Source organism: Pezoporus occidentalis, unplaced genomic scaffold (genome assembly GCF_034315485.1).
Source record: "Pezoporus occidentalis ecotype Australia unplaced genomic scaffold, CSIRO_AGI_Poc_V1 ctg41, whole genome shotgun sequence".
Taxonomy (NCBI): domain Eukaryota; kingdom Metazoa; phylum Chordata; class Aves; order Psittaciformes; family Psittacidae; genus Pezoporus; species Pezoporus occidentalis.
The window spans coordinates 1-521,684 of record NW_026915736.1 but is presented as its reverse complement, the minus strand read 5'-3'; the positions used below and the strand labels follow the sequence as shown (position 1 = coordinate 521,684).

Below are 521,684 nucleotides of genomic sequence, written 5' to 3'. Positions count from 1 at the left end.
CCAGTTTAACCCCTTCTGCAGTTGAGTCATTTTGCCCTCCATGCCAGATCATGTCTTTGGTCAGAAATTACTATTGCTAAGCAGTTACAATTTGAATTTCCCCTTCAAATGCTTCAGCGGTACACTAAGCCAGGATCTATACAAAGTCTCTAAATAAGTGAAAAAGAAAGCTGTTATGTTGAACCCAAAGATAACCATCTAGCTCAGGATTTGGGACTTATGGATGCATGCCCTTTCTATAACTGGTAACATCCTTTCTGTAATTCGTTAACACTACACTTTTGTTAACATTAATTTAATGTTTATTATGATGTTTAAGTCACATCTGGACACATGCATCCATGGTCACTTGGGGAGGAAAGAAATTTGTTCAAATTTACTTCTAGTGTCTTTCATCAGGCTACTTTCATTTGAATCTGCCTTTGTATATTATGCTTACAGCGTGACAGTTGTGAATCTGTATTTCTAAGGAAGACCTTTTTTGCCTCTGCAGCAGTGTGTTGTGACCTAGTTTTATATAAAGATCTTAAGTCTGTCTGCTGGAAGGCTGTTTGCAGAAGTTAGGTGTTATGGAGTTGTCATTCTAAAAAGCTAATGGTGATACATATGGGATCCCAAAGTCAGAATAACACTACTGACTGTTCCTGAAAACTAGTCCAGTTTTCTAGAAATCAGGACAGCAGGCAACAGAAGTCAATGAAAAGAAGAAATAGGGATTATCAGTTGCATATCTGAAAATTGAAACATCTGTCTTCCTTGTGACCCATGTCATCAAATCTTAGAAACTACTTGGGTATTTTATCCATTTCTTTCTTCTCATTTTCCAATGAGCAGATTAAATCATGGCCCCCATAGCAGCTTTAAATCAGTATGGAGCTGACAGTGACATCTGGAATATGAGAAGGAAAAAAAATGGCAGCACTACTGAGACTTCCTCCATACCACCCTCTGTAACTGTTTGCAGTACCAGTAGTGACAAAGAGTAATTTTTGAGCTGCCAAGTCAGTTGCAGCTTTTAAGAGCTAAATATTTAACTACTAATAGCAGTACAAGACTGCAGATTTCTATTCATTAGTGTAAGATGCACAAATGCATAGTGGCCAAAAGCCAGTACAAAGCTCCTTTGCCAGGAGGTTTACAGGTTGAATATTGAAGCTTTTCCAAGCATCATGGGCCAACCCTATTAGTCAGCTAACTGCCGCACAGCCGCTCACTCACTAGCCCCCAGTGGGATGGGGGAAGGAACTGGAAGGACAAAAGTTAGAAAACTTGTGGGTTGAGATAAAGACAGTTTAATAGATAAAGCAAAAGTTGCACATGAAAGCAAAGCTAAACAAGGATTCCACTCTCTGCTTCCCATCAGCAGGCAGGTGTTCAAGCATCTCTGGGAAAGCAAGGCTCCATCATGGTTACTTGGGAAAACAAACATCATAATTACAAATGTACCCCCTTCCTTTTTCTTCCCCAGCTTTTATTACTGAGCACTTTGTCATATGTTACAGGATATCCCTTTCGTAAGCTGGGGTAAGCTGTCTTGGCTGTGTCCCCTCCCAGCTTCTTCTGTACCCCCAGCCTACTCACTGGTGGAGTGGGGTGAGAAGCAGAAAAGGTCTTGACTCTGTGTAAGCACTGTTCAGCCATAACTAAAACATGGTTGATTTACCAACACTCTTTTCATCATAGATCTAAAACATAGCATCATACAGGCTGTTACGAAGAAATTTAACTCTATGCCAGCCAAAAACTGTAGACCAGGAAAAAAGGGACAGGAGCTAGTAGAGCAAGTCTGAGTTCCCTATTCAGAGGAAACATGCTGCAGGAAATTTTGCTCACCAAATACATGATTTGCATGTTGAAAATAGCAGTACAATACCTTCCCAGTATGCAGCTCCAAAATCTGTGCAGGAGACACATGTATCTGGCATTGCTTGTGGTTTCAAGCCATTTTCATCTTTTCCTACATCTTCTTTCTCCTCACACATCACCAGCTTCCCTTTGTTAGAAGGGCATTTCTTCGGACTGTTCTGTTCTAGTACTGCTACACCATGTGCTGTCTTGGCTGCAGGAGGGTGTTGTCAGAAAATTCTTCCTGTAATTATCAGAAAAACTAGCAGCCTTAGAGGATCTGCTCTGAAATATTTTCATTTTTAATGAACGTTACATATTGTCAGCCTGTGTTTGCTTGTGTTCTGATAAAGCATGGCATCCTGAGGCACTGTCAAAGTTTTTATAAGAATTATTTGCTCTGTGGGTATTCAGGTTTTTTCTTCAGCTATCCTAACTTCTTTATTATTGTCAGCTTTTGACATACAAAGAGGCCAAGCAGCGTAGACCTTCTGTTCTCATCTACAGACTAAACTCTTTACCATCTCCTACCACTTCCCACTTTGTCACTAATGTTCATGTTGGCCACCAGTTAATTGTTTTTTAACTAGTAGGGACTCCTTCAAGTCTCATTACAATGGTAATAAGAAAGTCCCTCAGCATCAGACAACTCAACATACAGACTTCATGGTTACCCTTCAAAGTAGGCATGGCTCTTTAATCACAGCAAGATCCAGATCTCCAGCTTTGATATTTTTACCTTCAGATTACAGGCATCATTTCAAATGGAGCACTGCTTCCTTTGAGAAGAACAACCTATTTTGTTATCATTGGCTTGAAGCACTGCACTCTGCAGTGCACCCTGTACCTGTGCTGAGACCATCAGGACTATTCCAAGACGCTTCCAGGGTAGAGTCCTCCCTACAGCAGTCCTCCTACAGTGTTGTTTTCTTGCAGACTGTTCTGTTTCTCTGCCCTAGCTCCTTGGCATCTTCTCCAGAAATTTTCCAGGATTAAGTAATGGTCTGCTGTTGTCGGTTCTCAGCATCAAATACCTCAGCAGTGAGGCAGGTCTGCCAGATAGCTGAAAGCTGTTAATCCTGCACACAGAGATCCACCATCCATAATTCCAGTCAGGTGTCTTCTCAAGGATAGACTGACAGACTTAAATCCTAATGGCTGTGTATAAATTCTCCAAGACAGGCATTTAATATCCTAGTCTATGGCTGTACTTTCTAATTCTTGGGAATACTTTATTCCTTCTTCTGCATCCCCTTTCTAAGACACCATCACAGGATCTTAAATCCTATTAGCATTTTATTTAGGTTCTATAAAATTGATTCCCTATACAGTTTGATGCAAATGAGTTTTCAGACACTTCTCAGTTTAAAGAATGAAGACTAGAAAATGTTTTGAATTTTTTGATCAGAAATTTCTCATTTGGAATAGTGCCTCTGTGGTCAGTAATTCTGTGGAATAAGGAAGTAATTTTCATTTCTCAGGCAGTAGGACATATACATCTATATCTGTATGAGATCACTGTGTTAGTTCTCAGCAGGTAAAAACTAGTGTCAGTCAGTTCAAGGCTCTGCTTGTCACTTTTCCTGTAGCCCCTTTATAAAGATTTTTGCTTATTGTTGACAGATGCCTTAGGTATGAAGTTGCATAGGACCTTCTTGATGTGGTCAGTTGCTTTATAATAAAGCATTGTTTCTACCTTAGTTGTTAACTTAGTAAAATGTTAGGTGAAGTAGGATCATTGGACCTCTGCATAAATATGCTACAATTACATTGTTCTCTAAGGTGCTTCTGTAACTTTTATAGCGGTATTCACCTTTTGGTCTTATTTCCAGGCCTTCTCAAAACTCATCAGGTAATTTTGCCACCAAGCAAAAATTCAAGCTTCTGGATTTGCTCAGAAATAGCATGCAACACACAGATGCTAAAAGAGACACTTACTAGCATTCCCAATTGATCTGCTGGTAGAATATTTGTACTTGTATTTCAGGTACATATCCTGCATTATGCCTTCAAGGGTGAAAAATTCCAGACATTGTCTACAAAGGATGTCTTTTCTTTTTCTTCTGTCCAAACTGAAATTTCAGAAATATTGCCTGTAGGATAGAACACATTGTGTGTAGGCTAGAATACCTTGTGCAGAGCCCAGCAGCATGTTCTGGAAGACTTCTTCAAAGATTTTGCAGGGGTTGCTGTTAGGTGCCTTTGCAGCCACCTTTTCTCCAGGCAGAACAAGCTCACTTCCCTCAAACATTTCTCACAGAGCAAGTGATCCAGCTGCTGACCGTCTTGGTGGGCATCCACTGAACTCACCCAGCTGATCTAGTCTTCCATTTGCTGTGGAGCCCATGACATGGTATCTAGATGTCATCTACTGGGTGCCAAATAAAGGGGGCTAATTACAGTCTCCTGGCTCTGCTGCGATTCATACAGTCCAGGAAACTGTTGACCTTTGCTACCAGGGCATACTTCTGGCTTATGGGCTTGCTCTGTCAGAATGCTCAGGTCCATTTCAGGTAGAGCTATTTCCCAGCCACACAGGCCCTGGCTTGTATCATTGCTAGACATTGTTCCTTCCCAGTTGGAGGTCTTTGCATCATTTCTTCCTGAATTCTGTAAGGTTCCTCTCAGCCTATTGCACTATTTTCTACAAATGTATGAGCCCTATATAATTTCTATTAAAAGAATCTTACCTTTATTTAGTGAGTTCTGAAGAACTCAGACCCAGTTCAGGAGTTAAAAAATCTAAATACTGTTACTCTGTTTTCCCACCTTGCTACTCTTGAGTATACAGCTCTAAAATAAAATAAAATGAAGCAAAATAAAAAAAAAAAAAAAAAAAAAGCGTGAGAGAAATAGGCTTTCATTTTTACTCAGTCCTAATCCTAACCTGAGCAAAGGCTGAGCCTTAAGCGTCTCTCTCCTGTCCTTGCCAGCCTCTCATCAGTACACATAAAAAAGCTCCAACAGCCAAGTTCTTTTTGCAGTTTCCCCTTTCCTTTGGCAGCTGCATTCCAGACCCATTCTAAATCAAGCTGTAAACTTTCTTTTAATTCAGAATCTAATCCTAACTCTGACCTTCATCCCAGTCCCAAGTGCAGGCTCATTTTTTGACTCTGCTGTATAAAGAGGGAACCTAGGCAAGAAACTATATCTGAAAATCTTCTGCAGTTAAGACATTTTGCTCTGATCCTTCAAAATGAAAGATTCCTCAATCAAAATTATATCTCCAGAAGCTGAATAAGATAGAAACATACGACAGCCTGCTGTGCTCACACAGCCTTTGCACGAAAGCACCAATTTCATCCTCCTGTCAAAACACAGAGGTGTTAGCTGGAATTTTCTGTTTAAAAAGTCTTAGGGAACAAAGTCTTGAGCAAATAATTCAATTTATTTATGTAAATATTCATTTGGATTTTTAAGCTAATGAATATTGGGTGCTTTGAAATAATTCTGTATTTCCTATTCGTGGCTGTCTGGGGAACCAATTTCTCTCATGTGAATTCTCACAAGTAGCCTGAGCAGGATCCAACTCTGAACTACAAAATGTATATCAAAATTCCGACTGCTCTTGTTATTTAAACTATTCAGTAAGGAACAGAATACCATTTAATTTCACAAATGATTGTAACGAATCTGTTAAGATATTTTCTGAATTTCTTAAGCAACTTCATTTTGATTAATAAATCTGTTCAGTATTTTTTCACTGTATGTGAATTTCATCACATTTATTCAATTGTTCCTTTCAAATTCTAACATAAGAATTTTGAATATGCCAAGAAAATCTTGATGCTAAAAGGCCATGGACTAGAACTAGAATACCTCTGTCATCCACATAATTCTTGTTATAACTTAAGAAAAAAAAATATTAAACTACAACATACTAAAAGTTTAATAAATTATTTTTTCAGAACTGATAAAAATAGTGTAGTTTATAGTACCTGCTTTTCCAAAGCATCTTCACACTGAAAAATGACAATTCTTATTTTAAAAGTCAGTAGGAATTTAGATTATGAAGCCTCTAAAAGAATTTTTAAAAATCCTTTAATATATGCTTAGTTATATTATTTTAATGAAATAATAAATGTATAGTTACTGTGTATTTAAGCAGTGGTATTACCAAACCACTTTTATTAGCAAGTACTTTGCTTAGCAAAGAAAAATTCTGATATGTTCCACTGCAATATTCTTTATCTTCTATTCAAAAGAGAAAACTTTGGTATATTACACACAGAAGTTCAGCAAGAAATTAGATATTTATGAGGTGCCATGAGGAATGCAGGTTTTTATACATCATTATATAAAATAGGATTAATAATTTTAAGGAAATTACCTACAGTTATGCAAAAAAAGATTATTTTTTGTTTAGTAAACTGCTACTTAAAGTAAAACACTGTTCTTCTAAAATTCAGACTTAATGCTTTCTGCATGTTCACTGTAGCAGTAAAATACAAAATCCGTTGTAATTTATAGTTAAGAAAACAATTTGTTTTTAAAGTACGGTAGAAAAGAGGTAGTGATAATGAAAATAATCTGTTCATATAACTATATGCATAACATAGGGATAACATTTTAATCCAGAGGAAGACTTCTAAGTGCTAAAACCCAGCGTTTTAAGGCCAGATGTTATGGTTGTTCTCCATAGGATTGTCATGGTTAAACCCTAGCTGTCAACTAAGCAGTGTCACAGAAATTCTAAACTTTTTATGAACTTTTTACTGTTATGCAGTCTCATCCTGCCAAATTTGGTTGCATGCAACTTGCTACAGTCATCTCACAGAGCAATATTTTGTGATAAAGAAACAGTTAATGTAACTTCTTTTTGGGATTTCATGCCTGTAGAGAATTTAGGAACAGTAGCTCAAACAGTTCTGAAGCAAGGCATGGGCTGATAGAAACCTCGTGAAGTTCAACATGTGTGAATGCAGAGACCTAATAAACTGAAGCAAGTTCAACAGAGGGCTATCAGGAGGATCAAGGGTTGAATCACTTGCTCTGTAAAAGGAAACACTGAGGCAAGTGGGCTTGTTCTGCCTGGAGAAGACACCCTAAGAGCAGCCCCTCCAATGCAAGGTAATGAAAAAGATGAAGCCAGGCTCTGCACAGTGGCATGTGATGGGAAAGTGAGAGACAAAAGGAGTAAGATGGAATAGGAGAGGCTCAGCCTGACTACAGGGAGATCCTGTATCCCCTGAAGGACAGCTGAGCAGTGGATCAGGTTGTCCAGAGAGACTGTGAAGTCTCCCTTCTGGGTGGTTTCCAATACATGACTGGAGACTGCCATGAGCAACCTGGCCTGACCTCACAGCTGACCCTGGTTTGAGCAGAAGGTTGGACTGGAGCCCTCTTGAGGTCCTTTCCAATCTGAGGGATCCTATGATTCTAAGTCACCTGTAGTTTCTGAACTTGAGACTTGTTATGGTTTTGCTCAAGCTGTGTAATTAATTTTTGAACTTTCAGTGCACCAGCTCTGTAAATCACTACTGATTGATTGGTATTGATACTGGTGTCAAAACAGATTTTTTTGGATTATTTAGTTGAGTGTTTCCTCTTCTATTGCTTTCTAAATGCCTCTTCTGCATTTTTTACACAAACCTGTTTATTCCATAGGTTTACTCTGTTGAGTTTAATACTCTTGTCAGCATCTAAGGATTATTTTTCATATGCAGAAGCAGGACATGTAAAAAAAGAACAACAAAAACTAAGACTCCAAATTTATGTTATTTTTCATTGGTTAAAGGCACAGCACTAGGAGTTAGCTGGCTGATAAGAGCATCTGGCAATCATTAAGGAAATTATCTATCTTAGAGGTTTCAAAACCTTAAAGGCTTTTTTTTTTTTTTTTTTTTAGACTAGAGGTTTGGGAAGTCTGTAATTTACCTCTTCAAAATCAAATCAAAATTAAAAGGAAAATAAATAAACAGTTTATAAAACATGCTTTTAAATCCTGATTTTTTTTTAGAAGTTGAATTTTCATACAGGTGCATCCACAAATTAAAAAAAAAAAAATTCAAAAGACTTGTGTTTAAATGTAAGTAGACTTGCGGAGGCAGTGTGATAAATAGGCTTCTTTTCTGTGTGTCAGACTGCCTTATACTGTGTACTGTAGAAATTGCCTCATACAGCCTTACTCTTTTTTTGCTGGAAAAGCTTGTTTCTTTGTTGTGCTGTTTTGTGTGCTTATTTATGTATGTGTCAGTACTTTTCTGTTCATCATAGACTTGCTATTTAGCTCTCAGTTTGGTCAGTGATGTCACTGTTAATGTGGGTTCTGCATATGCTTTCCCTAGTTCCCTTTTTTGATTTGACTGTTCCAACCTGCTTTTGTCTATTTATTTCAGTATTTTCCTATCATTATTACACCTACAATTTGTGCTCTTTTCAAGTGCACTGCTGAGATCCCCGAAAGCTCATTTTTACTAGAAATATGCGTAGAGCACATTGATTTTTTCCCTCCATTTTATAATAACCATTACTTGTTAGTTCTTGTATTTAGTGGTTCTTGTCTACATATCACCCCAGATGCTTAAAGCTGTTCTGTGTGATGCATTTGTCAGGGTCATGTACATATATTGATTGAGGTTAGTGGACTTGAATACTGCAAGTTTGATAACATACGGTTGAGAATATGATCTCCATTATCAAATAGTGATACGCTTCTTCAACTAGTAGTCCACATTGAGCAAAGAACTACAGAATTAAATAATAGCACAGCATCCATTATCTAGGAAATGTAGTCTAGATTGACATGACAAAAAGTGACTTGACTGAGGCTATAGGGTATATGTGTGGCAGAGCAAGGCTTTCATCTGCTTCACTGCTTTGGTGACAGCATTATCTTCTTTTGTCCCAATAGTCTGTGAGATTGTAATCTTAGATTCTTCGTATCAACTGAACTATTTCATGAATCCCGCCTCTACTAACAGCCAGTTGTCTGATGTAAATCAGGGGGGATGGAGGACATGTAGGACATGTAGGACAGAGATAGATGGATAGACTTGTATTTAAATAGCTTTTTTATGTGTCTAAGCAAAAATACAACGTAGTCATCTCTTCACCAAATGAAGCAAATACAAAGATAATTTGATTGAACTGTTAAAACCTAAGTACTCCTAATGTGACCTAAACCAGTATGGAAAAATGTTTTATGAGATACTTGCCTATGAAAAAGGTTAGAATTACTGTTTCATTGTCAGTGTTTCTATTTAACAGCTAAGCATTTTTTTTTGAAGTACATACTTACATCTACCATACAAACACTGCTGTCAACATTTGGGATTATTTCTTCACATTGAGTTCACACTGGGCTCAGCAGTAGCAGTCATTTTTCTCCTTCTTAGTAGCTGGTGCAGTGCTGTGTTTTTGACTTTCAGCCTGGGAACAGCTGATGTTTTTAGTTGTTGCTAAGTAATGTTTACTCCGTTGAAGGACTTTCTGAGTCTCATGCTCTGCCAGGGAGGAGGGGAAGCCGTGAGGAAGCGGAGACAGGACACCTGACCCAAACTAACCAAAGAGGTATTCTGTACCACAGCACATCACACCCAGTATACAAACTGGAGGCACTGTCCTGGGTTCAGCAGTAGCAGTCATGTTTCTCCTTCTTGGTAGCTGGTGCAGTGCAGTGTTTTGACTTTCGGCTCGGGAACAGAGCTGATAACAAGGATGTTTTGGTTTGGCCAAGGACTTTGTGAGCCTCATGCTCTGCCAGGGAGGAGGGGAAGCCAGGAGGAAGCAGAGACAGGACACCTGACCCAAACTGACCAAAGAGGTATTCCATACCACAGCACGTCATGTCCAGGAGGTAACTGGGAGTTAGCCGGCAGGGCTGGGAGACTGCAGGGTTGGAGGAGGTATCGGTCGGTGCTTGGTCGGGCTGAGGGGGGGCAAGTTATCGGTTGGCTGGTGGTGAGGTGTTGTATTCTCTTCCCTTGTTATTTCCTTTATCATTATTATCACTGGTGGTAGCAGTAGTGATTTGTGTTATACCTTAGTTACTAAACTGTTCTTATCTCAACCCGTGGGAGTTGCATTCTTTTCGATTCTCCTCTCCGTCCCTCCGAGAGCAGGGGGAGGGCAAGAAAGGGGGGGAAGTGAGCGAACGAGTTACCTGACTGGGTTTAAACCATGACAGGCAGTTACCCGGAAGGGTTAGATCACTGCCGGGGTCGGGCTGGGTATTGGTCGGTGGGTGGTGAGCGGTTGTATTCTCTTCCCTTGTTATTTCCCTTATCATTATTATTATTATTACTGGTAGCAGTAGTGGTTTTGTGTTATACCTTAGTTACTGGACTGTTCTTATTTCAACCCATGGGAGTTACATTCTTTCAATTCTCCTCTCTATCCCTCCAGAAGAGGGGAGGAGGAAGAACTGGGGGAGTGAGTGAGCAGCTGCATGGTTCTGAGTTAACAGCTGGGATTAAACCACAACAGTTCTTTGTGGTGCCTAACATGGGGCATGAAGCGTTGAGATAACACCAGGTCTGACCAGAGTGTGTCTAATCGTATTTGTAATAAACATTAATTGTTTTGGATTAATGGTCACTCGTCACAATGCTGATTTATTGGCTCTCAAAGTTGTTGCTCTTGATCTCGGAGTTTCATCATGTCATACCTTACTTACAGCCAGTATTTACTGTTTTAGTGTTTATCTGCTGAGGGGCTTGGGCTAAGGTTCTTGTTTCGCTGTACTTTATGGTAATAACTTGTAATACAATAGACTCATTGATCATGAAACTGATCTGGCTTGTGTTCCCAGTGTGGTCATCACCTCTACGTTTTGGGAGGTATATGACAGAAGTATTTAGCAATTACACATCTTTTTTCCCTTCCTTGGGTTGTCAGCCTGTGAAGGAGGCATTCCCTTATGCTCCTGGCTCCCCTACCAGACTATTTACAGCATCATTTGAGAGTTCTAAAGGTTTTGGATGGCCTTTAGGTACCCTTGAGACCCGCCTGCTGATTGTGATGGGGATCACCATGTTGGCACACATACAGAGTGTGTTTTAGCCATGACCATTTTGTCTGATCTTGAAAGTTAAGCAGAGTTGGGTTTGGGCCTTGTCTAGGTTTAGATGACAATATAGGAGGACCAAGAGATTTTCCCTGAGGCCAGACAGTCATGAGTGGCAGGGTGTGTGGGATAGCGTGGGCAAGTATCTAGGCCAGTGGGCCCCTCCAGTGCTTTGGAACTTCACCACTGCACAAGTGCAAAATCCAGAAAAACTAATAAAACACTTAAATGAGGTGTGTTGTCATCCTGGTCATACCAGAGAGGGACAAATCATGGCAACGTGCTGGGGCTTGGCCTATGCTTACAGAGCCCTGTTCAACACTATCCAGCACCTTCGAAGGGAAAAAGATGTCTCTGGATCTGATGGCAAAACAACAGACAATGCAGCTACTCCAAATACAGCAGCTACACCAGCCCCAGTGACAGGTACAGCAGCTACTCAAACTGACTACAACAGACAATGCAGAACTCCAACTCCAAGTACAGCAGCTACACCAACCCCAGTGACAAGTACACCAGCTACTCAAACTCTGACTATAACAGGCAATGCAGCTACTCCAACTCCAAGCACAGCAACTACACCAACCTCAGTGCCAAGTACAATAGCTACTCAAACCCCGACAGCAACAGACAGCGCAGCTGCTGGTGCTGCTCAACCCCCAAGCACAGCGGCTGCACCAACCCCAATAACAGATGCTGCAGCCACTCCAACCACAGTGATAATCACTGCAGCTGAATCAAAGGACCAGTTTGTGCCAATATCGATTGCCCTTGTATGCAAGAGGAAAAGCAAAGAAGAGGCAAAAAAAGCAACTTGTACAGTGAAGAAAGATGAAGAACCAATGCACTTACTACACGAGACAGCATCTGAAAAAGATTATTATGTAGATCAGAGGAAGAAGAAGAGGTGACTTCTCGACCCCGGACCTCAACTGAGCTATGGAATATGTGAAAAGATTTTACCCATCATCCAGGGGAGCACATCATCATCTGGTTGCTCCAATGCTGGGACAATGGGGCCGACAGTCACGAACTAGAAGGCAGTGAAGCTAAGCAGCTGGGATCACTTGCTAGGGAAGGGGGAATTGACAAAGCAATTGCAAAAGAGAAACAGTCCCTCAGCCTTTGGAGGCGGCTCTTGGCAGCTGTGAAATAAAGGTTTCCATACAAGTACAATGTTATGAGTCATTCAGCCAACTGGACCACAGTAGGGAAAGGCTTCCAGTCTCTGAGGGAATCAGCCATTGCAGAGATGATCTGTCGCAGGTTGGATGCTGGGAATGCATCTGTAGATCCAGACGAAGTCAGATGTACGCAACCCATTTAGCGGAAATGCACACAGAGTGCACCATCATCATATGCCGCTCATTGGCAGCAATAACCTGGAATGACATAGTACCACCAACAGTGGATGAAATGATATGTCAGCTCATGGAGTTCAAAGACTATCTCACCCCTTTCATCATTTCAGCAGTGGAAAAACTGTCCCAGGAGTTCAAACAATTGAGAGATGATCGGTCCAATCTAGCCAGCTCCCCATGTATACCAACCCACGTCTCAGCTATTAACAAAAGGCATCCTACTCTTTGAGAGAGAAAATACAGGAGGTACATGCCAGAGGCCACCCTGTGGTTATACCTGTGGGATCACGCAGAAGACATGAGAAAGTGGGATGGAAAACCTACCTCAGCTCTGGAGGAACGGATGCGTGAATTGAAAAGGAGAACAAAGGTCAAAGATGATCATCCCATGAAAGCTGCAGCTTCAGTCTCTGGTGGGCAGGTTCCCAGATGGAGTGGAAGAGCTGAATTTACCCCAGCTCCTGTGATAATGAAGAATAATCCCTTTCTGCAATATGTAAGTAACCCATATTGTGGTCACTATTAGAGGGGCCCTGCCTCCAGCCAGGGGGAGGTAGGGGACAATCAGATTTACTGGACTGTGTGAATCAGATGGTCTGGCACATCAGTCCCACAGAAGTATAAGGCTCTAGTAGATACCAGTGTACAGTGTACCCTGATGCCACCAAGCTGTCAAGGGGTGGAACCCATTTATGTTTCTGGAGTGACAGGAGGATCCCAAGAGTTGACTGTACTGGAGGCTGAAATCAGCCTGACTGGGAGGGAATGGCAAAAGCACCCTATTGTGACTGGTCCAGAGGCTCCATGCATCCTCGGCACAGACTGCCTCAAGAGAGGGTACTCCAAAGACCCGAAAGGGTACCGGTGGGCTTTTGGTATTGCTGCTTTGGAGACTGAGGAAATTGAGCAGCTGTCCACCTTGCCTGGTCTCTCAGAAGATCCCTCTGTCGTGGGGCTGCTGAAGGTCAAAGAACAAGTGCCAATAGTGACCACAGGAGTGCACTGGTGGCAATATCGCACCAACCGAGACTCCCTGATTCCCATCCATCAGCTGATCCGTAGACTGGAGAGCCAAGGAGTGATCAGTAGGGTCCGCTCACCCTTTAATAGCCCCATATGGCCAGTGCGAAAGTCTAATGGAGAGTGGAGACTAACAGTAGACTATCGTGGCCTGAATGAAGTCACATCACCATTGAGTGCTGCCGTACCAGACATGCTGGAACATCAGTATGGACTGGAGTCAAAGGCAGCCAAGTGGTATGTTACAATTGATATCGCCAATGCATTTTTCTCAATTCCTTTGGCAGCAGAGTGCAGGCCACCATTCGCTTTTACTTGAAGGGGCGTCCAGTACACTTGGAAATGACTGCCCCAGGGGTAGAAACACAGCCCTACCATTTGCCATGGACTGAACCAGACTGCACTGGAACAGGGGCAAGCCCCAGAACACCTGCAGTACATTGATGACATTATTATGTGGGGTGATACAGCAGAAGTCTTTGAGGAAGGGAGGAAAATAATCCAAACCCTGCTGAAAGCTGGTTTTGTCATAAGATGGAGTAAAGTCAAGGGACCTGCACAGGAGATTCAATTTTTGGGAATAAAATGGCAAGATGGACGTTGCCAGATCTCCACAGATGTGATCAACAAGATAACAGCTATGTCTCCACCAACCAGTAAGAAAGAAACACACTGGGTATTGTGGGGTTCTGGAGAATGCACATCCCAAATTACAGTTGGATTGTAAGCCCTCTCTATCATGTGACCCGGAAGAAGAATGATTTTAAATGGGGCCCTGAGCAGCAACAAGCCTTTGAGCAAATTAAATGCAAGATAGTTCATGCAGTAGCCCTTGGACCAGTCTGGACCGGGCCAGATGTAAAAAATGTACCGTACACCGCAGCCAGGGGGAATGGTCCTACCTGGAGCCTCTGTCAGAAAGCTCCAGGGGAGACTTGAGGTCGACCCCTTGGCTTTTGGAGTCGGGGATACAAAGGATCTGAGATACTGGAGCCTATGAAGGGGTTCGAGCTGCTTCGGAAGTTATTGGCACTGAAGCACAGCTCCTCCTGGCACCCCGGTTGCTCGTGCTGGGCTGGATGTTCAAAGGCAGGGTCTCCTCTACACATCATGCAACTGATGCTACATGGAGTAAATGGGCTGCACTAATTACACAATGAGCTCGAACAGGAAATCCCGTTTGTCCAGGCATTCTAGAAGTCATCATGGACTGGCCAGAGGGCAAAGATTTCAGAATGTCACCAGAGGAGGAGGTGATGCGTGCTGAAGAGGCCCCACCATATAATAAACTGTCAGAAAGTGAAAAGCAGTATGCCTTGTTTACTGATGGGTCCTGCCATATTGTGGGAAAGCATCGGAGATGGAAGGCAGCTGTATGGAGTCCTGGATGGCAAGTTGCAGAAACTGCTGAAGGAGAGGGTGAATCGAGTCAGTTTGCCGAGGTGAAAGCCATCCAGCTGGCCCTGGACATTGCTGAACGAGAAAAGTGGCCAGTACTTTATCTCTGTACTGACTCATGGATAGTGGCAAATGCCCTGTGGGGGTGGTTGCAGCAATGGAATCAGAGCAACTGGCAATGCAGAGGTAAACCCATCTGGGCTGCTACACTGTGGAAAGATATCACTGCCCGGGTACAGAACCTGGTGGTGAAGTTACCCCATGTGGATGCTCATGAGATTGAATGTGGCATGTTTGTGCAGGTTGGGAAAGTACTGAACAGGGGGATAAAAAGGGCTTGCTTATAATAAAATTGGATTTGAGTCTCCTCATCAGCTTGAGTTCCTGTTGTGATACACCACATGTAGCAGTGTGTGGCTGGCAGATTGAGCTATTGAAGCAGAGGATACACACATGGATATGTGCTTCATGAGAGGCAGACAGTCAATTTAAGAGCTATCCTTTGATCATAGATGACTTTGAAGTCTGCTGGAAAAACCTGAGTTCAAGCATCCACATGAGTATTCATAGTGTTTTGCTTAACGATTGTCCAATCATATTATCTGTGGTGGTTACTGACAACAAAGACAAGGGGGAAAGATGTGACTGCTACTTGCAGGAGATAGGTAGTACTCATACAGTGACTCGTATGATGTGGTATGGTCTCAGTGCTAACATCCTAATAGAAAGCAAGATTTATGTAAATTTCGCTACATGTAAGAATCTGGAAACAGCATAGAGAACCCTATGGCTACTGCGGCAGCTAGGCACCAGTCCCATTTCTCCTGTAGATAACTTTGTGGGTCAGTTCTCACTTTTTCTTTGAGTCTAGGTTTTATCAGGTGCTGTTAAGTCTCAGAAATAGAGGTAAAAGTCCTGAAGGATTTTAAAGCTTTTTATTGTAAATAGAAGCATTTTGGCTTATGCATGTATTCAGTGTCACTGAATGTAAATCACCCTGACTTAGCCACAGATATTGTCAGACAACACATAGCGAATTTGATCTAAAACCATGCCAGAGAATATTGATTACATAAATACCTATAACTGATTTTTTTTTTTTTTTTTCCAGACTGACTCCAAAAAACAAACTCAGCTATTACTGGAAAATGTACAACATGTAAAAGTTGAATTTTCCTCCAGCGTTAATTACCAATGAAGAACTGTACTTTGATTAGGAAGACTTAATAAATCATTATTAATGCTACATCTGGAAGGGTTAATTTGATGAATAGGACATTTCTTGCCATTTGTTTGCAATGTGTTATCAGTAAGCTTAATTTTTAATTGCAAACCAACTGAAAATATTTTTCTGACCCTATGAAACACTAATGTCACTTTTTTCTAATCATATTCTCTTTTTAGCAAAGTCTTTTATGGAAGGATACATTTTGTCATCTGGCTAGTGGCTGTAAGCACAGTTTCCTTCTTTAATTGGGCTTAGAATTAAAGCAAAGGATTAAAAAAATAGGGCTTTTACTTCTGGCAAGCTTTCCAAATCATATGAATTTATTGCAGCAATACATTAACCTTCCCTTCATCCAGAATGCAGTAAATCAGCATATCCAATTTTTTGCTTTCGTGGCAATTTACCCAAAATTTGTTTGATCTGAATATTCAACAGTGAAAGATAAATAACATTACATATTTAACTACTTTAGGAATCTTTTATGTGCATTCTGTCCAAGTAATTTATATTATCCAAATGTAGAAGAGAAGTTTATCTTTCCCTTCTATTAGATAATTCCTAGATCTCTCATGCATCAAAGTAAAATGGTCAATTATTGTAAAAAAATGAAGGATAAACAGTAAGCAAGGATTATAAAAAAAGTTTTCAATGTCAAATATTTACTAACATTTTGGTTATTGGGAATTCTCTTTTTTTCTGGGTCTTGTTCAGTGTTTTTCAAGACCATGCATATTTTACTTAAGAAAAAAAATCTTGAATTTCAAGTCTTTTTGCTTTTAGTATGAATTTTAACCCTGTCTTAATGTGTTAATATTTCCAGTAAAGCAAGCAGATTTCATGTAATAACTTCAACCTCATAAATAACAATTTTATTAAGGGTGATTCTAGGGAATATGCAAATTTGAGCTTGAGACAAACAAGGATTTGATTTGATTGGTATTCAAGATCACTGTGGTACATGCTGTAGAGAGGTTGGACTTGACTGTGTCAAGCTAGCGTTGCACTACAGTTAATAAGCCCTCACGAGATGCAGGAATTGTGAGCACAGACACAGCATGTCACTAATACATTAACACTGTTCTGTGCAGATGTGCCAGTCAGCACTAGCCTGACCTCTTTGCACTACCATGTGCACTGCAGACATACAATTAGCTTTGATTTGTTTTTTCAAAGTGAATTCCTAGTGGCTTTGGGAGACTTCAGATAATTGTGACTGAGGCAGACATCTAAACCTGGAATAACAGTTTAAAGAGCTGAGACCTGCTTGTCCTTTTCATTTCAAAGTGGTGCTACCTCAGCTGCAGTGACACAGGAAAATATGGTATTGTTCCTTACAAAAGAAAATAACATATGAAAGAATTAAATGCTTGCAATGATGCTTGATTCTGGAACAATAGAGGCCTCACAATAGCCTTACTACTGACCCAGCTCAGGCAAATCCTGACTGAGTTAAGGTTAGGTGGAACAGAGCTGATTTAACACTCCTGCTCAGTCTAGCGTTGGTGATGCCTCTGTGTTAAGACATATCCCTGAAATACTTCACATTCAAAATACTCTGTATAAGCATGCAGGAGAACTAACAAAATAACCAGACAAACTACGAGCAGCTATTATAAAAGATAATTGTTCAGATAACACTCAATTGTAGTAGTGTGAATGTCTGAGATATGTAATAAATTTTGGCAGAAAAGGTGATGAGTGTAGGACTTTGAGGGAAGTACTAACAGTATAAGCAGGTTATATTTCAAAGGTTAGAAATTAGCAAGCCTCTTTAGTCTTTGGTGATTATGACAGCCTTCTCAAGAGATCCTTCCAGCCCCTCCAAAAGACTTCCTCACCAAAGGATGTGTCTTATCAATTAGCTCAACCAGAAGTTATGATTTTGATTCAGGAAATTCACTAATGAAATCCTGTAGAAAACTTGTGAAGAAGGTTAGGCTAAATATCTAGCCATCCATTTTTGGCATTCAAGTGTCCTATGTGAAACTATCCATAGTTGTTGAGGTTTAATTAGAGACTGGATCATATCCGGTGAAATTTCAGTAAGTACAGTATGGTTATAAACTGTGTTGCAGAAGCCATAGCAATGCAGTAGCTCTTGGGACTAAGAACTGTAGAGCTTGATCACTGTAATGTAGCTTCTTAGTCATAAATACTGTGGGGGCTTTATCAAGTTCTTAGAAACAGCAATCAAAAGCCAAACTCTTTTAATAGATACATATCATATAAACCATGGAATTGAGACAGTTATTACTCATTTGCTATAGTTAGAGTAAATCATGTTGTGATGGTTAGCAAACTGCTATAACTACAATTCTGCAATCTTCTCATAAGTAGGGACTATGCAATTAAAAAAAAGAAAAGCTCAAAGTAAGAAAACATTGCTTAGGATTCTTTAGATCCTAGCTGATGGGGTTTTTGTTTGTTTTTCCTAGGAGAAGCTGTTGGATTGAAGTTTCTCAGTGAGTTGCCGACTGTTTTCAATATTCATCCGTAACTCAATAATGAGAAGACTTTTTAGTACATGAAAACGTGTTCTATTAAAGTGCTATCAATACACAAATTCTAGACAGTTAAAAGCTTTTTCAGAGAATCCCAAGCTGTGTCCTCTACCTGTAAAAATAGCCTGACTCCACTGATTAAACTTGAGTAAACAGGTAAACTTCCTGACCTGACTGTCTCTTGAGTCTCACTTAGCTGCAAGAGAAGGGAAGCTACTTTTTCCAAACCTGATGCTAGCCCACCTGCAGTAAACAAAAGTTCCTCCACCTCGTATACAAAGACAAATAAGCACCTTCTCAGTTATTTCATGCCAAACTTCTAAATGCTAGAAATGAATAGTGAAACAAAACAAAAATAAACCAACACTATTATTCATTGTAGTACTGACTCCTTCAAAGCAAATATATAAAAGCATTTGAAGTTATTATGAGCACCTGCAATACCACCATAGGTAGCAACCAGTCCTGAGGTACCTGTGCAAGGACCAAGCAGCCTTCCTCCCCCAGAGCCTAATATGGCCTCATCAACTCTTCACCTGTGCCTGAGTAGCAAATGGGAACCAGGTGTGTAACAGGCACAGTCCACCCAGCAGCAGCTGAGAGGCTGTCCTGGAAGACTTCTAGAGAAATTGTGATAGAAACAAAGAATGAACAAAGCACACTAAATAGAGAGCAGGAGGAAGACCAGGGAAAGCATTGAAGCGGGCTGTGCCTTTGAAAGGCTGATGTGGAGCAGCATGGGGAACCATGGGCATGGTGCTTCAAACTACTGCTTGGATGTTCTGTAGAAGTCACAGCAAGAGAAAGGGAACAGCACTTTTGTTGCAAATATAGGTATTCTGGACTTGACCTGGAAGAGCCTATGGGAAAAAAGGTAAGAGAACCAGAAATAAAATGAGACAAACTTATGGATACAAGCACATGGCATAGCATAAAACCATTTCTGAACTTTTGTAAAGACGTGTTTGAAAGCTCCAGTGAAATATGGGAGATGCACCTTTATCAGTTTAGGATTATTCAGGATCAGAGATAAGACTCAGTAGTAGAAACAGGTTTGTTGCCGTAACTGTGTACAGTAGGGGTTTTTGCTGTCACTGTTATGGCAGGCGTGTCATGTATCACTACATGCCTGACCTGACAAAGCTGGTGAAAACTGAAAATACTGTTACAGCTTTAGTAACTGTTGCCATATGGCAAAGCATGTCTGACAACCCTGCCATCTTTCTGTGGTAAGACTCCTTGTGAGTCATTGAAATTTGTCATTTCTGCTGCACTGAGTAGAAATACCCCACAACAGGGACTTAGAGGTGTGTGTCTACGCAGAACACTTGTACGTTGAACCGGATGAATATGGCCATAGTTCCATGCATGTGATTTCTTCTGTTCTCTCCAGCTGGGGCTATTCATCTTACCTTTTGAAAAAAATCTTCCCTACAAATGCTAATGTTAGTGAAGCACCAGTCACTTCTGTAGAGCTGACTGTAGAAAAATACCTCCGTTAAACTAATTTGCATTTGTTCCCTGAAAGCCATATTCTGTTGGAGAAAGACTGGGATTTTTTTTTTCTCCTTTTTTTTTTTTTCCTTATTTTAATGAAACTTTGGTTGCAATAACTATGCCTTTATCAAGGTTTTTTGCTGGCACAAAGTGTACCTTTACTACAAACTTCTGGCACTTCACCAAAATGCTAATCTGTATAAGAGAAGGGGGCAATAGAGCCAGAAAGTTATGTAACATACAGTAATAGTAAGTATCGCCTCACGGTCTACTGTGTGCTTATGTCTTTATGTCCAACACATACATGTGTGAAGAGAAAAGCAGGTAGTAAGATGGACAAATGAGACACTCAGAAGAATGGGTTAAAAGTATGAAAAAAGCTTCATGGTTTTGAAATTAGATTTAATAAGTCTAATATGTGGATTAAAATAGTAAGTAACAGGGTATTTTGTCTTTTTGTTTTTAGGTGTGCAATCAGAGAATGGTTTGGGTTGCAAGGGTCTTTAAGGATCATTTAGTTCCAACCACCCCCCCATGAACAGGGACACCTTGCACTAGACCAGGTTTCTCAATGTAGGTAGTTTGACATTTTTATGTTTCTAAACCTGCCACTTAAATGTAGAGATCAAAGACTAACCAGAATTATCTAGGATTATATTATGGGCACAGTACACTTCAAAGTAATTTTCATATAGGCTAGCTCAATAAAAATGACTCTTACACTTTAAAAAGAAACGTATTCCACAATAACTCCTTATTTCTGTCAGGATTTAGTTATATCAGCCAGATAAGGTAAAGCAAAGACTTTTGGAGGCTGGAATTTATCATATGGCTTTGTTGCCTTTGGCAACTACTAAAATTTACCAGGCTCACAATTAAGAATGTTGGCACTGAGAAAGGAGGAGAGAGAAGTGGTCAGGAGAGGTAGCAATTTACTGCATTGAAACCAAGTAAGATTGGTAAGGAGAAAGGCTACTTGACAGAGTCAAAAAATGAGGCAGCACAGAGACATTTCATACTTTCTCAAAAATAAAACTAGATGATGACTAGAGAATTGACCACTAGAGCTAAAGAAATGTCTTGACCGAGTAATGACTAAAGAAAAAAAAAAGGGGGGGGGGGAGGGGTTTAAAAGTCTTGATAGCTTAAAATCAGTGAGTCAATATTTTATACAAACATTTCCATAGCCTCAGTTGCTATTGCATAATTAAACCGAGACTTCTTGCCACAAATAAAGTGTTTTGTAGTTTTATTTATGATACCCTCAGCCTCTTTTTCACCATCTATAACATGTATGAGAGATTTTATTGTTTGGTGTACACTTAAGAGATGACAGGATAGCATCACTTTGTAACTTGGTAATCATGGGAGGGTGTCATTCGTTGTAGAAGAAAGGATTATTGGCATACCTTTTTTTAAAAAAAGAAACGTTTGTTTCATTAACATTCTGCCTTCACAGACACTGTATTTCATCTGATTTTTTAGAACTGCATTGAGAAAACTTTTTTCTGTGTAAAGCTAGAATTTCTAGAATACTGATTAGCAGTATGAGTATGCTGGATTTCAGATATATTTTGTTCTTCAAGGTAACGTTAAAGTTGTCTACAGCTACTTGAGTAGATAGAGTGAAACAGAAATAATTTGAAACATGATACCATTAACAGGATGCCATTTATCAGCATGCTGTATCACAGTTCTTACTTTCTTTTGTACTTGGCAGAATCTCTAGAAATTTTCTTTTACTGTCTTTAATTAGTAGATTACCAGTATACATAAAACATTCTTTAATCCCTGTCTAGAAATACCCCTGTATTGGGGAAGGTTGCATGTCTTTTCAGACTACTGTAGCGGGAAAGATGCCTGTGATCAAACATAGTTTATATGGCTACAGTGTTACTCCTTTTACTCCTGCTACTGTGATTGAATACAAGAAACCAGAGTGAAAGGCAAATGTTAACATCAGAGTAGTAAGGAAGAATGTATAATACCTAGAAATAGAACAGAAGCTTCCCTGATTTTTAGATTTTTGCTTTGTTTTTAGAAGTGGAATAGGAAGATAAACTCTTCTTTGTAGCATTTCTATAAGAACTAAAGTACTCCAGTTGGTTCCTGGTTCATAGAAAGAACTTCAGCTTGATCAGCCAGTAATGAAGAGGAAAGAAGTGGGGAAAGAAGGGCAAAAATCCCTTTAAAGTATTATATCAAAGTTACCTTGCTTTTGAGCTTGCTCTGTTGGGATGGGAGAAGAGGCAGTAGATGCTGAGACTGGATTCTGCAAATGATGTTGGCAGTAGCTGGGCAAGGAGAGTCAACATTACAGCTAAATACTTTCTTCCTAATAGGTGAAATTCAGTTGTTGAATAGTACAAACCTTCATGCTTCTACAGAATTATTAATTAAATCGCCACCACACCTATAATTAATACAAAATTACAGTCCGGAATCAGATGGATTCTATTAGTGCCTTCTAAGTTAATCTAACAAAGAAAACACACAGTGTATTAAAACATCATTTACTGTATCTGCCACTCAGTCATTTGTCATTAAATTTTATTCTTAGTCTTTTCTGCTGTCATCCATTTTCTTATGTATTCCTAAAACCCTGTTGGTTAAAGCTGAACTTTAAAAGCTTGAATGTATCCATTTTATTCTATAAATTTAGCCACATGGCAATTTTAATTTCAGCTCATAGTACGGAAGACAAGCAAATTATAATTTGAAGGAGCAAATGTGTCCAGTGTTTCAGTTATTTTTAATCTGTCAGACTCGGGGACTTCCTCATGGTTCCTGAATCGGAGAAATTTGAAGATCCTATGTTTCCTGCCAAAAAGGCAGATGGAAAACTTATGTGCAGAGACAGTTGAGAAAAGCAGGCAAACTTGGAGCAAATTGTTTACGAAACATACTTTTTTTTTTTAGACACCAGTACTTCTTTCTTGTTTATAGATAAAAATAATTGTGTCTGCTGTGGTCATGTTTTCTCCTCACGCAAAAATTATAGTAACTCTTGTCTGTATAGTTTATTGCTAAAGTTCTTAGCACCAAACAAGCCACTGGAGTTACAAATGGAAGATAATGAAGTCTTTCCTTTAAAAGCATAAGGCTTGCTGTGAGTTGTAGAATCATAGCATGATTTGGGTTGGAAGAGACCTTTTAAAGGTCATCTAGTACAACCTCCTTGCAATGAGCAGGGACATGAACTAGATCAGGTTGTTCAGAGTCCCATCCAACATGATCTTGAATGTTTCTAGGAGTGGGGCAGCAACCACCTCTCTCATCAACCTGTTCCAGTGTTTTAGGTATCAGTACAGGGTGGGAGATAAAGGGATTGAGAACAGGCCTGTGGAGAACTTGGGGGTATTGGTGATGAAAAGCTGGATGTGACCCAGGAGTGTGTGCCCAGAAAGCCAACCATATGCTTGGCTGCATCAAAAGAAGCATGACCAACTGGTTGGGACAGATGATTCACCTCTAATCTCCTCTGTTGAGACTCTACCTGGAGTACTGTGACCAGCTCTGGAGCCCTCAGTACAGGAAAAATATGGATCTGTTGGAGTGAGTCCAGAGGATGGCCACAAAAACAATCGGAGGCTGAGTTGGACTTCAGGCTGGAGAAGGCTCCAGTGAGACCTTATTATGTGGATCACTACATTTTTATCTGCTGCTTGTACATGCCACACTGAAGGTACAGTTTTGGGAATAGTGTCTTTTTCCGGGGCTTTTTGTGTTTGCTTTTGGTTTTTGTTTTTTAAGTCTCTCTTCCTGTTTAATCTTTTATTTTGAAAATTGTATTGATAGTTATTGAAAATTGACAATGCTAGTCTTCACTGAGGCCTTTTGAAATGTTTTTTGTTAATCTCTATTTTCAGTTAAGGGATGCGTTACTCTGTAAAACTGGCAAATTCCCTGTTATTGAAGCTTAACAGATATTTTAAACGTGGCTAGGAACAGTATCCTTTACTGATGTGCATTGTTAAAGAACTGCACATTACATAGGCATATCTGTGACATGAATTCAAGGAAGTTGCCTTTCCAGCAAAGCATTTTCCACACTATCAACACAATCTCTGTGATACTGCATATTACAGATAGCTATTGACATAAATGAAAACTTTGCCGTTAACAGCCTAAAAAGCAGTCTTCTGTTTTGTACTTCAGGAACTGGCTAATATGCTCTTGTCTCATTTGTGTTTTACAAAATTGCAGTATAAATTCAGTGCAGCTTGTTATTTTGCAGGGTTGCTCAAAGTTTTCCCACTAAAAGAGAAGAATCACCGTAGGACTTGAATCCTGTGTTTGGTCTGAATCGCTCTTTAAATCAAAGCTCTCAAATGAACTAAGGAATGCTAACAGGCAGCTAAATCACATAAATCATTAACAGCTGTCCTATAATTAAAAAATTGTGTGAATTCTGAGATAAGCAAGTCAGATTTTCGTATTTCATCTGTCAGCAATCTGAAGAACAGAATCACCACAGTAATGGGTCAGAAGTTAGTTGTGAATGCATCAAATAACTGGGGCTTCTAATGAAGGAAGGGTCACTCCAAAGCAACACTCTAGGGTTATAGCGTGTGACCATCAGTGGTCTGTGCTGGTATGGGGGGCTATGGAGTAGTTTATATCACCAACTTAATAGTGACTTATTTCGTTGAAGTACTAGAAAGTGAATTTCATATTCCTTTCTTTGGCTTCATGAGTTACATAGTTGAAGGTCATACACTAAGGTATCTTAGTGGTGATTTGATGGAGATGCATGAAACCAAATGGAATGAGTAAGCCAGAATCAGTTGTTCACATTCTTAATTTCAGTACAAGAATGAGGTGGATCAAGTGAAGGTGTTATGAGTCAATTTCAAACAAAGAGAAGACCAGGGTTCCCTGTACAGCTAGTAATTGAGCTGTGGAACTCTTCAGCAAAAAAAGTGTAGACACTAAAATTTTGGATGAATTCAAGAAATGAGTCAATGGAAGAGATGTCTGTGAATGGATGCTAAATTTCTCAAAACATCGTCCAAGTCAGACAGTGCCTAGACCAAAAATAGTTGACACTTAGAAGAGTTCTACTTTAAAAGTTAACCAAATTAGAAGTGTTTTACCTCAGAAGTGCCATTACCCCTTCTGGAGGCAGGATATTGGCTCTCATCTCCTTTGTCTCATATAGTACTGCTTTTCTGATATTGAAATTCTGTTTTCAGTTTGCAGCCTGTACTGTTAGAGGAGTTTGGGTCTCTTCTGTAGCCCAGCTTATGTAAGATTTATTATAATAGCCTTGGGCCCCAGGGCTTGAAATACCTGCCCAAGAAGAAGGAGGTAACTCATTATGGTTTTTTTGAAACAGATTATGTTCTGGTTTGGCTTATTTTCTAACCACGATTTGTTGACACCTTGCAAGCCTCACCCACTCAACTGACCTTGTTAAATGCATACTGCATTTCTGTCAAACTGTACGAACTTGAATGTTTTGTCAGCAGTTCTAGAATTTACAGCATCTTTACACAATTAAGTAGAAATTACAAGCTGGTTGTACAGTTTCGTTTAGGTGTTGCTTTCATTGCTTTATTTTTTTCCTTTTTTTAAAGAGAGTAACTACAAAGCTTTACTTTCAGTGCTGAGCAACTTCTACATAAATGTTAGTGAACACAGTTAATACTTATCTAAAACTGTTTTGATTAAAATAGTGGATTTCCCAGTTAAATACAGCAAATGAGCATGTAGGGATAAGGTTTCTTAAGCTCAAGAATAAAAAGATTTTTTTGTCTACCTGTTTTTATTTTAATTCTATGAAGGAGAAAACATAGATACCTTTCATCCACTCTAGTTTGTCATCACTGGACATTGTAGATATGGGGTGCTCAAGGGCTTGAAGTCGTATAAGGTTCAGTTGTTCAATGGACTAATAATCCTGAGAAGCTAGGGCTTAGATTCTGCTTTTGTTTGAAGAAGCAGATTTAATTTTTGGAACAAACTGAGGCAAGTACATTATTTACATAAGCTCTGTGCCTGTTGCAGGCAACTCTGCACATCTGGTTGAATGAGTCCAAGATTTATGGTAACATATGGATATCTAGACATAGGAAGAGAAAGGACTGGAAATCTGCACTTTTCCATAATGACTGCAGTCAGTAAATACACATTGTGTATGCTTATGAATGCATATGGGTGTGTGGATAAATGGATGAGCATAGGTCATTTTCCTCATTGAGGAATAAATGTTCTACTTTTTGTTCCCATGTAAATGAGCAGGAACATATGGATTCATCCTAAGCGTACCCTACATTCAAACAGAAAGAGCCACAAGATCCAGAGCACAGAGATAATACCTGTCTGCTATCCCTAGATGTTCATAATCCTCAGAGCAAAAGACTGGATGTCTGTAACTTTTCCTAGTAACTAAGAAATTGTTGAAGTAAAAGAGGTCCATCATTTCAGAATCCAAGTTTTGGTCATTTTGTTATGTTTATACTGCAAAAATATACCTGTGTTTGTAGAGATGGATTTGCATGGGAATTCATAATGATTTTGCACCATATGATAGCTGAAATAAGTGCATTGGCTTATTCCTGGCCCACTGTTCCAGAATGTGGAATTCTTGTACCTGGAGAACCTGTACCAGTGCAAATTTGTAAGGACTTTAGGTAGCAGCACTCTAAGTGTTAACTGAGCAAGTTTGGATTTAAGAATTAAACCATATTTGTATGCTGAAATTCTCAATGAGATGGACAATATACATGAAATGGCTAAAGGCTAGCTTAACATTGAGGAGTAGCAAAGAAAAATCATCCAAATGCAACCATAGAATAGATGATTTGTGGAGTTGTTTCAATCAACTGCTGAGAGTTAAATTGAAAACCCAAACCATCAGAAATACTGAATGTTCCAGCTGGAAGTGAGAAAGATGTACATTTTCATGAATAAGGTTTGAATTTTTGTTAATGCGTGATGAGTCAATAAGAGAGGAGATGCAAATTCTGCTTGTGTCATGGGAAGATGTGCTTCCTGGTTTTCTTTGCTGTTTTCTTAACAGCTGCAGCTCTTACAGAGGTCAGTGAGGCATTTCAGCCCTAATAAAGTTGCAGCTTGGTGCTGAAATCTCCCATGAGAAAGTCTGAAGAGTTTCATGGTCCCTTCTTCTGTGGTGAAATGAAGGTGGCTTCTTTGGTGGCTTTTGACTCTGCTAGATGAGGTAGAAGTTCAAGTCATAACACCTTGCCTTCTTTACGTTTTCTTTTTCTAGTGTTCCCAGTTCATTTCTCAAACTATCACTCAATTGAATTTAAGTAAAAAAACCAAAACCAAAACAACTCTTCAGCTTACTGTATCCTTAAACTTTATGCTCTCTGGGTTTCAAAAAAATCAATTCACATATTATGTTTGGTGGTGCTTTCCATTTCCATATCTGGAGGAGAAAGGCATTTTGGGAGAGGCTTAACCTCTTTGTTTATATGGCAGAAAGGCCATTAAGGTAATTAGACTGTTGCACTCAGTGGGAGGTCTATAGTAAGTCTTTTCAGCAAAGGTCAAACTGTGTCCGTGAGCTGAACATTCTTCAGGAGAATACAGGTAACCTTAGAGCATGTCTGATGAATGTCTTAGTTCCCAAGACTTGTCTGAAGTTTTGTACACCCCTTTGCTAAATACTGTGCTTTGTGGAAACTACCAGGCCTGAACAGCTCTCTGTAGGTGACTTTCCAATTACTCTTATTCTAGGAAATCTTCATGTTTGTGATCGATGTTGGTTGGGTTTATACCCCTAACAGTCACTCACAATCACTGTGAAAAAAGAGATAGATTACTTTGATTTACCCTGACTTTTTTTTTTTTTTTTTGAGAAATCCTATCCCTACATGCATTTTGTTTTTTTTTTAGTCCTGGTGTCTTTCTTTGCACTGGAGTTCTACCAGGATATAATCTGAGGCTTGAAACTGAGCTTCACTCATACAAAAGTGCACTTGTGATGATAAGGTATGCACATTTTCACACACTGCTAGGGCTAAAATGTCTAGATTGTTTTTGTTTGTGCCCATCTATGGCATGAATGTATTGACAAACTATGAATTTGTACTGTGTTCAGCTGTAACAGTTATTTTTCTCCTTAGTAGCTGGTGCAGTGCTGTGTTTTCAACTGTAGTCTGAGCATAATGTTGATAACACACCAATGCTTTTAGTTGTTGCTAGGTAATTCTTACTCCAATCAAGTACTTTGCAGCCTTTCATGCTCTGCCAGCGAGGAGAGGCACAGGAAGCCAGGAGGAAGCAGAGAGAGGACACCTGACCCAAACCAGCAAAGGGGTATTCCATACCACAGCACGTCATGTCCAGTATATAAACTGTGGTGAGCTACGTGGAAGGCCCAGATCACTGCTCGGGTCAGGCTGGGTGTCAAATCAGTGGGTGATCAGCAATTGTATTGTGCATCACTTGGGTTTATTGTTTTTTTTCCCTTTCCACTTTTAGTTTTATATTCTCTCTCCCTGTTATTTCTCTTATTATTATTATTGGTGGTAGTAATAGTAGTTTTGTGTTATACCTTAGTTACTGTACTGTACTTATCTTAACCCATGGGATTTACATCCTTTCAATTCTCCTCTCCATCTGTCTGGGGAAAGAAGCGGAGGAGTGAGCAGGCAGCTGTGTGGTTCTGAGTTACCGTCTGGGCTTAAACCAAGACAGATTCCCAAAGAATCTCTTGATACTTTTGATTGCTGTGAAACTGGCGTTTTCTATCAACTGAAACTTAGATTATACATCATGTCTACCGTATCCTTTTGGGGATTGTTATGTGAAAATGTATAAATATGAAGATAAGGTTATTGGTCTTGTTAGAATATTTTTTCTTTAAATGTATAAAATTTCCAAATTATCAGAAGCTGGAATATTTTGGTAAGAGACATGAAGGTAATACAGAGAATAGGTATAAAATATGAACAGTTCATATAGTTTGTTACTACCATACATTTCTTCCTCATTCATTCTAAAATGTAGTAAAGTCAACCTTTACTCAATTTTGTTGCTTTTTCATTCATAAAACTTTTATTATTTTTATTTTTTTAATCCTCCTGATGTTTGCTTATTTGTCTCACACCTGCCTTGTCACATGTGCTCATTTTAATTCTAGGGGATGAAGAAGCTTTTTTTGTTGTTTGCTTTCTTATCAGATTAGCTTCTTAGATTGTTGCTGCAGGATAGTTAAGGAATATGGTCTTGATCTGAAATTGTTGACAGATTTCTTCTATTACTGGTTGAGGGAGAAAGGAAGTTGCATGTGCATATTGCACATAAATTTCTTGTAGTGTATCTCTTTGCCTGTATATTTCTTGGTTTAGATATTTTCTGTGTTCCTACACATACAGCTGTACTTCTAGAATGTAATCAGGATCCACTAGATCTTCACTGCCAGCCCATGATTCACTTAGGTTGTTGATTGTCTTGCATACAAAGGAGAACAAAGGCATTCTTAAAAAGTGTTGCAATTTCATAACTTTTTCTGTGCTGAGTTATTCACTTATCTACTTGTGTCTGGTCCCAAATCAAGAATAAGTTTAAAAATACTAATGTGAGAGGATGTCCACAGAATTTAATGAGGCTATTAACAAACTTGAATCTAGGTAATAGCTTAAATACTGTGATACATTCCTGAATACAGAACTAACAAAATAAAAAGACTGTATTAATAGATCATGAAGAAACAATTAACTCATTTGGTTTGTTTTTTTTCCTTCTCACCTTGAGGCCTGTGTTTATGATAGCATGTTACTAATTCCTTACAGCTTAGCTTGAGACTCTTCTTATTTGTGCTTTTCTAATGATTCTAGTCAGACATGAAATTGAAGGTATGTTTTCATGGTAGGCATGCTTTAATTCGTAAGAAACTGTAACGGTGAGATGACTGACTTTGGCATAGTCTATGAGCGGATTCCTGGCATACATTCTAGATTGTTACACTGGTATATGAAAAAGAGTAAAAGAGTAACTAATTGTGCTTCCGGAGCTGTTCAGGTACAGATGGAAATAAGGTTATAACTTATTTGCCTAGTTATAAATAAATTGAATAGCCATGCTAAGTGCAAAGAATGGCTAAAACTGGGCAAAATCAGTACCCTAATGGAAAGTTGTCTACAAACCACACAAAACCTGTCAACATGTCCATTGTACAGTTGGTAAGCTGCTCCAAATACCTGACATAATTCTGATATAGATGGATGTAATGAAGGAAAAACAGCCTTGGAAATACCACTTGTAATGGAGAAAATATGAACTGCTTTAGACCCACTTATGATTACTGTGCAACACTATTGATGTAATTGAATTAATTGTTATTTAGGACTTTAGGTATGGAAACAGATTTCCTGTAATGAAGGAAGTCATATTTTCTATATATTATGTACATAGTTATACATTATAAATGCAACCATATATTTAATACATGCATAAATGATTTTTATATGGAATATATACATAGTAAAAGAGAAAAATGTTCTGTGGGTCTGAAAGAAAATGCAGTGCAATTGCATTGCTACTTTCTGGTTAGTTTCATTTAGAAAGACTTGCTCTCTGAAAGTTAAACAACAAGACTAACTTTGTTGTCTTCTATATATATATTCATGTGAAAAGTGTTTTATTATGTTGATATGTTCAAATTTAAGAGATAGAATGGCTGTCTAGTGCTGTCACTGAAAAGAATGAAACTTTCCTTAAAATATTTAGCTAAACTTTACAGTTAAAGGCAAAGTACAGTACATGGATCATTATAAAATTAATATTTCCAATGAAATAATAGTGTTCAACTAATTATTCTTTGACAACTTGTGGGATACTTAAAAATTTCAAGGGTCATAAAATGTTGAAATCTAATATTCAAATGATATTCAAATGATATTCAGTCCTAGCTGTCAGAGTGAAATTAGTTGGAGCTGAGTGGCAGGCTTTAGGATTAACTACTCTCAGAAAACTTCCAGTATGATTACACAGTTTCGTTGCGTATACTGTCTTCTGTATTAAATCTGATATTTGTCGATGTAAAATTCTCCAATATGATGAAGAACCAACAGGGGAAAAAGCTAGCTAAAAGATAAAGCTAAAAGCAGTGCCTGTAAAAGAGTGCATCCACAAAAAATTGGCAGTTTTCCTGTCCGCACTGGTTCACTGTGTCTGCCAAGAAACAAACTGCATTAACTCAAATAGGCCTCCATTATGGCATAGCTTTCCTGCTGAGAGAAGCAGATTCCTCCACACAGCGCTGAAGCTCTGTGTCGTGGTTTAAGCTCAGTCAGCCACTCAGCTCGCTCTCTCACTCCCCCTCCCCACCTTTCCTCCCCTCAGCTCCCGGAGGGATTGGGAGGAGAATCAAAAGAATGTAACTCCCATGGGTTGAGATAAGAACAGTCCAGTAACTAAGGTGTAACATAAATCACTGCTGCTACCACCAGTAATAATAATGATAAGGGAAATAACAAGGGAAGAGAATACAACCGCTCACCACCTGAAGACCAATACCCAGCCCAACCCCAGCAGTGATCTAACCCTTCCGAGTAACTGCCCCCAGTTTATATAGTGGGCATGACGTGCTGTGGTATGGAATACCTCTTTGGTCAGTTTGGGTCAGGTGTCCTGTCTCTGCTTCCTCCCAGCTTCCCCTCCTCTCTGCCAGAGCATGAGACTCAGAAAGTCCTTGGTCAGAGTAAACATTACTGAAGAGCAACTAAAACCATCGGTGTTATCAGCGCTGTTCCCAGGCTGAAAGTCAAAAACACAGCACTGCGCCAGCAACTAAGAAGGAGAAAAATGACCGCTACTGCTGAACCCAGGACACTGTGTAATCAGGTCAACTGGATTGACCAGGTTATGTTGGGGTTTATATATGATTAAGAGGATGAAAAAAAAAAAAAAAGATACTTCTTATCCAAGACCTTAGAATTTTTGAAGGCTTCAAAGTACACTTCTGTTTGAGGAATTGTCTTATACATGTGAATTCTCCTCAGGTTTATGTCATGATAAAACACTTGTTTCTCTTTGCCAGTCTTTTTGCTTGATTGATTTGCAGCTAAATACAACAGTTTATATTTTTCATCCCTGCTATTCTTGGACTTTCTTTTCACTATACTCTTGAATGATTATCTTTTTGGATTGTTGCTTATTTCCCCTCCTGATCACATGCCCATATTTTGTAGATTCCTCTGTTAATCATATTGACAAGGTCTTTTGTCCTACCACTCCTTTTTAGCATCCAGTTACAAGATTGTTGCTGAAAATAACAGCGGCTCTGAAATCTGGGGTGGTTGTATTTGATCTAATATTACTACACCCCACCCCCAAATCTGTCTCTGCTACCATTCTGTAAAACAAGCAACATTCAAAATGCAGTCTCTGAAGCACCCCTTTTTTCCTTTTTCACAACCTCTGACTCTTACAGGTATATGTTGCTTTTAGCAAGCTATTGTCTTCAAAAACCAATGGATTTCTGTTTTTCATCTGACCCCTATTTTTTCTTCCAGATCACTGATACGTCTTTTGATTCTGTAGTACTTCAGGAGTACTTCTTTCCAAGAAATTTTGGTCACTACTCGAGCCTAGATATAAAAACTCTTCAAATTACTATTCTTTCTCCATTAGAACCATAGGATCATATATTATTGTGGTTTAACCCCAGCACCACACAGCCACTCACTTGCCCCCCCTGCAGCAGGGGAGGAAGAGAACTGAAGAATAAAAGTGAGAAAACTCATGGGTTGAAGTAAGAACAGTTTAATAATTTAAATAAAAAAAAATATATATATTATAATGAAAAGGGTAAGAGAGATAAATAAAACCCCAAAAAGACATAGTGGTGCAATTGAAACAATTTCTCACCACCAACTGATGACTAGCAAGTCCCTGAACAGCAGTCCCTGGCCCATTTCCCCTTAGTTTCATTGCTGAGCATATCATATGGTATGGGATATCCCTTTGGTCAGTTGGTGTCAGCTGTCATGGCTGTGTCTTCTCCCAGCTTTTGTGCACCCCCAGAGTTCTTGATGGTTTGGTGGGGTGAGAAGCAGAAAAGGCCTTGACTCTCTGTAAGCACTGCTCAGCACTAACAAAAACAACCCTGTATTCTCAACACTGTTTCTAGCACAAATCCAGTACGTAGCCCCATACCAGCTACTATGATGAAAATGAATACTACCCCAGCCAAAGCCAACACACTTCTCTATTTAGAGATCAACTGAGAATCCACACTCCTAGTATATATACCATACTGACATGTTCTGTGGATCCTCAAACCAGCTGGTAATCGGTTATACAGACTGTTGTATAATGTTATACAGTCTGCATCCTTAAAGTCAGAGTTCCTCACCCCTTTCGTGCTTTCTATGCCATCTCTGCTAGAATGCTGGATCAGATGATACAATTCCCCATTTTCTGTACACCTTTATTGTCCAAGAGCCACTCTACATTATTCTAACTTTTCACAGAGCAAATTAATGATTCTGTAGCTCACCTGAGTGTGTTAGAAAACCTATCTCGAGCACCATCAGCCATAACCAGTCATTTTCCACTAAGTCAAATGCTTTAGTGAAGTCAACAAACAGAACATCATGGTCTTGAGGTTTGTTCCTTGTGGCTCTTCAAAGTGTGTATCATACCAATTCACATTGATATTGAGTTGTTTTTTTTTACCTTTGAATCCTTTCCAGAATGGAATTGATCTTGTTTCCATGCAGTATCAACAAAATTGATTTGTAGTTGTATTTTTCCTCCAGTACTCTTTCTAAGGTCCTGGAATGTACACTGATCTTTTTCAAGAATCTGGCTGCCCTCCACTTTCCCATACCTTCATGAGTACAGAAAGCAGCTTTTCTACTGCCACTGTTTAAGAAGCTTTATTGGTGCATCATCCTGTCTTTGAAGTTTTCCATTCTTCATTCTTTTTGCAGCATGTGCTGATATAGACTATAATGGTGGTGGTTGTTTAACGTGCTCAGTCGATATTCATCTGCTCCTTATCCTTATATAGTTTCTGACAGTATTCTTTCTGTTTGTGATTATTGCTTTTCTTCTACCCAGATTCTGTCACCTTTGACTGAATACCTGTGATGGGAGCTTTTAAGCAACATTGTAGTGACAGTGCTACAAATATCTTGAGTCAACTGTTATACCATCTTCTGAATTTTGATCTTCTCATTGCAGTTTTTAAAATTATTATTGAATTTGTATATATTATTCTTTACATATTTTTTATTATTTTTTGTTTTTATTTTTCTATCCTAAATAACCTGTAGTAGCTTATCTAGGAACCATCTTTCTTAGTAATATTTTATTTTCATATATTTAAAGAACATCAGTAATACTTGTTTTACTAAAATTTGGTCTGTGTCTTTCTGTTTGGATTTTGCTCTTCTCTCAGTTTCAACAGTGCTTTAAACCAGGTTTTAGTATTTCCAGTATGTGTTCTGTTACATACACAGGGTTGAAACTCAACAAATCAAGCCCCTCTCTCCCTTCTACCTTCTAACTCTCAAGTATAGTTAATGAATTACAGACTGTACCAGGATAAATTCTATTTTGGTGCTGTAGTGGTCTCACTGACTGACTACATGCAGGTATCCTTCTGATTTCCTGACTCTGTATTTCGCAGTGTCAGGGTATGAGCATTTTACTCGGACAGACTTTCAGTACAGAATTCTACTAGCTGTTAGCTCTTCCTTCTAGTTTTCTTACATTTTTGCTATTTTTTTCTTTATTTTTCCCAACTTTGGCATTCACCACTACAAAATCTCTCCCTTTATAAATAAAACTGGTTAACTCTTGATTTCATTCATAGTGCAGAATTAGACATGGAGGTTATGATTCCCCACCAGTGGTATAAAATACCTTTATTTACTCATGTGTTTAAATTATATTGACCTAACTCATGGCCACAATTCCCAGCATATCTGCTTTCTGTCATTGTAATTATTTTACAATTAATGCAATTACTAGAGGCAAGATGGAATACCAACCATTAATCTGTTTTCTTAAATTTGTTTGATTTGACTTTTGTGCTCAATAGCTACAACAACTAAATTTGGGCAGGTTACATTGTAAAAGTACTTTCTCAAAGTCTAACCATTCTCATGTCAATAACCTGCTGATTTCATACTTTAATAAGAAAAGGAAAGGAATGAGAGGAATCTCAGTGATTTCTGCTCTGAGTCTGTCAGATAAAGTAGTTCAGTCTGCCCCAACAGAAAATTAGTTTCCTTGACATAGAAAAACTGACTGAAAAAAGCTAATAAGCTGATCCTGCTTGCGTTGTGAAATCAGTAATCATTTCTCCTGTTCATAGGTCTGTTTTGTTTACAGGATTTCTCCTCCATTAAAAGGATATAGTCAGCAGCACTGTTCTACTTCAGAGCAGGGATTTTTTTTTTTTTTTTATAATCTTGGTACAGAAGAGATGGTGGAAAATATTTTAAAGCTGTACTGATAATTATTAGTTGGAATTAGTATATGTATACAAATAAGTGTATATGCAGGTTGACTTCAGAATGTTTTTTAGATATTCTGCAGTCTTTACAGTCATGGTAGTCCTGTTTTTCTTAAAGAAAATGTTACTCAACAAATATGATTATTTTTTTCCTTGAAACATTTATCCTCTGAATGTGGGGGTGAAAATTTTTAAGCACAAGAAATCATCCAGTTTTATTTTCATAGGTTTTCTATTTCTGAATTACCACTCCTCTACATTAGAATTTATCAGTCTTCTGAGCAACTGGCTGGTGTATGAAGCAGAGAGCCAACATAAAATTTGGTTTTCTCCAGATATGTAAGGGACATAACTGAGGAGAACTGAAGTAGCACAGAAAAACAGAGCATTCCCTGTCACTGGGGTTAGCATCGCAGATTACAGCAGGTCAAATGAAAAGTGAAATTGTATGTCCTCAGTGAGTAACTGCCATCTGGCTGACTTTGTATCCAGATGCCATGCTGCTTCTTAGCCTGAGAATACAACAGCTGTTTCAAGGTTTAGGTGGGGTGGAATGCAGCCTGTATGGAGGAGGCAGATGTGAAGTAGACATAAAGATTTTGGAAAGTATTTAGGAAAGATTGGATATTCTGGTTTATATTCTTCAGAGATTTGTACCACCTGGTTTACTTTTACTACAGATGTTGGGAATATCCTTGAAATGTCACATAAGACAAAAATGTTTATGCCTTTCTCCTATATGTGCAAACTGTCTGGATTAAAGGTCTTGAAAACTTTTTTTTTTTTTAACACAGCAATCTTCTATAGAACTGAAAAAGCAATAGTTACTAAACCACTTATTCCAACAGGATACTTTAATTTTCAATAACGTTTACAACATGAAAGTTCACTAAACCATTGATATCAATACAATAAATAATGTGATCAAGATCTAAAGACCAAAATTAGTATTACTCAAAGTTAACAAGATTCTTCCTGGTGGGGGAAAAAGCCTCCAGGAAACTGCGTGATTATGCTGAATTTGTTGCCCATCAGAACATACTCTGCCTACAGCAGAAATTGCTACTGCACCAATTTGAAGTCTGGTTTATATTATTTTTTTCCTTGCTTACTTGTAAAAGTAGGCACTAGTGTTGATAATATATAAAATTGATGACCTTTAAAAGATAATGCTATCTAGCATGATACCTTTTTCTCTTCCAAGGATACATATGGTGCATATGATCTCTCTTACACTGAGAGCTTTATGCTAACAAGGCTGGTGGCAGTAGCTGTCTTAAAGAGCGAAGACTTCCTTCAAAAGAAGGGCCTGAGAAGTGCAGACTAGATCACTGGTTCTGGATAGAATTTAACTTGGAAGGTTTTGAAATTTAGACCTGAATCCAACTTCTGACTTCCTAAGTCAGCTTGAGTCTATATTCAATTAGAAAGATGGAGAAATGCTAGTTAAATATTTATGCATTGAATATTTAAGTATCACTAATTGGTACTTTTTATCTACACCATGGTTCTGCTTCTCTTACAGAAATAAAATTGTTGCAGGATTCACATCAGCTTTTGAAGTCTAGATTAAATTAATTCCAGCAGTAGAGGTATCATAATGGCAATTCTGTAGCAACATTGCAGTCTAGAGGGAAAGGCATGTGTTCTCCTCCAGTCAGCCTGGAGATAAACGTGGAGGTATCCCACCATCAGTTATTATTTTCATAAACTCTCTTTTAAGTTCTTGTTTGTATGTACATCATGCTTTGGGAACATCTGTGCAAGAACTGTTGATTGCATAATTTTTACTTCACCTGGATGCACAGCACTGCTTTCGAAGCCTCCTCCCATGTACAGCACTTGGCCATTAAATTGGCAGAAAACATCACACGCTTTCAGCTGTTGTCTGAGCTAGGTTCTTTTTTTACTCATTGTAATTGAGTCTAATTGCTGAATTTTCCTTTCAACTTTTATTGGTTTTGAGTCATCTTTCAGTACTTTCAAGAGCCTGTATTTAGAGGACTTTATTCCTTTATGGGGCTTAGGCCTTGTTTCTGTTAGCATGTATGCTCTCATGTATGACGGTAACCTCTCCCAAGAGCTGTGTTTTGAAAGTATCTGACAGACATATGTTCTCCTTGTGCTCCCTAGAAAACACTGTAGCTACTTGATTTATCTCAGTCTTCAAACCTATGGCACCTCAGCACCATGAAAAAATCCTGAGATGAAGTACAGAACTAAATCAGGAATCTAATTCTTATTTCTATTTATTGCTATTTATAAACACATATTTTCAGGAATGGGCTGCTATTATTTTTTTTTTAATTGGATTCGGCAGCCTACAGTTTAAAAAAAAAATAACAAAAAACCCAAACTGGAATTTTTCGTGCATATCCCGTAACTTTTTAAACTTCTATTATTTAAAATACAGTGCTTCCAGCCCTCTTTTTAATTGCCTTTGAGCCTTCCCTTCTCCCTTTTAGGGAATGCCTTTGTGAGAGCCTCCTATAGGAGGCTCAGTGCTAAAACATGAACAAGTCCTTGCGATGAAGATATATTTTAATGAAAAAAAAACAAACAAAGCAATGTGCTTTTGCAACTTTGGATATGTAACACATGCCATTGAATTATTTGCTTAACATTAATTTTGTGTGTGATGAAGAGACCCAAGTAAAATTATTTGGAATGCTTGACATGCAGAAGATAGCAGATGCAGAAAACCAGCTTGTTGGAAGGTTACCATATGGCCTTGATGTTTTTTTTGGCACATTTTGTAGACAGTTCAAAACCAGATCACATCATCACGCTAATAAAACATAAATTTCAAATAAATGCTTTCCTATTTTATCAATATATGATTGCTTTGATAGAACAGTCATTAAAGTATGAATAGCTCCAGGGGGTCTTTCTGTAGCGAGCTACTAAAAAGAGGGGAGTCTGTGTTTATAATGGTGTTATTTTTATGTTCCCATATTTTTAAACTGATCTAAACCCGTGGGGCATCTAGTGTTTTTGATTTGCTTTATCAGTCACTCATGTTTAACTCCTCACTGTCTGGTATTCATCCACAGTTTTACTTACTATTATCACTTGCACATGTGGCTGTGTATTAGATTTCATTTTTCAGTTCTAGCATCTATTTATATTAAGATCAGGGAAACACATAATGTTTATACTTTCTTCCCCCCCCCCCCCCCCCCCCGTAAAATTTTTCCATATAATTTTGTCTTTCGGAACTTAACCATTCATTCATCTATGGCATGGTAACCACAGTCACACATCTGTCGAGAGAACATTTGCTAGGCCAGAAAACCTGAATGGCTAAGCTTCAGAATTCAGTTCTGTTTTGTGAGTCTTGAAGTGCCCTCTTGGAATCCACCAACAAATCAGTGACATGGAGTGTTACACTTCGTGTAATCAATACGAGATGCCGGATGAAACAAATTTGGGTGAGTTTTTTTTTTTCATGGCCTTTATCTGCTGTTAGATGTTAATGCCAGTATTTCTATATTATTTTGCTTCCTCATTGGTGTGTCAGATTTATATAAAGACAGGCAAAGCCACAGGATTGTACTTTGGCTCAGCTGAGCCTCTGATCAGTTGCACTTCCATAAAGTTAATGTTGAAGCTCCCACTTCCTCTCTGGGTAGCTGGTAAGGTAGATAATTATTCAAATATTGTTACATTGTTAGTGTGTTTGTTTACGTGAAGCCTACAAACAAGATGGGCGCACTGCAAACAGTATTTTAGTGCTACAGAAAATAAAATGATAGTGTTTTTTTCTATTCACACAGCTGCCAACTTCATATCACCAGTGAGTACTGCTTTAATTATTTGGTATTTTTTTCTTCACTTGGAGTAAAGCAAAATAGATCCAATTACATAAATACATGATTAGGATTTTTTTTTTTTAAAAGCTCATTATGTACCTTGCACATCTATGTTTTGCTGCAACTGAATGCAGTCATGCCTTCAAAGCAGTACATCAGTCCTTTCATAGTTTCATTGATGAATCTTCAGTTGAGAAAGATTTGAATATGTGGTCTGCATGAGTGATACGCTATAAAATAAAATTACCTTTTTCTAACAATGATTGCCTACAATGGAAGTATTTCTGACCTAGGTGGACTTATCTTTGTAGATTTTCTTACTGCTGTGAATTTTTCTGCCAAAATGTAAGCCACTGGAAACGTAACTCCAAACTATAGTAGCACTATTACAATATACATCACTGCCACAAAATTATTCTTATGAATGTCTTAAGTATAATGTAATGTTAATAACACTGATGTTAAGCATCTGACTTTGAGATACTGTGATACAAAGGGTAATCCTTATAGTTTGCACTGAACAGAGCTTTTAGTAAGCTAATTGATTATATTTTTTTATTTATTTTTTCATAAAATGGTAGTGACTGAAATAAGTAATTCTTACAAAAGTCTAATGGCTGGAGGTTCTAAGATGGAACTTGCACCTGAGTTTCCATGTTTTGAACCATTAAAATGTCGTAGGTTTGTTTTGTTTTGGTTTTGTTTTTTTTTCTCCCTAGTTGGATTATTATTTTTGTGTCAGCAATCAAACAGTTTTAGGGAAATTGAAATCTACTGTCAGGACTTAGTGAAAGAAGAAGCAAGGTAGTTTGGTCTGTATTTTCCATTTTATTTTCATTTTAATAGGGTTTTTTTTTTTAGCAAATAGTTGAACAAACACATGAAGTATCCACCCTCTTATGTGTGAATCTGCTAAAGGTGCAACTGTAAGAAAGAAAGAGACAGTTATCCATCTATTTTGTCTGAAGACAGCTCAGAAATACAGCAGACAATCCCTACACTAAGAAATATATCCTGTGTAAGACTTTATTGTGCCAAGTTCCATGGCTCCACAGTAGCATTTAACCAGATTACCCTGAGGCCCTTGGCATCACTGAGAACAAACTAAATGTTGACAGCAGAAAAATGCCCTTGTTACCTTCTGCAGTAGCAAAAAAATATGAAGGGAAACTGGTAAACCTCATAATCTTTCAAAAACACAGCTGCCTGATGTGCAAGTAGTTGTGACATTAAGAAATTTTCTGCATATCTGATCTGTGTCCGTGCTTCTGGAAAAAAAAACTTTGGAAAGTTCTGTGCCAGGAGAGTATGTTTTGTGTCCATAGTTCGTGCTTTCAGGCAAGAAGCCTGTGAGAGGTCAGTGGTTCAGGAAGAAGTTTCATGCCATTTCCTTTTCATGGCTATTTTAGTTAACTTCTTTAAAAATATAAGCAGTAAGGGAGAGTGCAGCATTTTTCTAGTCTTTAGCTTTACTGTATGAATCCATAGCTTTGTACATATGAGCGCCAGTACCGGAATATGAGGATGATCAGGGGACTTGAGCACCTCTCATATGAAGATAGGCTGAGAAAGTTGGTGCTGTTCAGCCTGGAGAAGAGATGGAGACCTCATAGCAGCCTTCCAGTATCTGAAGGGGGCCTATAGGGATGCTGAGGAGGGACTCTTCATTAGGGACTGTAGTGACAGGACAAGGGTAATGGGCTCAAACTTAAACAGGGGAAGTTTAGATTGAATATAAGGAAGAAATTCTTTACTGTAAGGGTGGTGAGGCACTGGAATGGGTTGCCCAGGGGGGTTGTGAATGCTCCATCTCCGGTGGTGTTCAAGGCCAGGTTGGACAGAGCCTTGGGTGAGATGGTTTACTGTGAGGTGTCCCTGCCCATGGCAGGGGTGTTGGAACTAGATGATCTTAAGGTCCTTTCCAACCCTAACTATTCTATGATTCTGTGGCAAATTGGAAAAATTTCCCGTTGAGTATGCATCATAAAACTTCTCATTAGGGTATGTCCTACCATTATATGTCACAAAGGTTGTCATGTTTTTGCTTTTTAGGGATTGCTTTTAATACCTTTGTTTCTGCTGGGAAGGAAGAATGTGGGGCCAGAGAGAAAAGTCTTAGTTACATGAGAGGAGATGCTTTTGACACTGTAACTTAGACTTTGCTTTGTGTAGGAGCATAATACATATAATGAGATTCTTTGCTGGAAAGTGGGAAGGTATCCCTGAAAGAAGTTAATTCTGACACAGGGGTTTGCTCACCCATTATGTTAATATTTATAAGGCAATCCATTCCCCATTAATATTTCTCATTTTTAACGCACTTATATTTTTAGTTTTGAAAAACATTTTGTGGCAGTAAATTCCAACTTCGCCTGCTGAATAAAAAACCTTTTTTTTTTTGTTTGAAATTGTTACTTGCCAATCTTATAGTAAAATATTTTTATAAATATTGTATCATTTATAATATATGCTATAATAGAAAATGCAAGCAGATTTTTTCAAAAAGAGATAACCAAAGTTAGATGTCTGAATTAATTTTTGAAACCATAGATCATCATTCCATTTAGAAGTGCCTGTTTTGCAAAGTGATAGGTCAAGGGTTCATTTCCATTTCTAAATTTATATGTAACAAAACCAATGTGATTGAATTTTATTCAATGAAAAATTCTTCATTTTCACTTTCTTCCTCACCAAAAAAAAATGTTATTTTTCAAACTGGGTATGCCCATTTCCTATATATTAATGTGATGGGAAAAAGTAAAGCTGAAGTATTTAATTTAAATATGCTTCAGCTGTTACTGTTCTTTCTGCCAATTTTGATTAGCTAATACCAGTGTTAATGAAACCTGATTTCTGAACAATTAAATATATCTCATACTGGCAAAATGAATTATTGGGATCTTTTGTTGGGAAGACAAAATAATGGCTAACACTTTGTGTGTGTGTGTAAAATTCACATGAAATTCTGTAGTTTTATTGAATTACCAGGTAGTTGATAATGAAATACAGTGCCTTTCACCTTTGGGTGAAAGATATCATCGTAGGAATTGCTAAAAGCAATAGTGATGGTGATCACTAGGAAGAGAGCCCAAGAACCTGACAGGATGAGAAGGTGAATGAACGGTTCTGTCATTCAGCCATGATGGTTGCAGGCAGAGCAGCAGTACATTGGAGTGGAGGGACATGGCTTAGAAAAGTAAAGCAAGGGAAAAGGATGGAGAGAATGGCAAAACACAGAATCATTGAAAGCAGAGGTGGCTATGGGTCAGATCTGTATTATCAATTGAAAGATGAGCATGTACAAGGAACATTTCTCAAAAATTACATCTACCACTGTCTCTTACTGCGAATCTTTGGGATGCTGCTTTTCAGCTGAAATCCTCTGCACCACTGCATTGTTGCTAATACAAATCTGTGTCCTGTGGCAGCATGAAAGGACCATCACATTCTGTGAGCTACAAAAAGAAAAGAGCTGGGACAGGTTCCCTTTGTATATCTTCTGTGTTCCCTTTGTATATCTTCTGTGCTTCACATATGCTTTGGTCAGTGTCTTGTACACACAGAAACCCATGCTGGATTCCATGCTTGAATGTAGTAAGTTTTAAGTTTTGTGAGGACACATAGGTTGCTCTTGGAGTTTTGAGAGTTGTATTTTTCACCTCATACCTTTGATATCCATTTTTCTTTCAGGTTAAAGTACTTGAGGTACAATGAATGCACCATGTTTAGTGGGTAGTGTTTCCAGAGTCTGTTGAACTTTAAGAAATGCACAGCAGTACACATGTAATATAGACTTATATACATTGTTTCTAGCTTTCTGGAAATACATTTCTACATTTCTGCTTTGCTTTGTGGAACCAATTATTTAATATACCATGAAATGTTTCAGGAAAACCTGATGAAAGCGTTATGTGACTTTACTGCTAATGGATTAATTCTGAAATATATTAATCTGTTCTTCTATGAGCAGTACAAGCTTTCCAGAGGTAATTTGGCTTTTAGATTTCCTTAAGTTTAAACTTTAAAAAATGTTTTCCTAATTGAGCTGATCTGAATATACAATAAGAGGCTCTGATTCATGTACTGGTTTACTGTCTTAAATTTATGTTACACCTATGGTTATGACATGTTATCCTTCACTAAGGATAGTACCAAGTTCAACAAAATCTTGGGTATCTGCTTTTGCATATTAGAAAGGACCTAGAAGTCTTTCTTGGCTTGATGTCATTGAGTAGCTGGCCATTCCAGTTTATATTTACGTAGGGTCATAGTAGAATATCAACAGTGCTGAAATATTCCACCCCTGCTAAGACTTGTTTTATAAAGTAAATAAGTAGTATCCATAAGGATCTATATTAATGGAAGTATATAACCAGAAGCAAATTACTTCAGTTTCCATTCTTTAACAAAACTCAAAGAGGTGAAGTTGAAACCTCTCATTTGATTTGCTGAATTTCTTTAAAGGGTAATTGATCAGGAAAATATAAAAAGTCTGAATTTATTTGGGCTATTTCTGAAGGGATGCTGATGAGTTAGGAGTCAACTCCACAAGCCATCTTAAATACTTGGCCACAGGGAATATGCAGAGCTAGATTAGGATTATGTTTTCCACTTGGTGCCAGGATGCTTGAGAATTAAGCCTTCCCCCCTTACTTCCCCAAAATCTGAAGTTACCATCTTATATCAATCACCTTCAATTTTGGCAAACTCCACTTGTGCTTCTATTTTCTATGTTCAGTCTTTATTTCAATTCAAAAAATTGTATAGAAAGTTTTGGGTAGGGCATACTTTTTAGCAGAGGGCTACTTATAGAATTATAATACCTTACTCCTTTGAAAATCTCCTAAGTGTACTGCATTTTTAAGCCTTGCAAGAATCACTATTTTATAATCCATTCAATTTATGCTTTCTTTGTCTGAGCTTTCCATCTGTTATGCTTATCTGTTGAAATTGTTCCACTTTCCAGAGTAAAATGTATATATTCGCTTGACCACAGAGGAAAAGAATTTGAATAAAAGCACACCCCAGAGATCTAAAGAATCAAAGTCATGCCTCTATTACAGTGTTCTGATTTGCTTGTTTTAACATAATATGGAACAGTTTGAGAAAACAGAGAGTAATGTGGTCATTGGTCCAAGTCAAGCAGAAAAAAGAGTTGCGTCCTATATATTGGAGCAGTGTCTGAATAGATTGAGCTGCTTAGCTCACTGTGTGACAGTCTTTGTCCTTTGTCCATCAAAAAAATTCTTTAAGATGAAGGAAAACCACAAACAACCCCCACTACTATAACAGCAGCAAAAGCCTCCCAAAAGTATGATTTTGAATCTTCTTAAGGCTGAAGTATCTTACACTTTAATGCAGTTATGTTTCAAGTGACAAGATTTTCCTCAGAACACATATTTAGTCATCTAGGTAATTCCTACTGGTGTAAAATAAGGCTTTTAGGATATTTATATGTCTGTACAGTGGAGGCAACAGCAACATGCAAGTTCAGAATATCTCAAATATGGGATTGTTAGATGTGTCAAAGCTTTTATGTGTCCAACACTGAACTATTTTAAGTATTGTGATTAATTAATAGCATGGGCATAAGCAGAATAGTTCTATTGCTTTGATAATAGGAGGGATGCTGTCAGCATTGATATAGGTTATGCTGGCTTACAGAGAGCTTAAATTTCTTGCATAGTCAAGGAGAGAGATGCACACTTCCAAAGGGTGATTCATAGCCCTTAATATAGATGATTTCAGTTAGATGTTGTGAAGACTTCTAATATTACAGTGTTACCCATGGGCAATTCTTTGCTGAAAATCGGGAGCTAGATAAATTCTGGAGAAGATCAGCCTGGTGTGGTTCATACCCATCCCTTATAATTCACACTGAGATAAAGAGAATGGATTACTCTTTTTTGTAAGACATTGTGAACAGAATTTGTAGTGTTGGTTTCTGTATTTGTTTAGATAACCGGTTTACATTAGATTTCTCATTAAAATTCTATGCTTATGAAGACAGTTTGGAGTTGTCTTACTCCCTTCAATGTGTGAAATAGTGTAAGAAAAGAAATTTCTGTTTCATAATAATTCAAAACCTTTAAGCAAATTTCGAATAGTCTGTTTTCCTTAATCATAGCTTCAACATACAAATTGCCGTATTAAATAGTTCTCATAGAAGGCTTCTTGGCTGCAATTACTGTATCAGTGTAGGGTAGAATAAATAAATATTTCTGCAAAAAAGTAACACTAGCCTTTTTGCAAACTTACAAATTTGCCTTCTTTACTTTCTCCATCTTCTCTCATATGCATTACCAAAAGTCAGCTTGTTAGGATATGATGGCGTATACGAGTGTTCCTTTACAAGACTCCCTTTCGGTGTTTTCTCTCCATAGAGGAGGCTGGTATTTGATGATCTTCTGAACCAGCAATTCTGTTTTCTGAAGCAGAAAATTAAGTTTTCTTTACTGTGAAGAAGCCAATGTGTGTTTCATATTCACGCTAGACTGTTCTGACATACAAGCAGCAGAAAATGGGAAAATAGCGTATCCAAGCAGCTAGGACAGCAGAACACAGTTTTCTGGCAGTCTGTATCAGAAATATCTCACAGGTTCTAATTCTTATTCATACTAAGACACCTTTAAATTGCTCTGGGAATGCAAAGTTTTCCCATGGATGAAGGTGTATTTATGTGCTTTGCACTGCAAGAGACTGTCAAATCCTGTATCTATTCTCTCAAAACAATACGGTATCCAGATTTGAACAAGGCATCTGAATTTTCAAGTGAGAACAAAGAAATGTCTAAGATAGTTCAGGTAACAAAATTAAAATTTAAAAATTGGATTTTGGATATTATATGCACAGATGCTTTAGGAGAAGCTGGAAAGGGGAGCAGTGACAAAATTTGTCCCAAAATGTCAGGTTGTATAATATCATTAAAGTAGCATTGAAATGACAGGTTACATATTGAGAAGAACTTCCAGAAGCCTTCAGTTGAGTAGTGAGAAACTAATTTTAAAGACCTAAATGTGTTGGAAGCCTTTATTTTTGGAAACAACATCCCTGCTATTTCCTTCATGTAGCTATCCGTAACATTCTTTTTTCAGAGTAATTAATTACATACCCTTATTCTCAAATATGTTTTGCAGTAACTTGTTTAAACTATGATAACAGAAAGGAAGTGGTGCAAGATAAGCTCTGAGTACTACAAGCATATTTTCAATATGCTTCCTGTAATATGTGAGATTTTCCAGCATGCCTGGGTAAATATGAAAACAGTATCTTAAACAAGAGAACAGTGCTGTAAGCCCAGGAGTGGTTCACTCACATAAAAATAAAGTAAGAAAAGAAGAAATGTAAGGTAAAGTAACATGAAAAAGAAGAGAAAATAGTCATGAAGCAGGGATAGGCGTCAGAAACATGGCATATGTACCCATATTCACACAGAACATCCATAGCAGAAGCAGGAAAACCTTCTCCCAGTTTTCACTCCACTGTTCCAGCCATGCAACCTTCCTTCCTCTATGGCAGAAGCATGAAGAAAGGCAGGCAGACAAATACGAGGAATTGTGAGTGTGGATAGAATGAGTGGTACATGCGAGCACATGGTTATGGTAACAGAGAGTTGATGCCAAGGAAATAACTTTGCAATAGTTTCTTTTGTGGGTTTCATTTAAGAGTGAAAACAAATATGCACAGTGCAGGTGCTGAAGTAGAAAAAGATCTCTCTTTCCCAAACCTTAAATACTCTTCCAAGAAGCTCACTGTAAACCTATCTAACAAATAAAACAATAACCTCTAGATTTTTAACAGTTTCTTCCAGCCACTTTAACTTGGAACATTTTTATGTGTAGCTCCCCACCCTGGCAAATAGGTTTTAGATTGTAACTCATACCTAATGCAGCTTTTAACTTATCAGGACTCCCAAGTACTCCCAGAACTTACTTCTTGTTTGAAAGTTGATAAGGGGAGTCTCAACGCCTCTCGCAGCAGGGTATACATGCCAGAAATGAGGAAAGCAAGTTGCTCTTCAGAGAGATTAGTGCTTTCTGCAATAAGCTTGACAGATTCCTTGCAGTCTTTTCCTTCCAGCGCATTAACAGTGACAGTAAATAAGAAAGCAAAGCAAGATCTCTTTAAAAAGAGGAAGACCTGGAGTCTGTAAACATCAGCATAAATGTGTATGATTTTACTTGACTTACTGTACTGACGTTTTTCCTGATGTGAAACTGCCACTTCAAGTCTCTATAAATACATCTGGTCATCTCCACCCCCATAGGTCAGTCTCACACCACTTTACCAAGAGAACTTCAATGGATTAAATCTTTTGCATTGCAAAATGGAAGATATTTTCATTGATGGAATTTCTTTCATTATCATGCAAAAAGGGTAAAAAAAATATTGCTCACAGGTACAATTCCAGCTTGAGCTTCTGTTAACAAACTTGTTCACATCAGAAGTCTGCTTAATGACACTTCTGATACACATCATAGGAGAGGAATTGAGCAAATGATTCAACACTGTTCTCCAATGTTTTACATAATTATCTTGCAATTTCAGCAGAGACTAAGGATTAAATGACAAGAAGACAAAATTAAACCTTCAAGTCTTGTAGTTTGCACAACTGCTGATAATGCAAACTTGAAAGGAAATCACAGTTAACCCGTTTTGCAACATTATACATTAATAACTGGGGTGGATTTATCTCAGTCTTCACCATTCAATTACTCTTTCTTTTTCCATGTATGTACTGGCTTATATAAACATCTGTTGTCACATCAGCCTCTGTCCTGCACCCTGATCGGCCTGGAAGGGCTCCTGGAGCCACAGGAAGCCTCACTGTGGGAAAAACAGATTACTGACACAATCCCATTGCAGGATCAGGGCATCAGATTAGTCATTTATAATGAGCCGTATTAGTGCTGTGAATAAAACATGAAAAGTTAAAAATGTCCACCAAGTGGTACTGAAAGCCAGCACTAAGAGATTAGCTTAATACTAATGTTGGGAAATAAATAAAAAAGAGTTCTCATCGAACTGCCAGCCTTCCTCTTGGTATTAGGTGAGTTCCACTGGCTACTGTTTTCTAATTCTGGATAGGCTGAGAAAGTTGGGGCTGTTCAGCCTGGAGAAGAGAAGGCTGTGTGGAGACCTCAGAGCAGCCTTCCAGTATCTAAAGGGGGCCTGTAGGGATGCTGGGGAGGGACTCTTCATTAGGGACTGTAGTGATAGGACAAGGGATAGCGGGTTAAAACTTAAACAGGGGAAGTTTAGATTGGATATAAGCAGGAAATTCTTTCCTGTTAGGGTAGTGAGGCACTGGAATAGGTTGCCCAGGGGGGTTGTGAATGCTCCATCCCTGGCAGCATTCAAGACCAGGTTGGACGAGGCCTTGGGTGATATGGTTTAGTGTGAGGTGTCCCTGCCCATGGCAGGGGTGTTGGAACTAGATGATCTTAAGGTCCTTTCCAACCCTAACTATTCTATGATTCTATGATTCTATGTCTTCACTTGCATGGAGTTCAGATATTTACCAGGGCAGCAGGTATCCCAGCCGAAGCACCCAGCCCCTTGCACTGGGATTTCCACTCAGAGGAAATGCTTCATCTTCAGAATCCTGACAGTTGTTTTTTTCAGATTGTGCTGCTCTGGGTGATCAGCCTAACATTTTGTCTTACTGCTATTGTTAGCACTTCTCTAGATAGGGTAAAATACTGGATCAACCCACAGCGGGGATTGTGTGGAATAGTTTTTCTTGGGGGCTTTCCTACAGCTCTACTGTAAACCTGCTCAATAATGTAATTTATTCTTCCTTCTGAACATTATTCAGCTCCTCCTTTAATTTAGGTTGGAATAACAAGCAAAGAATAGTGTATTGGGCCTTGCAATATGGGCTTGCAGAGTACAGTCAGTACACCAGCTGTGTGTCTTACATTAAAGACATAGGGTTACTCATAAAAGTTAATCAAATCACAGTGTCCCAGTTCACTTCTCAGTAGATGGTACAGCCTTTCTTGTGTCTTACCTCCCTGAAGTAAATAAAAGAGATTATGCTTAATTAGGCTGAATTTTGAAATAATATATATGTTTGTACTTGCAGGAAATAGGGAAGTGAAAACATTTTTTCCCATCCTGAACAGAACAGGATGGTAATCAAATGAATGGAAATGGCACAGAAGGGCACTACACTCATATTAAAGATGGATTGAATCTTGTTATTCATGCTCTGTTGTTGGCAGATGGCTTAATGTATTGAAATGGACAAGAGAGCATTACAGACAGCATGGCATCATAGCTGTACAAATAGAGACAGTTCAGGCAGTAGCTCATTGCAGTTTGGGGAGTGACTGAGAAAAGAAAATGGCTCTGTCACACTTAATTAGAAAAGCAGAACTACAGTACAGAGTCAAAGCCCAGTGCCAAGTATTGTCCCTGCAGATCAAGCATTAGATACCTTGTACAGTCTGTACAGAATCTTTCAGCTTCTTAGCGTACTCACTTGCATAGGTGAGTAATCTGACGGTCATAAAGAGAAAAGCAAGCAAAGATCAGCCAAGGGAGGAAGACCCTGAAACTGGACAATTACTTCACTTCCTTCCTTCTTAGATAAATATGGGTCTCGCTGCTGCTCTCACCTCCTGGATTTCTGTTTCAGTGCTTAAATATGATTTATTTCTGTGCATAACTGAATATCAGATCACCCTTCTGAATCCTTTCAGCAAATTTTTACTTATTTTTGGTGCAAGCAGCATTTTTGAAATCTTACAGCTGCTAGGAAAAACAAGGAACATTTTTCTTCTTTTTTTTTTTTTATTTCTTTTTATTCCTAACTTCCTGAAAATAATTTCTTCTTCTTGGCAGTAAGCTTTAATCATATTCAGCAGTGATTTCCCTCTCTTTATAGTTCAAGTAATTTAATAGGTTTGAGATGCAACAGACATTCTTTCAGGTATCTAAGGTGCAGTAGTTTCATTAATGGATTTTCATTAATGGCTTGTGGTCAGTTTTTGGTTCACGATCAGCATGAAGTGGCTTTGGGCCAGCCAGTGATTCCCAGCAGATAAATTACCTTGTGCTAGCATCATCGTTGCATACATAGCACTAGTGAGCATGGCATGGCCCCTCCTGTTTGCCCAGCCATACCCTGTTTCATGCAGGTTATCAGATGCATGCAAGGGCAGCATTGGGGCAAGATGGACAGGCAGAGCTGAGCTCTGCTGCAGTCACCAACAGCTCCCTTCACAGCAACGTGTGTGAATTGAACCCAAGGAGACAAACCCCGCCCAAGTTTGAGACCTTAGCTGGTTGGCTTAATCTCCCAAGGCCACTGTGCAGGTGTTTTGAATTGCCCACAGGAGTTTAAAACATAAGTGGAGATTTAGTTAGTTAGCTAATTTAGGTACCTAAAGTTGGAACAATATGAATACTTCCAAAGTTTCCGTGTGCTGTCTGAGGCTTACCAAATCTTGAGGGATCATTCACAGATGTAATCTTGGTGACTGATGGATTCTGCAAGCTCTTGCTCTCACTGGCCTATAGCACTGATAGGGCTGATTATCTTAATCCCAGCACCCTGCCTAAAACTGAAGTTTTCCAGGCTACATGTTGTTCTCCTACAGGAGTATATTATGTGTCCCACAGCAGAGGGCCTACAGGCATGAAACTTGGAGTTTTATCATGAAGGGGTTTTGACTAATTAGTTTTATGATTTGAAAACTTTTTTAATCCCAGAAACCTTTGACCACAATTAGTTATCTGAACTTTTCAGGCAATTTCCTTTATTTGTCAGAAGTGGATCAGTATTAATTGTTTATTCCCCCTCTGCCATTTGCCCAGTTTCTTCCTCTTCAACCATTCTACCTGCTGCTCCAGTTCATAGCCATCCAAGAGGTTCCAGGCAGGTTCTCTACTGTTTTATCATATAAATAAATAAGAAACAAAAAGCATGTTGTTTGATGTTCTTTGTATACTTGCTACCAAACCATGAAGTCAGAGTTGCTTTAGGATTAATATAAAAGTCCTAGTTAGTCTTTTATTTTTTCTATTTTTTTTTTACCAACTTTTATGAATGAGAATGCAAAGGATCCTAAAGGAGGATCCAGGCTTTAACTAGAAGACTTCTTCCAGAAGTGTATTTCCAATGTTACCCATTGTCTCTTCGAGACCAAAGGAACAGGACTTCCTTAACAGTCCTTCTAAGCAGTTGGACAAGCTCACAATCAGCAAGTTTTTCATGGGGCACAGTGATTTTTTTTTTTCAAGGCGACTTTGATTTTTTTCTCTGGTTTGTTTCTGTTTGTCATGCAATTGGTTATCCTTCAGTATATCTCTTTCATTCACAAAAACACCAAAGGTTTCACTCCTGGCATGTAAACAAGATCTTAGATATTCCTAGCATCTAAGAAAACTGGTCTTATCTTTACTGGCATAACTCTAACAGCCTTCACATCCTATCTTGTGTGTTTTGCCTTTCCTTATTGTAGAGAATCTCTTTCACAGACACCCCCTTGTCATGGGGAAAGAGCTTGTGTGCCCTTGTGAGGTTGGGAGCTGTGCTGGTGGTGGCATATGCCTCCGGTAGGGTCTCCCATGCCAGATAGATCTCAACTGAAGGGTCAGACAAAGTGTGTCCATGGGTAGGATGGGCTCACTAGCCTTCGGGCAACCATCCTAGGAGAAGGACAACTCTAACTTCAAATCTAGGCAGATGGAGCTCATATAGCCCTGTAAGGCAATCCATCTAAGAGAAGGACACTCTAACCAAACCTATGGCCTGAGGACTTTGCTGTCACTGTCCAAGCTCACTAGGCCCTGGCAGGTAAACCTCAGGTGTAAAGGGTGGGGCCAGTTCCACGCATGCTGTGCTTAACCTAAAAAAATCCACTGTGCAGGAGTGAAGGGTTTACCCACACTTGCAAAGCCCTGTAGCGACAGGCGAGGGACGAAACAGCAGGTGATAAGGGGCGCTGGAAGCTGCAGACCCAACCCTGCATGCAGGCAGTTTAGGACATTGGTTGCTCCATAGCGCTGTTGTCTCCTTTGAGAACTCACGCAGAATTAGCCTCGAGGAGAAAAGACAACGTAGAAAGAATTGTGCCCCACCTATACCACCCAAGGAGACCTTTCACTGTGCTTTTTGCAACAGGATTTGCCTATCCCACATTGGCCTTTTTAGTCATCAGTGCACTTGTAGTAAGCGTGGGTAAAGCCCTTCCCAAATCTTTGTTCGCGAAGTCTAGCCATGATGATGATGATGGAGCCATGATGATTGTAGAGAATCTAACTGTTCCATTGTAAATCATCTACACATTTTTTAATTACCATAGATAAATTATGTGGCATTTCTGCACTTCATACTGCAGCAAAACTCCAGGTGCTTTCAGTGGGAACTTCACCTGAATTAAGCAAATCACCAATGGCCCAAAAATATTTTAAGTCTGCAACTTCCTGGGGAAGTTTTTTACATGCATTTACCTCTGTGTAACTTGCCAAGCCTGCCTGCCTGCCTTCTTTGTTTCTTTTTCTTCCTTCCTTTCTTTTTCTTCCTTCCTTCCTTTTTCTTCCTTCCTTCCTTTTTCTTCCTTCCTGTCCTTTCTCCATATCTCTCTCTCTCCTTTGTATCACAAAGAAACCTGCTTTTTATCAATCTCAGTTCACTTTCTTTGTTTTCCGTTTTGGGGTGGGTTTTTTTGTTGTTTTTGTTTTTTTCCTATGTTGCAGTACTTTTTCATTTCTAGCTTTGGAGTTCCTGAATGTTCTGTTAGATGACTACAGTGGTGAAGGTATGGGATGTTTAGCAAGTAGAGAATTTCCTCAGTATATTTAACAAGCAAATTCAAATCTCTCTCTAAACACCAATTCCTTTGAATTCCTGCTAGCTCCCTTCTCAAAACAGGCCAGATTTTAATTTTTCTGTTGCAGTCTATTGCTCTGAATTTACTCTAAGAGCATTTCATATGTTCTTCATCGGTAAATCGTGAGAGTATGCAAGGCCTTCCACATCGCATGAAGCTTGTCAGTCATTGTTTACGTCTTACTTCCATCATCTAATGAGGGGCTTTCATCTAAAAGTCTTGGTTTACATGTTGTGGTTCTTAAGCTGAAATAAGTTTTTTGTGATTGTTTGCCATATCAAAAATCTTTTGTTAAGAAATCTCCTTTGTCCTTTACCTTTGATTTGAATTGCTTTATAGAACTCAATTACATTCTATAATTACATCACCTGTGTTACTTTGTAATAATTCTCAGAAAGGTCAAATGACTTTCCTGAGGTTAAATGTAAGAAACTGAGACAAGACTCTCAAATTGTATAATTTATTCTGGAGAGGAAATAAGGAGCTCCAGTGCAAAACCTTGTTAAAGAATAAAGCGTATCTAAAACGTGCATATTAAAAATTATCATTAGAATGTACCATAGGTCCACTTACTCTTTGTACAGCCAAATTAACTTGAAAATACGTGGATGTGGACACAGCGCACACATCCCTACATAAAGACACATTACATACAATTCTGTTACAAAAATCCACTCAGTATGGCAAGTAATTGGAAGAAGAATGTTCAGCTGGGTTTAACAGTTAATTTTTCAATCTTCAAATGTTTCCGTTTTCTTCAATAAAATACAACAAAATTATGGAAGATGATACCAGTCAAACTAAAGTCTTGTGCACAAAAGAGTTATCCAAATAATTCATTCTTATCTGTACTTTGTATAAATTCATACTAAACTAATTCATCACCACCCAAAATCCTGTTTGCAGGAGTTTATAAAGTTACATAGCTGTTTCTCCATTTGAATAATCCATGCTATGCTACAGAAAGTTATCACTACCCAGGAAGCAAGACATGGCCTACTGCTTAGGTGGCCCAGCAAAATATGAAGTAAAATCATCTTAATTTTGAAACAGAGTATATAAATACTGGGTTTTTTTTGTTGGCATGCATTTAGTTTGAATCCTTGTTTTATGGTCTGTATCTTACTCTCCTGCAGTAAAATGTCCACAGTTGTCCTATTCACGTTCAATTATTCTGTTCCTGGGGGATGATACCATCTTCTCTTGGAGTGCATGCTGTCCTGAAAGCTGGAGACCCAGCCCCCTCAGGTGGTCGCCCCATGCTGGCCCAAACAGTGCCACCTGCTTCTGGAAATCAGACCAGCCTGGGGTCAAGTGTGCAGATGTGGGAGGCTGGAGGGAAGCTCCTCTCTGTAACTTCTGCATCTCTGACACACAAAACACATCCACACTGCAGGAGAAGGCATTCTTTCAGTCATCTTTCTTCCATTTGCTCACTTCAGGCAGTCAGTAGTATTTTGAAAGCTCCTTTCAGGTAAAATAATCCTCTTAAATGTGTTACAGAGACATGATAAGAATATAATGTGTCTGAGTCTACCAGAGCATCAGCTTTCTTTTCATAAATTAAACTGGGTCTGCTCACAGTTCATTGCTTGGGACAAGAGATCTTGGGAAAATTGCCTACAACCTACTACCATTTTAATGGAGATCAATAAGCAATGGCTCTTTTTTCCATGCCAGATGTATCTTAGAATTGCCTTGCAGCATTGTGTATCTGTTATATTCCTTACCTGTGTGGCTAAAAGAAATAAAATGCCAACCTCTGAGATTCAAAAAGAATTTAAAAAACATAAAAAATGATGGTCACTGTGCTTCTGGGAAGAGCTGGACATCAGCGATCACAGAATATTGAAACCAGTGTCCTTAAAACTCAGAAACGGCTACAGAAGTGAGCAATGACAGAGAGGTGGCTGCGGTCTTCTAGGTACTTCATATTATATCCTTTTTTAATGTAATTCTTAGGAGATAGCTGATTTATTTGAGACCCTGTTGGACTAGCTTATGTAACAAGGAATTGCAGTGCAGTGGCTTCAGGAGTCCAATGAAGAATTCCTGGTTTTGAAGTAGTAAACTTGTCTTGCATCTCTCTTCTGTCTAAAATTCTTGGTTTGTTTTATATGTGGTTTGCCATCCATCCTCAGGGCACACATGTTTAAGGATGGAAGTTTTAAAAATTAAGGTAACCTTTTTCTAAACAAGTAAATATTACTGCTATTGACAAATAGCATGTGTTTTGTAAAATCAGAGGGAGAGGCCTGTGGCCACTGCAATTATTTTGTTGACTGCTTGCTCTGCAGTCTAAGGGTTTGAGGTTTTTGTAACTTCTTCTCTGTGTTCTGCATTGATTCTTTAGTATTTTGCTACTAGTCCCTCTTTTATCCTCCCTTTAAATATCAGAATCAGTGGGCATTACAGTGGGCAGTTAACACATCTTGCTAGAACAGACTGCCATTGCCAAAAGAAGGAAGTTGGAGTCGTATTGCCAGGGAGACAGTGTTGTGAATGATTGCAATTAGGCTGAGCCTGTGGTGGAAGCTGGTCAATGGATCTTTTTTTTTAATTGATTTATGGAGATCTGTCTCTAAGGGAAAAAAAAACAATGTGTTGAAAAAATACAGGGAGTTTATATCTGCTTCTGCCAGGTTAGAAAAGTGGGAGAGCATGAGCAGGGCGTGAGCATACAGATTTGAAAGGAGGAGGAAAGATCTTTCACTCCAGAGGCAGGGATAAGGTTCAGGTAAATATTTGATTTTTATAAATAATAGCAATATTAGAACCACTGCAAAGTGATCTGACTGCTGCCCCAGCAGCACAGCTTTGATTCAGCAAAGCACTTGCATATAATCCTAAAGCCAGGCCGGCTGAAGAGATCATTTAAGCATGTGCTTAATTATATTGTCTGCAATACTGGCAGATCCATGAGACTTCTTTGAAGTGGGAATCACTGCTTGTACTCACTGTGATAAAATGTGATGAGGTATGTTATATTGGTACGTGTTGGAAGGTAAAGCACCTTACCATTAGTCTGACCAAATACTAGCAGCCGTCAATTCAGACTACATTAACTGTAAAAAAAGATAATTCAGCCAAGGTTTCCCTACACATACTCATTATCTTACCTAACACTTGCATGTTATAGGGAATACTACGTCTGAAATTAGTAATTCCATTTTTCATTATAATAGACTGTATCAACCTGTAAAAATACTAAACCAACAAAGAAGTGAGAAGTATACCATATGCTATCTAATAACTTGGCATGATTCCTGGTTTAAATAAGTCTGTATCCCTTGTCTAGGTAGCATATTGTATGTTCCTTTTGAGTTTTTGTTAAGTCTGTTTATATGAAAATCAAATAATGAGATATAATTTGTTTTCAAAATAAATACGAAATTATAGTCTTTAGGTTTCTAGTTGCTTTTCCAGTCCTCCTGAATTGGTAATAAACTTTGGAACCTTCAAATACTTGGTGGCAAATTCTGTACCAAAGTGTGGGTCTCATAGCTAGATGTAGATGGATAACCATTCTTCTTTAGATGATGCCTTTTTTAAGGGAAAAGAGATTGCAGTATCAGGGTGCAAAGCTTCTGGATGAGGAATTAAGATTTCGCCAGAAAGGGGGCTTTTAAAAAAATGTCTTGCAAATTGCTCCATTTAAAATATGGAAGACCATGCTTTTCTTAATAAAACAAAAAAAAAAGCATAATGTTTTTATCTGATGAGTAGCCAACCCAAATTATTTCACAGAAATCCCTTCCTTGAATGACACGTATCTCTTAATGCGTAAGCCACGGGTGGGGGATGCATTCTATTAAGTATGTACCTTAACCAAAAGGGCCTCATCTACATGGTTTTTGAACACTTCTAGGGATGGTGACTCCACCACTGTCCTGCTCATCCTGTTTCAATGCCTGATCACCCTCTCAGTGAAGAATTTTTTCCTAATATCGAACCTAAACCTCCCCTGCTTGCAGCTTGATACTGTTACCTCTTGTCACTTGTTACCTGGGAGAAGAGACTCACCCCCACCTCACTACAACCTCCTTTTGGGTGGCTGTAGAGAGAGAGATATGGTCCTCCGCAAGCTTTCTCTTCTCCAGACTAAACACCCCCAGTTCCCTCAGCCTCTCCTCATAAGACTTGTGTTTCAGAACCTTCAGCAGCTTTGTTGCCCTTCTCTGGACTCACTCCAGCACCTCAGTGTCTTTCTTGCAGTTAAGGGCCCAGAACTGAACACAAGATTCGGGGTGCAGCCTCACTAGTGCTGAGTACTAGTGGGGGATAATCACTGCCCTGGCCATGCTGGCCACACTATTTCTGGTACAGGGCAGGATGCTATTGGTTTTCGTGGCTGCCTGGGCACAAACTGGCTCATGTTCAGCCATTGATCAGCGCCCGCAAATCCTTTCTTGCCAGGTGGCTTTCCAGCCACTCTTCCCCAAGCATGTAGTGTTGCATGGGGTTGTTGTGGCCCAAATGCAGGACCTGGCACTTTGCCTTGTTGAACCTCATACCATTTCCCATAGTCTGTGGCCACAGGTCAATCCACCCTGTCCAGATCCTTCTACAAAGCCTTCTTATCCTTCAACAGATCAACACTCCCAGCCAACTTGGTGTCCACAAATTTACCGAGTGTGCACTTGATCTCCTCATCCATATCATCAGTGAAGATACTAAACAACATTGGCCCTAACACTATGCCACTAGTGACCAGTTGCCAAGTAGATGTGATACCATTTATCACCACTCTTTGAGCTTGGCCATCCAGTCAGTTTCCAGCCCTGTGAAGAATACACCTATCCAGGCCATGAGCAGCCAGTTTCTCCAGGAGAAAGCTGTGTTGAATGCTTTACTGAAGTCCAAAAAAGTACGGCTACTTGGGAGCTGAAATATAATGTTTCTGATAACCAATATTGTAAGGGCTGTTATACCTGGGAACAACTTCCTTTGTAGTCCTTTTGCTGCATTCTGTTATATTCTGCTGTTAATAATTTAGGAGGTGATGGGAAGGCTTGTTTGTGCATGTTTTTTGCTTACACTGGACTCATGTATCATTGGCTGTCAGCTTTGGTCCTCAGCTGTTGGTGATACAGAAAATTAATGGAGTCTTCAGCCCAGACATTATGGTAATACAGTGCTTGAGGATGTGCCACCACCACCCACATGATTCAGTAGTTCATTCTACCAATAAGCTCTTTGCCCTTTGAATTGAGTATTAATAACCTTCACATTTTGTATTTTGATATTTTAAAGTTGGCCCTGGCATACCTAAATAAAGACAAGTTGTTTGAAATGCAGCAAGAGGAAAGGGCAAAGAAGACGTATTTTCTTTTGGGGAGCATATCTCTTCACTGGTGGCATGCTTTCTACCTGTTCAAAAGCAAACTTCAAGGTGATTGATCAGTCTTAGCCAGCCTGAATGAAGGATAACATTTTTAGGGAGCTGCTACAGAGGAAGGACTACCGTTAACTACTGTAAGAGGGATATTTTACCACTGACATCAAAATAGCTTTGCTGATATAGCCTGACTGCTAAGCTGGCCACACAGCATTTCTCCTTGTTCTTTTGTTGTAGTGTTTTGACAAGATGATAAAAGGAAGCAAGATCTTGGGAAATGGGTGTGGATGTGCTGATAGCCTGTATGGTCTCCTTTCATTAAAGAAGTTGCAGTGTCCAGGACAGAAGACAGGAGGCTAATTCTGAGGGAGAAATATCAAAATGATGGGAAAATAGGATAGATGGAAGCTAAAACATGGCTTAAAAGGGAATAGGACAAGTGGGCTACTTGGTTACTGCCTACAAGTAATGCTAGGAAATTGTGGGGAAGGGTTAGGGTTCCTTTCCTACTTTCTTAGCTAACCTTGCAGACAGACATGCCAAGCACCTCTGTGAAGCCATTGAAGATCCACTCCCAGTTATATTCCTGAACATCATATGAGCTGTGGCTCCTCTGAATGACACAGAGTGGGCACAGTGTGGTTACAGTATGTCAGGTGATGAACAATAGTAAAAGAAAGATGTTAATCTAAGCAAGCCCATTCCAACACCTGACAGTAAAGGGCAAAATACAGAAAGCTGTGAAAACAGCCACATCCCGAATGTGAAGGACCTTAGCTGCTGGTGCTTAAATAGGTAGCCTGCCATGACTACCTGAATCTTAATGCATGACTAGGTACCATCTACATGCAACATTACAGCTTTAATGCTGTTCTTTTTCCTCTGTAAGAGGGCTTAGCTGTGACTGTTACACAGTCATGACTGAGCAGAGGAATATGGTACAAACCACACAACATATTTGGACACAAAATATTTACACAAGTAGTAGGAATGGTTTAATGCCTGCTTCTCTTGATTGCTGCCTATCCAAGCTCTGAGAGACATCACTGAGGCTTTGGGCTTTGCAGCTTGTTAGGTGAGTCCTTAGTAACTCAAAAATAAGTAATATGAAACAATCAGTGCAACTTATTGTTAGGGTGGCTTCCAGTATGTGCATCAGTTGCTATAAAATAACAGCTGGGTGAATAATGCAAAATTTATACTTAGATAATCCGTGCGTGCTTAGGAGCAATTTAAGACCGAGAAAACAGAGGACTAGAGTGGGCTCATAGAGGGATAGGAAGGTGGAAAAGAATCCCTGTTTTTTCCCCTGGTCCTTGTAAAACTGTGACTCCAGGGAAATTTTACTTTGCTGGAGAAATCATTCCTTTGAGTGATGGTCTTTCTCCACCAGAGAAGCTGAAAAAACAGGATAGTTTTCTTCCTTTCTTCCATCCCTTCAGCCATGCTGGGTAGTTGGGCAAACAGAGTATGGTGCTCTGTTCTGTATTTTGAAAGCATGGGAGAAATTCCTTGTTGTGTTTCCATCTAATAAGGGAGCTCCGGGAACTAAGACAAAACACCTAGCAGCAGGCTTGCTAGAGCGGATAGCACCAGCTCCTTTAACATCCTGTCTCCCTGAAAGAGCAGTGCCAAAAAGGCAGTCTGCCCCATAGCTCATGAGCTACATGATTATTTTCAGCTGCTGTTGCATCACTGTCTTCTATAAAAATAACTGAGAACTACAGCAGAAAAGTCAATGGCTCTAAAATGGCCAGGCTGACAGAAGACTGAGTCCAGAGGAAACATCATCCTGCATGACAAGGCATCTCTATAGTCTCCAGCATGCTTAAATGCAGTCATTTTCACCATCAGGAAGTAGAATATGAATATTTCCTATCCTGTAATAAGCCCCTTAAAAATAAAAGCACTAGCTCCACCTCATGCATTGCAAGCTTTCATCTTAAATATTTCTAGTTTTTAGCTTAACTATTTCTAGTATCCCGGATTCAAAACTTAGACCCTCAGCTTTCATTTCCTTTGACCATAGCAGCAAGTTTCTTGTGTTGATAGTAAACAATAGAGGCTTTGAAGCATTTTTCTGCTTTGTGTTTATATAACTTTTAAGCCATTTCTGCTTTGGATATATTTTGTTTCTCTTTATTGCAAGAAAGTTTCCACAGAGTTGCAGTTTATTAACTGAAAAGTGGTATTTTTCATTGCAGCAATACTTCTCGGTGCACAATACAAACGCCCTATGATATTTCATCAACAGTGCTAGTGCATTTTTGTAACTTTAAGAAGTAGTTCTGAAAACAAAACAAACCCACTAACCATCTTAGCAGAGAGTAAGCCAATTCCAATGGCCTGCCAGAGAAAACAAAAATTAAGCATAGAGCATCATATGCTTGATATTTAATTACTCTGCTAATACACTTTACATTGCATGGTTTTGGACAATTTCAGATGACTGCTTCTGTTATGTTAACTTTCTATTCCCAGCACTCCTGTGGTTTTAGCGGGCTATTAGAGGGGAAGCAGCTAATTGACAGTTGTGTATAACCAGAGCTGTAGAGTAAGAATGGAGGTGGGAGTGCAGAAGATGGTAGGGGAAGAGTCACTTGTGCCTCAGGTGTCCACCAAGAGCTGCTGGCAAGGACCAGGAGGATGAGAGAGGTGTGTTTTTCAAGACTCTTGGGGTTCAGGGGGTTGCAGGACTGTGAGGTAGAGGACAGGCACCATTCACTTGCTGAATCTGAAATGCTGGTCTGTGGAGACAGTGTTCTCATGAGAGAATGCATAATTGGTACATAAACTCTGAATAATCCTGAAAGATACAGCAAGGCCATGAGAGGCCCGAAGAAGCTTAAGTAAGCAAGATAAGAAGCTGGAATTCACTGAGTTAATGAGAACTGTGGACTGTTGGCAAGCTTTCGAGGTCGAGTTCTCACACCTGTGTTTAACCAATTATATGTTAGTCACTAAGGGTCTTCAGGACATGTATCCAATCATAATATGCCAAATCACTGTAAGTGCATGTAAGAAATAGTATATAAGGGGTTAAGGATTTGTAATAAATTTGACAATCGCTTGATCACATTGATCGTCTCTGCGTTGTCCATGACTCCCGCATCAACACTGGTCCTAGTCTCAGGTGCAAGATCAAGATGTCCAGCACCATTTTATCAAACCCTTCTGTCTCTGGAGCTTCAACAACTTCCACATCCTCTGGCAAAAGTGCCACCCACGCTTACCAACCTCACTTACTCTTCACCCCAGAGCTCAATGTGTAAGTGCAGAGAGGGTTAGTGAAACCTGTGCCCACGTTTCCATCCAAAAAAAAAGACCAATCAGTTATGTCAGAACCATGCAAAAGAGCAGGGCTGCAGGGGTGGGCAGAAGTAGAGCGACAGGTGGTTTTATATTTTCCTGAGGGCCCAAGAGATGAGAGGGCTCTCATTACTTACTGGGAGCAGCTCACTAAGGGCAGTAAGGAAGGAATTGGGACAAACAGCAAACTATGTGCAACCCAATCTGCAATGACAGAATCAGAGAATCATAGAATAGTTAGGGCTGGAATGGGACCTTAAGATCCTCTAGTTCCAACCTCCCTGCCATGGGCAAGGAGACCTCGCACTAAACCATGTCACCCAAGGCGTTGTCCAACCTGGCCTTGAACACTGCCAGGGATGGAGCATTCATAGCTTCTCTGGGCAAACTGTTTACAGCTCAGCATCACTAAGTGCTAAAGCAGTCACAGCAGAGTGACACGATCAAGTTGCTTATTAAAAAAATAAAAATTTAACAGCTTTGGGTTTCGTGGAAATGGCATGGATGTGGCCTCTTGTACTGCTGTGCTTCAACAATGAAAATACCATCTAGCGCAGGTTTTAGTGCTTCACAGATTGATTATTTTTTTTTCCTTCAGTCATCCATCGAACTTTGCTCTCTAATGGGGAGAGAACAAGGCAAGTTAGTGAAATAATCTGAGCTGCTGAGGTGAGGAGGTTGCAAAGCTGCAGTTAATAGCATAGTTTCAAGGGACACACTGATATGCTGTGGACATTATGCAAACACAGAGGCAAGCAACAGTGGAGTGAAAACTTATACTGTGGAAACCAGGGCTAAGAAGGAATGAGAGCAGACTGCAGGATGAATTAAGTAGCTGTTTTTGAATAAAACTTACTGAGCAGCACATCCTCCTTTCGCATTATTGATAGTGGCATAGAAGTGGTAGTTCCCTACTTTGCAGGTTACAGAGGGGGTAATGAGCTATTATGGTGGGCTTTTTACATCTCCAGGACTTGTTTCTTACCCTTCTGCCTCTTGAGACAGGAATACACTTTACCTTGTAATGTTTTCACTTGTGTTTGAAATTTAGCCAAGAAAAAGCAGTCTAAATACAATTAACTCATCATTCTTTTTGGCTCTTTTCTTGTTCATTTAAAAGGTTGTTTTTTTTCCCAATATATTCAATGTAATAGGAATAGTACTGAAAGTTGAGATCAGGCTAGCTATTGAGTATGGCCACAATAAGAGAGTAGTAAGTAACACTGCAGGAAGGAGCATTAAATTAAGCAATAAACTGTGCTTTAATGATACTAATGCTAGGAAGACTCTCAATTAGACCTGACTAAGTGTACATATACTTAGTGAGCTGGAAGACTGGCACCCCTATGGGCAAACCTGACAGACTTCTGAACTGGGCGTTCACTTGTCTTAGAGACCAGTTAGGAGACACATCAAAGAAAAATAAAAATCTCACAACACTAGAAGACATCTTCTCAGTGGTGCAAATGCTTTTTATTAATAATGTGAAAAGAAGCTATTAGTTACAAACATTTGAGGTCAAGGTGACCTATATCAAAGGTGTAACCCAGGGACACGAGGATTTATTAAGAAAGTAACATCCTTCCAAAACGAACTCTTCTGCTGGCTTCTGGACCTGAACATTGCTGGGGTCATAGGTAGTCTGAGGGAGTGGGCCAGAATCTGGCATGGAGGTTTTGGCTTTAAAGTGTGACAACAGTATATGCTCCCCCAGTCTCTGTACTAAACAGAATCTTTATCTTGGCTCTGACAGTCTGCCAGCAGACCTACTGAAAGCAGGTGATACAACCTGCTCTGTATTAGCTCTGCCTGCTCCACTTAAATGTTAGCTGGTTCCCACTCTTTAGTCCCAAGAGGACTAGCAAAGACCTGTACAAGGTACAAAGATCTTGATGCAAACAAGCTTGAGGGAATCTCAGTTTGAAAAAAGCACTTTTTGTTACAAACTTGTACTTTTGTATCGTTTAACAGATGGTAAAGTTAGGGAACATGAAGTAGTGATCTGTAAAATTCATGGTTGCTGTACGTTTCATGAGATTTCTTAACCAACAGCCTAGAAATTATACTGCTTTTCTGTCTTGAGCTTTAAAAACATAGTGGCACCCGAAAGAGGATAAATGGAGTTTATGGTTATTTTTGCTGCACACATTGTGCTAGGTAGGTCCACTGCTGTGCCAAACAAGGTAATAAATGACATGGAGCATCAGCCTATAGTGTGGAGCCACCTCATAGTGGTAGCCAATGACCATCAGGAAGTTCTGGCATTTGAGCGCTTTCACCTTAACAAATACAAAAAGGATCTACTTAACTGCTAAGTCAGACATTTTGAGTAATGTGCAATCTGGGAACACTCAGCGACATGGCAGTGAAGAGAGGGGTTAGGTTCTTCACAAAAAAAAAAAAAAAAAAAAAAAATCATTCAAAGTGGATTTGATTCAAACAACTTCAGAAAAATTTTCTTCAATTATCTTGCAGAAGCCTGGTGTTGACCACAGGCTAACAGCACTTACCCTTCATTATATATATGCTGAGATACAGCACAGCCATTCAGGACACTGCTTACTGGCACAGTCGTGCATTTAGGATTCTACTGTCATAAGAAAAAGAATTTAAGTCACTATAATTACCTTGCAAAAATCTCATAATTCCCAAGATTCAAGATAGGTGTATATGTATTTCACACACTGATCTCAGAATAATGATTTATTTCATACTTTTTCTTTTGTGCAGTGATTAGTTTTTGTACTGTTAACATCTCATTTATCTGAACTTCCAAATGTAACAGTTGGCAGATTTATTAGTGCTCACAGAATAGAGCAAGAAGTGGAACACAGAGATATTATTACTGCTGTGTTGCAGTCAGGGTTTTTTTTTTCTTGTTATTACATTGTTATATCCATGTTGTTAGAACATTTTTTCTATTTCATAAAAAATTTTCAAACTGAAGATTTCCAAGACTGGGCCTCACATGAGGGGAGATCTTCAGATCTTTTAAACTAGATACAAGTTGAGGGCCTAGACTCAGCTAGCATCAAGCAGTCCAGCTGATTTGATCATGGTATAATGATGCTGATAAAGGATCTGGCCCAACAGTGTGTTTGAAAAGCTGTATATCATGAAACACATGGAGTTTAATAGTGGCTACATTCATCCCTGGTAAAGGAATGCTGAAGCCTAGTGAATGTGGTACAACTTTAGGCAGACTGGCAGATTGCATCCTCCTTTCCAGCTACTGCACCGTCCCATAACGTATCTCTTAAAGTGCTCTGCTGAAAACCAGTATATGTGCCAGTATAAAGCCATGATAAGTTTGTCACTGCAAGATGAGTATTTTCAACTATGTGTTTCTAATTAATGCAAAAGCATTTTCAAATAATTTGTGTTATCTTACAGATTTAGAGAAAAGCAAAACATTAACATAGTATAGTTATTAAATAAGTGGGGGAAAAGATGAAAATTCAAAGATCATAAATTCAAGATAGAAACCAAAACATGGCAGAATATTAGACTACCTCTCTGCCTCTAAATTCACTCATGACTTGAACAGGATGGATTCTCTTCTTTGCAGAACCTTTCCTGACAGCTGCATAGATTTCTTCTGGCTTCTCTCTTTTAATTAGGGGCTTCTTCTCTGGAGCTTTCATTCTCCACATGACAACAGGATGTCGTGGGCCAGTAGGACTCTGAATCTTGATAATCTTTGTGGATGCAATATAAGACATCTTCACTGTCTGTACCACAGCATTCATTAAATTTTTGGCTGCTTGAATTAGTGAAGTGACGCTATCCAACTGTAAGAAGAAACAGAAACATTAGCCTAGGAAGCCGGTCTGCTTTTAAATTCAGTATGCTCAGGAATAAACAACAGTTAAAAAGTAAGGCTACCATAACAAACCCTAACTTCTTTGTTGTCCCTTGGTGTGTTTACGTTCATGTTCCACAGCTCAGACTTAAAGTGATATACAGAAATTTGTGCTGGTGGAATACAAATGCTTATGTAGATAATGGTTATTGTTTTCTTTTTTTAAACGTGAATTTATGGTGCTTGTCTGCAGGGTCTCATTGCTATTACTATTGATGAGTAATGAAACCAGCTCAAAGAGCTATGAAAATGTGATCCATTACTTCCTGTGTATCAGCACTAGGCAAAGTCTCCAGCTGCTGCTGTCACATTCCAGGCTCTCACACAGGCTCCTGAGCAATGCTGGGATACTGTGAAGTGACTGGTTTTGTCAGAGCTGTTGAACCTAGTCTTAGCTGCCAAGAATTTTAAGGGTAATTATAAGCCAGATAGCACACAGAAATCGCAGTAACTTTGTGGCCTCTCAAACTGTTTAAGGAGTGCCAACCTAAGAGGCAGAATGCATTAACAAACTAATCCCTATCACCTACTATCATCTTCAACAGCATAATACATATGCATACAAGTGCTAAAGCAAAGGCATTTTCCCATCAATGCTCATAGAAACAGTGCATTTAATTAGATCTGAAAATCTGCTAACTACAACAAAAATGACAACTCTAACAAGAAATTTGTCTTTGCCATACTGCACTGTAGCATAATACAAGCAAACTCACAAAGAGCACTGCTCCTTTCATAGATTTGAGGCCTGCAGGCTCCAGCATCTATGGTCTGAGAGCAGTGCACTGGGGACATTACACTGTCCTAGCCACCTCCTCACGTGTGACTGCCATCACAGCTAGAGGCTAGTTGCACAGTGCAGATGCTACGATCTTGGGAACTTTCGCTTATCAAAAACCGAGGACAAGCACGTGTGTATGACAAAAGGCCAACAGTGGCTAAAGAACTGTTGCCTGTAACTGGCCATCAGTATTGTTCCAGCACTTGGAAATGAGCCTTTTTTTTTATTTCTCCTGTTCCCAAAACAGACTGATAAGGCTTAGGCTCATCCTTTCAGAAGTAACAGGGACAACAGCCACATAAAGGGTGAGAAACTGGGTGGGCAGGGGGCGGAAGAGGGCAAGATCACTATGGTTTGGATGTAAAAGTAGTAGGATTACTCTATGTATTACTCTAGGAAATGCAGAACCTACATTTCAACTTCTAAACATCCTCTTTGTTGAAACATTTGCCTGTAAAAGCAATGAAGCCAGTGCTCTAAAAGGGCCATCCATTTTAGTGGGAGGACAGTCTTGCACTTTGTCGTCCAGCCTGTCTTTTGTGATATGCAGGCTTGCAAACTGAGATTTTAGGAAAGGTTCAGGGTCTTCTCCCCTTTACCAGGTCACATGGATTGATCAGGTGAGAAGAGTGTGTTATTGTCTGTCATGCTCATTGTGTAAGACTTTGCACACATACACCCAAATTCAAATAAGGCAACAACAAAAATGCAAGGGATGGAATTTAGTTGCATTCTGGAAACACCTCTGAACTGGCAGAAAAACCCTCCGGTTATTATCATGTTTACTGCTGCTCTCTGGAAGTGTGAAATAACCCTAATACCCTCTGAAAACTAAAATAACGTGCACATATGTGTGATGACAAACTGAAATTATCTCTATACTCTGAGAAAAGGTGTAAAATTTACCAGATGGCCTCTAAAGTTCATTCCTTTCTGCAGCATGTGAGCTTTTTTAGAAGGGATTTGCACTGTATAATAGTCATGTAATCTTTCTATGGTAGTATTTTAACATAAACTGGTAGGTATATTTGGGGCCTGTGATGTATAAACTTTACTTTGGGGAGCAGGCTGTCCAGCCACTCTGATAAATTCAGCAGTACAACATATTTACTGTCATATGATTTGACATGAAGTTCAAAGCACACGGTGACCTCCAACCTAAAGCTTATTTCAAATGCGGCTTTTAAACTAAACATGTTAAAAACCTCCAGGCTGCCAGTAAGGTGTTTTGCTCGGAGGCTTTGTCATTACCCTCCTGATACATCTTCAGTCTCCAGTATATCCATTTTTCTAAGGAGGCTGCCTAATGGTGCAGCTTTAGCACACTGGCACATGAACTGATGTCCTGTCTAGTTTTCAAGCTGCTGAATGTTCACTGTTGTAATATTTATTTATTTGGTTGGTTAGAAGGAATCAGAAGGGGAGACAGACCAAGTTTCATGTGAACTTTTTCTTTCATGCCAACCAGAGGATTATACACACAGCCACACATGCATATGCATGTGTACATAGTCCCAAAATTTCAATTATCTGTTGTTTTCTAGAACAGCTGATGCCTCCATGATCCTGACAGCTTCTTAAAGAGGCTTTGAATAAGCTTTTTTTCTCCCTCAACAGTCAATATTGGTGGCATCATGCACACTTTTCTAGCACTGGCTGTGTAGCAACACCACTGTGAAGCTGCTGTAAACCAGAGGGGGCAAAAGAAAAGATCATCTTGATTCTATGGCAGCAGATGTACGGGTTTAAGGGGCAGGCTTTTTCATGAAGTTTCTCAGTGATACCAGTTTCTGTAATCCTTCCACTTTTTTAAAGTTGCCTGGAGTTAAGAGTTACACCAGGATGAAATGTTTGAAGCTTCTATATGAAATTGGTAGCAGCATGGAGGCAGGATAAAGGTTGTCTCAAAACTTCATCCAGTTTTTACTGTGACTCTTGTTTATACTGTGAAATATGGCTAATAAAGCAGAATCCTTTCAGGAGACCATTACAACTTGCCTTTCCTGTCCTGTGGAAACTGAACAGTCATCACCGCATTCTGGCATCTGTAGCTCCTTTCACAGAATGGCTGTGGCTGTGGAGCAGTCCACAGCTCCTTCACCACACCACTGTGATACTGTCTTTTTATTTATTAAACTATAATCATATATCTACTGTAAACAAATGATAAATAAGCTTACTTAATGGGTCTCCAGTTTTGCTGAGGCTGGCACTACACGGCTGTTTAATTTAGGGATTTGGCTGTGGTTACTTGCCATAGTGGCAGGGGTGGATGGGAGGTAGGTGGTATATGTCAGAACAGACAGCAATTGCCATTAGTTTTACGTTGCTCTTAGCATCTCTGCATAGGCAGTGAAATATAGGAAGACTTACATAATGCTGCCCTTTAGGCTATTCATGTTATTTGCAGAGTCTGAGTGTCCAGGTTCCCCCTCAGTTTTCTGGTGCTCACACTAATCTCACTTCTATACAGAAAATGTGAATATTAATGGGAGGGAGAGGGAAGCTATTTTTTTAAACTGCATTCAAAATTTCAGAACTTTCAGAAGATGTTATTAGACATTTACCACAGATGGTAAGAGTCTGGCCATATATGTCATGTTTTCTTGTCTCTAGAGAGCAGCTGTTTTTATACTTCAATGCCACTAACATCATAGAGTTTGGCGTAAATCTATTCTGTAAATCTAATCTACTCAGGGACTCTCTTCACTTGGTTGCTTTTATCTCAGACATTCAGCAGGCTTTCAAGGTCTCATAATGTATCTGGGAAAACTGATGAAATGAAACTTGGCATAAATGAAAGATTGATAACATATTCATTGAGCATTTAAACTCATTTCATGTAGCTGTGAACTCTTCAATGTGTAGCAAGTGGTGCATAAAGATTCACCAGCAAAACAAACAAACAAACAAACAAACCAACCCCAAACTAAACGCTGTTTTATTTTTGGGTGACTTCCACTTTTGCTCTTTTGGCACTTTACATGGAGACACAAGACTCCCACCTCCACATTTCACAGGTCTGACTGTGTCAGTCAAGACAGTAATTCATTAAAGGATTTAGGAAAAGCATCTTTTGCCATATCTTTCCTTATTTAAATGTCATCTGTACTGGCTTCCATTGCAAAAGAAACACAGAACAATTCCACAACCACTGTGGTGAAACACGGAATATACAGAGCTAACGATAGTGGGTTTTTTTTTAAAAAAAAAAAAACCTGCCCAACCCTTCTCTCCCCCAAAATCAGCTCTCACGCTGAAATCGAATCCCTTCTCTCCAGCACTTGCATTTCTCTTCTGTAATGAGTTCGGTGTGCAAGTAAATTAACTCCACTGAAGAACAAAACCGAAGGGAGTTCAGAAAAAAAATGAATTCTGAAACTTTATTTCCAATTTGTTTACATGTACCATATTTTTCACATTTTTGTAAAATAATTTCATGTCTTGGCAGCAGTAACAATCTGTTATTATAAGAAGTTTAGCTATATGGTCAGTAATTTTTGTTTAATATTCAGAATGATTAAGAGAATTATGATTTAGAATATTAAGAAACTTTTCTGCTGTCAAAGTATTTTCTGTTCAGTGTACCAAGAAATGCTTGCCTTGTCAGGTGTCAGTAGGAGTTGTTTCCGTAGTAAGCAAATAGAGAATTTCCTTATTGTCAAAGCCTGTAAATAAGTCAGTCTCCTCCTCCCATTCTTTGCAAAGACTTGCAGATGCTGCCTCTTTGACATAAACAAGTGGCAGACAATTGCCTCCTGGAATAAAGCTGTGAGAGACTATGCAAAACAATACTCACAAATCATTTCTTGATCTGTAAGGCACCAGTCTGCTCAAACCCCAGTTGGGATACTATTGATTGATCTGCTGTGAGCATTCATTTGTTTTTTTTTTTTGCAGGGAACTGAGATTTTACTATTGGAGCACGGATTTATCAATTGGCTCTTTACAATCTCCCTAGTCCTATTTACAGTTCATCCAGACTTTAGTTTTTCATACAGGTGAAAACTAAGAATTGACTATCAAACAATAATTAATATTTGAAGTCTGAACTTACTTAAAATTCTACTGGAAACAAGGCCAGTTATTAAAAATTAATCCTAATTTAACCTCTAGGTTTAAATACATTCCTAGAAACAAATTTTCTTTGTTACATGATACTGTGAGACGAAGATTGAATCTTCATTACTTTGACAACTACTTCTGAAAATAAAATGAATTCTACATTACTGTGAAGAACACTAAGCATCTGAGTAGTGCGGCATTTAAGGTAAGGAGTACTTATTACATTGTCCTTTTCGTTTTCTATCACTTTTTTCACTATGTGTAACAATTTGCTGTTGTAAAATATTTTGCGGTTCTTTCACTGAGGTTGCTATATAAAATAAAGTCTGAGGTTGCTATATAAAATAATGTTATTTAATCTCTTAAAAGTAGCAGAACAATGCAAAACAGATACATTCTCAAGAGTGAAATCCTGACAGCTGAAAATGTGTGGAATTTTCCTTGGCCTGGGCCAGGATTTTAACATTAGTTACTTGCCTTGTTTTCTGAGCTGAGGATATTCGTATTCCCCCAGTTGTTTCTCCACCCAAAACTGTGATAATTTCATTGTAATGAAAATGGAGATCTTAGTGTAGGTGATGGGTATTCAAGAAAGTACAGGAAAAAATTCCAGAGTTGGAAGCACTACCATGTTTCTTCATGTAACTGCCAGGTGATAAATAAAACCTATCATGGATTCAGCCCCATACAGGTTACATGTGGGGTTTATATTGGGTTATATAGATATATATATACCTATATATAGGTAAATATATATATAGGTATATATTGGGGCTTGGAACTAGATGATCTTAAGGTCCTTTCCAACCCTAACTATTCTATGATATACAATAAGGTAAAAGGAGACTTGCCATTGCAATTCTTTTTTCCCATTACTGGAAAATGTTCCCTGAGCGTTTTGCTCACCTCTGCTTTGCCATGCTCTCTCCCTTTGGGATATCAGAGATTTATTTATTTTATATATCCAGTTTATGTAACTGGCCTCAGGAAATCTGCCTCACCATTTGGGTGAGTAATCGGGGGGTGTTAATTTTCAATGAACTGAGTTTTCCTAAAAAATATGCTATTGGTCATCTATGTCTGTCGGTTTACCTAGTAATTATGTTATACACCTCAAAGGTATCTGGCATTTGTTCTCTTTTGGTTTACCTATTTTTCAGTAAGGAAATTGAATCTAATGAACTAAATAACCATTACCAGAATCTGCTTCAGGCTGTGTACGATTCACAGAATGAAACCCGAGTCCTATAATTAGACCAGCCTCTGTGTCCAAGTTAAATGATAAACAACTTAACACTAAGTACTGTAAAACTGTTTCCCTGAAACACCGTAATGACACATATGCATAGGCAGGTGGCGGTCAGCCCAGTCCTTCCCAAGTCCTGCTGCTTTCACTGGCAGGATGGTCTTAAAAAAAGGAAACTGTTTTTTATATAACAGGTCCTTGAGAAATGATTTAATAGAAATCCTTGCTGTTTCCATCAGTTGCTTTAGTTTGTGAAGAAATGGAGTGCTTGCTGCAATAATCTTTTATATGTGCTGAGGTCAAGAACTATAAAATACAATCTGATTTTGCTAATTAGCAAAGTAATTATTATTAGGAAAAGTTAACTGTCTTGTAGTGTACATTACAGTAACACTTCTTGCTGCTTTAATTTAATTGTTCTCAGTAGGAAGCAACTGAGCTTTCTGTGAGTACTTAACAGGAAAAAAATATATCCCTTGCTTTGCTTCCAAAGGCCAGGAGTTCTATATACACACATACCAGCATAGACTAGGTAAACCCAGTGACAAACGTAGTGGTATTACATTAAAAAAAACCTAACCCAAACAGTGAAACATTCCTGTCAACTCTCAGTAAAAGAAAATTTTAAAATAATATCCCAGCTCCTGGGGCTTAACATCAACTTTAAGCAAATCAGCATTTTAGTGTTTTCAGAATCAAATACCGATATAAGAAATAATTCTGTGCATAGCGTAAGGCCCTACAAGTAGTCTTCCACCATTAGTTCAAACAAACTGAACAGCAAGTTTCCAATGAGGCTGGAGAAATACCAGTGAGGAGAAGCAAACAGGCTGAACAAGGAGCAGTAGCTGTGTCTCTGGCACACAGGCATCAGCTTTGTCAGAATAGCAGTGATGATGTTAAGGTAAAATATTTTAACTGAAGGTTGCACAGCAGTAAAAGCAGGACAGTGGTACTGAAGTAAATGGAGCAAACTGTCTACCTCTAATAAATCAAGAGGGCTGTTACAGAAGCCAGTCAGTGTGATTGCCGGCTTGTTGTTCAGCTCTTGTTCCTATTCTTCTTCAGTATTACAGGAGCTGAAGCTAGGAAGCCATTCTCCCCACCTTTACTTCTCTTTTAGAAGGAAAAAGCAAACCCAAACAGAAACCCTAAAACAAATTGAAAGGCACTACTTTACTTTCCATCTCCTCCCCTGCCAAAACAGCAGCTCTTTATGAGGTCAGCAAAATGCCAGCTCTTGCTGCATGGCTCTGCTCGAGGAGTAACCGAAACCCCCCAACTGTTACAAAGGTGTTGAGCAGCTTACCAGCTGCTCAGATGCTGGCCGAGATGTGATTTTTCTGGGATATGGTTGTCCAAGGATTGGCGCTGTGTCAGCCAAAGGCCTGGTGGCAGCTACAGATACCCTACCTTGTATTTTTCTGCCTGCTAGCTTATAGCTTTGACTCCATCTGTTTTCTATCTGTGATATAGCCTTCAAAGCTGAAACATGTTCATAGGAATAGTGTCTAGGCAACTTTTGATTTAACTGGCATAGGAACTCAGTGGTAACTCGCTAAGTGAAACAGACATTTAAATACAGCCTTCAAGCCTAAAGTTAGAAGTACTAAAGCACCTACGTTTGGCACAAAAGTGGAGTTATGTCACTGTTTAAGTAAGGCTGGTTCTTGACATACTGTCAGGAAGAATCAAAGATGAATCAAATGACGCATTTGATTTATCCTTTTTTTTTTTTTTCACTGTGGCAAAGACAGCCAACAGGATGCAGGGTTACATCAACAAGGGCATCACCAGCAGAGATAAACATGTCGTTATCCTCCTATACTTGGTGCTTATGTGGCCGCACCTGGAATACTGTGTTCAGGTTTGGTCCCTGCTCTACAAAAAAAAGATCTGGACAGGCTGGAGAGGGTTCTGAGAAGGGCCGCAAAGATGATCAAAGGACTGGGAAGCCTGACCTATGAGGAAAGGCTGTGAGAGAACCGTGTTTGTTCAGCCTTGAGGAAAAAAGGCTTAAGGGAGACCTTATCACCATGTTCTGGTATTTAAAGGGTGGCTACAGAGAAGATAGAACCTCTTTTTAAAAGGAGTCACATGGGAAAAACAAAGAGGTGATGGGTACAACTTATACTCCTGGGGAGATTCCAACTGGACATAGGAGGGAGATTTTCACAATGAAAACAATCAGCCATTGGAATTTCCACAGGGGTTTGGTAGATTCCCCAGCATTGGACACTTAAAACTCAGCTGGACAATGTGCTAGGATATCTAGTCTAGGTCACACTTGCCTAGAAAGGTTGGACCAGATGATCTCTGAGGTCCCTTCCAGCCTCATATTTTGTGATTCTGTGATTTGCAGGAAGAACAGAGCGAAACAGCCTTCAGTGCACAAGTAGGGCTGGCTCACCTGAGAGATCTTTTCTATGCCATTTATCAAATTCTGTGATACTGTAACTCTGAGAACTCTTTCTTCCAGATTTCTTTTTAAGTCAAAAGAACCTTTAATAACCACCATAACTGGGGGTCTGAGCATTACTGTGCCACTGGCTAGAATGAAGGTACTGGATGGAGCTCAGGGAAGGGCAGTGAGACAGGCAAGTGTCTGTGTAACTATACTCAAAGACTACAACATTCTGTGGACTGAAGTCAAAAACCCATTAACTGAGGAGAACAGTTAGGAGGACTATCAGCTGGATACTCCCACAGCATTCCAGCTTCCCATGTACACTGGCCTATTTAACCTACGCTAATGATATGGCAGGGGTATTAATTTAAGCAAGAAGCATTCTAAAGGAGGTTGTCAGAAGAGTGTTACAGGTAAGACACGGGGAGGACAGAAGAAAAACAACTAAAGATAATGTGATCTAGAGAACAAATGATTATGATCTGTGTTTTGTAGATTACAGTGTACTTTTTCATATGCATAATGCTCTTTATTGTCATGGCAGTAAGTCCCAAACTGAACTATGCTGGCAGTCACCAGCACCTCCTTAGGTACAGTGCTTCTATCAATAAGAACACATTTCTTATTGACAGATACATGGGTGGCCTTACACCGTAGCACTGCTGACCAATGGTACATAGTAGTGTATCAGGTTAATGTGTAATGCCATTTTACGTCTACGTTACTTTCTTCTCCATAGCTTCATCCAGAAGACGACCCTGGTAAGGCAGGTCTTACGATTTAGCTCTATTTCAAAATGATAGTTCTTTCTTTTGAAGATCAACAAATATGTGATAGAACTATAGACTATATCCTCTGCTCTTCCCTATTCTTTCCTCTGACTTGGTCCTTTGGCTTCAATAGCACATTTTTTTCATGAACTGCTACTCTTCTTGTAAGAAAAAAAAACCCAAACAATTCAAAATTCAAGGCTGATTTAAATCCGAGATCCTTGTGCACAGTTGGAGGAAGGGGAGGATGGACATAAGTGCTATCTGACATCCATATGACAATGCTTTTATGTGTGGATTTGTGGTCTATTGCCAGCTTTTGCTCAATCATTTTCACTTTGTACAGCAAGCTGACTTGCCAGCTTTGAAGCTGACATTAACTATCTGAATGGAGCTTTCCTCCTAAGCTCTTCTGTTTGCACACCCTATCACAGTTCGTGAAGGAGACGAGATGACAAAAGTGAACTTTGAGGAGCCAATGACAGACATCTGAGAGATGACCAAAAATCAGGTAGTTCAATCTTAAGCATACATGTACATGGGCACAGAACAGAGAAATCACAGAGTAACAGTGAAAGCAAAATGATTATTTCCTAATGCTCTTTCTAATACACTTCTTTTTCACTAAATAGATCTTTACTATCCAGAGGACTGGTGGAGTTTCCGGTATCTTTATATTTTTGCTTAATACATAATGATAGTTTTACTGTCTGCAAGGGCATGCACTCTTTTTTTCCTTATTCATGCCTGATGTCTCTTTTTCTGATTCTCATTCTTTATTAGCTGAAACAGAGGAATGAGAGAAGATAAGGACAAGGGAGAATATAATCCTATTCCAGCTGCAGTTCTGACTCCTTAAAAAATAGAGATTTGCTATTGATTTGGTGTGAACAGAATCGGAAGATTTACTAGTGTTGCATAAACTATAAAAACCCCTTTTGGCTCAAAGGGTAAAACTCAACTGCCTGAGCAGATACCTGACAGATAATCAGGACACGTGTTCTGTTCACATATTTTCGATAGAGCTTTTTCCTTACTATGCTCCCAGATCTTGAAGTAAGGAAGGAGAACCTCTGTGCTTTCTTATGCAGAACACTGTTTTGTCTCTTTTTTCAAGGCCAGCTAACCTACCTGATCAAATTCTAAAGCCCCCACAGAGACTTTCAAAGCCAGAATTTGGTCCAGGTTTCTAAAAAAGTAATTCAATCAGCCATTTTGTATTAGTAGTGAATTTCTCTCCCTCTCTGGTTATCACTGTATCCATACAACATATTTTTAACTCCCATATTCTCCTAAAGTAGAAGCAAGTAAAATACAAATAGTTCAGGTTAGGTTAACCTAATCCTCCTTCCCTGAAATAGGATTAAGCTCTATAGTTATCCCTCTGGGATTATGAAGTTAAGTTTGGGTTATTAGTTTTAGAATTAAAATATTTGCACCAGGATTATGTACTTCCCACTGCTGACATATGGGTGACACAATAAAATGGCAAAGAAAAAAATGGGACTATCATTACTGTGGGAGAAAAAAAGAGGAAGAACTAAAGTAGGCTTTCAAAATTTCTTGCAGTAAATCTACCAATCAGCTGCACTCAGTAATGGAAACAGGACCAGGAAAATTACAGCTGCTGTGTACCAGGCGGTATGCAGATTTTCGTAGCTCAAGGATCCTTGTGAATCCAAATCTGCCAAAGTAGTGGACATTTCAAATCAGATACACATTGTGATGTGCAAGGATCTGTATCTTTTAACTAGGTTTGTAAGTGAATGAAGTTTATCTGTGTTGTCCATTTATTAATTTTTCAGTCCTCCAGTAGCTTTCTAAATTACTAGTTAGCTAATCTCCAAATTTCATGGAGACACAAAAATGCCAAAGACAAATAATAAATCTCTATCAGGTCACAAAACCAAAGACTGCATAGGGAAAAAAGAGCCACAAATAAGAGATCCTAGAGAAAAAAAGACAGAGACAGACCAGTTCTTGTTGGCTCTCAAGTGGGTGACCAACAGCCTGCCAGCACAGACTGAGCAGTCAGTATCTGCACCACTGTTTCTTGCTGTACAGCTGTTGTGGACTTTGGGGGAGGTTCACTCCATCTATGTATGTCTCTGTATGTCTCTGTCTGTCTGTCTATCATGATCAGGGTTAACATGTTAGAAACATTGAAGCTGAGATAAAAAAGCATTAGTACTCTAAGAAACACCTGAACAGTTTATATGCAAGTGAGGGGAGAACAAAGTACTGAAACAAAGCCTCTAAGCACAGAAGGAATCATGGGTTTCTGTTGTGTAGGGCCATTGGAAGTAGGTTTAAAGACAACATGGGCAAGTTCAGAGCACTGACAGCAGAGGATGTATGCACAGAGGGCATGAAAAAATGAGACTTGACTTTATTAATTCACTCTGCTCATTCAGCTGTTGGTAAAAGGAAGAAGAAACATAATGCATCTAAACTTGATTAATTTACAACCCCAGTGAAAATAAGTATTAGCTTCAGAAGGTATACATTCAATTCAAAATTACTAACCTGTAAGTTCTGCACGAGGTTTAAATACGACCTCTGAATTTTCATTTGACTGTACCAACAAAAATGGTCTACAGAAATTAATGTTTCAGATCTTACATCAGCTGCAGAGGCTTAATTTCTGATTATTTTATAAACCATATAAAATGTACTAGTAGTTTTAGTGATACATACATTCCATGCTATGTGAATATGAAATCATCATAAAAAGTGAAGTATTTAAATAATAAGAATGTGGGCTGGGAAGATTTTGTTATCTGGCTTACGTACCATTTAGCAGATTTTATGTCTTGAAATCATAATCCCATATGCTACAAGTAATAATGCTAATGAATAATATATGAATGCCTGGGATCAGATTTGTGCTGAGGACAAGTACAGAAAAGTTCCACAAAATCATAAACAATATCTTTTCTGCTGCTAATGATACTTAGTTGTAATGGAGCTAATGACTCTTAATGCACAGTGAAGAAATCTGCTCAGACTACTTGCTCTTAATTTTAATTTTCTTTATTTCTATAGAGATGTAGACTGTCTTTTATCACTTTCTTCTGAACTGGAAGTGAACCTGGGGATTTATTTTTTGGGTACAGACACACACGCATGCTTCAAATATGTAAATAAATGAGCCACAATCTTAAAATGGGTTACAGTTCTTATATTGAATTATTCCAGAGTAACAGTGAAGAATAGTATGTTTTGAGAATTTAAAAGAAAAATAACTGCAAGTGATTACTACTCCTTTTAAGACACCAAATGTTATGTTTCAGTGCCTCAGATGCTCTGTGTTAAGTCAGTGTGAAAAACAGTGAGAAATAAAGCAAGTAATTCAGGGCTACACTGGAACATCTTGCAAGCACGGGAAAGCACAACTGAAATTTAAGATGTATTTTGCTTGACAGAGTAATTTATGCCATTTTTCTACTTACAGCAGACATGATGAGCTCTCCACCTAGATTCTGTATTTCTGCTTTAACTTGGCTGCAGATTTTGAGCTGATGAGAATACAGCTTGATTTGTTCCAGGTAAGCCAACAAATCCTGTTTGCATGATTGGTCTGGACACTGAGGATTAAGAAAAGAACAATTAATAAAGCATTTCAGCAATTGCTGATTCAAAATTTTGTCTGAAACGTTATGTTAATATTTCACTGAGGAGTATTCAAATTGTACACCAATCTAGCCTTGCTTTTCACTGCAGCTGTGGCAGATCACAGTTCATTCCTTCTGTGAATCTTTTTAACAAAATAATTGGAGAAGTTCAGAATAATCCTGCACTTTTCCATATTAACTTTTTTCTTTAAACAGTGCTGGGCTTACCTTAGGAATATTTCTAACCAAATTTGTTAATGTATGGAATAGTTATTTTCCCTTCAACTCCTGAGAGGTTATGCTTTCTTTTTAGGAACATACCTACAACAGCAATGTTATCATTTATAGGAAATTATGCCTAATTTTATAGTACAATCTATTTTTTTGTATTCCATCCAGAATTTATTCAACTCAATTCACAGATCTTCTGTAACAGGGGGAATAGGGCAATAAAAATGTCTTACAGAAAACACCAATTTCAATACTTTTAATAGCATAGGACTTTTTTAATAAAAATAGCATCTTTCCACCCTCATTTCTTTGAACTCCCTAAATATCTGGAGTACTGGGAGGGAAAATACTATTCTGTGAGTACCAGGCTAGACACTTAAGCCTGTTATGCATTTGTTCTAAAGCTGCTTTCTCTGGCAGAGTAAGGGATCTTAAGGTGAATGGTAAGTCCCTATTGTGCTACCGCAGCTGTAAAAAGTGAGCACAATAAATAATAAATAGATCCCTACAAGTTTTTCAGAGACATATTTTTAGCCTGTGTGCGTACTTACATTAGAAATATGGTTACTGCCTTTTGATGAAGATTGTGTTCAGCTTTGTGTATTAAGAAAAATATGTTACCACCAACTGCAGTGGCAACAGCCATATATGGGTTTGTATAGCTATTTAAACTTTTGAGTCTTATGGAATTGTGGTCAATGGATTTAAATCCAAAACCTACCAGAATTCAGAAAAAGCACTAATTCTATTTAATTCATGAAATACTGTACCTAAACTACCGGCGTTGCTGAAGAAACTGGATACTTGTTTAAAATGGGGGTGTGACAATTCCACTCTTCATGCAGTTATGTTCGGTAAAAGAAAGCAGTCCATGTTTTAGACATAGGAAAAGGTAATAAATAACGAAGAGTAGGATGAACTATTTTAAATTACTTACTTAATATGAATTAAATGCTCTCGTGAGACCTCACTTGGGAGTACCGTGTACAGTTCTGGTGTCCTCAACATAAAAAAGGACATGGAATTGTTGGAGCAAGTCCAGAGGAGGGCCATGAGGATGATCAGAGCACTGAAGCACCTCTCATATGAAGACAGGCTGAGAAAGTTGGGGCTGTTCAGCCTGGAGAAGAGAAGGCTGCGTGGAGACCTCAGAGCAGCCTTCCAGTATCTGAAGGAGGCCTGTGAGGATCTGGGGAGGGACTCTTCATTAGGGACAGTAGTGACAGGACAAAGGTTAAAGGGTTAAAACTTAAAACAGGGGAAGTTTAGGTTGGATATAAGGAGGAAATTCTTTACCCTGAGGGTGGTGAGGCACTGGAATGGGTTGCCCAGGGAAGTTGTGAATGCTCCATCCCTGGCGGTGTTTAAGGCCAGGTTGGACAGAGCCTTGGGTGAGATGGTTCAGTGTGAGGTATCCCTGCCCATGGCAGGGTGGTTGGAACTAGATGATGTTAAGGTCCTTTCCAACCCTAACTATTCTATGATTCTACGTAATGTCAGTCCCTACCTCATGTTCTACTAGATCCATTACTAAAATATTTTCTGTACTTTCGCAAAATTTAGAAGAAAACCAGAAAAGTTTCTTGACATCATCTCTTTCTTATGTGTGATGTTTTCAAAGTGTTAGCATATTACAGAAAATTATACTAAAATATGCCTTTGCTTCTTCCTTACGCAACACTGCTTTAAGAACTGCACAAACCAGTATTTAAATATTAGTATCGCAGTTTAGAAAGTTTAGATTGCTTTGAAAACTGGAATAGTCATTGTTATTTAATTAATCAAAAAATCTGTCCTATCAGTCAAATGCAACTGTAATCCCTTTAAACATCAGAATTAATTATATAAAACCAGGGTGTATTCCCTGCAATGAGAGATGCTTGCTCCTCTTTTTCTTTTTTTTTCTTTTTCTTAAATACAGCATGATCTCTCTCCCCGCCCCAAAAAACCCAAGAGATGGGCAGACAGCGTGCTTAAATGGTGTCTCATCCATTTCAAATAGTGACAATGTCAATTACAGAATGTCAGAGACAAGAATAATTTAACCTTATTATATAGTACTCTCTCATAATATTGGCAGGCCAGTCACATTTACTATCTATCTTACTCACATACCATATAGAGAAGAAATGTGTAACATTTTAGGAATGCTAAAGATGACATGCATCAAAGACCAAGAAACTGCCACTCAAAACCAAAATATGGAAACACTGTTCAGTGCTCAGTAGATTCAAAAAAGGTAAATGCTAGGCATTATTAGGAAAAGACTTCTGGAATGTAATTATGCAACTGTAAACTCTGTGGTACACCCACAACTTTTCTACTTAGTGTAGGTATGATGCATCTTTCCTCTCCCTTGCCCACTACAAGGCACGTAGAAAACCAGAAGGACAACAGAGATTTTTGTGAAGACAGGTGTTCTTTCCTCCACTACAAGAGGTCATTAAAAGTAACTAGCCTGAGTTGAAAACAAAAGGAGGTGGCTTTTAACACTGTTGTTAAGTTTCAGAAATCTTTGTTGCAGGACGGTTATACTAAAAGGTTACACAGGTTAAAAAGGTTGCTGGACAAATTAATGAGAAAAAAATACCAAGGACTGTTTAATGTATCAAGTGCACCAAACTAGGTTTGGTTAAGTAAACTCTTGAATGGCTGCTGGAGGTTGGGAAACCATATTGTGGAAGAATCATGAAATGCATGCCATTATCTAGCCAAGTTCTGAAGATGTTCACTATTGACTATTGTCAGCAACAGGACATCGGCCTAAGTGAATCTACAGGGTCTGACCAAGTGTGCTCATTTTTATGTACATTACCCATGAAACTTTGCAAGACCGTATGATCATGGCAGGGACCAACACAGTAGAAAGAAGAGGCATTTACAGGGGTAAAGATAAGAATTCTGCACTATTTTTAGCAGGATAGTGTACTAAAAAAAAAATTCCACCATATCCAAATCAACCTTAAACAAATGTTAGGAAGAAATGTACTGTGTAGAGAGGATAGTTTGTAAGGAATCCTCTACATATTGCTCAGAAGCATCTGGTACAAGTTGCTCACTAGTGAAACCAAACACTAGGCTGCAACAGAAGGACAGTTAATAAATTCTGAGTTTAATCATCCCAAAGGTAATTGATGGTTACCAGTTTAATGCCTCACGTTCTTAGCTAGAGATCCTGGCAAATTATGCAAGGTTCTTTTCCATACATATTTAAGACAGTGGAGTATTAACAAGGGCTCTCCATAACAACAGGATCAGAACTGACTTCCATTCAGAATATGCCGCGATGTTTTACCTAATAGAGATAATATCCACAGAAACTTCCATATGATTTGATTAATCGTGCAGTGATTAAAATCACAGTGAAACCAGCATTCAACAATCCAAATGAAAAAGCCACTGGCACAGCAGTGCCAAGACAAACAATTCTGCAGGAAAGTCTGATTATAGCAATGCTGTTCTTGCTTCACTATAATTTCATCCCTTTGCTAACAAAGTCTGTAGCATTTCTTTATAATCTGAAGCTGTCTTTATGGTGATTAATACTGGGTATAATCACACACAGACCCACTACTATAAATGTGTAATTTATTGCAATTATTTGTTAACTGCAATCTTTTAGGTAAGATGATCCTGTAATCAAAACATCTTTTTGGCACATCTGCTTGCATCGTATTTATCAGTTTATCATTTTAGATGTCTTTTTCATTTTACTTTCAGGTAAAAATTTTTGAAGTACATGGAATCAGCTAAGTCAGGAGACTGCCTGGTTCTACAGAATATAGATGTTTCATATTGAGCCCTACACTTCCAGATTGGAAGTCTTTAACATTTCATTGCCTTAATGTATTGATCCTGACCAAGAGACCACTGTACATTGAGGAGCTGGAACCCACACAGCAGCTGACCTGTGAACTAGGGCCAGACCTGGGCTGTGCTGCAGTGCACAAATCCCTTGGCCATAGTTTACGCCTAGCTTATGTATGGCAGCAGACAAGCCTGTAGGAAGCTCCAACTTGGTAATGGGTTTGGGACACCTGCATAGCCTTGCCTTTATCCAGGACTGCAGCAAAAAGTTCCACTATGAACATCCCATTTGACAGTGGAAATTACCAAGTTGTTAAATTTATTATCAGTTTATTTGTGATTAATCTGCCTAGTTTTATGCTGATGCTGTACTGTGATTATTTTCACAGTTCTTAACACTGAGTCATCTTAAAAGTGCTGTCAATATGGATTGAAATGTAACATTCTGCTAATTGTACCACACTGTGTCCCTTTCCTTCAAACACACGAAGAGGGGGTTATAAAAGCCTGTCCTGTTAACTGCAAAGGCAGAGTAATAGTTCAGTCATGGGATGACTGTGAACAGTAATGTGATGTGGCCTAATTAAATGACAGTATCAGACTTACAGGGCAGCCTAAGCTCAATAGCAAGTGGTGAAAAAGTGGTGAAAAGTATGTGCAGGAAGTTACTTGAAACTGGTACAGTGTAGAGGTCTTTTCACTTTTGAAACAGAGCATACAAATTCATTTTTGCACGGAATAAAATTTCCACATAATTTAGATGTTATTAAAAGGCAATAGGTGCAATACTCCACTAAAAAGCATTAATGCCACTGAGAAAGGCACTCATAAAGCCTCCTTGGAATTTATGTTCCAGTTTGGGCACCGGATTCTTGAAGAGCTCCTTCAGTTTGGACCATATTCAGAGAACAGCTATCAGGCAGCCCAGAAGAACGTAGTTTATTTTATTTTAGGACCCCAAGAAAGCAGGGCATAGGAAATTTAGCAAAGTAATAGCTGAGAAAAGGAATTACTGGTCTTTACAAATACCTTGGAGATTAAAAAAGAACACAATGAGGAAAGAGCTTTATAAGTTAACGGATGACTTGGCACAGGCAAAACAGGTTAGAGAAGTTAAAGGATTTCTGGCCATCAGAGGAATGAGAGGATAGTATTAAGCATCTCCGTAATAGGAAGAATAAAGGCAAGATTCTCTTTTATACTATGTTTGACACACAGCTAGCAATGCTTGTACTTGTACTCACCACAGCTGTACTGGAAGGGCTGCTTTGGTTCAATTGTTTGGTTTTTTTTAAATTGTATATGCTAATTTGCTTCTAATACATACAGCATGAAATAACATCTAAAATACAAGCAACACCTCTAACAGTGTATTTTTGATGCATACAAGATACCACAGGGAATAAATACCAGGGGTCAGGTGGATCAAGGGTATCAACTATGTGCAAGGTTCTCAGCTAGGTCATATGGAAATAATTTGAGTGAATTCAATAAAAGGGTTACAATAACTAGTATGGTGTCACATCATTCCAGCAGCTGATGTTTCCCAGCAGCTGCTGGGAAATGTGTCACACACATTATTAGTACTAATGATTCATGGCTACTTTTTGCTCATACTAATTTGTCCATGTTTCTGGTCTGCAGTCATTGTAGTAACACAGAAAAAGGAAAATTTTAGGAAAGAAGTGACACAGTGAGACTAGATTCCCTATTCTAAGAGCAAGAGATTGTGACCCTTGCTCATCTTCAGCTTTGATACCATATTGTTTTCTGCAATGGAGCAGTGATGGGTTAGAATTTTAATTTGTAACTGGTAAAAGCTTGAAAGGAGCCATTCTCCCATGCTCTTGAAAAGAGGTAAGTGCTGGAAGAATATCTGTCAAGATCACAAATTGGGACTTAACAACATTTTACCTTGTTTTTCCACAAATCAGATCACAATTGTACAAATGGAAAATATAAGTTCTTTGTCTTGTTATCTGGAATTCAGAGGCACATACGGTAGAAAAAACTAACAGATTGTTGCTGCTTCATAGATACTAGAAAAACAAAGGCTGTATATGAAAATTAAAGTGAATGGAAGAGAAACAGTATGTAAGGGTGTGGAACGCAGTGACCTGCATGCTGCCCTTGGCCTAAAAGGCAGTTACAAAGCCTAGGAATGTGTACATGCTTTAGATTTGATACTTGCACACTGACGTTTCACTACACTCTTCTTCTGGTATTGTCTGGCCCTAAAACCACCAACCTTACTTAACAAAGCAGGCTGCATGTGGCAAGTTGCTTGGTATATTAATTTCCTAAGCTACTATGGAGTTGTCCTAGCCAGGAACATGAGCATGCTTATCGATTTACATACATCTGATTTAGGTATTCTGATGGTTTTTTTTGAGCTGATGTATTTAAAATTCAATGAAAATAAAGCAGACTTTATTGTTCCGCTCTGCATTTGATGATGGTACATATTTCTTTTAAATGGAAAAAAAAATCACCTCAAGACTGCAGGCATGCAGAGGCCAAAACTGTGACTATCCAGAAGGATATTTACATAGAAAACCATTTGACATCAGTACTTCAAAGAAATGGCCAGTGTTGGGGGGATAGCAATGGAAGACAGATAAAACTAGGTACACCAGAAGTACAGATTCTGTAACTACAAAGGGAGATTAGGGTGAAAAATAAGTCATTTCAAAGAAAAAAGAAGCAAAGTCAGTAACCTTACTAGCCTTGCTGAGGCCTAGCACATGTCTAAGCCTGCTCAGCAGAATTCTATGCCAGTGCAACACTCCACTTCTAAGCTGGCTCACCTGAAACAATTACAGTTGTTTCTAGGTAATTTACCGAAGGAAAAATGGACTGTACATCTAAAATATTGCATTCATAGCTCTAAGGAGGTATGAATATATGTATATATTTAGACACTATATATTCATGTATCTGTCTAAAATTTTGCATTCATAGCTTAAAGGAGCTCACAAATATACCTGTATGTACAAATACACGTGGAGATAAATACATAAATGCACATACACATCTGTGATATATGTACAAAGACATTTATGTGAGTTCATAAGTGTATTTAAACAGACACATTGATATGTATGAAGAGAATCCACACATACAATTAAGACAGGATCTACGTATTCAAAAATTGAGAAGAAAAAGACCAGACAGTAAAAATGTCACGAGCACTTTTGTAAATGACTTTTTTAAGTGTTAGGGGTTCTGCAGATGGATTAATCTGTGACGCAGTTTAATGCATTGCTGCATCAATAACCTACCTGATTGGCAATCAGCCGTGCTAGGACATCCATCCTTGATCCCGACTCTGAAATCATTTTTGCTGCATTAATTACATCAGATGTGTTCTTCAGTGGTCCTCTTCCCCTTCAAATGAAACAAAGAGCCCTCTTACATTATTCAAAAAATTGGGAATAAATCATATCCATGCAAGTTAGGCACAGAAGAACTCTACTAAATAATTAAACCACAGAAGTAACATTAACAGTATTAATTAAATCCCCACCGCCCCAACTGTTTTGTTTTCATGCCCCACAAATTGGTACTGTTTGGCATCAAGTGGATGCAGAAGTACCAGAAAGATGTCACTGTGTTTTCATATTGGAAGCACAACACATGTCAAATCCTAAGGATAGGATAGGGATTTTAGAAGACTACTTGTGGCGTTTCCTTTTCCCATGGTTATATGAATTTTATGTGCCTTTCCCCTCCAGAAAAATTTCTAGTAAATACGTTCGAAGAAAGTTCAGCCCAGGAATGTATTTGGAGACTCATTATGGGTATCTGGTCAGAAATATAGTTGTTTGATTTTTGGTTGTGTTTTTTTTTTGGGGTTTCTCTTCCTTCCCCAACCTCCCCAGCCGAACAACTATGAAGTTCTTGTGAACGGTTTGTCAAGAAGCCAGCTTCTTTTTCTGTACACCCCCCAACCCAAAACACTTACTTAATTCCATGAGACTGTTTCTAGAACCCAAGACAAAATGTGAATACCTAATGTAGGCAATATGTACAACCAATCTTCATATTTTCCTGTGCTTCAGCTTCTTCAATGCTGAAATACTTCAGCTAAACTAAATAACAATTTTATTTCACACATGTATAAAGTCAGCAATCCTGCTAAGTAAGTTTAACTTTCATTTCAACATCTTTGACAGGAGTACTTTCAGTTTTATGCAGACATTTAATTCCTGAAGGCCTCACATCAATTTACAAGCTCTGCTCTACAAACTATAAGCAGTCCAGCACCCTCCTGCAAAATTACAACCCAGACTTCCAGTCAAATAACACAACAGATGAACACAACCCAGAATTAAAGCAGCGGGGAAAGGCGAGAGGGCATAGCAGTGCAAGTAACTTATGCTTAGGAAATTCTTGTTAATATCAGCCAGCAGCTTTTTTGATATGTGAAGATATACTGACTGGGTATTTTGAGGGTGAAGTTGGTAAATTAAACCAGCAATTTTCTTGTACCTGTGCAAGTCCCTCAGAGGATCTAGCTAATGAGAATGAAGCAATTCTAACCCAAGAAAGGTATTTCAAACAAATTAAAACAAAGCATTTCTTCCCACCACAAAAACGGTCACTGTGAGAGCCATTAGAGGAACACTCAGGAATGAGGACTAAGACTTCTGCTCTATTTGCCACCTGACTGCACTAACGGTTCAAGGCCTTCTCTGCTACATTCTGTAAGAAATGTGGGGCAGGATGCTTATGAGCTACAAACCACAGCTAGGTCTTGAAACAAATACTTCAAAATAGTGTTTAAGAATGCCTCAGCCTTATATTAGAGTGCTGAAAAACCAGCATGGTAAGTTACACATACAAAGAGGTCTCCTTTGCTATACAACCAAGAAGAACTATCTGTGCTCCTTTTTTTACCTTCACATAAAATCCAGATCCTTTTACATAAAGTACAGGCTTAATTGCCTTGGGGTATGGCATAATGATGTTTTGCAATTATTACCCACTGGACACTTTAGAAAGAACACTTGGGAGAGCACACCAGATCTGCTGAATCACCAAACAAATGGAAGCAACAGACAGGAAAAAAAAAACAGGATGAAATTTCTAAAGCTACAACTGCACACTCTAGATTTTGACAAAAACCATCAACTGCATAGAGAGAGAGAGATAGCCGATAAACTTGTTTTAAAAAAAGACACAGGAATTACCACATGGGTCAGTCAGTCTGAACACCATGAGGTAGTGCTGTTAGGAAAGTAGCAGGTGCCACTGTGTGGTACATGGGTAAAAAAGTTTTCCTTTTGATTTCTCAGTTTTATTAGGACTGCAGTTGGAGTTCTGTGTGGGTTTCCATGACAAAAGTTTTGACACAGTTGGATGGTTAGACATGTCATAAACATAATGAATAAGGAATGACTGAAGGGCTTAGACGCTTAATTTGATTTAGAAATTTGAAAATTAGCAGTGGGGCAAAGGAGGAAGCATAAGCAGGAGAGCCTGTAGGATAGACATGGTAACAGTCCTCAATTGGGCTTCATGGAGCTGTATGGGATAGGGGAGGTAGTACTGAGCTTTTATTTGGGAAAAGAAGTTTCAGGTGAGGTGCTGAGATGGTGAGAAACCAGAACAGAGCAGCCAGGAGCTTGTGGTGTCTCCACCACTTGACAAGACTAGACAGGTATTTGTTATGAATGGTGGGATGATTTAAGTCCCCTCTTGAGGTCTCTTCCAGTCCAACAATTTGATTATTTTAAATTTAACAAAGTTTCATGTTGTTCGGCGAATGAGTACCAGTTTCAGTGCATGCTGCCTTCTAATGTTATCAGTGAAGCTGTGCATTTTGTGAATTCCCAGTTTTCACAATTTAACACCAGATCAGCATATTCAGAATGCCACTAGCTCAGATTAACTCCCTGAATCCAGATGTCAGAGATGCATAAAGTCCATTAAATGTTTTCCCCAGCCATCATGTGGCTTCCTACCAGTTTTATATTTACTTGTGTTTTGTCTTGCAAGTTTGAAGTATGAAAAAACACTTTGTAGAGGAGGCTGTTTTCCTGAGCTACTCGTCTCACTGCCTGGAATTTTTTTTCAGATGCTTCACTTAGTTCTCTCTCCATATCACTGTACTGACTCCCCTTTCTTTCTACAGATACAGTCCATGATCTTCCCCCACCAAGTGTTGAAGAATCCCTGCCTAATCTGAGAGACTCCTGTGGTACTTTTTTGTGGTATTTGTTAAAAATAACCAAATTAGTAGAGATAATGCAGATCTGCATGCAGAAGCTTAAGATTAGCTTAACTCATGCACCTGCAGCAGATGCTGAGACAGATTAAAAAAAGCCTTCCCACCAAGTACCATCTGCTGGTCAACAGCACCACAAAATTTCTCCTTCATGGAGTTCTCCACCTTTTCCCTCTTCTACAACATGAATTCCAGTTTCTTAGAATGGATGTTCATGATGCTATGGCATCCATGAAACTTGTTGGGTTATTTTTTAGTCACTGTTCTCTTACTGTTTCTCCCTGTTTCCAGTCTCTAATTTTTAAAGCCAAACTCCGTCTTGCACACTCAGTTACTACATCTACTGAAATTCTTTCCCAATAATTTAATTGGGTTCACAGCCTACAGTAGACTCTGAATGCCTGATCTGGATTCACTGCATGGGAAGTCTAATTTATTTTTCTCACACTTCATTATGTCCAAGCATAAAGCCTTACTAGCTATGTAAGCTGGTGCCCCATTCAAGGCTATGAAAACAAAGATGAAACATAAAGTACTGTATTTATGAGCAATTATATGCCTCCAAGATACTGATGGATTGTTCTCTTATATCACCTGCTCTACCCAGTAAAGAAACTGGGAAGACCATGAATAACTTGGGAATCATCCATCTAAGTCTAAATAGAAGGAATGTAGGTGGATTGGGTACAACAAAATCAGTTTAGAATATCTCCACAAAGCTGTAGGAGAAAAACAGGCTTTGCATAAATGTTTCTTGAAAGATACAATCGTAAAAAGAAAATAAAGCTGGACCGCATTAAGTAGTAGGACACCACGGGTTTTGCAGATTTGTGAAAGGGAGATCTAAGCCTCTCAAATCTAATCATTCTTGCTTCAAGCCATGATAAACAGTGTTGCAGAGTAACTCCATCCCTGTCTGCCTAAACTGTAATTATCAGGCATCAGAATCAGGCATTGTGATCTGTTTTCCTTCATACTGGAATTTCACTCTGAAAAGTAATGATCAAAAATATTCTCCTAATTTTACATCAATTTATACTATATACAAAAACTTATACTCTTATCTAAAATCCAAAAGGCCTTTGGCATTACATTTTCCAGGAATAGAGTCTTTTGTCTCTGAGCAAAGCTGAGTGTCTTTCCTCTACTCACTGTACTCACATCAGCAAATGTTTTGTACTTCCCCCATGTCAGAAACAACAATAAGGAGCTGTACTGACTAGTCACTCTCAAAAAATAAACTTCTACCTAAAATACATCTAACATCATAAACTACCCCCAAACACATCATTTCATAGCACCGCAAGCATTTGAAGATGCGCAGTGAATCTTCACAGCTACTGACATCTTCAACCCAAAACCCAAGTGGTCTTTGTCACATTAAAGTCTTGAGTTTCAGACATCATCAGTCCGAATTTCTAGCTCAACAAATCGTAGAATTATAGAATCATAGAATAGTTAGGGTTGGAAAGGACCTTAAGATCATCAAGTTCCAACCCCCCTGCCATGGGCAGGAACACCTCACACTAAACCATCTCACCAAAGTCCTCGTCCAACCTGGTCTTGAACACTGCCAGGGATGGAGCATTCACAACCTCCCTGGGCAACCTGTTCCAGTGCCTCACCACCCTAACAGGAAAGAATTTCCTCCTTATATCCAGTCCAAACCTCCCCTGTTTAAGTTTTAACCCATTACCCCTTGTCCTATCACTACAGTCCCTAATGAAGAGTCCCTCCCCAGCATCCCTATAGGCTCCCTTCACATACAATCCTGACAGGATTACAGGTTTTTCTGGGCACACTGCAGATGTGTGATCCAAACCAGTATGGATCCAGCAACACATCTCTCTCTTTGTTCCTTGGTGTTCCCATCAAAGCTCTATGCGGGATCCAGTCTGGCAATCCCAGCAAACCCCAGACCAATGATCACCAGAATCGATTGGGACATTTCTTTACTTTGTGAAGACAGTGCAAGCACTCATTCGGGTGACTGTCATGTTACTTAAGATACACTGTGAGAAAGTGCATTAATTATATTGCTATCTGTTTAGTTTTATAAGTGACATCCATTATCTTACTGTCCTGGGTTCAGCAGTAGCAGTCATTTTTCTCCTTAATAGCTGGTGCAGTGCTGTGTTTTTGGGAACAATGCTGATAACACCGATGTTTTCAGCTGCTGCTCAGTCATGTTTACTCTGACCAAGGACTTTCTGAGTCCCATGCTGTGCCAGGGAGGAGGGGAAGCCAGGAGGAAGCAGAGACAGGACACCTGACCCAAACTGACCAAAGAGGTATTCCATACCACAGCACATCATGCCCACTATATAAACGGGGGGCAGTTACCCAGAAGGGCTAGATCGCTGCTCGGGTTGGGCTGGGTATTGGTTGGCGGGTGGTGAGCTGCTGTATTCTCTTCCCTTGTTATTTCCCTTATCATTATTATTATTGGTGGTAGCAGCAGTAGTTACTGGACTGTTCTTAACTCTCTTTTGAATCTCCTCTCCATCCCTCTGGGAGCAGAGCAAGGAAGAAGGGGGGAGCGAGTGAGCGGCTCTATGGTTCTGAGTTGCCGGCTGGGTTTAAACCACGACAGTTATCCACAGAGACAGAAAGATATTCCAAACAAAATAACTGTGTTTTATATACACTATGGTATTTAGTTAATTCAGTTGTCACTACATTCCATGGTTATACTTCTGCCTCCTGCAGATCTTCCTTAAATACTTAGCATTTCTCCATTCTTCTGCCTTCCTACTGCTGCTCTGCAAACTGCTTCTAATACTGGCATGGTTAAGAAATTTGGATTCCCACCACACATTCTGATCTCTATCCCATGAGCTGTTTCTTAAGTTTGGATATTTCTGTTGCTGAGATTTTTATCTTTTTTTTTAACCTAGTGATTGGATGAAGTCCTGGGAGCAGGGATAAGGAAGTAGGATTCACATCTCGGTCATTACAAGTGCTCTATTAAATTACTGAGTAATTACTGTTATTACGCTTGGCTGCATGTCTCTATCAGCTATACCTAGACAAACATGAGGCAGCAGAGTTCCTCAGGAAATTCAGTTAGGAGAACATAATTGTAGATTGTACAGGAGGATCCCAGAGATGACCTCTGCCATTTCATTACTGCTGTAGACACAGAAGCAAAAGAGATTCTAATTTCACTTACTTTCTATCCCTGTCTGAGTTTACAGGTTTAAAAATCAGGAGAAAATAATTCCTAATGCTAGCAAAACTGCTAGCATAACTGACTAAAACCAAACCCACACTGAACATTTAAAGATGCATTGGCTGAAGCAGTTATAGCCAGATAAGAAAAGGATAGTGTGAAGAAACACTAAAAGACATGAGATAAATTACCACAGATGATCTGTATGAAATAATATTTTGTACCTAGAAACACCTTTTGTGAGTAAAGGAAATTAAGATTTACGAAAATACCTGGATTAGATGAACCAGGAATGGGTCAGTGAAGTTGCAGGCAATGTGAAGCAGCATATATATTACTATCTGTTCTTTAAATCTGGAAATGAAAATTAGTTTAAGACAGAAGTTCTTCTTCATCTTCTTTTTATCCTCCTGCACTGTATCAGGTTTGCAACTCCCTCAAAGGGGAATAAGGGAGAGGATGCATAGTCTCTTCTACAACAGAGTAGAGACTGTTGGGGTGAGAGAGTGGGGTGATACAGATGAAACAAATACACTTTGTAAATTAGTATTACATGGGCTGATCTAGCTAAGACTGCTTTTTATTGGATTGATACCTTTGAGTGTGCAGAAGTCAGCCATAGGCCCTGCTGAAGTTCTGAGTGCCACCCTTCAAAATCTCTTGGTATGAATGTTGGCAGAGCAATCGATCTTATTTTGTCTATCAGTTCCAAATGGTGTCTGCTGAGAGCCAATAGATCCTTTTGTTTCCTAATCAAACAAACAAGTTGGAAGCATGCAGAACATAACAGATGAGTAACAGCCAACTTGATTTTTCAAGGATAAATATTGTCAGACTAATGTAAAATAAGCTTTTACAGCTTTTGGAAAGATGACAAGCTGTAAATACCATGTATCTTCAGCCAGGCTTCTGAAACTGTCTCCTGTTGTATTTTCATAAGCTACCTAAAGAATATGTAGTCTAGACAAAATACTTGGGAGATGCAAAACTGTTAGAAGAGCATAATCCAAGACAGACTGGTTATCAAAGGGCTGCTGTCACAATGGAGTTTAAAAATAGAAGGAACCTGGTTTTGCAGGAATCTGCCCTGGTGTCTGTGCTGCTCAGTTCTTTACTGATGACTTGAATGAAAGAAAAAAGAGAATGCTTAGTGAACTTAATACTGATGTGAAAGGAGAAGGAAAGGGGCTGGCAGGCCAGACTTGAACTTAGGAATTATCCTGGGAAGAGTATGGAAGTAGATGCAATTAAAAAGGGATAAATGCACTCAGATAGGATAATCAAATTAACAGATACAAGTGGAGGGTCAGTCTCTACACAACAGAACAGGGAACAATGTGGAGTTTCAATGGATCACAGATACATCAGGAATGAACACTAGTATGCTGCAGAAGGCAGTGGGAAAATGGTAAATGGAGAAGAAGTAACACTTCTGCTCCTTTTTTTTTACGGTAAGAGGGTCTCTAGGAGAATTTCTGGAAAGATGTAAGACAATTTAGAAAAGACTGAGTGCCAACAGAATGGATTAGGTTTGGGTTTGTTTCATAAGCTTCATTTTATGACAGAATAAGCAGTAAGACTGTGAAAAATACTGACATAGGGATTCCTGTTCAACTGCAGCCAGTGGGTTATGTGGCACAAGAGGATTATATGGCATTTACACACTCATGTTTACATGGTCTATCAACAGTGATATGTAACATTATGCATGTCTTATCTCAAAGGCTCCTGTTCTGTTGAAGTGTCTACCTTGGGTTCCAGTGACACAGAATCTCTGGATGAACCTGCAATAATTAGCTCAATGAATTCTACAGAACTAGCTTTAAAGAAACCAAAGATGTGCTAAAAATACTAAACACAGAAACAGTTCAATGTCCAGACTTTTCCTTTGAGTTACACTGGCAGGAGGCAAACTATACTTCCCCCTTCTCCCAGGCTTTTACAGAATGATAATGCAACTATGGATAAAAAAGTACTGAAAACGAAGGGCAATGCAATAATCCACATAAATAGTTAAATCATTTACACCAGTGTGGCTGTTAAATGGGAACTGGAAAGTACTGTTATTTACAGCAATTTTTTTTTTAAATCAATGCAAGTGTGTATCAGTCTTACGATTTCTTTCTTTTTTTCTGCTCTGGGGCAGATTCTACTATCTAGATACCTCAGTGTTGATCTCATGTTGATGATTTTCTTATCTAGGTCATCCTTCTTTCCCCAAATCCTTGTGCTTTTGCCAGCTTTACAAAACAAAACAAGCTATAATTTAGAAGGCTGTGCTCTAAGAGAAACCCAGTAATTTATTCTTTTTGCTACTCTTACTTCCTGTATTTTGCCACCTAAGACCAAAATAGGGTAATCAAGGATTTTATCAGCACTTAGTTGACAATACAGAAGCAGATTTTTCAAACGCCTTTAGTGTCTACCAATTTCGACAGTGACGTCCAAAACTCTCTGAATTTCACGGAAAACATGATCATTTGTTGTGGCCTCTGAAGAACGTCTTCCTGTTCTGGTAATTTCACAATAAATCATGAAGACTTCATGGTATATTTGTAGTTCATCTTTGGTGCCATGCCTATGCAACAGTGATTCTCATTCGTGGGTCACTTCTACCCCTCAGGCACCACAATGCAGAATAGTATGGCCCTGCCTCCTTCTTCACCCCATAGCTCTTGTCAGGTGGCATGGTTCTTGCAGGCTACCAGTCTGCAAAATTCTTTACGTCCATCCTTGATAGTGTCTGTTCCTGGCCTCTAATACTTTTCCCAAAGCAGGCCACTTGTGACCCTGTAAAATAAAATGTAACTGCTTTTCAACAAACAAAATGCCCTTCATTTGTGTTACTGTTTGGACAAACAATTTGATAATATTAAAAGACAGAAGAGACCTTTTCTTAATGATCCACTGTGTTATTTTCCTCTCTCTGCTCTGCTTAATGAAGTAGGAGTACAGCTATTTAAACATGAAAAAGGACAAACCACTCTTGTTTCTAAGCTGACATATCCTATTCTGTCAGTTGTATAAACTTTGTCAGGAAAAACCAGGCACTGAAAATTTGGCTGAAAGGTCAAAGGTGAATACGACAGCATTTCAAAATAACTGTCACTAGAAGTGCTAATTCTGGTCTTTAAAAAGCATATGGCTTAACACCAAGGAATTTTTTTCTTCAGAATGTAGTCCTACATAGCAGAGTGCTGCTCCATCATCCTAATCATAACACTTCTGAAACAGCAAAATCCTGAAACAGTAGGGAAAAAAATGTTGATATTACCTGAATAGTTACTGAACATTATGTTACCTGTCAAAGATGCTTCCTAATTTGGAACTGCATCTTAAAATAGTATGGAAGCAAAGTGAAGCAAGGAGATGTTGAGGCAGAAGTCAAGTGGAAACAGAAATGAATGTATGTCAAGAGAGAAGCTGTACATGTAGTCTGGGAGGTGTAAGAGCAGCTGAAAGCCTGACTACACGTTGTTAAATCAGAAGTCTGACAGAACTAATCATAGCAACAACAAAATATGGAAAGCAAAGCAGCAAAGGGATATGTTTGTACATGTCTGACTATGATGCTTATGTATATGCATTGAATATTTATATGCGCAACAATCAGACACAGAATTGTCTGTATAGAGATGAAACTCCAAGAATTATGAGATCTTGACATAGTTACATTTGTGCACACTGATAGACACTCTTTCCCCTCACCTATAAATCTCAAAGTCCAAATCCTCACAAAGACATGTGAAGCTCTCTTGCCAACCCTGAAGAAATGCATTAAAGAAAATTTCCAGTTTAGACACAGTTGAGACCAACTGTAGGTGGTATATATATTAAAAACCAACAACAAACAAAACATAATTAAATGTATTCTTTATGTACATATATAAAAATAACAATATAAAATTATTACTGTGATCTGAAGATGGAAAGCTCTTCATAGTGCTTCACAAAGCTAGTGTTACAAAATTATTTTATCAATGCATTTTACACTGGACGCAAAGAAAGAAAACAATGCTGAAAGCCTGTAGTGATAAAAACAGAGGAAAGACAGGAAGCTGCCCTCCTGCAGTGAGTCACAACTGGGTATAAACCAGACTTTTCAATGATGCATTTCATCAAAGACTGCAAGAGAACTTTAAATACCCAAGGGTGCTCTTCTGTGCACACAGCTGCATACAGAGCTCGCAATTTTCAGCTCTGTAAATTTATGTAATCATATAAATATTTCTGTGTTTGGTAGTAGTTTATTAAAAAATAGAGATGAAATTGTAATGAGAGCAGTGGTTTGTACAATAAAGCTCACCTGAATAAATTTGATGTCATTACTGAGCAGATGCTATCCATGAAGCTCAATGATTTGAATTTTTGTTGAGGGACTGTAGTGACAGGACAAGGGGTTATGGGTTAAAACTTAAACAGGGGAAGTTTAGATCAGATATAAGGAAGAAGTTCTTTACTGTGAGTGTGGTAAGGCAGTGGCATGGATTGCCCAAGGAAGTTGTGAATGCTCCATCCCTGGCAGTGTTCAAGGCCAGGCTGGACAGAGCCTTAGGTGACATGATTTAGTGTGAGGTGTCCCTGCCCATAGCAGGGGGGTTGGAACTAGAAGATCTTAAGGTCCTTTCCAACCCTAACTATTCTATGATTCTAAATAACTTACAGATGTAGAAACTGGCTCCCTCAGTTAGCTATTTCATAGCTATTTCACTTTTTCCTGCACCACCAGAAATCTCTCCCCAAATCTCCCTCTTGATCTGTTTATCATATCCATACATAAACATTGTTGGTGCAATGTAAGAGAATACCACATCACAACTGAGTCTCGGTATCTAAACCAGGGATCAATTATTTGTTTCTTACCTCTTCTCCCCCTCATTACCTCTAAGATATTTCTCCATCTCTTTCTGCTTCCTGATCCAGCTTTTCAAAGGACACTGATTTTTTTAGTTGCTAAGAAGGTCAGCAGACCTTCCCAGCCATGAGCTTTAATTTGGAAGCCTATCATTTTTAATTACTGTGTTACATCTCTACAGTTACTGTTTTGTTGATAACAAGTCTCTGCTATTTGACTCATCAGTCTCCTCCTATTTTCCCTGTCATGAACAGAAATTATCCAGAGACCTTAACATCTCTAATACAACAGACCACCTAATAGCTGCACAAACTGTATGCTTCAGTAATTTTAAAAATCCAACCCTTTTCATGAATAGAAACTATTTGGTTAGAAGCAAATAATATTAAAATTGTACACATATAAGTGTTACTCTTCCTTGCAGAGTAACCTGGATTGTGCAACAAAATGGACAATGCAGAGAGATGTGAAATCTTGCCCTTTACAAACAGGCCAGACACACACTGATACTTCTGCAGGCACTGATAGCCTGTCTGCAGAAGTATTTCAGGTTGTCTCCTGCAAGAGCAGGTATTTGGCTATGTGGAATATGTTTCAAATGTAACAGCAAAACAGCCTCCGTATTTGCACTTTCTCAAAGCACAGAGGTTAATTCCAGCTGAGACAGAAAGTCAACATTATTTCTGAGGACTCCCACCACTGAGTGGCCCCTCTGCTTCCCAATCTTGTAGACCATGTGTTGAATTTTCAACAGGAGTTATAACATGGTCTAGAAAAAGCACGTGTTAACAGCCTGGAAGCGGAAAAAAAGCCATCAGAGGGTTACTAATGAAACAAAATATGACTGTAAGCAGTACAGTGCAAACATGTAGCAATGCCACTTAAATAAGTCAATATTGTCCTACAAAATCCTCTTGTTATGCTGTAACCTTTAAAAATGGAAGAAATATTCTTTGTCTTTCAAAGCATATCTTTTCAGTTCTCTAATGAGAGAAAGCAAATAAATTATTCTGCAAATCACTTGTTGCATTTGTTTTCCATTAACAAACACTTTTCCTTAAAAAAAACAAACCATAGATATATATGTAGTATGTACATATATATGGAAATATATGTAGTGTGTATATATATAGTGTGTATATATATATGTAGTATATATATATGGAGAGATATATATACCCAGACTACTTCCTTGCTGTTTCAGAACATGCCTTGTAGCAAGGCCTGTTATAGCCGTTAACTCAGTGAATCCCAAAAGGTAGAGCTTTAAACTCAAATGGCAAATTTTAATTTGGTGCTTCATGACCACCATGCTATGATTTTTTGATGGTATTTATTCTCCATGTAATTGTGTCATTTAAAACAACTTTATGGCAGACCTTATCTTTGATATTTTACAGCAGTGCACAGGCACTCTTAGAACAGAATGTTAAAAATGCATTACTGGGAATGCGGCACAGGGTAATCCTGTTGTTGGAAATCACCTATCTAAACCAGAATACTTGGTCTCTCTCTGGACTCTTTATTGCAAGTGTCCCCACAACAGCATCTTCAGCTGGATTGTGAGAGCCTTCTCAAACTACTGTTTTTATCATTCAGTTGACCTATGGTCCTAAATGGTCCCTTCAGCCTGTGCATAATCAATCCATTGCTATTCATTAACCAAACTACATGAATCCTTACTACTTTAGTGAGGTGAAAAGGACTGTCCTAATTCGCCATTTCTGCATCTGCAGCATCAGTTTCAACTGGCTATTTACAAGTACCTGCTGTGTGTAGTTTCATCAATTTTGCAGCAGGAACTGCTTGGGGAGTCTGGTGGGCCAGAATCTCTACCCTAGCTGTTTATCAACACAGCAGGAGCTGCCTGGGAAACCTTAAGGGTATGCTGGAGCTCCCACCAGAAAGCTCCTGCACCACTTGGCTGCATCCTTCTTCATGAAGGTGGCTAGAAGTTCAGTCAGTCACCTTGTCTATGCTTAGTCCACTGTTCCATTGTCTCATGGATGCAAATGATTATATGGAGAGTTCCTGAACCACACTCACAATTAAATAATAACACTAGCACATTTTGTGAAACAGCAAATTGTCATGGTTTTCTAACTTTTAAATTCTCTTCCATGTTTTTAGAACAAAGCAGGGATGAAGTGCATGGTAGGATGTGACCCCACATATTTTAACAGTGAAATGAATGGCATATATTAACAAACAGAAAATACTTCTCCCTCTGGCCACAAGCAGGTATGATCATTCCTGCATGTAGAAAAGAAGGTAATACAGAATAAAACAATGCAATTTAAAACCACAAACTACTTGGGGAAAACCATTAGGAACTCTGGCAGGTATGTAACTGAACACTTAAGTTCAGGATGGCTGAGCTAAAGGTTGAAGATGCCAACTACCCTCTGAACATGGAGTTATAAAGACACTTTTAATCCCTAGGCAGATGACAGTAGAAACTGAGAAAGAGATAATGTTTTCAGTTTACTCTCATGTATGTCATAGTTTACATAATTAGACACCATATGTATTTTATGGTGAGACAATTAGATATCTTTTGGAGTAACTGCCTCTATATGGAGACTACCTTACACACAGACATAAACACAGACACACAGAGAGAAATACAAAATACCTTCATATGTGAAACAGAGCCCTGAGAGGCTCATCAACCTACAGGTCTTCAGAAACAGATATATTAAGGCAGAAGACAGAGACACCAATATTGTTAGATGCAGGAGAAAACTGGGAGAACTTGCAAAACTGATTAGCAGTAGTAATATCATGGGCTAGAAAGGAGGCTATGCCACAGTCAGGTTTGTGCTGTGGTGTTATTTTACTCTATGCAGTTACATTCTGCAAATCTCTTTCTAATCTTTCCTCTAACATTTTTCGAATTCTTTAAGTTGATTCCCAGCACAATCATTTTACCTCTTTCTTGCCAATACTTCCTGATGTAATATTCTTTACTGAATGGTTTGTCACTCAACTGAAATGGAATGATAAAAGAAAATAATGTAAAAGAAGATTCAAAATGAATCTTTCAGAATGCCTTTGCTACACGTAGCATCATCTCACTCATCACCAGTCATGCCACATTTCCGCGTTTACATGTGCTGTCCTACTTCTGGTGTGAACATGTGCTATTAATAATCGTATTTTCCAACACTTCTGCCCACAAGGTGTCATTATTAGCTCTTAAAGCTACTTGAAAGACCTGCCTGTGGTGCAACTATAATTTTAACTACCCCCTATGCGCAACAAAGGAATCAGTCTTCTGAAAATTCCCCAGAAAAATACCAATCCTGAAGTTTAATTCAAAAACTCACACAGCTTATCAGTAACGTGCTAATATTTTTGCTGAAAAAGATGCACTTGACTAAATACGTATATATAAAAATTCTGGAAAATTGTCTCATTTAGTATTTTGCAAAGAAAATTTGCACTGATTCACAAATACAAAAAGTGGAATTTAAGCTGAGTAAGTTTAGGACACAATATGGAGATGAAAGAAAGTTTGGAGTTAGGGAGTCATGTTTTCTGGTAGTTAAACTCCTATACCTTATAATTGTATTTATCAAGCTTTCCAGTTTCATCTTCAGAAATCAAAGGTGATATTTGCCTGATGGCAAAATCTGACATTTAGCAAAGGGAGTCATGAAGTTGTACACTGCATGCCCTGAATACAACAGAAGTTATGCTATTGAACCTAGAGAGCTCCCAAAATCAGGATTATCAGGACCAAAATGCTGCAGCAAACTTGTAATGACAGGCTGTAGGTGAGTAATGGAAGACAATAAACTTCAGCTTTCAAAATTAGTTCGTTCAATTTGCAGTCAAATTTTAGAATTTATCAGAAAACTGTAGTCAGGTTTTTTAATAAAAGCACTTTCTATGTGCATGAAGCAAATGGCATGACACATAATGCAATTAAAATATTTTGTAATAAAAAATAATAAATTACATATCAAAAATTTATGTTTTGTTATATATCCACCTAGCACATCTGCTATGCCATTGTGACAGATGTTTATTAATACGGATATCTAATCATATTGCTAGATTGCTAATGGCTTAGTAATCCATCTTATAAACACTGCATACATTTCTGATTATATGCTGAACCAATTACCAAAATATTTCCTAAGAATTAGTTCTTTACCTCTATTGGCCTCTGGAAAGCACCATGAACTTGCAGTTTTGATTTCAACAGCGTACAATTCTGTCACAGCAGAACTTAAAACATGTTGGGTTTATAATATATATGCTTTATGAAAGGCTTAAAGACACTTCCTTAAACATGGTAACTAGTATGAAAATGGCTAAAATTAATAGAAACATCTTTTGAAAGAATACATTATATGTAAGGCTGGTGACCATAAAACAGGTGACTCAGCTGGGCACAACTACTTTCAGTTATCTTCAGGAAGGAAGGTCCTAAATACTACTTGTCATGTGTTAGCCCACTCTAAAAACTGTATGCTTTGCAACCTGCAACCTGTTTCTTCTTCCTCACAGTTTGGTTCTTGCATTCAGAGGAAAGGAGTAAACTGCCCAGCATCAAAATAGGACACTGATTATCTAATTTCTTTTTCTTGTTGAACTTCAAAATCTAGGGGTAAGAAGTCTCACATCTTCCTGCCAGAGTTCTAGAGATCATGCACTTATTTGACATTCTGGCATTTGGCTACAGTGTTAATTAGTTAGACAATTCAGTTAATTACTGAAATATTCAGTTACAGCTGAACATCATTGTTTTCAGATTCTGCAGACTATGGGAATAATTATGGTTTATTAAATTAAAGATCATAGTATCTTTTTCTAATAGCCCATCTTTTTCTAATAGCCCACTCATTAACTACTGATGCCCACTACGTCTTTATACTCACCTTTACCTTGGATATATTCCCTTACCAACTCTTTTCCTAATTTCTAAGCCCTCATGAAGCTACAGATAAAGCTTACTTTATTATAAGTAAGTTCACAGAAGATGAACTGGACTTACTGGGCTTGAATTTCTGAATTCTCTTCCTTTTTCTGATACTACTTTAGCCCCAGTTATTTTTTTACTAGACACTGTCTTGCGCACTGGCAAGCTGCTGTTTCATGTGGCACTGCCACATTAATGAGACTATAAGGCAACAGAAGCTTTTGAAAGTGTTACCTTGGACATCAGAGGTGATCAGAATCCTTCAGCTACAACTCTTCAGAGTTAAAACACCACCTAGTGTCATCCTATTTGTTGCATTTGAAGGTTACAGGCTTTCGGTTTGTTTGTGTTTTGGGTTTTTTGAGTAAAACTAGTCACTTTTACTTTGCTTTGTTTACTTTGCCTACTTTTTACTTTGTTTTTCTTGCTTTTGCTTTTACTTCTTCCATATTACAGTTGCCTAATGGGCATGACCAGAAGCCATTTCAGTCCTAGGTGGTTTTCATGACTGCGATACTTACTTGACTCTTACTGAAAAAGTACCTGGCTTTAAAATGCTATGCAAGGAGGAAGCTAATTTCAAAATTTTGGTATAAAAATATATACTTCGCATAATGGAAAAAAAAAAGTTTTAGAGACAAACTATCATATTTCCTTTGTATTTTATCAATTTGATACTTACCTTCTTCATGCTTTGAAAAAAAAAGGCTTAAACATATTCTCATTTATACTGTTCATGACTCAGAGAGTTATTAACAGCTCTACAGCACCAAAGAAAAAGGGTCATAATGTTCCCATCCTCCCAAATCCCCCACATTTTTCATGGTGGGCTCTTCTCATCACTCTTACCCACTTATGTAAACACAGTGTAACATATGGAGGGTGTGAATGAAATCTTTGTATTGTCAGCCTCAAACATTCAAATACCAGGAGTCAGGCTCCAAAATATCACAGAACTGGAATAAATACCATGAGACTTGAAATAATAAATCTGAAGTTCTTTGTATTTACTTTCTGATTTCCAAGCCTTCAAGGGTCACATTTTCAGGATTTGCTCAACAGCCATGAAACTCACTTTAAAAATGCTGGAGGTAAGTTTCACCTACAATAACATATCTCAAGTGCCAAGACATGAAGTAGTATACGTAGAAAGATTTCTAAAAATGTGGTGAGTCATCAACACTAACTATATGAGTCTAAGAAAAGAGCATTTAAAACATGGAAGTTGCTAATTCCTGTTCTGTTCATCAAACATCACTAAGAAAGCTCTCTTACAGCCACATGGTGGTGAGAGGTAAATAGTAGTATAAGAGGACATGGTCCCTGGCTAGAATCTATCACCGATGCCAAAAAGAAAAAAGAGCAAAGACGTGGGAAAAAAATTACTAACATGGGTGCTGTTTCCTAGAATGTATACACTCTGGCAGTTATGTTTGCTTACAGTGTTGCACAGAGCTGGTTAGCTCACTTCACTGTTCCCCCACCCCCCCATCTGAAGAATAAGTAATTTGCTACGGACTGGCAGTAGAGAATATTCATCATTTCGGCTGCAGAATGCTGGGTGTGAAGAAGGGATTTCCTTCCCTGCAATGATGCAAAAATTCACCTGAATTCATGAGGCTGAAATGCCTGGCTGCAGAGATTGCAAACTAGAGCCAGGATTTGAGTCTTACATAGATCCTACCAGTTTTCAACTGCCTGGTGCAATCTCAGCACAATAGGCCGTTCCTGGTTATATTAATTACGTACCTCAAAGGGTTTCTTAACAGCCAAGAAGTCTAGAAACTTTTCTTAATCGACACAGAGTTTCTACAGGAAATTATATTCACACAACACAATTCAATAAATCAAGTGGCAAGTGCCACTGTCACATTGCTATGTCAAGATGAAAGCACTGGAAAAGATGTTTGGCACAGGATGTCTGGTTAGTGGCACTTTTAAATTTTATCAGTGTAGTTGAAATTTCATAGGACTGGAAGGGAGAAGCATCTTCTGAGAGTATTTCAGTTGAATACAACATGCCCCCAAAGTAACATCACAGGCCTGAATAAAAATGCCACTTTGTCTACTTTTAAATCACAGTTACACCATGCTTTATTCTAAGGCCTAAAACTAGAGCTGCAGCTTGTTTCCTCAACCTACAGGACTTAAATTTGAAGAAAACTTTCAGAATCAGTTACTGCCTTGGCACGCAATGTAGTACAGCAGCTTGTTCACTGAAATCCTAACCAAATTCTGAAGGTTTCTGCTCTGAGGCTTGTGCTCCCTCCCAGGCCATGAGAAGTTCTCTTTCTGTATTAATAACTCTGATTTATTGATGGCAAAAGCTGCTTAAACAACCCATTAAACAGCCATGTTTACTTATATACTTATCTTCACATTTATAATGGTTGACTCACTGCAGGATTATGGAGCTGTATAGCTTTTTAGCATGGCTTGTTTTAGGATTAGTTGGAAAGAAAAATATTCCAAATTTTGTTAAAAGTACTAGTAATATTCACTCAGTCAAACACTGCACAGCCTGACTCTGAAAAGGAAACACAAGATGTAGGCTCTTGGTGAGACACTTGGTGAGGACTTCCCTCTACAGTATTTCCATATTAATTCCCCTTTCCACCCACCTTTTGCTTGTTTTACCTACTGTCAGAAGCTCAGGTGAGATCTTATCTGAGCGGTTTGCACTTGGGAATGTGAGAAAGCAAGGAGGCGATGTGCATTCCCAATTCCAGCACTGGCTGTTCTTTAAACACCTGCCAGATGTCACATGAGGTCCACTGAGAAAGCTTTATGATTACCATGGGGCCTCAGGGCCTGCCATATTGTAGACAAGAACTGGTTTTGGAAAGAATCTGGTGGATTACTCTGGAAATGTCCTTTGAGGAAAAAAACCAAACACACCTGAGAGTCAGTTAAAAAACGTATAAGAAGAGAAAGTTAAGATTCTCCAAGTAACCCATTGCCTCTCTTATTAAACTAGAAGAAACTGCAAGTCCCAGAAGCAAAATTATGGATTGTGTAAAGGAAAGATGCAAAAATCCCACATGCGAAAAACAGAACACTCTTGACACTCTTGGCACCAGAAGAGCTGCAATGATTCATCTGGATATGACCTACACATTTATAGCAACTGAATATTTAAAAAGGCAAACAACACATTTTAGGCATAAAAGGAAAATCAGAGGAAATATGGAGTGAACACTTGCAATACTCCTTCCAACAGCAGTAACTTCTTTGTCAGCAACTTTTTCCTGCCATCCTATGTTGCCCACACCATGACAGCAAACCCCTTGGTGTAACATAGCACCAAACTCTCACAGTTGCTAGGAGCAGATGTCCAGAATCTGGTGCATGCACTGAGAGCTCTTTAAGGAAATCACTTTTAGAATATTCATGTTATCATCATCTGCTACCTCTGACTGGCCCACTTGAAAAGCAATAAACAGAGACCAGGCAGCATTAATGAAGACATTCAAGAAACAGAAATTGAATCATGCATATTCCCATATAGAAACCTTGAAATCCTAAATTAACTGGGAACTATGCTATTTATAACAATTTAGCCACAAAAATGCTAATTGAGAGCAGAGCATTACAGCATGTCTAGCAATTACCACAGGCCCATACAGACAGAAGAAGCTTCTCAGCCATTACTCAGTGAAGAATATACTGCTCTGCACAGATGATTCAGGCAACAGAAAAAAGGTGTTTAAAACAATGAATGGAACTGTGAAAGTAAGCCATTAGCTAATGCTAAATATAAATTTAAGGTGTTAGTGTAAATGGCCAAATATTTTCTTATTTTTAGTTGCAGTTGATTAGTTTACCTTCAGCTCAAGGGAAGAGAGATAGACCCACCTAAGGATAGCAAAAGAACTAGTGATCAAGTCATTCAGGTGGAAGTGACAGGACCTGCATGATGAAAAGCAGAAATTACATTCCTCTGCTTCCTCTTTTTCTGACACAACACTAATCAGAAGCACACCATCTTCAGAACACCACACATTCCTGGGGGTAGGCATGTGGGACCAAGTGTGCTCACAACTCCCCTTCCCTCTTCCTATACACCTCTAGTTGTATTTTATTTTACTTCTCAGTATGTTGATGATATGTGGCCTTTCCATAAAACTAAAGATGTCCTCAGTGCCAATGTCAGCTACTTCTTTTAAGGGAATAAGTGGTGTATATGTAGGATGATCTCAATGGTCTGTAGCAGTTTTCTTTAAAAACAGATTTTCAATAAGTTTACCATGAAGTGAAGATAGCCTGCTGAACTCTCAGACTCCTCCCATTAACTCTCACCCACCCAGAGTATACTGAACAGTGTTACTCCTTCCCCCTCTTATCACAGAGCACACAGAACTAGTGAAATTGTTTGATCCACCACTTGCTGACAGTAAGGATAGTTCTCAGATGACCTTAACAGTTCTGGATTGAGACAGGTATGGGAAAATACTGTGAAAGAAAAATCTTCTGTTTGCACTCTGTGATACAAATCCCTCTACATTTCTACCTTTTACTATTTCTAGAGCTCAGGTAACAGCTGCGATGCCATCTTTCAATAATGAAATGGTATTAGTGCTGTGTGGTGTATGCTACATTAAGGCTACATGTGCATGACATGACTATTCCCAAATACCACATCATGTTCACTCACACATCCTCCATATCGCTGGATACTGACCTCCAAGTGGTCAACTGGCTGTTGACATTCTACAAATCAGCTTTGAAGCAGCAATAATTCTGCATACCACATGTTCTGTGGCAGATAGAATGGCACCTATTCTAATTGTACTTCAACTTGGCTGATGAAAACAAGATCTAGTATAGGGAGGCAGCACCATGCTCTGATTAGGTATTTGTATGAACATGCCTCACTGCAATAATGGTGATTGTTGGCCATCTGGCTTACAGACATCTAGCACTATAAGCCAGTCCATCCAAATACAAACTTTGTCCATCATTTCTTGTTTGACATACTTTCCATCATGTCTCTACACAGAACATAGGCCATAACAAGTGAAATGCCACCTTTATACCATGAAAGCTGAAATCTACTCTCATCTAGCATCAGGGCACTCAGGAGTTTGGGCCAGAGGCTCAGTATGAGCCTACCTCTTTCTGCTCTACAATATTATGCCTCAAAGGTGTCAAGAATATAGGATGGAGAGGCAAAACATTTGCTAACCTTTTGAACAGTACTATTATATCAGGTCTAAGGCATACTAAGACAAGCTGAATGCCACTATCACTGCCATTCAAAGGAGAAAGACAGAATTTTAATCCCCAATAGTATCAAAACAGCAGCCACCAAAGGCACTGAATAAAAAAAAAAGTGTGTTAAAAAGGGCTGCATAGTGTCAAACAAAAGTGTAAAACCACTGGCAGGCTGTGTGAGCTCTGAAAGGTCCTGATTTAATTGAAAAAGAATGGAAGAGATTCCAGTTGTATTTTTAGCAGAAAACAGCAGTTCAGCACTTTTTTTGTTGTTTGCCATGCTCCCAAGGTGAGCATCTGTGAATACTTTTTCTCAGAACTATGCATATTCAAGAAAGAAAACTAAAAGTATATTAAATAAAATGAATCATACAGAAAATACAATACAGCTTCTTGTACCTCTGCAGCTTCTGGGACCAATTATATTTTATTAGATGTCAACTCCATCCTAGCTTGACTCTTGGCCATACAGAAACCAGGGTTCAACTGAAATTATTTCTTGTGGATTGATCACTCAGGCAGAAAAAAGTCAGACATTTGGTAGGAGAAACAATACAGGTGAACTGATTTTATAAAGATGAAGGCCTTATATCTCTGAAATAACTGTGGCTTCATCTGCACAGAGTGCCAATAGCAAAGTGCTGTGTTATGCTACAGTGCTGTGAAACAACTGGTCTGTAACCCAGTTTAGGAAAGAGGGGAAAATAACAGTGAACTAATCCTTTAGGAAAGACTGCAGTCATATACTGAAAATTCTAAACATATTTCCTCTCCCTACCCTATAATGTACTTCTTATATACCAAATGACCAAGGCCACGCACACAATTTGGAGAGCCTCAAGCTGATTTGGATATGGCTAAGTCCCCCTGTAAAATCTGCTTTATACAGTGTGCTGTGCCTTCACCTCATTTACATGTTCAAGGATATGGGATATGTCCAGAACATGAAAGGCCAAAGCCTTATTTTTCTCCAATGCCTGTACATATGAACGTAAAATAAGGTAATTTGCTTAAAGTAACTGGTTCTTAGATAAAAATCTCTTTGCTGTGGAAAATACAACTTCTGCACCAAAATGTTTTCATGTTTTACATTCTGATAAAGAAGCCCTGAAATACAAAGTTGACAGTTTCTTCTAAGGGTGAAGAAGAGGGAATAAGATGGCAGAGAAGCCCCTGACTACAATCCTTCCTCCAAACTGTCCACTTCCCTCCTCACTAGATAAGAGCAGCAGCCCAGAAAATGACACCACTTTATTAGATTCATCTCATCCTGGTAATTGTGAGCAATCCTGTCAAGAGTATCTGCAAACTGTGGTGACCAGCACTCCAAAGCCTACACAGCATCAAAAGCACTCTAAGAAATAACATCCTACTGAATAGTCTCTCTTCTGTTTCACTACCTGCAATTACTCTTTGTCTTCTCTATTTCAACAGTTACTACTTATTTTTACATATCAGGTACTATGAAGTTTACAAACTCTACCTTGACAATTAGACTCTAGTCTTCTATTTCACAAATACCAGCCAGGTCAACAGTTCAGTAAGTGCCATAAAGCCATTTTTTTTTCACCCCTGGACGATAAATAGTCAAGAGAAATACAGGTGTTCATCATACTCTGAATGTGAGTGATCTCTTGTAGAAGCAAAGTTTTCAGTTGAATCAGCATTAAATTCACAGGGAAAAAAAGGCAACTAATACTTTACGTAAAATTTCTGGTCATAATTAATTCACTGATGTGCCTACACTTCTAAGGAAGGGGCTGATAAAAGCAAAAGTTTCCTGTCTTTATTTCTTGGAAACTCTCCAAAGGTTTAAGCTTCTAATTTCTGCTAATTAATTCAGGAGGAACCGGAACATATGGGGTTATAGAAAAAAATATATAGCATGTACAAAATATAGCAAATAAATTCCATAAGAATAGGCCTACATTTTAAAGTGGGGAAAAAGCTGGGAGAGGTGCTCTGCCTTTTTAATTACTTCTTTATTTCTCTAGGAGACATTGCTGGGTGTTATTACCCAACAACAGCTTGAGCAAAATAAACAGAAAAACAAGTCTTGCATCAAGCCATTAAAGGTCAAAATGTGGCTCAATTATGTGCCAGTTGGAAAACGCTACAAAAATCATCATTTTCCTGAACATTATCTAAAGAACAACAAACTGTAATACATACTGACCATGACCTCATATCCAGTTTGGACACCGTCTGACCACTGGGTGGGCCTGAGCCACCAGAATGGACCAAGAAAAAGGACTGAGGAAAAGTGGCCCCAGTCAGAGTGATGGTGCTAACAGACCCTGCAGGACCAACTCAGAATGCAGCTACTACTTCTGGGGTGCTCAGCTTCCTCTTGTTAGAAGGGAGCTGACACCAGCTCTGCCCACCCTTGCTAAATGGTTAAGGTCTACAGAGCACAACCTTAACATCTGTAAGATTACCCAGCACTTTCTCCTTGGTCTGTCATGCCCAAGGGAGACTGCCCTACCACAGGCTTCCCATTTGCCTGTGAAAACTGGTCTCAAAGCTGTTAAATTACTGCCTGAACTGCTCCTCCCTTACAATCTTTATGTCTCTGTGGGCAGAAGCTAATAGTTGGGAGTGTTTTGCTGAAGAGCTTGTGTTTTCCCAGTATGATTGCTCTGTCAATTAACAGTTTCAGAGGCTTAGAAATTTACCCTTTCCATAAAGGGAGAAAACATCAGCTAACTCCAATCCAACAGGAATTTAGTGGTAGAACACTTCTTGCAAATTTTGTGAAATTTGCTCAGACTTTGAGTGACTGGGAAGGAACAGTGACAACAACATGCAACTAGACATTCAAAAAAGCAGAAGATAGCTCATCAGCCATCACAGTAATGACTACCATAAATCTGACACTGTCGTGGACCCACTGGAGTACTTGCTAGGCAACCTGTTGCCAAAGAATGTGCAAGCTAACAGAGAAGAAACGACAGCTCCAAGATAGTCTTCAGGTTCATCTTTAAAATGTTGGGGATATGCAGACCTAAAGGCTAAGGCCTCACCTCAGTCCTGGGACACATTAGGGAGCAAGTCTCCATGGAAGGCATTTTGAGGATGGGAGTATGAATCTTGGGTCCTCTGTGAGCATCCAGAGATTTGGGGCTGGAGCATATTATGTATAGAGCAGCGGCTGAAGAAACAAAGCTTCAGTCTGAAGAAATGAAGGCAAAGGAGAGGTCTAATCAACATTCTTCCACTACGTGAAGGGGATTTTATAGAAGACACTGACTTGTTCCTCAGATGCACAGTAGTAATAATTAAAAAAAAAAAGGTGCACGGGACACAAAAAATCCTGTGAGATCAAGATGTAAAATTTCTTTACTGTGGGTGGCAAAACACAGGTTGGCCAGAGGAATGCTGGAATCTTCACCTTAGGAATTTCCAAAGCTTGATTGGACAAGCCCCTGAGCAAGTTGATGTAATGTAGAAATTCATCTGCTTTGAAGAGGCTGGACTATGTGATCTCTGAAGGTCCTTTCTAGCCTCATTTTTAATATGAGCTGGTAGGAACAAACTGAGAAGCAATGAAATGAGACTGGACTGCTGGGCAATAAGTGACCTCAGCAACTAACATGCCTGCCAGTGTCCATTTCTCAACCTGGAATGTTTCTGTGATATACATTAGAATAATGAACTTCCAAAGCACAGCACTGACTCATTTTAAAAAACTAGTAGGTGTTAAAGGAATAGGGTGGTATTAGGAATATCATGAGCTGGAGACAGAAGCAGGACTGAGAAATGTGCTTAAGGGTTTTGACAGTGAAGGCAGGTGGTTTGTTTGATGCAGCAGAAGTGAGAAGCATGTAGTAACGCTGTGGTTAAAGGAACAACAGAGATGATGCAGAAGAAACGGGAGGCTGCAAAAAATGCATGAAATTCAGACTCAGCCAAAATCTTTTGAGATGGGCAAGAGGACAGATACAGGATTTTTGCTTTCAAAATCCTCACTTCCATAAGCTGGATTTGTATACATCTTAGAAGCTCTGTGACATTCAAGTAGAACAACTGATATCAGCCGATTCTGTGTTACACGGTATGATTTAATTTGACACATCTCAACAATTCACCACAAATCGGAGAGATCGTGTTTCTACTTGAGGGTAACAACTTCCTGAGGCTACTACATGTAGTTCTTCTGCAAGGACAGTCAGTATCCTGCAAGTACGGAAAATCTTAAATAGTATTTACACTACTCTAGTTAATGCAGTTCTGCTGCTCATTTTAATAGTAAAATTTATATGCTTCATCTACTTTGTTGTAACAAGTAAATTCTGGTGGTTCTGTTTACCAAAGTATGTAAAGTAAAATACATTCACTATGCACACACAACTAAGTTGAACTTCCTTTAGAAATAAATTTATTTTAAAAACAACTTCATATAATTAACTCTAATAAAAGTTGCTCTTAAGATAGAACCCTAAAGAAGGTTCACCTAATTTGCTCAAAGTAATTTTGTCTAAAATGACTGTCCTTTCTGATGACTCAGCTGGACAACACCGTTTGAGAAACTTTTGCAGCCTTCAGCCTTTGGGTGATTTTTGATAAAATACTTAAGTTTAAAGTTGTTTGTTCTTGTATGCATCTTATGATCAAACACTGAGCAGCAATGGATTCTCGAAAGCATCCCAGACTGCTTAATAAAATAATGCTGACCTATGAATTCTGTGACATAAATAATGGAGGTAGGTAAAAGGGAAAGTTTTCTACGTATCTGAACTGGAACTGTAGATGTAATGGCACTTAGTCAGGTCTGGGTTTTTTGCAATAATGGTACCACTGTCTTTTGCAGCAGTGACAGAACTGGGTTGATGACCAGAGAGAAGACAAGAGTAGGAGGTCTGGGACCAGTGAGTGAGTTCCAAATGGGTGAGAGTAGCTGGTTGAAACTGACAGAAATCTCAGGGCTAGGAGAGGCCAGAAAAAGACACGGAAGTCAGTGAATATTTGGGTGCAATGGAAAAGCTATTTCAGAAGCATCCGGCTGCTGAAGGGAAACTAGCAGGATCATGGGTACCTCTGAAATGTAAATGGACACAAGGAAAGGTTAATCACATAGTGTGTTATGGTGAGAATCTTCATGGACAAACTTGAGTAGGAATAGAATCCCTCTTCTCTCCTCTTCCATCATCATCCTTTTGTCCCATGGTCTCTTCAAATCCCAGTAACTACAGAACTGCCATCTTGACTTATCATCATCTTTTTAGATCCCCTCCTCTTGATTTTCCTCAGCAAAGACTAGAATATCATGGAGAACATATGAATTAAGACTCAAGACTGGATGTTACCAGGTTAGGAGACTTGCTAGATTGAGCAGCAGCTTAACCAAAAGAACTACAGAGAGAAAAGTTCAGGCTAAGCTGCAGTCACTGGAAGTACAAGAGGTATAAGCAGAATTGTATTTAGCTTTACTATAAGGATAAAGGAGGACAGCTTTTCTGGGATGACTTTGTTAGATTTATTTTTCTAAATCTTTTTAAATTATTTTTCTATTTTTACTATTTTTGTAATATTAACTCTGATATTGATGCCATTTTAGAAGCAAATGTCAAGTATCAAGAGCAAATATAAGACCTTTTCTGAACAGTTTGTTGAAAGCTGCACGTAAAAAAAAAAAAAAAAAAAGTGTTCATATGGCCCCCTTTGGAATCTCAACAAACCTACAAAATGGATAAAAGGCATAAAAGCCCAGTGATTCTCATTTACCATTTATACCACAGAACACTGAAAGGGATTGTCATGGAGACTTCAACCAGGCACTGTGAATCCTGAATCCATGGACTGCATGCCCTCAGAACATTCTGTGAAACAGCCTAGAAGAAGTTAGTTACCAAAGCTGGTCTCTCCCTTGTGTATCTTTAAAATCACCTCAGACACGGCAGCATGCTCTGCCTTGCATGTCCAAATCTCATCTGAGGACCTGGTACTATCTTTCCTATCAGCAAAATGCTGTGAAATACTTGCACTGAACATATCCTGTAGTTTTCTGTTATTATAAAGGAATTTCCCTTGGAGAGCAAGGCTCAAACAGTAAGGTTGTCTGCTACAACTATTCTCAACAAGTTCATGACAGACTTCCCTTTCTGCTTAAACAACTAACCCTTTCTTGCTACTTTGTCAATATAAATTAAAAATGACAGTGTCCTGATCCTAAGCACTGCTTGAATTAGATATAAATTCCTTTATATGAGCAAAAGGAGATTTGTGTCTGTTTCCTGGTAAATGCCCCCGTAATTACAAATCCACTGTGACAATGGAAAAACAGAACAAAACAAAACTGTTCTATTTACAAAAGTGTAGGGGAAAAAAAAAAACACAACCCCAGGATTTCTCTTGTACCTTTTTAGCCAATCAGCAGAGAAATTACAGTATCACAGTATCACAGTATGCTGGAGATTGGAAGGGACCTCAAAAGATCATCTAGTCCAATCCCCCTGCCAGAGCAGGAACACCTAGATAACGTTACACAGGAATGTGTCCAGGCGGGCTTTGAATGTCTCCAGGGAAGGAGACTCCACAACCTCCCTGGGCAGCCTGTTCCAGTGTTCCGTTACCCTCACTGAGAAGAAGTTTCTTCTCAAGTTTAAGTGGAACCTCTTGTGTTCCAGTTTGCACCCATTACCCCTTGTCCTATCATTGTTTGCCACTGAGTAGAGCCTGGCTCCATCCTCATGACACTCCCCCTTTATATATTTATAGACACTTATAAGGTCACCCCTCAGTCTCCTCTTCTCTAAACTATAAAGACCCAGCTCCCTCAGTCTTTCCTCATAAGGGAGATGCTCCACTCCCTTAATCATCTTCGTTGCCCTGCGCTGGACTCTCTCCAGCAGCTCCCTGTCCGTCTTGAACTGAGGGGCCCAGAACTGGACACAATATTCCAGATGGGGTCTCACCAGGGCAGAGTAGAGGGGAAGGAGGACCTCTCTCGACCTACTAACCACCGCCCTTCTAATACACCCCAGGATGCCATTGGCCTTCTTAGCCACAAGGGCACAGTGTTGGCTCATGGTCATCCTGTCGTCCACTAGGACCCCCAGGTCCCTCTCCCCTACACTGCTCTCTAGCAGGTCGTTCCCCAACCTATACTGGAACCTGGGGTTGTTCCTGCCCAGATGCAGGACTCTACACTTTCCCTTGTTATATTTCATCCCGTTATTCCCTGCCCAACTCTCCAGCCTGTCCAGGTCTCTCTGGATGGCAGCACAGCCTTCTGGTGTGTCAGCCACTCCTCCCAGCTTAGTGTCATCAGCAAACTTGCTGATAGTACACTCAATTCCCTCATCTAAATCATTGATGAATATATTAAATAATACCGGTCCCAGTACTGACCCTTGAGGCACTCCACTAGTTACAGGCCTCCAACTAGACTCAGCCCCATAGACTACAACTCTCTGGCTTCTCTCCTTCAGCCAGTTCGCAGTCCACCTCACTACCTGGTCATCCAGTCCACACTTCCTCAATTTAGCCGTGAGGATGCTGTGGGAGACTGTGTCAAAGGCTTTGCTGAAGTCAAGGTAGACCACATCCACCGCTCTGCCATCATCCATCCACCGTGTTATTTCCTCATAAAAGGCTAAGAGATTGGTCAAACATGATTTCCCCCTGGTGAAGCCATGTTGACTGCCCCTCATAACCCTCTTATCCTTGATATGCTTTAAGATGGCACCAAGGATAAGGTGTTCCATCACTTTCCCAGGGATGGAGGTGAGGCTGACCGGTCTATAGTTACCCGGGTCCTCCTTCTTGCCCTTTTTGAAGACCGGAGTGACATTTGCCTTCCTCCAGTCCTCAGGCACCTCTCCCGTTTCCCAGGACTTGGTAAAGATGATGGCGAGTGGTCTAGCAATGACTTCCGCCAGTTCCCTCAGCACCCGCGGGTGCATCCCATCTGGACCCATGGATTTATGGACGTCCAGATTGCTCAACTGATCTCTAACCCATTCCTCATCGACTAAGGCAAGTCGCTCCGTCGACCTGACTTCATCTAAGGTCTCAGGGGTACAGGGCTCTTCAGGACTGCCTGCAGCAGAGTAGACAGAGACAAAGAAGGCATTCAGTAACTCTGCCATCTCTGTATCTTCTGTCACCAGGGCACCCATCCCGTTCATCAGTGGGCCTACATTGCCTCTGGTGTTAGTTTTGTCTGCCATGTACTTGAAAAAGCTCTTTTTGCTGTCCTTGACCCTTCTTGCCAGGTTTAATTCTAAGGAAGCCTTAGTCCTCCTAGCTGCCTTCCTACATCCCCTAGCAGCAGCCTTATATTCCTCCCAAGTGGCCAGCCCCTCCTTCCATGACCTGTAAACTCTCCTCTTCCACTTGAGCATACCCAGCAATTCCCTATTTAGCCACACAGGTCTCTTGGCCCTCTTCCTTGACTTCCTACGTGTCGGGATGCTCCGATCTTGAGCACAGAAAAAGCAGTCCTTGAATGTCAACCAACTATCTTGGGCCCCTTTACCTTCAAGCAGCCTTGCCCATGGGATTTCCCCTAGCAATTGCTTGAAAAGGCCAAAGTTTGCCCTAGCTAAAGTCCAGGGTTGCAATTCTACTTGGTATTCTACTAGTCCTACCACACAAGATCCTGAACTTCACCATCTCGTGGTCGCTGCAACCAAGGCAGCCCTCTACCCTTACTGCTTCAACCAGACCCTCCTTGTTAGTGAAATTAGAACGTCTTCACCAAATTTACAGTAGCTGATGCAATTTCTTGCTATATACCTCTACAGAAGACACAGCAAAAGGAAAGAACATTGACATATGATTGACCCATGTGGTTAAATACATTTCCCCCATAAAATTAAAAGCTCCGGCTCCTTTTTATAATTAGATGTTTCCAGTGAATATTCATGCTTTTGCACCAGGAAAATGTAATGTGACAGGACACAAGGAAGAAAAAAAGTTCAAATCATGTAAGCACACGTGTATGTTTATAAATACAAAAATGCCTATTTTTTCAACCTTCCATTCCTTTTACAGGTAGTTCTGCCTGTTGCACATTCCAAGACACTGTCAGAGAACAGAGATTCCTGTGCAGCAGCATTGCTTTTTGGTGTGAACATATACAGACACGTGTATCTCCCTAACTCAGTGTCGTCTTCAGGGTAATTTTGTCCACACTTTTCAATGTGTTTAAAAACACAATTCATGCTTGTATTTGAGATGAACACATAAAAAAGCAGTTATTTCAAAAGCCCTGCAAGGCTTCTTTCCAATAATGATGTAATTTTAATACAGTTAGAAAGCTTGGGGAATATAGGTTTTTTCTCATTGAGAGGAAAAATTAGTGTATTTTGGCACTAGATCAATAATGTATCCAAGCCTGTTTATTAGCTACTTGCTCAGTTTCTGTAAACACAGGTGTGAAAAATAGTAACTCCAGAAGTCAGATGAGAGCTTTGAATTGCTTAAAGAATTGTAACCAGCTTTTCTTACAAAAACTCTGAGTCGTGTATGCTGGTCGCACACTAATGTAGTTGTTTGTAAATGCTTCAGAGTTCCTTGTTCCATGAAACTTTCTTTAATCTTAAAACTTTGTAAGATCTCTTTCATTTGGGGTGAACCAAGTGGTTCACAGGCCAAGATTTAAAACTAAAATACAGTGCACAGTACCTGCTTCCCAGATAGATCCTACTTCCCAAATCCAAAATAGTCTCCTCTTCCCTACAAGTCTGCTTTTTCAGATGCCAGTTCTGTTCTAATCTTTCATTTAGATACCACCTATCAATACAATAAAACAATGTCACATACAATAAAGTCTAAGCAGGAAGTTAATTGACTGCTCTGTGTTTATACAGATTCTTTCCAGGAATTATGATTACTTAAAAGCTCAATTTAAAGGAATAAAACTCCTTCATTGCTAAGAAAGAAGCTCTTCTTTTAAACCAGTATATTCCCACACAGCAGGATGGGTCTGTCACAGCTGCAAAAGTGGACACTCAAAACCAAAACAAACTTGGATTTTGAAACCAGTATTCATTATGTTTTGGATTGAGTTTTCAAGTCAGCAGTGGCGTTCATACAGCTGTAGCATGTCAGATGTCAGGCACCTAAGACTGCAAAGTTGTAGTTATATGTGCAACTAAGTGAATATCACAGCACTTAAATACATCTTCAGCACTTAAATACATCACACACATTGCACTGTTACACAGCAGAAAACCCTACAAATGAGAGTTAAGTAATTCAAAATGGGATCTAGACAAAGCAAGATGCTCATCATGAAGTCATATATGATGGCCAGTACAAAAAACTATGAAAAAAGGAACCTTTGTATCTTGTCCTCACCCAGGAAACAGAAGCCTTTCAAAAGCTGAACCAAGAACTGAAATCCTCCTTTCCCTTCTCCATAACATAACCAACCAAGCACTCATCACACTGGAAGAATCTGGGACAAGTCTGACTTCAGCACGCAGAAATGTAAGCTCATGTCTATTGCCACCTCTCACTGAGAAATTGCATAATTGCTCTGCTACAGCATACATTGGGTGTGAGGACCATAGAGATGATGGCTTTGTGGAAAGGAGAGAAACCTCATACTCATCTTCCTGTCCCCAAACTATCCAATGAATATTTAACAGACAAATGCACATGAAGTTTTCGGAAAAGCAATTGGAATCCCTAGATGCTAGCCAACTAAATTCCTCTTCTGCACAGGAAAGTATCCACAGGACGGTATTAAAGCATCTCCCACAATTCCTGATAATTTATAGCCTAATACTCTGGAAGATGAAAATTAAGTTTAAACTCCCTCCAGCCACAGAAACCAGAAGTTCTGCTATCTTGAGTGAATCCCTAAGGTATCAGAAAACCAAATAAACCCTCTTCTTTACAGTTCTGCACATCAGGCATTCAAATCAGATGCAGACAGGCACTTTTGAATAGATCCTGACCCAATAAGGTACTCTGAAAATACCCAGCCTCTTCGAATAAATTAATAAAGCACCTCTTATGCATATTCAAAGAAAGATGGTAAGTGACACGCAGTATAATACAGGTCAGGATAATACAGACACACAAACACACTCAGATGCCAAGACGACCTTGAAAAATTAAAGCTTTCAAAAGCATTCATTGAGATTAAATAAAAATGAATGCAAGGGAATACATTTGAAGGAAAACAGAAATCAGCTTAGGTAACAAGTGACTCAAATACAGAAATTTTACTATTTGCCTGAGTAGCTTCTGATGCAACAAATACAAAATGTCAGAATCTTTTATTTCTTCAATATTCAAGCACAACTACAGGCTGGGCAAAGACTGGATTGAGAGCAGGCCTGAGGAGAAGGACTTGGGGGTGCTGGCTGACAAAAAGCTCAACACGAGCCAGCAATGTGTGCCTTCAGCCCAGAAAGCCAGCCATATCTTGGGCGGCATCCAAAGAAGCGTGGCCAACAGGTCGAGGGAAGTGATTCTCCCGGTCTACTCCACTTCTTGTGAGATCCCACCTGGAGTACTGTGTTCAGCTCTGCTGCTCCAGACGCAAGAGAGGCTGAGAAAGTTGGGCTTGTTACAGAATCATAGAACAGTTAGGGTTAGAAAGGACCTTAAGATCATCTAGTTCCAACCCCCCTGCCATGGAGAAAAGAAGGCTCCAGGGAGACCTCAGAGGAGCTTTCCAGTACTTAAAGGGGACCTAAAAGAATTGTGGAGATGGTCTTTTTGCAAGGGCTGTAGTGACAGGACAAAGGGGAATGGCTTTAAACTGAAAGAGGGTAGGTTTAGATTAGATATTAGGAAAAAAAAATTAATTACAAGGGTGGTGAGGCACTGGCACAGGTTGCCCAGAGAAGCTGTGGATGCCCGTCCCTGGTAGTGTTCAAGGCCGAGCTGGATGGGGCTTTGAGCAACCTAGTCAGACAACAAAGCTGTCTGTTAGGGGACACTTAATTCTTTAAAACTACATATAGCAGCATGATACAGTTCTGATGAAAGCAAAAGCGAATAATGTGATATAAAAATGCATGTGTTTGAATATGTACTGCCAGACATATGCCCTGTATAGTATGTTTTATGCCGGACAGCATGATATGGTATAAGTAGAATGACTGATGAGACAATACTACAGGTTTAAATCCAAATAATTTTGTTACTTTTTCCCTTGCACTGGGAGCAGAAATAAACTGCTGAAAAATGTGCAGAACTCCCAACCAACCAAATGAATAAAAGAATGAAAAGAAAAAAAAACAACCACAAATTAAGGATGAGGTGGAGATCTCCATAGAGGAGCCTTCAATCCCAGAGCAAGGCGTCCAGGAGCCTCAGTTCTGAGTGGCAAGAGCCACCGAGGGAGCCTCAAGACCTCAACAGGACCTGCCCAGGAGCCCGCAGCTTCGCTGACGTGAGCAGGGACTTACAGGGGGTGGTGACAGGAGGGACGGCACTGCCCTGAGCGAGTAGAACACAGCTCAGGGGAGCGTGAGCAACGAGGAGAGCTGGAACAAGACGTGGTGTGGCAGTTGGTGCCGGCAGCGTGGCCCACTTGCAAGATGAGGTGCACTCGCCTCAGGACCAGGGCCCGGTCTGGGAGCTCTGCTCTGGCTGCCCCTGCCGTGGCAGCTCTGGAACCAGACAGAGCCAGTGAGAGGGGAGGCTGCAGCACAGACCTCCGAGTGTAGCTCATGCTTCCACTTGTCTATGGAGGCAGGAGTGCATAATGGACACGGCTGCACTCGGTGTGCCCTGGTGGAGGTCCTCCTATAGCAGGGCCAGAGCTACGGGATACTGTCAGTAGGCTGAAAGATGTCAGGGAAGCTGAGAGGGAACTGGACTGCTTGCTCCAGGCCCAAACTGTGCAGGGGCCACAAGCGTCCACCATAGCGCGCACAGAAAAGGAGGGCATTAATCCAGGAAGCTGGGAGCTAGTAACAAATATAAAAACAACACAAAAAAAGAAGGAAGAAGACAATTAAAAGCGAGGGTCTTCCTCCAAAATCCGATTTCCCCACGTAGAACTGCTTCACAGCGCTGCAGGGGGCTAAAAAGGAAACGCACACCGCACCAAATGAACAACCTGCTGATGCACCAGTAAAGAGGACCACTGCTGGTGCACCCAGGAAAGACTGGCGGGTCATAGTAGCAGGTGACTCTACTTTGAAGGGCACAGAGGCACCCATGTGTCTTCCTGACTCAGTCTTGAGGGAGGTGTTGCCTACCAGGGGCTCGGATCAGGGATTGTTGCTGCGAGGCTGCCTGGTCTAGGCATGTAATACTGACTATTACATATTTCTAGTGTTCATGTGGGTGCTAGCGATACAGATAGCAGTGGCCTGGACAACATTAAGAAGTACTCCAGAGCCCTGGGAGGGGTGGTTAGGGGCTCTGGAACTCAGATAGTTTTTTCATCAATCCTCCAGGTAAAGGGGAGGACCTTGAAAAGGCCAGGCGGATTTGGCAGGTTAATAAATGGTTAGAACGGTGGTGCCACAGTCAGGGTTTGGTTATTTAGAACATGGGACTCGATTTGGGAGGCCAGATCTACTGGAGGCTGGTGGAGCTGCTCGACAAAGAAGGGCAAGAGCTTCTTCGGCAGGAGACTTGCCAGGCTGGTCAAGGATGGTTTAAACTAGATGTGTTGGGAGAGGGCGTCATCGGTCCATCGCCACACTCCCACTCAGTTGCCAGCACTTGTAATAAGTGCTTGGAGTGATGCAGAGCTATTCCAGCTGCTTCAGCCAATGTGAGTCAGCTTTATTTGGAGCTTGGTTCAGATGCCTCTGTACAAATATCAGTAGTATGGGAAATAAACGAGGAATTAGAGATGTGTGCATGGCTACAGGGATATGATACCATTGGCATCACAGAAACATGGTGGGATGGCTCCTATGATTGGAGTGCTGGAATGGAAGGTTATAAGCTGTTTAGAATAAAGACAGACCAGGCAGACGGGGAGGGGGAGTTGCTATTTATGTCAGTGGTAGTCTGGAAAGAATGGAACTCCATCTGGGGACAGGTGATCAGTCAACAGAGAGTTTGTGGGTCAGGGTCAAAGAGGGGGAACAGTGATGGGGGCCATCACTGCAGGGATCTGTTACAGACTGCCTGATCAGGATGACTCTGTGGATGGAGCACTCTACAGAGAGATAGGAGCAGCCTCAGGCTCACAGGTGCTTGTTCTCATGGGGGACTTGAAACATGCTGATACCTTCTGGAGGGATGGTACGGCCCGGCACAAGCAGTCCAGGAGGTTCCTCGGTTGTGTGGAAGACAACTTCCTCTTGCAAGTAATAGAGGAGCCAACAAGGAGAGGTGCCATGCTTGACTTTGTGCTCACCAACAGCGAGGGGCTGATTGTAAATGTGATTCTCCAGGGAAGCCTTGGCTGTAGAGATCGTGAGATGGTCAAGTGCAAGATCCTCAGGACAGTGAGAAAAGTGTGCAGCAAGCTCACTGCGCTGGACTTCAAGAGAGCAGACTTTGGCCTCTTCAGGAGCCTGCTCAGAAAGGTTCCTAGGAAAAAACCCTAAAGGGCAGGGGGGCTCAAAACTGCTGGTTGATATTCAAGGATCACCTGCTCCAAGCTCTGGAGCACTGGTGTCTTCACAAGAAGGAAATGGGGCAAAAAAGGCCAGGAGACCTCCACTGATGGATAATGAGCGGCTGAGAAAACTTAGAGGGGAAAAAAGAAGTTTATAGAAGGTGGAAGTGAAGACAGGAAGCCTGGGAAGAATACAGGGATGTTGTCCAGGAAGCTAGGGACCAGATCAGGAAACCTAAGGCCCAGTCAGAATGGAGTCTGGCAAGGGGTGTGAAAGATAATGAAAAGGACTTCTATAGGTATGTAGCAAATAAAAGACAGGCTAGGGACAATGCGGGCCCTTTCTGGATGCTATCGGGACAACTGGCTACCCTGGATTTGGAGAAGGCTGAGGTTCTTAATGACTTCTTTGCCTCAGGCTTCACTGGCAAGTGCTCTGACCACACTGCCAAAAGCAGATGCAGGGACTGTGAGAATGAAGAACTTAGGCCCACTGTAGGAGAGGATCAGGTTCGAGATCATCTTAAGAACCTGAATGTGCGCAAGTCCTTGGGACCTGATGAAATCCATCCATGGTCCTGAAGAAGCTGGTGAATGAAGCTGCTAAGCCGCTGTCCATCATATTAGAAAAATTGTGTCAGTCAGGTGGACTGCCTGATGACTGGAAAAGGGGAAATATAACCCCCATTTTCAAGAAGGGGAAAATGGAAGACCCAGGGAAATACAGATGAGTCAGTCTCACCTCTGTGCCTGGCAAAATCTTGGAGCAGATTCTGGAAAGCATGTTAAGGCACATGAAAAACAATGAGGTGGTCGGTGACAGCCAACATGGCTTCACTAAGGGGAAATCTATCTGCCCAATTTGGTGGCTTTCTATGATGGGGCTACAGAACTGATGAACAGGAGCAGAGCAGTTAATGCCATCTACCTGGACTTGTGCAAAGTGTTCGACACTGTCCCACACGACATAATTGTTTCTAAACTGGAGACATCAATTTGATGGGTGGATAAAGAATTGACTGGATGGCCACACACAAAGAGTTGTGGTCAATGCCTCAATGTCCAACTCAAGACCAATAAAAAGTGGTGTCCCTCAGGGGTCGGTGTTGGGAGTGATCTTGTTCAACATCTTTGTCAGCAATATGGACAGTGGGATTGAGTGTGCCCTCAGCAAGTTTGCTGATGACTACAAGCTGTGTGGTTCGGTTGATATGCTGGAGGGAAGGAATGCCATCCAGAGGGAAACTGACATGCTTGTGAGGTGGGCCAATGCCAACCTCATGAAGTTTAACTAAGCCAAGTGCAAGGTCCTACACGGGGGTCAGGGCAATCCCAGGCACAAGCTGGACAGAGATTCAGAGCAGCCCTGTGGAGAAGGACTTGGGGGTATTGGTTGATGCGAAACTGAACATGAGGCAGCAGTGTGCGCTCACAGCCCAGAAGGCCAACTTTATCCTGGGCTGTATCAAAAGAAGCATGAGCAGCAGGTCAAAGGAGGTGATCCTGCCCCTCTGCTCTGCTCTCGTGAGACCTCACTTGGAGTATCACAGTATCACAGTATGCTAGAGATTGGAAGGGACCTCGAAAGATCATCTAGTCCAATCCCCCTGCCGGAGCAGGAACACCTAGATAATGTTACACAGGAATGTGTCCAGGCGGGTTTTGAATGTCTCCAGGGAAGGAGACTCCACAACCTCCCTGGGCAGCCTGTTCCAGTGTTCCGTCACCCTCACCGAGAAGAAGCTTCTTCTCAAGTTTAAGTGGAACCTCTTGTGTTCCAGTTTGTACCCATTACCCCTTGTCCTATCATTGTTTGCCACTGAGTAGAGCCTGTCTCCATCCTCGTGACACTCCCCCTTTATACATTTATAGACACTTATAAGGTCACCCCTCAGTCTCCTCTTCTCCAAACTATAGAGACCCAGCTCCCTCAGTCTTTCCTCATAAGGGAGATGCTCCACTCCCTTAATCATCTTCGTTGCCCTGCGCTGGACTCTCTCCAGCAGCTCCCTGTCCGTCTTGAACTGAGGGGCCCAGAACTGGACACAATATTCCAGATGGGGTCTCACCAGGGCAGAGTAGAGGGGAAGGAGGACCTCTCTCGACCTACTAACCACCCCCCTTCTAATACACCCCAGGATGCCGTTGGCCTTCTTAGCCACAAGGGCATAGTGTTGGCTCATGGTCATCCTGTCGTCCGCTAGGACCCCCAGGTCCCTCTCCCCTACACTGCTCTCTAACAGGTCGTTTCCCAACCTATACTGGAACCTGGGGTTGTTCCTGCCCAGATGCAGGACTCTACACTTTCCCTTGTTATATTTCATCCCGTTATTCCCTGCCCAACTCTCCAGCCTGTCCAGGTCTCTCTGGATGGCAGCACAGCCTTCTGGCGTGTCAGCCACTCCTCCCAGCTTAGTGTCATCAGCAAACTTGCTGATAGTACACTCAATTCCCTCATCTAAATCGTTGATGAATATATTAAATAATACCGGTCCCAGTACTGACCCTTGAGGCACTCCACTAGTTACAGGCCTCCAACTAGACTCAGCCCCATAGACTACAACTCTCTGGCTTCTCTCCTTCAGCCAGTTCGCAGTCCACCTCACTACCTGGTCATCCAGTCCACACTTCCTCAATTTAGCTGTGAGGATGCTCTGGGAGACTGTGTCAAATGCTTTGCTGAAGTCAAGGTAGACCACATCCACCGCTCTGCCATCATCCATCCACCATGTTATTTCCTCATAAAAGGCTAAGAGATTGGTCAAACATGATTTCCCCTTGGTGAAGCCATGTTGACTGCCCCTCATAACCCTCTTATCCTTGATATGCCTTAAGATGGCACCAAGGATAAGGTGTTCCATCACTTTCCCAGGGATGGAGGTGAGGCTGACCGGTCTATAGTTACCCGGCTCCTCCTTCTTGCCCTTTTTGAAGACTGGAGTGACATTTGCTTTCCTCCAGTCCTCAGGCACCTCTCCCGTTTCCCAGGACTTGGTAAAGATGATGGCGAGTGGTCTAGCAATGACTTCCGCCAGTTCCCTCAGCACCCACGGGTGCATCCCATCTGGACCCATGGATTTATGGATGTCAAGATTGCTCAACTGATCTCTAACCCATTCCTCATCAACTAAGGCAAACCGCTCCGTCGACCTGACTTCATCTAAGGTCTCAGGGGTACAGGGCTCTTCAGGACTGCCTGCAGCAGAGTAGACAGAGACAAAGAAGGCATTCAGTAACTCTGCCATCTCTGTATCTTCTGTCACCGAGTACTGTGTGCAGTTTTGCATCCTCAACGTAAGAAGGACATGGAGCTATTGGAACAAGTCCAGAGGAGGACCACAAGGATGGTAAGGGAGGTCGAGCACCTCCCATATTAAGACAGGCTGAGAAAGTTAGGGTTGTTCTGCCTGGAGAAGAGAAGGCTGCGTGGAGACCTCATAGCAGCCTTCCAGTATCTGAAGCGGGCCTAGAAGGATGGTGGGGAAGGACTCTTCATTAGTGACTGTAGTGACAGGACAAGGGGTAATGGGTCCAAACTGAAACAGGGGAAGTTTAGGTTAGATATAAGGAAAAAGTTCTTTACTTTGAGAGTGGTGAGGCACTGGAACATGTTGACCAAAGAAATTGTAAATGCTCCAATCCTGGCAGTGTTCAAGCAAGGCTGGACAGAGTCTTGGGTGACATGGTCTAGTGTGAGGCGTCCCTGTCATTGGAAGGGGATTGGAACTAGATGATCTTAAGGTCCTTTCCAACCCTAACTATTCTATGATTCTATGACAAATATAGTTCAAAACTTCAAACCTCCCTTCCAGCATTTCAGTACTACTAGCTAGTGTGCCAACACTAACTACATTAGTTTAGCTCCTCAATTTTGTAAAGACGCCTGACATTAAAAATCTCCGTATTTCATGCTGTAACAATATGAAAATGGCCTCCAATATTTATAAATACTGAAATACCTTTTTTTGCATAATTACCTTGTGAAGTCAGTCATTTCCATCATAATCACACACATCCTCTTGGCCAAAACAATGATGTCATTACTGGTATCATCCCATATTTCAATCTCTGCATCAAGCTTACTCTTGACTTTTTTGAAGTCAGCCACTTGCTCAGCTATCTTTTCCTTTTCAGCCTCTGGCAGTTGAGTCATCTTTGCCTGAAACATAAAACAATTTGATTTGCAAAACTTTTATGTCTGGGTATTTTTCTTTTTTAAAACTAAATCTCTGGATATTATTAAATATATAGTTTAAACATGCTGTGGCCTGAGCTAACTGTTCCAGCTTGAGCACTTCTGGATTTTAAGATCTATATGCTATCATTGGGTTGGGCCAAATAAATTACTTCCATGTAACAGGGGCTGTGGTGTCTGTGAAACCATTAGTAATAAGTAAACAGGGGCTAAGATATTATGTGGCTGTATTGCAGTCCTGGCCCTCTGCCACAGGAAGCAAGATCTTTTGGCCTGTTTGTCTTGATGGCTTTACTGTATACTGAGCACCTTCCCTGTGAAGTGGTCCATCTCTTGCACCACAGGCCATGAAGAACTCAGTTACATACAGCAACTATTAACACACTGTTTTGCTACAATTAAACAATAAATATTCTTGTTTATAAAATATTATCTACCATCCATAAAATGAAAAAACAAATTGACAAAGCAAGAGGAATCAGAGTGCTGTTATGTGAACTAGTATTGAGACAGATATGTACAAATAAATTGAATTACTATAGTGGAAATGCCCAAAAGAAAGAGCTTAAAAAGGAATAAAGGTTACTCTGCAATCTTGCCATCTCGCTTCTGGAACACTGTCATTCTTAGTGTTACCACTGCATGCAAAAGCCTTGCAATAGTACAGAAATCTAGTGCAGAACAAAACCCAAGAAAATAGCTATCTAAGCCTTAAAAACTATCTTCCCTATACAGATTCTTCATATTGCTAAATAGGTTCTAGGTATAAATCTTCAAATACCATTATCAAAAAGCAGTCCAAAAAAAGAGGCCTTAAATCATTGCTCATGCTTGCTGAAGCAGAAAATATATTTGTTCAAACACTTGTTTAAGAAAAATGTTCATGAAGGTTTTGTCAATATGTTGATTTAGGCTGAAAGGACATGTACCTACTTTAGTCCAAGCTATAATTTTCTATTAATTTCGGGTGTAATGCACCAGTTATGGCCCTGATATAGTCTAAAATATAGGAAAATTGTTCCCAAATAAATATATAGAATGAGGCATTAAGCAATGACTGCTATCTAGATACCCCCAAAAGGAACATTTACAGTAACTGTATTATTTTGGGAAGAAATAGAAGAAAAAAATAGAAATGCACATCCTATACTGTTAAAATATTGTTGCTGGTGTTTTTTCAGATGTATTAACCATAGTTTATCTATAAATAATGGTCTCTTCCACCTCCCAACCAAATTCACTGCCAGTACAAATTACATATTATGTGTGTAATACACAGAAAACCATATGCCAAAGGTACCTCTCCACAGCAATAAACTATGCCTCTGATTCTCAATACCCAGCTCCCTACCTACAACAGTCTTCAGCATTTACTTACTGTTTCATGTAGTCATCTGGAAGTATGTGTTACTTATCGGTTGTTTTTTTTTTTTTTCCCAAAACCCATTCCCTTTAAAGTAGTACTCTGTTTAAACTGAGAAGTGAAAGACCACATATGTAAACATGATCTTTTAAAGCTTTAGTGGATTTTTTGTTACTACACTGTAACAGTAAACATCTACAAACTTCAACTTCTGTTCTCCCAGTAAGAGGAAAAACTTCAAGTGCTTTCATTATGGGGTATTTACGAAAATATGCAAGCACAAGCATCTGTACCTGTTCCAAACAAGTTGAAAGCATCGTATGTGGTTAACATTTTGAAGGAAAACCTTGCCTTCTTAACTACAATAGAAATTTCAGCCTGTAACGTGCAGAAAATGTGCTAACATTTCCGAAAAGTAATTTAAATTGAAAAGGGCCACTAGTATATTTAAATTGCCAATTATGTTTATTGGGTCTTAATAAAGAAAATACTTGGTTTTGTTGAATTAAAAACTATGGGTCCTGAAAAACAGATGTGAATTAAAATGCCATTTTCTTCACATAACTTTTTTTATACTGAGAAGTTTTGCTTTTTCCCAGCTAGTTCTATAATTTGTAATTTCCATAATGGGAATAATACTACAATTAATCCAGTGTGAGAGAAATGTTATTGTTCTAGGTATTAAGTAAACAAATAATGAAGCAGACATTTCTGGTCCCATGGATCTTTTCACTTCAGAAAGTTGTGAACATACAGTTTTGCTGAAACATGATTTAAAACTGAAACATAAAGAATATTGTTTGCTAAATGCACCTATTTTGTACTAAGAAACCTTTTGCTATCTCAGAAATGTTTTCAGGCTCTTAAAAACAATAGGCCTTTAAAACAATAAACTGTAATGTAGTGAAGTCCTTAGATTAAATGAGGATACAACAGGAAAATCTGATTAAGCACTTCCAGAAACACTGAAATTGTCAATACTGTATGCATTTCTTCACATTTCTTTATTAATTCCCCAGTTAAGCAATAAATTACAGAATAGGTTTACACATGAACACAGCAGGAAATCTCTGTAACTCATGCACTGCAATGGCTAAGTTTCCAGATATATATCCCTTTCTCTTTTGTGCATGTGAATTTTCTTGTACATGGAGGTTATTTTTTGTTAATTTGCATTGCAGGCTTCAATGGCATAAGACCAATGGAAACCTAGTTTCTATTACACCAAGATACATTTATGAAACTGTAACATGGTAGAATTTTATTCATTAAGAATTTTTCTAATTTACATGTTCACCCAGTATTTACCACTTAATTACACTGTCTTTCACTCTTTCAGATCATACACATCACTTTTATGCCCTCACCACATTTTCACAAATCTATTAAGAGTTGAAAAAGATCTTAATGACTTGCTGCATGCCTTTAAGTGGCTTTGTAGGAGCAGTGTCACCATTAGCATTTTTCCTGCCATCAAATTATTTTTTAAATCAACTGGTATAATACATACCCTGTCAGTTTTCCCTTCAGTCTGGATACTTGTACGACTACGTGCATCATGGTCCTCTTCAAGGTCAGATACATCTTCTAGCTCCTCAGGTGTCTGGGAAAAAGAATACAGAAATGGATTATTCTCTTTTGTGATTAGTAACTTCCGTATTAACGCCAAACATGTATTATAATTTGGTCTAAAATAATGTCTGAAAAACAAAAGTCAGTCCTGTTCTAGCAGTGCACTGGTTACTGAATGCTAATTAAAATCAACCAGTCAGACAGCTTTGACTAGTTCAGAATAGACATGCTTTAATTAAAGCACTGACTTTTTTAAGTCGGTACTTAAGTGTCCTGGGTCCTGTTATTTTTCTCCTTCTTAGTAACTGGTGCAGTGCTGTGTTTTGGCTTTAGTCTGAGAACATTGCTGGTAACACACTGTTGGTTTTAGTTGTTGCTAAGTAATGTTTACCCAGATCAAGGACATTTAAAACACTCTCATATTCTGCCAGTGAGGAGGGGCACAAGAAGCCAGGAGGAAGCAGAGACGACACCTGACCCAAACTAGCCAAAAGTGTATTCCATACCACAGTATGTCATGCCCAGTATATAAACTGGGGGGAGTCACTTGGAAGGCACAGAGTGCCACGTGGGTCAGGTGGGGTATCAGTCAGCGGGTACTGAGCAATTGTATTGTGCATCACTTGGGCTTTTTTTTTTCCTTCCAAGTTTTCTCTCCCCTTGTTATTTGCCTTACCATTATTATTATGGGTGGTAGCAGTAGTGGGTTTGTGTTATACCTTAGTTACTGGACTGTTCTTATCTCAACCTGTGGGATTTACATTCCTTAGATTCTCCTCCCCATCCTGCCAAGAGCAGGAGGGAAGAAACAGAGGAGTGAGCGAGTGGCTGCATGGTTCTGAGTTACTGCCTGGGCTTAAACCATGACATTAGGGAAGCTCTTTGGTATTTGATACTGTGTTACTGCTGCTAGCAAAGGTGTCTTACAAGAAATCTTTACATGATGAGAATGCATGCCTCACTTTTTAGAATCAAAACATTTTTCTACTTTCTACTTTCCTACTTTCTACTTTCCTACTACTGCTTTTCACTGCCCAGAAATACTCATACACCTACCCTCACATCTCCACATTAAACACAGGTGATCTAGTAGACCCTAACATTTTTTTGTCAGTTGGAGTAGGAGGCTTCAGAATCCTGCTGATTTTTATTGCTACACTCACACCAAACAGTGCTCCAAGTCAGCTGTGTACTCTGGGAGGGAAAGAGCACCTCTCCACCAGTTTTGAATGTGTCACTTTTCAATTCTATCAAGGAGCACAAGTTCCTGCATTAAAGAAAAAATTAAGTGGCCCTAATTTGCTATTTATTTGTTTACATGGCACTATTTCGTATGCCACTGTCTGTTCCTTTTCGCCACCTCAACTGCCAATTAAGCAACACCAGTTTATTACATGAAAATACATATGTACGTTATGATAATCTGCTATCCTTTTCTACTGTTTGTGATGTTTACTTAGGGCAGTCTGATTTCACCTGCAGATGTATAGGAAGAAGATATCAATTACTGACATAAACCTATTGCCTCATAATAGAAAGTTAATCCCAACAACATTAGGTAAATACATATCCATTTTATTCAGCATATAAGCCTTCCACAAACCTTAAACTATTATCCTTCAGTTACTATATATGCTGGGAAAAAACGTAAATTCTATTTTTAGCCTTCTCTCTTAAATATGCTTTCCTAATTCTGTTCCTCCCTCTTGCTTTATTTTACTTTATTTTTTCCTCATAAGTTCCAAAACATGAGTGATTTGGGCCGACTTTTACTGTGCATACGGTATGTTCTCTTAGGTTCTTCTGAAAGAATCTGATTTGGAAACATATGGTTTGGGTACTAATTTCTTCAGCCATGCATCAGCAACTCCTTCAAAAACATTGTCTAAGTTATGACAAGAGGAATTGTCTATACGATCCAAATCTTCACATTTATTTCCTCCTTCCCATTTACCACGATATTATTAAAAAATATTCTTCATCATAAGTTCTGAATTTTATTATAAATAACTTTGTCAAAAAGGCAAAAAAAAAGTATAATGAACAAACACAACCAAAACCAAACATTAAAAGCAACTGTACTCATATTACGAAAACACTGCACACAGGCACACCAAACTATTGGGGTTATGAACTATTTAAAAAATAGTACTTGTTCTGATGATGCAATAGGGAAACTCGAATTTATTAAGTACATTGACATTTTAAAGAACTAAAAATATACAGAACTAGATTCCATACTGTCGTGGGTTCAGCAGTAGCAGTCATGTTTCTCCTTCATGGTAGCTGGTGCAGTGCTGTGTTTTGACTTCCAGCCTGGGAATAGTGCTGGTGATACCGATGTTTTTGGTTGTTTCTAAGTGATGTTTACCCTGACCAAGGACTTTGTGAGGCTCATGCTTTGCCACGGAGGAGGGGAAGCTGTGAGGAAGCAGAGATGGGGCAGCTGACCCAGGCTAGCCAAAGAGGCTACACACCACAGCACGTCATGCCCGGGGTGGGGGGTAACTGGGAGTTACCCGGAAGGACATAGGTTTCCGGGGGGGACTCGTTTCTTGGCTGGTGGTATTGTATTCTCTTCCCTTGTTATTTTCTCTTATCATTGTTGTAGTTGGTAGTAGCGGTGGTGATTTGTGTTGTACATTGGTTGCTGGACTGTTCTTGTCTCAACCTATGGGAGTTGCACTCTTTCAATCCTCCTCCCCGTTCGTCTGGATTTAAACCATGACACATACACAACTGGTGACAGGTCTGCTACAGAATGATCTACTACCAGCTTGACATCTAGACTTCCAATTAGAGAGAAATCCTGATGTTCTTAGTTTCCCAAAAGCCTGATATTTGAAGAGAGACATGATAAGAGAAGGACTATCAGAAAACCTTACCAAAAGTGAGGCAGAAAAAAACCCTGGTCAATCCTTTTTTCAGTCGTGTCAAATGTAATTTTTAAATCCAGAATTGCTGCATGTTCTCACTGTCTTTTTTTACTGTCAAGTTATTTATAAACAAGATCTGTTGACAGGGACACTGCAGAGTTCTGTTATTTCTAGTCCATAGCACCATAATGGCACTACTTAAATTAAACAAATCCACCTGCATAGGTTGGTAGCATTTGCGAAAGCACCTCTGTGGCCAGAAGGTGGTATGTAAGCCATTAGACTTCCAACATCAGCCTTGAATAAAGGTTTAAATAGCACTCCATTACTTGAAGAGCACACGAATTTCCCTCACTGAAGAAAACAGTACTTTCCATGAGGTAACACTGTGAGAAATAAGGAACTCAAAGCTGGTGCACATGCTGGAAGAAATATAAAGCTGGTGATGAAAAATACACCTAGATTTCCTCAAGAAAACAGGTAGTCAATTTGGGGAGTAAAGGTGAGCATAATGGTATGCTGGTAAAGCAGGAAAAGAAAAATTTATTTTCAGGCAAAGACTAACAATGTGATGAAGTCTCTCAGCTTTACTCCTGGAAGAAGAGATAGTAAGAAGCTGCTTTCATAAAAAGTTTTTGAAAACCTGCAGTGTGGAAGGAAAATCACGTTTTGTTGTGAGTGGATATCCATAAAATAAAAAAAAAACCCTACTAAAACCTTACTTTAATTGAAAAACTTACAGACATTCTTATTAGAGGAACGATAACAGAAAAGGTATTAAAACAGAGTAACTTTAGATTCTCAGGATTACACTGTCCTTGAGGCAACTAATAATAGCCTTGATTCAGTGAGAGATTTACAGATAAAAGAAATCTCTTTCTTTTTAAAGGTACACAATACTTGGTTACAACATAAAGAAATACATTGTGATTCTTAAGTTTTTCTAAACATTAGTTACAATTTCCACCCCCCCACCCCCTAATGATCATAAAGTTGGATTCACGGTAGTAGGGCACCATTCCTTCCTGGGTGAACACACACTTGGGAATGTTTGACCATCTCACATTTCCAATACAGGGTTGTTTTTTTTCTTCTATAAAACATGGAACAGAAGATGTTGTGACAGGGGAGAATGGTTCATAATTTTGAGGTATGTCACATTATTTGTAAGTGACATGATTTAGACCACTGGGTCAGAGTTTAGAGTGCAAGTAGGCTCGTCTTTGAGCCCCTCTGCCCAGATGTTGTCAAGATTTTTTTATTTCATTTTTTCCCCTCTTTTAAATAACGTATATACCTTTTCCAGGTTAGTAAAATTTATTCATGGCTACAATGAGAAGTTTCTTGTAGAAAGCCTATTTTCCCAGCCAGAAGAGTGCACTGCCATTGATCATTGAGTTCTTCCAAAGCGATTTTCTCTGAAGTCCAGATTTCCCAGGTTTTGAATTACTGGTACTGCAGAATTCAGAAAAGTAACTTATCCAGGTATTAAAGACTAAGGACAAAGTTTCAAAGGAGAAAGAAGTTATTGAGTTATTATACCTGAAATCACAAACCATAAACCATAGTAATTTTCAGACATAAAACATCAAAAATCGGGGAGTGGGGGGGTGGGGGGAGGGGAGAATAAAATGTCACCATAATAATGAGGACAGTAAAATTAGTTATTCAATTGTTTTCTCTCCTGGAAAGCTGCTTTATGCAATACAAGATTTGCAATTTTTTGTATTACTTACATGATCCACTATTTATTAAATACCTGAGACACATATGTGTCTATTTATGTTTATGAGTATTCCATGTGTAAACATACGGATAATCCACACTGGGAAAACTGAACATAACACACCTCTCTGATGGTTTTGAATTCAGCACTCACTCTGAATGCTACAGTAAGAAAACATTACTGCATATTTGAACTACTATGGACTACCAGTTCGTAACACAAGATAGGGTGCTGTCATCCTTAATGAGAAATTTTGTACAGAAAGAACAGCAGAGCTTAAGTGCTGGAATAAGAATTTCAAGGAAGGAATTTGAGAATATTTAGGGCTCTCACATAAACTGTACATAACCTCTGACATAGACTGGAGTCTTGGCAATTGCAAGTGACGGAAGAGGAAGAGGGTTGGGTGTACACAGTCAGTGACAAGATGAATACAAGACATAAATGGCAAATTTGCTATTAAAACATATGAAGTGTGGAATTTCCAGTAGATGTAAGGAAGAAAGTTGAGGTATAATGAGGTCCTTTGCAAGATTCTGGCTGGCAACAATCTAAAAACCCATGCATGAAGCACAGTGGTTGAATGAGTTCGGAAACAGATCTGAACAGGAAAATTTAGAAAAAGATTTCCAGCAGCTATAGGAGCAGAACTCCTGAATGGTCTTCCCTAGGGGTGTTGGAGGAGGGGGGAAATCAATTGTAAGATGTAGCCTGAGCAGTCTACAAACAAGATTTTTTAACAGCTAGCTGTTAAAAAAGAGCAAAGGTGTGAGACGGGACAGACCAGCTGTCCCAGCCTCCTGGCCCAAGATTCTGAGAGAGATTTCGGTCAGTTATGGAGAGTCATTGTTCACCCCAACAAAAATGCATCCATGTATGTCCCTACACATTTAAGACTATAACTATAGGACTCCTACTGCCATGTTACATGGTGGTGTGCATTTCTTCCCAAATTTTAATGATTGTAACAAAATTTGCATTCTCTATGATTTTGCTACTGAAGACTCACTCTGAAGACTTGAAATCGTATCTATAGCCGTGTCTATTACTGATGAATTTTACACCTTCCTGGTATTCAACTTCAAACTTCAATAGCAAGTTGTTACTACTGCGCATGGGTGATTTCAGGCTATGCATTACCTCTTCATCTATGAAATGAAAAACACTCTAACAAATACTTACTTGCTTTTCTACTAGGACATTAGAGAGAGTAATCAATAAAACCAAGGCCTGGCCTTAGACTTTAGATCTTTGACCGGTCTTTCCAAACTGGGTACAAACATGCTCTTTGGTTTATTTGCTTTTTAATCCAAGCATTATAGAACTATGTGTTTGACTATGCTCTAAAGCATTTTCTCCAAAACAACATTTCTTACTGCCCTGGTTTCAGCTGTAAGAGTTACTTTTCTTCCTAGAACCTGGTACAGTGGTGTGTTTCAGCTTAAGTCTGAGAATAATGCTGATAACACATAGAATCATAGAATCATAGAATAGTTAGGGTTAGGACGTTAAGATGATCTAGTTCCAACCCCCCTGCCACGGCAGGGAAGCCATGTCACCAAAGGCTCTGTCCAACACTAGACCATGTCACCAAAGGCTCTGTCCAACCTGGCCTTGAACACTGCCAGGGATGGAGCATTCACAACTTCTTGGGCAGCCTGTTGCAGTGCCTCACCACTCTCAAAGTAAAGAATTTCTTCCTTTTATCTAACCTAAGCTTCCCCTGTTAAAGTTTGAACCCTTTAACCCCTTTGTCTTATTGCTGCAATCCCTGATGAAGAGGCCCTCTCCAGCATCCTTGTAGGCCCCCTTCAGATACTGGAAGGCTGCTATGAGGTCTCCAAGCAGCCTTCTCTTCTCCAGGCTGAACAGCCCCAACTTTCTCAGCCTGTCTTAATATGGGAGGTGCTCAACCTCCCTTATCATCCTCGTGGCCCTCAGAATAGAGCAAGAACTATTTATTTTTCTTTACTATATTAGTAAGAACTTTATGTAATTGTTGCTATCAATTCTTCAAAGCACTTTTCATTTTTTTTTGCTAAAAGCAATTACTTTGAGTGTTATTTTCAAAACAATAAACCCCACATTATAAAGGACTAATTTAAAACCTGTGGCTTTAATTCATTTGTCAATATTGTGACATCTCACTGCTATGGTTAATACTATCCCCTCCAGTTATCATTAAAAATTATCATGTCTATTCTTTAAATCTATTCTTGGCACTTCCCTTAAAATTAAGTCTTTTGTATGCACATTATTTGGAATATTATGAATATAAAGCTAACAATGGTTAATTAAACCAGAGATCAGAACTCTGCTAGCAGTATTTTCACCAACTCCTGGCAAGGAATTTGTCATCAAGTAATAGTAAAATCATTATCCTGCCATAGCCTATACGCATTACAGATAGTTTATTTTCAAATGCAGGTGATAAACAGTTGTGGTTACTAACAGAAAAAGTTGTGAAAAAGATCTTTTATATACATAAGTTATAATTTCATGTAAGGTTAGTGTGAAAACAAACTTTGGTGAAGACCAATCAGTTTAATTAAGAATAAATGAAGACCCTCAACACTGAAAGATGAAAGTATTTTCAATAAAACAAGATCAAGTTATATGGTAAACAGTTGAGGTTTTAAAAATAACAAATGCCTTGAACTCATAGTATAGTGCAAAATTCACCTTATGTCTACTGGATGCTAGGAGGTTTCCTTTGCTTGTTTATCAAGAAGCCAACTTGGTTTTGTCTTGATCTCCTTAATTCCAGGAGATTAAGACAAAAAAGAGTAATCACCATTAGAAACAGCTAGATAGATCAATAACCTGACTTTATGTGACAACGCTTGTGTTTTCAGTTCTCACTGAGCATACATTAAGATAATAGTTTTCTCAATAAATAGCCTGAGATATAGGAAGGATTTGAGCAGAGGAGCCCAGTTTAAAAGTTTGAAGTGAAATTTTTGAGAACTGCCTTCTGAAAATCCATTTGAAGTAAAAACTGTAAAGTTCTTATAGCTGAGTAAGCTGGCACAGAGAATTTTAGCACCTATTTTCTAAGTTACACCTCTTTTGCTGTAAACCTGTATTTTAGATGCAGTATGACAAATCCACTTCTGTGAACTATGCTTTGAAAACATGTGATACAGCCTCCCTGCCTGCAGAACTTCCTTTGCTTCCTAGAAAACTCAACTTTTTTATGACGGATAGTATGTCCCAAAGCCTCATTCTCAAAGCCAAAACAAAAAAAAATGTTTAATGGCTGACTGAATGCAAGTAAGAAAACTGAAACTGCGTTTGGAAATCATCAGTATTTTAAAGTCAAAAAAGGTGCAGTGAAGATCTCAAAGTTTGACTGTCTTAAAAAGACATTTCAGTGCTCAGAAAGGACAAGAAACAAGAGATAGAACAAACAATTCTGAATTCCGTAAGAAATGTGGGTTTATCAGATGAATAAAGCCTCACCAATGGCAGCTCCTGCATCAAAAATTTTCTCTAACATGCCAAATCTATCTGTTTCTGTTAAATAAAAAAAAAAAAAAAAAATCTCAACAATCTCAAGATTTGTTCATGTCTCTTCTGTCTCAACTGACTCGAACATATGACCTGCATGTAAAATATATCATCTTAAAAAAGGTACATAGAAAAAGCCTGTCAATCAAAAACTTGTACATAATTGTGAAAATGCACAACCTAAATGCATAGCCAACTTCGGAATGCAGAGGTACTACTACCATCATCCTTCCCACACATTCTATACCTAACACTTTGTGTTGAAATGTAAACTTCTGTTTTAGCAGATGTTCCTCGAGACACTGAAAATAAAACCACCCTAGCCATGAATCATATATTCATTCGTTTAATTCCTGCTTTTAATTATCCAGAGGCTTCTGAAGCCCAGGACAAGCATCCAGCTACATTTAGTCATTCAATAACCAGTAACTGTTCTTCTGAGCGATCACTGCCAGTTGACATGGAACTAAATAATCCATTAAGCACGTCATTGTGCAAACCAGCCTTCATGCCACAAATCAGTAATTAAATTCCACTTTATTATAAACTAGGGTCCCTAAGTGAGGTGGAATTAAGCACATACACACATCCAACTACCCCTCAAAGAACACTATTGCAGGCATTGTTTCTGAACTAATTACTCATTGCATGATTTTGTTATAATTTTTATAGGTGCTAAAGAGAATCATAGACCAATATCTTTTTAGTTATAGGGGCACTATTACTAATGCATTTAACAGTTCATGGAAAATTCTTGGATTTGTATGTGAAATGATTTAACTTGGGAAGGTTTTATGACATGAAGATACGTGAAACAAAGCAGCAACGAATACTCCCTCTCGCACATGAGAATTTTTTTCTGATCAGTATTTTTCCTTTACCTATTTTTTCACAATAAGCAGCTTTGACAGCCTCTGGTGGCCAGTGAAATGGAAGGGGAGATGTTCTGCATAACTCTGTCCTTTACAAACAAATACTACTGTAAATAAAAATGATACAAAGACACAACTTATTTAATATCTGTGGAAATTTAGTGAATTCTTACTCACAGAATTTGGTTTTCAAATGTCTAAACTGAATCCTCCCCCATGCAGTTAGAGCCTACTCTCTTTGCATTCATTATGATGAACATATAACAGAGATTTTCTCCTTAGAATCACAGAATCAACTGGGTTGGAAAAGACCTTCAAGATCATCAAGTCCAACCATTACCCCAAGTCCAACATTACCCATTCAGTCCAGCACTGAACCATGTCTTGTGCAACATTTTATGTGACTGAAAAACAGCTATCAAATCTTACCCTTCTTTCCCCCCTTCTGTTGCTCTATTCACTAGGTTAATTAAGACTAATCCATTCAGTGTTTCTCTCATTGGTCACATTTTCTAATACTCTGATTATTCTAGCAGCAATAAATCAGAGTGCATTTGCTTAAACAACTAGGAAATTCTGGAGGTGCTCACTGCTCATCTTGAAATCATAAAACCACACTTCCCTTACTTTTAACTAAGGTACATAAAAAGCAGAATAACTGCAGCCAACTGAAACTCAATAAAATTTTGCTTGACTACAGGAGGTGAAAGTGGTCTTTCAGAAACTGCCAGTATTATCTGACTTGAACAGTAAGTGAACAGTAAGAACTAATGAATCCAAATATCAATTTAGGTTGGTTATGGCTAATTCGATCAGTAACTGCATCTGATCAGCAATGTTTTTATCCCATGGCAATGGATGCAATTTTCTTTCAAAAGAGGTCTTTCTTACTAGAACAGAGCAGAATACAGACTGGTTTTCATGAGAAAAAACCTTTGATAAATACTTGTTAGAAAAGTATTAATGAGATTCATTTAGTTTGTCAATGGTGCTGCCTGCCCATTATTTTACCTTTTTGTGGAAACTGCTTAGGCACGTGAATAATTTCAGTAAAACCCTTTCACAGTCAGTAAATATTAGAACTACATCTGGTTTCAAATCTCCTGAAGAATTTTAATTTTGGCAATGAAAACAAATCACCCTGATACACATTTTAACCCTTTTATAGATAGAGTCAAAAGTTTTTGCAGGCTTTCACATGACCTCCTATTCAGCAAACTAGTGAAATAGATTCTTGTCCTGGGTTAAGCAGTAGCAGTCATTTTTTTCCTTCTCAGTGGCTGGTGGTTTTGACTTTCAGCCTGGGAACAGCGCTGATAACACCGATGTTTTTAGTTGCTCTTCAGTAATGTTTACTCTGACCAAGGACTTTCTGAGTCTCATGATCTGCCAGGGAGGAGGGGAAGCCAGGAGGAAGCAGAGATAGGACACCTGACACAAACTGACCAAACAGGTATTCCATACCACAGCATGTCATGCCCAGTACATAAACTGGGGGCAGTTACTCGGAAGGGCTAGATCACTGCTCGGGTCAGTCTGGGTACCGGTTGGTGGGTGTTGAGCAGTTGTATTCTCTTCCCTTGTTATTTCCCTTATCATTATTATTATTGGTGGTAGCAGTAGTGGGTTTGTGTTACACCTTAGTTACTGGACTGCTCTTATCTCAATCTGTGGGAGTTACATTATTTCGATTCTCCTCCCCATCCCTCCGGGAGCAGGGGGAAGAAGGGGGTGAGGGGGGTGTGAGTAAGCAGCTACGTGGTTCTGGGTTGCCAGCTGGGCTTAAACCACAAGAGTTCTAGATGAACCTATGATAAAGTTTGCGCATAACTGGTTAAAAAATTATACTCCAAAACAGTTACCAAAATCAGTCTGTCAAAATGACAGTGTTATCAAGTAGAATTCAAGACATCTGCACTAAGTACAGCATTTTCATGAAAACTTTGTACAACGGAATAGAGTGGGCTTACTAAATCTGTAGGTGAATTAGAGACTGTGATTATAAAACCAGTGTTAAAATGTAATGTATCTTGACAAACTGACTGAGAAAGGAAGACAGGACAGTAGAAACAAATGCAAAGTACTGAATATAGGCCGGAAAAGTCAGCTGTACAAGTAAGAGATGGGAACTAAAGTGCCTAATAAGAACACTACAGAAAGACGTTTAAGAATTACAGCGGATCACAGGCTAAACAGAAAGCAGCAATGTCACATTCTTGAAAATAAAGGCAACCAGATTGTTGCAATTATCTGCTGGAGCACAATAAGTAAGCCGTATGATACAAGTCTTCTACCAAACTCAGAGCTGAGGCCTCCACTGCACCTAGTGTTGGGCACTGCACTTCCAAAAGGAGGTAAAACCAGCTGAAGAAAAGGATCACAACAAGCATGAGCATGAGAGCATGAGATGAAAATTAAGAGTCTTTAAGTAAACAAGAAACAAGAATGGGGAGATAGTCTGCTCTCCACAGCCCTGATGAACCAGACAAGAAGTGCTTTAAGCTTCCACAAGAAGACATGTGGGGTGGATTTTAGGAAGAACTGCCTAAGGAGTAGAATAAATTGCTTGAAAACACCAGGGAATTTCCAGCTGTTTGTAAGAACAGGTCAGACAAACGAACACTGAGAGTTATTTGAAATTAATGCTGGGCTGCACAGGAAATATTGACAAGAGTACCACCATGCTTGAACTACTGAACTGTAACTGGACATGAAAGAAGTAGAAGCAAATATTAGACAAGATTCAAGTCTGTAATTTTTGTCAATTTTTTATAAAAAAGCAAAGATACTTTGTTATGCACAGATCACATTATGGAACACCTGTGGTTAGAGTACAAGTCAGGTCTCTACAAGAATGATGACTTTAAACACAAACTGATATTACCTAATTAGAAGGAAATAACTAGTTATGAATGCTCAGTGAACTGTGCCATACTACAGGACCACATAAAGGCCACATACAGGCTGAGGGAGACAGGTAATAAATACGTTTTATCACTATATTCCAGGAGGAAGAAATCAGCACATCCTTCTCCATTTCTCCTCCTCAGGAATCTGTGGAGAGCCATGAGTTTGCCCCTCAGCCTCCTTTTCTCCAAACTAGATGAGCCCAAAGTCCTTAGCAGTTCCTCATACAGAATTCCTTCCAGCTCTTTCACCAGATTTGCTGCCCTCCTCTGGACGCATTCAAGTACCCTAACACCTTTCTTAAATTGTGGGGCTCAGAACTGCACACAGTACTCAAGCTGAGGCTGACCAACACTGAATATGGTGGGATAATCACCTCTTGCCCTCTTGGCTGCCAGCACACCCTGCTTACTCCTACTGGGCCTGCTGTCGACTAGCATACACAGATTCCTTTCTACAGGGCTGCTTTCCAGCCACTCCATTCCCAGTTTACACATGTACCCAGTATTAACTCTGTCCTAGGTGCAGAATCCAGTACTTCCACTTGTTAAATTTCAACCCATTTATCATAGCCTAATGCTCCAATCTATCTAGATACCTCTGCAAAGCCTGCAGTCCCTCAAGACAGTTAACAGGTCCTCCCAGTTTGGTATCATAAGCAACCTTACTAATGGTGCATTCAATTTCTGCATCTTTATCATTAATAAACACAGTGAACACAACTGGCTCTGGAATTCAGTCCTGAGAAAGTGACAACCAGCTAGATGTAGCCCCACTCACTACAACCCTTTGAGCTTTGCTGTTCAGCCAGTTCTTCACCCAGTGCACTGTGAATCTGCTTGACCCATAGTTGGACAACTTGTCCAGAAGAATGCTGTGAGGGATAGTATCAAATACCTTACTAAAATCCAGATAAACTACATCCACCACTCTCTCTTCATCTACCAGGTGGGTGACCTTATCGAAGAACAGAACTTTCCCTTTGTGAACCCATGATGACTGCGCCTGATAACTGCATTATTCTTTAAATGCCTTTCAACAATATGCAGTCCAATCTTCTCCGCAATTTTTCCATTAACTGGAGTCAGACTAACAGGTCTGTAGTTCCCTGTGTCTTCCCTCACACCCTTTCTGTAGATAGGAACAAGACTGGCCAGCTTCTAGTCAGCAAGGACCTCCCCAGACTCCCAAGACCTTTGGTAGATGATCAAGAGAGATCCTGCCATGTTAGATCCTTCAGTACTCTGGGATGAATCCCATTAGGCCCCATGGACTTGTGAACATTCAGCTGATACAGTTGGTCCCTCATAATTTCAGTGTTCACAAATGGAAAGTCACTGTTTCCACGCTCGTGGTTCTCCAGCTCAAGGGACTGAGTAAGCAAGCTTACTTTTTAAAAGCATGTTAAACATTTAATAATACTGATAGAATTTTTATGTGTATGTCCACACTTCTAACAAGACTTTTTGAATTGGATTATTGTATTATACAATTTCTATAGTTCAGCATCTTTAAATTTCATATTTGATTATACTATCTATTTTAGCCAAGATAAAAATCAGAATTCATGCACTAGATACCCTTTTCCAAAGAGACTGGCACCCAGAGGGAATTCCAGTTTTCATGCTTTACAAAAGGTAATTCTTATACTACCTCAGTCCCAGGCAGGAGAGTGAATCTGCACACAAACAACATAGAACCACAGAATGATTTTGATCAGAAAGGACCTTAAAGATTATCCGTTTCCCTGCCATGAGCAGAGACACCTTCCACTAGACCAGGTTCCTCAAAGCCCTGTCCAACCTGGCCTTAAACACTGCAAGGAATGGGGCCCCCACAACTTCTCTGGGTAACTTGTTCCACTGTCTCACCACCTTCATGAAAGAAACTGTAAGGTAACAAGAGAGAAAATGGAAAAGGAAAATAGAAAAGGAGAGGAAGAAAAACAAGAGGATACAAAGAAACATTACTGTGCGAGGCAAGACAATGCATAGCTACACCTGTGATGCAGCACGATGTTTCTTCAAATACTAATCTATGTCCTCATGGTAAGCTATTCATGTTGGTTATTGAATGGTCCCTAACATGAATTTCAACTGTTCTTTTACTTTCTCTTTTTGAAGGGTGGTATTTTCTGGCAATTAATAATGCTCTCAGATTTCTTTTTTTTTTTTTTTTTTTTCCCAGGCATTAGATAAATCTCTGGGCCCCTCAACATATCGAAGAAAAAAAAAATAAATGAAAAAGGAGCAGAGATGTATCACAGCCTAAAAACCAATTATGCCTAGTACAAGCTGCCTGCCAAACCTGTAAGCTATCTAGCTCTTCCTCGCTGAAACAGCACACAAATATTCACCTTTGCTCTTTATTTGCTGAATATTAATTAAGCTGCATACTTGTGGTTTTCTACATATTTGGAATCCACCTTTCACAAAACACAAACATTTTTAGAGTGTATTTAACAGAACCACCCTATGTGGTCCACAAAACTCACAGACACAGCACAGCATGTGTCATGCAGATGGGATGCCAGACTGGTTTCTCACTAAGGCAAAAGGGACTGATTCCCATTCTGATAGCACATCAGCAACAAAGAATGTGGAGTTGTCTGTCATCTACTTATCCAATTTCCTCAATTACACACTGATTATGAAGAAGGTAAAGAGCAGGCAGTGGTACAGTTAATACAATAAATATAGGCAGAAGAACAATGGATGTCAGTTATCCAGCTGCCTCTGACACCAATCACTGCAGTCAAGCATATGGCCCTTCACTGAAAGACTACACACAGTCAGCCAGTGTATTTCAGCAGAAATACATCACTTGAAAGAATGATGATATTCCCATTCCTGCACTGGCCATGGTCCAGGTGGAGGAAACCCAATTACACTGTAATAAGGAAAGAAGCCATTGCTGCTGCTCTGGGTGCAAGGGGGCTAACAAAGGCAGTCATCTGTTGACAAAGCCATTCTCAAGGACACATTACTGTACCTGTGTGCATGCTCAAGCTGCCACTGCCTCACTCTCGATAGCTACCGGCAGCTGTTTATCTTCAGTACTTCATACATATATGCCTTGCTGTACCATAACATGAAAGTTGCTACTTTTTTTTTTTTTTGGTGAATTTAATGTATTCCATGATATTTCAAAGGATAATCAAATTGGCACAAAAATTTCTCATGCACTATTTCATGCTGGACCATGTCTAGGAAAAAGGAAGGCTTCTATTTTCAGGAAGAACTCGCTGAATAATTGCTTTTTGTTACATTTTCTACAATCATTTTAAGCAGACTGCTTCAGGAGACTAGGATAATAAGGACACTTAGAGAAACAAAGTAATTTATATTAATGCTACTGTGCTAATTTCCTAAAGTACTTGGTATAGTGGGCTCAAAAAAAAGGGGCCTCAAAAGCTAATAGCTTAGTTATACTGAAGGAACGGTGGTCTAAACCTGCAATTTCAATACAATCCATACACTAGATGATGCACAGTACCCTCTTGCTGCAAAACACTTCATTATCAATATACACTGACTTTGTTGGTAATATAATGAAGGGTCTCCTTTCTGTCTTTTTAAGAATAGGCAGTAAGTCTCAGAGATTCTCAGGTAATTAGGTAGTATATGGTTTGTCAGCCTCTACATAATCTTTTCAGGTAAGCAGTACTTGAAAGTACTGTCTTCCATTTGGCAAGCTCAGTAGCTCAGTGGAAGATTTTATTTTTTTTTTTTAATTCTCCAACGAATTTTCTTTCAAGTTTCCTGTTCTAAGTCAGTTTCCCTGTTCTTACTATGGCTTCTTACTTAGTATGCTCACCTACCTTCACTAACTCTGCATTCTGACTCCATGAGCACACTTCAAAGAAAATAAACTGGTGTGATTCAAGTTTGCGAGCAATGGTTGAAAAAATAATAATAATAAAAAGGCAGGAGGGTATCATTAACAGCAAACCTGACTCAAATATACCTATGGAATACTAATGAATTAAAAGAATGTAAACCAAAAGAAACTATTCAGGGTTAAACCAATCAGTAATTCACCCCAAACCTTTTTCACTGCCACACCGCTGCATCAGCAGGGAAATGCATGACAACGGGACCAGATCTTACACTGTCACACCAATGTCAAGGCACAGAATGACACAGGCCATAGCACTGCTACTCCATTCTTGTGCCAGGAAAACTGAAATCACAGTCTAGCAAAAAATAATCATTATTACGTTTCTGAGGTCCCATTATATATTGAATACGTTTTTAATGTACCTCACTGCTTTTCAGCTTCATGCTAAAGACAGTCCATTCTACCAGTAAAGTGATTCCATAGTGAAAATAATGGCAATTGAGAAGTTTCAACTAGGACATGGACTGTACAGATGACTGTGATTAGTAAAAGGAATCTATGGCCAGATTTACACTGAGCAATGAAGAGCTATGAGCCAGAACTGGCACTAGCATCAACAGGGCTTATTTCAGAATCAGAACTATAGCCTGAGCTACTAACACTACTGAGAGACTGCAGTCTCCATTTCCAGGCTTGCATTTCTCACACTCCACTGAACCATGTGGCAGGATGCATATTTTAATATAGTATCTGTGATTTGTAATACTTTTGCTGCACCTCCCAGTTTTACTCCAAAAATTCACTCCTTCCCTTTTAACAGAATAATATTCATTCCATTTCTCTGGGAATATAACTTATATTGGACAGTAAGCACCAAATGGCATGGAAGGAATACAGATCACTTTTCCTCGCTGTAAGAAAAAAAGCCCTCAGCAAAGATTTTAATGGTCCAGAAAAAATACTGCCTTGTGCTTAAGTTTCCAATAAGCCACAAAAGTAGAGCTACTGAATCATTCTGTTTTCCTGAGAGAGGGGGATAATTTTGTGAACAATTAAAAACATAAGCATATGTGACAGTTGTCATATGATTTAACCCCTAAACTGGGAAGAATTGAAATTTCAAGTAGTAAGTCAAAACTGTTCATGCGGTCCATGTCTGTAAAAAGCATACTGGCTTCTGTCTGAATCAGTATCCCCAGCACCAACAGACTCTGATGATAAGCCATGCAGCGATTTGCTGCTGAGAAGCTCTTAATTCACAGCCTTGCATGGATGCAGCCTTAGGCTGTATAGCTTGGGCATGAGACAATGCAGATTTGCCAGGATGGATAATTACACATTGTCATGGTTTAAACCCAGTCAGGTAACTCGTTCACTCACTCCCCCCCTTCTTTCCCTCCCCCTACTACCAGAGGGACAGAGAGGAGAATCAAAAAGAATGCAACTCCCACGAGTTGAGATAAGAACAGTTTAGTAACTCTTAGTTATGTTGTGTATAACACAAATCACTACTGCTACCACCAGTAATAACAATGATAAAGGAAATAACAAGGGAAGAGAATACAACACCTCACCACCAGCTGACCGATAACTTGCCCCCCAAGCCCGACCGAGCTCCGACCGATACCTCCTCCAACCCTGCAGTCTCCCAGCCCTTCCAGCTAACTCCCAGTTACATCCTGGGCATGACGTGCTGTGGTATGGAATACCTCTTTGGTCAGTTTGGGTCAGGTGTTCTGTCTCTGCTTCCTCCCGGCTTCCCCTCCTCCCTGGCAGAGCATGAGGCTCACAAAGTCCTTGGCCAAACCAAAACATCGCTATCAGCTCTGTTCCCAGGCTGAAAGTCAAAACACAGCACTGCACCAGCTACCAAGAAGGAGAAAAATGACTGCTACTGCTGAACCCAGGACACACATCTACACTGTAATGGATACAGCATGCAGCTGACACTTTCATCACTGGTCCCTGTATGAGCATTTCTGAAATCATTCACTATTTTTTGCCTATATAGAGAGCCTCCTTTTTCTTCTTTCATTTTTAGGAAACAGCACATCTTTGCCATTAGCTGACACAAACTGAAAATCTAAGGCAGATTTAAGAAAATTGCATTTTTAACCTGAAAAAGAGTAAAAAAAAGAAGATGGTTCATACAGTCATGTGCTGAATGTGAAAAAGCAAGCATAAACACAGCAAGCGTAGAAGTATTATAGTCTAGTAGTGGCATGCAGTGTAGCAAGCGGCTTGCTTTTATAAGTAAGATTTAACACACATTATTGTTTTAATTGTCCCATCAATCTGCATTACTGTCTTTACACTAACACATATAAAAAAACCACCCCAGACAGTGAAGTCAGACTTGGCTCGACAGAGCTCAGGATAGCATTCTGCTTCTAACAGGAAGCTGGACCAGATGATCTCCTCAGGTCCCATCCTTCTGTGATCTCCTATGTATGTTTCTCTTCTCTCTCCTCATTGATGGGTATGTGAGACAAGTAGAAGGTGTGACAGTAGAAAGTAAGGTTTGATTCAAAAGATACTGCAGTTTTTGGGGTTTAGAAAGAAGGCTTCATCAACCATCAGATTTTGGACAAACAACTGAGTATATTAAAACAATTTAAAATACTGGAAAAAAGTAAAAAAATGTTAACATACAGTAACTACAGTTATTATACAGATATTATCCAAGTGGTGAATTCCTGGAACTCCTTTTGAGCACTTACTTCCATTTAGTCATATCTAGAGTCACCTGGATGGTGCATGTGAGCTGCTGATTTGGAGGGAGAGGAAAATGTTCACCATCAGACCTGTATGCAAGATGTAGCCTGACAACACCAAGTGCTTTCTCATATGCTTATACATGCAGTTAAAGTCTAGTCCTCCAACATATACATAAAACAGTATGAAAATTCTACATATTCTTGCTCAGAAGGGGGTATCTGCTTTTGACACTCCTAATACTACAGGATGATTTCTCTGTATAGAAATAATATAGTGCAAGAATGTAAAAAGACAGTTTTGGAACTGCACATATGGGGATGAGCGGGCACTTTTTTCCTACCCACTAGTCATTTTATATGTGAAAAGAACACAGAATCTAAGACCAGAAATCTTCCTGTAAAATCTGAGTGAATGGCTGAAGCATAGGAGCAGGGTTAATACTGAGAAGAATGTACAATGAACTGAAAAGTTAAAACCTTTTATCCTGAAAGCGCAGGAATGTAGAAGCACAAAAGCTTCTTCTGTCTCCCTCACCCTATGTGAGGTGCGAACACACTACCTGTTTTTAAAACCACTAAATTAATCTGGTTTTCTACTAAAAGAGTTCTAATTTTTTTTTGTGGAAAGACCTCAACTCTTAAGAACAGATACTTGTTATGGAAACTGTGGGTAACTCCAAACTCTAAAGATATTTCCTAGGGTAACCCACCCACGTGTTCAAGAAAAGAGGATGCAACTTTCAAGGAAAAGGAGAAGGTGGGTTTTTTTTTAACTGATACACTGCTGAGTAGCTCTTTGCTCTATAAAGCAACAAAATCAGCAACACTATTACATGGAGAACCAGAATGGTCAGCTGATTTGTTTAAGGTGTTAAAGGCCTTAAACTAATGAAACTGGCAGAAAATCAGACCCTTGAGAGTTTGTTACACGGTACATAAATATGAAATGCAAGCAAACTTATATGTGTAGCTGTTTGCCAGAAAACAGAAATCAGCTTTATTTGTTTGGAAACACAAAAGACCTGGTACTATATGGAGATTAGCATTTAAAAAAATGTCAGCATGTTAAACTGAAACACATGCAGACAGTGTCCCAAAACTATTGTAGTATAGAGCATTTTGATGAGACATCTACAATGCAGCCTCACAATAATAATACAGTTTATGTTGCTAATCCAGATGTAAATATAAATAAGTATTTCTACAATATGAGATGACTTCCCGGGTCTGTTTATCTTCCAATAAAAACAAGTAATTCCATGAAACTTCAACTTGGTGAATTCTCTTCCACTGTTCTTGATGTATTTCTGTTAAGATAACTTTATTACTGCTTTAGCTATGAGTAGTTATTCACTTGAAGTTATTACAACTTTCCACTGTTTTTAATATTCTAATGGAATACTATTAGCTGTTACTTCAATCCACTGTCTCATTTTCTTCAAGCAACTACGCTTTCATATAGCAGCTTTAAGTTCTGGCATCAGTCTTAATACTCTGCAACATTTAATACATAGTCTTAAAGACTGCCAACCTGCTTCCTTTGACTTTTCTATATATTTCACATGGCAGAATTCTTGTCTTTAATTCTATTATTTACCCTAATTAATTTCTGTAACAGCAGTATTGTGGTTAAAACACTATCCAGATAATGCTCAAATGTTCCTGTGCAAGATCAAGCTCCCAAAGCCCCTACACTTACACAAAAATCAGATGCTTCAAGAGTAAAATAAGGACTGAGGAACATAGACACTGAGAAGGACATGTAGCTGTATGCCTTGGATCAAGTATCTCATGATTTCAAATCAACAGCTACCACCGGGTGAATTAATCTTTGTGAGTGAAACAATTAAAGCATCTTAAGGGAAGCATCCTGCAGCTCCAAAGGCATTTCTATTTCAGCTCATCAGTGCAGCACACCTTCTACTATCTAGTTGCTCTCAAGTGTTATCCACATTATACCTGCAGGGCTGGAATGAACGTTTTATGCATCTACGGTTAAGTTTGGACACTGAAAAGCAAATGTGATTATCAGCATTAACCATACCATTTCGCAGCATTTTACGTTTAGGAACTCCAGTTTTAAAAACATTCTCTCTATGTAATCAGATGCTTGAAATCGTTCCTGAGGAACTGATCTGGAGAGTTTCTGCTTTTATTTCAATTTTGAAAAAATGCCCCCTGTAGATCACTATCCTCATTCATTTATAATTCTCAATTATATTTTGATTAACAATTTCTTTCCCTCATTCAGTCTTGCAGTGCCCTGTAATTGGCAATCCATTGTTCTTTGGCACTGTATCTATAAGCCGGCCATGGAACGCATTTATTTCCTCACCTTGGTGGCTGTGGTAACAGCATACATCTGAATAACCATCAGATTTGCTAAAACTTCTTCCAGGCAGACTGAAATGAAACTGGCATTGTCTGGAATGTATCTAATTAGGAATGCAAATGCATCCTTACTCAAAAAATTAATGCCAGGATTTCCTCAGCACTCTCTCTGTGCTGGCAGTCAGTATCTCAAAGGGATGGTAGAGTAGCTGAATATCAATTCACCAAACCTCCAAAAAACCCTTGCATGACAGTGTCTGAATAATGGTATTCATTAAGTAGAAAGCTGCACATGTCCCTTTAAATGAATAAATTTCTTTTTGATCTCCTGAGCTTTTGTGAGGACTCTGCAATTGCTGTGCTGTTGAATACAATCAAATATAGCTGAATGCACTTCAAGTTACATTGATTTCTGAGGCAAACACATACATTGTTTTGGATAATGAGATGTTCGGCACAGGTGGAGGCAGGCTCAGAACTTCAGTTCACAAGAGGAGGAGCATCTGCTCTTTGCTACCCGCAGCTTCAGGTACGGCCAACAAGGTAATTTCTGGTAACTTTTGCTTCTTCTTGCATTGTCAAATTGCACTTGCAAAGCAGAAGTGGAAGATGGCACTGACTAATTAATCTTCATATTAATACTGTCAATTTAGGTGTGGTGCAATGACTTACACTTTTACAGATGCACTATGCACTTCCACTGTACACATACACTGTGAACTTACGAGTTATGCATACGTGCAGTCTCTTTCAGGTGAAAGTATTTTCCCCTCATGCTTCAGAAAGTAGTACAGGGGGATAGAGCATCCTTTCCTTTTTTGAGTGACTGTCCACATATATATACACATCACAGAGGACTATAAGAATATATACTCAGAGCTTCCCACAGAGCAGTTTCTGTGACTTCATAGAAACTGACTGAAGCTTTGTTACACTCCTCAGTGAATTTACCAAAAATTAATCTCTAAAAAAGTAGTCAGTCATGATCAAGCCCAAGAAGTCTGAACATATAGAAGACTCAGATCTCACTGAGGAACAGAGAGAAACAACTTTGTAATCTTAAAAAAAAACCCAAAAAACAAAAACCCAGAGTCCCTGAGTTACTAAGAGAAGACAGGACAAGCAACAGAGGCATTGAATGAAGCTTACCTGATCTAGAAAAAAAATTGATGTCCTAACCAAAACTCTTAGCCTGTGTTCACTGAAACAGGAACTGATCAGAAGACCTACAGAGGATCAATCTCAGTCTGGTTTGTTTTGCCAGGTAACTGCAACTCAAATATCCTTCTAGAGGCAAGATACATGTTTCAGGATCTCTCTTCAGTATATAAAAAATTTTGTAATTGAAAACTGCAATAAGGATGAGACATGTTAAAGATTTTGCAGATTGGAATTCCTACTGAAAGGGTGTAACTTATACACCACAATACATTAAGACTCACTAATGCATATTAGAATCATAGAATGGTTTGGGCTGGAAGGGACCTTTAAAGGTCATCTAGTCCAAGCCCTCTGCAAAGAGCACTGACATCTTCCACTAGACCAAATTGCCCAGACTCCCATCCAGCCTGACTGTGAATGTTTCCAGGAGGGGGTATCTACTGCTTCTCTGTGCAACTGTCCCAGTGTTTCACCACCCTCACTGTAAAATATTTCTTCCTTGTATCTAGTCTGAATCTATCCTCCTGGTTTAAAACCATTCCCCTTTGTCCTATCCCTACAGGCTGTACTAAAAAGTAGGCCCATCTTTCTTGTAAGCCCCCTTTCAGTACTGGAAGGCTGCCCTGGAGCCTTCCTTTCTCCAGGCCGAGTAAACTCAGCACTCTCAGCCTTTCCTCATAGGAGAGGGGCCCCTTCACTGTTTTTTGCAGCCCTCCTCTGAACTCACTCCAACTGGTTCACGTCTTTCCTGTGCTGAGGACTCCAGGACTGGATGCAGTACTCCAGGCAGGGTCATACCAGAGTAGAGCAGGGGGACAATTACCTCCCTTAATTTGCTGGTCATGATAGCCTGTAATATTTTTTTATATTTAAAAGAAAGTTGAAATCTGTTTCTTTCTTTCAACTGAAAAGACAGTGCAGCAGACAAGCTTCCTTTGAAAAATGTATCTCCGTTTTTATTAGTGCTTAATTTTGTTTAAAAATAAATTGCTGAGTGTATAGATAGTGCAGCTGAGTCATTTTATCATTTGAAATGGGATTTGTGGGCTGAAGATATCTGGGGGAAATTCTACATAAAACTCTATTTCAGATTTTAAAAATAAGGTGTTCTGAAGCATCTTCTTGAACTTTTGGGAAGCACCAGGATTGGTGATTGAGATTATGTAAGACTGATAGAGATTATGTAAAACTGATAGAAATCAGGCTGTTAAGTGTGTGAAGCTGACAAAACTTCAAAAGGAGATTATCAGGATCACCTTAATCTCTGTTCCTATATTCCACTAAATAAGGTGAAAGTTGAAGAATTACAAACAGATTTTGGTTTGTAGTCACAAGTTGATAATTAATGAAGTGAATGAAGATCTCTACCAACAAAATAAAAATAAGTATTTTTAAAGAACAAAGCACGTTTTAATGCAACATTGTAATCTAGTACTCAATGCAACTCTAGTCTTCTTGAACTATAATCATGTCTGTTTCACTGTAATCCAGATTTCCCAGACCAGTTCAATCTGGATAGGAGTTTACACAGTTCTAAGTTACCCTGAAAATTCCCTGATGTCCTGAACTATCTTAGAAATGAATATTTAATAAACAAAAACCTTACCCGAATCATCATGACTGAGCATCTGATGTTATGAATTGTATCATACACCTTCTTAGAAATGTCCACAAACTGGTTATCATCAAAAAGATGCACTGTGTTCTTGCTTAAGCTCTCCAATGCAATATTTACTTGATTTATAAACTCTGGAATCACTGTTCAAAAAACAAAACACAAACAAAATTCAGTGAGCATTAAAAAGATAAACCATGTAATTGTAATTGGATTTACCAAGGCAGTTTACCTTGTTTGACTGAATCAAACAGATCATAATTTTTGCTATTAACTTGTACTTGTCAGTTTGATATTAACTTGTACTTTACCCACAATGTCCTGGCCTTATTTTGCATAGTGACCTGGTATGACTATATCTCTCTTGATCATCAATTGCAAGCAAAGTAAACCCAACACACAGAATATAGAGAGAAGAGAGAGCACAGCTGGAAAATCCATCACACAGAGAAGGACCTCAAATAAGTACACATCAAGCTCATTTGCAACAACTGAAGACAGAAAAAATGGAAAGTAAAGGGGCATAACTCAACTCCTGCAATATTCAATATGAATAAGAACGGAACATGGAACAGAAGCTTTCTCAGGCAATGTGCTGGTTTCAAACACAAGTATAATATGTGTTCAGTCCCTTCCTCCACTATTATGTACTATGTAATTCATAAATTCATACCACATGAAAGCAGTACTACCAATACCTTAATTACAAACCACTTCAGGAAAATTTTGAAGTATGTAATAAATTTTTATACTGACAAAGCTTCAAAGTCAGCAAGCTATCTGAATTAGAAAACCTGTAACACATACTTTAAATATTAGGAAAGATGACTCAATAATGCTTTAACCCCTAACTTTACACGGAGAAACCCACACAACGCTTGGAGACATTAGATTCACTCAAGTTACAGCAATTTCACTGTATTCAAGCTCAGTTATTTCTCTCTAGAATTCAGAACAGTTACTTCATGTGTCAGTTCTTAGAAATATCAAACTTCAGTTAACTCAGTGCCAGTGGGAAAAATCATCTTCTTCTGTAAAACTGGTCTCCACAAATGTGAGACAAGTAGGTGCCATTTAATTTGAAAAGTATTATAGTTAAAATCCTTTCTTCCCTCTTCCAATTATCACTTGAATCACCCTGCTTTCTAAAAACGTCAGTGGGAAAAACAGATTCCTTAAATAGTATTGATAAAAAGACAAGGTACATTTTTCATTAGCAAACAAATTAGGGAGAGCAGCATCTATTTATTCAGTGCTTTCTGGGAAAACAACCAAACAACCCCACCAAAACAAACAAACAAAGCCACAAAGAAAAACAACCAAACAAAACCCCACAACTCACAAATATACAATTTCAGAACTTTTTTTTTTTCTCTGTTAAACAAAGATCTTGGCCCCTAGACTATCAAAATAATTGCAACTGTGGCAGCTTTGAACTGGTCCATCACCTTATACATTTACATAAACATAAACATTCAGCTCTTCACATCTGTTGTAAAACTGCTGCAAAGGAGAATGTAAGAAGCTTCCAGGAATTCAAAATTTCCATTGGTATACTGAAAACCATGAGGTGTTTCCCACAGTCTCATACACCCTCACTTCTCAGTACATTGTATGTCATATAGTGCAGTACTGTAAAGCACAGACTTCCTGCTTACCAGCAGCATTTTCAGCGACTACTAACTACCTCCAGCCCTCTTTTACAGGACAGACTATTTCTTCTCATTTATCTAGTCAGGTTCTATCTTGATGCCATACGCTTGTTAATGGCCTTTTTACAACTCCTTCTGAGACCAAACTCATCACAGTGTATTTGTTTGTCTGAATGAATACATTGCCTATGAAAAAGGATTTTACCCAGATACATACTCTATAGGTCGTATTCCACTGGTTGAGTCAGTGCTAAACCACAGGATGCACTTGATTATAGAAATATGATCTCAGTGGCTTCACTTTGGAAACATTTTTAAGATGGTTGCTTTTCATCAATATAATTTTTAGACACTGACAATTAAACCACAAGACTAAACTGTAATTCTAAAATACGTGCATAACAATCTGCTAATGAAGTATAAAAGTACACTTCAGCTGTTATATGATTATAAAATAGTTCTTATTGTTTCATCATTTACCTTTTATCTGATTGGATAATTCCCTTAAATACAAGATTTTTCTTGACTGCATGGAATTTATTTAATTTTTACGTTCCCAACCAAATGACTACTTAAAAAGAGTTTTCAGTGGGCATACGAGTTCTTATCCATGGATCACTGGCATTCAAAAATACTTTATAATCCTCTAATAGTCCAGGCACCACTATGAAATACTACATTAAGTGGAGCAGAATTACATTAGCATGCATCTTTGCTGTATTCTGTTTTACTTTTCTAGGTGGCCTAAATACAGCAAAGTGGATATAAATATAAACAGACTGGACAAGATTGATTTTTACAATCTTTCAAAAGCAAAGAAAAACAAACTGAGTTGTAAGTAAAATGAAAAATTGCAAGCGTTATACAGTTGAGAAGTAGTATTAGTTTTTTTTATGATTTTAGTATTAAAAGATTTTGGAAGAAAACTTCAAATTTTTATTTTTGCCTTCCCACCCCCCAGTGGAAACATGAACATCTCTAATCCTGCCTCTCCTGAAGGAGAAGGAGTGGAAAGGAGAAGGATATTTTGGCAAATACCAATACCACTCATAAGTGTCATGTTAAAAGTCTCCAAACCAACTTACAGATTTCACACCACCAAACCACGTTCTGCAATCTTCTTGAAATTAAGTTTATTTATTTTAAAATTCATCATTTCTTACCTAATTCTTCTCTTGTTTTAAACAAAAAATACTATTTGGCTTTCTTTGTAGGCCATGTCTTTTTAGACCTTGATACCATAAAAGCTGGCAATTTAAACTCTAAGATTTGTGATGCTGAGGTCTTAGAAAGCAGGCATTCTTTATTGCAGCACTGGAGACATGGGTGATTCTTCCACCTAACATGTCTACCTGGTGTTCCCAAAGCAAGCATTATATGGTAATAATACAAATATATTCATTAAATTTCCTGGAAAAGTCATATGTATATCTATTTAAATCAAGCATGACAAGTTCATTAGATTTCATGGAAAAGTTATGTGTATATTTAAATAATGTCTTGAATCTCATTAATAATATTTTTCTTTTATCAAAGTTTATCAGAGTTCACTTCAACAGAGCCTAGGCCAACGCCCTTTGTTTCTATCTTGCTTACAGGGACGCCTATTCTTCTCCTACTTAAACATTTTCTGTTATCTAAACTGCTTAGCATAGAATGTGCAGCTCAGTTCATTATCTGCCAGGCTTAGCCCAGTCCATAAAGATTAACCCTTTAAGGTCCAAGCAAGTTGAGTATCAACTTCTAATACGTTTCTTATCTTCAAACAAAAACAACTAAGGAATCCTGTTTGTAGTTTAATATCTGTCACAGCCCAGCTCTTAATTGAGGCTAGCACATCTATATGTCACAATCACATTAGGTAATACAGAAAAGTAAGCTTCACTAATCATTTTATTCCAGTTGGCGACTCTGTTGCTTTTAGTAACAGATTCATCAGGACAACTGCTTTTCAACTTTGCAGAAGGCCAGGGACAACAGATGAAAACATGAGCCATTCTACTTTTAATGAAGTCATGTTAAGTGATTACCATCACTTCATCAGTGATCAACACAGCTTGATACTGAAAAAGCAACAGTCTCCACAGCTAAAATGTCCACAGGTATGCAACACTCCCTCTAAAGAATGCCTTAAGAAAATGAATATAACAGACATGGACAGACATGACCTCCTACTACTGATAAAAAAAAAAAAAAAAGAATTATTTTCATTCATTTATTAAAAAGAAATCAAAATGTTTATGATTTTTAATTGGGGAGGAAAAAAATCACAACAAACCCCTTGCTTCATTTATTTGACAAGGAGAGGGAACAAACAGGAAGCATCTTCATAAAAAAATAAACACAGATTACTTATTTTCCATCTTTCTTATACTCAAGCACTGAAACAGGACTATTTGGTATTCTGACATCCCTACAGGACAACCCCCAGGTCCCATCCCTTGTGCTTATTATGCTGGAATTATATAGGCAGGGCATTTTTCTCCCTTGCAGTTCCTCTCAAGTCAGAATGCCACAGTTTCTCTAAGGATGTCAAGGGAGAGCAGATGTGGTGGATTACTGAATGAACATATACACAATTTATCTCAAAAAAATTAATTTGTTTAAAGTAGCTAAACTTTCAACTTCTATGTTTTTCTCTATGTATAAACACCGTGAGCAACTTACTGTATAATGTAAATAGACTGGGAAAAGGCTCAAGAGCTCCCACTAGAATGAAGACTGAAAAACTGCTCTTTCAAAGGCACTTTTGAAATGGAAACAAAAGCAGAACCCAGATGAATGAATGAAGCTCTCTGTGGCAGATCTACAGATCCCAGCTACAGGCAGACTGCAAGACTGCCACAGCTATTACTTGAACTTAAGTTCAATGACCTTTCAACAAAGAATAGTACTTTGTTGGGCAGTCAGCCATCCAGAGATGACATCTGTGCTCAGAGCCACAGGACGCTTTGGTAGGAGATATGAAAACATGAACAGCCTTCCTACAAAGTTTATTTTGTCAATATACAAAAGTACAGAATACCCAGACTGAATGAAAACGTTCAACTAATGAAGCACATGAAAGTTAGTACCTAAACTGAACCTCTAATATCGAAGTGAGTAATGGCTGCAGGAGTATTTAACAAGAACGGCATGAGGATTTGTTCTAAGACTAGAATCTCCATTCTTAACAGTTAGCTGAAGTAACTGCTACAAAAGAAGAGCTTTTTCTTTTATTTTAAATGTGGTCAAGACTGAGTTAAAAAATAGTTTTCCTCCTAAAGGTAATCAGGGTTAGTTATTCCTGATGAATTAGGATTCTAACAGGAGGAAAAAGCCCTATGAGAACTTCCAGAAGCCCACCAGAAGAAAGATTCTAAAAAAAAGATGCAAAACACAAAAGCTTAGTCATGTAAGGCCTAAAAAGATCATGAATGAAACTAATATGAAACTAGCATGATCACAGATCACAGAAATAGAACATTTTTAATGCAACCAACAGTATCCTGGACTGCATTAAAAGGCGTGTGACCAGCAGGTCGAAGGAGGTGATCCTGCCCCTCTACTCTGCTCTTGTGAGACCTCACCTGGAGTATTGTGCGCAGTTCTGGTGTCCTCAACATAAAAAGGACATGGAACTGTTGGAACAAGTCCAGAGAAGGGCCACGAGGATGATCAGGGGACTGGAACACCTTCTGTATGAAGACAGGCTGAGGAAGTTGGGGCTGTTCAGCCTGGAGAAGAGAAGGGTGCGTGGAGACCTCATAGCAGCCTTCCAGTATCTGAAGGGGGCCTATAGGGATGCCCCGGAGGGACTCTTCATTAGAGACTGTAGTGACAGGACAAGGGGTAATGGGTTAAAACTTAAACAGGGGAAGTTTAGGTTGGATATAAGAAGGAAATTCTTTCCTGTTAGGGTGGTGAGGCACTGGAATAGGTTGCCCAGGGAGGTTGTGAATGCTCCATCCCTGGCAGTGTTCAAGGCCAGGTTGGACGAGGCCTTGGGTGACATGATTTAGCGTTAGGTGTCCCTGCCAACGGCAGGGGGTTGGAACTAGATGATCTTAAGGTCCTTTCCAACCCTAATGATTCTATGATTCTATGATTTGCAGGCAGGCAAGTTAAAAGGAGATGAGCGCAACCTAGACTTATGATAAGCCACATGTTTCAACCACTAATACCTTCTTTCAGCACACTATGCCCTTGCATTATTTAGCCTACAAGGAGAAAAGAACAGCTCCACTGAAATCTTGAAAACCATCCACCATTTAGGCAATAAGATGGCAAAACCCTAGAGACTCATGCCTTGATAATGACCTCAGTTTGTCATCATATCAGCAAGAAAATACAAAAATCACAGGAAGAGCTACAGGTCTCCAAACCAGGAAACACTACAACTCCTGAAGCCCAAAACTATCTGCTGTAGCTCAGGATACCACAAAGGCAGTCTTTTGTCATCCAGAAGATACCTCTTGACAAAAAAACCCTCTTGAAAGTAATTAATATATTACTATTCTTAACCAGAGGGGTAAGAGTGCACCTGAAAAATCCTTGGAAGAGATTTCTTTTAGATAAAAAAAAAAAGCTGTCATTTGTTGTTACTAAAGGTTAAGAAACTGATCTCAGGGCACCCACAATCCTTCAAAATGGTCTTCAGAACATCGTCATGTATCTCCCCATTTCTGAACATCAGCCTGAAGGAACTTAGGTTGCCTTCAAGACCAAGAGGGATCCTTGGAACTAACTCAATCATGAATCCAAAGCTCTCAATCAGAGAGAGAAAATGCTAACTTCAAGCACAACTGATCATTAGGAGTAGTATTTTTGTAAAAATACTTCAGTGCAACAGTGAAAAAAAAAAACAACCCAGAATTCTACACTGCTAATGCTTCCAGGGCAATTTTAAACCAAAGAAACTGGAAAGAGTTTCTCCAGCATAACATCTAAAGGTAAATTTAGCTTCCAAAGCTCTAAGAGGGAGCTGTTAGTATAAGCAACATGAATGGTAGTAAGGCTTTCACTGCCAGCAAAACCAAACTACCTGAACAAGATGATTCTAAGCCTTCCAAAGATGGTCTTTATAAGATACCCTGAAAAACTGTATGTTACAAAGCACCTACTGAACCTTGAGAACCTGATCTAAGCTCTATTCATACAATAGTGTGCCTTGTTTTGATCTCAGCAGGTCTGGGATCACACCAGGATAGATACTAGCCTTTGGTTTGACCCCATATGTTGCAGTAAGTTAACTCACACTCTCTCCTATATACAGGAACAATATTATCCATCAAATCTGAAATACCGATCCTTTTCTAAGAGTGAAAATTCAAGATTTCCAATTTCAGAGAAATACACCATTGATGTTTTTAAGTTCTGTAGGCAAAAACTATCAGGAGCTGCTGGTTAGAAAAAAGAAACCTGTGCTTGTAACAGCCAGCTAGTAGATGATACTTTTTTTAACACTCTCCTGACTTCCCTATTTAAAGTAAGAAGATTATACAAGAAAGGAAATAAAGAGTTGTCATGTACACTTAAATTCTGACACCAGGTAAATATTACAGGTAAGCAGCAAGGGTATAGGAATAGCTTCCATCCCTCAGGTTAACAGTCAAAAAAAAAAAAACAGTAAATGGAAAAAAAAACAAAAAAACAAACAAACAAACAAAAAAAAAAAAACAAAAGGAAAATATAATCAAAAGCAAAGCAAAACAAAACAAAACAAAAATGAAAAAAAATAAAACCCTAGTAAAGAAGCAAAGCAACAGTTACTCTTCCACCAGGAAAACCAAATCTTTTTCTCTTATCGTAAGGTAATTCACAATTTCTTCTCTGTATGTGTTTTCCATTTTCCTCTGTGCTTGTCTTCATATCTTAAGTTTAATTTTTATTGCGTTTATCTAATTTTTTTGAGCACTAAGGAAGTGGCATAATAAAAGGAAGAAAAGCTTGAACTCTACCCTTCTGAGGATGCTTTTCAATACTTTTAATTATACATGATGCTAAACTGAACTAATACAGAATTTATTCATGGGAATGAAAGATTTCTTTAAGGATGTCCTTCGTCTTCCAACAAGAATTTCCAATGAGTCCTCCTGTGGCAACATAAGCGGACAGTTGTGGCAAGTGGTGTGTATCTCAAATACTTTATTATCTCCCATAATCTGATCAACAAGCATGAAAGTCAGTGTGATCAGTATAGAGTTTGCTTTCAGAGGATTTAAATAGTTTTCCAGTTGCGGGAATTCAGCTAAAGTGAACTATAAGCAAGATACAGTTGAAAAGATCAAAAACACAGCTACCACTTAAATACAGAGTAATGCTAGCGTAAATACGTAGTCTCGTTAATTAACTAACAGTCTGTATTTAGTACTCCTTTACTGCATTTTGCTCTTTGAGACCAAAGAAGAGTTTGTACTTCTTGCAATTTAAAATGAAATATTTTCAAATTTCTTCTGGAGTGGTATCTAAAAATTTCAGGTAGTAAGAACACCATATATTCCAGCAACCCAGTTTTACTGCCAAGTATTACCTCTATTCTTAATGCCATTTCAAGCCAAAATATACAAAGTTACACAAAAAAATAGCAAGTAAATAAAATGAAAACCATCTAAACTAAGGCAAATGCACTGGTTATGGTGTCCCATCCAAAATACAAGGACTTCTGGCAGAAGCTTGAGTTACATGACCCACTCTTTTTAGAATGAAATAAATCTGAGAGAAAAGATCTCTGAATCGCCCATTGTGCCCATCCCTCCTTGACTATATAGAGCATAAGTAACTATAAATTATCTTTGTGGGATTTAGTATTTTATGCTGAAGTTTTTGCACCCTTAAAGTGTAACAGAACATGATGTAGCCAAGGCAGAGGCCTGTTGCGCATAAAAGAATTTGCATACTAAAAGGAAGGTATGATTGTATTTACTTCTCCTTAAGCCAAACATAAGCATACTAAAACAGTGAAACCAGAAAAGTGTGTAAGTGTTTTGCAACACTGTATGCACTTGCAAAGAGGTAATACTGGCATAACCAGCAATCGTTTAGTAACAGTGTCCTGGTTTCAGCCACACAGCTAAGTGTTCAAATAAATGCATATAAAATAAATATTTAGAAAAATAGGCATATATATATAAATGCATGGAATATTTATTTATAATCTATGCATATGTTTACATTTATTTTTACACATAAGCTATTAATATATGACAGCAGGTTTGTGGTATTACATCTTTGCAGCTAGGGTAAGACTTTTAAGAGTTAACTGTCCTGAATCTGAGAAATTATTGATAATAGGTGAGAGCTAATTATTGGCATACTAGTGAAGAATTTTAGGACTTTCTTGCATTTCTTCGCAAACAGTGTGGACCATGTGGCCCTGTCTCATCTCATCAGTGCCCTGCTATTGCAGGGCCTTTATGTGCTGTGGGAATATTCACAGTTCACAGTACAGAATAGCATGACCTTCTTTAGCCTAACTGGGTTTTATTTAGAGGCATCTGCAATAAATTGAATGATGTGATACATATAAACTAAGACTAGTAAATACCCTAAATAGGCACCTAAAAAAAAAGCATGATTACTTTTCATTAGTGAATTTCATGGGGCACACAGGGTTTCAGGGTTTCAGTTCAGTTTACCTTCAGTCCAACTGCAGACTACCACAGAACCTCCATATATACACCCTCACTCCAAAACTAGTGATCATACAGCAGCGTAATCATAAAGTTCAATGAACTGAAGCAGTTCAAGATGTCATTTTTTCAGCTGCCAAGCTAGTGCTGAGGTGGTTCGGTATTCCAGTCCAACTTGCTACCAGGCCAGATAGTTGACGTGCTGGTAGTGGAACAAGGAAGGTGGCATGAAAAGGCAGATGGGGCAGGCAGGCACCACTGCTGTCAATAAAAGCTGCATTTAGAACTGCTTAAAATGACTGTAAATTGCAGCCTCCATTTCTCTGACTAGAATTTGTTACCACAGATTTCTAATGAAGTTTTTCCTCACTGGCTTTATTATATCCAAAGCCAAAGCTCTGACAGCAAGAGCAGGGAGCCAACTAACACATCAGGCAATTTCTAAAGGCTGCTGAACAAATAAATAATTCCAAATTGGTATTGTTCAAATGTACTGAATAGGACACAGGAAACATACAACCCATTAAGAGGAAATAGAGGTCTTCCCGTGGGGTAGTCCCTTCATTATATGTAAGAGAGATTACCTGATCAGAGAACAGCTTTTCAGTAATTTAGGTGGAGAAACACGCAGCACACACCCCCACAAACCACCAACTCTGTGCAACTTGGTTGTTTCTAGTGAATAAGCATTATGCTATATGCTGCTTAAGCTAAAGAATGTTGGGAATTAGCAAAAAACCTAAACCAGTCAGACTTCTCTATTAATATGTTTTCTTTTAGTTTCTAATTTAGAACAATAATTTCTATGAAATTTGAAGTAATAAGAATTGTGCTTAACAAAGTATATTAAGGGGTATTTTGGGGTAACCCTGTTTTAGTCATTAAAAAGACTGACCTTTTAAAAGGTTATTTCAAAGATATTTAAAGTCATTTAAGAGCATTCAAAAAGAAACTAAAATAGAAATCTTATTACGTCTGATCGGGAGGGGAATACTGAAAAGATAACAGACTTCACTTAATGCAATAAATTCTCCACTGTATTAGTCTACCTATTTGGGAAACAGACACCCTGGACACGGAATATATTATTACTCCATGTGCAATGCAACCCCAGGTTTTGCTAAGATTTCATACATTAATATTGCCATGACTGAAATGCGTGTTTCCTCATGTATTCCCCTATGAATGCTGAGACTACCTGCAGACTGACAGTCTGCGTACTACACGTTTACTTTTGCATCCCAGAAATTACTGGTTAGCATTACCCTGGCCTATGCCCTGAGCTTGTAACTCTTAGTGCACCTTCTCCTTTTTTTGAAAGTAATAAAAGCATCTTCAGAAAATGCCCAAAGCGTTCAGGCTTCATTGGATAGTAAAGGACAAATGAAATAATATCTGTTGCTGCGTAAGGTAAACTTGTTTGTAAATATACCTATTGTAACATAGCAAACACACTCTGCATAAGTATTGTTTCTGAAAACACAATGTGTTTTTTAAAAGAGAAAGCAGTATCACAGGATTATTTTTTCACCTTCTGTCTGACAGATTGCAATTCTGAGTCTTAGAAAACTGGCCTCATTTATTTTCCTCACTATGAACTGCAACTTAACCATTTTACACCCTGTAACTTTCTATTCAACTGCATAAACTTGTATGTACACACACACTTTCATATCGATTGAACTCTTTTAACTAGCTTGTTTCTAGCACTTGACTCTTATCAAACAACACCAGTGCAACAGGCTACTCTCACTGATTTTTCACTAATCTTGTGTTGGGATAGACAAAGAACTCTGATTTTTAATACCTAGCATCAGATTTCATTTCCAATTAAAAACTGTCATAGCGAGTAGGATGTGGCAAGCTACTGTTTTCATCTGGAGGATAATGATGACGTTTAATTCAATTTAAGCATGTAGAAGTATTGGGGAAAGCTAATCAGAATAATAAAATCAATGGACAAACACTAATATCTACCTTTTCCCTAAAGGGCAAATAGCTAAATAGTGATCTTGAAAATAAGATCACTAATACCGCATCTAAAAACAAATGAAAATGTACAAAGAATCAAGAGAACATCTATTGGCTTTTTTACATTGTCTTGTTGCTGCCCCCACCCCCAAATGGGAGGTGAGGGTTAAGCATGTGCACAGAAGGCCTCGCTGAAAGCACACTGGTAATATTTGGACACATCTAATACTACAATGTCCAAATGCCTTAGTCTCTAATATGCTGCAGTGCTCTGAAAATGCTAGTCATGTTTCCTAGTAATAGGAATGAGTCATCATCTTCATAACAGGAAAGCTTGTCAATTACACAATGGCAAAGAACACTTGTTTCTACATTTTCCATGTATCTGTAGACACACCATAAAAATAAATTGCATTGTTTTGGAAAGAAACAAGTCTGTGATGCTTGCACCAGCCTTCTCCAGGCTGATCACCATGTAACTTCTCATGAACTCAACAGCATAAGGATTTTGTTCTAGACCCCTTTATCTCAGAATAACATGTATCAAATGCTGCAGTGAAGGAGCACACTACTTTCATAAGCTGCAAAGTTGATTACTTCTGCATTCTGGTCCCAATTACGGCACAACACCCTGCTCACCAGAAGGAACACCAAGTGAATGCTTGAATCCAAGCATATATGTTTTGCTATGCAGGAGTCGTATTAAAATTATATTTTTAAGGATTTCTTGAATCAGTTTCAATTATAAAACTACCTAAAAAAATTAAAGATCATTCAAAAAGGTAAGAAATTCTAAGACATTTCTTCCCCTTTACAAATATAATGTTTCCACCAAATAGACTTTTTGAGGGACAAAGAATGATGCAATTCAATGACAAACTGAGAAATTAAATTTCTCCAAATAATTTTATAACAAAGATATTTAAATTCTATTTCAAACAAACAAGCAGTACTGATTGGTACAGTACTACCTCACTTTCTCCATCCTATTGTGTTTTCTTTGGGGTGTAACTATAGACACTCTTCAGGCCCTGCTTTATAGCAGAGCAAGCGATACCTCAATTTACAAAAAGGTCACCAAACACAAACATAAGAATAAACAAAGTAAGAAGAAATTATTTAATCCTACATCAGTACATTTTTTTGTCTAAGATGAGTAAGGCAGATACTCACAGACTGGCATGAATGTTTCAGTGTAACACTAGCGCTAAATACACCGTAGTTTGACCAGTGTTTCATACCATTACCTTTCACATCTTATTCCAGTTTGACTTGCAGTGTCAAACTGCCACTGCACCCCTTCAGTACAATATGCTTTCTACAGAGAAAAAGGTAGAAAATCCATTTAAAGGAGAACCACCTAGGCCATAAATCTGCAAAGGAACCCTTTGTACCCTTACATGCTTGGTCTGTATGACACTTCTTAATATTTCTCATATCTAGGCACTTTACAATTTTTACAACACTTTGAGATGTTTTATATTACATCTGAGGGACAAAAATAAAACATGCTTTTGTTTTTCCTCTGCATGCCACACTACATTTCACTCGAGTCATGAACAATAAAATACAGGAGTAAAAGGAAGAACCCTTCTGCAACCACCACCCCCCAAAAAAAAAAAACAAAAACAAAAAGGTCTCTTTTGCAATGGCAAAAATTAGTAACATGTCAGAGTTTCATAAATAATATTTCAGAGTAGAGACTGTGTTTACCAAACATGACAAAAATGGATTTGTCTACACAGAAGCATTAAGCAGTGGGTGTATACTATCTTGAGTACCAAACAATGGGCTCTTGAGCCAAATATATACCTGTAAGAGAAGACAAGGTTATATCCAGCACCCTCAGTTACTGAAGAAAGGTCCAGACCAGGCAAAACATGGGAGCAGTAACTGCAGTCCTGCCCATCTCTTGCTAGAAACATAAAGTTTAGATAGATGCATAGGTAGGTATGTGTGAACAGGAACAAGAGCACTGCATACACCTCTGCTAAACACTGCTAGAAATCTCTACACAAGATTACCGTATTTGTTGCCTTCAGCAGTAAAAAATATGTCCCTGTAAAATCAGCTGCATACTTGACACATGAATGATTTGTTTCCCAACGGCAGCTTAGATTATTTCATACCTGTAAGATAAACTTAAAGAATCAAAACAAATCTGAATGTTAACACTGTTATAGTTGGCCACAAGGCATACTTATTTGAACTGTACTAAATGAAACAATCATCCTATAGGGACAGCAAGAATTGGATTCCAAGTGGTGAGAAAGAATTCCCCATGATAACAGGGGAATGCTTCACAAGGAGAGGTGGGCTGCATCGGCAGGTTTAAGAGAAAAAACTGCAGCAACAGTGGTCTTCAAATTTTTCCCTCTATTTACCACCCTAACTACAGAACACGAATGGCATACCAGAAATGAAAACTAATGGCTACAACTACAGTATTTTTCAAGGCCAGGTTGGAAGAAGCCTTGGGATGTGTCCCTGTCCATGGCAGGGGGGTTGGAACTAGATGATCTTACGGTCCTTTCCAACCCTAACTATTCTATGATTGATTCTATGATTCTATGAAAGAGGGCCTTCAAAGAAGCCACAAGAGATGCTGTCCACTCTTTACATTTTGCCTCCTTGCAAACAACCTGCAGGTTATTAACTGCCTGTATCTAAGTTCTGGGGCTAGAACATGCTGGTTTTGCAGGCTGCACAGAGAAGCTGTGGATGCCCCATCCCTGGCGGTGTTGAAAGCCAGGCTGGATGGGACTTTGAGCAACCTGGTCTAGTGGAAGGTGCCCCTGCCCATGGTAGTGGGGTTGGAACTGGATAACCCTTAAGGTCCTTGCCAACATAAACTATGATTATATGATTCTATACTCCAACAGTACTTGAGAACGTGCTTCTGAAAATGTGGGGTCCAACAGTGGTGAACTGTATCCTGAGAAATGTCTTTTTCACTATATCATAAAAAAAGCATTGTATAGTGCATATGCAAACACTCTTTGTACAGATGAGGAACTCTGGTCTCATTAAAAGTTCCAAATTACTTGCAAAGCTTAATTTGCAAAACCTATATTTTGTTTTTAGAAGTTTCCAGATCTGAAACATCTGTGGGAAACAGTTCCATTCACACACCTCCAGAGATCTGTTCTCTTGCCTAATTAATTTGTTCTAATAGAACAGATCACTCATTAGAAAACAATAAAAACACCAAACCAAACCAAACAAAAAACAAACAACAAACCCCCACACACACACAAAAAAAACAAAACCCACCAAACAAAAAAAAAAACACCACAACAAAAAACATCCCCTAAAAACTTGACCTTGAGGCCAAGAATAGTGAGCTACAGTGACAACTTCCATAGTGTTTAAATTCCAAGTGACATAAAACTTCAAAGTCCTATCTCAACAATACTTAGAATACAATCAAAATTGCCATGAGGCTGATGAGCAACAGATATAGTAAAATATCAGGAAAACACAGGGTCTAAATCTGAGTAACTCCGGTAATCCTGTAAGGTAAAGAAGGGAAAGCCAGGCCTGAGTCCCAGAATTCCTAACGTACAAACTTCTGTATTATCCCCAGTCCAGTGACAAATATGACTCACAGGCAGCCTTCACAATGCCACGTTCTGGACAACCATTTCTACTCCAGGAAGGTAAGAAATGACTGCTCGGGAAGCAAATGCTGTCCTGGTAACATTCTTCCAGCACCTCTCCTTACAACCAAATTTTGAGGCCAAACCACATTCATGCCCATGCAGGAAGACAAAAATGAGCTCTAAGTATAGTTCCCTATTTGTAGTGAAAAATTATTTTCAGATGAGGGAATAAAACAATTGTAATTAGAAGATCAGCGAACAAATACCAAACTGCACATATGAGCAAACAAAATGCATTTATCACATAATCAAGCATCTACCTATGCCGTAAATACAACTGTAAACCCAAATTAGCAATCCAATCTCCAGACTCACAGATCTCTTTTTATTACAGCTATGCTTTTAAAGACTTTCTGTCAGAAGTGTTGAAGTGTGAGCTCACCATCTGACTGAGCTGAAAAAAGGAGGCCAAGGAAGAAGATTTTATAAACAAAGGAATCTAGGCTGGAAATTCCTACAATTCTGAGTGTAATGAAAGATGGACATTATCATAAGTTTCTTGCTGCAAGCAGGAGAACAGCCTCTGGACACCTGGCTTCCCTGAATGTAAAGGCATATCAGAGGAGAAATTCAGTATTGCAACACTCAACCATTTTACCCACAACCCTCTACAGAAAGTGTCATGGTTTAAACCCAGTCAAACAGCTTGTTCACTCACTTCCCCCCCTTCTTGCCCTCCCCCTACTGTAATGACAATTAGAGACATATAAGCTAACAAAGAACACCCTTCTTTTGTAGAAAACAGTGCTGCTGTGCTTGAGCACCTTCTTTCACAAAAAAAGTTTAGCTCTGGATGAGGCTACTAAGGAACCCAGTTCTACTGGTTCCTGCTTGTTATGGGTTTGAAAACCTGCCTTAAACCACTCACCAATATGAAACAAATAAAACAAAGAGGGAGCAATTTCAGCACACTGAAACAAGTGTCAGGAGGCAAAAAAAAAAAAAAAGTTAATTTCCTCTTAGCAGATGACTGCAAAAGTATAATAAGCATCAAAATATGAATCAAAATGCATCACCAGGTGCTCTGCAAAAATTCCTGCATACAGACAATGCTCCAAGGAAAAATAAACCAACACGACTCAAGAACTCAAAACAGCATCTAGTTCACCTTCTGCTCAAAGCGGTATGAGTTGTGCTAGACTTTGCCCTATTGGACTTTGACCAAAATCTCACTTGTCAACCTTTCAAAAGCTGCCACAAAGATTTGGACAGAACCTGCATATCTTTTTATCTTGTCAAAACTGATTTAACTGTATATACCACATGTATTTTAGAGCATTTTTTTAATATCTAATTAAAATCTAAAACCAACTGGGAAAGTCATTCTGAAAATTGTTTCAAGGGGAATCAGAAGATGACTGAAAGCCCAAAAGATAAAACATAAATACAAGAGAATGAGCAGAGGATCAAGGTACACAATGGCCCCCAAATCAGACAGGATTCACGTGAAGAATTAAACTATTCACACAACCTAACAAAATTGCTTTTATCTTTCTTACTTTTTTACTAAAAGATGAAGAAACAGAGAATACGATACTCTCATTTACCAGTTCTCTACTAAAAAAAGCAGGATGGGCTACCACATAAAATAAAGAAGAAAATAAAAAAAAGGTAGAATACTGAAATAATCCCAGTCATACTATTCAACTTGCTCCTTCCTTTGATTCTTATCCCAGGGGAAAAAAAAAAAAATGGGCTGTTTGCACTCAGTATATTGACAATAATTTCATCTTGCATTTCATGTTTTGCCCCTACAGAAATCTTGTCTTAACCAGTCAGCTACCACTAACGTTACTGATACATTCCTCAGTATTTACCTTAAATTTCTTAATCAACATTTACAGATATTGCAATATCTAGCAAATGCTAAAATATACTAGCAAATGCTAGTATTATTAGCAGGAAAAAGTTCTTTAGGTAAAGGAAGTTCTCTACAAGAACACAGAGAAACAGGGAGAATGATTAATTGTAACAGGTCTGACTGTTCTGTACATTTTGAATTCCAACTGCAAAGGACTGCTGACAGACAAGAAAGTGTATGTTAGTTTTATTTCCTCCTAATTTCACTTCTATGTAGAGAGTATGGAAAGGCTGAAAAAGTTCCAGAAGGTCTTTTGGTTCTTTACTTGTGGTTTAGTTTACAAAGGCTGACTACAAGAATACTTCCTCCTAACCTGCAATGCAGAAAAAGTAACTTCTCCAAAATTCAAGAGCATCAGTTATCAACTCACTGACAATGGTTATAAACTGAATAAAAATGCACTGAATAAAACTAACATTAGTTCTAACACTATTAAGATATAATCTCTGAAGGTGTTTTTAGCTACATGTAATTATTTGCCTCACAGAACAATATATAAGCAAGACAAGCAAGAAAACTTGAGTAAATACAAGATGACTGTGTTGTTTTGAAGAAATCTGGAGCATTGCTGAAAATCTTACTCTCAGTTCTCGGGAAAAAAGAAGCCAACATAGTTTTAAAAGAGCACGCTACAGAGCAAACAAACGCTTTGAAAAACAGAGTACCAATAGGCTCTCAATGTTTATCTGCCTACCTGGAAATGTATGAGATTAAATCATGCGATCGACTGAATCCATTTGCAACTTTGCTATGCTTCACCTCTGCTTAATATACATGGTACTTCATATGAGAAATTTTTATTAGCATTCTGGAGAAATCTGTAGATTCAGAATGAGGTTATCTACAACCCTTCTGCACTAAAAGTCCTTCTCAAGTACTAACACTCTATTTTTAACAAAAAGAAAGTCACTAAGGAAGAGAAGAAATGGTCCTCTGGGAATTTGAGATTGCTACCACAGAGTATGAATGCACATGTTAAAACAATTTCCCCCAAAAAATTACTCTCATCTGAATGCAGCTGGTCTCTAAAACAAGGAAAAAAAAAAATACCATAAAACTTTGTTTGAAAATGACTTCCATACATCATTTGGATCAATCTCCTCCTTAAAAATAAGACCAACACTACATCAGGTCATAGTTTTGGCTACCTAGGTCTTAAAAGCCTCAAAGGAGAGAAATCTCACTGACTGTCCCCAGAGAACGAAAATCTCATTGCACTTCTCTTCTAGAGCTGCACTACACAGGAAATATTCCCTCTCCTGCCCTGTTGTTGCCTCTACCAAGAAGAGACTGACATCATTGTCTCTAACCATCTCTCAAGAAGTTGTAGACTTATATTTGATTGCCCCTTGGCCTCCACACAAACCCTCGATCTCTCACTATCCTCACAGGTCACCTGCTCTAGACCCCTGGCCAATCTGAGAACCCTCTTTTTTCCAGAGCTTTTCTCCCCTGTTAGCTTACACGTCATGCCAGGAGAGGATAAAATAATTAATCAACATCAGAGTGGCCAGGAGAAACAGGCCACAAAGCCTTCTTATGTTTTCTCCTTTGGCAGGTGCCTTTTGAGTGAGAGAGAATGTAACATTCTTAAACTGGAAAAAAAAAGATAATCCCTACTGGACAAAGAGAACTGCCATTCATTTTGCATAAGTTGTTGTGACAAGCCTACAAACTGTGTCTGAAAAAGGAAAGTGAAACATCTAGCAAAGTCCTTAGCTTGTGCACATAAGCATGCAAGAAACAGAAAAGCTAAATAAAAAGCAGAAGATGGAAGGGCACTTCCATCAACATTCCTACCTTTTATTGCTAAGATAAATCACCTTTTCCCAGGAAAAAGCAATGCAGTACATTTAATCCATCCTACAGAAACATTTAATAAAGTACTGTACTGAAAATTTCTGTTTCTCTGGTGGAGTGGACCAGTATCATCATGGAGGCTGCACAACTGATCACGCTGAAAGGGCTGGAAAGTGAGAGGAGATTCTGGAATGTGGCCAAAATAACAATTCTGGGACCAAGAAATAAATGAATAAATAAATGAACAAATAAAATTCATTACTGATAATGGCAAACAGTATGATGTTAAAGCATGCTGCCAATACAGAAGACCACTGGGTCAGGAAGAATACAATCACTTTTAGGACAAAATCAAAGGAAAGGACTTAAAAAAAATAAAGGGTAACTGAAACTTGTGAAGGTTTCAAAGAAAATCAACACGACTTACATAACTTAAGCAAATGAGCATCTGTAAAAGATGTGAACTACTCTTTCAGTATAAGAGGGACACATTTGGAATCCACAGTTACAGACACAGGCTTATAAACATTTTCTGATGCAGGAAGAAATTTTCAAATCCATGTTCAATTTTGTATCTGGTATATTTATATCACCTCTCTGTCCCAGAGATTAAACTCTTGTCTTAATCCATTCTTCAAAGCGAGTGAGAAAAGTATTCTGTGTCACACTAGCATCTGTCTCAGAACAATGCCTACAGCTGACCTTTAATTTGAGAACAATTCAATTTGGGTTGCATTCCACATATAATTTACTATTCTTAAACTTAAAAGCTAAGTCCTGTATCTATGTGAATTACAAGATATTTCATAATTCCAGTTGCCAGGAAGCTGTGGAAAATGGCTTGCTGTAATTCAATCAGCACTACTGCAATTTAAAAAATGTGGATTCAAAATTCCAGTGATTCAAAGAATACCTCCTCTAGGTCCTTGGGACTTTTAGAGTACTTATCATCTGGTAGCCACAATATAAGGAGGACACTGACTCACTGGAGTGAGTCCAGAGCACAGCCATGAAGATGATCAGAGGGTTGTCCTATGAAGAAAGGCTGCAAGAGCTGGACTTGTTCAGCCTGGAGAAGAGAAGGCTCTGGTGAGATCTTAGAGCAGCCTTCCAGTGCCTAAAGGTGCCTACAAGAAATCTGGAGAGGGACTTTTTACAAGAGCATGTAGTTACAGGACAAGAAGGAATGGCTTTAAACTGAGAGAGGGTAGATTCAGATGAGATATTAGGAAGAAGTTCTTTCTGTGAGAACGGTGAGACAGTGAAGCAGGTTTCCCAGAGAAGCTATGGATGCCCCTTCCCTGGAAGTGTTCAAAGCCAAGCTTGCTGAGGGTTTGAGCAACCTGGTCTTAGTGGAAGGTGTCCCTGCCCATAGAAGGGGGTATATGGACCTAGATGATCTTCCCTGTCCCCTTCCATTCCAAACCATTTTATGATCTTTGTCTCCAGCCTTTTCCTTGTTTTTTACAAGATCTAAAAATAACTAAAGGATTTATATATGTGTATACATGCATATGTATACATATAGTATATCATACATTGACATTGACATGAAAGCATAACTGCAGCTAAAATTTGCAGCTAAATAAATACAGGCTTTATATCAACAGAATATGCTGTAATATAAATTATTTACTTAAATTTAACTGCTGCTGATTCTGGCAGAGAGTAAAATGAGAGACTTTGATATTTGGAAGTATAGTACAAGGTTATTTTTCCAATTATGAAGAGGAAATACCTTATGTTTTTATAAACAATGTTTCTAGAGGTTTCATTTTGCTTTCATGCAACAGGACAAAAACCCTATGAAAATACAAGGATCTGCATTGAATCTAGTACATAGTGACAGACTTCAGGAATGACAGAGAGATACCAGTAGTAACATTTTCACAGTCTTAACCATACCAGAATAATGCCTGAAGCTTTTTTTTTTATTATTATTTAGCTATTTATTACTAGCTTTGCATTTGTAAAATCAAGATAGGAAATGCTTGTTTAAACAAGTGCCTGCACAGAGAATGCAGACTACATCATTGAACACTCTTTTCTCCAGTGGTCTGTAAAGGTTTCACACAGAGCCTGAGGCACACATTTTCAGGGCATGATTCTCCATGCTGACTTCCAATCACCTAGAGTAGGACTTGGCTGGAATGCTTTGCAGCTCTCTCTTCTACCCACATACATACATGCCCTACCCACTGAAGTCTAAGAACAGGAGGGGACAGAGTATGTCCCAGTCTCACTGTGATGAACAACAAGGATGCAGTGAGCACGGTACTGGCTGAGACCAGGAGCTGGGAAACATTTCTGCACCCCACAAGTAGACGTAGCTTCATGAAATCACACAGTACCACAGGGGACCTCAGTACAGACAGCGGCAGTCCAAATGACCTATAGAATCACAGAATCATTTAGGTTGGAAAAGACCTTTAAGATTGAGTCCGACTGTAACTATACTCAATCAGACCACATGTTCTCTTCCAGCAGTCTTCTGCTTCATTACCTTCCAAACTGACCTCATGGACACCAGCCCCTTCTAATGTGTGACCCTGGAATACATGTAAAGCAGGTCCATCCAGAGACCTGAATTAAGCAGCTGTTTTGTAATGTAACTGCATATGATCGCTTAATCACAATGCCACAATTCATACATAGAGTGCAAATCAAAGCTGCAAAGACAATTTTAGTTTTGGTATTAGCTAACTACTAGGGGCTTGACTGCACAACATAACATATTCTTATATGGTCTTGTTAGTTTGCTTGGGGTTTTTCTTCTTGTTGAATAAAAGAGAAGGAGCAAAATGGAGGAGTGGCGTAACATAAGCCTGAGAAAACAGACACTCTATTGTATGGCGCTGGCAAGATCCATTCGTCTGTTAACAACTTGTATCTAAACAGGACTACTCAACCTGAGCTAAGGAATTAAGCACCAGTTTGTAACACTCACTGTAATGCAGCATTATGATACTACTGTTGAACAGCTCACTTTACTATCTCTAATATATCTGATGTCTTCTAGCTAAACACACAGATTAGCAATCTTATGCTCTTTTCTTGAACATACTGTAATGCAGAGAATTTAACCTCTTTTTCTCATATAAATTACCTCAACATATGTGCTACAATATAACCTCAATCTTTGTTTTAACAAACAGTAAATGTATCTGTTCCTCTTTATACACAATTTTTCTGTCCTGTTACCGCCAATCTGCACCCTTCCCATTTCTGGCTCCTGTACTCTCTTTAATTTTTCTTTTTATTTCTCTGCAATTTCAGCATACACTATTACACTATAATTCTATTTTCACTTACTCTACACTCTACTGCAATAATTTCTTTCCAGTAAAACATTACCTTTTCACTGTGCATAAAGGATGCACTTCACTGCCATTGGTTACTCATGTCAGCTAACTTCAGAGCTAATGATAGCATAAATACACAGTTCTCTCCCAGTGAAGTGCACCTTCCAATCAACTGGCTCCCAAAAGACCCAGCAGTGACAGAATGTTTTCAGCCACACCTGAGGGCTGCAGCTTGCCCACATTTTCCCTGTAAGCTGTAACAGTTAAAAATAAAAACGAAAACCATCAAGTAAACAAAAAATGTCCCGTGATGATGTTTGTACACTGCAGATCAGATAAATATGGGTGGGAATGAAAAGCACGTTTCTTTTTTTTTCACTGGTATTGAATGATGTAAAGACAGTGAATCTTAGATTTCAAGCACTACAAAGACATCTGACACCATGCTTGATGTCCCTTGACAAAGGCAAACATTCCAACTAAAACCAGTCTTATGTCTTGCTGTTTTCTGTAGATAAGCCAGATTTAAACATGTTATATATCACTGTTGAAGCAAGGCAACAGAAAAGAAATCAGTGTCATAGAATCACAGAATAGTCAGCGTTGGAAAGGACCTTAAGATGATCTAGTTCCAACACCCCTGCCATGGGCAGGGACACCTCACACTAAACCACGTCACCCAAGGCTCTGTCCAGCCTGGCCTTGAACACCGCCAAGGATGGAGGATTCACAACTTCCTTGGGCAACCCATTCCAGTGCCTCACCACCCTCACAGTAAAGAATTTCTTCCTTATATCTAACCTAAACTTCCTCTGTTTAAGTTTGAACCCCTTACCCTTGTCCTATCACTACAGTCCCTAATGAAGAGTCCCTCCCAAGCATCCCTATAGCTGCCCTACAGATACTGGAAGGCTGCTATGAGGTCTCCACGCAGCCTTCTCCTCCCCAGGCTGAACAGCCCCAATTTTCTCAGCCTATCTTCATAGGGGAGGTGCTCCAGTCCCTGATCATCCTCGTGGCCCTCCTCTGTAATTGCTCCAACAGCTCCATGTACTTCTTACACTGAGAACAAAAACTACACACAGTGCTCCAACTGGGGTCTCACAAGAGCAGAGTAGAGGGGAAGGATCACCTCCTTTGACCTGCTGGTCACAATCCTTTTGATGCAGCCCAGGATATGGCTGGTTTTCTGGGCTGCAAGCGCACACTGCCTGCTCACGTTCATTTTCTCATCGACCAACAACCCCAAGTCTTCTCCACAGGTCTGTTCTGAATACCTTTTCTGCCCAACCTGTAGCTGTGCCTGGGATTGCTCCGACCCAGGTGTAAGACCTTACACTCGGCTTAGCTGAACTTCATGAGGCTGGCATTGGCCCACCTCACAAGCGTGTCAAGGTCCCTCTGGATGGCATTCCTTCCCTCCAGCATAACAACCAAGCTACGCAGCCTGGTGTCTTTGGCAAACTTGCTGAGGGTGCACTCAATCCCACTGTCCTGTCAGCAACAAAGATGTTGAACAAGACCGGTCCCTACACCGATTCCAGAGGGACACCACTTGTTCCTGGTCTCCAGCTGGACATTGAGCCATTGACCACAAGTCTCTGCGCGTGGCCATCCAGCCAGTTCTTTTTCCACTGAGTGGTCCATCCATCAAAGTGATGTTTCTCCAATTTAGAAACAAGGATGTCATGTGGGACAGTGTCGAATACTTTGCATAAGTCCGGGTAGATGACATCAACTGCTCTACCCCTGTCCATCAGTTCCATAGCCCCATCATAAAAGACCACCAAATTGGTCATGCAGGATTTCCCCTTAGTGAAGCCATGCTGGCTGTCACCAAGCACCTTGTTGATTTTCATGTGCCTTAGCATGCCATCCAGGAGAATCTGCTTGAAGATTTTGTCAGGCACAAAGTTGAAACTGAGTCATCTTAAATTTCCTGGGTCTTCCATTTTCCTCTTTTTTAAAAAGGGGGTTGTATTTCTCCTTTTCCAGTCATCAGGCACTCCACCTGACTGACACAATTTTTCTAATATGATGGGCAATTGCTTAGCAACTTCATTCGCCAGCTCCTTCAGGTCCACGGATGGATTTCATCAGGTCCCAAGGACTTGCGCACATTCAGGTTCTTAAGATAATCTCGAACCTGATCCTCTCCTACAGTGGGCCTAAGTTCTTCATTCTCACAGTCCCTGCATCTGCCTTCCAACACTTGGGTGGTGTGGTTAGAGCACTTGCCAGTGAAGCCTGAGGCAAAGAAGTCATTGAGAAACTCAGCCTTCTCCAAATCCAGGGTAGCCAGTTGTCCCGATAGCATCCAGAGAGGGCCCGCATTGTCCCTAGTCTGTCTTTTATTTGCTACATACCTATAGAAGCCCTTTTCATTATCTTTCACACCCCTTGCCAGACTCCATTCTGACTGGTCCTTAGCTTTCCTAATCTGGTCCCTAGCTTCCTGGACAACATCCCTGTATTCTTCCCAGGCCACCTGTCCTTGCTTCCACCTTCTATAAGCTTCTTTTTTCCCCTCTAAGTTTTTCCTCAGCAACGCCTTATCCATCCATGAAGGTCTCCTGGCCCTCCTGCCGTACTTCCTTCTAGCCGGGACACAATGCTCCGGAGCTTGGAACAGCTCGGTGATCCTTGAATATCAACCAAAGTGATCCTTGAATATCAACCAGAAGTCTTGGGCCCCCGGCCCTTTAGGGTTTTTTCCTAGGAACCTTACTGAGCAGGCTCCTGAAGAGGCCAAAGTCTGCTCTCTTGAAGTCCAGCGCAGTGAGCTTGCTGCACACTTTTCTCACTGTCCTGAGGGTCTCAAACTCTACCATCTTGTGATCACAACAGCCAAGGCTTCCCTGGAGCATCACATTTACAATCAGCCCCTCGCTGTTGGTAAGCACAAAGTCAAGCATGGCACCTCTCTTTGTTGGCTCCTCTATTTACTTGCAAGAGGAAGTTGTCTTCCACACAACCGAGGAACCTCCTGGACTGCTTGTGCCGAGCCGTACCATCCCTCCAGAAGGTATCAGCATGTTTCAAGTCCCCCATGAGAACAAGCACCTGCGAGCCTGAGGCTGCTCCTATCTCTCTGTAGAGTGCTCCATCCACAGAGTCATCCTGATCAGGCAGTCTGTAACAGATCCCTGCAGTGATGGCCCCCATCACTGTTCTCCCTTTGACCCTGACCCACAAACTCTCTGTTGACTGATCACCTGTCCCCAGATGGAGTTCCATTCTTTCCAGACTACCACTGACATAAATAGCAACACCCCCTCCCATCTCTAATTCCTCTTGTTTATTTCCCATACTACTGATGTTTGTACAGAGGCAACTGAGCCGGGCTGGAGGGGCTGGAACAGCTCTGCATCACTCCAAGCACTTATTACAGGTGCTGGCAACTGAGTGGGAGTGTGGCGATGGATCGATGACCCCCTCCCTCAACACATCTAGTTTAAACCCACCTTGACCAGCCTGGCAAGTCTCCTGCCGAAGAAGCTCTTCCCCTTGAGCAGCTCCACCAGCCTCCAGTAGATCTGGCCTCCCAAATCGAGTCCCATGTTCTAAATAACCAAACCCTGACTGTGGCACCACCGTTCTAACCATTTATTAACCTGCCAAATCCACCTAGCCTTTTCAAGGTCCTCCCCTTTGACCTGCAGGATTGATGGAAAAACTATCTGAGCTCCAGAGACCCTAACCACCTCTCCCAGGGCTCTGGAGTCCTTCTTAATGTTGTCCAGGCTACTGCTATCTGTATCGCTAGCACCCACATGAACACTAGAAGTATGTAATAGTATTACATGCCTAGACCAGGCAGCCTCTCAGCAACAATCCCTGATCCGAGCCCCTGGTAGGCAACACCTCCCTCAAGACTGAGTCAGGAAGACACATGGGTGCCTCTGTGCCCTTCAAAGTAGAGTCACCTGCTACTATGACCCGCCAGTCTTTCCTGGGTGCACCAGCAGTGGTCCTCTTTACTGGTGCATCAGCAGGTTGTTCATTTGGTGCGGTGTGCGTTTCCTTTTTAGCCCCCTGCAGCGCTGTGAAGCAGTTCTACGTGGGGAAATCAGATTTTGGAGGAAGACCCTCGCTTTTAATTGTCCTCTTCCTTCTTTTTTTTGTGTTGTTTTTATATTTGTTACTAGCTCCCAGCCTCCTGGACCCTCCTTTTCTGTGCGCGCTATGGTGGACGCTTGTGGCCCCTGCACAGTTTGGGCCTGGAGCAAGCAGTCCAGTTCCCTCTCAGCTTCCCTGACATCTTTCAGCCTACTGACAGTATCCCGTAGCTCTGGCCCTGCTATAGGAGGACCTCCACCAGGGCACACCGAGTGCAGCCGTGTCCATTACGCACTCCTGCCTCCATAGACAAGTGGAAGCATCAACTACACTCGGAGGTCTGTGCTGCAGCCTCCCCTTTCACTGGCTCTGTCCGGTGCCAACACTGCCACCGCAGGGGCAGCCAGAGCAGAGCTCCCAGACCAGGTCCTCCCCATCGTGCTCGCTACCCACTCACGCTGCCTGCTCCAACTTCCACACCACGCCCTGCTCCAGCGCTCCTGGTTGCTCACGCTGCCCTGAGCTGTGCTCTACTCACTCAGGGCAGTGCCGTCCCTCCTGTCACCACCCCCTGTGAGTCCCTGCTCACGTCAGCAGATCTGCGGGCTCCTGGGCAAGTCCTGTCGAGGTCTTGAGGCTCCCTTGGTGACTCTCGCTGCTCAGAACTAAGGTTCCTGGACACGGGGTTTCCCCTTGCTCTGGGATTGAAGGCTCCTCTATAGAGATACCTAAGCTAAATAGTGTTTAAACATTACCAGTTTAAAGAATGAAGAGCTCAGCTTTTACATGGGTATCAAAACCATGCTTTCCTAGAACTGCTAATTCTCTTGGTATTTGTCACAGCACTTTCAGAAGTTATGAAAAGAAGAATGTCATGTTGAAAGTTCTCAGATTTTCTTATCAAAATGCCAGAAGAGATGATAAAATCATTCAAGTCTATTTCAAATTCTTCTCACTATTCTGTCCCTTCTGCTAATTTATTGCAATGTCAGGACTCTTTTCACATGAAGATAGTTCTGTCCTGGATGTATTTGAACTGATGAAGAAAAAGCTCCAACAAAATTCTTTTTTTTCTTGCAGTAAAATAGAGTAGATGTCAAATATAAAGTACAAGAAATTTGTTTGGACTGAAAGAGCTAGGATTTAGACTTCTAAGTTCATGAAGCTAAATCCTATATTCCGGAGATGTTCAGACTTGCCAGAAAATTTCCTAGTAACAATTATTTAACTGCCTGACTATCAGACTCACTATCAATGAAAACATGGAAATCTTGGGAGCTCCACATATTTTTTAATGTGAAATATACATGAAAGGCCAAAGATTCATTTCTATAAACAACACCTGTTGTAGACCACAGAAACCATTTATAGAATAGTGCTGTTACACCCCTCCTAACAGTACAAGAGTATTCCAATACAGGATATCTTCTTTTTGAATGTTATGAAAAAGTAAATGGACATTATTTACCATTTTAGTAAGTTCCAAATTTGCTTAGCAAAACTGAAAGTATTTGGGAATATTTAACCACTTGTCAAGTGTCCTTAAAGTTTTGTGGTAGTACCCACAAATCATGAACCTGCTTCTCTTTCTCTGAGTTTGCCTTTGATCTGCTTACAACAGATGTGGTGAGGCCAGTACAACTAAGTGGAAAGCTGCTGCCCCATTAGTTACAAGTCTCCAAACATGTTACGTGTATTTATGTAAGAACTCCAGTCAGCTGGGGGCTGACCTACTAGAAAGCAGTTCTGCTGAGAAGGACCTGGGAACACTGGTAGACAGTAAGTTGACTACGAGCAGGCAGTGTGGCCCTGTGGCCAGGAGGACTAATGGTATCTTGGTGTGCATATTAAAATTTATCTTAAAAATTTGTTTTTGAACTGCATGATATCATCATAATTGGATAACATGCTGCAAGCAGATTAGAGCTCATATAGTGACTCATTAGTGCATTAGAGATTCACAGGATTCTCTGTAAATGTGAAATTAAAATAAGTATTTAAAGTGAAGTTTATATCATGAAAGAAACCAAGAATATATTTTAGAAATCAGACTTACCACTCTTGGTCAAATACTGAACATTTGACATCACTTCTTCAGTGTAAATCCCTGGTTCGTAATTGTCCATCTCACCCGAAACAATATGAGCTACTCTTGAAGCACGACCTCGGATTGCACCTGCTGCACGATCTAAATTGTCTGCATTTTGCTCTCTCAGTGCAATGATACACTTGTTTACGTCCTCAAGAATATGGCTTTCTGCAAATAAAACAACATTTCTTTTAGGATGAGCCTCTTATACGATCAGACATATTTTAGACATGGAGTTGATCGCATTTTTCTCCCCCTATTGAAATGCATTGGCCAACACAAGCTTGGATAAAAAACTTACAATGTAAAATGAACACTGAACCGTCCTTGAAAGTCTTAAAACAACTTACTGAATCTTAGAATTCAAAGGTATGGTAATAGTCTCCTATAAGCAACAGCAACAATAAAATGTTGAGTAGAGAGTGTGAAAAATCTGAAAATCACAAAATCTCACATATTTGCACATATTTGCACATAGCAAATATTTGCACAATGAAGGAAAATTTCATGGGAATAAAACTGTTATGTACTTTTGAAATTTTCTTAAGCCTTAAGTGACAAAAGTTGCCATGAGATGAATCTCTGTCAACAACTGCTCCAACAATTAAACTACCTTGTTTTATATCAATGTGTTATGATGTTCACGGTGACTCAAACTCTTAGATGAATAGAATGAGCAGTATTTTTGCCTGGTATTAAAATTATGCTACTACTTATTAAATTATTGTGATATGCATCATTATAGATTACGTATTTTACATATGATTTACATTTCTTATTTATAGCAATATATTTACTGTATTACTATGTATAGGTTTATATGCTATTGGTGAGGGTCAAATAAATATGTGCAAATATTTATGTGATACATACAGTATCACTTATCAATATATTAAAATGATGACACAGCACTGGCTTTCCTGGTAAAGCAACTTTATTTCATTATGTTTTCTTTCCAAAGAATATTCCTCCCCTTCAGCTACCTCTGTCATTGCCTAATAATAGCACCTCTTTTTTATGTTATGATACTTTCATTCCTTCAATATTCTTCCCTTATTAGAATTTTCCTGTTTAAAATTCATCACCACCTCAGAAATATAAAGCTCCATTAAGGAAATAAATTATTTCTTGCTTCATCTTTTCTACAGCAATTGGTTTATTACCAACTCTAGTTACATGATTTGCTATAACATATTCTAAGCTTACACATTTTTACTTTACAAATTAAAACATACACACACTACAATCACGTTCTGTCTGACCAAACATATATACATTCAAAATTTAACATTTCTGGCACAGAAAAGAACACAAAGCTTGGGACTAGCAGGGAGATGCTGGTAATCTATGTGAAACACATAATGACACAGAACCTCTGAAAGTAAAAAAGTCTCTTAGACACCAGTTCTTGGATGAGAAATTAAATGCAACCACCTGCTTCACCCCACCTCCCACACTGGGAAATTGCAGAACACAATCAGAAAAAAGGTAAACCCCATACGTTGAGAACAGTATAACTGAAATAAAGTACGATATAGTAATAATCATGTATAGGACCTGATGAAATCCATCTGCGGGTCCTGAGGAAGCTGGCAAATGAAGTTGCTAAGCCACTGTCCATCATATTTCAAAAATCATGGCAGTCAGGTGAAGTTCCCGACGACTGGAAAAAGGGAAATAAACCCACACTTTCAAGAAGGGGAAAATGGATGACCCAGGGAATTACAGACCAGTCAGTCTCACCTCTGTGCCTGGCAAAATCTTGGAACACATTCTCCTGGATGGCATGCTAAGGCACATGAAAAACAACAAGGTGCTTGGTGACAGCCAGCATGGCTTCACTAAGGGGAAATCCTGCATGACCAATTTGGTGGCCTTCTATGATGGGACGATGGAACTGATGGACAGGGGTAGAGCAGTTGATGTCATCTACCTGGACTTGTGCAAAGCATTCGACACTGTCCCGCATTACATCCTTGTCTCTAAATTGGAGAGACATCAATTTGATGGATGGATCACTCGGTGGATAAAGAACTGGCTGGATGGCCAGATGCAAAGAGTTGTGGTCAATGGCTCAATGTCCAGCTGGAGACCAGTAACGAGTGGCGTCCCTCAGGGATCGGTGTTGGGACAGGTCTTGTTTAACATCTTTGTCGCCGACATGGACAGTGGGATTGAGTGTGCCCTCAGCAAGTTTGCCAATGACACCAGGCTGTGTGTTTTTGTTGATACCCTGGAGGGAAGGAATGCCATCCAGAGGGACCTTGACACGCTTGTGAGGTGGGCCGATGCCAACCTTTTGAATTTTAACTATGCCAAGTGTAAGGTCCTACACCTCGATTGGAGCAATCCCAGGCACAGCTACAGGTTGGGCAGAGAAGAGACTCAGCAGCCCTGCAGAGAAGGACTTGGGGGTGTTGGTCGATGAGAAAATGAACATGAGCTGGCTTCAGTGTGCACTCGCAGCCCAGAAAACCAGCCATATCCCGGGCTGCATCAAAAGGAGCGTGACCAGCAGGCTGAAGGAAGTGATCCTGCCCTTCTACTCTGCTCTCATGAGAACTCACTTGGACTATTTCGTACAGTTCTGGTGTCCTCAACATAAAAAGGACATGGAGCTGTTGGAACAAGTCCAGAGGAGGGCCACAAGGATGACCAGGGGACTCGACCACCTCCCATAAGAAAACAGGCTGAGAGAGTTGGGGTTGTGCAGCCTGGAGAAGGCTGTGCAGAGACCTCATAGCAGCCTTCCAGTATCTGTAGGGGGGCGACAGGGATGCTTGGGACGGACTATTCATTAAGGACTGCAGTGATAGGACAAGGGTTAACGGGTTAAAACTTAAACAGGGGAAGTTTAGATTGGATATAAGGAAGGAATTTTTTTACTCTTAGTGAAGCACTGGAATAGGTTGCCCAGGGAAGTTGTGAATGCTCCATCCCTGGTGGTTTTTAAGTCCAGGTTGGACAGAGCCTTGGGTGACATGGTTTAGTGTGAGGTGTCCCTGCCCATGTCAGGGGTGTTGAAACTAGATGATCTTAAGGACCTTTCCAGCACAAACTATTCTATGATTCTATGATTCTATGGCATGTATATCACACAAAATAATGAGTTAACTACAGTTTTCCATTATGGAGATTTCACTTGGTACATTTCTTCCTTATATCTAATCTAAACTTCCCCTATTTAAGTTTTAACCTGTTACCCCTTGACCTATTGCTACAGTCCCTAATGAACAGTCCATCCCCAGCATCCCTGTCGCCCCCCTACAGATACTGGAAGGCTGCTATGAGGTCTCCACGCAGCCTTCTCTTCTCCAGGCTGAAACACAGCCTTCTCTTCTCTAGGCTGAACAGACTCAACTTTCTCAGCCTGTATTCATATGGGAGGTGCTCCAGTCCCCTGATCATCCTCGTAGCCCTCCTCTGGACTTGTTCCAACAGCTCCATGTTCTTTTTATGTTGAGGACACCAGAACTGCACACAATACTCCAGGTGAGGTCTCACAAGAGCAGAGTAGAGGGGCAGGATCACCTCCTTCAACCTGCTGGTCACGCTCCTTTTTATGCAGCCCAGGATATGGCTGGCTTTCTGGGCTGCAAGTGCACACTGCCAGCTCATGCTCATTTTCTCATCAACCAGCACCCCCAAGTCCTTCTCCACAGGGCTGCTCTGAATCTCTTCTCTGCCCAACCTGTAGCTGTGCCTGGGATTGCTCCGACCCAGGTGTAAGACCTTACACTCGGCTTAACTGAACTTCATGAGGCTGTCATTGGCCCACCTCACAAGTGTCGGGGTCCCTCTGGATGGCATTCCTTCCCTCCAGTGTAACAACCAAGCCACACAGCCTGGTGTCGTTGGCAAACTTGCTGAGGGTGCACTCAATCCCACTGTCCATGTCACTGACAAAGATGTTGAACAAGACCGGTCCCAACACCCATCCCTGAGGGACACCACTCGTTACTGGTCTCCAGCCGGACATTGAGCCATTGACCACAACTCTTTGCATCCGGCCATCCAGCCAGTTCTTTATCCACTGAGTGATCCACCTATCAAATTGATGTCTCTCCAATTTAGAGACAAGGATGTCATGTGCGACAGTGTCGAATCCTTTGCACAAGTCCAGGTAGATGTCAAGTGAATTGAAAGAAAAAAAAGTATTGCATGTGGCCTAATGGAAATATTGTATGAATGGAACACAGGACGGAAAGCTCAAAATTTTCAAACCTTTTAAGAGATATCAGCCACAACACTTTTATGGAGAAAGGAAAAAGCAAACTTGAGGTCAGATACTAATGGAAATGCAATTAGACCTGGATGTTGTGGTCTGAGATCCCAACTAGTTGCTTCCTTCCAAATTGCTAAGCCTACTTTTAAGTAATTTTAGAATCTTAACTATCAACGCCCATAATAATATCAAGGAATATAAATTAGAATGTGGTATATCCTTCCAGATACTTTGTTTCAAAGAAGACAGACACAGATTTAATTAACTTTATATTGTCTATCCACCCTGTACTACAAAAGTTGCGCAACGTGTTTTCTTTCTATATCCATGCACTGCCTACATGTTAAGGGGTCAGTTGAGAACAGAATGAACAGACAATATGTGCACTCAGTAAGTATAAATGACCCTGCCCGCACATACAGGTACTACACAGTGGTTGCTTTTCCAAATATCTATAGGCAATACACAGTCTCTCTCAATGTTCTGAAGCTCTTTCCAGATGAGGTAGTTCACAGTCAAGAAAACCTTGCTTAACTTCATTTTCTCAAGGCACAAACAAGTTTATACATTTGCCTTAGTACGTCAAATAGAAATCAGCACTGATCACAGTCCAGCTGAGGCTATTTTAACCTTCATCTTTCTTACAGATGCTTCCTCCTATACAATTATACATTATCCTATACAATGATACATTAGATCAACTTTTGATTTTCGTCCAAGTATCCTACTTTCCAAAGCAGAAAAATGAACGCTAGGATGATGTACCATCTCTCTGTCATTAGTCAGTGTCTGCTATAAGAGTTAGTTGTAACAGTGGATTGATAGATGTTTAAAGAAATTGTCAAATTGCCACAGTCAAGTCAATTATGAAGAGTGGCTCACTGTACCTTCCGATTTTCCTCTGGGATCTTGGTGTAGTTGTACTGGCCAAAAATCATATCTCAGCTGAGCCAACTAGTGGATACTAAAGCTGTCTTTGACAAAGCCATGACTCAGACTGTCTCTGGGACAAAATCAATAGTGCTTCCTTTGCATTTCATCTGAAGAAAAAGACATGTGATGACCTTCCACTCCACTTGGCATTTATCAGGTCTGAGTTGAATCACTTTTTATTTAAGTTTTCCCATTCAGTTCAAGAAAATTGTGGACCAAATGGAGATATGCCAGGAAAAAAAAAAAAGGAAATTTAAGAAATACAGTATATTAAAAAGTATTAGAAAAATCAGTTTGGTCTCCTGAAGACAAGATGGAAAATAAAAAGTACTTTTCTGCAAACCCCAAACCATAAAATTAGATGCACAAGTATGCAGCGATAGTTTAGCCTGACCAAAATGATTTCTATCTTTTGCCATACATTCACATGATAAAATGGGAAGCAAAGCAGCTTTTTACAAAAAATAAACTTCCTTTCAGACCACTCCTATTCCCTGGATGTGCTGGTACCTTATAGTGTTCTGCAGAAAAGGATTCCAATGTTTCCAATAATGGCACTACCTAGTACGGTAACAGACATGCTTCTACAGACTCACAATGCTTTGGTGAATCCCCAAAAGAGTTTTGAAAGCAAATATTTATTAATAATATACATACTTAGATTTAGCAACTTCTGATGCAAAGTTAAAAGAACAGGACCAATAAGTGGAAGGGGTAAGTCCCAGTATACCATTCCACGCTATCAGTCCTCCTATATTCAGAACAAAAAAAGAAGTTGCATTAAATTCCCACCTTTTTGCTACCTACTGAAGTTCAGGGAATACCCAATGAGCAATCTTATGAAACAGATTTTCTTGGCACTTGGGGCTCTTTTAATGTAATATCCACACTCTACAAGCAAGATAGTGTCATATACACTTTTCAAAAAATTAATCACTGGTGATCACTTCATGTTTAAAGACCCTGGGAACTTCAACAGAACAGTTTTTAAATTAATAAAAAAGTGGAAAAAAAAATCACTCAGAACAAGGAAAGTAATTTCTTCTCTGATTGTATTACTAAACATATTTTATCTGTAAAAACTAAGAAACTAGATGATAATTTCTAATATTATTTGTTGCTAATCCATCTGAGAACACTCTCATTCTACCTCAGACTAAGAGTGGCATTGAGAGGCAGGACTCTCAATGGACTCTCAGGTCTGATATTTACTCAACTGCATGCATGGTGCTTCCAAAATATTTTAGACATGTACACCTATAGTATAAAATGCACATAAGTGTGATGTCAGACAAGGAGGAGGATCCAGAAAGTTACAGGCTAAGGCTTCATATCAATTCCTGGAAAAAATATTGAATAAGATTTCATGGAAGGCACTTTCAGGCCTTGAAGGACAGGAAGATGATAATGAATAAACAGCATTGATTTACCAAGAGCAAATCAAGCATGGCCAAACTGATTGCTTTCAGTGACATAAGACTGGCTCTGTGGATGAGGAAAGTGCATTGATTATTGCTTACTTCAAGAACATTTTTTACACAGTCTCTTTACAGAAAAACTAGAGTGATAGCATCTGGGTGGGTGAAGAACAAGGTGGATGAATCAGCAGTCAGACCATCAGGCTCACAGACAAATGGTCAGTACTTCAAAGTTAAACTGGAGGCTACTTAGGGCAGCTGCTCTTCAGGAAGGGACTCTGAGGCTGACAGTGCTTAACTTCTTCATTAACACTTTAAGCAATAACAGAACGCATCTTCAGCAAGCCTGGTGCTAGACTGGCTGGCTGGTACTCTAGAGGACAGGGCTGCCACTCAGAGCAACTGCGACAAGCTGGGCAAATGCACCAACAGGCTATTGGTCAGAAACTGAAGCAAAGAAAACTTAGAACTTAATGTAAGGGGCATGGAGGAGTGGGAGGGATGGGAGTAATTCTTCATTATGAGCATGGTGGAACACTTTAACAAATTGCCTGTGAAGACCAGAAATTAACTGATCCAGAGAAATGGGTGCAAATGCTTTTGTTTTCAGGTGCTAGGTAAAATAAACTAATATTAATTTTAAACTGAGGAAGTCTGCAACAACGACAATCTCTTCCTGAAAGAGATTGATGCAAAGAGATCAAATTTTGAAAAACAGACATGAAAAGCCTCTTAGTTAATAAGTATGTTTCATGTTAATGGCTACTAGGCTGCAAGGACAAATTTTCCTGAAAGAGCATAGCTAGGAAGTATGCCAGAGAGTCCCAGGAAAGAGTGAGCTAACCTGGAGAAAGGTAAGATAAAGTGTCCAGTGTTATGGACATAAGCACCATAAACACAAAAATATGGTGACTATCTCACACAGTGAGCTGGAGGCTGAAAGACAAAACCTACAAGACAAGAGGAGAAAAAGGAATGGAAAATGAAGGTGAATGTGGGCAGAGAAAAGAGGGAATGGCATAAAGGCACCCCCCTTGGCAAGGTACTGAAAATTCTTCAGGATCTATCACTACTTGTGCAAGTCTCTACAGATGACTTCTGAAAGAAAAGAGAAGAAACATATTGAACTGTATAATAAATTTCTTGTTTATGTTTCTTCAAACTTCAACTTGTAGTCTGAAACATTAACTTCTGTTCTATTCACACAAGATTCTGTTCACAGATTTTACCTTAAGGTGATTAAAGTATTGAGTTGGCAGCCTCTCCTTAAGGTTCATTTTCATTCACATATGCATAAATGATCCCAAGATGTTAGCATTTAAACCAAGGAAGCTAAAAAGAGAAAAAGAAACAAACAAAAAAATCCCCATCACATCACACACACACACACACACAAAAATCTCTAAAAATAACATTTTTTAAATTGTGTATTAATTACATACTTGGCAACCCAAAACCATCAGTTTAACTGGCTAATAGTTTTAGATTACAGAATATTTATCTCCCTGCATGACTGAGAACCTCTTAGTAATATTAATCCTTTCAACAGTTTTATTTCTTTCCCTCATTTATTTTAACATGAGTACAATAAGATTTGGTTCATCTGAGATGGTAACTGCTTGTGCTTCAACCCTTGCTCGCCATTTCCTGGGCACAAAATTCAGCCTACAGACAGGCTTCCTTGACTGTCAGCTTCCCCATTCAGCATCCAGTTGTATTCCAGGAAGGAAGCGGTGTCTTATATTCTCAGCATATTTAAGTTTCTCTCCTTTCCTAGAACTATACATGAGCAAGGCCTAGAGAACTCTGAAAACGAGGAGTACACTGTAAAAGCATACAAGCAATGTTTAGGTAAGGATCTGGAGAGAAGAAAGGCAGAGAAAAAGTAGACCATAAGCATGGAGACCTGGATGGGCCAGAGAGAAACAAAAGCCAGAAAAAAGCAAAAATGTGAGTGTACCCAGCTGCACAGGGGTCAGTGCCTACATACTCCAACTCTTTCCTGGGCTATAAAACCAAGGAAACACTTTCCTCCAGAAAAAGGTAGGGGTGGCATGCACTCATATAACTTGCTCCAAGCCTTTTTATTTGGCCTAGTCATCTTAAACACATTTACCTTTCTAAAACAAAACAAATTGAACTTAGCTTCTTCAAGTATAATGCAATAAATCACTTCAATCCCATGTTAACTCCCAGTAACACTGACCAGAATGCCATTTTGCCCAGACTGGGAAACTAGGCAGCAGTGGACTAGACAACATTTTTTTTTATCAGCTATTGCAGGTAAGACTGACAGTTCAATGTTACGTTATTTATATTAGAAGTCTCATAGTACACATGTATCTCTTACATCTGATCACAAATGTGGGGACTAAAAAATGCCTCCTCTTTCCTCTTCCATAACAACTAGTACTTCAGTGGACCTGCATTATACACCCAGTTTTGCTTAACTGCTCCAAAAAGCACCTCCACCATTTAAATACATTTACACCTAAAACAGTAAGTGCTTCAGGCAGATGAAAGAAGCCATGAATTAATCAGCATACATCATTCATCTCCTATACCATTTTTCAGAAATATAAGTTATAGTGAACACATCATGCTGGAAGAACATTGCCAGGTAACCTTAACTCTGCATGAATAGGTTAATTGACTCTTGTCTTTTACTTCTTCACTGAGGTGTGAGGATGGTGAATGAGAGATAACAATCAAAATAAAACAGGGGAGGATCTGAAGGGGGTGGGGAGGAAATCACTGGAAGGACAATGAGGTTTATTAGAATAATTAACAGTTGCTCAGACAGGTTGTAAAATCTCTGTTCTTGGTCCAAACACAGTGTGGGCCCAAATGTGAGTAATAGGACAGACTAAACCTTGAGGTCCCTTGCAACCAGAATAATTCTGATTCTGTGATAGAGGGAAAAAACAATAAAAACTGCCAGCCAAAAAGACCCTGGGCTAAGGCAGACCTATCCAGGCTCTACAATTACTGAAACACCCTTCTCTGCATCAGCAAGTCCTTTTACAGATTTGATCATAAAATTCTTCAGAATATTTGCCACCAACTGTCAGCTTTAACTTAGACTTTCCTTCTCAGTTTCTTATCTTAGACATAGTAATTACTCTTCACTCTTCCCTTCAGCTATTGGATAACGAATAATTGTTTGGCTTACTACAAAAAAATATGGCTGATTTCCTATGTGGCATTCAGTTCATAAAATACACAGGAAAACCACTTTCTTTATACTCTGGGTCGGTTCCCTTCATTTATAGCAATGCACAATCGAAGCATTTATTATTCTCCTCAGAATACTCACAAAAAAATGCGGAAGACAGCTTCCCTTTCTGTCACCTTTATGAACCTCAGCTAAAAATTTTGTGAGGCTTGTTTTTCCAGTGGATGAACTACAAAAGAAGAGATACTTTTCTTAGGAATTCTTATTCTGCCATTTGATTCTTCATTCCAATCAGCCTTTCAGCCGTGTACTGGAACTGTCTTGGCGGGGGGAGAATTCTTAATGACAAGAGAACATTCTCCTTCAGCATATGAGCAGGAGTCTGCATCATACACAAAATGCTCCACAAGCCTTTGTTTGGTCTTTTGTGCACCACTTGCCCCATATGAAGGCAGAGTTGCTCACACAGCTGATGAATTAAAGTAGATAGAGGCTAAACCAGGAGTTGTATTCTCAGTGATGTAGTTCTCAGTAGAAGCAGAGATTCAATTTTCCATATCATTTGCTCTGCCAAAAGAGAAGAGCTGAAGTCTGCAGTTTTACTGCCTTAGGTGAAATATGAGTTGGCCCTAAACAGGGCATAAATAAATCTGTTTTCTGCCCCTCTGTGGCGGTGAAATGGAAAATTTATTGTTGCTTTCTAAATTCTGCATTGAAAATCCAAATCTAGCTAAAATATTATTTAATTTCATGAAAATATCTCTTAAAAACTCAGAAAGGTCTTGATATATCATAAATCCTTAAGTCTAAAATGGCAAAAGCAATGTTCTCTGAATAACAGATTACGTAGAGGAATTAGTTTATGCCAGGAATTACACAGTTTTCCACTGAGCTCCAGTCTTATCTCACTAAAAATGAAAGCTTTTTGAACAGTGAAATAACTAGGCAGATTACACAGAAAGAGTTCATAGCACGTATCTTAAAAATCGATGTACAGCTGATATCCTGGTTATTAATGTCAGTGGAAATGCTACTGCATGAAGACCTGGCCCTTTTCGTGGTTTGGACTAAAAGCCTGAAGAAAAAAATCTGCAATTACTAGGGAACACTCCACACCTGTCTTTGAATCAGTTTAGGATTTGGTCAATTTAGCACCTTCAAAAGATTTAACAAAAGATTTAAGAATTTAAGAATTAACAAACATTAAAATTTATTACTTACTTCCTTTTCATGGATCAGTGCTGTATAACTGGAGACCTTTTGCATTATCTGTTTTACAATGTGTGCAACAAAGCAGACCATATTATGTTAAATGGTAGCTATTCCATTTATGTCTAGAAAATATTGTCAAAAGGTAATAGCCATCTGCCACTCTGATAATTGTCCAGGTGAAAACACTGACTTTATGATAATATTCTCTTGTAACAGCTCTATATCTGCTACAGTGAATATCTGATGAACACCAAATAATTCTGTTTGACAGAATAGCCAACCCACAGATAGGGCAAATGTTAACAGAGGGAAAACTAATTGACAAGAAATAATTTGGGGTAGGAAACTCCAAAGTCTTCCATCAAAAATGACAAATTTTAAGCTGTGATAAATTTATCAGTTTTCCTGGTGGAAGCCTTATCCTCAAATTGCATTGTTTACTGTTGCAAATAGTTCTCTCTCAAAGTATCAAACTTGCAGAAAGACAGGCTGCCTTTCCATTAGGTCAGTTTTTTCCACTGAAGTGTAAGCTGGCATGATTTTTGGTGGTGGTGGAGGGGTGGTGGTGATGTTGGTTTGAGCATTTTTGGGGGGCTGGGGTTTTGTTTGGTTTTAAAGGTTTAAACTAACATGCACAATGTTTCTGGGGCCAAATTTAATATCTCTGCTAACCTTATTGACAACAGCAGCTCAGACACATCAGAACTTGTGCAACCTGTAGCAGACACAACTGGAGGTTCCAAAAGGCAGGCTACCTTGCTGTCAAGAAAACTTCATTAGTACCTTATTGCTTGTTATCAAGTTCTCAAGAGAGGAGCTTAAAGGAATACATCACATTTAACCATCAACTTTTGCTGCACATGCAGGTACATATGTCTGTTTTCTCAAGTTTCATTTTGATAGCAAATATAGGTTGGACATGCTGCACATTAGCCTAGCTGGCGGTCAGTAGGAAAAGCACATTCCAGGAGTTTCAGAACTACAACACAACTGGAACCTGCTCTCCCAGTTAAAGATTTTGTCTCCTATCCTAGAAACAAGTCTGGCAATCCAGACTGGCAAATCTGGCAAATTCCATAGTAGCACAGAATCACAAAATAACTCTTAGCACCACTGATCAAAAAAATCTTCCATTATCATTTGGTTGTGCTTATTTAGATACCATTTTTTAGAACACTTGCATATGCTGCCAGTAGGCCCCATTACATTAAGCAAGCAGATCAACTCCTGCATAGCTGCACAAAACCATTAAAAGCTACTGCCACAGCTGCACCCGGAAAGCTATTAGCAACCAACCTGTTAGGAAATACATGCACAAAACATTATTCCCAGTCTGCATCAAACCCATGTATCTTTGACCATGCTCCAAAGGCTGCCAAATCTGAACTCAGCCACATCAAATACAAAGTGAATTCCAAATGCATGAGCCTTTAAAAATCTGGAAGAGGCTGCCAGCAATTTACACAAAGGTTGTGATAAGAAACAAATCTTGCAGATAACCACATCTCAGCAACAACTTCCTGAAATTCAATATGGAATTAAATATGAAATTTCAGTTTGGTATGGAAACTTTAATAATCCAAATGACTAAGTCCACAGCTGAACTGCACTGCCTAGCTTCTTACTCCTGCCTGCTCACTGAATGACTTGCTCTGATCGTCTACAGCTCTGCAAGCCTTCATCAAAAAGGGAAAAATTCAAAGCCATTTTGTTATGCCACAGGTGAGAACCACAAAGAAGGAGCTCAACTGTTTTAGCGAATTATTTACTATCCAGAAGCACATGCTAGTTGGGCTAAACAAACTTGAGATAAATGGTATTGAAACCCACTGTATAATTTACCTTCCTGTTTCAATACTGTTTCACCTTAAGTGCATGTACTTCTACTTAGATTCTTACAGCTCTTTGAAAAAGCATGGCATGGCATTTTGCTAGTGCAGGTGACAAAAACCCAGCATGAAAACATAAAATGTACTCTTAAGCGTCTGAATAGCATCTTGTTCTTCTCCCCTATCTCCATAGCTACACTAAAAGTGAACCTGTAATTGGCAATTTTTGTGATGCTCTCATCTGTAAACATGCTACATAGACTGGAAAAGTAGTAATAAACTGAACCAGAACTTTAAACCATTGATGGAAAACAAACTACACCAAGAGATACAAGCAAGCCAGAAATCTGAATCACTCCCTTACCTCTCACCCAAGTATTTACAGTATATTTTGTAGTTTATTTTGAGTGACTTTAACTGTCCAGATTGCCATCTTAATGATTGTAGCTGTCCAAAGTGATTTGAAACATGAGCCTGATCAAAATCTAAAATTTAATGCCATAAATACTTACAGACCAAGGCCTGGCCTTAAGATTCATTGTATTTAAATGCTATTTGTCAAGCATTTTTTTAACAGAAGATGTAGCAATATTATAAGGTTAAAAAAAAGGTGATCACAGACATAAATTTGATGGATGGACCACTCGGTGGATAAGGACTTGGCTGGATGGCTACACACAAAGAGTTGCGGTCAATGGCTCAATGTCCCATTGGAGATCAGGAACGAATGGTGTCCCTCAGGGATCAGTGTTGGGACATATCCTGTTCAACATCTTTGTTGGTGACATGGACAGTGGTATTGAGTCCACCCTCATCAAGTTTGCTGACGACACTAAGCTGTGTGGTTCAGTTGATACATTGAAATTCCCAGGTGGTGGACTTGTGTCTCAACCCTATCTCTGCCTGCATTGTTTGTATTCCTTATAGGCTTTCTGTAAATTTCTATTTTATGATTGGTTGCAGAGGTTTTGTTAATTTAGGTTTCGTACAGCTCTTTCCTGTCTTACTCTTCCAGATTCATGAGTTTACCCTTATCCACCAAGTGGTCCATCCATCAAATTTATGTGTCTCCAGTTTAGAGACAAGGATGTCATGCAGGACAGTGTCACATGCTTTGCACAAGTCCAGGTAGATGACATCAGATCCTGATGCTCCTATCCATCATTTCTATAGCCCCATAATAGAAGGCCACCAAATTGGCCCTTAGTGAAGCCATGTTGGCTGTCACTAACCACCTCATCGTTTTTCACGTGCCTTTTCATGGTTTCCAGGAGAATCTGTTTCATGATCCTGTCAGGCAGAGATGAGACTGACTTTACCAGGTCTTCCATTTTCCCCTAGGGAAGCTTCACTAAAATCAAATAAAAGCTACTAATAAAGCAGCCAAAAATGTTAGGGTTTGGGGTTTTTGTTTGTTTGTTTGTTTTGTTGTGGTGGGTTTTTTTTGGTTTGGTGGGTTTTGGGTTTTTTTGGGGGGCCATTTGCACCCACAAAACCTGCTTGTTCCAACAGCTTTACAATAACATCCTACCTTTTGCTACTTTCCATGAAGTAAAAGTAATTTCTGATGCACAAGTTTACATTAAAAGGCAACTTCTGTCTTCTGTTCTAATGCTGTGGTATCTCACTGTTTATGCTTGGAAAAACTTAAACATACACTTAGATTCCAAATGAAAAATTAAGATATTGGGAACAAATTTCTAGGCTGCACAATTTCAGACTTTTAGGAAATTTCTCGCACGCACTGCATTTGGAGTATGCTCTTCTCAACTCCATTGACTGGGAGAGTCAACTTTTCCCTGGATTTCCTGTGAAAGTCTGTAGATCACAGTGCAACAAGATTATTACAGGACAGTGAAATATGACTCTCCCTCTTGCCAGGAGTGATTTGTTCCAATTCTTTAGTAAAAAAAAAAAACAACCAAAAAAAAAACAAAAAAAAAAAAAACAACCAAAAAAAACTCCCTTTTGCCTACTCAAGTCAGCTTGAATGATCTTTAGTCCTATCACAGAATTGCCTTAGCAGCCTCAGAAGTCCTTATCTAAGACACTTCAGTCCAGTTTCTGCACGGAGTTGAACTGTGGGGCACATCTGTACATAAGTATGATGTACACAGTATAAAAATGAAACCTTCTCCAGATTTTACTGCAGATTGATGTGCTGATGTTAAATGTCCACATTTACCACTATCAACTGATAGCAGCAGAAACTGAACAGGGGAGTTACACAAATCCTTAACTGAGGCACACATGTAAGTCATTCAACTCACTCTCATTCCATCAAGTAAATGGCAAGTAAAAGAATTTCTGGTAGAGAAACAACAAACTAGACATTAGACAAAACCATCTCAACATCTAATGACTATAAGTTACTATTTAGAATTCATTTACACTAAAAAAAAAAAAAATCTATTGAAAGTGTTGCGGCTACAAGAAGCAAAATGCATTTTAGGTAAATTTTATTTTAAGGAAGTATTTGAAATGGCAGAGAGCAGAGACATCATTACACTGAGAACACAACAGGAGAAAGTCTATGTTGCCTGCGTTACAATACATGAGGAGGGATGAGAACAGAGATGAGCAAGGAAGTATTTTTAAGAAAACATTAAACTTCAATTTTGGCAAAAAGAGGAACTAATATTGTAAAGACTAAATAACAAACCAAAACTCAGATATTATGAAAGGCTGGAGAGAAGTTTCAGTAGATGGGATAATCATTGTTTGGGCAAGGATACTAAGAAGAGGACAGAAAAGCAGCACAAGGATCTGCCATTCAAGCTCTTCAAGACCACAGAAAGGAAAAAAAACAGATCCTGAGAATTTTCTGTATATATATATATATATATATATATATATATATATATATATTCTGTATATGCTTTTATTACCAATGTAGTCATTGTAGTAGCTAACTCTTAGACTAAAAGATCTAGCTCTTACTGGTTTTCTAAAACATGATAATATTAAAATATTTAATAATGCAATTAACTTGACATTGCAATTACACATCATCATCAGAAGATGAAAATATGTATACAAAGGAAGGAAACACTGACATTTGAGATTTTCCATCTATATCCAGAAAGTTTATTAATATAGTTTTGAATAGAGGGTAGTAAATTAACACAGAAGAATCAATATTAGAAAAGGAGCATCATTAAATATTTTCAGCCTAACTGCATCAAGAAAGAGACACTGAAGAGTCAGTTTATGAAGGCAATTGAGGATAAAACTTAAGATTCACCAACATAAAATTACAAGCATATCAAAAGTAGCTTCCTGGTAATTCATGCATCAAATGCAATAGCACATTTCAATTTACTTATATGAATCTAAAAACTTCACATCATCATGATAAATGGATGACAGTAGTTTTTAAACTTAATATCAATGGGTTGTAAAGATTAATACCCTCATTCTTCCTTGCATAAATTAATTATCCAAAACTGACAGGCTGCTACCAATTCTCTGTTCTTAGAAAGTATAATAAATCTATGAACAATGGTATAATAATTTATACCATTTCGTAATTGCAATGACATTTCTAATACAGTTCACTAACTCTTTCTTTCTTTTATAAGGAGCAGACCTTCATTTAAACTGGCTAGTTGCAATCAGACCTCTCTTTCACTTGTAAAGATCTGATTTCACCTACTTTTTTGTTTACTGTAGTGCTAGGTTTCCTTTGAGCACAGTATCACATACAGATAAATAGCAAGAATAAACCACAACTGAAACAAACAAAAAAATATTTCATGAGGATAGATGAATCTGAAAAGGAAAGATCAATATACTTACAAAAGTGAGAACAGCATTATTAGCACTTTAAAAAAACAAACCAAAAACAAAAACACAACAAAAAAACAAACCACAAACAAACCCAAACTTTTCAAATGCTCATAATTCACCCCTTTTGATTTGCCACAGAATTCTCCTTCCCCTAGTGCTACATCAGAGAAGTACATGAATCACAACAGGAGAGACGCAGTTTTGCTGTGTGCATATGTTTAGTTTCACATGTGCCTTGTGAAGAGTCACAAGATCTTTTCATGTGGAGCTCAGTTCCCTTATTCAGCTTATTTTAAGTACAAAAACATTCTGAATTCAATAAACATAGGAAATATTCCACTTGTTACTGAGTTCTGCACAAAAATTTGCTGTGACAAGAGTTACACTGTATTTTAAAAATGTTCATAACAGAAACACAGCTAAAACTACTTAATTTGCCCTCCAAATGATCCCCCAGAATAATTCACATTTATATATATATACATACATAGTCATCATTTTATAGAATGACTTGCCATCCAAGGCTCAGGTGACACTGTGAAAAGAGCTACATAATGTATCTTTTCATCTCAGTGCTCACCAGCAAGTGCTCCAGTCATGCTGCCCAAGTCACAGAAGGCAACAGCAGTGACTGGAAGAATGAAGAACTGCCTGCTGTAGATCAGGTTTGAAAACATCTAAACATTAAGTTCAGGCACAAGTCCATGGGACCCGACAAGAAGCATCTGCAGGTACTGAGGGAATGGACAGATGAAGTGGATAAGCAGCTATCCATTGTATTTGAGAAGTCATGGCAGTCTGGTGAAGTTCCTGCTGACTGGAAGGGGGAAATGTAACTCCCATTTTCATGAAGGGAAAAAGGAAGACCCAGGGAACTACAAGCCAGTCAGTCTTACCTTGGTGCCTCGCAAAATCATGAAGCAGGTCCTCTTGGAAACCATGCTAAGGCACATGAAAAATAAGGTGCTTGGTGACAGCCAGCATGGCTTCACTAAGCACAAATCATGCCTGACAATTTAGCGGCCTTCTGAGGCAGGTTGACAGTGTATATGAATAAGGGCAGAGCAACTGACATCATCTACCTGGACCAGAGCAAAACACCTGACACCACACAACATCCCTGTTTCAAAACTGGAGAGGCCTGGATTTTATGGATGGACCACTCAGTGGATAAGGATTTGGCTGGATGGTCACACTCAAGAATTCATGGACAACAGCTTGATGTGCAAGTAGAGACCAGTGGTAAGTGCGCATCTCTCAAGGGTCAGTGTTGGGACCAATCCTGTTCAATGTCTTTCTCAATGACATGGACAGTGGGACTGAGTGCATTCTCAGTAAGTATTTCACCTACACCAAGCTGAGAGGTGAGGTCAACATGCTTCAGGGATGCCATCAGAAGAACCCTGACAGGCTCAAGATGGGACTGTGTAAACCTCATGAAGTTCAACGAGGCGAAGTACAAGGTCCTACACCTGGGCCAGGGCAATCCCAAGCACAAACATAGACTGGGCGGAGAATGGATTGATAGCAGCCCTGAGGAGAAGGACTTGGTGGTGTTGGTTGATGAGAAGCTCAACGTGAGCCAGGAGTGTACGCTCACAGCCAAGAAAGCCAACCGTATGCTGGGCTGCATCAGAAGACTGTGATGAGCAGGTCTCTCATGAGACCCTACCTGAAGTACTGCATCCAGCTCTGGGGCCACCGACACAAGAGGAACGTGGATCTATTCAAACATCATGAAGATCAGAAGGCTGGAGCACCTCTCCTCTGAAGACAGGCTGAGTGTTGGGCTTGCTCAGCCTGGAGAAGGCTCCAGGGAGATGTTATAGCAGCCTTCCAGTACCTAAAGGGATACTACAAGAAATCTGGAGAGCGACTGCTTATGAGGACATGCAATGATAGGACAAGGGGGAACGGCTTTAAACTGACAGAGGGGAGATTTAGATCAAATATGAGGAACAAGTTCTTTTCGCTGAGGGTGGTGAGACACTAGAACAAGCTGCCCAGAGCAGCTGTGGCTGTCCCATCCCTGGAAGTGTTCAAGGCCAGGTTGGATGGGGCTTTGAGCAACTTCGTCTAGCAGCAGTTATCCCCGCCTGTGGCCAGGGGGGTTGGTATTGGATGATCTTGAAGGTCCCTTCCAAACCATTCTATGATTAATGTAAACCACAAAGTACATATTCCCAACTCTTAAGAAGTTTGGGAACTCTGTTTCTGCCAGATACATTTTGTATCAGGTAGAGAACTCTGACCTATCAATCAGAAATGTATTTTAAAATAAACTTTCAAGTAGGCAATTCTGGTTTATGATTTAGAATTTTGAATCACCAGAATTACTAGGGAAAGCATGTTTACCATATTTATTAAAACAGTGTACTATGTTTTCCAATGCTATTTTAACACTACAGGACTAATCACTACTCTCACCAACCTGGAAGATGCAGCAGGGCTGCATCCTCAGCCATTCAATTCAAATGTATCAGACACTGAGACAACACAGTATCAATTTTGAATGAAGTATGTTATTCAAAAACCGCTCTTCCCCCAGTATGTCCATCCTGGCATGTGGTGTAGAATACTATTTTCTGTAGAAAAAACAGATTCATTATACATCCATTCCTTTCATCTCAAAGATGATGAAAAAAACTCAGTATGCATTATTTTTTCTGATTACCAAGGTATTTCTGAAAAAGTTAGATACCATCATCCATTATACATTTAACTTTTCTATTTAAATAGAGCTATGCATGAATTTTCTACTCCCTCAGAACATAGTAATGGTGCTACAACACTGAGGAGTAGACAGAGTCGCTTGCAATATTCCTTGCAACTAGCCTTAATAATTACTGCTTTGTACGTGAGCTAATAAAAAACCCGAAGTATCTTCTCAAAGCAAGAAAGTTATACCACCACAGGGAAATTCCTACTCACAGCACACACTTAAGAATAAGCATGACACTGAAAGTTAAACAAATTAAATTCACATGTGCCAAAAGGTTCTACCAAAGCCTACAGAAGATGCTCTACACATAGTTTAGAGCAAATATATGAATGTGTACATTTTGACCTCATGATGGCCTACACATCACTGCTACTTGGTTAAAGTTTCTGCTTTACTTATGGTGAAATATTGTCAATCATTCACTTGTGCTTAATCAAAGAATATAAAGTACATCAAAAATCCAGGAGTCTACTATGAAAAGAGCAGCTGTCCAATAACAGATTACATACACACACACACACACACACACAGAGTTATTACTGGAATGTATAATTTTATTCTTCAAGTTAAGGAAATTTTGAAAAAATAACTGTAATATGTCATTTAAATGAATCATAGTTGTAAAGTTAGAAAGAAACGTTTAGCTCAGTAAATTTTAAAACTCAGGAGACTTCACAGTAGAAGATAATTCACTTCCACTACAGCCTATCTTACACAGAGAAAATTAACCTCTGGCTATTTTTTCCTACACTAAGATGCTGAGATACACTTAGGAAGGTAACTCAATACACTTGCACTAATTACAATAAATTCTTCTACATTCAGACCTAAGCCACTTACTAGGAGTATGTCCTGGCAGCTGTAAAGCAAGGAGAACTTCCATGCTTACAATTTTTGTATTGCAATATCCATATTTTGATCACTGGGGAATCCAGTCCAGCAGATTCTAGTTACCACAGTAAAGGTGGTATTTTTGAAGATACGCAAGTAACCTTTAGAACAATGATATATCCAAGCTAAATCCCCCCCTAGACAAGATTCCAACCTCATGTTTAGTAACCAAAGAATAATTTGGATAAATTAACTTAGTTCTAACTTAATTTTTAATGTTTTCACACTACTGACATTTGTAGAACCATTCATGTTCTAGACTGCTGCATAAACCAAGTAATCTTAACAAATGAAATTAAGCACAAAAGACATGCCCAGATTAAAAGGGGCAAAGCAGGACTCACTGGCCATCAGGTGGCATAAAAGTTAAACTTTAACATAAAAGTTAAACTACATTTAATGATGATGAGACAAAATTTTCTTTCTGTTTAGGTTACAAAAGTCAAAACCATAGAACTGGGATCTTTGAACTGCAAGAAAGAAAACAAATGTTTCCTATCTTCGGCTTAAATGTTGAAGACACTGTTTCAGTAAGTACAGTATACTGCTACCAAAGGTCTCTTCAGTGAGAAGACTGAAAAGTACATTTTGCTTGGCAAATATTTGCAACAGTGAAAATTTGGGAAATGCTACAGTGCATTCCACAGTAATTGGAACACAGGATATCGTGAGAATCTCCTAGTTGCTGTATATGCACACTGATACTTCCTTTTCTAGAAGGAGACTACTCACAGCTGCAGAGAGGATTTTGAAACTTAAAAGCCAAATGAACCTTTGAGGATGGATAAATGTACCCACTGTAACATACCTGTTCTGCTTCATGCACCTTGTTTGTTCCAATAACTGCTAGCTGGGTCCACATTGTGCACAATATAAATATAAATATAAATAATAAATGTAAATATAAATATAAATATAAATATAAATATAAATATAAATATAAATATAAATATAAATATAAATATAAATATAAATATATGTACTGCTTGAACATCTTAAACAGAAGCAACAGCTTCACAAAACCTCACACAATCTAAGCTTCCACTGGTCTCCTGTGAAAATGTTACTAAAAGTTTTTAAAGCATATAAAAGAAGAATCAGACTCTGAAAATTATCATACCTGATACAGCAAGAAAATCATCAATACTTATTATATCATCCACAGCTTCAGTAAGGACATGGATGTGATTCTCCCATGTACTCCTACACATCTCCATGTTGTTTTTCACAACTTGACTTTTTGGTCTGGCAGCAAGAGCTAAAGCAGCATTAATAACCTGTACCAAAAATAAAGACAAAATCCAACATTAAAATAATTATGTCTTCAGAAATAAAATCTAATGTTTTACTTAAAACTGCAGAGCAGTATTTCTGTTCTATAAGCAAAAGCAATGTTCAGTTTTTGTTTCTGTTCTCAGCAGGACTATCAGGCAGATGTTGTTTAGGCCGTCTTCCATGAGCTTTTTAACTTACGAAGCTAAAAAGGAACATGATAGCAAAAAACCCAACTTTTATTTTTAGTTGGAGAATTCATACTATTCCAGTTTGCAATATATTACTACAAGTAGGTTTTTACTTCCACAAACTTAAAGCACACACTTACTGGTATGACATACATCAGTTTTGAATTTAAACTCTTTTAGGAACTGTTGCCACAGAGCTTATTATGAAGTATCTTCACTGACAGAGGTATTATCAACCTCTCATAATGATAGAGGTAAGTTTTGGCAGGACAACAGGTTATCTCTTTTAGGATCAGTGGCGTGGGACATAACACATACTACATTTATATAAAAACACAGACTGATATTTCTATACCAGTTAGGCCTAAAAATAGTAACTAAGTTCACATGAAGGGGGTAGATCCCATCTCTCCCTGGAAAGACTAATTAAAGATAGAAATATTGGATCCTGAAGTTATTACTTCTCTAGATGCCTCTTCAATCAATTAATTAGCTAGAGGATTTTCTTCCTAATATGGCTTTTTGTTGATGTTTTACTGATAAATGTTATTTAAATTAATCTAATACATAATCCAGGCAGAACTGAACATTAGCCTTATACTAATCTTTTTTTCCCCTTCCCAATATTGCTTACTTATCAAGGGTAAAATTGTTTTAAGACGACAAAACACCATGTGAAGCAAAAAATGAGAAGAATAAAACCAAAATGTCACACTAATCCCCAGTGCTGACAGTATACGTTCCTGAAATGTTCTGGTACATCATGACACTGTAACCAAGTCGTATTTCTAACTCTAAGCCCATCTGATGTGTCTTTTACAATAATATCAATCCTCTTGACCCTGCTCTGGCTAATAAGCTAAATCTGTAATCAGTTTGGTTTGTATTTTTATGTATCACATGAACTTATACAGCAGGTGAAATTTAAATGACAAACTTACTAATGACTCTCATCTCATAATCAAGGAATGTACATGTCCTGGGTTCAGCAGTAGCAGTCACGTTTCTCCTTTGTGGTAGCTGGTTCAGTGCTGTGTTTTGACTTCCAGCCTGGGAACAATGTTGGTGAAACCGATGTTTTCGGTTGTTTACCCTGACCAAGGACTTTGTGAGGCTCATGCTCTGCCAGGGAGGAAGGGAAGCTGTGAGGAAGCAGAGACGGGGCGCCTGACCCAGGCTAGCCAAGGAGGTATTCCATACCACAGCACGTCATGCCCAGGGAGGGGGGTAACTAGGAGTTACCCGGAGGGACACGGGCTTCCAGGTGGGACTCGTTTCTTGGCCGGTGGTATCGTATTCTCTTCCCTTGTTATTTTCCCTTATCATTGTTGTCGGTGGTGGTAGCGGTGGTGATTTGTGTTGTACATTGGTTGCTGGACTGTTCTTGTCTTAACCTGTGGGAGTTGCACCCTTTCGATCCTCCTCCCCGTTCCTCCGGGAGCGGGGAAGGGGAGAGCCCCGGGGAGGGAGGGGGGGGGGGCCTCGATTGTTGTCAGCCCGGCACCTCTCACTGTGAGTGAGTGAACAAGTTGCCTGACTGGGTTTAAACCACGACAGTTCTTTTTGGCGCCCAAAGTGGGGCTCGAGGGGTTGAGATAACGACGGATCTGACTGGATTAATAGTCATTCGTCACAATGCTGATTTATTGGCTCTCAAGGTTGTTCCTCTTGATCTCACAGTTCAGTATATCATATCTTACTTCCATTCGGTATTTGCTGTGTTAGTGTTTTTCAAGTGTGGGGCTTGGGCTAAGGTTTTTGTCTCATTGTACTTTATGGTAATGACTTGTAATACAATAGAATCATTGATCATGAAACATCTGGCTTATGTTCCCAGTGTGGTCACCACCTTTATACTTTGGGTGGTATATAATAGAAGTGCTTAGCAATTACACATCTTTTTTCTCCTTCTCAGGTGCTCAACCTGTGAAGGAGACATCCTTTTACCCTCCCAGTCATCCCCCCTGACCATTTACATTTGAGAGTTTTGAAGTTTTTGAATGGCCTTTTAATGCTGTTGAGACTTGTTTGCTGATTGTGATGGGAATCACCATGCTAGCACGCATACAGAGCGTGTTTTGCCCATGACTGATTTCAAGAGTTAAGCAGAGTCAGGTTTGGGTCTCATCTGGGATCAAACGACGATGTAGGAGGACCAAGAGATTTTCACGTCATGCCCGGGGAGGGGGGTAACTGGGAGTTACCTGGAAGGACACGGGCTTCCAGGTGGGACTCGTTTCTTGGCCGATGGTATCGTATTCTCTTCCCTTGTTATTTTCTCTTATCATTGTAGTTGGTAGTAGCGGTGGTGATTTGTGTTGTACATTGTTTGCTGGACTGTTCTTGTTTCAACCCGTGGGAGTTGCACCCTTTCAATCCTCCTCCCTGTTCCTCCGGGAGCGGGGAAGGGGAGAGCCCCGGTGAGGGGGGGGGGGGGCTCGATTGTTGTCAGCCCGGCACCACTCACTGGGAGTGAGTGAACAAGTTGCCTGACTGGGTTTAAACCACGACAGTACATCATTAGGCTTTCACAAAGAACACTGGCAGGATTGAGTCTTTTTACTAACACTTTTGATGAAAAGATCATGTGCTTATTACTTTACCAGCCATCTGGAAAAGACAGAGTATGCACCTACGCTGAAGGAAAGGGTAAGATTTCTTCACAAGTGATTTTTAAATAAAATACAAGTCTGTCCTGTAAATACAAACACAAAAGGATCTTATTCTCCAGCAACAAAAAAAAAACCTCAATAGGTAGAACAAATTTAGAATTGGAACCAAGTGGACAGATAGCAACAAAAATGCATGTGCCTTTATAGTGCATCAGTCAAATGCAAGTCCACTATGCCAAGTGGTAGCAAACAAAAAAAGTACTGTCAAAGAAACCAACAGTCTGAGAAGCAAAACCAGAATTCCTGAAAAACAAACCATGAAGCAAGTGTTTTGCTCTACTGCTGCACTGTTAAAGTTTTTAGGTGGAATATAGCTATGCATTTTGGGGCACCATACTTCTGGAATGACAAAGAATTTCTTTCCCACTAAAGACAGAACCACACCAGTATCATCATTATGGATTAAGAAACACAAAAACATGAGAAGACTGAAAAAGCTGAAACCAGCATAGAGAAAGAGAGAACCTAATGAGAGAGTAGCTGCAGAGATTAAATGAATTAGCTACTCTATATGCAACATGAAAAGCAAAGAAGCTGTAAACTGAGAAAAAGAATAAAAGCTACAAACACTACCAACAAAAAAAAACAACCAACAAAAGAAAATCAACCAAAAAGCAAATTCATTTTTGCAGGCAAAAAGCTCTCCATTTACCTGAAATTCTCTAACAAATGAAAACAGTAATTTGCTTAAGATCAAAATATCATGCACACCAAATGCTGAACTGAGGAAGATGACATTATTAATTTGTGGTCAGTTCCATAAAATAGTGCTAACATGCAATATTACATGAACATATCAGGATGATGTACAACATATTTTTGTAAGACGAGAAACAAATTATCATAAAGATGTTACTTGATTTTAAATAATAATATAATATGCTTAAACACTGTTTAAATGTTGTCTAAATGTAGCCAATCAGGAGCCCCAACATCTCAGAATTACTATTGAATTAGCAGCAATCTCCACTGCAAAACCTTCTTATTCTGACAAAACATTTGCAAAGTTATGTAGAAAACCACAAAATGCACTTAATAAAGTAGACGTGGTCATTCTCCCCATTTTTCAGATTACTAATACCCAAATTATTTCATTCATTAGACTTTCAGCTTTTTGACAATGAATTCTGCCTTCACATATACAGCACAGACTCGCATAGCTACCTTAAAGAATGTGCTATCAGACTACCTGTATTTGAAAAAGAATTAAAAATTTTAATAAAGAACCAAAGTGAAGAATCATGTTAATTCTGATTAAAAGCAGAAAGTATATGCTATAGGAAAAAAAACTGCTGAACAGATGAACAATTAACAGTTTGAAATTCTTGTGTCTGATCACTGTTTAAAAAAAAAAAGGCTACAAAATTTCTACAAAATATAAAAATAAAATACTAATCAAAAGCACCTCAAAATCCATCACCACCTGCTATGGTTTCAGCAGTTTGCCTATGAAACAGTTTTTTGAAAGTTCAGTTCAGCTCACCAGCTATATAGCATGCACATAAACAAGTCTAAATGCTCATTTAAAAGAAGTCTGATTTCATGCAGTATCCTTAAAACTAAGCCACTGACTTAAAATAGTAGATGTTACAAGCAGGTGACAGAATACTGCTCTAACCAGGGCCTAGTAAGGACTTGGAAACGACTGTTCTTTTTCCTTTCTGATTATAATTTTGTTTGTGCTATACACAGAGTTTTCTGCAGAGTTTTCAGGCATCCTTTCAAAAATGCCCCTTCCTTGTGTTATACAAGTTTATTTCATCCATACTCCAGATCTACAAAATCTGTTGCAAAAGCATTTATCAGCTGTATCAACTGCCAGCAGATCTGTCTTAATGGCGCATGATTCTACCACTAAAAGCAGGCAAACAATTTGTGTCTCATAAAAACCACTATCCCAGTGCTCTCTCCCCCCCTTTCTTTTTTAATGTCAAGAAACATATATGGTTAAGAAATTGAATGTACAAGAGGTGTCTTATATTTTAATTTGTAAACAAAATCGTCTCCTCCAATAAAATGCAGGAGAGAAGCATAGTAATAACTTCCAGGGGGATTGGAAGAGCAGCTCTCCCAAATGAATGTTGGTGCAGCCTGCTAATTTTAGCATTCTGATTTAGCCTGCTACATCTGAAAAAATAGTACTGGCATAGCAATGCTGACACAGATGAAAAGGTTCACCATTTATACCTTATCAAAATGTAGAAAATAAAAAATGAGTCACTTTGAAGCCCTATTCAGACACCAAACGTGCCTATATCCTAGGCATAGGCAAAGCACCGTAATAAACCTTCTGCCTACATCCCCAAATGTGCTACTTATTTGCAGCACCACTTTGGAAACATGGGGTCTTTTCCTGCATACATTTATTTATGCTTGGATAGCTAATTGCTTCTGGCTTCTCAAATAAGTCAACAGGCTACTCAAGCAGCTGCAGGCTTAAATTTCCATTCACATACATTGCTCCTACTGAAGGCTTTCTGCAAGTACAGACTTCTTTCTTTTTTTTTTTTAAGAGTTAAATCAGGGAAATTAAGAGCATATTGGGGTACATTTTTATAAAGGGAAGTGTTCAGTATTTTCCTCTAAGTACTACCTTTGGCACTGAACATACATTTCAAATAAATTCTTTAAAGTAGGCAATAACACACTATGCTAAAGCCAGTCTTAACTGACTTCCAATTTTACCAGTTATACAAACTACTTCATTTTTTTACTAAAACAAATGACTAAAATTCCATATATGCAATTGTAAGCAGTTTATGAACTAGGCTTTACATCATTTGCCAGCTCCTTCAGGACCCGCGGATATATTTCATCAGGTCCCATGGACTTGTGCAAGTTCAGATTTTTAAAATGGTCTCTAACCAGATCCTCTCCTACAGTGGGCCCAAGGTCTTCATTCTTACAGTCCCTGCGTCTGCCTTCCAAGACTTGGGTGGTGCAGTCAGAGCCTTTGCCAGTGAAGACCAAGGCAAAGAAGTCATTCAGAACCTCAGCCTTCTCCAAATCCTGGGTAGCTAGTTCTCCCGCTAGCTTTCGGAAGGGGCTACATTGTCCCTAGCCTTTTTTTTATTTACTATGTACTTACAGAATCCCTTCCTGTCATCCTTAACATCCCTAGCCAAGTTTAATTCTAATTTTAATTCTAATTTTTGTTACCACATTTCTCAGTACTTCTGGTGATGGAGTCCACTGCTTAAGATTTCTATTGAATTTTTGGAGATAAAGTGCTTCAGCAGTAGGATAAAGCCTAAGGTTTTTTTTGCTAAAATAACTTTATTTCCAATCTGTAAGGAACTGCGGAATGTGGCTACTCCAACACATGCACAAATGAACACAGAAACTAAGGTACAAAACGGCCCATGCTAATACCCTTTCCTTCACTTTTATCCCCTTTAAAATAGACTGAGCTTTCATTTCCTAAACACTATTCTCCTGTGTGGACTAGAGACACAAGGCCTTCTTGTTAATGCCCAATTTTAACTCCCAGACATAGAAAATGAGGACAAACCCATGGTGACTCAAGACTTACATACAGACCAAATTTTCAAAACAATTCTGCACTTGGTACTTCAGGAGTACCACTTCTGGTGATGGTACATACCGCATCCTTTAACTCCCCACAAAAACCTGCAGAGCCCTACCAAGCTTCAGTTCAGTGCCCAAGCCTCCCTGGTTGAAAGACAAAGCTGCCTGCAATGCTCTTTCTATATGAAGTGTAGAAAACACTAACAGAACATTCAGTATAGTAATAGCGTATTTTCATAACTTTTTTAAAATATCAGTGTCTGCTGCCCAAAGGTACTTGAGGTGGGCTACAAAGACAGAGGAAAGTGCAGCCAAGTACAAGCACCCAATTAAATACTTTCTGAGCTTGTTAAACCAAAACAGGATCTGTACATCTGATCACATTTGGATATTCCACAGTTGCACTACAAATCTCACAGTTCACATAAACATTACCAGTAAGTTGTTAATCCTCCTGCTCTATTGCTTGGGCATATTGTTAGGAGCTAAATTAATAGTTTTCAAATATCTCTTTGCAGTTCGGAGCAAAAGTTAGCTGGGGACAGCATTTTTTATTATTACGTGCACTGCAGTAACATACATATGTCCTCATCAAGTACAGGATAAACCATACTCTATGCATTCCATTAAATGGAAGTCAGTCTCAAAAACTTAACAGAACAATAACAGAAGATTACACAAGTTGAGGGAAGCTTGAGGATAGAACAAAATGATGACAACAATAAAATAATCCTACATACTTCCTACTAACTAGCTTTTGAACAGCTGATGACTACATAAAAATACAGATAAGCGAAAATAAGATTTGAGCATACCCAGTAGATGTAGCTTTCAGGGAGCTTCTCCTGTGCATAATGGGTTAAAATGAAGAAAAAAAAAAAAGGGTGGAGGGGAAGGGGAAGGAGGAGAAATGCAGGGGATGACAACCACAAAACCACACCTGGGCAGCATTCATGGGGTGGTCTTGGATTATGAGACAGTTACTCCTGTGTTTAGAAGTACCAAATTGAAAGCCAGCATACATCTACTGTAACACAAGGGAGGGGAGCAATGTTCAGTGAAATGGTGACTTAACAAAAGGATGTCATCCAGCCTAAGGTCAAGCAAAAGGAGACAACAGAAGAGTAAAGCGCATAGCAGGCTTGCAGTAACATTTCAAGGGATTAATTGTGATCAGTGTTTTAATTAAAATGAGGAAAGAAACAAGGGCAAAGGTCTGATATGACAGTAACTACGGCAGAAAAAAATAAGGATTTCTTAGAAATAAAATATAATATATTGTGAATACCGAAAACTATTAGTCTCCCTAGTCAAATCAAGAAGTCTCAATTAATTGGTTGGGGATTTTTGTGATTTTCTTTTTTTGCAGCTGAATGGGAGCTGGCTGTCCCGCTTCATGTTCCTCTGCATCTCCAGCAGATGAATTTTGAACAAAATTAAGTGGGCAGATCCATCAAAATGATACACTAAGAGCAGAGCCAAATTCAGTCAATTTTTTCTCAAATATGCCAGAGAAATTTTCTTCAAAGAAAAGAAGGGTCTATTCTGCTCACCCTAGGATACATGGTTTACCAACCTGTCATGGTTTAAACCCAGTCAGGCAATTCATTCATTCACTTCCCCCCACTTCTTGCCTTCCCCCTGCTCCTGGAGGGACGGAAAGGAGAGTCAAAAAGAATGCAACTCCCACGGGTTGAAATAAGAACAGTTTAGTAACTAAGGTATAACACAAATCACTACTGCTACCACCAATAATAATAATGATAAAGGAAATAACAAGGGAAGAGAATACAACACCTCACCACCAGCTAACCGATAACTCACTCCCCAGGCCCGACCAAGCACCGACCCATACCTCCTCCAACCCTGCAGTCTCCCAGTCCTTCTGGCTAACTCCCAGTTACATCCTGGGCATGACGTGCTGTGGTATGGAATACCTCTTTGGTCAGTTTGGGTCAGGTGTCCTGTCTCTGCTTCCTCACAGCTTCCCCTCCTCCCTGGCAGAGCATGAGGCTCACAAAGTCCTTGGCCAAACAAAAACATCATTGTTATCAGCTCTGTTCCCAGGCCAAAAGTCAAAACACTGCACTGCACCAGCTACCAAGAAGGAGAAACATGACGGCTACTGCTGAACCCAGGACACAACCGAATCAAAATACGAGCATGCATAGCTTTGAAAATTAATATTCTCAAACCATTTTATTCCTCTGGGAGATTAGTAATACCTTAAAAGTCTACATGTAATTATAACTAAGTATAACTCCATAGAATTTCAAATGATGGGGAAAAAGAGTAAATTTAAGCCCCCTCTCATTTATAATTGAATTGCAATTTTTCTGTAACCAGCCTTTCAATTATCTACACAATTCTATGCCACTGATAATTCTTTTAATCAGGCCTCTACAGGAGGTTGCTACAAAGGTGAATGTGACACAGTTCATCTGGTGAACTCAAAACCAAAAGTTGATAGTCATCACTGTACTGCCCTTAAGAATTATACTACCCTAAAAAAAGGCTTCTGAAACTGAATTTACATCTCTGGTTGTTTCACATTCTGTACCTCATTTTCTTTTCTCCACTGGCCATGCTATGCCAACTTTACTCACACTGAGCAGTAAGGGTTTATAGTGGCTAATATTTAAAACAGATTAGCATGAAAAGCACACACATGGACAACTTTACTCTTCAGACTTAATTGTTGAGTGATTGACTACTTCATCCTAGCCTTTATAATGATGACATGCTTCATTTGCTGTGCATGAGGTGTTCATCTCTGAGGCATAGTCATGGATAACTATGCAGAAAAATAAGATCTCTCTATCCAATAACATGTATATGGAAAATGGACTGCACTCATAGTTCAGCACTGCTATCACGGACTCAGCCAAAAGGGACTTTCAGACATACGTACCAAAAGTGTAGCTCTTGTACAGAGAATACAAAAAATTAGCTCCAGTCACTATTGCAGAAATGTAAAAAACATGCTCATAAGCTGAAGTCCAAATAGGGACTCTACTTGCTGCCTTCTCTAGTCTCACCACGTTGGCAAGCCCAACAGTCTGTATTAGTGTTCCTGAGTAACTGCTAATGTTTACAGAAGATATAAAAGGCCACAAAGTTCTCTTAATTTATGTGCAGAGCTACATGATTGAGAACCATGGCCCCAAACATTGAACTAACTCATGTTTCTTAGTATTACAACTGTACATCCATCTTATATACATTAACATAATCTCTTATGAGAAAGAATTCTTTTGTGCCTTAATATTAGAGGATAATTACATGTAGTTGTAAAATGGTATGTTTACTGCCATCCTGCTCCCTGAAATACAGTAATAGGTCCATACTTTCTCCAGAGCAAATCCTCCCAGAAATTTCCTGGTTTGGCTGGGGTAAAAAGTTTTGAGCTGAATGTAGGCTGGAATTCCTTTGGAGTCAAAAGTAGAGAAATGATTTCCAATCAGTTCTTCCTGTGTATAGGACAGCAAGCTCTACATTCATGTAAATAGACAGAAACTGAGTTCAGCATCTGACTTGACAATAAAGTTTTATTACTTGAAGATGGAACTCAGTAGCTCTGTATTTTTATACCTAAGAAAAGTATAATGGGATGGTCATATTCAAGGTGAACAGTATATCAAATATGCTATTTGATTCTGTCACTTACAGAAACCAAAATGCATGTCATTTAAAATCAAGACTATTTTGTGCATCTTGTATTAATTCCAATTCATTTATATAATGCGAACAGTTTCTAAGCATACCTCACAAGATTATCGAGGCATGCACAAGTCAACAAAAAAACACAGAAAACTCTTTTTGAGCTTCTAGAGGGTCCTTTTTTCCAAGCTATTACTGAACTAATTATCTCACTCTACTTCACAACAGGAATTACACTCCTTGGGACAGTATCAGTATGGAATAAAAGTCATGTTCAACTACTTTTTATTTAAGAGAACCTAAGGTGCTTTTTTCATCTCAAAACTGATAGTAAACAGAAATAATGTGAACAGTTGTCAACAGATAACACAGCAACATTTCCTGACACAAGGGTTACTGCTAAAGAAACCACAAAAACATGTTGGCAGTCTGCTTTTTTGTTCCTTTAACAGAAAAGAACTTTATTTCTGTCTAGTTGTGCCTTGTATTTCTCTTAAAAAACACAGTAGGGGAGCTTAAATGTCCATACATTCACAAGCTCTGTAAGAAATTGCATGTATTTACTACTAATGCAAAAAACAACTTTGCAAGGGAAAAAAAAAACACTCTAATAACAAGGCTCAGGGATACATGACACTGTTGCTAAGGCATCTGCCATAAAAAGCCATCAAAATAACAAAGATCTGAAATCCCTTAAAAATTTAAAAACTTTGAAAGCTGAGTATCTTGTATACAAAGTATTTCAGTTGATATAATTAAATAAAATTGAGGCCATGTTGATAACACAGCTCTAGACATCAGACAAATTCTGCCCAAGGAATAAGAGCATTCCGAGAGCAAATAAATTACTTGCTATATTTATTAATAAAATCAACTTTAATTGCTCAGTAAATTAAAAAGGTGAAATCTACCCTTACTGAAAATCTGTTCCAAAGTTACGGAACATTGTTCAATCATCAGATTAGAAGCAACACATCAGTAACAAAGCAATATTGTACTTTCACAAGAAACTTCTCTCCTCTTCTGGAAACAGGAAAAGCTCCATCTACAGCAGAGTGCTGGCTCCCTCATACCATTCTGAAAGAGTCCTGTCTCAGCAGCATTATCAAGTACTGACAGTTGTGAGCAGTTAGGTGTACAGGTGTTATGACAGGACAAGTACATCAGTGTAAGTGTTTACATTATATTCAGAAAAACTACGACACCTATCGCTCCAGACAGACTCAAAAATTCCAGCAAGACATAATGATACAATCATAAGAACACAGCAATCATAGAATCATAGAGTTAAGATACTTAGGACAAATTACGATTTAACATTATTTTTCAACATCCTATTTGCAATCTCTTTCCACTTTGGCAGAACTGGCATTTAAATAACTTTATGTTCTGTTTCTTCCTTCTTTCCAAACACTTAAAGCTGGAAGAAGTGATTGGCACTAAAGGCCCTTGGTCTAATAGAGACGTAGTTGACTATGTTTGGTAGTAAGTTTTAGAGGTAAAAATCGAAATAGTTAACTTGAGAGAAGATCACTGACTAAAGTTGGTACATATTAACCCACTGTTAATATGCAAAGGCCTTCTTGAATATCAACCATTAAATGCATATTTACATTGTTATTACAAGCCAATGGCCAAGGATCTTGAAAATAAATTAGGAGCACACAGGGAAAGCAACCCCCTCCGAACAAACAGAATTGTGGGGCTGGGGTTAAGCCAATAGTACAATGAACATTATTAATCTGACACTCCAGGGTAAAAATTAAATACAATCCTGCATAGCTTTATCTTCTGATGTTTGGGCATTGGTTGCTGGTGAGACACAGAAATATATTTTTATTACACTGGGATAAAGTTTTTGAATTTCATTAAAAGTTTCTGTAACCTGACACAAAAGCATACCATATAAAAATATAGCCTAGTGCTGCTGAGAGGCAGTAAGAGGCATGGTGCACTCGAAGAAGATGACAAAAGCAAAACCAAACAAAACCACCACCAAAAACCAACCCAACCCAAACCAAACAAAAAACCTCACCTCTACTAAATCAGAAACCACACAACACCAGCTCTCTAAAGCTCTACCCTACCCCCAAACATAACTATGCCTTGGTTCAATATAGAGACTACATGCACATTTCTGAATGCATCTGAAAACCTTTTACAGAAAAGCCACACAAAGTTATCTTCAACACTTCAGGGACTGAACAGAGGTAAGGCTTTACAAGGGCACGTATTTTTTTAGGTCATGCTTTGCAAAGAAGGGTTGGACCAGATGATACTTGAGGTTTCTTCCAACCTGGCATTCTATGATTCAGAGATATAATAGAAATATTCCTAGACAAGAAAGTTAAAGCTTACAAATAAATACATACATTCACATTATTTTAGTTTAAAATTTCACAAAAGTGTAGAAGAACTGAAAATGCAGTAAAGTATTCATTATTCACATGTTTGGGTGGATAGTTTATTTTTTGGAGACAGAACACAAAATAGACTGAACACTTAAAAGACTCATTTTTAAATCCATCTGACAGCACCTTCTTTCCAGAACTAATTCACTTGACCTGAAAAGTGAAGAAGACAGCAGATCATGAAATAAACTAGGGCTTTTTGCAGGTCAGATTGCAGGTGCTTGATTCACGTGACATTACCAGTTTCAATTCTTAAGTAATTTCTCTATTTTAAAATGCTGAAACTAAAGTAATGAAAATAAACATTTCTGTTATGCTTTATTGAATACAGTGTCTTTAAATGACCAGGGAACATTTTGGACATGATATTTAAAGGACTTGGGGGTGGATCACACAAATGTCCTAGTTTATTTCAAGGATGAAAAGTGTATTTTTCCACTCAACCAAAACACACTATTCCTTAAACTGTAGTTTTTTAATTAGATACACAAGCAGCATCCAGTATCTTATTTAGGATCAAGAAAATCATAAATATTGGTCAATTACCTGAAACAATTTTAGCTACAGTTTCAATTTTCTAACTAAGCAATTACTTTCTTCTGCCTATGGTTAGTGTATGCAGGGCACAACTAGATTCTACTCACAAAGCACAGACTCTTTCACTAAATTTTAATCAAGCCTTGAGCAATGCGTTCTCAAATGTGAATTTTTATTTCAAGAAGCAAAATCTTGAAATGTAAGGCTCAAATAATCTTTAAAATTCATTGATATATCAATGACAAAATAAAAATACTCATAATACAGTTCTGTTTATAATGTTTAATTTGTTATCTTACACTCAAAACCATAAAAGGAAGTCTTATCTTTAACGTTGCCCCATCCAGAACTGAAGCTCCACTACCTGTGGTTCAGTACAAACATTAAATTGAGAACAAAGTCTCTTGATATAGCAATGCTTTTTAACTTTTTCTGCATTTTCTTAGGTTGCGTAAAAGTTTTATCACAGTATACCGACACTGGTATAAAAATTATCAACACTGCTGATAGCAGAGTTTGCTGATCAAACTCGGATAACCTATATTGTCAACAGCCTAAGTCATATAGCTACAGTATAGCTTTCCAAATATGCTGGCATAAAAGAAACTCTCCATGAGAGTTTACAGTATTGAGACTTGATCATTAAAAGTGTTCAGCATTAAAACCACTTGTGTCTGAATACAACACCCATAATTATCAATTACATTGGCTGCATACTGAAATTCCAATATAAAAATGAAGCTTCCATTCATTGCCTTTCACATCAGTTCAATTTATAGTGTACTGAAAAGTTGAAAGGAGACCGAAGTGATATACTGAGAAATACACATACCTTGTATCTATTTTACACATAAACGTAAACATGAGTTCACATCTAGCTAGAATGTCACGTAACACAGCAAGTTCCAAAGAAATCAGAAAGAAAACTTCGCTTGGACTTATTCTGTTTAAAATAGTAGTGACAGCTTTAGGATGGTAAACTTGAGTTTTTTCTAACTCAGCACAGCAAGTTAGTATCAACAATAATGTACAATCATCTAAGAGACAAAGGAATAGAACCAACTGGCACTATACTTGCTTTTCCTATTCCTTACAAAGCTGCTCTTAATGATTTATTTCCTAACGACTTTTAAATTTGGAATTTAGCAAAGCATAAAGTCAAATTGCCAGATGTATTTTGCATTTACCATTCTGCAAATGTAACACAGAAAATCCACGTGCAGACCACATTACCTCTCTTTGTCTTCTTTGATGACATTTTAACGTTTCCACAAGAAATCATGAAAACAAGAAAGGTAGCCATCTGCTTCCTTGAGTCTGAAGCTACTTCACTAGAAACCATTTAAAAAATCAATTTAAAAACTTGGAAGCTCAGAGATACAAATTGGTTGAAGTTTCTAACATTCAACCTCTTTACGCTTCCATCAGCAGTGTGTTAGAATTTCCTGTCTACATCATCAGCTGCTTCCATAGTGCTGAAGCACCCATGAGGATCCCCATCGCATTTAGAATCAGAGAATCATAGAACAGTTAGGGTTGGAAAGCACCTTAAGACCATCTAGTTCCAATCCCCCTGCCATGGGCAGGGACACCTCCCACTAAACCATGTCACCCAAGGCTCTGTCCAACCTGACCTTGAACACCACCAGGGATAGAGCATTCACAACTTCCTCGGGTAACCCATTCCAGTGCCTCACCACCCTTACAGTAAAGAACTTCTTCCTCATACCCAATCTATACTTTCCCTGTTTAAGTTTTAACCCGTTACCCCTTATCCTAGTTGGAAAAACATCTCAAAATTGGTAAAAAACTGACAGTAGTGATATGCTCAATGCCAGAGAACAAAGTTAAGTCAGATGGAACCATGTATCAATGATTTTAGCTTCTTGCTTCAACAAGAGGAATGTGCTCCCTTGTCAACTTATGCTTTTTATATCTATGACTGCCTGTTATAACTATTTACATTCTCTGCTCTTCAGCGCTGTTTACCCCTTTCTTTCAAAAACCATGCAAAACTACATCTCTTAACAGTAGTAGTATTTTGCTGTCTTGTACTACTCCAAGCTTTCCTACTGTGTGACCACCCTACTCCCCAGACTCAGTAGGTTGGAGGGGTTTTCTTAACCACAACAAGCCTCTAATAATAAAGTTTTATTGCTTTTATTTCCTTCTCTGGCATTCTGCTGCAGGACTGTCACCAACAAAATGTGGCATCTCAGGAAAACTTATAAATTCAGAAAAAAGAAAGAAGTTGAAGAGGTAAAAAAGAAACACCTTTCCAGGAAGAACACTTTGAAGTTTTAGGGGCACAGTGAAAAAGAAATTGTTTATAAAATGTTAATAGCATTTTTGTGTGGTACAAATCTACAGCTAATGCCCTCCAACAACTTTAAGATACTCAATCATTCTCATGTCTTATGTCCACTAACTGCAGGTGGGGCAGGTGAAAGAGAATAAAACAGAACAGTTTCTATATTGTTATAGAAGTTCAGGCTACTCAGTGTTGGTATTTTTATTTAATATTAGAAACTGGAAATTAGTTGAGCATTCTAACAAACAAATGCTGAAAGATGAAAGTTAAGACTAAAAACCCCAAAGCATTTAGTAGTTATTCTCTAATTACTATCATAAAACTGCCAAGCAGCCACAGCCAAAATGAGACTTCCAGAATAATCCAAGTTGCACTTTCGGTTCCCCCCCCCCCCCCCGAGTGTTTACTGGAGAAGTACAAGCCAAAGCAAAAATCTAGCTAACTCCATTTGTGTAAGAGCATAAAGCATTAGGCCTTTCAAGACATTTTGGTGGCCCACAGCTTTAGGATTCCATAATACCCAACCAGCTAAAAATGCCACAGGCTTTACCATCTTTTTAAACCAACATTTTAAACCAAACTTCATTTTCACAAACCAACAAAGGTAACATCCTACAACTATTTAGTCAGTAAATGACTACAGAGGATATGGAAAAGGTTTTCTTCTATCAATTTCAATCCTTGTGAGATACCCAGACAGGAAATTGGAGCACAGCTAGTTATACGCATGTTCCTTATCTGATGAGTGCCTGTCACATTAAGACTGCAGTGTTCTGATGACACAAAGGATCATCATTATCATACTTCTGGACTAGACTAACAACTTCTTCCATGCAATGTCTCCTAAAAGCCAGTAACAACAGCTATCTACTAATGCTAAAAAAAAAAATTAATTTCCAGCACCAAAGATGTGCCACTATCATCTCAACCTGGCACTGCCAGTGGCCTGCTCCAACTTCACCCTCCTTTTCCCTCACTCCTTCCCTTGACCCAGCAAGCATTGTTCATACACCCATGTAACAGACATCAAGCAACTGGCTTTAATCACAGAATGGTTTGGGTTGGAAGGATTTTAAAAAATTATCTTGTTCCTGCCTCCCTGCCATGGGAAGGAGTAACTTCCACTAGAGCAGGTTGCTCAAAGCCCCATCCAGCCTGGTCTCGAACACTTCCCCAGGGATGGGGCAGCCACAACTTCTCTGAGCAACCTGTTCCAGTGCCTCACCACCCTTACAGTAAAGAATTTCTTCCTTGTATCTATCTAAATCTATCCTCTTTCAGTCTAAAGCAATTCCCCCTTGTCTTGTCACTACATGCCCTTGTAAAATGTTCCTCGCCAGCTTTCATTTCTTGAACAAAAACTGACCTTACTTGTTTCCCAGGTTAATTCTCAGCTGCATCAGTATCCTGATTGAGATTGCTGAATAGCTGTTAAGATTGCTATTGTTGGTCACAAGGAGGAAGGCAAATAGACTGAAAGTAGAGAGGGAGATCAAGTCTCTAGCAGCACTGATGATGTATACCAGATTAAACTGGCTGAAGAACAGAGATGTAAGAGAAAGAATTAAACATAGGATTGCTCCAGCAGACTGCCATAGCTATTAAGGTTAATGGAAATTTCTTTATGAACTTCAGCAGCACTGGGTGTGGGCTTAGCCAACATGGTGAAAACCTACATGGAAAATGTATTGTTTCACCAAAGTATTTTTCCTTTAGTTTTAAAAATATTATTATTAAAGCATGATATGCACTTTTAATTAATCTCTCAATTCAAAGGTTGAGGATGGTACTTACGAAGATGTCTGATACTACTAGAGATACTAACATCTGTTTTCCCTCTTTTAAAACAAATGGTAGAGAACTCACTGATTTACCATATTCTCCCCCATAACTTACACCCTTGCAAAAGACTACTGTATTTGAAGAAAATGGTATTAAAACAGACAAAAGGAGATGCCACACAGATGATTCAACCAAGAAGATGAAACAATGAAATAACTGGTTATTAAAGTGATAGTGGTCAAGACTTTTTCCAAGACTAATACGAAACTTCTTCAGTGTCTCCTACCATTTAACCAGAGCAAATAACAAAATTATTGATTTTATCTCAAGAAAAATAAATAGGAAACACAAAATGTGCTTCAAAAATCCACTGGATCATAATATATAATTAAACTCCAATATCTGAAAAATTTAACACATCAAAAGATGCTGCCCACTTATTAGATATCAAGCCTCATTTTTGTGAATGAGAATATTCAGGTCTGTTCAATACAGTACCTACTTTCTAGAAAATAACACAGAAGCAAATAATATCCATCTATCTGTATCAGCTAAACAACTTAAGTGTAAATCAAAATATAGCTCAAAGGAAAGACTAAACTCCCTGTTCATTTTTATAAAGGAAACATGCACTGATAAATGTTTAATTTTGAGTATAAGATTTTGTAGGATATTCACATTTAAAGCTTGAGAAAAACTTACAGGAAGCATAAGAAAATTATGATCATAGTTTTAACAACAAAAAAAATAAAAACGCAGAGAACATGCAAGCTGTGCTTGGAAATTAGAGCTGCTCGGTTGAATATTCATATGCATGGGTCACACTGATGTAACTGTTAACCTGCTGAAGGCTTCCATGTTATTTTGGACCAAATTATAGGTGTAATCAATGTACTTTGGAAAAGGATGGGTTACAACCGGCTTATGGATTGGAGATGCCTTTTCTGGATCGCTTCTACAGCCACATATAAAAACACACTATACAAAGAACATCTCAGTTCCTCAGCTCATGGTTCCAAGCTATTTCTGAATTTACTGAAAAACAGAAACCGTTTTATATGATTCTAAAAACACACAACAGGCTTAATAGTATCTGCTAGAGAGATAGGAAAGGAAGCACCACAACAGTTCTGAAATTACTATAACTGAAAGAAAGGCAGGCTGCAGAGGCCAGTTTTTTGCAAGGCATCTTGGTGGTTTTTGCCTTTCTCCTCACTGCAGGTACATGTGCCAATAGAGAAGCAGATCTGTAACACCCAAAACAACAGTCAATTCCAGACAGTGATTCTGGCACTGATCATCAGGTGAATTATGCTGGACAAACCAAATACAAAATTTGTTAAAGACAGCTGGCAGATCAGTATTTGAATGATTTCAAAACATGAAGTGTAAAAATATATTCCCACTGATCAGCTCAGCATCTTGCTTATCATCTGAATACCGGTCCACGTTACTTGAACTACCACACTGACTTATTTCAAACTCACACAGCCAAAAATTCAGCCTCTGTATTTAGTGACAGCAATATTAAAAATAACTACCAGCATATTAAGTTCCAAGCAGCAAGAAAAGATGGCACTGCAAATTAGAGCTGTATCTTCCACAAATGTGACAAGTGACACAGGTCAATATGTACCACGAATTGTCTGTTCCAGCAGGGTTTTATAGCAGTACTAGCTGTTTTCAGAGGCAGGTATGAACAGGACTTTTGACTATTGGCCACGTATAAACTCCATTTTGGGAATCAGCCATTTTGTTAAGAATTTACTAACAGCCAGTTTTGTAGCATGCTATTACTGAATGGTGTTAAAATTACATAATCCAAGCAATTATTTAAAAGATGACAGATAAGCTTGCCTAAAAATGACATTTTTTATTTGGATTGTGAGAGTGCTGAAAACTGCACTGAGATAGGATGCTTACCAGAAGCTTTTGCATACATTCAACATTCTTAGTCAAAGAATTCTGTGGGAAAGGTGAGAGCACCCATTTAAAAAGCAACAATTCTGTGTTCTATGTAATTTCTGTATTAAATTCCGTATTGAAAAAATGACATCTTAGCAAAACAAACCCAGCAAAGCCAGACATCCAAAACAGGTCCTAATGCACTGCAAACCAAAATAATAATCAGCCTGACTTAGAGTAGAATACTAACAAGGCTGTTTTCAGGAAAGAAGCAAGCAAAAGTATGACCAGAACATCTATGTTTCGTCCCCAAGACTTTTTCAAGTGAGGGAGGATGAGTCTATACATATATTTTTATATTCTGAAATTTGAACAGAAGCGCTGGAAGTTTCTGAGACATCCTTAAAGAGTGGGAACACACCAAAACCCCTTGTGTCCTTTCCAAACCTCTCACAAAGACAAATAGGAGTCTCATAAAACCCCCACGTAGTTCTGTAGGAGTTCATGAGTGAAATCACAATTTTGGTTCCCCTGCATTGAGAACAATGGAACTATGAAGCAGTTTCTTACATTTTGATCACTGAATTTAGTAGCCTAAATAGAAAATGGACTCTTCTAACAGAACATTTATGAAGATTAGCAAATCATAGGGTCCAATGAAGTCAGTCCATGTGTCCTTACTAACTGAAGTTGCAGTGAAACAGCAAATGGTTTTCTCTAGAGGCAGTTTAGTTGCATAAGCACAGAATATCTTTTTTTGTTGTTTTTAATCATGTTTTTCAATATTTATAACATAATTATCTCATTTAAAAACTTGACAGAAATCTGGTGTGAAGTATTCCCAGAAGTTTTTTCAAGATCTCAAAACTAAGTCTGCTGTCATGTGTCATCACTACAAGTTGCAAGTCTAACCTCAACCGTTCTGCATTTCTCACTGCCTTTTAAATATTCACAGAATTATAAATTTAGTTAGATCCTGATTACATTTTTATTATTTTCTTACAGCTTTTTCCTACTAGAAGCATTATAGGAATAGGGCTAACAAACTTATGCCTCCATTTCCAAATACACCAATTTAACTTCTTGCAGCACAATATTTTGCTAATGCGTGAGAGGAACTGTAGGTGCAGATGTACGAGGTAAACAAGTGTAGGAGGGAAAGGGCACTAAGTTAATTACAGAAGATATTTTAACCGAAGGAGAAACAGGATAAAGGAGAAATCACACACACTTAGATATCCAGTTGCTCAGTAATATGCACAGATAAGAGTAAAGTCTACGATTGTCACAAAGATTGCTGACAATGAACATTTTATTCTTTGTCAGTAAAAAGTTCTGAACAAGCAGTGCAGGGCAAAAATGCTGCCATAAGTACCAAACCTTGCCTACAACTGGGCACACCACTGCAGAACAATCTTATGAGTAGAGACATCAAGATAGAGACACCAAGAGAACTAACACATCCATTACAACTACAAAACAAATAAAACCATATCAAATCTCAAATATTTGTTTCCAAACTAAGACACTCCACATAAACCAGTGAAGACATGTTAGAAGCATGTAATTTGCTTTTAAAATAACATCTTCCCATTCATATTTTTCCTCAATAACTAGTCACCATGAAAAAAACACTTGCCTCTACAGATGTTACACCAGCACGTGAAAGAACACAGAACCATATGTTCCATGGTTCTTAGAAGAAACATGCCCTTAAATAGAGTGCAAAAGACCAAGAGGAAGCCAGCTTCCATCTAAGCAACAGTAAGTAGTTCACTACAAATTCTATATTTGCTCACAGAAGTTGTAGATGCCCCATCCCTGGAAGTGTTCAAGGCCAGGCCGGATGGGACTTTGATCATGCTGAACTAGTGGAAGGTGTCCCTGCCCATGGCAGCAGGGTTGTAACTAGGTGATATTTAAGGTCCCTTACAATGTACTCAGATGCCCTCGAGCTGTGTAGCTGATGCTCTGTTGTTAAAGGTTCACTCACCTCCTCTACTTCCAAATGGTTTCTTCAGAACGGTGTAGGCTGTGGTTGGCAAAAAAAAATGGCTTAAATTATGAACTCTTACAGACAACAGGCAACTGGGTAGGGAAAGAGGAATGCTTGAACTCTCAAGCTCAAGCCTGGTACTACCCAGCTGCAACTGGTATGTGCTGGTTTTAAATTCTATTAACATCTCAACTGAACAAAGATGACATCCTGAATCATACAACTAATAAAGAGATATAAAAGACACATGAAAAACAACAAGGTGCTTGGTGACAGCCATCATGGCTTCATTAAGGGGAAATACTGCCTGACCAATTTGGTGGCCTTCCATGGTGGGGCTACAGAACTGATGGACAGGGGTAAAGCAGCTGATGTCATCTACCTGGACTTGTGCAAAGCATTCGACACTGTCGCACATGACATCCTTGTCTCTAAATTGGAGAGACATCAACTTGATAGGTGGACCACTCAGTGGATAAAGAACTGGCTGGATGGCCGCACACAAAGAGTTGTGGTCAATGGCTCAATGTCCGGCTGGAGACCCGTAACGAATGGTGTCCCTCAGGGAACGGTGCTGGGACTGGTATTGTTCAACATCTTTGTCGCTGACATGGACAGCGGGATTGAGTGTGCCCTCAGCAAGTTTGCCAATGACACCAAGCTGTGTGGTTCAGTTGCACGCTGGAGGGAAGGAATGCCATCCAGAGGGACCTCGACATGCTTGTAAGATGGGCTAATGCCAACCTTATGAAGTTTAACTATGCCAAGTGCAAGGTCCTACACCTGGGTCGGAGCAATCCCAGGCACAGCTACAGGTTGGGCAGAGAAGAGATTCAGAGCAGCCCTGTGGAGGAAGACTTGGGGGTGTTGGTCGATGAGAAAATGAACATGAGCTGGCTTCAGTGTGCACTTGCAGCCCAGAAAGCCAACTGTATCCTGGGCTGCATCAAAAGGAGTGTGACCAGCAGGTCGAAGGAGGTGATCCTGCCCCTCTACTCTGCTCTTGTGAGACCTCACCTGGAGTATGGTGTGCAGTTCTGGTGTCCTCAACATAAAAAGGACATGGAGCTGTTGGAACAAGTCCAGAGAAGGGCCACAAGGATGATCAGGGGACTGGAGCACCTTCTGTATGAAGACAGGCTGAGAAAGTTGGGACTGTTCAGCCTGGAGAAGAGAAGGCTGTGCGGAGACCTCATAGCAGCCTCCCAGTATCTGAAGGGGGGCTATAGGGATGGCCCGGAGGGACTCTTCATTAGGGACTGTAGTGATAGGACAAGGGGTAACAGGTTAAAACTTAAACAGGGGAAGTTTAGATTGGTTATAAGGAAGAAATTCTTTCCTGTTAGGGTGGTGAGGCACTGGAATGGGTTGCCCAGGGAGGTTGTGAATGCTCCATCCCTGGTGGTGTTCAAGACCAGGTTGGACGAGGCCTTGGGTGATATGGTTTAGTGTGAGTTGTCCCTGCCTGTGGCAGGGGGGCTGGAACTAGATGATCTTAAGGTCCTTTCCAACCCTAACTATTCTATGATTCTATGACTCTATGATCTCCTGTCCCCAGACAGAGTTCCCGGGAGACACGGGGGATAGCTCCTCCTAACGTGTGTCACCCCAACTGCCACACAAGCAGTCCTTTTATAGCCACTGGGCATACATACATATTCATGAGGCTACGTATGGATTACATCATTTTCCAGAGAGTTCCTCACATGCGTACAGAATTGTGGTGGTGGTCTCTGAGGGTCGTTTACTTCCTCCAACAATCTTCATCACTTCTGGCAGCCTTTGAAGTATGTGCAGTAGATGCTCATACCAGTTTAATTGGTTCGTTAGCACCAGAGACATAATAATCCTCCTATCCTCCTACTTATCAGTTAGTTTAACTGTAGCCCATTCTGGACACCTGCAGTTCCCAGATACTCCTTATCCTGTGTCCTGTTCTTCAGGACTTTTTTTTTCTTAAAACTATGACAACTATAACGATTTATCTTGTGAGAATTCTCAGTATGTTCTCTAGCTGCACTCTATATTTTTTCTATGTATCATGCACCTCAGTAATTTTCCACTGCTACTGTTACAAAGCCTTCAAACTTAACATTACTTAAAACTAATTCTAAAGATTTCTATATTCCATTTTGTGATTTTGTGCCCCCCTCCTTTGTCTCAATGTGAACCACATTAATAACCACTTTTATAACATAAAGTTATAAAAAAAGACACTGAAACTGGACATTTCAAGAGAGAACACTGATCTGTGATATTTTCAGAATACCGCATTTCCTTGATTAAGGTTTCTCTTCCCCTCTTCCCCCCCCAGTCTTGCATTTACTCAACAAGCATAAAATGGACCTCTCCAGCTTATAATTGTATATATTACTAATATTTGCTCTTCACCTCCTATTTCAACTACATTTAGCCTGCAAACACACAAAAGGATAAGAATATTTAGGCCACTGTGTAAACAACAGTATTCTTCAAAGAACTAATGATCTTGAAATTATGCAGTCTCAAGTCTGAAACACTCAAATCAGATTCACACAAATCATTAAAATCTTTGCTCTGAACAGATGTTAACTACAGAAGTTTTTACATCTCTGTGATTCTAAACGTTACAAATACAGTGAAGACACATTTTATAATGTATTAAGTATCAAAAATTTATTTGTATCTGTGTTGTTTTTCATTCATTTGCTTAAGACATGATTTTGAATCAATAATGAGAAGAATTCATAATAACATTCACATACACAAAATCCAAATCAAATGGTGATAATATTTCACCTTAAAGGTCAAAATATGTTGCTTTCTAAGTGTAAAAATACTCCCAATTTGCCTATGATGGTACACTGTTCATTCAATCAGGTGTATTTCAGAAACACAGCAGCATGTTTCTTCAATTGACATTCCTACAGCTTTTTAAAACTCCCCAAATCATTTACAATTCCTATGTTGACCACTAATAAAAAATAAACAAATGAACTGAGTATTTGCCCTTGATTTATCATTTGGTCCCCATTTACTCACTAAGCTGTGTGAATGGAATGTGAAGTTAGGCTGAAGGAGCATGACTACCTATGCTGTGTGACAAAAATACAGTGTATGCTCAGGGCACTGTAATGGGAATTAATTGAAAAAGCCATACCTGTGGACATAAAGTCTCGATGTGATTAGCTGCCATTTGGACAATTTTCATTCCATCTTCATTTGTTGATAACGAACAAGCAAGATTAGCAACCTTAAATAAACAAACAGTTTTGTAAGTATTCATCCCCACACTCTGAAACTTGCCAAAAACACACAGTTTATGCACAAATAAAAGGGTTCTCTGTCAATCTCAGCAGGTGATCAGGCTAACAGCTCTTCCACCCAAAAGACAATCCAAGCAGTCATAAGCATGGTCGCCACCATCAGTACACTCACTGTCAGTATTTTCCTCCCCAGCTCCTGAAAATATCTCCTTAATGCAAACCCAAAACACAATAATCCAAATAAATCAAGTGGGAAGAGTCAAATGGGAATGTACATGTCCTGACATCTCTTTCAAAGCTGTAATGTTACTACTAAGGATAAGAAGCTGTTTCATCACTACTAAAGGTCCATAACCTATAAGGAAATTCATGCCCTAGCTGTAAGAAGATCTATCACCTAACTTTCCTTAAAGTATCATGTACATCTTGGAACATTCCTCAAATAGCAAAAATCCTTTATTACACTACAGTCTCTCCCTTAAGCATTGTAAGCTCCATCACATTTCTTTCATATCCTCCAAGAGAGTTACTAGCTTTCTTTAAAGGAACCTGAAGTCCAAGTATACTTCAACTTCAAAAATATTTAAAATTTTCAAATGAAGAGCCAGTGATTGCTCTCAGTCTGAAAATCATTCTCTTTCTGAAGAGCAGTGTTTGTCAGGACTGGTCTGATTGAAATCAGCCCCAACATAACTTTAAAACAAAAACATTTTTCAACTTTTTTTTTTTAACCACATGAGAAAGCTTATTTGTTCACCTTGTACTACTCAGTACAGCAGACCTATTTGTAATCATTCTCTTCAACCATTTCCAAGATACTATGAAAGCAGTAACACAGCTCTTCCTTGAAAACATTAACAACAGTGAACAAACCAGGATTTTTAACAACATGAATTAATACACTAATTAAGGTGCAGTGGGAAGAGCAAAACTTTGAACTGAGCCTGTAAGTGTAGTGTCTACAGTAGACAAAATACTCCATTAGCCTGATGTTTTTTTAGATTATTTGATGCCCATTTTGAAGAGTAAGACCTGTGCATACTAGATGCAATCAATAATTAGGAAAAAAAAAAAAAGAAAGAGAAACAACCCCCAGCTAACCATATTCCTCTATTCCTCTCACACATTACAACATTATATGGAGTGCGCATGTATATCTAGGGGAGTGCACAACTGGAAAAGCTTTTATCTGAAAATGTGTGCATTAACTTCTCCAATTCCTACTCTTTATCTAACAATCAAACGTAAAAGGGAGTAGTATATAGAGACTGTTTGAGATATATCATCTATGAACAAGCTTGCACAATTCTCAAAAATTCTTGAGATGGAAGGCTTTATACCTTCACTACGATCACACAAATGCACTCACACTATGTATCATAATGTCCTCTCCCTGATTGGAAGGTACATGCATTAAGAAACCCTCAGTTTCTTTCATCCTCAGATTTCCAGATGCTTTCCACTGGACATAACAAGGCTAAAGGGAAAAAAACATGTAGGAAAAAAAAAATAATCTTGGAGGTCCACCAGCTGCTCTCAGTGGATCTCCAGTAAGGTGTGCCAAGAAAGATTCTTCAGAAAGGCATGATAATTTGCAGCAGCCAACGCCCTAAAGCCATATATGGCTGGAGGTGATGAAGATAATGTAATATCCTTTCTGTAGGCAAAAGAAAAATGCTCCTAAACCATTAAGGGCCTCAGGACAAGTGGAAATTCACCTGCAAAGTGAATCTGCCTCTTCACTGTCAGAGGAACAAGAGGTGTTACCATATTCATTCTGCTGAAAAGAAAGAGGAAAGCACAATACTGTTGGTAAGAGTCCTTCAGGGAGGCATTCCAACCGTGACTCAAGGATGCATGAGAGTGGTTTAAGAATGAGCTGAGGTTCAGAGTTAACTCCAAGGTGAGAACATGTGCAAAGCCAAATGCAAAGTGAGATTTTTAGAGAGGAAGAATAAAAGCACTACATTGCCTCACCACCTGTTTCATTCTCAGGTAAGAACAGCTTTATTGGTCTAGTATTGTGTCATGGTTTAAGTCCAGTCAGTAACTCAGAACCACATAGCTCACTCTCTCACTCCCCCCCCCCCCTTCCTACCCCTGCTCCCAGAGGGATGGGGAGGAGAATCAAAAGAATGTAACTCCCATGGGTTGACGTAAGAACAGCCCAGTAACTAAGGTACAACACAAAACCACTACTGCTACCAGCAATAATAATAATGATAAGGGAAATCACAAGGGAAAAGAATACAACCGCTCACCACTCTCCAACCAATACCCAGCCTAACCCTTCCGGGTAACTGCCCCCAGTTTATATACTGGGATAGACGTGCCGTGGTATGGAATACCTCTTTGGTCAGTTTGGGTCAGGTGTCCTGTCTCTGCTTTCTCCCAGCTTTCCTTCCTCCCTGGCAGAGCATGAGACTCAGAAAGTCCTTGGTCAGAGTAAACATGACTTAGCGACAACTAAAAACATCAATGTTATTAGCACTGTTCCCAGTCTGAAAGTCAAAACACAGCACTGCACCAGCTACTAAGAAGGAGAAAAATGGCTGCTACTGCTGGACCCAGGACATACTGTTTGCCCACACTGCAAAATAAGGATTAAATGAACCCCGAGGGATTTTTTTTTTCAGTCAACTTTACTGCACTAACACCCAAAAATGAGTATTTTCTTGGGAATAGTCAGCCAACTACCTAAATTTCTCTTATATACATTGTACAAAACGAAGTAACACGTTATTAGGACATGGAACTGTTAAAGGACACGGAACTGTTAAATGACATGGACATGTTAGAGGATATGGAATTGGTGGAACAAGTCCAGAGGAGGGCCACAAGGATGATCAGGGGACTGGACCACCTCCCGTATGAAGACAGGCTGAGAAAGCCAGGGCTGTGTTTCAGCCTGGAGAAGAGAAGGCTGTGTGGAGAACTCATAGCAGCCTTCCAGTCTCTGAAGGGGGGCTATAGGGATGATGGGGAGGGACTCTTCATTAGGGACTGTAGTGATAGGACAAGGGGTAACAGGTTAAAACTTAAACAGGGGAAGTTTAGATTGGTTATAAGGAAGAAATTCTTTCCTGTTAGGGTGGTGAGGCACTGGAATGGGTTGCCTAGGGAGGCTGTGAATGCTCCATCCCTGGCAGTGTTCAAGGCCAGGTTGGACAGAGCCTTGGGTGGCATGGCTTAGTGTGAGTTGTACCTGCCCATGGCAGGGGGTGGTTAGAACTAGATGATCTTAAGGTATTTTCCAACCCTAACTATTCTATGATTAAGATGTGTTGCTCCTCGCTCCACCAAGAAGTGCTTAGTATCTTCCCCATTTTTTTCTGGACTCCTAACTCAATTATACTATAAATCACTTCTGTTTTCCCTTCTTGGTGAAGGCTTCCTATTCTTCATAGCTAAAACTTATTGCCAAGGAAACCCAAACACTACCCCAGTATGGCCAAGTCCATCACTAAACCATGTCAATGAGGGTCTCGTCTGCATGGTTTTTGAACACTTCCCTGGCCATGTAATAAAGATCAGAACCAAGCACAAGTACTTTTTTCTCTTGAGAACTCTAATCAGATACACTGTAAGCTTAATGTTGTCATGCTTTAAGCCCAGCCACGTAGCTCGCTCTCTCACTCCCCCCACCCTTCCTATCCCCCGCTCCCAGAGGGATGGGGAGGAGAGTCAAAAGAATGTAAGTCCAACAGGATGAGATAAGAACAGTCCAGTAACTAAGGTATAACACAAATAACTGCTGCTACCTCCAATAATAATAATGATAAGAGAAATAACAAGGGAAGAGAATACAACCACTCATCACCTGCTGACCTATACCCAGCCCGACCCTATCAGTGAACTAGCCCTTCCGGTTAACTGCCCTCAGTTCTACATCCTGGGCATGACGTGCTGTGGTATTGAATACCCCGTTGCCTAGTTTGAGTCAGATGTCCTGTCTTTGCTTCCTCCTGGCTTCCCCTCCTCCCTGGCAGAGTATGAGACTCAGAAAATCCTTGGTCAGAGTAAACATTACTTAGCAACAAATAAAAATACCGGTGTTATCAGCGTTGTTTCCAGGCCGAAAGTCAAAAACACAGCACTGCACCAACTACTAAGAAGGAGAAAAATGACTGCTACTGCTGAACCCAGGACAAATGTGCATATGAATTTACCAAGTCAGTGACATGACGACTCTAATGTATAAATTAAAAAGGCTGAAACTGAGATGAGGACCTTGCTTTGCCAAATGTTTCAAAGAAGGCAAAGCCTCAAAGACCTTGTGATCCATCAAACTTTAAGTGCCCAAGAGATGGGCAACAAATGCAAACAAAAGAATTGGGAAGGGGAAGAGCAGGGGAGAAAAAACGATGGCACAGTGATGATAGACATCATACTGCAACACAGACACAAATGCAATAAAGCAATCCATTAAGGTAGAAATTAATCCTGACTAATCACTGTTCAGAAGATATGTCATTTGTAGGAGCAGCTGAATTCTGGACTGATGAGTAACATTTTATTTTCAGCATTACAGCAGTCAACATGGCTTTGATATAAATTATATACTCTCTGAAAATTGATTTTAACTGTTAGTCTGCTCTCCTCCACTTATAAATGAAAAAAGGTGCTTATATATTCTTTGCTTCTAATTTAGTGGTATACTGAATTATCTTCTACAAGTTTATTATGTATTCTTAGCTTCGATCCCTAGCTCTATTCATGAAGCCTTAAAAAGTCTTTTGAGAAAAATGACTTTTCATATAAAAAAAAATGCCATGTAAAAACTAAAAGATCAGCAGTAAATCATAACTCTATATTTTTAAGAAAAAGGCTACACTGATGTATGTATGTATGTCTTCTAGCTGTTGCTGCATCTTTATATGAATTTATGATTACTGTGTGTATTTTTATGAGCTTAATAAAACTTACACAGACTGGAATATTTGTTTAGAGTGAAAAAAACATATTTCTGTAGACTGAAAACTTAGTCCCAAATGTGCAATAAAGTAGTATCACAATATTGCTTGTTTTTCAACCCATTTACCCATTTTCTATAGTAAAACTTAACTTCTTTCCAGATCAAATAAAATTGTGATACTGAGCTATTTATAAGCTGCTTCCAAAGTTTATAGCTTATTTCTGCATTGCTTATAAAATGCTTTAGGGTACTTCAGGTCAAAAGCTACACTATTACTTTAATTTTTATTACTCATCACTTTTGTGGGAATAGTTACAAGCTATACTAAAAATCTACTTAACATATATTATGTTGCTTTCGATGTCTTTTCTAGTTTCACACCTCCCAGTTTTCAAGAAAGATTCTGGAAACAGCTAATTTAGCTACTGTGAGGGACTACGTATCTGCAAACCTCTGCCTGTTACACTTTGATTAATTTTACCTGTCTCTTTCCTCCATTTTTCTGCAGAATTGAACTCTAGTCCATTAATGCCACAATTACTACTTTGACAAAATTAGCTCTACCTTGTACATCCAAGGCTTACTGCTGCCCCTGTTCATCTGTAACCAGCTACCCTGTTAACATGAAGAAACTCCTCAGGGTATTCTAGAACTTTAATGTTTCCCATAATGTTATTTGTCAAGCATGCTAAAGATTCTATTTCCATAATTAATTAATAAAGGCTATTTGAATACCAGTGGACAGTTCTTTTTTTTTTTTTTTAATCAACAGAAATCTAGAACAACCCACTTCAACCTATTTATTCCAAGTTTCATGTGCTTAGATAAGTCCTATTTCACACAGGTTCATTTAGGAGATTGCTTTGATAAACTGGCCCTCAACCAAATTTAAAATGGAAAAAAGCACAAACACAACACCACAATACTCTGAGGCAAAGATCACACAAGTGTAAAGGAGAATTCTGCACAGTAACATTTCACAAACCATTTCCTTTTTGGTAAAGCTGTCAGGCCTGATGCAGAGCCCCATTAATCTTTCTCTCACTGCTTTGCATCACAGTACAGACCACTGAAGAACTAAGTTAAAGATTCCCACTCCAGAACTCAGAGTGTAGAGCCCTAGTTACAACCAGAGAGATTACATTGTATCTCAACTGCATTTGTGCCCTGCAAGCCAAGTTAGCTGAAGAGTCCCCTAAACAGGAACAGTCCATAGGTGTGATCTGTGTGTCACTGAAAGTTTCTCAAAAAAGGCACTGTCTGCACGAGCACTAGACTTAATCCACTGGAATAATCACAAAGTGGCCTTTGACATGTCAAGATAGGTCCTTCGTTAGCACCATTTGCTGAAATGTTAGAAATGTTAAGAGGGCTTTCCAGCAGTACCATCCAAGTACAGAAATAGAAAGGAAACTATGTGAAAAGGAGACTACAACAAGCAAAGAGCTGACTAAAATGCAACAGTTTTACTCCTTACCTCTTTCTTCATGCAGACAGAAAAAAAAGTCAGTATAAAGGCAAAAGGAATATTTTACCAGTACACACAGATGTTATATACTGTATTAAACTGGAAGAGAGTATGGTTTTCAGAAGGAGGAAGTGACTATCCAACTCCATAAGCATGTAACCAATAATCAATCTTCTGATTTTCCTTATCTCAGCCTGACAACAAACATGGCAAATAAAACAGCAGTTCACCATGGTGCAAGGGAAACGGGCCATCAGTCATGCACAGAATCAGCCAGTTCCTTAAAATATGTAAGAGGAGGAGCTGTCAAAACTTAAGGCCAGAATATACAGCCCTTGAGGGGATTGGGCACCACACACAGAGAAATGCTTCTGAACACATTAGTGAGCTGGACTCAACTGTCTGACAGTGACCTTTTGGACACCAACATCTATCACCAATGAAAGCCTGGAAGCATCAGGGTGGATCAACCACTTCTCCAAACAGATGTATAATTTCATATTCTGAATATCCCATATATTAATCTTTTTTATTGTAAATGTTTCAGGGTAAAATTTCCAAACATCTTTTTTTTCTTCTGCATGTGTATTTCCTTTTCTTCTTTCCTCTCTGCATGAAACCCTCTATCTCCTGCACCTAAATAACAATGAGGCATATAGTAAAACTGTCATTAGAATACTCAAGATTTCAGGCCCTTCCATGTATAAAACAAAGGTAAGCTCCAAACATATCCACGAATACACCCCTACTTATTTTCTTACTATTCATTATTCCAGTATTCTATGAAACAACATCCATTACCCTTGCTTTACAGATTGTTCTGTTAGACTAAATAACATATGGCTTTGTCATCTACAAATACCTAAGCATCCCTGGGTGATCTTTGCTTCCCTTAGCCACATCTTAGACTCTTTCTAAGATGTCTTAGAAACACTTCTGTTGCCGTAAATGTCCACCTCTTTGCCTCTGACTAGTTAATTGAGATGGAAATCAATCCCAGGAGATGCAGTGTAGTTCCTTCAACGTGCACATAACCTATATTATTAAATCAGTGTGAGCTAAGATGACTCTCAGTCTGCTAACAAAATGAAACTACACGGCTCTCATTTAGTGCTTAATAAATATTAGCCGAGCAGGAGAGGAAACACACTTCTTTTTAGCGGTATAATCACATAGTCTGAATGCTAGAAATTCTTTCATTTCAAAGTAAATGTTTTAAATTTCTTGAAGTAGTACACCTGACAAATAAAACATTACATGATTAGTTTTGAATGAGGGAAAATAAAATAAAAGAAAAAAATAATTAAAAAATCGCAGTTCAGGTAACAGTTCTTTTAAAAGTTCAAAATAGAAGCAAAATTTATCCTTATACAAAAAGAGTTATGCTCTAAGCACATTGTTCTGATTCAACACCTGGATTCATTATACATGCTACAGATTTACATTCTTATAAATAAAAGGTCGATCATACTGACCATAAATTAATCTCTGGAAAGTTATAAAGAACGACCATTCAGAAATGTAGTAGACATTGTATCACAAATACTTTTCAAGAAATCATTGCCAGGGGCAAGAGACTCTGACAACCCACCAACAAATCCACAGATAATCAAAGATAATGAAAGATCAGTGCAATAAAACATACTTTCAGAATTTAATCCATTTTGAGAATAGCCCTTCACAGAACTTTTGCCTCCACAGAAGGTATGGACGCTCATTTTACACCTTGCATTAGTATCAAGCACCTGCTTTGGCAATACATAAAGTATATAGCAGTGTAAGTTTCTGAAATATGTACTTTTTTTTCACTAAGAAGCAGTTACTAGATATTCCAGTTTGTTTCTGAAAACCATTACTCTTAACTATGTGTACAGAATTACAGATGTGTGCTGCTTGAGCACTTACAATCAAATGTAGGATGAGAATAGGAGAGTCAACAATATGGCACTGAGGATTAGATACAACTGAATAAAGTATGGCCCATTACCTAGAATCATAAATGAACTCTTCAGCAAGAAAAGAATGCTTTCTTCCTCATAGTTGGAAAGAAACAGAACAGGGAGATAAAAGCATATGCACTCAATAATACAAATTAAATTCACTGTATTACCAGAAATAAAGTAGCTCACATCAGCCATACAAACTTTGACACTAATTTTTACACATCCACCACTAGTAATACCTATTTTATTTTCTGCAGGACACAATACTGCATTACAAATTGCATGTGACAAATTCACAAACAATGAAACTGTCTGTCCTCTAAAAACTACTACAGAATTCAGCATAGCCAACTTCTTTTTTAAAAAGAAAAAAAAAAACGTTATCAAACAAAATTTCATTATGCTAGGTTGCCCTTTTGTCCACGGAGCAAAGAGTGAAAAGGCTACCTTAGGTACTCAAAACTGCAATTAGTGAGGCAACTTTGCACTTCCCTGCAAACTACTGAACTGTTCAATGATCTCAGCAACAACCAAAGGAGTACTAAAACATACCAACGCATAGAACGCAATCTTAATTTCACTTTATTTGTAAAAATCCCAACTATTATTGCTAGCTTAGACTATGGTTTGCACCAAAAGTTGTCACTAACTTTCCAGAAACTCATCTCCTACATTAACTGAACCAGGTCATTACTGCAAAAATAAATACAAAAATCATTCGACCATGTATACCAGCATATGTGATCAGGAAACTGGAACAACACACTATCAGTGAACACAGTATTTTGCTACCTTATTATTAATGGTACAGTGGTACTATGACGAAAATTCCAATTAAAACATAGATTAAATATGTAAAAAAAAAGGGGGGGGAATAATATAAAGCTGCACGACAGAAGGGTTTAACCTGCAACTTTAGTCATCCCTAATGACAATCCTGAGAAAAATTCTCCTCAAAAGGGAAAAAAATGTTTTATCATATAAGTAATTTTCCTGAAATCCCTGTAAAAGCATGGTTAGAGGTCCTCACACCCTTCAAAAACAAACAAAAAACATCATCCAACTTGTTTCAACTGTCAAGATTCAACTTCTGGGACAGCATAGCAACAATTTAGTGTTAAATGGTGTGCAACCCTCATAGCACATCTACAACTAGGGAAAAAATATATTTTCAGAATTTTTGTTTGTTTGTTTGTGCTTTACAATTAATTGGATGACTCAATTCCCACCTCACACACACACACACAGGGCTTTCCAACAGTTGAAACATTGACAACTGCTGTTTCTTGGAATTAAAACAAAGGAAAGGAACTTAGAGGAACCCTTGTAGAGAAGACTACCTTAATCATTACCAGACAGCAAAGCAGACATTTCCATATGTCCTGGGTTCAGCAGTAGCAGTCATGTTTTTTCCTTTGTGGTAGCTGGTGCAGTGCCGTGTTTTGATTTCCAGCCTGAGAACAGTGTTGGTGAAGCCGATGTTTTCAGTTGTTGCTAAGTGATGTTTACCCTGACCAAGGACTTTGTGAGGCTCATGCTCTGCCAGGGAGGAGGGGAAGCTGTGAGGAAGCAGAGATGGGGCGCCTGACCCGGGCTAGCCAGGGAGGTATTCCATGGCACGTCATGGCCAGGGTGAGGGGTAACTGGGAGTTACCCGGAAGGACACGGGCTTCCGGGTGGAACTCATTTTCTTGGCCGGTGGTATCGTATTCTCTTCCCTTGTTATTTTCCCTTATCATTGTTGTAGTTGGTGGTAGCGGTGGTGATTTGTGTTGTACATTGGTTGCTGGACTGTTCTTGTCTCAACCCGTAGGAGTTGCACTCTTTCGATCCTCCTCCCCGTTCCTCCGGGGGGGGGGGGGGACGGACCTCGATTGTTGTCAGCTCGGCACCACTCACTGGGAGTGAGTGAACAAGTTACCTGACTGGGTTTAAACCACGACACCATACCACCACATTCAGGACAGGAACCAATCACAGCACACAGATGCATAAATTTGTATCTACCATAAGCAAAAAAATACATTCACTTCAGAGTTAAACAGGATACAATATACCTTACTGTTATCAGTGCTATTATAAATACCTTAGTCTACTCTTGCCCTGCTTCCACTGAGCAGGACTTGAAAAAATACCCAGAGGAGGACTACTTTACTATTCCATCACTAACCAGCTGTAAGCATAATGAAAAATAATTAATTTCAAATACTGACCAAAATAATCAGACCGTATATCATTCACTTACACTGATCAGCAGTTGATCAGACAGGTGCTCCCAAAATCTCTTGATTGCTTAAATGCAGCCCTTTAAAAGGAGGCCAAACTTTCTGACTGAAGAACTGAAACTGAAAATTTGTGAACCTAGGAAAACATGCACTTTTTAATATATTGTTTTCTACTGTTTCCTCACAGATTAGTATTTCAGACTTTACGTTGCACTAAATTAGGCCTTAAAATGACAAGGCTATTGAGCTTATTGCTTGCAAAAGGCCAACACCACCTCTTACCATATGCAACTCGTAGGTAATAAAAAAACAGTCATTACTAGTTCTTAGTGGCCTGAACTGCCCCGCAGGCTCTGGCTGCACACTGGCTTGCCTGTGCAGTTTTATCTTCAGCACCCAGCAGCTCGGTGCTCAGAAAAGCCTCAGCCAGGAATGGCAAAATTCTCCTTCCACAAGACATAACACATTTTTTGCTACCTACATTAAAAGCTCGATAGAGAAATGCACAACGAAACTTACCCACTCCTGCTTGCCATGACCTGCTGCCTCTCACCCAGAAACTGGCAAGGGCTTCACCACAACACAACAGCAGGGTGGCCACCAAACCTTCTAGAATGACTGGGGTGGGGGTAGGCGCTGCTGGGTGTTGGGGCGCTGCCACAGAGTAGAGGTACAAGGTGGCCTGAAGCGAGGGGAGTGGCACACTCTCTGCCCCAGTACACCCAGTCATTCCACGGCTGCTGCTGTACTCACAGTGCCTGCATCTTAAGTGCGCAGAAATGGGACTGAGCATAAGGGATGGCACCACAGCTTCGGCAGCCAGCCGACCCCCGCCAGGAAGTGAGGAGTTATGGCGCAGAGCATGGCAGCAACCAGCTCGGCGTGGCCCGGCCATAGTGACAGATGGATCAGAGAGGTCCGTGCCCGGAAAGATTAAAAGAGCCTTTTAATTGAAAGGGTGGCTTCAAGAAAAGCCACTTTAAATGACGTGATTTCCTACTGCCAATGGTTTTGATTTATTCTCACTGAGTACTAACTAACTATACAGGACAGGCACGAGGTCTGGGTCTAGCTCTTCAAAAAAACTTCCCATACTGGAATGAATCGAAAATTTAAATTGAAATTTAAGGCTGTAAACATGCTTTTTATGAAATGCTCAAGCAAATGGAATTTGCAGTGGCTGTAAAGCAATCCCTGACTCACTTATAATGAAGTACATACATGTACGTACACTAGGTATCTAAGTTGGCAGAACGTTACACTGCTTTAGTTTAAAAATCTAGAAAGTGCCACAGGCACATAGTATATTCTTAACACATTAAAATACGTTGTTAGTGCAGTTATAATATATTCTTACACATTCACTATAGGCTGCATTTCAAATATCTAGCAAAAATATATTTAATCCTCTTGTTCATTATTACCCTTCCTTTATCCCTTCAGTGAATATCTAAAGACTTTTGCAGGTTTATGGTTTTTCTTCTTTTTGTGAATGGTGTCATGAGCTGTGCTCCTGCAGCTACTGAGAAAGCATCTATAGACAGCAAATTCCAATTGCAGTGGAGCTGGAAGTAGTCCCCTAGTTACTGCAGTTTATATGGAGTAAATGTACTAACATAAAATGTTTCTGTGCCTGTGGAAGTCTTTATTTCATGTTAATTGAGTTTAAAGGTTCTTATTTTATGAGAAATCCTTAACTCATTTGTGCATTGTGATCTCTCATCTAGGAAAGGTAACATTGATCACAAAGGAGAACAGTTAAAATGCAACCTTGCAACCAAAAGCTTACATATAAAGTCATCCAGATTTCAAAGTTGCGGACTGCAGTGCAGTCTGAGGACATCGTGTGGGCTCACCTTTAAGGATGTGGATAGAATTCAAAGTATAGGTCTGTTACACTATTAAATTCGCTGACAAAACTCTTATGGAGACTCTATCTTGTTTACAGTATGCTGACCTTTAGAAGGGCAAATGAAGTCACTGTTAATCACTGTAAACCAATGCACAGATGAGAAACAGTCTTAACACATGGTAGACATCCATCCAATAACAACAGAGTAAGAGATGTGGGGGTTGTTATACGTTTCAAAAGAAACAAATTCTGTGCAAGACAGTCTAGAATTATGAACTATAAATGATTCCTAATAAAGGACTGACCGGGTATGTGTTAATTAAGCTAAAACACAGAATGGTGATCTAAACTTGCCATTACAAATATACATGGGATATGCCTACTACTGTCCACCTGTCCCTTTACTGGACTAGTTGTGTAAAAGGCAGATGAGAGAGTTGTGGCTGATGACAGTTCATTAGAGAAAACATGCCTACTTTAATTCTGTCTTACTGAGTCTAGTGAGGAGGTTTCTTGTTCTAGCAAGACCAGCCTGTGTTTTCCAGAAGAAGAAAGATTTAGAAATTGGTTACGAACTTGGCATTTTCAATACTATGCTAAGAGTTATAAAAAAAGGACTTTAATATAATGATGTTAAAATGTGATCAATGTGATGTCCTTGCAAGTAACTATGTTGAGTTTAGTAAATATTGCTCAAGTTTGTTGCTCAGTTTCTTTTACAGAGGTTCTGCAGAGGATGAATTACACCAAAGGAAAACACCTAACTGTATGCACCTTTTGCCTCAAAGCTGTCAAAACCAAAACCAGCCAACTTCCCTGTTAAACAAAGATCAGTTCCCTTCCTTGATCAGAAATTCTAGTCTATGACTTCCCACTGTATGTTTTCTTAATAATTTTCTCACCTTTTTTGAGAGTTCAGCCACTGTTTGTTTAATTTTATTTCTACCTTTAAGTCTATAATACGAAATTATTTGTCCTGCATTTTGTTTTCTTGCCTCAAATACAAGATAACAGATAGCTTCTCTAAGTATTGTGCACAAACTGCATTTCAGAACATTTATTAGTTATTTCAATGTATTCAGGAATTCACATTATTAAGTACAGTCTTGCAAAAATCAACACCCTGGCAGTGGGAAAAAAAAACAAATCTTACTAGGTCAAAAGCCCTTTGGCAGTGCTAAAATAGCCAGAAGGATTCCTAGAGAAGTGATTAAATTTGGCAAATAAACATGTTGCCTGACCCTCTACAAAATACTCTTAAAGTAATAGAATGTTTTGGTTGGAAAGGATCATCTTGTTCCAACCCCCTTGCCACAGGCAGGGATACCTTCCACTAGATCAGGTTGCTCAAAGCTCCTCCTTCACCAAATATCACAGCATCCATGGTCTAGGGGAGAAAGAAAAAATACCAAACAAACCACAAACCAACAAACTTCCAACAGGTACACACACAGAGATATTTGGTATTTAAAAAGCACAAGCTTTAGTGAGCTGCTGTTAACATTTTGATGTGTGACTTTTTTAGCACCTTCAGAAGTTTCCTGTTATAGGTGAGTGGCTCATTACAGATCAGTACTATGAAAACTGTGAGATTTTGGGGGATTAAGATAGAATCATGATTCCTGATATTGTGAGGAACTTCTAAACCTGGTTTCTGCAGTAATATAAGGGAAAAGTCACTGCCACCGCACTTGTGTCAGCTGCCTTTACACTATCAGCAAAAATGTTAACTGGGTGTATTTTGATGAGGAGTCCATGTTGAAGCAAGGCAATTTTCCTTTCGGAGCTGATACTACTCAGAGTACACTCTGCTTCACCATTCTAGGTGGCTGACATTTCTAGCTGTTGAAATATGCATCTCAGACATATAAAGTCTGATAAATCTTCATGTTGTTTATCTTTTGTTCCCTTGCGTCACACTTATGCAATAAAGGCTGTGATTAAGAGGATTAATGAAAATGTCACCATTTATCTCCTGAAGCTCAATCAGTAATAGGAAAGTTGGACCTTATTTGATTAATTACATAAAGGTGCAAAAATTCTCACATTATGAATTCAGGACTTGCTGCAAGCTGCTGGAACTCTGTAAGGTCCAAAATCTCAAGGTTCAAAGTCTTAAAGTTTACATATACTTAGAAGTACATGCTTAACTTTAAGCTAACTTTATTGAATTAATTTTCTTAATTCACTAACTCAATCACATTAACTCTCATTAAGCTTCCATCTACCAGCTCTAATATATCAAGGACAAGTTACCTGTCTCTAAAAGCCTCCTGTCATCTGCCTGCCATCTCTCAATTACTGTTGCCAGGATTCTTTTATTAGAATCTAATGTTTTTTTTCATTTAAAACATTTGTGCATTTTTCCTGTGCTGCCTTTCAATTTTAGAAATAATTCCACTCACCTCCCACAAATACCATTACCATCCTTAGGCTTCCCTTTTGCATTCTATCAGCATGCAACCAAGCAGAGCCACTCCTCACAGCAGAGGATTCATAGGCTGTAGTCATTAAGCATGTCTATGCTGTTATTGACAACTGTCACATCTTTGACAATCAGGTCAATTTGCTGAAGGCAAAATTTTGAACTTCTAGAGCACAGAAACGAATTCTAGATTAAATGGGAAAGTACAGGTTTAGACCTAAATCTTGGGTTTACTGGCATAAAATTTGAGTTTCAGACACTAAAAGTTTGATTTTTTAAAAAAGTTGAAGAGAAAAAAAAATACCAGTAAGTAAAATAAGGAATTATATTTTTGGCTTTGTAGTTAGATTGGTAGTTCTTGCTACAAACCTATCTAATCTAAATGTCCCTGCTCATTGCAGGGGGTTGGACCAGATGGCCTTTGAAGGTCCCTTCTAATCCAAACTATCTTACGATTCTATGATCCTAATTACAGAATCGCTAAAACTAGCTTAATCAGCAGATGGGTTGCTAAAATGGATCTATTTAGATCTCTGCATTTAACTGAACTGCAGCAATGAAGAACCTACAAGAAAGGAACCTTCACTACTGAGATTTCATAAAAGTGCCTTTAACTAAACCCTGCCTGAAGAGGCAGACTGCACACTGATCTCTCTTGAAAGTAAGAAAGTGAAACAAAACCATGGTAGTGCTGAATGGGAATTCTGAGTCACACAAACAGAAAGCCAACCGTATCCTGGGCTGCATCAAAAGGAACGTGACCAGCAGCTCGAAGGAGGTGATCCTGCCCCTCTACTCTGCTCTTGTGAGACCTCACCTGGAGTATTGTGCGCAGTTCTGGTGTCCTCAACATAAAAAGGACATGGAGCTGTTGGAACAAGTCCAGAGAAGGGCCACGAGGATGATCAGGGGACTGGAGCACCTTCTGTATGAAGACAGGCTGAGGAAGTTGGGGCTGCTCAGCCTGGAGAAGAGAAGGCTGCATGGAGACCTCATAGCAGCCTTCCAGTATCTGAAGGGGGCCTATAGGGATGCTGGGGAGGGACTCTTCATTAGGGACTGTAGTGACAAGACAAGGGGTAATGGGTTAAACTTAAACAGGGGAAGTTTAGATTGGATATAAGAAGGAAATTCTTTCCTGTTAGGGTGGTGAGGCACTGGAATGGGTTGCCCAGGGAGGTTGTGAATGCTCCATCCCTGGCAGCGTTCAAGGCCAGGCTGGACGAGGCCTTGGGTGATATGATTTAGCATAAGATGTCCCTGCCCACAGCAGGGGGGTTGGAACTAGATGATCTTAAGGTCCTTTCCAACCCTAACTATTCTATGATTCTATGATTCTAAACCGAGGATACATAGAAATTAGCAAACCGAAGGTGATTTCCCTCTCAAAAACAAAGCATTATGTTAACTAGCTAAATACAGAGTTACAAAATAAAATCTGTGTGATGAGAGGAGAGTTAATTTATCAAGGTTAGACTGATTCTGTAAATAAATACGGTAATGTAATGAAAATCCACTTCCCAGTCTTAAATATTGGTCCTGCTTGAAAGTGCTCATCTTATTTACAAAAAATGTCCTCCTACTCTGCTGACAGGTACATTTTATTCCCAAATGCTGACCAATATTCTGCATGCATATCTCTATATGCTAACTGCTTCATGTTTCACACTTAGATACATGCTGTTTCAAGCAGAAAACCATACTTAAGTTCTGTGTCCACAGATCGCATTGTACAACAGGATCCTGCATTCTAGTGACGGCTACTGCGTATGTTTATGTACATGATAGAAGTTACACTGTAATGCAAAAATAGGGATGATAGTATATTCTTCAATTTAGAGTCTTAAACTGCTATTATGACACAGATATGTTTAAATATTATACCACTGAAAGCATATGATGGTTTTAAGAAAAATAGTAAGAACAAAAGTGCCAGGAAAAAAAAAAAAAAAATTACAACCTCTGGATGCGGATCTTGTATTTGGGGATCAAATTCCTCACCACTGAACTGCCTGAAACTAAAAACTTCTGCATAACAGGATTCATTTTTCTTGTCTTGTAATTATGCTCCTAAGAAGAATGATAAAAGATTCTGCTCTTTTCTGATATCCTGAAAGTTAATAAAGATGTTCCAATAATCTGTCAGTTTGACCTCTATGCATGTAGTTATGGAGTTTTGCAACAGTCAGAAGTAGTTTTGTGTTTCAATGGCTCAGTAAAATGACAGTCTTCCAGTTAACAGGACTTTGTATATGTAGTGCTTTAATATGTAAATCAAAATTCATTACTGGAGTGTTAAATTCTATTTTAGATTAAGTTGCTATCTGCCAGGAAACTATGTGTTACATTGGATGTGTTACATGGAGGTTTGCTGGTTGATCAGAATGCAAGTAGTTTTATTCCCATTGCCCAAGTGGCAAGTGAGAGCTATCATCTTTTATATGTATGTCAATAAACTAGATTGAAGTAGTGAGATTTTTCCCGCTGTACTTGAAGAGAAATATTTACTGTTTGTATAGAAAATGAAAAGCAACTTATCATGATTAAGTTGCAGATTCTGTGTTGAAACTGGGTCCTGGCAGAACTGTTTTCCACAAGAGGCAGATATAGAAAGCTTTAGTTCAAGACCCAGTGGCCCTGTGTTTTGCTTGAGAAAAAATAACGATTTTATGTACCATGCTTATTAAGTTATTATCAATATAGATTCATTTTGCTTACAAAATACTTACTGTTATTTCCACCATGCTGGGTTTTGCAAACATTTTAACACATTTAACCCTGAAAATGTTTCATTGTACCACATGAGCTCTTCCATAGTTTGCCAAATGGCATTGTAATAGCATTAAATGAAAAATAACTTATATCTATGTATATCACAAACTTCAATTTCTTTATAGAAATTGCACCAGTTAACGGTTTTCCAAATAGGAGTTAACTCAGATAAATCCTTACATGTACATTCTTAACTAAGTCTAATGGTGACTGATTTTGAGTTAGCTAAATTCTCTTATCTCTGTTTTATTTCAGGTTCTGTCATTGATCCATAACAGATTCATTCTCCCATTCTGCTCCTTCTACAGTTTATCTCTCTCCTATTTTTTCCCAAATGTAGGGACCCAAATATTTCTTGGTGTCTCCAAAGTGCTACTGAAACACAAATGTAGCAAATGTTACCTTTGAAGAACTTCCATGAAGGATGAGCAGTTCCATGAGTTTGGCTCACATGAATTCAAACACATTTTCTGGGTCCAGCTCTTAGTAAGTAGGAGAGGCTCTAAACCAACAAACTAAAAAAATATGTATACTTAAATTTAAAAAAAAGGTGCCAATCCAAACTGCTGTCATTCAACACACAATAGTTTGATCATGGTAAAATGGCAAAAAGCTATGAATTCTCCAGTTGGTATTGTTTAAATGTATTTTCCTTATTCTTATTGCTGTGCTCTGCTATCCAGAGACAGAGGCCACCTTCCCACGTAGGGGGCCAGAAGCCCTATATTAAGCAAGGAGTGCCTGGACTCAAATTATGTTGTGAAGGAAAGTTCTCCCAGCACATTCGGGAGATCAGTCTTATCTTTTTAAAAGCTAGTTTTAGAAGTAACTGAAGTAACAAGAGCCAGCAAGTTATTTTATTCAAGATCTTTTTTTTTTTCCCTCCTTAATGTTAAGATTCTGTCAGTATTCACATAGTTTGTTCCTATGCATCTTGTCCAACTAGAAAGTGACAAACTTATTTATTTCTATATACATATATATATATTTATAACTCAAGATTTCACATTGAAAATATGTGCTGGATTCCCTGCACTGAAAATCTTTAAAAACTCACAAACTTGTTTTTTTAACAACACTCTATGTTCTGTATGCCTTTGCTGTTCTACATCAACAAATTACAACATTGATGAACTTAAATATATGTGTTGTGTGTTACTGTACATTGTTCATAACAGATTCAACCTTTGAAATCCTAATTCCTATAAGCCAGCATTGTCATATTGGGTACACTCAAAACTGAAAAAAAAACAAAGGCAACAAATAGGCAATAGGCTAAACCCTTAAGTTTATGTATTAAAGTAGTAGATCTGAAGTCAGTGTTATTAGATAAAACTACAGAGAGTATGATATATTCATGTACTGAGAGATGAAGAACACAAAGTTCACTTCATCATCACCTCCGCTTCTCCTGTTAAATCTCTCAACCTCTGCTTCATTCAGCTGACCTTTATATGCTGCAGTGGGAGATTTGCATCTGTGCCAAAAGGAAAGATAATCAGAGGATTCTTCCCCGTTTCCATCAAATTCCTTTTTTAATCTTAAGTTCACCCAGCCTATCACTCCTCCTTTCAGAAAGCATTACATCTCTTTTATAGATTGGCTCAGGAGAACAGCCTGTCAGCTTTCCCAAACAAGAAATTTCTAGTAACAGAGGACCTGCTTTGCTCTTCTGTAGATGTGACATTTCATTCTTCCTTTTTACCTCTTTTGTTCACTTTTAATACTTGTTCTCTCAATACCAGAATTTGTTCTGGTCTTTGGCAGAAGTGAACCACAGGCTGCAACACTATATTCACTAAAACCAGGCATGTCTTACAAGGCAAAAAGCTTGTAAAGCACAACAAAGTCCCCTAAGGCTTTTCATTATTATTGTGTCATAATTTTAAATAGTGGTTATATTCAGAGCTAATTCCCTAGAACACAGGACTGTTCGAAAATGTTTCCATATAATCAAATATTTCAATTAGATTTGCAATTTAATTGTAACATTTTAAATGTAAAGGCATTTCAAAGCAAAGCCAAATGTGTGAAATCTCAAAGTATTTTTTTTTTAATATTTTTATCAAAATCGCTGCATTAGAATAATTAATTCCAATTAATAACAAGCCTTTTCTAACAGAAACATATCTTTGGGGAATTTATTTTAGCCAAGGCTCACAGGCAAAGACATCAAGTACAGACAGAATCATAACCCATATTTGGTTGCTTTTTTCATTCTTCAATATATCCTAGTTTTTCAATGTCACAAAATCAATATTCACACTCACAAATATTTGATGCAGTATATGAGCAATATAAGGCACTGTAGCCTAGAATAAACTCCATCTGAAGCATCTTTAATATGACCTTTGCTACTCATGAAGATACTTCAGCTGTGGAGTGTCCATTTCATACGTGGGAAGGATTCAATATAATAGCCAAAGTAGACATTTTAATGTTTCGGGGTTTTTTAGTTTTTACAATGTAACTAGGACTATTTAACTTCCTCCACAGAGCAGAAGATACTATTCACATTCACATCTAAGAGATTCTGTTCTGGGCAATTACTGTGCAGCTATAATACTGCAAAGATATTTGCCAAGCTATCTCATATTCTTTGCCACTGTTGGAGGTTTTCAAGTACTAGCAGTGTCCAAAAAGCACCATCTAATATTCCTGCTGAGTGTGGCTAACATCCCAAGTGCATGCATTTTTTAACACAAGCTAGAACATCTTGAGTAAGAGCACAGAGTAGTTAATAAACTTAGGAGAGAGAAAACATAAGAAGAAAAGGAAGAAGATTATTACCTACTACCTTTGGAAACATTACTGTCCCAGATGTGGCATTCAGACTTTCTGTATCACTCGTGTTTTGTACTTCACTGAATTCATAAACATGCTCCTGAGCTGTATTATATTGTAATGTCTTGACTCAATTTTGAAAGGAAAGACTGCAACTTCCAAATGTTAATTCAGGAGAAAGATACTTGTAACAGATCTTAATCCTCAAACTTATTTACAAAGGCCACTGGCCTATGAGGATACTGTTTGTTTCTTAAATTACAATATGAGCAGGGAATCACTGTAGTGAGCAGTTTAGCTTAGCTCAGTTAACTTTGCATGTTCCTCAAGATCTACTGTTTCTGAGAAGTTTTATTTTTCAGATTAAAACGGAAGCCACCAAAAATCTTTCTTGATATTTCCAGTAGTACTTCTAATATCCATATCAAATTCATTGTTGAAGAAACCTTTGTGAGACAATGAACTTTTGTTTTTATAATGTCCCACTCAGTCTATTGTATTTATATACAAAGCGATATCATAACTTACTATTCAAACATCCTTGGTCTTTCAAAAACAGATGTAAAAAAAATGCACCAAAAAACAAGATACACCCGATTAAAAACTGTTATATGGAGCACAAGAAAATGTAACCTAATGTATGTCTCAAAATAGACCAACCTCATGGTACAACTCATCTCGCCTCACTTCAACCATCTAGAAATTAAGACTTCCAGACTAAAGCAGTCATTTAGTCAAAGAAGAGGAAGGCAGTTAATCAAGATAAATCATCACTGGGGATTCTTTATCTTGGGTTAAGATTAAATGGGCTAAATAAGGTTTTACATTGAAAAAACACCAACAAAATGAAATCTAGAATACCTACCCGAATTTTTCAACTTTGAAGAAAGACAAAACAAGTGAAACAAGTGGAGTGATACTGTTGGGTTGGGGAGTGGAGAAGGGACAGTATTGCTAGTACAAGCTTTAATTTGAATAGAAAAACAACACAAATATCAATGGTTTTACTTAAAAATAGATTTAGATCCTAACCCTGTAATACCAGAATCACTGCATTTTCTATCACCACTGGACTTGCTTGGCTGCAATACTAAAACTGATTTTTAAGTGACTGGAGATCTGACTATATAAATACTCAGGCCCTTGTGGACCAGATTCAGAATTTTATTTTGCTAATTACTGGATCAAGTGAAATACCATGGAAAGAAAATTAAGCACTGATGGTTTTATCAATATGGCAACAACAGCTTTATTTACAACTGAGAGTCATAGAATCATAGAATTGTTTGTGTTGGAAGGGATGTTCAAGATCACCTAGTTTCAATAAAGGACATATTCGAGTAGGTAATAAAACTATGCTGATTCAAATTATGGCTTACTGATTATTTTGAAGATGCAATATCATCTATTTATTACAATATGTTGTCCTGCCTCCATTTTTAAATTGGTATTATCAAATGAAACATATCCCTGGCAAAAGACTAGGCAACTGTCACAGAGGGCAGAGGTAATGTTTATACATTATAAGTTTCACCAAGAAAAAGTAAATTATTTGATAGACAAACGGATAATAGAAGTAGTGAGGATTCAAAGCCAACTCATCTCCTTTCTATCTGTTCTATCTTTCTTGCAAAATCAGGTTCCCTATTTTAGTAGCACTTTTGGCTGTGCCTGATTTTTATGGAGTACCCATAACCCACAGAACCATGTCCAGTTGAAAACCAAGCTCCATACATGAAGAATGTAAATCTCATGGGTTGAGATAAGAACAGTCCAGTAACTAAGGTATAGTGCAAAACTACTATTACTACCACCAATGATAATAATGATAAGCGAATTAACACGGGGAAAGAATATAAAACTAAAAGGGGAAAGGAAAAAGCCCCAATAAACACAAGTAACGCACAATACCACCCATCAACCAATACCCAGCCCGACCCTGGCAGTGAACTGGGCCTTCTGGGTAACTCCCCCCAGTTACTGGGCATGACGTGCTGTGGTATGGAATACCCCTTTGGCTACTTTGGGTCAGGTGTCCTGTCTCTGCTTCCTCCCAGCTTCTTGTGCCTCTCCTTACTGGCAGAGCATGAGAGACTGAAAAGTCCTTGATTGGGATAAGCACTAATTATCAACAACTAAAAACATCAGTGTGTTATCAGCATTGTTCTCAGACTAAAGTCATAAACACAGCACTGCATCAGCTACAAAGAAGGAGAAAAATAACTGTTACAGCCAAACCTAGGACACTGAAGTATTTGTACGCACATGCGTGAAAACTAAGATGACTAAGATCAAAGTCTATCTATTTGTTATATTCCTTGACAAATTAAAGCAGTAGTGCAGTGCTCTATAACTGTCAATTTAAATATATATATATGCATACTCTCAGTTTAACAGGCTTCAGGCCACTTAAACCAAAATATGCTTCTAATTTACAGCTCTGATTTATTTAAATACTAATCCTTCTAGATCAATTGAATTTGTATTACACTTTTCACAAAACAGCTGCCATAATTCTTTCTCTTTGAATATGCTGTCAGAAATGACTGAATTTTTCTTAAAAATCAGATAAATCTGCTTGTACATACAAAGCCCCTTTGTGACTGCTTGCTTAGCTGTTAATATTTTTTTGATTTCTGGTTGTTTATTTTAAGCCTGATAGGCTAGCAGTTGATGGATGAAGTACAACTACTAATTAATTTGCTGGAGAGTAGCAGTACAGGTTATCAAAAAGCCATAAATCAAGCTCCTACTTAGGGATACTGGAAAGTGCATTAGACCAATTTAAGCAACTTTTAAATAAGATACTTCAGTTCTAGATAATTTCAATTTTATTTTATATTCATTTTCATTAGCACCATACGATAAAAGCACCGGTAAAGCAACAATCTGGAATAACTAATTCAACAACAGAAGGTGGTACTGGGTAAAATCTCTCTGAAAGCTACTTCCTTACAACATTTTTAAAAGTACATTCTCTTCACTGTATGCAGCACATTACATCATAAGATAAATATAAATATTTATATTTAATACATAGTCTGTGTATTTATACATAGAATAAGATGATGTAAGGCTACCATTTAATAGACACCCTTTTATACAACATCACTAAGGATAGCTGTCTTCTGGGCAGTCTTATGTTCACAGGCAGCTGCTACATGTCCTTGTAGAATTTTTAGTCAGTGTATCAGCGTATCAGGGGCAGTCATCAGCCCCTTTAGTCACAAACCTAGCCTGATGGCCAGCTATTATTTGCATTTGGGAAACAAATTCAAACCCATGAAAGGAAATTAATATTGGATTTTTGGGTTCATGTCTTACAAAATAATGATTTGGGTATTTCAGCTGACCTGCCCTCAATTCCAAATTCAGTAAAGTTATCAGATATTCAGAGATCTGTCCTTGCGAAAAATCTAGAAGCTTCAACCTGGCGTAGTTTCAGTATTAAAAATCTTAAAACCTTCAAAACTTTAGGTTTCTGCTTTAGTTTTCATATGATTTTGCAGCATGTTCAAAATGAGACACTCTTGTAAATCAGAGAATGATAACTAGTGTTACTCTGTAACTACATAGCCATGAAGAGAAACATAAATACAATACCCTACTTTTACTTTAGCTATTCACCTATTTGCCTTTCATTATCTGTAGACCACCCAAGATTAATTAATTCATTATGAGCCAAATACTTTTTCTAAGTAAATTTTCAGCCACAGAGTGAATTCATTGGTTTTTTTCCATTTTTTTGCATTACTGCACACAAAAGCACTAAAAACTTAAAAATCCACAAAAATTAGCAATGCATTCCTTACAGGCACTTGAGATAATATTCCTGCAAAATCCATGACTTCTGTATTCCAGCAGTTTCCATCTCCAGTTTGACTGAGTTAAAGTCAGTAAATATTTAGTCACATTTACAAGACTGATTTTCCAACAAACTGAGATCTCCCCCAGATTCTATCTGCAAATTGCTAAGTTATGACTGTCATTTATAAGTAATAAATAAGTATATATTTTAGAAATGAGTATACAATGTATGCGAGCGAATTTGTTCAGCAATGCTGAACATGCTTTCAGTTTGCTAGAGGGTTCACGGCTCTCAACTGGGTGTCAGCACCAGCTACTCTTCAGCATATCATTAAACAGGCTATGAATTTTCAAAGTGAGAAAGCTGGCAAACAACTAACATTAATTTGGTCTCTCACATAGTTTGGGTGTCAGTTTCTGAACACTTTGAGCTAATACTCTTTAGAACCACACATTTGATCAAGTTCCCACTGAATATCTTACACTGATTTCTCTAAATAGAATTCCCCACCACCTAATTTCCATGCAGTGAAATACTATATAAATGCCAATACCATAAAACCACTATCTTACTCCATACCATTATATAAAAAATAGAGTATGCTTACTTTACCCTAGGCCATCTATTCTTTCTTGAAATGTCAGGCTTAATTGCTTTATGGTATCTACCAGCAAAGGAAACGTACAGCAGCAAGTCACTTGTACCATATATTCAAAAAAAGTGCAACTCCATCAAACGTACCTCCACAAGCCTGCTGGTATGTTCTCGAAATATAGAAGCATATTCCTTTATTTCATTCTCTCTCCCATTTTTAGCAGCTTCAATGAGAACTAGAAGTGGAACAGTGGTATCCAAGAAGGAGTCTGAGATATGATCTATAATGGCTTTACGGAGCTGCAAAAGAAAGCATTACATTAGTATCTGCTAAGTGGACTATTTATTAAAGCCTACTGTAGTTACTGTCTATTAGCATTTTACAACATAAACCTGTACACACTGTATTCCTGCATTATTTCCAAGATTATGTGTCTGAAACCTACTGCAGTTGCAATTTATCTATTACACAGAAAACTATTTAATTTTAGGGACAATTTTAATATCCCACTACCTAAATATGCCAGTTTGTAGGTGTGAGTGTATGTGTGTGTGAGCACAGATACATAAAACACTTCAAACATGTAGTACTTCTGTTGAAATCAACGGAGCCAAACAAATATTCATGTTCCTTGATGAACAGCATGATTCCACATATGAAAAATTACTGTTAGACCAAACCTAAATGTCTCCTGGGTACTCCTTCTTGAAGTTCAGATGCCAAGGGAGACGGCTGTTTCATTTTATAAAGAAAATATTATGTTTATACTCAGAAAACAGTCCACACCACATGTTTTCATAGTTGCAAAATTACCCAAATATTTTCAACATTGTTGGAAAACCCAGCAATACAGTTTGATTTACAAAATGGTAGTCTTCATGGTAATTATACCAGTAAGATTACTGATTATGCCACCTGAACATAGAGTAATAGAGCAAGAACTATAAATGTGTCTGAAGTTCAATTTTCTCTACTTAAATTAGTTGTTCTTGAACTTATAAAGTTATTGAAGAACAAATTACATCTCTGAGATTAGGCTTCATGGAAAGTTACAACTGATCACTGGGACATTACATCACCTAATTCCATGTTATAAACCCACACATGGCAATCATTCATTTTAATCACAGAACACTACAAGAAATATACCAATTGTAACAATACGTGCAATGCAACTAAATTATTAAGTTTCAACTTGAATTTCCTACTGCAAAAAAATTTTTACAATATATGGAAAAGATATGGATTGGAACAGAAAAGAACACAAAAGGCTTTTTTTTAAGCTCTTAAATGCTGACAGCATTGTTGCCAAAGGAGGTGGTTTTACTTGGCATTTTGCTCCAATATATCTATGTGAAACTCAGTAGAAGTAAAAAGTCACACAGCCAGAAAAATGTAAGAAACCACAATCTTTTTCATGCTGTTGTCCTTGCAGGTACTGCAGTGAATATGCACAACAAAAATAATAGTAGATAAGTCATTTGATTATCAAGACAAGATTTAGATATGAATTCCTCCACTAGATTTTGGGTAAACTCACCTTCTAAAGCCAGTTCTCATTGACTCACCAGGCACATGTGACAAACAACTCTTCCAAAAAATGCAGGTAAGCTTATGTTTGGAACCTTTATCTACCTTCTGACTTACTGTAACTTACCACATTAGGATATACTATCTGGATATGTTCTCAAAAGTAATTTTCACAGGCAGAGGCTATAGGTTTCCAAGACAAAAATAGATTTTTAGTGTCATGTTCACATTCCCAGCTTTAATTTGTGGAATCACAGTTTAAAAATTAAGATTTCAATTTACAATAATCAGAAACAGAAGTCTGTTAAACCATATCCATGGCCAGTGATCCATTACACTAAGAGAAACATTTTTGTGTTCTGCATAGCCCAGATTGTAGGACTTTTGCAGCCTTCATTGATTATTTGAGAACCAGTGACTGCAATAACCTTAGTCACATTTGTGGCGAGCTCGAGGCATCCAATTTTCAAAGCAGCAGCCTAATATAATGTCGCATCACATATTTCTTTGCTGCAGCTTTTCACTGGTTTACTTGGTTTAATTAGCCTTTCACATATAAATTGTCATTACTATTTTGTTCTAAAAAATACTCTCTCCTGCAATTAAAAGGTAAAAAGCATCTTCTTAAAACACAAGATAATGCTGTGTCTTTGCTGAATACAAACCTGTTTGAAATTATGTTCCCATTTCAGCTATGGGTAGCAATACATGAGGCTGAGATTTTCAAAAGATGTCTTGCACAGCATTAAAGAATGAAGAAATACAATGTAGAACAAAGAAAGGAAAAAGCCAAAAGAAAAAAGGAGTATCTGAAGCAGTATCTATTTCTCTTCATCCTAATTAAAACAATAATTTTTCACTATTCGATAAGTCTGTTTCTGACTCTGGCCACCTCTACAGCAAAATGCTAAAAGCTAAGTAGCCATACCAGGAGACACATAAAGTGACAAAGAATAGCACCAGCAGTGTTAGCAGGCTAAGGAACTAAGTAACTAAGGAAGTTACTGTGCGATAATTAATTTTTTTCTCATACCTCTACGTAAAAGAGACACCATCAGAAGAGGGAAGATAGAGGGAGAACGATATTGGACAAATTAATATTTAAGTTGCAAGGTCTTATTCTTACCCTTTGAGCAGATTGTTACAGAAGTGGAAGCATGGAGCTTTTTTCTTTTGATATTGAAGTGCATTGAAAAATAACACAGAAACATGCTGTTTATAAAAGATGGGGCATAAGGTTGTCCAAAAAAAGTGGAGGGTAGAGAAGAAAATCCCAGAAGCTGTTTACAAAGCTATTAAGTATCCGTATCCTGATGAGTACAGAAAACAGTGCTTGCCTCTATTTGCCTATTGCTTCACAAGACTACATTGGCAAAAGTCCTGGAAAAACTAAAGATTAGTTTTATTGATGGCTCTGTCTCTGCTGTTTCAAAGGAATGCCAGGAAGGCAATCTTCTTTATGTCCAGAAAAAGCTATCCATGGTGAAAAAGCAACACAGAAATATAAGAATATCATCAGGAATAACACATCTATTAAAAAAAAAGAACAACAACCAACCAAAACTCTGGAGCAACAATAGGAGGAACATCTGTGCAGTCTATTCACGGTATGCTGGAAAACAACTGGGAGGAAAGAACTGAGTATGGTAATTTCTCAGAAGTAGAAATTGGACTGAATAGGCAATTTCTTCCTAAATATTCATACAGCTCTACTAGGCAGGGAAGCAGTGATCTAGGTAAAACTGCACACACAGAAATGACATGCTACATCTCTGGCACAATACCAATACAAATCAAAACAAAAAAGAATAGTTTAAAATCCCCACAAGTGCTGGCCAAGTTCCTGAATGAATACAAATAACTTCATTTGAAAAGACAGAGATTTTTAAAACTTGCAGAATACACTGTTCTTGAGATACTTACTTTTGCCATTGAGTCTTGCCAGATACAAGAAGCCTTCCTTTGCTTTTACTTACTGTGGTCTACAAAGACATTCCATAGGGACCCATAGCATAACTCATTGTCAGCTGGTGACTGCATCAGCACTTATATGACAGTTTTGTTTATTGTACATAACACTGAAGAGATTTCAAAAATATACCTTCATATGGTTTCATCTTCAACCCCAGCTTTGCAGAGGTATCCCAGTAATTGGCTAAAATCTAACTACGTTGTGCACATCTTAGCCCCAAGCCTAGTATGAGTGCCTTATATGAGACAAGCTGTGGTGCTCCATACCATTCAAAAAAAAATTAAGTATTATAAAAGCTGTAACCGTAGACCAAATGTCCTGGGTTCAGCAGTAGCAGTCATGTATTTTTTTTATTTCTTTTTTTCCTTTGTGGTAGCTGTGCTGTGTTTTGACTTCCAGCCTGAGAACAGTGTTGGTGAAGCCGATGTTTTCAGTTGTTGCTAAGTGATGTTTACCCTGACCAAGGACTTTGTGAGGCTCATGCTCTGCCAGGGAAGAGGGGAAGCTGTGGGGAAGCAGAGATGGGGCACCTGACCCGGCCTAGCCAGGGAGGTATTCCATACCACAGCACGTCATGGCCGGGGTGGGGGGTGACTGGGAGTTACCCGGAAGGACACGGGCTTCCGGGTGGAACTCGTTTTCTTGGCCGGTGGTATCGTATTCTCTTCCCTTGTTATTTTCCCTTATCATTGTTGTAGTTGATGGTAGCGGTGGTGATTTGTGTTGTACATCGGTTGCTGGACTGTTCTTGTCTCAACCCGTAGGAGTTGCACTCTTTTGATCCTCCTCCCCGTTCCTTCAGGAGCGGGGAAGGGGAGAGCCCCGGTGCGGGGGGGACACGGACCTCGATTGTTGTCAGCTCGGCACCACTCACTGGGAGTGAGTGAACAAGTTACCTGACTGGGTTTAAACCACGACACCAAATAACAGTGTTCATGTGCTGAGAGGCAGAATAATGAATGTTGTAAGTGAAAGCAAGTAAGACTACTGCAATACCTGCAGGCATAGAATTTGCAATTTCATGTTTCCCAGATCAGGAATTAGACATGTAGTAAGCACTCCTTCTAAAACAATTCTTATGCAATTCACATGTATGAATACAGAACAGGATGAAGTAGATTAAGTATTTCTCATAAATGCCTTCCAGTGGAAAATGTCAAGAAAGCATACAGCTACTCTGGTTTGAGAAAACTACTGGTTCTAGATTGACTGTAAATTGGGAATGATTACATTCAGCCTCAGCGTTTTATAAAAATTTCTAGAAACACACAAATTGAATTATTTAGTAGATTTTAAACACTGTAATAGAGTCAGTAAACTGTTATAAGGTTAAGTAATGGACATGACGGTAGGACAGAAGGGAAATAAATGTTCCTAGACACACTGAGCCTGTGATCTAAGATTCTGGATATCTGATCTGAACATATTTCTGAAATTAGATAGCTAGTTAGTTGTAGACACTAGATTTATATTATATTCATATCATCTTTCAAGGCTGGCTGTGGTTGATTATTGGGGGACATGAAGGAAGTTATTCATCACCTTGAAGCACAGGCTAGCTTCTAGGACTGTTCACAAAGTTGGGAGGGATATTCTTCCATCAGGGAGCTGACAAATAGCCACAGCTAGAGAAAGCATGAAAGCAGTGTGTGCTCATGTTTTGTGCAGCCATAAAGTTTCATATAGTTGTTTGGGGCAGCCTTGCTAAAAGAACTGCTGGCTTTCTAGGTCATTTTTCTGAAGTGGCACATTTTATACTTTCAACATAATTTACAATTTTTCTCAAACATGTTCCTTGAAGAGAAAGGATTTAAACACAGCTAATGTCTACTGTTCAATGTCTGCAGTACACTGAAGTTGTAGATTTTGGTGCATGTGTTACATTAGTTTTAGGATATTGGGATGAAAAATGGGTGTGTGGACTGTGAACCAGGTATTCCAAGGACCCTTTTTTGTTGTATGAGTTTTTACAACTGTATAGAACTAGACATAGTGACTCAATGATCCTTTCAAGGTATCTGTTCCAACAATCAGTAATAATTCAATCTTATTTAAAATAAAATTTCTCTTGATGTCCAAAGTGCATTACCAGTATATTTCTAAAGCGAATACATATTTAGACACGTACACATGAAGAGCTTTGTTTATGTACATACATATAATTCAGCTGGTATCATTTGCTAGGGTTTTTCCCCTTACTTCTGAAAATTTGCATGCATATATTCTGTGGAATAGTGCAATTGTCTTCAGTATTTTCTTAACATAGAAGAAATCTTTATTTTCAAAATGCAGTTCTACAAAACCTGAAAGAAGAAATTTGGAAAAGCATCCCTCAAGTCTCCTTTCCTACCTTTTCAGTTCCCCAGGTTGCTTACCTGTCTGCGGAGGTCTCTTGTCTTCTTGCACATACTGTCTATTGCAACATTCAAGGCATTCCTTCTCTCTTTCTTGTCTGTCTGTAATAAATACGACAGAAAACACAACAACAGTTATTTGTGATCTCTTAGCATGTTCTTTGTGGTCTCAGTTCATCACAGCATTTCTTAAATCATATATGCTTAAGGAATTTTTTGAATTTTAATACATTTCAGGAACCAGTACCACAATATTTACAGAATGCCAATTTCTAATGATAAGTATAATCTGCTGAATCAAAACATATGCTTTATTAGCAGTATAGCCAAATGAAATTAAACACTTTTTTTTTTTTCTTCTGAATTGCTGTAATACTCTGTTTATAGTGTAGGGTTATTTATGGAACAGCATTAATGTAATAATTATTTTATTGGCAATATAATGTAATAGGGTGGTGAGACATTGGAACAGGTTGCTTAAAGAAGTTGTGGATGCCTCATCCCTGGCAGTGTTCAAGGGCCTTGGGTGACGCGGTCTAGTGCAAGGTGTCCCTGCTCATGGCAGCAGGGTTGGAATTAGATAATCTTTAAGACTGCTTCCAACTATAACCATTATATGATTCTATTATTTATGCCAATCCATTATCACCAAATTCATATGACAAATCATATTATGTTTCTATAGCCATTTATAAATTCAGATGCCCGCAATGCAGTTTGGTATTGCTTTAGTCTACAGCATATATTATTTTACCCCTGTAAAACAAAACAGGTGAGTTTCAAAATGTTGCAATGCAAACATTCATTGTCAATGAAAATGGTCAATATCTTCATTTAACAGCACACTAGTTCTCAGCAACAATAGAAGACTGAGTTCTGAAGATTTTTGAGAGTTCTTCAGAGAATCAGTTGTATACTTACAAACAATCTTGGCCTTTTTTTTTTTTATATCTATCAGCAAAGTGGTTACATCATTATTAGTTATTTGAGAAGTGTAATTAACAGTTTTACTGTACTGCCAACCTTTCTTCTATACAATATTACCTTAGTATTTCTGTGTCTACTAGCTGTTTTGAATAATCTTTTTTTCATGTTCGTACAGAAACTATATGAAAATACAAAATGTCTGATGAACTTTGTTTCTCTAAAGAAGTCATTCATTACTCACTAGTTTGGACTGCCCTGGTCCAAAGGAAAGAAACCAGAAACAGTGAAAGTATCTTTGCATGAAGTTTTAAGTCAGTACACACCTCCAGGGAGAGGACCAGATTCTCAGAAATGTTGAAGAAATAATTATGTATACTGGTTATGGTATTTGGGCTTCAATTATAGTACATTAGGGAGTCTATTATTATGAACATGACTCCCATTTTATTAATCATACTAAAATAAATACTAGTGAAAACAAAAGTAGCAATGTATTTGAACAGAACAATATCCTTAATACTAAAGCAAAGACTAGACAAGATCAGGAAAGAACTTTTTACATTAAAAGTGAATGTGTCATGTAATAAATGCCTTGAAATGTTTAGTACATATTTAACTTAAAGGAAAAATTACTTCAAAAGATAAAGCTTATATATTCAGAGTGACTTAGAAATTTTCCTATTACTTTACTTTTCTGAAATTGCTCACAGTCTTTGCAGGGAACAGCTGGTCAAACACGGGTCTTGGAGGGAGGTCTGAACTTCACTTTGAAACCATCAAGGAATCCCTGAAGGCACATAATGACTTTCTATTTCATAGTAATGGGACCATATTTCATACCAATGCTTGTATATGAACTGAAGTAAATAATGACTCTTCTACTACATTTTCCAAGCTATTGTCAGCCTTTGCAACAAATCAATCCCTTCTAAACTGTGAGGTAAACAGGACCAGTAAAAGCATTGTGGATAAAACTCATCTTATGCCTATGGATTTTCAGATGACAAAAATGCAGTTCCACATTGGCACATCCTTTAAAAGCTTTATATTTAGAGCCTATTTTTCTAAGATGACAAAAATCAATGTAAAATATTGGGATTTTTTTTAAGTTGTCTAGTAAGCTGTAACTTCAAAGATGGCAACTAATGATACAACTCGCTTTAAGCAAACCTAAATCTTTGAGGCAGCTAATATGAAATAACCTCACTCAGCAAGGGGCATAAAAATATTGAGCAGTGAACAAGGAAAAAATACTTCATTTGCAAACTCTTAATGTAATTGTCAATAGACAATGTCTAGAAAGCAAAACTAATAATAATTAAACTTATTCTTCACCTTGTGTTTTCCCCAAGAACTAAATACACTGTAAAAAGCAGCTTTGGACTATAGAATGTGGACAGGCTCAGAACGTGGGTAACCTCAAAACTGCAAACTCTCATTCTCTTAGATATTTAAACATCAAAAGAACACATTACTGTCTGGATCAACCCTTCTTACAAGGGTTTAAATATTTCAAAATTGTGTACAGTCTGTTAAAGTCAGGGGGACACCTGATGACAAAGTCTACTCTAAATACTTCTAAATACGAATGGCCTTGTGCCATTTTGTCCAGCTTCTGTAAGGTATTGTCCATTGGGCCCAAGTACATTTGAATGCTGAATTACTCCTTTAAGTTTATACTCCTCTGCAGACTTCCATTTCAGATATACAACAGTAACAGTTCAAGATCTACACTATGATTATACTTTTACAGCTGCAAAATTCTGTATTTAATATTTTTAAAAGATCTATTAAAACATCTCTATGCAATATTCCACTTTCCAGTAATGCAGATAATGCCTGTGTTTGCAATGCTCTGCATCTGTTTGTCAATTAACATTCTTCTCATGACTGCTGTACTTAAAAACAAGCAAGTCTATCCTGAAGTAGTTCATTCTTGTACAGGGTGACTGAGTTAAAGAAATGGCTAGGAAAATTATGCACATTTTTCTAGGCTCTGGATTTCAAAAGTCATGCAGTTGAGCTCACTCCTTTCAGTTTTCCTGCACTCAGCTAGAGTTTTATTCTGTAAAATATATATAATAACAACTATATGGCTCCCTTGTGAAGATATTATAAGAAATATCCAGCTCCTATTTCAATGCACTTTTAACATATGGAAAATTTTACAAGTACTGTCGTATTATTATTAATACTCCACTAAGTGAAAACAAGCATTTTTAATTAACACTGCATAGCCTGAAGACAAATGCTGAGTATTGCCAATAATACATGCCTATTTATTTCACACACTGGCATGTAGCGTTAGTTGCATGACTCAAAAACCGCATGTGCAGAAAATCTTTTCTGACAGATTTTCATTCAAAACAGTACATATCTAAGGGCAGATTCTCTGTTGAAACAAATCACCATATCTCCATTATTTTTAATGGAGGAGTTCTTTTGCATCAGCAGGGGACCATGACCTTCATGGTTATTACAGATCCTTCTGCACTCCAAGGTGTCTAGATGCAAAATAATATGTTTTTATTAGCCACACAATGTAAAGACTCAAGAACATGTCTGCAGTGGGGTCTTTTGTGGGTATACGCCAACAGTCAACAGTATTAACAAAGACAACAGTAATTCAACAACATTCACACTTTATTGAGTTGAAGTGGTAGCTTAAACAAAGATATATCATTATTCTGATAAGGTTTTGAATTTCACTTTGTTTATACTACTGAAGTGCTACAAACATTTACGCAACAGTTGCACTAGTGTCTCCCATCTGAAAACTGATCATTAAATTATAAAGAATATTTGGGGCAGAATTACTTAAGTGATCATCTAAACTCTTCAAGTACTGAGGCTAACAGATACGGACTAAATTTATGAAAAAGGATATAAAAAAGGATATATAAAGAACACAATCAGCCATAGGTATTAAAACAGTAAATACAATAAGCATTCATTATGTGAATCCAAGAATACCCCCTTTAGCCATAATCAAGAATTCAGTTACAACACAGAAATGATCACATTAGGAGTACTAAAATAAACGAGACATGTCCAAGTGAAATGGAGATATTTTATCTGGGTATGTACTGGTGATAATGTATTAACAAGGATTTCCTTAAATCTTGCAAGGCCACACTCCTTGTCTCCTTTTAGTCATCATCAGAGAAAGTAACCCTCTGAAGGTTCTCAGCCTCTACTTGCTAGGTGAGAGACACCTAGTTTGGTAGGTTGGAGTTTTGTCTTCTGATTAGTCCCCAGAAATACTCATTTCATATTAAAAAAAAAAAAACTAAATTCATAAAGCACCCTTGATATTTTGGACATATCCACCTGAAATAGGTACCAAGATTTCAATACAAAGTAATTGTTTTTTAAAAGTACCTATACATGTTCAAAAACATGTCTGTAGACTCTAATTATTCAATGCTGTGGTATATAAGGGAGCAATATTAATTTATCACATCCACGGTGAGATCAAATATCTTCTGAATTCTGTATTCCAGAACAGCAGGAGTCTTAGCTATAAACCTAACCTATTTTACTTTAGTCCTAAAGGATTCCTTCAAGTATTCTTATGGCAACAACACAGTGAGGACATTCTATAGCCATGCCATTAGGCAGGGCCTCAAGATACAACTGCTGAATTAAGATCTAGATTGCAAACAGGAGAAGCAGTCAGGATGTATCTGGGTCCCCTACACAGGAATAGTGATTTTGAAGAAGTGAATGAAAATCCTGGAGCTTCAGCCTCACTCTGAATTTTTAATAACTGTCCTCCTCATCCAAGTTGTCTGTAAAGGAATAAATATATGCAGGAACTGGTCAGCATAAAGTTTTAAACAGAATGCATCAATATAAGCTGAATTAGATCATACACGTCTCTGTATGCCATTGACTACAGAAACTGCACAGCAGTAAACAATTAATCTTGTAAGGCGCCCTGACTTTTTTTCCTTAGACACCACTATAAAGAATTATTTGTAAACATGCAAAATAGGCTTGAGATTCAGGGCATTTGTGATGTTTGAGGATATTCAGATAAAAGTTCATCTTGCATGCCTGGGCTTACCTATTGGTTTAAATCAACAGGTTAAAAGCAATCAATCAAGCAAGCAAGCAAGCAGTGATACTTCACTGGGATGTTTGAAACTACATACATGACTAAAAACAACCTTAGAACCTTAATCCATATTGTACTCTCCTGAAAATAGGTTTCCATACTTAAAAGGCCTAAGGCCAGAAACCGAGCACATATTTGATTTCCTGGAATGTGTCTGTTCCTAAACATTAGATAAAAAATAAATCCAGCACACTAGCATGATTTTCTTTGCTTATCTCCAGCAGCTGTACCATGACTCTGTGATAAACATCTTTTGATTTAGTTAAATGTATCCAAGGACAATTATATTTTTAAAAAGACTAGCTTATTTACTGAAATTAGTTCACTATGGAAATATCAAAAGAATGTCAAGCTCAAAAGTAAACACAATTCAATACAACAATATATTAATAAATGTCAGAGCTCTAATTAAATGACTGATTATTTCAGGCTATGTGTTGACTGACAATAATCCTGCAACTCAATTTTTATGGGGTCCTGTACATTGTACCTTAATAAAAAAAAAAAAAAAAACAAACCTTCACCCAACCTGAATAAGATATTAACACAAAGTCACAGTCCCTATAGAGGTAGCAGCCATTTTATGCCTGTTGTTAAAATTTAACATTTATTATTTTTTGATATATGGTGCTAATAAATGTTTCTTCTTTTGAATTATAAAATCATTTTGAATTCTAGACAAAACTAACTGATAAAAAAAAAAGTTATATAAAAAGCAGCTTCACAGCTGCTTTTGAAGCTGCTTTTGAAACAATGCTGTCATTACTTGGGAAAATTCTCAGCATGAGTTTCCTGTGCAAAGACAGAAATAAGATTTTTAATTTTTTTTTTCATATTCAGTTCATAGAAACAGTGATCTTTCAAATCCTGCTTTGCAATTAAACAAAGTTAACACAACTGCAAGGATCTGTATCAAAAACAAACCAAAAACCAACAAACCATAAGCCTTTATAAGGGAAGATCCAGTTCAATCCTGTTGCAGTCTTCATTTATATTTAAACATAAGAACTAACAAAGAAGGGCCAAGAGGCTTGTTGATTACAGGGGGCTTGCTTCTGGTAAAATTAGTTAACACAGTGCTTCAGCCATTAACAAGTAAACAGAACTAATTTCACTGCTTACATTCTTTGCTGGGAAAAGGCAAAGGACTTGTCACCTTTAAGGTCACATGAAGAGTGAAGAAATCTTGAGATGAGTGCTTTTAGAAGTGCCAAGTATGGGGTAGCCACACCACAAGAATGGTAACAGTGCCCCAGAAACATGATGGGAATAGCATAATAGAACATGGAAGGTCCAAATCAGCAATGCTGGAATAACCTCTGTCTCTCACAGCTCTTGCCAAAGTGAGGCCTCAGGGCAGCTATTTCCATATGGAGAACCTCCTTCCTTCTGACATCTCCTGGGGAACAAGTTAACTAGAACTGTATAATCTAAACCCTTCTCCGATCAGTGGGCCTTACTGTAGTCAATCTGCTTGCCACTAGGCTGCTGTGTGGGCCCCCTCTCTGCCCCTTGCTCCGTGCACAGCCCATGCTAGCTACAGGATCTGCACCATGAAGCAACAGACACTTCTCTGGCATTAGACCCCTCGGAGACCCTGTATTTCTTGGGGCACAGTAAGTATACTATTGCCAGAATGTGAAAATCAAGCTTCAATCAGCTGTCTTCTCATCTAACAGATCTTTGTACTCAAATGCATCTGGCTTCCTAGTTCAATCTAATATAAAGAGATTTCTCAAGCAAGTTTTCTTTCTTACTGCCTTCTTGTCTCATTTTAGACTGATAAATCCTTCAGTCCTGTTGCTGTTCAGTCCCAATCCTACAGTTCCCAGCACAGTAGGAAGAAAACCTCTTTTAACTAATAGGGAAAATCAAAGAAATGTAAAGGCTGTTAAGAACCTCTTTCTACTTCCTTGTACCAATTTGTGTATTGCTAGGCCCCAGGAATATCTGCTTTACATGAAGAATTAATGGAAACAGTACTTTACCCTTCAAATTTTCAACTTGCTCCTCAAACTACAACTTCCATGTTCTTGTCAATAAAAGACAAGATCCCTTGTTGAATGTCATATGTCTAGTTAAATAAACCCAAACTATGATATCCAAAGCTATAGATATCACTAGACAAGTTTGTGTCTCATTCAAACACAAAAGGAAGCCAGTTGTTTATAATAGTTTCCAAGTATCTCTCACTCTTTTAAACAAACTTTTTGAAAGACCTCTGTGGATGGATTTTTAGCAAAGAATGGCCACATTCCCAAGTCAGCAAGTGCCTACGTGGAGCTTGACATGAACCGAGGATGAAGGAGGACGTGGGTAAAGAAGCAAAAGTAGCAGTAGCAAAAGTAGCAGTGCAAGCAAGATAAGAAGAAACTGGACTGTGCTAAGATACAAAACAGTGGACTGTTAGCAAATTTTAAAGGTTAAGTTCTCATACGCTTATTGTTACTAGTTGCTGTGTGCTGCAGGAATATGTATCAAAGCATAGTATACTGAGCTATTGTATATGTATTCAATCATCATACAAGCTATTGAACATGTATCTAATTATACTACAGCGAGCTATTGAAGATGTATCCAAATATTATACAGTGAGCTATTGTAAATGTAACCGTAGTTGCAGTGTATTACAAGAAAATGTATCTGATTATAATACAGCAAGCTATTGTAAGCCGAGGCAGAGAAACAGTATAAAAAGAATTGATACACTATAATAAACGGCTTTGGTTTGATCATATTGATCTCTGACTGAGTCCATATATTTTCTGTGGCAGACCTCTGTGTTTCTCACCCTGGAAATGGATAGCAAAAACTTTTTGAATGCAAATAACTTCATTAAAACAATGGGATGATATAGATGCATAAACTATTATTTGCATGTTTCTCCTTAACCCCCTCCCCACAAATCCTCAAGGGCTCAAGGCAGTGCCATGTTATTAACTGCTGCCTGAGAAATTTCTTAAATTAACATTTAAGAAGTTATTAGGGAATCCTCTGACAAGACAGTAAAGGCAGAACTTGACATTTCTGACATTTTAAAGCACAAAAATTCCTTTGAAAAGGCAAAAGCTCTCAGGCCTTTTCATATGGCATTTCCAAGCCTGTTTTTAATGTACATCAAAAGCCTCCAAAAGGAAGTTCATTTACAGGTATATCTATTACTTTTCTTTGTTAATATAGGAAACTTACAGAATGAATAACCCATGAGTATTTTAAGCCGAAAACCACTATATTTACTCCGTAACACAGATTCCCTTCTTTAGCCTAATGCACTTTTCTTAAAGACACTTGACTCAAGAAAACCTATTTCTATGAAAAACAAGTAAGTATATTTAAAGGGGGGGGGGGGGGAAGCTGAGGGGAGAGGAAATGCCCCACAAAAAAACAATCAGCCAATCAAACACAACAAGGGCATGGAAAATCATATACAACTGAGGAATCTTTCATAAGGAATCTTTCATGTGGAACTGTTTCTCATTATAGATTTGTTTTTTCTCCTCAACAGCTTCAATGACATTTGTCATTTTTTTCCTCTTCAAGCCATCATGGACAGGTCCCTGTGGATCTAATGTTGTGAGATGTGAACTTCCACATAAGAAATGAATTACCCCAAGCTCTGTCAATATCAAGTGGAGTACCAAGGGCTCACCTCACTGTGTGAATTACCCCTTCTCAATCAATCTGCAAGAAGTCTTGAATTAAAAGCCTCTCAGTATAACTCTGTTAGCATTCAGTTGTATCTAGTTCATAACACTGAAAACAAATTTAATTCTCAATGAGCATGAATAAAATAGCCAAAAAAAAACCACAGAAAAACTATTTAGAATTTATAATACTTTAGCTAAAAAAAAAAAAACACAAAAAAAAAACAAACCTGAAAATTTTAGATCCTACTGTGATCCTAAATTATCAGAAACAATTATGTTGCTGGAATATATGTACAATTGCATTTTCCAATACATGCTGAAAAACATCAGTGTCAGGCAACTGAAGCTGGGGAGGGTAGCAGGGATTTCTCTAAGGACCCAACTAGATCCCTCATTTCTGGTAAGAGAAGAAGGAACTTGAAATACTGAGCAACCCAAAAGACTGAAGGAGGAACCTATGCTGCTTTAAATTTTTATTGTTTCTTTCTGCTATATGAGGCAAATATCTTATTGTATCAGGTTTTTTTTTACTTTTTCGCATTGGCAACGTTAGAAAAATTCAGCACAATTCCTAGGTGAACCTGAAAAAAACCACAACCCCCTCCCCCCCCAAAAAAAAACAAACAACAAACCAAAACCCAGGCTTTTCTTCTACTTATTTGGGTTAAATTGACACAGGAAGTAAATGCAACATAACTGGTCTATTGCAAAGTAAATATAAGCATAATTTACTTTTTCTAATGAAAAATCAAAAGCAAAGGGTACTTGGTATTTGAAAAATGACAGTCTTCACTTAATATAAATCATAAAGGCCAATGGTACTGTATTTTGGTTTGCATTTCAACTTTAAAACTATTGGAGGAATCAGCAGGGAGTAAAAAGTTAATTTTCTTTTAATCTGATGTTAGTGTCATTCACTGATGATGCAGGTAGGTAAAACAAACATAACTAGAAATAGAACAATATCCATACTATAGAACTGAAAACAGGAAACATACTTAAAATTAATCTGTGTTTTACTAATTTTCTAAGTTCATAGTACAGAAGTTTTTAATTGAATATCCATCTACCATTCACCAAAGTGTTCCGGCAGTTTTACTGCAGCAAAATAGGAAATTAGTTGGAGAAAATCTCACCCTACAGCCACAGTGTAAGAGTTTTGTATGATGAACTATCATGTAAATTGCTTGGAGTAGTCTCTCTCTGTTGTCAGAGCAGGAAAGTGATGGAGGGGAAAGAAAATTCAAAATAAAATATACTAGAGTTGCTGAAACAGTCCTTCTCATACAGATTGTTTAGAAGTCTTAGCTGTACTCTAAATCAAAAAGTTAAACAGGAGTCAAACAGGGAAAAATGTCCAGTACTAAGCTACTTAAATTCTTCCATACCTAGGGATATACTGAGATACTGCAAGTTCCAAAGTGGTATTTCTACAGCAAAGGCATACCCTGTGTTTTTCAAGACAACAAAAAACAATTTAGTGTGGTTTTAGATGGGGTATTTTAATGCACTATGTACTACAGAAAGAGATTCCAACTGACTTAAGAGTATAACAGCATTCAAATCAATCAGCACATATATACACACACACATATTTATCATAGAATCACAGAATAGTTAGGGTTGGAAAGGACCTTAAGATCATCTAATTCGAACCCCCTTGACATGGGCAGGGACACCTCACACTAAACCATATCACCCAAGGCCTCGTCCAACCTGGTCTTGACCACTGCCAGGGATGGAGCATTCATAACCTCCCTAGGCAATCTATTCCAGTGCCTCACCACCCTAACAGGAAAGAATATCCTCCTTATATCCAATCTAAACTTCCCCTGTTTAAGTTTTAACCTGTTACCCCTTGTTCTATCACTACAGTCCCTAATGAAGAGTCCCTCCCCAGCATCCCTACAGGCTCCCTTCAGATACTGGAAGGCTGCTATAAGGTCTCCATGCAGCCTTCTCTTCTCCAGGCTGAACAGCCCCAACTTCCTCAGCCTGTCTTCATACAGAAGGTGCTCCAGTCCCCTGATCATCCTCGTGGCCCTTCTCTGGACATGTTCCAACAGTTCCATGTCCTTTTTATGTTGAGGACACCAGAACTGCACACCATACTCCAGGTGAGGTCTCACAAGAGCAGAGTAAAGGGGCAAGATCAACTCCTTCATCCCGCTGGTCATGCTCCTTTTGATGCAGCCCAGGATACGGTTGGCTTTCTGGGCTGCAAGCGCACACTGCCTGCTCATTTTCATCTTCTCATCGACCAACACCCCCAAGTCTTCCTCCACAGGGCTGCTCTGAATCTCTTCTCTGCCCAACCTGTAGCTGCACCTGGGATTGCTCTGACCCAGGTGTAGGACCTTGCACTTGGCATGGTTAAACTACATGAGGTTGGCATCAGCCCACCTCACAAGTGTGTCAAGGTCCCTCTGGATGGCATTCCTTCCCTCCAGGGTATCAACCGAACCACACAGATTGGTGTCATTGGCAAACTTGCTGAGGGCGCACTCAATCCCACTGTCCATGTCAGCGATGACGATGTTAAACAAGACCGGTCCCAACACCGATCCCTGAGGGACATCACTTGTTACTGGTCTCCAGCCGGATATTGAGCCATTGACCACAACTCTCTGTGTGCGGCCATCCAGCCAGTTCTTTATCCACTGAGTGGTCCATCCATCAAATTGATGTCGCTCCAATTTAGAGACAAGGATGTCATCTGGGACAGTGTCGAACGCTTTACACAAGTCCAGGTAGATGACATCAACTGCTCTTCCCCTGTCCATCAGTTCTGTAGCCCCATCATAGAAGGCCATCAAATTGGTCAGGCAGGATTTCCCCTTAGTGAAGCCATGCTGGCTGTCACCAAGCACCTTGTTGTTTTTCATGTGCCTTAGCATGCCTTCCAGGAGAAACTGCTCCAAGATTTTGCCAGGCACAGAGGTGAGACTGACTGGTCTGTAATTCCCCAGGTCATCCATTTTCCTCTTCTTGAAAATGGGGGTTATACTTCCCTTTTTCCATTTGTCAGGAACTTCACCTGACTGCCATAGTTTCTCAAATATGATGGCCAGCGGCTTCGCAACTTCATTTGCCAGCTCCTTCAGGACCCGTGGATGGATCTCATCAGGACCCAAGGACTTGTGCACATTCAGATTTTTAAGATGGTCTTGAACCAGATCCTCTCCTACAGTGGGCGCAAGGTCTTCATTCTCACAGTCCCTGTATCTGCCTTCCAAGACTTGGGTGGTGTGGTCAGAGCATTTGCCAGTGAAGACTGAGGCAAAGAATTTATTAAGAACCTCAGCCTTCTCCAAATCCTGTGTAGCCAGTTCTCCCGAGAGCTTCCTGAGCGGGGCCTACGTTCTCCCTTGTCTGTTTTTTATTTGCTACGTACCTGTAGAATCCCTTCCTGTCATCCTTAATACCACTAGCCAAGTTTAATTCTAACTGGGCCTTAGCTTTCCTAACCTGGTCCCTAGCTTCGCAGACAACATCCTTGCACTCTTCCCAGGCCGCCTGTCCTTGCTTCCACTTATTATAAGCCTCTTTTTTCATTTGAATTTTCCCCAGCAACTCCTTATCCATCCAAGGAGGTCTCCTGGCCTTTCTCCTAGACTTCCTTCTAGTTGGGATGCAACACTCCTGAGCTTGTAGCAGGTGATCCTTGAATATCAACCAAGAGTCTTGGGCCCCCCTGCCCTCTAGGGCTATATCCCATGGAACCTTACTATGCAGGTTCCTGAAGAGGCCAAAGTCTGCTCTCGTGAAGTCCAGGGCAGCAAGCTTGCTGCATGCTCTTCTCACTGTCCTGAGGATCCCAAATTCGACCATCTCGTGATCGCTGCATCCAAGGCTGCCCTGGAGAGTCACATTTCCAACGAGCCCTTCCCTGTTGGTGAGCACGAGGTCAAGCATGGCACCTCTCCTTGTTGGCTCCTCTATTACTTGCAGAAGGAAGTTGTCTTCCATACAATCAAGGAACCTCCTGGATTGCTTGTGCCAGGCTGTACCGTCCTTCCAACAGATGTCAGGGTGGTTGAAGGCACCCATGAGAACAAGGGCCTGTGAGCGTGAGGCTTTTCCTATCTGTCTATGGAGTGCTTCATCCGCAGGTTCTCCTTGATCAGGCGGTCTGTAACAGATCCCCACAGTAATGTCTCCCATAGCTATATTCCCTTTAACCCTGACCCACAAACTCTCTGTGGACGGCTCACCTGTCCCCAGACAGAGTTCCATACTCTCCAGCCTATCCCTAGCATAAAGGGCAACCCCCTGTCCCCGCCTGCCAGGCCTGTCTTTTCTAAAAAGCCTGTAACCTTCCTTTCCAACACTCCAGTCGTATGAGCCATCCCACCATGTTTCTGCTATGCCTATTATATCATACCCCTGTATATGTGCACACATCTCTAATTCCTCTTGTTTGTTCCCCATGCTACGGGCATTTGTATAGAGGCATCTGAGCCGAGATCCAAATGAAGCCAGGTCATTGGCTGGAGCAGATGGGATATCTCTACATTGCTCCAAGCATTTATTATAGGTGCTGGCAACTGACTGGGTGTGTTGGGATGTAATGGTTCCCCCCTCCCCCTACACATCTAGTTTTAAAGCCTCCTTGACCAGTCTGGCAAGCCTGCTACCAAAACTGATCATCTAGTTCCAATCATCCCCCCGCCATGGGCAGGGACACCTCCCACTAAACCATGCCCCCCAAATATATTTAAATATATACATGTATATATTTATATATATTTAAATATATACAGGTAGTGATTACAAATATCTTTCTGAAAAAAAGACCTCTTTGAAGTCCTCATAGCCACTCCAGACCATCCAGTAATATCACACTTTCTCCTCATATTCCCATCATATAAAAGAGCAACATGAAGAGATAAGGAAAGTAGAACAGTAACAAGACAGTAATTTTTTTTTTCCTTCATGAACTTTCCTGTTTATAGTATATTTATTATTCTGAGATAACCTCTATGATCCTATTCATGATCACTTATAGATCAGACTTGCCATGGTATTTCTTTTCACCCAGCATACATTTTATTGCCATGGATGGGTAATGAAGATTGATTTCCCTGATTCCCAAGATTTCAGCTATCCACATGTCCATAAACAAGGGAAGTTCTACTTGTACATATTATTTAAAAACCTTGTAGTTTCACTTACACATACCTCATACTCTGTGGAGTGGAATGATTTGAAAGCAGCAGTTTGAGACAGACAGGGGTGGACCCATGACAGAACTTAGTCTACAGACAGAAACTTTATGAAAATACCTATTTGTCATAGACTTTTGTTCTAAACAGGGCAAAATTTGGTCATTTCAGATAACATCCGTGTTACAGATTTGGTTTTGTTCATAACCATGCTTTTAAGTAAAAGTTAAAGGCTGAAACCCAAAACAGACAAAAACTGTAATTCCATGAAATTATGTATTAAATTTATTAGCTAATCCCTTCCTAATCCAGAGCAATTAGTTTAACACCATACTGTGATGTAATATGCGAATCTAGGGGGCTAGGAGTCACTTAAGAATGTGCAGTGAATGAAAATCCATCTTCTAGGGAGAGGACTAGGGCAAGTGGTTTAAACATTTAGCTCTGAAATTTACAAATACTTCAGCTAAACACTCATCACCATACTGCACATATAATGAATCTAGAATGTGCAAATTCCTTATACATGTCTTGTCTATACAGAGGACTACAAGATAAGAGAGAGGTAGCAACATAAGATGTTTTGGACATTGTCAAAGCAAATAATAGTTGATGTAATCACTTCACCATGTGAATACAGTACTACCAGTCACTCCTGAATAAAACATACCATTATTTATAGCAACACAATGAAATGTGTTGCTATAAAAGCAAGGTGTTATTCCCGGAAGCTCATGATTAAATGTTTTCAATACTCAAATGTTATTTAAAAAAAAAAATCACTATTCTTAACTAGAGAAAATCTCTTCCACTTCAGACAATTTCTGCTGTTAGGACTTAAAGGGGAAAGAACATGAAAGAGATTGATAAAAGAGCACTTGAATGATCCTTTCCACACTGAGACTGCCAGAAAAGGGGCCATTGCATAGCCATTTATTCAGCAGATTGATTCAGAGAGTAAGAAAGTGAAGCATCACTTTGGACGTTGGATTATACTCTTAGTACAAGTTTGAAGATCCTGGGTTTCTGTGCTACAAGAAAGGGGAAAAAAAAAAGCAATTTGTTAAAGGTAGCAGCTAACAAATGGAACAAGGGAAGCTGTATGTGATGGCATGCAGGGAAGACAACTGAAAATTAGAGTCTCCTACAAAGTAGGGATTTGCAGGATCCCGCATGATATCAAGAAAGTCTGCTATTCAGGGCATATTCCTCTGCAGTTCTGTGAAAAATTCTCTGCTGCTTTTTTCTGTATTTATTTTTACACAGAAAAAAAAATACATACCTGTGAAAAAATTTAAGCTCAGCACGCAACATTCTTGTCTTCTAATGAAATGATCACACCTTATGCTGGAAATTCTTTTTCTGGTGTACTTTTAGTTTAAACATTGTAGAGAACTTTTGTCTAAATTAAGATTTCCAAGTTTCATGGGTTTTTTAACCATTTACATCCCTAATTAGCCAAAGAATTAATTCACTATAAGGCAACCTAAGTTTGTATACAATTGTCATCACAAAGAACATAGCAAAAATGGAAAGGAAATAAAAGTATCTAATTAGAACAGAATCAGTAGACAAGTAACAAGGAATTACACTGGGTAAACCTAGGAGCTGAAGAAAGATTCATTAAAGGTTTAAGAGAGATGTATGCAAGTTAAAACCGTACCATAGAATCATATGCTTACGTATCATTAAATGTACAGAGTGAGTTTTTAACTTGACAGGCAGCAGCAAAGGTAAAGAGCAGTGAAAAGTCCTTGGTATAAGCAGAAAGCTCAAGGAAAACTGTTAATACATTGGTAGAAGAAAAGACACAGGAAGCATGATGACTTATGGCTATAGAAATTAAGAGTCATGTAGACTAATGACATTTGGAAGTAAACAGGAACATACCCTGTAGAGGTATGGCCTACTGGTTTTAACAGCCGTGTTCACACTTTGAGATAGCCATACATAATGAAGCAATGGGTAATAAAAATGATCTGGAGAAGAGGAATTAATGGTTGACAACTGGTGACAGCATTTTGTGATGACACCAGCTATCTCAGTTGAAGTAGAACCAGGCAAGGTGTCTGTATACCCAATGACATAAGCTAGTTTCATGAACTATCACTGCTGAACATACAATATATCAGAACCAAAAATCCGTAATAGATTCAAATTTGGCTTTAGTGGATGATAACATACTTTAAAAGTATGTTACTTATATTTTAAAAGCATGCTACTTATGTCTAATCAAGTGATCAATAAAAATTACAAACCCATGGTCAAGAAAAGCTGTATTGAAGGTAGATATCATTCTGCTTCTTTAAGAAACCACACCCACTTGGTATACTTTTATTGGCATAACATCAGAGATATGGCAGCACACTGCCACCATATAGCAGGAAAACACATGAGAAAAGGAGCCTTAAAATAAAAGAAAAAAAACAAACCAAAACCAGAAAAATACAATAAAGTGAGGTTTTTCACCAATACAGAAATATCATAGAGTTCAAAGAACATTTTTCCCTGCAAGATTTATACGCTTTCCTTCACTTTCAATGAAATTAAATACCTGACTGAAATCTAATGAATGACCTCCTCCTTCTGTTAATGTGTGTTACTGAATTATATGATGTTTAAAATACACAAAGTCAGAAGATTAAAAGTAAAAAGTCAAGTAGGATCGTTGTAAGTATTGTTTACTGCTTGTTATGTACATGTAAATTCAGACATGTATGTCTGAACATTTATACTAAAAGAAATCTTCGGGTTGTGTTAATGACCTGTAACCAGGGTCTTAAAAGATATGCTGTCTCTTTGCGTACTCTAAAAGTGCACCACTATGTAAGAGTTGAATATTTTCCTTATAATATCTACAGAGTGTTTTTCTCTCAGACCTCCCTTACTGCTCCTCAAGATAGTGTATGTAGGTCACAGTAAAGCCACTAATTCAGTTAACTCTCAACCACACAACTGGCATATAAGAATAAGAAAAGACAGGTGGAAGTCAAATGGCCACACAAACTGCAAACTTCAAGGAACAGTTTATTGGTGAAGAAGTCTTCTTTATTCTCTACAAGGCCTTGTACATATTCTAACAGGTGTAGTTAGTTACCATTTTCAGTTATTAGCTCGCAGTAGTTTTGACACTTCTCATTCGATGACTGATAATAGCACCATCATGTGAAAGGCCACATCATCTCCTGATTCTTCAAAAATGCTGTCTCATTTGATAAAAGTGACTCAGCAGGTGGCAACACAGCAGCATCTGGAGTTACAATCTCAGCCCAGCCACAGAACTTTTTGAGGAATCTTACAACATGCTCTGACTATTCTAAGATGTCACCTTTCAGCAGTTTACTAGCAGGCCCAGATACAGTTTGCTACCCACTTCAGTAGTCTTTAAGAAACAGCTGGACACAAAGATCACCCAATAGCGAGCATCAGTAAATTGAATAACTTCACAAGAGAACTGTTTCATTGACTCTGTGTGGTGCATGAATCATTCATGTGGAGAAAACAGTATTCAAGCAATTTAAAGATTGTGCTAGCACGCATCCTGCTGATAGGACATGATAGGTGTGAAGAAGAATCTTAATTCCACCATTTCCTTGCTGCTTTGAATTTTGTTGCCATTAACTAGAGATCTATGGATTTGATCGTACACATAGCCATATTATGCAAACACATTGCAATACTCACATATACGTACACAAATATAAATATGGGTAACAATACGTCAGACTGTATCTGGTCTACTTTATAAACACTGTTTGGACCGAAAGAACTGGCAACACCACATGCTGATCTGATGGAAATCTGAAAACAGCAAGTTGCACAAAACTGAGTGACTAACCTGACAACTTCCCATATTTGAGAGACACCTGTTCAAGCATTGCAAACCAACGAAACCCAAATTTTCTATTAATTTAAGCATATATACTCACAGTTACCATGGAAAACACTGTTAATAAATGCCATGGAATGTGAGTTTAGCATATAGTAAAGTGAATGATGTTGCAGAATGACTCTAAGAGCAGGACCATAGAGTTCTGGAGGACTGTGCAAGCAAGGCAGGGGTTGGCCCCCACAGGTGGCCGGAGACCGGACCTGGGAGGAGAATGTGGAGGAAGCTGTGGGGGCTAACCAATACTGTTGTGCCAAGAAGGAGTGGCTGAATACCACTCCTATATATGTGTGAACTGCATCACAAATAAACTAGAAGTTGCTTATCACCCATATTGGGTTGGCCTGTCTGCTTCTCCTCGCCGCTTACAGAATGACATTCTGAGAACTAAGATAATGTTGATACTTATTAGATATATTTGTCTTATTTCAAGCTTTCATGAATAAAGTACTTGCTATGGGACTAAGAAAAATATGGCAGAATGTAAGCTTTCTTCTGTCATCCCTTTCACTCCATCTTTTGTTGGAACAAAAGATAACCCTACATCTCTATTCTAAAATCACAAAGAAAATTATACGCCTATTGGGGGGGAGGGGGGGGAGCGGGAGGGGAGAAGGGGAAGTGGATTCAGTTCAAATATCAACTGTTCATGAAAGTGTAAGACATATTAAAAATCTCGGTGCTGAAAGTATAACTTTAGTTTGGCATCATCTTTTGTATGTGAATAAAGGTATTTTAAACTATACTTGTTACATCAAGTACACTTCAGTGTGCTATGCTTCCAAACTACCAGAACAAGCATTGCATGAAAATAAGTATTTGTGAATATGTCCTTTATCAAACTACTTAAACTTATCACACTGGAGGTACATCTTTGTCTATTTTTCAGGCATATTAAAGGGTGCATATATTCATTTTTAACTAGAATATGTGTTCCAATGTAGACAAGACCTCTACAATCACATGACAGCATATATATTAACAAACTCCTAAAATAATAATTGAACAAAACCACATTAATGGGATCCAAGAAAATATAAGAGCAATTGTACGTGAAAAATAATCATATCAGATTGTGCTGAGAGCATAAGAGAAAATGGATGCCCTAGTAAACCATACTACATAAAGAGCAAATCTGATGTGACAGTGCGTCTGTGAAGAATATTAAGAAGAAGAAAATCAAAATCACTAAAAAAAGAGAATGGAAAAGCTAAGCAAGAAAAGCAAAGTAAGTATTCCAGGCAAGGTTTGTTCTGTAATTATGAAACAGAAATTATAAATTATGGATGAGTTATTTCCTACTCACAAGACTAAGAAAGGTACTTGGAAGGACACGGGCTTCCGGGTGGAACTCGTTTTCTTGGCCGGTGGTATCGTATTCTCTTCCCTTGTTATTTTCCCTTATTGTTGTAGTTGATAGTAGCGGTGGTGATTTGTGTTGTACATTGGTTGCTGGACTGTTCTTGTATCAACCCGTAGGAGTTGTACTCTTTCGATCCTCCTCCTCGTTCCTCCGGGAGCGGGGAAGGGGAGAGCCCCGGTGCGGGGGGGACACGGACCTCGACTGTTGTCAGCTCGGCACCACTCACTGGGAGTGAGTGAACAAGTTACCTGACTGGATTTAAACCACGACAAACTGAAACAAGTTTGCAGAACTGAGGCTTCATTTTGCTTAAGATTACCAAACTCAGGCTCGTGATCTTTTTTTTTTTCTTCTGTTCCTTCTTAAGATTGCTGATACACTTCTTTTCTGCTCATCCATAACAACAGCATATTAAACATACAAGACATTTTTGCTAGGCTCAAGAAACCTCAAATGGGAACTAACACATAACTGCTACTGCATACACTGACATAACTTAAACTCAAGAGTATTAAGATTAAAAAAGCAAACAAAACACTGAACATGAAAGTGACAAAGTTGAAGGCTCTTCTTATGAAAGACTTTAATATTGGTGTTTCATTAAGCTATGCTGAGTGCAGGAACCTGGGTAAGAAGAGCCAAAATGCATCTAGATTACCTTTCAACTAACCCCAGTTCAGAAAGACCTGGATCCTCATGCACCATCTAATGAAAGTATGGCAGTTAAAGAAAACTATAGAGACAGGGACAAAATGGAACTTTTAAGACATGTCCATTAAATCCACCGTAAGTAGCACAACTGCAGTGCACTCTGAAAAGTCCCTAACAATATATGGACAATGTGCACTTGCAGCCTCTGCTTATTTTCATTCATGTTAAAAGAAGTTTTAGGAGGGAAGGAATGCCTGTAAAAACATTAAGAAGTGCAAGTTTTGTTTAGAATGCATATGTACATACATCCTCTACAAAAGCTCAAAAAATTCTTTTATAGCCATGTTAACTTTGTTACTATTTCTGCAGCAGCCATTACTACTCAAGTGACAGCAAAAATTGCATACATCAGTAGATCAAATAGGCTAAATAAAATACACTGAATAATATCTGCTTATTTCTCATACAATAATGAGATAAAGATCCCATGATATGACAAATATCTGTAAAGACTTATCACTCTACATATTAGTTATGACATTTATTGAAAATGTTGCCCTTTTAAATCAGCATTATTAACTGCTTTAATATTAGTTTGTTAGCAATCACAACACAGTGACATGTGCAGCACACAAGTGCTATACTTTTCACATATTTCATCCACTAAAAAATAATCCTATCTAATGGCATCCAATATAATTTTGAAAGATAAATACACTTAAATTTTACCTGTAACCTGAGCCTAAATAAAAACAAGACAACAAAACTTAAAGATTCAATGCATTAGTTGAAAGAGCTGGTAAACGTAAATACACCGTAGGCAACTTCGTTGATAAAGCTAAAAGAAAAAGATAACAACAAGCTGCTAAGAAGCACAGACAACACTTTGCTTTCATTTTCATATATAATTAAAATACCGAAGAGTAGTATACTCAGAGGTTGTAAATGATATATGAGGGAAAGCAGTGCAGAACAAAAATCAAGTAACTTGATTCCAGTATAAATCAGGCAGAATATTCAACATAGGGCAGAGAACGATAGATATTGTCAGTTGTTACTGTTTAAATTTTTGAGGTTGTTCCATCCCTGAATTTATAAAGTACTAATTACAATAAAAAAACACATCATCACTTAGGAGCTAGTTCCTCATCCATTTCAAGCACGATATGAAGAGATATAGCATAAAACAGAGGCATGGACCAATTCTGCAGACTGAAGCAGCAAATAAACAGATTCCCATTTACAGAATAAGTTTAGCAATGGAAAATGGAGAGTTGAGCATGGACAAGCCAGAGGACAGAATAGCATCTTGGGAAGCTAATTCAAGAAGGTTTGAGAACAATATCTATAATTTTTAACAGATTTACTGTTGACTTATTAGGCAGCAATATGGAATTGCAAAGCAGGGCTTTATCAAGAAATTTTTTCCAGTCTTACAACAGAAACTTAAGTTCAATAAACAAAATCTTTGGTCCAAATTTCTCTCCGTTACTGCTGTTACAGAACAGTTCAGTTAGCATCCTTTCACAAAATATGGGTCATACTCCTGGCTGCATAATAATATGCACTGTTAAAACAGTTAAATTGGTGTAAGAAAAGACTAATCCAATATTTAATCCATACTTAAATAAGACAAAAATCTGATTCAATGCACTGATTGATAAGCCAGCAAATGACATAAATGCACAACATGCACTTCTTTAGAGCACAGACAACATCAATACCACTCTTGGAATTTATATTTAAATGAATGTAAAAAGTTGCTAAACTGAAAATTGCTTTGTAATTAATTCCCTTCATTAGCACATGCACTGCAAAGTGATGGAAGCCAGCACAGAAGACTCAGACTGAAACTCTAAAACCTGGTGTTTCATACAAAGGATGCCAGGTACCATCTGTGACCTCACGAAGAATTTAACCTCCATGAGTCTTTGGACCATTCACCATGTTTGTAACAACACGCTCCTAAACCTCTTCAGTTTTTGGACATCTGACAGAACAAAATTAAAGCCTCTCTTACTCCATTTTGCTAACTGCAGAAACCCATTCACCTAAGGCTTAATGATGAAAACTTGATTCAATTGTAAATCAAATCAGTGAGTTCTGTAAAGTAAATTTTGTTTGCACACTGTGAAATGCTCTGCTAAAACAAATGAAGTTCTCTCTTTTTTAATCTTTTAAATATCTAAGTCCTACTTGTCGTTTACCAATATAAAAGCTGTAAACATTTTCAGATTCTGCTACAAGAGTCTGTTTAGATTCTCTCCCTCTTACTCTTTAAACTTAAATAAAACTTGGGTAGGTAAAAAGCTTTTGAAAACTACATGTTGTCATTAAGTAATTACTCAGACTCTCTAATACATATATCGCATGACATGGTGTCCTGGGTTCAGCAGTAGCAGTCATTTTTCCCCTTCTTGGTAGCTGGTGCAGTGCAATGTTTTGACTTTCAGCTCGGGAACGGAGCTGATAACAAGCGATGTTTTGGTTTGGCCAAGGACTTTGTGAGCCTCATGCTCTGCCAGGGAGGAGGGGAAGCCGGGAGGAAGCAGAGACAGGACACCTGACCCAAACTGACCAAAGAGGTATTCCATACCACAGCACGTCATGCCCAGGATGTAACTGGGAGTTAGCCGGAAGGGCTGGGAGTCTGCAGGGTTGGAGGAGGTATCGGTCAGAGCTTGGTCGGGCTGGGGGGCGAGTTATCGGTCGGCTGGTGGTGAGATGATGTATTCTCTTCCCTTGTTATTTCCTTTATCATTATTATCACTGGTGGTAGCAGTAGTGATTTGTGTTATACCTTAGTTACTAAACTGTTCTTATCTCAACCCGTGGGAGTTGCATTCTTTTCGATTCTCCTCTCCGTCCCTCCGGGAGCAGGGGGAGGGCAAGAAAGGGGGGGGAAGTGAGCGAACGAATTACCTGACTGAGTTTAAACCACGACAGTTCTTTTTGGCGCCCAACGTGGGGCACGAAGGGTTGAGATAACGACACATCTGACCGGATTAATAGTCACTCATCACAATGACGATTTATTGGCTCTCAGAGTTGTTCTTGTTGATCTCACAGCTTCAGAATGTTGTAACTTACGTAGAGCCGGTATTTGCTGTGTTAGTGTTTATCAAGTATGGGGCTTGGGCTAAGGTTCTTGTCTCACTGTGCTTTATGGCAATGGCTTGTAATACGGGTGGGCTCCAGCAGCAGGGCGGGACGGACGTGGCCGTGGACTTGTACCTGGCCGTCCGGCTGCTCTTCACCGTCCTGGCCCTCACCCTACTCTCCATCTTCGTGAGGCTGCGGGGAGCCGAGGGGGAGCGGCCTCGGGAGCCGGCGGCAGCCGAAGCGGCCCGGGAGAGCGGCCCCGGGGACCAAGCGGCGGCGGGAGCGGGGCCGGAGGCCGCGAGGGGACGGCTGCCGGTGGAGAAGGTCGGGGCTGTCGAGGAGCAGAAAGAAGGGGCTGCCGAGCAGCGGGAGAAGGCGGCGGAGGAGCCGAGTCCCGCGGAGGAACCGAGCCCCTTCGGAGGAGCCGAGCCCCGCGGCCGAGCTGAGCCCCGCGGAGGAGCCCAGCCCCGCGACGGCCGAGAGCGTTTCCCGGAAGCCGCCTGCCGAGCCCCAGGAGGATGCAGGAGACCACGCAGCATTTCCCAGCAAGGCAGAGGAGGAAGAGCTGGACTCAGGAAAAGAGAAGCTGGTGGTGGGAGAGCCGGCAAGCACAGCGGCTACACCAGCCCCAGTGACAAGCACAGCAGCTACACCAGCCCCAGTGACAAGTACAGCAGCATCGTGTGAGAGTTCTGAAGGTTTTGAATGGCCTTTGGGTGTCCTTGGGACCTGCCTGCTGATTGTGATGGGGATCAGCATGTTGGCACACACACAGACTGTGTTCTACCCACCACCATTTTGTCTGATCTCAAAAGTTAAGCAGAGTCAGGTTTGGGTCTTGTCTGGGGTTAGACGACGCTATGGGGGGACCAAGAGATTTTCCCCAAGGCTGGACAGTCATGAGTGGCAGGGTGTGTGGGACAGTATGGGCAACTATGCAGTCCACTGGGCCCCTCCAGTGCTTTGGAAGCGTCGGAGATGGAAGGCAGCTGTATGGAGTCCCCAGCAACAAGCTGCAGAAACTGCTTAAGGGGACAGTGAATTATTTTAAGCCTGGTGGGCCCATGGCACTTCAGGCCATCAGAGCAAAGATGCAACATAGATATGGACTCATGATCGAGGGGTGGACTTAGCAATGGACACTATTGCCCAGGTTATTCACGAGTGTGAACACTGCACACAGTCTCTCCTGCTCTGGAAGACTATTACAAGAGATGGAGCCTGACATCATGGACCAGATGGACTCAGCAGCTTTATAGGGACTGGTCCATGCACTAAGATAAGAGTGCACTGAGATAAGAGTGATGGTATATTGAAAATGTGGGATCTGAGCATGACGTGAATGGTATGGAATAAGGGGTGGATAATGTCCTGGGTTCAGCAGTAGCAGTCATTTTTCCCCTTCTTGGTAGCTGGTGCAGTGCAATGTTTTGACTTTCAGCTCGGGAACGGAGCTGATAACAAGCGATGTTTTGGTTTGGCCAAGGACTTTGTGAGCCTCATGCTCTGCCAGGGAGGAGGGGAAGCCGGGAGGAAGCAGAGACAGGACACCTGACCCAAACTGACCAAAGAGGTATTCCATACCACAGCACGTCATGCCCAGGATGTAACTGGGAGTTAGCCGGAAGGGCTGGGAGTCTGCAGGGTTGGAGGAGGTATCGGTCAGAGCTTGGTCGGGCTGGGGGGCGAGTTATCGGTCGGCTGGTGGTGAGATGATGTATTCTCTTCCCTTGTTATTTCCTTTATCATTATTATCACTGGTGGTAGCAGTAGTGATTTGTGTTATACCTGAGTTACTAAACTGTTCTTATCTCAACCCGTGGGAGTTGCATTCTTTTCGATTCTCCTCTCCGTCCCTCTGGGAGCAGGGGGAGGGCAAGAAAGGGGGGGGAAGTGAGCGAACGAATTACCTGACTGAGTTTAAACCACGACACATGGCCATAGAAGTACAGTGTGTACAGTGATGTTTGTTAGCTGTGTCATGGTTTTTAATAATTCTTGCTAGATCCACATACAGATTAAGGTAACTTGCTCAATAAAGAGAATGCTGAAGAACAGCTACCCCTAGTGATCAGAGAAACAGGAGATGAAGTTCAAAGTCTATCACTGTTTACAGGAATCCCTCATTTTTCTGCACAAGCTTATAGCCAGACACAGAGCAAACACTGAACAAAGACAATACGTCCATGTGCATACATGTACTTGGATAAATCACTGCAAATAATTTTACCAGAAACAGCTTTCTGAATAGGTTTGTGTCATACTGATAAATTCAAGTCAGACTCCAGTTTCAAATGCTAATGTACCATCTACAGACTTAAAGCCCAATCTCTGTAAATTTCTCTGGTGTGACTCCCTGAGACACAGAACAGCAAACAGAACCTTCTCTGGATCTCTATGCAGTATGTATGCATTTCAATGCACTAACTTAAGAGCAGTCTTTTTTAAGGGTCCTGATCACTTAGCAAAGATCCCTTATGTGGAGAGTCACACACAGGAGTGGTACCAACGGCAGATGGAGAGCAAAAGATAAGAATTTAAACTGGGCAACAGGGGCAAAATCCTCAATATAGGAACAGGCCCTGAGCCAAATAGTGTAAGGGAGAGGACATCAACACATTTATACTGTGCCTAACAGAGTACCAGTTCACAAGAAGAAAATCCAGATGCTATCGAAGGATAAAAAAAAACAACAAAAACATAGAATTATTTAGGTTGGAAAAGACATTTATGACCATCAAGTCCAACTGTTAACCTAGCACTGCCAAATCCACCACTAAACTATGTCCCTAAGTGTCACATCTACATGTCTTTTAAACAAGTCATGGGGTGGTGACTCCGCCACTTCCCTGAGCAGCCTGTCCCAAGGCTTGACAACTCTTTCAGTGAAGAAATTCTTCCTACTATCCAATCTAAATCTCCCATGGCACAGCTTGAGGCTGTTTCCTCTTGTCCTATCGCTTCTTACTTGGAAAAAGAGACTGACACCCAGCTCACTACAACCTCCTTCCAGTCTCCCCTCAACCTCCTTTCCTCTGGGCTGAACCACCTCAGTTCCCTCACCCTCTCCTGGTAGAACTTGTGTTCTACGCTCTTCACCACATTTGTTACCCCTTTTTGAACATGCTCCAGCACCTCATTGTTTTTCTTTCACTGAGGGGCCCAAAAGCAAATACAGTGTTCCAGGTGGGGACTCACCAGTGCTGGATACAGGGGAACACTGACCTCCCTAGTCCTGCTGGACACAGGATTTCTGATACAAGCCAGGATATTGTTGGCCTTCTGGGCCACCTGAATATGAGATGCTGACTCACATTCAGCTGGCTGTTGACCAACACCACCAGGTCTTTTTCTGCCAGGCACCTTTCCAGCCACTATTCCCCAAGCCTATAGCATTGCATAGATGGTTGCGATCCAAGCAGAGGTCCTGGCACTGAGCCTTGTTGAACCTCACACAACTGGTCTTGGCTCATCCATCCAGGCTGTCCAGAGACTCTTCAGAGCCTTGCTACCCTTAAGCCGCCCAACTTGGTGTTGTCTGCAAATTTACTGTTGGTGCACTTGATTAACCATAAACATATTAAAATGGCCCCAGCACTGAGCCCTGGGGGACACCACTTGTACCCAGCCACCAACTGGAGTTCTCTCTATTCACTACCACTCTTTGGGCCTGGCCATCCAGCCAGTTTTTAACACAGCAAAGTGTACACCCATCTGGGCTATGAGCAGCCAGTTTCTCCAGGAGAATGCTGTGGGAAACGGTTTCAAAGGCTTCAGTAAAGTCCAGGTGGACAATATCCACAGCCCTTCCCTCACCTTGTATCACAGTATCACAGTATGCTAGAGACTGGAAGGGACCTCAGAAGATCATCTAGTCCAATCCCCCTGCCGGAGCAGGAACACCTAGATAATGTTACACAGGAATGTGTCCAGGCGGGTTTTGAATGTCTCCAGGGAAGGAGACTCCACAACCTCCCTGGGCAGCCTGTTCCAGTGTTCCGTCACCCTCACTGAGAAGAAGTTCCTTCTCAAGTTTAAGTGGAACCTCTTGTGTTCCAGTTTGTACCCATTACCCCTTGTCCTATCATTGTTTGCCACTGAGTAGAGCCTGGCTCCATCCTCGTGACACTCCCCCGTTATATATTTATAGACACTAATAAGGTCACCCCTCAGTCTCCTCTTCTCCAAACTATAGAGACCCAGCTCCCTCAGTCTTTCCTCATAAGGGAGATGCTCCACTCCCTTAATCATCTTTGTTGCCCTGCGCTGGACTCTCTCCAGCAGCTCCCTGTCCTTCTTGAACTGAGGGGCCCAGAACTGGACACAATATTCCAGATGGGGTCTCACCAGGGCAGAATAGAGGGGAAGGAGGACCTCTCTCGACCTACTAACCACCCCCCTTCTAATACACCCCAGGATGCCGTTGGCCTTCTTAGCCACAAGGGCACAGTGTTGGCTCATGGTCATCCTGTCGTCCACTAGGACCCCCAGGTCCCTCTCCCCTACACTGCTCTCTAACAGGTCGTTTCCCAACCTATACTGGAACCTGGGGTTGTTCCTGCCCAGATGCAGGACTCTACACTTTCCCTTGTTATATTTCATCAAGTTATTCCCTGCCCAACTCTCCAGCCTGTCCAGGTCTCGCTGTATGGCAGCACAGCCTTCTGGCGTGTCAGCCACTCCTCCCAGCTTAGTGTCATCAGCAAACTTGCTGATAGTACACTCAATTCCCTCATCTAAATCGTTGATGAATATATTAAATAATACAGGTCCCAGTACTGACCCTTGAGGCACTCCACTAGTTACAGGCCTCCAACTAGACTCCGCCCCATAGACTACAACTCTCTGGCTTCTCTCCTTCAGCCAGTTCGCAGTCCACCTCACTACCTGGTCATCCAGTCCACACTTCCTCAATTTAGCTGTGAGGATGCTCTGGGAGACTGTGTCAAATGCTTTGCTGAAGTCAAGGTAGACCACATCCACCGCTCTGCCATCATCCATCCACTGTGTTATTTCCTCATAAAAGGCTAAGAGATTGGTCAAACATGATTTCCCCCTGGTGAAGCCATGTTGACTGCCCCTCATAACCCTCTTATCCTTGATATGCCTTAAGATGGCACCAAGGATAAGGTTTTCCATCACTTTCCCAGGGATGGAGGTGAGGCTGACCTGTCTATAGTTACCCGGGTCCTCCTTCTTGCCCTTTTTGAAGACTGGAGTGACATTTGCCTTCTTCCAGTCCTCAGGCACCTCTCCCGTTTCCCAAGACTTGGTAAAGATGATGGTGAGTGGTCTAGCAATGACTTCCGCCAGTTCCCTCAGCACCCGCGGGTGCGTCCCATCTGGACCCATGGATTTATGGATGTCCAGATTGCTCAACTGATCTCTAACCCATTCCTCATTGACTAAGGCAAACCGTTCCATCGACCTGACTTCATCTAAGGTCTCAGGGGTACAGGGCTCTTCAGGACTGCCTGCAGCAGAGTAGACAGAAACAAAGAAGGCATTCAGTAACTCTGCCATCTCTGTATCTTCTGTCACCAGGGCACCCATCCCGTTCATCAGTGGGCCTACATTGCCTCTGGTGTTAGTTTTGTCTGCCATGTATTTGAAAAAGCTCTTTTTGCTGTCTTTGACCCTTCTTGCCAGGTTTAATTCTAAGGATGCCTTAGTCCTCCTAGCTGCCTTCCTACATCCCCTAGCAGCAGCCTTATATTCCTCCCAAGTGGCCAGCCCCTCCTTCCATGACCTGTAAACTCTCCTCTTCCACTTGAGCATACCCAGCAATTCCCTATTTAGCCACGCAGGTCTCTTGGCCCTCTTCCTTGACTTCCTACGTATTGGGATGCTCCGATCTTGATCACGGAAAAAGCAGTCCTTGAATGTCAACCAACTATCTTGGGCCCCTTTACCTTCAAGCAGCCTTGCCCACGGGATTTCCCCTAGCAATTGCTTGAAAAGGCCAAAGTTTGCCCTAGCTAAAGTCCAGGGTTGCAATTCTACTTGGTATTCTACTAGTCCTACCACACAAGATCCTGAACTTCACCATCGCGTGGTAAGCTGCAACCAAGGCAGCCCTCAACCCTTACTGCTTCAACCAGATCCTCCTTGTTAGTGAGGATGAGATCCAGCAGCGCTCCTCTCCTGGTCGGCTCATCCACCATTTGCAGGAGGAAGTTATCATCCATACACTGGAGGAACCTCCTGGACTGCGGCTGGGTTGCCGAGTGGTCCTTCCAGCAAACATCAGGGAAGTTAAAATCCCCCACGACGACCACAGCCTGTGACTGTGAGGCCGCTCTCAGCTGCCTGTAGAAGGCCTCGTCAACTTCCTCACCCTGATCCGGTGGTCTGTAACAGACACCTACAACAGTATCCCCCCTGCCAGCCTGCCCCTTAATTCTCACCCACAGACTCTCAACTCGCTCGTCATCTGTCCCCAGACAGAACTCGGTGCATTGCAGTTCCTCCCGCACATAAAGAGCAACCCCACCACCCTTCCTGGCTGGCCTGTCTTTCCTGAAAAGGACATAGTCCTCCATGACTATATTCCAGTCATGTGAGCTGTCCCACCACGTCTCTGTAATTGCCACCAGATCATAGTCTCCTGACTTAACACAGGTTTCCAACTCCTCCTGTTTATTTCCCATGCTGCGCACATTGGTGTACAGACATTTCAGGGAGCGAGCTGAGCACACCGATTTCACCCTAGGATTATAGGAGGCCTCCCAGTCTTCATTAATTCTGGAGCACTGCCCCACTGGGGCAAGCCCAGCAACAACCCCATCCCCCTTCGAATCTAGTCTAAAGCTCTCCAAATGAGCCCTGCTAATTCGTGCCCCAGCATCCTTTTGCCTCTGTGAGACAAACCTTTCTCACTTGTCATTGTCCAGACTGGTGCCCTATAAAACCAGCTGTTATCAAAGAATCCAAAGCCCTGCCTGTAGCACCAGTCTCGAAGCCAATTGTTCATGAACTGAATCTTCCCATTCCTTCCCTCATCATCAGTGGAAGATGGAAGGAGTGAGGAGAAGATCACTTGAGCCCCAGACTCTTTCACCATCCACCCCAAGGCCCTGTAGTCTTTCTTCATCCCCCTCAGACTGCGGGAAGCAGCTTGTGGGTCACTTTGTCATAGAAGATCAGGTTGGTCAAGCAGGACCTGTCTTTCATAAACCATGCTGACTGAGACTGATCATCTGATCGTCCTGTTTCCATATAAATGGAAAAACCTCAATGTGAATGTTCTTTAGTAAAAGCATGTTATTCAACAGAAAATTAGGAGAGTCTGTAGCATGTAGCAATTTTCCCATGCAATCAAACTGGCTAAATAGTGTCCATGATAATTTTGTACAAGCAACACAGACTACTTGAAGATGATATTACTTGGAACTTTCTGAGTGCTGTATGGGCTCTTTACTCAAGTTACACAACTGTATTATACCAGTTGGAGTTCTGTGTTCATAAATACTATACAGTTACTTCAAAATATGCATAATATACTGTTTATAGGCTCAAAAGATGGATGCAGGACTAGGAAAACAATTTTTACAAGAAAGCAAAGAAAAAGTTAGCATAACAAATATTCATGTGGCAGGAAATTTAAAGCACGCAAGCTGCGAGAGCAAGAAGAGATAAGAGTGAGGAAGAAATCAAAATCTCAGTGAAGGGAAACAAAACAGAGACAAATTAGAAACAATATTATTTTCCATAAAGCAGAAGGCAAAATCACTACAGTCCTTGCTTGGAACAGTGCAATGTGCTATAAACTTCACTCATCTTCTGTACACATATCAAATCCTTTTCTGAATTGTATTTGCCTTCTGGACAGTCCTGCTTGAGCATCTTCCTTACACCTCCTGTTTATATACACACCAATTTCTGACCTCTTTTTTCTCCTAATAACCAAATATACTGTACCTGCCTCCACCATACCCAGCTTTTCTCAGACTGATAGTCTCTGGTTATTGCTACTTGTCCACCTTTTCATTCATCATTCACAGATTTACACAACTTTCATGTGATACATTCTGTACAGATCTTTGGAGAGATTATTTAAATCATGTCTTCTCCTGCACAAAACTTGTAGCATTAGCTTTCTATGTAATCAACATAGAAACAATACAACCTCACTTTTTTAAAAAGAAATATCTTTTCACTTTGTACTCTTTCTGTGAAATAAGAGTGAAATAAATGAAATAAACCCAGTCAAAAACAGCAGGTTACACTACAGGTGCCTTACCATAGGTGCTCATTTCAGAATGAAAAAACTCCTGTTGTGGTTTAAGTGCAGTCAGTAACTCAGATCCATGCTGCCCGCTTGCTCACTCCCCGCCTTCCTTCCCCCCCCGCCCCGGCTCCTGGAGGGATGGGGAGGGGAGTCGAAAGAACATAACTCCCATGGGTTGAGATAAGAACAGTCCAGTAACTAAGGTATAAGACAAATCACTGCTGCTACCACCAATAATAATGATAAGGGAAATAACAAGGGAAGAGAATACAATACCACCCATCGATACCCAGCTCGACCCCAGCAGTGAACTAGCCCTTCCGGTAACTCTCAGTTTACATCCTGGGCATGACGTGCTGTACCCCGTTGCCTAGTTTGAGTCAGGTGTCCTGTCTCTGCTTCCTCCCGGCTTCCCCTCCTCCCTGCCAGAGCATGAGACTCAGAAAGTCCTTGGTCAGAGTAAACATTACTGAGCAGTAACTAAAAACATCGGTGTTATCAGTGCTGTTCCCAGGCCAAAAGTCAAAACACAGCACTGCACCAGCTACTAAGAGGAAGAAAAATGACTGCTACTGCTGAAACCAGGACAACTCTTCTGAAAATAGCAGAAATAAGTAACATAGCATAATGGCTATAAAATGAATAGTCTAAACAAGAACTAGAAAAAAAAATTTCTAACATTTCTGTTATATACCACCAACTCTCAGTTTATTCGAAATAAGGGAGAAAAGACATTTGAGAGCCCAAGAAAAAAGTCAGTTTGCAGAATATATGTACATTATAAAAGAAGTAAAAAAGGGGAGGGAGGGGGAAGGGAGGGGAGAGCGGCACAGGGAAGGGCAAAGTTCATTATGTAACTTTAGAACATGCGTCTTCCACTGACCTAAGTGTCACATCTAGATGACTGCAACAGTTTTCCATGTAGATCTCTGCAGAGGAAAGCCAGAAGGTGTATAACTGCTTCTTGCATGCTAGAAGCAACGTGGACCTGGCTCCAATGGGGGCATGGTATTTCTGACAGTGCAAATCTCAGTGCATGGAAACGCCCAGAGGCCTCCACACCTGAGACCTGAGATACAGTTAATCTGCAGCCTGGCTAACCTTTCTGTGGGTGACATGGAGTTATCTTACGGTGTTAAGCATGGACTATGATTCTGTCATTCTATGATTAAACTGAGAAATCACTGAAAAAGTCGTTAAATACCTGCCCCTTTTAAAATAACTACTTTCACAGATTGTTGTCTATAAAATGGCTATTTCCACTCTGAAATGCAAAAAAGATAAACAAATTGTGTTGGCCTGATATAAAACAGGGAGGCGTATTTTCATCTTTATTACTCAAAAGATAATAAAAAGTAAGTTTCAAACGTGGTCAGTGATACCTGTTCACCAGCAAGTATCAACTGGGCATATCAACATGAAAAATGCAATATACAGATGGAGCCAAACTCTGACAAATAAACTTTGGGTGGGAAACACTTGAAATCAAGGAACATTACTTCTAGTGCCATGGAAATGCACCTGCCAGGAAATAAAAGCAAGGTGAAACCACAGATACTATCTCTAAAGAAAAAAATATCCTATTCAAATGTAACACTGGAGGTGACTTGGAAGCTGACACAGAACAGACAAGCTGGAAGACAACAGTAAACTGCCAAAGAGTGGACAGTATTAGCCACTCTAATTAATGTGTTATTACAGGGCACACCACTGACATGTGCACATCCAGCACATTATAATTCTTTACTCAGATGTTTTTTACTTTCCATGTAGGTAAGTATGTGTGTATATATAACGGCATCTTCCCTACAAAATATTTCCTTAATATATATTTAATGTTAAAAAAACATTCTTGAGTTTGTCGGAAAAAACACCCCAAATTACCTAAAATCTACAGGAAGTGAATTCGTAACTGAATTTCTATGAAAACTGCTTGCATTTTCTAAAGCAACTGCTAGTCCCATTTTAAAGATGTCAATGCTTCTCTTAAGCATATTTCTGTTAAAAACAATTTTGTATCATTAGTTTAAAAGAAAGGTATCTTAAAACGCAAAAGGCAAAAAAAAACACCACCTTTTGATATTCAGAAGGAATTCTATGAACTGCCTGATTTTGACTAGGCTATTCCTTACAATGAGAAAACAATTTAAGGATGTAAGTGGCATGTTATTACTCAAATGGAAACCCCTACTTGAGATACAAATTTACACAACATAAGCTTGTTCTGAGGTAACAAAAAAATACAGATACTACCTGCTAAATAACTGCTCCAACTGTAATAGGCATGAATGGAAAATTTAAGGCAGCTTAGCCTAATATAAAGGCAGACTACTTTAGCTATGAAGTTTACAATTAAGAGTAAGCTCAGTTGTACAGTAAGCCATCTCAGTAATATAGGAGGGAGACACGCATACAATGTTAACATCGCTGTTAAAAACCAATCTAATCTAGTTAAAGCCTATGTAAACACAAAAAAGAATGAAATCTATTATCTGCCTTGCTCTTACTTCTCTTGCAACCTCCAAAGCAAATAATCAACTTGAGCATTATCACAGTAATGATGATATAATGATAATAATGCTCAGCAATGAGATCAATAGAAGCTTTTCTCCAACTATACCTTCTGATGCTTTTTGATACAATTTTCAACATTAATCATCTGACAGACCTAATAAGCAGTGCCCTGGACTTCTCAGTGAACCCAGAATAGAGAGCTATTGGCCCACACCTTACAAAATGCATACAGAGACACTCCTGAAAGACACTTTCAGCTCAGCCACTAAATACACTACTTCGTTGATTTATTTTACTCTTCCTGCAAAAAAATAGGATCTATAGCCAAAAGGTCTTCTGTGGAGACACAGGTTGACTCATTAGTATTTATACTTTGTTATTATGTCAATTTAATCAGAATATTATTGCAATGAGTCCAACAACTGCAGAACTGAAAAATATAATAGCAATAACTAAATCTTAAACTGAGCCTTTCTCAAAGTGTTTCGCAAAGAAAGCAAAGCTCTTCCCTTATTTTCCCATGAGAAGATTGAGAACAGTGAAGTTACTTGGTCATTGGCACCTTCAGTCCACCAGCAAAGCTAAGGATAGAAAATAAAACTGAAAAAAAAGCAATCTTTAAGTCAAAGGGATCACACCTGAAATGGTGGTAGGAATGAACTCACTGTTGGAGAACAAAATAATTCACAGGTCATGCAAACTATAAAAATGAAAATGTATTTCTTCTGCTTAATCTGGATCTTACTCTGTGTGGAATGAGATGAATTAAATAATTGTTTCATTACTTACCCTAACAAAGACCCTCAAATTAGATATATTTTCCTGAACTAACCCCTACAAATTCCAGAAACATAATTTGCAAATGTTATCAAGTTGGGGCAATAGAAAGAGTTGGCTGAAATACTCAGCACATCACAAACTAAGCCACGAATTAATTACAGCAAGAGCTTAAATTTATCACTTCCCAGATGAATGAGTGTCTGCAAGTTGTTTCAATGTCTTTGGAACAGTCTACGGCACATAATCTTACGAGCAGCACCATCCCTCTCTGTCTTGGTCATCATTAAACAAGCAGTAGTGAAAAGCACTTTCTGTTACTGTTTTGTTCAATGGATCTGGGGATGAATAAATCTTATTTCACTTCTCTAAAGTGACAGTTCAGAGTGTTTTGGATGAGCATTTCTTTATTTAACTATGAAAGTAGAGTCAAAAAAGCATGTCAGAGCACAATAAGCTACCACTCATGATTTCTTTTTCTCTCACATTACAAAATAACTCTCAGAATGAAATTATTTAATTTTACACACCCACAGAGTCCTTAGCTTTGAGGTTAAGAAAATACAAAAGGATTCAAGTTTATTATATAATAAAAATAAAAGTAAGCACTGCCCTTTGGACTTGTCCTGTGTTCAGTGTAACAGTTATTTTATTCCTTCCTAGTAGCTAGTGCAGTGCTCTGTTTCAGCTTCAATCTGAGGACAGTGCTGATAACACACCAGTGTTTCAGGTGTTGCTAAGTAATGCTTACTGCAATCAAGGACTTTTCAGTCTCTCATGCTCTGCCAGTGAGGAGGGGCACAAGAAGCTGGGAGGGAGCAAAGACAGAACACCTGACCCAAACTAGCCAAAGGGGTGTTTCATACCACAGCACATCATGCCCAGTACAGAAACTGGGGTAGTTACCCCAGAAGGGCACATTGCTGCTGAGGTCAGGCTGGGTGTTGGTCAGTGGGTGATGAGCAATTGTATTGTGCATCACTTGTGTTTATTGCTGGGGTTTTCCCCTTCCCTGTTTAGTTTATATTCTCTCTCTTGTTATTTCCCTAATCATTCTTAGTATTATTAGTAGTAGCAGTTTTGTATTGTACTCTAGTTATTGGACTGTTCTTACTTCAACCTGTGGGGTTTTACATTTTTTCAATTCTCCTCCCCATCCCACCTGGAGGAAGGGGTGAAGTGGGTGGGTAAGTAAGTGTGTTGAGTTACCAGCTGGGTTTAAGCCTTGACATGACTGCAGTCAATATACCTTTTTTCAGCAGACCAAACACAGCTTTATGTTTTGAAGTTTTCCTCCTATTTTCTAAGGAACTGAATATTGAGGCTGTATAACCTGCTGTCACATCAAGAATGTAGAAGAAACATCCACAGCAGCTTTACAGGCCTGACAATAGTGATGCCTTTCCTCCTACATGCTTCTCCAGCTCACTATTCCGCAGAGTAACTTTGCCACATAGCAGTACAGTCATAGAGATAATAAGCCACCTTCTAATGCATTTAGTAATGATAAATACTCTGGATTAAATGGCTGTTAGTATCCAGTTTGCAAAGTGCACTTTGCAGTTGTAAAATGTTTATAAACAGCCAAGCCTTTGTTCATAACTCAGCAGGACAATCTTATACTGCTGTGTCTCACATAATGGGAAAGGCAGTCTTGATGCTATTCATACTTTGCCTCTATTCTTTTCCTGAGACATGCACATGAAATACTGGTTATGACCATTACAGAAACACAATTATGTGCTAAGCACAGAGAGCATCTCTGGACAAGATTTTGACTGTCTTCAGCATGAAAAAAAATATTTCCCAGTCAGTTACTTCAGAAGCAATAGCGATACAAATAAAATATAAAAAACAGCATCTTTAAGCTGTTCAGATCACCAGGAAATACAGGGCCTAATTTAGTACTGATATATGCCTAATGGGAATTTACTGGTTTGTATGACAAGTAGATTTGCTTGAATTAAGTAATTATTAAGAATGAGAAATATTTCTATGGTTTACTTGCAATGTCACATGGGAGTATTTTTAAAAAAAATCCTTTTTAAGATCTTTTTTATTGGTCCTGCAAAATGGACTTCATATTACAATTGCGTTAGACTTCACTATACAATGCCTTTATTACACCAAATTCCCTTTATTTTTTTCAGCCTTTAGGCCACAAATCTTATAATGCTTCAGGATGGTTATTTATTTCTTTTATTTGTTCTAAACCCAGTGTTCATTTTCCTCCACAGAGTATTTTGATTAGGTTCACGGTTATTCCAATTTGGACGACAGAAAAAAAACAAGCTTCCACAATTTTGCACTTGACCACCACAAAGCTTACGTGTTTTCTTTTTCCTTTAAAATTATTTGTACAGCGTTTAGGATTTATACCCAAATGGGCCTAACTGACTGGTACAGACGTAGATCTTGAAATATCAATTCCCTTTGAATGGATTACAAGCAGCACAGAATGTAAAATAGAAGTGGAATAACTGCTGGCTGGACATCTAACATCACATTCAGAACTGCAAATTCATCTTTCTAAAACAACCTATCTTATTTAGGATAGTCTCAAACAGCTCACACCTACTTTCCAGGTAGCTTATGAGATCTCAGAATTTACTGTTTGCATTATGTTGACAATATAGCATATGACAGCTGGTAGGGTAGATGGAGGAAGTATATGTATAGGAATTTATGCTTCTGACCCTAAAGGTTAGTTATCTTCTGAATTCTATTCCAGCCTCATATTTTGATGAAGCCCCCTGATCTTTAACAGCATAAATTAACAGATTCAATTAAAATGACTGATCTATTTTCTAGCTATTTTTAGTCAATATCTGAATATTTGCTACTTTACATTTCAAGTTGTCTTTTTTTAATATCTGGGTTTATTGATACATCAACACTTAGCAATGCAACAATGAGAAAATTCACACATTGCAATTCAGGAAAATCATCTTACTCAGTTGAAATCATCTGACTTTTGATATCTACAGTATTGATACTTAAACCTGAGTGGGTTGCTTTGAACTTTTACTGTGCCAGTGGAGAAAGAATCAAGAAAAATGGCAGAATTAAACTCAGCCTAAATTTGGCATTTATATTTGATCAGACTGTAGACTCCACTGACTGTACTAATTCATCCACCCAGCGCTGTGACGGGAACCTAGACAGCTAGATTAGGTGTCAATCACTACACTGGAGATACTAAAAAATAAGCAACACTCTCAGTGTCAAAAAAACAGAGGTCCCTTTATTTTTAGATGGGTTTGATGGGATCATTATAAAAATGTCTTTCACTGCATAATTTTAAACTAAAGGCCTCCAAATTTTCTGTATTTCCTTTTTTTGCAAAGGAGCATAAAAAGCATGTCCCTTGAGTCAAGAAAAATTTTTACAACTTCCTTAAGCACTACAGTAAACACCTGAAATTGTTTAGCTATCAGCAAACATGGATGAAAACATATAAATAATAAAAAAATATTTCAAACATTTGATACGAAATAGTAGAAGACATAATGCTGCATTCACTGAAGGCAGCAGGAACACTACCACTTACTTAAATGGAAGCAGAACTGAATATGAACATTTTTTATGAGAAAGTTTTCAACTATTTTGAAACTAAATGTCTGTTTTCAAAAAATGTAAGTCTTTAGAAACATACAATTAAGATTTCTCTTTTTCCTGAGGTTTTTTGGTTTTTTCCATATCAAAAGCTCCAAAATATTTCTAAAGTAAAATTGAACAAAAACTGGGATTTCCTGCTTGAATGATTTTCAAGTAAAAGTGGCAGTCTTACAGAAATGTTACTGAAAAATACAGATTTTCCCTACGTAAAAATCATACCAATATATTCTCTTTCAGCAGTTCAAGACAAATGGGAAGATTTCACTGTACTAAAATGATATGGAGAGTTTTGTCAGAAGTTAGCACGCAAAAAAAAGAGCAACATTTTCTTTTCTTCCCAGTGCATTAAGTAACCAGTACTATAGCTGGGATTCCAAAGAAGACCTATGCATCTTCCTCACAATAATGAAACATGAGAAAACCTATACACTGCATGAGAGCAAGATGGCTATCCATAGATGTGAAACAGGAGGTGGCTGCTGAGCCAAGGAAGCTGATGTCTCCCTCCTTCCACACTCTTCACTTCAGCCTGGCCATCCTCAGGTCAGTTATGCAAAGTGAAATACACTCTTTGTATTTCAAAGTGTAAAAAGCTTTCTATTCCAATCAGAAAAGTTACAATAAAATGTCCACATTTTCATAGTCTTTATCAACATTATCTTACCTCAAAGTCCCTTTTCAGAGCAAGAATAAAGATTTGAAGTTGGAGTTTTTCAGAAGATTGAAACTGCCATTTCAAAACAAACTATTTTGGTTTACGAAAATAAACATTACCACTGGCAATGCCATTTAAAAGTGTAATGGGGCCTATGTCCAAGTGCTGGAAGCATGGCTAAGAGTTCTCTGCAATAGGAGGCTGGGGCTGCCCTGTGCTGAATGCCGCCAGCTCTAGATGGTTCTGAAAAGTTCTGGAGCACTGCAGACAGAGAGAGGCTGAGCCCCTCAGCCACACTGGTAGTGCCCTATGAAAACAGATTCAATAAATGGCAAAAACACCAGAAAGAAGAGGAATATGGAAAAACTGTGTGAGGAACAGCCCAGTGAGCACTTAGGGATGAAGCGGGGAGGTGGTGGTACTCCAGGAACTGGCACAGACTTCTGTTTTTTTTAACATTAGGTTCCAAGACAGATTTATGTTCAAAATACCCTTTTTCAGATTTACAGATAAAACCTTGCCTTGTGGCTGTATATTCATTGACGGTTATAGCATATTATGAAACACAAAGATAATTTAATATAATTAAATGACAGGTACAATCTGTAACAGTAGCCAAGAAAAAATATGCAACTGAAAGCAAATACTAGCTCATTGAATGCAGAGAATAATATTTACCTGATAAAATGCCAAAGATGAGTAAACAGGACAGAGGTTGATGCTTTCTTTGTAAAGCTCCTAAATTCTGCTCACGAAACTAATTCTAATTTTATTTTTTATTATAAATCCATTCACTTTAAATATCTTTTACTGCCTGTAATTAAAGAATTTCTTTTTCAGCCAAAGCCCATGTTGTGCACTAGACCAAGTCTGAACCTGGAATTTTAGCAATATACAGATATCCATCAGATGTGCAAATTTTAATAATATTTTGCTATTACGCTTGCAAAAAAATGGGCGCTGTTTGGTATAACTTAATTTAAAAAACAAGTTTAATGCTCATTCTTTTTTTGTTGTTGTTGTTGTTCTTTTTATAGCTAAATTCTCTACAATATATTACAGTATTTCCTACAGGCATTACCCTGATTAGTGTAGCTTAACATAGAGCAGCTGGTCAACATGATCAGATTTAACTGATCCAAAGTATGAAAGAGAGAAACTGCGTTGCTGTGTATGCAAATACATTTATATTTTTCATGGACTTCAATTACAGTTAAAAATATGGACTGAAAATACATTATAAGAGTACAGCAAATTATATACCTCCTCAGAATCAGCCTGATACTATATTTCAGTTTTTTAAAGATGAAATTCCTGGTTTAATATATTTCTGTCCTGAGTTTGGCTCTTCAGCTGTTTCACCTGTGAAGTCGTTTGAGACAGAAGAAAGTCCTGACTGTCCCAGTTATGGACTGATATTCTCACAGATAACACCTCTAATTGCATCTCTATCAATAGCTGCAAGAATACAGGTGGGCAAAAGCCATTTCCTCAGAGCTGAACTGAGGGTGCTTGAAGACAGGCAGCTCAGTGCCCTGGGAGTTTCAGAAAACTATGCCATTCATCAGCACATACATTCCTTTTTGTATCCAACAAGGTACGACAGTACATTTCTCTCAAGACCTGAGATAGTTCATTCTCAATCAGCATAAATAAAGTGTTTTTCTACACAATTAAGTTAATTTTGTTTATTATTCAAAGCAAGAGCCTAATGTACTCCACAAGTCATTCATGTACAGCCCCTCAACTGAACAATCTGAAGGAGGGTGTACATATTTATGCAGAGAGACTATAAAAATGGGGAGAAGTATAACACAATAGCACAGCCTCTGTCTGCAATACATTCTACATTGATGGATTTCAAATAAACTAGTTATCACTTCACCACTCACAGGAATAAACCAAAATGGCACATTACATAGAAATGCTATCTCAAAACAACAGCTGTATGCATACTTTGGCTATAAATGTAACTGGCACACAGTTCCAGCAGCGTTGCCTATTCTGTCATCCCCCCCCAGGGAATCAATGCCTGATTACATTTATCATGGCCTCTCTTTTGCTACCTCCATTTCCTCTACTATAAAATCACAGTTCTCTGTGTTTGATTTCCTCCCCAAGCTTTCTTTGCCCCTGAGTTCCTCAGATTACTAATTCCCTGTTCACAGTCTTTGTATATCTTTTAAGAGCCAGAGCCCACACTGGAGATCTTTTATGTAGGGTTTTCCCCTCCAGAAGTGAACCTGCATTCCTTCATCATAGAGACTGTAAAAAATCTTGCTGCACCAAGTTTGGCACCATTCCACTGTCTTAACGTAAGTTAGGTAACACTGTGAAGAGTATGCTGACTACCCTACACTTCCCCTCCCAACCTCCCCCAAAGCAAAAAGCTGTGCCCTGCATTAAGGAACTTACCCAGTGGTGGAAAGAATGTAGCCAAGTCTCACAATAGTACTTTCATGTACAGGGAGGGGTATGGATTGCTTACTCTCCTTATTTAAGATAAGATTCATAGTATGTGAAAGAAGCAGACTCCTCCAGGTTAAGTGGTCTCTCAAATCAATATCCATACCTTTGAGATTATAACATAGCTGACTGGTATACCAAGAACATATTGACATTTCTAGTTAATGTCCAAGGATTTCTTCTTTACTGAGGACAAACCAATTCATCATAACTATAGCAATGCTGAATACCTTGAAAAATAAATGGATTTTGTGAAGTTTCTAGAATGTCCTTAAGACTCATCTATTAATTCTCCATTAATACCCATTAGTATATTGAGAATTACACTTCTCACAAATTATTTTCAGGGTTTTTTCCTTATTATAGCATATATTCAATATATGCATACATGACAGAGTAAGACATAAATAAGCCCACAGGAAACAACATAATGTGATGTGAAATTCAAAACCTATTGAGAGAAAAGTCAATTCATATTTAGGACACATCATCTTGGCTCCTCTTAGATGGACATATAAGACTATAAAGGCCTTTGAAAAATGAGCAGAACACCCATGCAGTGACTTCCAGTGGATTTGTACTATATGCCTAACAACCTGTCCCATTCTATCTGCTCCCTCTCCCATGTGCCCTGTTCACTTAACAGGCCACATGGCAGCACGCAGCATGAAAAGCCAGGTGTAAGGTTATTTACCCATCCAACCATGCTGACTGACCAACAGGCCAGTGACCCTCCCACCACGACTAAAGTGTACTTAAAACCGCTTCATGCTCCACTGAAGCTTTAATGTGGACCTCTACTCCCCAACCAACACAACTGATTTCATTTTTTTGTTTTTAATCTTTATCATAATGACTTCAACACTGACATATTGACTGGAACCAGCCAGAAGTTTAACAATTATCAACAGGGGGCCCACAGTTGGCAGTGTAATCACTTACATCTCATTTTCCTAAGAAACCAAGCTAAATGAGTGATTATTTCAGAAAAGCTCCAAGACAGGAAAACACATTAAATGAATGTCCTATTTTAAGTAGGAATAACTCAAATTGAATAAGTAGTAGCATAGCAGAGGGGTTTTAAGTGCAGTAAAACTTTGTACACCAACAAATAAGACAGTCCTCACACTGGTTGCACCTTTTCCTATCAGCAGGTGAAACCAGCACTGGAAACCAATAGAACTTAATTTAAGCAGACTGTTGAGCTCATGTCAGTTCCTACTCTGGTGATGTAAATAAGACTTTTCGCTTTGGGTTTTGGTTTTTTTTTCCCCCTCTGTTTTATTTTTGCACATAGATCCTTTATAACCAAAACAATGTGTACAGTACTGTTTTAGCATTTACTCTATTCTATATACACATATTTTAAATCTGAAGCTCAAACAAAATTTCAAGATAGGCAAAACTTGGTTTTGAGATTTCTTACTGATAACCAGTAAAATATGCATTTGCTCAATAATAGCAGCTAGAGTTGTTAATAACATTCCCTGCAAGAGTATACTATAATATGTAAATAGTAGCATAGGAAAAAATACTTTATGCAGTAAACAATTATTTATGATACATGTTAATAAACAATTTTATTGTACCATGAAAATGATATTGTATTTTTACTATCTTTTTCCCCCTTTTTCTTCTCAATTTTAAACAACAGAAAATCGAATGCCATGCAGAGAAAGAAGTCTACCATTTCTGTACAGGACATGTATTGCATTTATAATGGAGCGCAGAAATAGACTGGTGTGAGGAAGCATTTAACAAGAAGGAACAGTCTTAAAGAATAAATATGAAAGAATTCACATTAATAAATCTTTAGTATGCTGTTGCTACTACAGTTTCTATCATCCCATTCAGCTACTCCACACTATACTGAAAAATCAAAATATATTTTTATTACTCCCTATTTTCCTAGACTTTCAATTCACTGAATTTTCATATGACCTTCTCTCTAACAGTACCATACAGGTTCAATAAGAATCATTCACTTAGTTTCAATGGTAAAGTGGTCAAAAATAATCTTTGCCATAATTCAGCAGAACAATCTACCTAACACAATAGCAACCCATAAAAATGATCCAAAGTTTAATGTTTGTGCTCAAGTAGAAAGCATTTTCAGATGGTCCCCAAAAGATCAGATCGTTGTTACATTAAACCAAACTACATCAAAAAAGGTATACGCACAAGTACTTGGGATTTCAGATAAATGCAGCAACATGTACGTGTAAGAGATCAGACCATGCATCCCCCCTGCTTCATGTCCTACCTCTGACAGTAATCACCCAGGAACAGTTACGAAAAGTATGTAGGACAGAAAAAATTCACAGTGATACTTTCTAAATCGTGTGCTCGAACCTATTGGCAATATGTAGCAACACTTTCTGAGCTTGGGACTTCTTGAGCCAGAGGTAGTATCCACCTCTTAGTACAAATCCACAGCTGCAGAGAATAAAAATGTGTCTTACTACTGGCTATGCATAATTCATTACTATTCAGTCACCGAATCTGAAGTAGAAACAATACTCTGTGACCTAGGTGACCAACTACACACAACAAACAACCCATTGCAATTAATTCAAGCTAAGAGTTTATGCCCGTGAGCTAACATTTGTTCACAAAGTATTTCAATTTCATTTGTGAATAATATATAAGCAAAGAGGAATGCCTGTTCATAAACAATTCACAGTCAAAAAAAAAACATAAATAATGCTGCTTTAGACAGATAATTCTTCTGTGACAAAGAATTTGGCCAACTTCCATGCTCGGAGAACTGCTAATTTTTGGTGGTCTCCCCTTCTCTTCTCTCCAGGTTCCACCAGGGGGAATGCCAGTGATTGAGGGATGGGAACTACTAGGTCACCTGAAGTCTGTCTCTTCATTCTGACTCTTTTACTTTCCCCAAGCATGAAACAGACAGAAATCAGATAGGACCACAGCCCCACAGCTGTTTTCTACATACTGTAGCAATTTCAGAGATGCTTCTCTTCTTTCCCTTCAATTTAAGATGCTACATAACATGAGGAGCAAAAAGACAAGACAGTAACTTGTGTATCTCCTGGAATTTCTAGCCATGTCTCGATGCTTCTCTTCTTTCCCTTCAATTTAAGATGCTACATAACATAAGGAGCAAAAAGACAAGACAGTAACTTGTGTATCTCCTGGAATTTCTAGCCATGTCTCAATGCAGCTATCTGAGAGAAAAGAGGACTACTAGAAACTATCGCTGAAAAACATGCTACCTAGTGTTGCAGAATGACTCTAAGAGCAGAACCATAGAGTTCTGAAGGACTGTGCAAGCAAGGCAGGGGGTGGCCCCCACAGGTGGCCGGAGACCGGACCTGGGAGGAGAATGTGGAGGAAGCTGTGGGGGCTAACCAATACTGTTATGCCAAGAAGGAGTGGCTGAATACCACTCTTATATATGTGTGAACTGCGTCACAAATAAACTAGAAGTTGCTTATCACCCATATTGGGTTGGCCTGTCTGCTTCTCCTCGCCGCTTACAACCTAGTGCTGACACTGATATTCACTACATACCAAACGGTGGAAGCCCCTTCTAAATGTTTGTCCCAAATTCCTTGTGTATCTTGTTAATTACCTTCAATTTTCAGCATTTCCAAACTAGTTTTCAAAACAGCCAGAGGGTTTAAACAAAGAATTTCAATGCAATACATAAAAAAGAACAGTTACCATGAGGTAGCCAGTAGAAAGTAACAAAACACAGAGTGCATCCAATTCCCCTCCTCACTCGAGAGATTAGATGCATACCTCTTGCTTCCAGGCCTCACTCCCAGATTTTAGAATAGATTAGGGAGGTCATCCCTCACACTGAAGGAGAGTGACAATGGAGGTGCCACAGAGTCAGAGTATGCACTGGCAAACTCCGGTGTAGACCACCCTGAAAAAAAATCTCTTGACTTAGTTTCAGATTTCGCAGTCAGTTTTTGAACAACTAGAGTTTATTTTCACTGGATCACTCAGACTTGTCTTATTGGGTTTTTTTCTTATGCTAAAAGAAGCAAATCCCCAAGGTAAATTCTCTTTGTAAGTATGCACATCACTGCAGCATTCATTTGGGATCTCAGTTCTATTTTGTGCTGATCATGAAAACCAAACCCCCTGCTTATGCCATTAATACTGGCAGATTATTTAATTTTGTTCTTACTCAGTAGGGATCTATTTTTTCCTTTGTTTGTAGAAGTCCAAAATAAATTCAAAGGCAATATCAAATCAAATTAAGACTGGATTTACAATAGTGCAAACGAAAAGCTCCTATTAGTTGTGTTTGTTTGTTTGAGGTATCGCACACATTGTTAGACGATTAAAATAGAGGAGGAGGGGGGACTGATCTCCTACTATTCAAGTTAACCAAATAAACTCCATAAACTCAACAAGCAAGCCTTAGCTGCTAGACTTGTCATCACATTCCATAAGTTGTGCTTCTAAATCATCTGCACTGCTTTGCAAATTTTATATTGAAAGACTGAAGATTCTCACAAAAGTCTCCTCCTTTATTATCAATGACTAAACAATAACACAGTATACTAAGTAAAATATACAGTAAAAAAATATATCCCATAGTAAATGAAGCCAGAGAAACAGAATATTTCCAACAGATATGGCAGGTATTAAAGAAATCATATTCTTATTCTTTGAATCTTGTTCACCAAATTAAAATCAGTAAGTTATCCTCTTTGTTTCATGCTTCATAAAATATGTATTCAGCTATAATAGTATTCACTGTACATAACACTACCATTTTCAGTCTTTGCCACACACATTCATATAAAACGTGACTGCCAGCAAAAAGCACATATGCATCTAGATACCACTTAAAATTAAGTATGTCCTAAGCTAGTAACAAATATATTCTCTGAAACATAAGAATTCTTCGCTATTTTGAATGGCAATGAAGACAAAATATACCAGTGCTAATGATTTTGCCATCAGACCAACCATATTCTGCCATACATTCTAAAACCAACATTTTCCTTGGCCTACCAGTCAGTGCAAATACAAACTGTGTGTGAAACATACACCTCAAAAATGTGATTTTTTTCATGAGTAAATAGCCCAAATATTTAACTATGAATCTAAATGGTTTTGAAAACACAAACAAGGGTCACACGCATACAAGCAGATACGCATGTAGTTTTACATGCCTGCCTAATGCATTTCCTGATAAAGCAAAGTCCTTAACTTAGCTAATATTTGGCTTAACAGATATTTACATTATAACCAAAATTGAATTGTGAGAGGGTGAAGAAATCCCTGCGAGGGCTATGAATAGCAAGGGAAGGATGAAACCAGCATTCTTGGGCTGAAAAGGACAGAGGAGCAACGACCGTCAGCTAGCTGTTCTATGGGGGTTTGAGTAGTCATCCTCAAGTGTCTGCCTTTCCAAATTCCAATTAATGTTGCCCCCAGGTAATCTTTATACTTCCCACTCTCTCGCAATCTGTCCTGCCCTACAGCCTTCACTTCTCAGTTCTCCTCCCTCATGGTTTGGATCCCTCATGTTTGTGCTTTCACTCCTCTGTGCCTCCCAGCTCACAAATCCATAAGCTTAGATGATGTTTTTTCACTCCCAAACACTTCACTCTCAATTTTGAGACAGTGTTGTATGCCTACTGGAGGCATCAAGAGGTAAAAATGCTTTTGCTGCTACCACTTGTAACCAGTATTCCAAGGATCTGACTTCACTTGAAAATGTGTTAATTTCTATAAAATTAAGTCATCACATGCACACCTACTCTCACAATTATGTCTATGAGAAAAAAAAAAGAAAATAATTGCTAAGTATTATTTTCTAAACACAGAAATCGAAGCTTCCTGACAAAGAACATTGTATACTTTTACAGCATGCTTCTGAAGTTTAGCATCTCAGCTCAAACTACTACTAACATTCCTGCAACTTACATTTCAAGTTTTGATTCTGGGATGACAATTCTGCAGAGTTGCAACATTCATATGTTTATTTGCCCATCAAATCTAATGCCAAACACTGAAGCTAATATTTTCCTACTTTACATACTGCAATTATAAGTTTATTTCTATAAAATATAGTTCAGTTGCTAGAGATGTCTCATAAACCCTGTTTTTTTTTCCTATAATTTCAATTCCAGACCCTATAATGAGAATCAGGGATAAAAAAAAATATCACTACTTTAAAACAGTTCCCAGGCAGTGTGATAGAGTTGGATACAGTTAAAACATCTATAAAAATGAGTGAGGAATACAGACTTTAAATCTAGCATCTTAAACCTGATTAAAATCTTCAATGTACAGAACTGCAACTATTTCTACTAAAAATTGAATTTGGCCCTGAGTATGGAATAAGCACTTGAGAGCTGCTGTTGGATGGCAAACTGAAGGATCACAATTAATGCCCTCTGGCCCACAGAGGATTTAAGGAAAGCAGCTCACTGAAGTGACGCACATTTCTCAGATTTTCTGAGCTTATATGGAAGATACAAAGTTTCATTTCTCCGGCTTTCAGTGGAAATCATATGGCTAGTTATTTAATCAATGGTAATTTGACAAACCAGTAAACCAAAATGCATGTCTATCAAAGCAGAAAAGCCATAATTATTTTAATGTCATTTACAGCCTAACTAAAGACAAAGGCGTATACCCAGTACTGAGTTAACGGAGAAGTCTGGTCAACACTAACCATATAGTTCTGTCTACACTGCTATTTACCAATTGTGAGGAGATGGGATTTTAACAGTGAAAGTATGAAGCTCAGCATACCGCCTTCCCTTAATTAGCTTTTTAAATACTCTGAAAATGTAGTATACCTTCAGGGGAAGAGTATTTGTCTAGCCCCATAGGCACACTGTGGATTAAAAATTGTACTTCATCACTGGTTTCAGCATGTAACCTCAGCAGCAGCCACAAGCATGCCAGAGGTGATGGCTGCCCGTTCTATTCAGGTCAACCAACCTTAAAAATTTGGCAAGCACTGGTGGCATTTAAAGCTATATTTTTTTATCATCAGTGGGTTAATATGATTTATATTTATACCATCTTCCTTGGAAGAAAAATAAACCTCTCAGTAAAGAGCCTTTTCGAAAGCACTCACACTTCAGCATACAACCATTTGGCTGTCATTAACTGAGTCACATTTATGCAGATGAGGAATTCACCAATAAAATCTGTGAACATGGTTATCTTGTTCCTCATCTCTGATTTTCAGAATCTAAACAAAACAATAAAAATGCTGATTTCTTTTATTGTTATCAGCCCATCATATTTTGCAATAATGTTAAGCTGCTTGCAATTCTCAGAGAATGTACGCATTCAAACATTATACATTCTAAAATTCAATGTCATTGAAAAGTGCTAATGCAATCTGTATGGTAAATTAAGGCTATTCTGTATATGCATTAATTTTTACTAATTCCATGTTTATTAAGCATTAGTTAAATCCAGTTTGCAGACTAATTCTAAAATAAATACATTTCTGTAGTCTTGAGAAATTATCTGCCTTTTGCTGCAACAGCATAACACGTTTCTAACAGAACATGTCTAATTATTTCAATTCAAGTAGCTGCCACTGTGGGACACAATTTGGTTGTGGTCTGAGAGTTCCATCGCCATAAGCATCCAAAGAAATCACTTTAATACATACCCAGAATTACACAATGCTGTTTCTACAAGGTGTCATTCCCACTGAGACCAGACTGGCAGGCAAGTCTCTATGTTCTATAATTCCATTCTTCCCCAGGGAACAATTTTTGCCATAAAAGTTTTATTCCCATTCAATAATTTTAACTTCCCGTAAAGAGAAAGACCTTTTCTTGCTGCAGGATAAACAGAATTTTAAAGACTTAGGACTGAAGTTTAACTTATCCCATGACGTGTCCAATACCTACAGCCTATGTTACACGCTCCATTCAGACAATGCATCTTGCTGGAGCCTGTTTACTCTCTTCTTCCTCTCTTTTTGTTATGTTTAATCACTCTATGTAGAAAGATTCATCAAGCCTTTCCATCTCCCAAGTTGTCTTTTTACATAATCCTAACTAGTGGGGAAGAAAACAAATGTGATTTTAGGTAGGACAACTATGGGAGCCCTAGAGCTGTGCATTCAATACCCAACACAAGAAATAAGTAAATACCCTTACATGTTATTATTAAGTAAAACACTGAGGATGGAGAGAAATATGTGCATTTCATTCCATTTCTGAAAAGAGAAGCAGTAATTACACCACTACTAAATATTTAGTGAATCCAAAGAAATCTCAAAAATATTTCATCACACAATATGGACAACAATAGTTTTTGCTAATGATGTAAATACACTAAGACTGAAATCCAAAGTACAGGCAGGTTTTCCTCTTTTTCTGTCTAATTGTCACCAGACAATTATTGTCTAACATGTTGTGTTGTGCATTGTCTAATACGCTTTTCCTATCTGTGCTAAAGCCCACCTTTCAGGTAAAGTCGGTCAATTAACCTTATTTATCAGTGTATAAAGCACTCTGAAATTGAAGCACAGCAGTGAAACTACAGTATATACTTTTTGTCTGTAGTCATAGCTTCATAGCACCAATCAGGAATATGAAATTGGCAGCAATTATTCTTAACATCCCAATCAAGGCCGTATGGGTCAATAATGTGAAATCATCAAGCTGTACAGAAAGTTCTATGCACAATTCTGAAAAGAACTATCATATCTTCCATTCTTCCAGTCTTTGAGAGCACTTGTCTTAGGTTATAAACTCCTAGGGCAGGGATTAAGCCATTCTATATACTGTCTACTGTTGCTGCTCCAGCCAATAATTTATGCATTGAAGATCATCACAGAATTTGTATTTTAAATTAAAATTATGTTATCAACTGTTGATGATTAATAAATCTAGAACCAATTAATTCCCGAACACTCCCCATTCAGTGCTCCTAAAAGCACAGCACCAGCTACTCTTGCCTAAAATAGCATTTCATTCTCTATTTCATAATCCTCATCCACGATGATCAGCCAAACCTAACACTTAATACCCAGCTGAACAGAGTATTAACTCGGAGACTTCAAGATGAAGCAATACACTTGACCTTTTGTATTCTGTTCCAATCAATACCTCAGAAATTGATTTTTCACTTATTCAGTATAACCAAATGGTTTCATGAAACTGAAAGATTATGTGACCTCCCAACAAGAAAAGGCCATCAGAACCTATTCTGTAGCCCATGTTATATAAAAGCCCCAATCAGCAACCAGTGAGTATCTGAGAATATCGAACACATCCAGAGCAGTTATTATATAACAATCACACTAGAAGTTGTGCTCAGAACAGAATATTAACCTATCAATTTTTGGACATTGTTAAATGTCTGACAACAGATCACACAGCTGGATTTGGACTGCATGAACATACAAATTCAGCCATTAACAGTTCATTGTAGCAAGTATATCAGAAAGTTTCCTAATCCAAATGCATTCAAGGACTTTGATACACCAAAAAGTTCCTCCCTCTCAGGTGAAAACTTCCCCCAGTTGCATGTTTAACCTAGAATAAATGTGGTAATGACATTACAGCCACTATTAGCCATAAATGCTTTACTTCTGTAGAAGTGGTGAGGTCCAAAGGATAAAGGTGATGTCAAGGGGATCTAAAAGGGAGAACGTGTTTTATCATAGAATAGGTTGGAAAAATACCCTTAAGATCATTGAGTCCAACTGTTAACCTAGCAGTGCCCAATCCACCACTAAACCATGTCCCTAAGCACCATACCTACACATCTTTTGAATGCCTCCACCAATGGTGACTCCACCAGCTACCCCATGCTGTCATCTCAAACCCTCCTGCCTTCATAGCATTTTTTATGTTCTTCTACCCTAATCCCACAATTACCATGACCCTACACTCACATTTACATTAGCCACTCTCCTTCGATCCTTCATTCAGCTGGTGAGTCCACCACATGCCTGTTCTTTAATTCAATTAAGCAAATTAAGTTTTGTAGTGTGTGGTTGTTTGGGTGCAGGCATGAGGAAGAAGGGGAATGAAAGAGTAACTTCAAAAAACTCTGCCTAAGCCAGCAATTATTAAAACAAGTCTTTCCTGACAAGAGCATCGGGACAAGCAAATGCTTTGCAACTGAATGGAGGATAGCAACATTTCATGGTAATTTTCCCCAGTATTTATCCAAGCTCAATAGCAAATACATCTACTTTACATCTATTTGTTTGCCTCCACAAAAATTAGAGAAAAAAAAAAGAAGCACTTTGCAAGATCTTAATCTTGAATTTCTTCAAATAAATTAGTATTAGAAAATCTGAGTTAGGGTTAGCCTGGTGGAAAAACAGCATATCATAGAATCATAGAATAGACAGTGTTGGAAAGAATCTTAAGATCATCTAGTTCCAACCCCTCTGCCATGGAAAAACAATAAACAGGAATTTTAAAAGTGCAGTTTAACAAATGCTTAATCCCACTGAATCACCAGCAAAAGAAGGAAAAAAAAAAATAACAAAACAAAATTTATTGCATGGCAACGCTGTAGTGGTGGGAGTTTTATCTGACAGAGAAGAAACAAGGGAAGGAATATTAACCATTCCACGCCTTAAATGAAAGCTGGGTTTTTGGGGGGGATGAGTTTTCTTTTTTGGTTTTGGCTTGGTTTGTATTTTTGTTTGTTTTGATTTTTTTGTTTTTAATTATCCATTCAAAACATGTTTTCCTGATTATAAGGCTCTGGAAGATCCTAGGCATAAAACAGACATATAATAATGTATACTACTTATTTTAACCTGCTATTGTTCTTTTAAATAAAGGTATAGGAATGATACAAAAATTATTTGGGCATAGACACTCAGATTTAATCTGAAAATAATATAGTGCTAGCAAAACTTTTTTGAAAATAATATAATACTAGCAAACCTTTTTTGCTCCATCCCTGGCAGTGTTCAAGTCCAGGCTGGACAGAGTCTTGGGTGACATGCCCATGCAGGGGGGGTTGGAACTTGATGATCTTAAGGTCCTTTCCAACCCTAACTATTCTATGATTCTATGACATGTTTTAGTGAGAGGTATCCCTGCCCATGGCAGGGGGGGTGGAACCAGATGATCTTAACGTCCTTTCCAACTGTAACTGTTCTATGATTCTATGACTGGACTGGGGAAATATTAATTTTTTTTGCTTGATCCTCACTCTGTCAGTACTGTTTAAATCAACCCCAAAATGGAAAGCTCCAATCTTTCCCTAACTCCATCCATTTCCATACAGCTTCAGTAGATAATGAAACATCTATAAATGATGAAATGCCTCCTCAGTAAGACCAGTGATTTTCCTTGCCCCAACTCTTCCAAGACTTTGCTTTCTGAGCACATTTCTTAACACAATAATATGTGACTTTAATCCTCAGCCCAACCCTACATTTGGCATATCCATTCTGAGCCCAGACATGACAGCCTGAGAAATTTCCAACCTCAACCTTTATTGAAAATAACTGTGGAGTCCTTATGCTTCCACAGAATCAGCCAAACAATGGCTGCAGATGCCTTTACCTGGATAAGAGACAAGCATATGTCAGTGCCACACAAAAAAAAACCAAGACATGCAAAAATTGGTCAGAAATTAGACCACATAGTTAAAGTGGCAATGGCTGTTGATTTGTGAAGGTTTGTGTATGTGCAGTAGGGAAAAGCAGGGAGAAACATTACAGAAACAGTCACAAAGTAATTTAAACTATCTAATTTCATCAGATCCTGGGACTGTAGAACCCAGAAAAAACCTAAGAGAGTATTCTTTTGGGGGATGTGGCCCAGCTGAAAAAGACTTGAAACAGTACTGACAAGGCCTAACTTAATGGCTATTTGATTCTTGCTGTGTACCAGGGAACTGGAGTTAATGAAGAAGATAATCTTTGCCTCCAACATTTACCCTTCCTCCTAAGCAAAGCTATTGGCAGAACTGTAACATTTGTCTACCTCTCACATCAAAGGGGATACCAATACAGACATAAGCCCAAACACACTACTAACTAATATTTTAAGCACATTTAATAAAATTTCTATTTTTCTACATTTATATATGTTTAATTTAAATGAAGCATTTCTAAATTATCAGCATAAAGTACTTCAAATAAGCTGAAGCAATTTTGTACTACTTTTGAAAATCACCTCATGAAATAAACCCCAAAATCTTGATTTTCAACACAATTTGTGATTTAAAACCCCACAAACCTTGAAAACTGGTAAACGGTAGGAGTAAATTTCCTTGCCAATGTGTAATATACACAACACAAAATCTGATGTTAATTTAGTAAAACAGCAGCTTCTAGGAAAAAAAAAAATTAAAAACTAATTTCTATATGAAACAATACCATCTAAGCAGTCCAAAAGCATGTAAAGTGGCTCACAGCTGGTGATCCCCTGGGTGAATATATCAAAATATAACAACCAGATAGGGAAGAAGACAAAGAAAATTCAGTGACTCGCTCTTTGCTTCAGTCACTAAATAAAGGACTTAAGAACTGCTGCATAACTATTGACTTCAAACATGGGAAGTCTGAAGTAGGAGAAGGAAAAATCCAAACGTTTGCAAGGATAAAAATGTGAGGACTAAAACCACAGGATCATAATGATTTACTATGTTGCCCTTATTTACAATGAAGATTTTCAAGACTTTACAGAGGAGAGGTTTCAGGATTTTGAGGCGGGGAGAGCTATATTTTAGGTCTAGAGAGCTGTTGCCAGCATAGAGGAGGTAACAGTAAGGTAGGCTGACATACAATAGTGACTATCTGGACAGCAGTATAAGATACTGTCTTACAGAGAGAACATTGGAAACATACCTCCACCTTATGAGATGGAAACCTGCATGGTCAACAACTATCTATAAAATCAGGGGAATTTCTTTGTTTTTAATGGGTGAAATGGCAATAGTGAAGTTCCTCATGGTTAGAAAATGTTTGAATCAATGAATAAAATTGATACCTTTCTATCTAGCTGCTGTACCTGCTTGCTGAGCTTCAAGCACATTTTAATTTCCACTTTCAACTCTTGAACAGGAAATGGATCCCAAAGAGACTGCAAGAATGCCTAAGAACAACTTTTATAGCAATCTTGAATATCTTTTTTTTTTCTTTTAATCTGACCTGTTAAACTCAACAGGTTATAAATTAGCCATTAAAAATTGGAATTTACTTAACAACCTCTTCTGAATTTCTTATTAAATATCCTATCAAACTGGCAAGAATAATACTCCTGCAGACTCTCCCCGGGGGACCCAGATCCCTATAGCCCCGGAAGGAGTCAGGATAAAGGAGGAGTTTGCTTTGGTAGATGAGGACTGGGTTAGGGATCAGTTAAGCAATCCGGACGTCTATAAATCGATGGGTCCGGATGGAACATACCTGCGGGTGCTGAGGGATCTGGTGGAGGTCATTGCTGAGCCACTCTCCATCATCTTTGGTAAGTCGTGGGAAACAGGAGAGGTGCCCAAGGACTGGAGGATGGCAAATGTCACACCAGTCTATAAGAAGGGCAAGAAGGAGGACCCGGGTAATTATAGACCGGTCAGCCTTACCTCCATCCCTGGGAAAGGTGATGGAACAACTTATTCTTGACACCATCTCTAGACATAACAAGTATAAGGGGGTCATTAAGAGCAGCCAACATGTTTGACCAACCTTATAGCCTTCTATGAGCAAGCAACTAGGTGGATGGATGATGGTAGAGCAGTAGATGTGTTTTTTCTTGATTTCAGTAAGGCATTTGATACTGTCTCCCACAGCATCCTCATAGATAAGCTAAGGAAGTATGGGCTTGATGATCAGGTAGTGAGGTGGATCAAGAACTGGTTGAAAGGAAGAAGGCAGAGAGTTGTGGTCAATGGGGCAGAATCTAGCTGGAGGTCTGTGACTAGTGGAGTCCCTCAGGGGTCGGTGCTGGGACCAGTGCTGCTTAGTATTTTCATCAACGACCTGGATGAGGGAACAGAGTGTACCCTCAGCAAGTTTGCTGATGATACTAAACTGGGAGGAGTGGCTGACCACCAGAGGGCTGTGTTGCCATTCAGTGAGACCTGGACAGGCTGGAGAGTTGGGCGGGGAGAAACTTGATGAAATTCAACAAGGGCAAGTGTAGAGTCTTGCACGTGGGGAAGAACAACCCCATGTACCAGTACAGGTTGGGGGTTGACCTGCTAGACAGTAGTGAAGGGGAAAGGGACCTGGGGGTCCTGGTGAACAGGAGGATGACCATGAGGCAGCAATGTGCCCTTGTGGCCAAGAGGGCCAACGGCATCCTAGGGTGCATTAGAAAGGGTGTGGTTAGTAGGTCAAGAGAGGTTCTCCTCCCCCTCTACTCTGCCTTGGTGAGGCCGCATCTGGAATATTGTGTCCAGTTCTGGGCCCCACAGTTCAAGAAGGACAGGGAGCTGCTGGAGAGAGTCCAGCACAGAGCTACAAAGATGATTAAGGGAGTGAAACATCTCCCTTATGAGGAGAGGCTGAGGGAGCTGGGTCTCTTTAGCTTGGAGGAGACTGAGGGGTGACCTCATCAATGTTTACAAATATGTAAAGGGTGAGTGTCAGGATGATGGAGCTAGGTTTTTTTCAGTGATGTCCAGTGATAGGACAAGGGGCAATGGGTGTAAACTGGAGCATAGGAGGTTCCATGTGAACATCAGGAAAAATTTCTTTACTGCGAGAGTGACAGAGCACTGGAACAGGTTGCCCAGGGGGGGTGTGGAGTCTGCTACGTTGGAGATATTCAAGGCCCGCCTGGATAAGTTCCTGTGTGATGTACTCTAGGTTACCCTGCTCTTGCAGGGGGGGTTGGACTAGATGATCTTTTGAGGTCCCTTCCAACCCTTGGGATTCTGTGATTCTGTGACACCCACCTCCCTACAATCTCCTTCCAGGCAGTTGTAGAGAGCAATAAGGTCTCCCCTCAGCCTCCTTTCCTCCAGGCTGAATGACCTCAGTCCCCTAAGACTCTCCTCATAGGATTTTAGACCCTTCACCAGCTTTTTTGCCCTTTCTTGGACATGCTCCAGCAACTCAATGGGTTGGTTTTTTTTTCATTTAGGGGCCCTAAACTGAACACAGTGTTCCAGGTGGGGCTTCACCAATGCTAGATACAGGGAGACACTGACCTCCCTCGTCCTGCTGGCCACAGGATTTCTGATACAAGCCAGGATACTGTTGGCTTTCTTGGCCACCTGAGTATGCTGCTGGCTCATATTCAGCTGGCTGTTGACCAGCATCACCAGATCCTTTTCTGCTGGGCAGCTTTTCAGCCACTCCAAGTCTGTAGCATTGCATGGATGGTTGTGATCCAAGCACAGGACCCAGCACTGAGCCTTGCTGAACCTCACACAACTGGTCTTGGCTCATGCATCCAGGCAGCCTGTCCAGATCTCTCTGCAGAGCCTTCTTACCCTCAAGCACATCAAGGCTTTACTAAAGTCTAGAGAGACAAAACCCACTGCCTTTCCCTCATCCACTAATCAGGTCACCTTGTCATAGAAGATGATCAGGTTGGTCAAGTAGGACCTGCCTTTCATCAACCCATGCTCACTGGGTGTGATGACTGGTTGTCTTGTACATGCTGCATGGTGGCTCTAAAGGTGATCTGTTCCCTAGCCTTCACCAGCACCAAGGTCAGGCTGACAGGCCTATAGCTTCCCAGATTTTCCTTCTGGCCTGTCTTGTAGGTGGCCATCACATTTGCAAACCTCCAGTCAACTGGGACCTCCCTGGTTAGCTAGGACTGCTGATAAATGATTGAAAGTGGCCCACTGAGCACTTCTGCCAGTTCTCTCAGTACCCTTGGGTGGATCCCATCTAGCCCCTTAGACTTATGTCAGAAGCATTCATTATTGCGATTAAATGGGAATGCCAAGTATCTTGATAAAAGGATTATCGCATTTCCCTTGTATTATTTTCTAGAGCAATAACATTTTTCAACAGTCTTCAGAAATACCAAACAAAAATATTATCTGCTATAGCAGAATTCCTACATATAAATCTCATATGAATATATATTTATTTATGCATTAGAAAGTGATTCAAATTATATTTATATCTTGACTAAAGGGAGTAGTGGGGAGAAGGAAAACAAATCATGCAAGAATGCCACTGTTACCGGGCTGTAATGAACCTGTAAGCTTACAAATTGGTACCAGTATACTTGGACACACACACAGACTCTCAGAAACTACTCACTTCAGTGTAATGTGGATGAATCTGCATGACTTAAACTGACCTTTAACTGTAGATCTAAGAAGGAGCTGAGAACAGTAAAACATGACATCCTATATTCCCCTACTACTTAGCAGAAATGAACCTTGCAAACAAGAATTTTAGCCAGTACCTGAGGGACTTTTCACAAGGTGGTGAGAATCTGATTATCTCAGCCTCTTTCCCTGTGGAATACTAGTCCTGAATAACTGGACACAAAAGCCTTCCTTTAGAATGTCAAATAAGTTATCTGCTTCAGTTTAAAGTTAATTAAGATGCAAATTGAAGACACAATGTTACAGCATAACTCCCTAACCCTAAATGAAGACATTCAATAGTATGAGGAATGGCTACTCATAATAGAAGAACAATCTTCATGCCAGTATGTTTAGACTAAATGGAATATACTTCTTGCGGTAACCAGAGCCAAGCAAATTTAACTTTATGCTGTTTACATGGTTCTTGACTTACGAAGGCAGTCTGCATTTAATAGACAAATTTAGACAAAGTGCTCTTCACATGAAATAATTCCCTTTCTTGGGGAAGAAAAGACAATGGAAGGCCAGTTCAGCTGACTAGTGAATGCCAAAACCTATTCCATTACGTAAGAGTAAAGACAAAACTTGGGAGAGACAGCAGGACTTTTTAGTGCGCTCTTATTTATTCATTTTGTTTCAAACCCAGCAGGAACTCCTTTAGATTACCTACTATAGGTTCACTCCAAGACAACAGAATATTTCCATTTTGGATTTTATCACTCTTCTAAAACCATTGACTACAGCACACACAAGTCTAACACATACTCAACTGGTCCTGTAAGGGTAATTACAGCTTAACTTAAAAAGGCATAAACAAAATTTTAGTACAAAACATGATGGCTAAATCAACTTGAATATCCAGAGTGAAACTATCAAAACAGTGACTCCATGCAAAATATTTACTTCTGACCCTTGCTCCAATCATGTAGAGTACAAATTAGAGACAAATAGAGACACGGTCATTAATTCCACAGGGAACAGAAATCAGCAAAGCATACTCCTAGGAACTGTTATGTTAAATCATGAAACTAATCACTAAGTTCCTAATAATGACCTCTGACAGACTTATCTAAAATATGTGCTGGAAGATACTGTTGCCCAGACTCACTGATATGCCTATTCATTAGCACTCCTGGGAAGTGTTTAAATAGTATATCACTCCATATAATGAGTAAAACTCCCCATAATTTTTCAATTCTTTTTTGTTAGAACATGAGAAACTCCCTAATGATTTCACAAATAGTTTTGTATGTGGTTCCTACATTTCCTGAATGGTAACAATGGAAAGAATGTGAACTGAAACAAAGCAGATTCCTTTTCTGTTGCTGACTGGTTTTGCATTAAACTGTGGTGAGTAAAACAGAATCACAGAATCATAGAATAGTTAGGGTTGGAAAGGACCTTAAGATCATCTAGTTCCAACCCCCCTGCCATGGGCAGGGACACCTCACACTAAACCATCTCACCCAAGGCTTCGTCCAACCTGGCCTTGAAAATAAGCCACTACCGACACATGATACCTCCAGCAAACATCTGACAGGGAAGTAGCATACAATATCAAGCAAATTGTCCAGAAAGCAGAAAACAAATAGTAGTGAAGGGTGGAAGAGGATGCAAACTTGTAAAGCACTGAAAGCTTTATCCTAAAATATATTCTAGGCACAGTGGGACATATAGGACTTCACATATTTTTACTGCAAGTGGCCTTAAGTAAAAGATGTCAGGTAAGTGGCAATGTAAGCAAAGAATACAAATACTTTGAAGTAGGACATAAAATAGCCATCAAGTACTTCTAGTAGTTGTGAAAAGAAGAGCAACAGAAGAAAGGTCACTGGCATATGTATTAAATTATATGCAGAACATTTAAGAGGCTAATTTTGCCAGACTTAAAAGGGTCAGCAACTCCTCCCTTAATTTTTGGATGAAACTTGTTGTATTAGTTCATGATATGACATGGGATTAAATATTTTAAAACAGAGAGAAAAACATACACCAATGGAGAATCCTTTCTCACTGTGAAATTGAGCAAAAGAACTACATTCATTACGTGATAATTAATACTGCCATCAGCTAAGACATTTGACTGTAAAAAAACTGCTATGAGTAAGAACTCTTTTTCAGTGTCCCCGATCTAATTTACAACAACTTTTTCTAAGCAGAAAATCTAAGCTACAGGTGTATCAGTACTATGCTAATTCCCACTATGTCAGGAATGGGCATTGACAGAAGTAGGCTTCCAGTTCTCACTAAAGGTACAATAACTGTTACAAGCAGATTGGACTTTGTACGCAGATACAAATAACCAGAGTAGTAACTGTTACCAGAAACCATTTCTAAATCTGGCTTTAGATTTTTTAATCTTTTTTTTTTAATCAAAATAAAGGAGCTTTGCAAAATCAGCTCTTGCAGTTAAACTCTTATGTAGCCTGGCATATTCACTCCTATGTTCCTCTTGTGATTCTGTGTGTAAGGAAGGGTGGACTGTTAAATCCTGGTACTTAATGTGAACATATGAATTATCAACTTCTTTAAAATGTTAATCTTTTGATCAGCAAGTATCTGATACAAAATACCATGCTACTTATGTAAGGAGGAAACATATTCAAGGACACTTAGAGCTTTCGGAGATTCTCTCATACACTGGTATTCTGATACAACACTGAGACTTTTATCCATTTACAAAAAGCCCTATTCCAACAGCGTATTTTTACTTGACTAATTCACACAGAGAAGAACATTGAAATTGCTGTATCAGATAAGAGAACTAAGTCTCTTCCAGCTTTCTGTCTCACAGTGGCAAGTACTAAGTATTTTAAAGGAAAATGCAAAGATCTTCATAAGAAACAGCGCTTATTCAGTAACATGGCCATACAGTCCTTTTTTTTTTTTTTTTCCCCTAAAAACTATTACTTACTTTCTGGCTTTTACATTGAAACATGAGACTTTTACGCCTTTTAGCTTTTACTATGTGATTTTTTTATGCAGGGCACATCACCTTAGAAAGAATTGCACAGAAATTGCATTGTGGGGTTCAATTATCACAGTGTACTATACTATACAGGTGAAATTATGCATACATATAAAAAAAAAGTCTTTTTAAAAAAATCAAAGGTATATTTGGTCTCCCCTGAAAAGTTCTTTGCTACTTTTTCTAGGAATTTCAAATACAACAACATATTGACATCACTCTATTCGTGGTTGTTCTTTGGATTAGGTTTTTACATAGTTATCTTAAGATTAGGGTCCCTTTTAATCTTACATTGATATAAGAAAGCACATTCCTTTCCAATAAGCTTACTGGCTTGTAAAGGAACATGGGAAACGGCTCAACATACAGCACCAGAAATCCCCACAGATAGTATTTTTGTTGTGTTAATTATACTGGTACATGACTATTAATGCTCTGGATTTCAATCAGTCAATTTGTTCAAATAACAAGTAAGTGATGACACAAACATATGCTGTAAGAGCAAATCAGCAGGTCACATGATTTACATCTTTTCTCTATTAGACAGAAGATTTTTCTGTCATATATTTATGACAAAAGAGGTGACTTGTAAGAACAAATGGATGAAGATGTGGCTGCTTCCTGCGTCTGAGGCAAAATGTTTGGTTTTGAAACAGTTCATATTTACAAGTCCTTACTGTTTTCTCCCAATTCCTGTTACCATTTAGAGACACAGAAATGAAGCTGTTGACTCACTCAGGTTTAGCTCTTCCATGTCTCCACTATGTGGGCTGACCAGAGTCTCTACTTGGTTATCAACTAGCAGCATTTCTTGCTTTCTAACCTTTTCTGTATGCAGCTAAGCTCTAAGAGAGAAAGGTGGTTTTAAGCTTCTTACCTACTTAAGAGATAGAGAATACTGGGTAGAAGGATTTACAAAATGAAAAAAAACCAACACAAAAACACAAACAAAAACAAAAAAAAACACCTATCTGACTATTGTTGCAAGAAAGAGAAGAAAGAGTGAAAACTCCAGTTCTTTTCATGTCAGCTTCCTCTCTTCCTCCCTGTGTCTGCAGCACTCTTCAACATTTTGGTCAATCAGAAATTAACATTTTGCAGACATTTATTGTTTTACACTGTGACACAGCAGGCAAATGCCATGTATAATATTTGAGTCCCTCTGAGTTGGTTTTGTCATTTGTTAGCTGTCCTGTCCACTGAATAAAAGACACTTAGATTTAATAAACAGTAGTGTATGCTCTCGCAGAAACAAAAACAGATCTGCATTAACCAAGATTTTTGTTCTGAAATTACTTACATTGGAGTCTTGCATTTCTGCAAAACATTTAAATATGCTGGGGTTTGGGTGCATGTTTATTTTTTTATTTAATCACATGTAATTTAGGACAATTTTCTTTGGTAGGCATGGACCAAAAAGATGAGCTAATATGTCATTTAAATCACATGTTTTTTTCAGAGCTCTGTTTGCCAGATACACCAACGGGAAAAGAATAAGAAGGATGGCAAATACAGAATGCAATAGCCAAAATGGACCTGCAATAATCCAAATTTTGTGGGGGTTTTTTTTGTGTGTGTGTTTTTTTTTTTTTAACCAGAAAGTTGTAGTCCATCATTACTGGGCATGGAAGAGTGACCTCTGTGATGAAGTAGAAGCAGATTACAGTCTGGGTAACTAACCAAGATTGTCAGTATAATTAAGATTATAAACCTTCCCAGGAGCAGCAGCTACTAAAGCTGGAATATCTAAAAACTACTGTAGCTTGCCTTAATTGAAAAAGACTTCATCAAATTATTAAAAGCTAAAAAAAAAAACCCTGAACCTTTTGATGAAAAAGAGAACAAACATGTATTTTTTGCAGGCAAATGCCAGAAAACAGAATTAGGCTGAACCCAGGGAAGGAAGTGACTAAACATGCAACTGTAACCATTTGGAATAAATCATTTTTATGCTAGTCACAGTGTGAATGAACATAATTATATGCTTCTTAACTTTGTTCATGTTTTTCTCTTTCAGTTGCAAATCTGCTCAACTGTCATGTTTAGTTTTCTCTTCAAAATGTTACTAATGCTGTATAATAACACATCACTCCGACTGTCTTTTGATTTGAAATTACAGTCTCAGAATACCACACTTGAGTCCAAGCATGAGTCCTAATAGAGGTAAGACAGAATGTGTTTTTCCCTGTAGAGCTGTTCATGCATGAGCAAGTGGAATGAGAAAATGGGAATTATTTAAGAGTATTTCAACAGGTCAAATGAAATCAAACTGTTCTGCATTCTTGACTTGCTTACACCTGTATTACTGTTTGCACTGAAGAGCAGTAAGACTAGGGAGTACAAGAACAATCGTCTTACCTACTAATATAAGTCTGATCCTAAGAAATGCTGTGTATATATACGTTTTATTTCAACTAGCTGAAAAATGTTAGCCACCCATCATAAATTTTACATGGAAAATTACAGGCAATATTCAGCAGATTTCAAAATAGTTTTAGTACTCTTGTAACATAAAAAAAAAGGTCCTGCAGTGAACAGAAGTTGACAAGCTTTATTAATCAAAGATTTAAAATAATTTTGCATTTAAAAAAAAAGCCTGTTTTCCATTATTTCACAATGATATTTTCCTCACATGGAACTTTGCTATTTCATCATTCTAGATCAAAAAAAGTGCATCAAAAATAAATTATACCAATAGCAAGTAATAAGAGCAACAACAGATATGGAATAACTTGTGTTGGAAGTCCAAAAAGTAATAGATGGCTTAAGATGGAAAAGACACATGTTTGATAGTAACCAGTGTCAGACAAAAAGCAAAGCAAGTCATCTATTATGCTGATCAACTTATAGGATAATTAAATGTCACTATCCCTTCTCTCATAAGTGGAGATACTAAGACCAAAAGAAAATCAGAATAAAAGCTGAAATTTGGAAAGCAAGTGATAAGATTTTTAATGTCTTTTGATATGATGTGGATGTCATGACTTCCCTATAATGAAAGTCCTTGCCAGTTGCATCCCTCCAGCAAAGAGCCACAGCAGACGATATTCCCATGCTGACCTGAACTCTACAGCTTCAGCATATGGTGAGATACCAAGGCAGTTTAGTTTGGAAAACCAAGGAGAAACTAATGAAATGCATAATAGGGAATGTCTGAAATTCCTAAGAACACGTGTGAACATGCACTGTACAGCTGACCAACTGACAATTATTTGTTCCTCACATATACGTATATGTATTTGTTCCTCAGCATACGTAGGATAGCAGATAACAAGGAGAAGCTTTAGGCAAAGGCATGAAGGCAGAGAGAACAGCTGAGGAGGAAAGGCTAGCCCTGAGGGTTTTAACTACACATCAAAATTGAAGACTGCAAAAGTCTAGCATTCGGTGGAAAAAAAAACAACACTGTCAAAATGGCCTTATTACTGACACTACTACCACTTCATTATTCCTGTCAAATGTTCCTGTTCTTCCCAATAAGACAGGACATTCTCAGAACACCCTCCTTTCCCTCTGTCCAGAATGGACACTGTCAGGATTATTTTTTCTTCCCCCAATAAAGCGTCTTTCTGTCAGAAAACATGTATTTATATAAATCTTCTATTGAAACATGCCCATTTAAAGGAAAACTTCACTGGAGGATGCCTGCAGTTTTCCAATTCATTGTTCAAAGAAGAAAATGTGGTTTTGTGCATGCATATGCTCCACCAACCCATAGTTAAATTGCTCATAACACTAGTTCCAGATAGACTATGAGATAGAGCCAAATATTCCAATATCCTGAACAACCCCATGATTTTATCTTCAGTCTTACTAACAGATCAAAGACCTGCACTCCTCCGTTTTGCTGCTCATCAACCTGATGATCACTGGAAAGTAATTTACTCTTCAGCCGATGAGAGACTGGAGCAGCCTGTGATATCAAATGGAGCCTCAAGGGCCACATGGGTGCATGTTCTGAAACCAGCTGCTCCCCATCTCCTCTGATTCTTCACATGGCAGCACAGGGCTGCTCCAGGGATGTCACATTGCTGGGACCAGTCTGCAATTTTGAATTCAGTTACACAATGCCTCCAGCCTGATGTTGCAGCCATTAGATAGCTCTCTATGAACAAAACTTTTCTAGGGGTCCACGTTAATCTGGCTCCCCTGGGAGTTAAATTCACTACCTTTGCCATTTATCATAGTCTGCCACTGATGCATATGCAGAATTGTTACAGCAAGGTAGAAGTCAGATACCCCTAGGAGAACAAATCATATACTCTATAGGCAAGCATACTTTATGACATCTAAGGGTTTCTGAATAGTTTAGGCTACATAAACACCGTATGAGCAGCCTGGACAATAAAACAGTAGGCACGCTTCCAGCAATGGCATCCTGGCCCATAAAAGAGTGGGAAGCATCCACAAGAATCTTGGGTTTATTCTTCACAGGCAGGTCACAAGCAGAGGCCAATAAGACTGTGTTTCATTTTGCACCTACACACCTCCAGGACACTTACGGCACCATTCATGCTCTGCAGGTTGAAGCTAGCACTATGTGTAAGACGTAAGTAATTTAGTTTACTTCAGTGATGATCATTTGCTTTCTGTTGCTTCTACTCATACTCACCTTTCACCAAGATGCTGGAGGACAAGCCCGAATGAATCAACACTAAATCCCTTGAAACATAAGTGGCACCTATCAGTTTCAGAGAGTAAGTAAAATAACAGCTTTACATCCCATGCAGTCATGTCTCCAGAGGATGAGAGAGAAGCACAGGCTGCTTGCCTTCAAACAGCTTCAAAACCATAGGACAAAAAGTCAATCAGGGAACAGCTGAGTGCCCGATGCCTCATTAAGGATACAGGAGTTATGATAGGATCCAAAAGATGTAGCCACTGGATGCCGTGAACAAAGGTTGTAGGCTTATATGCAATATTATCTACCCTGGGACAGCTTAAAGACCCCTGTGACCCAACCACAATGTACAGATTTAAACAAAACCGTACAGCTGGAAAAGCTTCTTTATTCAACACTGTATAACTGTGCATGAGGAAAGCGATAGCCTGTGTTGCCCTGTGAAGAAGCACAGCACTGAGGAAATCCTCCTGGTACACAGAAACTGACAGATGTGTCCCTGATGTCGTCTACAAGCAGTCGGATGTTAAGGAGTTTATTGACTCCAAAAAAGAGGGCACGGCTCCTATTCAGCTTCAAATGTTCCTTCACCTTATCACAGAATTCATAATGTGGGATCCTTTTAGAGGCCAGGGGAAGCCTTGCAAAGCTAACTGCTCCTAGCAGGAGAGCAAGGGGATATTTTCATTTATCCATCTACCACTTTATCATCATGGCCCTTTAGGTCAGTACAGATAAGACCCTCCCTGTTCTTAGTCCTCTTTCCCTGTTTCTTCAGAGCATTTTCTGTTGCCTCAATTTCCCTTGCCTGCATGTTCCTTGAACCTGGCTTTCCCACACTTCCCACCCCTTATATCTGCCTTTAGCAAACCCTGCATCCTGAGTTTCCTCTCTGTCTTCCCACGCTCTGATATTTACACTGGGACTTATACTCCCCCAGCTCTAATCTGATCCTCATGGAACAGCAGGTTCATTTAATCACTGGCTCAAAAATTGCAAACACATTTTATTAGACTTATCTACTCTTAATGATACAGTAGCACGCTACAGTACCATTTAAAACAAACTACTATTGCTAACCCAGCTGACTCCTAGTTTCTTTATAGTGAAATAAAGCCAAGGGAAAGACATATGTTGTCACTTCATAAACCAAAAAGAACACAGTGCAGCACTCGTTAACTATGGTTCTCCAAAGGATCATGCAATTACACACATAAAGGCACTTCTAGACCCAGGAGCTCTACCTGTGAACAGAAAAATGCTGTATCCAGAAGTCAAAATTCTGAAGTTTGTACGCTAAGAACATAGCGCAGTGTGGCTAGAAAAGATCATACTGCTTTTCTGAATGGATTTCTTATGGGAGTAACAGAAATGGATTTTTTTTTTTTGATTTTTTTTTCTGGTAACAATATGATTGAACAAGCGCTGCATTGTAAAGAGTAAGCATGAAATGTCCCAAGGAAGGCTGATGAGAAGCAAGTGACAGAACAAGGGAGGGCTTTGAATGCTGATTTACGTGAATCTCACCAGCATCTCATAACTGCCGGTTCCCTAGGCTTTGGGAAGTTTATAACTCTTCCCTGCACCCTTCATCCCCATTCTACTGGAGCCTGATCATTCTGTCACTCCCCTTTTTCAAATGTACTTAGCAATCAGATGTACCTGGTCATTAGAGGTGCTTTCTCATAACCCTGAAAACTGCAAGATTTGCTGTTTCCCCTTTCTTCTTCAAAATGTTTAAATTCCAAACTAGCTCTGTGGAGGAACAGAGCTTTCACTGTGTATGTCATCTTCTGATTCACTTTCTACTATTCCAGCTGCAGTTCATGTTAAGCTTTCCACAGGGAAGTTGCATTTAAGTACAGACACCACAGCCACAATTAATGGAAAAAGAAAATATATTAGAATTTAACTATATAAGCAAAACTAAAATCAATCATGAAACTAAAAGCAAATTACTACAAAATCAGGTAATTGTGAAATCCATCTAGAACAATTTCCAGGCAGAAAACCTATTGAAAGTTTAGTAACAAGAGGAAAATCTAGGCCATCACTACCTTGGGATAGTACACCATTTCCAAACAACTTTGAGTTTTATTTGTCTGTCATTCTAATAAAGAAAACAATGTATTCATCACAGGCTCCACCCAACACATCATTTTTCACCTGCATAAATGTTAAGACATATTCACGTACACATTTTTACAAGTATTTTCTGATCTATGCCATTTTCCCTCTCTATGAAATCCCCCAAAACCAAGTTGGAATGATCATGGAAGTACACAACTCAAAACTAATAAGCTTCACAGGTTCTGTGGCATCTCAATTTATGTCTAAGGCTGAAATCCCAAAATATAAACTGTGTGCAAGAATACATACAAACTTACATGGAAGACAGTTACATTCACACCAAGCCTTCAACAGACTCCTGCATTTTAGGCACTCAGGAATTGTAGTTTTACTTCTAATGAAAACTAGCTTATCCGTAAGAGAAGTTAACTACTTTGGCCTCAATGCAACGGGGTTGCACAGCTATATAAGGTGGGGTTGATACATGGCAAAGATTACACAACTTACAAAAGTTATCTAAAATGCAGCTTTAACATAATTTTCTATTTTCCATAGTTTATAATATGGCTGGACTGGCCTGAAATTTCGTATGAATATTTCCTACTGGGCACAGCTTTATTTCCACAATTTGAAAAGAATCCATTCAGCTGTATGAAGATACAGAAATGAAATTTTCAAAACCTGTTTATCAGACACTGGCACTTTTTCTGCTTGTGTAATTCAAAAAGGATCTCGGTAAAGAAAATTCAATTTGGCAATCTATTAACATAAATTTAATGCTCTCTCTGTTCATCTCTTGATGTCTCACCCCTTTCAGAAAAATGAAAATAACTCATGGTAAAAGAGTGGCTGTTCCCTCTTATTTGTCCAGTATTATACTGGCAATTATTAAAACCCTGGAAGAGCTGCTGAAGCTCTGCTGACTCATCATGGTAGAGAAGTTACTTGTTAACTCCACATGAAGATGGAGGAGGGAGAGAAAACAAAAGAGGAAAATTCAGAGACTAGACAAAGTTTGGGCAGAAGGCGCAGAATGAGCTGGTATACTGAGTAGCACCAACTCTTAAGAAAAAAGAATCTGGACGTTATCTGAAGCTTTACATGCTGTGTTTGAACCAGATGAAGATGCAGACCTAGTTTCATGCCATCTAAGTTTAGGAACCTAATTGAGTCATGTCAATAAAGAGTTTACTTCTTACAAGTACCTCTACTGGCAACAGAGGAAGAGCAGCAGTTCTAAGAGGCAAATTGGCTTACCAAAGGTCTGAATTGTCTTCTGAAACTGTCAGTCCTGCTCCATCCAGTACAGAGAGACCCCAAAGCCTACAAGTGCACCAGGACTGACATGTAACACTGCTGTCAGCAGAACAGCTCTCCAGACTATCGCAGCTCCCAGTCAGTTCCTTGTTGGCTCCTCAACCCTACAGACAGATCTAAGTGCCAGAAACAAGCTGTAGTAGAGAATGAGAGATGGTGACAGTGACAGAGATTAATGGAGTTAACCCTTTTGATCTCCACAGAGCTGACCCAAAGGGGAGAACTTTCACAGGATGTGCCTTGACACAGGTATGTATTTCTGACTCACATGAAAGATGTTTACACCTGTTAGCCAGGGGTGACAGTGCTCCTAATTTAGGCACTATGGATAGGTGCATTAATACTAGTGGGATTACTCTAAACCTTAAGTCATTCACAGACTAAGTAAGTACCAAGCAATGTTGGCATTTTAATGTGTGGAAAATTTCAGGTTTCACCTCATTTTAAGTTCTATGCTCACAGCAGTGAATAGTAGGGGAAAAGTCAAAGCACATTACTCCAAGGAGTAAGGATTATGCCTCAGAATGGAAAAGCAGTTCTCAGAGCTGTCTGGTTGCATTTGAGGGACTATAATCTGTACTCCTCTTCTAACAAGCAGCATACTTCTTTTCAGGCTCTAGACTATTCCTGCACAATAACAAGCCATGATTTTATATTTCCCCACCATCATCTCTGATCACATATTTCTTGGTGAAGGATTGCCAGCATGGTGCATTTGCTGTAATGCCATTTTATCTTTGCTCTACACAGACAAGAGGATGTGTCCTTTCTCTACTACATGCAGGAAAGAAGGGAGGAGTAAGGAAAGAGAAGGCAGCCCTTTCTGTGATGTTTAAGGACTGCCCAGAATCACACATCTAAAAAAACCCTCTGCATATTTACCTTCACATAAAATCCTGTACACGTCATAAATTATAGTAAATGCAATTCACCTGATTAAGGTACTACACCAAGCTGCTTAGTCCCTATATCGTAAGGGTTACAGAAGGCTGTGTTTGAAGTGTTAGTGCTGTGGAACAAAGTGACAGCAAGTTGGGAAATAAATGAGCACAATACTCTCTTCTAACCTCCTGGCACTGTGCCTTTTAACAGAGAAGAAAAAAGCAAAAAGGCAAAATGTCAGCTCCAAAACATTTTTCATGTTGTAAAATATAGTGTCCCCGCAGAAACACTTGATAAGAGACACGCTGAGAGGGCTGATACTTCACTAAAAAACAGTGAGTTATTGCAAAAAGGTCATGCGGACAAATCAAATGCAGTAAGAAAAAAAAAGAAAAAAAATCCACAACAACCCTTATGAGTGAAAATTTTTATCTATGTCCTACCAATGTCATGTTAGCCCTTTAGACAAAAGTCTTGGCAGTGCATGCTGAGCTATTAAGTTCAAAGATGCAAAATAGCTTTCACAAACAGCAGAAGAGACTAAGAGGATTTGGATCTTTCAGCACACCTCACTAGTTTACATCAATGCTGCCCATTCTGCTTCTATTAGTCACTGTGAACAGTCACTCTTCCCAGCAGAGCTTACTCATTTGCAGGATAAAAGGAGGGCATTTCTGCACATGCCCATAATATTCTTCACCACTGGGGGCAGCTTTACATAAGACTGCATTCGCCGAAACCAAAGCAACAGTCGGACGGAGCTTTCAGAATGACAGTATGCAGAAGTGAGCAGAGCTTGTTCGTTGTACGGGCTTATTCAACCTTCCATGCTACAAAGCAGCTTCCTAGCTGGACCGGGTACTAAGTAAGGGAACTGCTGTGCTATGGAATACAGATGTGTGAATTCAGATAGCTAAATGGTGCTTGGAGGAATTTAACATGCTTTCCTATAAAACGATATTTTAAAAGCCAGGTTCCTAACTAAAGATGCAAAAACGTAATATCCATGAAGATCCTATTACCTAGGAAGAATCTGACATTTTGCTGCAAATGCTGTGTTGGGACTGATTTATTCTTGGAGTATTCTACATGGCTGGCAAAGAATAATGTTCCAAAATCGGTCCATCTCCCAAGGGGTCCAATTTTTCTTCCCGGGTGTCAGCGAGCCCTGACTCACTACAGTGCAGCTGACAGGGGCTGCCATGCTTGTGGCACACTAAGCAAAAAACAAAAGACCTAAGGACGACCTTTGAACAACACAAAGGATGGGTATGTTTTTCATGTTATTTTTTTTTAATATATAGTTCATAGTCACTGCAGAGTCTGTGCTTTAATTATTCCATAGACTTACCTTGATATGATTTGTTATTACAGTTAAATTGATTAGGGATTACATCTTTTACCCAGCTGTTTTTCAGTATTTCTACAAAGGTATTCTTTAAAAAAAATCTGAGTAAAGAAAACAGTGTGAAAAGTAGTTGAGTCGAGCTAGAGATTTTTAAATGATTGTTGAAATAAAAGATTTTAGCATGACTGAAAGAAATGACTGATGTGTGGGGGGATAACTTTTCTAAGTTGTTTTTATTTCCAGGTTTCAATGTAATTAGGCTACTGAGCGGATCAGCTGTAGCTCTGGTAATAGCCCCTACTGTATTACTGACAATGCTTTCTTCTGCTGAACGAGGATGCCCTAAGGGCTGTAGGTGTGAAGGCAAAATGGTATACTGTGAATCTCAGAAATTGCAGGAGATTCCCTCAAGTATATCTGCTGGTTGTTTAGGTTTGTCCCTTCGATATAACATCCTCCAAAAACTAAAATACAATCAATTTAAAGGTCTTAATCAACTCACCTGGCTCTATTTAGACCATAACCACATCAGCAATATTGACGAAAATGCTTTCAGTGGAATACGCAGACTAAAAGAGTTGATCTTGAGTTCCAACAGAATCTCCTATTTTCTTAATAATACCTTCAGACCTGTGTCAAATCTCCGGAATTTGGATCTGTCATACAATCAGCTGCAGTCTCTGGGATCTGAACAGTTCAGGGGCTTAAGGAAGCTACTGAGTTTACATTTGCGGTCCAATTCCCTAAGAACCATCCCTGTTCGAATATTTCAAGATTGTAGAAACCTTGAACTGTTGGACCTGGGTTATAACCGCATCAGAAGTTTAGCAAGGAATGTCTTTGCAGGCATGATCAGACTGAAAGAGCTGCATCTGGAGCACAATCAATTTTCTAAGCTCAACCTGGCACTTTTTCCAAGGCTAGTCAGCCTTCAAAACCTTTATTTACAGTGGAATAAAATCAGTGTGATAGGACAAACTATGTCCTGGACCTGGAGCTCATTACAAAGACTTGATTTATCTGGCAATGAAATAGAAGCTTTCAGTGGACCTAGTGTTTTTCAGTGTGTGCCCAATTTACAGCGCCTCAACCTGGATTCAAACAAGCTCACATTTATTGGACAAGAAATTTTGGATTCTTGGATATCTCTCAATGACATCAGTCTTTCTGGGAATATATGGGAATGCAGCAGAAACATTTGCTCCCTGGTAAACTGGCTTAAAAGTTTTAAAGGGCTGAGGGAAAATACAATTATTTGTGCCAGCCCCAAAGAGCTGCAAGGGGTGAATGTTATTGATGCAGTGAAAAACTACAGCATCTGTGGCAAAAGTACTACAGAAAGGTTTGAACTAGCACGAGCTCTCCCAAAGCCAACGTTTAAACCAAAACTCACCAGGCCTAAACATGACAGCAAGCCCCCACTGCCCCCCACTATTGGAGCCACTGAATCCAGCTCTGAACCTGCGCACGACACAGAACATATCTCCTTCCATAAAATCATAGCAGGCAGCGTAGCCCTTTTCTTGTCTGTGCTTGTGATCCTGCTGGTAATCTATGTGTCATGGAAGCGTTACCCAGCCAGTATGAAGCAGCTGCAGCAGCGCTCCCTCATGCGAAGGCACAGGAAAAAGACAAGACAGTCACTGAAGCAAATGACTCCAAGCACACAGGAATTTTATGTAGATTACAAACCTACCAACACTGAAACCACTGAGATGCTGCTGAATGGAACAGGACCCTGCACGTATAACAAATCAGGCTCCAGGGAATGTGAGGTATGAACCATTGTGATAAAAGAGCTTTTAAAAGCTGGGAAATAGTGGTGCTTTATTGAACTCTAGGGACTATAAAGGGAACGTTTTTCTCACTTTTCTGGCACAGCTCTTCCATGTCTCTCTTTTGTACATTCATAATACTGGTCATTTTACTCTCATACATAATCAACTCATTGAAATTTAAATACCGTAATCAATGTGAAGCCTGAGCTCTGGTTTAATACAATACCTATTGTACAAGCCCTCTCCTGAATTCATTAAAGTCTCTCTTGTTTTTAAATAGAAAACTTCTTTCGTAAGTAATCCACTGCACCTGCAGCGACTGTGCCTCTATGTAGGGATTAAAATTACAACAAGGGGGGATTGGTGATCAAGCTCAGTTGTCCCCCTTTCCCACCTCCCTCCCACACACACACACCTAACCCCAGCCTTTGCTCTGAAACTTACCTTTTGAACCAAGACCAAACTAAAGACCCAGGTACTGTAGCATCATATGAATACTGAGTTGTCTGAGGAAAGAGACGGTGCAGGAGCAGCTCTGAAAGAATGTCCTATTTCTGCCCAACACAAGCTGTAACAAAAAGCCAGTGGGGAGTTAAAGCACTGTCTTAGGATATGAAGTATCACATCAAAAGCAAAGCAGAGGGAAACCTAGACTTAATAAACATTTTAAAATAAAATAACTGCATTATAATGCAGTGTTTTTAGGGCTGATAACAAGTAATTGAAACCTGTTTATGTGACTTCATATAAAAGGTGCCAGTGTTTATCCCCTACATCCAGTTGCCTTTCAGAAAGCAGTCAAAAAGGCATTCATTAAATGAGTAGAAATTCCTTATTAATGCAATTAGAGGAACTCAAATGTGCAGCAGCAAAAGCAAGACCACTTCCTGCACACATTTGTTTCGGTGCTCATTAGAAATTCGCTTTTCAAGACTGTCAAAGACATTTATGTAGCTGAGGAAACCATTAAATCTGTCATTTTCTTTTATTTCTTTTTATTTGCTGGGCTGAGCTTTTCAGGGTTTTGTCATGTGTTTTGCACACTGTCCCTCTAATAACTAAATAAATCTTCATTACTTACAAAGACAAACAGTACATTTTAGAAATACTACAACTGCAAAGGGCTTTCAGAGAAAATTGGGTACTCACTGAGCTGAGTGCATCCAAAAATCCTTAAAGAAATCAGTGACAAATCATTTTTATCTCTTAGCAAAACCCTAACATCATTACAGAATTCACAGATGTTCATCTCTAATGCGCAGTCATTCATCAGTGATTCTCAAAAATACAGACTTATAAGACAGCTACTCCCTGCCCTCCCTTTCCTGAAGTCATGTATTTGTGTTGGCTGCATAAGAATATAACATCCCCCAGATTTCCAAATAAATCATACCTCTTATTCTGACTACCAGGAAGGGGTTAAGGAGGGTGTGTGTATGTTTCATTCTTGAAATAATACAGTGGCACCTATATAGAAGCAAGTCAGTAATCTAATTATTTTGTGACTTGATTTGGCTTAGTAAACTGCATGTCTTCGATCACTTGGGAGGGAATGTTTCTACAAAGCATCTTCACTGCAGCAGATTAGAAAAAGCAAAACCTTAGCAAAATGTTCTGAATTTTTACTGGAAAGAACCTAATCACAGTCGATTACCTTGAAATATGTGAGATACCATTGCAAACAAAGCTAGAACACATCTCTTGAAAAGAACTAATACAGTTAAGGGGGATTGTTTTGTTTTCTTCATATAATGAAAACATTCTCATTTCCAAGGAGTGTAGTGAAGAAGCCAAGAGTAGAAGCTTGAGACTGTACTAAACCCTGCAACACTGAGACCCTGTTTTACTGAGTACAAAGAAGATCCCACACAATTAATAATGCAAATGCCTGAGATGCTTTCCCAGCACTGAGCAGGCTGTGATTTTTAACATGAGTTACACCTTGAAAGTTGCGTAAGAAGCCAATACACATCAAATTATCTTTCCTATTATGGGATTCTGTTTTCTACCAGCAGGTCTTGGTTATCTCTGTACTGAAGGATTATTTTGCTGTAAACTTTGTGTTAAGAACCATCTCCATACTTCTAAATGATTTAATCTCTGCAGTGGTGACTAATATTAGGTACAGCCAAAACAAGACGTATTTGTCCTAAAACACACATACATTATATATACATATGTACACACACACACACACACACATACACACACACACACGTGTCTGTGTATATATATAAAAATAACAGAAAAAATCTGCTATTTAGTTTAGGGAGGGCTAACTGCAATCAGAAAATAATTTCAATAATTTCATACTATTAATTTAGAATTTTTGCTATTTGAAAATATTCAATACATCTTTTAAAACTTGTTACTGGAGTGTTATTGTGAATGAGTTGTACATAACTGAGTTTGACTTTACATGCTTTCTTCTATGTTTCTTTAAGCATTGTCCTGACCATAACAACACTCAGAAGGAGCCAATCCATAACCTCCTACGGAAAACAATACCTGTAAAATTATTACTAGCTCCCTTGGAAAAAATATTTAATTATGAGCATGAAAAAGAAAATAAAGCCAGTATGTCATTAATCATAGATGGATAATAACAATGAAAATCCAGCATGTCTATATTCAAGCACAGACATGCTCAGAACAACTAATTCATTTATTGCCTGAAAAAACTACAGATTCACTTTTCATGAATGTCCAAATACATACCAAATGAACACAGATTAATGTCTAATTGCTGCTATAGTCATTGATAATGAAACCACTGCCTACACAACAAAAAAGATGCCCAATATAACTCTTCAAATCCTCTTGCACAGACTGAGGCCTGCGAGCTGGGGTTTTTAAACCCACTCTAGTGGCTATTGCTCAGAAAAGATTTTAAACCTGCTTCATAGCATGTTAATGTACATTACAAACTCCATGTTTTCATCTGTGCAAAGACTACATGAACATAGTTAAACTTGGTCTCATCATTCTCACATTAAACACTATAGAAGCGACTTGTTTTGGGTGGCTAGGCCACCAGAGTCACAAATTCTAATAATCTTGCAGGGAACAACCTGGTCTTATCTGGGCAATGTTCAGTCCCTATGAAAGGCTGCCCCTTTCCTGAATAGAAACTGTTAAAGCCTCAAAGATTCCAAAGAAGAAATTTTTCCTTTGCTTCTCCCCAGTTTAGGCAGCAGATATGTAGAGTTCTGATCCCACTAACCTGGCTATCCTTTAACGGATCTGATGCTGCCTACATATTCCAAGTTTAGGAGAGTAACAATGTGTTTTGAAGGTGTCTGGGGTTTGCTATGTTGTGTTGGGCTTTTATGTTTGGGGTTTTTGGGGGGGGTTTGGGTTTGGCTTGTAGTGGGAGTTTTGTTTGTTTGGTTTTTATTTTTTTGTGTGTGTGTTGGCTTTGGTTGTTTCTTGGTTTGGTTTGGCTTGGTTTTTTAATCAGCTTCTGTTCTGGTGCTACTGCTTGAAGACCAGAGCTTTTAAAGACACAGACAAAGTGCAGTGACTCTTCCATGCCCGTTTTCATTTTCATTGGTTTTGCAGTCTACATTTATTTAAACAACGTTAAGACAAATAGTTGGAATCACCACACAAAACTGTTCCACTTTAGTGTGGCACCCCAAAAATCTTAAAATAAATCAGGACTTCCTCTGCTAGACACTGTACAAACATCTTTGAACAATCTCTCACATTAAATGTTTATATGGTATGTTGAGAAGACAGAAGATGGCAAATAAACATGACAGATTTGAGGTAATTTGCTCAAGTACAGGTTGAATACTGAGAATATAATCCAGTCTCCTCACACCAGGACATCCTTCTAGCCAGTGGACTACTTGGCCTCTCAAATAAATGACTTAGCTCCTGTAATATTCAAGGGGTATTTCAGAATAATAAACCACACAGAAAGCAGGTCTTTAGGAAAAGAAAATAACTAATGTACCAAGCAAATTCAAGGAGACTGGTAATGTTCATTCAGTGTGTTGAGATTACCTTCAGCAATTGCAGAGTACGAGAATAATAATGAGAACAAGTGGCTTGAGTATAATAAATGCAAGCTTCTCTGCTGGCTGGTAGGTTTTCGTTACTCACTATCTGCACTTACACAGTCATCACAGCTTAAGGTTTCGCAATGCTCTTTTTTTTTATTATTATGAAATAGTGAACCTTGATATAAAATGCAGTTTCAAGATGAACATAAATGTACAATATTCCTGCAGACACAATTAGAAATTTTCAGTTTGCTGCAAGATAATGGTCTTTGCTGTCAGCCAGGCAACTCTAGATAAATATTCTCTCAGATGAATTTCCGTGGAACAATAGTGACATCCAGCGGGTAGTTAGCTTAATCACAGGTATCTATTGTCTAGATCAATTCACACAGATGTGTTTGCTCTTACTCTGCATTCTTCCATATCACAGGGTAATAGCATCAAATCCCTTCAGCATACATTCAACCGTATCCATGCATAGGAGTCATAACTTGAATGCAGTGAGTTAAGTGGAGAAAATAAGAGTAGATGAATGCTAGCAAGAAATAGTCTATCTTGTGTATAAGTCACTACTTTCAGTAAAAAGCAAGAAACACATAATAAGTGAGCTAGGATAGGAGCTGTAACAAATTTGTGGCCACTGATTTAGAATTTATTACTTATAAAACACCACTAAGTGACTTTAAGATACTATAAACGCAAACTAATCATTCAGCTTCCTAACAGCAAAGATTAAAAAAAAAATACAAAAATGATTGTTTCTTTTTACAGTAATGACAGAAAGATCTTATTAGACGTTAAAAGGTAGGGCACTCCCCACCTGGGAACAAGTTAAAGTAACAGCTTCATTGCAAAAACACACAAGAGACAAACGAGACAAGAAGCAAATGATGGAAGATCAAATTCACAAGCAATAGTAAACTCAAGCAAGGGGAAACACTCACCAGGAACATAAATATGCAGTGCATTTGCTTGGGGAAAGGTTTGTTGCAGCACCTCTGGTATGTTTTGTGGCAACTACTTTAGCCTCTTCGAGTAACTCTATGCCAATGTTACTGGCAGTTATTTTAAACCAGAGAGAGTAACATAAGAATTAAATCAGGATTACAGCTCTATTGATGACAGATTTCACTACCCTTAAAAAGATGCATAAGAACTCATTGCACTCTGCACTGAATGGAATGCAGTTGAATTTTTAATGTCTTATTTACTTAGGTGTGTTTGGAGGTCACCTATCTGTCCATGTTAGGTAGCTTTGATTTTTATTCCTAGCTAGGCTTTCTAGAATGGGTGTTATCACAGTGGTACAATATCAGATTTTGATGTGATTCTCAGGGTTACAGCCAAACTAATTCTTGGCATAACAGTGAATGGACCACAATAAGGTGCATAAGTGGTAAAACCAGAGTGAGCTATGAACATATCACCAAGGAGGTCATAAAGTAATAAAGGAGTTTATTCAAAAGAGCTGGGGATGGCTAGTTTATGGCCAATGTTTTACTTATCAGAGAAACTGCAAATCTCATTTAGAATGAGCACAAACATCATAAAAGCAATAATCCAAAGATTTTCAAATAGTAGGCAGAATCTTTTATATAACCAACTCATCACAGAAATCACATCTCCCTATAGTTCCTATTTTGCTTGTATTGTTAGACTATCATGACCATAGCACTAGCATCCTAATGCAAGAATGAGCATTATTTACTGAGAAGGGACAAAGGGGCAGTTAATCCCTATTTTCTTTCTAAACAACTTTATGAAATTTACTGATGTTATTACAAGAAATATTTAACATTCATAGGAAAAATTACAAGTTTCAGATTCTTTGCTACTGAAATCAAGCAAGCTCTTTAGCAAAACAAAATATCTCATTCTTTACTTACAGCTTCCTACTGTTTTTCAAAACTCTTTTGCTTCCCAAGAAGAAACTGAATGACTGGAGATGTAAACTTGAAAGAGTTCTCCAACAAGCCTCCACATGTGTCACCTTAACCACTAAAACCATTCTCTCCTGTGTTGCTGTGTGACTAATACATTGGCCATGTTTCACAGCTTAAACTCCTGACTATATGTCAAATTTCTATTACTTCAGTAGCATTACTAGCAGTAGCACTCAGATCATGTAAGGCTTCATAATTACAGTTCAATCTTGCAAATTCTCAAAGTGTTCTCTGGCAGCCAACCTCATCATAAGGACATACGAAAATAAAACATTCTAATTACTCATCTGTTTACACTACAAACAAAGACATACATGCATTATAAGGTTTACTGCTTCACTAGACCACTGAGAAAATCATCTGCTCAGTTCTGTGTTCAAATCCTTTTCTTCAACCTAACAAAACATTTAACTAGCTAGGTCTCTCAGGAAGCTAATTGCTTAATGCTGACAGAAAAAAAACCTCAACATGTTGGTATTGACAGCAGCCTGCAGAAGTTGTCACCATGAACTCAGCCTTTATTAGTTATTCTCACTTGAAATCCATCACTACCTCCTACACTTGTCATGTATTATACCTGCACTATATCCTGCACTATAGTGATGTACGAGCATACTAAAACTTAGCATTTTTATGGGCACCTCTAATCATGGGCATAATTATACTGAGAGATGGAAAAGAGAAAAGACTCAGGAAAAGGACTGCATATACCTTACAGTGTTAGATAAAAGTTAAGAAGGATTACTCAACTTTTCCTTAAGTTAAACAACTAGTTTTAAAGGACATAAAATCACATTCTAAAGCAAAACTGGAATGCTAAATAAATATTTGTGCGTATCTTAGAAGTATTTTAAACATCTGTTTTTTTATAACTACTACTGTCTGGTTCTAGGCATCTCTAAACATCAAACAAAACCCTTCTCTAACTTTTATTTCTCACCTAAATTAATGACAGGGAGAAAATAAACTTCTTATAGGAGAAGACACCTTTTTCTCAAATTGTGAGACTGAGCTGATGAGGAATAATCAAAATATATTTCAATTTACTACTTTGTTGTTTCTTGTATGTACATTTGCAATATCTGTAGGAACAATATGATACTGCTAACTGGTGAGATGTACAATGCTTTAGCCGAGTACATTCTCCTGGCATGTATTTCGTGTTTCATGACAAATCATAAGTTGTGTTGTTGGGTCTTCTGTGTGTAGGGTCTTCTGCGACCTTTATGGTCAGGAACAACTTATGAATGTCTGAATACCAGTTAACTAGTTTTTATAATAATTTGTGCTGTAGAATTCACGGTTCTGATTTTAAATCAGGCACTTAGATTTTTCACTTCCTTAAAGGCTGCAAAACTCACAAATCGACTTCAAAATAATGTAATGAGATTACTATCCCCTTCCTGGTTTAGCTGTAACTCAGGGGAGAAAACAGACACAAAACATTCAAAAGGTACAAAACAAGATCTCCAATGGAAGCTGGGCATGCTAGTTGCCTTTTTAATTCTTCCCTTCATTGCCCTCAAGATTAAAAGTAGCTGTAGATGAAGGAAATGTGAAGACTGAACATGTGTTTTGTTAGAGTGTGGACAATAAGCCATAATAATACATTAGTCATGCAATCTCTGAGCCACTGAAAATATAACCATTATAAACAGATTTGTTATTCTGAAGTACAGACTTTATAACATATATTCTAGCATACACATTATTCTTGTTGGCTGCTTTTTTTTGTTTTGGTTTGCTGTTTTCTTGTGGGGTTTTTTAACACATGCAGGAACATCTATTTGGCTTGTGATAAGTTGTGTATAAGCTGCAGATAATGAAAGTATAAAAAAGGGAATAAAGTTTACAAAATGAAAACTAGATTAAAACTGAAAAAACATATTAGACTTCATCTTAATTAGTGTTTTGGTACTAATTTTTCAGTTCTATATAGATTATGCTCTTTAGGTTAAAACAGTCTATAGGAAAGCTTTTCAAAGCTGTAACTGTCCCCTTCTGCCCAGACTCTGAAATTCAAACAAGACTGTGTGTAAGGTCTGACCAGCTGCTCTGACCAGCTTCATTAAGCTAGTTTTAAAAAAAGAACCTAACCAGAGACTTTGGCAAGTTTTTTTGCAAGTGAAAAGAAGCACTTGCGCCTCAATGATGGGCAAATGCATCATATTAACATTGGGTGGAATGTATATTGGAAAGGGTATATACTGGAAAATTGCCTTCTGATCTATTACAGAAGAGACTGATGCTAATTCCTGGCACACAGTTAAAATTAACTGACCTCAGAAAAATAATTACCTATAGTTTGGTTTAAAAACCAGCTATGGATTCTGAAGTCTGTTTTTTTTTAACCAGGTGAGTTTATTCCCCACATTCCTCACTAATAGCAGTCATAGTAATCTTATACAAAAATATTTAGTCAAAGTTTGAGATATGGAACATCTTTTTTTCTTAAAAAAAAAAAAAAAGAGTCATATTCTCAGAACAGTGGAGGCTTCATTTTACATAGCTTCATACCAGCCAGCTTCTCCCGAAATGCACTGTACTATCCAGAATACATATACACTGCATGTAATAGCAATTTCCAACTCAAAAATTAATTTCATGTGCTATTACACCTGTGACTCACAATGTAATATACATATTATCTGCCTTCCAAGAAAGAATCACAACAGACAGGGATGGAAACCCTTCATTGGTTACTTTTCCTAAGGCTAATTGTACCTATCAGAAACAGTCTTCGTACTTTTGGGATGAAATGTTTACTTTTTCCCACTTGCATCTATCCTTAACAACAGTTTCCAGGCTACAGTACTGATACAAAATGTGGGACTGAAGCAAAAACTATCAGTATTATTATATGGGTTCATAAGCTCCAACTACTAGCCAGTAATTTGCCTTTCATTAAGGAACAGATTTACTTCATATTCGATTTTTACAGCATATTCGTATTCATCCCCAGTGACACTGGCAAGACAAAAATAGTTTTGCATTTTTCTCAGTAAGTCACAGTCAGAGAGAATATGGGGGAAAAATGCTAACATTCTAAATCAGAATCTTTATACCTTCCACATTTTGCATAAGTGGCTTCCTATTTTTAAAATACATATGTCAAAAATAAACTATTTGCCACAGGGGAAGGAATAAGCTTTGTGAGGCAGTCTGTACATAATTGCCAGTAACCACATTCTTTTCACTGAGAGTTTGAACTTATAGCCAGTGTTTATTTTACAGCTTAAGGAAACCTGCAGTACAGAGCTCTGGTGTCTCAACAGTCTCCTACATTTTTATTAACTTTTGCATATGACCTTTCTTAGGACAAACCTTGAAATATTTTAAAGTGAGAAATCACTGACTATCAGGCTGAGTAGAAGGCAGAAACATTGTAGGTGTAAAAGTGAGAAACTGAGCGTGAGTGGTATGCAGTTGCCTTTAATTTGCATATACTGAAGTTCAGCAGTATTCATGGATGTTTGTTTTTATGGAAGCTCAGTAAAGGCACAGTAACTTAAACAATTACGCATAATTCCTTGCTATCCAAATGATACAGGTTTGCTGTAGCCATTGCATATAATAGTGAGTTCTGATGTGTAAGAGATACATTATAGCAGTATAAACCAATTTGAAATCATAATATAATAGACTGCATTCTCAAATCTGAAAGCATGCTGTGTTTGGACTGTAACAGTATCATAAATTAAAAATGCCTATATATCAGTAATAATAATAATTATAATAATAAAAATTAAATGCATTTTACCAAAGCCACAGAACTAATGCTTTGGCTTCATGTATAAACTGACATGGCAGATTCTAAATTTAACAAAGCCAATTTTGTTTAAAGCTTCATCACACTAATTACATCCATCGAGTGTGTAAAATACATTTTGTCAGCTACAAACAGAGGACTTCAATTAAATTTAAATCCTTATTCAGCACTTTAAGCTGTTAATGGCTCAAACTCATTAATGAGATGATGAAAAGAAAATGCTCCTACGTACAGGCTCTGTAGTAAGAATTTAATGCAAGCACTCATTATTTCCACCTAGTTCATATACTTAAAAAGTGCTCTGTATTTATGTCAACACTCCAATATGAACAGAGAAAGATACCAAAATAAACTTGTTCATGAATGTACTTGTATACACATTTGGGGCTTAACAGTCATTTCCAAGAGAGATGACCTTCTTCCCTAACCAACAGGTCTCCCAGAATAGCCAATAGGACATTCTAACCAGCTGTGATCTGCTGTTGATTCAAATTTAAGACACTTTCTGTGCAGTGCTTCCTATAGCTATTTGATAACTTTATTGCACAATACCAGCAGTTCATCTGAAAAAGTATCGCATGTTCCCAAATCTTTTCTCAGACATCCAGCAGCATGGGTATCTAAAACTGACAACAAAGTTCACCTGGCAGGTACCAAAATTCTGCTTCAGAATCAAAATAGAAAAGTCTGCCTTTTCAGCTGTATGGTTGATAAGGCCGTAACTAGGGGAAACTGGGAGACAGGTATTACAGACTAACTGTCCAGCATTTTTTCAAGTAAGTAATATGAACACTAATGGCAGACTGCACAGCATGTCTGGGCTCATAAATTTTTATACCATTTTGGATAGATCCTCTATTTTAATTAGTTCAGAAAAGCAGTGGAAAGAGGTTTACAGAACTACAGGTGAACTACTACAGCAGGACAAGGGGAAGCACCTGTGTCAGAACATAGCCTTGCTTTACAAAACTTGCAAATTTCACTTCAATTTAGCAACATCACGATTTACAAATTTTTGTCCTTGTTGTGGACCAAAGGATTTTCTGTATATGCTTATAACCTTCAGGAATGTTACTGAAGGGACTTCCCAGTTGCAGGACTCCCCTAGATGAGGCTTAATTCTCGTAGAAAGGAAAAGTATAATTACATTGATTTCTTTTTCATGTTTCTGTCTCACACTCCACTCCCTTTCTTTCCTCCAGTCTGGGCTCCTCTTTTGATTATCTATTTCACAGAAATCAAAAGAGACTCCAAGGGCCATATAGAAGCAGACTGCATGCCCCTGAATTTCTAAGTCTACAAAGTTCTGCCCCTGCAAAGCCTTGTTTACAAACAAGCTCAGCTCCAACAGCAAGCAAGCTTTCAGCAACAAAGAAGCATTATAGACATTTTCACAACAGTTTTGAATCACTTCCCCCAGTAGAAAAGACTCATTGATCAAATAATATGTAAAATGAGATACAGGGTAGTGATTCACACCCAAATACTAACAAAAAAAAAAAAAAAAAGGTTGTAGGTATTTGTACCTTCTGCAGGAACCCTATCCTACCAATTTTAAGTGAAAATTAACATAACGTTCACAAATTGTTGTGCATGGAAAAAAGAAGTTATCTCAAATTACAGGCCTTGCTGTAACAGTATGATGATTAGTTACAAAGAAATTAATTTTTTCTATCAGTGCTTTATTGGGCAATGTATGGGCAGGACAGGACACATCCTGTACAAAAAGGAAACAGTTTTGCCAAAGGTTAATTCCACACTAGCTTAATTAGTAATTAATCTCTCCCAAATGCTTTTTTTTTTTCCCCTTTCTTTAATGTATGTAAAAAGACCTTTGCAAACAGTAGTCCTCTGATTATCGATAGGACAGTTTTCAAAGCGGACAGCTGCCGTATATCGACAACATTTCTTCAGCTGATCTGGTTAATTAAAATGCATGATTATAACAAGCTCTGTTAGAACTGCAGCTGAATAACCCATGATCCTTTTTTTCTCAGTACCACAGAACTCTTTGCATATATTTAATAGGGCTGTTTTCAGGATTTAATCAAAGATTTCCAATCTACACTCTCTTTCCCTCTTTAAAAGGTTTCAAAAAAAGACTAATTTTTGTAGATATCCCTTCTGAATATCTGTAGCCTGTGTCCCTTACCTACACCTTACTTAATTTAATGTTTTTTTAATACAATTTAACACTTCCACTTCTCTCTATCCTTAACACAAAGAAAAAACAAACACCATTATGACATGTTCCTTCCAGCATAAATCTGTAAGTCCAATTTTGTTGAATAAGTTTAGGAGAACATATTAACAGCTTTGAAGGGGGAGGGTAACTGAGAGAAATGAAAAAGCTAATAAAAAACCTGTGCCAGGCAGTTGATGAAGCAGTACTGAAAGTGGAAATCCACCTGATATGTAGCATTTGCTAACACACTGCAGTGGTGCTGCATGCTAATACATGTAAAAGAAAGAAGAAGGGGATTTACAAAGGAATATTAACTTTGAAGATGTATAGGCATTAAATTGTTGGTAAACAGCTGGTAAACAGCCTGGAATAAAGGCTCAAAATCAACCACTTAAAACTAGTGGACACTTGAAAACACAGCCCCTCTCTATTTCTGTCTATACATTGTAAAAATCACTGTCATAATTACAAGGCTTATTTAGTCAATAATGGCAAAAAATGTGGACACCTGAAAAAAAATATCTTCAGTTCAATTTCAATTCTGACTATATCTGACTCATTTCCTTCAACTGGATCAGTTGGTCATTCACCCAGAGCTAACGTGGATCATTTGTGACAGTATTCTGGAACAATCCTCTATGCCAAATCTCTAACTCAAAATCTCTAGTCAAATACCTTGACTGGGTTGGCCAGTTGCCATCTTTTCCAAGCATACTGGAAGTCTCCAGTAAGTTGACATGGCTCTGTGTACTTCAGAGAAAGTTTCTGTATTAGGCCTCATCTGGTTTAAATTCAGCTGTCCCATGAGCCTACCAAAAATGACTAGAAAGCAGCCATTCTCTAAAATATATTTTCCTTTCCAATGGGAAAATCCAAGCAGACCTCCATGGTGAGACTGCAAAAGGTTCCCTAACTGGCAAGACCATACTCATTGGGCATTCAGAGTGGTCTGATTACCTTTGCAAATAACTTTACCTTCTTTTTATGCCACTGAAGCAACACAGATCAGTGAGGAACCACTGCACATCCCTCTTCTGCTGGTTTCATTCTATTTAAGAGTTTGTTTAACAAACAAAACAGTGCACTTTCCAGGTTCTTCAACAGCAGCATTAGCTTTCTCAGTTTAACAGTCAGCTCCATATATGTCATTTTTTAGGACATGCTGTTTTGCTTGACAGTAGTAACACTATAAGAACAATATGTAACAGCAATAGCCTTATGCTTTCCTATCCTATTAATGTTCCAGAAATCAAGGCTTGCAGAGCCTGTGGGAAAGAAGCCAGTGACCATTAATCTTCACTTTATTTTAAGCTTTTATAATTTTAGGAGTTCAATCTCAGGCTTGTAGCCTTCAAGCTGCAGAGACTGAAGTAAAATACAGCAAAGAAGTAAATGTGTGGCACAAGTTTAAAAAGCTCTTTTCCTGAGACCCCTTGGTCATTTCCCCAGCCATAATGCAAAATTCAGTTGAAAGTCTTTAACGTATTTTTTCCCTACTTGGAGTAAATGTGATACAGTTTCAATTTCAAATAGATGAGGGAGAGCGATTTCCAAATCTTCACTAAGAATCCTGTGAAATCGCCACTAACTTTGCACCACAGACGTTACCTGCTTTTGTAATGAAGAAATGCCTCCTGGTTTGATTAGTAGCTGGCTCAGTAAATCTCCAGACCTCCCTGAGAAGTTACGTTGAATAGGCAACACCTGACTATCTTTTAAACCCTGAAGTTCTTATCAGTAGACTTGCTGAATCAGGGCTGGAGGGATGGCTAGGACAGCAAACTCATCTCTTAATTTTTGCAATTCATATGAATCCAGCACAAAATTCTACTGCTATTAAAAAGCAGGAAAACCACTCTTGTACCCTCATTCTCTCCTTTTCTTCAAATCAGATTGGTCTACTGGAACTCAAGACAAGTGAAGAGTTTTCCAAATGATAAGGGTCCCACAAAACTCAAAGACAGAGATTATTAAGAATGCTCTTGCAGGAGGACTTTTTGGGTATGGTTACCCATAGAGCTGAAAGGGTGTTTCTGAGAGTTTAACCTTTGTAACTAATTCATACAGTAAAGCATCCCAAAAGGTCAGCTGAATTTTACAGACCACTGTCATATGCTGTGGTTTTTAAACCAGCAGTATGAAAGTAGGACAGTGGCACCATGCTCACAAGATGCCTTACTATTTAACAATTTCCTCACTAAATAAGCATGACTTGTGGTAGCTACAACAAATCCACTCTTCTCAGTGTCAGCTTTTCAGCACAGCCATTGAGACAGGGAAGGAAAGAGGGAGAAGCAGCCTAACATACCACCTTTCCTTCTGAACACAACACACAGCAGTTGAAGTGTGCCCTTTCCATAGCATCTACACACTTCTGTACAGCATAAGGACCAGGCTGGAGCAGCTGAAACATTACACTACTGTTGCTGAGGAGCAGAACCAGAAACCATCAGTGGGCTACACCTTAGACCTTCACAGACATGTGTTACACTAATGAGACATGCAACATTATTCCTGTTAAAATTCCTATTAACTTTATAGAATTACTCAGTTTAAGATTTACAAAATTGTGGTGACTGTATAGGGTGCAAGGGAAACCTGCACTAGAGAAAAGATGATTTAATCATAAACAGCCCTTTTTGCGTTCTATTTTTCAAAGGCTTGGTTGATTAAATAATATTCATTAGCTCCTATTACACACAAAAGCTGTAGAAGAGGGCGAGAAGTCTAATCTGTTCAGTAGAATGGAAGATGGCACTATTGATTCTTCATGCCTCCTAGGAACCAGGGTCAGGGGATTCAGGACATCTTGACCAGTAGATGAAAAAACAGCTGATAATATCTATGTCATGTCCCAAATCCTCCTCAGGGAGAAGAATCTAGAGCCACCACACTGTAAAAAAGGGCTGTTTCTTCCTCTGAGTTTTATGGGCTGATGGCTTTCAGTAATGGATTATGTTCATCTTTTATATCACTGTCTTTTCTGTTCTTAATACTCCAGGTGGGAAGGCCTGGCAACAGATGCAGGCAATATTCTGACATGCTGCAGTGTGCCGCTGCAGGGGAATCAGGCTACTGCCCATGAGCCCGCTATTCCTCCCAAACCAAAGGAGGTCACAAACCACCAAACTATTTTCACTTTTCCAGGTCAAGCCAGTCCCCCAGTGAGCCAAATATATGTTGTCATCTTCATCTGTCAACCTTCATGTTTGTGTTTTGGAAAGTTAACAGCTAAGGACATAAAGATTTTTTTCTCAATTATAACCTCAACAAGAAGACAACTCTTTTGTTTTGCTTCTTTCCCTGGTGCATGCAGAAATAAAACTCATCAATCTGGCAAGTATTTTTCTTATTTGGAGTTTTAATATCAAATATTAAAAAAAAAAAGGAATTTTCCATTCCAATTTTGCAGGGATTTCAAAATGAAAATAAACAGCTCATCAAGTCAGGTATCAATTAATAAAGTAAAGCATATATTCCTACCCATCTGCTTCATAATATAATAAATTACATGTAATTAGAAAGAGAAATCACTCCTTAAAGGAATCTTAACAACAAAAATATTGAAGCACCTTTCATAAGAGTCTTAAAGAATTTTACAAGACATTATTAATGCCATTTATAAAGAAGAGACACCTGGTTTTCTTACAGCCTGTGTTAGCATTGGAAACAGATGCTCAGCCTCCCACTCCCAATCCCCGGCTCTCACTACTAGATCTGTGTGACTGTCTTTTCCACACAACTCAGGGCAACCTTTTTTAATCAAACCAGAGTGGATTTCCATTTCTTTTTATACTTTAATACCAGTATTCAAATAAATGTTGTACTTGGGAAAAGGGCTCGTCTCTCTGTACTTTAAGAACTTTCTCAGTGACCTCTTTTGTGAGATGGGTGGGAAGAACATCACAAAGAGTGATGGATGTGAGTGCCCCACAACCACCAGTGAAACTTCGTAGGTTTTTCCCAAAGGCAGATATGCTAACGCTCAGATGTGCAACAAACAGCTTTAACTGTGCAAGGGAGGATGGACATCCTAATCTGTGCGGCTCTTAGCTTAGGAAACCTAATGAGAATTGCCTTCCCTCCAACATACATGGTAAAAACTGCATCTTTATTTCAGCTATTGTCTAACTCCTACTTCAGCAGCAGTGGTGATGACATTTTTGCTTGTCTGATTAATGCAATCTCATTTTACGTAATGAAAATTACATATTATTGCCTCTACATCCTTATTCCATTTTTAAAAGCTTATTCATTAATATTATTTTATCATTTTCTTACTCACAAAGAGAGTGGAAATTGAGTAGGAGAAAAGTCAGATGAAGTGAGAGTGAAGGACTATGCAGCAGCAGGTGAGCAACCTCAGAAACTACCATCTGAATTTAGAAAGGTACATTTTTTTTTTCAATTAAGATATAACTTTAATCCCATAATAGCACACTTTCACAAGTGTTGTTTGAAGCTATATGCCTGTCAACCCATAAATTAAAATTACTTAGAGCTTATAATTACCACAGAAATCATATAGGCCTGTTAAGGTTTGGCAGGCTTTCCTCGTACATTGACAAACATAAAAGAGATGATGGTGGCCTAAGAACTTCAGGGAAACACATGCTTGACAGCATAACACTGCACTGGAAAGCACTGTATGTATTTCAATGAAATAAACAGGCTAGAACAGGCTAAATACTCATTCCAGCAATTATGACCACCATAATAAATCCAGAGTTTCAGGTTTTTTAAATACACATTCCACTACGTGAATGACTATTCTTTCTAAAGTGGCTCATGATCTGATTGCTTAGAGATTCATGTACAGTCAGATTATTGCAAAATTATTATTGAGAATGCCTATTCAGACAAATGTTTTCTATATATTGAGAAAATTACTAAAATCAGACTTTTTATTTATCATGTAGTAGTATTTTTTTTTTTCTTAACAACAGTGGAAATAACTTTGTATTTATAGTACCAGACAAAAATCTGTTTCATTGCTAAACTCTGTATATTGATTTCCACTATCTGTCCTACCCAACATGACTTAGCATGTTGTGCTTATAATTTCTGAAGGTCCAGATTTACTGTTAAAAATCAATCCATTTTGATCTAAGTATTTATATTAGTGCCAACAAGTAAAGACAACTGTTTACGATAAACTAACAAAATCCAACTTAAAGACAAGCAGTGATCTATCCTAGCAGAGCCAGGCTTTCCCATACAGATAGAACAGGGGATTATTCACAAGGAAGCAGACTGCAACAAGTGACATACTACCACACCCTCTACAGTAGTAGCAGCTCAAGACAGCTCTCCTACATTCAAAAAAGAGGTCCAGCTACACACTGCCAAATGCTGCTTTTCTCCATCCCTCCCTATAAATCGTGATGGCAGGTGAGGAGGGTGTATAAATTGTCTTTTACAAGCTGAAAATTTTGATCCAACTTCTGTTGACCACATTAGCGTTACAAAGGAGTCGGAATACTAATGAGGTTATGTACTCAGAATCAAACTGAAACAAATATCAACCTGAAAATTGTTTTAATTCCATGGTGACTCCCTTTAAAAAGCTCAAATCATGATGTCATATGATACAATAATCTACTTTAAATTCAGGGATACGCTTGCAGAAGCACAAACAATTGCAATACCTCATAAAAAGAAGGAATTTATATATATTGCATTTAACTATTTCTGCTTTCTCCAAAGCTGAGAGTATCACAATAACACTAGGAAATGTCATACTACACCTGTCTAGCAGGCACTCTAACTGTGAGTAACCTGTGTGTAACAGATACAAGCATATATTGATACTGGATAAGCAACAATAGTTAGAGAAAAAAATGCTACTGTCTTAGTCCTTAGCATGTTATACCTTCAGATATATGGATCACATATCATACTTTTTAAATAACATACTTTTAAGTCTTCCCATTATACATTTAGAAATAAAATCTTTTTATTCATAAATTCTATTGAAACTTTAACTTAATCACCAAGTTCCAGCAGAAAGTTCTACAGATGAATTACACACTGACAGACTAACACAAATGTACATTATCTGCACATTTTATTATTTTTCCTTTCACAGAGACTACCACATGAATCTAACCTGAATACCTGAGGGCTCCCTCCTGTTAACTTCTTGTCATGTAAAAAACTGACACAATTCCTTCTGTTTGTTTTCTGTCTCCAGCCACTTTCTACCCCATAAGAGTACTTCCCCTTTCACCTGACAAATATTTAGTTTCCTAAATGGCCTCCTACGAGGAACCCTAGCAAAAGCTTTCTGAGAGTACAGAGAAATTCTGCCAATGTGCTCTTCTTTGCCCTGCCAGACAGTACCAATTGGCTGTTCTGATAAAGCTGTTCTAGAAAGAAGAAAGAAATATTCCTGGTTTGGTGCTACTTTTGAGCATATAAGGCAGCAGTATTTAGCTCTATTTACCACATCTACTTGATATGACATTTAGGAGACTGATAAAAAGCAGCTATGTAAAATATTTCAAGTATATACTGTACCACCCCCTGGGAAACACATAAGAAGGACTTTTCAGCAGTGGTTCTCAATTTTCCTCTTTGGTGAATTCAGGTCAAACCCCTGATGTTACCTTTAATTATTTTTGTTGTCTGATTTAATTATGCTTAGCGCTAGTTTCCAACAGGATGTCCTTATATTAGGCTAGACATACTACAAAGCAGTGAGACTTAACAGAGTGTAAAGATACAGATGTTATTTTCATTCATACATACTGGATTCAATCTAGAAAAGTTTATTACACAGCTATCATTCTGTAGGGAGAGCTCAGTCAACAGTTCTTTCACTTCCCCTTTGGAAATCAGTAAGATGAAAATAAAAATCAAGACTTATTATGTTAAAAACTACCATTCAGTAATGAGTGTGGAATTAAATTTCATTAGAGTCTTATTGATATACAATGCAAATGTATGTAAATGATGAAAATTAAAATCCATTTATTTTATGGTTCACAAATAGAAGTGTATGTAATACTAGACACAAATAGCATGCAAGTTTACAAGCATAGTCGATGTTCAGATAAAGGCGTATTTACTTCAAGTAACGTCTGTTATTCTAATAATCAATGCATGAACGCCTCCATATTAGATTAAAAAGAGAAATAACATTATACAAATTACTTTTTTATAAAACATACATATGAGATCAGTCACTTTTTTGGCTATCCTATTAAAATACCATCTTACAAAAACTACTACTGTCTCATCTGAGGTATTTTTCACTAAAAAAATAATTTGCCACCTTTATGCCACAAATAGACAACACTATAAACACATTTTAAGTAAACAGATTTTTATACATCTTACATATATAAAAACAGGAGCCACTGCTTGTTAATGCCAACAATTAAATACCATCAAATGATATCTCCAGATACCTTCATGGCACTATAATTCAAGCAATTTCTTCTTTTGAATGCCAACCCACATAAAAAGACACATGCCTCTGTGCTTCTAGCTAGGCTATCAAATCCTAACGCAAGCACCTTAACTTCTATTCCAGAGGTGGATTACTGGTGTGAGGTATATGGGAGAGGAAAGGACCACACCAAATTTCACAGGAGCAAACTCAATATGTACATTATGAATAAAGTATCTTATTATCCATCCATCTAAATTAGACCCAGTATAATCATAGAGGTGTGAATGGCCCTGCTTAGTGTATAAAATTGAATGAGGTGATGGATGTTCTCAAAGTAACATTTGGATGACTACTTTAATAAGTGTGGTTTTTAAGATTCAGTTCTCCACCATCAATTTCTCTTTAAGTGGCTAAAACAAAGTTGTAAAAGTTCAGCCCTGGCTTGAACATTGTTCAAATATATTTTCCCCTCATAGTTTTATATAGTGTTGATTTTTAATGTACTTCAAATATTTGTAGATATGCACATACCTTTTCAAAGTACAAAGCCCCTATTATAATGCACCTGTTAAGAGCGAAGCTTCAGAAAACTGTCTTGTGCAAATGTAGAAACACTGCGATTTTCATAGTCAATAAAATGCATACCTTTTTGCAGGTGCCAATAAGGCAGGGTTTATTTTTCCTTTTTGTAATCAATTTAAACAAACAAAATTTAAATGAAAAAACATTTGCAGCTAGGTTACAGAAATGTCATTGTAATCTGGAATATTGTTAGTTCATCTGCCTGCTATTATCAGATCAAGATTAGATCTATTTGTGCTAATGTTATTCTTACAGCCCCACAGAAAGATAAATATTACCTCATTTCTGTAATAAATCAGCTGATTGCATGTTAAATATTACATATTTGTAAAACAGCAAAGGAAATAAGCTATTGCCATATAAGTCCAAAATTTGCTGTGGTTCAAAATCCTATTTCATCATATAGCTTTACACCTCACTGCAAAAAAAAACAAACAAACAAAAAAGAACAAAACAAACCCACTAAGAATTTTCTTGCATTCTTGTCTCCTTGATATATTATTGCCAATAATTTTTAAGATTATTTTAGGAAATTATTCGGTGACATTTCTAGAGCAAAGCAGTATGGGAAAACATTTAACCCCAATTGTGTAGGGGCTTATTCTTCACTAGGCAGTGTGCATAATGACACAAACAATCTCTTTTCTCACTAAAAATACTGAAGCTCCCACTTGTATTACTTGCCTTGCATTTCTAAAATGAAACAGTTTTGAAAAGTCCATCAAATGCTATCAAAAAGCAGCATTTTTCAGTGTCCCACAGACTTCTACAGATTTCAGGGCAAGTCTTCAGCCTCAGCATCTGCAACTATGCTCACAAAAAACATTAACTAAGGTTGACTCAGGAATGAATTTAAGCAGCTGATTGAAACTTCATTAATTTCAGTTACCCGCCCCCATAAACATAAATCTATAATAGAGCACAGAAACTCAACAGTCTACCTGCAAAATTTATCTGAGTATTGAGATTTTGTAAAACGAGCAGAGAATCCCCAAGGGACAAATACATGCATGGTGTGACTTTATGTCTCCTTCCCTCAGTCTGCCCACAAACAAAAGCACAGAAAATGTATCAGCCAAAGTCAAACATGAAACAGCGAGAGCATTTCCCAGAAGAGACAGAAAATAAAAGAAAAAAATATCTAACATATATGTGTTTCTACACAAATGCTGGGAATGTTAGAAAATGGATGGGTAAATTAGGACACCTACTTTTAAGGGACTATGTTTTGAAGCATGTCAAACACTTGGAAGGAAGAGACCAATTATTGTTACTTTAGTACCTGGACATAAAGGATAAAGAAAAGATGCAATAACTCATGTCAATAGAGGAACTGTGCTAAGAAACCATATTATAAATACCTTAGAATCAAATCAGAGCTTTGTAAAATGCAGCAATGAATACAGAGAATCTATAAAATTTAAAGTCCATGTTCAAATACAGGAAAAACATATTATTAAGGGCATCTTCTCTTTGCCATTCGGCAACTGTGTCCCAGTCATGCCTACAGAAATAGAATAATTGCTAGCAAAGGAAAAACAGCAATAATGGTAGATCTTAGTTATCTCAGACATGCTGTTATGCCAAACTTAGTCTGCAGATTGTACTTCATAGAGTGGCTAGACAGGGAACACACTAAAAGAAAACCAGCTTGTGACAGACAATCAGCAATCTCAAGGACTTCACCGAGAATGACTGACAAGATGTAAGAGGGACACAAATATATTGAGATTCAAAATATCCACAGTAGACAGGATACACTTCATTTTAAAATATACTTCATTTTAAAAAGGTGATCTAACTAAATATGAAAGCTTATTAACACAAAACAAATACCAAAAGGTAAGTACTGGCAAGTATATGAATGTTACGTACACATTGCATAGTAGACCAAAACTGAAAAGGCATTTTAATGCAGAGTAAATGGAAAAAGTAAACAATAAGTACATCAGGACCAGCCAGAATTCACTCACAAATACAAAAGAAATTCAAGTTAAAATAAGTAAACTAATTGCTGTGGCATGCAACCTAATGCTTTGAAGCTACATCAGTGTTAAAAGAACAGAAGACAGCACAAGTGACACAGGTTCTCATGAAGAAGCCTTGAACACAAGGACCGGTACACACAATGTCCATCTAATGTTAAACTTTACATAGGATTAATACCAAATAACTAAAGTAATAGGCAAATGGACAATTACTGTGTCTCGACAAAGGGTTATGGAGACTTTTGTAAAAAAAAAAAAATCACACCTATTAAATTAATTCAAACCTATTGAAACTTCATGTAGCACTTCAATAACAGCTGGGAGAGCTTTTCAACTAGTTCCGAATTTAAAATCTAGAAACCCATTAAAATTATATCCATGGTGGAGCAACTGACTTGTAAAATGTAAAATCAAAATTGTCACACACGCAGAATAAAATCCAGCTTTCTAGACTCTCAATCCCATATATCTCAGCTGGGATTTTCAAAGGTTAACAGAATTGGGCATGTATGTGTACTTCTTCAAATACTAGAATTTAACATTTCTCAACAAAGATTCTGCAACGAAGTTAGCTCCATCCATTCCACTAACAACTACCTCCAACACATTTCTGTTATTTCAAGGTAAAATTAATTCCTGGAGTGGTGTTATTTTGCTGCTTGGACACCATAATTATACAAATCCCAAGCTGCTACTGAAGTTTAAAATAGACACATTGTTTTTCTTTCACTGTCACTGTTCTCCTACCTCCAAAATTCTCTCAGCCCTTATTCATTACACTCCAATACGTATTTAATAGCTGACAAAATGGCAGACAACTAACAAATATATACTTTTAAAGTTTATGTTGAGAACAACAACCAGCAAAGATCAACTCACTCTTTTCATAAGCAAAGAGAAGGTTATATGGAACTTCCAGGGAAGATAGAAGTAAGAGCTCACTGAAGGAGGAAGGAGATGGGCAGGGGGACACACAGTTAAAAAGCCCCCCACTAAGCTCTGCTTCTATCTATTACTGGCCCTCTCCCCCAAAGCCAAGCTGTTTGTGCCTGATTCAGAAGGCAGCTCTTTCCCCCTTCCTCTTCAAGCTTTCCTACTGATCCACACATGGGGTCCAAGGTCCATGACCTCAAAGCAAACTTCCAGTGTTGTTCAGCCTGTCCCCACTGATAAGCTTTTAAAGAAGAAGTGAAAGAAAGTAGTTGAGAGTATAGGGAGGGGAGGGAGGTAAGAGGAAAAGCAGGGTAATGAAGAGGAGAATCCAAGCACTTTTAGACACACAAAAGGATTAAAAGGAAAACAACAACAAGAAACAGATGACTGTATCTCTGCAGATTAATGTAACAGTGTTAAATACTGCACTGAAACACAGCTATGGTGGCTGTTTTCTGCTTCTACCTTGTAGCAGTTGTTTCTTTGCAAGGGCTCTGCATTAATCAAGATCAGACACAAAAGCCTTAGAGATTCACTTAAAGCACTTCAGTTTTATAAATCTAAACACAAGCCGTGCACAGTGTGGCACACATACACTTCAAAGGGAAAAAATATAAATACATCTTTAAATCTGTTATAAAAAAAAAAAAAGAGTGAAGAAAACTCATTCTTAACAAAACCACCCTTCACAGCCACCATCTTCACTTTAATCACTAGTTCCCTGAACAGAGCCTTGGGGAAAATGAAACAAAGTGATTCAGGCTAGATTTAAAGCTACACCCTAAATGCCTAAATGTTGTACGTTGTGCTCAGATTTGGAGAAATTCTACATGTCCATGGGTAGCAGTGACCCAAGTCCTCTCTTTTGATATGCACCCTCTGCAGCAGTCTGCATCTCTTCCTGCTAGTATTTAGTGTGGAGCATTTTCCATGGCAAGCTGACCACAGCCTCAGGAGTCAATGAGATAGAAACTTTCAACCCTCTTACTAGTCATGCCTGCCCACTCTTCAGCCTTAAACACAGTGCTGGGAGAAATAATCTCCTCCTGTGTGAGGCTGTTTAGGACACTGAAGGATCTGAAGGACATTCATTTCCTGCCCAGGCATGTTAGGCAGCTCATAATTAAACCTTCTGCTGCAAAGCTTTTAAATATTTTTCTATTAACTGCTACAAGGCATTTTTTGAGCGGCTCTACTAACATAGTACTAATTGTGGCTTTCTAGAAGAAACATTAATTTAATATGCCATGCTAGTACTTCTCTTAAAAACAGCAAAGGAAAAGCTTTATAATACAGAAGAAATTTGGATTTAGCAATTAAGCTTTAATTTGTATTTCATTTAGCAATATGAGAATCCTGACAGTATCTTCAGAATATTTTTAATATATCTGCACTAATGCACAGCACATAACTCACCAGTGCTTTCATTTACTAAGCGCTCTAATGGAGCTATAGTTACCAGATCAGCTGGTGCCTGGCAAAATAATTTCCTTGGTTTGAGTAGATTCTCCAGTTAGCTTCAGTGAAATAAAACTGAAGCAGTTCAAAACTTCAACTTCAGAAAAACTCTAATACATTACACTTCATGTTAATCAGAAGGATATGGTCTTTCAAATAACATACAACCTTCAGTGACTCAACATTACTATTCAGAGAAGTAAAGGTACTACATTAAGCGCTGAAGAGCTGACTGATCCTCATTTAACATTATTACACAACCATGAATTAAGAACTCTCTGCCTTTCCAATGTGAAACTCAATTTATCACAGTGTCTCTTTCACGCTTCATGACAAATGACATGATAATTTCTTTCTGTTTTGTTGTTTCTTATTTTATGTAACGCAACCATAGTTAACAGATATTTACTGCAACATATCATTACGCAGGTTAACATGCAGCATGGAATATCCTCATAGTGTGTTTACATAAAATATAACTTTTTAAATGTCACTGAGTTGAAAGAGATAATTGGAATAGGAAGAGTGGAAAATCCATTTATTCCTTCTCCCTGAGGATAAAGCCTGTTGGGTTTCTTTACTTCAAAAGACAATGAAAAGGAAAGCAGGAAAAGAGTTTTCTGTGGAGCACCTTTGCACGTAAACAGGTATAGAGGCCTAATTTACAAAAATAATGCAAACCAGTTAATTCCCTAGACCTCTGCCAAAAAGCAGCTTACATAGATCCTTATGAAGCTTCAGCTTCACAGAAACGCATAGCTTCTAAAAAAGCTAGACAACTTGTGAAATAGTATATTCCCCAGTGGAGGTCTTAGCAGACTAAATGCAACCCTGGGGAGGCTGTAATTGATTAAGCTGCTGCCAGTGGCTGAATAAACAAATGAAGGAGCAGACATGGTCACAGTTTCATTTATCATGCTTTAAAATTCTATTTTGTCATATTTGCTCAATTAGTAAGTAAATGAGTTCACAGTGTACTCTTTCCCATTTAAAGATGAAAGGAGTAGTATCTATTTGTATTGGAAGCCAGGGACACACTCGTTCTGCTGCCCAAAGTTCACACACTTCAGGACAAGTGGCAGGACAACTCTTATCCTGCCACACAAGCAAAATGAACCTCATAAATTCAAACCACTTTTCAAACATGTTTATGATGCAAGCAAGGCTTTTGTTCATTTAAAAATACTACTCATTTGAAGTAGTACAAAACAGCATTACATTAAGAGGTATTCACTGATAATACACAATTAACTGTCAAACAGAAAAAGTTGTCAAACAGCAGAAACCCCCAAGCCCATAACATACTATAAATAACTGAATTTACTTCAGTGGGAACCTTGGATGAAAACAAATAGACTTCTAAGACCAAATATAGTTCAACCTGCAAGTCTAGAGAAATAATGTAACAGCTATTTAATGGAGAAAGCTTACCTCACTCTGCAATCTCATAAAAGTTAATGAAAGACTTGCTATTGTTTTATCATGGAAACTTGATGGTGTCTTAGCTTTGTTTCAGTATCAGAGACCATTAGTCTGCTCTCTGATTTCTAATGGGCCAGGAAAGGGCTGTGGGGAAAGGAACAGATACTAATTCTGAGTAGCCAAAGAAAGTAACTACCTGAAAAGCTGATTTCCACAACAAATGTTTCTGAAATTCTGTAATTCCCACTAATAATCTACCCAGATGGATTTTAAAACATCTGAAATACAGGTCAGAATAAGGGTTAGTGACATCAAAACAAATCCATGGTGTGTAAGTACTGTGAATATCAGTTACTAAAATTTTTATGCATAAGATACTAAGTATTTGTTACTTAATGACATTTCAGGAGAACCACAGATGAATGGGAGCATCTTTTTTAAAATTCTGTCCCACAGTTCTAATTAGCCAAGCACACTTACATTTAGGAGAAAAGGAGCTTTTAATGAAAAACTGAAAATAAGGCTGATGAGAAATCTTGATAAGAAGAATGATTATATAAAAAAATGGGACGGGAGGAAGGAAAGAACAGATACCAAAGTTACCTTCAAATAGGATAAGCAATTAATGTTGGCTCCAGGATATTTTATATAAAGCACGGAAAATGTATTAGAATTATTTCACTCCAATTGACCTGAGCTGATACACTGCATCCATTTGCAGATACTACATTTTAAGCAAAATAGGGAAAAAACATAAAACAATCTAGAGAACGTAAAAGAAAATGAGAAATAATACTGTTAAAGTTACCCGTGATGTATTAAATTGGTTCAATTTGGAAAAGATTGAAAGAAATTAGAGAATAATCTTCTGCTTCATAAAATTTGGGGGAAGAAAAACACAAAGCCAAATAAAAAACTAAAAAACCACCAAAATAAACCCCAAACCAACAAAACAAACAAAACAAAAAACAAAAACAAAGCAAACAACTCCCCCCCAAAAAAAAACAAAACAACAAAAAAAAATCCCCACAAAACCAAAAAAAAAACCAAAAACAACAACAACGACGACAACAACAAAAAAAAAAAACAAACAAAAAACCCCACAAAACAAATAAACCAAATACCATTCAGTTTCAACCATGGTTCTGCATTGTCAGATGTTGGCAAAGAATACATAAACTTCTTACCAGCCACAAATAAAAACCACAATCTATCTGAGGTTCTATGCAACTTTAATACTTCCTATATTAGGCTATCAAAGATATGAAGTAGTCTTAGGCTAAAGCAATGTAATGGATTACAAGTTTGTCAGTGCAAGTACAAAAACCAGGCTTCAAAGCAATCACAGATTTACACATGACAGAACATAAACGGCTAGCTGTATAAATAATACAGAGCAAGAGGGGTGATAGTAAGCTAGCAAGAGGCAAACAATGAGACTCCAGGAGCACACAATGACAAGATGTCCTAGAAGTTTCTCTCCCCTAGGTCAAAGAGTAAAATCAGTGGGTATTCCAGTAAAGACAGACTCTAAACTGCTAAAAATAAAAACCACGCCAATGAACTACAAATCACATATTCAGCACAATAGGTAATAAAGATGCCCCAGAAATACAGGAAAAGCAGCAGCAGCCAGGTATGATGTCATCAAGCTAATTTAAAATATGCCTAGACCTAATTATAACAGCCCAAGTTCATTCCACCTTTCAGCATAAATCAAGTCTATGTGCTAACTGCATGATGGGATGTTCTAACAATTAAGCGATATCATAGATTTTTACTTCCTTGCATCTCCCTGAAACTGGGTATAAACTCAGTTTTTCAAGGCACAGCCTTCTCTAAAGAAATTAAAACATTCAGTAGCATATTTCAAGGCAACTCAGGAGGCTGCTAATATGGCGTGGAATTTGGCAGCAATATGAGTGAACACAGTAGCAAGTGTTTTAAGTATGCAAAGTTGCTCAGAGACAACTATGGCCTTTTATCTTGTAAATACCTGCAGCTAGAAGGTATTTAGCTCCTGGCAGATACAAAAGGATAATATTTAGGACAAGTGATGTGTATGTCACTTAGTTGAGAAGTCTGGTTTGATAGCCTATATGTTACAAACATTTAACAGAAAACATTAAAAAAAATTAAAAGCCAAAGGTTAACACATCAGGGAGTTCTGAGGTACAACTAAAACTTTGTGTGAAAGGATCAAAATTTATAATAATCCTGCCTTTTTTTCCCATGTCCCTACCCAAAATCTCTAAAACAAATGGAATCAGACTTGCCTCACATCTCTCCATAAAACACAGCACATGCTCCAGATAAAACGGGCAGATTTTAAACCTGACCATTACATTGAAAAATAGTTAAGGCCTGCCACTTAACTGAGCCTTTCTGATGTTCACACCTTCTTCTCACCTGCTGTTAGTCAGTGAAATTCATTCAGCAAGCAGATTGTGTAAAGGCAACAGATTATATCAGTTCAGTTTTCCTCACTTGTGCTGTATACTATTCTCTTAACAGCTGTTTTGAAAGGCCACCTAGGGGTCTTGGTGAAATCACAAAACTTGCCAGCATTTTGGAGCTGAAAAACTGCAGAATAAAATATTATTAGAAATAGTAATAAAATATTACTAGAAATATGAAAACTAGAAGATAGAGATAGATTTTAACAACTACAATTAATTACATTAAATGAGAATAGACAGTAGTTGTCTGAATTAAATGGATAGCTTAGCAGCTTACAGACAGGACAGCCTACCTCATACATGGGAGGAGATTGACAGTTGCAGCAGTATTCCATGTTGCTCTTCCGCAGTCGAAGGTCTTAGAAATGCTTTGAGAAGCATAGCTTTTATTGTCATGAATGTTCATAAATTCTGCAATGCCTAATAGCGCTTCTTTGCCTGGACAATTATACAAATAGGGCTAGCAATTTATTTTTTATTTAATGTCAAGACAAAACTCCAGCTCTCCCTATACCACATACTGCAGCTAGAACTGGGACATCTGTCTTGTTTTCAATGTTTGCTCCATACCTAGAATTCTCATGTCACAAGCCAACAGGTCTTTTTATAACCAAATTCTGGTTTATGTAATACAGAAGAAAATGCATTTCAGTTGAAAGCTGGCCTTCTTCAGTTTTCTCTCCTGTACCTAAATCAGGAGGGTAAGCATGGCTAATCCCAGCTCAGCTGCTTCTGACTCTCCGCCAAATACTACAGGAGAAACTGTCACTTGAAAGTACACCTCCCACAGAACAGTACTGTGCCTGTGCAGGCTTCCTACCAAGAACAAAAGTCAATACAGCAGCTAGGCTTGTCTAATGCTATGCATGAATAAAACATTTCAGAAAAAAAAAAAAAAAAGCTGCAGCAGAAAACCTAAACACAAGTCAGAGATGTTATTGAATCAAAATCCTAGACTTGATCAGCATCCCAAACTTTGGAAAGCCTCACTACTGGACAGCATGCCGTCCTCACAAGAAATATGTCTACAAACTTTGTGACCTCTTCTCCACTTACCAGCCTGATAGAATGTAAACTAAGAAAAAACAACTTACCCCCATTTAAAGGTGGAGCCACCCTCATCACAACTGACTCTGTTCACACAACTGGATGAAATAAGTATGTGCCAGTCTGTCAGAGGGGACTAGAAAATTAGGTGTTTAAACAGCATAGCGAGTACAAAGATCTTTTGCAAGTGACAAAGTACCTGCAGCGTTCCTCTTCACATTTGTTTCCAAATATGTGGTCTTGCTGTCTTCTCCCAACAGATGAGGTAGATAGATACAAGTCATGATCCATCTTACAGCACTGAGACAATATTAGCTAATATCTGAACTAAAAAATGATGATACGGATTTTGCATGCCAAAATAAAGTGCTAATAGAAACAGGCCATATAAGTTAGGTGTGTGCCATGTGCACAAAATGCATGCAGAAACTAACCATGAGGCCAGAGGATGTTCAAAGACACAATCTCCTGAGAAACTCTCCTCTATGTTTTCAATGTCATAGTACCTTCAACCACTGAAAGCTCAAAAGAAAGCTTTCTAAAGCTCCTAAATTGTTCTTTTGTCCTTTAATGCAGTTTAAAAATATGTCAAAACTACTTAATTCTTGTGACAGGCATATTTATCCAGAGACTTAATAGCATCACTTAGTGCACCACATTCAGACAAGTGAGACCAGTTCTCAAATACTGTAAGAGTTACAACCCTCTCATCTGAGCACTATGAAATGGACTCAAACCAAACTGGCTTCTCAGAGGCAATCACATAGAAGACGTTAACAGCATTAATAACCCCTTTGTCTAAATGGCCATTGACACAGACTACACATCTAGTTACTAACTTTCAAGACACCCTACTCTCAAGGACCAGGTGTAATTTCCTTTTCTAACTATGCCACATAAAACCCAATCTAGAAAATATACTAGATTTCGCTAATATACTACAGGTAACCACTATCCCTTTGGTATTTTTTACATAACTCATTGGTTTTGACTTGAAAAATAAACACATGCATTAAAATTGTCTTTTCTTACAATTACACAATACCTTTCTCTGTAAGTTTATCAAACATTTATCAAATTTTTAACTACAAGTTACTTAGGGAAGGTCTTATTTTATTGCCATTTTTATTACCAAGAAGTTCAATCAAATTTAATGGCATCATTTGCTTAATAAGATACTACTCAACATGAGAAAGAATGGATGAACCCAACTACCAGTAAGGTATCTGACTTATTTCAGCCAGAATTATGCTTCTGCTAACCACATACACATTACATGGTAATTTTCTCCCATCTTTCCCCTGTGCTAGCTTTTCAAGTAGTTCTTAATTAGCTCTGTTTTATTTATGAAAGCATATTTTGCTAGACTTTCCCCAAGAGCTTTAGAAAAGCTTGACTTTACTTATCACATTTCCTGTAATGCTTTCAAAAAGGAGGGAGAAGGCGAGAATGTTTAGAGGGCTAGAGCTGTGTTTGGGTGTGAAGGTTTCTGCTACTTTTAGCCCATCTCTTAAGCCCTATTTCCTCAGGAAATTAATTTTTTCCATGTTTATATATGTGCAAGTGCCAATTTCTCTCCTTTCTTGTTAGCTCTTAGCTAACTAGCCTATTTTGTCCTAATTTAGTGGAGGACAAAGCTCTTAAACACACAAACTTCCTATAAACTCTGGGAACTCTGGGAACGGAATGGAAGAGACTGTGGACTATTCAGCTTATTAGATGCAACAAAACTGAAAAGAACTAGCTTTTCCCTCCAAGACAGTAAAAACTTCCATCAACACTGAACATCTGGTATTGCTGTTTTCCACACATACTTCAGTAATAGTTGCTAAGTTTAAAAAAATGGTTGTTAATTGTCTTGAAACAATGGCCATCACTCCAAAGAAAGGTAGAAAATTGTTTCCCTGGTTCTGAAAAGAAAAAGCACTCTCAGCCAGGAAAGAGAGTTTAAGCATTCTGCACCTCCGTTTAGCATGCTATGCTTCAGTTTGCTGGACTGTAGCAACCACATGTAAAAAGTACAGAGAATGACAATAAATATATTCACCTTGCAAATCATTTGTTAGTGAAATGAACTGCTGATGTTATATGACAATCCTTTCCTGAAGTAAAAAAAACCTACATACTTTTTATTCCACAGAGCTCACATGCAGAATTGGGACTGTAAAATGGAAAGTGAATATGCACTCATTTACTTCTCATGCTAAACAAATATTGAAGCTTTTTGATTTTTAAATTTTTTGGTTGTCGTGGTTTAAGTCCAGCTGGTAGCTGAGAACCACACAGTCACTCACTCACTCCTTCCCACCCCCCACCTCCAGGCAGGTTGGAGAGGAGAATCGAAAGAATGTAAACCCCGCAGCTTGAGATAAGAACAGTCCAATAATTAAAGTATAAAACAAAACCACTACTACTAATAATAATGATAAGGGGAAATAACAAGGGAAAAGAATATAAAACGAGAACGAAAAAAAAACCAATAAACACAAGTGATACACAATAGAATTGCTCGCTGCCTGCCAACCCCTGATCAGAGCAAGCAGTACCTAGCAGCAACCAAAACACTGGTGTGTCACCAGCATCGCTCTCAGACCAAAGCTGAAACACAGCACTGCATCAGCCACTAGGAAGGAGAAAAGTAACTGTTACAGCTGAACCCAGGACACTTGGTGTATACAAGTCTAAGAACTGATTGTCCATCTAAACAGCCCAAATAAGTACAGTATCTTTCCCTGAAATGGAGAAAGAAACAGAATTAAGTCAAAGAAAAATCTCTGCCCCACCCCCTTTCTTTTTTTTTTTTCTTTTCCAATGAGCATAGGTACCTAAAGGGACTTAAAGCTGGAGAGGGGCTTTCTCCAAGGGCATGCAGTGATAACTGAAAGAGAGTAGATTTAGATTAGATATTAGGAAGTCCTTTACTATGAGGCTGGTGAGACACTGGCACAGGTTTCCCAGAGAAGTTGTGGACGTTCAGTCCCTGGAAGTGTTCAAGGCCAGGCTGGATGGGGCTTTGAGCAACCTGGTCTAGCGGAAGATGTCCCTGCCTATGGCAGGGGGGCTGGAACTCACTGATGTTTAAGGTCCCCTCCAACCATAACCATTCTGTGATTCTATGAATTTCTAAAAAATGTCCATTTTTGTCCAAAGAGCAATTATTTACTTATTCTAATTGTCAGCACACCCTCTGATGCCACTTAGCATCCAGTACTTGTACAGTTCTTTACACTAGGAAACAGTGATATAAATACAGAAGCATCTGAGGAAAAGAAGGGGTACATAATCTAGGCACAGGACTGAAAATTACTCCTGTGATTCCTTCCAAAGTCTTGGGAAAGTTATCTAACTTCTTTCCTTCAATTTCCCCTCTTTAAAATGGGACTATTAATACTTAACAACTTTGAAGGATATGATGAACATTAAGTCATACTTGTAAACTGCCCTGAAGGCAAAAAACACTATATAAAAGCTAAGTATCATTCCCATCATCAGAAGTTCATGGTGTATCCTTTTCTCCTCCAAATATATGAAGGCAGGAAATTATCTTACCAAGGAGATTGATGGCGACTGGAAATCGTAGGCAGCCACCCTCGAAATCACTGCGCATGAGTCACTTTAAAGTATTACAGCTTCTTACTCAGTGGGAATGTGTTGACTCTAGCATATATTTTCAGAAATGTATTACAGAGATGTTTGTAAAAGGGTAATTGTTCCTGAAGACTACTTGTAACTGGTACATAAAACAGCTAGAGTGAACTTCCCAATGATGGAATAGATGTTGGCTGTGTTTCAGTATTCCCATCCCAAAAGATGTATTTCAGATCATGCTAGAGAGAAGCTGTGCTGCATGTTCAAGGTGCCCCAACACATAGGATAAGGAACTGACAAAAGATATTTTAATCAAAAGCAAATTTAGAATAAGAACTATTTCTGGTTCTTTCAAACAATTCATAGGCAGATCCTCAGTAAGTTTAAATAGTTTCCTTGATATTAGTGGAGCTCTGCTGCTTAACAGGAGTTGAAGATAGTTTATTTCATTCTAAGAAATAACTAAAGCACCACTTGAGGTACTTGAAGATGAACCTTCACTGAAATTTCATTCTTTATAGCTTCATCTTCTGATGGTCTGAATCCATTAGTCTTTGCAAGAAGCAACTTCATTCCGCTATTCTACAACAGCCACAGTATAAGGAAATGAGCTGCTTGGATTTGTCCTTGTGCAAATGAAATAATGAGTGACGTTCTATGAGGCAGTGACAGCATACACATTAAAGAAAGTTTAGAAGACTAAATCTGACTACTCAGGGTATTTTGACACCAAACCTCTCTGCCCAAACTCCGAGTCATCATTTTGGAGTCGAACACAAGACAATCAAGGGTTCATATAAAGATAAAGGACCTTTAGTTAAAAATATTTATCTTTCACAACCTAAAACCACAGTCTTACATATCTCAGAAACAGAAATCTAAAATCAAAACAATTAAATTTTTATTTTTTCCATATCTCACCTTGTAAGGTTGCAAAGTGCCTCATATCTTAGTTTCAGCCTTGAAGTCCAGCACTTCAACCTCAAGGGTTAAATTCAAACTGCTAGAACATATCTTCTTCTGAAGGTATTGAGCAAGTTCAATATTTTATGCATCAAAAAACTGTTTCATCAGTTTCCGTCATCTCTTCCCTTGACTTAGCAAGCCCAGCTCTTTCAATCTTTCCTCATAGGTGTTATTTTCGAAGCCTCTTATTTCTATTTCTCCAGCTTGTTTACACTCTAAGAGTGATGCCCAAACCCAATACAACATACTTCCTTTTCATAACTAAGTAGTATCCAAACTGCACTTATCCTAAGCATGAGTACAGTAAATGCTTCAGCGATATCTGAAAATATCAGTAAAAATATGAGTCTCCCACCTCTTAAGATTTTGCTGTGTGCATATTATCCCAGCATGCAATGCTGAAAAAAAGTGAATTATATGTTACTTAATAAATAAATGAATAAATAGTCTTGCTTTGTGGCTGCGAGGAAAAGACTGAAAAAAAATTAATAAGTCAAGAGTAAAGGTTCCAAAATTGAGGTGAAAAATAATAATAACTTTTATATGCATTCATTCCCATCTCCTTTCCCCAAACCTTATATTGTGATTTTGGACAGTCCAGTTGGTGCCTTTTGAACACTTCTCACATTTGAAAAATTTCCAGTGCTTTATATAAGAAACAAAGCAAAAGACACTCCTGAAAAGTCTTTCTTCTCTGTTACATTTAGGATAACAAAACATATACGTGACCTAGTGTTCTCTCAGCACTAGAGTAATGGAAATCATAAGCAATTCTGTCCATACTATGAATTTTTCAATTTGATTCTTAATATCACTTTGCATTTCCTGTTTCCAAAGGAAGATGAATACTGTCACACATTGCTCATTATAAAGTGTTCTAGACCAGTTTTTCAGCCTTACACATCATGACTGAGATGTGGAAGAATACTCTCAAAAAACTGAAGCTGAAAATCTCATTTGGATTAAGCTGTTTCACATGATCTCAAAGAATGAAAAAATGGCTTACGGTCAGAGAAAGCAACTTCCACATATATTTTCACTGTGCATAAAGGACATGTGAAGTTCTGTCTTCAATAGATACAGTTCTTCAATTTTACATTGATTTTTGACTTAATAATTTTAGGGATGACTTGAGAAAAGTAATGTAAGAAAGCAGAAGACACAGAATCATGCCAGTAGAAGTTAAAGGGTCAACACTCTTCTTAAGAGCATGAGGTTAAGAAAATCCTTCTATTAATCTTGCTTAACACCATATAAAAAGAAGTGCAAACTTACTCCTAAGCAAGCTTTTTTCTTCAGTTTCCATTGGTGATAAAAATCAAATATATTTTAAGCCAACAGAAAACAGCATAAAAAGACTGCAAAAAAAGGTGAAGAACCATTTAACTCTCAAGCTAATGTAGACGAGCAGGAATTTAATTTCTATCAGGAAGTGAAACTTTTTTTAAGGAATGGTAAAGTACCCATCCACCTTCTATTTTCACAAGTGTATCCAATGCATGCCCTCAAAACCCTTTACAGAGAGTCTTAAGTTGTCAGGCACTTCTTCCCATGCAGCCAATGCTTATTTTGCTATAAGAGAGATTTTTTTATTTTTCATATGAAGACTAACATAACTCTAATGCAGGTTCTGAACAACCTGGCATGTCAGTGTGTTCTCTGTGTTGCAAAATAAACAGCATAACTCAAATACTCAAGGCATTAACCTAGATTATTCATAGAATGAATCAAAGCATCACTTCCTACATTACATTAGAGATACCTGTACTTCCACTTCCAGTATTTTTTCCTAATTGTTATGATGCCAGCTGCCTCCATATTTTTGTTGGAGCAGGATAACCGCCACAGCATGTCCTGCATGTCGGGGGACAAATGGGAACAAGAACGTTCCTGTTTTGTTCATGTCCCTTCCTGTTATGTTGTATACATCAACTCTTGGGTCTGATACTTCTATGCATGACTTCTCATGCCATAATTGTATCAGCTGCAAATTTGCAGTTATTACTTATCTCCAAAACAGTTTTATAAAGATGTGGATAGGCATGAATAGGTAATGACTGACAAAAACACCCAGTTCATCAGTAAATCAAAAAGCAGTGTCCAAAGGTCAGCGTAAAAATCTGTATTTCAGAGATGAGGAAGCCAGTTTTCCTGTTCCTTATACCCTCTGCACAGGACTGACACAACTCAGAACTCTGTTAAGCCTGGCAATGATGTTAAAAACAAAAACTGTCCATTCATGTAAACAAATGGTTTAACTGTTCAGGATAATGTAACTAGTGCAAAAAAACACCTGAACTTCATCTTTCTTCGATTAGCCAAGATCTGATAGCTAAAGTTTCAGGATTATATAGGCATTACAGACTATCTTGTATCAACCATTAAACACAAAAACAGCTGATCTGCAAAAATTCCACCTTTAAAGCGCAAGTTCAAAAGACTCAGTACTAGAAGCCTATTGGTAAAGACATAGCTTTGGTGCACAGGAAATGTGGATCTAAAACGTAGCCTTTATGAAACTGAAGCATTGATATTAATGAACAAGGCCAGGCAGGTCTTGTTCATACATTTCCATAACTTCTATGAATACTCATGAGTGGTCACATCAGAGGTTAAGATGTGCCTTTTCCAAGACTGCTGCAGTGAATCTTAAATGTTTCACTTTTCATGCATAAAAAAGTAAAAAAAATATTACTATTCATGATGTTTTTTAAGATTGCTGTTGATCAAGAAGAGTTAAGATAAAAAATAATATAAATAATAAAAATTACAGGAGACATCATTTCAGAACCTGTAGTGTTGCCAGACTTCTGTTAGCTGCCTTTACGTTCATTAAATAACAGAACCAGCAGGAGGATGGGCAAGGCACCTATACAGGAGCATTAACTAATGAAATCCTCTCTGTTTGTTTAGGTGAGAAAGTACAACCTGGCAATAATGCCTTTTACCCCTCAATAAAAGCCCCTGAACGCGACAATTTCTCATTAGCTGAAGATTCCTTGCCACTTACAGATGCACTAAAGGGAAGAATCCACTGGTCTTACCTCTCAATCTGTGCTTTTGTTTGCAGTAAAAGCAAGCGCTGTCTTGTTGATAATGACAGTTTTAAAAGATGTCAGACTTATAAATTCAGCATAAGAAGAGACAGATAAAAAGGTGTTGTAGTCTACATCAACCAGGTAATTCTATAATCCAGCTCCCTGTGAATTTATGACCAGTGCCAACAAGTTATTGCAGAAAACTGTAAAATTAACAGTGATCATAAAATAAAATACAGCTTCCGTAATGCCTTTTGTTTCTTCCAAAACCAGGTACCAGCATTTAGCCTTATCCTTTTCTTAACAAAGGACTGTGCAAAACAAGCACAACGTAACTCCACTGAATGCAATGGAAGTATCCAAGAAATTGCCTATGCAACTGAGCTGAAAATGTGACGTAGAAATACTGAAAGTTGAGTGGGACAAAAGTCTGCTGCCTAAAGGAAATACTATGTAAAACACATTAATTTTTAATCTCTATGCAGAATTGGTAACACTTTCAAAGTAATCAATTATATCAACTGAGCCACGACTTTTAGCATTGCTCTATTTCAGATCTTTAAGAAGCTGTCTTAATTAGGGCAGTAGTCAATCAGTACTTTATGCCATCACTGGTCTTTTTTCTTCATGGTCTGATAACAGCATTAGAAACCATTAAAAGCCTTGGTGAGTACTATCTATTTCAGACTACTGACCAAATTTTACTAGTAATTTCTCTGTCATCTTACCCAATGCAGGCATCTCTCATAATAGCAATCACTAGTTTTCACTGACTTCAAAATAAATCTGAGATTGAGTAGGTATTTTGCAGTATTTTCTTATAATAAAGAGCTGTAACTGGGTGTCACAGTCTCACAAATAAATTATAGTACCAATACCAGCTAATAGAGTGCCAAATCTTTTGACGCTGTAAATGTCAGCAGTGGAATTTTTACACTGGCAGAAAATTTGCCTACAGAATTAATAAAGCATCAGCAAACACATTTCAGCATTTTTGTGGAGGCACAAGTTGAAACTCATCAGGTTTCTGCCTAATAGAAGTAGCTGACAGCCAAGAAACTCATCTGGAGTATTGAAAATTAAGTTTATTAATCACCTCCATGCACTCTCAGTAAGCTGCCTTCTCTAGCTGTGCATTTTGCAGGAGACACAGATGAAAAGGTACAGTTTATGTCGATTTAGTGTAATCTGACTGGGGACTGCCATGAGCTAACAGACCAAGCCAACTTCAGGAACAAAAAGTTGCATCATTTCTTGATAATATGTTAATAGTTGGATAAAACATCCCAGTGACCCGATGCTTAGAGTATCATATCAGAAATACCATGAAGACAGAGCAAGTAAAGGAGGATCATAAATTTAGACACTAATATCCAAAACCACAAATGCTCATCTCGAACAAACCAGAAGGTTACAGATGCTGACTCATTGCAAAATTACCATCTGATTTTCAGTTTACAATACCAACTTCTGAAATTAATGGGAAAGCCATAAACCAGCGTGCTAATTCCATATTTTAGAGGTATTTTTCAAATAAATCCAGCCTCCTGTATTCCACACATGCAAATATGAATACAAAGTTTCTTTGTAAGAGTTCTTGAGAGTTGTGTGTTTAAAAAGGATTACTTCCTCAGAAAGGTGACATATAGTGGCACTTCAAACACAAAGCCCATCAGAATTCTTCTGGTTAAGATTCTGTGCATTCATGTTCCTCAAATGCCCAATAGTTTCCTCATCTCAGGAGACACCTGCTGAAAATGATTCTTTAGTGCTATTCCCTCTTGCTCTGCAGAGACCACCTCCAGATTAGTGAAAGAAACTCATGCCCATTAAGTCGTTAAACTCTAATGAAACTGGCACAATGAGGCCCACAGGAGTGATTTTTACAGAGTGAGAAGGGAGACTGCATGAAGGCTTCCAGCTGGAAGTATATTTTTAGGTGCTGTTTAAGATTCACTGCAAGCAAGAGTAGCTCTTAAACTGCAAAGCAGTTCTGGAAGCTACAGGAGCCCCTAACAGCTATGACATTTGCTGGGGATGGGGAAACCTGCAAAAATGCAGTCACGCTTCTTGGGACATGGGAGGCAGGGAAGAATCAAAGACATAATGACATAAAACATTTTCAGAACAGGTGCCTGATGTTAGATTGCTTAGACATGGCCTCTAACAATAAAAATCCCATCCATGAGATTTAAAACAGGTTCGTCTGCATGTGTATTTTACAGGCTTTCTAAGTTCTAGTTTCATAAATTCAGATGGCCTTCTGGCAGCTTTCTTCCCCCAGATTATCCCCTGACATTTACCATTGTCAGGATTACTATATATGCATCAAAACATGACTATGATTTTGTGCTTCCCTTAACTGAGTGATAATCCAACTACTTCTTATTACTTATATACATTATAAACTCGGAGAACAAGAATCAACATTTGCACACTGAATATAGTTATAGCACTTAGAACTGCTTAAAGGATGCAACATCAAAGACAAGAAAAATAGGTAAATCGGTCATGAGCAATGAATTTGTTGCAATTTGCAAGAAAAGTAGCATAGTCTGATTCCTGAATTCTGTCACTCCAGGACAAACAGCTTATTTTCAGTCCAGTTTCCTACATGAGGTGTCAGTTAAGGGTAGAGGATTAAAAAAAGTACCAATTGCAAAAGAAGTGTTCATAACCAGACTGTATCAGATAGTCTAAAAATGCAATGTTGGCTCCTGAATCAAAGGAAACATGAATCAATTTAATGTGAAAAGTACATTCCCAGCATATTAGCTGAATAGATTTTCAAGGGAATGCATTACTTCCCTTGCCCTAAACATGTAACATATGTATCTATAATTTCTTCTAAAATGTTACTTGAGCCTACTAAACTGACAATGTTAGCAGCTCTCTGACTCAAAGGACACCTTTCCCTTGTTATGCTCCAGAACTAACATTGTATTTCCTGACCTTCATTCCTTTGAAAGACTTTTACTCCCCAATTCTACAACTGTGTCCTGGGCTGCCTCAAAAGAAGCATGACCAGCAGGTCAAAGGACATGATCATGCCCCTCTGCTCTTGTGAGAACTCACTTAAGAGTATTGTGTGCAGTTCTGGTGTCCTCAACAGAAGGACATGGAGCTGTTGGAGCAAGTCCAGAAGGCCACAAGGATGATCAGAGGGCTTGAGCACTTCCTGTGTGAAGACAGACTGAAAAAGTTGGAGCTCCTCAGCCTGGAGAAGAGAAGGCCGCGTGGAGACCTCATAGCAGCCTTCCAGTATCTGAAGGGGGCCTACAAGGATGCTGGAGAGGACTCTTCACTAGGGACGGTAGTGGCAGGACAAGGGTTAACGGGTTAAAACTTAAACAGGGGAAGTTTAGATTGGATATAAGGAACAAGCTCTTTACTGTGAGGGTGGTGAGGCACTGGAATGTGTTGCCCAGGGAAGTTGTGAATGCTCCATCCCTGGTGGTGTTCAAGGCCAGGTTGGATGGAGCCTTGGGTGACATGGTTTAGTGGGAGGTGTTCCTGCCCATGGCAGGGGGTTGGAACTAGATGATCTTAAGGTCATTTCCAACCCTAACTATTCTATGATTCTACAATTCTATGATTTCACCTCTGAAACTTCTTCCCCTCAAAGATAGTCACAGCTCACATTTGTGTCAAAGCTCACATTTGGACTTCCAGAAAACAAAAAATGGAAAAGCCACTAGTTTTGAGGAAGAAATCAGCAATGAGGATTCTGGAGTGGATAAGTAGCTAGTTAAAAGAAAAGCAGAAAATCAGTGTTTAAAGAGAAAGTAAAGGGCAGGTGAGAGAGTATAAATGGTTTATCTCAATATTTTCATTAATGATCTTAACATAAAAAAGTAAAATTATGTTAATGGAATTTGCTGGTACACAGATTTATGTAGTATCATCAATAAAGTGGGATTGGAGCATTACATTGAAAGAGGGAGATGTCAGGGAAGACTGCAATAGTAGGAAAAATATTAAAATTAATGGGAAATAGAACAAAGTCATGCATTAAGAAACAATTTTTGTGTGTGTGTGTAAACAATAGGTTTATTCACTGGAAATAACAGCACAAAAAAATATATGAATGTGTTCAGCAACTTCAACCTTACTGTGAAGGAGTAATACAATATGGCTTTGAAAAATGTAAATCTGATCCTCAGTATGCCAACTAAGTCACTTCTTTAAAGGGAATTGTGAATATGATTATAAAAGGTACAAGAGTTAAATGGATAATACATAACTGTTCAGCTAGATTATAGAAAGAGATTCAAAGTGACTCTCTGATGAAGAGAAGAACCTGTATGAAAATCACTAGGATGGATGACAGGAAATTTAACACCTTGGATTTTTAGTATACAAAAATTAAGGACAAAGGAGAAAATTAGGTATAGATCAGTAAATCAATTCCAGAAGAAAATAAGGTTAATTTAAGCTGAAAGGCAGAAAAATGGGTTTATATTGATCTTGTAGTGTAATCAGAAATAAAAGAATTTCTAACATCAGGAAGATGAGGTCCTACAACAAAATTACTGAAAGAAAAGGGAAGGGAAGAAATCTGTGTTTCAGTAATGAGCTTAAGCAGAAAACCAAGGAACTTATAGATTTATATTCTATTTATCCCAAACCACTGTGTTGAACAGAACCCTTCCTGAAACTTGTCTCCTATTGGTCTGTATCAACACAGCCTCAACGGTACTGCGCAGAGACCTCAGGGTATATGAGAGAATGCAGGCTGTTTTCTGTTAGCAACCTCTGCACGTTTGAGCATACAGGGAATGAAGGAGTGTCAGGCAATGAATGAGAAGGACATCTCAGAAATACCTAATTCACTCCAACACATTGCTATTTTGAAGTAACCCCTTTAAAAATAATCTCTGTTGGTTCCCAAGTTGATAGGAAGTAGTTCTAGGGCCCTTTGTACAGGAATTGGAAACTGGATTCAGCAGAGAGACATTCCACAAGCTTTTGTCCTTAGATAAGGTATTTTTTCCCCCAGGTTACATTTGATAGTATCTTGCAATTAGATCAATCACATCGGATTTTAGGCTAACCTATTTCTCTATGTCTCTTTGACTAACTCATATTCCTACAAAACAGCTTCTCTGGTTGTATGCACTGACTTATGGGAAACCTCAAACCTCTGACAGATGCTGCACCAAATTTAATTTAATTCTGAATTTGAGCTATTTTTGAGCTATTTTTAAGGCTTCTAAGATTTTGGAAGCAGAGTGCTTTGGCCATCACAAGATTTAATCAAACAACTACCAAGTGGATTCATGACCTTTTTATTGTCCCTAGAAGATCTTATAACATAAAAAGAGATTACTAATAAAAGGAGCAGAGCTAACTAGAGAGCCTAGCAATCTCATTATGGTCCTCCAGTGACATGCTACCTTTTGACACACATTTGTTATACACTTGCTTTTGGACATATATATGTTGCACAATCTCTTTTGGACACAGAATGCTTGAGGTTATGGTTATAGTTTCTACAGTGAATCCTTGATTATGAGAGAAGAGTCAGAACAGATTTTTATGGCACAATTTATTCATTTACCAAGCTCCTTAATAAAGGTAAAATGTGCCCAGCTGCTTTCTTGACTATGCTGTTCCAGAAATTATGTTAGCATAAAACATATCTTTATTCTCAGGGATTTCAGGAGATGAATGACAAGCCTTAATCATTAAAATATTCCTAAGGCAATGAAAATACCAAATATCACAGCCTGTAATGCTGTAACCCTTCTCAGGAGGGTTTATAGGATTATAAGAAACTTTAGGATTATAAAGAAGACTGAAAGCAGGGAAACTGACTTCTCTGAATTCAGTGAGTTTTAAATTTTCTTTTTTACAGAAAGTGTTGTAGCTTTCAGACAGATCACAGTAAACAGAATCATAGAACAGTTAGGGTTGGAAAGGACCTTAAGATCATCTAATTCCAACCCCCTGCCATGGGCAGGAGCACCTCACACTAAACTATGTCACCCAAGGCTCCGTCCAACCTGGCCTTGACCACCACCAGGGATGGAGCATTCACAACTTCCCTGGGCAACCCATTCCAGTGCCTCACCACCCTTACAGTAAAGAATTTCTTCCTTATATCCAATCTAAACTTCCCCTGTTTAAGTTTTAACCCGTTACCCCGTGTCCTATCACTACAGTCCTTGTATATTAGCTTAGTACTTAAGGAAATACTTAAGACACTTAAGGTACTCCTATTTAAAAAGACCAATGGCAATCTTCGGGGCATGGGAACCATGAAGCTTGTCCAGCTATTTTGTATTATTTGCAGTTCCTACCATCTTTAAACTGTTCTAACTGTATCTATTGAGAGATTGACATCCCTATGTCCATTTAACTGTAGCTGCTGACTACATACTAGCATACACTGGTTGAAGAAAAATAATTTTAGTATTTCTGACAAAATCCACAGTTTAAATGGTTGGGAATTTCCACCTTATTCATTTGAACATACATGTCTGTCAGTACAGTCAGAGAAGCACTTCAAGAGCTTATCACATTTTGTCTGGCGCTGCGCAGTGGTCTCGAAGCAAACAAACTGCATTCCTTTTTCATGAAACTAAATCAGAGGATGTGCTCCAGGAATGTTTCAAATGCTTGAGTGTGCTCCCTTCCCAAGGTCAGGCATGGTCTGACAGAAAAATCACACAAAGCAGACTCAGGTCCTCTTCACAGACTCTACACATCTGCCTCTGTTTGCGCTCACTAACAGATATAGCCAGTGGCTTCTCTAGAAGCTTCTCTAACAAAAGCAATACTGACGTGATACAGGGCCCATTAGCCCCGACCATTCTTGGAACAGTAGAAACTGAATGAAGTCAACAATTAGCTGTATTTTTTTTTCTTTCTCCTAACGAAAGATAAAAATAATAAGAATTTTAGCTGGGACCATATCGCAAAGCTTCTGTAAAGCAGAGGAGACCACAAAACAAGATTAAAGAACACAAACAAAAATGAGATTACCACCTCCCAGAGGTACCCATCCTGATATGCAGAAGACACTCTCCCCATGAAACAGGTCTAAACTTTCAAACTATCATGTGCATGCTAGGCTATTTTATATAAGCAACATGCTTATTTTCAGTTCTTTTCCCTGTTCCACAGCAGGTATGATAAATACAAAGTATGAGAAGCTATGAAATCAGGCCACATTAATATTTCAAGTAAAATTTGACATTTGAATCAATTACATCCAAGATACATAAGTATCACCTAATCACAATTTCCAAAATTTTCATTTGGCAAATTAAGGAATGCTTTCTATTTCATGACACATCAATTTCAGACTTTTTAGTAACAAAATCACATGTTCATCAATATGCCCAGTTTAATAATACAGAGACATAGAAAATCACTAGTATTAATAAATAAATAAATACATACATACAAGAGTAATTATTTTACTGGTAATTTTCTTTGCAAAACATTGTCTCTGCAGTAAAAGAAAACTTTTCATATGTTCTTGACAAAAATCCCTCTGCAATTTCTCATCAAAGTAATTTTAGGATGGTATTAATGGAAGCCATTGGTGGTACAGTTACAACATCACACAGTTGCAAAAGGTAACGAAAATCTAGAGGGACTACTGTCCTATGGCAGAATGATGTCACTGCCAGTCTGAGAAGATGAATTCAGAGCAGTCACTGCCCATGAGAGTCTTTGTGGATGACACCATGATGACACCACCACATTGCAGTTCTGGTAAAGCCATAATAATCAGAAATTTAATTTGATTGCTTGACACCTAAATAAATTACTCACATGGAACCAGCTGGAAACTAATCAAGCATTGACTCAGCAGCGTTTACTCACCAGTGCCATAAAATGATAAATAGAAACTTTCAAAGGAGGTGAGGTATGAGAAGAAGGGAAAGGTAACAAGCAAATTATTTTGTATGCAACTGCTGGGAGAGACCTCCCTAACAAACAAATTCTACATTCATCATAATTACAAATAGACACAACCCAAGAATGTGTTTATTTTGCTGGTATTTGAATTCTGAGCTCATTTGTAGATGCCAAGCACCATTTCTGAAATGTTACAATACGAATAATGTCTCCTGGAACTCTGAGACATAAGATATTAAGATCTGGATGCAAATTTTGCAATTCAAATTTTGCAAATTCTGCAATTCAAGATTTGATTTACCAATCTTAAATCAAATGTCCTGAAAACACAGTTTCCAAGTACCTGTCTTACAGGGGGCAAGGGGAGTTAAGAAAGAGAGAGAAGGAAAAAAAGGAAATAAGTAGAAACTTTAATGTTGTTAAGTAGTACAAAACTTTTCAAGTCAGGATTTACCTTGTTCTCATTTATGCAATTGACAAATTTTGTTTTCCAGCCCTTCTGGCGATAGTAAAATTTTATATTGTTGTGATATTAAGAACACTACACCATCAACATGTTCTTGAAGTGCCAAACAGGATTACATAAACAGAGAAAGTGGACAGAGAAGAAATCTCCTGATTTCTGTCTGGTTGATACTTCAGACTGTAAAGCTATTACAGAAGATTCTATAGCAGACATGGACACCTTTCTCTTCTGTCATTTCATCTTTCTCAGTATGTTTCATCTCTTTGTCTGAGATTAATTGCCAACAGCAATAGAGTAGATAAATAGGATTTTGGCGTGACATATTATTAAGGAATGTGTGATAAATCAAATTTCTGGTGCCTTTCAAAATCACTTTCTCCTCAAAAGGCATATCCCATTTCCCTCCTAAAAATTCATTTGCTAATTATTTTATATTTTTTGTCATCTCTATTTTTCTGTTAGACTTTACAGGCTTGATTCTTACCCCCTTTAAAACAGAGAAATGCAAAAGCCATAATGCTCAGTGCTTATATGTGCACATACTCATAACAAATTTACAGCAATGACTTCCCAGCTCCAGTTTTATGAAAAATGTGTGACAAAAATTACGGCTTTATTAAATGAGAGAAAAACAAACAAACTCCACAACATTTTTCAGCATAAAAAAGCCTTAGAATCACAACATAAGGAACAATTATACAATGTATATACATGTACTATCAGTCAGGTTTGTTTGTTCTCCACTTAAAACTGCTTCTGCCTCTTATATCTATCTGCAAATACAGATGAGAGGTTAAGAGGCTAAAATGAGTAAAGATAAGTTCTTTTGGTAGATGTGATAATCTAAATCACAGGAGATAGGGAAAAGCCTTTCTCTAAGCAACCAGTACACGAAAACACAAAAGGAGATGGAACCATCAACTTTCCCTCACACACTACAGATTCCACACATGATCTGTCTCCCAGGAGAACAAACAATCTCCACTCAAGACACCCTGAAGAATCCAAAGACTCTTCAGAAGATAAAAAGGGAACTATATTTCCAAATTATGTGACTGAATTCAATTCTCTTTATTCTGTTGCAACAGAAATTGCAATGAAATTAAGATTTACTGGGCTTGTCACTCCTGTATTCCAATGTCTCCACTTTAAAAATAAAGCTACAAACAACACAATTTCTTTTATATGAATTGTAGTCCACTGATCAGATTTTAGCTCAAAATCTACAGGTATAAAAAGTAGTTACAAGAGTATTGAATATATATACTGTATTGGATGAGACATACAAAGTAAGAGTTAAGCTAAATACTAAGCTTTCTAATAAAAGCAAGTATTTTCTACAGAGTGTTTAAACTAATGACCTGAAAAGCCCCACTCCTGAACCCATGTAAACCTTCATTATAATGCTAAAAACACCCCAAATAAAGTTGTAAAAAATAGCAGAAGATAAAAAGATAAAATTATGGAGGTCCCTGTAACTTTTAAATGAAATCTGTGGCGAGAGCTTTGATGAATTCTTTTCTAACAGTTATTTCAATCCTACCTCACCTCAGCACCTGAAAAAAATACAATTTTTTCAACTACAGACTGCAGATTCTCCAACTAATACACATTAAAGACCTGGGAAAAAAGTTGCAAAATTTAAAATAAATAAATAAACAAAAACAAACACACACACACACACCCCCCCCCCCCAAAAAACCAACTTTGTTATGCCTAAATGATAGCAATTTCAAAATAAGCAAAACACAAAAAAAAATGACAATGATAAATCCATTAACTTTAGGCTACTTTCATTAGGTTATCTTTTCACTGTCACTGCAAAATGGAATGCAATCATTAGATAAACTACTGAATTACAAATTCCACCCACACATGAACAGATACATAGGTTTTTCACAATATTTTAAGTGCACATTTCTGCACCAGGATTACTAAGAAGCATTCCCTCATTTTTCCTTCCAGTTTACTCACCACAAAAAGCAACCTGATTTCATAAAACTATTTGACAAACATAGGTTAAATTTACAAAACTGTTTTCGCCAAAACACTAAAAATATAGGGGAACATGAAGGATACTAACTTAACTCAAAACTTTTTTACTTTATTGAGGTCTTTTAACCCTTCCCATAGCTAGTTAGAATTGTTGAGAAAAGGCTGTGATGAAGTTTCAGTAAATAAACATAACAAGCTTTTTTTGTGATACAACTTTTTTGTATGTCATACAGGTTTTTTAATTAATAACAATAAAATCTGAACTCTAAAAGTGGCAAAAAATGTCAAGACCCATACTAAACAAGTATCAGCAGTCTGGCTGCTTTTTTCTTTGCAAAATTCCATTGCAAAATTCTGTTTAGTGTACTTTTTACTCCATGACATAATAACCAGCCTTATTTCTTTCTGGATGCTTCAGACAAAATAAGAGAAAATATTAACTATTCAAAATTTCAAATTTATCTTTTCTAGTGAATACATGAGACTTCAACCTTCTTGTCCTGAAAGACTTAACGTATATCCTATTTCTGGTTTAGTCCAAATATAAAACAGCTGCTTATGAAGATAATGGTGATCCTTCTATTCACATTTAATTTTCTGTATTGCTGTAACTCTATCATAAACACAGCCATGCATGAGATTAAAATGCATTTTATGAAATAAGAACATCTTTTGCTTAATTTGTTTCAAGTCATTCAACCCTAGTGCATTTAACAACATAATTAAATTAACACCAGTGCTGTTCTCTACTGCATTGTGTCAGGAAGTGCCACACTTAAACCTACATCAAGGTCACCTTTCCCCATAACTCTCATAATACCAAATCATCACACAATAAATAACACCTGCTGTCAGTGACTGAACAGATTTGATTTTTGACAGCCTGGTAGAATTAAAGAGTTGTGTTACCTCAAATAGGGGCCAGATTTTAAGTTAATAGGCGCGTAGGAATATTAGACACATACTTAAAATGAGCTATGATGCTTCCCATATTCCATAAAAGTCAGCTTCCTTGGTAGCTCCTACAGACCTTTAGAATTGCACTAAAACTTTCTGGGAAAGGAGAAGAAATTGCTCATCATACTAAAACTACCTCACCTAAGTATATTTTGTTTGGCCTATTTTAAATACTGTCAAGTGGTACTTACAAGGTATGAAAATTATATGAATACCATCACAGTAGAAAGTAAAACTAAGATATATATATATATACACAAGTATACTGAAATATATATATATATATATACACACATTCACTGCAAATGGCTTCACCGTGGTAGATTAGCAGACCAGCAAAGAGTCAGCTAAGCTCCTAACTGGCCATGTGTCTAGCAGATCAAAATTCACTAAGTAGAACATTTCATAATTTCTTTGTATTTCCAATATATAGGGAATATATGGAAATATATGCATAGAAAGCTTTCGTGCTTATTTCCCTTAATGTAAGCGGCGAGGAGAAGCAGACAGGCCAACCCAATATGGGTGATAAGCAAAATTCTACTTTATTTGTGAAGCAGTTCACTTATATAGGAGTGGTATTCAGCCACTCCTCCTAGGCACAACAGTATTGGTTAGACCCACACAGCTTCCTCCACATTCTCCTCCCACCTCCAGTATCCGGTTACCTGTGGGGCCTGCCCCTTGCCTTGCTCGCACTGGCCTCTAAGGCTCCATGGCCTTGCTCTTAGAGCCATTCTGCAACAATTCACCCCTTTTTCTTTGTGCGAGCAAGGCATTGTGGGTTATTCTGTTCACCTGTTTTATCACACAACTATAAGCTAGTTTAATAGTTACAATGATTAGCCTAACAATGATACATAAGCGCAGTACTTCAAATAGCAGTGTTTTAAGTCAACCTGCAATGCCCCATGAGGACAACCATTTAGTTATCCCTAGGTCACTGCTCACTTGCAGTTGCTGGGTAAGCGGAGCCAGGGTTTTCAGCTGTGCATGTATCGAATTAAAATGACCAGAAAGATTCATACAACACATTCCATCAAACTCTTCACATCCATGTCCCTGTTCCAACAACAAAAGGTTCTGCAGTGTTGCATGTCTTAGATAGTCAACATTTAAACAACAAATCAGAAATTGCCTTCGATGTAGTATTTGTCTACTTAGCAACTCAGTCTGCTTAGTTGAGCCAAAGCCCCGGCTGAAGCACTTACAGTGATTTGGCATATTATGATTGGATACATGTTTTGAAGACACTTAATGACTAACATATAATTGGTTAAACACAGGTGTGAGAACTCAACCTTGAAAGCTTGACAACAGTCCACAGTTCTCATTAACCTGGTGAATTCCAGCCTCTTATCTTGCTTGCTTAAGCTTCTTCAGGCCTCCCATGGCCTTGCTGTATCTTTCAGGACTATTCAAAGTTTATGTACCAATTATGCATTCTCCACATCTCCCCCCTTTTGTTTTACCCAGTACCAAGTCGCTACTACAGCAAAGCACACACAAATTCACATTAGCAGAGTAACTATTACAGGGTGCAGCAGCATGTTGAAGATGCTGATGGCAGTGAGGGACTAGCCAAAGAAATTTCTTACCAGTGGAATTAACCCACCCTCTTAATTTGTTCTATCACCTACTTTATAAGACTACCATTGTATTAAAATCTTTCTAGCTTTTGCCTTAGCATTTTCTAGCAGCTACTGCAAATTTCCATACTCTAACATCTCTTTTACAAGTGACACTTGCAAGTGACACTTTTACAAGTGACAAATCTATACAATACAAGGTGCAGTTTTTTATTAGCAACTAGCTAGTAAATACAGGTGGTTTTATACACAAAATCACAACCTCTAATAATAGCTACTTTACAAGCACACATATTCAGGATGTTATTTTTCAGTTGTCCCCAAGTGATGTTTTGCAGTTAATCGTTCTTTCTCTTCCTCTATCTCATTCTGCTTGGGGTATTCACAGTCAGCTCCTGTAGCTGAGGCATCATCATTCATCTGTCCAGCTCATGGCAAGGCTTCACAAACTTTGCAGGCAGTCGCCATGGACCTGTAGGCAGGAGGACACAAATATACCCCCTCCCCCAGGTTATCAGTTCTTCAGTTCTTGAGAAGTAGACAGGTTAGACAGGTTAAATGCAGCATCATTACTCTCTCTCCTTTTTTTTTTTTTTCCCTGCAAAAGCCGTCCTGCTGGGCAGCAAATATAGCAACCTGCCTGCTTCAGCAGCAACCATAAATACCCGCCGGCAACCGCACCTTTACGTTAACCCTTTCATGCCCGAAATGTTAAACAGCTACCCATTGAAAGCTTTTACATGAACCCAACAACAAGAAAAATACACAGAACACCATCTGCCCTCAGCACACACAAACACACGCGTATGGGATCCCACAAGCACGCGCCACACAACTACAATATTTGAAGCACAAAATCCAGACAATCATTACTCCCACTACAGTTCCACGTACAGAACGTGGCACAAGGACCCTGTGGAGACTAACAGCAAACCAGCTCCGAGAAGCATCATTGCAGTACGAGGTGGCAGGCTCAACCTTAGCGAGCATCCCCACAGAGGCTCTGCCTCCCCCACATTGTATGAGGCTTGGACTTTTATACTGACCAAAATGCACACTCATTCCGACACAGGTGGCCAGCCTGTGCTGGAAGAAGTGGCCAGCAGTATCTACAGAGGTCTCCAAGGGTTGATAGAAACCTGGACATACTTATATTTACCAATTTCTAGTACATGAGTATCACAGAGAAACTGTATGGGCTCCCCCTGTCAATTGCAAGAAAAAATCATAACATATACAGCTTGAGTATAAGAGGATTTTAACGCAGACGTGGTCACTGTTTGTCAGGCCTCCTTAACTATTTTGAGATCAAGAGCTTCCCACTCTTTAGCCCCCTGCTGTGTAGTAAACACAGGATATGCAAAGATGCCCATTGCAGAAAATTCCCCAGTAATGATCGCATCCTTGGTTACCCATTGTTGCAGCTGAGCATCTCCAGGGCCAGTGAGTCTGAGCAGACTGACCCGGGAGACGAAGAGTCAGGGTCTGGAAGTAGAGGATATAAATCTGGCTCGGATTCAGGGGATTCGGGGGCTGATCCTGGGCCAAACTCAGGGTCTCCGTTGCTCGCAGCTGTGTCTTTCTTATCAGATGTCTCTCGTTCGGTATGTGGCCATCTGCAGACCTGGCTGCTCCGTAACTGAGTTAAAAATTTCCACTCTAGAGCATAGTGGGTTGGAGAGGCTCGCAGTTACTTTAAATCTCCCGCTCGCGCATGATCTCTATTTTCTACTGCGTGCTTCAAAATGGCACCGCAATCGATCCAGCGCCGAGGCACCGCACTCTTTCTTTCAGATTCCTCGACATTTATCATGCGTATACCTTCTAATATACTTTCTCTGTCCTTTTCAAAGTCCCTACTTTCGGAACTGGGGTGGTGGGGGAGCAGGGGGTTACACCTCCTCTGCGGCACCTTCTGATGGAGGGGGAGAAAAGGAAGGGATGGGAAACTCTGTGCTCCCACGAGTTGGGGGAAACGAGTTGTAATCTTCCCCCGGTTTCAACCGACCGGGGACGTCTGTTCCTAGTTTCTCCGTTGCTACCGCGGCAGTTTTCTTTTCCGCCTTGTATCTTTTTATACAGTTTATTACTTCTCTCCGTGGTTTACCGAGTTTCTTTGCCGTTTTATCATCATTTAGCATTGAGTCAAATAGTTCTTCACCGAACTTTCGCCACTCACTCTCCTCAAAAACTGTATTAGGATCTGCAAAGAATCCCTTAGCCTCCCCTACAGCCACTAGACCTGCTAGCTGCTTTAGAGTCTCAGGCTCAATTCCCTGCTTTTATAAAAAGCATCGTAATAAGTTCAGGGCTCAATTCCCCGCTTTTATAAAAAGCACTGTAATAAGTCCAGGGCTACCTCTCGGTCCATTCCCATGGCCAGCCTTTTCCGGATCGTCTTCTTCTGGATCGTCCTGTAACCTCGGTCTCCGGATCGGCCTCCCAACGCAGCAGTGTCTGGTTCGCCCCAGCGGCGGACTCCTTTCGGTTAGTCCAAGCACCCGGGTCCGTCACGCCACCGCAGCAGCATTGCCCGCTCTCCCCAGCCGCTGCCGCCAGCGCCACTCACTCGCCGTTCCGGGTCCCCGCTAACCGGGGCCCTGTACTCCGGGTCCCCGCTAACCGGGGCCCTGTACTCCGGGTACCCGGTAGCCGAGGCCCATTAGTCCATGGTCCCTGTTCGGGCGCCATTTGTAAGCGGCGAGGAGAAGCAGACAGGCCAACCCAATAAGGGTGATAAGCAAAATTCTACTTTATTTGTGAAGCAGTTCACTTATATAGGAGTGGTATTTAGCCACTCCTCCTAGGCACAACAGTATTGGTTAGACCCACACAGCTTCCTCCACATTCTCCTCCCACCTCCGGTATCCGGTTACCTGTGGGGCCCACGCCTTGCCTTGCTCGCACAGGCCTCTAAGGCTCCATGGCCTTGCTCTTAGAGCCATTCTGCAACACCTTAAATTGTCATTTATTAGACTTTATTACAGTCTTTTATTAGACTTTCATTACAGACTGGAAAACTCTCAGTATCACAGAACAGTTTTTGCTGTATGAAAGGTCACAGTCCCACAGATTTTCTTCATCGATCTTAGTTCAACCCTGTCCCACCTTGGGGCCTAAATTATATTTTCAAGTTCTGCTTCCTTAAAATAAGGTTTCCAGAAACTAGAGATGCTAAGAATGGCTCCGGGGCATTTTTCTCTACCCAGATAATTAAAAAGCATCTATTGCTGCAATTCAAATGCATACCTCCTGAAGTACCCATATTCTGTACATTTTTAGATACTTGGGTCTTAACCCACACTCTGTGTTGCTACTGACCTCTTCCTGCTGTAGAACACTGCTAGCAGCAGCATCCAGAGGTTCTTCAAGTAATAGCTCTCTCCCTCCATTTCAGAGAAACAACATAATAAATCACAACACAACATATATACACTTTTACAGATCACACTGCATTTTATTACTTCACTCTCTGTGTTTGTTATAAAGGTAAATGCAATCTATAAAGCAGTGAGCAATATTTTTACTGACTTAGCAGTTCTGCAGCTTATATTGCAAGACAGCAGTGCCCATGAACCTCTAACTTGAATAGATTGCTACAGAAGTTCATTTTTTTCACTGTATTAGTATAGAAAGGCTGGAAGAGAAATTATTTGATCCAGGAGAATAATACTTTAGAGAAGACCAAATGATACTTTTCTAAATTCCATCACTGGACAAGAAAGATTGACTTAATCAGTCTGGATTTCTGGAAGTACTCCGTTTCTACTTTTCTTTTGATCAAGCAATATGTGTTAACATGCGATAACTCCAGGCAGGCCAAATTTATGCACAAGCTTCTTTGAACTTCAAACAAGCTTGTTGGACCCTTTAAATTCATTTTTATCTGCAATTCAATTACAGAGAAGCTGTTCTCTCTCCTCCCTGCAAGAAAATATATTTCCATTTGCATCATCCCATAATTTCATATAACCTCTAGTGGAATCCTATTTCCCTTGTCAAATGTGATCAGCTTCCCTAGGAAAGTTACAGACTGGAGTTGGCAAAGTATTTATCCACAAAGCTTTCTGTAGTCTATGGCCAAGTGAGGATGATTTCAACATTTAAAATAATTCTATTATTGGCATATATGAAAAACTAGAAACATACCTCATAAGTTGTGTACTACAATCAGTCTAGTTCTCTATATACTGATATCTTGTAGGAAAATCACCTGGTTTAGAAATAAAATCGCTTATTATAACTTGTTAGATGCTAGAGATGCATGGGCAGTAAATCTTGAGAGGAAACTAATTGCAACAAAACCCAGGCTGCTATCACTTAGCTATGTCTAAAAGCAGATATAGTACCTGAAGTGAATACATGAGTACAACACAGGAAATAAATGCAAAGCAGACTCCATGCATACAGATGCTACATGGATATCGTAGCACACAGAACTTTACCACAGTGGGAAACTGCGAGTCCAATGTGATACAATGTCAAACAAAATACTGAGTTGTCTTCTGGCATATTTCTAACTCTAAGACAAAAATCTGCTTCTACTGTAGGCCAAAATGGCAAAAATCTCTTTTTGCTCAATAAGACCGGTATATTGTCAAGAAATCACCTACTTCACCTTCAGCCTCAGGACACATTCAGCCATTACCAGATCAGTCTGACAGATATCTAGAAGCTGTCACCATGACAGAGAATCCACACCTTCCCTACACAAACTGCTTCAATGTTTTGCTATTTTGTATTAAAACAAATGAAGCCTGTTCTTCTTGTCCTATCACTCAGTCCAGAAGAGCAAGCCCCTTCCCCAAAAGCAGTTTTTAAAGCCCTTGCATGCAGTATCTAGCAGGATTGCTATCAGATTTCTTTCAGCTCAGTTCATAATGCTACAGAAACAGAGAAGGAAACTTCACACATCTTAATGGTTGGACAGGCAACTCAAGCTAACTGTACTGCACAACGGCTCAGCCTACACACTGATTCTCTTGCACACCATATTATGCTATTTAGCCAGAATGGTGAGGCTTAACCTGGGCAATCTGGTTTGTTTAATTACCTGAATTACAAATTGCCAATAAATCTTTTATTAAAAACTTCACTACCTTTGCCAGTAACTTAGCACTCTACAATCCTGGGCAAAACTGTAGTAGAAAGATGAAGACATATCTTGCGGCCAGTTAACAACTCCTGAACTTCAAAGCTGAATTTTTTCAATTGTATGGTCCTGTGCTCTCAGGATACAGTATAAACAGCAATGACAGATATCGCCTACTGCTTTACATACTGTTATAGATACCTTTCTAGCAATTGAATTATTTTATTTACAAATATATCTAACAGCAAGAACTTTTTAATCCATTCTGAATTCACCCTTACGCAAGTAGCCTGTGCCGACTCTACAGTGCTTTAGCACTCATTTTGCTATAATGCTGCAGCATATTCAGTTCATTGCCATGTGTGGTATGAAAATAGGGCCAGGCCAAGAAAGAAGCATTAGGAAAAAAGATGCGTAGCTTCCAAGGAAACACTCAGTAGCTTACAATATATGCATTTAATTTCTCAAATTACCCAAGAGTTATTTTGACAAGTGTGGTGAATTTAATTAAGTCCTAATGAAATATATCAGATTAACCCCCTGTTTTCCTTTTACATCTACTGTGTTATTACAAAAACCCAGTTGAATCAGTCCTGATTTATGATGCTTTAAGTGGGAGTATAATTAAATCCATTATCCCACTCTCCCAGAAATAAAATATGACATATATCAAGCTAACTGGGGGGAAAAGTATTCAATCTACCCTCTTTTGCGGGTAGATTCAAACATGAAAGCCTTTGTGCTGTCCATCCTACAGAACTGTCTCTCCCAGGCTGCTACCACCTTCAGCAAGGTCTTATTCTCCAGGATAGGCAAAGAGAGAAACTCCGTTAGAACTTCTATAGAGAACAGACAGAAATGGCAGCCATACATTTTGAGCAAAATATTACCTTAACAAAACTCTCTTCAAGGAATGCTTCTCTCAAGAGGAAATATTCTCTTGTCTCTCCAATGAGCCACCAACAAGCAACACAAAGAAATATTCCTCAGACCTACAGGCTACCCACACAGCTGCTGCAATAAAATGCAAATTCAGGATTTCCAATGTTTTAAGCCTGCTGTAGGTGCTACCCTTCAATCACACAGCTTCTAGACACATTCCCAGGCTATAGGCTACCCATGATTTCCTTACCAGAGAGCTATGCCATATGCTATAAGCTACATGCTTATGACAGAGAATTCAGTCCTCAGTTTTCCTATAATTTCAATTAAGGTGCAATTTTCCTGTTTCATAGTTAATGATAGGTGTGATTCACATACACACTAACACAAACTTTGCAAAGAGTCCTGAAAACAGCGTTTCTCAGTCAGTTGCCCACATCTTGAGTGGGGTTGTCATCTATGTCCAGAACAGCATAATCATTCCTTTACTTGCTTCCATTGGTTAAAGAGGGCTTCTTAGGCTTTACGAGATCAGACCATTCTTTGATCAGATGACTTTACTACCAAAGAAATCTCTCCATGAAAACTCTTGTCACTAAATGTGATATCTGCATTCGTAGAGAGAACCAGAATGACATAAGGACTTCAGTCAGTCCATTATATCTATATTTGGATTGCTAGCACAACAGAGAGGTGAAAAGAAAACATTGCTGAAGAGCTGAACAGATGGGACTTTGGCAAGATCTCTGATCCCACACAAAACACGCATCTCTCCAAATTCTCTTTTGACGTACTTGCTGGATCTATTTCTCTACCTTACAAGGACTATCCTCACTTAAAAGCATATGTCTTTGATGTATACCTTTTAATGGAAATGATCAACAGCTTTTACTTATCTAGGAACTAACTAGGCTAAACAGGATTGTCTTCTTTATTATTTCTAGGGGTGGGGAGGAATACCAATTCCAACTACAACAACAGGAAGTTTTCTATCTAGAAGCTTATTGAGAAAATGTTTACCTCAAACCAGTCTTTGGAAACACAATAAGGGGATTTTTTTTTTTTTTTTTGTTTAGATGCAAAACATCTTTGAAAACTTACATTTTATAAAAAGGCTAGAAGGGGGATCATCTTGCTCATCACTTGCCCCAGCAGGAATGGCCATGATCTGTCTGTTATCCTTGACAGAAGTCTGGCTAATCTATTCCTAACTTGCATCATGTGAAGTACGCTTCACTATTTCCTCCGGCAATTTATTACATTACTTAATTATTCCTAATATGAAAAGCTTACTCCGATTTAATCCTATTTAAGACCTACTTCTTGTTTTACCCACCATTATGATAGAAAACAGATCCTCCCTTCTTTGCAGCATCATTTCATGCATCTGAAGGGTTTTATCACATCTTGCTTCATCTTCTCTTAAGACTCCAAATTATTCCCCTAAATCATCGTTTCTAGATTCTGATTTTTCCTGATGCTGTCCTTCAGACTGTCTCAGATTATTTTGTATTTTTCCTTAACCACAATGCTCAATATTGGTCAATATTTCTTTCCAGCCACTGCCTCAGCACTACTGTATAATATGATGGATAGCACTATAGTCAAATTAACATACAGTAAACGATCCATGTGAAGTACCCATTTTGTCACTGTTTTTCAATTTAATAACATTTCTGTAATACGCAAATATTAGAAAGATAGCCTATGCTATGGATACATTAAAACTCTACTTTCTAAACATACAATTAAAACATATATAATATGCAAAATAGACATTCAGATTTCTTTTCTAGTGTTTGTAGTTTGTATGGCTACCAGGCAGAAAACTGATCATAATACATGTACCACAGGTGCCATGAGTGGTCTGAAACACATAGGAGATTTTGGTGTTATATCACATGTCCTAAGCAGGGGCAGGCACGTCAGGCACATCTACTACCTCTGTTCAATATCCCCTGGATCCACTGAGCCAAATGCACTAAACAGATCAATTGCACACATTCAATAAATGAAGGTATGCCAGCTCTACTGTTCATGTGCTCAGCTCAGGAGCAGAGAGTGATCTCTTAGGAAATACTCATGCATACAGCTTTGAAATCATCTCTCTCCAATTTTAATATATATAAGTTTGAGAGTTCCTCCAAGAACATATAGAAATCAAATAGAAAAGAGAAGCAACTGTGAATATAATAAAAGCTAATTCACTTACCATGCATTTATCTATAGCTACTGTGAAACTTGCTTTAACCAGTCGTAGCTGTAGGCTGAGAATGAAATACACTCTTTTTAAAGCTTAGTGGAAGAAATAGGCATTAATGAAACACTTGGATTTTATAAGTAAAGATAAGAAAATTGGAAATTAAAGTTCCCAAAGCAACTGAAATGCTATCATATTTTATATGTGTATTGAAGTGAAAAATGAAAGTGCATGTACGCACAAAAGGAGAGAATTATAAGAACTGCTATGAAATAGTATAACAGCACGGTATATCTTCAAGGACAGGCTTCATCAGATTCCTGTTTCACTCCCCTTCTGGGAATGCAGCACACCCCAAGAGAACCGAGGGCTGGATCCAGGAACACAAAGAATTTCCTTGAAAAGTCAAAAAAGTAAAAGGACCTTTCATCTACACAGGTTTGAAATCAGGATTAGTACTGTTATACTAGCCAAATGGACCACGGTTGTACACAGATGAAAAATTCTTCACAATTAGACCTGGTCTGATATTAATTAACGCACTACTCAGCTTGAAGTGCTGATCTTGATGAAAAGTAGCTTCAATTATGACAGGAGCAGATGTTATTCATAACACTTCTGATATCTAACAGACACTACCGTAACCAATCAACAAACATTTCAAAGCTAGGGTATTATACACACCAAACTACAGTGTTACTCAACATACTCATTTTGAAAAAGTGTAACTTGCAACAAGTAGACAAATGCAACTATGCAAGGTGCAGGCACAGGAGAGTTTAACGTGGGATGTTACAAATAAAGACAGTTTAAAATCTGCCTACAGCTCTTTAAAATTCACTTACAGTAAATAGATGCTCAGTGCCATGTATAGAATTGAAATTTTAATATATGATAACACATTATCATTTACAAGCCCTGATGTCACAATAAATGAGATTTCTGAAAGGACACCAAGTGATACTGAATACTCTATTTCAATACTCTAAAATCTTGATTTAGTACATTCTCTCATCCTGATTTCTAATAAATGTATATACAAGAGGACAGACTGTAATACAGAGCCTGAATTTCTGAGATTATTCAAGGACTAATAATCTGTCAGTGAGACTGAATATATCTGTCTGTCCCTCACTGTTAATTCAGCAGTCAGATGAAAATATTATTTGATCAATCAACCATAATGACTGAAAGGATAGTAACAGATTAGATACAGTACCAAGATGATACATCAATCTTTGATTTCTACCATATATTTGAACACAGAGATATACTATATCAGATGCAAGTAGATGCAACAGAACTGTGAAATATCTATGAAATTCGTAAAACTGGCAATTAAGAGAAAAGGAATATTTAATAGTGAGTAAAGATTCCCATTGTAAACTTCAAGCAAGATACTCGGCAATAAGCACCCAGGAACATTAAGCATATATATTAATTTATTTAATATAAATATTTAAATATAAAGAAAAATATTAATATATATTAAGGATGTATATAGTTCTCTTGCTGCTTAAACAAAACTAGCCTAAACAGCCTTTTCAATCTGAAGTAGAGAGCTTTAACTTGCTGTATATTCTACAAACACCACAAGCACCAGTTTAAACTTTAAAAAAGCCTTCAGCCAGAACAAGGGGAGAAGGGTGGGCAAAAAATGGAGTAGAAAAGTTTTATGCTAAATTCTCTCTGCACAAAGACTGTCACTCAAAAAAAAAAAAAAAAGGGGTGTAAATGAAATGTCATTTCAGTTCAGATTTATATGTAAACAAGGTTTCAGTATAGTTCAGCCTACAAAGCCATCTAGTAAAAAAAAACCTCTTTGCATACATTCTTAACTGGTAAATTCGAAAAGCATTTTACCCAAAAAACAGAGGGATAATATTCTTCAACGTAGCAGTATCAGATGACTTTTACATTTGGCACGTCTACATAAATACTATGGTAATAGTAGTACTCCATCTTTCCTAAGTAGGTCACCATAAATACTTGGAACTACATTACACCTGTCAAATCCAAAAATTAGGATTGCAGCTGGTATCAACCTTTGCCAGTTTATGCATCTTGGTGCAACCATCCACCTTGTATTTATAGTAAATACTTCTGCAAATACATAAAAAAGACAAAACTTCAGATTTCAACATTTAATACAGACCAGTTGATTTAAAGATCCTGTGATGCCCTGTATTTATGATTTCTGTATGATTAGGAATCACACTAGTATACTAATATTGACAATGGATCAGCCTTAGTAAAAGAAAATTAACTCTATCCCAGCCAAAACCAGCCTGCTTAGGTGATGGAGTAGTCCATTTGTTTCACTGGAAAGTAATACTGACTCTCCCATCCAGGAAGTTAACAATGGCCTACACGTTAAAAACCTCCTGAAAATTAGCTACTGGGTGTGCTGGCTTGTTTTGACAACTACTCACCAAGAGTAAGTATCCTAGAGGATTTTTATATGTCCTCAAATTTCTGCAGAAAAAAAAAACACTATTATATGCACATTTGCCCTCTTGCCTACACGGATAACCATTTCCCTTCCCTGTCAGACTCAGTCTCCAAATAAGAATGAGGTCTAGCCTTCCAGACAGTTAGAACATCAGGTAAGGAGAAAAGCCTCTCTCTTTCTGCCCCAATGTCAATGGCTACTCACTTGCTGCTTCGGTAACACACAATCCAAATATTCACCTCATGCCCTGGCTCTAAGAACCATGGGTGACAGCTTTTCATAATGTGAAGGTGGAACCATATATTTGGGTTCAAACAAGAAGAAGAGATTGCTATCTTCAAAAGCAATGTAGAAAGAAAAAGAAATACTTTCTTATGAATGCATGAAAAGCAGGTCCCATCCAGTCTTATTTCACCTTAATATCACAATACATACAAGACACTTTTGGGTGATTTAGATAGGGTTAACATTGAAGACATTATTTTATTGTTTCTCATTCTGTGTGAAGCGGTGGTGGTCCAATGCTGAACAAGGAAAAAGATGGTTGGCAGGAGCAGTATGAGTCTTTTAATTACAAGAAGCCACATCCTGGCTGGGGCTTTATGTTAAACAATTTGCTGGTTAAGCAACGACCTGTTCCATCAAGTTAGAATTGGCCCTGACTGAAGAAAAACATTTAGAGAGGCAGCTGAGAAATATTAATAATCCTCCAACACTTAAAAAATTTTAAAGGAAAAAAGGGATATACAGTACTACCCAAAGAAGACTATTCCATGAAAACAGTAAAATGCATGTTTGTTGCATATATTTTAGATGCTAGAACAATCTAAAGAACAGGCATATTCCTGATTACAAAATAAAATAGATAAAAAGCTCTGCCAATCCTCATGTTACCATGACCATATGATGGAGCTCTGACAAGTAAGTGAGGTATCACACATGTACAAAGGGATGCTCAGGGAGAAAGTCACTAACACAACCATACAGGAAGTAATGCTGTGTTGCTTCCTATGTGGAAGGTAATGGAGGAACGGAAATGAAAAAGCATCTATCTGAATAGCTACCATGACGTTACTCAGAACTCAATATATTATGATCACAGCACAACAGGCAGGTTAAAAAGGACCCCTGACCAATGGGAATATCAATAAAAATTATTATGCTTAAAAAAAAACAAACAAACAACTACACAGAATACTTCTCAGGAAAATTGCTTCATTCCTGGAGAGTTTTTCTCTGAAATGGTGTTTTCAACTTGGAAATTAACAATATTTAGCTTGACAATGGAAAATATTCCCACAATTCTGAAAACCTAGCATTGAGGTTCTCAAATAGGACTGCTCTCACTGCACTAGTTTTTCCTGGACACCTAGACAACCATAGCTTTCTGAAACCACCTTCTTATGACATGTGCATTTGTGCTGCTTTTCAACAGATATATTGTCTCAGCAATATCATCATGCTTCTCATAGTTTGGCTAAGTTGCAATTTCCTTACCTTTCTTCATTTATGTGAACAAGCTGCAAGAGTTACTGATTTCCTTGCACTAGCCATGAGATTTCTGCACAGTTCACACTGGCTTTATTTTTGGGCTGTGAACATCAGATCAATGTCATTCAGACCTTGGGGGGAGCAGAGCACAATCAGTGGAAAAAGTACAGTATATGCAGCAAAAATAACAAACTTACTTCTCACATGCAATAAAAATGCTATAGTCTAGAGACTATGTGTTTGCTGCAGGGAAGCAAAGAGGTGATATAAAACAGTAGCACAAATTGCTCAAACATCTCCAGATGCAGAAAAGAATAGAAAGGACAGGTAGATTAGAGACTAGAACACTTTAGGGATATTTCTTTTGTTTGGTTTTGCCTCCTCATTTTCTTTTAGTCAAACACTATGTGTGAAAGCACCACATAATTGGATAATAACAGAACACAGAGAATCTCAGAAACTGAAAATCCCATTAGGCTGTAGGTATTGCTCTTATACATTAAAACAGACCATGTCATGAAGGATAAATGAACATATCAACAATTTAACACCCAGCCATGCAATAACACCTCTGAATGGTAAATAATTTTTACCCTTCTCATTTTTTGTTTGTTAAAAGATTTTCTTTCCAAACAAAAAAAAGATAATGTGTGTCATTTAGTCAAAGTGCATTACCTCCTTTTCAGAAAACTAATTCATAAAAGTGTTTTGAAACCTCTACTGTGATTTTTACATTTGCTCCATAAACTGAATGACAGCATGTACTGAAAAAGCTGGATATCTAGGATGCTGAGTGGTATATCTTACAGATACAACCCAAGTTTTAAATCAGTTGCTCCTCCTTCCCTTGTTGAATTCCTTCCAGGTTGCTACCTTACCTCTGGAGTAGGTTGCAACATAATTTTTCCATCCTTTCTCTCATTAACATTCAGACAATGGTAACACTGAATACAGTGTTTATCATTTTGCTTTCTTAATTTCAAACAAGTTATTATTTCCAGATAACGCCAATTTGAAGCTATCACTGTTACAAGATTTAAAGGACATTGCAGGTAAATCTGCACTGCAGAGCAACGGAGAAAGGAAGCAATCCAACCCTGACTGAGCTTGCTTATAAACAAAAGGCAATGGGGCTGGCAGTGTTACTAAGACATGCAGACCTTACATAACTGTTTTGCTTCTGGGATTTGAGCTAGCAGTTCTGTTCAACAGTGTGTAATGTAGAAACTCCCCTAAGGGCATTTTCATTGGACTGATTTACTTCCTTGAGTTTGGTACCTTTGCTCAGTATTTTCAGGCATCTAGAAGTCTAATCAGTGTATCTCACTGTACTGCTAATGACACAATCTTCAGATATGACAGGTCTTTGATACCTTAGGGAATGGTGAAAACACTGATGGAGAAAATGCAAGGTACTATTTTAACTGCCAGGAAAACTAGCAAGGATTACCTTGTGTTGACAGTAAAGCAAGAGCATTGTCTTAGAAAAAAATCAATGCAGCATACATCAATATACACACCGTTTAGTTACTTCAAAGTACTTCTTTCTCAAGCCAGCCTTGACTTACTAAAGAAATTAATACACTTGAAATTAGTGCCTTTGTCCTCAACAATCAATAATTTGGCTATATCTTTCAATAATCATGACGACTGAATTATTCTATCACCCTTCTTTTACAACAGAGTAAGAGTTTTCACCAGGTCCTGAAATAGTCCTAAGGAAAAAAAAAAAAAAATCTTTTCTGGGCAGCATTTCACCTCCCCCAGATCCATTTCCTATCAATGCTAGATCCAGAGGGCAGATAAAGTCAAAGACTGTAGCTGCTCAGACAGCTTTGTGGAAGGCAAATTAAACAGAACCCACCCATGTGGCTGGGACACAAAACCACAGTAGAGCCATAAAGTCTTCTAACAAACTTCCAGATAACCAAAGCCAGATGCCTGATTTAGGTGCCTCAGACTCGGTGCATGCTAATTTTAAATCCTTAGGTGATTTAGAAAATGTGTTGTTAACATTCATGATGTTAGAGAATTTTGTCTGTACAACTGTAAAATCCACTGCTATAAAATAAACATGCAGTCCAGTTAACTTCACCAGCTTCAAGGTAAAAAGCCTTTCAAAAAGAATTTTCCAATATAGATTTGAGAGACTGGCAGATTCCTGTACTGGCCATCTGCATCTCTGGTTAGCTCAGCTGAATAGTTCTCTGTTCATCTATTCTTAATGTGCAAATCACATTACCAGAAGGAATTAAATAATAAATACCAAACTAGCCTTTAATAACATCTCTGTCATATGAAGTTACAGAGAATATTCCTCTTCTCCTCAAAAATCACCCTAAAGAAATTCTGCCCAATTTTTTTTTTTTTTTTCCAGTTGATTACATGTTACCTGTGACACCTGATTGTGAAATTTGGTCAGATTTTTCAGCCCATCTGGTGTGTATATTAAAGCATGCAGACCCAGATTTTGAGAAAGTACTAGAAATTAATTATGTTTTGGTCATTCTTACACAAATTCTTGTAATGAAAGTTTTGCACAAAGTTTTTCAAGGAAGATGGATGTAGAGGGGGTTTTATAAGAGGTTAAATTAGCCAAGACGATTGTCTGTGGGATCCCACAGTGGTCTCTCAAAAGATACAGGCTCATCAAGCACCTATACTGGTCCTTCTTCAGGTCTCAGCAGATTCTTTGGATGAAATGCCATCAGTATATGTAACTAGTGTTGTAAGCAAATACCTACCTTCCATTCCTTTAGTCGTCAGAACCACTTAATCCAGATTCCAGATCCAAACACCACTTAACACAGCTGATGGATTCCCCAGTGGTCAAATTTGGGTGGTTCCGAGTCTACAGGTAACACTGAACTGCAGCACTACAGAAATTTACAGGTCGAAAAACTAAGGAAGAGGACTAGGGGTTTCCTTCTCTGGTTCAGGTACATTAGCACCCACTTAAATGCCATTTAAACTTAGACATCCCTCTGTCAATGAGGCCTTTAATCTGCTGCATGACTTTTAAAATCAGACCCATAAATACTACTTTGAATATGCATTATTTTCACAGGGAATGGTCCAAACGCATGCCAGCATCCTCTAATTCAAAAGCAGTACAGAACTGATCTTGTAGGATTATAGAACCGTAAGAGCACTCAATGGTGACTAACTGAACAGAGGGAAATCCTGTTCTTTCACTGACAAAATGCTATTTGAGCTGTGAATCAAAGTCAAATACAAGTAATCTGTTACTGTTCTGTTGTCAGCAATCCCATGCAAGAGAACAATACTCCAAAGTGACCTTTCTGTTTCCTTACAGCTAATAAATATTAAAATAGAAATTTACAATTACATAAAGTCACATTACTCTCAACACCTTCTGCCTTAGAACTCCTAATATGATACAGAATAGGTGGCATCAGAGACCTTCGTATGAGACAAGTCAAAGTTTGTGCCTATTCTATCGCTATACTCCAAACAGAGAATGCAGAAATGCCTATGGAAAACATAAGGAAGAAAAAGGGGATCCATGCCACATACCACTGCATAACATACACCAGACAATGGTTTTCTCAAGCAGCCAGATGATAAAGAACTGACACAGTGATTATCTATATCCTTTCATGACAGCTTAAGTTCTTTAATCAGTACCAGCCACTAAGCACTGCATTACTACTGTTAGCTCAATCTATTGCTGTTAGATTGCCTTTTTTGTCTGAATCTGATGTCTCAGATAAGATGTGATGGTACCTTGCTAATACCATCATGCTAATGGCATGATCTGGCCTCAGCAAAGGAAACCAATCCTTGGCACTATTCTCAAGGTACTCAGAACTGGTCAAACACATTTTCAGAATCCAATCAACAAAATGGATTTACAAAAAAAAAAAAAAATTCTGAAACAACCTCATTAGACCAAAATATTCTTATTATGATTTTAATACACATTTTAATACACCATTTTTAATCTCTAATAATAAATCATACTGTTACAACTTTATTAATACAGCATGCAACAAAACCAGAACAAAATATTATCATTCAAAATGAAAAGGCTTCAGTGCTGTGAAAAAACTAAGGTTCTAAACTATTTTTCATTCTAATTCACTCAGTACCCAAAATCTCCATTTTCTGAATTTCCATCTAAGTGGAAGCTTATATTCTAGCATCAGGAGCTCTCTAGAGCTACAGCAGATAGAGCATACAGGCTACTGAATGTACATTTCTCAACATTTTGAAAAGCAGCACTATTTTATCATCTTTAACATGCACAGACCCATTAACATGGATAGCTTACACATCATCTTCATATTTCTCAAATACAGAGGGTAATTCCTCTATTACCAGCACAGTCTTGCCCTCTTATCACTGCCACCTACAGGCAGTAAATGCTGCGTGGAGACCTCATAGCAGCCTTCCAGTATCTGAAGGAGGCCTACAAGGATGCTGGGGAGGGACTCTTCATTAGGGACGGTAGTGGTAGGACAAACGGTAACAGATTCAAACTTAAACAGGGGAAGTTTAGATTAGATATAAGGAACAAGTTCTCTACTGTGAGTGTGGTGAGGCACTGGAATGGGCTGCCTAAGGAAGTTGTGAATATTCCAGCCCTGGTGGTGTTCAAGGCCAGGCTGGACAGAGCCTTGGGTAGCATGGTTTAGTGTGAGGTGTCCCTGCCCATGGCAGGGGGTGTTGGAACTAGATGATCTTAAGGTCCTTTACAGCCCTAACTATTCTATGACACTAGGCCAAACAGACTAATGAAGATCTAGTACACCTGTATTTAAATTTTCCTTGTACATAGCTGGGCTAGTTTACTATGCCTCACTCTTGAGCCCTGTGAGTCTGTAGTTCTCTCACTTGTTCTTACAGCAAATAAGCTATCTGACAAGAAACACATCTTCTACCGCAAATTCTGTGGAAGTTTCCATACAGAATTACATTTGCTGTAATATTTTCACTTGGTTTTAAAATATTCTGGCTCTACACCAGACCCATTAGAGGTGGCTGGCAATGCTGCTCATGACCCATTTTCTGTGTTCCTTTAAACTCATGCTGGACTCCTGCTATACATGTGGGCTTTTTTAATACTGTTTAACATCTCAGGTTGCATGTTCTGAAGAGAACCATCCCTGTTCTGAACAGAACATCCCATGTTCTGAAGAGAGCCTACCCACAATACCAAAAATAGTACAAGCTGCTTCTTTTATCGCAGCAACATGATTCCATTTTGACCTAAAGAAAACACGCTAACCAAAATGGCCATGCAGTAAATATGTATTGATGTCTCTTTCCATAGTTAATATAAGAAAGTAAACATATTTGCACGACTGGGTAATAGAAAAGATCAAAGTGACTGGGCCTAACTGTCTGGCTCTATATAAATATCCTCATCAGTTTTCATTTCCCTCACTACTTCAGAATTTCTTTAAAAGGGAAATGCACTTTACCTGTACAAATCTGAAAGGAATATTACTGATATCAACAGGAGGATGGTGTTTCAAGGCCCAATTGTCAAAAAAGCCACGAAGTGGAATAACCCAGATACAGAATGAAAGAGGGTCTTTTTCTTTTTTATATTAGGTCTATTCTAGTTCCTGTACCAGAAGGATTATAAAGGAGTCAAGTGTACAGAGTTAACTGAGCAACCTCCTAATGGCTTTTGGTAATGACCACACTGGGCTAGACACATGAGTTACCTGGATATCTAAAACTTTGAAATAGAGTCCCAGTTCTATGAACCATGCAAACCAGCAGTTAAGGTCATCTTTAATGAACCAAATAGGTCTATGACAACATTTCTAGGATTTTTTTAAGTCCTGTACTCAGCTTTGGTCCTTTGCCTGCACACCTCAACTCTGTCACAGTGTATTGTCTATGCTCCCTTCCTTACCATAATTTCCTGAAAATCTGGCCTGAGTGACACACAAATATCTTAGGAACAGTGCAACTGATGCACACAATATAAATATTTTAACAAGTGCAAATAATAATACTTCTTGTCAATAGAAATAATCTAGCATATACTGCTTGGGAATGTAACAGCTTTTCCTTTCCATGATTATAACAATGATATAATATGAAGGCCACTTAAACATACAGTTAAAAGAAAATTATTTCCCTAGCACAGATATTAAACAATATGTGTAGAGGATGTCTTGGTTAAGGAAAACAAATGCTATATTATTACTACTGTCATATCAGTAAACAAAAATTTTGTATTTGTCAGGTAAACATAGTGAATTTAAGAACCTTTCCTAAGAAATGAAAGAACCATATATCCCATGCTCCCCATCCATGAGATACATAAATAATTTTAACCCTTTCTCTTGCTTTAAAAGCTGCATCTGGTACTAACCTTGTGTTATAATATAATTCAATTTTTAACAAAGATTTTTTTTTAATTTACTTAAATAATCACACGGAGCTTATTCACTAACATAATTAAAAATAGTTCACTCAAATGAGTTTTATGAAATTGCACTATTTTGTGAAAATAAACAAAATGCTGCTCATTGCAAACTACAAGAACTGAGTCTTTTAAAGCAGTATTTGAACATTAAATGAAAAATTTCACTTTTTTTCTTTCAGATATATTAATCTCTATTAATACTATAAGTTTCCAGATAGAATTTAAACCAAAAGTCAAATTTCTGTGTTTTGGGTTGTTTCTACCAATATCCTTTAGGAAGTCTCTTCACTCTGGTTAAACATATCAGTTCTACCACTAACAAAGAAGGAGGACTTCATTCCAGTAAAGCCTCTGCCAAATCTCCACTAACATTCTGGCATCATTCAAAAGGTTTTCTTAAGATTCATGAAAATGCCCTTGTTCAAACAATTAGAAAAGAGCAACATGCTAACTATATGTAGAATTGATATTTTTTTAATTTTCTTGATAGATGATGATGCAACTCTTTCCATTCCTCACATGCATTCTCTGAGCAACACAAACCCACCCCACAGAACAAGGGTGCCTACTACTTAAGAGTTGCTTTGTGACTGTATACCCCCACATTAACCCCCTCAACCTGTCTGCCTTCACCTCCCATTCTGTGATGTCTTGGCATTGCCTGAGTTTCAGGATAATGCTCACTGTACACACAGCTACAAATTACCACTGACAGTACCAAAGTGCCTTTAGCCAACCAGGAGTTTCCAGCTTTTGCTTCTTCAGCAAAGCAGAATGTACTTCAGAGCAACTACAAAAGAAACAAAAAATAGCCTTTGTTGATTTGGTGGGGAGAAGGAACAAGAAAGAAAGGATGGAAGAATACCTGGAATTCTGTGCAGCATGCACTAGGTTTTTCAATGAGAAATGCATCATAGATGCATCACACAGTTCAAAATAGATTTTAAATATAAACTACTTCCTACAATAAACAAACCAGTTAAGCTTCAACAAATTATTTAATCCCAAAGGAATTTGTCTATATCTTCCAACTAATTTTAAAGATCTACATGCAAAACTCAGCATGTGGGGCACATCTGGATTTCAGTCAGGTATTTCAAGGGACTTTGGGATGATAAAAATCAGCAAATGAAATAAAACAGTCTCAGATAGGCTTTCCATATCTGAGAGGGATGCCTGAATTAGTCACTGAAATAATATTCGTATTATAAGCTGATGCAAGTTATGAATGTAAGTCAGATTTTTAAATTTTATTTATTAATTTAAGAACACTGTGCATGAGACGACACCACCCCATGAAAACTGGTTGTTTAAAACATAGAAAGAGGCATTTATATTGCAACACACTTGAGAATGACATAAAAAACACATGCTTAACATCCTCATTCTTCATAAATTGTTTACTACACCTAAAGATACATTTTCATAATATGTCTTTTAAATGAATCCACATATGCCATCCATACAGAGGTATACTTTGGGCAACCTTAAGTACTTATCAGCATTCCCTCACAAAATAATGCAGCAGTACAAAGAGGGGGTAAGCAGAGGTTGAGGTGAAAGAGCTTTGCAGAAGGAGGGAGTGTTGACCTTTCTTAAACACTTCATAAGGCTTCTGGAACCTGAGATTTCATTACCCAGGAATATTCCTGATATCATGTCACTGACCACTGAATGCCTCAGTATTACTGAAAGTCAGCCAAGAGAGCTGTAACAGCAATCACGCTCATTAGAAAAATCTAACAGGAGACCCCCTGCACCAGCTGAAGAACTTCCTACTAATAATACAACCTAAGCCAATAAAATTAAGCATGGCTTCATCCTCAGGAACGATTTTGCCAGCACACAGGAAAGGATTAAAAGCATCAGGTTTTTTGGTTGTTGTTTTTTTTTGTGTTTTTTTAAACTGATACCTCAGTTTACTCTTGAGCTATCAGTAACATAGAATTCAAACAAAATACACCAAGTCTGTCTTCAACTCAGTCTTCTACACAGAGAGAGAGCACAATTTCTTTTCCCTTTAGATCTACAAGTTTTTTGGCCCTGGCATTTGCTGGCCCATACAACTCCAACTTATACAAACACTAGATTAACTATGTGGATGCCTCATCAGCTTATTCTAGCAGGCTAGTCACAAATGCATGCAACAGTTAGCAGCATCAGACTTTGGACACTATGAAACCCATAATCACAGTCCATTCATCAGAGAACTGCTGGGAGATAACAGAGAAAGGGCAAAGTAGAAAAAGGAAGACATCCAACATCAAACTTCCTCGTATTTCCTAAAGCCCTACTATTGGAGCTTTAAGAACTTCAGCTTTAGCAAAAGTGAGAACCTAACCTTTTGTACCAACTCTTCACAGGTTGGTACAAAAGCTATATAATATTCCCCTAATGCTCACACACCAGAAAGTAATCAAGAAGCTAAAGATTATGTCAACAAAAATATCCTCTTTTTCTTAACATAGGCTCATGACTTTTTCAGAGTCTCACTCACGGTTCAGAATACTCAGAGTAGGTAATACTTCAACTTCTGGTTTATTCAGCGTATGTATTTTGCAGGTGGTTTATTTCTCTGTAAACAAGCTTAATGAAAAGTAATGAGATTGCCTGTTATAGCACTTAGGGGATATAAAAATTGGTTGTCACATTAAAATAATTAGAGAAGGATAAAGAAAAGAAGATCCTATTAATCACACTCTACACAAGCCTACCAAATATATGAGAATATAACATATGAGGAACAGAATCCTCAAAAATCCCACTTACAGCCATGCGATGTTCAGCTATCAGCCAAAACAATCACACTTAATGAAAATCTGGAAAATAACTGCAGTCTGATTAGATTTTTGGATATAGCCACTCTCCAGAGATTTCTGGCCCTTAAAAGGACAGACCTTACTCACCACCGAGACAGGAAGCGTCCCCTTTGATTTCTGCAAGACATCCTGTATGACCAGGCCCTTAGGATATTCAATTAAAAAAGACACTCCAATGTTTTTCTATACTTAACTGTAATACATTGTCTCTTGAACTTGCTGATATAATAGGTTTGTGGTTTTTTTTAAGGAAAATAGACCTGCCTTAAATAAGAAACAAATCTTTAATATAAATTGAACTGATTTCATTCATTCCTTCCATTCAGCTCCCTTTTCTTCTGCATTTACCAATAAAGTCTAATTTCCTTTTTAGTATTCTAAAACTTTCAGAAGAGAAGGGAAGGAGCTCCACTGACCTCTTTTAGGGCTTGTAAGGCTTACAAATCTATCCATACAACATATACATATCTACCTACCTATGTGTGCTTTACAAACTTATTCCTTTGAGACCTCTACAAACATATTATTTAATTCTGAAAGGTGCCTTTTTTCGTGCGCATTTTATGTATGCAGAGTCTTCATATTTTAAGATTATCTACTGATTGCTAAATAATAAATTATAATGAAGATGAATTATGATGGTCAGGTTCTCCACACTGCAACAAACTTTACTAAGACAAAAACAGCTAGATTTTCCTAATAAATGCTTGCTGTCTAATACTTCAAACTGAATTTAGCCAGCATCTAAAGTAAAAACTATCTGCACTGATTTACTTTTAGTCTTATAAAGTTCAGAGCTGTCTTTTTCAAATGATACTTCTTTTTTAAATGATACTTCATATGCCTTCAGAGACTATCAATGAACACCTAGTTTTGTATGCAAACAAAAAACCATTAAGAAATCTAAAAAGATAAAGATCTAACTGTAATAACGTTTTTAGAAATACTTAAGGTAATATACACTTTATTTTTAAATATTATGAAGCATAGTTCAAACAATGTATTAACTGAAAAGATAAATTTTTACTCACAATCATACACTCTCATAAGTACCTCCATTAATTCAGTTTACTACACTAGCATTTGAAGGACTGCTATTAAAAAAAAAGTGTGCAAAATTGCAGGTTATTAAGATAAAAATAATTTAAAAATAAAAATAAACATAGAAAACCTCACCATTAACACAAACACACAAACAAATTAGAAAAAAAATTAAAAAGGCAGGGCAGAACAGTATTTAGAGTTTGTTCATTTTTTATAATTAATAGCTACAGATCTAACAAAATAAATAAAATAAAATGTAATACATACTGCTTTCAAAGCCAAGCAAACAATTAAAGCTAATCAGGTCATAAGCTGCTCTCATCTCATGAATGTCACATCCTCTGCAGGAAGGAAATGTGTTAAGCAAATGTCAAACTGTTCGAATTTTGAGAAACTAACAACATGCAAGACAAAATGTCTAGCAACTAGGAAGTTACAGCTCACTATTTCTTAGTCTGAACCCCAATTAACTGAATCCAAATGAAAAAAAAAAACAACTTTTTTATTCTGATTCCTCCTCTTCCTTATCTTCTTCTACTTAAAAATGAAATTTATAGGGTGATACTCTGCAGCAGCTGTTAGCAGCTGTTCATTTTGGCATTTCAAACACTGGTAAAGGCTCTTGTCAAACCTACTATACTCAACTTGCAAAAAATTTTTGCCAATTCCTTCTACTTAAAAATTAAAATACCAAATCTACAATAACATAGTTAAAAAAATTTGTGTGGTTTTCTGATGGAATCCAACAGTGGTTGAATGATGTCTGTATTCTCCCCCATCCCTCAGATCAAAAATCAGCTTACTGCTTACATGTCCAGCATTCAACATAAAGGTTTGAAAGTACTGGGATTTGTTTCTAAATGTGTTTTTTACTTTTTAACACCACCCTTCTCTCCCAGGGAATACGCTGCATCAAAAATTACTTAAAATTCATGTTAAACATTGAACAGATAAGAATACTATTACTGATGGACTACAATACTAATCATGCACTTACTAAAGCTTCTTTTTTGGTATCAATATAAACACAAGGTATTCAGCCACTAGAAGAAGTGGCTACTTCAATAGGAGTTCTGAAATAATACAGTTTTTATATTGCCATGGAGACAACTGGTCCTCGTCTTCAATGTGACTGAATGGATGGTTTAAAAAGATTAAACCACAGATGTGATGCAGACCTCTCATCTGTCCTTTGCTTCCTCATTCTGATGAGAATGCACAGCTATGACACATTCAGTCCAACACAGCAGCGAAGACTGAGCGCGAAACTGTTACATAGTAACACAAGTTTGGTTTCAGTAGCATTATTTACCACAATGAGGAGAGATTAATTTTGAGAGAAGCAGAAAAACATTGGGGAAAAAAGGCTTGTTTCCCTTTGTATTCCTTCACTTGCACAAGCACAACTCTTCCCTGCCATTCACAAGTAAAACTGGGCAAGTTAATACCAATACCTTCTGACATTTCATGCCAAAGTTCTCACCAGCTGATCTAACAACATACTACTCTTTCCCAAGCCTTTAGAATCTGAACTTTGAACGGCTGAAATATCTAGACACAAGTTTTAAAGAACCACCACCTAAGAATTTAGAACTTTAAAGGAAAACTAAGATCTTTAAAAGTGAATGGCAATTTTTGCAGTCCATTTTCAGTACTTCAAAGGGACCACGATTCAATCTGAGGTACTCGTGGCCCTACAGTAAGGCCTCCTCACAGTATATACAAATACCACCAGCAACAAAAAGTAACTTTTTGTAACATTACCCCCATAGATGAGTTACAATTTGGTAGAGGAGCTCCAAGGATCTGAACTGTAAATCCCTGACCATCACAAATTGGCTCATCAGATTTACCTTGAAGCTTGACTTTCATTTTCTCTCATTTCACAGAACAGGACTTCTATGTAAATATGTACTTGAAGAAGCAGAGAATGAAAGTAATGGGATAAAATCATAAATAGATAGGTACTACTCACAGAAAGCCACTGGACATGCTACTTGAGAGAAAATAAGGGACTTTTTACGTGCAAGACCTGCCTAAATCACAGAGAGGATTTAAATGCAGCAGTGCAGGGGATGGTGGTACAAACGGAGGTACAGAACAATTCTGCTATAGTCCTGTGCTAAGACTCCATAAGGAACAGGGTCTCAGCTCCAAGGAGAAGCCAGTTAAGAAGTTTGAATGAGTGTTCAGGTAATTCTTGCACAACTTTATCAATAAACCAGAATACTGCGAAGTACTTCAAACATTCCAAGACCTAAGTTATTTGAAGAAAACAGGAACCACTAAGGAGCAGAGTACCTGCAAGGCTACTGTCCTGTGCCTGGGGTGTCCATTCAACTGGTTTTCTCCATTTAGCATGAGAAGTAGTTTCTTACGCAAGCCCAAAAATTCACAGAACTGCTCTAGTCCAGCAGCATTAGAACAAGACTTTTTGGATTACACTCTTACATAGCACTTTCTCTGCATCTTAGACCAACAGAAGAAAAAGGAACGATCAAGTAAATATAGGCCTCTTAAGGAAATAACAGTGCTACAGAGCAGTGGAAAATCCCACTTCCAGAATTTATGGCAGTCTTTAAGTTATATATAGAGAGAACCAGAGATGCTTTCACGCTACAGTACCACAGCAACTGTAGGTACAATCATCCTAGGAGGAGGGAATCCGTCCTGTTTACAGTAGGGCTTGAGAACTGTGATGGTTGTATTGAAACAGCTACTTGAGGAGATCACTTAGGGTTCAAGGTTCTGGATGTGATCACAGTAATGGTGAGTACATAGCAAAACCCCGTAGTCTTTCATCTATCATGACAGCAAAGCTTCTGAAGAGAGTATATATGTGTTAATTGCATTGCACACTACAAAAGTAATCAGTGCCCATAGTGCATCCAATATTGTGCTGCATTCATTAAATTAGCTTAGGAAATATATTTTGAGCTGTAAAAGGAAATGTTGACTAGTTTGAGAAAACATACTGCTAGTGTTTATGAAGTGGGGTGAGGAAATGTGAAGCTTTTTTTTTTTTTATCGCATGTATTTAAAATACCAGAGTTCTTCCTCAGATAGAGTCTCTTCATTATTCTAAGAAATCCTAGGTGTTCTTCCAGGGTTTCATAAAAAAAAAAAAAAAAACAAAAACAAAAACCCAAACCCACATCCAAGGTGGCTACACAAAATGCAGAGAGAGCTCATGAATATTTGGGAGTCAAAGTTACAGATCACCAGACACCAATCATACAGTGTGGTATCTTTAACCTTAAATCTTTCAAATACAAGAGTAAGGATAGAAAAAGGTGTATCTCACTGTTTTTCTGCTTCTAGCCTGTGAAGGCACAGTTTTGTCATGGATTTAACTAATATTCTTTGATTCAGACAGTACAATCATATCATGTGCCATGTACATCCCTCTTCCAGGCTGAAATGTTATTCAGCTCTTCATGAGCTATTAAGATCTCTTATGTAGGTAGAAAAGTCATCCATTTCATTATTTTACCATCTATCTCCATGTTTTACATAGTGTAAGAGTGGTGTTTACAATGGGACCTCCAACATGCTGTCATGAGGTACAAGTGGGACATCCAAACACATCAACCAGTTGTGTTAATGAGAAAGTTTTAGTTTGTACTAGTTCACATTTCAAATTCAAATGCTTTTAAGTATTACCTATCATCATATGAATTTTATTACATTTCAGTCAATCTTCAAAATTATAACAAGAGAACAATAAAAGCAACAAATAAATTGTTCTCTTTGGTTTTACAATGGACTAGAAATCTGATTTTTAAATACTTTAACACATAACTCTCACAGCCATTACAATATAGGAACCTTTTCCATCCTTCAATTCTCTTAATACATACAAAAATGAATCTTATAATACAGATACAGTTAAAAATATGAATTAATTTCACCTGTGATTCTACAGTGTATTGGAAATGACTCTATGCTGAAGTGTGTTCAGAATCCTCAAGAAAATCGTAAAAAAAAAAAAGTTAATAACTTTTAAGCCTAAAGCGTTTGAAGGAGACCTTACAACAGTGAAACTTTCAGAGCTACCACAGCATAGCAATGGATGAAGCCATCATCAACCATGGTCCAATATTTACTGAACGCTGCTACATTCAAATCAATGCTTATGCTATAAATAATAAGAAATGTGACATCTGTATTTCCCAGCAGACCAAAGGTATCTCATCCACTGACATATTCAAGCAAGATCCACCAGCCTTAAGCCACTCTTGAAGTCATTTAAATTTCATTTGACATTCCACGTATCTTCAGTTGAGTCACTCCTCTTTCTCCTGCCTCATAGACTGATTTTAACAGATGCTAATTACATTCTAAAGATACTTTGAATTCAATTACATCCTAAACCTCACAAACACACTCAAGCACACACCTACCCTGTGCCACAAGATCAAAGATGGTAGTGGTTAGGCTTAAGATACCCTAGTAAAAACCAAGGTTTGGGTGGAGGGGAAGGGGTAGAGGAATAGAGAAAAGGAAGAAATTTGTTATATGCAGCACTGCATTTTGCATTAGGTAATGTTTTAGACAGTCCATTTCTTAGATATCATATTCAGGCAAGTACAATTTGGTTATGTCTTGGTAATTGGCTGGTTTTCAACTTTGTTTTTCCCCTAGATACCATTGTCTATGAATGTGTCGACATTTCTTGCTTATGATCAGCCCACAGTAAGTTACTGTGGAGTACATCATGAACTGCTTGCTCACAAGCCCTATGACTCGAATAACCAGGAAGAAACAGTGGAAACACACCTAGAAACTGACCTGGATCTGAGCACAATAACAACAGCAGCACGAATCAAGGAACACAGTCAGCAGCTGGCTTAACTGGGCTGGAGTTTTTTTGTTGTCCTTTTTTCCTGTAGCAGAGGCTGCAACCAAATTCTATGTAACATTATGGACAGAAGTTAGAAGACATATATTATGGATTCTAGGATCCCTGTTCAAATTAAAAATTGATCACAAAGATTAATTGTTTCGAGTCTACAATTTGTACTTACTTAAGTTGTGCAGTATTTTTTTGACTTCAAAGTATGACCCTTCAAGTGAATCTTTTTCAAAACTCATCCTACCTACCTGTATAAACTGTACAGATGTAATGTATTTTTCATATTGTAAAGTTTCAATTTCCAAGAACAGCTGGTATGTACAGTACCATAATTTAATTACATCCTAATTTACAAGTTTCAGTTTCAAAAGCTTCAAATTAACAAAAGTTATTTCTTGTGTTATTAAGTTACTCTGTTTTGTAGGGATCATTTTGTTACTGCTTTTGTGCCCAGAAAACTTTAATCTAAAATTCTGTCCTTTGCAGAATATGCACCGTTTTTACTGTGTTTAGTGTGTAGAATTTTATCTACTGGTTCCAGAAGTAATGCATTAACCAAAAGGAGGGTTTAACTATTCAGACTTCTAAGAAATTCTTGAAATACACAAGCAAGTTTTCTTACAAATGAAAATATAAAAAAAGTAACAATTCTCCTCAAACTTACCTGTTGCCTTGAAATACAGTCTGATTTCGAAATCAGAAAAACGTAATGGTAAACAGATATATTTTAACAACAAAGTTTATGTATGCACTCTTGGCTGATGCTGATGTTTTGTAAAGTCTCACTGTTCTTCAAGACAATATGGACAGGAGACTTCACTAGGCAGCTGTCTTTACAAAACCTGCTGGGAAAGTATAGCCTGCCAAATTAGGCATTTGTATTTCTACTTAGAGACAAATGGGCACAAAACCTACTTCTGTCAAAGATAGCTGTTGATAAATGCGGCAATAGAAACAAGCCTATGGAATTATTCTACTGCTGGTATATAAATTGCTACTGAAAAGTAAGAAACCTCTACTTTGCTGAAAAAATACAGTAATTTGGACCAAATGGTAAAGGGTAATAATCCTTTAACATTCTGATACATCAAGCTAAGAAACAAACACAAAAAAAAAACCAAACCACCAAAAAAAAAAACAAAAACCCAAAATCAAAAAAGAAAACACAAAACCTTTAAATAATTAAAAAAAAAACGTAATATTAAGTCTTTAACAATTACTACATTGCTTATTTGTCTAGCATTTAATATCTGGATTGAAGCACTCTTATACCCCATTCTTTGGTTTTAAATCTTCAAGAATTCTTGATACTTTATGAGAATAACTTTTATAATACTACCCTCATGCTGTAATCAATAAAAGATTACAAAAATTAGAAACACATTATATCATAGCAACTTGGTGAATTATAAAAGGGAACCTGAGCCTTCCAAAATATAGGAGAAAAAACTTTCATATGGTGAATCAACATTTTTTATAATAAAGAGAAATTATATAACCACAAATCTATTTTTCTGAATGTTTATCCTACCATATTTCCATGTAGCTTCAAAGCAGAAGACTGAAATTTAAAATTACAGTTCAATTGTTTGTATAAAATATAAAGCAAATATAATGAAAAATAACTTCAAAATATTGTTAACAAATTATTCTGCATTCACTATCTTTTAAGTGGAAACAAAGTATCAAAACAATACATTGTATCGGATGTTTATTTAGCATTTTAGATTTTGTAACATATTTTGCATAAATTATTTGCTATTCAAAACATTACTTGTCTTTTTAAGACTCATCTTAAACCTCCATACTTCAGTTTCTTATTTCTTTTCTACATGGGTTCTTGGATTTCTGGTAATCTTCTACAGTGCTGGCATTTTACTACGCAGTTTCAAAATGCATTTTGCCAATTATAACATTAAACCAGAAATGCAGGTGTCATTCTGGAGCCGAGTGACTTTTGTACAGCAGGAAGAAGTTAACTGCTTCAATGGAAGTTAAGTTTTAATGTTTAGGCATGCTGGTCATAATAGAAAGCCTGAGCTGTTAGGATCAAATATCATCCTCCCAAAAGATTATTTCAGTTATTCTGTCCTCCCTATTCTTTACTTTGACCCACTGCCCTCAGATATTTATGGTGCTCAGAAGTGGTCCTGGCACCAATGCAGTTACTCAAAATGCACAATGTTCAAAGGCTCCAGGTACTTCTAATTTATGGAGAACTGTATGACATGACTATTTTCAACGTTAGACACTCTAATGAACCTAGGATAAGGAACATGATAAAATATTTTCTTATGCCAAGTGACAAAATCTTTTTGACATTATCTAGTTAAACAGTCACAATTGGGTATGTATTCACACACACACAAATGTTTCTCTTTCTTTTTTTTTCCCTCAATGATGAAGCATACACTAATGAACCTGGTTTGTCTTGGACCTCTCCTGAAAGACTTGTAGTTTCAGACCAACATATCAATACACAAGTGGTACAATGGCATGGTCACAGAAGCACCAACGATTTTGCACCTCACAGGTCTGCCACACTATCACAATCCAGTTTTTGGGCATTTGCAGTGCCCGCTGTAGTGCCAGGCTCTCTGTGACCCCAATGGGACATACCAGTGCTCTGAATGACAGATACAACATCCCACGGCCAAATGCAGCGATCGAATACATGCCAACCCCAAATTTAAATGTGTTGAAACATATTTTTCAGTACAAATAACTGGATACCTTTTTCTTAATGGACTATATCAACCTGAAATCTGCTATTCTCAACAAGATGACTGTCTTCAAGAAAACTAAATGGCAGGTAAGTACCTTCCCTGAAAAAAAAAATCACTATAATGAAAAAAATGTGTTCTGGTTTAACCCCTGCCAGCAACTAAGCAACACACAGCCACTTGTTCACTCCCCCATGTCAGGGATGAGAGAGAATTAGAAAGTGAAAAATCTCACAAGCTGAGATAAAGACAGTTTAATAAATAAAGCAAAAGCTGTGCACACAAGCAAAGCAAAGCAAGGACTCCATTCACTAATTCCCATCAGCAGACAGATGTTCAGCCATCTCCAGGAGAGCAGGGCTCCATTACGCATAATCATTACATGGGAAAACAAACACCATTACTCCAAATGTCCCTCCCCTTCCTTTTCTTTCCCCATCCTTCTGCGCTGAGAAAGATGTCATATTACATGGGATGTCCCTTTGGTTAGTTGAAGTCAGCTCTCCAGCTGTGTCCCCTCCTAACTTCTTGCTCACTCCCAAGCCTCCTTGCTGATGGGCTGGTGCGAGATGCAGAAAAGGCCTGGACTCTGTGTAAGCACTGCTCAGCAATAATGAAAACACCCCCGAATTGCCAACACTGTTTGCAGCACAAATCTACAACATAGTCCCACAGTAGCTACTACAAAGAAAATCAACTCTACCCCAGCCAAAACTAGGACACTAGGTTAAGCTAACACAAACATGGACTCACTCACAACGTTCTATGTCAGTGTGTGTACACCTGCTTTTCTACAGGTAATTGCAAAATATACTGACTCAGCATGCACAGAAATAGTAAATGCTTTAGTTATGTGGACAAAACAAAAAAGTATCACCTAATACAGCCCCAGTCTTCTAAGCTACAAGTTAGCAAGAAGAAAGTACGCCAAGCCTATGGGCTCAAATATCTATTTACAGAGGGTTACTTTCATATATCATTTCCCTTTGCAATAAGATCCATAAACCACAAATAGAGGTAAGCCAACAGCATCAATCTCAGTATTACAGTTAAGTGACACCACTATATACTGGTAGATCATTTCATCAAGAAAAAGCTGGGTGAATTCATTATTCTTGCAAAATACAAACTGATGGAGAGCATAACTTCCATCAATAAAAAAAAAAACAGACAATTTTAAAAATAAATCTAGCTACAAGAAATAATTTACACCATCCATCACTGGATCATGCCTGTACAGCCATTTACAGGGCTGAAACACCCATTAGGAAACTGAGCACAGGTATCTGAATGGAGGTCCTATGTGAAGGCGATATATAGGAAAATTAGTGATTAATCTGACAAATTACTGCAATTGTTTCAAGACATAAAAAAACAACAAACACCAAAATAACATCTGTACAAAAAAAGCAGATGATTGCTTCAATTAAAAAGTGATCAAAATTTTCAGTATGAGGTGTTGCACAAACTATTCACAAGACATCTGAGAGCTACCACTAACACCAAGAAATATACACAATTTTCAGAATTAACTCACAAACATCAGACATTTTTTGCAACACAGAGTGGAAAAAAAAAAAAAAATGTACCTACCTCAGAACTTGTGTACCAGTGTGCTTCACTGACAGCCACTCAATCTCTCCCCTTCCCTCTCACGGCATTTTTTATCTCTTACTGTTATTTGCAATCCTCAGGTTGGACAAGGGAACAGAAATTGTGCAAAAACCACAATGTGAATGATAAATCAAAACAAAACTGAAAGGGCAACATCACCAAGTAGAAACATATAGCCTACATTCCAGTATTCCAGAACTGCAATAAATTCTCAAAATTCTTTTATTAGCAATACAGATACTCAAAGATGGTTAAAGTAAACAAATTACATGATCCTGGGTAGTGCCAAATAAAAGCAGCTATATTTAGCTCCCAACTGGTCTAGCAAAAGTAGTCTGTTGAACAGATGAGACAGAACAGTACAACTCATGTTTCCTCTACTGATCCTCCTCTACTGAGTGAAAGATCTTTTTGTCCCAGATTTTTGCATGTGTGTTAGGGGCCTGGGCTTCCTGAAGGCAATTCTTACCAGTAAAGGCATCAATAACTGTAATGAACATAATAATGGTTTTACTTCATCAGATCAAAGGTACATTTAGGCTTGATAAACTGTCCCAAACAGCAGCCAAAAGATGAAACCCAAAGAACTAAAGAATGGAGCAAGCACCCAGCATTATTTCCCCAGAATGCCCCTGCGGTCCCCAACAATTTGTAGGTCTGGGACTTACTGAGCCAAATGTCGTGTCTTAATAGTCACTCTTTGAATGTGTGCACGACTTCTCTGAAACCACATAAATCTGTCACATTCACAAGTCCTGCAGAAGTAAATTTACATTGACAGGAAAACTCTCTCTCTTCATTGTTCTAGTAGAAATAAAAGATAGAGGAGTGTAATAACAACATTTCTCACTTCCATTTTTGAAACAGAAATATCATAGAATGGTTTGGGTTGGAGGAGACCTTAAGAACATCTGGTTCCAAACCCCCTGCCAAATGCAGGGATGCATTCCACTAGACCAGGTTGCTCAAAGCCTCATCAGCCTGGCCTTGAAGACTTCCAGGATGGACCATCCACAGCTTCCCTGAGCAACCTGTTCTAGTGTCTCACCACCCTCACAGTAAAGAGTCTCACCACCCCCACACAATAAATATCTTATTTAAATCTACACTCTTTTCAGTTCAAAGCCATTCCCCCTTCTCCTGTTACTACAGATTATCTTTGTAATGATAATCTAATCTAAATCTACCTTCCTCCAGTTTAAAGTCATTCCCTCTTGTCCTATCACTGCATGCCCTTGTATAATGTCCCTCTCCAGATTTCAGTCAGTCCCCTTTTACGTACTGGAAGGCTGCTATAACGTCTCCCTGGAGCCTTCTTTTCTCCAGGCTGAACAACCCTAACTCTCTTGGCCTGTCTTCATAGGAGAGCTGCACCAGCTCTCTGATCAGCTTTGTGGCCTTCCTCTGAACTGAACCCAACAGGTCCACATCCTTCTTATGTTGGGCAGTGTGGCTGGAGCACTTGCTGCTGAAGACCAAGGCAAAAAAATCAGAGAACGCTTCAGCTTTCTCCATATCCTGGGTAACCAAGTCCCTCATTTCCTTCTGGAGAGGGCCCACATTTTCCTTAGTCTTCTTTTTACCACTGACGTACCTAGACAAGCATTTCCTTGATGTCCCTTGCTGGATTTACTTCTGTCTGGCTTCAACTTTCCTAACCTGATATCCCTGGCTACTTGGACAATTTCTCTGTATTCCTCCCAGGCTACCCATCCTCACTTCTACCCTCTGCAGGTTTCCCTTTTGTACTGCAGTTTTTCCATAACCTCCACATTCATCAACACAGGCCTCCTGGCATTTTTGCCTAACTTCCTCTTTGTTGGGATGCATCACATCCAGAGCTTGGAAGAGGTGACCCTTTAATATCACCCAGCTTTCTTGGGCACCTCTTCCCTCCAGGGCATTATCCCATGGTACTCTACCAAGCAGATGTATGAAGAAGCCAAAGTCTGCTCTTCTGAAGTCCAGTATAGCAAGCTTGCTGCACACCCTCCTCACTGACCTACCAAAATTTCATGGTCACTGCAGCCAAGGCTGGCCTCAAGCTTCACATTCTCCAGACACTCCTTATTGGTGAGAAAAAGGTTCAGCATAGTAACTGCTTCAACAAGCCAACGCTCCTCTACCAGTTGCAGAAGGAAGTTATTATCAGCGCGTTCCAGGAACCACCCGGATTGCTTATGTTGTGCTGTGCTGTCCCCCCAACAGATATTGGGGTGATAGAAGTTTCCCATGAGGACCAGGGCTTGCAAAATATGGTTATCACATACTTACTAATGACAGACTGCCAATTTCCAGATAGCTTAAATAACATCCATCCAGTCCTCTAAAGTACAGACATAAGCTGAAAGCCTGTACATTTACTTATCAGATTACCCTTAGAGATGGATTCTAAATCAAGATCAATCTTACCAGAAAGTACAATATTATTTCGGCTTTTTCAAGTTCATCACAAAGGTAAACAAAAAATAAGCCCATTTCCTACAAAGTATTGCAAAATACTTTTCCTCATAGAAAGACACACATGAAACTCTTACTAGATGCAAGTTTGATTGTATGATCCATATTTAAAAGCAGATGTTCATTAAATTCTTCAAAAAATTCTAAGATTTAAGTGAAATAACAGTTCTACTATAAAGTAACAAGGCCAAATACCATTTTGCTGCTCTATCTAATTATAGAATCTGATCAATTTTAATTAAAAAGTTTCAAAATAAATCAATGTGAACATAGAATCATAGAATCATACAATAGTTAGGGTTGGAAAGGACCTAGTTCCAACACCCCTGACGTGGGTAGGGACACCTTACAGTAAATCGTATCACCCAAGGCCTCATCCAACCTGGTCTTGAACACTGCCAGGGATGGAGCATTCACAACCTCCCTGGGCAACCCATTCCAGTGCCTGACCACCCTAACAGGAAAGAATTTCCTTCTTATATCCAATCTAAACTTGGATATCATCAGAGTTCATGATTAATGGCATTTTAATGAACACCTAAGGAATTAATATTTTGCCACTAGAATCTTGCCAAGAATTTTTATGTAAGATGAAGTGCAGCATGTACAACTATGACAATCTCACATGGCATGGAGCTTATATTCCCCTTTATCAACATCAATTTTGTATGTAAATAACTCATTTTTAAAAATGTCTCTTTAGATGTTCAAGTACAAAGTAGCACCCGCTGTGTAACAGCAAATGAGCCTGCAACATTGAATTCATTATACCTGATCCTATTATATTAAAGCTCTAATACACTCATAACAGTGGACACTTCAAAGTGTCACCACTGTAGTCAGGATGATAATATTATAAAAGTGAGCATTAATGTTGTATTAGTATCGAATTTCTTTGGATTAACACTGATGTTTGATCACTGCTTTATTAATTACCTTAGGTCAACTGACATAAACAGGACGGATGTTATTGTAATAAACACTAAAGGAATTTAAAATGCTCAGTTATATAAGAATACAGGTTTTTTCAACTTGCATAGAATACCTTCCACTTTGTATTCCATAACAAAAGAGACTTTCAAGGTGGATGCAACTCAGCAGTAGGTCTATCTAATGTAATTGTAAAGTGAAACATATTTGAAAGTCAAATAATTTAAACATGGAATATACTAATTCTGTGAATCTTAGACAACAAAACCTCATTATCTAGGGATGAGAATACTCATTAAAAAAAAATGATGGTTCCCTCCAGCACTGTGCACTTCATTTCAGCAGTTTTATACAAGTGTGTGTCATAAATGAGGCCTGGAAAGCCATTACCTGCACCATTCATATTGAATACTGGTTTTAGTAATTTATTCTTTCAAAAGAAATAATCTGATTTATTTTGCTAGTAATGATGATGCACCCTCATTTTACACCTTACTGTTGGTAACTTCATTTTGAAGAACCTCTAAACTCACATGATTAGCCTAGTCTCCACTATCTAAAACCCTTATTCACATTTGCAAGAAAAGGAAAAAATACAGCTATCAATGGTATATCTTAATACGCAAATAAGATTAATGACAATCTGATTTTCTTGCTTTCTGCTGTACCATTATCTCAACAGTTCATCTTGCTTCTACTTACACTTCTGCAACTTGCCTCCTTTTCCAAGTTCAAACTTGGAGGATGGGGGGAAGTGTAAATGCTTTTCAGGTACCCACTTCCAGAGGTGAAGAGGTTTGCTGCCTACCAACTGCATGCTCAGTCTTGTCTGATTTAAGTGCCCTTTACTTCACCACTACACCTTGCAAATATAAACTCATAAATACCCTAATGCTGTAGCATACTAATAAACTTTTTTTTTTTTTCATTCTACTACTACACACGGTGGTGTTGGGTTTTGGTGGGTATTTTTTTGTTTTGGGGGTTCTTCTTTTTTATCTGTTTGCATCCTAAGGCCTTAAATACAGATGATTATTGGATGTCAGTATAAGCTGTCCTAATTCCACTTTTATCATGTGATCACAACACAGACTTTAAAAGTGGAACTATAAGGGGTGAACATGATGTCCTCCCTCAAAGCAAAATCAACTTTACTATGAGAGATGCTTCTCTAGCTTCTTCAGAAACCTTCAGTCTTTGGTGAACACAGTATCTACATTGACCTGTATCCATGCTTAAATGTTCTTGTTATTAGAACAATTTTCCTTATGCCTAACTTAACCGCTACTTGTAGCTTTCAAGGTCTACACCTATATGTACTTGGAAAATGCCATACTGACTGAAAGTCTCACAATGTTTTAAGAGAAGAAAGTAAGATATTTTCCAGTATTGGAGCTTTCAGAAAGACAGGTGTACTGCTTGTGAAGATGAACGGTACATGGGGTTTTTAATTTTTCTTTAAAAAAAAATACACTTAAATAGGAATGGAACTGATTAACCTGACTGGGAATCAGCATTAATGATTACATTTCTATTTCCATTTTTATGATGTTATAATTTGTAAGATTTGTAAAACAAGATTTGTAATCCTATCTTATGTCTCGTGTAAATACAGCCATTTCTATGCTACTTTTTTCCTGAGGCTTTCCTTAATTTTTTTTTTTTAATAATTCCTTGAGTCTACAAAGAATTTCACTGAAGGCAACTGGATCCCAAACAGGGATAAAGATCTGCCTCTGTTCTGCACTGCAGGATCAATCTCACAGTTTAAATTTAAAATGACAACCCAAATGTAAATTGTTTATGGTCTTTTCTCCCATTTTCACAAGATTTGGCACTTGGTCATGTTTTTCTTCCCTACCTGCATGCATTTTGCCTCAAGATATTTTAATTTTTTCTGCAAAAATATTAAGAAACACACTGAAATTAAGAACTGATTTCAGATAATTTATACTGCTAAATTATATTCTAAGATTCCTTCATGTAAAATAGAAGTACCTTACTAAAACTCAAAATTATTCTTAGAAAAAAGAATAAATTGAGCTTTCAGAAGTAAGAATTAATGGCCTATTGTAAGACTGTGTGTTTTTCCTCTAAAAATTTGGAAGAAGGGGGAAATTTATGCAAGGGCAATGCTAACACCACAAAAATATAAGTTACTGAAATAAAACACACTGCTAGCAAAAACGACATTACTTCAATGCAAAGAAAATTCAGTGTTACTCCTGAGAGAGGATGCTAAGAAAGAGGATATAAACAACATAGATACAACTAAGTTACGATACAGAAACAAAATAAAATATTCTCAAAAAATTACAGGGATCCAGAATAGAAGATATTTAACACTGTTTTTTAAAAGGACGTACAGGCTAATATGCACTAATTAAAGTAGGAGATGAGGATTAAATAATTAAATAAAAAATAATAAATAATTAAATTAAAATAATGTAAAAACTAAGCAAGGGTTATTAAAAGGAGTCTTTAACATATATATTGTAGCATCAACAGGTCTTCTAAACTGAAATAGTATGAGTTTCTTTACAAGTTGTCTATACTGTCTGTCACTTAATAAGTCATTTGTAAGTTGTTTACACTGTCTGACTGAAGAGATAAATAAGCAAACCAGCAATTAAGAATGAAGGTGAAATGTGCTAACTAAGAACTCTTTAGATTCTTACAGTTATTTCTCACACAAAGCAAGTAACTCCATTAAAGCTAACCAACAATGAATCAGCATTGCACTGCAAAACATTATCTCCTATGCCACAAACTTTAGGAAATAAATCCAACTAGGAAAAAGATTGATTCTATCTATACAGGAGAAGGAGAGACAAAACAATATAAAAAAGTGATGTAAAAGGAAGACCAAAATGATTCAACTATGAAGGACTTGAAAAAAAAATGTGCAACTAGTCATTATAGTAACAGATTAAGATAAATAAGTAAGCAGAAATTAACAAAAATGTGAAGGCACAAATTAAGCTGCTTGTTCATATTGATTAGCCCCAAATCAGATTTAAGCCTCTGGGAACAGGAGCGAACACAACATCAAGATTCAAGAAGCTGTCTACCTCATCCACCACAGCAGTAAAAATAGGTAAGATGTTATGTCAGAAGGATAGTCACAGAATATATATATATTAAGACAATTCTACCCAAATTGATGTTATCTTTTGAGCTTGAATACTTCATTCTGTTTGGACATCTCAAGGTAGATCCATTATTTTTCTATTGACAAAATGAGCTATTACTCTGCAGCAATAACTCTCTAAAGAATAAGTTTTAAGAAATGCATTTTTCACCTTTAGAAAAGGCATACCAAAAACTGTAAACACTCCCCAAATTCTTTTAAAAATAAGAGCTTTGCAATCAGTTATACTTGATTTAAGGATAATGAATCAGGTTTTGTGGGCTGCAGGACCTTATAAATCTTTTCTGATATCTTTTGAGGTAGAGGGAAAAGGGGAATTGTTGAAGGAAAAGATAATAGATTACATTTGCCTGTGGGTAATAAGGCTTCCTACAAGGAGAAATGGCATACTCTGAATAATTACATGCAGTTTGAGGCCAAAAGAGACAGCGTCTAGTCCTTTTTGGAAATTTCATCTGCCAGAAAATACTGATTAAAAATGCATAAGGATAACAGGTTGAATTCACATTATTTTTCAACATTCTTTTCATTTTACTGATTTTGTGTAAACAGTAGGTCAAACAGCAATTTCTTCCTTCTGCTTTGCAGAAACTCTTCCATTTTGCCTCATGAGTGTTAACAGTAAAAGAAAATTGTAGCCAAACTGCACAGAATGCCAAAACATCAAAACCACAGCACAATTACAACCAAAAGATATAACCAGAACTGTATTTTAACAAAAATATCAAGTATGTTTTTCAAAGAATGTGTATAAAACACTACAATATACATGGGTGTCATGCAATACAGATGATAATGAAAAGCACAGCATGAAATACTAAATACATACCACACTTCTTAAACAATATGACTCCCCCATCCCTCATCCCCCCCTAATTTTTACCAGATGCTACACAGCTGTGTTTTTATATCCACAGAGCTGAGCTTAACTCCTTGATAGAAGATGATATCCTGGCTCCATTAAAATCAGTTGACGTTCATCCATTGGCTTTAGAGCATCTGACCTTTTAAAGTAGTGGGATTTCTGCACTTCTACTGATGATAGTCAAGAGTTGTCAATGAAGATAAGAATGTCTTTTATGTAGCAATAGGCAATAGCCACAACATACAAGCTAATCTCATAACTAAATACTCACTTGCAGCTGAGACATTTTCTAAAATAGACTATTTGATGAGAGGGTAACTCCTTCCTTCTCACAATGAAACCATATATTGATTTAAGAACTTAAATTTTATGTGTCACTGAGAAATGGCTATCAGGAGCCTCCTTGACCAGAACCTCCTTCACTTTCACTGTATCAAAAAGGAGAATCAAAAATCCACTGAAATCAAAGTACCCCTTACTGCAACATAATTCTGAAAAAGTGAAAAACCTGAGCCACTGGGTAGAAGAAACTAAAAAAAATCGAAGTATAAGCCAGCCTCTCTTGTGCTCATCACATACCCTTCCTTTCCTACAAGTTTGTTCTCAGGCTAAGAATTCTCAGTGAGGTCTTTTGAGATGCAGTAACTTTATAAAACTTCCTCAGGGTCCGCAGAAATATCGCCTTCTTTCTCTGAAGTCTCCTCCAAGAGCTACCAGTCCCTAGCTTAGGAAAGTCCAGAAATTCCCCTCAGCTGAGCATGCTCAGCTGTTCTCAAAGGAAGTGCATTTTCCCTTCTTTCTGAAAAAGCTCCACCTGAACAAAGGCTACAGGGGCAAACAAGGAAAATAAGCAACTTTTCTTCCTGCCTCTGAGCCAAAATATAACATACAGTAACATTCAGTAACGAGTAAAAAATCAAGTAACAAAAATCATATTATCAATCACATCATTCCAGAATATCAAAAGTCACATATCACAACTCATAGGTCAAAAGCATCACAACAACTTAAATTTTTCTTCTTTGTAGTTTTAGGAGCTTCAGGCCATTTTCTAGGTTGCCTTATGTATTACTTCAGTACAAACTAACAGGATAGTGAGAATTCATTAACAACTGGTCAAGTGTAAACAGCCCATCAACCACTTTAATTTCCTCACTGTCAGCAATTCTATTTTCAGCTCTGGAAAAAAATTGTGGTTTAAACTGTGATATATCTCAATGGGTCAATTGCTGAGGTGAGTAGATTGAGAGAGGATGCCTGCAACACCAGAGTGGAGCGGGGAGAGATCAGCATCCAAGAGCCTCAACTCAGAGCAACAAAAGCCATTGAGGAGGGAGCCTCAAGTCCTCAACAGGACTTGCCCAAGAGCCGGCAGCTCAGCTCTCATGAACAGCTGACTCACCGGGGGCAGGCCAGGAGGCTCGGCGGCAGCTGTGAGTGGTTAAAAACCTGCCCAGGGAGCGCGAGCAACCAGGAGCGCAGCGAGGCAGTTTGTGCGGGCAGGCAAGTGGGGTGACCACCTGAGTAAGAGGACTCGACTGGAGCACAGGAGGAGGAAGGACTGCTTGCTTGTGCAAAGAGATGTAGACAGACCGATCGACCAGATAGATCATGGTCACCATGGAAGAGACTGCAGATTAATGTATGGCTATGGGACTGGTGCCAAAGGCAGGGGTTTGGGTTTTTCAATCATAGGCTGCTATATGAGACACCTGGTTTGCTGGTGGCAGGTGGGATACATCAGTCCCAGAGGGAGAGAAGGTTTCTGGGGCAGGAATTAGCAGGGCTCATTGACAGGGCTTTAAACTAGGCAGGAAGGGGGAAGGGGACATAACTGGGCCTGTTGGGGACAAGCCCAAGAGAAACATGCTAGGGCTTGAAGAATGGCAGACTAGGGAGAACTCTCAACCTATTGTTTAAACCCTGTCCTGCAGGGGAAAAAGGGTACCTGGGCAAGAGTTAGTAGAGCTCACTCACAGAGCTCTAGGTTAGATTCGAACTGTGAGGGGGTTGTAGCTGGGTTTGAACTAGTGGGGCAATGTTCTAGTATTAATGAAGACCAGAAGGCCTCCCACCTTCCAAGGGTGCCACTAGCGTGCTCAGCTCGCTCCCTGAAATGCCTGTACACCAATGCACGCAGCATGGGGAATAAACAGGAGGAGTTAGAAGTCTGTGTGCGGTCTAAAGGTTATGACCTGGTGGCAATTACAGAGACATGGTGGGACAGCTCACATGACTGGAATGTGGTTATGGATGGCTATATCCTTTTTAGGAAAGATAGATCAGCAAAGCAAGGTGGTGGAGTTGCTCTTTATGTGAAAGAGCGACTAGAATGCATTGAGTTCTGTCCAGGGGCAGATGAGGACCAAGTGGAAAGTCTGTGGGTGCGAATTAAGGGACAGGCTGGTATGGGTGGCACAGTTGTGGGGGTCTATTATAGACCTCCTGATCAGGACGAAGGAGTTGATGAGGCTTTCTACAGGCAATTGAAAGCAGCCTCACAACTCCATGCCTTGGTCCTTATGGGGGATTTTAACTACCCCGATATTTGCTGGAAGACTTACACAGCCAGTCATTCACAGTCTAGGAGGCTCCTCCAGTGCACTGATGATAACTTCTTAATGCAAATGGTGGACGAACCAAGTAGGAGAGGAGCGCTGCTGGATCTGGTACTCACCAACAAGGAGGGTCTGGTTGAAGTAGTGACGGTCAATGGCAGCCTGGGCTGCAGTGACCATGAGATGGTGGAGTTTAGGATCTTGTGTGGGAGGAATAGAATACCTAGCAAGGCCACATTTCTGGATTTCCGAAGGGCAAACTTTGGCCTCTTCAATCAATTGCTAAGGGAATTATCATGGCAAAGGGTACTAGGTGGTAAAGGAGCTCAAGATAGTTGGTCAGCATTCAAGGACCACTTCTTCAAAGCTCAGGATCAGAGTGTCCCAATGAGTAGGAAGTCAAGTAGGGGAGCCAGGAGACCAGCATGGTTAAACAAGGAACTGCTGGGCAAACTCGTACGGAAAAAGAGAATCTATGGATTATGGAAGGAGGGACTGGCCACTTGGGAAGAATATAGGACAGCTGTTAGAGGATGTAGGGAAGCAATTAGGACAGCTAAGGCCTCCTTGGAACTCAATCTGGCAAGTCAGGTCAAGGACAATAGAAAGGGCTTCTTCAAATACATAGCGAATAAAACTAACACAAGAAGCAGTATAGACCCGCTGGTGAATGAGGTGGGTGCCCTGGAGACAGAGGATATAAAGAAGGCAGAGGTGTTGAATGCCTTCTTTGCCTCTGTCTTTACTCCTGCAGACTCTCCCCAGGGTACCCAGATTCCTATAGCCCCGGAAGGAGTCAGGATAAAGGAGGAGTTTGCTTTGGTAGATGAGGATTGGGTTAGGGATCAGTTAAGCAATCTGGACATCTATAAATCGATGGGTCTGGATGGAATACACCCGCAGGTACTGAGGGAACTGGCGAAAGTCATTGCTGAGCCACTCTCCATCATCTTTGGTAAGTCGTGGGAAACAGGTGAGGTGCCTGACGACTGGAGGATGGCAAACATCACGCTGGTCTATAAGAAGGGCAAGAAGGAGGACCTGGGTAATTATAGACCGGTCAGCCTTACCTCCATCCCTGGAAAGCTGATGGAACAACTTACTCTTGACACTATCTCTAGGCATATCAAGGATGAGGGGGTCATTAAGAGCAGCCAGCATGGCTTTACCAAGGGGAAGTCATGTTTGACCAACCTTATAGCCTTCTATGAGCAAGTAACTAGGTGGATGGATGATGGTAGAGCGGTAGATGTGTTTTTTCTTGATTTCAGTAAGGCATTTGATACTGTCTCCCACAGCATCCTCATAGATAAGCTAAGGAAGTGTGGTCTTGATGATCAGGTAGTGAGGTGGATCAAGAACTGGTTGAAAGGAAGAAGGCAGAGAGTTGTGGTCAATGGGGCAGAATCTAGCTGGAGGTCTGTGACTAGTGGAGTCCTTCAGGGGTCAGTGCTGGGACCAGTGCTGTTTAATATTTTCATCAACGACCTGGATGAGGGAACTGAGTGTACCCTCAGCAAGTTTGCTGATGATACTAAGCTGGGAGGAGTGGCTGACACACCAGAGGGCTGTGTTGCCATTCAGTGAGACCTGGACAGGCTGGAGAGTTGGGCGGGGAGAAACTTGATGAAATTCAACAAGGGCAAGTGTAGAGTCTTGCACGTGGGGAAGAACAACCCCATGTACCAGTACAGGTTGGGGGCTGACCTGCTGGACAGTAGTGAAGGGGAAAGGGACCTGGAGGTCCTGGTGGATGGATGACTGTCATGGTTTAAACCCAGTCAGGTAACTTGTTCACTCACTCCCAGTGAGTGGTGCCGAGCTGACAACAATCGAGGTCCCTGTCCCCCCCATCACCGGGGCTCTCCCCTTCCCCCCTCCTGGAGGAACGGGGAGGAGGATCGAAAGAGTGCAACTCCTACGGGTTGAGACAAGAACAGTCCAGCAACCAATGTACAATACAAATCACCACCGCTACTATCAACTACAACAATGATAAGGGAAAATAACAAGGGAAGAGAATACGATACCACCGGCCAAGAAAACGAGTTCCACCCGGAAGCCCGTGTCCTTCCAGGTAACTCCCAGTTACCCCCCACCCCGGGCATGACGTGCTGTGGTATGGAATACCTCCCTGGCTAGCCCGGGTCAGGCGCCCCGTCTCTGCTTCCTCACAGCTTCCCCTCCTCCCTGGCAGAGCATGAGCCTCACAAAGTCCTTGGTCAGGGTAAACATCACTTAGCAACAACTGAAAACATCGGCTTCACCAGCACTGTTCTCAGGCTGGAAGTCAAAACACAGCACTGCACCAGCTACCACAAAGGAGAAACATGACTGCTACTGCTGAACCCAGGACAATGACCATGAGCCAGCAATGCGCCCTTGCGACCAAGAAGGCCAATGGCATCCTAGGGTGCATTAGAAAGGGTGTGGTTAGTAGGTCAAGAGAGGTTCTCCTCCCCCTCTACTCTGCCTTGGTGAGGCCGCATCTGGAATGTTGTGTCCCTCTGGGCCCCACAGTTCAAGAAGGACAGGGAATTGCTTGAAAGAGTCCAGTGCAGAGCTACAAAGATGATTAAGGGAATGGAACATCTCTCTTATGAGGAGAGGCTGAGGGAGCTGGGTCTCTTTAGCTTGGAGAAGAGACTGAGGGGTGACCTCATCAATGTTTACAAATATGTAAAGGGTGAGTGTCAGGATGATGGAGCTAGGTTTTTTTCAGTGATGTCCAGTGATAGGACAAGGGGCAATGGGTGTAAACTGGAGCATAGGAGGGTCCATGTGAACATCAGGAAAAATTTCTTTACTGTGAGAGCGACAGATCACTGGAACAGGTTGCCCAGGGGGGTTGTGGAGTCTGCTACGTTGGAGATATTCAAGGCCCACCTGGACAAGTTCCTGTGTGATGTACTCTAGGTTACCCTGCTCTTGCAGGAGGGTTGGACTAGATGATCTTTTGAGGTCCCTTCCAACCCTTAGGATTCTGTGATTCTGTGATATCTCACATAAAATATCAACACTGGATAATATGTTTTTAGATTCTTAGGCTTATTGTGAAAAAGCCAGTTCAACACATAATGAAGTCATTCTTTCTCTATAACCACCAAACCCAATTATAAGGGAAAACAAACTTGCTTCAGCTAGATCAGATGAACAGACTAAAATCTATTCCAGAATAAATACATCAGTTTGCACTTGAAGCACCTGTAAAAATTCTGGAAGAATTGCAAAGTTGTTTCATGCCTCATATTAACACGATTTCTGCCCAATGAAAAGCAGATACATATTTTGTGTTGTTCTTATATTCCAGTCAGTTACTATATCCCAGTCAACCAGTTACTGGAAAAGGACCTTTTTCAGCTGATGACAGGAATCACATCAACCCAGTTTATATACTGGGCCTGACATGCTGTGTTATGGAATACCTCTTTGGTCAGTTTGGGTCAGGTGTCCTGTCTCTGCTTCCTCCCGGCTTCCCCTCCTCCCTGGCAGAGCATGAGAGCCAGAAAGTCCTTGGTCAGAGTAAACATTACTGAGCAGCAACTAAAAACATCGGTGTTAGCAGCGCTGCTCCCAGGCTGAAACTGAAAAACACAGTGCTGAACCAGCTACTATGAAGGAGAAAAATGACTGCTACTGCTGAACCCAGGACACATGCATACAACTATTTATAGCTTCTTTGGACTATATCCAGACTTCCCCAGATACTGAAGGCAAAATTGTAGAAGGGGCAGATAACCTGGCATTCTAACAGACCCACCAGATTTCAGTCCAGCTCTAGTAACTGCATACGAAAAGCATTCACCATTACAATGCTACACTAATCTGGGGAATGGGGGGAAATTGTGGTAAGAAAATAAATAATGAAGACTGGGAATATTACTTGAATAAACATGCAAGCCAATAATCAGTGGGGCTAGAAGAGCCCTTGTGGACACTTTCTCCATTCTGACCACTCTGAAACAGCACAAATGTTCCTAGAGCTGCCCAAACAGATGTTTGTCTAACCAGTAGTCTTTAACTGTCTTCACAAATGAATTGCTATTTTTTCCCACGGTAACTTCTTCCAGTGTTTACTTATCTATATGGTTGATTCTTTTTAATCTTAACAATGCACAGATTTCACCTTTTGCCAATTACATTTGTCTTTCTCTTAACAGATACAGAGAATACCTTAACAACATACACCTTATGAAAACCTCTTCCATATTAGTGATCACTTGCACATGTCATTTCAGCATGCATATTTCATTCCAATTCTCCAAATTAATGAAAAAAAAAGAATAAATAAATAAAAAAAGGAGGGGATGTGTGCTTTTATTGATCTATAAAAGAATTCAAACTCTTACCATAATAGCATTATTCAAACTCTCAATGAGTCCATTCTTCATTCTCTCAGTCACCTTATTACTGAAAATATGTAATACACATGGACCCAGGCCAGTCCTTGCAGAATCACACTTTACTAAACTATCTCAAGTTGACCCACAATAGTATAAATAACAATTCATTAGGAAAGTTATTTTTCTGTGAACTCTATTTTCCCTTAATACTAAGTTAACTATGCTTCTCAAGTTTGCTTATGAAAATGTCCTCCTCTCTGTGTGACATACTGTGCACAAAGTTAAATTATAGAATCACAGAATGGTTAGGGTTGGAAGACTTTTAAGATCATCTGGTTCCAACCCCTCTGCCACATGCAGAGACACCTTCCAATAGACCAGGTTGCTTAGAGCCCCATCCAACCTAGCATTAAACACTTCCCAGGAGGGGGCATCCACAACTTCTCTGGGCAACCTGTTCCAGTGTCTCATCACCACTCTCACAGTAAAGAACTTCTTCCTGATATCTAATTTAAATCTACCCTCTTCCAGTTTAAAGCCATTCCCCCTTGTCCTATCACTACATGTCCTGGTAAAAAGTCCTTCTCCAGCTTTCTCGTAGGCTCCCTTTAGACAATGGAAGGCTGCTATAAGGTTTCCCTAGAGCCTTCTCTTCTCAAGGCTAAGCCCAGCTCTCTCTGCCTGTCTTCTTAGGAGAGGTACTCCAACTCTCTGATCATCTTTGTGGCCCCCCTCTGGACTCATTTGAGCAGGTCAGCATCCCTCTTTTGTTGCGGTGTCCAGAGTTGAACGCAGTACTTCTTGTGGAGTCTCACAAGAGTGGAGTAGAGGAGCAGAATCACTTTCCTTGACCTGCTGGTCATGCTTCATTTGATGCAGTCCAGCATACGGTTGGCTTCCCAGGCTGCAAGCCCAAACTGACAGTTCATGTTGAGCTTCTTGTCAACCAACATCCCTAAGTCCTCCTCAGGCCTGCTCTCAATCCATTCTCTACCCAGCCTGTACCTGTGCTTGGGATTGCCCTGACCCAGGTGCAGGACCTTGCACTGGCCTTGTTGAACTTCACAAGGTTTGAGCTGGCCCACCTCTCAGGCTTGTCAAGGTCCTTCTGGATGGCACTCCTCCCCTCCAGCATGTTAACTATACCACATAGCTTGGTGTCATTAGTAAACTTGCTGAGAGTGCACCCAATCCCACATTTACTACTGGAACAGGCAATTACTATTTCATACTTACTTCTGTTGATTTAAATTCACATCTTAAGTATCACGTTTCTTACTTTCTCATAGTATTTTTGACCAAATTACTTCCAGCATTCAGATTTCCAGCACTCTTCTTCACTATTAAAAGTCACTAGTTATTTCTTTCTTTTAACAAAAAAAAAAGGTCTTTAGTCTTTGATGCTATACAAAAACTTGTTGGAGTGCACCTTGCCTTTTTGCAACAGGATGTTTGTTATTTGGACAAAGGAGCAAACAGCCATTCTGACCTAGAAACCACATAAAAAATCATCTGGCCAACAACCAGACCTTACAGAACTGAGAAGGTGTGACTTTCATAGACGGATAGCAGCAATGATTTCCCAGTACTCCTAGTTGAGCACTGTTACAAGATTGTCCTAAGCATAGGTCTAGATCTCAGAGCAACCCCATGAGACTATATTCAAATTCCTCCTCATTTACTTCCTCCTGTCACTGAAGATTCACTCTCACCACCAGCCAGAGGGTGGTGTCCATACCAAGGACAGAACAGTATTTCGACTGTTAGCAAGCAATAGATGATCTGAGATTTACAGGCTGGCCTATAGATCTGTATTGTAGATACACAGAGACTCTCCACTACAATAGTAAATTAGAGAATAAAAAAAAATGAGTTTCACTTAGAATTAGCAGCGAAAACAAAAACATAAAACCACTTCTCCTGGTTATTTTTTTCAACCTCTCTATTTTAATTAAGTTATAATAACTATTTGGGTTTGTAGTAGTATTCCACCACATCTTTATCTAAATAAATGATAGGCAAATAATTTAGTATCTGACCAAGCATCACTTTTGCTCCAGGTATGGAAAATCCAAACTCTTTGACAATGTGGATGAATACACAGAAATCTGAATTACATCACTATATTCACCTCTGTCCTCACCAGCATTAAGAGCAGGACTGCCTCCTCCCTTTGTTGCAAATCATAATCTTACTAATAAAATTTTACTTTCCCCCCCCCTTTTTTTTTTATGCATGTTCAAAGGAATGTCATCTACTTCCCCCTTTAACCTCACCCTTGGAAACTGTCCTCATGTAGCTCATACACAATCCACATGACATTCAATTATAGTGTCTTCCTGGAAACCCCAGTTTCCCCAGCCTGGCTAATCACATCTTTATTCTTCTTGTCTCAACCAAGATCCAATTATAATCTACAGATACATGCAGAACATACACACTAGCTTAAAACACATTATACACTGAAACACAAAACCAGGTGAAAGGATGGATGAGGCCTCTGCTGTTTCCAAGAGTAAGAGCTGTTAACCTAAAAAGAGGTGTTGGTGTACCCAAGCAAGTGAATCTGGCTCATGTTTCTTCATCAAAATAAGCATTATCTTTCTATGGGAATGCAAACCAGAAAAAAAATCATGGAGGAAAACCTCCTTTAAGCTTTCTAAGGAGGAATTAGCTGCAAGAGTTAGTATGTGTTAAGAAGCTCTCACGTGAGAACCTCTCTATGGGTGCAACCTTAGTCTTAAGACACACATTAACAACAAAGCCATAACACACACCTAGCAAGAAAGGATCATAAGTCAGATGGATAAGGGAGAAAATGAATGGGTCTTTCTGATTTCCCAGTATAGTGCAATTTAATAGCTCACAGCCCACAAAAGAAGCATTTCTGCTCAGCTAGCCCACTTCTGCACTCTCAGTTACACATTCCTATTTCCCTGGGGATGTAGAAATCTGACCTGATTGAATATGCCCCTGAGGAGCCTGATCTGACTATGTAATGGGCCCTTCTTTGAGCAGGGAGTATTACAAGATGTCATATGTCCCTGATAACCTAGAATATTTTTATATGATTGTATTTTAACTAATAGTTTCAATTATTAAGTTGATATTGATGAAAGCTACAGAGACAAAATTAAGTAGTTAGAGTGCTTGCTTACAATTCTATCAAACATTTAAAATGGCATTGACAACTTTTCTGACTAACTGGAAAACAAATATAAAAATTGAAGCACAACATCAGAAGTAAGGAATACAGATGACTGGATATCCTCCACAGGAATCTTTCTTCTACTGAATTTTGGCATTTTATCATAACTAAAATTTTCCATGGAAATAGTGCAAGTATAACAGATCTTCTGACAACAAGCATATGCTCAGCCCGCTCTGCAAAATGGTCTTGAAACCAAAATCTGAGTTTCAGATCCACCGCTCCCAGTCAGCTCTGGGAAGAACTTGGAGATACCAGTCCCTAAGTAGTCTTGCTCTAAAAGTCCCCTTTTTTTACAGCTCAGAGAAGCAGGTGTTCTGAGGATCACAATAACTAAGAAGCCAAACAGCCTAAGAACCTGGAAGCCTTATCTGGGGCTTATTCAGATTTTGCTTGCTCATTCACTCATATGCAACAGCAAAGAAATAAAAGCTCAATTTTCTAGCCAATTGTAGCAAGGATCAAAAATGTCATTATAAACTTGCATCCTTACAAAATGGCTACAAGCTATCATGTAGCATTTCACAATTCTTTGCCTCGTTATTGTCTGGTTTCATTCAGTTCACACTTTCTATTGGAGCTTTGCAAAATTTTTATCTATTTCTCTTCCTTATTATTCCAAACAGTAGACTGGAAACACCATTACCAAACTGGAGTGGTTACTGCTTGTGTGCATTTGGTCTCTCACATATACATTGTCCATTTGTGCATGTGCACAGTTAGTAAAGACATGTTAATAATACAGTGCTTTTGTTGTATTAAGATTTTTTTTTTTAAAAGTACTAATCGAGTTCCCAAAGAAGACATTTTCCCTGGTCTCCAGTTTTATTTTTCATTAACTGCTTCTAGGGTGCATGTAATTATTATGTTTCTTATTTTCACCTATTTATGTGGAGTTCAAATTGATGATTATTATTCATTTCTCCTGCAAAGAGCTAAACATATTCAGTAAGAGAACAGAGGGATGAATTTCTTTACCAGTTATCTTTTCAGAATAGTAATTCCTCCTCTATAATATTAAGGTTTTGAAAAAAATTAGAAACATCACTGTTTGATAGAAAAAATAACCTTAAATTATTCCTCAGTACAGCCCCTTTTAAACAGGTGGGTCATCCTTCTTCTCCATCTTAAGTTTTTTTTTGCTGCTGGTAATGAAACAATGTTCAAAACCAACTGGAATAATCTACGATGGCAAAGATTTTCCAGTACGTAGGGTAATTAGATGACTCTATTAGATTATTAGTAATATGTTACTAAGCATTGCAGCTGACTGACTTGAGACATTTGTTTTTTCACATACTCAAACAGAAGGAAAATGTGCCAGTTGGCAACAGAGGTTTAGAAACAACCATGAGAAGCAGTTCTTGAGGAAAGCTGATCTTTAAAAGGCCTTTTTTAGCACATCAGACAGAGAAACAACAACTGGAAATTAATCCACTGAAATGAAAGTTAAAACAAAAAGGTTGTTTAAAGTTAAAACAAAAAATGTTGTTTAGGACCACAAAGAAAGATCTGGTTTTATTCTTTAAGTCATGTTTTAATTTTCTTTTCAGAAAGAAAATGGAAATGTGGAATTTGGATTTGGATCCCCAATATCTTTTAAATCACTGTTTTAAGATATGGCTGAATAGTAAAGACAAAGCATTAGAATGTTTTATGATATAGTACTGATTTCATTAAAAGAAATCATGAGCTGTTTCACATAAAACTCCACTGTTCATTCCTCATTTTTTTAAAAAAAACAAACCAAAACAATAGAAGTTAGGCAAGAAATTAAGTTGAAAAGCCAGTTGAGAACTATGCAGATATCTCCATTTCTACCAAAGAGAAGCCACCCCCAGTTTTAGAAATTAAGAACTGCAGCATCGCATAGATAGGTGGTGTTCCAGTAAACTACATCTGAGTAATTACAAGAAAAAGCATTTGCTTTTTACCATGGAGTAGACCTCAAAACTCTCGCTGATGAAATTCACAGGGACAGCCTTTGATCAACTACTTCTCAAATAATTTTTACAAGGAATTCAAAGTGTCATTTTAACTTTTGTTTTATAACTGGCACAGAACTTACCTTAGTAACTACTCATCCTTTTACCAGCCCAAGGTGGCCAGAGATTATTTAAATTAAACAAACTTCCTTTTTACTACTTTATGTAATTTCTTGTCTGTCCTGGGTTCAGCAGTAGCAGTCATTTTTCTCCTTCTTGATAGCTGGTGCAGTGCTGTGTTTTGACTTTCGGCCTGGGAACAGAGCTGATAACAATGATGTTTTGGTTTGGCCAAGGACTTTGTGAGGCTCATGCTCTGCCAGGGAGGAGGGGAAGCCGGGAGGAAGCAGAGACAGGACACCTGACCCAAACTGACCAAAGAGGTATTCCATGCCACAGCACGTCATGCCCAGGAGGTAACTGGAGAGTTACCCGAAAGGGCTGCGGGACTGCAGGGTTGGAGGAGGTATCAGAAGGTGCTTGGTCGGGCAGGGGCGGGGCAAGTTATCGGTCAGCTGGTGGTGTGGTGTTATTTCTCTTCCCTTGTTATTTCCTTTATCATTATTATTATTGGTGGTAGCAGTAGTGATTTGTGTTATACCTTGGTTACTAACCTGTTCTTATCTCAGCGTGTGGGAGTTGCATTCTTTTGATACTCCTCTCTGTCTCTCCGGGAGTAAGGTGAAGGAAAAGAAGGGGGGGGGAGTGAGTGAACGAGTTGCCTGACTGGGTTTAAACCGCGACAGTTCTTTTTTTGGCACCCAGCGTGGGGCATGAGGGGTTGAGATACCGACAGATCTGACTGGATTAATAGTCACTTGTCACAGTGCTGATTTATTGGCTCTCAGAGTTGTTCCTCTTGATCTCACAGCTTCAGAATGTTGTAACTTACTTAGCGTCGGTATTTGCTGTGTTACTGTTTATCAAGTGTGGGGCTTGGGCTAAGGTTCTTGCCTCACTGTACTTTATGGCAATGGCTTGTAATACGGGCGGGCTCCAGCAGCAGGGCGGGACGGACGTGGCCGTGGACTTGTACCTGGCCGTCCGGCTGCTCTTCACCAGCCTGGCCCTCGTCTTCGCCTCCGTCTTCGTGAGGCTGCGGGGAGCCGAGGGGGAGCGGCCCCGGGAGCCGGCGCCAGCCAAAGCGGCCCGGAAGAGCGGCCCCGGGGACCAAGCTGCGGCAGGAGCGGGGCCGGAGGCTACGAGGGGACGGCTGCCGGTGGAGGAGGTCGGGGAGGTCGAGGACTGGAAAGAGGCGGCTGCCGAGCAGCGGGAGAAGGCGGCGGAGGAGCCGAGCCCCGGGCCGAGCCCAGCCCCACGGCCGCCCGCCGAGCCCCAGGGGGATGCAGGAGACCACGCAGCATTTCTCAGCAAGGCAGAGGAGGAAGAGCTGAACTCAGAAAAAGAGAAGCTGGTTGTGGGAGAGCCGGCAAGCACAGCAGCTACACCATCCCCAGTGACAAGTACAGCAGCATCAACTGAGAGTTCTGAAGGTTTTGAATGGCCTTTGAGTATCCTTGGGACCTGCCTGCTGATTTTGATGGGGATCAGCATGTTGGCACACATACAGAGTGTGTTCTACCCACAACCATTTTGTCTGATCTCAAAAGTTAAGCAGAGTCAGGTTTGGGTCTTGTCTGGGGTTAGATGATGATGCAGGGGGACCAAGAGGTTTTCCCGAAGCTGGACAGTCATGAGTGGCAGGGTGTATGGGACAGTATGGGCAAGTATCTAGTCCACTGGGCCCCTCCAGTGCTTTGGAAGCGTCAGAGATGGAAGGCAGCTGTATGGAGTCCCCAGCAACAAGCTGCAGAAACTGCTGAAGGGGACAGTGAATTATTTTGAGCCTGGTGGGCCCATGGCACTTCAGGCCACCAGAGCAGAGATGCAACATAGAGATGGACTCATGATCGAGGAGTGGACTTAGTGATGAACGTTATTGTCCAGATTATTCACGAGTGTGAACAACGCACACAGTCTCTCCTGCTCTGAAAGACTGTTGCAAGAGAGAGCCTGACATCATGGACCAGATGGACTTGGCAGCATTATAGGGATTGGTCCATGCACTAAGAAAATGATCTCTTTCTCTCGGTCTGTGTGTGTATATGGATATATATATGTGGGAGAGCGATGGTATATTGAAAATGTGGGATCTGAGCATGACGTGAATGGTATGAAATAAGGGGTGGATAATGTCCTGGATTCAGCAGTAGCAGTCATTTTTCTCCTTCTTGATAGCTGGTGCAGTGCTGTGTTTTGACTTTCGGCCTGGGAACAGAGCTGATAACAATGATGTTTTGGTTTGGCCAAGGACTTTGTGAGGCTCATGCTCTGCCAGGGAAGAGGGGAAGCCAGGAGGAAGCAGAGACAGGACACCTGACCCAAACTGACCAAAGAGGTATTCCATACCACAGCAAGTCATGCCCAGGAGGTAACTGGAGAGTTACCCGGAAGGGCTGGGGGACTGCAGGGTTGGAGGAGATACCGGAAGGTGCTTGGTCAGGCTGGAGGGGGGGCACAAGTTATCGGTTGGCTGGTGCTGAGGTGTATTCTCTTCCCTTGTTATTTCCTTTATCATTATTATTATTGGTGGTAGCAGTAGTGATTTGTGTTATACCTTAGTTACTAACTTGTTCTTATCTCAACCTGTGGGAGTTGCATTCTTTTGATTCTCCTCTCCGTCTCTCCGGAAGTAGGGGGGATGAAAAGGGGGGGGGAGTGAGTGAACGAGTTGCCTGACTGAGTTTAAACCATGACATTGTCCTACCCTCATTACCAGAGTATCTTTTTATCTTCCATTAACAAATAATGGGATTTACTTTACATTAAAAGAAACTGGCAGCGACATCCAGGAATCTGCACAGACTTTGGAATTTATTCAGATGTTTACAAGCTGCATATTGAAGTCAGCACGGACGTCTAGAGATCATCCAGTTCAACCCACTTTTCAAAGCACAGTCAACTACAGCCAGTTTTGTTTAGGGTTTGGGAGGGGGAACTCCACAACCTCTCTGGGAAACCTGTTCCAGTGTCCTTCCACTCTCACATAAAAAAAAGGAAATTTCTTCTTATTAAAGTGCACTTTCCTGTATTTCCATTTGTGCCCACTGCTTCTTGCCCTGTCACTAGGAATCCCTCAGGCATGGCTATCTTTGTGTTCCTTACTCATTCCCATCAGATATTTGTACACATTGGTAAGATTCCCCTGGAGCCTTCTCTTCTCCAGGCTGAACAATCCCAGCTCTCTCAGCCCCTCCTTGTATGGTCAACACCCCAAATCCTTAATCAGCTTCATAGCCCTCCACTGGACTCTGTTCAGTATAGCTGTGTCTCCTTTGTACTGGAGAGCTCAGCACTGGACTCCAGATGCATCTCACCAAAGTCCAGTATAGGCAAAGAATCACTCCCTTGATCTGCTAGCTATGATTTTCCTAATGGAGCAAATGAGCCTTTTGGCCTTTGCTCAAAGAGCACATTTGCTAGCTCATGGCAAATTCAGTGTAGGGCCACCTAGTCTTTCCCTTTGTTGAACTTCATGAAGTTCCTTGTGAGCTGTTTCCTCCTGCCTGTTAAGGTCCCTCTAAAGGGCAGTACAGCCAGCTGGGGCACCAGCCATTCCTCTGAGATCTGTACTAGCTGCAAGCTTGCTGACAGCACTTGCTCCCATCATCCAAGGCATTAATGGGTTAAAATGGCACTGGACCCAGTACTGACCCTAGGGATATACTGCTAGCTACTTGCCTTCAGCTGGACACTGCTGCTGATCCCAAGCTTTTGAGCACAGCGCTTTAGCCAATTTTCAATCTACCTCAGGCTCAACTTATCTACTCCATAATTCTTCAGTTTATTATGGGAGACAGTGGCAGAATTCTCACTAAAGTTAAGTTAAACAACATTCAGAATGTTATCACAGTGAACACGTGTTTGAAGATTGCATATATAGAGATATTTGGGGTATTGTAGGTTACATACTTAGCCATTAAGAATTTAAGAAATTCTGGATTTGTTTAGAAAAAAGTAATTCTTTCATTAAAACATTAGATTTGGTCTTCATTTGTCTGCAATATCAATATTCTATTAACAATTTCTAAACTACCAATAATCAATCTTAATGAGAATTGTTACATAAACAAGAAGTAAATACCTTTCAATCTAAAACAGAATGCAACTTAGAAATGTATTCAGATAACAAAATCAGCTGTCCTATAAAAAGGATAAAAGAACAATATAAATGCATTCTGAAACACCAGACTTCAACAGTATTCATGGAAATGCTATACAAACATTTAGAAAATTATCAGTCTTTAAAACTCTTCAGAAAATAGGAAACTGGTTAGGAAAAACCTCACATAATGGCAATCATTTTCAATTAACTGTTAAAAAAGGAAACAAAAATCTTGTAAATTAAAGTTAGGTAGATACTGAGTTAACAAATACCTTAATATTTATTTGTAATGTGTGTTTATAGCCATCATCAAGGATTTATTTCAGCTTGGGAGAGAGGAAATGCTACTTTATTGAAGGCTCCCTGAAAAAAATTATACTTCAACAACCCAATATATTTCCAGTACTGTCAGGTGTACCAAATACAAATTACTGACTATTCTACTAAATCATATTCTACAAACCCGTGACTCACTCATCATGCTATATTACTTCAATGCAATCCTTCAGTTAAGATCTGATTAAGCCTGAAATAGCTTGGCTCAGAAGCATTAAATGAAAAACAGGGCTTAAGAATAGAAAATCTTTCATTATCTTTATCTAGCTCATGTGCATGAATTTCGGTTCATTGTATGTTCTGTAAGACCATCTATAATTAGGTAAACTTAACTGCAGCTTATTTCTCAACTGTAAATCTATTTGGGGAATTCACAAGACTACTTTTGTCTTCTAAGCACACTAAAAATCTTCTTCCTGAGCAGTTCATATCTAATTTCCCTATAAAACTGTTTGACAAAAGTTGACATTTAGAAAAATAACTTTCAATTACACGTGCTGCATATAAAATGTAAGAAAAGCCACTGCAGCGATGTTCAAAGTCAACTGAACTAAGTAATGAGACAATGTCAACAACAGAATTATGAAAACTGCATATTTTCCTGCATAAATGCCAGCATAATGTGAAATATGGACCAACTTTACCAAAATAAATCTTTTTTTTCTGAAAAAAAAAATTTGATAAATTCATTTAAAAAAACCCGAATAAGAAAAATCTGAGTGGCACTTGACACCACATATCACACACTGAAATTTGTATAATTTATATTTTGCTATACCTGACTTCCAAAATTCTCAGGAACAGTAGGTTTTTTAAAATGTTTGACTGTGGACACTGAAGTATGAACATTTGAGTCCATTCTTTTTACAAAAAGACATGAACAGAAGCCCTGTTTATTGATGTTCCTATATAGAAATATAGAAAAAAGGATTTCAGGAAGTCATCTGGTTAAAAAAAAACACTTGCATGAATAACCAACAGTTATTCTGTTCTTGAAGACTTTAACACAGAATTTCTTTAAACTCCCTGGTTAGTCTAGTCTGCCAAGTTTGGGCTCAATTCTTCAACCAGAGAGCAATTACACAGAACTTTTCAAGATACATTTTAGTGAAAGAAAGTGGAAGTAACCAAAACAGACAAGTCAGACAGTGCCCTAGTCTTTGCTCCCTAGACATCACTGGCTCCCTCCTAGACATCACTAGCAATAATGTGGAGCATTCAAATACTGAAGCATATTACTGAACAAATAATATAACTCTAACAAGTTGCTGTAATCTTCAGCTGCATCATATGTGATTGTTCAGAATAATTTACGTTATATGGAGGAAGTTAGAGACACATCAAGCTAAACAGATAAAGGTACAAAGCTGCATATGAAAATGCATTTCTTCAGTCATAGCTCTTATATTCTTTAAATAACGAACTGAATTATCAATTTTACAGATTCACAATATCATGTAGTCACACACACAATTTCACTGGAAGCTACAATCTACATTTTGGAGCTATGAAAAAAGTTATACACACCTTAGCAGAACTGGCAATCTCCTTCTAGAAGTTTCACCATCATCATCAACAACAAAGGACAAACAATGTGAAAATGCTAAAATACACATATTTAGACACGTAGCAATATATGATCTGTTGACTGGTTGTAGCACTTTTGATCTCTTTAGACAAAATTTTAATACACAACATCATAGCAGCTTTCTATAGAAGAGTGAACAGTAGCTGGTAGGTACTAAGATGTGAAGGTTTAAGTTTTTAAGTCATGGAAAATGTATCCATGAAGGAAATTATACATTCCAAGTACATTTTCAGCATACTATTAAAAAAAAAAAATCATATTAGACTGCTCACTATACCCCCTACTCCAAAATACAAATGCAAATTAGCCCCAAATTAATGAAACTTTAAAAGTGCCAAACACTATTTTCTGAAACAGCCTATGTTCTCCAAAGCCTGACTGAGAGGAACAGGTTAGCTGAACGCTTATGTGAATGAAGAACATAAACTTTATGGTAAATTAGCAGAAACCAAAAGTGTCTGGAGCTTTTTCACAAGTTAGGTTATCTGATTCATGCAGTGTGAATTTTCTCTGAATTTTATGCCCTAATTTTTATTTATGGAGTACCACTCTTTTCACATACATATTACTGACTTCTAGTAATCCACTTTTCTGCAGCTATAGTACACAGATAATTAAGGGAAAATACCCCCAGGAGATACAAATATCTAATAAAAACAAACAGGCCATTCTTTACATTGAAAATACGAAACATTCGCTTTTTAAGATGAATAAAATTATTCTTTCAATTTGAAATGACTCTTTTGGCAGAATTCTTGCTATTTTCAGAACTACCGGAAATGTTCCCCCGAGTACTGAAATAAAAATTCCACTGCTCAGAGCAAGATTAAGTAGCTTAAATGCAAGACACACTGCACCACTGTGATGATAAACCAAAGTGTCTTGTCTTCCCTCTACCCAGGGAAGCATTAAAAGACTTCATCAGGAAACCATAAAGTACAAGTAACATGAAGTTTGAGATATCTGTATTCTTGATGCATCTATATGTCCTTCCACTCTAAAAGAGTAAGAATCGCAATAAAATACCACACACAACATTATCAATCACAGGTAGTCTCTGCATAGAGGCAGGGGGTCTGACCTTAAGCTGTTGTTCAAGAGTACTCAATACAGGAGTAAAGCAAGGCATGAGCACTCCACGGGGCTCAAATTTATGAGCTGACAAAGGAAAGGCCCAGACCATGCTATCAATAAACAAAAAATCCTGGTTTTCCATTCACTTTCTGGTTTTAAACTTTCAATCTTTGAAAAGATCATTAAGAATATCGTTTTTATACATATATTTTCTAATCTCAATGTTTCAGATATTCCTGTGAAACTATTTTTAAAGATAAAAATCTTAAAAACTTTGAAACTTTCAAAGTAAAAACTTCAAAAACAACAATGAAAATGTAAACTGTTTAACTGACATTATTTGACCCTAAAAAACTTACGTAATTTTAGCATAAACCCAGTTAATAAACAGAAGGCTTTGAAATACATGAAAGAATGAAATTACAACTTGTCAAAAAAGACATAAAGTATACTGGCCCAACATGCATAATACTGTGTGTGTATACCTACCCAAATCCAACCAATATACAGAAGAAGCTGAGAAACTACTAAAGCTCAAATATCATGAAACAGCATTCTAAAAGTAATGAAACTTTAATTCAATTTCAGCTATTCAAATCAGCTATCACACCATCAGCATATATGACCTTTCTTTACCAACCTTTTTTCAGCCTTGCCTGAACAATCTAGGCAGTTTTCATTTTATTAAAACCCAAAGGTGGGTGCAGAATAATTATTCAGACATATACCCTTAATGAAGGCAGACAAAGTAGTGCCTGCAATCATCCTAACTGCTGCTCACAACAGCCACTTTAACCCACATTCAATTGCAACTCTATTATCGCTTTTGAACACTCACTTTTTGAGTAAAAGCAGAGACCTCAAAAAACATGGAGTTAGTATCACTACACTCCATCATACTCAATAACTTTAAAGGATGAGTAGAGCCAAGACAAAAGCTTGTCATTAGGAAAATGAAAGTGCCTATTATTAGAACAAAATGACTGCTCCTATGGATACATTTTTATCCACACACTGTAGTTTGATTCTGCTGTTGATAAGCTATCCAAATTTACAGTAGTAATTCTGCTGTTTGATGTGCTGAAATGCAAATATATCCCTTAACAATGTATGTCTGTGAGTAAAATTCAGAGAGATTAACAGTAGTACATGAAGGATTCTGAAATACCAGAAGAAAAACTGCTGCCTTTCAGAAGAATTATAAATATATTTGCAAGTTACTATATGTTTGAATTACTTTGTGAACAGAAAAACTTAAAGCTTCTTGGAAACAGAGGGTGGAGGGGGTCTTTGTTAGTGTAGAGAACATTTTGCTTAACTTTCCATTACACCGGTTCTCTGTGATATAGCCCCTGTGAAAAACAGCTACTTACTTAAAGGCAGGATCTGCTGAAAAGATGTTTCTCTCAGCTTCCAGTAAAAACTAAATTTCATCACTAGCACCAATAGGCCCTTGATTTCACTTGATATCTTTCAGGCTTACTAGAAACTTTGAGAAAAAGAAATAATAGGAACCACAAAAACTACATTCCTTGTACTGTTTCAAATAGTCAGGGTTAAATCATAAGTTCCTGTACATTTATTTAGGCGCTGAGGGCTAGTTTTGAAAACAAAGATGATTTAGAACTTCAACAGAATTCAGGTACTCAAGTCCTCGACAATGATCCTGTTCAAGCTAAACACTTATCAGGCAGGCTGCACCTACCATCAGCACCAGACCCAAGGGCTTCTAAGATAAAACTGAATGTTACCAGCGTCAGCCCAGCTCATAAAGCTTCCTGGCAAACCAGCTTCCAGACAAGTATTTGCAAAGATGGCACAAACCCTGTGTGTCTCTGAAGCCATATGGCTCCTGCCAGCAACACTCAGATAGGGAGAAACCTTAAGAAGAGTAATCAAACCAATATACCAGCAAGAAATGATAGACACAAATCCAGGGGGAAAAAAAAGTCTTCCAAGCAGCTGACAAGTACAGTTAAGTGACTGAAAACAAATCAATTGACAGTGGGTAGGCTAAGTTTTGTGAACCATACACGATCAGGACAAAGACAGGAGCAAAAGCATGCTCCCTGTGGATAGTGGGCAGGGTAAACTTTCCATTCTCACATTCAAGCAGAACTACAGATCCTCTGTACCTTACTCTGGCATGGGGCACATATACATCATGAGAACATCAACATAAACTCACATGGAGTTTTATGTAGACAGTGCAACTGCTTCTGGAGTACAACAGTGTCCCCAAGGAGAGGAACAGAATCACAATGTAGTCCTTAAATTGTACTATGTTAACAAACGTCTGGCATAATTGTAATAGCTCATTCAATTCACAGCCATAGCTTACTGAAGTTATTAACAGAAGAGCTCAGAAGACAATCATAAGTCAGCACTGTCTCCTGGATCCATCATCCATTCTTCAGTGAGGTAGAGTTGTGGAATAAAGTAACTGACACCTGATAATTTTCTCATTGAAAAACTTATTAATCTGGTCTCAGTAACAGCCATAAACTATTCTTGGTGAGAGTTTTTCCACTGAAATATTAATTGTATAAGCAGATCAAGAGCACTAAAAGCTACTAAAAGCTTTAAATTCATTCCTGTCATTTAACCCTAGTTGAATACCTCCCACCGTTAAATCTTTTGTATTTGTTCTTTTCTGCTTCCCTCCTCGTCTGTGTCACCTTGTGCAGACACTTTCTCTTTTTGCCATATTTAAAAAGCTGCTTCCTGACTTGAGAAAGTTGAAGGGTTTATGCATTCCTCTTTTCCCCTTAGTCTGCACTACGTAACCCTAAAACAGTGGTTATTTCTCAAATAGAAAAGATAATCACAATTTCGTTTCAAGAGTCTAAGAATTTAAGACCATTTGACTTAACACTCATGAAGTTTTACTTTAAGACCATCAAGTGCAACCATTAAAGGTTGATGCCCTCCCTTATTGAACTTTCAGCCATGTAACAGCAAACCTCATCCACCCTAGAGCAGATACTGCAATAGACAACTGCTGCAAGAAGGTGGCAAAGACTAACTTTCCAAGCTAACCAGACCTAAAGAAATCTCACATAGCAAATCCCTGTGACAAGCACCACCAGGAAGGTTCAAGAATTGTGTTGCATTCAACAGAAGCTGCAGCTAAATTTTGAGTAAAATATGATAGCATCTTTATTTGGCATAGGGACTGAAAAAGGAGCTTGAATTCACAGAAAATGAAATCAGCTGTGTATTCCACATGCCCCCGACAAATACAGAGAAAATACCTGAAAGTACAGTATCTGTGAAATGAAAAAACATCTGACATGCACAGATTATCTTAGTCCCTACACTTCATTATTCTAACAATAGGATAAGACAAAGAAAACAGTCTTATTAGAACAGCTTCAGACTGTGTTAACTAGTATGACTTGAAGAAAATAGAGGAATTTCAGCTGCCCAAAACCAATAGCTGTATCATACAACTATCCTCTCAAGTGTTTGAGGAACCATTTTGAGGTATCTTTAGACAAGATCAGTATGTGTACAAAAAAATGTTTCCAGAGGAAAAAAATTATATTAACACTGTGTAACCATGTTAATAGTATCTGTGCCAAATCCACTCTATAACAGTTATTTTTAAAACATAATCAAACTTTAATCCTTTTTTAAAAATTCACAGATTAATTGGCCTGTAAAAATGCCAGACAACCAAATTTCTGGGTTTACCAAGCAGCCCCAGCTTTCTAATTTATCAATGAAGTAATTTTTACACTGGCAACTTGGTGCTCTTACAAAGACCAAATCTCTACTACAAATCTCTACACTCTACTTTAAAGTGATACTAACAGTTTACTTAAATTTTAGCACATTGCTATTTAAATTGTTGCATCCTACACAAATGGAGATTACATTTTAAAACTGCAGTCTAGAAAGTGACATTACAAAGACACTCGCTGCCAGCGTATGATGGATTACATCTGTTCTTACTAGTGACTGTTCACAATAAGTATAAACTAACCTAAACAAGTACCTTGTACCTATAATGCAATATTTTCCATAGATTGTGTGATATAATATGATTCCTATTCATTCTGGGGATATGTATTTAGCTTTTGCTTAGATTTATGCAGAAAAATGCTCCCTTCAACCTTTTAAAGAGTATGTTGAGAAATGATGGTTAAACTCTAATTTGCACTAATTATAGGTTAAATTCTAATGTACGCTAAAGTAGGCTTTGAAACAGACATTAAAAAAAAAAAGAAAAAAGAAAAAAGAAAAAGTCTGGTTACCTACATTGTTTATGTATTCAGAAAGCAGGTCTTGGAGAGCTTGGCGGATAGCATTGCATTCAGCAATGATGCGTTCTCGATGAAAATCACGTGTGCAGGAAGAATCAGCTAGCAAAGCCGCTCCACTGATAATAGCTTCCAGGCGTTTCTCTAGTGATGGCCTTATTTTCTCTTCATTTACTACAAGAGGATCCAGGATAATTAAATTCTGGAAAATAATAGGAGTACAGGTAAGAAAAGTCAGCCTAATTAAGCCGCTTTCTTTTTTTTTTTTTTTTTTTTACCTGCATGAACACAGAATCATAGAATGGTTAGGCCTGGAAAGGACCTTAAGATCACCTAGCTCCTAACCCCTGCCATTCCACTAGATCAGGTTGCTCAAAGCCCTGTCCAGCCTGGCCTTGAACACTGCCAAAGATGGAATTACAGTGATTTTATGCTTTCTAGACTTGCAACTAGACCTTTCTGCTTGAAGTACTTAAATTACCTTTGACCATGGCAAATTCCATTTTCCTTACTGGGGCTATGCATACAAGTCATCTGCAGACACAGCCAAGTTGTTTCCGCCATTCAGATCCCACTAGTTCTAAGCCAATATCCATGTTATCAAATCCCACTGGCCTGGATCCAGTGCTAAAATGGCCACAGAGCTTTCAAGCTGAATCTGGTTCATACCTATGCATCTCACAGAACAAGTAGAACAAGATCACATCTACCTGCAAAGGCCACGTTGACATTTCCTGACTATAACTGCCTTGTCTTTGAATCCTTCCTCTGATTCCTGTTTTTGCTGCATGAGACTCAAGATTTTCATCCTCACCTTCAGTCTCTCCTACACCTGTATCTAAGCATTTCTTCTTCTACAAGGCATTTCACTTCTGGAAACAAAAATGCTATTTGTCTACCTTTATAAATATGCATGCATTCTTACCACTGCAGTATCTATTTGGTCTATCAGTCTTTACAACATCCTACTCTACAACGAAAAGCTATCAACCCCATTTTACAAGAAAAGAAATAAGGCCCAAACTGCCAGGTTCATGGCCATACAGAAGGTATTATCTTAAAATACGCAACTGTGTGACATCTTCCCAGTTTCTCAACCAGCATTGTTTCTCCTCTTCAAGTGTTGACCTTGCTGCTGTAAAAAAAAAAAGTATTTCTTCTTTCAAACTCTTTCCTGTGTCTGTCCATGCTTCTTGAGGGTTATCTGTCTTCTTTATGCTCCCATATAATGGGCCTGTTTTGTATACTTACCTTGTCAATTCTTAAAAAAGATACGTATCTTATACTAAGCTTGTAATGTCTATATACAATTGTGACACTGTGTATGAGCTTACTACTCAATAACATTCCATATTTTATCCAAGTATCTCAGGCCAGACTGTCAGCTTTGTTTGAAAGAGAGGTTCAACACCCCCAAAATTTAGTCTTTTAGAGATCAGGAGGGCCTCTTTATTTAACGCAAAACCAACCGTGCTAGCGTACAACCAAGAATGTTAACTCATATTACACAAGCAGTCTAGTTCTGCTGATTTTTAGTCTGATAGAATCCCGCACTGTGACAGAAAGTCATTGCTGCTACCTTTAAGAGACTGAATATGGGCAAAGATCAAAACAGTAGCTGTTGTTCAACAATTCTTTTTTTTCAAAGGAAATAGAAATAAGTGTCCTTTTGCTTTTCACTACCTAGGGTAAACAAAAGCCATCAGCCACTCTGGCATAATAAATTAATTACATTTATGTGTCAAGCAAATCATCTAAAGAAAAAGAAAAGTAGCAATATTTTCATGAAATGTGAAAGTAAGTATACTCAAGCTTCAGCATTTCAAGAAATTCAAACTAGTAATTTTTAATCTAACTGAACATCTGAAACAGTGTCATTACTGTCAAGACCACCAAGCCTATATTCCATTCAAATTCGTTCATCTATTAAATCCATATGTGGTTCCAAGCTCTCAGAGAAAATATTAAACAGGCAAACTATGCCATATACCCTTAAGTGGAATTTACGTCAGGTAAATCAGAACTTATCTGTGTGTATCCAGTATGTACCAGACTACTTTTAAGCTGGAGAACTTCAATTGTATTTTAATTTAATGTCACAATTTCAGGTACTGTCTAGCTGAGGGAATTCTAAGAGCAGTGAGTGTTCTAGCAGAGCATCGTAAGATAAAAGCTTAAAAAGCTAGGAAAAAGGACTTCAGTTACCTTGAAATTTTCTTGTTGGTTATTATTAACATGCTCTTACACGCTAGGTATGATTTAGGAAAAGGAAGACTTTGTTACATTTCCAAACCTCACATGTCATCTGAAATGTACAAGAATTGTTTTGAGACAGCTGGGTGATTCTCCAGAAAAACTAGAGAAAAATCAGACTTCATAATCTGAGTATTTCCAAAGGAAACCAGTGCAGGTTCTTTCTGCATTACAGTGTTGTCCAAATGGAAGCTTGTATTTCCCAGCTTGCAAGCTCAGTGTAGGTTTCTAAACATTCCACCTCCACTAGTGTTCCACTGTTTTGAAGTCCTCCATCACAGTTAAAGCATTTGAATTATTTAAGTAGTTTCAGCACTTTGGCCCCATACTTACTACCTATTAACATACGTACTGGAATATAAAACATACTTGTCGGAGCAAATCCAGAGGAGGGCCATGAGGATGATAAGGGGGATGGAGCACCTCTCATATGAAGACAGGCTGAGAAAGTTGGGGCTGTTCAGCCTGGAGAAGAGAAGGCTGCGTGGAGACCTCACAGCAGCCTTCCAATATCTGAAGGAAGCCTACAAGGATGCCAGGGAGGCACTCTTCATCAGGGACTGCAGTGATAGGACAAGGGGTTTAAACTTAACAGGGAAAGTTCAAGTTGGATATAATGAAGAAGTTCTTTAATGTGAGGGTGGTGAGGCACTGGAACAGGCTGCCCAAAGAAGCGGTAAATGCTCAGTCCCTGGCAGTGTTCAAGGCCAGGCTGGACAGAGCCTTGGGCAAAATGGTCTAGTGTGAGGCATCCCTGCCCATGGCAGAGGGGTTGGAACTAGATGACCTTAATGTCCTTCCCAACCCAAACCATTTTGTGATTCTATGAAATAAAATCAGTGGACAATGAGCCTTCTTAACTTCTGTAAGACCTTCTGTGGCCTGAAGATCTGGGATTATGTTATGCTTTGTACCAGAAACTGGGACTACATGAATTCTAGCCCTCAAATTTCTATGGATAATGACTAGAAAGAAAAGGTACTAGTGAAATTCTGTCTGTCTCCACATTTTCCATATTGAATTTTGGAATTTTCATACCACTGCAGTGATACTATTACAATTTTCTGTCATCTCTATTATGAGAGACTATAAAAAGTCTAAAACTAAGTTATAGACTTGTTTCAGCAACTGACAGGATAGACCTTTAAAAGGTTTATGAGTCTGTGTCAGGTGTTTATGCGCATCTAGCAGATGCAACCATAGATTAAAGTATTAAGCATGTACTTCCAAACTTCTGGACTTTCTCAAACCAATGGTCACCTATCCAGATACACATAATAGACTGAAAAGGAGTTCATATGCAAGCAGAAGGGAAAGCATAAATATTTTAAAGATGAAAACCACAGCTGTTTGTATATCCATAAAAGCAACATACTAACCCCCTCTTTGTATCTCTTATTTCCTAATTGAAAGGTATAAAAAATATGTTGATCACGGAAATATTAATCTCACATGCAACTTTGAAACCAAAGCCAAACTGGGATGGAACAATAATTTGCTCAGTCACAAAGCCAAAAACAAAGGAAACAGGTAGTCTACTGCCTCCATCTTCTTTTGCGGAAGTAGAGAAGTTGGAGCCACTTAAGAACTACTTGGTAGTTACAAAAAATTTAACTTCTGTACTCTTCAGGACAGAGAGAAGAAAAGCTGAAATTTTGTCAGTACCTAGCAGACCCTGAAGGCTAAAATCCAAAGAAAAGAAAAAGTGCTTGGATAGAATAAAGATGGCTCGCTCTTCTACTCTGAAACATCTCCATATACCCTAACCTCTTGCTGGCAGTGGATGAAGCCAGACTGGCTCTCCCAGACAACAGCACAGAAAGTCATTTTGCTTTAGTGGGCAAATTCTTAATTATCAATGCCTAGAGTCAGGTCTGATAAGAGCAGTAATACAGATCTTCATTTTGGCATGAGAAACCTTCATTTTCTGTAATAGTTCCACAGAAGAAAGGAAATGTACTTGAAGACACTTTTCTGGAAGGGTGAAGGTAGTGAGGTACTGTTTTTTTTCCACAAAGATAGTTTAGTGACACATTAAGAGGATTAGTATCAGGCATCCATTTTTGCCTCATTTCTTCTCTTTGTGGAGCTTTCTTACAACAATAAGATTACAGGTGAGTGTAAAGGAAAACTGCACCCAACTTAGCTGGAGGTAAGCTAAGTTACTACATGTCTCAAACACAATATGCATTACATGAAATTATGGAAATGCAGTAAAGGAATTCTTTTCACAGAAAAGCTAAGAAGTGCCATGAAAGACTGAAATGCAGCTGAAATTAACCCCTTTCAGCTGTCACCTCTCTAAGAGAGAATGCATAACTTTAAAAGTAGAATCAAAATAGTTCTCAGCAGTAGGGCCTTCATTACTTTGGCTATATCCAAAGACATAGCAAAATTAAAATTAAGTTTTGACTAGCATATTGATATAGATTTTTAAAACTACATAAAACTAGTCATTAATGTTTAAACACTTATATTTTAAATATATATATAAAATAACTTATTACACTCAATAGATAGTTTTAAAGTAATCTTATACATAAAAGACTCAGACTCATCCACAATAATCTAAGAATAATAAAGGAAGGCGTTTTAAGATATAGTCAGTTTCTAGAGGTCAGGACATTCATTCCTGATGTGGAAGACAGCTTTATTTGTGGTAGAGATCTGAGATTCTGTCTCCCTTATTCACATTACAGTCCTTAATACCAAAGCATTCTGTGCACCTCACCTCTACTGGAGTTGTGCCACTTGGTTACTATTTATTGGAGCAGCAACTTCACCGTTACGTACTCACATCTCAAGTAAGCACACTTAATACTAGGCTATACATAAAACGTCCATAATAATGTAAAACACACCTGCCAAGACGCATCTCAAGTAAGCACACTTAATACTAGGCCATACATAAAATGTCCATAATAATGTAAAAAACACCTGCCAAGTAGAATATTTAAGTGTTACTACAAAAAGAAAAACCTTCACTGATTGTGGAAGACTAAGACACACCTGACGCCTACAGCCAATTAGCCATTTAGCAAAATCACTGCCTTCAAATTTCATACAAAATGTGAGAAGAAATGTATTCTTTAGGAAGTTCATGCAAAGATGGGCAAATAATAATAAAAAAACTACTACAGTTCATCTCTATATTTAAAAAAAAATAAATAAATAAAAATCCAGGCAATAATAACAAGGAAAATAAGATTTAAGTGTCTGCTCACAGATTAAATACTTCAAGCAGTTGCATCAAATATTTATGATCGATACATCTACACAGAAAAAAATCCAATTTCCAACCAATTAGAAGACACCAGATACACAATTAGCAGTATCATGGTTTTGCTTTAAAAGGGCTAAACAGTGGTTAGCTACCTCAGTTCTTAAGGACAATTGGACATTTAAAAGGAGTTATTAGATCTATATTTGCTCCCTCACTGGTCTTCTGATGCATGAAAAAGAGAGATCATGAGTATCTACAAACCTCGTTATATTTCCTGAGGGTTTGGATTGATTTACCATATTTTAACATCTCATATGTAATTTCTCTGCTAGATAGCCAGGATCTTTAAAGGACCACATATCAGATGAATATAGTGACAGAGAGTCAGGCATGAAGACTTGTATCGTTTTGTGAGAAATCTCATATTCAGAAGATGCAAGACCAGTGAAAGGCATTAGATAATGTACATTCTTTTAAAACAAATCTTAATATGCAATTAAATTTATAATGTTATGATTTTGTGTTTATTTATGAACAAAAATGGTAGTTATATGGAGCTTTTAAGAGAAATTCTTGATAATCTACTGATTTAATTAGCTGCTCTAATTTTACTGACGGTTTCCTCACCTATAAATCTGTAATAACTTTCATACCACCAGCACTGGCAAAGGAAGAATGACACTGCAAAACATCTAGATACTAGACTGTTGGGTAAGCTCCATGATACATTTCCACACTGTAAACATTTAATGAGATTTGTTCTTTACTAGATTTGTGATTTACTACAATCTATCTATCAATCTATTTCATGGCACTGTATTTGGCATAAGAAGAAGAGAAAAGTTTATTTCAGGTCCTTAGCCAATAGAACTTTCTGTGAAGAAATAGAAGTGAAACCATCTAATTAATAAAATCATTTTAAGAAGTTAAATGCTCTATAAATTGTGCTTTATCTAACCCACACAGTTTCAATTCCCATTTTTGCTACCTAGGTAAAAATATATTTAGAACTCCATAAACAAATGGTTTTTTTACAACAGTCAGACTTCTATGTTCTTATGTTTTCGGATACAAACAAATTCAATCCAAAAGACATTTTTTCCCCCCATTTTGTGATTATTGCAAATCTTAAGCACTTTAAAACAATAATAAATTTAATTCATTTGTAAAAATCATTAAAATGGTACTGCTTACATGCAGTCAAGATGAATTAATCTTCAGTCATAAGATGCAATCTTTTTGCCAAATTTAGGTTAAAAAATTTTAAGTAAAAGAGGTAAATAACAGCTTTCATCTAAAATACATAATTTGTCATTCAGAGTTTCATGTATATAAATCATGTATTACTCTTAAAAAGTTAACCTTTTTCTTTCATTTATTAAGAAAATAGATTAGAAACTGTAATTTTAAAGCCCAGTGTGAGAAGCATGTAAGTATGACATATGACATGTAATTGGAGTCTGTTCCTTTGGGGGGAAACTTTGAGCATGACTGAGAGGTCTGTTTTGATCAATAAAGTGCCACTAAAAGATCTGAGTCATATTTCAATGTATTTCTCTAACCTTTCATTGAAAATCTTAGCCAAAATCTATTACCATCAGTCAAAACATTAATCCTCCTGAAAATGTATCACAAAGTTTGCGTTCTGAGCATGGTATCTGGAGAGTCTGAGAATTTACAACCAAAAAGACCCATATCTGCAAAGGTGTTTAGAAACTTTTCATTCCTTTTTTGTTGATCTGGGCCTACATCACTTACACCAGACAAGAAGCATTGTTGGTAATCACATCTACAGGAGTTTTTTTTACCATTTTGGCAGGACAATGAAAAATAACACTGGTAAGAGGAAGAGCAGCTGTGAGAAAAGGGGAAAGCTCTATACAAAAGCTGCGTATCAGGCCAGGAGTAGAGAAAGAACTACCTGCTCAAAAAATTTGTTTTAATATTGCAAGTAGAAAAGCAGAATTTGTGAAAGCATATTGGTTATGTCACTTTATTAAATGACAAGCAAAAACATAATTAGGTTTCTAAATCCTTCAATTATATAAATTATATAATGATCCAAACGAGACATTTTGGAGTAAATGACTTCAACTTGTGTTGTACCAACTGGAATACAGTCATGGTAGCAGTGATCACCATCATCTGATAATCACTTATTTGTAAACTAAACTCATGGTTTTGCCCATTTATTCAAGGACCTGTCAATCTCCATCATTAGTGATGCACTTGGAAATTCCCTGCTCTTTGGATGAATCTAAATATTGAACATACGTGAAGACTTAATTCCAAACTCTTTTGAAGGAAGTGATCCCTCGCAATGAAATAATTTACAGTTATAGTATTTAGACTAGGGCTAAGCAGAGCATAAATTTCTAATGCCATTAGGTCCATCACTTACAACAGCAATAGTTAATTAAAAAAAAAACAAAACTATTTTTCAAAAAATGTTTTAGTTTCACAGGTTTACATACCTCAAGCTCATCAAGTGCACTTCCAAGAGTAGCTGCACGAGATGTAGGTTGTCCCACTTTATTTCCAACTCCTTGGGAAGCATTAGAAATTACACTGAGAGCATTCTGTATTTCATTGCAAATTGAATGTTTGCTGGCTGATAGGGATGCAACATCTGAATGTTCCAAACAAGCTGAACATATCGAATGTAGAAGAGAGGAATTTTCCTTCAGGGTTGCACGTGCTGCAGCAATTTCATCTCGCTGATTGCTGGATTTCAAATCCTGTCAGCAAAAGAATATGCTGTTTATTTCCAAAAGCACTTCAGAACAGACAAGTAATGTATAAACAATTTTTTTCTATCTGTTTAAGGAAACATCAAGTTGAATTTATCAAAGATTGCGAAAAGAGAGTACAATAGTGTTTACAATTGAATCACCTTTATATCACAAGAAATTAACAAAGTCTGTGTAAAATAACCCTATGAGAAAACTGGCCTGGAAATAAGCTGTCTTTCCTCCCAGACATGTTTTTCTTCATCAGCAATAGAGAAGGACAAAGGTGCAAACAGGGTTAAGCAAGGAATTCTGTGATTGTTCCATCAAAACAAATCTGTGTTTGCTTCCCTGCCCCACCAGCATATATTCCAAGCATACTGCAGAAAGGAACAGCAGGTCAGGGATGAGACTCCTGTATTCCTGGGAAATAGGAAGTATGAAAGGTGTGGAAATGAAAATAGTGCTTGAGCGAAGACATCTCCTGGAAGTACCGCTACCTGTTTTTCTTCTCTCCCCACTGTGTACATACTTAAAACATTCAGATCTCACCATATTCATTTTGTTCCTCCCTTCTCCACCCAGATCTTCTTGATACCTTACTTCCTCCTGCCAGCCCAGACAATAAGGAACACACAGCTCAACAGAGCTGCCAAGTCAGATTTAACTGTTTCTAGGAATCAAGATTGGGAGCTGTTATTTGGACAGATGAAAGTTACAGACTTTAAGACAACCATACAGTCAGCATCAGAATTCTAAGGAGCCTCCTGTCTCATCCTATTTTACTCCAGATATTCTTCCCACTCTCCTTCTGTATCTTGTCCTTTGAAAACAAACTAATAGATATTTGCAAAATGGCTTGTGTGAAGGAGACAGTTAAATTCAGGGCAAAAATATAAAAGCAAGGCAAAACAGCGCATCAGAACAATAAAAAGCCTGTGGCACCAACTTCAAATAATGAGAAGAGGCACAATGAAGAATGAACAACAAAATGCATACAAAACTGCTCACGGCCTGCTATAAAGCAAGCTGAAGTTTTTCTAATTATTTTCCTTTGCATTGCATCAAGCTCTAATATGCATTATTTACAAAAGCATCTCAAAATCCACTTTTCACTGCATAAAGTTTATAAGTTTATGGCTGAAGAAAAGGGCATTCAATATTAAATGAACCAGTCCTATGTTTTTAAAATTTCGTTTACTTTAAGTTATGCACTGGACATCAGACTGTGTCTTACTTCCTCAGGCTAACTTTGAAATCTCAGGGATATAGTAAAAAACAAACAAAAAACCCAAAACCAAAACACCACAAATGGTAGAGGGGGAGGGAGGAGCGAGAGAGAGAGAAGCGGAGCCTTAAACAGAAGCAGAGAGTTGTTTAACCTGCTGATCATCTGAATTAGAAAACTGACTTACTCTCTTGGGCATATTAGTACTTAAAATATTTTTGCATTTCCAACAAAACAATATATAAATGAATCATCATGGTGCAAGAATGACTTCATTGCCCAGTGTGCTCAAATGCGAGTATTAGTGCACCTCCAACCTTGGTAAAGCAACTGCAATTTAATCCAGTGCACTCCCAGCAAAAAGGGTTATTTATTTTTTAACAGAATCTCATTCTACCTTTCCTACAGTTAAATTACAAGACAACAGAATGCCCTCTTTCCTCTCGTGCTGCAAGGAAGCCACAGACCTAGAGTTACAATGATAAGTTAATATAACACTTCAGTCTAGCTGCCTTCTATGCTTAAACATTTCTTACTTTGCTGTGTCATATGCAAACAGTCAAACTCAAAAGTCCTTCCAAATTACTTTTTCCTTCTAAAACAGTACTGTCTAACAAGGAAATGAGGTGTTCATAAGATACAAAAAACTGGAAAACCAGTAGCAGAAAACCAGTTATATAACATGGCATCTGGAAACATGTCTGGAAAGAGTCCATGAACTCAATGCATTAAAGTTGCTAAAACACAGCCTGTTTTGTTTCACGCGATATTGTGTAGAGTTTCATAAACATGGTATCATGGTATTGGTAAATTAACCTATGAAAAGCCTTGCTTTTGTTCAATAATACTTAAATAGTTATTGAGTACTTAAATACTCAATAATACTTTAAAAAAAAAAAAAAAAAGAAGTTTAAATCCATTAAACTCATCACTACTTTGCTGTTCAGTTGTGAGCCTTGGACAGCCCCGAAAAAAACTGTAGGGCCATTTTTCTTTTCCACCTTGATGAAGAATTAATTCCTCGAAATTTTTCATGTGAACAGGAAGAGGCATCTGATAATCTTAGTCTGATCTTTTGCAAAATCGGCCAAAAAAACACCACCTAAAATCGATTTCTCTATCAAATCTTTGCATATGTGGATTAATGTAACTAGTTCTCTAAAGAAGTTAGTCTCCACAAACAGATTATTAATCTATAGTCCATAAACTTTTTCCACTGGAGAGAAAAAAAACCAGAAACAACCTGATTCCTATTTTATTCGTCAAAGAAAATATGCCACTAGAAAACACAAGAAACTCAAATAAGTCCTCTTCACGTACTGAACCTTGCCCAAGGTTCATACTACATCACCTTTGATACAGAATACAAGAAGACAACATGTTACTCAAGCATGGGAAAGAATCATACAGAGGAAAAAGTATGTATGTATAAGACTGAAATATCAGTAAAACATGGCACCAGAAAAAGAGGAACAGGAGAATGCAAACTACATTTTTTGTTACTCTGAGATTGTTGTAAACATGGATCATCTTTCACCTGCAGTGAGGCAAAAGATAAACAGGACTACAGAGAAGAAATTTCTCAAACCAGTTCTTACTACTCTCTTCATACCATAACATCTGAGCATCTGTAGTTCATCCAACTACATTACTGAAGTTTAGTCTGGTTTTTTTTTTCTTCACAGTCTACCACTTTCCTCCTACTCAAACTTCTTTTTACATTAGTGGACTATTTCCACTGGTCGGGGATGTGTTCTTATATACTCAGTCAGCAGCTGAGTTCTAGATACGCCACATGAGATGAGCTGAGATCAAGGATAATCCTGTTTCCAACCATTGCCAAACTAAGAGGACCAGTATAGTCATAATTCCCCAGGCTGCTGTCCCACGCCCCCTGGGATGTACTATTATGTCTTCATCTGCATACCCGGTTGCCACTGATAAGAGTGGAAAATGAACTGATAGTCACAGATTTCCAGCTGTGGCTTGTTACAGCTAACTAGGGTGTATGAACAAGAAGACTTTGAATGTAAAACTTGAAAACTACCTTCACAGTATCACAGTATCACAGTATGCTAGAGATTGGAAGGGACCTCGAAAGATCATCTAGTCCAATCCCCCTGCCGGAGCAGGAACACCTAGATAATGTTACACAGGAATGTGTCCAGGCGGGTTTTGAATGTCTCCAGGGAAGGAGACTCCACAACCTCCCTGGGCAGCCTGTTCCAGTGTTCCGTCACCCTCACCGAGAAGAAGTTTCTTCTCAAGTTTAAGTGGAACCTCTTGTGTTCCAGTTTGTACCCATTACCCCTTGTCCTATCGTTGTTTGCCACTGAGTAGAGCCTGGCTCCATCCTCGTGACACTCCCCCTTTATATATTTATAGACACTTATAAAGTCACCCCTCAGTCTCCTCTTCTCCAAACTATAGAGTCCCAGCTCCCTCAGTCTTTCCTCATAAGGGAAATGCTCCACTCCATTAATCATCTTCGTTGCCCTGCGCTGGACTCTCTCCAGCAGCTCCCTGTCCGTCTTGCACTGAGGGGCCCAGAACTGGACACAATATTCCAGATGCGGTCTCACCAGGGCAGAGTAGAGGGGAAGGAGGACCTCTCTCGACCTACTAACCACCGCCCTTCTAATACACCCCAGGATGCCGTTGGCCTTCTTAGCCACAAGGGCAGTGTTGGCTCATGGTCATCCTGTCGTCCACTAGGACCCCCAGGTCCCTCTCCCCTACACTGCTCTCTAACAGGGTGTTTCCCAACCTATACTGGAACCTGGGGTTGTTCCTGCCCAGATGCAGGACTCTACACTTTTCCTTTGTTATATTTCATCAAGTTATTCCCTGCCCAACTCTCCGGCCTGTCCAGGTCTCGCTGGATGGCAGCACAGCCTTCTGGCGTGTCAGCCACTCCTCCCAGCTTAGAGTCATCAGCAAACTTGCTGATAGTACGCTCAATTCCCTCATCTAAATCATTGATAAATATATTAAATAATACCAGTCCCAGTATTGACCCTTGAGGCACTCCACTAGTTACAGGCCTCCAACTAGACTCAGCCCCATAGACTACAACTCTCTGGCTTCTCTCCTTCAGCCAGTTCGCAGTCCACCTCACTACCTGATCATCCAGTCCACACTTCCTCAATTTAGCCGTGAGGATGCTGTGGGAGACTGTGTCAAATGCTTTCCTGAAGTCAAGGTAGACCACATCCACCGCTCTGCCATCATCCATCCACCGTGTTATTTCCTCATAAAAGGCTAAGAGTTTGGTCAAACATGATTTCCCCCTGGTGAAGCCATGTTGACTGCCCCTCATAACCCTCTTATCCTTGATATGCCTTAAGATGGCACCAAGGATAAGGTGTTCCATCACTTTCCCAGGGATGGAGGTGAGGCTGACCGGTCTATAGTTACCCGGGTCCTCCTTCTTGCCCTTTTTGAAGACTGGAGTGACATTTGCCTTCTTCCACCCTTCAGGCACCTCTCCCGTTTCCCAAGACTTGGTAAAGATGATGGCGAGTGGTCTAGCAATGACTTCCGCCAGTTCCCTCAGCACCCGCGGGTGCATCCCATCTGGACCCATGGATTTATGGATGTCCAGATTGCTCAACTGATCTCTAACCCATTCCTCATCGACTAAGGCAAACCGCTCCGTCGGCCTGACTTCATCTAAGGTCTCAGGGGTACAGGGCTCTTCAGGACTGCCTGCAGCAGAGTAGACAGAGACAAAGAAGGCATTCAGTAACTCTGCCATCTCTGTATCTTCTGTCACCAGGGCACCCATCCCGTTCATCAGTGGGCCTGCATTGCCTCTGGTGTTAGTTTTGTCTGCCATGTATTTGAAAAAGCTCTTTTTGCTGTCCTTGACCCTTCTTGCCAGGTTTAATTCGAAGGATGCCTTAGTCCTCCTAGCTGCCTTCCTACATCCTCTAGCAGCAGCCTTATATTCCTCCCAAGTGGCCAGCCCCTCCTTCCATGACCTGTAAACTCTCCTCTTCCACTTGAGCATACCCAGCAATTCCCTACTTAGCCACGCAGGTCTCCTGGCCCTCTTCCTTGACTTCCTACGTGTCGGGATGCTCCAATCTTGAGCACGGAAAAAGCAGTCCTTGAATGTCAACCAACTATCTTGGGCCCCTTTACCTTCAAGCAGCCTTGCCCATGGGATTTCCCCTTACAATTGCTTGAAAAGGCCAAAGATTTCCCTGCTAAAGTCCAGGGTTGCAATTCTACTTGCTATTCTACTAGTCCTACCACACAAGATCCTGAACTCCACCATCTCGTGGTCGCTGCAACCAAGGCAGCCCTCAACCCTTACTGCTTCAACCAGATTCTCCTTGTTAGTGAGGATGAGATCCAGCAGCGCTCCTCTCCTGGTCGGCTCATCCACCATTTGCAGGAGGAAGTTATCATCCATACACTGGAGGAACCTCCTGGACTGTGGCTGGGTTGCTGAGTGGTCCTTCCAGCAAACATCAGGGAAGTTAAAATCCCCCACGACGACCACAGCCTGTGACTGTGAAGCCGCTCTCAGCTGCCTGTAGAAGGCCTCGTCAACTTCCTCACCCTGATCCGGTGGTCTGTAACAGACACCTACAACAGTATCCCCCCTGCCAGCCTGCCCCTTAATTCTCACCCACAGACTCTCAACTCACTCGTCATCTGTGCCTGGACAGACCTCGGTGCATTGTAGTTCCTCCCGCACATAAAGAGCAACCCCATCACCCTTCCTGGATGGCCTGTCTTTCCTGAAAAGGACATAGCCCTCCATGACTATATTCCAGTCATGTGAGCTGTCCCACCACGTCTCTGTAATTGCCACCAGATCATAGTCTCCTGACTTAACACAGGTTTCCAACTCCTCCTGCTTATTTCCCATGCTGCGCGCATTGGTGTACAGACATTTCAGGGAGCAAGCTGAGCACACCGATTTCACCCTAGGATTATAGGAGGCCTCCCAGTCTTCATTAATTCTGGAGCGCTGCCCCACTGGGGCAAGCCCAGCTACAACCCCATCCCCCTTCGAATCTAGTTTAAAGCTCTCCAAATGAGCCCTGCTAATTCATGCCCCAGCATCCTTTTGCTTCTGTGAGACAAACCTTTCTCACTTGTCATTGTCCAGACTGGTGCCCTATACAACCAGCTGTTATCAAAGAATCCAAAGTCCTGCCTGTAGCACAGTTAAGCTTCAGTTGTAATACTTCATTAAGAGTTAGAAAAATCAAAATCTGTTCTTTATAACACTTTTAAGGTCTGAGAGCACAATACACGAGGAACCCAGCTCTTGTTCACTGTGCATTCCTATCAGCCAAACTCATGAGGTCCAGGCCTCACTATGGGTATAAATCACACTGCTGTATTTTACATCTGCTGGAGTCAACACAAGGTTCACAAAGGCAGCTTCAAATAAAGTGTGCTGCGGTCCTCTAGGTCACTCTTTGCAGAGATATATGTCATTGAACTGAGTTTTATATCCAGCAAAAACACAGACATAACAAACTCCCACAGTTTCATACTACTATATGGCTGAGGGACAAAAGCATTCATTTTTATCACAGCTTAAACTTGGTCTTTAGTGTTCAGCTTTCTGTCAAACGTGACAGCTAAATTATGTGTATTTGATGAATCAAAGACAACAAAGCTCAAACCCTTCAAAGTACATTCATGAACCATTTATTGGGATAGGGCTCCAGTTTACGTATTTCGTAAGTACTGTGTAGTCTTATTCAGTTGAAGAAAATATCTCACAGACAAGAAAGTGAAAAAGATACTGACTCTCACATCATTCCTAAGGTGTGTCAGTTCTTCCAAGGTAATACTACTTTCACACAGGTTTTAAAGGCTTATGCCTGTCAGGGCCCTGAGTGCACTACTAGGTCGCAAAGGCCTGCCTAGCCTTAGCTGGAGCTCCATCCACCTCTCACCATTGGGCCCTGGAGCTCCCTTTCAGCTCAACCTGGGACCTTCAGTCCCTCTCTACGCTATGTTGCAGGAGTGCTGGTCTCCAGCTCAGGCACAGCTGCCACACATCTGGCCATAGTCCCGCAGTCTAGACTGCCACCCACAGACTGACCTCCTGAGCTGTCCTGCCCTGACAATATCGTGCTTCTGAGATACCACTGGATTGTTTCTCACCTGGCCTGACCCTCAACCGGATCCACGGACTGACTTCCCAGCTTGACCTGACATACCTCATTACCACAAACTTTCCTGATGATCTGGATTCCTGGTTTAACACAGTCACCATCACCTGGCATGCCCAACACACTTTGATGCAGGGCAGTGGGACAGGGCCTGGCTAGTGAAGCCCCTGCCTCACACAGCAGTCAGCCCTTGCTACACCCCCCCCCCACCCTTTCCAACCCTAACTATTCTATGATTCTATGAAAGGACCTTAAGATCACCAAGTTCCAACACTCCTGCCACGGGCAGGAACACCTCACACTAAACCATATCACCCAAGGCTCTGTCCAAACTGGCCTTGATCACTGCCAGAGAAGGAGCATTCACAACCTCCCTGGGAAACCCATTCCAGTGCCTCACCAACCTAACAGGAAAGAATTTCCTCCTTATATCCAATCTAAACTTCCCCTGTTTAAGTTTTAACCCGTTACCCCTTGTTCTATCACTACAGTCCCTAATGAAGAGTCCCTCCGGGGCATCCCTACAGGCTCCCTTCAGATACTGGAAGGCTGCTCTGAGGTCTCCATGCAGCCTTCTCTTCTCCAGGCTGAACAGCCCCAACTTTCTCAGCCTATCTTCATACGGGAGGTGCTCCAGTCCCCTGATCATCCCCGTGGCCCTTCTCTGGACTTATTCCAACAGTTCCATGTCCTTTTTATGTTGAGGACACCAGAACTGCACACAATACTCCAGGTGAGGTCTCAGAAGAGCAGAGTAGAGGGGCAGGATCACCTCCTTCGAGCTGCTGATCACGTTCCTTTTCATGCAGCCCAGGATACGGTTGGCTTTCTGGGCTGCAAGCGCACGCTGCATTCTCATGTTCATTTTCTCATTGACCAACACCCCCAAGTCCTTCTCCGCAGGGCTGCTCTGAATCTCTTCTCTGCCCAACCTGTAGCTGTGCCTGAGATTGCTCTGACCCAGGTGTAGGACCTTGCACTTGGCATGGTTAAACTTCATGAGGTTGGCATCAGCCCACATCACAAGCATGTCGAGGTCACTCTGGATGGCATTCCTTCCCTCCAGCATATCAACCGAACCACACAGCTTGGTGTCATCGGCAAACTTGCTGAGGGCACACTCAGTCCCACTGTCCATATCACCGACAAAGATGTTGAACAAGACCTGTCCCAACACCAATCTCTGAAGGACACCACTCGTTACTGGTCTCCAGCCCGATATTGAGCCATTGACCACAACTGTTTGTGTGCAGCCATCCAGCCAGCTCTTTATCCAGAGTGGTCCACCTATCAATTGATGTCTCTCCAATTTAGAGACAAGGATGTCATCTGGGACAGTGTCAAACGCTTTACACAAGTCCAGGTAGATGACATCAACTGCTCTACCGCTGTCCATCAGTTCTGTAGCCCCATCATAGAAGGCCACCAAATTGGTCAGGCAGGATTTCCCCTTAGTGAAGCCATGCTGGCTGTCACCAAGCACCTTGTTGATTTCCATGTGCCTTAGCATGCCTTCCAGGAGAATCTGCTCCAAGATTTTGCCAGGCATGGAGGTGAGACTGACTGGTCTGTAATTCCCCGGGTCATCCGTTTTCCCCTTCTTGAAAATGGGGGTTATATTTCCCTTTTTCCATTTGTTGGGAACTTCACCTGACTGCCATGATTTTTTAAATACGATGGACTGTGGCTTAGCAACTTCATTCACCAGCTCCTTCAGGACCCGTGGATGGATCTCATAAGGTCCAATGGACTTGTGCACGTTCAGATTTTTAAGATGGTCTCAAACCGGATTCTCTCCTACAATGGGCGCAAGGTCTTCATTCTCACAGTCCCTGCGTCTGCCTTCCAAGACTTGGGCGGTGTGGTCAGAGCCTTTGCCAGTGAAGACCGAGGCAAAGAAGTCATTCAGAACCTCAGCCTTCTCCAAATCCGGTGTAGCCAGTTCTCCCGAGAGCTTCCTGAGGGGGCCTACGTTCTCCCTTGTCTGTTTTTCACTTGCTATGTCCCTGCAGAATCCCCTCCTGTTATCTTTAATCCCCCTAGCCAAGTTTAATTCTAACTAGCCTTAGCTTTCCTAACCTGGTCCCTAGCTTCCCAGACAACGTCCTTGTACTCTTCCCACGCCACCTGTCCTTGCTTCCACTTATTATAAGCCTCTTTTTTCATTTGAATTTTCCTCAGCAGCTCCTTATCCACCCAAGGAGGTCTCCTGGCCCTCCTGCTGCACTTCCTTCTAGTTGGGATGCAAGACTCCTGAGCTTGTAGCAGGTGATCCTTGAATATCAACCAACAGTCTTGGGCCCCCCTGCCCCCTAGGGCTATATCCCATGGAACCTTACTAAGCAGGTTCCTGAAGAGGCCAAAGTCTGCTCTTTTGAAGTCCAGGGCAGTGAGCTTGCTGCATGCTCTTCTCACTGTCCTGAGGATCTCAAATTCGACCATCTTGTGATCACTGCCCTGGAGCATCACATTTCCAACGAGCCCCTTCCCTGTTGGTGAGCACGAGGTCAAGCATGGCACCTCTCCTTGTCAGCTCCTCTATTACTTGTGGAAGGAAGTTGTCTTCCACACAACCAAGGAACCTCCTGGATTCCTTGTGCTGGGCCGTACCGTCCCTCCAAGAGATGTCAGGGTGGTTGAAGTCCCCCGTGAGAACAAGGGCCTGTGAGCGTGAGGCTTTTCCTATCTGTCTATGGAGTGCTTCATCCGCAGGTTCTTCTTGATCAGGCAGTCTGTAACAGATCCCCACAGTAATGTCTCCCATTGCTGTTTTCCCTTTAACCCTGACCCACAAACTCACTCTTTACTGATCACCTGTCCCCAGACAGAGTTCCATACTCTCCAGCCTATCCCTAACATAAAGGGCAACCCCCCGTCCCCGCCTGCCAGGCCTGTCTTTTCTAAAAAGCCTGTAACCTTCCTTTCCAACACTCCAGTCATAGGAGCCATCCCACCATGTTTTTGCAATGCCTATTATATCATACCCCGTAGACATGCACACATCTCTAATTCCTCTTGCTTGTTCCCCATGCTACGGGTATTTGTACAGAGGCATCTGAGACAAGCTCCAAATGAAGCCAGCTCATTGGCTGGAGTGTCTGGAGTATTTCTACATTGCTCCAAGCATTTATTATAGGTGCTGGCAACTGACTGGGTGTGTTGGGATGGAATGATGCCCCCGTCCCCCAACACATCTAAAGCCTCCTTGACCAGTCTGGCAAGCCTCCTACCAAGACTGCTCCACCAGCCCCCAGTAGACCTGGCCTACAAACTTGGGTCCCATGTTCGACACCCAAACCCCTGACTATGACACCACCCTTTTAACCATTTATTAACCTGGCCAATCTTCCTAGCTTTTTTTAGGTCCTTCCCTGTATCCTGGAGAATTGACGACAATCTGAGCTCCAGAGCCCCTAACCACCTCTCCCAGGGCTCTGTAGTCCTTCTTTATGTTCCCCAGGCTACTGCTATCTATATCCCTAGCACCCACATGTATCACTAGAAGTGGGTAATAGTCCGTGGGACTTACTAGAACAGGCAGCCTCTCTGCAACATCCCTGATCCGTGCCCCTGGTAGGCAACACACCTCCCTTGAGACCGGGTCAGGCCGACAGACGAGTGCTTCTGTCCCTTTCAAAGTAGAGTCCCCTACTACTACGACCTGCTGCTTTTTCCTGGCAGTAGGAAAAAGTAGGAATTCACCTTTACAAAGCAGCAACACAGTATGCACTTGATTGCCAGGAATTCCAAGCTAACTTGCTACTAAAAAACTCTTAACCTACCTCAATTTCTTTTTCCTGACTTCAGAAGCCATCAGTAGTTCTTAGTGCCTCATGCTATAATTATACTACACCATGTATACAGAGTACATAAACACCATACATACATACGCACATAATACATATACTCTGTATGGTATAAACTGTAGCCAGTTTGTTTGTATCAACCATACGCATGAATACACAAATGTCAAGTGTTACAGAACAAAGCCATGTCAATGTTATAATAGGACTAAGCCTTAAGCAATACCCTCTGCCTCTAAGAAAACTCTGAACTGTCTTTATAAAACCGTAACTTTCAGCTAACTTAGAGCAAACAGGAAACAGATTTAGAGAACTGAAGTTCCCAGTAGAAGTGAAGCCTTGCAATTTCCTCTCTGTATCTGTTTATTATTAACCACATTTAAACTGGTAATATAACATCACATAAAAGCAAAGCTGTCTTATACAGAGGATCAAAAACTGCCCATGACAGGTTAATATCACAGGGTTCCTCTAATTCAATAATGTTTTTCAGGAATTTACTGTTCAGCTATGGAAGATACAATTTATTTTGATGCATCAGACTGCAATTACTGCACAATATTCAGTATGTCTTATGCTTCAGCAACTTCTAGCCCAGTTACAGATGGTAAAGCATCACCTTGCTGTCACTTCTCTATCCATTATTTTACGATTTGGTCCCTACACTTTTAATACCTTGCTCTGTTAACTTCCAGTCTCCTAGATGAAGTACCTGGTTTTGAAAGACAGCAAAGCAATTTTCCCCTGTAAGAATGAAAGATTTTTTTCTTTAAATCCATCAATCCTTCTTCTGCAAACACATACCAGTTAAAATATTAGCTCACAAAGGTTTTCTCCAAGTATGATTATGATCATATTTGTCATGTGCTTGGAACTACAGTAGGAAACATTCATCAGGGAGAGGGCTTTGAAGAACCTCCAGAAGGACTTATCATACCTTGAAGAGAAAAGGATGGCTAACAAAGATGTGAAGAGCAAGCAATGAAGGGGGAGGGGGGGGAAGAATACAGCAGAAATACTGATTAATTTAAAGAGAGAAAAATAGGAAACAGGGGAGATGCAACATAAAAGAGTGAGAGCGAAAAAGTGTAAGGAAGACTAAGAAGAAATAATGGATTTGAAGGAGACAACAATATACCATCCTTATTTGATTTCAAACATTTAAAAAATGTTTAAAAAAAAACTGCAGCAGGAGGGCCAGGAGACCTCCTTGGATGGATAAGGAGCTGCTGAGGAAAATTCAAATGAAAAAAGAGGCTTATAATAAGTGGAAGCAAGGACAGGTGGCATGGGAAGAGTACAGGGATGTTGTCTGGGAAGCTAGGGACCAGGTTAGGAAAGCTAAGGCTAGTTAGAATTAAACTTGGCTAGGGGTATTAAAGATAACAGGAGGGGATTCTGCAGGGACATAGCAAGTGAAAAACAGACAAGGGAGAACGTAGGCCCCCTCAGGAAGCTCTTGGGAGAACTGGCTACACCGGATTTGGAGAAGGCTGAGGTTCTGAATGACTTCTTTGCCTCGGTCTTCACTGGCAAAGGCTCTGACCACACCGCCCAAGTCTTGGAAGGCAGACGCAGGGACTGTGAGAATGAAGACCTTGCGCCCATTGTAGGAGAGAATCCGGTTTGAGACCATCTTAAAAATCTGAACGTGCACATGACCATGGGTCCTGATGAGATCCATCCACGGGTCCTGAAGGAGCTGGTGAATGAAGTTGCTAAGCCACAGTCCATCGTATTTAAAAAATCATGGCAGTCAGGTGAAGTTCCCAACAAATGGAAAAAGGGAAATATAACCCCCATTTTCAAGAAGGGGAAAACGGATGACCCGGGGAATTACAGACCAGTCAGTCTCACCTCCATGCCTGGCAAAATCTTGGAGCAGATTCTCCTGGAAGGCATGCTAAGGCACATGAAAAACAACAAGGTGCTTGATGACAGCCAGCATGGCTTCACTAAGGGGAAATCCTGCCTGACCAATTTGGTGGCCTTCTATGATGGGGCTACAGAACTGATGGACAGGGGTAGAGCAGTTGATGTCATCTACCTGGACTTGTGTAAAGCGTTTGACACTGTCCCAGATGACATCCTTGTCTCTAAATTGGAGAGACATCAATTTGATAGGTGGACCACTCAGTGGATAAAGAACTGGCTGGATGGCTGCACGCAAAGTGTTGTGGTCAATGGCTCAATGTCCGGCTGGAGACCAGTAACGAGTGGTGTCCCTCAGGGATTGGTGCTGGGACCGGTCTTGTTTAACATCTTTGTCGCTGACATAGACAGTGGGATTGAGTGTACCCTCAAGTTTGCCGATGACACTAAGCTCTGTAGTTCTGTTGATACGCTAGAGGGAAGGAATGCCATCCAGAGTGACCTCGACATGCTTGTGATGTGAGCTGATGCCGACCTCATGAAGTTTAACCATGACAACAAATGCAAGGTCCTACATCTGGGTCGGGGCAATCCCTGGCACAGCTACAGATTGGGCAGAGAAGAGATTCAGAGCAGCCCTGCGGAGAAGGACTTGGGGGTGTTGGTCGATGAGAAAATGAACATGAGCCAGCAGTGTGCGCTCGCAGCCCAGAAAGCCAACCGTATCCTGGGCTGCATCAAAAGGAACGTGATCAGCAGCTCGAAGGAGGTGATCCTGCCCCTCTACTCTGCTCTTCTGAGACCTCACCTGGAGTATTGTGTGCAGTTCTGGTGTCCTCAACATAAAAAGGACATGGAACTGTTGGAATAAGTCCAGAGAAGGGCCACGGGGATGATCAGGGGACTGGAGCACCTCCCGTATGAAGATATAGGCTGAGAAAGTTGGGGCTGTTCAGCCTGGAGAAGAGAAGGCTGCATGGAGACCTCAGAGCAGCCTTCCAGTATCTGAAGGGGGCCTATAGGGATGCCCCGGAGGGACTCTTCATTAGGGACTGTAGTGATAGAACAAGGGGTAATGGGTTAAAACTTAAACAGGGGAAGTTTAGATTGGATATAAGGAGGAAATTCTTTCCTGTTAGGGTGGTGAGGCACTGGAATGGGTTGCCCAGGGAGGTTGTGAATGCTCCTTCTCTGGCAGTGTTCAAGACCAGGTTGGATGAGGCCTTGGGTGATATGGTTTAGTGTGAGGTGTTCCTGCCCATGGCAGGGGTGTTGGAACTAGATGATCTTAAGGTCCTTTCCAACCCTAACTATTCTATGATTCTATGATTCTATGAAAAATACCAATGTAGAAGCACTCAAAACTAGGGCAGCAGCAGCCCTACAGTCCTCTTACATAATTTAATGAGTAAAGCAGCAATCTTTAATTTGTAAAGAAAACAGTAAGCAAAGCAGCACTTTTTCTTTGTTAACATTTATACCTAAGAAATACCTTCCCTTTATGCTGCTGCCAAATAGAGCTTAACATTTTCACAAGTCCAGTGTTTTCATGGCATTCTTCTTTTTCCTATCTAAACTTGCTTTGTTTTTGGTGTTAACACTGAATGTGATTTAAAGATAGATCTCCTTCCAGAAAGCTGAAAAGGTGGTAGGTGCAAGCTGCTTGTTGAGAAGCATTACTGTTAGCTTGACCCATGAGAAATGACAGATTAAAACTATTCCGTAAACATTCATTAAAAAAAAAAAAACCACACTACATAGAGCAAGACTCAACATAAGATCTTTCATAGTGTAGTTATTTCAAAGGTATTGAAAACACAAAGTACCAACATGCATATATAGTACAATGCACATAATGCAGTTTTTAAAGCTTTCAGGAAATATTTTTGCCTGTATCTTTTTCAGTGGAAAACTCATTGAAAAATGTGGCAGAATGACATTATCCACAATTACTTATTTCTGGCATTTTATTACATTCTCGTAATATCATGTGATTGTCTTTTTCTTGTTTTTTAGAAACTTTAAAGTTAGAAGAGATTCAGGGATATTCATTAAATTGAAAACTTGTTTCGTTATTTGCACTAGTGGCATTAGGCTACTCAGAAAAAGCTTAAGTAAACCTATTAGTAATGGAAGATCATGTTATACATGGTCCACTAGCATTTTCACTGATACGCAGTTTAACAGGTACCAAACAAACACATATTTCACATTTAGCCTGTTCTGGTTTACCCTTTTTTCATACAAATAATCACTTCTAAACATATTCCATCTGACGTAAGAGTTCAGGATCTCTTTCTCCAACAAATCAGCTTAAGTTCCACCAGGTACAAGTTTCTCCTGATCTTGAACTGGGCACAGTTCAGTTTTCCTAGCTATAGTATCTCAACGTGAAAGGTGTGAAATCATCAGCAATAAACAAATAAACAACTCCTATCAGGCAGGCTGTTCCAACTGTTGTTTTCTCAGAGATTACATAATCAACAAATATTCATGGCCCTAGCCCCTATTCTTCTGTCAAACTCCAGGTACTGTTTAACTGTTTTTAACATTCATTATACATATTTCCCAAATATTTAAAATAAGCTAGTTTCCTTTTATTCTAATTTAAAAAACCCAAAACTAAACCAAGCTGAATTGAGTAAATCAATGACAACTTCACACACTGTCTTAAGATGCACACAATTCAAACACTGCAGGAAATACTAAGTTTCTGTAACATGAAGACATACACAATTGACATGCATAAGGAGTGAAACTCAAGCAAATAGAACTGAAATGCTAATCCATCAAAACAAGTTTATTAGCATTACCAATATCAGAAATGTTAACAGTAGGTTTTGATTTTGCTGTTCGGCTTAAACTGAAAAATGAGCTGGTTTCAAGTATTTATCATGGACAATATAGCACTTTTTTTTTTTTCTTGTGTATCAGTTTAAGCTTTCTGATGTTGTTTTCTGCATACCTTGCAAACACAGGACAGCAACCCAGAGCAAGAAAGAAAAAGCCATAAGCGCTTGAGCTCTGTACTGAATCTTAGTGCATTTGTATATGATAGGTCTAATATAAATACAAAAATAAATGACTTCCAGCAGCTATATTCCAGACCTATAAATCACTGTGAGTACTACTAAATCCATACAAAGAACAGCTTTATAATTTACAGCATCAGTATCTGTCAAGAAATGCTGCAAATACAGAACCCGATTTTCTCATTTTAACATTTCTATCAAAATTAGAAATTGCCCTTACACAGATCCTACTTAGATTAGAAATTGTATTCATCTTCCCTGATGGCACTTCAGTGCAGAGCGCTATTTAATTCTTACCAGTGTTAAACTAAATTGGGAAAGCATAAACACCAAATTATAAAACACAGAATTTTATTTTTTTTTACATAGAATATGCTTTGAGAAAATCAGAATAATACTCTGATCACATGAATTATACTATACGGCAGATGCACGCTACACAAATCTACAAGAAGCAAAACTCATGGCAAAGGTTTAAACAGTTGGATTTTTCTCAGGATGCATCCTTACTAACAGTACTGACAGCCACCATACCAGATACTCCTCCTTTATACTTGAATTTTGCATTACCTTCAGAGCATAATGTGACCACTCCGAGTACAACTTAATATACTATAAAAATATGCACCATAACTCAATAGCTATAAAAATGGTATACACTGTAACCAATACCCAAGACTGGCAGAATTTCATTAATTTTATGGAAGAAGTCCAAAGTTTTGGATCCCAAAGTCAAATGCCCACTTAACAGTTATACGCTATTGCTTATTTCATAGAATCATAGAATAGTTAGAGTTGGAATGGACCTTAAGACCATCTAGTTCCAATCCCCCTGCCATGGGGGGGGGGGGGGGGCTCACACTAGACCATCTTTTGCCCAAGGCCCTGCCCAGCCTGGCCCTGAACACTGCCAGGGATGAAGCATTCATAACTTCCTTGGCCAACCCATTCCAGTGCCTCACCACCCTAACAGTAAAGAACTTCTTCCCTGTATCCAACTTGAACTTTCCCTGTTTAAGTTTAAACCCATTAACCCTTGTTCTATCACTACAGTCCCTAATGAAGAGTCCCTCCCCAGCATCCTTGTAGGCCCCCTTCAGACACTTGAAGGCTGATATGAGGTTTCCACGCAGCCTTCTCTTCTCCAGGCTGAACGGCCCCAACTTTCTCAGCCTGTCTTCATACAGGAACACTTATGAACTCCAAACATGGGAATTTGAAGGTATGAACAAGATCTGAATTTTTCACTGAAGAGCTGGTAAAACTTAGCAGTCTGTGATTTTAATTCAGAAAATGGGGGGAAAAAAATCTTTTTTTTCCCAGACAACAGAAATATTAAAAGCTGTATTTATAAAAAACATTCTGTAGTAACATTCTTATTAACACAAGTAGTTTCAAAATTCATGGAACCAAAGTGATTTTGTTTTGTTGAAGGCATTGAAAATAGTTCCTTCAAGAATGAGATCAACATGGAACTGCATTGGCTAGTATGTCTATTACCTTAAAAGATCAATATCTGATAACAGTAGTTTAAATGCCCAGTATCAGCTTCCAAATTTATCGTTGAAATGACCCAGTTTACAGCTAAAATGACTAAGTAGGAGACAATGTCTTCTTGGTTTTATAGCAAATGACAGCTAACCCTATGTCGTGGTTTAAACCCAGTCAGGTAACTCATTCGCTCACTTCCCCCCCTTTCTTGCCCTCCCCCTGCTCTCGGAGGGACGGAGAGGAGAATCGAAAAGAATGCAACTCCCACGGGTTGAGATAAGAACAGTTTAGTAACTAAGGTATAACACAAATCACTACTGCTACCACCAATGATAATAATCATAAAGGAAATAACAAGGGAAGAGAATACATCATCTCACCACCAGCCGACCGATAACTCGCCCCCCCAGCCCGACCAAGCTCTGACCGATACCTCCTCCAACCCTGCAGACTCCCAGCCCTTCCGGCTAACTCCCAGTTACATCCTGGGCATGACGTGCTGTGGTATGGAATACCTCTTTGGTCAGTTTGGGTCAGGTGTCCTGTCTCTGCTTCCTCCTGGCTCCCCCTCCTCCCTGGCAGAGCATGAGGCTCACAAAGTCCTTGGCCAAACCAAAACATCCTTGTTATCAGCTCTGTTCCTGAGCTGAAAGTCAAAACACTGCACTGCACCAGCTACTAAGAAGGGGAAAAATGACTGCTACTGCTGAACCCAGGACACCCTATAGTGTGTTTCTTATATAATAATGTTAGTAAAGACAGTTTTCTTGATGTCTAAATATATAAATAAGGCATTCAAAGTCCCATGAAAAATCCATCTGAGGTAAGCTGATCTGAAATAAGGCATTTCATTACAAATATTGATGCATAAAGTCAGAAAAGCTCCAAAACATAATTTCCAAAGTTCAGCCACATAAAAGACCTTCAGCCCCATCAAAATTCAGCTTTATTCTTGTAAAAGACACATAATATTAGAAAACAAAGTATCAAGCACTAGCTGTTATGATTCAGTGGGTTCAACACCCTTAACGTTAACACAAAGGGTATCACAGACATGATCCAAGACAGCCATGTTCAGTAGATATAACATCAAAAATATTATCATTCTTATTAATACAAGAAAAAGCAGTGCAAAGCAGTCACAGTTTAAAGTTCATTAGACGAAATTTGATGAGGACCGTACAGATGCTGTGAAACACTGAAATTTTACTTTCACCAAACTGTCTTTTAAGAGATTAGTTACAGAGTTGCAGCATACCTACTAAAGAATAAAATTATGAATCCACAGCTGATGATAGTCATCAGAAAGAAACATTTTGGTATCATCTCTTTACCTCAGGACAGACCAAAACAAACTATAATGGTCTTTTCATGAAAGAGAGGAAATGGTGAAGAACTTCCAGCTTCACGCAGCAGTGGCAGTCGTTTTACCAAACATCCTCCACACATTCATATTTTTTTGACTCATCTAAGAGATAGAAACCTATTAATTTTTCTTATTAATGCCATCTTTTCACTAGAAGAAGAAAACTTCTGTAAATAGCTAAAATCTGTTATCAGAATTAGCTGGGTTTGGTTTTTTCCTTTGATAGTGTTAACAGTGTCGAAGAACACTGATGAATTAGAAAATGCTAGTCCAACTGCTTGAGAAGTTTTTTAGTCCAAGGGCTTTGTTTAAGTGCAGCTATCCTCTGTAGTATCAAATGCTTCCTTTGGAGCAACTTCTTATTTTTCCTATACACCCCTCAGCATAATAAGCCTTAACAGAATGCAGGCAGTTCTATGACTAGCAGTTTATCACAAATTATAATGAGGTCAGTTTTTCCACTGAGGGAAGGTCACTGTCAAAGAAAATGTCCACAGCAGCAGCATTTCTAGCTAAAAACTACAACACTGGAAGGACCTCAGACAATTTAGGGACTGCGGTACAACCTGCTTGGTTAAGAAATACTTACATCGCTCAGACTTAAGTGTTTCTAAATAAGCCATTCTTTCCACTGTTGAATAAAAAGATACCTCATTAGTATTAGCTAAACCCTAGAACCTTATAAATTGTAAAATAAATTATACAATCTTCAGCAAACACTTAAAGTGATCATGGTAAAAATCTAGAAAAAAAAACATCAAATTATTTTATTTAAGAAAGTTAAGAGGTTAAAAAAAAAAATCATTTTTCTCTGCTTCCCTTAATCATAATAACAATAAAAATGAAATTAAAAAAAAAAACAAAACCAAACAACAATAAAACAAAACCAAACCTTGGGACATGATTTTGTGCAGATAGTTTAGAAAGTTTTAGAAAGGCAGGTATGTTTTACACTTCCTCAAAAGTAAGTCACAAGCTTTCAGGTTTGTCAAGTTTTCAAGAGTTCAGTGGAAAGCAGCCAGGATTGTTAGCTGTGCAGGAAGACGCAGCATCAGGCTGCAGGAACTAGGTCTACTCAGGCTTGAAAAGAGAAGGTTGCACAATGTGAGGGATCCTGTTTACAGTCTTTCATTGTGAAGAGGGATCTAATAAAGAACATGGAGCCAGACCCTTCTCAGAGATCCACAGCTAAAGGGTAAGAGAAAAGTATATTGCTATCTTACAGGGACTTACAAGGAGGGAAAAACTTCACATCACAAGTGGATGATGCACTGCAAGAGAGACAGACTATGACATTTTCATCCTTAAATATATTCAGAAGCCAATCAGATAGGACCTGAGCCCCCAGTCTTAGAATCTAGCCCTGCTTTGAGCAAAACAGACTAGATCTCTGAAGGTCCCTTTCAGCTAAAATATGATACTAACTTTCATTATTAAAGAAACTGTTACTAGGACACAGGATTTGCCATACATTAGAAAAAGCAAAAATTAGAGGAAAAAATAAGATACGTAGGTAAGTGGACAAGGAGGAAGAACACTGAAGAAAAACAAGTTAAAATCGGGAACATTTAATTAAAGAAAGAGGTAGGGGGAAAGGTAAAGGCAACAAGCAGAAAGAATATCAGGTTTAGCAGACTAGTACACACTAGAATGAGGCCAGGTAAATCAGTCTAAGCAGCACTGTGCTGAATACTTAAGGATTAGGACTTTACACCACTGTATACTTCTCACTAGCAGTCACTCCTCTGAGATGAATACCATGTTACTAATGAGCCTATAATTTTCCACTGTTAGAATTCAACTGAACAAAGATTTGATCCAAAATCCCTTCAAGCCAAGAGGAAACTGCTATACAAGTCTTTAAAAAAAAAAAAAAAAAAAAGTGAATAAAATACCATAGCATAAACTGCAACAGCCATCTCATATTTCTGGATCTACCTTTTAAAAAGTTGACTTATTTCTTTCATTGACTAGCTAAGTATTGCCCAATTATTTACTTTCATCTCATCACAGTATCAGCCTTCTCTTTGCAGCACATTCACAAATTCTAAGATTTACAAGTATTCAGAATGCTTTTGATTTATAATTCTGGATGAATTATGTAATTTCCTGTTTTGCTGAGACTAGAATGCAGTAAATTATATTCTCTTTATCCACCGTAAGACACGCTACAATCAACGTAACATCTATAATTTCAGGACTGTGAATTTATGTAAAAACTGCAGTAGAGTTCTTTTGTCTTGAGAAGTTCATTTAACATGAAAATAACCTTTCTGAACTGTTTCCTTTCTTCTAGAAATTTTCTTCTAGAAAGGAAACATTATTATGATCTATTAATGCAGCATTAGTTGGGTTTTTTTTATAAGACAATGCCTCACTGTTAAAATGATAAACCACACCCAATGACTATCTAATCAATTTATTTTTTCAGACTATTGTTAGAACGTCATTTCTGAAAAGTGAACAGAATTTTTTTAAAGTGTAATCTTTCAGAATGCATAACTGCCTTCTGAAAAGGGACAGATGTTTTGTATTTTATTACATTAGTAAATTTTCACACAGTATTGGAGAAGTTATTTTTGCTCAGGAAAAAAACTCCATAATTTCTAATAGAAACTTCTTTCAGAACGAATGTAATATGCAGTTGTGTATTTGTATATTTCAAAAGTTATTTTCACAGGTTCCCTCCCCATTAAACTTGTGAACCATATTCTGATCCTGCAGTATTAGCTCTTGAAGAGAACAGGTAAAGAATGTCCATTCCTCTGCTAGGAGAGTTCACTGTAGGACTGCATAGCAGCAGCTGGGATCATAGCCTTTGCATACAGGAACTTCACAAAACTAAGATGATGGACACTTGGCTCCAGACACAAAAGAAACGGGTCATGCTATAAATGGGTAAGAGAAACTACATGGAAATGAGAAAATAAACATGTGAGCAGAGGGATACATCATTTTAGCCACATGTTCAGCTTTTTTTTTTCTCTTAATTAAGCACAATCAGGCTAGGGGGAGAAAGGAATGGACTAGGAGGCAGCAGGGAGTGTTTGTAATTATATGGGACTGTGACAGTCTTAGAAAAGCTTGTTAAATTTATGTGACATTCTCAGTATGCCAGTAATAGTAACAATAAAAAAGAAAGCTCACTCCTTTTAACAGTTTCAGAAATGGAAAGACTAGCACCTGGCACAGCAGTCATCTAACAGAGAACAAATGAACAATGGTCTCAAACAGGAACAAAACCCATCAGGACTACTGCAAAATATCAGTAAAAAATACCCCTATCTCATCCTAAGAAGCCATATATTTCCCAGTTAGGGGAGTGATTTTTGTGTTGGGGTTTTTTGGTGAGGTTTTTGTTTGTCGTTTTGTTGTTTTTATGGTTGCTGGTCTCCAGCATTATTTCAATGGTATTCTTCTCTCTACAAAATTGCAGTCAAATGGAAACTGTATTAGGAAATTGTAGCACGGAAAATATTCCTTTGCTAAAGTGCTAATTATACACTAACAACAGCAACAAAGCCATCCAAAAAAAAACTTAAGTGCTACAACTTACACCTGCATTCTGCATATTTACTCAATTTACAATACCCACACAGCAGCTGTGGAATGTCTGTTATTAACTATTTTTCCTGCTTTATAGATGCTCCTAATTTAGACAAAAATAATTTATCCTTTTTAAGCAGTCACAGAATGCCAACTTCTAGATTTAAAATCAGTCTCATCAATCACTCCAGCAGAGAAAAATGTCCCAAACACAAAACATTTGAAGCTCTTTTGAGCACTGTATTAAACAGCTAGCCCTGAAAGCTCAGATTTGTGAAAGCCAGTGAAATATGTTCAAGTCCTCTGCTCATTCAGCCTGTTAATGCCACAGGAACATTTAGATCAGGAAGCTGACAAAAAATCCAATCCCATAATAACAATTCCCACTGGAAACAATTTTGATAATTACAGTCTCCTCAGGTCATCAAGAAGAAAAAATTCAATATAAGAAGATTAATTTAAGAAGATAATTTTTTCTTTCATAACAAAATTCTTGCTATAGCATTTGTACATTGCATTCAATAGCTGCTATACTGCTAGGAATCCCTCTGATAGCTCTGGACTAGTGCCATTTTTGCTGTTAAACAACGTGGTACACGTGGCAACTCTATGAGGGTCTGCTTGTGGACTTGCACCTAGTCATCTGCAAGGAGGTTTGCATGTTGATTAGTAAGAATCCTTCAAAAGAGAATGAGAGATATGTAGACGACTGCTGAAAAGTACGTAAACTATGTATTGAGAATTCTAATTATGATAATCATTACAGTTTACAGTAACCATACAGTAATTAGCAAAACCAAAATACGCATTTTACCTGACCTGGCTAAGCTTGCGGTTTCAGTAAATTGCAAAAAATAGTGGCTGAAATGGATGCACATGGTTGGACACTCTCTGCCCCCTCAAATGAAAATGCTGGGTCAAACTGGTTTTGCAGTTTAGGATCTGTGGGTTGCTGTCACCTTGGAGAAAATGCAACACTCCTTACTCCCTTCTGGCATGGAATAATTATCTTTGCTTCCAAATGAGGCTACTTAACTCCTCCAATAGAGATGGTAGATTTCCTTCTTCCCCTGAGAGTTTTGTACCTAAAGAGTACTGTGGTGTGCAAAACCTGTTTAACATTACTTCTCGGCACTTAACTGAAAACCTGCAGGGACTAATTAGTAGCTTTTGGAAAGCTTTGGAAAGCTGCAGCTCCAAGTAGCTTTATATTCTGTCTAAAGCGTTCCTTCCTGTTGTCCCCCCTGTGATGAAAAATCTCATGTGGAATGGAAACTTACTGACTTCCAGCTTGCTCCGAATAGGATATGGAGAGGTTAGCACAGAGAATGCCTGAGAACCAGCAAAAGCTGTGACCTCTAACAACTGAACACGTTTCTTCTGTGATTAAAGAGAGATGTAGAGTGAAGAAATTTGACAAAATCCTTCCATGCATCCAGAAAAACCCAGACAGAAACAATGACTACTTAAGTCCGTGTTTCCCTAAGCTTACATTTCCTAGTGAAAGCAGGTCTGTTCTTTGCTGTTATAAAATAGAAAAGATTTTAAAAAAACACACCAAACAAATAAGCAAAAAGAAACCTTCAGAGAATAAATCAGTAAAACAAGTTTTAGCTACTTCTGATGTGCAAAGGAAAATTGCTTCAAAACTGTAACAGTTTGCTTCTTAAAGAGAACAAAACCAAAATGTGAATGTTACTAGTATCTTGCTCTTTAAAAACGTTTCTTATCAATACACAGACTAATGTACTGGCCTATTGGTCCCTGTCAGACCTGGACTCAGCTCCTACACACAGGGCACCAATCCAGGAGAAACTGAAAAGGATGACTAAGCTTTTAATGATTGAGCTGGAAACAGTACTAGCTACAGCATGACCTTCAAATAAGGAATAATTTATTTTCAAAGAATTGACCTAGACTTTATCATTAGGTTAAGGAATAATTTATTCTGCAGTTTCTCTCCAGGGAGAGGTGCAGAATTTTCCAACAGGCTATCTACCCATCCACTAACACCGGGAAAAACTGTTCCAAAGTCATTACAACTCATTCTATTTCTTCAAGGAACATTTTTTAGAAATATTTTTTTTTAAGATAACAAAGAGACTTGATTCATGAGAGACTGCACCTACGCTCTAGTCATTTAAGAGAATAAAGTTATTCTCTTCGGTTCTGATTCAGCAAAGGAATACATAAATCTAACTGAAAACACAAGTGACATCACCAACCACCATGGGATAAGAGACATACTTTCTACTTAATTTAAAATAATTATAATGTGGATATTGCTAGATAATAAATGGACAGAGATGATTGCCAGTAAGACAGAGAAAAGCTGTTACTGTCACCTCTAATCATCAGAAAAAAGCTCAGATTGGAACCTCTGGTCTTCAAGAGAAGGCCCCATATACTGGTATCAAATCCTTGGACAAAACAGTTCATCAAATACCATACGGCAAAAATCAAAGATTCTAAGTCTTTCTATTCAGTAATGAATCCTAATAGAAAAATCATTCTACCCCTTAGATGGAATACATTTCTACATATCAGCCTTCAAACAGATAGTTTGTACAAACCATAAAACAAGACTGCCCATTAGAAAAACTACAGGTAATGAGTTTATCATCTTTCTGTTGTACAGTCAAGAAAGAAAAACAGACATTTTCACTATAAAATCAATAGAAGGCATTCATCTTTTCCTAAATAGACAATTTTTGATGGTAGTTAGGAGAAAGCCAAGAGCCATATGCTCAGAAGATGCCAAGAGATTAAGGCAGTTTGTTTTGTATACCAAAATCTAGAAATAATTCAACATAAAACTCCTGTGCTTTCCATTTTCCACATTAGTGAACAGGATCTCCATTTTTTACAGATACAGGTACGTTTTTTGTCAGGATTATGGTTCTATATGTTAGCACAAATAGATCAACTTCTGTAGGACCCAATACTCTTAAATGCAGCAAACCTTTTCGTAACCTCTTTGCTTGCTTTTGCTTTCAGCTGAGGAAGGATAAGTGATTAGAATAATACCCTTTTTTTTTTCTTCAGACTTGACTTCAAAGAATAGTTGCAATCATTACTTAAAATCAGAAAAGAATAGTAAGACTCCAGATTAATATTGGAAAAGAGCACATTAAAGAATACTTAGGATAACATGGCAGGTTTCAAATTGCCTAAACCTGTTTAGTTTAATCCCATCATACTTTGACCAAGCTCGAGAGTCATAGGAGATTAAACTGAGAATTTATTGTAGTATTGATGAGGTAATTAGACGACTAGCTGAAAAAAAAAAACAAAACAAAAACAAAAAAAAAAAAAAAAAGAAACCAACACCCAACTCTTTAGAAGTGGGGAATCCATAAAAGGAGGAAAACAAGAAGGAGTGAGGAAACAGACATTTAACTGCAATTAAAAAGAAAAAAAAATCCTAAAATCCTTTATATGTAAGCACAAAAAGGAAAAGTAACAAGTGAATTAAGTTAATTTGGGTTGGCTCAAAACATCTAATTTCCTTTCTATAACAGGGCCATGGGAGTGTGACAAAAATCATAGACAACAATAATGTACTCCATTTCTCTAGCATGGTTTTTAACCCCATCACAAATGAGGTTCTTCAAAGTAGGCTCAGATAACACGCTCTAAATAAAATTAGTGTAAGAACTATACAGAAATGTTGATAGTGGAAGCATCTTGGAATAGATAACAATGGACCACTATCAAGTGGAAATATATATCAATTAATGCTCTTACGAAATATTTTCTTGGCTGGAAAAAACTAAATATTCTCAACCAAGGTTATGAAAAAGAGAGAAAGCTGAAAGAGAAAACAAAGATGACAAAGGGAAAGATTAAAATTTGCAGAAGCAGACCTAAACTTAAAAGCGATTTTAAAAGCACATGTTTCAACACGCAGGAATATCTGTAATCAAAGTGGAAAAAATAAACTGCTGGCTATATTATGGTCCTATAAATAATGAATCACAAGCAATCAACAAATTAATTCACAAGCTTGGTGCAAGGAAAATACGCTGCCTTGTTGTAAATCCCTTTCCCGCCCAAAACAGCAAATATCAAAGTGAAGTGAATGAATAGATTCCAGCCTGTAAAAATATCTGGTTACCTTTCATCATCTTTTACAATGATAAATCCAGATCTGATGTGCTGTGAATAGTTGTGGCATTATAATTCCCTCCCCTCACACCCCCCGCCCTCCCCAGCTCCAAAACCCTCTCTTCAAACAAGAGGGAAGAGAGCACCGAGCATGCACAGGAAGCCTAAAAAACCCCCACTTGAATTTAGAGTAATAACAGGGGAGACTGAGGCTGCAAAGAGAAAAGTCATAAGAATTATGGGTCTTTTTCAAATAAATAAAAAGGAAAAGAATCATCTGTCTCTGTGATCACTGTGGACAACAGATTAAAAAAAAAAAGAAGCCAACAAAACAAAACAACAACAACAAAAAAATATCCCACAGGTTTAAATGACAGTAAGGAAAACAATTAAAGGAGAAGCATTTTAACAGTAAGGACAGTGAAATGGCACAGATAGGGATAGATATTAAAAAAAAAAAATCTGTTCGGACTGCTCACGATTGCTCACTTCTATTTAATTCTGGTTTGGGATGCAGAGATACTGGATGACTTCCTGTGTTTATTTCAGACCTACTTTTCTGATTCTGTGAACACACATTTTGAAACGGCTAATATCACAACTCTCCACCAGACTAAGCAAAGAGCGATTTCACATCAAATACAGCAGGAAATGGCCTAACAGAAGGAGCTATAAAGGCATAAAGAGGTTTTCATTATGGGTCAGTAAACTGGATCTCAGTTTCTTTGGTCATGATCAAAATAACTGCCTTGTACAGACTATGTAAAAATATCAGGTATGTTGTCAGAACAAGCCATTCAGGGTCCATACTTCTGCTCTACTGGTTTTTGTGGCTAAACAGAACCATGCATGTGAATTCTGTTCAATGCAGCACCTTGCACACCAACTAAATATTAATAGCGTACAGTGCTGTGCTATGCCAATGTCACAGGCTGATTTTACTGTCCCAGAATAACTCCTCCAGATACAAAGGATTAATATCTCTGCTGTTTTACAATAAGCAGTATAACACAGTTCAAATCAGCACTCATTCAGGTGTGTGTGCCTACTAGATTTCTTTGCCCAGTTGTAGTTCAATCTCTGTTACCTTTCTGTATGTGAAATCCACTCCATGCACTCTGTTTCTCTGCTATATGAAGGTCAGAAATAACAACAAACATACATACAGCAATTTTATTGATTTTTTTCCCCTTCATAGAACCTGTGGAAAATGTTTCATGAATCATAGTAATATTCATTTCATTATTAATAGCAATAATTTAGTTATGTATCTTCCAACCTGTCACATAAACTTTTAGAAAGCTATTATTCATATTCTGGAATACATATCATTACAATTCTTAAAACACACTATCAGGCCTAAAATCTTCTTAAAGACTCTTGAACACATCTCAAACTTTTAACTGAAAAATCTCTTGGAAAACACTGTTTACAAGAGTTTCATGACTCAGTCACATACCCTGGCACACCACAGTTTTGCAGACCACTAACTTAGAGGAACTTTATATATCACAAGAGTGGTGTAGTTAGTGCCATACAGACTGGAAAGTAACAGAGAGAACTGATTAACCACAAGGAGGGAATTTAGTTAACTGTTAAAGGCTTTGTAGAGTCCATTCAGTTGCATTTTTTTCCCAATGCTGATTAGAATTATGTGCCTCTGACAGCACCTTCTTCCCTTTCCCTTCCATTTAAGTGCTTCCATCTAAGTGCTCTTTGTTTACTTGCTTTATTGGTCTTGTAAGTGAGGCAAGCAAATTACAGACATGTAGTTATCTGTTTCAAGGGCAATGCAGGTTTTAAAGTCTTGTTATTCTCTCCCCCAAGCCTGTGACAAATAATATTTACAAACACCTGCTATCATGGGTCTTTTTTAACTACATCAAACCAGTAATCACCCTGAAATATCTCCTCTTACAGCATGCTTAGATCATACTACAGTTTTGCATTTAGTCATCCGTGGTATCTCTCACAATTAACTCTTTTACAAAGAATGTCATAGAACAGGTTATAATACTCAAAAGGAACATTTTTCAAATATGTTCCTGCTCTCCAGTTTCAAATCCACCATAAAGCTGTACCACCTATCTCACATTATACATCACTACAACATTTCAAAAGATGAAGAGTAGGAAATTTAATCAATTAACATGTACTTCTTCACTATGTGTTGAAATAAATCAGCATGAGAGTATAAAAATCACTGCTTTTTCAAAAGTACCTATGGATGGACAGAGGACTAAGACTCATATTACTTAATATATTTTGTTTTCAATTCCATGTTTACAGCGAGTGACCTTTCATTTTCATGTCTTGGAAACTCTGTGTAGATCAGTAAACGACTATTTTGACATTGTTTGAACTAAGATCTGACTGTTATAAACCTTTTATCTTAATTTGGTTGTATATCAATTGATCTTGTGAATCCTATGCTAAACGTGAAAACCTGTCTTTCATTTGAGCACAGGCATTCCTGAACTGAACTAGTTTTCAGATAGTTATTCACAGATTGGGAGTTAACTCTGCAACCTCAGATACTCATGACATAACCTCTATATATTCATATGAAGACTGTCTTCTCAGTTTATTATTTCCAGTCAAGCACAACAGATACATAATGTGTTCACATACGAAACATGATTAGTGACTGACCATGGTGAGACATCGGTCATGTTTCATTGCAAGTGTTCAAGATCATTTGCTCTACTTCAGCACTTACAAAATATGGCGAGACAGTCATACAGATGAAAACATTAAATCCAACCTAATGGACACACAACTACCTCTTCAATACTCCAGTCCTGCCTTTCACACAGAAATTACAGTCCATGTAACCCCCCAAATTATCCTAAGTCTGACACGCAAGTCACAGCTACCAGAAGTAGGAAAGAACTTTTCTGAAAAGGCAAAGACTGGCCACAATATTAAAATCATTTTCACCACCATTTGTGTTTTGTATTCACTGTCCTTAGTGACCTCAAGATTGAGAACTGAAAATCCTAAAATTAAAGCTTCAGTGAAGTTATTCAGGAAATTATGATACAAGTCACAAGCTTAGAAAGAAAAGGTTACCTTGACACACCTCTATACATTTCATAAACAACAGTCACTGCTCAGCAGTCTGTCAGTCATTCTGCACTCAATGAACTTCCATAACATCTCCACACAGAGCTAAGGAACAGCTTTAAAGGAACATATTTAAGATATTTGGGCTGGCATCCTGGCCCCATCAGACCTTTAGCACTGACTTTAACAAAGAGGAGGAATTAAAAACAGGAGGGAAGTGAGGGGAGATAAAGGAATGAAAAATACATTTTAAGTTACTTAAGTTATTTACAAAGCAAAACACTTCCTGTTTTCAAGGACATTTTACACAAGAATAGAAAAGGCCAAGATTATTTTGTTCTACTTAACCATAAAACAGAATTTCTAACATTTGAGAAGTCTGACCATTTAAACAGAAAGCAATAATATCTACAGCAGTACTGCGCAGGATTTTCAATTAGAAAATAACTCCTACAAATACTATGAAATCAGAAGAATCTCTAAAAACCAATTATTCCAATAGATTAGTTAATCCATACACAACTTCAGTCCAACCCTTAACAACTATGACACACCATATTTTTACATATCACAGAAGTCCTTACTTTGGTAATAAAGTTGCACTAACATTGGCCCAAGCTAAAAATAATGTATAACAGCAGCAGAATTGCTTAAATGTTACATTTCTCCATGAATGTTACAAATTAGAAAAATTTTTACATTTCTTTGGAAATATTTCAGGAAATAATGTAAAATATATCTACTGATTAGTTTACTGAATGTCAGATTTTTTTGGGTTGACCTTGACTGGACACCAGATGCCCACCAAAGCCACCCTATTGCTCCACCTCCTCATCTAGACAGGGGAGAGAAAATGTAACAAAAGGCTTACTGTTTGAGATAAGAACAGGGAGAGATCATTCACCAATTACTGTCACGGGCAAAATAGAGTGAAATTGGGAAAATTAGATTAATTTAGAATCATAGAATCATACAATTATAGAATAGTTAGGGTTGAAAAGGACCTTAATATCATCAAATCAGAGAAGGAAAATGAGAAATAAAACCAAACCTTAAAAACACCTTTCTCACACCCCTCCCTTCTTCCTGGACTGAACTTTCCTTGCAAATTCTCTACCTCCTCCCCTCCAGCAGCACAGTGGGATGGGAATGGGGGCGCTGATCAGTTCATTACATGTTGTTTCTGACACTCCCTCCTCAGGGGAGGACTCCTCACACTCTTCCCCTGCTCCCGTGTAGGGTCCCTTGCATAGGAGACAGTCCTCCTGGAACTTCCCTAACCAAGTCCTTCTCACAGGCTATACAGTTCTTCACAAACTGCTCCAGCATGGGCCCCTTTCAAGGGGTGCAGTCCTTCAGGAACAGACTGCTCCAGCATGGGTGCCCACAGGGTCACAGCTTTCTCTCACATGCATAATGCACATTCATTAATGAACAGCTGAAAAGTTTAACAAAGAGTACAGACTCAAACTCTGTAATATAAACTCCTTAATTTAGCCATGTAAAAATTCTCCATGGTATTCATTCTCCCACAGATCTGAAAGCCAGTCTTTGCCACAAGAACAGTTTCTCCACAGTGTAGAGTAACTACTCCATTTCTCTCGTAGCCCATATTCTCTCCTCCTCTACAACAACAGACCATTCAGCAACACTGAAGGAGGAAAAAAAAAAAAGGCGGGGAGGGAGGAGAGCTAGCTCTCTTTTTGAAAAGTAGATAGATTCACTTGCAGGGATAAAGAACAATCCCTGTACTCCCAACCATGACAGCTAGGAAACTATCAGGCTTTCCTCAGCAACCACACATTAATGATAACTGAGCTTTATTTCCCTTCAGTTGCCAAGGGTATCCTACATTTTCTAGCTACTGAATCAAGGATTCAAGAAAGCATTCTAGGGGAGACAACCCATGTTTCTTTTCTATCTGGTTTAGACAAGTTTTTCATATCTCCTTTTGTTCTGCAGGATGAAGTCAACTCCCCGGCCGACATACTGCACACCATCATGAAGGGACTGCAAAGAAGCAGGAGGCAATGGGTTCAGCACTTTATGGCCACATAATACTGCCTGAATGGCAGTAAAATAATATCTGAATGTTTACAGCTGTGTAAACATTCAGATATTTAAGATTCAGGCTTTAAGTAGTATTTCTATAAAACAAGCTCTAGGAAACCACAGTTACATTATTTTTTTCTGATCAAGCTATGCATACAAAAAGGACAACAAAAAATTTATCAATGTGTATTATCTTTCATGGTCATATTAATTTAATGGAAACATATACAGCAACACATTAAAAAGAGCTTCAGTTATTTCACAAAGCCAAGGAAAACCCTGAGAGGTTATTCATGACAATTTAAATCTGTGTTTCCATTAGAGCCATAAAATCACCTATGATAATGAAAATAATTTTGAGACTGCAAAAATTAACGCAAAAAGAGATCTATAAATATACTTAAACACTATGAATGCTAAGTTACATAATAAAATTAGAACAAAATTTTTAAACTTATTCTTTTCTTCCAACATTTACACTTTTCTTGAACCCACACAGGTCAAAGATGCTAACAGAATATTGCAGCTCATCATACTTCTTATTTTTGGTTTGCCATTGAAAACAACCTGGTAGAATCTTGTCTTCCTAACTTTTTGTTCCAAAATCCTGTAACCTTACATCCTTAATGGTTGCTGTGATCAATCATATGAAAATTATTGCAACAAATGTCAAAAATGGAAGAAAATAAGATTGAAGTTGCACTAGAAGGGATACATAAAGCACATCACACTACTCAGATTTAAACAGGTCTTGAGCTAGAAAGGAAACAAACACCTCTCATGTACCAGGGAGTTATGTAATGTTAAAAACCTTACCTTTTCTCTGGCACTGTAGGATGAACAGAAATATGCTGAATTCTATTACAGAATTAATACTAAAATAGTTCCATTTTTATCAAATTTGTTCATTAGAAAATTCAAAAATACTGTGGAAGCCAAAATAACTTCTACAAAAAAAAGTGGAAATATTCCATGGTGGCCATATTCCGCGGTACACAGGAACAGTTAGACTTCACACAGAACCAGATACTCTGTGGCTCAACTCTTTTTTCACACTGGATTTCATCTGCAGCCCTGGAAGATTTATACCCACTGCACATCATGTGTTGACTGAATGGCTCTCATTTATTTTTTTAGAATTTTTTTTTTTTTAAATGAGTTATATTCTAACTTTTCAACGTTTCTGAAATGCTGTCCATGAGGATTTAGGCCAGTACTAACAGGAATGCTGGCAAAACCCTGTTAAATCGAGTTTGATCCAAAGCCCAATAGACAGACCCTTCTCTGATAGCAACAGATTCTACATTAGTCCAATGGTTATGCAGTTGTCATTTTTATATTTTTCCAAGCTCTCAATGTTGTAGTAATTTAACAGTAAACGGGTTTTCCAGAGAAGGTCAAAAATCCTAATACTTACAAATCTCAAAAATCTTTATCTTTATAGAAGATTACAATGTAACTATGTAATTTGGTATCATACTGAGCTCTTTAGTGAGTCTTTAGTGATTACTGAATACTTGCCAGGATAAGCTGCATGCTGTTCCCTACATTTTTCATTATCACATGACTACCATAAGCTTTAAAAGCATTTCTTAAAAGAGTAAGCATGATTATAATTTTTTATCACAAGATGCATGCCCTCTTCTGCACTTCTATCCTCTGTTATTCTTCATAGGTTTACCTTTTTTTAATGGGTTTGAGGCGCTACTGCGGCTCCTGAGAAGAATCCTGTGAAGGTCTGAAATATTTTCATTACAAAGAATGTTTCCAGTTTCTTTTTCAAAGTTCTTGCCAAGCATTTCCCAAGAAGCCTGCACATCTCACATCTCACAAACACTTAGTGTTAAACCCTAAACAGAATTTGTGTTTTTATGCCTAGCATCTTATTCCCATCTGACCCTAGCTGTCACAAGTGTTTTAAATGAAGACACATCTTGCTACATGCAAATGAGGTTTTTGTGCCCCTTGAACTACACATGACCTAAAAGCAGTTAAAATGCTGCTCCCACATAACTGACTGCATGAGTAAACTCCAACTAGAAGAGCAGGACTGCAGACTTAGAAGGGGCTGCCTTAAAATTTAGATGGACAGTGGCAAAACTACTTAATGATGCCTTCCCTGATCAGTCAAAAAGTGATTTTGGTGTGAGAAGCTCTAACAGATAATTGAGTAGCAGGTCAAAATTAGGCAACAGTTGTCAGACTAGTGTATGACAGAGTATTAAAAAAGAATTGCTACAATATCTGCAGTCTCAGATGGCAGGAAATACTCAGGTAACTGAAGAAGCAGGACCTAGAGAAAAAAACAAAATAAAACAAAACAAAACAAACACCACCACAAACTTGTATCTCGACTTACTGCTTCTCCAACATTACTAGTTCCAACTTGGCAAAGCTACATGGAAACAGACTTGTAGAATGCTATTTTTTTCAAGTGCCACACTGTGCTAAAGTTAAAAGTCGAATTGTGTTCTTTTACATAAACCAGAAATGCCTTGGTCAGTACTTCAATTTTATCCCATAGCAGGAAATGACCCCCTAAATCCAAAATATAAATTCAGTTTACAAATATTACCATCAGTCAAAACACACTGCATTTTGTTGCAGCTTAACATTGCTAATGAAGTTTATGCCAATTACGCCAATTAATAAAGGTTATGCTTATTTCACTAACAAGCCAGAAACTAAAGAACCATGTATAATCAAAGCTATCCCACAGGCTGTTTTAAATTTACATCTACACTGGAACATTCAGATTTATTGCTATAATTTTAGTAATTGCCACTAGACCAGCACATCAAAAGCAGATACGATGACAATATAGAAAATGTGTACATGTCAGTATATAGCACTACTGCTCAGCATATGAAAGGGTTGCACAACAGGTCCAGGATGAAGAAAAATCATCTTATCGTTGCAGTAAAGTGTTATAACTAGCACCATGGTAGAGACAAACTCCTTATAACACACAGTTGTGTTCATACAGATGTCACTCATCACTGCTTTTCAAAAACCACTAAAATCCACTTTTAAAAAAATAAAAATAAAAACCACAAAAACATCTTCCCCTTAACCACCTTCCTGTAACACAGCTGGTTTGGAATTTTCAGCACTTGTTGCATGAACATACAAATACATAGCGTTTTTTGTAAAAGCTTTATGGACTCTTCTGCTCCTCATGCTCTCAACAGGCATTGTTTTTTCAAGTGTGGTTAGCCAATTAGGCATTGAGCTCTTAAGCAAGATGTATTTTTAAGAACCATTAGGCACATAACACCCACCATTCAGTGAGAAAAAAGGCATGGCTCACAATTTGGAAAAATAGGCTACTGCATTTGAAAACACTGATCTGTCTTCATCATACAAGGACCATACTTGAAAATGTGTAATCCTACATCAAGACCCAGGCAACTTGAATTGTTCAGCAAGTTTATCAAGTGCAGCACGAAGATATTTGCAGGGAGAATTTAGAAAGCAAGCAAAAAGGAAGATTTTCTATATTGGGGTAGAGAGAGAAGAAGAAACCTCTGTAGAAGGGAACCAAGAAAAACCAATGCACTTCTAGAATATGCCCCATTTCTTCTCCCCTCGAAACTTATTACAAAGTTTCAGGAGTCCCATCTTTAAATGCACACAACATAACGCCTGGAATTCATTACCTAGGTGGAAAGCCAAATCCAGCTGTCTTTAGAAAGGTAATTAATAGTTTCAAAGAAAAAGATATTTAGGGAATGAAATTTCTCCACCATAACCCAAAAGCAACATTCTACTCTTGGAAATTTTAGTCTCACAAATACCTTTCTACCAAATGCTCTCCTTTTTCTGCTATATTTTGCTCATTACTTCATTACCATTTCCCACCCTTCCAGATCTAAGGAGAGAAGGAAAAAAAAAAAAAGTCTGATGCACTTTATGGCCTCTACTCCTTAGATTTGCACAGACATGGTTAAAATATTGGTCTACAACAGCAAAGCTGTGAATGACATGATTAAGGCACTGGGTGGAATACTTGCCTATTTGTGGTTAAAAAGGTACTCAGATGTTTGGGTGATTCAGGGCATCAGTATTTTTGGAGAACAAACATTAGCAACAGTCTCCATGTATTCCAGGTTGCATAGATAATGACTTCTGTTTTTTCACTTTGAGGGAATTTATTTCAACAAGAAACTGGTTTTGCCCACCTGCAGAAACAGCTGTGATAAAGACATTAATATTACATGAGTGAGGTAGGAGGCAAAAAGGGAATAGATAATTCTTTAGAAGTTATCTTAAAATTATGTCCAAATGTGGATGTTATGGTTCCTTAAGAATTCAGGGGTTGTTAGAATTAATCAGAAAGAGTAATATAGGATCTGTCTGCATTTTAAAATGAAATGTTAATCTTAAAAGCACTGAAGTTCATATCAGGACTCTATACTGAGCATATGACATATCAAACACAAAGCTAACTTCTAAGAATCTTCCAGAGCAGATTATGTTTCTATGTCTTCCCATAACTTTATGGGTAAAGGAACTAGACTGTGTTTTCTCCTGCATTCAAAAATAAGTTCACCTCTGAGAAAAGGTCATCCATGAAAAATTTTAGCCTCAAGGATGAGTATTTGGAAAGCTCTGAGCATATAAAATAGAATGCCAAAAGAAAAATATTATTTCAACTCAAAAGTACACACTGGTGTTTCAAAAGAGCAAATTTTGAAGGAGACATATATTCTAGTGCTACTGTAAATTTCTATTTCCTCACAAATAACAGTGACCAAAGGAATTTATTTTCCTTGAAAAGACACTCATTTTGGAAAATTACTTTTTTTTGTTTAAATAATTTTATCAGAGACATATTAATTCCCTTCCTCTAGATAAACTGTATGTAATAAAGAAAAATGTATCTAAAGCTATGGGAAAGCACATTTTTAACTGTATTTATAACATCAATAAGAAATTCATGTACAAATGTAAGCCATGAAGTATAATAATAGGTAACATCCTCATTGGATTTATTTCTAAAGCTAATATAAATAACCTATTGGTAGACTTTTTTCCCCTTCAGGGAATGAGTTACATCTTTGTCTATTTTGCAGTTTCTTTTAATAATACACCCCAGATATCAGAAAGACACTCTCTCAGCCTTTCCAGTCCTAAGATTATAGCCTGAAGGTTCACTCTATACGGTAAGGTATATTGGAAAATCTGTGTAAAGTATGATTTTATTTATTATCTATTTACTTACAACCTTTTAAAACCATTTCAGGTTTACCATCTCCCATTCCAATACTGCAATTAACTTAAGTAAAAATTTTCCAAACCTAGACTAATCAAAGTTGTAGTTTCTCATCTAAGCAGCAAGTATACACAGATATCTATGTACATTTTCCTGTATTTTTCTTATATGTATTTTTGATTTCACTGCTGGTGCTAAAAAAGCCATACGTACATTATATACATTAAAAAAGAGAAACATAGTTGAAAACTTTTTCTGCTCAGGCATTTTCAGGGATGATCTGTCAAAGGAAGAGCAGGTCGAAACAAGGTCAAATATTTTCCATTTTTGTGTGCATTTTAAATAATCCATTTGCTCCATTATTTGCACTAAGAAGAACTAACCCACTTTGTTCTCATGAAAATTTACACATGATTAAATGCACCACATAGTTTACACAGATCTTTACTGTATAATATACCTTCAAGAATTGTTTCAGAAACTTCAATGAGCTACTATCTATCCCATTTTTGCCACATTTGACATGATCTTGTGATTTCACTGTCTTTTGGGCAACCTGAACCACAGAAGACTGTAAAATACAGCTCGGCTAACATTTAGATTGAAAGATTTGGTCAGGACTATAATGAAGAGTAAAATAAAACAATACATTGTAAATTTCTATTGGAAAGGCAATAAATAACTGCAAGTTAAAAGAACTCTAAGAAGCAGCACTGTATTTTTTTATCCACTAAGAGGAAAAAAAAAAAGCAGGAATGACAAAAAGATGACTTTAGAAGTCTCTGGGGCCAAATTCATTTTGAATACACATTGAAAAATTGTTCCCAAAGTGTTCCACATTCATAAATGTTTTGATTAGGAACAAGAAAACCACTCCAAATACAAGAAGGCCAAATTTATTAGCAGACAAGGCTCACACTGCTTTCATATGAGCTATTAACATTCATTGCATAGAAAAGGACAGGACACATGCATGTGAGCCAGCAATGGCACTACATTACACCTCCTACTCCAAAGGAGATCCTCACAAGCAGCATTATGAGCTACAGATCCTGCTTCTTATGGTTAAGTTACATAAATCCATATATCAATCAATATACATGGTTCTGAAGATGGAAGTCCCTGATTTGTCCCTAGGGCCAACACAGAGAGGTTATCACAAATACACACTGGATCAGTTTGAAGACTTTTTTTTTCTTTTTTTTTTTTTTTGGTGCAGAAAAAAATGTGCAGCCATCCACTCCCACAAAGAAAAACCCATAACAATTAATGGTCAAAATAAATAAGCTGCTTTTTTTTGTGGAAGATGAGTGATTATACTTGCTACTGATAGGTAACAGGAGTTTTACACATTTTCCATCAGGTGAGCATACAAAAATATGACAGTAGCAGCCCTTCGGTAAAGCTGTGATTTAACACTGTGCAAAACAGCAACGTGGAAAAAGGAAATGTCTTCAAGAAGAGGGGAAGAAAAAAAAAAAGAAGAGAAAGAGAAGAGGAAAAGGAGGAAGAGGGAGAGAGGGAAGGAGAAAAGAAGGAAGGAAAAGGAAAAAAGGGAAAATGGAAAAATGCAAAAACAGGAAAACAGAAAAAAGGCAAAAAGAAAAACCCCCAAAAAAAGAAAAAAAGAAAAAAGGAAAAAAGAAAAACAAAAGTAAAAAAGATAAAAAGAAAAAAAGGAAAAAGGAAAAGGAATAGGAAAAGGAAAAAGAAAAGACAAAAGAAAAAAGACAAAAGAGAAAAGAGAAGGAGAAGGAAAAAAGGAAAAATTGGAAAGGAAAAGGAAAAAGAAAAGACAATGAGAAAAAACAGAAAAAGAAAAAGAAAAAAAGGGAAAAGGAAAAGGGAAAGAGAAAGAAAGAGAAAAAAAGAAAGAGAAAGAGAAAGAGAAAGAGAAAGAGGAGAGAAAAAGAAGAAAAAGAAAAAGAAAAAAAAAGAAAAAGAGAAAAAGAAAAAGAAAGAAAAAGAAAAAGAAAGAAAAAGAAAAAGAAAAAGAAAAAAAGAAAAAGAAAAAGAAAAAGAAAAAGAAAAAGAAAAAGAAAAAGAAAAAGAAAAAGAAAAAGAAAAAGAAAAAGAAAAAGAAAAAGAAAAGGAAAAAGAAAAAGAAAAAGAAAAAGAAAAAGAAAGAAAAAAACAGAAAACAAAAAAATAAAAAGAAAAAAAAGGAAAACAAAAATAGAAAGAAAGATAAAGAAAAGAAAAGAAAAAAGAGAAAAGAAAAAGCCCAGAGCTGTGCTAGGAAAGCACTCCTAGATGAGATGTGAGAACCTTAAGTCTCTGGCCACACTGTCGACAAGGCTCAGGTGATTCACCTCATCTCTGCTCTTTTCAAATGCCACTCAGTCCACACTGAGGCCATACCTGCTGCATTACACTGTCTGTCCTGCTATTCCCTGAACCCTAGAAGTCGCATGTAGAGCTTTTACAGATACTGTAAAAATACATTAGCTATTTGTATACAAAGTAAAACCCTACTAGAAATACTTGAACATGCTCCTTCAGTATGAGATCAACCAAAATGAGATTGCTTTACTAATCTTAGCTTTAATACCATACTCTCCAAATTTACAGAAACATTTTCCTGCACGGGCAAGTAGGGCAATGCGATACTCTGCACTAAAGCCTCTACTCAGCTTTTCTTCCTCAAGCAGAATTCCCAGTGAAATCAAGGGAAACTGCTCAAAACAGGGCTGCTGAAGAGATCCAAAAGTGATGCCTCCAGTTCAGGCCAATTTCTGCCTGCTAATAGGCTATGATCAGGCATGAAATCCTCACTCCACTGAAATCAAAGGATCCTGCAACTGGGGGTCTAGACTTCACCCTTTCTACTCGGTGTTTTTGTGTCCTGAAAGTGCTATAACACCGCTCTTCAGAAGAGGGATAGCACACTGGCAGGACACAGACTATACTTGGTGGTCTACACATCTTTCTTGTTTTCACATATACTGCATATTACTAAAATAACAATTTTGTGCACGTCATCACAGCAGAAAGAGAGAAGCAAAAGCAGTTTAGTCTGTAAGAGATTTTTAAAGCCAACCCAATATGACAGTCCCCAGGAGTTTGGCTTTGCCAAAGCATGTAAACAAAGATGGTTCCTGATGACTTAGAAATCAGCTAACCCTGTTTTTAATGTGTTGCATGCACACTGTTAATGGAAGTCCATGAAGAGAATGCAGATCAATTAAAATGCTTTGATCAAAACAAATCTGATTTGGGGGATACAAGGTTGTAAAGGGTTTTACTGTAGTGGCACCTAAAGGACCAAGTTCCAAGCGAATGCCAGTTTTAAGCATCAAGAATATTTTGGTGAATTTTCTATTTTTGTGGTAAGGCTATTTAATACAGAAGTCAGAGATAAATGTACAGCTGTACTGTTTTTTATTGCTTTTCAGGAAAGGAATACACTATGATTTATCTTCTTTCCAATGCAGCTTTACAGCTCAGAACAAAGCTCCATCCTGTGATAAACCCCAAAAAATGTGCTGAAGAGCAACACCAAGTACTTGTCACAGTTTACAAACTTAAAAAAATAAATAACAAAAAAATAAAAAACAAAAAAAACTCTACCAGTACTTGATACTACAAACTAGTGCTACAATAAATTGCTTTAATTTTAGCAATAAATAATACTAACCATACCACTGAATTTCTGTCACTTACAATCTCGTATCCTTTCACATTTTAGAAGCAACTCTAGCAAATCTGCTGTTGTAATCTCTGTTTACTCAAATCTAACCAACTACCAACTCAAAGTTTTGTTTGTTTGAATACAGAATAGCACAACATACCCCTGTTCCCTAATAATTACAGTTTAAAGATTATTAGTTAACAAAGACAACATTTTCTCAGTCATCACTCTTTGCTTCCATGTGTAGACACTACAGATTTCCTACTTAATTCCTTACTAATCATACAGAAGTTCTTTAAGACCATATAACTGAAATATTCTAATTGGTCTTTAGAGGTAGGGTCACTGGAAAGACCTTGCAGCAGGGTGCAAATAACAAGGTGAAAGGTATACAGGAACATATGAGAGGCAGAGTATATTATTTTTTCCACTTGCCAGACATTAGTAGAGAAGGAAACCATTTTTCATGTAGCACATACAAGCCCAGACATGCAAGAATATTTTATGTGTCACTATTACTTGTTGCAAGAAGTACCGTGGACAATGAAATGCAATTTTGCAATGCATTTCAAGAAACTCTTTCTGCCTTACCCCCTAGAAATAATTTAGAAAACTTTTATATCAAGAATTAAGATGCTTACAAACAAAACCAAAAAACCTCTGTTGAAAATGAAAGATCAAAATATTACATTCCAAAATGCTTTGATACAGCATATCAAAGGGATTTTCATATTCTAAGGGATTAGGTCTAGAATCTCAAGCAACATTGTGAATCTCACTTCTTCAAAATGCTGGTAACTATGGAAGGATTAGATAGACTTGTTTTAATCTACAGGCTAATAATATTTTTGAACAGTCAACATGGCTGTTGGCATTTACTTTTTCTTACAGTGAATTTGTTATTTTTCATGTATTTAAGTACTGCAATCTACATTCTTTCTGTTACCTTTTGTTTAAAAATAGATGCATCACGAAAGATCATGAAGTGACCTAAATAATCCGTAAATCTACATAAAGTCATATCTGGTGCTCAATGCATGGCATAATGAAAAAAATCAGAACATGAATGAAAAATAGAAAACTGATCTTTTTAAGATTACAGGATCCCTTTGAATGTTACGAAGGACTTAGTGAGGTGTATTTTTTTGAATGGTTGACTGTGGTCTTATTCAGTAAGTGATTGAGCTGTGCTGAACTGCACTTCCAAAATTGCTGTTGTTGATTAATATTACCTGGACAACAAATGTCAAAATACAGCAATTCTATCTGTCAAAACTTTTCCCTTCCTCTTCCCCTCATTCCTTTTTTAAGTTTCTCAGAAATGAACTGTTGGCAATGTTAAAATAATTTCGGGCAAGCTATTTTCAATGGAAACTCACTTTCAAAAATAAAATTATTTTCCAATTTTTTCAATGTAAACACAAGTTATAAACTTTCAGAGCTGCCTTGTTCCTGGAAACAATTTTGTAATATATTACTATATTTTTGCTTATGTTTATGCCACCACTCCATATATGTGAATCTACTTAGACATTTAAACAGTTTTATTGGATTATGGCCATAAAGACCGATGCTTTAAGTCTCTGTACACAGAAGCCTCATTCAACTCAACAGGATTTTTATCCACTAAAAAATGGCATAACCAAAGCCATATGGCTTTTTGGCTTGTATTATACTATCATGGCTTTTTACTCTCCTAAGGGTAAATTAACATAGTCATGGAATATGCAGTATCCAAAGGGAGTATCTGTGCCTAAAACCTAGAGCTGACTCTAAAAATCACAGTGCCTGTTCTTTCATGTTTCTAAAGTAAAGCATTGGAATTCAGTCAGTAACTGCTGAAAAATTTACAATATGTGATGCACTTACACCTTTTTGTTTTCGTTTCTTTATCTCTGCACCAACAAATTTAGACATACACATGAAAATAGTTTCACCTTTTAAAGTAACTAGTTTAGACATTGGCTGATCCATTATGCTAAGGTGGCTAATATACAATTCCAATAAAATTACTCATGTAATTCTTTAATGAACAAACCACTAATATCCTGCAGACTTCCACAGATACAGAGGAAGAAAATAAATAAGTTGATATTTCTAAATCATTGATCTTATTTCTATCATAAGTAAGTGTACATCATTTTTATCCCCACAAATATTCAACTTCATAAAAAACTCCCAGGGTTTACTTCTGTATCAGTGTTCCCCAATGCTGTAACTCAGTACTAATTAATGAATTTCCTATTATAAAGATGTTAACGTAGTTCTTTCAGTTTCATTACTGAACTTTTCAGAATGAAGATGAATGTTGACTTGTGTAAACCTCCTGGTGCTCTGTACACCTGCAGACTGCCTTATGTAGCCCTCCTATTGTCCAGAGCATCTGTTCATATTTTAACTTCAAAACATTCTGTTTCCTCCCATTCAAATTTTATCTACAACTCCTTAGTAAAATCTTTGTGAAGTCAAACGGTGAGAAACTGTAAGCTTAGCAAAATTACTTTCCAATTTTGTCCAATGACAGGTTTTGTAGTACCTCAAAAACTGGTCCACTACATCCCCTTGCAACAGTTTTTTATTAATAATGCATTTAAGGCAATGAGGAGCCACTGAAACAATTTACTTTCGACATAAAGAGAGTACATAACTTGAAAATACTGAATGCTAGTCATACAAAATTTATTCTGCCACTGTCTTTAATTCCTCCCTGAATTTCTTACAATAGCAGCATTCATATAACTAAACTCCCAAGAATAAGCCATTAAAAACAGGAATACAATATACTTATAATGTGCTAAAAATCTGCACTGAATTCTACTGAGTTTTACCAGAACTGCAAAAAACTGCATATCACAAAAATTATCCTATTCAAGTTATTCCAGAGGGGAAAAAAAAAAAAACAACCAACCAAACAACAAAAAAACAAAAACAAACTTTTGCCCAGATAGAAATGCTTTTGTAACTGCATGCGATCTTTAATCATAAAAGCTAAAATCTGGTTTAGTGGTTTGCTATGAAAATAAAGTATTTTCTAATCATTAACAATGGAGAAATACAATAATCCTAAGGAAAAAGCCCTACAAACAAGCTAAAAAATTGTGTGCAACAAATCAAATCTATTATGAAAATATTTTAAAATATTTTTTTGTCGGAAGGAACCTTTCTATGTGATCAGAATTAATCGACACTAGAGGAATAAACCTAACAGATAATGACCATGACAGGTAGTTTCAGACATGAAACAGAAAAGGTACACATCTCTGCATTGTCTGTCTTTAAATTTAGAATTGATAGTATGTGCATATAAACATGATCTTTGCTATATATATTCACAGAAAGATATAATTATAAAAACTTACTCAACAACATAATTTTAATAAGCCACTGTACAGCTCATGGAGTAAAAAGCTTATGGGAAGGAGGTATGATGACTACTAAAGCTGTTCCAAAATCATGTTCCAAAAATACCTACACCTCCAATTTCTGACTTTTTCTTCTTTAAAAATGGCATTTAAGCAACAGTAAATGATTCTCTGTAGCAGAGAAATATTGCCATTCATCCCCCTCTTACTAGTGCAGCAGCCACATTTCTCTTCCTGTCATGCAGGATTGTACTGAATGGACATGATATGAAAATACAGTTTTATACTTTATATTATGAAAATAACTTTTCTTCTATGCCACAAAAAATCTCATCAATGTTGTCATGAATTACAGTGTACTAGTAAAACCTGCCAATTCACAAACTTCTCCAAGTCCCTCCCCATACCTATGGAAAGATTTAACAGCAGAGGTGGCAGAAATTCTGGCTTATGAATACTCCATTATTTTCACAAGGTATTTATCAGTACACTATGAATAGGTCTACGACCACATAGCTATGAGTTCTACAGTTCTTCCAAGTAAACATCTACAAAGGTAATTATTACAGCAAAAGAGTACCGGTATCAAACTAGGACACGCGGCAAAAATTTTACTAGCAGTAATTCTTCTGGATAAAGGGGCTCACACAAAGTTTGAACGTTTACCAGAAACCATAGTAATTGCAAGCTGCCCCTCTGCTGAGGTGCAGGCACAATACTTCCAAGGAGCTAACATGAAAATGAGAACACCACTGAAGAGAAAGTATTAAAAATACAGTTTCAGAAAGGGGCATTGTCATGGTTTAAGCCCAGCCAGTAACTCAGAACCATGCAGTAGCTTGCTCACTCCCCAGCTTCTTCCTGCCTAGCTCCTGGAGGGATGGGGAAGAGAATTGAAAGAATGTAAAACCCACAGGTTTTACATTTTACATTTACATTTACATTTTACATTTACATACACAGGAGATAAGAAGAGTCCAGTAACTAAGGTATAACACAAAACTACTGCTGCTACCACCAATGATAATAATGATAAGGGAAATAACAAGGGGAGATAATATAAAACTAAACAGGGACAGTGATAAAAGAACAATAAACACAAGTAACGCACAACACAATTGCTCAGCACTCACCGACCGATACCCAGCCCAACCCAAGCAGCGATCTGGGCCTTCTGGGTAACTTCCCCTAGTTTATATACTGGGCATGACGTGCTGTGGTATGGAATATCCCTTTGGCTAGCTTGGGTCAGGCGTTCTGCCTCTGCTTCCTTCCGGCTTCCCGTGCCCCTCGTCATTGGCAAAGTATGAGAGACCGAAAAGTCCTTGATCATCATAAGCATTACTTAGAATCAACTAAAAACATTGGTGTGTTTATCAGCACTATTCTGACACTAAAGTCACAAACCCAGCACCGCACCAGCTACTAAGAAGGAGAAAAATAACTGCGACAGCTGAACCCAGGACAGGCATAAAAACAGATGGCCCCTCAGTAGTACTGAGGATTCCTCAATATCTGCTGGATTTACTGGAGGGAAACTCACTCCACTACGATGAGGGAACCAACACATGGAAACAAGTCCATAATCAGATAGACTGTTTTTTTCCCCTTCTCATGCCATTCTGATTACAGTCACTTTTTGTCATACTATCACAGTGTGTTATGGAAGTAACAAATATAGAGGAGTTATCCACTGTGAAACAGTATCATGCATTCCCATCTAGCAGTTCCCAATGCAATTCTTCTTACGAGTTATGACATTGACGTGGTTTAAGTGCAGTCAGCAACCCACACAGGCCACTTGCTCACTCCCCCCCTTTCCCCCCCCACCCCTGCTCCCGGAGGGATGGGGAGAAGAATCGAAAGAACGTAACTCCCATGGGTTGAGATAAGAACAGTCCAGTAACTAGGGTATAACACAAACCACTGCTGCTACCGCCAATAATAATAATGATAAGGGAAACCACAAGGGAAGAGAATACAATACCACACGTCGATACCCAGCCCGACTGAGCAGTGGACTAGCCTTCTGGGTAACTCTCAGTTACATCCTGGGCATGATGTGCTGTGGTATGGAATACCTCTTTGGCTAATTTGGGTCAGGTGTCCTGTCTCTGCTTCCTCCCGGCTTCCCCTCCTCCCTGGAAGAGCATGAGACTCACAAAGTCTTTGGACAGACTAAACTTTGGAGCAGTAACTAAAAACATCGGTGTTATCAGCACTGTTCCCAGGCTGAAAATAAAAAAACACAGTGCTGCACCAGTTACTAAGAAGGAGAAAAACTGACTTCTACTGCTGAACCCAGGACAGTATCCACCCCTTACTCCATGCCATTCACGTCATGCTCAGATCCTACATTTTCAGTATACCATCGCTCTGACATATACACACACACACACACACACACACACATATATATATATATATACACATACACACACGCACAGACAGATCATTCCTTAGTGCATGGACCAATCCCTGTAAAGCTGCTGAGTCCATTCGGTCCACGATGCCAGGTTCCATCTCTTGTAACAGTCTTCCGGGGCAGGAGAGGCTGTGCGTACTGTTGGGTCGTTGCCTGCTGATGCTGATTGTTCCTTTACTGCAGAACTCGTCTGGTTCTATCAAAGTTCATTCTCTGTTGGGATGATGGTCGGAGGGAAGTCAGGGCCAGTCACTGGTGACCTGAAAACATCTAGTTGATGGGCTATAAAAGTATTACGTAGCAGGCAACAGCATACAACTGAGTTCATTGGATGTTTTCCCCTAAACTCAAATCCCCTTGAGGTCTACATCGGACTTCCCCATCTTCCTGCATTACCCACCAAGTATATCCAGGTCCCTGAGCAAAAGCAGTCCCACGAGTGGGTTTGCCCTTACCTGAAGCCGGAATAGCCCAGACTGTCTTCTCCAGCAAATTCTTTATGTGCACCACAGGAACTTTGTCCCCCTCTACAATATGTAAAAGTTCTGACTGGGCTGGGCCAGCCCTGTTGGCAGATCCTCTGGTGTTGACCAACCAGGTGGCCTTTGGTAAGTGTGTATCCCAGTGCTTGAAAGTTCCCCCAGCCATTGCTCTCAGTGTAGTTTTTAACAGCCCATTGTACCGTTCAATTTTCCCAGAGGCTGGTGCGTGGTAGGGGATGTGATATACCCACTCAGTGCCATGCTCTTTGGGCCAAGCATCTATAAGGTTATTCTGGAAAGGAGTCCCATTGTCTGACTCAATTCTCTCTGGGGTGCCGTGTCACCACAAAATCTGTTTCTCAAGGCCCAGGATAGTGTTCCAGGCAGTGGCGTGGGCACAGCGTATGTTTCCAGCCATCCGGTGGTTGCTTCCACCATGGTAAGCACATGACACTTGGCGGGTTGGCGGGAGTGCGATATAATCAATCTGTCAGGGTCCCCATAGTTATACTTCAGCCATCATCCTCCATACCAAAGAGGCTTTAACCACTTGGCTTGTTTAATTGCGGCACATGTTTCACACTCATGAATAACCTGGGCAATAGTGTCCATTGTTAAGTCCACCCCTTGATCACAAGCCTATCTATATGTTGCATCTCTGCCCTGATGGCCTGAAGTGTCATGGGCCCACTGGGCCAAAAATAATTCACCTTTATGTTGCCAATCTAAGTCCATATGAGCCACTTCAATCTTAGCCACTTTATCCACTCGTTGGTTGTTCTGGTGTTCCTCAGTGGCCCGACTCTTGGGTACATGGGCATCTACATGACGTACCTTCACCATCAGGTTCTGCACCCTGGCAGCAATATCTTTCCACAGTGCAGCAGCCCAGATGGGTTTACCTCTGCGTTTCCAGTTGCTCTGCTTCCATTGCTTCAACCACCCCCACAGGGCATTTGCCACCATCCATGTGTCAGTATAGAGATAAAGTATCACAGTATCACAGTATGCTAGAGATTGGAAGGGACCTCAAAAGATCATCTAGTCCAATCCCCCTGCCGGAGCAGGAACACCTAGATAAGGTTACACAGGAATGTGTCCAGGCGGGTTTTGAATGTTTCCAGAGAAGGAGACTCCACAACCTCCCTGGGCAGCCTGTTCCAGTGTTCTGTCACCCTCACTAAGAAGAAGTTTCTTCTCAAGTTTAAGTGGAACCTCTTGTGTTCCAGTTTGTACCCATTACCCCTTGTCCTGTCATTGTTTGCCACTGAGTAGAGCCTGGCTCCATCCTCGTGACACTCCCCATTTATATATTTATATACACTAATAAGGTTACCCCTCAGTCTCCTCCAAACTATAGAGACCCAGCTCCCTCAGTCTTTCCTCATAAGGGAGATGCTCCACTCCCTTAATCATCTTCGTTGCCCTGCGCTGGACTCTCTCCAGCAAGTCCCTGTCCTTCTTGAACTGAGGGGCCCAGAACTGGACACAATATTCCAGATGCGGTCTCACCAGGGCAGAGTAGAGGGGAAGGAGGACCTCTCTCGACCTACTAACCACCCCCCTTCTAATACACCCCAGGATGACATTGGCCTTCTTGGCCACAAGTGCTGGCTTATGGTCATCCTGTCGTCCACTAGGACCCCCGGGTCCGTCTCCCCTACAGGTCGTTCCCCAACCTATACTGGAACCTGGGGTTGTTCCTGCCCAGATGCAGGACTCTACACTTTCCCTTGTTATATTTCATCAAGTTATTCCCTGCCCAACTCTCTAGCCTGTCCAGGTCTCGCTGGATGGCAGCACAGCCTTCTGGTGTGTCAGCCACTCCTCCCAGCTTAGGCACCAAGGATAAGGTGTTCCATCACTTTCCCAGGGGTGGAGGTGAGGCTGACCGGTCTATAGTTACCCGGGTCCTTCTTGCCTTTTGAAGACTGGAGTGACGTTTGCTTTCCTCCAGTCCTCGGGCACCTCTCCCGTTTCCCAAGACTTGGTAAAGATGATGGATAGTGGTCTAGCAATGACTTCCGCCAGTTCCCTCAGCACCCGCGGGTGCATCTCATCTGGACCCATGGATTTATGGATGTCCAGATTGCTCAACTGGTCTCTAACCCTTTCCTCATCGACTAAGGCAAACCGCTCCGTTGACCTGACTTCATCTGAGTTCTCAGGGTAAAGGCCAAAGATTTCCCTGCTAAAGTCCAGGGTTGCAATTCTACTTGCTATTCTACTAGTCCTACCACACAAGATCCTGAATTCCACCATCTCGTGGTCGCTGCAACCAAGGCAGCCCTCAACCTTTACTGCTTCGACCAGACCCTCCTTGTTAGTGAGGATGAGATCCAGCAGCGCTCCTCTCCTGTTGGTTCATCCACCATTTGCATGAGCAAGTTATCATCCATACACTGGAGGAACCTCCTGGACTGTGGCTGGGTTGCTGAGTAGTCCTTCCAGCAAACATCAGGGAAGTTAAAATCCCCCACGACGACCACAGCCTGTGACTGTGAGGCCGCTCTCAGCTTCCTGTAGAAGGCCTCGTCAGCTTCCTCACCCTGATCTGGTGGCCTGTAACAGACACCCACAACAGTATCGCCCCTGCCAGCCTGCCCCTTAATTCTCACCCACAGACTCTCAACTCACTCGTCATGTGTCTCTGGACAGAACTCAGTGCATTGTAGCTGCTCTCGCACATAAGGAGCAACCCCACCACCCCGCCTGGCTGGCCTGTCTTTCCTGAAAAGGACATAGCCCTCCATGACTATATTCCAGTCATGTGAGCTGTCCCACCATGTCTCTGTAATTGCCACCAGATCATAATCTCCTGACTTAACACAGGTTTCTAACTCCTCCTGCTTATTTCCCATGCTGCGCGCATTGGTGTACAGACATTTCAGGGAGCGAGCTGAGCACACCAATTTCACTCTAGGATTATAGGAGGCCTCCCAGTCTTCATTATTCTGGAGTGCTGCCCCACTGGGGCAAGCCCAGCTACAACCCCATCCCCCTTCGAATCTAGTTTAAAGCTCTCCAAATGAGCCCTGCTAATTCGTGCCCCAGCATCCTTTTGCCTCTGTGAGATAAACCTTTCCCACATGCCACTGTCCAGACTGGTGCCCTATAAAACCAGCTGTTATCAAAGCATCCACAGCCCTGCCTGCAGCACCAGTCTTGAAGCCAATCGTTTATGGACTGGCCACTTTTATCGTTCAGCAATGTCCAGGGCCAGCTGGATGGCTTTCACCTCGGCAAACTGACTCGATTCACCCTCTCCTTCAGCAGTTTCTGCAACTTGTCGTCCAGTACTCCATACAGCTGCCTTCCATCTCCGATGCTTTCGCACAATACGGCAAGACCCATCAGTAAACAAGGCATACTGCTTTTCACTTTCTGACAGTTTATTATATGGTGGGGCCTCTTCAGCACGCAACACCTCCTCCTCTGGTGACATTCCGAAATCTTTGCCCTCTGTCCAGTCCATGACTTTTAGAATGCCTGGACAACTGAGATTTCCTATTCAAGTTTGTTGTGTAATTAGTGCAGCCCATTTACTCCATGTAGCATCAGTTGCATGATGTGTAGAGGAGACCCTGCCTTTGAACATCCAGCCCAGCACGAGCAACCGGGGTGCCAGGAAGAGCTGTGCTTCAGTGCCAATCACTTCCGAAGCAGCTCAAACCCCTTCACATTCTGCCAGTATCTCTTTCTCAGTTGGGGTATAGCTGGCCTCAGATCCTTTGTATCTCTGACTCCAAAAGCCAAGGGGTCGACCTCGAGTCTTCCCTGGAGCTTTCTGCCAGAGGCTCCAGGTAGGACCGTTCTTTCTCCCCAGCTGCAGTGTACAGTACATTTTTTACATCTGGCCCGGTCCGGACTGGTCCAAGGGCTACTGCATGAACTATCTCGCATTTAATATGCTCAAAAGCTTGTTGTTGCTCAGGGCCCCATTTAAAATCATTCTTCTTCCGGGTCACATGATAGAGGGGGCTTACAATCGAACTGTAATTTGGGATGTGCATTCTCCAGAACCCCACAGCACCCAAGAAAGTTTGCGTTTCCTTCTTATTAGTTGGTGGAGACATTGCTGTTATCTTGTTGATCACATCTGTGGGCATCTGTCTACATCCATCTTGCCATTTTATTCCCCAAAATTGAATCTCCTGAGCAGGTCCCTTGACCTTACTCCATTTTATGGCAAAACCGGCTTTCAGCAGGGTTTGGATTATTTTCCTCCCTTTCTCAAAGACTTCTTCCGCTGTATCGCCCCACACAATAATGTCATCAATGTATTGCAGGTGTTCTGGAGCTTGCCCCTGTTCCAGTGCAGTCTGGATCAGTCCATGGCAAACTGTAGGGCTGTGTTTCCACCCTGGGGCAGTCGGTTCCAAGTGTACTGGACACGCATCCAAGTAAAAGCAAACTCTGGCCTGCACTCTGCTGCCAAAGGAATTGAGAAAAATGCATTGGCAATATCAATCGTGGCATACCACTTGGCTGCCTTTGACTCTAGTTCATACTGAAGTTCTAGCATGTCCGGTACGGCAGCACTCAATGGTGGTGTGACTTCATTCAGGCCACGATAGTCTACTGTTAGTCTCCATTCTCCATTAAACTTTTGCACTGGCCATATGGGGCTATTAAAGGGCGAGCGGGTCCTGCTGATCACTCCCTGACTCTCCAGACTACGGATCAGCTGATGGATGGGAATCAGGGAGTCTCGGTTGGTGCGATATTGCCGCCAGTGCACTGTTGTGGTCGCAATTGGCACTTGTTGTTCTTCGACTTTCAGCAACCCCACAGCAGAAGGATCTTCTGAGAGACCAGGCAAGGTGGACAGCTGCTCAATTTCCTCAGTCTCCAAAGCAGCAATATCAAAAGCCCATCGGTACCCTTTTGGGTCTTTGAAGTACCCTCTCTTGAGGTAGTTTATGCTGAGGATGCATGGAGCCTCTGGACCAGTCACAATAGGGTGCTTTTGCCATTTCCTCCCAGTCAGGCTGATTTCAGCCTCCAGCACAGTCAACTCTTGGGATCCTCCTGTCACTCCAGAAATATAGATGGGTTCCACCCCTTGACAGCTTGATGGCATCAGGGTACACTGTGCGCCGGTATCTACTAGAGCCTTATACTTCTGTGGGACTGATGTGCCAGGCCATCTGATCCACACAGTCCAGTAAATCCGATTGTCCCCTACCTCCACCTGGCTGGAGGCAGGGCCCCTCTAATAGTGACCACAATATGGGTTACGTACATCTTGTAGAAAGGGATTAGTCTTCTTTATCACAGGAGCTGGAGTAAAATCAGCTCTTCCACTCCATCTAGGAAACTGCTCACCAGAGACTGAAGCCGTAGCTCTCATGGGATGATCAGTCTTGGCCCTTGCTCCCCTCTTCAATTCACTCACCCGTTCCTCCAAAGCTGAAGTAGGTTTTCCATCCCACTTTGTCATGTCTTCTCCGTGATCCCGCAGGTAAAACCATAGGGTAGCCCGTGGCGTATACCTCCTGTATCTCCTCTCTCGAACAATAGGACGCCTTTTCTTAATAGCTGAGATGTGTGTTGGTACACGTGAGAAGCTGGATAAATCAGACAGATCGTCCCTCAATTGTTTGAGGTCCTGGGACAGTTTTTCCACAGCTGAGATGATGGAAGAGGTGAGATTGTCATCGAACTCTCGGAGTTTATGAACCATTTCATCCACTGTTAGTGGTACTATGTCATTCCAGGTTACTGTTGCCAATGAATGGGCATATGATGACGGTGCATTCCATGTAAGTTTTCACCACATGGGTCGTGTACGTTCAACTTCATCTGGATCTATGGGTATATCCCCATTATTCGGCTTGATGTGATAGATCACCTCTACGATGGCCGATTCCCTCAGAGACTGGATGCCTTTGTCTATAGTAGTCCACTTGGCCGAACGACTCGTAACATCGTCCTTGTATGGAAACCTTTCTTTCACAGCTGCTAAGAGCCGCCTCCAAAGACTGAGGGACTTTTTCTCTCTTGCAATTGCTTTGTCAATTCCCTCTTCTCTAGCATGTGATCCCAGCTGCTTGGCTTCTGTACCTTCTAGTTCGTGACCATCGGCCCCATTGTCCCAGCATCGGAGTAACCAGGTGATGATGCGCTCCCCTGGTTGACGGGTAAAATCTTTTCGCATATTCCGTAGCTCGGTTGAGGTCCGAGGGGGAGAAGTTACCTCTTCTTCTTCTTCTTCGTCATGTGATGATAACTCCTGATCAGATGCTGTCCTGGGTGGTGAGTACATTATTTCTTCATCTTGTTTCATCTTTCTTGCCTCCTTTTTGCTTTTTCTCTTGCGTACTGGGGCAACTGAAATTGTTACGAATTGGTTTAGGTGCAGTGATTATCACTGTGGTTTGATTAGCGACTGTACTTGTCACTAGGGATGGTGTAGCTGCTGTACTTGTCACTGGAGTAGCTGCACTGTCTGTTGCAGCCAAAGTTTGAGTAGTGACTATACTTGTCACTGGGGCTGGTGTAGCTTCTGTGCTTGGAGCTGGAGTAGCTGCACTGTCTGCTGCTTTGCTCTCAGATCCAGGGACATTTTCTTCCTTTTGAAGGTGCTGGATAGTGTTGAACAAGGCCCTGTAAGCATAGGCCAAGCCCCAGCACGTTGCCATGATTTGTCCGTCTCTGGTATGGCCAGAATGACAACATATCTTGTTTAAGTGTTTTACTAATTTTTCTGGATTTTGCACTTGTTCAGTGGTGAAATTCCAAAGTACTGGAGGGGCCCACTGGCCTAGATACTTGTCCCTGCTATCCAACACATCCTGTCACTCATGGCTGTCCAGCCTCAGGGAAAATCTCTTGGTCCTCCTATATCATCCTCTAACCCCAGACAAGGCGCAAACCTGACTCTGCTTAACTCTCGGGACAAGACTAAATGGTCATGGGCAAAACACACTCTGTATGCATGCCAACATGGTGATCCCCATCACAATCAGCAAACAGGTCTCAAGGGTATTTAAAGGCCATTCAAAACCTTCAAAACTCTCACACAATGCTGTAAATGGTCGGGGGGGGGGGGGCCTGGGAAGGTAAAAGAATATCTCCTTCACAGGTTGACCACCTGAGAAGGAGAAAAAAGTACAATGAGACAAGAACCTTATCTCAAGCCCCCCACCTGATAAACACTAACACAGCAAATACCGGCTGTAAGTAAGGTACAACATGCTGAAACTGTGAGATCAAGACCAACAACTCTGAAAGCTGTGCTTGGAGCTGGGGTAACCACGCTGTCTGTTGCAGTCAAAGTTTGAGCAGCTGCTGTATTTGCCACTGGGGTAGCTGCGCTGTTCATTGCAGCCAAAGTTTGAGTAGTGACTGTATTTGTCACTGGGGGTGGTGAAGCTGGTGTGCCTGGAGCTGGAGTAGCTGCACTGACTGTTGCTTTGCCCTCAGATCCGCCGACATTCTTTTCCTTCTGAAGGTGCTGGATAGTGTTGAACAAGGCCGTATAAGCATAGGCCAAGGCTCAGCACGTTGCCATGATTTGTCCATCTCTGGTATGGCCAGAATGACCACACACCTCATTTAAGCGTTTTACTAATTCTTCTGGATTTTGCAGTTGTTCGGTGGTGAAATTCCAAAGTACTGGAGGGGCCCACTGACCTAGATACTTACCCATACTATCCCACACACCCTGCCATTCATGATTGTCTAGCCTCAGGGAAAATCTCTTGGTCCTCCTACATCGTTGTTTGATCTCAGACAAGACCCAAACCTGACTCTGCTTAACTCTTGAAATCAGTCATGGGCAAAACACACTCTGTATGTGTGCTAGCATGGGGGTTCCCATCACGATGAGCAAACAGGTCTCAACAGCATTAAAAGGCCATTCAAAACCTTCAAAACTCTCAAATGTAAATGGTCTGGGGGGAGGACTGGGAGGGTAAAAGGATGTCTCCTTCACAGGTTGACCACCCGAGAAGGAGAAAAAAGATGTGTAATTACTAAGCACTTCTATCATATACCTCCCAAAGTATAAAGGTGGTGACCACACTGGGAACATAAGCCAGACCAGTTTCATGATCAATGATTCTATTGTATTACAAGTCATTACCATGAAGTACAATGAGACAAAAACCTTAGCCTAAGCCCCACACTTGAAAAACACTAACACAGCAAATCCCGAATGGAAGTAAGATACGATATACTGAACTGTGAGATCAAGAGGAACAACCTTGAGAGCCAATAAATCAGCATTGTGACAAGTAACTGTTAATCTGGACAGATCTGTTGTTGTCTCAACCCCTCGTGCCCCACGTTGGGCGCCAAAAAAGAACTGTCGTGTGTCGTGGTTGAAACCCTAGCCAGACACCTTGTTCACTCACTCCCAGTGAGTGGTGCCGGGCTGAGAGCAATCGAGCCCCCCCCCCGGGCTCTCTCCTTCCCCGCTCCCGGGGACTGAAAGAGTGCAACTCCTACGGGTTGAGACAAGAACAGTCCAGCAACCAATGTACAACACAAATCACCACCGCTACTACCAACGACAACAGTGATAAGAGAAAATAACAAGGGAATAGAATACAATGCCACCGGCCAAGAAACAAGTCGCACCTGGAAGCCCGTGTCGTTCCGGGTAACTCCCAGTTAGCCGCCACCCCGGGCATGACGTGCTGTGGTATGGAATACCTCTTTGGCCAGCCTGGGTCAGGCGCCCAGTCTCTGCTTCCTCACGGTTTCCCCTCCTCCCTGGCAGAGCATGAGCCTCACAAAGTCCTTGGTCAGGGTAAACATCACTTAGCAACAACCGAAAACATCGGTATCACCAGCGCTGTTCCCAGGCTGGAAGTCAAAACACAGCACTGCACCAGCTACAACAAAGGAGAGACATGACTGCTACTGCTGAACCCAGGACACAAATGTTAGGCTTTTTGACTGATGTCAACTAGTCTAAAGTCTAAAGAAAGTAGTAGGCCCTGATAGCTTGTTAAATTTGTAAGAACATTCTGTTTATAGTAGCACTCCTGGAAAAATACTCATGACTTACACTGTTCATTAGTCTCACGTCTGCCGCATTTGTACAGGTAGCAAAGATCTTTTCCTTTAGAGTCCATACAAATTGGTTATCTTAAGGCAGTTTTCAGAATACTAGCTATATCAAAAATTGTGCTCCCTAAAGTAGGCAGTACATTTGTTCAATGCCCTAAATGTAGCTAACCATGTTTCTGAGGAACTGTGTTATACCTTTATCTTGCATACAGGTGTCATTCATGGCTGTGTGCTGGTACATTAATGTCTTGCTTTAATGCAGATGAAGTGTATTTAATATTTTCTAGCTGCCATCTTCCTCACTGGAAGTGCTCCAAATACTTTTCAAGATTACATATAAGACTTCTGTAAATTAACGAGTAAGGGAGTCAAAATATATATTAATCCTATAAATTGCTATTGAGAAATGAGTTATTTCAAGATGTGAATGCAAAATAAAAACAGGGAAGGTTTTTTTGTTTGTTTTTCCCCATCATGTAGCATACAGTAACTAACAACCTGAGTGGGGCAAAAAAATTTTGGAAGCATATTGCAGGTAAGTACATAGTATATTTTGAATGAAGATTTTGCTGTCACTGTCGAATTCCCCCCAGCTAAAATCGGTTTAGGCCAGTGCACTTACAGCTTGAATTCATTGTTATGTCCTGGAATTGAATGACTCAATATTTTCAGAAGTAATTTATGCATATGCATTTCCTTCTGTATTTGGTAATCATATGAAACGTGTATATGGGGGTTTTATGAACAAGGAAAAGATTGCAGCTTGAGAACCTGGGTTAGTTTTCTTACAATAAAAGACTGCAATATGCAAGACAATGAAAAGGCTGATAATACATAAGTTGCATCATAGAAAGCTCTGAATTTCATGGAAGAAAAGTATGACTGTGTCTGAATTTGACTACAGAATCTCCATATTACTGGGGACAGGCTACTCCAAATTGTCCTTTCCTTCTCATATTAAAAGCATTAAGAAAATTAAATTATAATTTTCAAAACATAACCCCACAAGCTAAGTTCTCTGTCGAGGTACAGTTTACACCAAGAAAAATTTCCCTTATGTTACGTTCTCAGTATGGTTTGCTGTACAGGTCTTCCTCTCTCCTGATGGTTCACTCTTGCAGAACTCCTATTTGCAGCAGCATGTTTGTAGGTCTTGGTGGGACACAGGACTGCTGTTTTTTAATGTCGTCATTCACACACCTGTCAAGATTCCTGTATTATGTAAACCTTGTATAGAAGCTTATGCAACATTTGGATCTGTAAAGTGCTGCACTCTAAGAAACTTTGACAAAGTTTTTAATAAAAATATAAAACGTAACACTTTCATATTTGTGCATGAAAAGCAGTATTTATATTTGGACTAGGTCTAAGTGTTGACTTTATCTCTCTTAGAAATAATAAAAAATTTGCTTGAAATCTGAAATACTTAAGGGTTGTTATTTTCAAAGATTGTGCCCAGTTCTTTGTCCCTGTTTTATAGACCTACAGCTCAGTACTTTATTATTGGTTGAAATCATCACCTAGTAGAGTGGTCCATGATTCTTAGCCATAATTGAAGGAGAAAATGCATTCCTCAATTTTCTGGGAAGTAACATATCTGAATACTCACTGTGAGGGTGGTGAGGCACTGGAACAGGTTGCCTAGAGCCATTGTGGATGCCCCATCCCTGGAAGTATTCAAGGCTGGGTTGAACGGGGCTTTGAGCAACCTGGTTTAGTGGAAGATGTCCCTGCATGTGGCAGCGGTTGGAACTGAATGATCTTTAAGGTCCCTTCCAACCCAAGCAGTCTATGACTATTCTACAGAAAAAGCAAGAATTATAAAGGATGCTTCATTTATTGAATATTATCAAAGGTGATGTGCATGCTGTTTTGATTTGAACTTTTTTTTCTCTTTTTTAAGTAAACCAGTCTGGACAGTAGGGAGTGGTGGCTAGATTAAGATTTTCCTTACTGAAAACTGAGGAAAAAGAAATAGAAGAGGGAGATACGTATATAGGTGTCTTGCAAATATTTTCAAATTTGCTGTCTCACAGCTTTCTTGAGCAAGCCTCTTAGTACCAGATGTACTGGATGACATTACTAATTGCCTCTATCCGAAAGTTCAAAATTTATAGGTGTATAATTTCTTGCCAGTAAAATTCTGTGGATATTTGAACTTACTTTTGTCAGACTATGACAGATTTATGTCAGACTAGGTAAATCATGTCAACATAGGATTAAAAGACAGGAGGGTGATCCCTATAGTAGGCCAGTCTGGCATAGGTCTTCATGCCAAAAGAATTTGCTCTCAGTTGTCTTGCCTGAGTGAAGTGATTCAGTGAAGTTCAGTCTGAGCACAGGTGACACATCTTTACAGAGTCAGAGGCAGCATAAAACATCTAATCTGATATACTCTTAATATTTGTGGTGTTTTTTGGTTTGTTTTTTTATATTTTTATTTATAAGAAAAACCTGTGTTCAGATGCCAAAATAATGCACATTAGAAGTGGAATAACAGTTTGGAATGTAGAGCCCTGATTAGGAAAGGCTATCTAATGAATGATGTAATGGTGAAAATGATGGCAATAGTAGTTGGTAAAAGAGTATCTGAAGGGAATGTTATATTGTGTTGATCCAAGCCTGAGAGACATATACTAGCTTCTCACAGAAAAATAAATTCTCTTATGTTTCTGTACTGTAGCACTTCATGAAACTCAGGTTAGATGAAATTCAAAGCTTTGCAAAATGAGCTGTGAGTGGAAAGTGGTTTGAGAACATAATGCTAAAGAAAGGTGGACAAATCCTGCAGGAACAGTGTTCCTGAAGTGCTTGCTGCTTAGGAATCCTTAGGGCACAACAGCAAAAGTATATTCTGCCAGGAACAGGTGTGTTGTCTTGCTGTATTATTCTATGGTTGAGCTTGTGTTGCAGTTGCTATGCCTGTACTCCTTGCCCATACTTCAGTGCCTTAGTAGATAGAACATTCAGATAGGACATAGAAGTCTTGGATTTAATGCACTCCTTGAACCTAATGCAGGATGTAGATTTTTTTGTTTGTTTGTTTGTTTTTTTCTTGTGTGGATGCCCCTAACTGCCACAGATTTAGGAGGTAGAGGTAGGGATCTCTGTGTCTCTTATGAAATTCAGTTCTGTAAGCAGTTAGGATTATGTAACAGGTGAGCTTCAGAGCTCACCCCTGGCTATGAACCTTGTTTTGAGGAAAGCCCTCCTCATGAGGTTCCTGTCATGTGAATAGTAGGTACCTGTATGGCCTTTGGAGTCCAGCTGTTTGAGGAAACTGCTAAGCTGGAACAATGCTACCCAGGGCTGAAATAAAACCCTAAAGACAGAAATCAAAGTTGCATACACTAGTGAATTACTTGTTAGTCTTGTCTTGAATCCAATCAGTGCTAGTACTTTGCATCAGTATCAAGTTGGGCTCTTAGTCCTTCTTTCTGTATTGTCTCACACCTCTTCCCTGGAACATGTGTTATGTAAAGTTGCATTCTATATTTTGCATTTACATAATGTTACCCATTTGCGGTTTCTGTCTCAAACTCACTCTAGTTGTTCAGCAGATAAATTTCTTATCATAGAATCATAGAATAGTTAGGGTTGGAAAGGACCTTAAGATAATCTAGTTCCAACCCCCCTGCCATTGGCAGGGACACCTCACACTAAATCATGTTGCCCAAGGCTCTGTCCAGCCTGGCCTTGAACCCTGCCAGGGATGGAGCATTCACAACTTCCTCAGGCAACCCATTCAAGTGCCTCAACACCCTCACAGTAAAGAACTCCTTCCTTATATCTAATCTAAACTTCCTCTGTTCAAGTTTGAACCCAATGGCCCTTGTCCTATCACTACAGTCCCTGATGAAGAGTCCCTCTCCTTATAGGCCCCCTTCAGATACTGGAAGGCTGCTATGAGGCCTCCACGCAGCCTTCTCTTCTCCAGGCTAAACAGCCCCAACTTTCTCAGCCTATCTTTATATGGGAGGTGTTCCAGTCACTCTACATCAATTTTTGTTCCATTTGTCTCATTCCTTCTCCAAGCCTTTGCCATTTGTTATCCATTCCTTATTTCTAAGGGTGTTTACTCATTCATTTTGCTCACAGAAGAATGTTTATTGCATTAGAATCTAACAATATTGCAATCCCACCCACACATATACTGTTTCCTTTTATTCTTGTCTGTCCATGCACAAAGGATATGCTTTGGTATGTATGTATTTAGGGTCTGAAGGATTACCATTAACTGTTGGAGCTTGTGTATGTGTGGACTGACAGGTCACAGTGATTTTGATCATGGACGGAGGGCAAAGGATGGGTCATAACGGAGGTCACTGCCCCAACATAGTTTCCACCTTCATGATTAGAATTGACTCTTATCCCTCTGAGAACACCTAATCCTTGTCCCAGCCCAGCAGAAATGCATCTGTTTGTCTGCAATATATAGGCATTTCATCACTGATTTTATCATCAAGGATTTGGGAGAGCACATTTAGGCCTTTCCCTTGCTTGACTGGGGCTCACCAGGCTCTGATATTTTCCTTTATTTATTACCTAGCTTTTGTTAAAATATGAGTCTGTATTTTAGATCTTTATGTTTTAAAAGTGCTACAGCTGGTTGCTCTTCAGTATAGACCTTATTACTCAGTTGATCTACCTTGAAGTCTTTCTTCATATTATTTAGTGAAAGTGTGGCTTTATAGATGGTCATTATGGAACAAAACTTTGTAGGTAAGATTTTGATACTTGTAGCAGTACCTTTATAACTAATGATAATAGATTCAGCTGACAATGGAACAGCTTTCCTATGTCTAATTTAAACCTAGATTTATTTCTTTGGGTAAGAAAGTTTGGGGGTTTGTTTTTATTGTGGTTTTTTGGTTGGTTGGTTGTTTTGTGTTTGTTTTGGTGTTTTTTTCTTTTTTTTTTCTCTTCCCCTGAATGGATCTGTGTTTACCTTGTTAGAACAATAGATAATACGTAATGAAGTCTTACTTTAGTCAAGCTTTATTGCTTTATTGCAAGAGCAATTATTATATCTATAACTTAATTGGTTGACACTTGGAGAAAGATAAGACCCTGTTTGCTGTGTAGGAGAGAAGTACAAACTGTACTGCAGGACAACTTTATATAGTTTGTTTTAGCTAGATCACAAAGTGTTAAAAAGTAAAGAAAAAAAGAAAAAGAAGAGGCATGCTTTATAATATAAACTTACCAAGTTATGTTATTTCCACTCAAGAAATACAGCACTGAATTTACTAACTTGTAAAAGAGACTAACCAACCACATGGTCATAGAGTACAGTTAAATATCCTCAGGGAAAGGAGAGCTGGAGGTTTTTTCTTTTTTGGGACCTGGGAAAGATGTCTCTGAGCAGTTCCTGCAGATGGTGTGTCTGAAGTATAGAGTTTCTGTATCAGGGATGTATTTAATTTGCAATAGGAGCATGGCCCCCAAACAAAGAATGAGACCTAGAAGAACTGCTGTTATGGATTCAAAGTGTCTGATCAGCAGACTGTAGGTTGCTCTTATGTGATCTTGACATGGTCTAGTATGTTGACGCAGGAGTCACGGACAACTCAGAAACTATCAATGTGATCAAGCAATTGCCAAATTTATTACAAAGCCTTAACTCCTTATATACTATTTCTTACATGCAGTTACAGTGATTTGGCATATTATGATTGGATACATGTCTTGAAGACCCTTAGTGACTAACATATAATTGGTTAAGCACAGGTGTGAGAACTTGACCTCGGAAGCCTGCCAACAGTTCTCATTAACTCAGTGAATTCCAGCTTCTTATCTTGCTTGCTTAAGCTTCCTTGGGCCTCTCACGGCCTTGCTGTATCTTTCAGGATTATTCAGAGTTTATGTACTAATTATCCATTCTCCCGTGAGAACACTGTCTCCACACTAGTAATGTATTGTAGGTATAGACTGAATATATATAAAAGGTTATAATTCAGATCTGTTATTGGGAAAGTACTTCAGATTGTACTGTAGGACAGTCAGTACAAAATCTGGCTTGGAACAATGAGTTTAGACACAGTCAGTTTAAAAAAGATTTGAGAATAAAGCAGTTGTTGTGTTCTCTGAACTGTTTACATAGTCACAAACCATTGCAGGAAGTGGCAAAGTGAAAATGTGAGATGGAAGGCCTTGGAGCTGATGGTGTTTGATTATGTATTTTGAGTAATAGCTTGCTGGTTTTGTGAGCTACTGATTCTCTTTGCTGACTGATGCAGATATTACACTATGCTCATAGCAAGCACAGACACTAAAGAAAAGTATGTTTCTTCATACATTCAGATGAGTTAACCAATGTTATGCGAGTCTTTGAGTGTCTTGAGAAAATACTGCAGTATTTCTCCTCTTCTGCTAAGTTAGTAGAAGACAATAAATTGTTTCAGGATCTGAAGACTGTGCAGCATTACATTTAACTTCCTCTACTGATTATTAGTTCATAGACAAATAATGTGCCAGAAATGAGCTGCTCACCATATGTCTCTGAGTAAGATTCCTGGCAAAGACTATGTTTGCAGTAATATTAATATACTAATAGCTATCGTTCTTTGAGCAGTACTTTGTATGTCAAGGATCTAGATCTATTTGGAGGGGCTCATGTCCATGGAACAAAAATTTGACTGCAGATGAAGACTTCGGATGTGCTGGTTATGTTTTAGAATCATAGAATAGTTAGGGTTTGAAAGGACCTTAAGATCATCTAGTTCCAACCCCCCTGCCATGGGGGCATTTTATTGCTAAATTGATAGGAGAGCATAGGCACAGAGACAATAATAATGAGTAATATTATAACTTTTTTTTTCTTTTTTATTTTTTTCCTCATTCCACAGATAAGTTATAATTTTCAAACACAAGTAAAATGGTAGTGAAGTGTCCTGATACACTTGAGCATATCCCCTCTGAACTCAATGGGAAGTGTGTGTTAGTGAAGCGGACTGCATTTTGTCATAAGAAGGGTGGATATATTAATTTCTATGGAGAAGCTAGGAGGTCAGAGAAGGGAGTTAGTGAGAAAGATGACTGAAAACATTCTAAATAATTCTCCTATGAAAACAGGCTGAGAGAGCTGGGGCTGTTCAGCCTGGAGAAGAGAGGACTCCAGGAAGACCTTAGAGCAGTCTTCAAACAACTTAAATGGGGCCTACAGGAAAGCTGGAGAGGGACTTTTTACAGGCATATGTAGTGACAGGATGAGCAGGAATGGCTTTAACCTGAAAGAGGGTAGATTTAGCTTAGAGGTGAGGAAGATGTTCTTTACTGTGAGGGTGGTGAGACATTGGAACAGGTTGTCCAGAGAAGTTGTGGATGCCCCATCTCTGGAAATGTTCAGGGACAGGCTGATGAGGCTTTGAGCAACCTGCTCTAGTGGAGGGTGTCCCTGCATGTGGCAGGGGTTTTGATACGAGGTGATCTTTAAGGTCCCTTCTAACCCAAACCATTCTGTGATTCTATGAAAATAAAAAATAAACAGAAATAATATAAAAAAAAGATTTGAGCTTTGTTGGAGTCCTCCAAAGAAGATGCAGAAGAGAAATATTGTAAGAAAATTCAAAATAATTTCAGTACATTCTCTATCGTGTCTTACTGCTTTTTGTAATCTCATTAAGACAATTCTTTGTAAGTAGTTATAAACCTTAACCCATCTCACAGGAGTCTTGCAAGGAATGTTACTAGAATGAGATTTTAGAAAATGTCATTAGAGATGGCATCTTCATGTATTTCTCTTGGGAGCTGCCACCTATCCACTGAGCACTGGTACCCTTCCCTCTAGGAAACAGTACTCATGGTGGAAGCAGAACTTAGGATACTGACCACCCACATGTCTAAGCAGTGGGTGTGTTGCTGCTAAGTGATTGTGCCATAGGTGCAATTGTACAGTGACCTGCAAGGCCACACATCTGTACCTGTTAGCCTACATTACTCTTATTCTCATGGTCCCACAGTTTATGGATCTTCGCCTAGGGTGAACTCCCCAGTGTGGGATGAGGGCTGTCAGTAGTATTCATCCACATCTGAGTGGTATGGGAACTAGACAAGAAAAAATAAATGGTATTTATTTTGTGCTTAGACTTTAGATTGCAGGTAGTCAGCTGCTTAGTATAGAGATCAACCTATCTGTCAATTAAAAGAAATAATAAATTAAAGCTAGAAAGCAGTATTTTTTTTTCTGGGAAACAATGTACCTGAAAGGCAGGAAAGGAAAATGTGTCTAATTGCATTAAATACTTGTTCCCTTTTCTGTCACCACTGTTGATGTGACTTGTGACAAAAGACTCTTTGAGGTGCTCATTCCTATACCAAACAAGAAGTTTATGAAACTATATGTGAGGCATGCTGTGAGGTACACACATTGATATTTCTAATTTTCCAAGTTCTACTATAGCAAATACCCTAAAGCCCCAACCAGAGAAGTCAAACCTTTCATCAATATTCTTTGAGGCAGCTGTGATTGACCTAGTCCTATATAGATGTCAGAGATGTTTGACAAAACATACATTTAGTCTTATCCATATATGTTATATTTTTCCTTTATGGGTATTGCTTTGTGCATGTGTTCTCTGAAAGAGTTCTTCTTAGATCTTGTTTCTTTGAGCTTTCTCTGTTACAAAGTTTGACAGATGTAGGAAATACATGAACGGACATGACTGTGTGCTCTCAAAAAACTGCTTTGGAGATGTGGCTGAAACATACTTTGTGTAGTCAGGTATAGAGATATTAAGGCACATCTCACACTTAAAAAAAAACACAGAAACCACAAATCCATAACAAAAGACCCCTCTTCTGGTGGGTTCAAGTGAATTGATGTTAGCCATAATGTAAAAAAGGTTTCATGTTATTGCAGCACATTTCCTGTTCTGGTAGTTAAGTTGGAAAGATAGGGGACAAAATGAAAAGATAGGCTCTAATCAGAGGCTCTGGTTTGAATTAGAGCTTCCTGTGGTATTGTTATGGAGTTCAGTAAAGACTGTACTAGCACTGGTGAGAATTGTTCTGTAAAGTTTTCTGGCACAGACAAGATATATTTAGTTAGAAAATCAAAGTTAAAATCTGAAGCATGTTCATTCATGGCTTGACTTCATGAATATAAGATTTGGGAAGGGCTTTACCCACACTTACTGCAAGCGCTCTGATGACTAAAAAGGCCAATGTGAGATGGGCAAATCCGGCTGCAAAAAGAACAGCGAAAGGTCTCCTTGGGTGGTATAGGCGGGGTGTAATTCTTTCTACGTTGTCTTTTCTCCTTGAGACTAGCTCTGCATGAGTTCTCAAAGGAGTCAACGGCATTATGTATGGTGTGTCTCCAAGTCTCCTGATTGGAGGCCAAGGTGGACCACTGATGGTAGTCAATATGGCCAAGGCTAAGGTATTGTTTCAGGGAGTCCTTATATCTCTTCTTTGGGGCACTTCTCTTTTGGTTACCGGTGGCAAGTTCACCATAAAACACAATCTTAGGGAGGCGGTGATCCTTCATCCTGGAGACGTGCCCTGCCCAGCGCAGCTGCAGTTTCAGCAATATGGCCTTGATACTGGTGACCAGGCAGGGAATAACTTGATGAAATATAACAAGGGAAAGTGTAGAGTCCTGCATCTGGGCAGGAACAACCCCAGGTTCCAGTATAGGTTGGGAAACGACCTGTTAGAGAGCAGTGTAGGGGAGAGGGACCTGGGGGTCCTAGTGGACGACAGGATGACCATGAGCCAACACTGTGCCCTTGTGGCTAAGAAGGCCAATGGCATCCTGGGGTGTATTAGAAGGGCGGTGGTTAGTAGGTCGAGAGAGGTCCTCCTTCCCCTCTACTCTGCCCTGGTGAGACCCCATCTGGAATATTGTGTCCAGTTCTGGGCCCCTCAGTTCAAGAAGGACAGGGAGCTGCTGGAGAGAGTCCAGCACAGGGCAACGAAGATGATTAAGGGAGTGGAGCATCTCCCTTATGAGGAAAGACTGAGGGAGCTGGGTCTCTATAGTTTGGAGAAGAGGAGACTGAGGGGTGACCTTATTAGTGTCTATAAATATATAAAGGGGGAGTGTCACGAGGATGGAGCCAGGCTCTACTCAGTGGCAAACAATGATAGGACTAGGGGTAATGGGTACAAACTGGAACACAAGAGGTTCCACTTAAACTTGAGAAGAAACTTCTTCTCGGTGAGGGTGATGGAACACTGGAACAGGCTGCCCAGGGAGGTTGTGGAGTCTCCTTCCCTGGAGACATTCAAAACCCGCCTGGACACATTCCTGTGTAACCTTATCTAGGTGTTCCTGCTCCGGCAGGGGGATTGGACTAGATGATCTTTCGAGGTCCCTTCCAATCTCTAGCATACTGTGATACTGTGATACTGTGACCCCTGCCTGTTTGAGGAGAGTGACATTTGGTACATAGTCCAGTGGATGTTTAGAATTGTACGGAGGCAGCACTGATGAAAGAGTTCGAGGAGTCGCAGATGATGACGGTAGATGACCTATGATTCAGACCCATATGAAAGAGTAGACAGTACAATGGCTCTGTAGACCCTGATCTTTGTAATTCAGGTGTTTGTTGCACCAGACTCTTTTATGGAGTTTTCCGAAGGCTCTATATGTCTTTGGTATTCTGTTGTCTATCTTTGTCGATCATGGCATCCAAGGAAATAATGCTTCCCAGATAGCTGAACTGCTGAACTGACTTAAGCTCTGACTCACCAATGGTAATGTGGGGATGATGGCAATCTTCTTGTGGTGCAGGTTGGTAGAGAACTACTGTCTTCTTCAAGCTGACTTCCAGCCCAAAAAGCTCAGCCACCTCCACAAAGCAAGATGTTAAACACTGCAGAGCTGCTTCTGTGTGGGAAACAAAGGCTGCATCGTCAGCAAAAAGCAGTTCATGGACAAGATGATTTAGGGTCTTAGTGTGGGCCTTCAGTCGCCTTAGATTGAATAGGCAACCACCAGTACAATACCGAATATAGATGCTGTTTTGTTCTTCGAGGTCTACCGTAGCCCTTTGGAGCATCATGCTGAAGAAGATTGTGAATAAAGTTGGTGAGAGAATGCAACCTTGTTTCATACCATTGGTTATTGGGAAGGGCTCAGAGAGTGTATCACCATATCTGACTTGGCCTTGCTGATCCTCATGTAACAGACTAATGATTTTGAGGAACTTGGGGGGACAACCTAATCGTTCCAAGATCAGCCACAGGCCTTTTCTGCTCACAGTGTCAAAAGCTTTGGTGAGGTCAAGTAAAGTTACATAGAGCCCCTTATTCTGTTCTCTACACTTTTCTTGCAGTTGTCTGAGAACAAATACCATGTCTGTGGTACTTCTATTAGCTCTGAAACCACACTGACTTTCAGGTAGAAGTTCTTCTGCGATAGCAGGTACTAATCCAATAGTATTCTTGCACGAATTTTTCCAGCAATAGAGAGCAGAGTTGTACCTTGATAGCTTGAGCAGTCTGACTTTACACCTTTTTTTCTTATACAAAGTGATGATGATTGCATCACAAAAATCTGATGGCAATTTATCTTGTTCCCAACAGCGCACAACTAGCTCATGAAATTGAGCACGAAGTGCTTTGCCTCCGTGCTTCCAGATTTCAGGTGGGACTCTGTTAACCCCAGCTGCCTTGACAGTTTTCACCTGCTGTATAGCCTTAAGAGTCTCTCCCATGGTAGGGGCTAAATCCAATTCATTTTTCACCAGATGTTGTAGAATATGCTGGATTCCTTCACCTTGGACTACACGGTTAGCACTAAAGAGTGTTCGAAAATGTTCAGACCAACAATTCAGGATGGAGATTTTATCTGTAAGAAGCATTTGGCCATCTGCACTAAGTAAGGGGCTTTGAACCTGAAATGTGGGTCCATACACTGCCTTCAGAGCCCCATAGAATACTCTGTGGTCACCCAGATCTGCACATAATTGAGTCTTTTCTGCTAGGTTGAGCCACCACTTGTTCTGGATGTCTCGAAGCTTCTGTTGGAGTTTGCTACATGCAAGACGAAAGGCTGCTTTTCTTACATGGCAAAGTGACTGAGCGAGGTGTGCTTGATGAGCAGATCTCTTCTTTGTCAGCAATTCCTGGACCTCCTGGTTGCTATCATCAAACCAGTCTTTGTTTTTCTTTAAGGAGAACCCAATGGATTCTACGGAGGACCGCAGAATGCTATTTTTAATATGTCGCCAAAGCGCTTCAGGAGAAGAATCTATAAACTGGTCTTTGAAGGTTAGCCTGAAAGCTGTCCTTCACTGCAGCTATTTGGAGATTATTAACATTGAGCCTCCTCCTCAGAATGCTGCCCCTCTTTGGGGCTTGAAGTGGAAATTAAGTTTGCAACGCATAAGGCGGTCGTCTGTTTGACATTCTGCACTAGGCATCACTTGGGTGTGACAGACATCACGAATATTTCTCTGGCACACTAAGACATAATCAATAAGGTGCCAATGTTTAGATCGAGGATGCATTCAGGTTGTCTTCCGGCTGTCTTTCTGCTGGAAAATAGTGTTGGTGATGGTAAGCTGTTGCTCTGCACAGAACTCTAGTAAGAGGTGACCATTACCATTGCAGCTGCCAACACCGTGCTTGCCTAGTACTCCTTTCCAGGCTTCAAAGTTCTTGCCTACTCGGGTGTTGAAGTCACCAAGGATTATGATCTTATCTTCTATAGGAACATTTTGAGTGAGGTGATGCAGGTCGGAGTAGAATTTTTCTGCAGGGTCAGCTTGCTGAGTTGGAGCATATATGATGAAAAGAACAACATGTTGCTTATTGTGTAGTGGAAGACGTAGGGAGATAATACGATCGGAATGACCTATCGACAGATTTTCAAGTTTAGAGATGATGGAGTTTTTAATCATGAAGCCAACTCCAGAAAGACAACTTTCAGTTTTGGATTTGCATGACCAGTAGAGTGTATAGCTGGCACCATGTTCTTTAAGGGTACCTTCCTCATGAAGGCGAACTTCACTGAGAGCAGCAATATCGATGTTAAGCCATGACAATTTGTGGGCAATTAGCGCAGAACGGCGCTCAGGACGCCCGCTGTTCACTGTATCAAGCATGGTTCTGATGTTCCAACATGCGAGTGTCAATCTGGACACACCTTTGGAGGCAGGTGTATGCCTTTGTCTCTTTGTCTTTAATCGATTGCAACAGAAGATGCCCGTTGGCTGCGCTAGCCAACCATGTGGAGGGGGAGATGAGCTTTGGTTAGGCCACCTTTTCTAGGCCTCTCTCTATATGGAGCAAGCAGTGCTCTCCTTCAAAAAAAGGCTGCTTGGTCATTTAGGATGTTGCCAAATAAGACTGTCATCTCCTGGGTCAGTCTCGAGCGACCAATGTCCTGAACCACCTGCATGCAGGGTTGGGTCTGTGACTTCCAGTACACCTTATCGCCTGCTGTTTCATCCCTCACCTGTTGCTACAGGGCTTTGCAAGTGTGGGTAAACCCTTTGGGCTTGTGCAGTGGATTTTTAGGGTGAGGCCCCACCCTTTACACCTGAGGTTTATCTGCCAGGGCCTAGCAAGCTTGGATGGTGACAGCAAAGTCCTCAGGTCATAGGTTTGATTAGAGTATCCTTCTCTTAGATGGATGGCCTTGCAGGGCTATACAAGCTCCATCTGCCCGGGTTTGAAGTTAGAGTTGTCCTTCTCCTAGGATGGTTGCCTGAAGGCTAGTGAACCCATCCTGCCCATGGACACACTTTGTCTGACCCTTCAGTTGAGACCTGTCTGGCATGGGAGACCCTACTGGAGGCATAAGCCACCACCAGCATAGCTCCCAACCTCACAAGGGCACGCAAGCTCTTTCCCCACGACAAGGGGGTGTCCGTGAAATCCATACTTGCCTTTTAGCAAGATGTGCCTAATTATAATACTTGTAATACTTAATTCTCTTTTTTGGAAGGAAGTAATGCCAACAAAATGTAACTAGTTAAATCTTACAAAAGTTTAAAATGACACATTTTATCATGCATATAAGTTTTACTGTGTTCATACATACTATAAGAATGGCTTGCAAATTTTTGTATAAAGACTTTATACTGTTGTATAATATTTTTGCTGCAATACTATTTTATATGCTACAGAAGTGTCACAGCAATTCATTTATGACTACCAGGTACTCTAGTTTCGCCTTACAATTATAAATCATGGAATAATTCAGATTGGAAGAGACCTCATAACGGTCCTGGTACAACCTCCTGCTCAAATTATGGTCAGTTTAGGGGTCAGATGAGGTTGCTCAGAACCTTATCCAGTTGATCTTGGAAACCCCTCAGAAGAGAGACTGCATGGCCTCTCTGGGCAACCTCTTTCACTGTTGGGGTGTCCCTCTGGGGAAAATGATTTTGCATCATCTATTCTGGACCTTTCTTTTTTTAGTTTATGCCTGTGACTCTCGTCCTCCAACCATGCACTGCTGTGCAGACTTTGTCTTATTTATGACCTTATAGGTACTGGAGGAGCTGCTATGAGTGCACCCAAAGCTGTATCTTCTCCAGGCTGAGAAAGCCCTGTTCTTTCAGTCACTCCTGACAGAGAAGTGTTCCAGCCCCCTGGCAATATGATGGTCCTCCTCATCATTTGATTAATGATGGCAGATCAGTAATCTGCAGCTTCCTGATGTCTTTCCTATATCAGAGGGCCCCAAACACAGACATAGTTTTCTAGATCTGGCTAACAAACCCCAAATAAAGGGGAACATTCACTTCCCTTGACCTACTGATTATAATAATATAGCCCAGGATACTTTTGATCCCTCAGTTCCTTAAGCATCTCCTCAGAGAATCCCTTTGGCACTGTACGTGCAAGCTCATATCTTTGTTGGCATGACTAGTGTCAGTAAAACATGCATGTGAAGGGTTGTGGTCTTCTAATTATGTTGTCTGTAAGTTATACAGCAAATCCCTTTTCTGTGGATAGATTATAGTGCATAGACTTTATAAATAATATTCTGTAAATAGAATGGTATGTGTTTATGGTTCAGGTGTTGTTGAAGGCAGTATCATAAAGGTATTTTCTGTATTTATTTACAAATGAAGGAACTTTTTCCTACAACCTTGTACACTGCTTCCCTTTGCAACTTGCAGTAGACCAAATGACTTAAAATTCAACAGGCTGGTAAAATCAGTGGTCATTCCAACATATGGTTGTCTTAAGTGGAAGAGGTTTCAACCTTATTTAACAATTGTTCTGCAGTTGTCTTAGAAGATTATTTTCCTATATGTCTATTCTATAGTTTTTCCAGATTATAGGAGACTTGTCTCAAAATTAAAGAAAGTAAATGATTGGCTGGAAAAAAATGCCATCGCCTGGCTTCTGTCTGTCCTGGGTTCAGCAGTAGCAGTCATTTTTTCTCCCTCTTAGTAGCTGGTGCAGCCCTGTGTTTTTTGACTTTCGGCATGGGAACAGCACTGATAACACCGATGTTTTTAGTTACTGCTCAAATGTTTAGTCTGACCAAGGACTTTGTGAGTCTCATGCTCTGCTAGGGAGGAGGGGAAGCTGGGAGGAAGCAGAGGCAGAACACCTGACCCAAATTAGCCAAAGAGGTATTCCATACCACAGCATGTCATGCCCAGGATGTAACTGAGAGTTACCCAGAAGGCTAGTTCACTGCTCAGGCGGGCTGGGTATCGACGGGTGGTATTGTATTCTCTTCCCTTGTGGTTTCCCTTATCATTATTATTGTTGGCAGTAGCAGTAGTGGTTTGTGTTGTACCTCAGTTACTGGATTGTTCTTATCTCAACCCATGGGAGTTAACATTCTTTTGATTCTTCTCATCCCTCCAGGAGCAGGGGGGGGAGAAAGGCAGGGAGTGAGCGAGTGGACTACATGGGTTACTGACTGCACTTAAACCATGACAGTTGTTTTTGGTGCCCAACTTGGGGCACGAAGGGTTGAGATAAAGACTTATCTGACCGGAGTGTGTCTAATCGTACTTGTGATAAGCATTCATTGTTTTAGATTAATAGTCACTCAACACAATACTGATTTCTTGGCTTTCAGAGTTGTTGGTCTTGATCTCACAGTTTCAGCATGTTGTACCTTACTTACAGCCGGTATTTGCTGTGTTAGTGTTTATCAGGTGGGGGGCTTGAGCTAAGGTTCTTGTCTCATTGTACTTCATGGTAATGACTTGTAATACAATAGAATCATTGATCATGAGACTGATCTGGCTTATGTTCCCAGTGTGGTCACCACCTTTATACTTTGGGAGGTATATGATAGAAGTGCTTAGTAATTACACATCTTTTTTCTCCTTCTCGGGTGGTCAACCTGTGAAGGAGATATTCTTTTACCCTCCCAGGCCCCCCCCCCCCCCCCCCCCCGACCATTTACAGCATTGTGTGAGAGTTTTGAAGGTTTTGAATGGCCTTTAAATACCCTTGAGACCTGTTTGCTGATTGTGATGGGGATCACCATGTTGGCATGCATACAGAGTGTGTTTTGCCCATGACCATTTAGTCTTGTCCCGAGAGTTAAGCAGAGTCAGGTTTGCGCCTTGTCTGGGGTTAGAGGATGATATAGGAGGACCAAGAGATTTTCCCTGAGGCTGGACAGCCATGAGTGACAGGATGTGTTGGATAGCAGGGACAAGTATCTAGGCCAGTGGGCCCCTCCAGTACTTTGGAATTTCACCACTGAACAAGTGCAAAATCCAGAAAAATTAGTAAAACACTTAAACAAGATATGTTGTCATTCTGGCCATACCAGAGACGGACAAATCATGGCAACGTGCTGGGGCTTGGCCTATGCTTACAGGGCCTTGTTCAACACTATCCAGCACCTTCAAAAGGAAGAAAATGTCCC

The 521,684-nt window shown here is 38.9% G+C and overlaps 2 protein-coding genes across 3 annotated transcripts; one reads left to right on the top strand and one right to left on the bottom strand.

Annotated features, from left to right (window-relative positions):
* Nucleotides 1–64,440: 64,440 nt before the first annotated feature.
* Nucleotides 64,441–517,932, bottom strand: CTNNA3 (catenin alpha 3). Its single transcript, XM_062633965.1, has 16 exons — nt 517,431–517,932; nt 516,219–517,061; nt 515,232–515,353; nt 448,778–449,041; nt 440,826–441,029; nt 256,339–256,419; nt 250,608–250,760; nt 225,569–225,661; nt 201,285–201,441; nt 179,938–180,138; nt 151,956–152,107; nt 128,348–128,440; nt 125,257–125,438; nt 85,667–85,772; nt 78,186–78,320; nt 64,441–65,393 (listed from the first exon to the last, which is right to left on the bottom strand). Exons 1-16 carry the CDS (start codon nt 517,930–517,932, stop codon nt 65,106–65,108), a joined length of 3,576 nt encoding a protein of 1,191 aa, XP_062489949.1. The 3' UTR covers nt 64,441–65,105.
* Nucleotides 325,544–407,067, top strand: LRRTM3 (leucine rich repeat transmembrane neuronal 3). Of its 2 annotated transcripts, XM_062633969.1 has the most exons (3): nt 325,544–326,798; nt 327,121–328,652; nt 405,352–407,067. In XM_062633969.1, the coding sequence occupies exons 1-3, from the start codon at nt 326,795–326,797 to the stop codon at nt 405,559–405,561; spliced, it is 1,746 nt and encodes a 581-aa protein (XP_062489953.1). In that variant the 5' UTR covers nt 325,544–326,794; the 3' UTR covers nt 405,562–407,067. The 2 variants fall into 2 exon arrangements, with proteins under 2 accessions (XP_062489953.1, XP_062489952.1); XM_062633968.1 differs by lacking the exon at nt 325,544–326,798 and having other exon boundaries at nt 326,820–328,652.
* Nucleotides 517,933–521,684: the final 3,752 nt, after the last annotated feature.

Bases quoted from the DNA above. Each gene is read 5' to 3' on its own strand.
- LRRTM3 (XM_062633968.1), top strand. From the start codon at position 327,072: ATGACTGATGTGTGGGGGGATAACTTTTCTAAGTTGTTTTTATTTCCA. The intron at 328,653-405,351 runs GTATGAACCATT...TTTTTCCCCTAG, and splicing joins CAGGCTCCAGGGAATGTGAG to ATACCATTGTCTATGAATGT.
- CTNNA3 (XM_062633965.1), bottom strand. From the start codon at position 517,932: ATGCTTGATACAGTGAACAGCGGGCGTCCTGAGCGCCGTTCTGCGCTA. The intron at 449,042-515,231 runs GTATCACAGTAT...TTTTGCTGACAG, and splicing joins TCAAACAGGCAGGGGTCACA to GATTTGAAATCCAGCAATCA. The intron at 125,439-128,347 runs GTATGTATTATA...TTTATGTTTCAG, and splicing joins CTGAAGGGAAAACTGACAGG to GCAAAGATGACTCAACTGCC.